Genomic DNA, 539,149 nt, shown 5'->3' with positions numbered 1-539,149 from the left:
ACAACACAAAATTGAACTGTCTGTGATCTTTGTTTCCCTAGATTTGCTCTGCAGCACTGAAAAGAACAAAGCCAGGATGGCGATTGGGAACAGAAGGTCTGTAAGGAGACACCAGGAACAGTAAGTTTGAGATCTGTGAAGCTCAGTACCAAGAATCAGTAGCCAGAATCTGGGTAAGGATAGGGCCAAAATTGCAGGGCAGAAAAAGTAATTATCCTATTTAGCATGACCCATCTGAACCAGGGCTTCTGCCTTAAGAATGCTTCTGTGAAAGTGGGAACCAGGTTGCTTGGAGTTTCACAGAATTTCTAGAATTTGAAAGCTCTATCAGAACTTTCAGATAGCAGTTTAATGGATTGCACTTTTTGATAAAAATGATGTTTTATGGTGCCTGGCACTTAACAGACAAATCTTGATTCCCAGGATCTAACAGAGTCTGAAACCAACTTCCACATACACAGAAGAAGATTTGTTCCCTTTTAAAAGGGGGTTTCAGATGCATAATGGACACTTCTTCTGTATTTCATGTTTATTCATGAATACTGATTTTAAAATACTGTGATGTGTTCTCCAGGTTGATGCTGCCATCTCTTGGAAATAATGGTGTAGCTTCACAGCTGATTTGATGACATTGAATTTTAAATATTTTTAAGATATTAAATGTGTTAATTATAAAACGAAAGTATTTTAAAAATACAAGTAGGTATTTTCAATCTTTTACCTGAGGATCACATATTTGTTAGGAAAAAGAAAAAGTACTAGGTGAATTTCTGCTACTAGTTCCTGGTTTTACAGAGCCAGGTCAAGACTGCTGCCCCATTTTTGTCTCACTTTTTAATATTGTAGGCATATTTTCTCCATGGCTGGTAAATGATACTAAAGCTCTTTCCAAGTGTGAAAATTAGGTTTTGTTTCTGAGTTTTCCAAAGATTCTTCTCTTTGCATGGTCTAGGAGGAAAGATTAATGAGACAGTTCTCCTATCTTTGATCTCCTGGCACCTGAAATTTAGCACAAAATTAGCTCTTAAGCTTTTGAAGAAATTAGATTTGTTTTGCATCATTAGAGTAATAATGAAAAGTAAAATAGTAATTTATGGTTACTTAAATTTAATTGTAACAATATAGTCATATTGATTAATTTCAAATTTCTAATTTAATTTTCAAATTTCTAAATTTGCTTTCATAAAAGAATACTGAAGTAATGTCTGGAGGAAGCACCCAAGTTTGCTCCTTGAGCATATAACCCTCCCTTGTGTCTTATTTTGTGGCTCTTAATCTGATCTAAATCTGTATTATTAATGTGTTAAAATCATCTGATTTGAGAATGAAAGGGGATCTGCAGGTGCTTTGTACTGGGGTGGGAAACCACTTTGTGCAAGCCTGGGAGTCATGGTCGAATGCTTGGCAAGTACAAAAACCACAGAAACCAGAAACTGGAGAGAGAATAAGGTGACAGATTTTATAACCTATTTTTACTTCAGAGTATTCAAGTAATCTCTTCCCATGTTGGTTTTTCACTGAACATTTGTTTTGTGAACTGGGATTCTTGGTACCTGTTTGATATCTGTTGAGATTTAAGATGCACAGTGTGGTGCAGTGATCTGGAATTGTTGGAGCATTTCTCAATTAATACCTAGTAATTTTTGTGATGATCTCTCCCAGACTTAGGTTAATTGATACATAAAAATAATCCTGTACAACTGCAAAGATGTATCTTGTTAAAGCAAGTGATAAATGAAGAAAACTTTGTGTGTTGCTTGGTAAATAAGCAGGACTTCAGACTTTGTTTGGTCCAAACACCAATCGACTGAACTTGTTGTGTACTGAAGACATCCACAGCCTGAAATCATCCACAGCTGATTTTAACAGCTCTGCAAATTCAAAACTGATAAAGCAGTTTGACATGTTTGGAGATGTATAATGGATCAACACAGCCTTAAGTAGGACCAGATTGTTGGTATTTCCATTTTTTTCTTGTATATGGAAATTCTATTTAAACAAGGTAAAGCACAACAAAATTATTTCAATAATATATCAACATATCTGTAAATACTCTCTTTACCAGCACTGAATCCTCACTAATGGCAGGACATCACATTCTCAGGAGATAGGGTTAATTTATCCATAGGATGAACACTGCATTCGTGGGGTTTATTACCTCTATATAATAGAACACCACGTTTCTGCAGTTAGATAAATATTGGGTGTTATGTTTTTGTAATTTATGTAAATTATAGTTACAGATACTAATTGAGGGAAAGAAATTCAGCCAAATTAAATTTAATAAAGTAATAGATTTTATTCTGCGGCCGAAAGATCGGTCACACAGAAAGCCACGATCGGAAAAAGGTCAGCCCCGAGCCCGGGATCGGAGCTGGGTGAACACTGACCTGACCTCTGTCGCGTCAGATCCCCAAGTTCCCGAATGTTGCTTCGGCTGGTTCCTTCTTATACAGTTCTTGGGCAGAGTCCGAATTAATTATATTCTTCTCGCAGTTTAGCACATTCACGATGTTTTCTTGTCCCAAAGTTGGACTGCACAAAGCATTTTCTGGGTCTGATGAATTGTCTATCTTGGATGATGAATGGTCCATCTCTGATTCCTGGAACAGTTATTCTTAATTCCAGGAATGGGATACTCCTTTAACGTCTCCGAGATGTCAATCAGTTTCATCATTGTCCAGATCATCACCCAGGTGTGGTGTTAATAGCTCCAGATAAGGTCTACCTCCACCCGGAGACAGACTTTTTCTATCTGATTAGTTCCTGGCCGTATTGTCTTCTCTGCTGCTGCCAAGGCTTGTGAAATTTTCTCTGTCCCCAGCCTGGGGTTTGCGCTTAGGCGTTTTTATTTGTACAGTTAATATATACATTTATGTGCACAAGCACGAATTACCAATTTCATTTATAACACTAATTACCCTGTTTAAACTTGCTGGGCCCCCAAACACTCCTAAGAACTAGTAATAATTATTAGCTTATCTTTTAGCACCCTGGAGACTACCACTAGCACCAGGCCATTTGTGGGTTATTTGTATTTTCTGATTTACAGCTAATCTAAAAAGAGATTAATAAAATAAAAGGGCCAAATTAAAATATCTGTTCCTTGCACACAGTGCAAGCAAGAAAACTTCCTATTTTTAAGGTCAGTGACTGCTTCCGAGGTGACATATAATAGCTAGTTACGGGGATTGAAGTTAATTGGTGTAAATAGCTAATGAATATATGCATTTGTTCAACAACTACAGCACTAGGATACTTTTAACAAAGAAAACAAATGATGGGCTTTTAATGTTTTGCTAGTTACTTGTAAAACTAAAATCTGGTATTTGCATTTCCTAGGCGCTGCAAGAATGGTTATTTTCAGCAGCCACTGTTCACTCCAGTGCATTCCTGGGAGCTGCCAATGACAGGTGTTTGCTTTGGCTTTCACATTTTCACATCCCTCTTGCACCAGAAGTTGTGAGCCTTACAGGGACAATAAATATTAACCTTCTGGCCTCCCATACAGGTTATTTAGTGCTGTTCTAACTCATTATGAGGCCATGAAAGAATCCTGCTGAAGTAAATACACGGTTGGGTTTGGGGTTTTTTTTTTTTTTTTTTGGCTGCCCTTCATAACCATGATAATGTATTTTTATTCTTCAAAGATGAAGTGTTGTCATTTTGTCCAAAGTCTTAGAAAAAACCCTTGAATCTGAGAGTAGGAAGTGCGCGCTGGCACTCGGTGCAGTGAACTTGTACTTTGCGTTGGGAGTCCGCGCAGACGGCTGTGCCAGCCCCGGAGCCGGAGCGTTCCTGGGCCCGAAATGCCAGGGCAGGTTCCAGCCGAAGGCAGGGTTCTTTGCGGGTGGAGCCCGTTCCCCGTGCGTCGTGCCTCAGCTGCGGGGCAGGCGCCTTGTGCCGGCTGCGGCCTTCCTGGGAGCGCGGCGTCCCCTCAGGACAGCGCCCCGGCCCCGCTGCCCCCGCGCTACCCTCGCTCCCGCCCCGAAGGAGGCGCCGCCGCTTGGCGGGAGGGCGGCGGGTCCCGAGCGGTGCCGGTTGGTGGAAGCGGGACGTTCCGAGCAGGTCCCGAGCGGTCCGGTGGTGGAGCGGGACGTTCGAGCAGGTCCGAGCGGGTCGCGGGCGGGCAGCGGTCCCGAGCGGTGCCCGTAGGCGGGAGCAGGGCGTCCCGAACGGGTCCGAGGGTGCCCGTGGGCAGAGCAGCGGGTCCCGAGCGGTGTCTGTGGGCGGGGGCAGCGGATGCGGAGCGACCCCCCCCGCCCCATCGCGTGGGCACTGCCCGCGCCCCGGCCGCGCCCCTATTTATAACGTGTTCCGCGAGCGGATTGGCTGGGCCGGGCTGGCCGCCAGTCCCGCCCCCCGTGCCGCCGCCATGTTGTGTGGTGGGCGGGGGCGGCCCGGGGGCTGCCGTGAGGCGGGCGGAAGGGGGGGGCCGGGGCGGCCGCGGGGCGCTGCTGGCGCTGGGCAGGGGCGCTGTGCTGGGAGAAGAGAAGGCGCGGGCTGCCGGGCTCGCTGGCTCGCTTCTCCGGAGGGAATGGCGAATGCCGTGATCCGCAGTGGCGGCGAGATGGAGCTGGAGCAGCATCAGCGGACGGAGAAGACCAGCGCGGGCGTCCTCGGAGTGGAGAGTAACAGAGCAGGAGCCGCTGAGGACACCACACAAAATGGCGGACGCTCTGAGAGCGGTAGCGCTGGGGAGGCGTGCTGGTGGCTGCTGCTGCTGCAGAGGACAAGGTCCCCACAAACCTCAGCATCAGCAGCAGCCAGCGCAGGAGGCAGCATCTCGACGGCAAATGAACAGCAGCAGCCGCCCAGCGGTATGCTCGGGGGGCCGCCCCCTCTGCCTAAGCCCCCAGAAGACCAGCAGCCTGTTAGGAGGAACTTTCAGATCCCCAGGAAGAGCAGAGAAAAGAAAGGTTGTTCCTTCCCTTCCCCTCCCTTTTCTCCCTCGCTCCCCTCTCCATCCGATTCATCAGGCAGCTCTCAGACACCTCACACGGCTGCATGCAAACCCTGCGGTGTGGAGGAGGCTCTGCTGGCTCGCACTCGCGAGGCTGCTGGGGAGCTGATTTTAGTGTCAGGCTTTTACATTCTTTTCCTACCCCTCCTCTTTTCTTTCTCACTTTTATTTTATCACAAGGATGAAAAAAACAAAGCAAAAACTCGGCTTGAATTTCAGACTTTTGCTTTAAAAGGAGGAGAAGCTGGATGCGATCAGGGTGGGCTTGAGTTGATCTCGGCTCTGCTTCTGGAGGTGCGTTCGCATGTGGAGAAGATGGTTCTTTGGGACACCGACATCAGAGAAGATGGTTCGCTTTTCTCTTCTCCCTGACCTCCTCCCTGCAGGAGAGGGGTGTAATCCTGGTTAGGACAGACTAAACAAACACTGAGCAGAGTTGTCCTTCATTGATGATACGCAGAAGACTGTTCTTATCTTGTGAAAGTTCTTTGCAGGGAGGAAGGGAGCATCCCACGTTTTTGTGCCTCACCTTGGAAGCGTTCTGCTTCCAAGTGTCCAGGGTTTGGGTTTTTTTTGTTTCTGAGTAACTCTTCCTCTAAAAGCCTGTGGTATTTCTTGCTTTTCACAAGACTCCACTGGTTTCTGCTTAACTTTATTTTTGTTAAGTGGAGTTGAAGACATGTCTGATTTCCTTCCTGAAACTTATTTCAGTTCTTGCCCTTTTGCAATATGGAGTCAGTAATTTAGTCCATATCATAGAAATACTTGTTTGAATAGGCTTCTTGTTCTTCAGAGAAGAGTGTAACATCTTAACTTCTTGAAATACTTTCTTCTGTAAGGAAGAGATGAAGGTAGGTTTATTTCATTATCCAGTCTTTTCTCTCCAGTAATGGAATAATTCCTTTTGGCAGTAATGACTCCTTTTTCTTCCCTTCTTTCCCATTGCCACCCCACCGTGGGGTGATAGAAGTCTGGCAGAGATTCATTGTAGAAAGAACTGGGTTGATTTGGAGGAAAAAAAGCCTTTTATAATTCATCTGACTGAAAAATACCTGGATATAACGTGGTGCCTCATGAACAACTGAAGTGTCTTGTATGACACACCCAAGTGTGATTACATGTGAATACCTTTAAATGTATTTCAGAAATATTTAGTACTTAACCAACGATATTTGAAGTTCCTCTTTAGCGTTTGGTTCCAATGTGAATGAAAACCTGCAGAATACCTTTTCAGGTCATTTTGATTCATCATTTGCCTATGCAGAGCCATCTGCAGTGTGCAAAAAGTTTTAGGTTGTGTAGTTCACACCTCAGGTTTCTGTGCCCTCTAGGGTAGAAGAGGAAGCCATTCTTCAAAAGCTGACTTACTCATATCAAGGTCATTTGACCCATTCTCACCTTTTTTCCCTTTCTCAGCGTGCAGAAAAGTTCTGAGGCATTTTAATCATTCTGATGACTTAGAGCTTCCGAAGCTCTCAAAGTGGACCCTGCTCCATTCAGCTCATGGTGCTTGTGGGCTTATAGGTGCTGAGCATTGGTTTCGTATCATGGACTGCCAAACGTGCTGTTTGAGGACAACCAAATTGCTATTGGGATTTGTATTGTCATTTGAAAAATGATGCCATTCAGTCAGTTCTGGAACTGACCTGGAAGATCAGCGCTGCATGGATCATCTGATGCTGTAGTGGCACATGCTTATGGCATCCTTATTGCCAGTGCATAAGTACATCTTAAATTGCAAAATAATCTGAATGTCACAAGTCCCTCTCAAAAGAGCTCTGTTGGCTTGATTCTAAAGCCCAGCACAAAGCAATACACATGGAAGCTTCCTTCATCATTCCTTGCCTTGGAATTGTCCTTGTTTTGCTTTTTAAACCACCATTTCTTTCCTGGACGTACCATCCTGAGAGATAACTGCTGCCTTGATTGTGAAGGCTTAGCTGCTATGCACAAAGTACGTACAGGATTTGTCAGAAGTGTGTGGGTCTCTTTGGAGGGTTTTTTTTGGTAGGTTTTTGATTTTTTTAAACATGGAAATGTGTTTCAGGAACAGTTTTTGGTAGTGAAGCGATTAAAAATTGAATCTGGAAAGCAGAAGTGTAAGAGAAAATTTAGGCTTTAGCTGTTTATTTATCTTCTTTGGAGTTTATCTGCCCTCCTGGAGACTTAAGTAGGGACTGAAAGTCAACAGAAATCCTTATTAATCTGGAGAAATGCATCCAGAGGAAAGATATCTCTTAAAGACAGCTGTGATCATTTGGCACAGAGAATACTTCTGATTTCCTCATTCTTTTTCCTAGCATAGGAATTCAGGAAGCAAGTGAAAGAAAGGTTGGCTGCAACATTATTTTTTTAAGGTGTGCCTGCATTTGTCTTTCTCCTTAGAAGCCTTGGAAGGTTTGTTTTCTTGGTACATAGAGTTTAGCAATGGTGTTATGCTCTCTTGAGCAGCTTATCTATCATTTATCTTCAGGCTTGTCCTGGCCTCTTCTAATTCAGTTCTCAGATCTTCAGGGGTTTCCAAGTTTGCTTGAAACTTGAGAGATCCTTGATATGATTAGAAAAGCAAATTTTAAGGCTAAAGCACTGTAAGGGCACTTTTAACTTGCTGAGCTATATGAGTGATCCCCTTACCAAAAGATAATTCCACAAATGATGCTGACATCGCAGTCAGTGCCTTTAAGGGATTGCTTGTTGATTAAAGCTGGATGTTTGTTTCTGGAGTCTTATCAAAGTAGCAAATGACTGCTGTTTCTCAGGCTGAGTGGGGGAAAAAGGTCTTGCTTTTACCCATGAAACTCTCAGTAATATGTGCACAAAGGTCCAGGTTGTCCATTTTCTGCTTCACCTTTTTGCCTTGTCTTTTGTCTTCTGATTTTCCTTTTCTTTGGTAGAGGTGTGCATCTTCTGTTTGCTACACGATATTTCTAAGTGGGGAACTCTCTCAGTCCTTGAACTTTGTAACTGTTTAGGCCTTTTGAGAGCAAAAGACGTTCAGGCTGAAAAAATCATAAAAGTAAAAATGTTACGGTTCATTAATACCACAGATTTTTGGTCTTAATCTTAAAAAATGAGGACTGAAAAAAATGAAGACTTAAAAGGGTGCTTCTCAATGGAGCTTTTGTAGCAGGAGCACTTCTGAGTGAAGAGTGCTAGCATTCTGCCAAGTTAGCTGATAAGAAAATCAGTCCTGTCCTTATCTTCACTTAAAAGTTTGTTCAGGATTTCTCAAGCAGGATAGCTCTGTCTTCACATTCTGACTTAAAGCAACCAAACCCACTAACTCCAGTCTCACTTTTCTGAAGTTGAAACATCAGACAGCTGTGAAAGAAAAGTAGAATCTCTCAGGCATGACATACATCCAAATGTCCAGTCCCTTGAGTAGTACTTACTAGCTAAATTCAATTTCCACCTAAAAATAATTACATATGTTCCAATGCCCTGGCTAGAAGCTGAACAAACCCAGTATTTATTTACGTTTTTTTACCTATGCAGAACAAGCCAGCAAACCTTACAATGATTGATTTATGTTATAAGGATGCTGCAGGTTAGTCCTTACTTTAATTACTGCTTAATTAACACAGGTCAGTAAAGGTGCAGCATACCCCCATCAGCTTTGTACAGCAAGCCTGGAAGATATGAATGTGCACACTCCTGGTCTTTGAAGTGATGTAGGACTGGAGATGAGCTCAGTAATTTCGTGGTTTGCCTGGGAGCACACTTTGGTGACTGCTGTGCAAGGTCTAGTTTAGTACTTCTCAGTTTTATCTTAGTTTTCTCTTGTTTCTGATTGCCTTCCTTGAAGTGAGGTACAGGCCCTGCTATGGTAACATGAATGTTTTAGACCATCGCTCTCCTTGAACACCACAGCTGAAGTAACAAACTGAAAAGTATTGCCTGGCTACTCACCTCACTGGGGTAGTGTTTCATGTTTTGGTTTAGAACATGGAAGTCTGCAGTACCTCATGTTCTGGAAGAAAAAACTGTAACAACCTTTAAAAAAATTTCTTTAATTTCTGTATTCCATAGTTAAAGGACTAGGTAGGGCTTTTCCATGAGTGTGTTGAGAACTAAGTGTGTAGTAGTTTATGCAGGTTCTCCCTAGCAGGAGGATAGGGGGACTTGCTGGTTTTGGGCAAGTCGGTCTCTGCTCACTCCTCAGAGCTTTCCACAAAGCTGGAGATGTTTAAACACAAATAGGAACATGGATGACAATATTTGCACGTGTGACAGGATCTTAATTCGTGTAATAATGTGCCTCTTCCTAGATCTGCATCTGGGAAAGTAGGTGAGACATTGTGTATGGTTTGTCGTGGCTCTTTCTAGCTCACCCTGCAGTGGTTTCCCCCTTGTTTAGGCTCCAGGTGGAAGTGAGAGGCTGATTTTTACTGAGCATATGTCCTGGGGGAAGGAGGGAGAAGGGATAAGGGTACAGTAAAAACTGGTAAAAAACCAGGAAATTCGGTCAAGCAGCTGGCACAGATAACCCTCTGCCTTAACTGGTCCTTTTTGAGGAGCTGGCAGCATATGAACCCCACATCTTTCTGACAGTGAGTTATTAAACCTTGGTGTTGTAGTGCCCAAGAGGTGTTTGGGGCTGGGGTGGAACAGGGCGTGCTTTCCCAGGGCATGTCCGCCTGCAGCAGGCTTGTTTTCTGTTCTCTTAATAAGTGTTTCTCTCTTCAGTACAAGAGCATTCAATCCCAGTAATACTAAGTTGAGAATTCCATTCACTCTCAGTTCTGTCTCCTCCCATGTTGCTGTCAGCTTTTCAAGAATGTAGGCATAGTTACTAAAAAGGATGTTACATAAGTATGGTTTCTAAATCACTTTCATAACTTCTGCTCTTAAAAAATCACTTGCTCATTGTTGCTGGTGTTGGAATCACTGCTTGAGTTTGCAGATGTGGTGTTGCATTCTAAAGTGTGCAGCTCTTACTAAATGACACAGAACAGTTCAGTTTTCTTTAGGAACATTTGTTTTATATTGAGGCTTATGCAGTAAATCTTTTCTGCAGATGAGGGAAAGATTGCTGTCTAAGTCTACTAACATATTATTTAATGAAATTGGAGAATATACTCCGAAGATGTAATTAAATTTAATTTGTTGTTAGAATAATGGTAGATTTGGGTTTTTTGGTGAGACTAGTACTATTGTTGTTCTTCCTAACTGTTGTAACTACAGTAAAAATCCTGCACTTTTGGTTTGTGTTTTGGAAGTTATTCTGAGGAGAAAAACCACTTACTGTGTTGTGCTAGTTCAGTCCCCCCAGAGATGTTATTTTCCTAACCACTACTCTCAAAATCTGCACTGCCATTCTCTGACACTCCCTCTGGGGTTGCTCCTCTGATCTGTTTGTCACCTTGGCACCCAAACACAGATAAGAAGCTGGGGTGGGAACTCAGGCGAAAGTTTGCCCAGGAGGGAACTTGTACAACAGCATGTAAAAGGCTTTCCTTTTAAAGCACTTGTAGTAGGGGATAACATCATCAAACATGAACACAGGCAGTGGGGTTTTTTAATAATAGGAGCCTATTTGTCTTCTTCAAACAGTGTTGAATTTCTTCATATTTAGTTTAATTGCCATTAGCAATCAAACACAAAAACCCCTGTAATAGTTCTGAAGCGAGGCCAAGCTATGAAACTCTTGTTGAGGTTTTTATTAGAACAATTTGTTCCTGCTTCTTAATTTAAAAGAGTTAATTAGTTAATTACAGTTCTGGAAGTTTAATTACAATGTTTTGCAGTACATATTAGATGTTTTTCAAGGGGTAAATTCGGACTTGATGTGCTTGCCTTACAAACTTTTGAGAACTAGTAGCTGCTCAAGAGTAATATTAAAAAAACATAAATGTGATTTTTTTGTAAGGTGCTATCATTCTAGGAAATTTTAAGATAAACTTTCTAAAGTTCATATTTTTGAAGAATTTTAGGTGTTTAGTATTTGAAATTGAATCACAAACCATTTGTCTTCATGCATAAACTCAGTGAACTAGAAAATTTTGGATGTTTTCACGTGTATATTGGTGCTAATTATTTTATTTTTTTCTCTTTTATAGCGCTCTTTCAGCCAGTACCTCTAAGTTCTCGAGAATTTGAGGATATTTTGAAGATCCTGCATTCTTCCTACTTGGATCAAAGTTCAGTGTCCAATTTTACATACGAGAGAGCCAGCTTAGTTCATAGTGAACTGTTGGAAAAGGAAGTGAGTATATTTGTGGCTTCTGCTTCTCAGTAAGGTGTCAATCAAATGACAGTGCTTCTTCTCAGTCTAGAGGCAGAGACCTGGGGATTATTTTCAGTTATGTGATTGGTACTTAATTGCAAACTCACATCCCCAGAAATGTAAACAGCTATTTTTCAGGCAGGTTTATTACTGCATAGTTGTAAACTCTTGCCTGCCAGGTACTCCAAAGAGACTAAAAGAAAAATTGTATTTGGCACCACTTAATTCTATGTATTTTTAGCTTTCAAAAAGTTTCTCAATTTTTATGTATTTGAATAAGCTGGAAAGATGGTTTAATGTCTTCTTTGCAAGGCTGATGTTTCCCGTGAAAATTAAGATTAAAATACATGTCTGATATAAGTTTCCATAGTCTCTGTAGTTTTTTTGTTTTCCAAGAAGTACTTTAACTGAAGTTGATTACTGAACTAGTAAGTGGAGCACCTTGGTTGAAGTCCTTCTGTTGTGCCTTATGTGGTGTCTCTTAAATCCAGCCTTGGCTTGCTCTCATCACTCTGAAATGAAGTTTTCATTCCCAGTGCCAAAAAGCTTCATATATGAAGTAATTGAATATATAATTTGTTCCCTGTGATTATCATCTTGAATTTATAAAGTAAACTGTAGCATTTTCTGCTACTGTTACATTAACTATTCGTGGTCACAGCTGAGAAATATTCGTAAAAACCACCTCAGCAGCAGCGAGGTGCATGTGCAAAAGTACAGAGAGTAGGTAAGTACAGTGTAAGAGATCTGTCTCCTAAAAAGAGAAAAAGCCTTATTTCTGGAGTTAAAAGATGATATGGAAGGCATTGGGCTGGATGGTTCTATCCAGTTCTGCTACAAAGATCAAACTAAAATGTTACTGCACAGGTTTGTTTGAAGAGTGTCTTTTTCTTAAAAAAACAAATACTTGGGCAGATTAAGCTGATTAGATTTCCCACAGGTATAATGTTTTTGAAATTTAATTGTAGCATACAGTAATTTCATTTGGATTATCTTTTGGTTATTTTTGTACACTTGGACCTGCTTACATAGAATTGACTCTTGACTGTGCCAGCAGTAATGTGTCTGCCTGTGTTAAGAACTTTCTGTGTGAACAGTTCACAGAAAAACGCAGAGAGCTGAAATTCGATGGGCGCATGGAGAAGGAGCTCTCGGAAAGCTACGCATTCCTCATGGTGGATCGGGGCCAGGTGAGGAACAAAACACTGCAGGGGAAATGCTTTCTTTAGCAATTAAGAGGTTTTGGGACTTTGGTTTTTTTCAGTGTTTTTATTGACACTGTCTTTTTTGCAAACTTTTTGCAAAAGTTACTTTTGCAAAATTCAGCACTGGAAGGTATAGAAGGATGGGAAAGGGATCTAATATGTCACCATTTAAATCCTCTGTTCCCTGATATTTAAGGTACTCCCTTTACATGTATCTTGTCTGGTTTAGGTTCTGTTTTATAAATAAAAGGATAGATTTTCTGGATGGCATGTGAGTTTTTATTGGGTTTGTGTTTGGGTTTTTTTTTTTTAATTGAGGAGCAGTATTTTGTGTTTTCATTGCATTTAGGCTTTGGTGTTTATTCTGTTTTTTTGCATAAATAAGGTAACCTGTAATATTAGAAAGTGGACATTGTCCTCTCTGTCTCTGATCATATACTTCTAATCAGAGTGATGGAAAGGGAATTTCTGTGCTTTGTCTGCTATTTTAAGCCAGGATTTCTTAAGCATGCAATCATTTGGCAGGAATACTTCTGTTTTAAATAATAAAATTTTCTGCATTAAAAGCAAGTAATGTTCATAAACAGTGTTTAAGTTATAGGGAGGCTGTTGTTTTTTAAGATACAGGTTGAGTCTGTGTAGCTGCTCCATATCAGAGTTTGACTTCCACAGTTTAACAGTTTTATAGAGAATTCAGTCTACTGTTGCCTCTGTTTGTAAGGGTTGGGGTTTTGTTTTAAATCTCAATTTAAATTTTGTGATTCTCATTTCTCACTGTTTGTTCTGTTCGTATCCTGGCTTTCCTAATAGACTTGTTTGAAAAAACTGTCTGTTCTCTTTAGATCCAGAGTATATGTGAAAAGGGGCTGCAGGTTGGCCACTCCAAAATCACGATTCTCGGCAGCCCTTCCATGGGTAACTATCTTCATTATAAGTGCTGGTGTTATTCAGTAGCAGTTGGCAAATAATGTGATGCAGTTGTGTGAACTTTCAGTCCTTTTCCTATCACTGGCTGCAGCAATATCGCAGCAAGATGTTTTTTGCAAAGGGAATAGACATCAGAACATTATTTCATAGCTCTGTTTTTCAGTAGTAGGAAGACCTAATTCTCATTTTGGCTTTAGTCAAACCCATGTACCATGTCTTTCCAGTAAACCTGGGGGGCCAAAGAGCTCATGCAGTGTGTGGCTGGCTGCCTCTGTTTTTTTGTAGGTGTGTATTCAGAAATACCTCATGGACACAGTAGCTCAGCTCAGTTTTGATGTAGATAGAACTAGAATTCTTGAATCCACAAATCCAAGAAGAGCGTAGATAGATTGGAGACTTACAAGAGTCACAAGGTGTTAAAGAGTTTTGAGAGTGAAAGACAGTAAGTTCCTTTTGCAAAACTTTTCAAATAGAAAATAAGGAACTAATTTTGTCATCCTGTGTAAGAGGAACATGATACAGAGGTGATGTAAATATTGAAAGCAGAACAGGTTCGAGGTGGAGAAGAAAAAAGCTTTATGAGCATTTGATTTTTTACTGGTTTAGCTGGTAGAGGGTCTGGAGCAATTTGCTAGAGCAGTTAAATACAGACTGGGAATGAGAGGAACCTGAGCAAAATTGATGTTTTTCAGAGTATCTGAATTCAGTTATAGTTCTTTGATGTGAGGTAGTCAGCCAGACCAACAAATGACAGTGTGTGTTTGAGGCCTTTAAGTCTGTGAAATAATTAAGTACTGAAAAGCACAAAATTATTTTACCTTTGCACTTGAGTGTCAATTGTATCTTTATTCTTTTGTGTATATTGAGCTTTAATCCCATATAATGCTTTTTAAACTTCTAATAATATTTTAACATTCAGCATAATGTATTTGGTTTGTTTTTATACTCTTTTCAGGCGTATATATCTCCAAGTATGCTGATTTATTGCAGCCTAATCCTCTAGAATCTGGAGCAACTGGAGATGTGATTGTTTTTAAAATAATAAAGGTAATTTTTTCTTGCAATTCTTGAAAGATTACATTGTTTACTGATAACACACGGGTGGTTTTAACCTAACTTACTTTTAATTTGCACAATCATTTGCTTATAGAGAAACTAGAACTCTACTAGATTTAAAATCCAGTGTTGATATTAAGCTTAAAACATAATAAATTGTTCTAAAAAGTGAAAACATATTGTTTTCTTTGAAAGTATGAAAATAATATGCTTCTACAAGTGGCTTTCTTAATGGCCTGTTTTATTTTCTCTGCTCTTACTTTCTTTGATACTTGAAGCAATTTGCCATTGTCCAGAAAAAAGCTCATGCTTACAATTTTGCTGCTTTATTACAGGGGAAAATGAAAAGCATATATGACCACATTGGTATGAAAGCAATGGAATCAACTGTCAAGAGTGTGTTGGATCCCACCCCAAAGCACGAGTGTCATGTTTCAAAGAATGCAAATAAAGTCACCTCCTTGCTGGCTTACCGAGCCTATGAACTGACTCAGGTAAAGCTGAGACTGTTACCTCCTTACATAAAAACTTCATAAATGATGGAGAGAAAAATCACTGAACTACAAGAAACCCTGGGCTTCCCTGTAAAGCTGCAGCTGGGTGTGTGAACAGCCCACTGGTGCCTGCATTAGAAATCACAGAACAGCATGTCAGCCTCTCCTGTTCCCATTGTGTGTTCCTGAGCCTCAGGCAAAGATCTCCTTCAGATTAGGGTGGAGGTGGAATAGGAAATAACTGGGGAATGTACATGGGACTGGAATGGAGGCTGGAAGAGAGGACATAATGTGGGGAGTTTGAAGTGTAAAAGTATTAACTGGTTTGTGGTTGTTAAGTGAGACTCCTGAAAGGGAAAATGTTGGCTGGGAAAGAATAGCATTTTTCTTTCTCTCCTTTTTTTTTTTTCCTTATTCCCCTTTCCAGATTCTCAGGTTTGGAGATGATGAGGGAGGAGAGAATGAAATCAATTCCAAGCATTTATGTTCCTCCAGGTGTTCTATCTCTTACTGCAGTAATCTGTTGCAGTCAGATAATTCCACCAAGTCTGTAGATTTCTTATTTAGATCCTTATTTGAAAGCATTCTCTTCAGTATTAGCAACTTCTTTGGTCTTCTGTAAATCACTGGGCCGGACACTGAATCAGATGGCTAAAAAATGAATGTATTTTTTCATTCCTCATTACAAACTTGCCTTAATTAACATTTTACATTAGAATTTTGTGACTGAATTAAGGATAGACCCCAAAACTCATTGCAATATTTACTTTCATCTGAAGTTTTTGTTGTTTTTATTAGTTGTCCCTTCTCTCACCAAGAATATACTTTCAAGTAAATGTAGCAAAATTATTTTCTCATTCTTGATTTGCTCCTGAAGTAGTGTCTGCATCTAAGTCATTGATAAAGGAGGGAGAAGGTAAAAAAACTAATTAATTGTATTCTATTGTACATACGAGAGGAGCATTTAAAAGCTTCCTTGTTTTAAATACCAGCTTTTAAAGAAACTGACTGTTGCTCCAGGCTTCTGATTTAACATGGTGTCACTTCTTTTTCCCAGTACTACTTTTATGAATACGGCTTTGATGAGATCAGGCGAAGACCAAGACATGTTTGTCCTTATGCTGTTGTTTCATTTACTTATAAAGATGACATGGTACAAGGACCAAAATTTGTGCCCCGATCAAGGTAAGCTAGGAAATGAGTTTTGGAAAGGCTGCATATAGCATGAAGAATTCATAGCTCTTGGCAGTAGCTTAGAACTGATTTAAATGAACAGTGCTGAAATGAATGGATGTGTCACAGGGACTTAGCCTAATAAATACTTCTAATGCAAAGCAAGAGGTGGCAAGATTGGTTTTAGGCAGCAGGGTGGCCCCTGTGGGAAGCAGTTCTGCTGCTCTTCCCACCTGCTTGCCTTCTGCCCAGGTAGAATCCACAAATAGTGGGGGGTTTTACCTAACTGAGGGAATTAGTGGATGTAAAAAACGTTTGTGGCATTATCTTGCTTGGTACTCTACAATAATATTCTGTATATTGTGTCTCTGAACCCTTCACTGGTGCCTTACTGCTTGTGGAGAGAATATGTAGATGGCCAGTTGATCACAGATGCAGTGGGATACCTGTGCTGATGGGAAGGTGTCCAGGTGTGGGGACTGTACTGTGAAGTGCTAAAAGCAGTTACCAAGGTATCTAAAATAGTGTAAGATGCTGCAGCAACATAGCTTGAGGTTAGAGAGGGAATTACCAGTCTTGCTGTTTTGTTAGACTGATGAAGTGTCCTTAATGTAAAATTCAGTGGCCAGAATTGTCTGTTCCAACCTAGTCATTCTGTCTGTCTTCTTTTGTTTAGACCAAACACCTTCCACACAGATAGAAGTACAGGTAAGAATGAATTCCATTATTTTGGTTTTATGATACAGACACGGAAGGTTTTGATGTCTTTCCCCTGTAGTTTTATGTTTGACCAGTTTAGTTATGCTGTGTGTATACCTGAATTCTGTCCTGAACCATGCTGGTTCCTGATACTGCATGATGAAACAGACCACCTTCATGTGTATCTTCTGTTATCAGAATGAACCACAAGTGAACAAAATCAAAAGCCTTTTCCCCCTCCTTTCCTACTTAGAGTGTAGTAAGAACTGATCTTCAGTTCCTGAATTTCCTGTTCAATAGCACTTCAAGTAATATTTTCCTCTGTCATGCTTTGTTTTGAATCTAATTCAAGCAAAATTAAATGTATGAAAGTGGTTGACAGTTAAGGTAAGGACAGAGGATATCATTCCTCTGATATTGGCATCTAGGGTGTGCTTATACATACAGGTGTAGGTAACACACCAAGCTCCCTTACTCTGCTCAGAGCAGGTCAAAACATAACAGGGTTGATAACATCCTTTCTGTTACCTTTTAACGTTGTTGTCTGGTCTGGTATTAGTATGAAATTTTTGCTAAACTGGTTTTGGAGATTCAGCAGCCTCTTCTTTCAGTCCCAGCTGGCAAGTGGTTTAATTTAGTCTTCCTTTCTCCATCTTAATTTAGAGAAATCTAACATTACATTGTGGAGGGGACAACTTTGGAATAAAGGCAAACTTGTGTGCCACGTTTCCCTAAAATCAGCAGCACTACCTTTCCTTCCATGCAAGCTGTGAGTATTACCATTTAGACCATTTAAAATATTGCTCTATTAAAACTCTTTTGAGTAGAGACTGCTGAGTCTTGGATATATTCAGATGAAAACCTAAAATACTGACTAAGTGCCTTAAATATGTCAAACAAGACTTGAGTCATGCGTGTCCAGAACTTTCTTGAATTCGGGCACACAACTGTCAACATCTCTTTGCTGTTTGGTGTTTTGTTGCTTGTGGGTTTGTTGATTTTTTTTTTCCATTGAAGTGACACACACTCCTGTGCAGGAATAAACACCACTGGCTCATGAGATAGTCCAAAGAAATTATTCTTAAGAGTATGTATTTACTAGTTCTTATTTTGTCAACGAGGGTAGGAATATAAAAGGTAAAAAAAGAGGTCTTTATTTTTTTATCTCCCCCCAACCTTCTTCTCCAGTCCTGAGAAGCTTGAGGTTGAAAAAGTTGTCAGCATTGATCAGTTGAAGAAAAAATTTTCACCAGCATTGTTCTTTAAAGAAACTTACCAAGGAGGAAAAGAAGGTAAATAGTTCTTGCTTAATTTCTTTAAATTTAGAATTTTCAAGTTTTCTGAATTACAATTTTGTTTCTTTTTTTCTTACTTTCTCTTTCTCCCCTTGTATCGTGTCAGTGTTGAAGAATGGCATGTACTGTCGCCTGTATGAAGTTGTGGAGAAGTCCCGTTCTGGGAGTCACTTAGAGGGTTTACTTCAAAAACTAGAGAAAGAGAAACTTGTGAGTGCAACAGATTTGACTATTCCTGTTTTTAAAAATAATTTTACTAGTTAGTAATTTGAGGCATACTACAAGATCCACAATCTCACTGGAATTCTTTAGCTGGCATATTTTTAAGTATCAGGGCACTTCTCTGCCCAAGACAGAATTATCTGACAGTCAGGAAGAGTATTCCTAGTGAGCAAATGTCTTTGAAGCAGTTTGCTCTTTTTGCTTGAAAACAGGTCCTTGTAAAACCACTTGTGGACAGAGGATTTCTCTTTCTTCTTTCTCCTTGGCAAATGATGTCCCCTTATGGTAAGCATACTCTGGGTTTTTTGGGTTTGAGCTGGGTTTGTTGTTTTGGTTTTTTTAGGGGAGTCGGTTTTTGAGTACTGGATTGTCTTTTGGAGTGTAGTGGTCCTCTCCTTTTACCTGTTTTTATTTTTTTGTGTTCTAGACCACCAAACTGGATGGTCCCGTGTGCTTCATGCATTGTTTCTGTTTCCAGAGTCTAGAGATGTAATTAACTCAGGTAGGTTTGTTCAGTGTTGTGTACAGGTTTATTTAAACAGAGATGAAATTCTGTTGAAGACTTTGTACTGCTCACAGTCAGTATGGACTTAGAGTAACAGTTTGCATTGGTTATGGCCATGGTGTTGGTCTTTTAAAATATTTGTTTCTTCACAAAAGAAAATATCACACATTGTAGGTTCCTTTGTTCATGTTTGAGAAACAAAAACTTTGTTGAAATTTCTTGATATGGCTTCCCTGGCTTCTGAATTATTTCTTCACAGTCATTCCAAACTGTGTTTCACCCAATATGTATTAACACAGAATATTGCTAACTAGTCATCATTTGTTTATAGCTTCATGGTTTGATTTTAATTGTGGGTTCCCTTTCCTCCTATGGCAGCACAAAAAAGTGTTCCATATGGAACACAGAAAAATTCAACTACCATGGTTTTGGATGAAAGAAAGGAAAGCATTCCAGAACTCAAAAAGCTGATTCAGTCTCTACATTTTGCTTTTATTCAGTCCCGTAAAGACAGTAGTGCAGATTTCAATGCTGTTGTGGAAAAGTACATAAATGAATATTTTAAAAAACTCTACAGTGGCACTGGTAGAGAATTTATATTACATGAGTACTCATCACAGCTGGATGACAAAACATTTCTGTATCCTGCCCCGAGATACAAATCTCACATTGACAGCTGCTTACAGAACTATATTTTTGGTTGTGAGGCCTATCAGCTCCTCGTTTCCAGAGCTACGGAACTGCTGGACAGAAATCGGAAGCCTCAGCGCTTCAGTCCCATCTCAGATTACGAAGCTACAGAAGACTACTCTGACTTTGCCAAGGCAAAATGTGGGAAAAGAATCCGTTCCAAATATGAAGCCCCTGCTGCCAAACAAAAACTGCCTCCTCCTGGAGATGATGATACTGAAAGACTCCAAGAACTTATTAATTTGATCCAGTGTAGGAAGAAAAATGTAGGTGGAGATTCTGATTCTGAAGACCCCAGAATTAGAAGTGGTGTGAAAAGAAAGCTGGAAAACCAACCTGAAAATTTACAGAAATATCTAAAAATGAGTGACTCTTCAGAGAATATTTGTCAGTATGAAGGTAAGAAAGTATTTGTTTAGAGTTCTTCTTTAAACATTGTTATTCAAAGCATATTTGTAATTTAATCATTATAGATTAAGTATTTTTTGCATGCTGTGGATGTTTAATGCATGGTGGTTCATTTAAACATTGGCCTGAGATCTATCCATAGAGATAGTTTATTTTTTGCAGGTTTCTTCTTTCTAGGAGACAAGTTAATTGGAATTGTCCTGCAGGTTGTGTTTGTTCTGCCTCTTTGGAAAGAAGGCAGACTTTCAAAGAGTTTACTTGCCTTGGAGCTATCCAAAGACTTTCAAATAGAGAACACTCAGCAGACTTGATATTGTAATGTCTTCTGCAGAGTTTGACTTTGCTGTAATTCTTTATGGCTCCAAAACCTTCTATAATACCTAAGAAGTTTAGATTGAAGGGAAAAAGCATAGTTAAGTTTGGAAATAGCCAGTAATGTGTGTAGTGGGACAAAGGAAACAACCTAATAGCAATAAGATTAAATTATTCTACACATGAAATTATCTAGAGAATAATGGCAGATACCTTCTGATTTAAGATCTGCCAGAAGAAACCCCTTTGATTTCTGTTTCCCTGACCCTTTCCTCAAGGCAATGATAGAGGCCTCCTGCAGAAGGGGGAAACTGGGGAGCAGGGTGACACAAAGAAGAGGGGATTTCCATCAAGCACCAGTCACTCTTGTGTGTGTGAATCACTGGAAGGAAGTGACTGATCTTAGTTGTCCTCTTGAGAGGGTCAAAAGCTACTGAGTGGCATGTTGGGGTGAAGGAGGCAAAGGGTGGGCTTTATGGTTGGGATTTCTGCTTGGAATTCTGTGAACCTTCAAAGGTCTTTTAATAGTGATTATTAATGTAGAATATGTGATGAATGCATGTCTACATTTTTGTTAAAATAAGTGTATGTATACATATGAACCAATGCTAAAGAGTGAGACTGTGGGTACGTGGCACATGTTTGCAGGGGGATCTGGTTTTGTTTTTATTTTAAGACTTAGTAATGGATTCCCTTTCCCCTCCTTGCCCTGTTCTAAGGGGGCAGAACCTTGGATTCACCACACTCTGTGTTCTCAATGAATTCTGAGCATGGTGGCCACGAGAGTGACTTCAGGCAGGTGGATGTGTCTGACCCTGCTGCCAACACACATGGGTTCCTCAAAGTGCTGCTGGAGAGGCTGGCCACTGCTGACCGCTGCGACCCGGCCCTGGCACAGTTTGTCAGTCAAGCCTCAGCAATAGGCACGGAGGAAATTGAAGAGGATATGAGACAAAAATATGAATATGAATCCATTCCAGCTCAGGACAGAGATGATCACGAGCTTCCTAACATTGCTCAGGCTGACAGTGTTACCTTCACGGACCCGCAGAGCCCGGCCATGCTGGAAGCTGGCGTGCTGTGCTTGCCCTACCCTGTCGATGTCAGTCTGCAGCTCCCACCTAATGAAGCAGGCCTTGAGCACACACTACATTTGCAAGTAAGTGAAACTGCTAAGATGCTGACAGTGAAAGTACTATTTTCATAAATATTGTGAGACAGTATGAAAAAAAATCCTACTTTTTTACAGAGGTAAACACAGATAAGTACTAACTTTTCTGTGAAGCTTTTCTGTTTGGTAGGAGCATACATGGAAATTCTCTTCACTCTTAAGCGTGTGCTCCTGGTTCTTTATATCTGTTCTTTCTGTAATAAAAAAGGAGCAGAGTTGAAGAATTCTGAGCACTTCACTGCATGCCCAGCTCTCTGTGTGGAGTTCTGTCAGCTCACAACTAGCAGATCACCCTTGTGCTTGGGGATCACAGTGCCCCAGCTGCTTGCTCCAGCTTATTACCCTACAAGAGTGATTGTTCCATGATCTCTGTTACTGGTACTGACACACAAAGCCCAGTTTCTAAGTCACAGAGCAGGAATGAGTTTGTCCTACCTGTAATATCCACACCGTGCTGCTTCTACGGAATGTGAGATGAAATTGGCTTAAGGCCAATACTAGTTGCAGGCAGTGCCTCAGCAAAGCCAACATCTCATGGCTTTAGTCGGGTATCAATATAACAGCCTGCAAAGAGCAAGGGAGCAGCCAGTTCTCCTCTCCTTTCCTCTCCCTCCCCGCCCAGCTTCCATACTGTAAGGCCAGTGCTCAGGAAATAACTGCCTCAGTTATTTCATGACAGACCAGGGAAATACCTCATGGAAACGTTTCCAAGTTTGACTGGACTTGATTGATGGCAGAATTGCCAGTGTGCTGGTGAACTCAGATGTGTTCTTTCTGTCAACTGCTCAGAATGTAAAGGCTTAATAGTAGCAAGGTATTGTTTTGAGATGGGCATTTTGTTTGTTTTTTAGGAAGCAAGCACTGGGAATACCTTTGAAGACTATGGTGCCTGTCCCAGTGCACCTATAGAACACGGCTATCACACGCAACATCCCATCTCAAATAATGTAGGGGAAGTTGGAATGCACTGGAAACTTATTCCAATTACAGGTAACATGGGTTTTCACTCCTCTATTCCTACAAATAGTGAATGAAAACATATTCTAAAGGTGTGTAGCTTTCATAGATTTGTTCTTGGATCACATGTTGGTACACAAGCTCATCTGTAGCCTATGCAGTTGTTTCTTGTATTTGATTAATACAGAAATCTGCTGGATGAAAACAGATATTGGTGGAGAATGTTGGTTTGGCTTCATATTGACACAAATTAGAAATGTGAACACTTTAAAAACAAACAAAACTATAGTTTTGAATATGGATGGTGAAGAAACTGAGTTGGGGTTATGAGGGGCTTTCAGCAGTCCTTGCAGCACCACTGAAGCTGTGCCAGTAATCAATCAGACTGATATCCTCCCCTTTTAAGCAAAAAAACTTGTGTTCACAGATGCAAGATCAGATGCAGCTTGCAGTCCAACTCCACCAAGTCATTTGTGTCCAAAATAAGCTTTTTCAAAGTGAGGATTTTAACCTAGTAGCAAATGAAAATACTTGAATAATATGTTGCCCTGCTTGATTTCTAATTTAATTTTTAATTTGTAATGGAGGCATATCATGTTGTGCTTACCCTGTGTTATCTCTGGGAAAATGACTTGTATTCTGCTTTTTCAGTAGGCTTGGACTGTGTTGTTTTACTGTTTCAGGAGCTGTTAAATGTACTGTGCTTCTGTACCTCAGCAGACTGTAACACTTGAGTCTTTGGATTTAAGTTGGTTGGTGGAAGAGACATAACAGTAATGCTGGTTTTGGGCTGTGATTTGGAGGTTTTAGTGTATCAGTTGTGTGTGACTTTTGAGATGATGATGATGATGATGAACTCTTCCTCTGCAGGTCTGAAATCACCAGAAGAGCCACTGGAGTACTTGCCACCAACAGATGCACTTCCCAATGACCCCCGGGTAGTAAATCGACAGAGGAATTCTGATTATCAGTTTCCATGCTCTCCATTTTCAGACACACAGAAGGGGACAGCAGAAGATGGACATTACACAGGACAAGTGGAGAAACCTGAAGATCAGTATGAGCTGACAGATCACCCTTTTACAGCTAAGCATTCCATTAGTGCAGTAATAGAGACAACACTGTTAGAAGAATATAAGCTCTTTGCAAGAAAGATTCAAGAAATTTTGGAGCAAAAGAACATTGCTTATGTCAGTGGCATGTCCACACCAGTCCTGTCTGCCCAAGAGAGGATAATGAGACTTTCTGAACACATCAGTTTGCAGGCATCAGAGGTTTCTGTCCAAGAATATATAGAGACCCTGAGTGAAAAGTTGAGTAGTGTCATTTTGGCTTCTTCATGCATGAAGCAGACTCCCCCAGTCTATTCTAGTCCTGAGGCACTGGAGGTGGTGAGCAGCACTGCTCCCAGGCCTGTGCCCGACACGGTGGCCGTGTGCAGGGACAGCGACACGGCGCCGCTCCCAGAGCCACTGTGCAATAACCTGGGGGAAGAGCTGCACTCTCATGAGCAGCCTTCAGCAAGCCTCCCCCTAGGAAAGGAGAAAACGGATCATGGGAATGCTAAACCAGAGGATCAGACTTCTTCTGCTGGTGATCTCGTGGAACCACCAGAAAAGACTCAGAAATCCCCAGAGAACTTAAATGTTTCAACTCAACCAGCTTTTTCTGATTTTATAAGTCAGTTAAAACCTGAAGACTTTAACAGTTTGGTCAAAATTATGAAACATGTACAGAAAAACATTGTCCAATTTTATGTTCATGAAGAGGAAGAAAGTGTTCTCTGCAGAGAAATCAAGGTAAGTCTGTTTGAGTTCAACCTCTCTCTCGTGTCAGAACAGTGTGTCTTTCAAATCCACTTGTATGAAACTGGACTCACTTTCACTGTGAAAGTGAATTGTAAAAGTAGGCTGTCCTGTCCTATTTCTTCCTTGAGCTTTTGAGGTAGTCTTGCTTATATTTAGCTTTTACGTAAGTCTTTTTCTTAGAGCTGGAAAACAGAACAGGCTGGAGGTTGGTTCTTTCTGAAGATCCTGCCAGGGGGTGGCCTTACAGAAAAACGATAATAAGGGAAGAAATGTGATAGCTTACCATTTTAGAAAGAATGTATGAAAAGTCACTCTATGTGCCTTTGGGTTTTTTTCCCTTCCCCTGTAATTAATAGTAGAGAGAACTTAGAGAAATCACTGTTCTTCTGTAGTTAAATGTGTAAGATGAAAGTTGAAAACTTCTGGCTTTTCTTGAAAACTCAGGCAGTTTGATACTGTCAGTTGGCCATGGGTATGTGATTTGATAGGAATGACTGACTTGCTGAAACAGCTGCTCTGTGTTGCTGCGTCCTTCTGATGAATGTATGGGAGAGATAAAGAAGCCCAGTCCCTCTGGGATTCACTGATGTGGAAAACCTTCCTGTTGTGGGTGTCATCTGGGCACTGTTTTTACCAAACTACTTACTAACTTTTTCCTTGTCTCCTCTTTCTGTGGTGGCAGGAGTATCTTAGAAAGTTAGGGAATATAGAGTGCCATCCAGAGCAGTTCCTTAAAAGAAGAGCTGATTCAGATAAACTGTTGATCATTATCCAAAATGAAGACATTGCCAACCTCATCCATAAGGTATGTCCCACGTAAGTAACTGTGTGCTACAGAGAGCTGTTGCCAATAGTGAGATGAGCTCATTTGGAGCAGTTCTGCTTCCTTCCCAGCACAGCATTGAACAGTGCCCTGTGTTCAGCTGCTGTTTGAAGAAACAAAAGGGTTGTGGTAAAAATGGTCTTGTCCCACCATTCACCCGTAACTTCTTCCACCTCCATGCATGTGCTAGTGCGTATTTATTGTTAGTAGCTGCAGAGCTGTAGAGGCCTAAGTAGTTCTGCTTCTGGGATGCTCTAACAGCAGGTGAAGGCAGCTCTCAGATGACCTGAGCTATTCCTGATAGCTGGGGCTTAAGACCCTGTGCTGGACAGAGAGTAAAACTACTCCAAGTACTCAGTGTGCCTTTACCTTATTCCTGTAATGCTCCAGAGAGCACCTGCCAGGCAAGACAAGAAACTAATTTTTTGAAAATGTGTTTTGAAGTTTGGTGCCTGGCATTGGTAGGTAGGAGAGTTCTGTAGTTCCTTTTTCTGTGTGACCTCTGGTTACATCTCTGATTTCAAATGTTTTTAAACAGATCCCTGGCCTGGTGACTCTGAAGAGGCTCTCCTGTGTCAGCTTTGCAGGGGTTGATAGTTTGGATGATGTGAAAAATCGCACTTACAATGAACTGTTTGTTTCTGGGGGTTTTCTTGTGTCAGATGAATCTGTCCTTAACCCAGAGTCCATCACTACAGGTAGGTGTGATGCTTCTGGGAGCTTTAGAACTCAAATCCTGATATTTCAGTACCTGGGGAGGTCCCAAACTCACCACAGTAAAGGATCAGGTCTTCCAATTTTTGTGATGTTCTTTGAGAACTTCAGCTAATTCAGTCTCTGTCTCAGCTCATTGACTTTCTTGAACAATATATGAACAGGGAAATTTTGTCTTCAGTTTGTATCACATTGTGTAGTTACGTCTCTGGAACCTTTTATTCCTTACTACTCCATCCACAAATATGCTATTTTCTTTATTTGAAATTGAATAGTTGATGAAGTTACAATTTAAAAAAATATTTTAGCAAGGCAGAGCATGTATGACTGGGGTCAGCTTTTAAATACCATTGCTGGGCACCTGAGGTACAGAACAGCAGCTCAGTTTTATGATACTGTTGTTGGCCAGTCTGCTTGGAAGAAAACTTGAAGTGAGTGGCTGCTGTTTGTAATTGTGTGACTGTACTGTGATGGAAAAAGAAAACAGCTTTTTGTATATACTGAAGCAGTATTTTCAGTCTGCATACCACAAAATTTAACTTCTATTCAATATCTCTATAACAGATAAACTAAAACAGTTCCTGAAGTTTCTGGAGGATCTCAATACGCCAGATGGGAAATGGCAGTGGAAAGTCCACTGCAAAATACAAAAAAAACTTAAGGAACTGGGGAGGTAAGTAGGGTTCTACAATACCAGCTGCTAAAACGCTTCAGCATTCATTATGCCCTCCAAAATACACTTAAATAGAAGTTACTCTTATGTTTGTCTTTTGATATTTGGACTGACCTTAAATAGTTTCTAATGGTGACCTTTCCCCCCCTGCAGGATGAATGCCAATGCCCTGAACCTGCTCACCCTTCTGAACACCTATCAAAAGAAGCACTTGGTTGAGATTCTGTCTTACCATAACTGTGATTCTCAAACTCGAAATGCTCCAGAACTGGACTGTCTCATCAGGCTTCAGGCTCAAAACATACAACAGAGACATGTTGTCTTCCTAACAGGTAAACACCACATTTGGGAACACCTCTCCCCCTTTGTTGATAATGGGTGCTAAATATTAATACAAACCCTTCTTTTATGTACTTAGAAAAGAATCTCAACTCGAGAGCGTTTTATGTTGATAATGGCATAGTGGTTGCTGCTGTTGATGACTTCATGTGTAACTTCAGAAGTCTCGTTGGGTATCACAACTCTGTTACTGAGCAGAACCACCTTCCTCCCTGCAGTGCTGGCCAAAGACAATCAGGTAATGTCAAACACACTTAAGCTTTCCTTTCCAAACTGCATGTGTGGGGGGAGGTCCTGGGACAGTGTGCCTTGACTCTGGTCAGTGAACACACAGCTGGCAACGAAAACCCAACTCTCAAGCTACTCTTTGTCTATTTGAAGTGATGGGGGAAAGGCAACTGGGGTGGAGCACCAGAGACCTTAAATACAGAAGTACAGGCTGAGATGGTATTTGAGGCACTAGACAGGGCATGTTTTCAGGAAAAGGATAAACTTATCTCTATCTACTTAGAGTAGATAAACTGTACTGAGATGTCAGTAATTGTACTCCTTTAATTGTCTGATCAAATACTCACCTGCTGTGTAACTTTAGATGCTGTTTTGACATTGCCCCCTTTGGAGCTGGGAGTTGGGATTTCCCAGCACTAAATATGAACATGGTGTGCAGAAGCTTTTAGCACCGAGTAACTGGACACTCCCACAGAGGGTTAAGTGTGTGTGTTGAGTAAGTGAACACGAGTGGCAGAAGACCAAGACTTAAATGCTGTTGGACTGGCAGACCTGAAGTGTAACACTGTGAGTAGTGTATGGCCTTTTTAACCAAAGTTTGTATTTCAATAGAATAGGTCTTTCTCTCTCTTTTAATGTAGTTCTTGTAGAAAAGGATGAAAAGGATGAGGAGGACATGTCTCTGGATTCAGGGGATGAGTTGTCAAAAATAGAAATCTGCACTGATGCCTCTAAGTTTGATACTCATGTGGAAGCTTTGCAGACAGAGGCCAAGGGCCCACATGGAGTAGATGCTAAAGAAAGCTGCTTATCAGTTACAGAGTTATCTCCTGAAGCACAAACTGGCCTTGTGGAAAAGACTTACAAAACTGACTTGGAAGAGAAGCAGCCAATTACTCCAGTTTCTACAACATGCTCTGCTGAAGGAGAAAAACACAATGCAGTTGAACAAACTCCTTTCAGTAACTTCCAGGTTTATAGCAGACAATTAAACATGTCCCATCAATTCAGCCACTTTAATGTACTCACTCATCAGACTTTTCTGGGGACAACATACCCAATTTCTCCTGCAAATCAAAACCAAGAAGGGAGCAATTATTTTCTATCTGCCTACACTCAGAGCATGGATACAGAAAAGTCATTATCACCTGGTGGCTGGGATAGCTGCTGTGATTCTTCCAGGCCATATTCAGAAAAGAAATGAACTCTTAAGTCTCTTTTTCTAAGTTGCTGTGGACTTTCCTGTTTCTAAAATGTTGGATTAATGATTTCTATTTTATTCTGGAACAAAATGTTTCTTGTTATCTCAGATGTTTTCATGTTCTATTTAAATTCCTGATGGCCTGTCCCTGTTGGAACCATCTGAAAATTTAAATAAATGCATATATTTTTTAACGTTTACTGTACTTGAATTATCTTGTTCGTTGGCACTTTTAAGTTTCTACATTTGTATCTGACCTGTTACCTAGGCTTCAGTTTGAGGTCTGTTTAATGTAAAGCTGAATGTTTGCCTAAAATATGTGAAAGAGCCAGTTGTTTTCTTTTTTTAACTGTAAGAGTATCCAAGTCACGTTTCTTTACATAAATATTAAAATTAATGTATTTATTTGACATTGACACAAATTTTGTACAATGTTTTTACATAGCTCTAAGGCAGTGTACTTATTTTCACGACTCTATACTGGATTTTTGGCTAAATACCTCAATTAGAGTAACCAATGGTGCAGTTCCGTTACAAAAAATCAAATAAACTCTTAATGCACAAGGGACTTGCTAACACCTTGCTTTGTCTGTGGTTTTTATAGTTTGCAAAGTACTTGGGGAACACCCAGGCTTGGTTTCATGCACAGCAGTTATTTGTTCATCTCACTTGCTGCTCTGTGCTACTGCAGCACCATCAGTGTCCTCCTAGCTTTTATCTGGCCACTGTAATTACTGTAATGAGAGGACAAACGTGGGTTTAATGACTGTGGGAGTTCAATTTGCATCAGAAAAACCTCAATCCTCTCCCACTTCAGCTTAATGATTCCTGGGCTTTCAGGCTTTTTTTTGGTTTGGTTTTGTTTGTTTTGTGAACTAGCACTGGGGTAAGTACAGTTTTACCTGTTTCTTAATCCTGTCTTTTTAATTTCACATCTGCTGAGTTACCAACTTTTTCCCCCTCAGCGATTCTCTCTTACTTGGCTCGTTTTGCTCATCGTCCTCGGCCTTGGGCTTCCGGCAGGCAGCAGCCACAGTGAGCAGCTGTGGAGTCTCCACACAACCCTTGCTGCTGCAGTGCTGGTTTTGCTGAGACTCTTAACTTTTGCTGCTTGTCTTCGGGTTGTCCAAGTCCTGAGCTTGGGGGTCTTCCTGTTTGTAATTTGATTTTACTGCTCTTCTCTGGGATGTGTTGTTTGGTACCAGGTGAGTGTTTGAAACTATGTAACTAAACTCACAAAATTAGTAGGGACAAAATTACTGGTTAAAAAGGGCAGCTTTAAAAAACCCCCAAACCCATGGACTTTTGCCTAAAGTTGATTCTTTCCCTCTATAAACAGTGGATTGATCCATTTGTTCAAGTTAAGAACCAGTACCAGACTAGTGTAGCACTTACTACCCTCCCCCAAACATGGCAAATAATCTTTTCTGAAAAAAAGAACTCCCTTGTATCAATGAATTGTTCCACATTGTGATGAACTGTGGTCTTAAAATCTGGGAGTACTGAATAGTCACTGTATAAGCCTAAAAGGTGGCTAAATACTGAAATACAAGCAGTTTTGTATAGTTAAAAACAAGCCATTCAGAATACATCTTAATCTTTTTATTTATCAAAATTCACACACTGAGTTCTACAAAAACCTAGGTAACAGGTTTCTTCCATGTTTTTGGTGGTTTATATTAAATTGACACATCTTTATTCTAAACAGACAAACCATCATTAGTTTAATGTATCTTCAATATAAAAGGTAACATGACCCTGTAGTCTATCAAAATTCTCATAATTTAATTTTCATAAAAAAAACTAGAGGTGGTTCATAATTAATTACAGTAGCAAAGTGCTGTGCATTTCCATTTTAAGAATTCAGAACATTGATAGTACCTCTCAAAACGGTGGCATGAAGTTCTCTTGAGCTACAATGGGAATCAGAGTGTTCTCCAACTCCTTCTGCTTCTGCAGGAGGCCCTGAAATAAATAGAAATGTGAATGTTCTGTCTTCCTCATGCAGCCTGAACTAACGAAGTGTCATTGTTTCATAGTTAAAAACAATTTCCTTGTTAAGGCCCAATGGTTTTGAAATACACAACTTCAGAAAAAACAGTAGAACCTCACACACTCAAGGGAGAGGGAACTTCTACAGAAGCCTTCGTGACTGGCATAGAAGCCAGGCCAGTTTGCAGGGATGACCATGCAGAGGGAAAACAGACTTTTCCACTGTATGAAATTGAACTTTCTCATTCCTCTGTGCACTGTCTCTGCCTTTGCAGTGTTGTAGTGAATTCTTGTAGGACGCTGAACCCCAAACTTTGATGGGCATTGGCTTTTAGCCTTAACACAAACAGTACTCTAAGAGCAGCATTGCCATTGGAACCAGAGCAGTGTCAGACACTTTAAGATACGGATTTGCTGTCAAAAGGTTCAAGGTTCCTGCTTTGTTAATGGTTCTTGTAAGTACTGATGATAGAGAAAACCTGTCACAAAAAACCCTGAGGAAATGTATCCTTGTCTATCAAGTAATACATGATGTTAAGGATACAGGATGTTTTGTTCACTAAATATCAAGTAGCAGGAAACCAGCTGCCTAGATCTAGATAGGAGCCAGAGACAAATATGTGCTTGCCTAATCCCTATCTGTACTTGCTTAGCCAGCTTTTAGTTCCAGGACCTTGAGCATAATGACCATATAAGGAGGGGTCAACCAAAAGACACCGGAGGATGACTACTAACCTTCATTCTGCGACCACCAAGAGGAAAAAAGACCCCCTAGCAACAAGTCACACATGCGCAGAATACCATGAAAAAGACACGTTAACCGGAAAAGAGACTGTATAAGAAGGAACTGGAACTGGCGGAAGGTGCGGCAGTTGGTGGAGCGGAGACTCTCCTGCCGCCCAGCGCTGTATTTGCCTTTGCCTTGCTTGCTTATTAATTAATAAAATTTTGTGATTGGCAAAATGGAGTTCCTGGATTTGTCACATATTTATCACACATGATAGAACTATGCCAAGTATGTGCATAAATTAAAAATAAGTCTTTTTACTGTAATTAATAGGATCATATATAGTGATACAATTGGCCCCTTGCTTTCCATCTATTTTAGACTTGTCAAAAATAATTTGGTACCATGGAGGTTTTCTAAAAAGCAAAGAAAAGTAAATTATTTTTCTCAGAGTTCCAAGGCCTTTCTCAAAGGTAAGAGTTACAAGGCTGCTGGCACAGCTCAGTACAGACCTAATGCATGACAGCAGCTCCTACAGCAATTTAGACACACATTCCTGGTGGCACCAAAGGAAAGTCAGCACAGCAGCCTGTAAGCCTCCACTCTGGCTCCTTCAAAGACAGCAGCTGCCTACTTTCAATCACTTGATGAATTGCTTTCTAATAATCAACAGGATCTGCTTATTTCTATTAATGGCTCAGTGTTTTCAGTCTCTGTGTCAATAATTACTATTTTTACAGAGCATTTCTTGTGTTTAGGAGCACATCACAAAAACAAGTTATAAAATAAACTGCCCTAAATAGACCAAGAGCTGAGGAACAAGTAACCCTGCAAGCTGGGAGTTCAGTGTTTATCCCATGGGTTGCACAGCTACTACGAAGGTGCACAGCAATGGCAAATAGCTCCCCAGGGAGCCATGGGGGTGTGTCCCCACCCAGCCATTGTCACCTGCAGCCCTTGGGCTGCTGCCTCAGGAACAATGGGATGCCTTGGCAGTACTGACCTGGGGTGAGGAGGGTGTGCTCCTCTTTCTTAAACTTTGGCCCTTCTCTGTCACAAATAGTTCACTTTGCTGGGCTTATCCACTGACTTTTGATTTCATTGAGGAAAGTGAGTCTGTTGCTAGTTCTTATTCCTGCTGTGACCTGAGACACAGGAAGAGACTTGCTGTCCTGTAGCAAAGGCAGTGACAGACTGACCCTCCCTTTGCCCTCTCTTTTCCCTGGTGTTTTCCCTGGGCTCTTCCTGCACCAGCCTAGCTGTATTCAGTTCAGCTGTATTGGAGTTCAAAGACTAAAGAATGTTCAAAATTATGTGAATATTATGTGAATTTCCCCGGACAAAACAATGGCTAAATATGTTGTAAATATAGATATGTATGTATGTAGTCTGAAACTACCAGTCCACTCTATATCTGTATATATCAATGTAAAAAAGCAAGACTAGATTATCTTCTGAAACAGAAAACTTGGCTTTTTGTCTGTATTTCAGACAAAATTCTGCACTATTCGTACTTTCTCAATGAAGTAACTGATGCAAAACAAGTGTAACCTGTACATCAGGAGGAGTACACAATACTAGGTATAGGTATACAAGATATACTGAAGTTGAACAGTTCATGTCCTAAATGCCTTCTGCAGCTGGCAGGGTATTTAAAAAGGAACTCCACATGGTTTAAGTTAACTCTCTTGCAGAACCAAGATCCACTGAAAGACTAACCTTACTGTTACTTTTTAGCCACTGCAAAAATGACTTTAGGTTCCTGTCTTTTCTAGGCGTGCCAGCTTTAACCTTTTTAAGTATCCATGGCTTTTGTATCTGCAGCAAGCACAAAGATCAAATTGTACCTTGAATCTGGCTTCCATCTTAAGCAAAATGCCACTGGCAAGTGAAGTGAAATACAGAACATGGACTTGTATAAAACATGGACTTGCCCAAAGAAGGTGAATCATTGGAGGCTGTGAACAGTACAAGGACCCAGCTTCTACTGCAAACTGTAACTGTTCCACAAGGTCCCCAAGCAGGGACCTAGCCCTAGGCTAGGAGTGATAACTGTAACTGCTTCCCAAGCAGAGACCTAGCCCCGGCCAGCTGAAAGTGATAACGAGTGGGAAACTCCCAAAGTACCAGCAGGAAAGAGTGAAGATGCAAAGTCACAGGTTCTGCTAGAACAGATAGGGAACTAGAATGTAATCAGTGAAATAGATGTAGGTGGCCCATAACTGTAATGTGAACATCTCTGTGTCATAAAGGAAGATGTAGTTATTTGTGTTAGCTAGATTGGAATGGTGTGTTGTGTTTGTAAGCTGGAGATAAGAAAACCACAGGTTATGTAAAACCCCAACCCCCAGATGTGGGACTCCAAGATAAGTAACTGGCAGGGGTGGGGGGCAGATTTGTAAAAGTATAAAATGAACAACAGTGGGATGTGCAGATGGGGGTGCTGACCCCTGCGTGCTCCTGGCACCAGTAAAGGTGCTGTGGAGTAGATTCCTTTGGATCAGAAGCCTGAATACAAAATACTTAACAGCTGCAGATATTTAACAAAAATGTTAACAAGCAGGGAGGAGGACCAGATCTGATGAAACCAATCTGGAAGCTGTTAGAAACTGGCAGCCTTTCAGTGTTCCTGGGTCAGAGCTTTTCTTACTGACCTGGGGAGAGTTACAAGCCTTTGTTTGCACAAGGAATTTAGCTACTGCTGAAGCACTGTGTGTACGTGGCAGTGATGCTCTTTCTAAAGCACAAGTAATCAATAGCATTAACTGCTGTTAATTTTGCTGTGCTTCATTCTGTCAGGTTTTCTTCCCTTTATATTGATTATTTATGAAATTTTCCTCTTTCAAGGCAGATAAAAATCCTGCTGCTAGCACTAAGGCACTTTTAGATTGGACTCATTCAAAAGCAAGGGAAGATACTGGTACATGTTTATTTTCAGTGTTCTTCACAAAGAAAAGGCAAGCCTGAAGTAAATATTTTTTTGTCTTGCAGCCCTGTCAGGCAATTTAGAAGCACAAAAGAGAAGTGCTCATGTGCATGTCCAGACCTGTGGCTTCAGTGGCTGTGGCCCACACCTTATTGCCAACAGGTGGAGTATCAAATTCACTCAGGCTTTAATAAGTAGATGCCATTACAGTAACTGACTACAAATAGAACAATGTACACAAACACACACAGGCTTTTATCTCAGGAGCTCATGTGTCTGTGGCATTAAACTCATTTTCATTTTCTTTACAGAAAACCTGGCTGATTGACAAATCCTGAGTTTTCTTTTTAAATGCTAATAAGTAGCAGCTGTCTTGGAAGGATTTTTTAAGTGTTCACACTTCCAGTTTGCAAATTACAGTATTTTTCCAGGCCTGACAGGAGACTACCCCACCAACCTTTCTGCACCAACCCCACTGCTCTGTCCTGACCTGGGAACTGCAGAGGGGAAATCTCATTAGCAAGGTTCTAGTGTTGTGTTAAAATTCTATTCTTTTGGAACTGATCCATTCCCTACAAACAACCCTAACTATGGAAACCTGGATGCCAAACAAAGCCATTTCTCTTCGTTTCAGGTTTGCTCAGGCACTCCACTGTTTCATAGCTGATTTAAGGACTAATATTCTCTCTCTAAGTCCTGTCCAAAGGTGGAAGCAACACGTGAAAAGCAAAATTAGTGAAATGGAATAAAAGTGGAGGCCAGGGCTCAAAACATAAATAATATGATGGAAATTGAATTAAGATTATGATGTGATAATTTTTACTTCAGTATATATATACACATGCACATTCATCCAATATATTTTTGCTTACCTGTCGTAATTTTGACAATCCTTTGAGAATTGCTTGTTGTCTCTCTCTGATTGTAACTACATCAGGATTGAGAAGAGGATCTCTAATGTGATCTGAGCTAAAAATCTGTCGTGGCATTTGGTAAGAATCTAAAAGTAAACATATATCAAATCAGTTAATAATATTCTTTGTTAATTTTCTTTTAATTTTAAAGCAGTAGATTTTGAAAGTTTGTGAAAATCAGGGGTTGGTTGCTATCAAGATTATAATCTCTACTTTTAAATGAAAACAACACTGAGATTCCTAAACCCCAATCTCTATACAGTTATGCAAGAAGTGCAATCATACTTCATGAAAGGTAAACAGACAAAAAACGGATAAAAGAATTTTTTTGTTGCTTTTCTGATTTTTTGAAACTTATCTCATGGTTTGTTATTTTTTGTTAATACAGAGTATAATTTGTCTGCACAGCCTTTTTTTTTGCACAGCACTGCTGCGACACAGAGAGATCACTGCAAAATTCAGTAAAAAGCAAATACGGAATTGGCTGAAGCTGTAAATCACTGTAACATCTGTTCTCCTCTCCATGAATCCTTTCAGTACCGTGCAGGTGTCGATGCTGGGGGTCCTGTGTTGAGGGCTGGCTCAGCGGTGCCTCAGGGTCGAGGTAATAAACCTCCCGCGTGCGCACGTAGGGCACGAACTGTGCCGAGGGAGGTCTCGCGGCCTCGGGGACGGCAGCGGGGGAGCTCCTCTGCTGGGCGTCTGCCCTGCTGCTCCTCTCTCTCCTACCATGGTGGTTCTGCACCAGGAAATGAGAAGCCTGGCTCTGTCTTTGTTGTACTTGGAGTAATCTGTTCCTAACTGCTGGAACAGGTGGGGATTCAGACCTGTACGGAACAATCGCGGTTATAAAAAAGCTCAGACAATACTTCAGTAATGTGATTCATTTTCTCAAATAGCAGACACAAAGAAACCTTGGAGGACAGGATTTTTGTTCATTTACTCTGCTTTTATACCTGAAATCTGTCTGGTCTTGTGTGTTTTTAGTACTAAATTAGATGCATCTAAATTCTTTTTAAAAATCAGGAAAGAAAAGCATGTATATTTCAGTAATAATGTGCTTCTACATTTCATTAATGCAGAGTATTGACGTACCTTTCTTCATTCAAGTGATTCTTATGAAATTGTTCTTCCTAGGAGAAAATCAAAAAAGTCAAAAGTAAAACCAAAAATCTCCATTTTTTTTATATTAAAAGCTTTCATTTTTCAGAGCAAGTTTGTTCTGAAATTCCAAAAGGACTGTTTAACCTGGGTTCAGGAGAAAGGTATTTATCAAAGATTTGCATTTAAGAGACTTGTAGTGCCTATGAAATAAATGAACAAATTACAAGAGGATTTGCCCCAATTTTCTGTCTTTGGCAGCTCTAAGCACTATCAAAAATATTATGTATATTTTCTTATGTTCTTGGCATATAAAAATTTATAAACCTGAAAGGTTCAATCCAAGATATTAAAGGAAAGGTCCAGAGTTTTGCTATTTGAAGGTGTGAGAAAGTGAGGTGTTTGTGCATACAGAGTGAGTAGAGGGAGAGAGGAAAGCCAAGAATACATTCAGTAGTATTTTCTTTAAAAGACTTTTTTCCAGCCACAAGCTCTATTGGTATAATGCTTACTGCAAATGGACAATGACTCCACCAAGGAGGATGCGTTTCTGTGGCAATGGAGTACACATTCTCAATAATCCAGTCTCTTTGCAAAAATAAACATTGTTTTCTTGAGCAGGTACTGCTGTACCTCACCTGTCAGCACAACACAATGACTGGGCAAAAAAAAGCAAGTCAGTGATGTCACTGTGTCCTGCACACTGCTTGCAATCAAGCTCCCTGTTTACATAATGAATCAGTGTTAGTCTAGAAATGAAAAGGAATCAACACTTTGGAAGACTGAAATAACAGTAAAAACTCAGTCACAAAATCTGAAAATGTTCTGCTGCTCCTGATGAACAACAGAGTGCTGACACAAGGCTGAGCAACAGGAGAGCTTCAATGCTTTGGTTACATAACTGAATTCCCACCCAGGTAAAACTGAGGAACAAGAATCTTAAAAACACATCACTGTTCTCAGAGAGCAGAGGGTGACCCACCTTCCTGCCTCTGTGGCCCTTGTTCTTCCCAGTTGTTTCTTCCCGAGGTGAGAGAGACCTGGCTGAGTGCCCCCCTCTTCTTGTACTGAGCTGCCCAGGGCTGTTCCTTTCTACCAACTGCAGCAGCTCCATTTGGCGGCGCACTTTGTTCTCTTCCCTTTGTTTCTGCAGTGGTTTAGGGTACCTTTCTGAGGCTGGAATGTATCTTTTCCCAGGCTTGTTTATGTTCCAGTCAGGTCTTTTGCTGTATTTTTCTGAAGACTTAATTTGTCTTTCTCTTCTTGCATATTGCTCGTATAGATCACTGTAAATGCCACCAGTCTCTTTTCCTGAAAGTTTATTTTTATCCGTATACTGCATTTCCTTCTGGTATTTTTTACTGTTAGAGGTTTCTTTATATTCTATGGAAATATCAGGTGATTCACAACATGCAGTTCTTTCCTCAGCTGACTCAGTGTATGCTGAAGTATTATAGCAATCTAAAAAAAATTATTATATTTTAACTCCAAGTCTGAGCTATTCAAATTACTTGGTTGACTTTTGTATGTGTATCAATCTACCATTACTGATTTTATTTAAAAAATGGCTGCTACAGTTTTATAATGCTTTTCTATTCTTTTTTTCTGTGGAACAGAGGACCAGTAGAAGCAAACTCAGTAAGGAAGAGATAAAACACAGAAGACTGGAGAACCAAATCAAGTTACTTAATAAATTTGGACCTATGTGGCTTGTGACCCTAAGTCAACACTATATTCCAGACTGTGGGATTTGTAACTGGTAAGTAACAACTATACAGAAATACAATTTATTTAGAAGAATAAAGAGTGATAAATAGAGGAACAAAGTGATACACCAGCATGTCTGTGTCCGTGCAAGTATTTCTTTCTAGCTTTATTCATTGCGAGTAACAGTGATTTGGCTCAGTTGCACAAATGGGGTCCCCCTGCCTGTCTGGAGTGACTCAGGTGCGGGATCTGTACCTGTCTGCACCGCGGTGTCCCTCCGAGGAGAAGCCTGCTGCTCAGGGGGACTACTCTTCACACCATCAGGGAAATCAGTACTTTGTGCTGAAATGCCAGAATTACAATTTTCAAACTGTGTATCACCTGAAAAGTGGCAAAATTATTCCATTTAGTAACCCCAGTTCAATTTAAACCATGCTACAGAGTTATCAGGCTGTTGTGGTTTAGAGCTCAAAGCACTACTGAGAACTCTGGTCCAGATCCCAATACTCGCCCTTTTCCACTGGAAATCTGACAGCACATAGAATATTCCTGTGCATTCCTGCTACTATCTTTATACATTTCTTCCTTTATGTAACACACTATTTGAAACTTACTAAAACACAATATTCTCCGTAGTTGTTAACGTTTCTATTTTTTTGAAAGGTAAATAAATTGTAATGAAATTTGGTTTGTGAAGCAAAGGAGCTGTTTCTAACTCAAATGCAGACAGGAAAACAAAACCAAAAAACTCCAACCCCAGAAACAACTTGCTTTCTAACACCAAAGGAGCAGGCAAACTGAGTATGAGAAGACTTGTACTTGCCACTACCAAGATTGTTCTGAAGTTTTGAAATGTCATGTGCCTTCTGAGCCAAGTCTGGAATGTGCTGTTGTTGTTTTGATCCATGGGCTAATTCCTGAGCTTTTTCCATTGTCTGATAAAGCTCTTTGGCTTTAAGAGTTGCAAGTTCCTTAAAAAAAAAAAAAGAAAAAGTTAAATATGTGATCATTTATTTTCATTTATTTTGAGAATAAAATCTATTGGATTATTTAATCACCATATAATCCTCAAGGTTTACATATATTCTTATTTAGAGAAAATATTTTTTTTCAAAACTAAAACTAGTTGAGTAAGTGCAGTACGTAACCTATAATTTCTATGATCATAAATTCAGAACCTCTGGTGTACTAATGAAAGATCTTCAATCCTAGCACTAAAAAGTGAGCATTTATATCCTCCAAGTTATCTGGATATTTATTTCCTTTCTAAAAAATTCCTCTTTTTCTAGATGCCATCTGATGTCAGCCATCTGTGACTTCCTGTAACACGTGGTTTAATGAAATGAAAGGTGCCTAAACAAAACTAATAAACCCCATTTTCCTCCTACTTTCACAGGAAGGAGTCAGTAAAAGCTCCCCAGCAAATGTCAGGGGGTTACTGTTCCCTGACTCAGTGGGTTCAAGATGCAGGAGACCAGGAAAAGGAAAATCTCATTTCCAAACTGTTATGAGCAGCTGATCCCACTTCCCCCTGCATTTGCAGTTGGAAAGAACAACTGGTGCTGTAACATGTAGCTGAGCAATTACAGAGAAGGATGACTTTCCCCATGTTGTACCAGTCTGTTCAAGAATCTACAGGCAGATGCTACACATTTCCATCCAGGAAATGCAGAGAAATCAGGAATCCACATTTCTGCAGGCTTTGAAGAAGACTGTTTTTGGAATCACCTTGTCTTATGACACCATGGAATCTGCTACTGTTCCAAAGAGGAAGCAAACAATAATAGCTGCTACTGTGCCAAAAGGAAGAATGAAACGTCAGACCAAGTGTTTAACCTTCCACAGAGGTAAGAACAGATAGAAATGCAAAATCTGTACCAACCAAAGGTCAAAATGTACTTTTGGTTTACCTTTTATATGAAAGCACTGTGTAAAGCTTAGCAACAGCTACACAGGGGAAACCTGTAGAACTTGAATGACTTTTAAATTTACTTCTCCACACTATATCCTAAGAAGTCTTTAATTCAGACTGAAAGCACATTCACTCAGATGAACTTATGGTACTGAAGCACCTTAAAAGCATCAAGTTACCAATTACAATAATTGGATCACATACTTTGAGGTATTTTTAAATTTTACATTTCCATTTTAAAATGGGTGTTTCTGCACTATTTAAAACTACATTTCTATTTTTGCCAGTTCTTTAATTTCTCTTCTTGAAAAGGCCATTGTTAAAAAAAACAATCTGGCCTTACTCTTGTATGGTGTGGTAAGTTTATTAATTAAAAAAGCAGATTTTGGTTTCAAATGTCGACATTTTGGATAGTTTTCATTTTCAAAATGATGTGGTGACACAATTTTGCAGGTGAGGAACACGAAACATTTTCCTCAAAATTCAGTATTATCACTGACTATCTACACTAAAGATAATGCAAACCCCACCTCCTTTTGTTTTTGTTTCAGCATTTCTTCTTCAAACTGTTTCTGCAGTTGTGCTTTTTCTCGTGCCAGGCGCAGTTCTTCCTGTTGTTCTTCCCATTTTCTCTGCTCTTCCTCCAGTTGTTTCTTCTTCCGTTTTTCTTCCACCTGAGCCATTATTGCTTTCTGGCAGGATCAGAAAAAAAAGGCAAAGTAAAAGATACAACATTAAAGTAATGTAAGGTATTTATTTGTGTATTTTTGTATATGTGTAGAATTGGATTTGAACAAGTGAAAAAAAAAATTCAAGACAATTTATTTCAAGCATTCCTGGTTCTGTTTCTGGAAAACCACCAGCCCAATTGAGCACTCTGAAATACTCAGAAAAAAGAGCTTTTTATGTTTTAGAAAATGCTTTTTGTTTTTCTTGTAAAGAGATGAAGGTCTGATTTTCACCTTATGCACATACGGTAATCTGTAGGAGCCCAGAGTGCCGAGAATATTTCTCTGCCTGTTTTTAAGGGTTCTTACCCCCCTGAACAAGACTGTTTTAGCTTCAAACCTTGGAAAAAATTACCAACAGTCAGACAAGAACTAGAAAATACAGTGGTGTGAATTAGGTGATAGACTACTATGTAAGATTGTCACAGGGTGAAAAATTTTGAGGTTTTGGGCTTCTCTTTGTAGTAAATAGGTAAGAGTAAAAATATCAAAATGGAGGATTGTTGTTGTTCTCTAAACCTTCTTCTTCTACTACTCCATGTTCTGCAGTAAAAGTAGTCTGGGATGATTGGATAGAGAATTCTGCAGTTCCTGCCCGTGTTACTGAATAATTGGTAGGAAAGTGAAAATAATGTATGTTTTTAGTAACTATTGGTTAAAATGTCTTTGAAAGGCTGTAACACCTTAATAATCTTGATAGAGAGGCCTCACTCCTGCTTTTCTGTGCTCTATGCTGTACCTGGGTCACGCTAGTGCCTCTGTTCCTCTGATAAGACTTAATAAACAACTATCTGGAAGCATTGAAACTCAAGGAAAAGTCTCGGTTAATCTTTGAAACTCCTTGCAAGGATTTTTAGCAAATTCTCTCCCATCCAGAGGGACTTGATTTACGGCACGGTAAAGTGTCAGTAATCCAAGAGTTTGATCCAGCAGAGCAACAGTATGACCAGAACAGTCTTTTTACATTTATCCTGAGACTTCTTCACACCATGCTAGAGACACCAGCATGCAGATACACATTGTCAGAGTGCCACAGAGGTTATGTAAATGTCAGTAAAGCAGATGAAAGACTAAAGATTAATGGAGTGGCAATCTGTAAATATCAGTCCTCCGTAACAGTGGAGACTGAAGGAAAATGCACACAAACCTGTTAGAGCTCTAAAGACTCAACTGTACATTTTTTGAGGCAGGAATTCAGTTACAGAAATGCAATAATCTTCTGCAAATATTGAAAGAGAACTGTAGAGTCTGACTGAAGGAAATACTGCCAAGCAATGTACATGTCATCTAAAGCATAAAAGTCAAGTGCCTCCCTGAATTCTGGTATTAAATCTCATGCTTTACTCATGAGACAATACCTTCCATCCTTTCTTCTTATTAAAAAAGTGTGAAAAAAAGTGTAAAACCAAAGTCTACCTGATGTTCCAACTGCTTCTGCCGTCTCCTGTCCCTCTCCTCAATCTGTGCAGGGTCCAGCAGAGCTGTCATGGAACGGAGAAAACTGTGAAAAAAGGGACATGTAAATGTTTTTAATCATTAGAAAATAATCCTAAAGCCTTTCTTAATTGGAATCAGTTAGATTTCATTTTCATATTGAGGTTCTCTCATTATATTAATTATAAATCCACACATAATTCAAAAATTATGAAATTCCTTTTATTAAGGAGAAAAGTAAGGTTATTTGCAGTAAATTTTATTAATGAACAATATAACCACTTGCGCCTTTCAACAGTGAAACAACAGGTACTTAAAAAAAAGCAAAAGCCAAATCAATAAGATCCAAAGATCAGATTAAAAGAATCTTATTTAATTTCTTTTTTTTTTTAATTTCTGAGGAGGTACCAGAAATGTACTGGTTGGGAAAATAATTACCCTTACAAAGCTTACTCACCTGACTCTCTGACTTTGTTCCAAAGCACCACTTTTAGCAGCTTTTTCTGCAGTTCCCACCTGTAAAGGCATGAGGTTGCCTAAAGCTGCAGGTGACAAAGGGTGAATGAAAGCAGTCGGGTCCTTGTGGTCAGGTGACAGGCAAAGACTTTCAGGCTTTCTGTACATTCCATGTTGTGCATTAGCATTAAGGTGGTTCTTAAAAGAATCAAAATGCATTGCCCATCTGTCATGCTCTTCTGCCTAAGTATCAAGCAACAAAAAAAAAGTATTCAATTACACTGTTTCTGTAAGGTGTGGTTAACAAAACAGAAAATACACGTTTTGTATAACAGGAACGTTTGAAAAGCTACAATGCAGACAGCAGTTAATTCCTTAAGTGAGAAAACAAGTGTCTCAGTTGCTTAAAATGCAAGTCAGATCACAAATTATAATGCTGATCCATACCTGGTCAGCACAAACATACTGCCACTACATTTTCATGGAAAAAAAGAAAAAGGTCACTCCTGGGTTCCTGCAGCCCTCCTCCCACACCTAAAAAACCCAATTTACAAAGGAAGCCTGATCCCTTCAACAACTTGGGAAAAGACACGACTTGTGTTGTGTGTAGGTCTGTAACTACTCCTGGCAGCAAGGCTGTCTTTGGGGGATGAAAAAAGGTAAGGCTATTTTCTTCAATACTTTCTGGAGAAGTGCTTGCTTTTAAACTTTTTTAAACTTTCAGGAGTGTGCATGTGTATTAAAATAATATTTCTAGAAACAGGATTTAAGCATCTCTGTGACACACTTTACTTGTCTTTTCTCATCTCCTGTAGTCTACACAAAATTTCTTTTTCCTAAGTGTCTAGCCGTGGTCTCTACACCACCTTGCAAACCCAAGTGCTTTTACAAATGGTGGAACAGAGAAAGAAAGTGTAGCACTACTACTGCCTCCATGCCTGCAGCAAGCTCTCTTACCAGACACTGAAATACTGAACAGCCACTGGCTCAATGTCCAGTAAGTCCATCCTTATGGTGAAAACCTGGACATGCTGCAGGAAATCCCATCTTTGTTGCCACTTCACTAATTACATCTTTTATTTCTTAGAACAAAACTGTAGAGAAAGACTTCTCTTATTTCAAAAAGTCCCTCTAAACCACAGATACCTTTGATAAATTAAGTTTTTCTTCTATTTTTCGTAATTTAGCTTCTTCCTTCTGCTTGTCCAACTCTTCAAGCCACTTCTTCTGTTGCTCATGTTTCAAAGCACTAAAAGGTCGTTCCTGTGGCACAGCTTCCTGAAATAAGGTAACAGCTAGTTCTTGTACAAAAAAATTAAGTATCTTGTCTACCACATAATAAAGACTTGGCAGAAAGCTCGGCCTTCAGTTGGTGAGCAAAACTGGGCCCTTCTCTTGCACAAACAAAGGATGTACATTTGTAACTGCAGCAAGTGTCTGACTGCTGACAGAAAGATGAATTCTTTGAATATTACTTTAACTTGAACCATCAGCCTCTCACTCCAGAAAACCTTAGTTATTTGTATCATGAACAGAAATCCCTTTTTCTTCCTGTGGTTCACTGTTCAGTCTGTGTTCCAGGTAGATTCAGCACCACAATCAAATTAGCAGTACTCTGTCTCAAATTAAGGAGCTACCATCTTCATTCTTCTGTTTCTGCTTCTTAATGGATGTCTATATTATTTAATAAACTCCAGCAGCACTGAGAACTTTCAGTGCCACCTGACCAAAAACTCCCTTCAGTCACTGCCTACCAGCCTAACTCAAAACCTACTTCTTGAACCTTCTGCCATCAGTATCTTTTATTTGATATAGGTTCCCACTTCTCTATTTCTTCAACACGTATTTAAAAACTAATTAATACTGCTTGGCACACCTCTAGTACTGTTCTTCACATCAGCCTGGGAAGTGCTGTCTTCAAAGCATTGATATTTTGGTAAACATTCATTCAGACACAATTATTTAGATACAGCAAAAAGGTCTGAGGAATTCTTCTAATTTAAAATAACTATTGGAGACAAACATTTGTTGTTAATAAATAAGTAAAAAAACCCTGCATGCAATTTAAGATCTCACCCTGAAAGCCAATGCTGTGCAACTGCCAGCTGGAAAGTCAGAAGAACTGAAATCAGAAGACTGCCCAGCTGGAGCTCCTGGAACATTCAGTGCAACTCCATCAGGCTCTGTGGCTAAAGCAGCTATACAGGCAGAGTTTTCCTCAGTGCCATGAACTGAATAAGCTGGAAACATTGTCTGCAAATAAAGGGACCATTTTAAGACTTATTTAGTTCACCTGTTTTGTTTGTTAACAAAATTATACTTCTAGAAGCTGCTGTTCATTAAAACTTCTGCCCAAACTTGTAACTAAGCGTCTTTTATCCACTATTTATCAATTTTGTGGATTGAAACAAATTCTTATGGGGCAGTCAAAACTTTGCTAGGAATGCTGAATATGCCACCAAAAAAGGTGCAATTTGCTTTTGCTGGAAGAACTGATAGCAGATACAACTCTAACTTCTGTTTAACAGCAATAAATTTCACTGGAGAAGTCTCTTGTGAATATAATATATTTATCTAACACAGTGTTTTCAGAATGACAGCTGACTTTTTAAAAGTCATACTGCTATGCTCATTATGTAAGCAATCAAATACGTGTGAGAGCTCATGAACAATGTATATAATTATATAGCCAGGAATTACATTTGAGACTACTCCTCAAACAGAACAAGAAAAGATTTATACTTTTTAGTCAGGAATCCAAATGAAAGGACAGGAATGGGTTGTTCAGGTTACAAAGATCTTAAGCTGAGAGGTTACAAACTGGAGCAACAAGTGTGGACCAGGGAGATGCAGCAATTCATGCCCTGAGAGGGCTTAAACCACCAGCGGTATTGGATTCTACAGATCTGTACAGATTTGTACAGATTTGTACAGAAAATAAAATCTTCTATTAATTAGAAGTTAAACTGTTCTGCAGCAGTACTGGGGAAACTGTGTGCTCTTGTATTTCTTGACAGCCTTACCTGGTCTGGGTCAGGTGTTTCCACTTTATGGGTTTTATTATTGCCAGGTTTTGCCCAGAAATCGCCCACGTTTCCCTCCAAAGTTTCTTTCAGTTTCTTCTTCAGTGCTACTTGTTCATCTTAAAAAAACAAAACCAAACTCTAGCAATTACTAGAGTTCCTATTACAAACAGTATTTAGCAGTTTAAAAAACTGAAAAAGACAACAATACATGTCTCCCCTGTCATTTGGACTGTAAAATGGACTCAAACAAGAGTTGTCACCATTGTCTGACCTCTCAGTCATGACCTTGCTCTTAAGAGCAAAGTGAGTGTCTGCACAGGTAACTGGGGAGTCTCTCTGAGAAGACTAAAAAGCACCAAAGGCTTAATTTCTCAGGGAAAGAGGGAAAACTAACAAATAACCAAGTATATAAACTCTCTCCATTTTGTTATACCAGTCTTGAACAACTGTAACATTATTAAAACCAACAGAGCAATACTGGAAGCTAGTGACAATGCAGAATTAAACACGAAACCAAATGGTCTAAATCCAAGTTCAGAACAAAACACAGCACTCCTCCATGTGAATCACAAAAAGCTTAATTTGTCAGGGAGAATTTATTCCTTTCTTAAACATTTTTACTTTTCTCCAGAGATTCCCTTTGGTTGGTGATGGGGCTGGACTGCAAACTCTCTCAAGTTCAAACTGCAATTTCATGCAGTCACGCTTGTAGATTGGGGTGATGCTGTTCCCATTAAAGACCAAATGCATTTGTTAGTGATAATGGCTGCCAACTACTGTCAGAATGTGACAAAACTGCTGGCAAGTAGCACCTAAAATACAAAGCATAACAATACATCTATTTGAAATAATATTTAATTGGCAAAGAAGTGTTTCTTGCAAGAATTTATAATCTTTGCATAAACTTTTGAAATTCAAGAATCTTAATCTGTCTTGGAGGCTTATTATTTACTTTTCAATTTGTAGCAACTGTACTGATATAAGTAAATTTAAACGGGCATAAGGAATATCAAGTTTCTTGGCATTTTGAGTGAAATGAAAATTGATCAAAAATCAACTTTATACATCATAAATACCTAATTCCTTCTTCCATTGGGCCTTTTTAAATTCCAATAAGGCTTTCTCCCCTTCTCTTTCACCCAAGGTACTAAACATGTCAGCAGGTTTCCATGAATCCTTTCTAGAGAAAAGGAATGAGGGGGAAGATTTTTATCTAGAAAGCTGATCCATTAAATTTTAAAGGTAACTTTGAAATTAGCATCTATAAACAATATTAATGTTATTAAGAACATATGATATGAACCTTTATTGGAGACACAATTTTTGTAGACAATAACTCAAATGTACGTACGTAACTTTTTGTCCTGGCTGTGGATGTGCTTCTTGTTTCCTGCTTGAATCAGAGTTTGCTTCATCTGGAACCAGGGACACTTCACAATCTTTCTGGAGTGATGGTGTAACATTCTCCTCTGATGCCTCATAAGAAGCTGTGGTAGAACATAAATACATAAATGTAAATAACCACTAAACTTCCTTCAGCTTTGAGTAAATATTTTGAGAGCAGATGAAACTTGCAGATTCCCCACAATTTAACAGAAGTGTTTTCAGCCCTACTTATATAGTTAAGGCACATAAGTTAGACCTTCACAGGGTATTCTTAAAATGCTAGACTTAGCAATCACTTATTCTTGGCTAAGGGCTCAGAATTTGGGACTCTTATTAATTGCAGGATGTCTTATTCTTGGTGCAAAGAGCTGACCCCTCCACAGATCCACCAACAGGAGGAAGGATGCAATGAAGGAAGACAAGCAACAACTCTTACACTTCTGAATAGAAGAACTGGGGAGGGGAAAAGAAAAATACTATTCAGCAGTAATAGTCCAGTTAGGCAAAAAGACACATGTCCATCTCTGGGCCATAGGAAAATGGCAGAACTGCTCTTGAGACACACAGGAAGGCCTGAACTCTTCACAAACCAGAAGGGCCCCTGCTCCTTGGGGCAGTTCTGTGTTTTCCCTGCCAGTGTAAAATGGTTCTTATTTTGCGTGAAGCATTTCTTGCTGGTTTGCTCTTTGAAATACTGGAAATCGATCAAACAGTCCTTTTTACTGTTACAGTTATAAAATGTTTGGTTCTTCACAGTAACAATTTCACATCCATAATGGCAAATGGTACTTTGTCTGAGACCATCCAACATAAAAGAGTAACATCTCTCCAACATGCAAAAGAGTTCAGCTTTCACATTTTGCTCTGTTTCCACAAAACAAATGTATGCTATGGTTTGTATCTTACCCATTTCCTCTTGCTTTTCATTATGAGTCTCAGAGATGCTTCTCCCTTCTTTAACAATCATCAGTATCTGTTGAAGCTGTTCTTGTGTTAAACACACCAAACTTTTAAAGTCTTCAGCTGATACACATGGGGTTTGAGGTTTCTGTTTAGTTTCTTTCACAATATTAGGATCCTCTGAATCAGGGTATCTGTTCGTCTTATCTCTTTGGAAAATCAAAGAGTGATCTTTAGTTGTGGCTTCATGTGAGGAGCGTTTATTAACTTGCAGCTTTTCACCTTTTGTCATTGATAAGCTTGATTCACTCCTTGGTTTTGTTAAATTTTCCTGCTTGATACAAGCATTTTGTGTTGGCCTCAAGACGAGCCCAGTGTGCTTTATTCTCAAGGTCTGTTTAGGTGCTCTGGCTTTATTACCCATCTGTTAAAGCAAAAAGATTTCACCATCTATTAAGAAAGGAAATAAAACTATATTCATAACAAATGAAAACAAGATTGAAGCAACAAGTAAAACAGGTGTCATTTTTCTTTTCTGTTCCATCAGTAGAAACTCTGTATAAGCTAATGAAATATCTTCATGAGTACCAGGAATACTTTGGAGGAGAACACAGCACTTGAATTTGAGCATTTCAAAGTGACAATATGAACAATAACTTTATGTAGCATGACATTTAAAAGAATTTAATAAACATTAATTCTGCTTTACTTTGGTGTTTCTGAAGCCTGGCTCCAAACAGGTACATGTTTTCACCCAGCAGCCAGCAGTATTTCAATCTTGATTTTCCATTCTGTACTAAAGATTTATCCTTTCCAAGGTCCTTTGCGTACACTTGTAATTATTTCCTATGTATTGGGACCTTTTTCTGCTTTTTCTCCTTCCCAAGCCCACTGCATTCCAGTTTACTCAGAGACAACCTGTATGACCAAACTTGAAATTAAACACAGTTCTGATCTCTATTTTACCAGAATTCCTTTAAGGTCTCTGAACGTTCTGATCTAGATGATTTTCTCTGCTGCTCTAACTTCTTGGCCAAGGAAACTAAAGCATTTTGAAAAGGTAAAAATAGTCACAGAACTTTGAGTTCATCATTTTGAACAGCTACTATAAACCTGAGAAATAACAGAATATCTCAAGTTAGAAGGAACCCATAAGCACATATTTCTCTCTCATAAATATAATTGATTACAAGTATTTAAACAGTTCAGTTAGTTCTCAAATTTTCTGTTAATAAATAGTAAACTTGCGTGTTCTAAAAACTTTTCCACTTACCTTCATGGCAGGCTTTGATTTATCTTTTGGGAAACAAACACAAACATATGAAAGAAGTATTTAATAACAACTTGCTCCTGAAAAACAATCTCGAGAAATTAGTAAAATGTTATATTCATCTGATTTTTGTAAGTCGGGGGGAAGTACTTCCCCCGTACCATCAGCCCTGATTATTTTACTTTTTTTACTTATTTCAGTATACACACTTCAAAAGCATGTTGGAAAAAAATTTAGATATATTTCAGAAACTATTTCCAGTTTTATACACATCTAATCAAATTATTGTGCCAGTCTGACCTTCCCCTGCTATTCATTGTTTCTCAGAAAGCCCTGTGGCGATGCCTTCTTTGGTTCCATGATGGTTTTTTGTCTCCATCACTGAGATGCCACAGTGCATTGCTCCCCACACCTGTCTCCTCTTCAGTCTCTTAACCCACATCCTAGAGGATGCATAGAGGTGTGGTAGTCTCAAAAATACTAAGTACCATGTTCCATATAATACTTATGAATAAAGAATGTTCTAATATTAATAGAGGGAAGATGGTACTCAAGAAATCCTGTACACAGAGCTATTTTTTTGGAATTTTTTTCTGTGTAATAGAGAGACAGTAATCCTACTTTAGCTCCTAAGAATGTGAGCAGTGGTTTTCAGCACAGAAACCAAAATTCAGAACAAATACAATTTGATGCAATTTTTGACACCATTCAATTCAAGGAAGTGCTGTTCATATCAGTGTATAAACAAATCAATTCTGGAAAAGACAGCTTATTCAAGGCTAGTTCACAGTCCAAGGCAAGGCTTTATCTTGGAGCTCTCTGGAACACAGACTGCCCCTCCCCAGCCAAAGATGCTAAGGATGATTGCAAAGAGCACTGGAATTCCTTGTGGCTCAAAACACCACATAATGTCTCATTAGGCAGCTGTCTGGTAAATGCAGAAAATCAATTATAATTTAAAGGGCATTTAATGGAGAATTTCTGTATCCTGACTATGTAGAACAGTTAGGAAAAGTCGGCTTGTACAGAAATGTATGTCTGATAAATCACAAAAATGGAATTTATTATAGAGATATATGCTGACAAATCACAGAAACAGAATTTATTAACACTTAATTACCAATATAGATTTTTCCAGTATATATTTCAGATGGCAGTAGTGAGATTCGGCCTAAATAAACAGCTTATTGAAAATTAAAAATGTTAATTGCAAATACTGAAGCTACTTGAAAAATGTGACTGCAATGCTGTGTAAATTAAGCAGTTTTTAGGCCTCTTTTATCCTGGCAAGTAATGTGCTATAAAGTTACAGAAATTATCAAGTTATGCCAGTTGATACACAATAGCACTTAACCTTTTTTTTTTTTTTATGACAACCTAAGGAGCGGAGACTATTTGCCACCTGTTCCCTGCTGGGCAGACTATTCAGAGCTTCATTATCAACCCAGTGTTCAGAATCGAGCTGGTGAGAGAGAGGACTTGTAAATAACAATGCACAAACATTCTTCCTACTCTGAAAAATATTTCAGGAAAGCTGGGCTTCATGTCGCTTGGATATTAGGTTTAACTTCAAGAAGCTTTAAAGATTACTTGAGATAAATGATTAAAAAAATACCAGAAGAAGCTAAAATTAGCCTAGGCTTTCCATCCAGCACTTCAGTTTCGAGCTTCAGTCCATCGCTGCAAAATGAGAGAGAGAGAGTGGAATCTGAAATATTAAGTAATCTGATAATGGTAAGATTCTTACATTAATAACAAGAACAATAGTATTTAATTACAACACAGTATTTACTGTTGTTCCAGATAGTCTTTTACATCCCAAGCTATGTTTTGAGAAGTTACTTAAAGAAATCAACACGTCTTGAAGAGGGCATAGTTTTATTATTGATACTGAAAAAACTGGATTTGCATGTTGCAAAGTAGATCTTTGACACTAAAGGTGCCACTCAATATTGTTATACAGAGCAATGTGCCTCAAGAATTTATTAATCCAACAATATCAACTGTGAGCTGCAAAAATCGCTAACCAAGTCTCCCGGAATGCCAGCGCTGATCACAAAGAGGGGCTGTACTTTGGAAACAGCCTTCGGTTGTGCTTCCATGCACAACAATCCACCTTTGCAAGTGGAACAAGCGCTATTATAAGCGTTTACGAGAAGAGAAAAACGTGGCAAAGTACCCAACTGCCTTTCTTTCTTCCGTGCGCTCGGACAATCCAATATGACGATAAGTCCTCAAAATAACACTTCATCTTCAAATTTCATTTAAAAAAAAAGTTCAGAGTTAAAAAATCCAGCGCAGCTCGAGCTCGCACGCAACTTTCTCCGGGGCACCCCAGTAAGCGGCACCCCCGTACCCCAGCCCCGGCCGCTCTGTGCCGCAGCCGCGGGCACCGCGGGACGCGGAGGGTGCGCGCTGCCCCCGCTCCGCCGGAACGCGCTGTCCCGGGCATCCCCCTCCCTCCACCGCTTCCCAGGCACTCCCACCGAAGAAGGGTCGCTAGCCCCCGGCTCTGTCCCGTAGATCGCTCCTGGTGCCTCGGCCGCGCGGCACTGCGCGCCCTGGCGCGGGACTGCCGCGTTCCGCGGGGCCGGGGCCGTCCCTCCCCGAACAGCCTCACCCCGTGGAGACCCGCGTCTCGCTGCCCGCCCGGCCCCGCTCGCTCCTTACCCCAGGTTCATGGCGCTGCCCGGCGGCCGCGGAGCCGCGCGGAGCCCCGCGCATCGCCCGCCCTCAGCTCCGCTCCCCGCTGAAGGAGCCGCACGCCGATTGGCTGCCCGCGGGGGGCCTCCGCCAATGGGCGCCCGCAGCACTGCGGGGCGGTGTGGCCGGGAGCGCCGGGGAATGGAGTCCTACACATCCCGCTGGGCCGGGAGCGCTGGGCACGGGGTCCCGATGGAGACCCGCACATCCCCCTGGGCCGGGAGCGCTGGCACGGGGTCCCGATGGAGACCCGCACATCCCCCTGGGCCGGGAGCGCTGGGCACGGGGTCCCGGTGGAGACCCGCACATCCCCCTGGGCCGGGAGCGCTGGGCATGGGGGGTCCCGCTGCCCCTCGTCCCGGGGCATGGGGTCTTGGCAGGCCCACCGAGGGTGCGAAGCAATTGCCGGGCGATTATCCCCAGCCTCAAGCGGCTGGGAAGGACGGAGGAAAACGAGGGGCGGGCGTGGGGGAAGAGAGAAGATGGGTGTGGGGAGGGTCTGAGCCGGCCGCTGCCTTCGGCGCGGGAGGGCGGCGGCTGCTCGGTCGCTTGCTTGTTTTATTTATTTATTTATTTATTTTCTGGTGTGGGCAAAGCGGACAAGGTAGGAGGCGAGAGGCTGGAGGTGGGGGACTGACCGGCGGTCTCGGGTGTCCCGGCACTGCGGGAAGAACCGAGCCACTGCCCGGGGCCGGGGCTGGCCGGGGGCGGAGGGCGGGGAGGTCCCAGCGGGAGCCGTGCCCCGGGAGGACTCGTCCCGTCCCTCCTGGCTGCCGTGTCCCGGCCGGGGCTCTGCGGGCCCCGCCGTGCTGCGCTGCCGGAGTGGTTTCTGCAGCACGCTGCTGCTGAATTGGGCGATCTGGCCCTTGGCCATCGCCCCTGGCTTGGTTTGCCAGACCGCGCTCCAGGTGCTGGTGCGTGTTCCTGGGCTGCTTGTGATGCTCCAGAAGCGTTTTAGGAGCTGTAGATTGAGCACTGCTGTTGTGTGGGTACAGCTTCTGGAATAATGGGACCCGTAAACCTGCAAGTTAAATGAATCTACGTTTTGCAAAGGAGGATTTGGTTGTGTTAAGGAATACAGTCAGATTCAATAAAATGCTTCAGAGCCTGTTATTTTACTGTTCAGGATGGCATTTAGGCGTATGTTTAAGACCAAATGGCTACTGAATTGCATTATTTCAAAGGAGGTTAAGACCTCAAGATCTGTCTGGAATAGTGTTGCTTCTGGATGTGGTTAATTTTGTCTGGCCAAAGGTACCGTAGATGAAGGGGCAGATCCTCTGGTGTGTTCTCCAGCTGACAGCAAGAGAAGTGTTGCCCTTGTGAGTTTGCACAGGAAACTGAGCAATAATAGAGAAATAGACGGTGAGGTGGAGATTATAGTGTGCACAAAAATCTCTAAACTGCTTTGCTTGTATTTTTGTGAAATTATCACTCATCAGACAAAATTATGACTTTTTTTCCCGAAATACTGCTTTGCAGCTTATTGTTTGGTACTTATCTATACAACAGCTAAAAAGTCTTTGAAACTTTCATTTAGGGACTAGAACAAGGGAGGAAAATAGGAGAAAGCCTGGAGTTTTTCTCAGTAGTGCACTGTATATGAAGTCCAGTGAAGCACAGAACATACAAGATGGGTGATAAGAGCAGTGAGATTCCAATCCCCTGCTTCACAAAGCATTACTTAAATGAATGGATTTCCATTATACTTGCAGAATTTTAAGTAATATAGCCAACCAGACCTGGCTCCTGCTTTTTGTTAGAAACAGCAGGTGGCAATATAATTTCAAGCATCTTTTCAAAACTTTGTCATAGAGAAAATCATAACAACTATAAAACACGTTTCATAGTCAATTTAGATTTCTTTTTATTTTAATATTTTGTAAGTTATCAGTGCTTTGCTAGGCAAGTGATATGTTCTTTCAAAAAGCTGATAGGAATTGATTGGTGGTCTCAGAACTTGGGGAAAAATCAGTATTGTTGTGTTCTTTGTGGACAAAGAACTATCAAGACTATCTACAAAACTTGTCCTACATATATGGAACTGGATCTTTCAAAACTGGCAAGTCTTTCAAGCATTTGATAAAATACTACACAAAGTAGAATTATTTGGCCAAATAAGCAGATTGTAACTTGTGTAAAAGGACTTCCTACATGGTAAAAAAATTATTGATTCCGTTAATCTACACTTGGCTTTATATTATCATGAAGGACAGATAGCTTCTTTTTTGCTTTCAAACTGCCTTGGAAATGTCATTCCTGTGTTAAGAGGCAGAATTCTAAAAATATCCAAAGTCTCTTAACAGAGCTGCAGTTTCACAAGGAGTCCCTATGGAATGTTTACATATTGGAGCAGGACTGTATCAAAATATTTATTTATCAAAGATGGAAAGGAGAATTACTCTGTCCCTCAGCAGGTCAGTTACCTGTCTGGCACTGGGGGGACATTGTGCACTAATGCAGATAGTACAAATTTTAAGGCAGCCAACTGACACATTTGCTTAAATGGGCATGGAAATCTTACCTACATGCTGTAATTTAAAATGTTTTTTTGAAAACCAACAAAGGAGTCCTTGAAGATAAATCCTGTTCTGATACACATTTAAAAAAATACTTCATTTTTTTCACCCTTCAGTATTTGTTACTATTTTAAATCACTGGAACCTTTCAGCTTTAAGACAACTATTTTATTTAAAGGCTTTTATCATAGGTTGCATCAGGTAGTAAAACTCCAGCCTTAAGCTGTGGTTTTTATCTTGCCTGTATCTTTTCGCAAGACATGAAATTAATTGCCTCCAACTGACATATATTTTTGTAGTATGTGGCTGCAGAATCTACATATTATCATTAGGCATTTTGTTATTTTGGACTGGATGCTTTAGTTACACATTCCAAACTGTGGATAATGTATCTATTCATAACAGTAAGTCTGATTGCATGGACTATATTCTAACTTGTCATGCTTCCATATTATAATTACCTTTAATAGTTTCATTTACTGATTCTTTGCAGAATTTCATGTGGATATATCAGAACCCAACATAATGGACAGCATAGGAGTTGAAATGAAATATCTAAAGAAATGTAAAGATTGTTTCCTTTACTGCTTGTCCAAAAATGTTATTTACAGTGCTTATGCCTTTAGAAAGGAGAATAGAGGAGGTAATACTTGTTTCTAAAATGCAAGGACTGTTGCAGTGCTTGCAGGAAAAGCATTACCAGGCTCTATTTCATTTCCTGATAATCATCAGCATTCCTAAGTCCTTGATTTATCATTCTAGAGGACTAAATAAAAATGCTTTCAGGCTACATGCATCTCTCCTAAGGATCATGAAACACTATACAAGCACTTCAATCACTCATTCATTAAACTTTTTAATAGCCCATATAAGCAAGGTAAGAGGATGAGATTTCAGTGGGAGGTAGGTGTTATGAAAGCCCCATCAGGTGTCTGCCTTGATCTCAGACACATAAATACCATTAATATCTGGTCTTAATTGACTTACAAGAACAAGTCACATTGATTTTTCAATCACACACTCATGAGAACTCCACTCAGAATGGTTGTGTTTGTTTTCTAGGTGAATAAATGGATTGGCACAATGATTAAATTCACCACTCTTAGTGATGCCTTGTGGAAGCTGGAACAATGGGGGTCTGGCCTGGAATTCAGTTTGCAAATGTATTTACAATACAAATGGAGCTGAGAGGGTCCCACAAGAATACATTTCTTTGGGGCTTGTATATGGAATGTAGCCAGATTTGTATTTGGCATTGTTGCTGCATGGGCAAGTGTTTTTTAAATAGTTGAATATACTGCTAGTGTGGTTTGAGTCCATTAATTTCTGTTTTTTAACTTTTGGAGGAAGGGATTCCCAAACCTTTTCAGAATAATGTGACTTGCATAGAAAGTGTATCCTTATACCCTACAGTGATGGGCAGAAATCATTATTCTTCCTCTTAATACAAGCGTGTAGTTTCTCTGGCACACCCAGGCATTGCAGTAAAGTAAATCAGGAATGTCCTTAAGGTTTCAAATTCTTGGGTAGCTTTCAGGGCTTCTGGAGTTAAATGGGAAGCCTAAACAGTTTTGGCCTTGCTTCCAATACATTTTAGGTAATGCAAATGGAAGTCTTTAGACTTGTTTCTGTGATTGCTTCCTGCAAAAGCAACAAAATGAAGAGTAACTATCAACTGAATGCAATCAAATGCCAGCATGAGATGGTGTTAATCTTTAGCCAGCACACACTTGATGATTAATGGAATGAACGTGTGATCTGTGTGCCAAATAAACTGAGTGTTAAAATAAAATAAAAATCTTTCTTTAAAGAAAATAATTTGCTATTTGATACTCCAGTTGATGCAGGACTGCATGTTCTGATTCTAAACTATAATTCCAAACGGGGGCTTACGTGATGTCCATAAATTAGACTTTATATCTGATATCATAGATTACTACAAACTGAGAAGTTTTTAAACACTGGAATATTTCTAAGATATATTCCTCTGTAACAGAGGAATTCAGTTTCTGAAACCCGCCTTTGTGGCCAAGAAATGTGCAGGCCATCTATACCATACTTTTGTTCTCAGTGTGGGGTTTTGCACATTTCCTCCCTTCATAGAGATGGATTTAAATGATAGTTATTCTTGAGATTATGAACAGGGGCATTGTGTTTGCATAACCTGTTCTGTGGAGGATTAATACTTTTATATTCTGAAATATGCACAGTTTAGACCACCAAGAAGCACATAAAGAATTTAAAGAAAATATATTCTTGCTACATATGTGTTACTGAACAACATTAAACTAGGAAGAGAAACTCAGGAGTACACAACCCAAATTTATGTAAACTGAAACTTGCAGCAGTCTTCTCCTTTCATAACCTTCAAGTCCATGGATTTGATTGGGCTGCAGTCAGATCAAAATGTGGCAAAAATAGCTGTTGCTCCAGTGGAGCTGCACTGCATCAGAACAATAAATCTTAATTTCCTCTTGAGATAAACCCTTCAATTGGCTGCTTGGGCTTCATAGCATTTGCCATAAGTATTTGTGAAGTATTTTGTGTATTTGGGTATCTCATGCACACCTACGAATGGTAACCTTTGCACTCACCATCGTTTGTAGGAATTATTCTGAGATTACATAACGGGATCCTTTCCAAAAAAGGCTACCCACGTTTTAAATTGAGCCTGCTTCAGAAGGACAGGTGTAGTTACTGTGTATCTGTTTGTGCACAGCACTTTCAAATTGCACATAGCCATAGTTCTCCTCACAGTTAATTCCTGTCCTGTTTCTTCACATGAAAATCTTAACAAAAAAAAACCCAACTCAAATCCGTCACAAAAATTATTTCAACATTTATGTGACTAAAAAGGATTTCTATGTAGAGTTACAATAGAAGTGGTACAAAGTGTAGAACTTACTGCATGGTAAGGCAAAAGGTAATCAAGAAAAGAATGGATTGTGGTCTAAGTTAAGAACCTGAGGGGCTGCAGATTTTTACCAAGTTTTCTTTCTACATTCTTACCAGCAAAGAAACAAAACCTTATGGTCCTTTACTGTAATACAGAGTGACTGTCAAAACATGAAGTTGTCATATGCCTCACAAATACATTTCTCAACAAATGTTGGGAAAGAATAAATTTTGCATCAAAATAGCAGTATTTTCTGGTAATGAGATCAGAATGCTATTTATGTAATGCTAATATGTAGTGTCAACTTTGGATTTTTAAAAAAAATTAAATTACAAATGATCAGCTTATTAAGTGGGGATGTATCAGTGTTCTTTTGGAACGATGGTAAATCTCTTTTTTTCCCGAAAAATATATTTTGATATAGTTTATAATTAAACACTATAAAAGCAAGGATTACCACTTTACATTTCATTTTTGTCAGGAAAGCATCTGCAAAATACTTACAAATGAGTCTCTTCTGCAGCCTTGACTGAAATGCATTATGCAGAAATCTGACAACTGCTCAGTACAATTTGCAAGCTGCAGAGAATTCAAAATAGTCTTTGATGTCTAGGCAGAAATTCACTGTACAGGAGGGAGTTTAGGTCGGTTCTCTGCATTTTATCAGCCCACGTTGTGTTTAATTAAGACATGGCAAGCATCTCAGGATTAGCCTTTGACAGCTCAGAGTTTTTGCTCCAGGTTAATAAGCCTGATTTTTTTTTGGTCTCCCATTTTTCCCCTTCATAAAATTCCAATAGGCTGTCAAATTTTCTACTACTTTTCTTGAAGGAGACTTCTTCTGGATAGAGACATCAAATTGGCACTGGTGAGTTCTTCAGCTTCCTGCATAGTAACTGGCCCGTGTGAACTGACGAGATTTTACTGCATAGCAGAAGCATTTAATTTTATAAAATTAATATCTCACAGCAGGTATAACATAAATGTCCAGTATGAAGACTGAAGAAACTGTCCTCACAAGAATTCAATCAGTATGGATTGGAACACACCGCAATGAAAACTAAGTGAAAAACAACAAAAACCTTAGCAAGAACAGCAGAAAATAACCAAATAATTAAACTAGTAATGATTGTTTGTAATTATTATCAAATACTAATGAGTTTCATAAAACCTGGAAAAACTGTAGTAAATCAAAAACTAATGAAGTAAAACTATATTATAGTTTAAAAATTTAAAATGTTATCTTAAAGAGACCAAAGGAGTGGAGAAGAGAGGGAGAAAGTTATGTCCTCTGCATACAAAAAATGGGTCAAGCCATTGAATTTTTCTGAGCAAGCACTTGATTATGCAGATATCTTCCTTCTTTATTCTGCTTCTGTATACATACACTTTAAAAGTGCAACTTACCTTAAGAAGAAAATGGCCGTAAATTAAAAACTCATAAGATAAAAACAACTATATCCATTAAATAAGAAATGTTCATCAGAGCTTGGACAAATCATTATGCAGAGGATATCCTTGGAGAAAGCACTGAAACAATCAAAGTTAAACCAGCTGCAGAAATAAAAAAGAAAATGATAGCTTTGGCAAATGAATGCTAGTAATTATATTTCCATTACTTTCTGTTATATTGTTTGTCTTGGGATAAGATTTAACTTATTCAGTCTGAACCATTCTGATTGCTAGAACTTGGGCAAAGGGACTGTTCAGAGGAACTCCTGAGGGAAAGTAAAACCATGTGTTCTCATAATGGATCCTATCTGAAAAGTAAAAGGTATGTTCTGAGCTCCTGGAGCTTCTTGGTTCAATTTTTAAGGCCAGATTTTTCAGGAATTTTAGAGTGGACTCAGCACTGAGTTGCACAGCTCCCTCAACTTGGGAAGTGAGGGCAGGTATGAAGGGGTTTATTTTCGTGCAGAAAACAAATGGAACCCTGACAGCATGTACAAAAATTATTTTTTCTTCAAAACTGAATGTTTTGCATACTTTTTCAAATTATTTCTGATTGGGGGCAACTATACAAGTGCTGCACATGTTAAAATAGTCAGTACAAATGTTACACTTTAGTGTAACATGGACTTAGGAAAAAAATAATATACTATTGTGATGTTTAGGGAATATGGGATTATTTTATGTATTTAGAAGTTTTGTTGAGATGACCAATCTACATCAAAGCATATTTATCTGATAAGGGTAGGGAAGCACATCTGTGGGCCACAGGCAAAAATGAGCAAGCAGACATCTCTAGAGCCATTTTCAGATGCTTTTGTATTTTTGCTACTCTGATTAGCAAAAATCTTGAGTTTCAGCAGACTGAATATGAAGGTATTTATGCTGAAGGATAAATAGTAGGATTTTCTACCAAATTTCCTCATCTCTCCTTTTCTTTTTACATTGTAAACTGTCATTTTCATAGGCATTTCCATATTTCTAGTCTTTCCTTTTATGAGTATTGGTTTCTTCCCAAAATTTCAGCACATTCCCTTCATGTTTGAACTGTATATTTAATTGGATTCATACTTATGTTTGGAGGAAGGAGGGATAAATTGTTGCAAACATCGCCTTCTGCATTATCTGGAGTAAGAAGAATATGAAGGAAAAAGTTACATTTATAGTTAGCACAATTTTCTGTTTGGTTCCATGGGGTATTTTTGTTTGGTCGATCATTTATTTCTTTATGGTTGTTCTAGAGTACTTTACCTAAATGTAAAAATAATAATAAAAAATAAATTTCCCTTTTCCTTGCCATTTTGGTAGTCCCAGTAACTGTATGACAAATTCTTGCTGGGAAAGCAGAATTTTATATGCATTTTCCAAAGATACTGTTAACAATTACAGGTTATAGGTGATGGTGAACTCAATTAGTACAGTATCATAAGTGATCCCAAATGGAAAGTTTTATTATAGTTTTGCCCTCTCTCCTTCAGAATTTGACAGTTGTAGTTACAGTTGGCAATAGGTGAAACTTCATTGATTTCTGTGGGTTTATAAACTGTGTCCTAACAGTTCCATTTCCAGAAATTCCTTGGATTTCTTTCATATTTTGTGCAGTACTTTGTAGATCTTTGACTGGCTAAATCATGCATAAAAAAGATAACCAAAGCAGTAATTGCAGATTCAGCTCTGAGTAGAAGAAGTAATTGCAGAAATTGATTTGGTTAAAAAACATCAACTACACAGAATTGTCCCCTGTTAAATTTAACAATAAAAAAGACTTTTAGAATTGGAAATATTTTGCTTTTATGCTTATGCCTTATTTTTAACGTGTCCAAACCTTGGGTATAACTGAAACAGAAAATGCAGCATAATGGAGATTTAACAAAAAAGAAAACAATGACCTATGCTAATGTGATGCTTTCCATCATCTTTTGTATGAGTGTCCCATTTTGTCAGGTTTTCTAAGCAAAACTCTTTAACTGTAACTTGCTTCTTAAACCAAGTTGGGCTTGAACTTGGATATATTTCAAAATAATTTTAATGAATCTCAACAAATGCTACTTGCTGAGTATTATCATTTTCATTAGTGCTTTAGAATTTCTGAGCATGTAAATTAATTTAGTTGTAGTCCTTATCATCTTTGAAGAGAATGTTAATTATATCTGGCAATAATTGTTTTGCAGAAAATTGGGAAATCAGCCTGGATCTCTTGAACGGTTTATGATTCAGTCCCACTTCATGAGTAAGCTTTGCCAACTGTTTTGTTTTTACAATGAATGCTTTATATATGTGGGGGTGTGTGTATACACACATACATATATTAAATATATATATATATATATATATGGAGTTCTTATAAGCATACTTACCCAAAAATATAAGTATTTACTGTATTTCTTTTCTGTTTGTTCTGAAAGCTTCACACTGTTGATTTAGATAAGCTTGAATAGAAACAGATTGGGACACCAGTAATCCAGGATATTATTTTTGATTGGGCAAAGTAGATTTATTAAGAAAAGGAGATAAAACTGTTGTGCCATGGCTTTCAAAAATGTTCTGTGCTTCAAAGAAAAAAACACTTATCTGACTAGTGCAGGATGGGCCTGAACGTGGTGATGACAAGCATGACATGGAACGTTGCTCACTGGAGCTCAGGTCAGGCTGGAGTTCCTTCTGCAGGGGCTTTTCTGTCCTGCTGTAATGCAAGTGCACATCTGATAGTGCTGCTGTATTATATTCTGGAGCAAATGAAATCTGCCAGCCATTATTTCAGTATCTACAAGTAATTGCTTCATACTTGCACAAATCTTCACATGTTATAAAAAGTTACCAGTTTCTCAAAGGGAGTTCTGTAGTGTTGTGTCATACTTAGGTTTTTTAATTGAGTATGCTTTCACAACATGGGTGATTCAGAAGTGTACATTATTGGATCATAATCATAAGAATGAGCTGAATTCTGTCACTTTTATGTACACTAAGTTGAAAATAACTGGGGTTTAAAAGGATTATTGCCAGGCCAATGAACGTTTCAGAAAAGGAAGCTTTATCTGGAAAGCTGCAAGTATAGAGGCTGCACACTGACACAGTAATGACCATTTATGTTTCTAATAGTGATTACAAATATTTTCCCTGAAATTTTGGATGATTATTCTTATCCAATTGTATGTTTGTGAGTGCTTTTTGACTTATATTTTGGGAGTTAAATTACAGAGCTAGATAGACTGTGTGCTACTACTATTCTGCCAGAAATGCCCAAATGGAATTTCCAAAGATAGCCTGTGAAATTGCCCTATGGCCAGGAGCTCAAACACATTGATTGCTATTCCTGGATAATTAGGGTGTAACCTCTTTCCTCCCTGCTTCACTTTTCCATTTGCAAAAAGACCAGTATTAATAAACACTTTGATAAGGTTTTTCTTCAAATATGTTAGATTAAGCTCTAAGTGGCATCTTCCTTTCATAGCATGTACACTGCTCTTGTTTCCAGTAACACAGAAAAATGCAGTTTCATCTCATCTCTATGGCTACGTGGTGTTATGCAATGCGACTTTTGAAAAATTGTAGTTTAAGTTTTTTCAAGGTAAATTAATCCTTTTCTTCAGTCTCTGGGAGAAGCAAAATACTGAAAATAATAGTATTAGAAAGGCTACATGGTTCTTCATGTGTATGATATATAATACTTCATAAGTGATTTAAATAATTGGCAAATTGAAGGACTGAAGCTTTGCATAAAAGCTTCTCTGAAAGGGATTCCTTACCCAGGCCTTGCTGTATACACTTCACCCCTGATAGCTGCAGTATAGAAGGTGTGGTTGTCTGAATGATCTCTCCCTTTCTATATACATATCTAGAGAGAGAGATAATAGATAGAAGGGACCTTCTGCCTGTGTGTCTTTTTTTACTTCCACCTCGTCCCTATGAAAAAGGAATGACTGTGTTTTCTTCTCTCGTGCTAAGGAAATCAACAACATAGAACACTTGAGAACTTTCTGAATGACCTTTGTATACCTGTGAAGTTTGAATAAGCCAAATAACACCACCATGGGATTAAACTAAATTTTAAGGCCACTTGAAGTGTCATGGAGATCATAAAATGCTTACACATTTAACTCTTGGTTTGGTGAATGAAAAGATGATGTCTGTGACAATTAGAACTTTTTGTCATGGGTGCTAAATTAAAAAAAAAGGGAGAAAAATAGGGGCAGTGTGAGTGCTGACTGCCTAAAGGACTGAAGCTGCTGAGCAATTTATGAGGAACTGATTTATGAGAGTTCCAAGCTCAAAATACATTCTATAGGTGCTTCAGAAACACAGCTATTTTTGTCTTCCTAATAAGTATGATATGGCAATGAAGACTTTCTATTCCCTCCTTCCATCTGTGTTCTACACCCATCTGTCATACTTTATCCCTGTTTAGATTGAAAATGTTCCTGATTTATGCAGTGTTTGTATTTACCAACTAAACAACCAATAGGCTGCATGTGACAGAAGCTGCGGACCCATGGATGTCGTCCCTTGGCAGGAGGGCCCCTGTTGCAAGAGGCCATTTTAATTCTTGGAGTTGCTAAATTCTAATGCTTATCACGAAATAACTAAGAAGAAGCACAGTTGCACTCTACTGTCCTTAGGACACACCACTTCTGAATAACAACAGATCGTCCAAAGGATGTCTGGAATCAACTGAGTGACCAGAATGGTAATACTTCCTAAAATATAACTTAGGCTTATCAATAGATTTTTTTTTCTTCCGATGACAAAGGCAAATGTCTGTTATTGTATCTAACATATAGATGCTCTGTAGTCTTTGATGAGTCTTTAATTTGACACAAACTGACTTTTTAACTAAAATTATACAAGCATTTATTTTAGATTTAAAAATGCTATTTTATCTACTGTAAATTTATCCAGTTAACTGTATGTCAGCACTTTAAAAATAAGAATTGTTCCCTTTTTTCCTAGAGAGATATGTGCTTAATATAAACAATAATTTAGATATATGCTTACTCAAATTATGGCTAACAAACAAGTTCAAACTGCAAATAAATAACCTGGGAAATATAAAAATAGCTCCGAAGTATTCTTACTGTGTTCCTATAAAATATGATTGTATCAGGAGAGCAGCAGAGGGAGCAGCATATAAAAATGAATATAATGTTTCAGACAATTTACGTTTTTTTGGAAAGCTTCCCTTCAAAATCAGACCATGAAAAGACCATGTCTTATGAAAAGGGGGGATAAAATGTATAGAGATTCAGTATTTCAAATGAATGAAACTTCAGTTTATGTTTCTGCAACAAAAAATAGCACTGATAGTGCTAGAATAGTCCTAGAATAGTTCTACTATAAGAAGAAAACAGCAGTCTCAGGGGTAATGCTGTATCCTAAATTCCATCAAAACCTGACTACCAGAGGTGATTGGTATAGGCATCATCATCACTCTACTTGAAGTGCTGACCATTGCTGGACCTGGGCTAATAAAAAGTACTTCACCAGTAACTGGGCAGCTTTCACTTGTTCTTCTAGTACCATGTCCATAACCACAGTCCATAACCACTCCATTGCAACATGGAGATTTTTTTCTTCTACAAATAAAAGTTCTAATGATTGCAGTACTTTCTTCTGATCTTTCCCCCACCTCTCTTATTCATGTCTTCCTAAGTTTATTTTCCTCTACTTAGATGTGTCTTAGTCATTTCTACACTTCTGAAAACGTTCTACATTCCAAGCTGATCTGCCAAAAGCATCTCTAAGATCCACACTGATTATATGGGTAGGTTTGGTGACCAATTTCAAATGGCAATATGCAGATCTTGAATATTTTCTGTTCTATATCAGAACTGCATGATTTTGGAACACCTCAGTTTCAGCTTCAGTAGCATACAGAATTTGTCTTTTAATAACTTAGTGTAGGAGAACTGCAGTACCCCAACCGTCTGCTTTATGCTGAACTCTCTGAGGCAGCCAATTTTGTCTTCCAGAACGTGGCTGCAGCACATGCTGGGTGCTGATTGCAAGTATTATCTTAACAGAATCACGTCTCAATATTTAAGAATGTGACTCTTCTTTCAAAGGCGTGCTTTTGGCCTTTTATACCCCTGCTGGCTGCATCTCACCAGGAGCTACCTGTCAAATACCATCCTTCAGTTCCACAGCTGCCTTTGCTGCTGTATTGTGTTTATCAAACAAATTGGGAGGAAGAAGAGGACTATAAAAAATCAACAACCTGCAGCTTCTTAAGAAGCAAAGAAAGTAGTCTGGCAAGAAAAAGAAAACCTGTGTTACAGTGCAGTCAGTGTCTGAGAAGGGCCTGAAACCAAGATTCAGAGCCTTTGGGCACCCTAGTCTGCTTTCCTGAGAGCTCATGAAAACTGAATGCAGGTAGGAGCCCTGCAAGAAACAGTGTAACCAGAATATTTCTGCCAGGCATTTTTCCTTGCTTACCAACCTTTGTGTTAGCAGGTATGACAGGAAAGTTCAGTAATGGGTGTGCTCGACAGGCAGTATTAGAGGTCTTGGAGATCCGGGGGCTTTATGCGCTCACAACCTGAACTCACCTTAGGCTCCTGAGAACCTGCTGCTATACCAAACTAAATCCTTCGTAAGCCTGATCTTCTTTCTTCACTTGTGTTCCTTATAATACATTGTGAATCACCATAATCTCTGCTCTGTAACGATACCACAGAAGTAACAGTGCTATTAATAATTAATATAATTGTAAACTATTATAAATTAAATAACTGTCAACTTCCAAAATATTTTGTTTTCTCTAGTTTTTCTCCTATGTTGCAATCTTTTCTTCTCATTAAAAACCACAAAGTAGTTTTGCTTAGATTACCTTTTATTTCTAAGTTAACCCTTCTGTCTGTCAAGCACAGGCCATGGAAACATTTAGGATCCTAAAATTGCAACTGAACCTTAACACCAAAACCATGAATTCAATTAGCTGCATGAAAGAAGCAGACAAGATATTTCCAGTGAGATAAGGTTTGTGCAGAGAGGTAATATGTTTTCTTAGACCAATTGCTGTAGCTGCAAAGTATTTCTACTAATTTTCAAATGTACTCCTCTTCATGGCTGCCTGGTCAAGCTATTAAAAAAAATTAATGCAGGAAATAAAAATATATACTTGAAAATTGAAAGTACATTTAAATTACGAGCAGAGAAATTTAAGTAAGTGTAAATAAGAGGCAGAAAAATGTTATTTAAAATACTGCTGCTGTTACTTCTGCCTCCTGTTTTATCCCAAGGTCTCTCTGGTTCTTAATTCATATTAAAGATGGTCGGTCACATACAGCTCTCATACAGCAGTAGCAGCACAGGCTGCTCAGGGATCAAGAAAACGTGCTCTGTATTGTAGTTTGATCTTTCATGGTTTATAAAAATCTTTTAAACTGAGCTGTACTCAAGTGATTAATGCATTTATCCTTCCCTTCACAGTGGCTGCTGCTGTAACATATGGTTTGCCTGTCTCTCTTGTGCTATACATATTTGCTTTCTGATTGCCCTGAAGATTTCAGAATAAATTCAGTACTGCATGGCAAAATACTGCTTTATCCAACATGAGAAATCTTTTTGTTTAGAGTCAATAGTTCACTTGTATATCGGTGTCTGACATCCTGAAAGAGCGAAAAATGGAAATAAGCTGTATTTGTGAGGTTTTCCATTGCTTTTCTCTTACCTTGCCTGTGGTTGGTAAATGTAGGGAAAATTTGCATTGCTATTTCTTCATCTAGATTATAATTTAACAAAAGAATTTTACCAACACTTCTATTTTTTTCTATTGCCTGGCTTTTTCTGGGAGTTCTAAATCTGCTTCTCATCATTTCTGTATTGCTTCAGCATAGATGATGGTTTTCTTCTGCTTTTTTTTTTTCACATCTGCCAAAAGAATACTTGATACCAGTGCACTGACAGGAGCATACATGTTTCTTCACCCTTAAAGGTGAGTGAAGGATAGAGTAACAATTATTTATAGGCTTTATTTTCCTTCCTGTGTTTTCAGGTGTGTAATTTTTCAGCTAATTAAAATTTTTTCTTCCCAAGATTATGTCTAAATGGGCAGAAAAATTATGGGGAAATTAAAGTTGCTATGGTATATTTAATCCATAACCAGAACTGGTGGGAAAGAACCCCCCCCAAATTATTATTTATTTCTACCAAGCTTAAAGTTTGACACTTTCCTGTTGTGTTTTTGTTTGTTTGTCATTTTTTAATTTGACTCTCCCAATAAAGTCAATTAAACAGTGAGAAAGTTCACAAAAATGGACAAAGGAAATTAGTAATAATCACACGTGGATTTTTTTTTCCTATAAGTAATACTTTATCAAGTGATAACAGAAAAAAACCCCCTTGAATTTGCAAGAACTTTATTACGAGAGCCACCTTCTCCCTCATGGCACAGTCACACCTCAGGCACAGTCATGCTCACGAATTGCACACGCTGAATCTTGCAGACCACTAGAAATAGAAGTGCCAGACTGGCAGGGAGGAATTCCTGTACTTTAGCAGCCATTTTGTACCCAGTTGTAGGGAAATGTTATATAATGTCAAGCTAACAATTAAAAGTATTTCTCCCTTTCTATTTTAACTTGTGAGCCTTCTTTCTCTTTTTTTTTTTTTATTTTCTATATAGCCTGTTAAAGAAATTAAAAGTCATCAGTTGAATTTAATGTCGACCTCCGTTAGTGGTATATATGTAAGTTCTTTAGTTACAATGTGTGGTTGTGTTTCGATCACTGAAGTCACAGATTGCTTTAGTGAGAAAGATAAGCAAACTTTATGAGTGGAATAGGATGTAAAAGTGGGATTGGAGCAATGAAGAAAGCAGAAACTCTCAAGGGAGGAATGCAAAAAAGGCACTACCAAGTTGATTCCTGAATCTAAATGCCCCTAAGGAAAGCACTTCATCTGCAATCATCAATACTGAAGTAGGCTTTCTTTAAAGGCACATTTCAGGTTCTGAGGGGAACTTATTCATTAGATGCTTTTGTAGTCAGACAATCAACCAGAGAGAAGGAGTTTCACCTAGAGTTACATTTCTGCTAGTAAATTAAACAGGTTCAGGAAACACTTCTTGGCACGGAAACTGAACTGCTGAATTGTTAGAACAATCATGTTTTGGACTGGACAAACTCCCTCTATCCCAGTTCTCAAGCATGTTTTGGAAGCTGGCATAAGTTTGTGCATATTCCCAACAGGAATTCTACATGGGAATATGCTATTTTTGGAGCTGAGAGAATCCAGAGGCACAAATCAAGATAATGCTAAGCCATTTCTTCTTTATACCAGAGAGTTGTATAAAAATTTAATTACATGTGCTAACATTCATACAGTTTACAGAGGTGGTTCTAAGTGATAAAAATAAATGAGAAAAAGACCATGATCTCTTTTTAGTTCTAGAATTGGTAAGATAAGGGGACATAACCTCTTGAAGTCAGATCCTCAAGTAGTGGCCAAGTTTTGCTCAAATGTGGGAGAAGTCCTGATATTTCACAAAGTCAGGGTAGTAGATGATTGTCACAGAAACACTGATAAAAGGATACTTTAAAGCCTATATTTAACCTTTCTTCAATTTTAAAGACTGGAACTTTGAAGTATTCAGAATTACTTGTGCTCTTTATTCTTCTGTGTCACAGCACTGACAATCTTGATGACAAAATGGAAATCCAAGGGTTATGAGATCCTGTTGTGAGTAAAATGGGACAACAAAGTTAAGATTACTTCAGTGAAGATTATGGAGTATGTGACAACTGTCTAGTTACTGAAATGTGGGATGCCTTATCTAACCTTAGGTTGTACACGAAGCAAAAACTACATTAGTAAGGATAGAAAGCTAACATTCCTGTGTTCTCTGGACTGGTTTTTCTGCATAGTACCACAAACGTTTTGGATAAATCACAAAAGCAGGAAAAAGGGTTTTTTTCTTAAGGACTCTGGGACTTTGTAGTGAAGAAGATTTCAAGATTGAGACAATGTGAACCTTTGTATCACAGATTTTTTACTGGGGAACTTGTGGAGGTTTTTGCATGTTTTCATGCAGAGGAGTACTAATATATGTGTAAAAGCACCTATAAAACCACATTGTAAATTGTTTAAATTAATATATAAAATAAATCCAACTTAATTCCCCATAAATGTGTAGTTTGTCTAATCCTGTGAAGTATTATGAAGTGGATATAATGTGTTACCCTCTCAAAACAGTCTAGAAATTGTCTTCAGTGTGTCTATATAGAATAACAGATGAAAGACTCTCAAGTCACCTTATTATAAACACAACAGTAGTGTGACACACCTGCTATGGAATGTCAGTTATTAGCTAATAACTAACATTTGTGGGAGCTGGAGTTGCCATCCAAGGTCAGGTGTTTTGTATTTCTTGTTATTCTGTTGGATAGCAGCTCCTCAATAGAATCCACAATGAGCACAAAAACAGGGACTCAGCTGCAGGTTCGTTGTCAGTTTTGAAGTAGCCATACAAGGCTACTGTTTTTAATTATTTTCACACTGTTCCTTAATTTGGTTTATCTTATAGGGCCCTACTCACTGCAGAAATTTGGTTCCATTTGGGGACTGCTCTGGTGGATGGAGTTTAGCTCCCCCAGCTCAGGTGGTTTGGTTCCTGCCCAAGTCCTCCCACCATGTAAATGTGATTAAGGCAATACCTCAGGCTTCAGTACTCAGCTGTTTAAAATTGGAGGAAATTGGGCTACCAATAAAAGGTTCCCTCACTGACTAACTGCTCTGTAGCTCTGCTGGAAAAAGGTGACGTGCTGGGGGTAAGTAGTCCTGTAATCCTAATGTTTGTACCTGCCAACTTTGCTGTAGAGGCTGAGATTGTAAGTAGGGAAGGAGATTTCTGTTTTCTGTAACTGGAGAATTAAGAAGAGAACCCTGGCTGCCTTTAGATCAAGTGCCTCATGTTGACACTTGTAAGTAAAATTTTAGTATCTAGGTTTACTTTTCAGGAGTGAGGTTGGTGTTTGGAAGCTTAATCCTTACTGAAAAGTCAGTTGGACTTTAGTGTTGATGTGTCTAAACTGATTTTAAAAAACCCAAACCAGCATCCAAGAGTTTATTAGCCAGTGCTTATTTAGCAGCATTTCTTTTTAACAGTCACTGTGTACATTCATATGTACAATGGCAGTAGCAGTAATGCTGTGTTTCCAACCAGGAAAATAAAGGACCATTGATAAAATTGGAAATGTTAAACCTAATCAAGATGTTTAAGCTACATTTACTAATGTTAGAAGTCCCTGGAGTTTGAATTTTCCTAAGAAATATTTTTAACTCTCTGAAATACATTGTAGAGTTGATGTAAAAGCCTATTAATAGCCCTATTCAGAGAAGTAGAAGCTGGAGAACTTCTGTGAGATGGGTATTTTTACTATTAAATTATTTTAGTATTTTTACTCTGTTTGAAACTATGATATTAACAGCATGTGCTATGCTTTATTTCTACCCTGAATAGATTGGCTGTGTAGCACAAAATGAACTGCTAAGCTATGCAATTACAAAAGAGTATATTTTCCTTGTTTGTTTTTTTGCATTATAATACATTATAATGAATTCCTTAATGGCCTCTTGTGTGTTCAGGTATATCCAAGTAACACTTTTCCATCCTGTGTAAAGCATGTGATCATGTAAATTAAAAGCAAATAAATTATACTGATGATTTTTTAAAACCAAGACTTGGGTGATCTGTTATGAGGAGAGTAAAAACAGAAGCTTAACATGTAGTGGAAACTATTTTGTAACTCAATTTGATAGGTATTTGTAGGTGAATATATAAACTGATAAAGGAAGAGCAGTCTATAATTTAATGGCTGTTAAGTGCACAACCTCTGTGGACTAGACTGGTAGGACCTCATTCTGAAATCAACAGAAAATTGAAGTTTATTTCAATTATTTTGTTTGTTTGGAGCTTTTTGTTTCTTTTGTGTCAAGTGCTTACCCACAATCTGATCACCATGTCATGGTAAATGCAATATTTTTTGGTTTTCTTAGTTCTGCAACCTTCAGTGTAAATCGGAAAGCACAGAGGAAATAGAGCAGGGCCAGGTTCAATGACTAAAGCTGAAATGCATTTTCCTGGGTTTTTAAAGCACATACCTGCAGTTGCTTGCTAGGAATTAATGCAGCAGGGACTAAGATTAATTTGTATTTCTGTTTAAAAAAAAAAAAAAATTAAGCCCTTAATAACATCCATCTTCACCAAAATATGAAAGGGAGCTGGCTGCTGCTAAAGTCTTAGTACCACAGGTGAGAAGAAGAAAGAATTGGGAAGGATGAAGGGATGCACAGGAATTGAAGACAATAAGTAACATTATACATGATTTTGAATTATTTATACTAAGAATAAGTAAACAGAATGTTTGTAATAAGTGTGTTTTATACCCTTTTGTCCAAAATCAGTATAGCATAGACTGAAGAAAACAAGAGACTTGAAAAATCTGTATTTCATATGTACTTTACTTTGTTAGGGCCTAATGTGTGGGCTCATTAAAATAAGAAAGAATTTTGCCATTAATTTCAGTGGGGTTTCCACAGCTCCTGATGTGAAAGCAGAAAGAACTGTGAAAATACTGCATTTTTAAGGTAGCAAACAAATAAACTGAAGTGTGCTAGCCAAAAATCTATTTGATGACAGAAACTATTGACAAGTGCAAACATTAGGCATAGCATCACATGGCACCTTATAATATAAATTGTGGTTTAAGTTTTACAACGGACTGCTTTCCTCTAACAGTTGGCTGAAAGATGTCTAGTAGTTAATGGGAACCTCTTACAATTAAAAAAGTGGTAGTTTACTCATATGATCTGACTCTTCTAGTGCTTAATGGCACCCACCTGCATCATGGCACCAAGGACAACACAGATGGTCCTGTGATTAGACTGAAATGAGAACTTTCATCAGCTGCAAACAAGTCAGCCTTAAGTAAACACTATTGTTATTATGCTCCCCTTTGCATCTGGATTCCAGCCTTGTCTAGAATGTAAGGAATGAATATTATTGAAGGGTTTGGATTATGTGACCCTGAGGGTCTTTGCATGGATGTTGTTTCTACTAATACAATAAGTAGATTAGCTGTAAAATTCTGATTACTTTCCCCCCCTTCTCTTGAACTGCACGTTTCTCTAACAAGTCTCTTTGAGTACAATTTGGCAAAATGTTTTTTCCCACAAAGCTCTACAATGGTTTTATCCATAGTGGGTATATTCTGTTCTTTGACACTGGTAACACTGACAGTCCCCTGCAGAGGGTCTGCTGCTCTGAGATGGGCTGTGATGAATTCTCTGCTACAAAGTTTATTGAATGATAGCAAGCTTAATTCATTGCAGTATTGTTGTAGCCTTATGGCAGCTCTCTGTCTTCCTGCAGTGATTATTCCTTGGAAAGAAGATTCTTAGGCTACTGGTCTTCTGTCAGAATGCTTCTGGCTTTTGCTGGCTATCACAAGGCCCTCAGTCTTTGCCAGTGAATGAGTCACAAAAAAGATAAGGCAGAACCTGATGTTCTTTGTCTTTTCATATAGACAGGAATGGTGTGACATGTTTAAAAAACCATCAGCAGCTGACACCACTTAGAACAAAAGTCCTGTCATCATTAACAGTACTGAGACAGAACTGGATTTAGCAATATTGAGACAGGTCTGGAAGAGATTCTTATTTCACACTGAATCCAAATGAAGGGCTAAGCTGAAAATGGACACTTCTTGTGCTTTTAAGCATTCAGTGTAGTGACCCACATTTTGTAGTGCTTATCTGTTTTCTTACAGATGCAGATTTGTTAACTCTTGAGGAATACTTTGTTTGCTTTTCAGATCAAGTGAAATTGTTTGTATACAAAACCATGTCCCTTCTTGTTAATTTCTCCAGGAACAGATTTTCTCTGTCCACATTTTTCATGGTTTTGTAACTATTTTAACAGAAATGTATTCAAATAAGTAATAAGGTTTAAAAGCAATTGAAGTTTGCATTTTAATCATGGTTATTCCATTACTTTGAACTCAGAAAAAAATATTTGCCCTCTATTGCAGTTATAGCTAAGGTAGGTGGGTACAGAGAGTGTGTCCCTATACTCCTGCTGGGAATGGCATTCTAGCATCTCCAAATAAATGTTTGTGACAACCAATTATTTCAACTGGCTGCAGATAATTCAGATACAGCAATGAAGGGATTATGCTAATTTTAAGCCTGATTGGTTGAAATCAATTTGATTTGACATAGTTTTTAACAGTAATTTCATAAAAGTTGTTCTTCTCAATAATGTTTAACAGTGGCATTTATAGGTGTATATGTGGGCAAGAGAGAAATAAAATAGAGATTATAATAAAGCAACTACAGATCTGAAGTGGTTCTTAAAATCATTGTTACTGCAATGAGATCAAGAGGAGGCAGATAAAATAAGTTTGTGAAATTTTGTCTAGGGTAAGGTATGAAGGTGCATTGAAGCTAAAGACCAAGGGTGATCACTTATAATTGTATACTGAGCAATTAAACTAAAAAAAGTTGAGAAGAGGGAAGAATAGAAGAGGAACAAAATCTCCTTTCTTAGGATGAGAAGCCAGTGATGTTTATAGAAGTTTCTCTCACTCCCCTTAATATCAAACAATAAAATCTCTGAAATAATTTTTAATGTAGTTTGCAGTTTTCTTATGAAAAAAGCTTTCAGGCTTTGCACAGCAGCTAATCTGTGGGTTTTTTTCCTGCATACTGCTTTTGAAAAAAATACAGATACATATGGATGTCATCTTAATTTCTTTTACACTTAAACCGAACACGGATTCAGATTTCTGTTTTTTTTCCGTTTATGTAAATGTACCCATATACTAAAGGTTTTTTAGACATCATATTCTGAAGCACCTGCCTTTTGAACATTTCTGGCCTTCGGTGAACAGGGGCGAGAAAGCAATTTAGCTTCTGCAGTTTTACGCAGACATAGGTGTATTTTTAGGCTGTTTCACAATGAGTAACACACTGGGGCTCGCTGGGTGGGGACTGGAAGCCGCGGGCTGGCGATGAATGGACGGAGCCGAACGCTCGCAGGAATCACGGGCTGCGGTGCGTGTGCTGCTGCTGCTGCTGCTGCCGCCCCCGGCGGCTCCGAGCCGCGCCGCTGGAGCCCCGGCTCCTCGGGAATGCTGGGAATGTTGAGTCAGGGACTGGCAACCCAGACAGCCGGGCTCGCAGCTGACTGAGGGAGACTCGCTGAGGGACAGAAAGACGAGGGACAGGGGCACACGAGCCTCCCCCGACTGCAGCAGGTTCCTTCTCGTCACCCCCTCGCAGGTATTCCGCGGCTCCGGCTCTCCCTGCTGCCGCCTTCCTCCGCGCAAATGGGATGTCAGCTAAACGTGATGTTGTAAAATCCATGTGAGGACGAAAGGCAGATGCAATGATTTGAAAGGTGAGAAGCTTAAGCAAGAATATGGCTGGGATACGTGACTGTAAATTTACTGTGATTAAGGAAATCGCTGTATATTGCTTTTTACAACTATCTGGTAGCTGAATCTGGAGATGAATTTGCAGAATAGGCTTTTTATATTGCCTTGGAAATACGTTGTAATAAATGGGACCAAGTGCACATCTTATTCTGGTAACAGAGTGCCTCTCCCTACAGCATCGTCAACCAGAAACCTCTCTTGCAATTTCTATTAAAAGCAGCCATAAGACTCTTTTTTTTTTTTTTTTTTTTTTTTCTCCTTGTGCCTAGTGTTTAAAAATATTGTTGTTGTTAAAGTTTTCTAGAATAGAATTGATGAGCTTTGGAAATTCCTGGATTTATACCTAAATAATGGATAATGTTTGGTGTTTTAAAAACCATGTCAGGAAAAAGGTGAGAGATTTGTTCCTTTCTAGTGGCTGGCAAATGGAAACAGAAGCTAACAGGATATTATTTTTCAGTTATATAATTACTGAATACTTACTGGGGTCCCTCATTTATGATGCTATGGTTTATTTTTTTTTTTAAGATAATTACATTTTAGGCTGGACAAATGATGGATGTGATGCATGTGATAAAATCCACGCCTGTGTTCACCAAGGATACATACTTATTTTTCTGGGAGTACTATACTAGTAATTTGATGGAGAAGGATTTTTTTTTTTATTAGTGTATGATTGATTTCTAGGCGGCTACCTGCTAAGCCTTGTGATGGATGGAAGGGAATCTACTCCCTTAGCGGCGAATTGCTCTTTCCCCGGTGATGGACACGCCGGCCGACCACTGGCATTGGCAGATAGAAGCTCGTTGCACACGAGCGCGGCCAATAAGTGCAGCCAAGGGGAGGGCAAATCCTACTTGTCAGGGTTAGTTTTCTGGTCGGCTTTCTAAATCAGAGGTTTTCACTTAGCTGTTTGTCCGTTCGGGGTTTGTTTTCATTTCCATTCCGTGTCCCCAGCCCCACGTGCGTGTCCAGGGCGGCCGCCGCGAACGCGGCCCCTTCCCGGCGGCCGCGCCGGGCGCAGGCCCCGCTCCGGCTCCCCCTCCTCGGGGGGTGGGGAAGGGAGGGAGGTTCCCCTCCATCAAGTCGGTTCTCCCTTGGAACTTGGTTTCCCCGTGGCCAAGCCGAGGATGGAGCAGATCCCCTGTGTCTGCCCCGCCGCCCTGCCCTGAGGAGAGATGCTGGAGATGCGCTGCCGCCCTCCTCGCTCCCTTCCTTCCCTGGGAATCGCAGAGCTCCACATCCTGGATCGGGGGCGCAGGGGGAGCCGTCCTGCGGCCCTTTCCCAGCCCCGGGGGCACTGGGGACTGTCCTCCCAGCCTCCCTGCTCGGCAGCGAGGGCTCAGCAAGCCCGGCCGCCTTCTCGGCCCGGCTCCCGCAGGCGGCTGTGTCAGCGCTGCATGTCCCTCCGGGGACCCCAAAGCAGTCCCTCTGTCGGGAGGATTTCCTTGGACTCTCCCCATGGAAGGGCGGGGGATGGCGAGCGCTCCCACAGCGCAGGTGAAGGAAAACACCAGCCATAAACCCCCACCCGCAGCAAAGCAAGCGAAGCTCCCTCAGCCGCAATCCCCGCAGGTCGCGTCTGCTGGAGCAGTGCATTCCCCGGTTGTTCCTTTCCCCAAATACGAGGAGGAAAAAGGCCCTTTGCACGTGCAGAAACAGACCCTAAAAGAAGAGCGTGTAGTGGTAAATCCAGTTCCCTTAAGGAATATGTTTCCGTGGGAAAAGCTTTGTTAGTTTCTTGATGGAAGAAACTTACAGTCCAAGCCTTGGCTTCGTGGGTGACAGTGTTAAGGGCTGTGTGTGAAAGTAACTCCACATCTCCTCAGTGCCTTGAAAGAAGCCTTTTCACTACTGTTATTTTTGTTTGAAAGCTCCGTGTAAAATGGCTTTCAAAGGCATCAAGGTGAGTTAGCATTTTCACTTTTCCTAGAGCAATCTGGGAGGAAGGAGAGGCTTTCAGTCCAGTGACTGAGGGGAATGTAATTTCTTCTTCCACAGGCTTATTGAGCTAAGGGCAGTCCCTGGGGATTGATTGTCCAGCTCAGGTTGAAACTACATGTTTGAACTTATTATACTCATTATCCTCTTTCTTGTGGTTTGGCAGCATTTGGAGGAGACCCATCTTGCCACCTCTTATCCTGTGGGTGGTTCTTCAACTCCTCTAATCTACTGGTAGTCAAATTCTGGTGATGGTAGTGTGAGATCCATTGTCCATGCTGGTCCCTCCTGCTGTTCCTTGCCTGATCTGAAGGCTGTAGAAAGGTGCGGGCCATATTCTTAGCAGCCAAATACCAAAAGAACGCATTCAACCATTTTAGAATGTCAAATATATGTGATACTTAGAGAATTATCTATTTAGCATGTGTGTTTTTGTATAAGCATGCTCAAGGTGATATTTTTCTTTTGCTTTAGAAAGATGATTCTTACTGACCTTTGAAGGATGACTAAGAAAAAAGAGTGGGTTGTTCACCCCTCAAAGAGGGTGAGGCAACCAGCCTGTGTATCACTTCCAAAGACAACGTATGTTCTCCCACCTGTATCTCTTAGACTGTTTTTATGCACTATGATATACTTGTTATCATCTGTTTAATTTAGTTTTTAATGCCTGGGATATATATATATATAGATGGAGAATCTTAGTAGATGCACCTAGGAAATATTACTGTGATACTGATTTTTTTAATAAAATTTTTTATAATGTGACCCCTCTTATCTGTGATATTATATTTGTTTGGTTTGGGATTGTGTTAAAATATTTTTCTGATTTAAGTCTTAGGTTTTTGAATGATCTCATGTACTTAGCAATGATGAGCTTGCCTCAATTTATTTATACTTTGCAACACTAACACTAGATTATATTTTCTACTAAGTCCTGGCAAAAGGATAAAAGCTATTTGAAAGTAAAATGACTTTATGATTTCTTTGAGGGTCGTAGTTGGTCAAAGGAGAACTCAGAAACTAAATTCTGAAAATTAACTGTGTAGTGCTGCTTCTTCTGATTGATACTTTCACATTAAGAAAATACAAAGGCATATCAGTAGAAACATCAGTTAAATCTTTTTCTGGAGCATTTTGTTCTTAATTAGTCACTTATTAAAGATGTAAAGTATTTTATAAAAAGAAACAGTCTTTTACAATCTTTTTGAAATTGAGTGAGATGGATTTATGTTGGTTTGTTATTGCTTGTATGCAAGATTTAAAAAAAAAAGCCAACCTGTTTCCTTGGAAAACAGCAGTTGATTATTTGTGGAGGTCCAAGGAAACTTATAAGTGTGGATATCCAATGTTTGTATAAGAAAACATAGATGTCTGATGAATTAGCATTGTGGAATTTAAATTTTGTTGTTGCTTTCTTGGCTGTTGCTCTCAGGGTGTTTTATGATTTATTTAGTGATACTGGCTTTTGGACTGCCAGCTTTGGAATATCTTAAGTAGCCAGGTTTTGTTTTGGAATGATGGCAACAATTAGGAACAGCAGCCACATCTCCTTTCAGAGACAGTCTGTCAGGTGCTGAGCTCTGCCAAAGGAGAGAGGAGGAGCAAAGATGTTTTAGCACTTCTCTGGATAAGGCTCTGTTACTGTTACCCCATTTCTGTTCACAGAAACCTGCAATTCCTTCATGGTATTAGAAAAGTGCAGTTTGCAATGAACAGGTTACATGTTGGCAGAGTTGTATGTCACTATAATCCCTTTACTTTAAAATGAGAATAATGAGGGAGATGTGTAGAATTGAATTTCTGTGCTTTTAAGAAAGCAGAAGGAATGTGTCTAAGAATTTGGGGTGTATGTCAGAGTTTGAAGTTGTGATTGGATGTGTGGGAGTCTTTGACATTTTGGATGCTTAGCAAAGCTGGAGCTTCTTTGTGAAGCTTTATGATCAGGTTTTTGAAAGGTGATACTTGCTTTCTAGATTATTTTATTCTAAGACAGTCTTGCAGACTGGCATTCACTGGAAATGTTTTAGACTGGTTACCATGTGGCTTCCTTAATAACCAATGTACTTTTTATTTAATTTAACTACCCCCCTTTCAGCAAATACTGTTTGTTTTTTTTTTTAATGTTTCCCACTGTTTGTCCTGCTTGTTGTCCTATTCCTCTAACTGAAGTCACAGTGCAGATGTAGAATCTAGCAGCTAAATTCTTCAAAATTTGAGAATTGAGAGATTTTTCAAAGTGGTTTAACTCTAAAATCTATCTCATTGTGTGAGAAATGTCATGGGATATTGAATGGAGTAAAAGGATTGATGAAAATCATATATATAAATTTTTATTGTGTAGGTATGTGTGAAAATGATGTGCTGTAGTTTCTGGGAGTATGGTGGAGTTGGGGTGGGAAGTCACTGGAGAAAAAGCACTGTCTGTAATGATTGCTCAATTGGATATAATGTGCAATTTATTTTGAAGGAAGTGAAAGAAATGTAACAAAAGTCTCTGCCATTTCTGAATTTAGTCCAAAAGTGCATTTTGCACAGAGCAGTGGTAATGTGTGGAGCAGTTTCCCACTAAGTGAATAGTTCAGATCACTTAGAATGCTGACTAATGGGACATAATCTTCTCCATACTCTGAGAGGTTTACAGAACGCATCTTGGTCATTTCATTCCAATTCCTTTTGGAGGTTTAATATATCTGTACTTGTGGTTACACCATTTGGTATGTGTTTGGATTCTTTCATTGCAAGACTTGGAGGCCATAGTACCTGAATTCTCAGGAACTCATTTTTCTTTGTCAAATATGAGTTGTCTCCTGTTGGAAATTTTGTTGATGCTCCTTCAGTTTTCAATGTTATCGAAACACTTTTCATGGTCAGTAAAACTAATTTACTGGTAATCTGCTAAGGTATATATTATCTCTTGGCACATGCAGTGTCTGAATTATTTAATTGCTTTATAAAACAGCTCAGGCCTGTGATTTCTGTGATGGTGAGGATTTTGACTTAAACAGTTTTCTGTAGTGCATTCTTTTCCTTAAAATATATTGCTGAAATATAGTTTTTACCACTTATGTTCTTTCAACACTTCAGATAAGTGGACAAATATGACCTGGTAAATAAAGCACAGTTCTTTTTTTTTGACCTATGTCCAATAATAGTGGTAGAAATGGGTACTCTCAGGGGCTTCTCTGGAAGACAGTTTGCTGTGTAAAGCAAGTTTATTTTTGATGGCAGAGTATTGGCAGTCATGATGTACCTCGGCTTTCATTTATAGAGCTCATTTGAAATCTGCTCAAAACATTTGTTTTTCCTTAAGGAAGCAGTTACAATAACATCTGTCATCAACATCAAATGTTAAGTCAGATGCCTGTGAGGACTTAGAAATTGCACTTGTGAACTGGTGTGGTTGTGCTTAGCTGAGTGTGAGCCCAAAGGGGGCAGATTGGGCTCTGCTGTGAAATTAAGAGCCGGCCACCAAGTGCTTGGGGGAACTCTTCAACTCTTTTGGTGAATAAATAAATAAAAAGGCAATTCCTGAAGTGCAATGTCTTCTAATGGTTCCAGGATGCTGATTCTATGATGAAACTAATCTGCTAAATTACTTACAGAGCCTGTAAGTTCCTTGGACAACTTTGATCTGAAGTGGCTGAAGCACAGCCAGTTTTTCTTTGGCATGGTACTGAAACATGTGCATGCTCTTGTATCTGAGCAAAGAGAACAGGAGAGATATTCTACAGGTTTTTGGATTGTGATGGCTTCAAAGCGTGCTGAATGCACAAATATGCTCCTTGTTTTGCAGTTTGAGTAGGCATATTACTATTGTTGAATCAAATAAGTGTAAGACGCAGAGTGGATATTTAGGCTTGCTAAATATCCCAATATTTAAGTATTCTAAGAAACTGCTGGAGGCTACACAGGTAGTCTTAAAAGCTGATCCTATGATTGTTTTGTTGCTTTTTTTAATGAGAATGGAAGCTTTGTAGCGAAAAAGAAAAATAATAACTATATTGCAACTATATAAGCCTGTGTTTAATAACATTAATGAGAGTAGCCTTAGTGAATTCAATTGAAAATACTCTAGTATGTGGGAGTATCTCTGTTGGTTTCTCAAACATTGAGTTATAAATGCATCTTAAAATTGAAAGGATGAGATTAATGTAAATGACAGAATATTCTTAAGCATACTTAATGTGAAAATAGACAAATTTACAGGTCAAACTACAGACTCAGTCAATTTCCTTTTACAGTATTTTCAGTTCTTAGGTTATCCTACTAAAATGAATGTGGTCTTTAATATGCATTTATATATATTACCACCTGAACTGCCTTACGTTTCAAAAAATTGGTATGAATGCTGACAATGTAGATGAATGATAGAAGAAGTCTGGTCTTCCAGTTTTTTCCTGGAAAACCTTCAGATTTTCTTAACTTGTGCTTATTTTTAAGATCTACCTTCTCCAAGGTTATTCAGTCTATAACTGTGTTTCTGTAAACTACATTTAGTCATTCAAGTTAGGTAAATGTTGACAAAAGCAAAGTATAACTGTGCTAATAATTAGGCATAACTTTCAAGTAATCCTGAAGAATGTTATATTCTTTTACATTTTAATGTTTTTCCCCAAAGGAGACTATTTTAGTAAAAATTCAAGACATATGAGTGGTGTTGTTCTTTAACAGCTATTAAATGAAAAGTACTGTTTGCCTGGTTTACCATGTGCCTTAGAATAATCCTCCACAAAATACTGGAGTTTGTAAATGCAGGCTTGCATTGATAAATGAGAATTGTTATTGAGAAGGAAATAAAAGACATGATTAACAATGGCAGGATGGAAGGCATGATGAATACAGACTAGGATGCAGAAATTTAGCACATGAGATACCTGCAAAGACTGAAATAGGAAGTATTTCTCCAGAAGACCAAAAGCTTGCCAGGTCTTTAGAAGTATCTGTGTATCCTGAGAAGGTCATTATGGTGCAGGGAAGTTGACAGCTAAAAAGCCTGAAGAGGTACAAGCAGTGTTTTGGAATTTGTGTTTCTATCCCTTGTTGCTTGTGATTCACACCATCCATCCTCCCACCCACCAATAAAAAATAGGATCCCAGTGTTAAGAGTTGCAGAGAGCAGATGGGCAGCAAAACAATGACACAGTGAGCGTGGGACTGGGAACTTCAGGCAGTTACAGCTGAGGTGTTGTTTTACCCTGCACCTCTGAAACCCTTTGCACCACTGTTGGTGCTTGTGCTTTATACTTTAACCAAAGGGTAACACTAAACATCCCTGCTTCTGTGGAGTGGCTGTCCAATCAGAAGGGACTGGAGAGTGAGAAATGCTCAGCACTGGAAGGTAACTTGTACAGACTGTATGTGGTTGTGTCGCCCAGATTTGGCAGATAGGCTGCCCTATGGCTTTTTATAAAGATACAGTGTGTTCTCTGGCATAACAATTAAAATTAGATGTGATGATTCTGCCTTTGCTTGGCTATAGAAGTCTTTTTTTTTTTTTTTTTTTAGTGTTCCATTTTCAGGTCTTTAATATTTTACGCAACATCAGAAAAATAAAATGAAACAAATTTGGAATTTCTCGCCTCCCTTAAGCATCTTAGAAACCCCAGGAAGACTTGTCACATTCAGGACTGCAGGAAAGAATTATTTTAATGGAAGTGTTAGAGATAAAGCATTAAGAATTGGAGTTTGAGCAACAAAGAGACCTAACTTAAAAGTTAGAAAATAATGGAGGTGTCAGTTGGTGGAGTTTAAATATTATTTACATTATTTAAAGCCTATTTCTAACTATTATGTTTTAAAACAGTTATGTCTTGAACATTGTAATAAACAGTAAAATGCTTTGAAAGAAATGTACCTCTCTTGAACACTAGCCTTGTTTTAAACCCATGAAACCTGGATGAAAGAGTTAGAAAGGTGTTGTTGACTCTTCACTTAAGTACATTTGAGAGTAATATAATTGACTCTCCTGGTAATGGTGTCAGAACTGCTTGCTTTTCAAGATTTTTTAATACGGCATTTTGAGCAAATATTTCAATTGGTGGAGTATTCTGATTGCATGACAAGTATTAATTGCTGTCACTGCACCTGACAGCATTAGAATGCCTGACAACTTTATTTTCCATTTATGTCATTAGATGCATATTGAGCAGCCACTTCTACTTTTGCCTTCGTATTTTCTTCTGTGTGAAAGAGAAATGAAAGGCAGGCAGGCCTGGTGAACTGTTGAACTATGAAGTGATAAATGCCAGTTCTTCCATTTAGCATTGATGGGAGTTCAGGGACATGACCAGCTTGCAAGATTAAAGGAGACTTTGGAACTAACTTTATTTACAACTACATATGCGCAAATTTTATGCCAAGCTACAAGAGAGGGGATAAACTAATGTCTGTTAACTAGTAAAAATAAATGTATTGTGCAGACTGTAGTAAAACTTAAATTTACATAAGAAACGCAGTTTCAGGACGCTGTAAGGAACTTAAATGAAAATGTTGCTTCTGTAGTCATATGCTCTTTTTTTTCAAACTTTTGTAAGGAATAGTGGAGTAGCAGGAAGAAATGGATTCTTTTCTTTTTAGGATTAAAAAAAGGTGGGGGAGAAATAATTTGGTCAGCCTGGTAAATAGGAAAAGGGAGTACTTTGTCCTTTTAATAAAAACAATGCTGGCCTTGTACTAATCCCATATGAAGAGCATTGTGTTTGTTATTTTATTTTACTTTATGAAAAGAAGACATGGCTAGGCTGCTCAGATTAATGAAGAAAGGAAGGATACTCTACAACAGATTTGGGTTCTCTGTATCTATTTTGTATCAGCTTGCTGCCTTTTTTTTTCTTTTACATCAGCATAGATAATAAAAAACGTGAAGAAAAGAATATTGTCTGCTGTGAGGCTGTATTGTGCCACTATGAAAGCAGTAGAAAACCTAGGTAATCCAAAAGAAAGGGCTAGAAATATTTCTGGCTCTTGGTCACTACTTTTAATATGCATATACTCCTGCTCTTCTGTGTACAGAGATGTTTTTGTTGTAAGAGTATTTAAAAGATGTTATCAAAATAAAGAAATCATTATTGTTTACCAGGACGTGTTTGTCTTATTTCTGTGAATCTCCTGCCTTTTGTGGTGTCTCAAAATGCAGTCCTGGTGAAGAAAATAGGAGCATTGTGTTCTACATCACCTCTTTTTTTCTATTTTGCTTCTTTTGGTTTATATGTGGGGAGCTGTATAGTACTAGACAGTTTTAGGCAGTTTGGATTTAGTTTGATCATTTCTGCCACTTACTTGTCACCATATATTGTTTGGGGAGGTGAACTCTAAGGAAGGGGTTTCCTTAAAGCCTTTGGTACTTTTACAAATGTTTGAGCTCTTGGCTCAATGTTAATATTGGCAAGTAGTTGTGCAAAGCTATTAAGTATCTGGCTAATACCCAAACTTCCTGCTGACTAGGTGATTCAGGCCACAGGAGGGGACACTAAAAGCCTAAATCATCCCTCAGCATGTAAGAGTGTGTAACGAGTGAAAATCAGAACTTACAGGGTGTTGTGTACACAGTATTTCAAGGAAACTCTAATTATGTAAAATGTAGAAGTAAGGATTTGGAAACTAAATTGAGTGAGAGCTTCTATTAGCATCATATTAGAATCCTATGCTCCCAAGTTTCTATAAAAATAGAAAGCTAAAACACAAATAAAATGCATTGTCAGACTTCAGTGATGGTGGGTAATGCAAACCCATGATGTTGCTGTCTGCAGAGTGCAGGTGATCAGATGGGGCAGGAATGTGGAAAATAAGGCAAGCTGAAAGTTGGAACAGGCATGAGGAGGGACTTTGGCATGAAATGGACTGTATCAGGTTTGCTGGGGTTTTTAAGGCTGATGAGAGCATGAGGGAAAGTGTCCAGTGCTTGCCCTCCTGCCTCCAGCTGAGAATGCTTGCTTAATTTTCTGGATCCTAAAAGGATCTGTATAAAATACAGCTTTGTTTGCAATACAGGATATTAAACTCATGATTATAGTGGTTAATTTTACATTATGTGCATTAAACGGTATTTCTTTAAAATAAGAAAATACTGAGCCAAGCAGGTGATCATCTGGGTTTTTTTTCCTAGTACTAAGCTGAATTGGGTTTTAAAACTCAGCTCTTGTAGGAAAATGTGTGGCTCTGCAGTCTGTCCCTACCAGAGTGAAGGAATCTGGGTGACTTTTTTTCTCAGAGAAGGTTTTAGGGGGATACGACCTTTGTGAGCTCCGTTGTGGCCATTGCAACACTTACAGCTTGGGTTAAAAAGTTATTACTTGAGAGTATTAATATTCATTCCCTCCTGTCCAATTAAAATAATAATATAAAACAAATTTATCTTTCAAAATAGTCGTTTATATCTCACCTGTCCACTCTAAGTTCAACTAGAATGGCTCTGTCAGCTGGTTCTGTGGGAAGATGGGATTTCTCCTTTCTTTTTCTCCAGGCAGTAGATGATGATCTGTGTGGCAGTTGTTGAGGTCCTGAGGCTGATATTGCTTCTTCATGTCTCCAATTCCTGATTTGTGGAGACACACAGTAAGTCTTCCTGAAGCTAGGAAGGCTCCATGTATAAGCAATAAAGAGCAGAAAATGATGTAGGTGCTTTTCTCCCCTCCTTCATAGAGCAATGGTGTCTGGCTTCTACTGTGTCTGAGACATTTCACAGCCATAAAGGAAGACTCCAGTTTTATCCTTAAGAAGTACATGCATTGAGAAAGCATATTTTCATGTGCTTGCCTTTTTCTGGGGTGTTTGCAGGAAAGCCAGCCTGTATAATTCAGGCTGTAGAAGGAAACAAACTGCAAATGAAGATGGAGAAACCCTACGAATTTTTTAAGTCAGGGTTTTCAGCTTTTGGTCTGTAAGCTGTCCTTAATAGCCCACTAAAGTAAGAAAAATTGAGCATATCATCAGTGTATTTGCATTTGCTACATAGAGGTCTCTGTTTTGCTTAGAATATTTCTAGGGGGAAAGTAAAAGAAAAAAATTGAAAATGCTGTGGAGGTAATAACGCTTCTTTGGTTGGTGGTGTTTTGCTTCTCTTTTCCTGTTGGTTTCAGAATTTTTACAAGCTTATGGAAGTTAAAATGTTAAATCAGTGTTTGAACATTAGTAAAGAAGTTTAGTGAGAAGTTAGCCTGCCTTTGGATAAGGAATGAGGATCCCTTTTTCAGTAGAGCTCAATGGTGAGGACTGGAGTGCTAAGCAAGATGAAAGCGTTCTCTGATTTGAGATAAGAACTTCCAAAACTTCACACAAGTTGAGAAAAGAAAGACCACAATGAATAAGCTCTAAAAGGCAAAACAAGTACCTAAAAATACATAGCAGAGACATAAGCAGAAGACTAAGTAGGTTATTAAGTAACTCTAAGCAAGAAACATAAATTACGTATTTATCAGACTGTGGCAATGAGAAGGAACAACAGGATGGATGTGATATAAGATACAATATTCTGTACCTCTAGTTCTGAGGATCAACAAATTTATACCAAACTCCACCACCTGTGTATCATATCTGCTGTATCTAAAAATATTTTATTGTGTGCAGTTTAAATTGATACTGGCAGTTTCTGCTAGCAGTATTGTTTTTTCACTAGGCCAGAGTGTTGTGTTTTTTGTGAAGCTTTGGTTTGTTTTGTGTGTTTTTGAGTGAGTGGGAGGGTGGGGGTGAATTCTGTCAATTTAAAAGATGAGTTGTTGCTTTTGTTCAGGGTCTGCCAGGAGCCAGTGGAAGGAAAATGATCTTCAGCTCTGGTCTCATGGGAGATTTGTCTTTGAAGGGAGCTATGGAACTATTTCAGGCAACTGGAAAGATGCAAGGATGGATTTTTCAGAGGGCTTGATGAGTTATTTGGCCAGAGGATGGCTGGTGCTTGAGATTTAGGATAAGAAGTCACATTGTCCCAGTTACCATGATGAGAAATTTTTTGTTTAGTTGGTCAATGTGTTGAAGTTGAGATGCCAGAAAAGCTGCACAAGTTCTTGGTGGAGCAAGCTGTGGGTCATCTCTTGAATGCTGCATGACAGCTGAAACGAGGGGCAGATTTGGACAGAGATGTCAAAATGCCAAAACTTGAAAATGTACATCAACAAGATCTGGTTCCTTTATATCTGCGTGCCTTGGGGATGAATTCTGGAGGCTTATTTAAGAGGGTAGTTCTTAAAGTCAATAATAAATATTTTTCTTTATATAAATTTCATGTTGTCAGTCATTTAAGTCCATTAATATACCAGCTAAGGTATGTTTTTGGGCCTCTGTTGTTCACTGCAACTTAGTTTAGCAAGATTTAACTCCAAGTCTTTTAGCAAGGAAGAAATTAGAAGTTTTATTTTGATTGAAATTAGTTTGAAAATGCATTTTTAACTCATCTTCCTAAATATAAAATGTGTAGTAGATTTTATTTTTGAAGTTATTGCTCTGGGAAGTTGTTTTTTTTCTGATATATGGTGATTACTTGTAAGTTTATTTTCCAAGATGAAAATTTAATTTTATAATATATTTTTTTTTCCCTCAGGTCTGTCTTTGGAGGAATACCAGATTTTGCCTACTGGAAGAATGCAGTGAAACTGCCAATATTTCTAGCCGGAATTATAAATTTAATATTCAACTTTAGTGTTACTAGTTTCTTACTAAATAGTACCTCAAAGTAGAAGAAAAATGTATGGAAGTGCAAGAACAATCAGCAACTTGGAAGGAAGTCCCTCCAGGTCTCCCCGCCTGCCGAGGTCCCCTCGCCTGGGCCACAGGCGAACCAGCAGCGGGGGAGGAGGGACGGGGAAGACGTTATCCATGGAGAACATCCAGTCCCTTAACGCAGCCTATGCAACATCTGGACCAATGTACCTGAGTGACCATGAGGGTGTAGCTTCTACTACTTTCCCAAAGGGCACAATGACTCTTGGAAGGGCTACAAATCGAGCTGTGTATGGTGGCCGAGTCACAGCCATGGGGAGCAGCCCCAATATTGCTTCTGCTGGACTGTCACACACTGATGTCCTTTCTTACACCGACCAGCATGGAGGGCTGACCACATCCTCACACCACCACCACCACCAGGTTCCTTCCATGCTGAGACAGGTTAGAGATAGCACCATGTTAGACCTGCAGGCTCAGCTTAAGGATCTACAGAGGGAGAATGACCTTCTCAGAAAAGAACTAGACATTAAGGACAGCAAGCTGGGGTCCTCTATGAACAGCATCAAAACTTTCTGGAGTCCTGAGCTAAAGAAAGAGAGAGTATTGAGGAAAGAAGAAGCAGCCAGAATGTCAGTTCTTAAAGAACAAATGAGAGTTTCCCATGAAGAAAATCAGGTAAGTAATTATGAGAGTTTCTTCGTGTTGTTTTACAAACAAGCATGTGATGTTTTGCTTTTAATACTGTATCCAATACTGGCACAAGTTTGACATTTGCCACAAGAATTGTCTGTCTTGACATATCTGCTTCTGGCTGCTAAACTGTAGGAAAACACACTAATAAGCATCCAAATGCAGGTTATAATTTCCTTTGTGCAGCATCCCTTCACATTTTAGATGGGGAAAATAATTGTTGTTACCCTTTCTCTTATTTTTGAAACTTTCTCTGGGGCTTTTTTTGCAAAAGCTGTCTAAATATATGTGGCCACATTTTCTGAGGAGGTAAAGGAGCCGCCTTTGAAAAAGTATAAATAAACACCCAGAGGCATATTTTATTTAAGCTGTACAGGGATTTAACAGTTTTAAAGATAAAAGAAGATAAATTCTCATATTTAATTTTCTGTACTTCTCCATTACAGAACAGAGTGAAAGTTTTCAATAACATTTCATAGACTTGTGTTGTAGAAAACGAGTATCTTGTAAATATGTATTTCAAATACTTCTATTCAAGATGTAACATTATTTTTCTGAAGTTTTAAAAAGATTCAAATATTTTAATCTGTAAAGTCAAACTTTGAGACTTTGCTATATAAAATATATACAGCTATATATAAAAAGCTACATGAAACAGCAGCACAGAGTAGATAAAAAAAATTCTCCTTCCTTTTTCCACACACTTTTTGGCTTCTCATCTTATTTTAAAGCTGCTCCTTTTTAGACCATCTGTTAACTTTCCCCAGACAAAAACACAGTCCTGTGTTTCTCTCACTTCCAGATTCCAAATCTAAACTTCTTTGCTGGCAGGCAGCAACAACCGAGATTTTTAATTTACTTCCAAGTTTGTGATCAATTAGTGCTCCTCAGCAAACTTTCCACCTTTTAGGCATGTCATGAACCTAAATATCTACAGAGCTAGCAAGTCTGTTACCAGCTACTTCAGTGGAAAACTGACAGGGTTGTCATCAAAAATTCAGTACAATTAATTAATAAATTACTTCCTTTTATGACTTTTGTATCCAGACTGACAGTAGTAGTTACTGATTATCTACTTATAGCAGGGGCACTAGGATGCTGCTAGAACCAATATTATCAGAAAGATGCATGGTGGAGGTTCTGTTTTTCAAAAGCTTTGTTGGTTAGATATTTTAATGGTGTATTTAGTGTCACCTTAGTAGGAGGAATATTCTAATGTACTCATGTATTTATTATGGAAGTGTCACATTAATATCTTACACTGACATTTGGAATCTGAATCTGGTATTTAGAGACTTTGTCACATACCAATGAGGTTATGTTTTGGTTTTTTTTCCCCTAAAAGCTAGTTTTCCTTATCTTGAGGGGAAAGTAAACTAGTAACTCAGTTTTGAGTCAGTTTTTTTGACAAATGGTCTTATTTTCTTATAACAGCAAACCTGATAACAAGAATATATTTTGCCTTATGTGTATATTTAACATGAATCCTGACTCTAGAATACAATAACACAAAGATTGAGTAGCTCAGTATTCCATTGCTAACAGTGTCCAAACATTCACAGAATAGGCCAAGTATACAGTGATACCTCCACAGAGTATTCCTTATGATCCAGCTGCTGTTTTTGTGCTTAATAACTCAGTGGACCTCAAATTCAGCCAGTTACTTTTGGACCTATTTAAAATGCCAGGGTCCACAGGCTCTTACAGCCTGACACCTGCAAAGAACCACTGCTTTTCATTTGGTTTTGCACTGGACTTTGGCTGCTTTTGCCAGGATTTCCTGTTTCTTGTACTGAAAGAAGCAATAAGTAATTGATATCTGGTGCCAGTTTCAGTGCCACTTAGAACTTTACAGTGCCATCATCACATCCCTTCCTCAGCTCTTTTCCAGTTAGAAGAATCTTACCATGTGTGATAATTCCTTGTGAAAGAGTGACATGATGCTTTTCAGACCTATTACATGTTTGGGGTTGTTTTTTCTTTGAGGTGAGGAGACCAAAACAGCTTATGTTTTTGAAAAGATGTAAAATGAGTTGTGTTGGTGTTGTAGTGTTTGCCCTTTAATTCTGTCTCTCTCACAGGAATTCCCAACAATTAGTTTGTTCTTTCCAGTGTTGGATGCCTTTATTTTTGCTGCTACTGAGTGCTAAGTTAATATCTTAATGGAAATATTTATTATAGCTGAAAATCTCACTCCTGATTCTAACCAGTTTCGATCCCAGCTTGCTATGCTTAAAGTTGGGATTGTTTTCACTTGCATTCCACTCTTATCTCACTGAATTTCATCTGCCAGCCTTTGATAATTGGCTTAGTCTTATAAAGTTCTTCTTTGCATTTGTTTTTTGTCTTTACTGCTCTGAATAACCAAATATCATGAGGAAAATTAGTCATCTTACTGATCACCCTGTTCTCTGGGTTACTCAGGAAGTGTCAGTCAGCACAAAGCTCAGCCACAGGTTCCAGCAAAACTCCACAGGGACTTTATAGTTGGTTTTAGGAGTCAACCATGTGTTTCTGCTATTTTCTCTCTTGTAATCAAATATTTGTGTATAAAAGTACCCATCCTCTTATCTAATTGCTGCTTACTTTTCTTGTAAGCATTTGGAGAGGAGCCTTTCGGAAGGAATGGCTTTGGAAGCCCAAGCTGGCTGTGTCAGCTTGTCTGTCACTCTTACTTATCCAGAGGGCTATTGATTTTTTCAAACAACTAATTTAAATTGGAATTATCAAAAAGCTGAAATTTTAAGAACAAAAAAAGTGATGTGCTCTATCACATCTATGCTAAGACTGGTCAATCTATCATTGTGTGTCTGAGGTTTACTGGCATGTAAAAGTTTTTTGAAAACAGAGTTGTTTCATACTGAAACATTAAAAAGTGTTTTCACATTGGCTGTCCATGATGAAAGTGATCCTGACTGGATTCCTGAGTCTCCTAGCAAACTCCAGGAGGCTGGAAAAGGGCAAATCTATGTGCCTACCAGGGGAAAAAAGTGACATGAGAGAAGGAGTGAAATATGTTTGATATTTTTGTTGTGGTTTCTGAAAAAATATTGCAGGAACCAAAGAAAGTTATTTGTAAATGGTGTTTTTTTCAGTCGTTAGCTATTTCTAAATATAGGGGGAAAAACAAAAAATACACTAGCACCCAATATAGATTTGTCAAAAATAATATCAAAGAAGTCTGATTTTCTTGGATGACAGGAAAACCCACCTTATGCATAAAGGAAAAGCAGCAACATATCGATGTTGGGAAAATGGTTGTCTCAAAAGATTTCTCTCAGATCTCAAAAGGAAGCATGTGAGAGGAAATTGTTTATATGGAGAACTATCTGATTGGAAGCCTGTGTCAAAATGTAATTATCCATGATTCATGGTGAAATTGGAAAGATTTCCAGTAGGATCTGGTAGGGATCTTTCATGTGCTTGAGGCTTTCATCAGTGTCCTGAAGGATGGATATGTGTTATGCATCCTGATAATGTCAAGCTTGGGAAGGCTTAAAAACATCTGGGAAAATAGGATAATGAAAATAAATATGCCAAATAGGTGAAATAGTAGGATCTGTTTCGACAGGAAAATTCATAAAATTAAAACTTTTGGAAGTGCAAGAAACCCATGAGGATGTTTATGGACAGTAACTTGGACATTCCCGGTTTTCTTTTGAAAGTTATTTTATTTCTGAAAGTGTATGCTTTCAGCACCTGTTCTTTGATATCACAGCCCACATTTAGTTGTCTTGTCTTTCTGTTCTTCATAGTCTTTGTGATATTTTCTCACAGCATAACTGGAATTTTTATATATATGGGTTTATATATATATATATAGGGGCAGGAAGTACTCTACATGTTTTTAACTATTTAAAGTGGTTCTTCATCTTGGAATAATCCATTGGCAGTGTCTCAGAGTTTCTGCCTTTTCCCCACTTAGGTAGGTATTTATTCCCTCTAATGTGTCTTGAATAGAAGATTCTAATAATGTGTAATGTACAGAAGAGTTAGTGTAGAAGGTTCTGGTGGAGAGCAGAAGGCCATGAGGTGGGAAGTGCTGGGAAGACACAAGACATTATTCAGCAATATTCATTTCCAGGATTGTTGCCTGTCTGTCAGAAGAAGAGGGAGAAATAATTTATTGGTTTAGATCAGCTGCTTCTAATACAATTTAACGTTTATCAGTTGATATGCTGCTTTTATGACATTGCAAAAACTGAATCACTGACTTTTAAAAAATGCATACTAAGCACTGTTGCACAAAATAAAGCCCCTTTTAAAACCTACTTAAAAATGTTGTCATTTAATGCTACGTAATTAATACAAAATGGACACTGTGTGCAATGAACAGTGGCTCTTTTTCAGATGACGTGGTTTTATGTTGTTGGAAATAAATGGGTGAGCCATGATCCCTTTTTTTCCCCTTACAGAAAACCAGGTGATTTTAATTGACTTAATGTGTTCTTTGAAAACATGTTACAAATTTCGATCTTTTGAAGTTTAGTTCCTGTCCTGATACTGCAGGAATTTGCTTCTGATTAATGAGTTGAAGAGAGGATAAAAAGGATAGTGAGCAGTTCCTCTGAGGCCTATAGTTTTGAATACAAAATTTTCTTGAAATAGTTTCCCAGAATAACTTTCGTCTATCTGTAGCAATATGATTAACTCAGATGCTGCAATTACAGAATAGAGCTGATAAAATAATCAGTAGAGAAGGGAATGTGTATTCATGAATTCAGAACCGAGAGTAGCTACTTGGTGTTATTTCACGTGCTCTTAATTTTCACTTTGATTCATGACAAGTATCTAAATAGAACCATAAAAGAAAATATACTAACAAATATTCTGAAATGGTGTTTCCCTTCTTGTTACTAATTAAACTATATTCCTAATAAAACTTTGATTAGGCTAAGGTATACATTATTAGTATGTATTTAGTGTGAGTTCATAGATTGGTATTGTCTTCTTTAATGTGTCAAAGTATGCACTTGATTACTGGTTGGAAAGGAGACCTCCCATTGTTCCTAAATACCAGATGGGGTCAGAGGAGGATTCTTTTTGGGGTATAAATACTTTTCAGCCCATTTTATTGTGTAAATGTGTGAAACAGGGATTTTGAAGTTTATTGTGAATATTAATGAAGTGCACGGTAGCACGAATGAAAGCTAGGAAGCTGAGGAATGGCAAAGTTCTGCTTGTGGTTTACTATTCTACCTGAGGTATGTTTTCACATGAATAATCTTAAAAAAAAAAAAAATTAAAATTGGATGTATTTTTACTTAATGAGTCTCTTCAAGAAAAAACTACTTTTAACGTCAAATTTTAATATAGTATTTACAACAAGTGCAAGTTTCTTAAGGTATTTTAGAATGATTCTGTAAAGCCTGTGGGTTCATCACATTCACCTTATTTTCTGTTTTTCACTGTACCATTGTTTCCTGCTTTCTTCAGCTTTTTTCAGCTGCATGCATACATGTTGATTTTAACTTTATTTTGCATGTTTCCACTGTTTTCTTCATTTAAACTCATGTACATTGATGGCAATTTAGGTAAGTGCAAAATATTTCTTCTTTGCTTTGTTTATTAAATGCGACAAAGTGCTTAAGCTTTTAACCACACAGAACAGATCAAACATTCATTATCTGAATAGGAAAGTAGAATGAAGTCAGTGGATTTTTTAGAATTATATTGATAGTAATAATGTCTGTGAAATGGGAAGAGGCCGAAACAGCAGGACTGTCCTGCTGAGGAGGGGTGGTGTGTAGTTGGTGAGAAACAGTGAATAAACTGTGGCAGAAGGGTGTGTGTTGCCTTTGGTTGTTGTTACTGATGAGGAGGAAAGGCTCCTGGCTCTGGTACGGAGTAGAATTTGGTAAGGAAGGGGGGTCATGATACTACAGATAACCAAGGAAATTTTGAGGGAGTAATAACCCAAAAGTGCTCGAGGGTGAATGAGGGAATGTAGTTGCTTTTAACCTTTATTTTTCCTCTGTCTCAAAAAGCTTGGTAAGTACTGAGCTAGAAAAAGGAATAATAGGAATATGACCCTGTAAGTGTGCAAGTACTTGTTTTGTCTTGGCTGAAGCTTTTTGGTGGTGCTCTGGTTCAGACAGCAGTATTCATATATACATTAAGCAGTAGAAACTAATAGTTTAAGCTGTATGAAAACTGTATCACATGTTAGTGGTAAAGTGGAAAGGATAGTAATAAGTTATACCCTTTTGCACGTTTTTGAGGTATGAGAGATCTGAGGAAAGTAAAATTTGATTTTATGTTCTGTTGCCCCCAGTATTTAAAAAAGATAAGGACCATGAATTGTAGTCTTTAGGATGGACTGTGTGTAATAGATGAAAGAGTACTATTTTTATATTTAGAACAAAAAGTACTTTATTCATCATGTTGGAAACAAAGTTATTGAACATTGCAAAATACCCACTTTATTTTAAATGCAGGATATAAGTCATTATCAGTTATCCAGTGCCGAAGTGCTAGCATGAAATTTAATTTGCATCTTGAAGTCTTAGAATGAGTGTCAGTGAGTGTTCTTCATGAAGAAGAATAAACAAGACCAGTAATATTTTGAGAAGGTGGATTGACTCTCTAGCAGAAACAGCATTGCAATGAAAGGTGTTTGGAGCTGTGTGAGGCTCTATGACTTGAAACTGAACTCATCAGCTTTGAACATAGTCACATCCTTAGCTGATGTTTGATGGTTCATCCCAAAATACTACAAAAGCTGCTGCTGTTCCTGTTGTGCATTTTTTTTGTCCTGTAATGGTGGTGATCATCTTAAAATAGAAGTATCACATGAGGAGATTTCTGAAAGGCTGTAGGTTTATTATTTATTTTTTGAGCTGATATTTCAGCTGAATTTAGTAATTTCATCCTGTTTGTTAAACTTCCCGTGCAACTTCAGATGGATACTGCATTCTCTGATCCCCAATCTGATGGACTTTGTTCTGTTGTTCAGCAGTGATTGTTGTGTTGCTGGGTGGGTAAAACCCTTTAACAGAAGCCAGGATTCTGACAGGGTCTCAGAGAAGACCACTTCAAAAAAACGTAGATCTAGCAGGGTATTAGTTGGGATAGAACTACCTTTAAGTTCCCCTTGCGTTATGCTTGTAGCCCTGCTTGAAGGTGTTCCTTCAGTACCTACTGCTAAGCCACACCTGCTGCTTTTTGCCCCTTCCTGGCTTAAATTAGGGAAGTCCAGATTCAGTTCTATCCTAGTAGGTACTTTATGCTGTCAGAATGACTTAAGGAAATTAGGAGAGAGATAATTGTATATAAACAATTTGGAATTTTGTTAGGATTGGGTGGTATAGGATACATCACATTAATAGTAGACTGTTTCATAATACAGGAGTTTGTTTTGAAATCAAGTTTTACAGAACATAAATGAAGTCTCCTGGAGATGTTAATTAAACCTTTAATCTCATCAATGATACAGTTTCTCACAGGTATCATAGATGATATATTGAATGTTATCCTCAGTGAATTTCTTTGCACTGATTGTGATGGAGCCAGTAGTTTACAGAGTGGTTTTTTAAAGTATATTTTTATTTCTCTGTTAGGTTCTCTGAAGGTTTCCTTCCTTGAGGTCTTAGACTTAATCTGAAAAAAATGCTGGAAATGACTTTCCAGAATTTTCCATCATCCAAAGTGGAAGAGAGAAAAGGAAGGAAGTACTGAAGAAAAATGAGTCATTTCTTTCTCATTTTACGTTTTTAGTCCTTATTAGTAAGATTTCAGACGTTTTCCGTTCTTTTGGTCCTTTCATCTTGTATTTTCTGACAGTTGTCCCCAATCATGTAACAGGCAGTTGATAATGCCATATTCTATTAGCCTGCAGTACAGAACTCCATCCTCTGGGCTGTTTCTGAGAAACACAACCCTTTTGGCTGTGCTGCAAAGCATTATATTTATTTATTTTATATATGTATATAATTTAAAGATAGGTTAGGAAGTGCCATGCAAGTTTTTCTCTTTTCTGTTATGCGGCTGAATTCATAAGATGCATTTCAGATTGTTGTCAGGGTAAGGGCAATGTTGTGATGGTGACTTAACCTGTTGGTCATTGATTGAATTTTCTTCTGAGTTTTTGCATGTCTGGGGGTTATGCTTGGTTGATGTCATGCAGGGTCATATTTGGACTGCTTGTCATTTGCTCTGTTGAAGGTGTCTGGCATTCCTGACTGTGGAACTGTGTATTCCCTGGTGCCAGTGTGTCACTTGTTAAAGCTGTCAGCTGCAAGACAGTACTTGTTGCTTGAATTTATTGCTGGAATATCTGTCATCTGAGTTGATAAAGAAACTAGGATTCAGGAGCCTTTGGTGTTCTTTATAAAGGGTAACTTTGGTTCAAGTTGGATTGCTTGTGACAGGAGCAAATAAGTCTTTTGAATCTAGTAATTTTAGACTATTTGGCCTCTGGGATGGGGAAAATCATATTTACTTTTTGAATTTCCTTAAGCTTCTGCTACAGTATAGTTATTGCTCTTACTCTTGGTGTTGGAAGATGATATAAAAAGCTAAAAAAGCACATGTTAAAAGAAGGCAGTAGATTTCAGGTGAAGTACTCTTTGTACCCTGAAGGAAAAGGAATAAATGATGGTTCTGCCAAAAGGAAAATCCTGAGGCAAATCCATGTAAATATTTCAGTGCTAGAGACTCAGAGAATGCTAAGGTCTTGTAAGGTCTGTATTCCAGTCTTATCTATAATTGAGTGAGAAGGTGGGGTCTCATCACATGACATTTCTGTAACAGAAAAGCAAAGGTCAACAGAACCTAGAGGAAAAGCATAACATGTTGGGATGCAGCTTCAGAAGAGCAGCAAACCCTAAAACAAGGCCTGCTTTTTGAACTCACTCAAGTTTTAGTTGACTTACATTAATTGTATGCAGTACAAGTCTCACTGCAAAGCCTGCATTTGAATTGAAAGAATCACAGAGGCAGGGAGTTGTGCTTTGAAAATTAGATCTTTCCTACGTATTTTGATTTGAACTGTGTAAACTGACATATAGCTTTTGCAATTTGTAGGTAGAAAGCCTAAAAGAAGAGTCCTGTTAGTGTGAACTTTGTCTTGTATGGACATTACCCTTAACTATGTACCTGGAGTTAGTGTTGTGGTCTTAACTAATTCAGTGAAGAAATGCCTGAACATTGTGGTATAATATTCCTTCTGGATACTCTAGAAGGTGGAGGTGAACTAGTGGGTTATATTTAGATCTTGATATACTAAAGCATTAAAAAACGTTTCACTCCAAACTTGGAATACCGCTGTTTGCAATCAACATATCTGTAATGAAAGCCAGCTGTTCTATTGATGTGTACGTGTAATTATGCACATGTGTACATTGAAAAATTATACATAGGTTGGGATATTCAGAATTTTTTGCATTCATTGATCACCAGGTTTCTTATCTGAGTGACAGAAACCAAGCTGTATCTTGAGGGGAAATAAAAATTCCCAGTTACCCTTTATTTGGAAGCCAAAAGTCTTTCCACATCATTCTGAAAATATACCTACTTGTCAGCCCAGCTCTCTGGGCTATGGAGTATGTATTACCTGTGGAAAAACTATTAAGGTTTATACCGAGTTTGATGTTAACATGAATACATTTAGGTACACATTATATTGTCTTTTTTATAGCTATTGTAAAAAATCCAAAATGAACCCGTAATCCTTTAGTATTTCTAATAATTAATACTGTAATAAAATTACAACATATCACTGGAACAATACTACAATATTCTGGAAACCTGAAGTTCTTCCTAAAAAATTGTGCTCAGACATTGGGTTGTATGGTAGTGTAAGTTTTGCTAGCAAGAGAGATTTGACATGATTTTTCTTCATTGGTTAACAATCACTGCTTACTACATCACCCTCTGGCGGATAAAATTTATTTTACTTTTACATTATTGTTATTTTAGTGTATTTATTTTTCTATTTATAACATATAACTTGTATATTCTTAGTTTTTTGAAATATGGGAATGAATGAGCTGCATAATTGTGTATGAATGATCTGGTACTTTCCATACACTTGAGAGATATTTTTGTCTTCAGATTCCCTAGTGCAGTAAAAGAAGGGAGGAGAGAACTAAAGAGTAGAAAACACAGAAGTTGCTTAAGAAAGCAAAACCAGGCATTCTTCATCCTGTCAGGCAGCTCGTCCCCTGAAGAGGGAGAACTGTCAGGCTGAGAATTGGAGCAATTAGACAAGAACACTCGTGATAGGCTTTTCCACCTGAATACACTGTGCTGTCCTGGCTTCCCGACTGCAGAATTAACAAGCACTGCCAGTCAGGCAAAGTCCAAGAAAAAAATATTTGTATGTAATGTTTTAGAGAAGAGATTTTTATCTTAAAGAAGTATACAGGTGTAACAATAAAACATGAATTGAAGGTACCTGTAATTCTATGTTAAATAGGTAGGGCGATGTCCTTTTCAGGTCTTGCATTGCCTCACTGTGTAGAGAAGTGGTGCCTTGATGGCTAAACAGAATCAAATATTGGAGGAAAGATTATGTGAATTTACAAGAAAACAAAATTATCTTTAGGAGTATATTTTTCATACTTTTTTCACCTAAGAGTTCTCCTGTTTTTCATGTCACAGTGGTGTCATAAGAAAGTGGTAACTTGATACAGTTGGAAACTGTATTTGAAAACCAAATTTTGTTCCAAAATTTTTCTAGGTGTTCATTTCCCAGCTGTGTCCAGTTAGGTTGTTTCCAAATATGTGAGGCAGAATCTATGCTTTATTTGATATTCCAAAATCTTGATTCAATGATAACTTGGGGATATATATATTAAAAAAATTAATGCCATATTTATTAGCTTTAATATTTATGGCAAATTGTTACACAGTGTTGTATTAATATTTCAGATATTTTAACACATCTTAATTAAAACTCACTCCAAAAAGTAGAGAAGTAGTTTGGATAGAGGAAGACACCTTTGCTTCACACCAAATTGGTCCCAGCCTCTATTAATATTTTCTACAGGTGCCTTTCCCCTCACCTTTCTCCCCACCAGTCTTCTTTCTCTGCATTTGCTGTACATATCTGCCAGTTCTGGAGACTGGCATTCTTGTCCAGCTGGCTGGATTATTCCGGGGTTCCTTTTTCAGTCCTCTTGTAGGTGTTAGATAAGTGAAAATTTTTGAAACTGGGAATTGTATTACATGTGTTTTTAAAACAAGTCCCATTGTGTGTGAAATTTCTATCTTTATATTCTGATGAAGGCTTACCCTTAATAGGTCTCAGGGCATTCTTTCACCATTTGAACATCCATTAGGAATGGGTTATTCAGCTTGTGGAATTCTGTTTAAGAGAGTATTTCAATTATATTTCATTTGTCTCAAGTTCTACTCCTTGTGAGCTGTGACTGTGTTTTAAAATCCCAACCTGAAAGTTTGTGCTTTGACAAGTGTGTGTGGTTTAATGCCTTCTGACCCTTGCCAGCTCATTCTTTTTCTGCAGGACTTTGGATTTTAGCAGGAAGGGGCACTGAACACTTGCAAAATCACTTTATTTCTGTGCCAACCAGCAATTCCTCCTGTTCTTCTGCTGTTTTTTCCCAAGTTGTCAGTGTCGTGTTTGGGGTACTTTAGGTGTTTCACACTTGCATAGCTGCTTCTTGAGAATGTTAGGTACTGATGACATTGTGACTGCAGTGAACAACACAATTTGCCATTGAATTACATGCTCTTTGGCAGGTCAGTAGTGCATTTTAGCTCTAATATAGTCTTTGGTGCCCTGGACACTTTATTTTCCAATGTCCATAAATATATATTTTTAACTCTATATAATCTGAAGAGTTGGGGGTTTTTTTGTGTCTTAATTAAGATCAGTCTTTCCCTACTACTGTGGGAATATGTGGTGGTATGTTTTTTTTTCTAATCCTGGCTTAATAGTGTCTACAACAAATTTAATTTTCAGCCTTTAAGACTTATTTTCCTCATACATTTTTTTTCTAGAACTAAGTAATCATCCATTTTTAATAATAATCTTAACAGATGAAGAATTCCAAAATGTGCAGAAAAAACCCAGTTTTTCCTGCAAAAACTATAGTAACTCTATTTTGCTATGAATTTCCTTTCATTTTATTGATTAACTCATTTTTACCAGATGGTAGAAAATTCAGGAAAACACATGATGAGGCTTGCTGCTGTTTTTGTTTTTAATTCAGCTTGCAAAAGGCTACTGGCAGGATTACGTGTGATTAAGAAGAGTGAGTCAATTTGTATAAACTCCTTATTTATACCATTTACACATCTTACACATTCAGTATTATCCCCCTCTCCCCTGTTGTGCTGTTCAGCTTTGACTATTCATTTTCTTTGACTCCTAAGTTCAAAGTCTGCTGTGTCTTGAGGTAGTAATTCTGTACGACACTATGGCTACTCACCTCCTTTTCCCAAATTCAAGATTAACTTTTTCTTCTTCGTTAGCGCTTTGAATAGCGTGGTCATTAAAAGCAGTGCTCCCTTCTGTTTCGCTGTGCAGGGCAAGAACTGTATCAGGCATCACCCACATCTGAGAGGATAAAAAGCTTATGTGTGAGGAGGCAGGAAAAAAGGCAATGTTTCCTCTTCCACAGGGGTTTGTCCTTCCCTTTTCCCATATTACTGTGCCCGTGAGTAAGGACATGGAGTGAAGGGCTGTGCTGCAGGGCCATCAGTGTAACTGAAACAAGCTGTCATTTGGGAACATGGAGGTAGACACAATGGAAGGATTTAGAGATATTTCTAAACCATTATAATGACCGTTATAAAATGGGCTTGTCCTGCTTTCTTTACAGTTCAGGGAAGAGGAACATCCTGATAGTCTGCAACAAGTTCATCTGAGTCAGAGTGAATTTACTTTCTCTAATAAAAGATTAAGATAAAGTAGAGTCAGTTCACGTTGTTGAACTTGCTGCTTATAACGTGAATTTCCAGATGTACACAGATGATTAAATAATCAGGCATCACTTTTTTGGATGGAAAAACTTAAAATTTGCAGTTTATAAGCTATAGATGGAGGGAGAGATTTTGCTGCAAATTCTGGAAAGAATAAGTTGCTCTTAAAACCAATAAAAAGCAAGACCCCACTGACAGTCAAAAAGAGAAGACCTGTTACATAAAATAACCATGGCTTGAAATGTTCCTTTCTTTGCTTTAAGCACTAAGAAGTGCAGTTGTTAAAGACCCCAAACAGTATGATCAAATGAACTTTTCTAGTATAAAATTATTCTGATACTGTGAAGCCTAATGCTGTAGCTGTGGAGCAAGAAAACCAAACAAAACTGTGAAGAAGCAGTTTCCATTTCAGATAAAGAAATTTCTGTCTGAGCATGAATCTTGCATTTCCTACAGCTATTATAGGAGAATAGGGAAGGTGAATATTCTCATGTCACCTGCAGAGGCAAGCAATGAACTTCAGATTAATACCTTTCCAACTATTAGATACCTAAAACCAGTGCAGACCATACAATTAAAGAGAACTTTGTAATTTAGAATGATTAACCTAACTAAGAGGTTGTTTGATTCAGTCACTTTCTTTTGCTTTTCTGTTAAATGGTAGCCAGAAGTTAATTGGTTTTGGACCAGTATGTGTCACCACTCCTGCTACTCTGTAGGTAAAACACTGTAGGTAATTACAACTTCAGGTTGTTTCAGGGAACAGATTTCCTGTAATATCAAATACAGATGAAGCTTTATTTCAAACAATATATTAATATTTTTTGCTTTTCAAGAAATTATATTGAAATGTTTACTTATCTTCCACGAACACGTGTAAAATAGCTGAAGGAAGAAAGGTTGGAATTCAGGAGAACCCAGCAGTAGCTTTGACAGTTTGCATAGTAATGCTCCACACTTTTCATAGTGTGCCAAGGTAGAGAACTGTATACCCTTCTGCAGTTCACAATTCCATTTACCAAGCTGCTAGATAAGAATCTGAAGGAAAACAGAGCAGATTGTGATAAATGTTAGAAAGAATAAATATACATGTGCACATTTGCTGTACTGGTATTTTAAAAAAATCTGCCTGTGCAGAGCTACACTGTTAAACTTTACATTTTAAATTGATAATTCTTGTATATGAAGTAACTCTCCTGATCTGTCTCTGTTGAGATGATACAGCTTTTTCTTTTCGTGCCTTTCCATTTTCTGATGTTTTTCTTGAGGTTTCTTTTGCTTCTGCAGTTTACTCTTTTTATCTAACTATCTAGTACGTAAGTAGTGAAATAAGAGTCTGAATATGGTCTCACAGTTTTGGTAGTGCTAATCTGTTTTAGTTTACATTTTCCTGTAAGCTGGGCAAAACCTGAATGACACAGCAAACCAAGAGGCCTTAGCAATATTTCCTGTTAAGAGTGGAGTGTTCAGTTCTTTGTACAGAATGTTTAAAATAATTTAGCTGTGCTGTACTAAGTATTTAAGAAACAAATGCTTTAGAAGTGTCAGTATTTGAGAAGTAAATTGTGGAGGTTTAATTTCAGAAAAAAACCCCAACCCTGTACAGTAGCTAAAGAAGATAATTGTGCTCTGTCATGTCTGGGCATCTGGAAATATTCACTGGATAAATATGTTCTTTTTTTGATTTAGCTTCTGGGATCTAGTGTAAAACTTGACTTTCATAAACCCTATTGGCAAAGGTTTCACAGCATCTAAGTGTATGAGTTTCATTCCTGCATTGCTTTTGAATATGGATCTCTGCCATCAAATAACTTAATTTGCCTTCATCAATCACGAAAAAGTATTTTTATACTTCGGTGACTGAGGCTTTGATTTTTCTGGTGTGAAATACCACATCAGCTTTCCATCAGCTCAGACTGGCTCTCGCTATTTTAGTTGCACAGTTTCTTGCTGTGCTGTAAGGGATTTCATGATTACATCATACCAAAACTGAACCCAAATCTGACCTTTAAGATCACTATAAATTTTAGTAAATAAATATTCTCATTAATCTTTTGCTAATATTATCCTGTATTGAAATTTATCTCTTTATAGTCATTGATTACTGAAATATAAACTAGGAGGTTTCATATCAGTAGGACACCAGAACAATGATTATCCCTGAAGGGATACAGGAAATGCTTTCTTTTTGGTGTGTTTGATTCCTTTACTGTGAATTTAATTTGCCTTTTTTTCCACTTGTAACTTATGATGTGGAATCTGCAGGGTAATAGTCTAGATTGAGACTAAATCTATTTTCTGTACTGTTGGAATACCTTGGCTAACTTTTCAGGTAGGCCTGAGTGTATGTAGCTTTCCCCTTGATAATAGAATTATTAATAATAAATAAATGTACAAATGTCTGGAATAGGTGCTGGTTTAGCATGTTGGATGCCTTTTCACAGCCCTTGCAGCATCTCTGTTACTTTTCATGGTGAGCCTCTGTTTCATAAGCTGAAACATGAACATGTTAAAGATGGAGTGACATTATTTGCAATGAAATGGACCAAAGTAACAAGGTATTTCTTCTGACACTTCTCAGAATACCATAGAAGTATGGAAGCATTTTTCAGAAGTCTGTTTATTGAATTCCAGTTTTACATTGACTATTCTGACTCTTAGATATCTGTAGTGTTCTTTGCTTCCATTAGACGGTTGGGAGCCTTTGGCAATTCCAGCATCCTTCTTTGTGAGACTAAAAGTATCTTGACACACAAAAGTACTCTCAAGACTCACTACTGCTCCTGTACTGGGAAACCAGCAATCCCAGTTTTTTTGGGTCTGTTTGGCCCCCCCCACCTTGTGTGGCATATCTCTTTTATTCCATAAACTGTTACGGGATGTAAGAACTTGTTTTGAAACTTCCAAGACTTTCAAAATGCTTAGTAGTATTTTAAAAATTTTCATATTTTTGCTGAGAACTTTGAATTAATGAACTTAAGCAAAATCTATAGACTTAAAAATTATAACACTTCAGTATTTTCTGGCTGTTAACAGAAAAGGGTTAAAAACTTTCTTGGTTAGTACACCTTCCTACCTGTGCATACAAGAATAGAGCTTTATACACAATAAGAATAAACTGACACAGCAAATTTAAAACATGAGAAACAGAAATTGTCTATATTTACCTACAGTATATCCATCAATTGCACAACTGGAAAACATAAAATGCTTTTTGAAGCACAAGTGAAATGTTTTCTATAAAAAAACCACAAAACAAAACCATTAAACACTTGTGGGGAGAGGAAAATAGAGGAATTTCTTGGCCTGCTTCATGGCAGAGGCTGAAATAGGAAAATATTCAAACAAGGTGGTGTGTTGTTCTTTGTGTGGTGGGGTTGTTTGGTTTTTTTTTTGTGTGTGTGTGTTAATGTTTTGTCAGTGGACCAATGAGATAATAAGGTATTAGAAGGGAGGAAAAATTTAGCTGGCACACAGAAACAGCGAGAACTGCTCTTTCAGGGTTTTGTACGAGCTCAGAAAGGTTTTCCTTAGGTCTTAGGTGTTGTCTTCAGTGTCACATGTACAGGCTGTTTTTTTCCTGTGTTATCAGACCAAATCAATAGTAATTTCCTGAACAGGTCAACTGAAACTGCTAAAATCATGTTGTGTTTACTCCTTAATGTGGATTAGGTGGGAAGCACTGCAGTTTGGGTGAAATTCTGGTTACAAGTGAAGGGAGCACCATGTAGGATAGGGCAGGGAGAGCCCGTGGAGGGCACGATAGAAAGAAACTTGATCCTAAGTGCCCAGTTTGTTCTGTCAAAGAAATGCCAAGAAAGAATTGCTATCTTGATTAATGCCAACCTCAGGTGTACTTGGAGACACAGGCAAACTCTAGGCTCACCTCAGGGGAATATTAATTAGCACCAGCACACCTACTGTTCTGTCTTGAGAACTTAATTGCTTTAGCCCAGATGAGAACAGTGATTCATAAAACAGAATTTAATGACTGTATTAGAAAAATGGTTGCGAATAAGAACATAAATTAATCTCTAGAGTAAGTCCTTCTATAACATGAAATAGGGAATGTTTCTGCAAATTTAGCTTTATATTTTGCATACTAATTTAAATTTCTTTTTACAAAATATTAATTCCGTTTGATTTATTTTTTAACTTGTACAAAACGGACTTCTTCCAACATATTAGAGTAATACTAGAATGTTCATTTGAACATTTCATTAGGTGGAGAAAGGTGTGTATTTGATGGGTCAAATCCCTTGGTCTCAACTAGTTTCTGTTGGGTGAGGTCATGTCTGCCACTAAGAAATTTTATCACCTGAACATTTGTCACCTCCCAGCTGCCAGCTCTGCTTTGCTGTGAAGCACGGGGGTGCTTGGCTGCTGTGGCTGGTGCCTCTCGAGCTGAGACACCACGGTGGCCAGGGCTCTGGTCGTGGTGGGGGCCCAGAGCTGGCAGCTGCTGCCATCCCTGAACCCCTGGAGCATGTCCAGGCTGGCGCTGTACCAGCAGCTGAGTGTCAGCTTAGGGCTGGTGTCACTGGAAGGGACTGGGTTTTGCCTGCTTCATTTTGAGATATTCTGGGTATTGTGGAGGCATGGCAAAAAAAAGGCAGTAGCTTACCACAAAAATTGGCAGGATATGACCCATCTAAAATAAAAAAAAAAATTAAGTGATCATTTTGAGGTTGCCTTACTTCAAAAATGTTCATAACAGGATTGCAGAAACATTAACTTAAAAAATTTTAATTGGGAAATGGAAAGTTTCATTAGGTATGCTGTTCTATACTTTAGCTGCATGCCTATAATTGAATTTGCTCTGCCCTGAGACTGTTTATAACATTCTTACTGTGCACTGAAGCTGGTGGCATAAATACATATGTGGTTAAGGAATAACGTGTTTGTCAGCACTGAATGAATGTATGGTGAGAGATGAGGGCTATGGAATAAAAATAATAATGGAACTATAAATATATGGTAATAAAAATGGGAGTGAATTGAAAAATTGTGAACATGATTTTTGGTAATTTCTGTATCTCTTTGGTAACTGCTGCTGCTTGTACTTTAATAAAGGAAAAAACCCAAATCTAGTAGCAGATAGGAGGGGTAACTTCTGAGTACATCTGGAACAGGAACATTGTCTTGATCCATGAAGGAAGCAGGGGTCTATGAAGGCCCTGTTTTTTCCTTCCTTGGAGTGAATGCTACCCAAACAATGCCACTTTTGAGATAAGCAGTGTATTTTCATATATCTTTTCTTGAGATAGGGAAGAATGTTCTTTTTAAAATTAGTTTGTGCAAGCTTGTACTTAGTGCTTTGAAGGAAGGTTGTGAAAAATGCCTGGGGAAATTGGGAGCAGATCTCACTAAATTTAGCTATTGAATTCGTGCTGTGAAATTCTTTTAAGGTCTTGCAAAATCCCATTCTAAAGTAAAACATAAGTTTTGAAAAAGTGATGCAATACACACTCTATAGCCTTACACTGCTACATTTTCATGACTGTAAAGTAACCAGGAGGAAGAAAGTTGGTAATTCACTGTATGTTGTATATTAGTAAAGTGCTGTTTACTTGCTATTAAAATACTGAGAAAGTATGACCTAGCTCTCCTTTTACGAGTGAAAAATAAAACTTTCTGAAACAATATCTGCAAAAATTCAAATTTTTTTTGAGTTTTTGTTTCTAGAGCTTTCTTCAGAAGTTCTGCTGTACACCCTTTCTATTGGTATCCTGAGTCATCCTATAGAAACAATTTCATAGGACTTTATATTTTCTGATTAGATATCTATAAACACATATTGTTTATTTGTGTAAAGGACTTTCCATACAGCTAAGAAGCATATTGATATTGTTATGTTGGTATGTGGGAATATAATAATATTTCAGTTTAGTGTAGTGCCAATGGCAGATCTGGAAAGCTTGTTTTTGTCAACAGTCCAATTCATAAAAGAATCTACTGAAAGCCATATGTTTTAGTTCTACTGAAATATGAAATATGATAGATGATCTCATGTCAGTGTTACATCAGTTGGATCAATGAATGTCTAGAAACTCTTTCCCTCCTGTAAATAATACTGTATTTGCTCAATGTGTGCCTAAAACACCTTTCTTGATGAGAATAATTTACTCTTTTTCTTTTTGAAATATACACATGCCAACTTTTTATTAAAGTGCAGTTATTTTGGTGGTTATGCACAAAGAACAGGGAAGAAACAGTAAGAGGCCCTCAAGTTAGAGCTGGAATCGTTTATTAATTTATGGTATTTACAGCACGCTGTAAAATGTGTAATAAGAGGAAACTATTCAGACTCTTTAATGGTGAAGTGGCTGGAGAGTTAAAAGCTCCTTTAGCTTCTACTTCACTATTTATGACCTAATTCATAGATTCATCTTTCCCTGTGACAAAATTGAAATGGAACGTTTTCAACTTCTGGTGCCAATTTTCAGTGTGCCAAATCTAACTACCTCCAGTCCTTCGCTTTCCAGCAAAACTACCATCTGCTTCCCAAAGAAATGGGAAGGCTTGAAGTCCTGCAATTAAAATTGGCATTTCAGCAACAGTAGTGTATTATTTTTATTGAATGTTTATTTATTTAACAAAGTGGCATTCAGGTTTGCCAATCAGTGTCCCATTGTGAAATGTGACATAAAGCCCATAGGAAAAGACAGCTGCTAAGAAGTATTTAGATTTTCTTGGACAGACTGGGGGCAAATTTTTGACAAATTAAGATTTTTTGGTTATATTTATTGCTGCGTTTTCGATGCACTGCCAGCACCATCAGCTTCCAGTGTCAGATTCACAAAAGATTGTTACCTTTTGGTTTCTCTGTATTTTCCCCATATCTTCTCTTTTGAGAGACTTACAGGCTGTTCTGTATGTATGCAGGTGTAAAAAATTATATCCATTATGTTTATGCTCAAACTTATCTTGACTCTTTGCATATTCACTGCTCCCATCTTGCTTCCCCTGTTGTGCTTTGATTGCCCCTTTCTGGGTCCAGTTTTTCTACATATTATTCTTTGCTGCCAGGTTTATTATTTCTCAGAGAGCTTCTATGTGTAGGTTCACCCACCAGGTAATACCTCTTTTCATCATCTATTTTCCCCCTTGTACCTTTTTGCTGGCTAATGCTATGTTCCTGGTTTCAGTTCCTCACCATTCTTTTCTCAGTGCTGTCTCCCAGCTCTTGTCCTGCTTTTTGCCTCACAGATGTTTCCACATGGCTGTTGTGACTGAGGTTGCCTATTCAGTTGGAGATTATGCCTTTGTACAGATTTGAGCAAGTATTGGGGTTTGCTTAAATGAATTTTAACTATTGTTTCTGCTGGTACCATCTCCTTTATATTTCTATCACTTCCTCTGTGAATTACAGGGTAGGAGTGTTTGCAAAACCAAACTTCTGGAAGTGAAGGAATGTAAAGTGTTTGATAACGACTCCTGGTTATTAACTAGTAAATTCTCTTGTCTTAATTTTGGTTTTGCTATCTTTGTATTCCACTATACATTTGTATGAGGAGGGAAGGAGGGAGGAATATCATGTCCCTGGAGTGACAGTAGAGGTAGGCTGTGTTTCATTTGCAGCTTAAAAATAATTATGAGCCAACAGAAGTGTGTTACTGAATGTTGAGAGAAATAGCACGACAGCAGAAAGACAAAATATGAAACAGATGTACCATATGTTACTGTGCACTTGTTTTCTATAATAAAACCATGAGGCATGCAAGAATAAGAGTATTATAAAAAAAAGTAAATTTGATTTCTTTTTGCAAGGGTTGGGGAAAGCCCCAAATTTATACTTGATTCATTCAGAGGATCTACCTTTAGGTTTGAGCATAGCATTTACTGTACTGTAATCCCTGATGATGGGATTTTTTAAAACTTTTTTCTGTGTGCCTTTTGGCTGTTGGGAAGGCCAAAAAATGGGCCTCAAATGCCCTGAAAAGCTGGTATAAATATTATTTTTGCAAGATGGAACAGACTTCTAGGTGCAGAATTTATCACATGTACATGTGTCCCCTGCCAATACCTTTCCTAGGTGTTCTTGGGGAAATAATGGAATTTAGAAGGCCTATATGGCTGTTAGACACAGGAGAGTGGATAGATTTGCTCAGATTTCCAAGCTGTTTCTGGCAGCCTCCAATTATTTTACCATAGCAAAGGGTAGAAAATGGGTATGAATGTTACCCTTCAGGTTTGTATGTGGGAATTACCCAAATTACAAAGTATATTCATTGGTAAAATATTTTGTCACCTCCTACCTGAAATTAAAAAAAATAGTGGTTTAGTACTCAATGCAGACTGATCCACTAGTGAGACATGAGGGCACTATGGATTTCTGTAGAAATTTCTGAGGTCCGAGTGTGTCTGAAAAGAAGAATCTTCTGTCAAGTCCTCAGGACACTTTCTGCCTGTAAAAGAAAGGAAAGGTCCACAGTTTTCTCTCTACAGCCCCACAGATCCTGGAAAGCTCCACAGAAAAGATATTTTAGTATTGAATTATTCTACAGAGTTTAGCCCTTTGTGTTTTAGAAATGGCAAATGTATTGAAATAGCAGATTAGAAGTGTGTTAAATAATGTCGTCAGCATAATAATATAATTTTCTTGTTCTGTCTTAATTTTATGTTCTGTGTCATAGTAATTTGTGAAACACCCACATTACTTTTATGCATGAGTAAAATAACTTGTTCAATATGTGCCTCCCAGTCTCATATATGGACTTCTGTAATTTTTACTGAAATAATATTAAAAGAGCTTCACTTAATGTTCATGTTGTAGCTGCACATGAATATCTCAATGTGCAAAGTGATCTTGAACTTCCTTCAGTTGTTACCTTGAAGAGACCTTCACTATGAAATGAAATAGAAATAATCTTTGAAACATGTGCAGAGTACCTGTTAATAAGGGGTAGTAGGATTGGTACCACTATAACTCTAGGAATTTTCTATATAATTAAGTTAAATTCAGGAAATCTTATGTTTGAAGAAGGGCACAAAACCTTATTCAGATGGGCAAAACTTCATACCCATCAATGATCTGTTGTTCTTTGTGCTGTTTTCAATACAATTTTTCTGTATAACTTGATTCTGTGCTAAAAGCAACAATTCAACTTTAGATTTTGAACATATGAAGTTTGTGTTATAGTATTTTTGTAGGTGTTCTGTAGTACCTCTAGGTCAGAGATAATTTTTATAGAAAGAAAGTAAAAGTGGAGCTCATCTCTTTTGTTATGAGCATTTACCAAAACGTGGAGTTAATGGTTCTGTATTGAAATGCCTTTTTTTGATATGTATGTTTTACTGGGTAAAAATGAGGCCATTATAGAAACCCCCTTAGGAGTTACAAGAAGTCCTTCATTTGTTATCTAAGGAGGTCTGAATTTTGATGTGCTTAAAAGGTTTTCATTATATGTGCTTTTTTATACCTGCACATATTCCACTGTGTAGCTGCTGTGCTGATTGACACAATAAAATAGAAAATAAAAACCCCCTAGCTTTATAATAATGATTTAATTTCTTATATTGTATCTGGACCAATTTTTGAGAACAGCTGGGACTTCTGCTTTGATCCTTGCTTTATTTTTTGGGCTCTTGTGCTTTTTGATCTGTATTGGGAGACTTAATACTTGTGTAGCCAGGGATAAAACTTGTGATGGCTTCTCTTGCCTGCTAGTTCGTATTATCACTCACTAACAATGAGTTGGGTCTATACTTTTCCAGTTCATCAAAGGTTACTGGTATTTCAATTGTTCCAGTTATTTAAACTGCTGCTTGCTAGGTAAGCAACTGAGACCCATCATCTGGGAAGGTTTTGGGTTTTTTTCTTTTTTTTGGTCTTGATTTGTAAGACATTCAGTAAGTCACACAATTACAATCTTTCCTATGAAAGTACAGCACGCAGCTTGTGTTTGAACTGTATTTAAACTCCTCCTCTCCCTGTAAGTTTAAAAGTTGAATTACCTGTGTGGACTGTGTTCCAAGCCCCTCCCTTAATAAGAGCAGAGTGATCATAGTCTTAAGTAACATGACATCATCAATGAACAGTGACATCATCGAGGCAAATACATCAGTCTGTGCTCCAGACGTTCTTTCATCCTGGTTCTCTCAACCATGGAATCTGTCTCCAAAGTCTGCCAGAAGGACACCTCTATCTGGAACCATTCCCACAGTGAACCCAAATTGTTGGCAAACCTAGAGCAGATACTCTTGTTCACAGGCAGGTTGTGGTAACTCACTTCACAAAAGCTGATCAAACACTGAAAAATTTTGATTTCTCAACAAGAGCTGCTGCTATCAAATACAGGCACCATATCAAAACTGCCACATAGATTCATTACAGGATATTTTAGGAGACAGTACATTTGTGTTTAGTAAAGGCAACATTTTACTAGGGAAAACAAAACAGTTGAGGTGTATCATCTGATCAGGACTATTCTGACCTTCATAGACAAAGTTTCCTTTAAGTGGGTGCCATTTACTTTGGAAAGCACTCAAAATCCAAGGCACCAGATGTAAAATACTAGAAATGGTTCCATTTTACTGTGTAAGTTTGAATTAAGAAAATAAAATCCAGTTCAGAGGGATGAAGACTGTCAAGAGGGTTGTAAAGTTTAAAATCAAAAGTGCTTCCTTTTCCTGCCACTTTTAAATAAGAATATTTTGATATTTCTTTTGTATGTAATGTAAATTTTGATTTTACTGCTTCTCAGAGTGAGAATCAGGAGAACCATCAATGTGCTGAAATGTCTAATTAGCTGAAGCTGTTGCAAATATTTGCATTATTTCTGCTGAAATGAAATTTGAGTTCTGGCTGGTGAAAGTATGCTCCATTTGGGTATTACTTGTAACTGTCTGCAGTGCATTGATTTATTTATTGAATGGTTTTATCAGATGCTTGCATTGAATCAGGCTTCAGGACAGAAAAATGTATCTGTGCATCAGTGATAACAGCCTTCTGGTATTTTGTCTCATACAATTGAATTTGATACAATAAAAACTGTGAGTATACTTTCTTTTGTAGGCAGGTACGTAGTTATCAGTCTTTTGCCATTGGGATAACTTCCAGCACAGTTTCATCTTGAACAAACTTTGAGAAGACGATTTAGTATAGAAGAATATACAAATGAAGTTGCACAATAAGTCTGAGTAGAGATGCTTGATTATCAGGATTTATTCTGAAATTCTTGGTTAGACTTAGCAAATTTAGCTCAAGAGAGGTCTTACACCAGGTCCCTGGTGTCTTGTCAGGCTACCCAAGTAAGAAATTATTAAGCTTTTTGCCCTGAACTTACAAAGACTCTATCATTTCCATTCTAGGTATTATTAGGGAAAAAGGTGATAAAAGATTCTACAGAACAAAATAACAATGTAAAGTCTATTTCATTACAAAGGCAATTAAATGTTTAATTTCCTTTGTTTTCTGAAGTGCTTGGAGCCATTTTCTCTTCTATTTAGTGATAGTTAAAAATAAATGATCCAGCTGGCTGAAAGCTTTTCACTTGGCAGGTAAACAGTATTACTCTCCAAGGAGGTCAGGATATTTTGCATTTCATCATTCCTGGAACTTGTTTTCTGTGGTCCAGCTTGATTAAACCTCCTGTGGCACTGGAAGGAAAGGAAGCAAACTTCTTAAAGCAAGAAAATAGCTATTGACTATTTGGAGTTTAGGACAATAGAAATTTAATTTCTTTTTGCCCCCTTTCTAATACTACTTTTACTAAACACAATACAGAGTGATCGCAGAACAGTTGCCTAGAAATATACATTGAATATTTAATTATTTAATTGGCAATTATCTTGCTTGTTGTGGTTTAAGCCCAGCTGGACCTGAGCCCCACACACCCACTCCCCTGGGAGAGCATTGGAAGGGTGAAAATGAGATACAAATAAAGAAGAAATAAAAATAAAGAGGAGAAATATTTAAAGCTTTAAAGAGGTTTAAACTCATCGACAACAAAGCATTGTGAGCTTGATCTGCCCCTCCCAAACACTTTTCCTTGGGGGTTATTTTTCCTTCTCTTTGAAACTGAAGAGAACCAGCAGAGCACTACAGTGAATATAGCATCTCCTGTTACCCTTTCCAGAGGAATTTTTTGACCAGTGGAATTATGCAGATATCCCCCTCCATTTTTGTCTGAGAAATACCTGAGGAACAGAACATTCTCCTCCTGCAAGTGCAAGTAATTAGCACAGATTACACTGTAACATGTTGGCAGCTTCTGTGATTTGCGTGAACTGAGAGGTGAAAAGGAATAGGGCTAATCCCAGTACATGTTTACGTTTTACTGCAACTATCAAGCTTTTTCTATATAAAATGCATACAAGGAAAATGTGTGGGGTTTGGAATGGACAGCCCTCATCTTTTAACATAATCAATAATAAAAAAAGTGCTTGAGATTTTTTAGATTTTGGTTTGTCGATAAATATTTGTTATGATGAATGGAGGAAAATGGATTGGTTTTTCACATCAGCATATCCAGATACTTGATTCTTATTGAATATGGATAACACTCAGGATTTCTACAGGCTCTGTTTATCAAAGGAAAAAAAAAATCCTCTAATCCTCTCTAAAAAGTATAACATGTTTTATTAAGGTTTTTGGCAGTAGAAATGGCAGAGTGCTATTTTAAGATACACTTTTCTATGAATGCTTTTTTGCTCCAAGTTTCAGAGTACAAGTGGCCTAGAGTTCTTTCTCTTAATAGATAAAATTCAATATCTAGGACTGAACTTGTGTTCAACAGAGTATTAAAGAGAGGGTCAAAGTAACAGATGAATCATGGAGCTGATCAAGGTTATTTCAGTAACAGTCAGTTGGGAGAGGTAAAAAAACCCCAGCAAGTACCTTTGACATGGCTTGAATAGACTGAATGTGCTGAGTTTTTTGTTAAAAGTGAGAGCAAGAGGTTCATTATTCAACTGAATTTTGAATTAGGAGTAAAGTTATACTAAATAAAAAGTATGAAATAGGCCTTTGAGCTAAGGCTCTCTGGTTCACTGCTGCAAACATCAATGAGGTCAGTATGTCGTGTTTGTGAGTACAATTGCAGTTTTAAAGCTATAGTCTCTCTTTCTTTCTTTTTTTTTTTGTAAAGGTTTTTGTAAAGGTAAATGATAATACAGAGGAATCGAAGCAGGAAGAGAAGGGAAAAAGTTGTAGAATTTATATCCTGTGTTGTCTGAGATAATGGTTTAAGACTTGACAAAAGGAGAGTGCTCCATTAACCACCTGTTTGCTTCTCTCATCATTTACCATCTCTGTATGAGATATAAAAAATGGTCATAGGAACAAAATAAAGCCTGTAATGCAGTTTTTACTGCCACCATTCTGGTGAGTGTTCCTATTAGGGATAAATCGTAGTGTAATGCCTTTGAAGTTCCATTTTATTCTCATTTCTAGGATTTCTAATCTCTTTCCCGAACTCCATGATCACACTTTTTGATGCCTAGTCCTCTTCTTCTCTGTGTCTTTGAACACAGTCTGGCTGTTAGGTTTTTTGTACCTCTACCTCATTGGTGACAGTTCCATACCACTGAGTGTGGCATCATTCCTTGGAGAAAAGGAATTTTTTATTATTTTTTTTATAATTATTTTTTTCTTGTGTAGAAATAACTTCTAATAAATGTGCCTTGGATGGCTTCCTGTTGTTGTTAGCAACTTTATCTTCCCCCTGCAGAGTAAATTTGAAATAAGTAAATTATCCTGTGATCATCAGTCCACTTGCCTATTTCACCAGCAAGTTGATTTACAGGCTGCACATAAGAGTGGCTGCTCTGGAGCACTAAAGAAGAGTGTTGTGTTTGATGCTGGTTTGTCTCTCTAATAAAATGTCTCTTGATTGGAACAATGCTAATGTTTAATTAACGGACTCTTCTGTTTCACATATTTCAAATGTAGGGTTATGCACAAGCTTGGCTGCTTGGGCTAATAGATTTCTGACTGTTAAGATGTTAGACAATACTTACAGAATAAAACGGGCTTTTCCCCCTATTTTTCAGCTGAAAAAACAAATGCAGTTTTCTTCATAAGTATGGTATTACATTTAATGGCTTAAGATGCAGGCTTCTAAATTAATTTATAATAGCAGATATAAATTCTCATTTATGGTAGGTTGTGTTCTCTGTAAGAGCTTCCTTTGCATGAGGCTCTCTGGTCTGCTGAGTAGCATAAAGGTTTGACCCAGAGAATTCTGGGGCAGATTTTACACCTCAAGGAACATCTGCATTACTGTTTACCTCAGAGGTGATGTAAGTGCATTTGCTTCTTTATAGATTGAGTGGGAAGGCAAACTGGAAATTATGGGAGCTGTAGCATGTGAAATAGTAGAGAGTAATTCCCCTGCGATTAATCCCTTGCTGCTACAAATGATCTCATCTGTACAGCATTAGAGTGTTTCAGAGCAGGATCTCTTCCAATTCTTAGTGTGTTTAGATGGCCCTGAATTAGAGAACAATAATTCAATATTTTATTGCCTCTGGAAGCAGTGCAGTTGTTTGAAAGATCAATATTAATTTTCACAGTGCAATTAGTGCATATAAAACTGCTCAAAAAAGTGGAATATGCTATTTCTGTCACTAGGAATATGGTGCAAAAATACCACCTTGTAGAGTGATGATTCTCTTGTTTGTTAGAGAAAAAATCTCAGAGGGGTTGGAATAAGATCTTCTGGATTTGATGCAAGAATAGTAAGGACTGAGGACAGCAGTAGCTGGGCTGAGAGAAAGCTTTACAAAGAGTAGTTTGGATTATGGGAAAACAAAGCAACAATTATAAAGATCATTTTGCTTGTCACACTCATCTTTCAGTGGTGGTGCTCTCTTACTGCCATACAGGCCCAGGGGTTTGGAGGGGGAGGAGCACTTGTGTTTTCCAACAGCTTTGCTCTTAAGGATCAACAGATAGTGACCTGAGCAAGAATGCAATGAAGCTTTATTTCCTTTAGCTCTTATATACAAATGTTTATCCCATAGCCTTTACATTGAAATCCATTTACTTTTGATTATCTAAATTTTTAATACTGTCTTCAGTTTACCAGATTATTATTTAAGTAATTTGTGCTGTAAAAAGTGTGCTTTTTGCTAGAACTCTCCTAAAATTCTAGGATGGCATCTGAATGGTGTCCACTGATAGAATCATTTCTCTTACAATAATTAATGTAAGAACATGAAAAAAATGCAGCATACTGAACCTAGGTAGTCTGGCTTCTGACGGATTAACTGCAGCAATATGTGAGTTATGAGCTTGCTAGTTAATTTTCAGTCTTTTATGAAAGTCAGGATACAAATTAATCAGTGTTGTGAAACAGAACTCAGAAAACACTGAAATTTTTCCTTGAGAAACACCTTCTGTGGGAACTGCTGTCTCGCTAAATAATGATTGTCAGTGCAGTCTTTGAGCACCTGTATAGCAGAAACAGCAAAACTTGTGAATCTTTGCACCACCATGAAGTAAACATAATAAGGGATCATGGCGTTTTCTGTCTAAGTCAAATAAAAGATGCACCTGAGCATGAATTGAAATGTAGAAAGAGATAACATTATATAATTTTTTACAGAAAAAAGAGCCCAAATGTTTTATTCAATTATTGACAGAAACTGACATTAGCTGAGCAGGATGCATGGAGCGTTTTGGATGCCAGCAGGAGTATTGACTCTATACTCACTTCCTTTTATACAGAAGAGAACAAATCCTCTCTGGTCATACAGTGCAAAAACTGGGGATTAAGGGAGGATATGTTGAAGGGGATATTCATTCTGATCACAAATCTGTACTTAAACTGCAGTGAGTTTACATTATATAGCCAACAGATGTGTAAGCATGTGATGTGGGGTAAAAAAAAAACCCCTGGCAGTTACAATTAAATAAGCATTTTGTACTTCAAGGTGGCTCTAAAATCCCTTACCCACCCCCAGATCTTGTGGTGTCTTATCCTGAATGTGGGGTGATTGAGAGAAAATCAATAGTAGTGGTGTGCTTGTGGAACTTAGGATTGTTTTTTGTGTGAATGTAATGCCTGGAGCACAAAGCAGATCCTCAAATTGCTTTATTTGTTCTTACCTTAATAACTGTTTTGCATTTGGTTGAAAAGTAGTTGCAGGAGATTTAATAACTCCTTTCTTTCTTAATACCTGTAAAAATTGAATATTTTTACAGCAGGCTTACTTAAAGCAGTGTGAAAAATAAGGAAAAAACCAATAGACTGTTGGAGGAAAAGTAGACAGTGCTAACAATTTAAAATTCAGCCCTGTGGAATGCATTTGGCCTGAAATGACCCCAGTATCTGTTTTTTTACTTGAAGTTGGCAACAAAGGGCCCCGTGAAGGCTTCTGGACACTTCAGGAGTCTGAACACCACTAAACGTTATCCCAGCATATGGGTACATTACTATTTCAGTAATTAAGATTATGCAATGCACTTAGGGGGAAAAGAATCAACCAACATACAAGGGAAGGGTGAGGGATAAAAAAATCAAGGAGTTTAAAATGGAATATTTACTGCATATGGTTGCTCCCCGAAGTGGTTTAATTGTGGATTTGTATCCTTAGCTGAGAAATTTCTCACTGTTTGTGGATTAGTTTCAAAATTATGCTATGACTTTGATATATGTTTCTCTACAGAAATATACAACAGGCTTTATAATCATGTTTAAAGCACGTTAGCTAGTCATACTTAAAACTTGAAATCTGAAATACTTAACTACTTAATTGGAAGTAAAGTATTTAAGTTTTTTGTGCAGTATCAATTGTAGAATTAAGTTTAGGAAGATAATCAGGTTTTTAACTCTGATGTTTGTAGCTGGGCTAGATCTGTAGGGGCTTGTTAGACATGCAGGCTGTCCCATATTGAAAGATGCAGGTGCACAACAGTTGTTTCCAGTGTTGGTGTTTGCAGTGCACAGAGGGCTTGGATTCAGCACTGCGTGACCTGTGGGGGTGTCACCAGGGCAGGGAAATAATTTCTAGATCAGAAATATTTGGTTCTGTATCAGACCTTGGAACAAAGAGCCTAGGTTAACTTGATTTCTTGTTAAGTGCTAACTCTAAGTCACTGTGAACGTGTGTGGGTATATACACGTGTGGTGTAGTCTGTGTGTCCCCCCACTACAGCTGTTGAATTATGAGTGGGAAACTACTAACTCTTCCAAGATAATACCTGGCTTAGGCATTTAATTTTATTTTTCAACCTGCCATTTACAATTCTTAAATAGTCTATTTGTGTTATGTATGTGACCCTAGTCTATTTATTTATTTTGTATATGTGACCGTAGTTTTTCCTTTTGCGTTTTTGTGCTCCCTAAGAATTTTCTGGCGGCTGTGGATTTAGTGCCACCTTGTGGGAACACTCCATAAATACAGATTTTTTTTTTTTTTTTTTTTTTTATGGCGGTGTCCTGTGTTCATTAAGGCCATGAAGAGCTCCTACACAATCTGACAAGAATAAATCCAGATTTAACAAAGTTCGCTGGGAAACCAAAGTTCTCCCAACTTGTGAAAGCATGTATTTGCGAAATGCAGGGATCTTTTTGAGCCCTTAATGATTTCTTTTTCCTGCACTTCTTCAATAAACCAGAATGAAATGTCGTTCCAGGTGGTCATCTTGCTTTGTGATGCATCATTTGTCTCTGTTGGATCTGACTGAACATTGTTTTGCATGGAGCCACTGAAATCTCTATATTGATTTTTTTTTTTTTCATTTCCCTTTAGCTGTATCAGAACACAGAGTTCTAAAGCTCCTTTTCAAATTGTTTCAATGGGAAATGATTATGTATTATGATTAATCAACTCACAGTACTATTCCTAGTAGTGAAAAAGAATTGAAAGCTGAAGAGTGCTCTTTTATGTATTTTGCTGATTAAAATAGACCAGGGAGAGCTTGAATTTGTCATGTGAATAACTTATGTTCATATGATTTTTCTAGTGGCTGCATTTGAAAAAGTATAGCTATAAAGTTACAAAATGAAAAGGTGGAAAGGATAAGAAGGTCAGCCCAAATGTTAAGATGCCCCATTCCCACAGCTTTCAGCGATGCTCTGCATTGTCTCTTCTGTCAATGGAGATTTCCTCTATAGAAACTTCAAGCAGCCAGTTCACACGTGAATTAAACATCAGTGTATGCAATACAGTGCTGAGGTTTTGTCTGGTCTTCTAACTTTCCTCTTTTGTGGCTTTCAATATAATGTAAAATAATGACCAAAATCTCCAGTAGAGAGACTGGCAGGCTCTCTCAGGCTGTTGGAGTTCCCTGTATTGCTTCTTAGATATAAAAAATGTTAACTTTTACAGTGTGTCAAGTATTAAGGTCCTCTGAGAAACAAGTACATACTGCATATTATGGGAATAATTGTTTTCATATTTTCAACACAGTTCACATCATTCAGTGTTTTGTGGTTTGCTGTTTACTGACAGTGGCAACCATTTCTGTTCTGGTCTGTTATGACCTTATTATTGGAAACACTATTTGGACACCTCTGTAGTTTTCCTTTATCTGCATTTCTCTTTGGTAGCTTCAGTAGAACCTGTGCTTTGTCCACAGAAATCCCCTTCCTCAGATTTTGTTTTATTTCTTTAATGAAAGAAGTGGGATGTTTCATCAGAGGCAGACTACAAAATTGGAGAACAGAGCCCAGTTCACATGAGGGTTTTTTTATCGGGGAAAAGGATTCTTTTTATTTTCATTTTATTTTTCCAAGGTAATAGTGAGTTCTCTGCCAGGAGCAGAAACTCTATAGCAAAAGTTCAAGCAGATAAAGGGAGGGTCTGAAGATCAAATACCACAAGTTTTTCCATGTTTGAAATGTGACCTTGTTTGCTCTCAATGCTCTCCTTTTGTAATTTCTTGACTTGCTGCCTGCAAAAAATTCCTTTAATGTACCCCGACCTCAGTTTTTGAGAAATAAGAAAGTAATAGGCCTGTTTAGCGTCCAAGATTTTTGCTATGCTATTATTTTGACTGAATCAGCAGGCTGGACAATAAATCCTACTGTCCAAAAAGAAAGAGGAAAGTACTTGCCAAATATTTTTTTGCTTATCAGGTTTTGTTTAAAGCTGGCAATCAGAAACAACAAACTCTTAACTTTCTGTTCTTCATTAACTGCAGTTCACACAATGGTTCACACTTAACTGGTGTTACAGAACATAATCCCATGGATATAAAAGCAAGAAGACAAATATTCACAGGTTTTTGAACAGGTGCATTTCGGTCGTACATGACCATGGAAGCAGGAACAGAGCTCAGTTCCCTATCTTATCTGCAGATCTTAAATCACATACAATCCTCCTTCTAAATTAAATACTGCCATTTTATACATTTTGTTTTAATTTCTTGGCCCACTGGGATCATCACTAAACCTAATTTCTCCTCAGGCCCCAAACCAGCAGTGAGGAATGATGATCCTATGGCATTCTGCTACTGTTTATAGAAAACCCAAATCATTATGTAGTCCCTAAAGTTTTCTGAGAAAGAAAACTGCACTCCAATACATTGGTAATCTATTCTGGAATCTGACAGGGCAGTGCTCAGTCTGTTGCTTGTCCACTTAGGACACAATATGTAATTTTACTTTGAGGGGACCTTGGCATTTTTTTCTTCAAAAATCCCTAAAACATCCCCACAAAACAAAAACATGCTCTTACCTTCTCCCAACATTTAAGTAATCAATTTCCATGTTGATAACAAATACATAAGCAATTTTATGGAATGAAAACAAATTAAAAACCTGTAGTTTGGCGAGGGTGAGGCAAATAATATTTTAATCATTTTTCAGTCACTTTAGTTACATGTTTGTGACTTGCTGATTTATTCCTGGATATGGTTGTTTCTGTACAGGGCATTGAATACTTAATACTCCATTAATTATAAGGAAAGAGTAATATAATGCTATTTGATAAAAAGCTTGATATTGGGCATCTCTATGCTGGGAAAAAAAATCTGCTTTGTGTGTGGACACTTGAACTTAGAGATCAGGGAGAAATTTTTTTTTCCTATTTCCTCCAATTTTTTTTTTTTTTTTTAAGTAAAGCAGAAACAAAATTTCAGTCTGTTCTAAATACACAGTGCAATGTTTTGTTAGTGAACAACACTTACACAGTTTTAAGAATTTTTTCCAAAATGTTTGGAGAGCTTTGGGTATGTCTGCAAATATCTTGTCTAAATAGAATGTAGTGAAAACCTTTTATAATGTACCATTACCTTCAGAAAGCTTGGGATTATTACTTTAGGGGTATATTTATTGTGTTAAAACTTTTGACAGCAAGGAAGGCAATCTCAAAAACAAAGCCTTCCAGAAGGTACCAGATAGTGCATCAGCAGAATTGAAAACTTACTGTCCCTTCTAGGTAAAAGGCCGAGGAGATAACAGGAAGTGTGGTTCACGAGGAAAAGAGAGCTAGGAATGATGTGCTTTTTGTTTTTCTTTTCATCTTGTATCTATTTATTAACAGTGGGGCTTGTGGGTGGGATCGATGGGGGAGTGGAATTGTCTTTGTTGTTTGGACCAGGCCTTGAGTGTTTTCTTGCTTTCCTAGACTTGTGCTGTGATGATGTGAAACTCAGATGATGTTTCTGTTCTGTGATTGCAGTTACTCTGGGATTAGCTGTAGGACAGGGAGTCTGCTCATTTTTGGTAAACAATGGACAGTTGAAATACAAATCACAAGAACTGATTATTGATTAAGGCCATGTAGGAAATTTTGTGTGGGGAAGGTAAAGGTTTATCATCCCAAATGATTTAAAAGCTTTCTTGGGGAACCTAACTGCTTCAATTCTGAAAAAAGGAGAAACTTTTTATGCAGGCAGTAAAAGAGTATCAGAGGAGCTGGAGTTCATGAGGGGATGGAGGATTTCTCACAGTATATAGTTCCTTTTTCTGTTGAGAATAGTTTTTAAATATGAATGCCAAAGATTTACCTTTGAGTATCCAGGACTTCTAAACCATGCATTGTTCTTAGCTGGTAGCTAATGTTGCAGACAGAATTACTGGGAAACAAGTAATAATCTGCTTTTCTTAAACTGATGTTGATTTCTAGGCCTTGTTGAAATGCATTGTGTGTTTTTCTCCTGTTAAGCTGTAAGAAGTAATCTGGAAACAGATTCTTCCACGTGTTCATATTGGTCAAAATATTTGTTACTGATGATTTTTCAGTCAACTAAAGTACTGTTTAGTGATTCTGGCACTACTAGCAGTATTTAGTGATTCTGGCACTCCTAGCAGTATTTTTCCAAAGGGAAGAGGTGAAAAAAAGGAGGCCAGTCTAGTAATAGCAGCATAATTGGACTGCTTAAAAATTGTCATGGTGTAAGGATCACCTAAATACAAACCCCTGCATTTTGCTATGATACTGATGACAAAGATTTTAATAAAGCTCCTTTTTTTTAATAACTAAAGAACTCGTTTATTTTTTTTCCCCAACATGTATCTTTGCAGATTATTCTTCTCAAGTCTTTGACTTCTTACATTTCTAGAAGTCTCTTACTTTTGACCTTCTGGTTTTTATGATTACAGGCTACAAGATTTGGCTCATCAACATCTCTTCAGCCCACAGCAAATAAGGGAATTGGGAAATAAATATATTTACAGATTGTTCTTTAAGAAATAGGTGCAAAACTACTCTGGAATTTGAAGTACTAAAAGTTTTCAGCCTGTAAGGGGATTCATTTTTGTTCAATGACCTCAAGTCTTTAGGCAATACTTGTTTTTTCACCAAAATATTTGTGTAAGATGACCCAGAGAAGCTGACTGAATAGTAATGAAGTCTGGTACTTCAGATTAAATCTAATGTCTGTAATAAGAAATGGAGATTTAAATGTATATGACAAGATTCCTCATTTAACTTGCAAGGCCCAGGATGAGAGGCAAGCTTAGGGGAGTGATAGAGCAGCTTGGTGGGCACATGATTAATAACAGAGGAAGAAGAGGAGGAAAGATTCGATCAAGAAGCTGAAGGAGGGGGAGTTCCTTATTATGTTTGTCTTCTGGAGCAACTGTTCTGAAACCCTGCTGGCCAGGAAATGGCTGGGTATGGCCCACTCGTGGGACATAGAGAGTAAATCTTGTGTTTTCCTTTGCTTCTGTGCATGGCCTTTGCTTTTGTTTTATTAAACTGCCTTTACCTTGACCCACAAGGTTTATTTCATCTTGCTCTCCTCCCGCCCCCAGTCCTACTGAGGAGGGAGTGATATGGTGGCTTGGTGGAGTCCTGGCCTCCAGCCAAGGTCAGCCCACCACATCTGTTTTAAGAAATGCAGATTTAAGTGTATGTGATGAGATTCCTTATTTAACTTGCAAAGCGTGGTAGTAAGGACAAGCACTACAGAATTTGACAAGACACAAAATTTAAAGGCATAAAGAAAGAAAAAGTAGGAAAGTCAGACAAGAATTCCCCCTTTTCAAATACGTGGTTATATCAGCAAACAGCGTTATGCAAAAGCTCTCTCATCTCATGCTCGGAATTTTTAATGCTGAAGATTCATCAAGTGTGGTCAGAATCTCTTGCGATTCTTCACAAATTACATCTGTCTTCTCCTTCCAACTCTTTCTGTCAGTCCTGTCTTACTCAAGCAAAATTCTAGTCAGCTGACTTTCAGTAGTGTTTTTAGAATGCCAGATTTATGAATTATTATAGGCAGATGAGGAAATGCATGAGAGAATCCATTTCTTAATTTATGGTAATGAAGAAAATATCTCCAATTTCCATTCTTTTTTCCTTTACAGAGGAAAATTAGGATTTGCATGTTTTTCTTTAACAATACTTAGTTATAAATATTTGCAAGTCTAATGCTCATACTTATTTTAGCAGCACAACTAAAGTTAACATACAAATGGCTTTAGATGCAGTTCATAAGAAAGCTTTAACTAGTCTGTTTCCTTTCAATGATAGAGCCTCATACTGTGAAGAATTAAAATGGACCAGTGATAGATTATGGAATAAATAATTGATTTTAGAAAATGAGAGTATGGTTGACAGGATAATTTGCTGTTATCTGTGTGCAGGTGTATTGTTCAGGTATAGCTGTAGCTTTCTATAGCGTACAATTACACAGGAGGATTCTTTTGCACAGACTTCTGTATCATTAGATATTTGCCACTGCCAAGAGAGTAGACTGTGTCAACTGATTCAGCCCTGTCAATTCTATTCACTGGGGTGGGAAAGAAACAGGAGAATCAGGAGCTAAAATCCAGTGGCCTGGGTTCTTGAACATGTTCTTGGCTTTTGGTGGCAGTGTGATGGTGCAAAGCGTGAGAGGCTGTGTGCTTCTGTAGGTAGACCAACAATTTTAGATCAGTGAGTCTCCGTGTGAATTTGTTCCCCTCCACTGTTCACCACGTCTGAGGCTTTGGGATGCTCTGAAAGTGCTTATATGGCCAAAGCACACCATGGCAGGATAGTTCTCAGCGAGCAATTCTTTTGGGTGTAGTTAGTTGGCATAGACTAGAGGAACTTTCTTGTGTAGAACATGAATTGAAATCTGGGAAGAGCCATTAGTTAATTTTCCTTTTATAGTTTTTTTCAATTTATGGGGAAATTCACAGTTCCATGGACTGCTTCTTGCAGCTGGACTGCAGAGAAGGATTGAAAAAGTTCTGAAAGAACTAATATATTGTAGAGAAATTGGCATGGAGATATTTCTGGTCAAATGGTCCATTTTTAATAGAAGTTATAAAAAATGTGATAGATCTTGCATTTTTTTTTTTAAATCCTGTAAAGTTCTGTGTCTGTAACGACAGCAGTGTGACAGATATTCACAGTACTCCTACATTCCTTCCCCTGCAGTTAATTATACAATTTCTTTCCACCCTCACAACATTTGTTCTTTCCTTTCCTTAGCTAGCTGCAGATACAAAAATCTGTGCCAGCATGAGTCTAAATCTGGTCCACCATGTTCTAAGTTTTGAAGGTGTACAAAAATGGATTCTTTTATGTCAAAGTAGCAGTAGTCTGCCACAGTTGAGGCTGTTAGTTTTAACATAATTACGGAGAAGCAGCCAGAACTACTGTCATGCTTTGTGCCAAACGTGGGTCATGGCAGAGCCTAAGGACAGCATGCACAGGCTGCTGGGGGCAGAAAAGGAACTTGTCTCACTTATCTTAACCAGAATTGCTGTTTGAGTTCTGTTTTCTAATTGGTTTTGTGTTGATCCAACGATTTTGATTTTTAAAGCTTGCATTCAGAAGGTTTGTGTGTTAGCAATGTGTGTGTCAAGTTTGCTTTTATTTGTGGGTTAAAACATTATAATATTTTTAGAATTAGTTTTCTTTTGCTCAGCTAGATTTTTATAGACATATTGACATTTGATATACAGAGACGACTTTACTTTGGAAAACTATTTATTTGTAAATAGGTTTTAGCATGAAGTAATAAATATTGTCTGATTTAACATTAGGAGAATGTATCTTGAATCATTATTCAGATCAGGGAGAAAATTTTGACTATTTCTGCAGTACTGGTAGTTGCTGAATATTGCTGTTGCTTAGTTGTAGTATAGCAGCAGAGAGAAAGTTCTTGGTCAGGTGTGAGAAATAGGACAGTGATTATGTGGGTGATTATGATTAGTTTTATTATTAATACACTGCCTAAATAGTACCAGTGCAGTATCCAAATAACAACTCTATTATCTGTTACAATGGATTATAGTATAATCAGGACGTGGTGCTTCCTGTTAAGTTACAAGCTTCATTAAGACCCCCTTGCTGCCTAAAATTTTCAGAGAAGTCTTGGTGCAGCTTGGTCCACTTAGCCTCAGATTTTGGTCAACAGTCTCAGTGTAAAAAGATGTAATTTAAACAGGTTCAGGTAGAAACATTCAGGGTAACAGTTTGGCCTTGCAGCATTCACAATGACAAAGCAACGAAGCACCTATGTAGGTACTTTAGGATTTGATTTCTGTATTTGACCAGATCTTAGCCCTTTTGCTCACCCATCCAAGAGTGAGCGGTCCCCTTCTGTGACCTGGCTGTACTCTATAGGTGTCCATGCCAGGGACAGGATCCACCTGGAAGCTGCCTGTGACTCCAGGAGACAGTTGGTGCAGCTGGCCCAGTCCTCAGCAGCGTTTTATACTGCGCTGCAGGCTGATGTGCGCCAAAGTCAGTTGCAAACAGCTCAGCTCCCCTGTCTTTGGACTGTATTAATTACGTGTGCATCCTGACAGTTCCACCTGCAATGTTCACCTGGTGTGTTTTATCTTAGGACAAAGCATTCTGCTCTTCAGAGATGGTGGAAAGGGGACAGCGTGTGTAGGATATGTGCAAAGACCTATCTTCTGTCCCTGTCACAGTTGTGAAATAATTTTGGAATCCAGAAGGTGTAGTCTGTCTTGGCGTCACAAATACTTGGCACAGTAGTAGATTCAAAGTGGGGAAGTTGCTGCATCTAGAGGAGTTTTAAGTTTATTGGAGTTTTTAAGCTTACACAGCTAATTAAAAAGATAATGAGGTTAAGAAAAGATAAGAATTGCCATTAAGTAAAAGTGGGACTCTAAATCAGCCTGTATTTGTAAGCTCTCAGCTGAGTGTGTGCCTAATAAGATGCAAATACTAAGAGAATTAAGATCTGGACATATATTAAAATAGTGCTTATTTAATGATAGAACAGATTCAAAGTCTCTAACTGAATTCTACCACTGGCAATACTTTTCTTCTGTTTGAAGTAACTGATAAAAGACATGATTTCAAAAGGTTGGTTTCTTAAGGTTTTGAATTTTTCATGATTGCTAAAAACTGACAGATTTGCATGTATTTGTGTAAAACATGAAGGTAGTATCAAATGAAATGAAATTTTGTTGTTTGTTTGGTGTCTGTGTTGTTGTTTTGGGGTTTTTTTGGTATAGTTTTGTTGTTGTTACTCTTGTTTTTAGAACATGAAGTTGCAAAACATCAATTAAACCAAAATGATCTGATGACATGCATTTAAGCCCACTAATTCTTGCAATTAAACGTCTTCTGGTACAGACTGTGTGCCTATTCAGGAATCTGTATTTCTAAAAGCTCAGTATGCTGTGTAGGCAATGAATAGAGGGGAAAAATAAGAAGAAAAACAAATTGTCAGATAAAGATATAATCTGAAATGGACATCATAAACCACAGTAATTTGGGTTAATTGTCTCTATTCCAACCTTGACATGGGCAAAATATATTTTGATCTGTGTTGAGTAAGGAATGCAAGACATAAGTCTGGAACAGAGACAGACCCCTGTACTCAGATGTAGTATAAATATTTTAGGACAAGTTAGTGTTCTGAAAAACCTAAAAGCGTAAAAGAACAGTAATGTCCAATAGCAATGTTGTAATTTACCATGGGACTGATTATTTCTAATATATTTTTCTTTGTCACATCTGTTGAGTAAAGTCTGTCTATAGGTTTATATGTTTGAGTACTGTGAATTTGTTGTTGGCTTTCTGTATAACTCAATAAAATTATTTTTTTCTGTTGAAGATCCTTTTTGTTGAATTCAGTTCTTTCTGTTGAATATCCTTTGCTTGCATCTGACCTTTATTTATGTTGATTTTGCTTCATTTTTTCATTTACCATGCTGTTCAGTTTTTGGATGCCAGAAGAACAAAGGTTTGTCCACTGTTTGCAGTAAATGTATTTTTTCAAAATTCAGTATTGCATATTGTGGTTTTTTTTTGTTTGCTTTTTAGAGATACAGTAATCCTGTTTACTAAACTCGTTCATAGCTTTAGCTGCCAAAATGAAAAATTGAAACCAACCAGTCCCAACTCAGCCCCTCCCCAAAGTCCTGTTAATTATAGTGAGGGCTTTGATTAACTTTATAAACAGCAGTACTGTTGAGCATCATGAAGAGCAGATTTATCTTTAGTCTATGAAGTAATTTAGAAAACATGGAATACTGAGTCTTTGAGCTTTGTAGGTACACATTGATTGTTCTAATGGATGTGTCACTGCCTAGTGTTTGCATTTGTTGCTGTTAATTTTATCTGTAGCTGACATTGTTTTGTGTGTTGTCTTCTTTTTTTTTTTCGAGAAGCACTTGAAAGATTTCATTACAGATATTGTCACCTGCATTTGATATTTTATAAGGTCATTTGATATGCTTTCATTACTAATTCTAATGACTTCTTGTAACAGCGTACAACAAAAGTTTAATCAAATACTAATTCTACATTCAGATCCTAAAGTATTTTTTTCTTTTTCTTTATTGCAGCATCTGCAATTGACAATCCAGGCACTTCAAGATGAGCTTAGAACCCAGAGAGACCTTAACCATCTTCTCCAGCAAGAAAGTGGGAACCGAGGGGCTGAGCATTTTACCATTGAGCTCACAGAGGAGAATTTTCGAAGACTTCAGGCAGAACATGATAGACAAGCTAAAGAGCTCTTCCTGTTGAGAAAAACTCTAGAAGAAATGGAGCTTAGGATTGAAACACAAAAGCAAACACTAAATGCCAGAGACGAATCAATAAAAAAGCTTCTAGAGATGTTGCAAAGTAAAGGTTTGCCTTCTAAAGGAATGGAAGATGACAATGAGAGAACTCGAAGGATGGCAGAGGCTGAATCTCAGGTTAATCATTTAGAAGTGATTTTAGATCAGAAGGAGAAGGAAAACATGCATCTTAGAGAGGTAATGAAAAACTCATTTATTTGTTTAAAATATATATTTTTGTTAAAAATAGTCATGGTACTTGTTGCAGTTTTAGAAATATAGTTTAGAGTATTGAAGTGTTTTCTTTTTGTGCTCTAATTCTTTCATGAAAAGGATAGCATGCATTTGTTTTACATCTGTAATAAGTACACAGCAGGACTTTATGACATTTGAAAACAAGTATAAGAAAATATGGAAGAGAAGTAAGTATATTTGGGCTTATCTCTGAAATGTTGCTTTGCAAAGTTTCTTTATCCTTTTGACAAAGTGATATCTGGCAAATGAAGACCTACTGAAGAGGGAAATGACACCTGCTGCTGCTCTAACTAAAGAGTCATGAGTGCATGCTACCTTTGTGTTGGATTTGTATGCCTCTGGTGTCTGAAAAAGAGTGCTTTAAAATCATTTGCCTTCCATATAAACAAAGGCTTCTGCCTTGTGTGTATTTCTAATGTATTTTCATATGGGGATACTCCCAACTTTTTACATAAATATACCATAATGTCACTTCGAAATACTGTACTGGTGGCTGTGCTCTGCTTTGAGAGACCTTAAATTTGATCCCAAGCCCACCTGCATCAGCTGCCCACATCACTTGTAAATGCATTTTCGGGACTGGATTTGGGATGATTGGATTAGTACAATCGAAACAAAATCTGGCCTAGTGTCAAGCCCATCTGCCCCTTTAGATCCCAGCAGTGTTCTCATGTGACTGTCAGGCAAACAACGCAGGGTGAGTCTTCCTCACAAAGACCCTGCTAAGGAGGGTGAAAATTGCAGAGAGGTTGTGTACAAGCTTCACACAGCAAGGGAAGTCAGGAGAAACAGGTCTGTTTGCTTAGAAACTCAGCAGCAGCATGGTCACTAAAAACACCAATTTGCCTGACAGATCAAAGTGCAAATGAAATTAGTGCAAGAGCTTAAGAATTAGTGCTCGAGATTAAGAACAGCTATTTACATCTAGAGATTGTTGTCAAAATATTTTCTTTGCTATGAACAAATTATTTTATATTTATCTTATGGTCTTCTCTAACCTAGAATATGTATTGAGGACTCAGTACTGTTTCTGCTGCCCATTTGAAGCTTAGAAAGTGGAGAATTTCATGATACCTTTCAGTAAAGTTTTCTTGTCAAGGTGTGGATCCTGAATCTCTTCACAGGCAGAATTTTAATTAAAACTGATGCAACACATAATGGGTTCTGAAAGGAGTTGCATAAGGAGCTAGTGATACTGAATTTGTGATGAGGGAGGGCTGTGGAATAAGTTCTGTAAACTAGCAGACAAGTTTCTGGATTTAGGTCTGCATACACTCTGTTTTCAAGGGTGGATGATTATGTGGTTGTATTTCATCTGTTGTATCAGTATCACTTAAGTTTGTGAACCCTAATTTGGCTGTATATTGGACATGAGGAAATTCAAAGAAAGTTTCTGATGAGAATGGTAATCAAGGACAGTGAGAAATAGAACTAAATTGAGCTTGAAAAGTAGATAAAATGAAAGGTTCTAAGTAAAGTCCTTTGGCATCCAGTTTATTGATTAGTCCAAGGAATGCTGAAAGGAGTTATTATTGCTACCTATAGACTGTGCATGTTTCTCCTGTATTTATACTGAATTAATTTGATGTTCCCCCCAGGTTATTCTCGGGGGCAGGGAAAAAAGTTGTTTCTCCCTCAGTTGATATGAGAATATAGAGGTTGTCTTTTGTCTGGAGTGCTGCAAGAATAGAATGCAAATAAAATGGGATTTACTGTTTATGACATACTGATATACCTTGGTGAGTGGTCAAGGTTTAAAATTTTACTAGATTTGTTGCCTGGAATCTGTCCCAGCCAGATTGGCAGGACCATCTAATGTTTTGGAGATTTTGGCTCACAAGTTCCTTGTTTTTCTAAGAATTCAAGGCTTTGGGTGAACTCTGTCTCTTCAGCTCTCTTTCTGTTGCATGGTATTTATAGTTTGTTTTTTTAATTTATTTTTTTAAATTTCTGCATATTTGAAGTTTGTTGTAGGGAGCTTGGAAGTATGATGTGTAGGCTGTAGGAACTCTTCAGAAACAAAATGTTTTAGTAGGTCCCTGTTTGTTTATCCAGGATTCTGGATTTTATTTCTCTGGTGGGCTCTTGGAAAATGTTCTGAGGTTCAAAGTTTTTCTTTTGCTTTCTTGTTATGGAAAGTTGTCTGCATGCTTTGAAGTAACATCTGACATTATGTACAGTTAAAAGTATTACGTATTTGTTAAAAGTCCAAATAGATCAACCTTTGATCTTTGCGTGTAGCTTGGTTAAGTCCTTGTTCTGCAGTGCTCATTTGAATTTGTCTCTGCTTTTACTCTTCATCCTGCACAATACAGGTTCTCAATATGATAAACCAGAGGTTACTGTGTTGAATCTTCTGCAACAGCCTCCCCAGTGGATTGATATTTTTATTTTCTTAACTAGTGTTTGTAGGTTTTCATCCTAACTGTGTAAATCACCTGGCAGAGTTGCTGATCATTTTCTTCCTCCTGAGAATGCTGTAAAAGTAGGCTAGGACTTGGATATATTTTTAATGAATTTCATTCATGAGTTATTTAGTATTCACTCCAATTGTGTTAATCTTTCTATACCTTTAACAAAATATTTGTCATTTTAGAACATTGTCTAAAATACTCTGCTTTCTTTATTTTTACAGGTTGGAGTATAGCTCAAGTGTTGAGTGTATTTCTGAGAAGCTAGCATTGGGTCATGTGTAATGTTCTGTTTGATCAAATCCTGGATGGCTGTTTCTTCTTTTTAAGTAGTTTTACTATTTTATTTCTGCTGCTGCACTTGAAACTGCGCCAGGGGAGGTTCAGGAGGATTTTCTTCATGGAAGGGGTTGTTAAATGGTGGAAGGGACAACTCAGGGAGGTGGTGGTGTCACCATCCCTGGAGGTGTTCAAGAAATGACTGGATGTGGCACTCATCTAATTGTCTAATTGTTACCACCATGGTCTAATTGATAAGATGGAGATGGTCAAAGATTTTGGACTTGATGATCTTGGAGGTCTTTTCCAACTTTAATGATTTGGTGATTCTGTGAAACAAGTTAAGGATGATAAAGTTCTGTGTAACATCATCTGAAATTATTTGACAAATAGTTTGTGTGTCAGTTTACCTTTACAATGATAGATTTTGCTCTAGTTTCCAGCAGAAAGAGTGCTGTCTATGGAAAAAAGTTAATGTGGTGCAAACGAGGTTGAATGTGGAAAAAAATAGCTGAAGACTTCTGATTTTATTCCGTCTCAACACTACATTAAATTGTCTAGCTGGTAACTTTTTCAAAGTTCACTTAACTAGGTAGAGAGAAATAACTTCTTGTTGTCTTTAAGACTTTACCTTGTCAATCACTAATTTTCTGCCAATTTCACACAAAAATGCACATTACCAGAAATAAATATCCTACTGTTGATTGGCTGAATATCCAAGAATCATGCAAAAATTCTCTTTTTTAAGCCATTGATTTCTTCTTCCCCCTGCCCCCCCCCATGACTAGCCTTAGCAGAATTTCATAATTATAGCTGCATTCAAAGACCTGGAATTTCTCCAGGCTTTAGATGGTATTTCTTAGAGGAAGTACAGGAGAGAGTAATGGAAATGGCTAGTGTACTAGAGGCAGAGAAGTAACTCCAGAAAATAAAACAATAGGGTTTTTTTCTTCCTTTGTTTTCATATTCTTAGTAGATACAGACTAACCGTGGTGTGTTGACTTTGTGGCCCTCAAAGATTGTACCTTTCTGCGGTGTGCAGTCCACTGCATCTTTAAACTTCGTTTCACAGAAGCAAACTTGTGATGGCAGTTTTGCTCAAGCTGTGTGTTTGAAGGTCTTAGAAATGGCAAATGTGAGGCCCATTGTAGAGCAGGAGGAGGAGAATAAAGCTGAAGTTGGAATCCTGCTCTTTTACAGGAATAGCAAAGAATGTCAGTGTCGGCAAGGTTCACTAAAATGTTGGGAAATCAGCTATGCAAAAAATGGCGTTAGATTTCTTTCCAGTGTCAAGGAATTTAAAATCTAGGCAACAAGCTTTCACAGGGATAGCCGAATTCCCAGCTTAGAGATAGTTACAGCAAAGGTTTCCTTAGTTCCTGATTGACAAAGTAAGAGAGAACAAATAACAGCTCTGAGTAACAAACAGTGTGAACATGTGTTTCTGCTTCAGTTTTGGAGATGCAGCCTCTTAAGGGAATGTTGAGCTCTTTTTCATGCCTTCTGAGGATTTCTGCCCAGATTGCACTTGGTTTTTCATCACTGAATTAGACTGAATCCTATGCTTTTAACTAACGAAACTCACTTGATTATTTTTGTTAGTGTTTTTCAAAGGTAGCTGAAATTTATTGTTATTTTCTGAAAAAAAAAAATTAATAGCTTTTGCTTTGATAAGGAAGTTAATATATCCTGTAGGGAACAAAGTGGTCTTTGCAAGCAGACTTAAGAAAAGGGCCATTCTTGGTCTGTTAGTGGTTGAAAAATCTGTCTTGGAGCCATAATGTCATACTATGGCATTCTTCATGTTCAGAATTAAGTATCATGAAGATCACTTAAATATACATTCCTGTCAGAAAACACAAGATGCCTGACTTAAAGTTCTTAAATTGGTTATCACATGTCTCTTTTAGAATTTTAAATAAACATTTGTTTCTCTATAACTTTGGGAGAACTGTGGGTAATATGGGGATTTTATCATGTGGAAATCTAGCACAGATGTTTGGTATTACTTTTTTTTAAACATAGTGACCACACATTATTTACCCTAAGTACCATTAAGTATTTTTTTATTATTGCTATTAAAAACTTGCCTAAGGCAAAGTCCCACTAAGTCTCTAGTGAAGTCAAATGTTAAAATTCCAGCAAGTATTTTATTATATATACATACACGTATATTACACATGCCCTCTCTGTACAACATGCAATTTCACTAAAACAAATTCTGAGATCATATAGGATTTTATATACACATTTTAACTCTTATCTTGCATGTATTCTTAAAATAATTTTGTTGCTCATGGTTTAAAGTTACAGCTTTTTTATATTTAGTAGAAAGAAGAACAACACATCTTTATTATAATTTAAAGTGTACTTCTAAACTTTCAAGTTTTTTTTAAAAACTTTGCTCTATCTTTGAACTCAGCTTGGTCAAATAATGAAGGCTGCTGATAGGATTTGAACTGCCATCATGAATTAGTTATTGCATGTTTTTAAAGTTATTAATGGAGCAAAGTTCCTTCTTCCACTGTGAATAGAACAGATGCCTTGCAGACTTTTGGTGTTTACTGTAAATGTCTTACACTGGAGCCAGTAGTAATTTACTAAGGAAATGCTTTATCGACACCAAACGTTTCTTCCCTGAAGTTGGTTACACAGATTAACAGCCATTCTAGACTGAGCTTTTTAATTAGGTTCATTAGTGCCTCTTTCTTTTTATTTCTTCTGGCTCCACTCAAAATATTCATCTTATCATTTTCTATAAAGACAATATCAAAATATCAATAATAATACGTGTTTTTAAGGTGACCACTTAAGTATAAAGGAGGACTCTGCAGTGCTGGCAGTCACTGGAGACATGAGAAAATAGACAGAACCTGACTATGCTCTAGGGAACAGTTGTTACCTCTAACATAGCCCATTCAGATTTTGCTATGTCCTGTGATATACTTGCCAGGGTGCTTGGTTGCAATAGTTTTTATAAGTTCATGAAGGATTAGAAAGCTTTGTTCATTTAGAAATCAGGTTCCTTAAAAACAGGATTGATCTCCATGACACCACCACCAGTAGCTTGGAATCTCATGTATGAGAAAGCTGTCAGTTCGAAACTGCCATGTCTCATAGTAGCAAATAAAGAAATTATTTTTGGAAGAGAGAAAAATCAGATTCATAAATAAGCTGGATTTCTGTACCTTTCCATGTGTGGATGTGGTAAGTATTGATCCTGCCAGCATTCCTGGGAAGTGCATCCTTTAGAAGGCAATCTGGGGACTGGCTTGAATTGCTGTAACTCAAGTATTGTCCCCAGATGTAAAATACTGTCTTTGCAAGGCTCTTTGCTCAGTTCACACATTTACCACTTTCTGGTTGCATGTCAAGATTTTAGAGACAAGCCACAATGAAATAGAGAAAAAGGATGAATTTTGGTTTCTTTCATATTCCCTGTTCTGTAAACCTGCTGCTACTCATTTCTGTGCCAATAACTTCATTATTCTATAATGTAATTAACTTTCTCTAGCTCCATCCTTCCTGTCCTTTTTCATATGAATGACTATAGCTTATGTAGGTGACTCATAGCTCTGACATGCTGATGTATTTTCGCAGAATCAGAACTGAATTTCCAGGGAAGGGGAGAGCTGGTTACCCTCGAATTCCAGTGTACACTTCTCTATTTAGTCTCTCTGTGTTAGCTAAGTTGAGACTCCTTTTTCTTAGGAAACATTCAGCCTTTTAGCTGGACTGGAAATCTGTGTATTGTCACACAAACTGGAATTCCAGAAAACTGCAACAGGCCAATCTCCTGCCAGAGTCTATATCTGTGTGTGTGTATATATATATGTATTGAATACACTTTTTCCTTTGCAAAGATGCAAAGCCTCAAAAGAAGAAAATGTGTTTTTTCATCTTAAAAAAACCCTCCTCCACCCCCCAGTCTGCTGAAATAGAACAGTTTTTCATTTGCTAAATTTTTTCCTTGTACAAGTCTTAAACTCTGTGTAAGAAAATGAGTTTTGCCTTGGTATGTGCTGGCTTATTTTAGTAATAAAAGTGGAAGTTTTATTGTAGGTAGTAGAACACAGCTAATAATGTAAACCCTTTCTAAAGTTTCACCTAAAACTCATCTTGATGAAGGAAAAGTGTAATGTTAGATTAAACTATTTAACAAAACGATATTTCTGATTTAGTGAATAGATGATCATATCCTAATTTTATAGATATAGTAATTGGCGTGTGAGGAAATCCTCATAATAGGAAAAGTTTTGGTTGTTGACAGTTTGAGGCTGGTATTCCAACATGATTAAAAGGCTCTTAATATATTTATGCACAAACACAAAATTTGATAATGGCTATAAATACATCTCACTATAAAGATTTGGCTAAAATATTGGTGAATAACCCCAATGTGCTCTGAAAGACATATCCTCTGAAAATGTGGATTTGTTTGAAAGCACTGAGGACAAAATTCTGTTTATGTTTGTAATTTTTTTTTTTTTTTTTTGGGAGTCAAATGAGGTCAGTGGGATTGACTGATTTAAGGGGAATAGGATTACATTTGAGAGAATAAATGAATCCAGACTTGGTTACTGCTTGGCCACACTATGGGAAGGAAATAGTTTGCTGTAGCTTTTCTGTAGGTAGAGCCAATGTCTTCACCTGCTTGGCTTATCTCCATTTATCAGCACATCATCTCCTCCCTGAAACAAAACCCTTTAGAAAACAAACAAAACAACCCAAATGTTTAGAGCCAATTATGTCTAATGAGTGTATTTAGCATAGTTACTGCTCTGTGTGTTCTTTATTGCCCTGCTTCTTACACAATTTACTTGCATATATTCTTTCTAAATACATACTTTGTGTTCTCTCCTAGCCACCTGTGACAATGGAAGATTTTGTACATAGTCCAAGTTCCACTGATGTTACTAAAAAAGAGAAAAATGATGTAATAATTGACAGAGCAATACTTAGTCAGCTGATGGCTGTACTTGGTAATTGCAAGCAGGTTCTTAGTGGTGTTTCACTGACTTGTGGGTACTGTATCCTCCATTAACAAAGCTCTTATGCTGCCATTGCTCTGTGGTGTTGTCTCATTCCTAATTCACTTCAAACCAGTATTTCTTGGGAAAGACTTCCAAATGGGGCTAGTAAACAACCATTTATTCAAGGGAATGAGCTTCGCACACCTTTCTTGTTAAAACCTGCATGTGGAGAATACATTATTTTCATTTGCTAATAGATAACTAACATCTAGTTAGATTTTTTTTTGTAGTCACACTGCTTTAATTGGCTTTGGCTCGTTCACAATCCGTTTCCCTGAATATAAATTTATTTATAAAAACGTAGATCTTAGGTTTTAGATTTATAACAGTGAATATAAGCTAAAACATGTGGGTTTATTTTCTTTAGCTCATTATTTGACTCAAAACTAAACATTGGAAAAAAATATTTCTCTAATACATGATCTTTAGAAGGAGAACTTTAGGAATTTCTCAGTTCATGAGCTCCTTTCAGCAAGTTCCTGCAAATACAGAGTTAATTTTCTACTTTTTCATTTTCAGCTGAATTTTTTCAAGGTTATTAACTAAATCAGTGGTCTTCAGATGCTGAGCAAGAACTAGTGCATTGATTACTAGGTATTTGAAAGTATGGGGGAAAAGATGGGGCCCTAAATAATTCCTAAAAATCAGCCAATAGCTAACTTGAAGATTTGCATCCTTCATGTAGAGCATGAAGGCACTAGGTGGCTCTCTTGAACGAAGATTGTGTTTCAGTCTTGTTTTCACAGATGATCTCACCGTATTTGTTATTTTTCATTGCTCTTTTTACAATGGTAGAGCTTGAAGTCAATGCAAAGACAATTCCACACAGATTTTATTTTAGTCTGTGATCTGCATGCAGTTTAGAACAGCTATGTCTAAGAACCAAAGCAAGGAGACTGAAAAGGATAGTGCAGCTCTCTACAGAAAATGAGGAATGCAGTCTGAAGGGATTAGTGGAATTTGGTCCCAATGTGTTAGTCAAGGTTTGTAATTTAATTTACAAAAGTGAAAGAGCAAAGTGAGGGGTCATTTTCCTCTTTGAATGGGTTGGAGTTTGACCATATCTGCTCTAAAACTGCAACTGCCAAAACACATCTGAAAGCACATTGGGGGACCAGCAGCACTAATTTCAGATGTTAGCAAGTTTTTAGCAGTGCTGAGTTAAAACCACAGCCTCTCTCAGCTTGAGGTACCTGTGAGACACTGGGCACTCCCATGGCTCCAGCGTTCCTTGTTTCAATATCTGGGGGAAGAAGCTGCCATTCCAAAGAACAGTGTTTTCATGGAGAAAGCACATTTTTCTTTTATATCTTAAGAATCATAGGCAATGTCATTGCTGATGAATTTTTCTGTCCCCAAATATGAGTAATTAAGCTTTTTGCTATATGCTATTTCTTAAGTGATTGTGCAGGTGTCAGATAGATGAGAACACCCAATATACTATCTGCTCAATTGTTGTCTTTGGTGTCATCTATTAAACATCTCTTTTGATGAAGAGTTACAGTATCCTTGGGGAATTACCATGCTGATAATTCCCTAAGATGTACCATTCATTCTCCTTTTTTTTTTTTTTTTTTAAATTTTTAATTATTTTTTTATTTTTTTTTTTTTTTACCCCAAATGGAAGGTGCCTGTGCAGGTTTCCATAGCTTGAACAATGCAGTGATGAACAAACTTGTGGTGGAGAATTTTTCTGATTTTGTAGTGCAGTTAACACATACATGCCACAAACAACTTTTTCCTCTTGTAGAGCTTTCTCACAAAGGAAGTAGAATCTATATTCTATTTAAAAATGTACCATTGTAGCATAGGAGGAAGGATTTTTATTGCAGATGCATTGTTATCCCAACAAAAATGTTGGTCTGTTTCAGAGCCTTGGTGGACTGAACACCTGCATGTTTCAGAGTCAGAACAATCAGTTTGTTCTCACTTGTTCCTGATCTGCCTGTAGAGAGTAATTTTCATCTCTCAACTTGCAAATGGCATACTTTCACATAGGAGGACATGTGGCAGAGAAAAGATTTTCTTCTGATAACAAGTTTCAGAAACCATTATCAAAATAATGTTACCTTTCAGCCTCTCAACAGCATTGTGAGTGTTTACAGAGGTCTTGGCAGTGCTTACTCCCCATCTGCATCATTAAGGCACATCATGATTGGCCAGAAAAAGGAATTCTTACCAAGAGATTGGGAACAGACAAGCATAGGCCCCCAGCAAAAAAAAGTTCATTTTAACACCAACTCAGATAATAGAATTTATCGAAACAATAGCAGGCTTCAGGATGGTAAGATAGAGCTTCTGGAGGGATTCCAAATCAGGGCTACTTTCGATCATTTGTTTCCTCAGTGTCCTTCAGCAGGAGGGCTTTCTTGTTTCTGTTGCATGTATCTGAAAGCCCAGTGCCACATGCAAAATTCTTCTTTAATTTATTAACCATTTTCTTCTGAATGGCTTGCTTTCCAGCAAAGTCTTAAAAAATACTGGTTTAAACATCCAGAAAACCTGCGTGGTTTTTGTGTCTGATAGAAAAAATGGAGTTAGAAAGTTTCATAAAGACTTCCCTTTTATTTCTTTGGAAACGAATTATGAATACATTATTAGCAGGTTGAGTATTCCTAGTATATGAATTTGTGGTGGTTGAACTTCACAAGAATCTTTCAGTCAATTTTGTGGCACTTTAGCTCTAATGTCAAAGGTATTTGAATATTTCCTATGATCCCTTCCTGCTAGAATCAAAGGCCGTATAACAGTGATGAACTCCATAAACAGGGAAAGGTGTAGGCTGTGCAATTAAAATGCTGCCAAGTAGGGCTTGGATCTGGTATGTGCATTATGATGTGATACTTGTGAAATGCTTACCAGTTATTTACAAAATGCTGACAGTTTCAGCAGAAGCTCTCCTGGGAAGAGGAGCAAAAGAGCTGGCTTAACATATTTAGTTTGCCAGCTGTAGGGGTTATGCACTTTTTTTGGGATAGATATTTACTACAGGAAAGTAAAATCTAGGCAATTTGGAGCATGAAGGAATTTACGAAGAAAGCTCTTTTTTGTCAGATTAAAAAAGGCTTTATACATGATCTGAATAATTGCATTCGCCATTATGACAGCTACATTTATTTGACTGTGTTCCCTCCAGGTCAAAGTTATGTATCATAAACTTGGCAGTCATTAGTGTTTCTGGTCTTTCACTGGACTGTTGCAACTTGAGGTTGCAGTGGCTCACACATTTATGAAAGACCTGCAAGAATTCTGTTTCCACACGAACGCCCTCCCCTTCTTTTTCAGAGCAGAGTTAAATATTCCAGATTTAATGTATTGAAGTTCTTTGTCTATCACCCCTTTTCCATTTCACTTTGAAGGAGGTATTCAATGAAAGCAGTATCAGCCAGTATCAGGGTGAAACAATTGAGACTTCTCTGTGGGACTTTTGGCCCACTTTGGTATTTAGTGTGTGTCAACATCAGGTGATTGTGATGAAGCCGTACTCAAAATTTCTGCCCAAGACAAGTTTCAGAATTGCGCATTTAATCAGGTTATATGCTAGCCTCTATTCCTTTTGAGACACACTGAAATAATGAAAAAACTGTTTGGCACTTTTAGATATCAGAAACGCCTTTTTATTTGAAGGTTTGGAGCCCTTCTTCCCCAAACTGTTAGTCCTGAGGACAGCTTAAAAATGTTACTGTCTCTGAATACTCCCTGAATTACTGTTAAGTATCTGTCTCTGAATATATTCAGAACTTTTCTTTCCTGAAGTGTTACATAGTGCTTGGGGTTCACTGAGAAAGAAACACAAGGACAAACAACTTGGAAAAAGTAAAGCTTACCAGCTTGTCTGTCCTCTGGATTTCTTTGAGATGTTTTGACCTTTTTTATTCAACTTCACACCCCCCTCCACTCTCATCTGCACTTGGGGCACAAAGATAAGCAGCAGTCATGCCTTGTTCTTCATCTCTCATCCTGGGAGTGCAGCCCTGATGCAGGTGCAGAATAAGTGGCAGCTGTTTCAACTCTGTTCCAGGTGTGTGAAGCACAGGAGTAATTTTGTGTGGCTGCCTGGCTCTCACACCTGCCTGGATGCACAGTTTGGACTTCAGTTATTCCCAACCTCCTCAAAAAGCCATTACTTGGGAATGAGAGCTGCATGTAGATAAATACAAACAGTGTACACAAAATCCATGTGAATGTGCAGACTATGAATCTCTCTTTTCCAAGTGAATTTCCTGGCTACAGGAATATGGTATTCTATGTAAGTAATATGCCATATATAGCATCTTTATAGAAAGTGATATTTGTGGTATTAATGGCTTTGTAAAAATGTTTTGGGAGATGATTTGTATTAGTTCTTTTGGAATAGCAGTACTATGTGAAATGTCTCATAAAAGAGATGGATTCTGAAGACAGCAAAATGCTCTTTTAAAGATATTTTAGACAAGTATTTTTTTTTTCTCCAATGTAAATTCAAACTTGGGTTCACTGGAATCCGTAAGTGTTCTCTAATAACTCTGAGAAAGTGATAATACCAATGCTTCTGCCACGAACGTTTCCAAATGCAAAAGTAACTTTTCTTTAGTGACACAGTAAAATTTATATAAATGTCAGGAAGAAGAAAATAGTGGGGTTTTGAGTGTAGGAATGTAATTCTCTGTAGGACACCTAGTTTGTTTTCAGAAATAAAATGGAACTGTCTGTATTTTGCACTAATTCTGTCTTTTGCATGCCTTCAGAGCTCTTAATGTCCAAACTGTACCTTCCAGCAGATTTGAAGCACTACACATCCTGATTCTTGGCGTACAAATAAATTAAAAAATTGACACTCCCTGTGAGGGAGAGGCAATACATACACAGAGCATGTTGAAACTGTGGAGCCTCTAACAGAATGCTTGGCAGTTGTGGAGAGATACACTTCAGAAAATAGTTTTTGCCGTGCTTTCTTGAGTGAATAGCCCATCAAAAGCTTGCTGGGAAAAGGAAATATCTTTAAAAGTTTTCATTGTATTCTTAGCTGTGTTAAACCAGTTTATTAAGAGTGGATTTATGCACTCTGGTACCTGAACAAAGTAATTTGTATTGGGATTGTTCAATGTGATGACAGAACTGGAAGTCATTATTACATTGTTATTACACTTGTATTTCTCTTTGCTGGCAAGTTCCTGAAGGACGTGAGATTTTAGATGTTGTCACACTCAGAGACAGAGTCTTAGCTAACCTGGAAACCAGCAAGATAAAAAAGCAGGAAATGACCTGTAAAGAACAAAGTTCTTTGGGATTTTCAGGGACTGGTTGGGGATTTCTTGAAAAGCAACTGAGTTAATGATTGATTGTGGAGGAAGGAGTGAAAATAATGAGGTGTCATTAATTTTTCATAATTGTCAGCACTACAGGTGATAACTGGAAGCAATATATTGCTTTGTCTTGAAAGCACATGTCAAAAGCTGTTTTAGATGTCATTGCACCATAACAGCTGAGCAAAAATATACTATGCTTCTATAAGAATCTGTTAATCTTGTGTAATTTAATGCACTGAGAAATCAAATCTAACTTCTTTTTTTTTTTTTTTTCTCGGTTGGGGTTAAATGAGCAATTCTTTAGTGAAAGAAAGTCTGTCTTGCTTTTAAGTGTTAAGATAAAATAGCACTGAATTAAAAGATGGTTTTAAACTTTATTTTTTTTTCCAGTAGCACGTGGACTGTTACAGTATGGGCTATGATTTATTTATTTATTTTTTTTATTGGGCCATCTGTTCATGAACTATTGCTTAATAGAAAGAAAACAGGAAAGGCAAAAATATCAGAAAGTAACTGAGAAAAGTCTTACACTGCAGCTTGCTGGGTGGTATGTGAAAAATACAAGTTTTTCACTGCCTTTTAGACTATGTGTTCATTATCATAGCAGAACAGCAGCTTTGGAGCTAAGGAGTTAGTACTGAGGATATTTTGGGGGGTTATATTGTGTGGTGTTTTTTTCATCTCTGCTCTTTCTTTTTGATATAAACATACTACAGACTTTCATAGTTTTGATCTTTAAGACATATTGTGTTAGAGATAAACGATGGTTTTGCAGAGCTATTTCTATGGTCCATTAGGCTGTAGTATTACTCTTTCGTAAGTCCTGTTACTACAATGCATTGTTTAGTTCATGCACACCATGTTTAGTCAATAAACAAGCATCCAGAGCATGTGGAAAGTTCATTTTCTAGAGGTTTTGGAAAAATCTAATTATGTGAGATAATGTGTTACGGTAATGCAGAAGCTAAAGTATAAAATACATTCACTTGTAACCTGAGCAGTGCCCAGACTGCTTTCTGTTAAATGTTTTCTGTTGGAAATTACTGGCATTAAAATCTCAGCAGGTTTTTTTTCTGATGAAGGAAAACCCTTTGAATGGTGCTGGTATTATGATTTTGCTTAAAGTCTTGACAAAATCTAATTTCATAACTTAGAATATTCAGGATGCTTTGTTTCCATGTAATATTACCAGAGAAATGGTCTGAGAAGTAAAGTGAGATGTACCTGTTCCACATTTTGCTTGGCTTCTTTGAATAGGCTCTGCTGGTATTTTAGGGTATTTGGAACTTAATAGGATATGATCTTAATTTCTTTATGGTTGAAGGACACTGAGCAAAATTTGAGAAATAATATTAGAAATTAAAGGCTGTGTAATATGTGTTCAGGGCATGAACCTTTGAAGCCCTGTGAGCTTTATATGTATTCATGTGAAAATAACAGCATTTGTGCTTAGATAATGTGCAAAACTCCTACCATCTGCAAAAACTGAGGGGACAGCTCTCTTTGTGATGCCTCAATATACCATGAGATTTTTGGTCCTCAAACTACTAGAATGGTAAATACTTTTTCTGTAGCAGCTTGGGATTTTTCAGAATTAGTGGAAAGAAAACTCAGTAGCTTTCCAACAGTTTGGCAGAAGCTCTGCATTCATGGCAATGTTGTGTTTCCCAGGTGGATATTTGAGGATGTCCAGCCCTAGTGAAGGTAGTAAAAGTGTGCTGAGCTGAGCTGCTCAAGGATGGAAGGGCAGAACACAGAACACTCTGTACATCCCCATTAAACTGAGTTCCAAGAGCAAGGCAAAGAATGTTCTGTAATTCAGGTATATTTCAATTTTGAGCAAACACTTTGTGTCTTAGTGCTGGCAGTATTAGAGGCACTTCTGAACACGTGCAGAAAATATAAAAGGGACACCTGCAGTTCCTTCCACTGTTGCAAGGAAGTTTTTGTGTAAATGTTTTATTCTGAGTATCCGTACTTAAAAATTACAATTAAATCTCTGAGAGACTTACTTTTTAGATATCCCACGTTCCAGCCAGGAGAATATTCAGATCTTTTGGTTTAGATTTGAGTTTCTCAGATTCTGAAGTCACACAGTGAGAGAACCCCAAGAGGTTATTTGTATAAGTTGTGTTACCTGGAAAATAATTTTCCTGCTCTCTCCAACTATTGCTGCTGTGTCTGAGTAGTTCTTGCTCTGTTCTTTAGGCCTCACCCTGAGGAGGGTCTCTTCTCACTCAAGCTTGAAAGTTCTGGTCTACTGTCAACTAAATCCGTATTTAATGACCTTATAGAGCTAATCTAATAATAGAAGTACAGAGTCTGCTTTTTCTTCATCTGGTATCTGCAGATAAAGTAAACTTTTACAGTTCAGATGGGTATGGATAAATAATGATTAACAGCCAAATATGGATATAAACATCTGTATTTAGATGTTGGTAATTGAGCATAACCACGTTTAAACACTATGCCTGGAATATTTGGTGTGCAACTATTGGAGACCCATATGACTATCAGAAAAATCCTACCTCATGAGTAAGGCTGGAGAGTGTTGAGTATTTTAAAGTAAAAATAATTTATATGAATTTTAATTATTGAAAGAAACCCCACCCCAAAAACAGTCAAACCCCTGAGAAATGCATAAGCAAAACAGCAATGTGTCGAACCTTATCTTTAATTCTAACTTCTAAAATATTGTTTATTGTGAATAAATAATTGCAAACTAATTGTTTACAACCAGATAAGCTGTGATAATTGAGTTGAATTTCCAGGAATTATTTTTGAAAGCTATTCTAACAGAAAATTTGTAGAATTAATATTGCTTAAGAAGAGAGATAAAGATACTGAGATTCAGTTCCTCTTCCTAGAGGTAGGAAAGAGAATCAACAAGTTAAGTGAAATTTTGAACCATATTCAGGTCTGTTTCCTGAACAAGAAAACCCTCATTAACTTGACCATTTCTCATTTTGTGAATCAGTCATTGATTAATTCAGAAGAACCCCATAAAATGGTACTTATTCTGTATATAGGGATTGTTCTGTATGCATACATCTGCAGATGGGGAGAACATCAGGGTGTAGCAGAAGAACTAAAGGGGGGCCCTCAGGGTGACCCATTCCTCCCGGTGAACCACAGAAGTCCTACCAGCCTTTCTGTGGTAAGTTTGCTCCAGTGAACAAATTATTTGTCAGTCACACTCGTATTTATGTTTGTGATCACAGAGCTAACAATTTGTGCATGTATCTGGGAATATTTTTGTTTCCTAATTTTTCAATTAAATTTACTTTATCATTATATTTTAATTTCTTGGTTTACCTTTTGTTTTAAGGGGTTGGATAATGATATGAGTTACAAATCAATTTAGGGTTCTTTTTCCCTTTTCCTGTCTTGCAGGTTCTTAACATCTGGTAGGAAATGCATTGCATAGGAGGAAGGTCAGAAAAAGAAATTGATGATCCCAACTAAATGGAGGCAGGTAATGATGCAGTTCCTTGCCTTGTAGTTCTGCCCATTTGATATGAGGCCTATAGAGTAGCTGATTCTTAGAATGCTACATGATAGATAGTAATGAAGTACAGAATCACAGTCATTTTACCTAATTGGTCTGTAAAATAAAGTAAATTAAACCATCATTGTACCATTCTTTCCCTTAGATCACCCCTGTGATGAGATCACCCTGTGTACCACCGTTCTCCTCACAGAAAACATGAACAATAAGAGGATCAGAAGAAGCCTGTGAAGAGAAGGACTACATTGCACTCATTTTTTTCTATAAAAATATGTCCTTATGTTGTAAACTGTTCCAAAGAAAACACTGTCATCCAAATGCAATAAGACAAAGAGCTTACAATAAAAGTATATAAAACGTAGTTATTTTAAGTATGTTTTTCTTACAAGTGCAAAGAAACATTGGCATTAGGTTTTTCATAGAATAATACGCTTCCAAAACTGTGTCTGCAGAGATGTGGGGTGTGGAGGACTTGAGCAGTGAAAGAGAAGTGTAAATAAGAGATCTAACTTAGAATGATGCTTCATTGTTGGCATGTTTGCTACTAAATGAAAATGTTACATCCATTTCCTTTTTATTGCCTCTAAATACAGTAAGATCCTCAGAGTATCTTTATTCATTGTTATACTTAACAGACTTGCACATTATTAAATCTGCAGTGACTTTGCTGCAGTGATGTCCCTGACTAGAGTCATGCTTACGCTGATGTAAGGAGAGTCGAACCATCGGTTCAAAGAGACCTGCTGAGAGCCAAAGTTCAGCCTTGAAATCCAGCCTTCTGAGAAAAGGCACAGAGCAATATCCAAATAGAAAATGAATAATGCATGTAAAGGGAGCCTTTAGCAGGCTGAGGTACTGACTATGGACCTGTTCCTGAAGATATTGCTGTTAGGTTGGAGTTGATGCCAAGAATTTTTGACGTTTGTGGGATAAGTCCATCAATTGGCAGGGTATGTGAAGAAGTGATTTTGAAAATGGAGGCTGTGTGGTAAGACACAGGGGCCTAGAAAATCTGCCTGACTATTGTGAGAGTCCATAGAGAGCTGTAAATAACCAGATAGTATTTAACCAAGAAGTAGTGCAGTAAGTAAACTATGAAATAAATTGTTTCTGTAATATGTCAACAGAGATATGTAGCTGGCAATTTTCCACCAGCTAACTTTTTATACTCTCTAGATTTCAGTTCTAACTTCACGCAGTTTCTCTCTTCTCTGTACAGTTAACCTACATCTTATAGTTTTTAACCTTAAAACTATTTAGAACTCTTTGTTTTGAATTATCTTGTGCCAAAATGTCTGTGTTTATAAGCTTTGTTATCTGATGTCAGTAGAGCTTGGGTAATGCTTATTATCAGCCTACTGCTATATTTAAATTTAGGAAAATCTGCCAATTCATAGACTTGCTGGGTAACTTAGCAGATTTTTTTTTTCTTTTAGTGACAATATGGTGCATTCTGTACTTGTTGAGAGCTTCTAAATGTAGCTTAACCAGCTAATTAAAACTATGGAACGTGTATGAATGGCATTTATACCTTGTGTGAAGATTTGGTGTGTTCAGTGAGTCCTATATGGTTAAACAGATTCAAGCTCCCTAGTGCTTTACAGAAGGCCTAGATCAAATTCCTCACAGGGATGTTTGGGAAGGCATAGAAAATAACCTGCCACATTTGAAAGAATTGTTAGGACTGACCTTTTCTAAGTCTATAAAAACTTAAGAAAGAAAGATGAAATAAATGTGAAATCAAACATTTCAGGTGGTATTGAGGTGAAGAGTTGTTGCTCTGTAGTGTGAAGGGAGAGTGGAAAGAATAGTCAGTATGAGTTACAGAATCCCTAAAGAGAAGTGTCAGCATTAACAGATGCCTAACTCCTAACAGAAGTATCAGGAGAAAAGCGTAAGAATTGACGGATGGATAAAATACAAATATATTTAAGCAAGGGGTGATAGCTCATTGCTGCCTCAGTGCATAGAAAGTTTCTGTTAACTTGAGAAGCAGCGAGTTAACAGCATTATTATTTATCTTCTAATAACTGGGCTTAAGACTAAATGATGAAATAAAATTATTTCATCTCCTAAAATACAGTGGTCTTTAAAGTGGAGACTTGGCAAAGAACTACTGCGTGAAATTTTGTAGTTTCCACTTATTTACCACTTTTCGCTCAGCTATTTCAGAGCTATATTATTAATGTCTGTGAGACGTTTCTTGAAACCTATTTGTAATTAAAAGTCAGGAAAAGGTTGGTTCTCCTTTGTTATGCATATCATAATCCATGTGTCAGCACACAGACTGAAGTTTTCTCTGTTTTCTATTCTTTTAGGTCATAAAATATTCTGAAAAGAATTCATTTGGTACACACTTACCTACAAATTTTCATTGTGCTAATTTTGTCAGTAGTATATAGACTGTGAGGTATTAATGCATTTATTAAGTGCTAAATAGCGATCAAGAATTTTTCAGATTTGCTTTTCTTTTTATGGCTAAGGATTCTTTAGCAACATACTGTGTTTTCCAAAGATAATTGCTCTTTTGAAGTGAAACTCTACAAATCAAATCTCCATAGTAACTCCGGATCTTCTGCCAACCTGTGCTGTTGCACATTTCCTTGTCAAACTGAACGTAGTTTGACAGTTGTATAAAAATCATCTTTTTCATGTAGTTAGAATGGAGAAGACCAACACTTATATTGGTCATTTTGCTTATAGTATTGTATATCCTTTCTCATTTGCATTGCTGATATTTTAGGTTTTTGGCATTTGTGGGGGGCAAAAAGTGTTCTGAAGTGGAATTTTAGCTAGTAGTTGTACTACAGAACATGTTTAGTGTAAGACAAACGTTGAAGAAACAGCTTACTGACTGAAATGACTTTAACAGCAATCTTTTAGCATGTTGAGAATTCTGTTTGTATTTTACATATCTCTGTTCAGTAATGAGAACTGATATTTGCCTGTCATGGGGATCACAAGCTAATTGAATAAAAATGGCAAAAAAATAATTTCTCTAGCTTAGAAATATTTTCATAAATAATGAGTTAGAATTGTTCATCCAATTCGTGTGAATAAGAAGCCTGAATCAGCTGTCATGTAAAGGAATCCATTGCTATTAATACTCCCCAGGGGAGCAGTGCAGTGTATCCCCTGTGCTGCTCAGAGGCTGTTCAGCTGAAGGGGAGCACTGTGTGTGCTTTCCTGATCCTGGAAGGAGGCACCACTGTGGGTTCCTAAAAGTGTGGGTCCTGATTACTGCTGGCACATAAGGTGTCCCATGAGTTGTCTTTCACTGTCCCAATGAAGAAACAGTTCTTGAGTGGCACTGCCAGGGTTGTGCAATCGTCAGACTGGGTGGATGAGGTAGCTCTGTATGAACACTGAATGTGTGTTCTGACCTGCTTTCCCACCTTAAAATGAGAAGTAGATTTAATGGATTATCAAAATGCTGTTGGAATGACTTAGTGACAGGATGTGTCTGCTTACAGAGGGGAAGTGTCTGTATTTTTACACATAGAGGGGGTGTGCACATGGTCTTTTTGATTAGTGATGACTTACAAGTTTTTAATGAAAATGGTAGCGGTGTGCAGCCTGGCATAACTGTCCAGTGAGCAGAAAGGAAGAGGCTGTGGGCTGAAGAAATTGTTCTGGTTTCTTACATACAGTGGGAAGTTTGCCACTTTGATGATTAAAAACGCTCATTTTGTGGAATAGCAATTGTTGTGGTACCTATACTTAACATTGTATGAAATGTATACGGGCATGTAAAGGTCTGTGTTGATGTCTATTTAAGAATACTGCTGATCAGTATGTGCAAATCCTGCAAGGGGGAGGAATTCATTATTTATGTATAGACTTTTTTATTCTGGAAGTTCAAAAATATTTGAGACTTTTGGCTGCTATAACCCCTCTGCCTTTTACATATTCTTCAGTGTCTGAACCAGAACTTGAAAGGTTTGATGGCATCTTGTCTGTGCATACCGTTCTTGCCTTAGACTGAGTAAGTTAAGCTCTAATTTCAATATACAAGAGAAAGGAGAGATGGTAAAGAAGAGAAAGCTCCTTCTAGGGTATGAATTGAGGTCCCTGCAGTAACTCTGGCCTGGTCATGAGCATTACATTGTCCTGTGCTCCACATAAAAAAAGAATGTGTTCTTCTGAAAAAGGACAGTCTGGCTGAGAGCAGGAGAGAACATTAAACCACCTTCTTCATAAAATTCTCCTGAAACAAAGTGTTACTCTGAAAAGCCTTGAGCTGACTCTGCCTCTCTTTTGAAACAAATATGACAAAAGATGTTTATAATAGCAGTAATTCCAAGATTTTGAGTTTGAAAAGATAGAGAAATCAGATAATACATAGCATGTAATTTTTTTCTCAGCATATTAAGGCACTTTTATTTGTTGAAACTGTACCTGCTGTATTCAGGCCTTCTGCAATAGGGGCTCCAAAAGTTATCGAAACAAACCAAACCCCCTACCTATACTGACGTTTAGTGCCTAAAAAATGTAAAACATGGAAGGTGTAGATAACTGTGGTTTTGTTATTGCTGCCATTGCTGCCACTTTGTAACCTGGTAGATTTTTTAAAAATACATGTGATCGTGTTTTCTGTACAGAATTTAGTATCCTACATCAACATGCAGGTTTTTCCGTTTTCCTGTTTTCCAGTCTTATCCTATGCAAAGATCATCCCATGGTTTTGAAAATTCTCCTTTAAGGTCTGTTTTTAATTCACAACAGATAACAGCAGTAATTTCAGTGGAGATTCTTTTGATTTCCATCTCTAGAAAAAAATAAGCATTTGGATATTTGTGGTATCTATGCATTCAGCATTTATTTTGAGTACTGCTGCACGGGGAAGTAGTTTTTAAACTGTTCCTCAGCCCCTGGTCTATAGGTATTCATGTCAGCATTTAAACACAGGAAAGATGAAGTCTCTGAACTGTGTGAGGAGGTGGTGTCTTGCTGCTTGTATTGCCCTGAGGTAAGGGTAAGGAATAAAATAAAGAATTTCTCAGTCTTCAAAAAAAATTATCTTTGATGTGTTGTTGTTTCTAAGAGACAGTATCAGATACTTTTCACTCTGCCATAATTTCAAAACAGATAAGGATCTGTTGTATCTTTTATGCAGTGATAAAATATGTTGGTGGATTTTTTTTTTTTCTGATCATATTTTCAGTTAAGGGCTGTTTTTTTCTGTTCTGATGAAAAGGGAAGACTGAAAGAGGAAATTTGAACAGATGGATTTGAGTTACCAAGCAACACTTAGTTTCCCAGGCAATGGAAAAAGAATTGGAGCAGGTGCTAAGTGGATTTTATTCCTTTCTTTTTTTTTTTTTTTTTTTTTCTTTCTTTTTTTTTCTTTTTTTTTAAATTATGGTGCACTGATGTGTGAGCTTCAGTTCAGCAGACTCTTGAAAAACTTCATAGAATGATAAATATTCAAGTAGGTGATGATAACTACCTGTGCAGGTTGTTTCCTGTGTGATTTGAACAGTTCTTTTCTGTAGTTGTGGTAGCACACAGTCTGTGCAGCAAGGCTGTTGTCGAGGACACTGGTGTTGTTTGCTTCACTCCAATATTCTCATATACAATCAGCTTTATTTTTCTGATTTTAATATGTTCCTGTAATACTGGGTTCAGACTCTTCTGCAGAATGCTAGTTTCAGAGTGAAATAAGTGTTCTACATTCTGAAATGTTTAGACATTACCCACTACTTCTTCCCTCTCGAGAAAGACTGACTTGGTTGGCAAATCTCAACTGATAGGCAGAGCTGCAGTGAATTGGTGGGTGCCTTGAATTCAGTTTCTGGGAGATCCAAAAATAGGATTTTTTTTTTTTTAAAGTCAATGCAAATTAATTTCTTCCTTTCTTTTTTTAGTAAGGTTGTGGTGCAGTGAGTTCTTTTGGCAAGCATAACATTTTAGCTTTAGGTTAAAAAGCATGCTGTTTACAAGTTTATTTTTAAAAAAAAAAACCAAAATTTCCACCTGCTAAAGCACCCCCAACACCCAAATTGTGTGAAAAATTGTCTGTCTTATCTCTTTAGGTTAATGCTCTCATGTCCTTCTCTGCCATACATTTGCATAACCTAAAAGCTATATAGAACACTTGGGTATGTAGGGATGACATTTCTCTGAATATCTAGGGGAGATAATTTTGTTAACTGAGAGCTTTGACGTTCTGTTACATGATGATATGTTAACTGTCATCTTTGTCAGAAAATAATATCTAATTTTTCATCTACCAGTATCTCCAACTCCTTTTCTGCAGGGCTGTTCTCAATGCACTCGTTCATCACCCAGCCTGCTCTGATACTGGGCATTGCCCCTACCCAGGTGCAGGACCTTGCCCTTGGAGGTTCCCAGGAGCACATTCCTCCAGCCTGTCACTGTCCCTCTGAACCATCCCTTCCCTCAGTGATACCAACAGCACTGCTCAGCATGGTGTTACCTGCAAGCTTGCTGAGGGTGTGCTCAGTCCCATTGATTGAGGTATTGAATAGTATTGGTCCCAATATGGGCCCCTGACACACACCACAAATATCGTCATGAAATTTTATTTGCATTTTAAAAAAACCTTGCTGTACCACAGAGCCAATGAACTTACACATTTGAAGTCTTATTAACTCTGATGCTTGCTGGCACTGCTGATTAAATACTAAATAGCCTAAGCCAGCAGTAATTTTAAATGCATGTGAGTAAAACCCACCCATATTTAGAAAAGCACTTCCTGGAGAATTACAGAACTGTAAATCAAACCTGTAAGTTATTTTAGCTAGTGATTTCACCAAGTCCACATGAAGGCACATGAGACATGAAAGGGTAGGCTAGAAAAGGTAATAAAAAACCAGTATATCCATTAATAAGTATGGACATTAGTAGATAACACTATGCTTTTCAAAATTGGAAAGTCCCATGCTAATCAATTTGAAGTATTACTGCAACATGGGGATGGACATCACACAGGGAATGCCAGCACTCGCCTGGGCTGGCTCAGGCTGTTTAGTGATTGATGTTTTATCAATGCTAAGTTTATAAAAGGATTTCTACCAGAAAAGTGAACAGCATGTTTGAAGTTCTGTTAATGCATGTTAACACCAGCTAACACATTCTTCAGTAACCTTATGAGATCTGTGCAGCAAGTGTGTGAAATATGTAGTACTTCTGGCTTCGAGTTGTTGAGTGTGACTCTGGTTTTGGCAGGGCTGTTTTGCTGCCATTTGAGAAGTTCTTAATTTAATAATTTAAATTGTTTTTGCATCTGCAGTCAGGCTGAAGAGGAGCACTGGTTCAGAGTTGAAATTAAACAAGTATTGCTGGGTGTGTCTGTAGGTTGGAAGGTGAGGAAAGCACTAAACAGGGTATCACCCTTTGTCTTTTTATTTTTCTAGGACAGAACTCTTAGGTTTCAGCTTGTTTAAGGAAACTGTTGGGAGGTTAGCTGTATGAATATGGGAAGAGCTATTGGAAAACTTTTTTCCTCTACTTAGATGAACTGGCCTATAGGAATACCACAAGCACTGTGTGTTGGCACTGCTGGCAACATCCCATCTCACAGTACCGTCCGCATTTAAATGGTTTTGTTATTTTATTATTTATGAGGAGTGCAGCTGGCACACAGCAGCATCTCTGCTGTGTGTTCTGGATCTTGGGATTGTATTTGGTAATCTTTGCTGTGGCTTTACCCTTTTAAGCTTTGCCTGTATGCTTTTGATGGCAGGAGCAAGGGAAGTCTATTCTTAGTTACACCCTAAGGTGGAATTCCATTATTACTCCATGGTTAGTGTTACACTTATTGTAAAACTGATGGGATATTGCTTTCTTTTTCAACCTTATTAAAAAGTTCTTTGTGTGCTCAGGCTTCTAAATGGGAGGGAAGTAGTGGAAGTAAGTCTTTAAAATCATGGATTTGTTGGATAAGGATTTTTTAAATACTATGGATTACATAAAGGATTTGTTACAATAAGGATTTTACATTTTAAGAATTTGAAGATGTGATAAAAGATAGTCTTCTAAAAAAAGATCCCCAAAACCAAATACCTAAAATCCCCTGGTTTATAACTCACAACAATATTTCATTGATGTGTCCTACTGCAAAGTAAGTGATTCTCTTTAGTGCACTTGGGTTATAAATAAATGCCTATTTAAAAATTTAGCTTTAAAAAACAAAAGGCATATTTTTCCATGCAGTTTTAAAGCTTTATGTGTAGTGCAAAGAGTAAGTTTTTTAGCCAAGATGTTTCCAGAGTATATTTGCTTTGCAGAAGTGTAAGCAGCAGTTGGAACTTCTGTTTTCTGATTCTAATTGACTGCCCCTGAAAACAAATATATGGGCTTCCTTTACTGCAGGCACTCAGGGGTTTTGGTATGGGTTCTTAAAGAAAATGGTGAAAAAGTGAGAAAACTGTTTATCATCAAAGTTTCTTTTTCTGAAGATACGTGTGAAGCAATAACTCTTCCCTTTTCCTAAATTTGGGGAAGTAATTTTGGAAAGAGGAAAAGAGATTAATGATAATGTGCAAAACAGAAACGATCCCCTTGAAGGTTTATTCCTTCTACAGAGAAAAGAAATTTTCAAGAATTCCGGTAAAAGCGGAGTTTCAGTAGCTCCTTTCAGGAAACATTCTGTGTGCTTTCAGTTACAAATTAAATTGTCCCACATACATTTCAAGCTCCATATCCAAATCGTGTTTTCACTTGAAACCTTTTGTATGTGGTCTCTTGCCAGAGGACACTCTTCCAGTATGACAACGCACGTGGTTGCTTAAGGTGTTTTTGACATACAAGTCAAAGAAAAGCCGAGTTTCTTAATGCTCAGATTATTTTTCCTCATAGTCTGTCTTTAGGCATTTTAGTAAAACTTTATAAGCCCTTCTTATATGCACGAATTCAGGAATAAATGGAAGTCTGATCATTGCAAAGACATACTTTGGCTCGTGATTCAATATGATGGTTTTCAACTGGTGTAAAAACTCCTCCTTTCTCCCTCCTACTCTTTACATCTCTGAGTTTTTTAATGTAGGCCAGGGGCGGTGTTAGACTCACTGTTCAAGAGTAATACTGAGGCCATTGAGATTATTATTGGACTTGTCCATGGTGATGGACCATTGACCTTTGTCTTATGGCTTGCTGGTGGTGCCTGATTAATGCAGTTTCTTTCATATTCATCAAAAGTCATATCTGTTTATTTAAAATGATAAATGGCGAGAGAATTGGGCATGCATCCGAGTATTTTGCTTAACTGTGAGAACTTAAGAGATTTAAATACACCTAATTTACAAATAAACTCTCTCCAGAACTTTTGTAGCTATCAGCTCTTCATATTTCCTCTAATTTTTTGTTTCATGTCCTTATATACACATTTTCATTTCTTCAAGCTATAAAACTTGTTGGGATTTGACAAAATTTCTTCAACAGGTTTTCCCAGAGCTCCAATACCTATAATGGTGAATTTTAAAAAGACAGTCCATGGTAACATGATTTTTAAAAACCTTTCCAATAACCAGGCTCGTTACTCCTGCACACTGGAGACAGACATGGGAATTTTGTGTTGTCAGTTTATGGTTTCCAGAAAGATAAAGTGTTTGATCAGGATTTTAAAAATCTACTTTCATTTAAATTACTATGAGACTCTTTTGGCTGGGGATAGATGTGAAGAGTTAGAAAAGAGCAGATGTATGTTAAGAATGAATTCATTCCTGTATGTTACATTTTTCTAGTATTCTGGTTAAATTGAATTTGATCAGTGTTTCTAATGGTATTTTTGGCTGAAGAAACACTGCTATTTAGACACTTTAGGTAAGTGCTGTGCTTTTACTTAAATGATTGATCATAATATTAAAATACTGATGGTCTAAATTTTAAAGTTCAGACAAGCTGATCCTGTAGAAGAACTATCAAGGCTTTCTTTTCCAGGAGAATGGAACCAGTGTGCTTTGAGGTGTTTGAGAGAACTAGCAGCTCCCGCACCATTGCCTGCTGTGATTTACAGATTTGTACATTTTGTCTATGAAGGCAAAAAGCTGCATTTACTGACAGTGGTTTCTCATGCCAGTTTTAATGCTGCCTTCTTTAATAATTTCTTTCTTCTTCCAGTGGTTATTTGATTCTGATGGTTTTATTGATTTTATGTCTTTATTTTTCAGAAGTCTTGAATTTTTTGTTAATTTTTAAACATCTTATTGTTTTTGGTTCCATTTTCCTTCTATTCTTTAATCAGTAGAAGCATACCAGTTGAAATGCAAACACACTGACAGTTTCACACCATCTCTAAATTGCTTATTTTCCTCATCTTTTCCTTTCTAGCACTTTGTGTCATTATTTTAGGCAGTTCTGTGTAAATAAAGGTAAAACCTTGAACTACATTTACAGGGTTGGTATCATTGAATGAAAACAACACAGTCGTGATGTCTTGGGAACATTAATAAAATACTTCAGAAACAGAGTAAAGAAGGATCCGTTTTCAGCACCCTGACTTTCCTGCAGCCAAGAGATGAAGCATGTTTTAATAAAGCTGGGATAAAACCACACTTTTATTTGGGTAATTAGCATTAGATTCAGATTATACTATGTAGTGGGGATTTTCAGCACCAGTGAATAATGACAAAATCTTGCAATATCTTCATATCAATTTCTGAACAAAAGGGTAGAATTCATTTTCCCACCAGTATTTTAGGATTATAAATATAACCTACCTCCTCTTTGGAGTTTTTTTTTTGGTGTTTGAATTATTGTTAAAATTGTGTGCTAAATTTACTTCTGAGGCCAATACAAGATGTTAACCTAATACTGCGGAAGGAGAAAGCCAGGTTTGGGTTGAAACTTATTTTAGTCTAAAACCAAAGACTATTAAAGTAAACTGAATGTGAAGAAGATCTGATTACCTGTCAATTTTGTGTGGGTGCATTAATCGCCTTGACAGCTAAGCATCATCAGGAAAGACAAGGCGTGGGCATTTGGTTACACAGAATTAGAATTAATTTGCCTGTGCAAAGTGGTTGCTCAGAATTACTACGAATTGCAGATGTCATATAGAGGGATATAAAGAAAATCTAATTTTATAAATGATTGCAACTCTGAGAGATTTTTAGTATAGGCTTTGATCATTGCAGAGATGATGAAACAAGTACTTTTAAGTATCAAGAGTCCATTCAATAAAGTTTACGTTAAAAGAAACTATCCCTGATAAGATTTTGATTTTTTTCCCCCCCACATGTTCTTCTTTGTCTTTCTGGACTTTTTATTAAAAGAAATTGAAAACAAGAAAACCACATCATTCCAGAAATGATGTAATGGATAAAAATCTGGTTTCCTTAGGCTATGAGGACTTTCTGAAATCTCCAGAATATCTCTTGCTTAGCTGTTCAGGCAAATTTTAAAGCCTTCAGATGACCTCAGAGTAAGAAAATCAGTGTATCATGTACATAAACTGTATCCTTAAATTAGTACCCCCAAAGTATATCCCTGAATCAAGTACCCCAAATGAAAAAGCACATACCTAGAACAACATAAATTCAAGAACTGAGCCTTGTGGGAGTCTCCAAACATTTGAATCTGATTGGAAGAAAACCCACACAAAATAATAAAGTGGGAGTCATTTTCTGATCTTCTCCAGAATCCTAAAGTCTGCTTCGTTTTACCATCAGGGATAGGGAAGAAAAGCTTTTAAGTCAGCCAGCATCAGATTGATTCATAAAGCAAACAGGAAAAGCATTATGAGGCAAAGGCTTCATGCTATGATAGACATCTCGGAATATGCATCTTTGGCAGTCTATTCATCTTTGGCTAAGGGGGTGGAAACTCTGGTTTGTCTCCCTGGGCAATGTGTGGAATCCTGTTTATATTCCAGCTCAGTTTATATGGCCTTGGGGAGCAAAGTCTGGTCTTAGAATTAGCTGTAATTTTTGCTGATCTGATAGTGGTATGGCTGGCCAACTATTCTTTTGTATAACTATATGACAAATTCATTACATACTCCTATTTTTTAAAAACAGTTGTGCAGTGAAGGTACTTGTTTGATCTAAGACAAACAGCTGCTGGTGGTGGAGAGATTCCTTGCATAGGTGATTTGCAAAGATTTCTTTCTCTTTATAATATGGAGAGTTGCATTTAAATTAAAAGAAAAAAACCAATGAAAAAGGACTACTCAGAGATACTATTTCATAAATGCAGAAAGAATTCCGTAAATGCCAAAGCGTTTGAAAAAATCATAAAAGCAAAATTATAAGTTCACTGTTATCTGTTAGGTGCAGTTTAAATATGTGTATATGTACCTGCAATATGTTTAACCTAATAAAAAACCATTCAGACTTACTTAGCGTTAGGTATACCAACTTGTCTCTTTCAGTTACTTTAATATATTAGGTCACACATTTTTTAAATCTATTTTATAAAGATGTTTATTAGCAGTAGACTTTAGTTTAATAACATACATTAAATCACTCCTACTACTTGGTCTTTGAGAACAGTTGTTTCTCACAGTTGTGGATCAGCAATATGTTTGTTGCTACACAGAAGAAGAAACTGATTGATAGTTTGTGATACAAAAAATTATGGCTTTTAAACTTGTGGGCTATAAAGTAGGCAAGACCTAGGTGAATGACCTTGGCTCCTTGGCCTCAAGCATAAATGTCTTTTTCATGGCTACAAGGTTAGTTCAGGAGTGTATGTGGAGCACTGCAGTAGAAAAAACTGAGACATAAAGACAATCAAGGATGACACTCCTGTCCTTTAGAGCAGAAGGACTCCAAAGGAGTAGAAATGGGACTATATCTGTCCTGGTTCAGGTTTTTTTAATAATAAATCTCAGATGGTTTATGGGAAGGGAATAAGCATCACCAAATTCTCAAATGAAAATGTTTTGTCACACCTTTACTCCACTTTTTTCCAGGTAGTTATGTGAGTTTTTTATTGGGATGTATCATACCAAGATACAGCTCTGGTTTTATGAGACTGAGTGATGCTGTCTTCATATTCTTGTAGGGGTTTTTAATTATTATTTTTATGAAGACCAGTATGTATTGGTTCTGTTAACTTTGTCTTAACTAATGCAATCCATTTTTCTTTTGCCTGTGGATTAAGATGCATAAAAAACAGTATGAAAATGTGAAAACTGAAATGTAATTGCTACTGTAGCGTGTGCTGCATCAGCCCACTACATAATTATTATCCTTAAAATGTCAAATTTGAATATAATGTCTTTAAATTGCTTATTTCAGACATTAGAGGAAAAATTAAGAAGACACGACTGTAAAAGATTTAACACTTAGCAGTGTTTGAATTAGTAACACAATTGAATTAAGTTTGGGTGTTTAAGCAGCAATAGCAGCATTGTATTTGGACTAAGAGAGTCTTTGCTGGGTTGTCACGCTTGACATGAATTATTGATAAGGGGTTTCAGAAATAGCACATGTGCTGGCAGAGTTGACTGTAACATGAGATCGGGACTGCAGCGATGGCAGGGGGGTTACAGCCAGGGAAGCACCTGTAGCACTTGGAGTTACATGCTTCTCATCATCCCACTTTTGTTGCAATGAGTTCATATGAGCAATTAAAATAATGGGAAGATGAGTCGTCAGGCTTATTTCTATCGTGTTCCTCCACAGGAATTGCATAGAAGAACCCAACTTCAGCCTGAGCCAGCAAAGACGAAGGCTCTGCAAACAGTTATTGAAATGAAGGTATGGTCTCTGCATGTTTCCCTGTGTGGTGTTTTTTCAGCATGATGTTGTGTACTGGGTATGGCTGGGATGGAGTCAATTTTCCCTGGAGCAGCATGTCTGGTGCTGTGTTTTGAATTTCAGACTGAAACAGTGTTGATAACATGCTGAAGTTTTAGCTGCTGTCCAAAAGGGCTTACACAGAGTCAAAGCTTTCCTAGTTTCTCCCTCTGCTCCCACCCTGTAAGTAGGGTGGGGATGGACAAGAGGCTGGGAGGGAGCACAGCAAGGACAGCTGACCCAAATTCACCAAAGGGATATTCCATCCCATCACGTCATGCTCAGCAAACTGAAGGGAGGACATTCAGAGTCACGGCATTTGTCTTCTCAAATAACTCTTGTGCCCGATGCAGCCCTCCTCTCCTGAAAACAGCCAGGCATCTGCCTGCCCATGGGAAGCAGTGCATGAATTCCATATTTTGGTTTGCTTGCATGCACAGCTTTGCTTTACATATTACACTGGCTTTACCTCAAACAATGGGTTTTCCCACTTTTGCCCTCTGGTTGTCTTGCCCGTCCCACTGAGGGGGCGTGAACGAGCAGCCGTGACACTCAACTGCCTACCAGGGTTGATTTATGACTGTTTAGTCATTAAATGCTTCCTTTACCATGTCAATTTTGTTATGTAGCTAGGAATAATTAGTATTTATTTCGCCTGGTGTGCTTACTAAATAAAATTGATTTAAAAAAATCAAGTGTAGCGTTGCTGAATAACGATAACTGAATATTGCTTTTTAAAAAGACTAGGGTGTGTGTGTATGTGTGTTTTAGGAGAGCCAAAGTACATGGACTAAACTGACAAACAGAAGTCCGAGGCAAACTGTCCAAGGCTAATGTAAAATGTTTTCCTTCTCTAAGTTTAAAACTAATTCTTCTGTTGGTTGTTATTAGGCCATAATTTTACAGCCAACCTAAAGAAAATACTGGTTGCATCAGCAGATATGAAAAAATACGATGAAACAGCTCTCTTAGTCCTGACCATAGTTCACCTTTTTTGATACATAATATTACTAAAGTGTTGTGACTTTTCCCTCCACAATAACAAAGAATAAAAATAGTAATTTAAAAAGTGAAAATGGATATTTTTGCATAATTCTATGAGTCTGGAATGTTCATCTTTAAGAAAAATACCATGAGACCTGAGATAATTTGTGAGTTGGCAATGCTGCCTGAAATTCATTAACGATGGTCTTTCAGTCTTAAAAGGAAGTGCAAATTAAAGGCCTCATTTTGCCAGTGACTTCTGTTCTGAGCAAATGAGTTTAGCATGTCTGAACATTGTGGTAAATACACAGTTAAAACAACAGCAGGACTTTATAAATACAGTCTCTGTCTTTTAATAGATAATAATTAGTTTGGATTATATGAGTAACAAATAAGGTACATTGATTACAGAATTCCATTTCTGGATGTATATTTGCTTTGGACATTAGTTCAGAAGTCTTTGTATGAAATCTAAAATATGTCTTTGCAGTAACTCATTGCCCTATGTGAATGGAAAAGTAAGGGAGTGGCTGAGAAACTTGGTTTTTCTCTTAATATTCAGAGCTATGAAAGTTTAGGGATACAAAAACAATGTGATAGAATAATTTATAATCTTTCATGTAGGTTATTAACAATGTAAAGGACATGTTGAAATTGATTTTCAATTCCTCTTCCTGTACCAAAACTCTGAAAGGAACAGGGATAGGGGGTACATGACACATGAATGACACGTGTGATGACTGTAGTTGCTCCTGTCTGTCTCTGTCTGTTGCTGAAGACAGTGAAGTGTTTTCTGTTTGACTCCCAGGAGAGGTGGGCATGGTGCAATGTTCCACTGTTTAAAACTTGAATCTTCATAGTGAGGGCTTTCATTTGTCATGAGTGAGCTGAAATCATGTTGCTGGAGTACTGATGCCAGGCTGCTTTTTGGCTCTGAGTCATCCAGTTCTTTCTGTCCCTGTGAACACACGCCCTGTTGGGGTTGCCCCTGTCTAAAATAGGCCTAATATTGAAAAGAAAAAGGGGCAAGATGTTGAAATCCCCATGATTAAACAGTTTTCACTACAAGTTCCAGATTTGGACTGTTTTCAAGTAAATTTAAATTGTCTTAATCCAGACAGCATTTGTTTTGAAAAAAATGTGGAACATTTGTTTTGAATGATCAAGCATTGAAGGAATTGTTTCCCTACAGTGTTGAGGGTAGAAGGAGGGAGAGGATTAGCTGTAATATGGCAATCTCAGGCCATCCACTCCCCCACGCAGAGGCTCGGAGCAGTTTCCATTTCTCTTCACCACGCCCAGCCCCTTCCAGCCCTTCACCACTTTGGCTTTTGTCTGAGTCCTTTCCATGGCTCCCCCAGGCTCTGCCAGGATGCAACTTTCCCTCCTTCATAAATCCTATTCTCTCTGTGGTTTTCTTCTGTCCCTTGCCACTTCTGAATTCTTTCTGTCCCTTTTCCTGGTCTCTATTCCCTTTCATCCAATCAAGTATACCCACTTATCCTACCTATCTCTCCTGCTTATTTGTCCTAGACATCTTCTGAACTACCTTTTCTGTCCTGTCATCATCTTCATTTCCCTCTGAAACTTTGCAAATAGTTGCTTTTTCTTAAACCGGTTGCCTTTTCTGCATAACTGTCTTGTTGAGCAGTGTCCATATCCTGTATGTTCATGCAAAATAAAAAAGGGCAAACAAAAAAGATGGAAAATTCACATCCTATGCCTTGACTCCTGTTTTTCTTGCTTTATTTATTCCTTTCCAGGTATCTATTGTCTTTTCAGATGCACTGCACAGGCTGTTCTTTCCTAACTTTCTGGTTTTGCTTCATGGACACATTTGCTTCCCGATGTCATGTCTTTTGCTCTGTTGTTTCTCACTACATTCTTTACTCAGCTCTCTTTTCTGCAACTGACCTTATTCTCCAGAAGCCCTCTTTTCTTCTGGAAAGCAGAGTCACAAAACTAAGGGAGAGCAGGATGCTTCCCTCTCACACATGCTCCTGTTATTCCCTCAAACTAGTCTAGTTTTGATGCAGGGGTTGCTTTTGACTTTGTGACTGTGGATATATGTAATTAAACTGCATTTTTTTCCCTCAAGTCTAAATCTTAGTCTGTTAAAGTATAAAATAAAACTGATACATGGAAATCCTTCTCTTTAATTGCTATTGCACCCATGCATGCTTCCTTGCATATTGTGTGCTGGCAATGCCAGGTGACTGATACCTTTGAATGTATTTTGAATATCAGCGATATTCAAAGTTGATGAACTCCTATTAATATAATACAAAGATTAAAAGGAAACATACTTTTCACTTCATTTTATGGTAAGTGCTCCTGGGCCATGTGAATGGGGTCAAAACTTGCTCATCTCTCGTGAAGCCCCACCTGGAGTGCTGCCTCCTGTTCTGGGCTCCATAGGACAAAAAAGACATGGACCTGTTGGAGCAAGTCCAGAGGAGAGCCACAAAAATGATCAGAGGGCTGGAGCAGCTCCTTTACAGATGGGCTGGGAGAGTTGGGGCTGTTCAGCCTGGAGAAGAGAAGGCTCCTCAGTGACCTTATAGCCTTTCAGTACTGAAAGGGGGCATATAAGAAAGATGGGGACAGAGCTTTCAGTAGGGCCTGTTGTGATAGGACACAGAACAACAGTTTTAAACTAAAGTAGGATTAATTTAGATTGGACATATGGGAAAAAAACTAATTTTATGATGAAGGTGGTGAGGCCCTGGCACAGGTTGCCCAGAGAAGCTGTGAATGCCCCATCCCTGAAAATGTTCCAGGCCAGGTTGGATGGGGCTTGGAGCAACCTGGGATAGTGGAAGGTGTCCCTGCTCATGGCAGGGGATTGGATTAGATGACCTTTAAATGCTGCTTCCAACCCAACCATTCCATGTTGCTATGGTCTAATTCTATCATCACTAAACAGTGATATTACTTGAGAGAGAAAATCAGAAACTGCCAACAGATATGGCCTAGAACTCATCTTAAGGATAGGATTTTGAAAAATATGTGGAGTCTAGCATCTATAAAGTCTTTATAAATGTAAGCTGTAAAGTAAATAAAAATATTTGTGGTTTACCTTACTTGCAGAAAGAGCCATCTTTATGTATTGATCCAGCTGTGATATTTCAGGTATGGGTTTGGCTCTAGAGAAGTGTGTATGTGTGTTTGCAGTGCAACATACTCTATTGTTAAGATTGCATGAACTTTCACTTCCCTTATCTTCAAAGATAAACCTGAATATTTTCATTAAATTAAATTGACAAGGTAAAAATTCATATAGTAAGAGTAGTTGTGTATGGTCTGTTGACAGCCTATGCACATAAGTGTGTTTAAATTCAAGCTTTATTAAATGTGAAGTTTCAAATATTACCTTCTGATTGCTTGTTGAATGCCCTACAAGCAAAATTTTTCACAGACATAATTTAAATTTATCAGGTATCTCACATGATGAGCAGTAGCATTTTCTTACTTCTCCTTTCAGAGTAAGACAGCCTGGAATGCTGTATTATACAGAGTTGAACTTGGTGATCTGTGTGGGTCTCTTCCAGCTCAGAATATTCTGTGATTATTTACAAATGTTTTGCCCTTTTCCTGCCCCTCAGTTTTCAGCAAATGTACTGTAGGATTCTTGTAAGGACTGATATGATTTATGAAACATCATTGTGGAAACTCATTTGTAGAGTTAGTCTTTTTCTATTGTGAAGCACTGTTGTTTTCAGCATCAGGACGCATACTAATTTCTTTCACATTGCAAAAGAGGTGGGTTTCTGCTAGGTCCAGCCAGCAGAAACCTAAATAGCCCTAACCTCTCCTAGAATATCTGCAACACTGTTCTAATAAAGGAGATAAGGAAGAAGTATTGGTTACTGCTGGAAGGAGGGGTTAGATTAGGGTGGGTGCCCTGATCTCTATCACAAATCCTGCTATGTAATCTTATGTCTTTTAACAGATTTAGAGGGCCTGACTGAAAAATCTGAACAAATGCTGCATTGTTGTAGAACTCAGAAGATGTTTATTAGTACCATTTAATACTAATCTGCTTCCTTAATATTATTGCAAAGGAATCTTCATTGTGATTCAACACAGACCCATGTAGTTTTTTAGAATGTTGCTAATGGTGATAAATCTTAGAGGTTAGAAGGAAATATTGCATCTGTTCCCATTTCAGTTTCTGAAAGCTTGCCAGACCCTGTGCCCCAACAAGACTGGTTGAAAGTTTTCCAATTGAAATTTTCTTTGGGAAAACGCTGATTCAGCTGAATCAGAAGATTTTACGGGAATGTGCCTATTCTGTCAAAACTTCTGGCAAATGCAAAGCTACCAAACTTTCTCTCCATCCTGTAAGTCAGCCCAGCTCCCTTGTGGCAGTACCCGCTGGGAGCTCTGGGCTCTCTGATTATCTCTGACCTACAAGGTTCCTCACTTTCTAGCAGTTGTCCAGGCAGGAAACCTGTGAGGTTTCCTGGGCAAGCCAGCGTGCAACAGGGAACAGTACCTTTGAATTTCACAAAATTTGTGAAATTGCTGGCTTCTGTTGCAATAAAAAGTTAATATAAAACTTAGTGACAATTTTTCAAGACATAGGAAAATAGCTTTCACACATTTCTAATCACAGCATGCAGAGATTGATTAAAAATAAACTTTTCCTAAGATTTCAATCTTGTGATGAAGTAGAAGTACAGAAAGTGCTTCCACAAGTTATGTTAGATACTTCTCATAAAGCTTAAATGTTGTTCTGTGATGTATAAACCCTCTAAAGAGTGTAGCAGGCTGTGCTATAAATTGTTTCTGCCATATTATATTTGCAAACACATAAAATACGAAGGCAGTACAAAAAGGCAGACTCTTACAGACTTAGCTGGGGAGATTTGATGAAGACTATTCCCAGATGTCATGTCATAACAGGTCATGTAAGTATTAATATATTTCATTGCAAAATCATTCCAAAGTGTAGTGAAGCTTAGGTTTTGCTTTTATCTTCAAAAATAGGAGAAAAATATTTCTGAAATGAAGTCTAACGGAGCAAGCTGGATTGATTGTATCTGTGAGAGCTACAATTATTTTTGTGTTGTGTTTGTTTTCAGAGCTTTTAAATACTTTTGTATCTTGCAGTATTTTTCCTTTTGTGCAGCTTCTCCAAATGTGAGAAGATTTAATGAGAATTCTTCCCTTTTTTCATTCCATCTCAATATTTTACTTCTGTGTTTTAGAATTAAAATTAATTGTAAAGTTAATTTTTGATGGAATAAGAAAATAATAAAAGAAAACTTCTCTGTTTGAGACTTATTGTTGACTATAAAGATAAAAGCAAAAATGTTAGAGGAATGACAGTGGGCCATCTAAGTAGCATTGCTTAGTCCTTAGCTTTCATTCTATATGGATTTATAACAGTGGTCCTCAAAAATAATCTGAGATTCTTTTTCCCTTCAGTACCAAAAATTCAGATGCTTTTTGGAACTTCATCCAGACTCTTCTGTGTCTTAAATTGCTAAATTTGCCTAGCTTTGTTATGAAAGGAGTTATTACAGGAATTGGGGTTTTTGCTTGTTTTTAGGCAGCCTAAAGAAAGCAACAAAGTTGCAGTGATTCAACCTTACCTTGTCCTGGTTAAAGGATCAATTTCATTTGTATGTTTTTCCCAAATTAGCTTTCTAACTTAACCTGGTCTTAGTGAATCAGGTTGGTTTGTTTTGCGTAGTGTGTTTTGTTTTTAAATTTTTATTTCATATTGATCTCAATGGAACAAGAACTTCACCCAGTCTCTAATATTTTATGGGTGGTTGATCCCTCTGTGTTGTTGACTAGATTTCCTAATGAGTAATTTTGCAATGTTCTTTCACACAGAAAATTGTGACAAGTTTGTGTAATCGATTTTCTAATCTTTCTGACTCTCACAGAAGGGACTTAGCCAATTTCCAGATGACTGGAAACAGCAAAAAACTTCCAGTGTGGCGCTGGCACACGTGGCAGCCATTGGCTGGGATGTAGAAATTTTTAGTGGTTGTGGTTTTGTTTATCTTGGGACTCACAATAAAAAGTGCTAAATCCACTCTTAGTGATGTGGCTAGATTAGTCAAGGAAAAATACATGAGGACACAGCCTTTCTCCCTCTTGAGAGCAGGCAGAACTCCAGAGAAAGAGGGACCCCGAGGTCACAATGAAGTGGCCTCTTGTCCTGCAGAGACATGGACTGGCCTCTCTAGGCTAAACTTTGTGTCTAAGAGCTTGGAAGAATAGCCAGGCCTAGATGGTTGCTAATGATAACATGGTTTGTTACCATACATATGTGGAAAAATAGGGCATCTGTCATTCTCCCTTCATCCCTGTGTCGGAATTAAATGGAATTTTGTATTCTCTACAGACTGTGCAACTATGGTGAAAGAGGTCTGGTCTGAATTCTGCATTTCTTTAACCCAAACCAAATAGAATTATTCCTGGTTTATGTGCATTCTCTATTTGTACCATCTATTTTTGCTGTCTCATTATTTGATACTCACTCAAGTACAGATATGCTTCTGTTGCTCTTTAATATATGTCTCATGTAATTTTCAATACTCTCTTTTTTGTAACTTAGGATACAAAAATAGCTTCACTTGAGCGCAATATAAGAGATCTTGAAGATGAAATACAGATGTTAAAGACAAATGGAGTTCTGAATACAGAGGACCGAGAAGAAGAAATCAAACAAATAGAAGTTTACAAGAGTCACTCAAAGTTCATGAAAAATAAGGTAAGATCTATTTATAAAAGAGATTAAGACTGTTTAAATAATGGAAAGAAAAGTTTTAACTTGACTGTTTCCAATGCAAGCAGCTGCATGTCTCCTTTTGGTAAATCTCTACTGTATAATAATCAGTAGACATGAAGGAGTGGAGCATTTTGGATAAATGAAAATTATTTTGATTTTAGCTTTTGGTGTTGTTTTGTAGTAAAGACTTTTGTTTCATAGAGGCTACTAAATTGTACTTTTCTCATCTTTTCAAGACTAGCAATTTAATGATTTTGTTCTTGCAGAGTTCCTTTAATTTCGTATTACTTTACATAGACTACCAGCAGTTGACCACAGGTAGGGAGTAAACATGTAGTGATGTGACATATTTCCTTGTATCAAACTCAAAAAACATTTTTGCTTGTTCATTGTTTGGGGGTTTTTGCTACAGAAGAAGTTAAAGTGTTTGTGCCCACGTGGAATTAATCCAGATCTATAAAGAAAAAAATAATAATCAAAGAACATATTTATTCTGTTGGAAAAAAGCTTTTAAGCTACTAAAAAAAAAAATAAAGCTCCTAAGTAGCATTTTATATCAGGAAAATTATTTTGCCTACTTAAACATCATTAATTTCAAAGCAATTCAGTTTTAGTGATTTACAGCAAAACTCCCAATACATGTGAGCAAACCTGTTGATATAAAAATAAAGTACAAAGCCTAGAACTTTAACAATCTCCTGATTTTTTGAGAGGAAAAGCTTCAGTATATTTCTGTAGCATGGAAAGCTGATGAATGAGAAGAGTATTAAATATGCCTTGTTTTGTCACAACCTTCTGATCTTTGATAAATGCCACATTCTGATGAAGCTTTGTCTGTTTTCTTTCACTAGTCCTTTTCCTCCACTTAAAATTAAGATTTGCAGCAGAAGATATTATTTTTATCACTCATCTGAGAACCTTTCAAGGTGGAAAAGTATTTATGGAGCTGTCAGCAAACAGATCATGCTATATGTGATCTGTTGAACCTGGGATTGTTGATAAATTCTGATAAACAGGGTTGATGGCAAAGAACAGTACAAAACTCTTCTGAGGTGCTTGAAGCTCTTAATACTTCTCATTTATTCTTGAAGTATAACTTGTTTTCAATCTGCTCTTGTTGTAAATAAATGGGAAGGTGTTAAATGAAGGCAAATACTGAACATCATTTATTGTACATGAGTGGCAGACAATGTCTTTTCTTAACTACTTCTTAGTAATATTCACTCCTTCCAAATATTTAGGCTTTAATTGTGACTTGCAGTTAAATAAAAGTTGTAAAAATGAGAAAGAGAACTTGCTCAGATTTCATTGTCTTGCCCACTTGATAAGGTCTCTCCTTGCTCAGGTTTTGAAGGGAGAAAACATGTCATCACTAACATAATACAGAAATTGTCAAAACAGGTCTTAAAGTTTATATGACTAAGAGCTCTGCACCTTCAAATATCATAATTGAGACTATGAAGAAAACATATAGGATGATACGTACTCTGTTAATAAAAATTTCTGCTTTGGAAGACTTCCTTCCCTTATTAGGGTTCATCCTTTGGCTATCAGCCACATATTTAAATGCACACTGGTATATTTTTTTCAGGTGCGAGTTTGCACTCTGAATTTAAGTAGTTCTTTGAATATTAGAACTCTCTATTAGAACTCTCTCTACCCACTGAAATGGGTATGACAATCCAGTGGCAGGTTAGTACAATTTCAGCAAATTACCAGTAAGATGAGTTTCAAGAATTGATAAAGCAGTAACAAGGTGCTCTGTAATTAATGTCTGCCTGTAAGAACTTTCCATACTGAATGAAGGAAGCATGGAAGTTCTAGGAGATACTGTAGGGAAAAAAAAACCCAAACAAACCACAACAGGAAAAGAGCTACAGCATCTTCTTTTGGTGTGGATAGGCCTGTAAATTTGATAAGCAGTTTAAAACCAGACCTTAACCAACATAACCTGTGAATCTGCTGAGAGACTTGTAGGGTCTACTGTATGCAGGCATCATTTGCACTGCTACTCCTTTTCCTTTGCTGAAATCCTTCACTTTAAAAAGCAGTTGTCATTTGTTCATCAGACCAAATCCTATGATGAGTAAATCAGCATAGTTTCATTTAATGGAATTATTTACTTAAAGATTTAGCCCATTAATTTTAATATGCAATATTCAGAGGGAAAGCTCTGATTTTTTTTTTTCTGCTTTGTTTTCTGGTTACTCTGTGTAATGTCACATAAGCGTTTGGTGTGTAAAAATCACAACAGAATGCCAGTAATGTTTTTCTGGAAATGGAAAATTAATGGGTTCTAAGGAACTGAAATTATGGGAGGTGACAGAATCGTAAATTGAGAAGGAAGAAAAAGGAATTAGGGTTTCAGGAAACGAGGTGAAGCAAGATCATATTGGGCAATGTTGAAAAAGCGGTGACAGACAAATTGCACATACGAAATATATGAGATAGTGGGAAGGTCAGGCTCAGAGGACAAACTTGGAGTTTTTTGATGCTACAGCACTTCTACCCAGACTTGTAGGTTATCCTCATTGTAGTCTTTATAAAGTACAAAAATGTTTTTGTTGTATTATATAAGATCATGAGGTTTCATTGAAGCATGACAGTTGGTCTTCCAACAAAGCAAAAATCTTTGCATATCTGCTAGAGACAGCAATCTATTTCATGTCCTGTTTAATTATTTTTTTTACATGCTGAGATACTGCAGAACTTCAAAAAAGTGAATATACCCATGTCTAAAATGTCTTAATATAAGTTTTATAGCTTCTTGTTATATCTTTTTATTTTTGTGACAATTTTTTTAAAATTGAAATTTTAGTACTTTTTCACCATAATACTTTATTTTAAAAAGACATCAGCATATTTATTCAACAATCTTTGTGTTGTGTGTGTTTGGTTTGTGTTTTAACTCTTAATTTTTTTTTTATTGGAGAGCTGTAACACATTTTTAAACTCCTGACAATTTGTAGATCTTGTAGCCAGAACTTTACACGAAACAGATTCTGTTTCTAAACCACACCTGCAATGAAAACAAAGCCTTTTAAATTTTTTTTTGTTATTTCTCAGGGTGTGGGTTGTGTCATGGAGAGAAGGGGGAAGAGTTTCTAGAAGAGATTAAGCATCTGTGATGTTCACATGCGTCTCATATAAAGTCTGTGATGTAATTCAGATTGGCTGCAGATCTACGCTTTGTCTTGTATCTCATGGATTTTCCCATTGTTCATTTTCTATCCATCTTCTCTTGCTTGCCATGCTTACTTACATGTTCTGGCAAGGGATGGAAGAAGGTGGTTTACTTTCCAGAGAGAGCTTTCTCTAGCTGCTTTTAATTGCATTCTTTCTTCATGTCTGGTTTTTGTATGCTTCTTTTCTTATTTTGTTATTTTCAGATTTTAAAGGTGATTTCTTTTAGTGCCAGGGTAGATTCTTGATTTTATACAGTAGCTCACGGGTGACTCTCCAAGCACCTTAACCAGCTAGACAAACATACTGGGATTTATAAAAAGAAATAAGGAATAGATATATTAAGACATGCATACAGACTGTAGTTGGAAGAAACATTGTTTTTAAATTTAATTTTTAAATATGCACTTGCAATGTAAAACAAAATAGAAGCATTTTGACCAGCAATAAATATTCCCAGTACCATACAATATTGAATTTGTGAAGTGTTTTAGTGTGTGGATAGTTCTGAAACGTGGTTGAGTGGAATCAGCCTGTGGATATTCTTTTTTTCCTGGGGATTTTTGAATCATCTTCCATCTACCATCTCTAGATTTCTTGCATCCCAAATGTCTGTTGGAACATGGGAAAGAGCTCTTCATATAAAGGAAGTGATTTCTCTGAGTTATGCAGATGCAGTGAGGCATTTTATTTCACAAAATCCTCATGAGGTGATGTATCTGGATTCATCTAGTGACCAGTGTTATATCACAAGAATTTAAGAGTAGTTATATGCCACCTAATCCACCATCCTTTCACCTACAGACATTGTTCTGTATATAGTCCAGTGCTTTGCTCTGATTCGTATATTCTAAATCCATCACAATTTTGTCTTCTGTGGCTATTCTTCCCATTTATCATTGTGGAAAGAGGAGAATAATCCCAATATCATGACATTTACTGATGAAACTTAAATTCATTTAAATTCAGAAGCTCTGTCTTAGTATTGTGTTTCTGCTGTTTCCTCTGGGATAAGCTTTTATTATCTCTCAGCCCTTTCATTGTGTGGAATTTTTTATGTTTTCCCCAGACTTCTCTTAAATTAGTCTGCTTGGCTTGGCTTTTCTACTACCTGAGAATTCCATGTGAACTGCCAGGGAGAAAAATAAGAGGTGGGGATGGTGGGTAGCAACAAATTTGCAAGAAGAGTAAGGTTAAAATCCCACTTTTCTGTTTTCCTCTCCTTTCTAAGATGTCTGTTTTTTCTTTATCAGACTGTTAAAAAATTCCTGATTCACTCTGGCCAATGATAAGTCATGGGAATCATGCTGTTGGAAGGATTGAATTTATACTTTTGTGAACGGTTTTTTTTTTTCCTGTGCATTTTTGCTGTCCTGCCAGACTTGCCTCACATGGGATACATGCCTTTGAACTTAAGTGAGGTCTGTGGTGAATTTATAGGCCAAATCATCACGTATAATCTTTAGGAGTTTCCTTTTAACTTCTGCAACAACAGGGCAATTGTTCTTAAGACAGGGTACATTAAATTGCAAGAAACACCATTGAAGATATGAGTGTAAAAAGTCTGAATCTTAATTCTCTTCCAGAATTCACAGGTATCTGCTTTGTCATATCATGGTCATTCACACCTTTCAGATTTCCAGTGGAGCTATGAATTGGAGACAAAATGAATGGCCTAACTTTTTTTCCCCCCCACTGCAGATTGATCAACTGAAACAAGAACTTTCAAAGAAAGAATCAGAACTTCTTGCCTTACAAACTAAGCTTGAAACCCTTAGCAATCAGAATTCAGATTGCAAGCAACACATTGAAGTGCTTAAAGAGTCCCTTACTGCCAAAGAACAGAGAGCTGCCATACTTCAGACAGAGGTATTGTATCTCCTGATCATGAAATGCAATAGAAATACTGACTTCATAGCCAGTATCAAGGTGGTGATGTGTTTGATTCAAGTCTGTGTAGCAGGAAAGTTGTTAAAGAATAATGAATAATTTTAAACACTCTAAATGCCAGTGTATTTGGTGTATGTATAATTTTGGTAGTACACCAGCTGTCATTCTAGAATTTTTTTAGAAGCACTTATGATTGCCTTTTAAGAAAATGTTTGTGTCTAATTCTCATTGGCTTCAATGGGGGGAGGTGGACCTTAATGACTTGATTGTTGTGATATCATGACCTGTTCCTCATCTGTTAGCTGACTGAGTTTTCCTTTCGGTTGCTCTGGTTGATCCTTCTTTTCTTCTGTGTATTTCTGTTCTGAAGGGTGAAGCTACTGAGGTATTTTGAAGGGATCTGTTGAAAGGTGCATGTTATTAATCACTGGTTATTTTTTCAAGTGCAATCAACATTTATTTAAAAATATGAATAATTTCAGTCTTTAAAACAGACCTGTGTATTAATTATGTATGTACCTACAAAATCAGACCATAAAAATATGAGTAATGGAATACCCAGTTGTGATGGTTGCCATATTTAAGAGAATTTGTAAATCCAGTGTTTAAGGTGTTGTCCATTAACTATTGTCCTGGTGTTTTAAAAACTTCGTCGGTTTGGAGCACACAATACTGATTACATTGATTGCTATTAGAAATTTTTGATTTTATTTCTAATGTGTGTGCCTCTTTCAGGAAACAAATACCTGTGGAATTTAGTTATATAGTGCAAATCGTTTCTATTCAGAGAAGAATATTCATTAAGGTATACAGGAATCTTATAGAATGTTTCAGATTATCTGGGTAGCAAAGCTCTAGGAAAAAAATGTCTTAAACTCATAATTCTTGTGGAAGCAGGAAGTAAATATTTCTAAGATTCTGATTATCCCTTTTTGCTCTATGTCTTGTGCTCTGCATGTGAAGAAGACAGAGATGAAATTTGGCATTTCCAGCTTGTGTTTAATGGGCCAATACGTGAATAATACAAAATAATCATAACAGAACCAAGGATAGAAACTCCAGCAATTTCGGTGATCTCAATTTAGCATTTGAGCAGGAAAGATTGCTTATTTTAAATCCTGGGCTGTGCAAATCTGTTTTGCAAGGCTTGTGTGACCTGTCATGCTGCTGAGGATGGTGATGAATTCCATTTGCTCTCCACTGATTTGACTTCCTACTTCGTTATCAGACTGGTTTGTACTCAGCGCGTTGCAATCTTATGGCTGGCAGATGGGCAGTGGTACAAAGAACTGAATTACAGTGCTCTTGATGAAGGGCTGCTGGGGTTCTGCAGTCCTGGTGGAGAACCAGTTGGCTTCTGACAGGCATTTAATTCCTCTTCTTCCCAGTTTCTGCACAAGCGCATTGAGCTTGAACCTTTTATGTGATCAGGCTTAGACTGTGCTGTGGTAGCAATCCAGCAGTGCTTCTAGACACAGCAGGTCTGGTTCTCTGAGAATTGGGAAAAGATTTTGTTTGCTTAGAGCAACTGAATCATCTATCTCTAGGCCTCAGGTCTTATCCAAAGGGAGGGCAATGGCTTCCAGCAGCAGATGGGAAAGCAGCTGCAGGGAGATGCAGGGCGAATGGCAGCCCTCCAGCAGGTGGAAGTCATTATAGAAGGAATTTTGTGCTGTACAAGCTATTGTTGTTGGTCATTCCCAGATGAGGAAAGCTAATAACATTTTGGCCTGCATTGAGCCACACTCCTTTCTTTCCTGCCTATCCACATTGTCTATTTGTAGAATAGTTTTTGTAGAATTTTGTACTTTCCTAAAACATGTTCATAACTTGCCTTGAAGTGCTTCTTTCTGGAGGTGAAAGTAACCATAAAAGGGCAGTTCTAATCCTGTGCTGAGTAAGGTATTCATAGTTGCAGTGTCAACTTCCTGCCTAAATAGGATTACTTTGTAATCACCTTGTTGTAATTAAATTAGCATAGTAAATCCTGTAATAAAAGAAATCCTCCATGGGCTCTCAGTTATTTCATAAGAAGCCTTTTATTATTATTTAACTTAATGGTACTCTGCAGGTTATCTTCAGGTTTTTCTGAACCAGCTGCATATGATGCAACGGGATGTGATTCATGGAACCATGTAATGATTGAGGTTGGAAGCGAGCTCTGGAGCTCATCTGGTCCAACCCCCTGCTCCAGCAGGGCCACCTAGAGCTGGCTGTCTAGGACCATATTCAGATGTCTTTTGAATATCTCAAGGCATGAGACTCTACAACCTCTTCGGGCCACACAGGCCAGTGTGAGTCTTTCCAATGTTCAGAGGGAACCTCCCATGTTTCAGTTTGTTCCCATTGCATCTCGTCCTGTCACTGGGCATCATTGAAAAGTCTGGCTCCATCTTTAAAGCCTTCCTTCAGATGTTTATACACAGTGATAAGATGCCCCATTCACTTTTTCTAGGCTGAGCACTTCAGCTCTGTCAGGCTTTAGTCATATGAGAGATGCTCCAATGCTTTAATGAAGCCCTTAATTAATCCTTTAGTTTCCTTATGGCCTTTCGCTGGGCTGTCTCCAGTATGCCCAGAACTGGACATTATATCCCAGGTATGACCTCTGAGCAGTGATGGATAGAGGATCACCTCCCTAAACCTTCTGGCAGAGCCCTAAACCTTCTGGCAGAGCCCAGGATGCTGTTAGTGTCTCCCTGCAGGGGCACATTGCTGGTGTTCACCATTGTGACCACCAGGACCACGAGGTCCTTTCTGCAGAGCTGCTTTCCAGCTGGGTGAACTGCAGCACGTGCAGGTGCTTGGCATTGTTTCCCTCCTGGTTCAGGACTTTGCATTTCCTTTCCCTGAACTCTATGAGGCTCCTGTCAGCACAGTTCTTCAGCTTGTCAAAATCCCTGTGAACAGCAGCATCACTCTCCAGTGTATCAGCTGCTCTTTCCATGTTTTTTCCACCAGCACACTTGCTCAGGCTGCACACTACCCCATCATCCAGATCATTAATGAAGATGTTGAACAGGACTGGATGCAGTATTAACCCCTGGGTACAATACTGGTTCTGCTGGAGTGTCCTGATTCCACTTGATAGCCAGCCTTCCACCTACCTACATAGATCTCACAAGCCAGGTCTCATAGGTCATGAGGCTTAGAAGTATTTTGTTGGTATTAATGACGGTTCTTTTGTAGTTCATGTATCCCTGGAAGTTCATTGGTTTCACTCTTATTTGTTGGCAAATTCTACCAGTGTTTCTTATTTGGTAGAATGGATTTTTTTGGGTGTAATTTCATGTTCGGAATTTTCATGATGTCTTAGCAAAATTAGCTCAGAAAATATTATTGCTTTAGAAGTATAGTTTAAGTTTGAGCTCTATCTTCCACAGTTGGTTTCAACAGTAAGAAATGAAGTGTAAGCAGAGTTATAATGATCTTCATCCTGAAGAATACTGGCTACTATTGAAGCATGATGAGCAGATAGATTTACTTGGTTTACATGTGTTACACCAGATCATCAAATATAAGAGGGCACTTGAATTTTTTTGATGAGCTTTTGATCAGGTTTCAGGTGCAGTGGCACTTTGTGATATAATGTGAGAAAAGTTAAAACCATTGGTAAACAAGCCTAGAATCTAAACACTATGTTCTTTTGCACGGTGTTTCTGTTGTCCCAGTGATGTCAGTGTTTTGTTTTGATCTAAATATGTTTAGTTGACTTAAAAAGGTATCACTTGAAGTTTCATTGACAGCTGAAACAAAAAGAAATAAATCCTGTACGGCAGTAACTATCATGGTGGCCAGAGTTGGGAGGTCTGAAAATGGTCTACTGCCAGTAGGGAAAATGTTTGGAAGCAGTCCTTAGAAGGTTCACCACCTCTGCTACGTGCATTTCATTTTGTTCCATTTTTAAGGTTATATATAATAGTGCCAAACTATGCAAACTTTTCCTACCCTAATGTATATACCCTTTGTTTTGATTATCTCTTTATTAATGATGTGAAAACCCTGAGGTCAGGCAAAAATGTGCCAATGTAAGGCTAGTCCAGCTACAGAAAACTGAAAATGTCACTGTGCTCCATAGAGAATTGTTAAAAGGGAGAATATGACACTTGATGAGGTTTTCCTTGCTGTGTGAAAAAGCTGTTAAAAGATGTTAATTTTTAAATTAAGCCTTGTATTGTTACTGCAGAGGGAAAGAAGTTAGAGTGAATGATCCTTTTCAGTGATTTAAAAAGATTAAACACTGCCATTTGTATACTTTAAAAACTGGTAGGCAGTACAGTTTGATTCTTTTTTGTGCATGTTTGCAGTGACTGGTGCTTACTACTGGACTTGCCATCAGGAAAAAAACTTACATAAAATTGATGAAAATAAATTCAATTTGGCTGGGTAGCTCAGTGGAGAAAAACATTCATTTCATAAGCATTTCTGACACAAACATACTTTAGCACTTTATTAGTTAGTGTGTCATTGCTTTAGATAACACACCTGCAAACTGGCAGGTGTGCTGTTTGAAGGTTAATGAACTGTGAAATAAGTAAATGTCTACAAAGAAGTTTTGTAAATTGTGAGCATAGTCCTGTCAATGGAGAAAATGGATTAGAAAAATAGGTAAAATCTGTACTGTAGCTGAATGCTGATGTGTTCAGCATACACATATTAATATAGAAAACCTAATAGAAATGAAGAGGAAGGGTGATTATAGTAGTTCTTTATTGCAATCTGCTTTTTTGTTTAAACAAATCTGTTTATAGAGAAGGGTTGTGAAATGATTGACTTCTTGGCAGTTCTTAGTTTGCATAAAGAGCAAATAAAAGCAGACAGCAGAAAATACTTGGAACAAGACTAAAAAAGCTTTATTTTTCTTTCTGTTACAATGTTGATATTTGATATTTCTTGAAATGTAAATCTGCTTTTAATTTTACAACAATAATGGTATAACTATGGTTATTTCACTCTCACATTTTTATTTTTCTGAGTTTTACTTTGAAATTGTGTTTTTCTATTGTTTTGTGATTTTTCTTGCTTCGAATGGGGCTGGGCCAGATCTTTCAGTGTGGTCTCTTTGCTGTGCTGCCAGTGCATTGTTCTGGTCGATGTGCTGTGCGTGCGAAGGGAAGATCACCCACGGCACAAAGCGCTCTTCTGGACACCAGGCCACCATTTGCTCTCTGTCACTCTGCAGCTGTCCACTGCTTTCTTGACAAAGGGTTCCACATTTCAAGTGCAGCTTTGTTGCAGGTGGGATGTGCCAGACATTTCAGTTTCTGTGCAACGTTCACATTTTGGGCCCTGTGACTGTTCAGAACAGGAGAGAGGAGCGTAGAGGCAAAGCAGTAAATTCAGAGAGTTAAACTGAAAGAACACTTGGGTTAGCAAAATGCTGTATGTAAACAGAAGTAAACTGTGAAGCAAAGGTGTGAGGGTTTTCATTTGTTGTTTTTTTTCTTTTGGTGTCTATCTGTCCATTGGAAGATTTCAAGACTCTTCAGAGGCACATCAAGTGGCCTGGTCTGATTTCAGGGATCTCTGTGCTTTGAGCAGGAGGGTGCAGTTGTGACCTCCTGAGACCCATTCCAGGGACTTTATGGTATTACAAATGAAGCTCTCTCAAATACCTGATAGGTATTACACACACAACCCCATCCCCCTCAACTGCATTCTTATTTAGTGCTTTGAATATTCTGTCTTTCATTTGGGGACACCATTATTTTCGTTTCAAAAAAATTGAAACACAATTTCTGGTGAGCAAGGTGACTGAAGGAGGAGAGAGTTCCATTTGCAGGGCCAGTAGATAGCAGTGCTCAGAGGCAGGAAAACAAGGATAAAAAGAAAATGGGAAAGTAGAAAAAATGGGCTGTATATTCAGTGTATAAAGACTTCATGCAAGTTTTTTGGGACAAATCGTTTGATGAATGTTGAATTTATCTTGCTATCAAAACACTTCTCATTTTCATCTATTTTATTGAATTAAAGTGAAAATGGAAGTGTAGTCCCCACCACCCTAGTTCTTAAGTTTATAGAAAATTACATTGTTGCCATTGAAAACAATATTCAGTTAGACAGCTTTAATGGGCTTTTATAACCGAGCAAAATTTACTGTGATAAGGTAAGTCACTGGTGGATGGAAATGATTAGAACAATATTAGCTACTAATTTAAATGCTTTGCTCTAAATGGAGATGTTTGAAGAGGAACTTGGATAGGATTGCTTCAGAAATGGTTGTTTGTATACCGTAACTACTGCTTATATTATGATTGATCTGAAGGGGCCTATGTATGATCCTGGTGTACTGGCACTATACACAGAGAAAAGCAGAGAAAAATACACTTCAAAACAGCACTGAAATTTCACCAGGTAGATGCAAACCCAAGGGGAACACAAAAATGTTGTAATTAGCACAATAAGCAGTAGATGTGGCGCCCCAGTCTGAAGCAGTTAATGATGTTTTGCACATACTGCTATAGTGATGAAGTGTGAGGAGAAGTTATTGAAGTAGTTTTGTATTTTTTTTTGGGTTTTCTGCTCAAGAGACAACTGGGGAGAAAGGGCTAGAACCACTTGGACTTTTTAAATTCGTGATTTCCTTTTTAAAGTGATGTCCTTTTCCTAATACAGGTAATGGAGTCCTTAACTCACAATTGCTCTTAACCTGAACCGTCAGCCTGTAGGATGTGCAAAGATACATTCTCAGCCTTCCTCTGTCTCTGCTGAGGAAAAGAAAACATGCTTACAAGCGAAGCAGGGTTTAAAATAGGAGTGTGGTCTGTTTGGAATGAAGTAGCTTCTGCAGCTGTGGTCATCCAGAAATCTTTAGAGATGCTTATACTGACAGTAGACCTCATATGGTTTTTTGATTATTTTCTTGGTAGGATTCTGAATAATATTTTCCTTTATATCTATGTGATGTGGGTCGTTTGTTTTCTTCCTTTTCCCCTTGTTTCACTTTTAAAAGGAAAGAATTTTCTTGTTCTTGGTATCACATTGGACAATGAAAGTATAAGGATCTGAGCTTCTGAAAGATTAGTGGTTTCAGAGGTAACCTGCTAATATTTAAAGAAGTGTTTAAATAAGATCAGCTTGGGCAAACAGCATTTATACACTTCATGTCCTAAGTGATAACATGATATAATTACATGAAATTTTACATTTCTCTAGTTCTTTCCACATTTAAAATCAAGTAATGCAGTCTGTGAAAATTTTTGAAAGCTTTATCATTTTTATAGGTAAAAAGTATTTACAAATCATCTCCTGCAAAAGAAACGGCAGCTGCATTTTCTCCTGATTAGTTTAATTCTTTCATTATTTGGTACATTTTCAACTAGCTGACATGATAAACTTAGTGGAATTCCAGTTTTGTGGTTTCCATTTTTGTTTTCTGTTAAAGTCAAAGCTGCTTTTTCATTTCACCAATTGGATGAAACAGAAACCCAGACACAAATGCACTGCTTCATTTAGGCAAGCAAAGGATAATACAAGTGTGGCAAAAGCAGTCTTTCTGAAGTAGATTTGGTACTTGTCAACTCTGCCATGGGAAGTCATGGCAGTTAAGCTCTGTAGCCTTAAGGCTTGAGTAAATAAAAGTCCTTGAGGACTGTTGGCTGGCAGAGACATGTGGGAACAATCATCTTGGTTTCAAGTTGTTAGAGGGAGGAATTGCAGTTGTGCACAGAGAGCCATGAAAACAGTGGCCTGATGCTTAAAAAGGAGCTGGGTTAAACAACTACTGTGCATGATAGCACCTAGTTATAAAGGATATTAATGTCCTTGGAGCGAAAAAATTTTTAAAGATATGTAGTTAATGAGATGGCTCTGAATTGAATTCAATTTAAACACAAAATGCTCTCAAATGCAGAATGCTAATTAACATTGGCTGGACTTGACTAAGTAAAAAGTGCTCGTAACAAAGATATGAAATAATCTGTCTCCTTTGAAAAGTGTTCTTTTTAGATCTCAAATCATGGAAGTGGTTAATGGTGTTAGTAAACCTTTCAGTTAGATGACTGTGCCACAGTTCTCCATTTGTTTGATTCTTTGATTTTTGCCTGTGATTTTTTAAAATATGGCATTATAACTTAAATCTTAGCTCTCCAAACAAATCCTTCAGTTTTGTCTTTCCTGTGGGAACACATACTCTCTCCCTGCTATCATTAAATTATTTCTATGCAATAAAATTTGTAATGGACTAATATTTTTAAAAGAAATAGTAGAATTAAGTGACATTAAGTAACTTTAATCTGTATAATTGCCTTTAGTATTATTGAGCTGCTTCCTCTGTACTTCTCCCTTGAATGTGCTCTCTTTCTCACACAGAAGATTAATTTGCTCATGTGATTTTCAATATTAATTTCCGTATTTTTGAGAAGGAATTGTGTGATGTAAAAAGTGGTGACAATACCAAAGTTTTCTGATGTCATTACAGACACCATATATGGGGGTTTTCTCGCTCTTTTATGATCATACTTTTCCTACCTGTGCTCATTCTACCAGCTGTAGTTGGTTAAAGGCTGCATATGCATCCTGATGAATTTCCCCTGTAAACTCTTTGCCACAGATCTGTCTGTTTTTGAAGTTCATGTTCCCAATAACTGGGAATGTTTGTAGTTTTACAAAAGAAACTGTGTAAGCAGTACCATGCTAGACAAATGAAAGTTTACAAAAGTAGAAAAAATTTCAGTTTAAAAATGCAAACAAATATTTCTGATACATTTGAAGAAATAAGTTACAAAAGAAGGAAGCAGGAGGACTTTTTTTTGTCCAGCATTAAGAATAATCTAAATCTAGAGACGAAAATGAGGCATTCTACAAAATCAGTAGGAAATAAGTGAAAAAGGAGTGTGAAATTGTGGAGGGGGGGTTGTAGAAGATGCTGTTATGTAAGAGCACTGGGACAGGAACATCTGTACTCATGTATAGAGCTCCTTAAATATTGTGTGGTGGAGCGCTGCTACAATTTGTGTTAGAAATGTGTCTAAGTATTGTAAAACTAAGACCTAACAAGATAAAATGTGAGTTAAGAGTCAAGTATTTAGAGTTTTGATAATGTTGGTACTCGTGTCAAATTGGATAAAGAAGTAGATCAGAAGATGGAATAAAATGGATAAGGATGATTTGGTTTCTGTTTCTGTAGTGATCATTTGTCTGCCTATTTTAACATAAGAGGTCAGACTGGATTTGTAGAGGCAAGTCTTAATTCTGACATTTTGTAATGTGTAGTGTTGGCTCCCCTTCCCCCCCATTCAGTAATAATTTTCCTTTAAAAAAGGTTGATTTTGTAGATATCCATAAAGGGCTCGTGAACCACTATTGTGTTTGCTCGATACCCTTTTTTTTTCTTCTTTCAGTGGAAATACATTTGATACAAGCAAGGTGCACGTCAGATACTGCTGCCAGGGCTGGCTGGAAGGAAATAGGCTGGAAAAATTCTGCAAGTGCTGCTTTTATGAGGACTCTTCTTTCTCGTGTCCTTTTGCTTTTGTTTTTCAAATTCTTCCTCAGGTCAAACAAGCACAACAGCTGTTTCTTATCTATAAAGACTGCTTTCTTCCAGCTGCCCTGTGCTGTCAGATCAGGCACAAGATCAGTACAGGGTGGGAAAGACTGAGGAGTGTGTAAATAAAACCAGTTTGGGTTCACATTCACTGCATGCTTATTTTCCCCTTTATACTGTTTAAACTGTTAAAGTTCCAAGAAAATACTTAAAATACTTTCCATTAGTTAATTACTTTTATACTGTATCACTTACTCGTTGTTCTGAATGTTGTTGGAGCAACACTAAATTGGATTCTGGAATAGATTATAGTATTCATAAATACTGTAGAGTCTTCCTATAATCCCTAATAGAAATTAAAATCATTATCTATTATATCTGCCTACTAATGTATATTCCTTATCTTTTGCATAAATAATATTTTCCTGTTTTCTGAATATAGGTACTGTTTGTGGTTGAATTTAAAACATTTTTGTAGCAAGATCAGAGAAAGTGACTTTCTATTCCAAAATATTTAGTGTTTTTCAGTAGTAAATTTGGAGGAACGTTGTCATTGCATGGAGAACACTAATGTTACCTTAAAACTTAGGAGAAAAAATAAAATAAGAAAATTGTCAGTAGCAATTAATACTAATAGCAATAGGAACTGCTGAGATTCTTTTTTCTTTGCTTTCTACAAGAAGTGTTCATGATGCCTCTGTGCCATATCCAGTGTAAGAGAAGTGATTCTTTGGTGGCTTGCACGGAAGATAGGTTACTGCTGGAAAAACTTGTACTGGAGGCTCATCTTTCACCTTTAAATTTAGATAAATTGCAAAATCATGTAAAAATAAGCAGAATCCTTACTGGGCAAGGCAGGAATCTGTAGAGGAAAGTGTGCTCAGTTATATTGGAGCTCCAGATTGCACTTTTCTGATCTTTTACATGTTTTGGAACCCTAAAACATAACATAATGCACAGTTGTTAATGGACTCTCTGCTACATTGAATTTCAAACAGAACATGTATTTTTGTGTCATGTTTCCACATGCTTTTCTATCTTTGACTATTTATAGCTATATTTCTCTGCTTTATGTCAGGACCAATAAGATTCCTGAGATGAGAAAGTATGGGAATAAAAGATGGAAATCTTAATTCTTTTCAATACCTCGTGAGTTCCACATTATTTGAGTTACAATAAAGTAATTTTTTATTATTAATTTAATTTTTTAGTCAAGTATAAATTTCATTTCACTCTTTCAGCCAAAAAAATTCAATTTTCTTCATTAATAGGCACAGGTAATTACTAAGATATTTCACTGTGGAGCTGTTTAATCTTCCTGCATATCTAAGAGAAAATTGGTTTTCCCTTACTAAACAATATATTTATTTTTTATTTTAGGCCACTTTTCTCTTTCCTGTGACTCAGGTGCTGGTTGACCTTTCAACAGAAGCATTGGTTTGGTTCCTTGTTTTTGAAATATTGCCAGAAGTTGGGGGAAGGAGAAGAGGGGAAGAGAAGTTGCCTTTATTTTTTCCCATTTTAGGATTTTATGCATGATTTCATAACGTTGTGGTAAATACAATAGTACATATTTAATACAGCTTGTAGGTTTATGCTTGCAACAGACTGGAAGCAATTGACAGTACTTTTCTTAAGCATAACCAAAAACATAATGAAGTTTATCCTGCCAAGTGTCAGGCCACAAATAAAGACAGGCACATGTGTGGTCAGCCTGCCCTCCATTTCTAGGAAAAGTGCCATTGGACCAAATAAACTCATTTTAAATCAGGCAGGAAATCTTTGCCAGACTTGACCTAGATTGGTGACTCATGGCTCTGCCCAGCCCTGCAGCTGAGTTGGCTTCTGAGCCTCTCTGCACTGAGGTGCCAGTGGCCTCTGTTATCTTGTTCTCTTCAGGGTGTTTCTGTGTTCCAGCTGTCTGGCAGCAGGCTCCACTCTACTTTGTGTCATTTTCTGTCATAAATTTTGAAGCAGTCTGTGACATGAGTGACAGATAGCGAGAGGATAAGCTTAAATGATGTGTGTTCTTCCAGGACAAAGAATGCTTTCAGGAATTGTTCAAATAGGTTTTGCTATCATGCATTTTTATAAATGATCAATTTTGTGTCACTGAAACCAGCTTTTGTACTTCTCTAATTATGAAGCTAAATAAACAGGAATGACATGGTGGTGTAGGAGCAGGCAAAAGTGTCCTGGAGTAATAGGGAGACCCTCTCTGAGCATCACGTTTAGGGTTAAGAAAGACAAAGGGTTAAGAAAGATATCTGGGCTTGAATATAACTAGAGATGAGAAGGGCAACAAGAAAGGTTTCTACAGGCACAGCAGTAGCAGAAGACTAAAGAAAATACGGGGTCACTGATGAATGGGAGTGGAGATCTGACCCTAGAGGAGACGGAGACAGTCAAAATACTGAAAGCCTGCTTCACCTGGAACATTACTGGAAGGAACAACCTTCAGCAATCCCAGGTCTCTGAAACCACTACAGAAGTCCAGCACCACATGAACTTGTCCTTGATGGAGGAGGATCAGCCCAGGGGATATTTAAATAAACCAGACACATACAAGTCCCTTGGCCTTGCTGGAATGCACCTGCAAGCGCTGATGGCATTACCTTTGGAAAGTGTTGGGAATTGAGAGGAGTTTCTGAGACCTGGGAGAAAACCAATGTCTTAGAAAAGGCAAGAAGGAGGATCCAGGGAATTGCATCAATCACATTGATCCCTGGAAAGGTCATAACAAAAAAGGAATAATCCTGGAAGCCATTTCCAGATGTATGACCAACAAGAAGGTGATTTGTAGTAACTAGCATGGATTTATGAATTTCTGGGTAAATTCTTCCCAAGAAAAGCTGTATTTTTGATGGGTTTCTGATAATTTGATTTGAAATCTGATATTTTCCCTTGTTTATGTTGTGTTGGATAATTCTTCAGCATTTTTTGTTACAGTATTTCTCTTTTGCAGTTACTGGCAAACTCTCTTTTTAAATCATTTCTGCAGTGGTTCTAATGGTTTTTAGGCAAGTAGAAACCTTGAAAGATCATCTTTGTTCAACTTCATTGTGTAAGGGATGGTTAAAGCACAGGTACATAATAAATTCTCACCACTTGCCTCATGAACAAAGTTACAGGATAGCTGGAATTTTGGGACCTTCTAACTCTCTTTGAGGTGTGCATTTCATACTCAATCCCCCCAGCTGCTGTGCACCCATCTCTGTGCCCATGGGGAAATCCTCAGGGAGGGTTGGGCTGCAGGTACTTCCCAGGGTGGTGTCAGGCTTGGTGCCACCGTGCCTGGGTGTAGTGCAGGAGGAATAGGAGAGTGATGCAGATGAATCCTGTCTCTTGGGAGGGGCTGTAGAGGTTATCTGGCCCAAGCTTCTGATCTAAGCAGGTTTTAGTTACTGCAGGTTGCTCAGGACAGCATGTTTTGGATACCTCAGGGGTGGATTTTCCATAACCTATTTAGACACTTGTTTCAGTATTTGACCAATCTTGAGGTAAAAAAACCCAACCAAACAAGTGTTTTCCCTATGTCAGGGTGTAATTTCCATGTTCTACTTGTCTCATTCCTGCCCAGTGCTCCTTTGAGAAGAGTCTGGCCCTGTCTTCTCATGCCCTTCCACTCAGTAATGATTGAAGACAGCACTGAATGTTCTTGTGGCTTTTTTGTCAGGGTGCACAGACGTGGTGCTCAGCATCTGCAGGTACATTCTGTGTCAGTTCCCTGCCATCCAGGTGGGGCCTTCAGCTGGACTCATACCAAGTCTAAGCTCAGCTCTGAGTGTGTTCCAGAGACTGGCTCCACATCCCCAAGGCATGTGCTGCCTGTTCCAGTTAGCTGGCTTTGTTTCCTGCTGGCTTAGCTATTGTTGTGAAGAATTTTGTGTTCTGATTCAAAAGAAGCATTTTTAGAACATGAGTTTGGAGTGGCAACATGTTTTTATTTCCAATAGTTATTATTAGCCATACATAAGTCCGAGAGCTATTATCCACTTACTGTTTGAAGAGAAACAGTTTGATGAAAAGCTTATCTTAATATTTGATGTGGTATATAGCAGTGTAAATTCAGTGTGTTTTAAAAAACCCCCAACATAATAGTCAATAAAAATAGAACCTTTCCTATCCAACAAAAATCTGTGTGTCAACTGGAGAACAAATATCATTGGGGAAATTATCTTATTTTTCTCCAAAAAGATAGATGTAGTTTTTATGATTTGAAGATGAGGGTATGTTTTTCAAGCCCTTTCTTGGTAAGTTGCAGGATTACTGGTAGATGGATTTTTTTGATGCTTTTGTATTTTCCTTGTTTGCTTCTGTTGGAACAGTGAGCAAATGGTTTTGTTGAGCAGTCGGTCAAAGAGAACATGCAAAGAAGTTGTGGCAACAGTTTAAGTCAATCTGATAGCACCTGCTCTCACCTGGTTTCACCTCTTCATGGAGGAGAAGGAGATCCAGGGTAGGGTGATGGTGATGTGATTCTCTGCTTCCATCTCCAGTTACTGCAGTGGACCCCATAACCATCTCAAAGGGAACAGGTGTAAAGACACAGCATACTTTGAAGTTCAGGGCCTCTATTTATTTATTTCATTGTTTTTGAGAAAATATTATTGCTGAAAAGTGTGTGCAGTCCACATGCATGTGGGGGTTGGCCAAATGGGTAAGAATCAAACACAGATTTCAGATCTGTAACGTTGGATTTTGCCCATGGAGGAAAGAGTTCTTGCATGGTTGTTATAGTTTCATAGGTTTAAAATGTAGTGGCAATAGTTAGTGCAAAATTTAAAAATATAAACAATGATCATTTAAAATGTCAAATGCAGCAGCTGAGAGAGAGCTCAGGATGGCAGCTGTGGTGTGCCATATTGATAAATCAAAATAATAAATTCAAAACGTATGATCTCAGTAATGTAATCCAGATTATGTATCAGAGGGTAACAGTTGTGCATTTTCAGTGCTAGAAGTTTACTTTGCCTTTGACTCTGTGCCTTGATGTGCACTAAAGGTACAGTGTTGCTGTATTGGGATGAGTCATATTTGTGCTCAAGTGGTATTAAGAACCTAAGTTTCTATTCAAATGAAACACAGAAGTTTGATTTCTAGTGTAAAACTATAAATATGCTTATTCTGTAATAATTATATTTTCTTTTCTTTGTTACATAAGATGCAGAGGGGACTTTAAGGTATTGAAATTTGAGCATGGGGGAGGTACTTGCTGTGGTAAAGTCTTAAAGTGAGTGTGAGAGCATTTTTACACAAGTGATGAGAACCTCCTGGACATGATTGACTTAAATTAGCTTGATTGGTTTTTATCAATTGCAGCTGCACTATTTAGCATAAAAATGCAAAACATCTAAAAATCATTTGCCTTGCAGTGTAGTAGAAAGATGGTTTTAGTTAGTCTTTAAGATGTTTCAAATGTTTATTCTACACAGATTCTCTGAGAATGGATCCAGAACATATCTAGTTACAGCGAATTAGTACAGATATTGTAAAAGTTGAGAAAATTAATTAAGGAAAATATGTGCTTTATGAATTGCGTATTTGGGATTTTGGTTTTTTTCTTTTGCTTTAACTCTGTTAGTAAGTTAAACAGTTCAAAGATATTTGTTGTAGTGTCATGATAAGGCACCTGCCAATAAAAGCTACAAGAGAAAGACTGGAACTTTGTGTGATGTACAACTGTCTGACTTGCTCTCTCAACCAATGTCACGCTTGAGAGAAATCCTAATAAATTTCTTTCTAAAGAGGACAAGAAAGTTTTAGACCAGTGCTGAGGATTGCAACCCTGTGCTGAAAACCTGACCAGGGAAAGGCTGCCACTGTTACTTAAAGGCTGTGTTCTGCACACTGAGCTTTGATATGTGATGTACATTTTCCTTTTTGTAGAACTGTACTTGCAAACTCATGATCCTGTCTTTGTTTCAAAGTTTTCTCTTTTTAAGTGGCTTAATGATTTTTATAGCATGTTACCTTAAGGTTAATTAAGTGCATCTTTGTATTTCTTGGATGCTTAATGTTGTCTAATTCACAGGAAAAATATGAATATAGAAAACTTGCATAATTTACTATTATTAATTGTAACCAGCAGTTGTGCTGAAGAAGAGCCCTTATTCATACATGAAATAATAGATGATGTTAAAGAGTGAGATTACAGGAAGTCAATCTTTTGGACACTTTTAAATGGTTTTGGTACAGGATGCCTGTGTTAAGGTCAAATCCTTTCCTTATTTCTTAGATTCATTTAGTCTTACATATTCCTAGGACAATGATGCCAATTTAGATCTTTAGACAGATACTTGGAATTAAGATGTAACCATCCAGTTAAGAGCATACTTAATGATATAATTTCAATGGCAGAAAAAATTAAATGTTTATACATATGTGAATATAAAATTTATAAATTTGTACATATATGTAAAGAAATTAAAAGAAAGTGTGGAGACTGTTTTATTTTATCCCTGTGCTATCAGTTTCATACTTGGCTGACATTCAAAATCACATCTATATACATAATTCAGTAAATAATTTTTTTACTCCTCTATTGGGTCTTACAATCCAGTACGGAGATGAATGAGGGTAGAAGGTTATATTTCTTCTTGCATAAATAATACAAGAGTTTAGAAAGTTTCAGTTACAGAGGCACTTGAACTCCCCTGTTTTTTGTAAAGTGAGATGGAAATCAAAGAGCTAATACATCTATGTATTCAAAGATATGCTTTTGTACTGCACCGTTAAGGTAGATGTGAATTTAATAAATTCATTAAATTGTACATAGTTGCTGTTGTTTGCCAGCTACCTGCTCTTCACTTCTTAGAAAACATCCTTACTAAAGGGATACTTGGAAACTAAATTCTTTAAGACAGCTTGGCAGCTGCAGAAAGAAATATTAGCACTTCTTTCACATGTCTTTTATAATACTGGTTTGAAAGGTGAGGGTTTTCTGGGGGCTTGTTTTTGATTTTGTTCTCTTGCTTTGCTTCCACTTGAGAGATGGTACTGTGATACTCTTATATGTTGATAAATACAATTAACTTTGCATAGTGTAGGATCCTATGTAGTTAATCTATGCTAAACTTTACATTAATATTCCTTTTGTGTGCTGGCATTGTCCTGTTTCTTGAAATGTATCTTTATTTTCTCAATCTTTTGAGGAGATTGAAAAAAAAGGAGCAGAATTTCACCCATGTGCAGAATTATCTATGTCTGGGAAAAAGATTACTTTCAGAATGCTTTCCAGGAAAAGAAAAACAGATGAGGAATAGTACTTGCTTTATTTATTTATTTACTCTTAGAATTTTCTTAAAGGGCAGATTTATAAGGCTCCTTGTTAATGTCAGCTGTCAGAGATTGGGGAATGAATTTTCATACTCAGGTTTCATTTCAATGACTAGTAAATCTGATTTCATGTAGCCTCTCCTTCTGTGTTAAATTATTTATACCCTGATTTTTTTTAGCAATAATATTTGTTTATACATGAATATGCATATACATCTCTATATATGCACTAAATGTTTCTATGTAGACTCAAAAGAATATACTCTATATATATACTATATACACAAAAAAGAATGTTAAGAATGATTAAATAGTAAATTTTTTAAACAAATGAATGTTTCTTCCATGTTTTCTAGAGCATGTTAGCCAAATCATTTCCGCCATTGTTTGTATCTTTATATTTAAGGATAACCTTTGTTGAAGGGGTTGAAATCCTAGAAGATTCAATCCTAGAAGTATTTCAAAGGCATACTTTCAAGTCCAGAAACTTTCAACAGAAGTCTTTTGAACATAATCAATTGAAAAAGCAGGAATTCTGGTGATACTTTTGGAACAAAATCCAAAGTTTGCAACTTCATTGGTAACACAGGATTTAAAGTTGAATTTTACCACTCCCATTCCCAGACAGGATAGCAAGCTTGAAACAAATAGTAAAAATCCATTTATGTCTAAAGTAAAAACATATCTCATTCTGAGTATCCCCCTTTGGATTTGCTACAAAAGATTATTTCTCTGGTGTAGAAAAAAACCTTTTCATTTTACAGAGACACTGTGCATCCCTTTTGGTTATGAATTTGGCTAAATTAGGCTAAAGCAGTATCTTTATTTTGATAAGGCTGCAAATCTTGAAACAAAAAATGTAATGTCTAATTTAGCTGAATCTTAGGAGGGCTTTCCATGCTGTACCGTATCCAGGTGTGTAAAGTGGGACATGCTCCAGTCCAAGAATGGTAAAAGTGGTAGAATATTGGCTAATAGAGGAGCAGTGCAGCAGGAAGAGGAAGGACCAGATTGGGGAAAAATACTGGTGAAACATCTCAAGACCTGATATTTAATGAGGCTTATTTCATATTTTCATTGTTCAGCTTGCCAGAATTTGGATGCACACACCTGGAGACACAGAGATTGGGGTCAGTGGTGATAATCTGAAATTCTGAAGTGAGAAAAATGGATGAGATATGGTAGTACAAAATGCAGGCATATTCCCCTGAGGACACAAAACTAGAATTTTGTAGTGTAAAGGTTTAAGTAAAGGTAGTAATAGTGTGTGAGGGGGTTGCTGTTAGTCACCAATAAAATGTGGCTGTGGAAAATCTGATACTAGAATGTATCAGGAGAGAGATTTCTGTTACAGAAATTGGGGAATATTTTTATGTACTCTGTGAGATCTCATCTGAAGTGTAGTCATCCCGGTTCAAGAAAGATGAATTCCAGATAGCAGAGAGGAAGGTTAGAGGGATGATCAGGAAAATAAAACAACTTTCTTATGATGCGAAAAAGGCTCAAATCTATCATTGCTTTGTGGTTTCATTTGCAGGAATGATTGCAGCCAATTCATTTTGCTTATCATTGTTGTGAACTGATGACATTCTTCTTTCTTTCAGCTATGATATATTGGCTAAGGAATAGTAATTTCCAGCTCAAGGGTGAACAAGTTTTTAAACCACTTTGATTGTTTACATGAGGTAATCTGACTGGACTCTAAAATACTTTTTAAAAAAAATCTGGTTTTCACAAAGGTAGACTTTTCAATCTGTGCTCAGATGGACAAGTTTAAATGTTATTTGATAACTTACTGTTATTTACATGTCATATTCTGATGTTTAAACATTTTGAGTTTGTTTTGTGCACAAAAATATGTAGAAGGTTTCTTTCTCCTTCCCCCTTAATAAATGGGATCTATTTCCCTTTACATGAGAATTTTGTTCATACTTTTCTCACATTCACTTTTTAGAGGAAACCAAATGAAGAAAAGGTTTCATTCTGAAAGAATTTTTTTGAAATGTCCATTTTTAAATTTTTTTTTTTTTGGCTCAGCTGAACTTTTACTTCAAGCTTTCAAATACGGGAAACATTTCACAGGCTAAGCAAATAGGAGTACATTGCACTTGCTAGGGGCAGTGATGAGATTATGCAAAAATCTTTATAGTAATACTAAAAGAAATTGGTCTGGAGGGTGTCTGCTCTGTAGATGTTCCAGATCATATTGCAGGTTTCCTTCCAACCTACTATTGTAAAGTATAATCACATTTCTTTATTGTCTATCAGAAATCTTAAAAATACTTCAAAAGTTTCAGTGGGAGAACTGTCATTATGGGACTATGGATCTGTCCTTGGGAATTTTTGGAAGAGATCTTGCTGCTAAAGTTTTTTCTGGAAATTGCTCAAGTTTCCTGCTGTCCTGGTTCTGCACTTTATTAGAGGATCTGTTTTTTTCGGGCCTTTGTGGCATGGTGCTCCTCTGGCTTTTTGTGTAAAAACTCTTTTCAAATGTTTTAACAAAGTGTTGTTTTCTTGTGGTTAAATAGTTCCCTCACTTCCCCACTGATTGTTTCTGTTTCTTTATTATGATATATAATAATATATTTCTCCAGCATATTTTTCCTTTTAGCAGATAGTACATTGATCAAGTATATATAAAAAAAAAGCCTCTGCAGGATTTAGAGGGTCTTGGAAATTAGTTAAGAGATCTGTGGGTTCAAGAGTTTCCTGTGAAGAGCCAGAGTTGGCCCGTGTTCAGCTCAGTTGAGGACACACTATTAATTTAGTCCCCCTGTCTTAGCTGCCACTGTTGGTTCTTGGAGGTTGCATGGCTCATTCTCTGAAAGTAGTTTTTGGAAGTTATTTCACTGCTGATTCTTTTCCTGAAAGCATCCCTTACATATTTGACAGTGTAAGACCATTTCTGTGATAGGGTTTGTTTTTGTAGCTGACTTTACATGGCTTGTTTAGTGTCAAGACTGTGAGGAAAGCAGCACTTATCAGCTTTGCTTTATCTTGCTCATGCAGATGCTAGTCTGTCTTGAGAAACTGAGTATGTCCCAGATGGAATATAATTGTGGTAAACTAGTAAGCCTATAGCTTCCAGATGAATAGTAAATAAATGTAAGATCAGATCTTGACATGTCTCTGACTTGCTGCTAGATGATCTGGCAGACTGGATTCAGTAAAAATATTTGGCAAGTAATCTCTGTTAGAAAGTTAGGCAACTGAAACTTGTCTGATTTCATTCCTGCATAACTTTTTATTTTTAATTTACCATTTAGCTTCCATTGTAATCACTGTATTTATAAAAAGAGTGAAATTGTTGTTTTTATTTCCTTCGTTCCCATCTCATGCATTGTTTTGCAGTATTGTTTGGGTCTTATTACTCACCTTAAACTTTTCAAACGCTTAAAATATGAGGTGAAGGTCTATAATTCCTGTGTTTATTGAAGTTCTTCAGAGTAAAATGCCTTTTCCAGTTCTACCTAAAATACCTAAAAAATGTTACTGCAAAGGTGACATAAGTAAGGAGTTATCGGTTTGGAATCTGAAACAGTCCTTTTAGTCTTTTGACACACTTCATCTTTAGGAGCCTGTCATGATCTAAGTAGCCTTTCCTTGTCTAGAATTCTTATCACAAGCCAGCACAATCTCTGGAAACTGGTTTGGAAATCTGTTTCCAGCATAAAGAAGGAAATATATTTGCAGTGTCTAAGATAGCCCGAACAGTTGCACTTTTGTTTCAGTAGGAGCACAGTGTGCTTTTTGGTTAAGGTACCTTGTAGTAAAAACATCTCAAGCCTTGCCATTTTCAGCTGATGGGCCATCTACTACCTGTAAGATATCTGTGAATAATGACTTAGAGAAATAAATTAGTATATGTGATACAGCATTGTATGTGATACAGAGCAATTTCTTAAAGGGCTCAGAATATCCCTGAACATCATCTTGCTCACATAGGCAGGGGGAATAAGCAAGAGGGTTGCCTTGCCTTGCATGGCTCAAAAGCCAGAGCCAATGGGAAAGTTCTGAGTTCTAGAAGGGCCCAGAGGACTGAAGGTTTTGCTTGAGGACATGTCATGGAGTGAAGCAGACCTGTAACTCCTCCTGGTACTCAAGGATGTTTTTAAACCAGCTGATGTTTCCTGTTGTCTAGGAGATGATGGAGCCTGGCTTCTTGAGAGAGAGAGGACTTCACTCTCAGCTTTTATATTTGGAAAGTTATAGAGGTGAATTTTTAATTGGGGTGATTACAAGTAGTTTGAAGCTTATTCACTCTTGTGAAAAATGCAGCAGTTTTCAGAGAAGAGGCTGTAACCTGGTTTCTGGAAGAATGTGGGCAGGAGAGAATACTGTTTTGTGTTTCAAATAAGCAATATATGTTTAGAATGTTGTTTTAACCTTCTCTGTTTGCTGTGTTCTTATGAATAAATGACAAATGCCCAAGCTGTTTAATGTCACTCTGTTTGTGAGCTGGCTGTGGATTCATAGTCAAGCTGATGGCAGTTGAACCTGCTGCTGTAGGAATGTCTGATAATCACTCAAAAGATGTGAAATTGAGAGGTCAAGGATACAGCTCATCCCTACAAGCATAACACAGCCTCTCTAGCTCAGCTGGAGAGAGATTTTTACCTATAGGCACCTCCTTTATTCTGAGTAGGTTACGAACATAAATGTGCTTTTTGAAAATCACACATTCACTGCTGTATCAACTATTTGTAATTACTGAATCCTACTAGTAAAAAAAATTAAACTGAGAAACACAGTTTGTGTAAAAATGCTATTTTTACCATATATAATGCTAATGGGTATTTACTGATGATTCTTTCATGGAATTATACACATTTTTTTCATGAAGCAGTTAAACACATTGGCTTGACTTTAAGAAAGAACACTATGGCCTTCTAATTAACTTTCTATTAATCTGTTACAGTACAATAAAATGTGAATGTTATTGAAGACAGAAATTTCAAAAGTTAAAAGCTTCTAAGATTGATAGTTTTGTAAATTGGTTTTAAGTATTTTGAATTTATAACTATCATTATGTTGCTAAATAACATTGACTCGAATGACTGACTTCCTTTTGCAGTAACTCAAAAGTATTATGATAGCTATAGTTTTATAGTGAGCATAAAAATCAGTGAGTTCAGTGAGGTAAGGTTAGTGTTGGAAGTTTTATTAACAAAAACTGTAAGTATTGGCACATGAGTTACAGTTCCCATGTGTTTTCCAAAATTTGCTGGAACTAAAGTGAATATTAAATTCTGAAATTTTGGACTAGTTGCTTTAAACCACTTAATTTTAGTGGTAAGAATAGGCAAAGATACAAATTAGAATAAAACAGCTGGTAGGGAGTTGGCTGCATTCATAAACTACACTGATCAGAATTCTTTGTGGCATATGATGTTCCACAAGGACAACCTTTGTATTGCCTGAGGGAACCATTAATATCTTATTTACAATTTCTGGTTCAGCTGAAACCTTTTCTGGTGTAGTTTGACCAGTCAGTTTACCAATTTTCTCTTTTAAAGAGCAGCATAATCTGGACTGGTGGATAAAAAGAGTGTAAGAAAAATCAAGATAGATTAGTAGAGCTGGTGGCTGCCAAAGCTGTTAGGGTGGAGGCTGGGAAGTTTATGAAAATTGTAGGTGTCATCTTCAAGGATTAAGTAGAGTAAGAGATTTTGAGGTGTTACAGCACTGGGTGCTTCTCCTGCCCTGGTATAGAAGGACTGAAAGAGCTCGTGACAGGGATTCTGTTAGGGAAATGGCAGGAGTTTGTTTTCCTGATGTGAACAGCCAACACTGGCCTGTGTTTGCAAAACATGTCCTGTTGCTCACTGTCTGTTTCCCTGGACTACAAAGTACTCACCTGCTTTAAATACCTCTCCTTGTGTCAGTTCTTAAATACTGAAGTCGTGGAAATGAAACAGTAAACTCGATAATGCTTTAAAGAATATAAAGCCTATAAACTATCAGCTGAATTAAAATGTGAACTAGAGCAACCATAATACTCAGAGTAATAGAGGGGTGAGAATGTTGTCTGAAATAATGCTTGAAAGTGGAATTTTCCTCTGTGAAGTGAAAAAGCTAGCTAAGTCACTAGAGTTTCAATTTGGAACAGAGTGCTAAGGATATTAATTGTACAAAATTGAGGTGTCTGCAGCTTCAAAATGTTCTGCCTTTTCTGCCTTGAATTTTACGTGCATCAGATGTTTTTGATAGAAATGAATGTATGGCTTGCCAGGTACAGCTATTGCTTTGAAAAAGATTGTTTATCACATCAGGCTAAAAAATGAGGGAAAAATATGATGAGGGGATAGTTTTCATTATATTCTCTTATTTTAGAATAGGGGTCTTTTTTTGGCTTTTGTTTTGTTTTTTTTTTTAAGTGGCTCTGAAGTGGAGAGTACAGTTGGGACACATGATATCCTTTCTATGCTTGTAGTTCAGTTCTCATATTTGCAAAAGGGCCATGTGAGAATATGCTCTCTGTACTAATAATTCAGTACTTCTGTATGGAAAATTGGAGTGACAGTTCTTTTATTCTTGATTTAAATTGGTTTTCATAGTAACAGCTTAGAATTTCCCCAGATATATGTGGATGCATAAATAGAGGCACTATGATCTTTAATAGAAATTTGGGCTTTTTTTATTAACTGAAGTTTTTCCTCAAAAGATGGCTGCATAATACACACTAAGGGAGCAAATAATAGCCCAGAAAATGTCAACAGGCCTGTGGAGCCTGTAGTGGTCATGAGGAAGGGAGAGAATGGTGGTACAGAAGGGGAAGAGCCGGACTCTTGGGCACAGTGGCAAATACTGGCTGCAGTGTGTGCTGAAGCAGAGGTGCCTCAGGAAGGGCATTAACAGTGGGTTACAGTTTTTTTGTCATTACCCCAGCTGTGGTACTACAGCACACTTAGGACTTGAGTAGGACCTTCAGGTTTAGTTTAAAAAAAATACAGTCAAACATTTACTTTAAATGTATCTATATATGATGGTAAAGTAAATAATTCTTAACAGTGAAACACAGTAGTGCTGCTCCATGTTTTACTTCCCTGTGGAGCTCCATAGCACTAAGCTACTTTCATAAATGATATATGTAATATGGCATCTAAGTTAAACAGTTAACAGTAAGGAACTTCAAGGAGTAGACGTCACTACTGAAGCTGGTCATGAGTGGCGGGTGATGACATGAAGATTAATAAAGTTCAGCTTTGAATTTGGCAATTTTTGCCACTTACATGAACTCTTTTTTTCCAAAAGTATAACCTAATTCTAAAGTTTTTACAGTATGTTGTATATATCCAGAGCAAGTGACAGAGTTTATTGTATTAAATAGTTGAAATAAGTAGCTGCTGAGGAAAAAGAAGTTAGACAAAATTAAAAAGCAATTTACTTGGAGAGAGGTCTTTGAAATACTTCGTGTTAGCTATCAGATCTGTTTTTGCTTTATTTTTTGGAAAATTATGGTGTTCTTCAGACTGCCAAATTTTACTTGTAAATATACTGCCAGAGCTTGGGAAAAATAAGTGAAGGACTCTTAAAATTAGGTAGTGTTGAGTGAAAAGCCAAAGAGAGGGGTTTTGTGTACCAGAAATCCTTATCCTTTCAAATATAAAAATGTATATATCTGTTGCTATAAAATGACTCGCATTTAATTTCCTTTCAACTCATATTTAAAATGCCTTAGATGTAAAAGTAGTAGTAACAAAATGGCAGACATTCCTCACAGTGTACTGGCATGCTCCATCTAGAATACTTCATCGTTGTGTTATTTTTGGGAGATGTGATTTCACAGTACCATTTTCAGGGAAGAGACGATTTCTTATATTAGCAAATTCACCCTGGCCAAAAATGAAATAGTGTATTTTGCTTCCGGTCATCCACAAGATGAGGAACTGATTTAACAGCATTTTGGTTTTCTACCATCTGGAGGTTCTTATTTGACTTATGAAATGATGTCATACACGCTTAGTGCTGAACAGATAGTGAAAGGTTGCCTGCAGTTCAGGCTGAGGTAGTTTTATTTCCTGTTAAGAGGAATGTAAAAGTCTTTGTTCATGATTACTAGAGGCAGAAAGAGGACTTTAGGGAAGGAGAAAATGGCTGACATAACTGATGTTCTCCTAAACCTCCACATTGCATTGCTGTGAATAGAAAATCAATGTGCACACCCAAGACCACACACAGTATGAGTTGTCTTTTTCCCTCTCCTAGGCTGGCACTGGCTCAAAGTTCTGCCTCTGCTTTCAGAATGGCTCCTTGCTGTGAATGATAGTTTGGGGATGATATACTTATTCCATGGAAATACTTCATTGTGTAGGTGGATTTTTGGATTAAAGTGCTCTGCTGTATCAGTCTCAAGATGAGGAGACGTAAGAGAATATCTATATATTTGGCAGATGTTTTCTGCTGTGGTGGACATGCTGTGCTCTTTCCTTCACAACTCTTGCACTGTCCATGTATGAATTTGGGTTGATGGGATTGAGATTCTTTGGCTGTTTCTCAGTGCAATTGAAGCTGCACCTTGGTTATGCTTTAAAGACTTTATTTGAAGCTAAAGCAGGATTTGGGTCTGAGAAGCTGGAGTGGACATGGCTCTGCTCCCATTTCCCATACACGTTGTCACTCTGGGCATTCAGAGCTATTTGCTCATCCTCTCCACCCTCCTTGTTCTCCCAAGTTTTATTGCCTAAACCCACCCCACCAATTCTAAATTGAATCTAGAGAGCCCTGCTGACAGGGTGTGTGGGAAGAAATTTGTGAAAAAGGCTGAGAATTGTCTGCTCAGCCCTTGGGGTAGAGACTGCATGGGCATAGAAGAAAAGATTATTTACTCAGATGCTGCCTGGTTCAGCCAAGCAGGACAGAACATCAGCCAGCCAAGCATCAGACATGTGGAAGCTGCTGTGTTATCCCAGCCACGGGGGAACGGTGTCAGTGCTTTGTTTGTCTGGGCATCTAATCACCTCCAACTCCCTTGACCTGAAGCTTTAGGCTTCTGCCTCGTGGCAGCTGGAAAAGGAGCCTGGCCGTGCCTGACCAGGGAGAGCTGCTTGTGGAGCTCCAAGGTCCTGACAAGCTCCTCAGCTGCAGCTGAAAGGCCCAACAGAGATTCCTGTGATTTGACTTCAAGGATTGCTTTCAGACCTGAAGCAAATTAGTGATTAAGAATAAAGAAGATGTGGTAATGAGATTCAGATGAGGTATTTTATGTTTATTAAGAGAGGTCTGAAAGCCTGCTGCTACTGCTACTATTATTTCTTGTTTTCTAATTTAAAAAAGTCACTTTTCACCCTTACTGCACACTGCTTACAAACTGAGAGATCCTATTACTGTCATATTGTAAAAAAGTCTTAAAAATAAAATAAATCCAGTGGAATATAAATCTTTTTTTCCAGTGTATAGAAAGGCAATGAGCCATTTTAAAAGCAGGAAGAACATGCATTTTGAGATCCAATAGATCATCTAAATTGGTCCCAAAGCAAGTTTTAAAGTGGCACTGAAAATACTTTTGCTTTGAGCAAATTTAGCATTACTAAACTTAGAATATAAATAAATATAGATTTGCTGATTATTTTGTACTTTGATAGTATTCTGATTAAGAAGGGAGAAAATAGCTTATTAGAGAAGACCCTTTCTGACTATCCCATCTGCAGGACTTTAAAAATGCTAAGCCTCTGTTTATGCTCTTTCAGTTTCTTCCATCTAGCTTTTTGTTACGAATTAACCTTATGCATGTCTAGGTAATATAAAGTTTAAACTCTTGTTCTTTATTTTCTAAAATTTGTATGTTTGAAATTTGGATTAGTGAATCTAAAATTTCTCACTTGCCTGACTGCCTGCAGCTCTCTTGTAGACGAAGCATTATTCTAAATTGTGACATCAAACATTTTCAATCCAAACCTTGTCTTCTCAATGGTTAACCTTGCAGTCAGAACAAGCCTGTGAGTCCACTTAATGTGAAACCTCGTGGTTCAGAGCTGCAGAAAAAGCCTCTGTTCAAGTAAACTTGTCTCTGTAAAAATAAATGATTGCTCTGCCTTTATCTTGGTTGTCTGCTTTCCATGATGTTTATTCACACTGACTGAATTTTGTGGGTATACATTTTCTTGTACTATTTTATTTACAAATAAGCTTTCAATAATATAAAGGTCACATTGAAAAAAAAAAGTCTCTCTTGGTTTTCAAAAACTTCATATATGATGAAATCTGTTCTTTACTCCCAAATATTCCCCACGCCCCCAGTATTATATACTGAGAATTGCTCAGCAATTCATTTGTAGCTGCTTCTCTGAACCAGAATATGTGAACAGTGGATGTGCTCCTGAAGGCACCAATACACATCAGGTGTGATTCTTGTAGTAATGATGGTTAAACCCAAACATATTTTGTTTCTTTAATGAATTGAGATCTCTGCTATTTTATTACTGTTAGAATTACATTAAGAGAATAACAAATTTGCATGCTTGAATATTTACACATCAAAAAATGAGAAAGTCAAGGGATGCTTACATATTCTGGGCTGTTGGAATTCTTTTGGGTTTTGTTTTTTGTTTTTTCTAAAGAAGAAAAACCCACCAGTTATGTATGCAGAGCATTTTGCTTAGGAAAATCCTTGAATATCCCTTATTTTATTTGTTGGGGATTTGTGCTTACTACAGAGAAATAGTCAGACCCATTTGGTAAGAGACTTGTGAAATAAACACTGGAGAAAAGTGTAACAAGTAAAACAATGTCTTCAAGTTCAGTTTGGAAAATTACATAGAAGAGAAATGAAACATCTCTTAGGTGTGAATAAAAGAGCATTAAAAAAAATACCCTAATGATCTATACTGAACCCTAAAGATGTTTGATTTACTTGCTGTAGGTTGATGCCTTGCGGTTACGATTGGAAGAGAAAGAAACCTTTCTGAATAAAAAAACAAAACAACTTCAAGACCTCACAGAAGAGAAAGGAACCCTTGCTGGAGAAATTCGAGATATGAAAGACATGTTGGAAGTAAAAGAAAGAAAAATTAATGTCCTTCAGAAAAAGGTAAGATCACTGAAACGATGTGTTGTATAACTTTTGAGGCACAATTAAAGGAAATACTTCTGTTTCTTAAAGTGTATTACTTTTAATATATTAAAAAGATGCAGCAAGTCTGAAATAGTAAAATTCTCTAAAATAAAATGTGCTACATTATCCGTGGGTACATTTTTTATAACATTCTATCTTATATATATTTTATCAGAAAAATATTAGATGCTGCAGTAGTTACAAAATTATTGGAGTTAAATGGAAGTACTAAAAATCCTGATAAAACTTCTTATCCCTCAACATGAGGGATTCCAGTATCCTTATGAACACTGCTACTCTTTCCAAATAATGTAAATAAAATGTGTGGGCCTGCTAAAGGATCAGGATATTGCATTTTTAGCCTGAAGGGCTTTCTTTTCTGAGGGGAGTGGAGAGGGAGTGGAGAAGGAACCTAAATTAAGTCAGTTATCTGTTTTCCCTGTGGTCTAAAGACATTAAGAAGGGAGGCTCCCTTCAAACAGCCAAATAGTCTTCTCATTTTCCACAAATTCAACTAACTGCATTTGCTCTCTTTGGGAAGTTGGATTCAATCATTACAGTTTCCACCTGGGGGAGTGGGGAGGGAATTTCCTGTAGAGGCAGCTCTGCAAGGGTTCTGCATACAGTAGTAGAGTGTTCATTTCCCTATCCTTTTTCTCATGCTCACAAAAAGTATTTATGCTACCAGGTGTGTACTGTTTGTGTCCTGTGTGTCACTGTTTACCACATTGAGATGCACTTGTGAGCATACCGAGAAATGGGGGAGAAGTTCCTGGCATCACCTATATTTTACTGTTCTTCCCTCCTTTCACAGCCACTCAAAGAATGTCTATTCCTCCTTACTCTGTTACTATGTAGATAGTTCATGTTACTGTGGTTTTCCTCCAGGATTCATACAGGGTTCACATGGTCTAGTTGTGCTTCTGTCTGCAATTGCTTAAGCGCTGAATTTAAAAAGCCAAGTCCTTATTTTCCAGAAACTGAGAAGGCTGCTTTTCCAGGCCTGGCAAATAAGGCCTATCGAAACTGGAATATAAGTACACATCCACTTTAATCCTATTTCTGAATATTTCCCTTGTTAGCAATGCTGATGAACTAAAAGAAAGCAAACTTCAAGGCTTTTATCCTGTGCTGAATGCTAACTAGTTTTGGACATTTCTTGAGCATTCTGAAGAACAGAATGCATCTTTTCTTATAGTTCGCATTCTAAAAAAACCCCCAAACCCCTGAACAAACCAGCAGTTTACAATTTCTCTTGTACTTAGACCTTGAGGAAATGGGTCAGTAAGAGGAATATGTCTTCAGTGGTGAAAGCTCTGTGATGAGTAACTATCACAGAGATGCCAGCACTGTCATGGCTTTGTCCTCAGAAATATACAGCTTAACGCTTTTCCTGTTTTTAATAAATCATGGCCATTTTATTAGGGTGTGCAGGTGGTCTTGCCTCTTTTGCACCTACTTCTTAGTGGACATAATCATTCTCAAACTGCACTCTCTTCACTAGATCATAGAGTAAAATATGTCATAGCCTCATGAGCTCTAGCATACAAAGAGATAAATCCTGCTAACAGCTGGCTGGAAAATCAGAGTTAGTATTGAACTGGTTTTTTTTAGAACTGGAAATAGCACTTCCAGTAGCATTTTCTTTTTTGGAGGTTATTTCCCTTCACTGGGGGACTTGTGAAGTTCAGTTTTTCTGCTATGGGCTAAATACTGGGTTTACTTAGGGAAGAATGAATTTTGATGCATACTTAGAAAAAAAGCAAAAATATATTATGTTTGCAGCACATAAGTTATGTGTAGATTTGCTTCTCTGAAGCATTTTTAATAACCACATTCTTTTAATGTGTAGATATTAGCATGCCCAAAATTACTAATGCCAGATTGTCATTATACCATTATTTTGCTTCTAGGAGAAGAATGTTGGATTTGGAAAATACATTTTTAAAGTTACCCTTAGGTCACATTTTCAGATTTGGATCTTTATTTTACTTATGTTCTCTTCCAATATTCAGTCACAGATCATTTGACTAAAGAGAAATTTGATTGAAATATTTTCCTGCTCTGCTCACCCCTTATTTAAGTAAATCTGGAGTCTGATGCTATAAATGATGCTTTCAGTGTTTACTTTTCATGTGCCTGGTATAAATTCTGAAGTTGAAAATCCTGTATGTCACCAATGCAAACCCAGGCTTTTACATTCATCTGGAAAAAAAATAACTATCTCCTTGTCTGGTTATCCCAAGTGTTCACCTTCATTTTGGCACTATTAGATCATGACTTCTTACTAGATCATGACTTCTCATGTTTAGTGTCCTTGAGCATTCCAGTGTCCTTGGCAGCAGATGAAATCTCATCTCTGGGTCACAATACTCGCATGCAGAAAGGAAGATGTTCTTTTTTTTTTCCAAGAAGCTTTCCTGGCATTGGTGCCTTTCACTTCTAGGTAACTTTACCCTCACCAGATGAAGCAGTGTCCCAGGGCATTCATACCTTGTACAGTCCATGTGTTCTGCCAAGGGCAAAGGGAGCACAGCTTCTTTTGGAGCAAACACAGATTGTTCACTTGGCTGTGTGTTATTGCAGAGGTATGGTGGACTATGTGTAGTACTAATTCCTAGTGCTGTAGTATTGTTATAGCAGTATTTTTGAACAGTCCTTTTTCAGTGGTTTTCAGAGAATGTAGTAGTGGATGCTGTGCTTTGAGAAAAGGATTGTCCAATGTACCTGTTTTCTTTCCAGTTTGGCAACATGCCTGTCCAATTGCAAGCATAGCTAAGAATATATTCTGATAGAAAAGTATTTAATCTATCCTAATTACAGTAATTCAATCCTTCATTTTAATCTAATTATCATTTTATCTTTTACTTTCTGGATTGCACATGACTTTTGCTTTCCTCCAGTTTTTGCTCATCATCTGACCTTTTGGCCACTTCTTCCAGTATTGGTTTCACTTTGGGATGGCAGCCAGACATGTCTGTGTTGAGGATTTAGAAACTTGTTCTCATTGTGCACATAGATGTGGAGAATTTAGGGAGTGGAAAGCAGGATGGACCATTTCTTGTGACACTCAGGAGGTGGAACAATGACTGGGCCTCACAGTGGATTGTCCCGTGTTTACATACCCTCCCTAGTCCAGGACTGCTCTGGTTCTGGCTTACTCTCCTGAACACCCTTCTGAAAATGAAGGAAGTGCTTCTAGTTCTTCTTTGCAAGTTCTATCTGGACATCAGATTCTTCTGAGTGTAATATTATAATGCTTGCCTCCATTTTCTTCATTCTATTCAGGACCAAATTTTATACCCTTGTATTTTTGTTTACTTTTGATATGAGACTTGTGAATAACCAGTTGTATTACTGACTTCAGTTGTTGATGCAAGATAGATGGCTACATCTCTCTCCACTCAGCCTGAAGTACTTCACTCAGCCTAAAATAATATTTGTTTTAATGGTTGTATTCAAGTAACTGAAGAAGGAAGAATTTGTGTATAGTGCCTAAAATTATTTCTGTCAGTAATAACCTGAAAGTGAGTAGGAAGGAATATGTATTTTGGAAATATGCAATTTCTAATCTGTATTCCTTCTCTTATATACATTATCTGCTATGTGGGGAAAAAAAAAATAAAAAGGAGACAAAACCAAACCCTGCAAAACTCCCTTTGGAAACCGTAGCAGTTCCTTCTCTTTTCTGGATAGCTGTCACACTGGGGAGGGCAGGAGAGGTTCTGTTGAGGGCTCCCTACCAAAGGTGTGGAAGAAAAACCCAAAACAGCTGTGGTGAGGCCCATGGGATGCCACAGGAACAAACACAGGGTAAGCAGTCACAGAAAAATTTATGGGCTAGATAAGGATCTGATGGTGCATTGTCCTTCCATGCAGAGATTTGGGTGTAATTTTTGACCAAATTGAAAAACTGCTGCACTATTCAGTATAATTTGCAGGCTTAAGGGAGGCCCAGCACTGGAGCAGCATGTGTTTAGAGGATTTGGATCAAGGTAGATTGGCATGGAGTAATAATAAACTTATGTCAATGTCAGAGGTGCAATATTACTTAATATTTCTTTCTTTTAGAACCTTTGGCACCACTGTTCCATTTTAGTGCCAGTAAAGTTGGGTATGCTGTTTTAATAGCCTTGTTTAACCTGGCAAAGCTAGTCTTACACCTCATATCTGTCAGTTTAGCATGCAGAGGGGCAGACCTCAGAAATCTTTATGTATTTCTTACCAGAATGTCCCAGTTCTATGCATATGGCCGAGTTGTAGGCTGGAGGGCAAAAGTGTTGAACTGGATGATGTCCCTTTTTGCTCCCAAATTTCGCCTTTTGTACAGTAGGTAGAAGTGGAGTCTTTTGTCCTCTAGAAATCTACAGATACTTAAAAATTCCAGTTATATACTCTGAAGTAGGAGTTTCAGTGTTGAAAACAGTAGCTGTTGAGACAAGAACAGTGTACAGGATGTAGACCTGGATCATATTAGGACAAGAACTTGTGGAAATTCTTTTGTGAGGACTATAATAAAAGAACACCAGCTAAAGGGGGCTAATATAATATTCTACCTTGACTTGCTACATAACTATTCATGTAAAATGTTACAGTTTCCATCTTTAATAGTTTAAGCTTTGTGATTGATGAAGTGCTACATGACTAAGGGCCTTAACCTACCAGCTAATTAGCATTTGTAGGAAATGTCATAAAGCCTTAGTTCTCATGTAATAATTGGAATCTGTACTTGGAGTGGCTGGACTATGCACTTTTGGTGATATTGTCCAGTTTGTGTTAAATTGTGTTGCACAGTTAATTGGAGGCATTGCTGTTGGCTGTCTTCTAAAAAAGAGGAAATGTACATGTGGTTAGGTTAGGAGTGATTGGTGTAAACAAAGGAGTCTACTCTTGAGCTGAGAAATTTGCATCAGTATTACTGCTTGATGCAGGCAATGAGTGGAATGTGCAAGCACATTGATAGAAGATGCCTTTGGGTTCTTTTTTTTCATGGTTTAATCAGCTGGGAGCACGTTTTCATATACCTGGAAAGGGGTCAGGGCATGACAAAGGACATTTTTTATTACCTTCATCAAATTCTATCAGAACACTGTAAATAGGCTGTTATGTGAGCTGGGGTTTTGCAATCACAAATCAGAGATCTGTTGTATTTCTGGCATCAGATGAAAAATTCTGAACCAGCTGTTCTGCAAAACAGGTCAATGTTCTGACTGTAGATTTCAGGTGTTAAAAAAAAAAAAAAATTAGGGAGTCTTCCTGGCATAGCATGAATGTTTTGATCTTACAAAGCTGCTATGGTAACTATAAACTCTTGTATTATTTAAGAATTGAATCTTGTAATAGTATATGTCCAATTTAAGAGTACAGTGTTCAGTGTACTGAGTACTAGAAAACTGTACTTTGTTGGCTACTTAGGCTTGTAGCTTTGCCAAATCATGGTATGCTTTTCAGAGCAGTCTGAAAGTGAAATGGAAATAAATACAGTCAATTGTTCATCCAGGGTGGTGGTTTTACTGATCCCAATACATTATCAGAAAAATGTGTCCTCAAGGATTCTGCACAATCAAATGCAACTTTGGGACTGAACACAAATCCCCTTTAAGCCTAACCAGAACAGCTGTTGGGATGCTCTCAACCTGTACACAGAGACACAGAGAACAGCCTCTTCAGATCAGAGCCAGGGATCATTTTCACTTTTCTTTAGCTTAATTTCCCATTCTTTCTAACACATTACACTACTAAGTTTTTACAGTTTATAAAAATCACTAGAAATATGTGACCTAATACACATTCACTTAGTGATGCCAACCTGAATGTTCATCCAGCCTGAGGCCATAGTTATGAGTCTAGGTAAATCCTTGCACATTGAAATTCAGGATTTTTATAAACTTTTCCAGCCTGTGCTTGAATCAATTGTCCTTTCCAATGAATTTTGTACCCACTGAGGCTAGAAGTCCAGATTTTGTTGTTCTCCCCTCCTCTGTTCTTGATGACCTGCTTGCTACTGCTGTTCTTTTTCAAGCCTACCCTTCAAAAGGAAAACAGTTGGATTACACACTTCTGCTTACTGGCCTATTTGAAAATAAGCACTTATCTTTGTAGGAGAAAACCACCAAATTCTTCAAATACATTTTCATGAGATTAAAAAATTTAAAAACTTTTATCAGATGCCAGTTCTGTAGACATGGTAATTTTTGAATATCAGGTGTATTGTAAATCATGGACTCTCAAGTAAGAAGAACTATTGACTGCAATTGTCTACACTACAATAGTAAGTTGTTGTAGATCAAGTTATGCTAGCTGGTTTTGAGAGGGTTCCTCACACGATGAAGAGAATGGGGTCGTTGAACACTCAGGTTGTTCACAGCATACTCAAGTGCTCCTGGACACAGCATGTCACCTGCAAAGTGGGACTGAGCTTAATGAGGCACTTACATAAGGGTTTCACACTGCTGGTGTGACACCAGTGCTGCTGGGGAGGAAGGAAGCTGCCCTTCAGCTCTGAAATGTCAATACTAATTAACAAAGTTATCTTTAAATAAGATAGTAAGTTTTATTCATGCTGAGGAAACAGCCAACTCACATGCTGGGAATTTTAAGCTGTGTGAAGAGTAGTATTTTCTTTTTAATAGAGCTGGGCGAAGTTTCTTTTGAAGTGTGAAAGAACTCAGTTATGTGTAGTGTGACTGGGCAAAAATAAAGCAGAAGTTGTCATATTTTGGAGGAGCAGTAGACCATGCAGGAATTATTTAAGGAGATTAAAGGCTACCTATGTCTCTGAAAAAGAATCAGGGAAAATCAGAATTGTTTAGGAGAAATACATATTTTTTGGAAGAAATGAAATTTCTTTCCAAAAAATGTAACTGACATCTGCTGATTGGAATTGAAAATAAGGGAGAGTTTTGTAAGTGTAATTGAGAATAATTTTACATAGAGAGGTATCCTGCTGTCATGACTCACTTAGAATTTTTAGCTGCTGTCTGAGGGTGTATTCATGTGATTCCCTGCTCTTGGAACTGCATCTTTGAGTGGCAGCCTGGCTATTTCCCCACTGTCTCAACATGACAGATTCAGCTGGTTTTGTACGTGCCACCATTTTAGCACTGAATCCTTGACAGCTCATTGAAATAATGTGAAATCAGATCCCCCAAGAAGCAGTGCATGGAGTGAAGTATTGCTCAAGCCCAAAAGGCTTGTAGGTCTTATTACATGATCATCTTTTCCTTGGAAGCTCTTTCAAGGTCCATGCTCCAGGTGACTGATTTGTGGCAGGGAGGAAGGAGGTTGGGTGGCTTCTCACCTTCAGTGACTGACCCAGACACTGATGAGGGGGATTCACAGGGATAGGCAGATCTCAAATCATAATTTTTTGAAATGTTCCTTAGGAAAATAAGTGAATCAGCTTGTTAATTGTATGCAGTAAATCCCATGAGAAGACAATTTTAAGTCGTAAATGATTCAGAAATGATACATTTTATGTATGATTTCATCTGAGAGATTACTTTTTTTATAGTCTGATGTGTGAAATATTCAACAATATAGCGACTGAATGACTTATTAATCTGATAAACCATCCTTGCCTAATCCTGAAATAAAGAGATCCCACTGCCCTTGTTCATCTGCTTGTTAGGATAGGCAGTTACACTTGATCTTCAGCTTTACCTAATGTATATCCAAATTTGTTATAGTGGAAATAAAAAAGAAACAGTTCCTACTAAATATAAAAAGTAGGTTTATGCATTAGGTTTTAGCATTATTTTAGTATATTAAAACTCTACCCCTCTGTTGGCATAGAATCAGCCACCTTAATTTATACATTGCTAGAGCTCCTCGATGTTGGCAGTTGTGCTTTCCTGGTGGTATTCCACTGCTGTCCTCTGATTGAGCACTCTGTGACTAGAGACTCTAATACCTTAATAAATTGGATATTTAATCACATTTGGAAAAGCATCACCCTTCACCTTTGAGTGGAGCTCTTATTGGCTTTATGAAATCATGAAGTTCAAAGACTCAGGAGTATGCATGCAGATAAGTTTAATGGTAACAATAAATGAGAATTGTTATCTTCATACTTCTCCCTTCATATTATTGTTACCAGATGTGGCCAGAACTAGTGGTGCCAATTTGGTCAGATTGATTTGATAATTTTCATGTTGCCAAGTAGTGTGTATTTCTTGGTGGGAGAATCAGCAGTGGTATGTTTGAATATGAGTAGAATAGGTCCAACTTTAGAATGGAATCTGAATCTAATTCACTTCCTTCTAACACACCTGACTTTAATTTTTAACGCCCAGCCAGGCACAGTGCTAAGATCAAAGTGAAACAAAGAGAAGGGAGTAAAGCAATTCTTGGAAAGTAAAAAGAAAAATGGCATTACACTGTGTAATCTTTTTATATGAAGGAAATATTGGGCTTATTTACCATTCACTTAAGAATAAATCTGCAGTAAATTTGCTAAAGGTAATTATGCCAGCAAACCCCCTTACTTATCAGGGAGAAAAATCAGGCCCACTATATTTATTGTCTAAGAGATGCCTTAATTTGGCAGAAGAAATATACATTAATGTCCCCAGAAGGGCACAGAGTCCTTTATTGTTCTGTGCTTAACCCCATGCCAAAGTGACTGTACACCATGGGAGCCTCTGCACGCTGCTCTCTGTGGAGCCTTCTGCTGATCTTGAGGGAGAAGCTGCTAAATGTCCACAGGAATCTATCAAGTCTTCATCTTAAAGCTTGTTGACAGACAGGACTGGGAGGGTGTTAAAGCATAACTTAAATTTGAGTGAAATATCTGCTGTGTCCTATACTAAAATCTTTATTCAGGGTTTAGTCTGAGATTTTGTCGTGGCTGTCATAGGAACCATAAATAGTTTGATTTGAATGTTTATTTAATAAAAATCCATGACTTTTGAGATTCTTTGAATCTTGGGAGGTGGATGTGATAGCAAACAGCTGAACAAATGGGAAGAACTTCAAAGTATAGAAATAGAATATAGTAATAGAAAACAGGAGTTTGCTAATTTAGTTGCAGAAGAGGTCACCCCTGTAAACTGTCCATGGGAGCTTGTCTCGGTGTGTTAGATTTATAATAATTAGAATTACAAAAACTTCTTTCATGGCATTTTGTATTCATCAGTTCTCACTGTTTCCACGTGTTAACTGTTGTTGGTTTCTGTGTACTGTCAATTTATGAAATATAATTCATCCTCTGTCTTGAAATTTTTGGATTGCAACACCTTCTATGAGTCCTTATAAATTATTCCAGCTTTGTGCAGGAGGAAGAAGATACACCCATGGACATGTAGCTCTGTCTCTGACAGTTCTGTAGCATTGGACTTGCCATCATTCAATCATTGAAAACCTCCAAACTGTCTATCATCTGAATGGCAGACACTGAAAATGGAGGTGTTGTCAGACCACTGTAGCTTTATTGTTATGTGATGCTCAAGTGTCTTAGGAGAATTTTACAGTTAAAATTAGGTGCAGGTTCTTGAGGAGAAAGCCTGATAAAAATTAATTTGTAATAATTCTAATGCTTGCAGAAGTAGAGAGATAAAGTAGTCAATCTGTGTAATACATTGATATAGCCATCAGCTCTAAAGGACTTCCAAGTGTTCTTAACTTCAGGCTCCTAAGTCACCACTCTTGTGAGGATTTTATCCAGTGTCTGTCAAACCCCACCATGCAGAGAGGCATGTGGTTCAGGGAGTGAACATGAAGCTCAGTGGGAGAGAACTGCATCTGACAGTTGCTGAAACTTCTCATTGTCCAGCAAAGAAACATAAATCAGAGAAAATATATGACATTTTGGTATAGTATGAGTATGTCGGTGTCACTGACATTGTAGCAGCAGGTTACCTCCAAATGCATCTTCATCTTCAGGATTTTCCTGTAATTGCCAAAGGGACGGTGAGTGTTCTTGATAGATCCTTTCATCAAAGCCTTTATAATAAATAAAAAAAACTGAAGGAAGAGAAATGGATAAGGATGGCTAAATTGATTAATAAATTCTAGGTATCAATGACCTAATGAAAAACTGATTCGGGGAGAAAAGTATTTCTGTGTCGTAGATGTACTTCATAAAAATTTTCCTTTATTTTTGTGTAGTTGATGTTATTAGAGTGAGGCTGAATTTCATGTAAAAACCTGCTGGTTTTGAGGAGATACGAGATAAAGAAAATTAATTGATTTTTTTTTTTTTAGAGGAGGACATTTTTCATACCAAAAGCAAACTATCTTAAACACAAAACCATATCAGATTACAGATTACTTCCTATTCAGACATTTCCATAAAAGCATTGCTGTCCTACCTTTGCTGCTATAGAGAAACTAAACTGTTCAGCAGATGTTGATTAAAGACATCCAAGTTGCTGCGTTTAACATTTCAGTTTAAGTTTAGTGGTGCTTTGATAGTTTATATGTAGAAAGACTGTGTCTGGCCTGCAGTAACTAATGGTGAAACTCAATATGTGCATTGTCTTTGGTGCAGCCATAGTGAAAATATTAAATTACATCTCACAGTAACAAGAATCTCAGTTCTCTGATGAACATTTTGAACACTTCAACTCTTAATGGGTCTAAACCTACATACATTTACCATATGTTAATTTAGAATGATTTAGAAAAAACATCTCTCAAGAAAGGGGGCAGGGATCTGTTATCCTGCAAAGCTTTTCTTTCATGTAAATGTATTCCACTGTCCCTTATATATGAATATAGATGGTTTCTGTAACCAGGGAGCTAAAAGGAAACTTTCCAATAGAAAGAATATTATTATTTCTGATTAATTACTGCCTAACCATTTCAGCTTTGCTGCTATGGGGTTTTTTTCCTACTTTTTACCACTGGTACTTCAGGAAACTCATATAAAATAATACCATATGAAACTGGATTCTCCATTACAAACTTTTTAATGTGCTTTCTAAGGCCAGGGTGCTCTCATAGTAGAAATCGACCTAGCTGTATTGAATTCCTATATCCATTATTTCTAGTACTGAGGGGACAGCGCTGTTATTTTTACTTTCAATGTAAATTTTTTTTGCTAGTACAGATTTAAAAAATTTTTTTTCGTTTAAAACAAATTTCAATTTTTAGGGCATTACTCCTCCCTTTTCAACCTTTCTGCCCCTTTATGCCTTAATTTGAGAGTAAAGTAATGCAAAGTTTAATATTTTTCCTCTGTTGATTTTGATGAAGTATTATATTATTAAGTAGAATATTTTACAAGAAAACTGGGAAATAATAGAATACTGGAAATCTCAAAAAAATTTGTAAGACTGTGGAAAGAGACATGTAATTAAGGACTAAATATGATTGAGCAGTTTTAAAGCATTGTACTTGCAATTTTTTTTCCCTTCAGGTGTGAAATGTCTGTGATTAACAAGTTCTATGTAATTAATTTATCATTTTGAAGTAGGAGCAGCACATTTATCTGAAAGTTTCTCAATTAATGAAAGTATACTGGGATTTCTCTGTGTTCTGAAACAATCAAATAAAACTAACATTATCTTTCAAGTCATTTATCTGTCCTTTTGAAACCTTTATACAAAATATTTAATATTGTCACACAATTCTGTGTTAAAGTGATGTTGTGAAACTGTTCATATAAGGAGATCTAAAATTACGGATATAATGTAATTTATGGCCAGGTCTTCTGACAAAATTAGTTGTATGCTGTAATTAGGCATTTGCTATCTTCTGAATTGTGTATGGTCTGAGTTACACTGTCCTGTGGAACGGTGTGATGATGTTTAAATGTGCATTTATTTTGCTTTTGTCTAGACTCTTGTGTCTTTTATAGCTTTGCATTGGAATCAAAACTACAGGAGTTGTTTAAATGGGAAATGTATTGGGTTTCAAATTTAAACCTTACAAAGCATGTTAAATGTCTCTTTAAACTTTCCAGGAAAGGAAATAAAGGTATTCTTTTCTTTCACTCAAGGTGGTGATTTAAAGAGTAACCTTAAGCCATCAATAGAATTATACAGTGGTGTTAGTAAAAATAAACCAGGTATTTTGAAAGTATTACAGTGCACATGTACATAAACTAAAGTATGAAAAATAGGCAAGAAAAACTGGGATACTACAAATTATGATGGAGTTTAAATTTGGTGTCAATTCCTTAACTGGATTGCTTACATGAAGTATATGGTATTTCAGTGGAGCCGTGACTTTCTAGATTTGAAGTACTTTATTATAAATCATAATTCTGAATTGAATATGAAAAAACATTAATCCAAGAGAGCAAGAATAAAAGTGAAAAAAATACTTCAGGTAATAAAAAAAGTTATTTAAGTTGATTGAAGAGCTATCAAAAAGAATAAAAGCAACTGCAGTTAAGATGAGAGGGACTTATTTGGAGTCAGAAGGCAGACTTTTATCTTATATATATATTTATATAACTTTCTTCAGCATTTTCATTTTGAAAATATTCTTCAGTGTTTCAATTAGGGAAAAAATAAACAAGCCACCTTTGAATGCAGATGGGGAAAAGGAGATGATGACCAGCCCAAAACGAAATTTGCAGTGTTAATGCCAGGAGGCTGAAGGTAGTGATTAATACAGTTCAGAAAAGTATTTCAAACGGGATGTGGTAACGAAAATTGCCAATATTCTGTCACCAGAAATAATGGGTAGTGGAGCAAAAGATAACTGTTCTCTAAATGACTTTTGTGTCATCCCACCTGAAAAACCATGTGTGATTTCAGACAGCTTGTGGTCAGAAGAGTGATGGAAATGTGAAAGTGTCAGACAAAAGAAGAATGGTTAGAAACCTGTTGGGTTTGGGTATCTGTCTAAAGTCAATAGAGCTTAGTTTTTTATTTTAACATTCTGAAGGTATAAATATCACAAATGAGGATAGATTATTTTGGACAGTGTAAATCTTAGAAAATGAGTAGCATGAAATCAGATTGACAAGGTCATCTATTAAGTGATTGGATAGCCTTCAAATGGGAAAGGAAATTCAATTACCATAGGTTTTTCATTGCTGGGTAACATAGGCAGTCCTGGAAAGGATCTTAGAGTATTACAGTATGTTCCACTGCCCACAAGCAGGATTTGAAGGAGATTCTTACAGTGAATGAAAACATTGCTTTTTCTCTAAGGATTAAGTCAGGCTTCCAGCCTCTCCACATCACAACCTGCTCGACCTTTTCACTTTGAAATGAAGCAGTTTGTAAGGTTTCTGCCTGTTTTTCAGAACTTGACTTCATGGCTCTCTTCTGTTAGCGAAATCTTTTTTTCTGGACCTATCTCTGTTTTCCTATCTTAATAATTTTCCTGGGGATGTAAAATGACTATATTGCTCTTTAATAACTACATTGATTTTAATAACACATTATGAAGTGAAATAATTTTAATTAAAAGTAAGGTAATATGCTTTTTAGTGTTTTTCTTGTAATGCTTTGGATATCCAAACTAAATCAGAACAAGACTGGTCATCTATTTTACATCTTATGTTGTTTTTCCTTTTCTATACATATATTTCCCTTTAAATATTTCTGTATTTTAAAGCACTGCAGACAACATACACCTCTTGTTACTCCCTGTCCTTGTCCAGCCTTTTGATATCTCTGTGTTCATTGCTCTGGAAAACTTCCCAAGCTACTGTCTAACTGGCTCCTACTCTCTTTCTGTAGCCTCTGGAGGTGCCTGTTCTTACTCTATTTCTTTTGTAGCTTCCCTTTTCAGTGTTCTCTGTTGCCCAACACTTGTCTGTACAGCTTGTCAGCTGCCTCTCTCTTCTCACCATCTGTTAACTTTTTTATGAGATGTACTGTAACTTTTCAGTCTGGGCAGAGGCCCCCAAGTCTTCCCAATTGATACAGACATAGTAGGAATGACAAGATACACACTAAAAATCACATTCAACTTCAGTGATCTGTATTAAAAGTGTAAGAATGCCAAAGCAGCTTTTTTTTTTCCTCCATGTGAATTTACATTACAGTATATTAAAGTATATGTACTTCTCTCACTGGCATATGACACAATGTAACATATTTTCATGCAAAGTCTTCTTTAAAAGTTCTTGTGTAAGCCAACATAGGCTATTTTATAGGCATATACACCAAATGGTACAAAACTGGCCAGGAGTAAAATATCACCATATGTTTTCAAGCACCAGAAATGTGGGATTGAGCAGAAAGGTATGATTTTTCATGGTTAACTTTGACAAGTAGTTCAGGTGCTCTCAATGAGCAAATTGGGCTAGACTTCAGAAACAGTTCGGCAATCAGCCTGTAACTCGTAAAATATTGTGAGATGTAGGTACCCAACCAACCCAGCTTGAAAATCTGACCCTCATATATACAGACAGACATTATAAGAAGCATTAGCTTGTTAAGAATGAATGTCTGCCTCCTCTTGTCATAAATGGAATTATGTGTTAGTCTATTTTGTATTTCTGTATTTACTATCCGGAAAATACCTATTGCATTCTGAATTACATCACAGTAAATACATATAATGAGAGCAAAAGCTTTTCAATGGATGTCTCACAAGATTGTGAGTCTGCTTAGAAGAGTCCAAGAGTCAAGCTGTTTTGTTCAGTGAATTTATTGGCCCCTCAGGAGAAGGAGACAGAGACTGAGTATTTCCAGATACACAAGTGGATATTATCAGCCCAGGCTTCTTTTGGCTAGCTTCCTGGTGAAGGTTAATTTTAGCATTAAGTTCCAGCTCTTTCTCAGCTGGAGTCTGGCAACAGAAGCCAAGCTTTCAGTCCAGGAGCTCCTTTCTGTGTGACAGCCTTCTCCTCTCTTGGCTCGTTTGCCCACTGACCTGCTTTTATAGCCCTGTAAAAGTATCAGCTGACTTGAGGGCAGAGCTCTTCCCTAAGCAGCCCTGGGGGAGTTCTCTTCTACTCTCTGTATGAAAGCTCAGTGCACACCTCTTCTTTCTTAATGCTTGTTGAGTCCTCTGAATCCTTCCTGTACCTGTACCTTTGAATCCCGTATTATGGAAGGATCTAGAATCTCACAGTAAGTAAAAAATGGATGAACTATTTCCTTCAGTGACTGCACAATAAAACATACACGCTTGTTTTGGAAGAAGAAGAAGAAGAAAAAATACTTAACACTATTGATCTCCAATTTTACTTGCATTTGTTTCTATTTATTGATGCAATAGGATGCTCTCAGTTTCTATGTGTATGAGACAGTATGTTGATGTTTCTGAACTTGGAATAAAGACAATTTTTGCCAAGTCACATATAACAGGTGCTGTCCAGAGAATATTACTGCATGTCCCAGTAAATGACATACTTTTTACCCTGGTGATCAACAGTTCATAGGTTCTTTTCCTTCTTTATATATATATTTTTCCTCTCTCCAAAATTATAGGGTATATGTATTTTCTATTTAGGTAAACTTCAAATCCAACTGGATTTTTTAACCTACTGTAATAATACTTTATGCTTCTGTATTGTGCTGTTTTCCCTGAGATTTCTCTAATCCTCAGCTGATGCATTTAACAAACTGAATCATACGGAACAAATAATGACGTGGAAAATACTTGCACGTTATGTGAGTAGATCTTTGGATTCTACCACAGACTTAATTGCTTTCCTTAGCCTACTCTAGGAAAGTTTAATTACTGTGGAACATCTGTTCAGAAGCTTGATATCAATGTAAATTTCATGTCTTCATTAATACCATTTTTTTGTGTTTGCAGCTTTATGGCTATACTGTGGTGGATGTGTTGAGTAGACTATCAAATGGATGGATAGTCAGAGTGAACATATGGGACTAAACTGTTTATAGCAAGAATGTCTTCTAGATCTTAAAATATTCCTGTATTCCTAAATTACTTACTTCTTAGGACAGAGATTTGTTGTAAGAGAATGTGACATTTTTAGTAAGATACAATATAAAGGCAACTCTTAGTGCTGTGCAGGTGGCAGAACCCCACAGCTGTGATTCTGCTGTCAGTGCTAATTACTTCATCATAGGTTTTATACCTTTCCCTTCTTTTTGCCTATTCTATTTTCTTCATTCTGTGAAAATTCCCATCTCTAGATATCAGCATCTCTGTAAACTTGCTTTTGTTTGTCTCATATTTTCTTTATAATTGGTTGCTACTACAGCTTTTGTGTTCAATTAGACACCAATTAGAATTTGAAGCCTTATTTTGCTTAAACACTGTGTAAACTAACATCCTCCTGGCCCAAAGCACTTGCTGCTACTTTAGTCAATTTGCATGTAAAAATCAGCAACTTCAAACAAAGGAAAAAGGAAGATGATGCTTCTGCATTGGATAAAATGGACACCGCCATGTGGATAATAATTTAAATAAATGTATAGAATATAATAATTTATGCATATAGAATATAGATATAAAAATAATGATCAGCCATAAAATTAAGTTTTCAAACCCAAGTATTAATCTGATCAGCTATGTGATCCTAAGGGCAAAAATAAGAGTTTAAAGAAGTGGAAAAAGCGTTGTTTTGAATTGCTGTAACTTTGGTGGGAAACAGTGTAAGTGTACATCAGGAAAAACGCTCTGGTTACCTTTTTTTTGTTCTGATTTCCTATTCTGGTCTTATGTATATTTCTATTTTTTAAGCTTGTCAAGTAGAGCAGGCTTCAGAAGGATTATTTTCTTCCTGCTTGGATTAGGCTGGGAAGGTGGCAGTGGGGTGACTACCAGCTCATGCCACTGCTCTAGTCTCTTGTCATCGGGCTGATGTGAGGGCTGATGTCTGAAGCAGCACTTGCTCCATTAGCTCCTTTGTGACAATCACTTTGCAGCTGCACTGTGGCACTTTGAACTGTCCTCCTGAAGGCAGTTGGAGGTAAAATGTCTCCAGACAGATCAATCTTTTTTTTTGTAGAAACCTTGCAGACCTATTGAACTGGAGATTGCTTTCTCCTTGGGCACACACCATATCCATCGTTGAAAATGTTCTTTTACATAACTCAAAGGGCTATGTAATATTTATGGACAGCTTTAAAAATACCTTTACTGTCTCTGATTTAATAATCCAGTAGGATTGACCTGGCCATATGCTTTGGGCCATCTAAAACCTCTGGTGTTTAAGAAAGCCTTGTGGGGCAAAAAAAATCTAAGAATATAGAGCTAAAAAGTACTGTTGAACCTTGAGGTATGTTGTAATCTGAAGTAAGTAAAATGCTGCTGTATTACTTCAATTTGGAAAATACAAATTTGCAAGGTGGTAACGGGAAGGCACTTTGGAAATATTTTAAATTGAGAACATACTGTGTAATAGGCAGCTATCAGGAAGAAGCTTTATTCTTTTGAGACATAATCAAGCACTTTAGTGGATATCAGATCTGCTTATGGAATCCAAGAGTATTTTATCACGTCATTATAAGATTAACAAGCTTTTTTCCAGTTACGTTAGTAAAGCAGAAGATTAGTACAAATCTTGCACTTCAATGAACATATTCAGCTGCAAGCAGCAACCCCCTATTTTAGAATATTTTAAAGAGTTTTATATTATAGGATAATTTTTCAACATAACATTTATTTTAATTTTTGGAATCTAAAAGTATGTGATTTTTTACTTTCAAAAAATATTCCTAATTAATGCTTGTCTGTCTGCCTACTTAAAAAGAAGAAAAACAAAGTGAAAGTTACTGGCACTGGATGAGGAAGCACTTTTGGGGCAGTCTCTTTCAAGACAAAAGGCATTCTGCGATGTCAAACTGTTGAAGCAGAAATTGTCCTTCAATGGGCTCATTTTGTTACTGGAAATTCTGCTTAAACTAAGAACTGCATTTAGGTCATATCATGACTCAAAGGAAAATTTCCCCTCTCACTCCATAGACTGAAACCTCAAATAGCTGCTGTAAAGCCTGTTAATTTTAAAATATTTTATCTGATCTGATGTTTATTAACTGTACACCATTTGGTAAAAAAATTCTTGCTAAAAATCTATAGTGCTTTCCAAAAACTGCACCTCTGTATAAAGTCTACTGTTACTATTCAGGTAGTAATATTTTTACAGTCATGGTAGGATAAAGTGATTTCATTTTTTTCTGGGTGTTTCATTGCAAATTAAGCATTCACACATCCACACATACCAAAAGGAGATGTTGGGATGTCTGTGGACATCTATTTTACTGAGTCACTACCAAAGCTGGTTTCATGTTTTGGGACATCCTGAGACGTTTCTGAAAAGGACCATATGAGCCAGAACATTTACCATGAGTCTTACTAATAAAAATAACTTATGTGTAAGTAGACATTTAGAGTTTTTATGTTTGAACTACGCCTGGTTTGTTCTGTTTTGATAATAGTTACATTACTTTTGTCTTTTGGTATCTGTCTATAAGGCAGAAGCTAAAGTCTGAAAACAAATACTAAGTTTTAAAGTAGTCATAGATAATGCTCATGTTGGATGAATGCTGTTGATTAAATCTCTTTTTTTTTTTGTAATGCCATTACTCGTTTGAAGTAGACTGTAACAGTACTTGGGAAATTGTTTAGTAGGATTTGTTTTCTTAAAATACAAAGTGTTTTTTTTTTTTTTTGGGAAGTAATGCAAATGATACATGCAAAAGTTCTGTTTTCTCCCCTGGGTTTCAATTTAAAATTTAAGTCAAACTAATATTATATTGTTGATCTACTTCACTGGAATTGACATGGTCTGTGCTTCATTATGAAAAAAATCTCAAAGACTTCTGCTTATAGAAATTTTGAATAGAGCAAAATCAACTTTAGGGGTAAAATACCCCATTGTTTCAAAATACTTATTGTCTGAGTTATTTAAAACTCAAATACAGAACAGAGAGGGAAATACTTGCAGCTAAGTTGAAATATATGGCTTTATGGTTTCATTAGCTAGGCCCAAGAGGTCTTAGGTAATTTCTCTCCTACAGGTTCTTAAACGCTTATACTTTAATGTATATCTCTGAAGGCAAATTGTTACAGCATGGAACATTTTCTTTGATTATATAATTTTCTTGCAAGTGCCATAGTACAGTACCTTAATTTTGATAATGAAAGGAATTTTCTTTTGAGAACTTGTGTTACTGGAGAATTTGAAAGCCTGTCTGCAGGTGAGATTTAATTTAATCCCTTGAGTGTTTAATAAGCATTCCTGAGACCGTCGCCAAAAGGTGACAAGATTAGCACTTGAGGTTTATTGACAGGATGCCTCATAGGAAAGACATTTATCTGTAAGGGTATTGTTTTAAAAGAAGGAATAAAGTCTGGCTTAAGCCCTGGGAATAGCCACACCTTCTGAAATACAGAAAGAATAGAGAAGTTTCTTTTCATCCTGGCACAGGGACATAGCAGTTCACAGAGGTAAGAAATAGATGTTGACAAAACTTAACAGTAACTAACTTCCTATCAGAAAAAAATATATAAGTGCTTGAGGATTGAGAATGTCTTAACAGTCCCTGCCATAAACTGAATTCAGGCATGCTCAAAAGTCATTATTCAATAATACAATTGTATCCTTACATATATGCTTCTACCCAAATATATGTGTGTGTTGGAGAATGACAGAGGTTACCAGGGGGTTTGTTGTTCTTTCTGGGTTTAAAAAACTCAGGAAGAGCTAAATCATATCTTGTGTTCCAAGATTTTAGCACTTGAGACCGCTCAATCTCTTTGTCTCCTGTAATCTTTTTGAGAGAACTCTGTGATTAACTGGTCGTAAAGTCTTCTCTGTGTCAGAAGGTCTTTGCTGATCCTGTGCCCATCCCAACAAACAAATACTCTGTGGTACTGATTCTGCTTTCACATACCCCAGTGTGGTCCTGTTCCCATCAAAGTATTTCCTTCAGATTTATATAGCACAAATAGAAGAATAATTAGGTCCTTTCCTCTTATTTTATCTATGGAGTGTGTATTGAGTGACTTATTTTAAAGCAGTTGTGATTCAATGGGGATGTTTTTAATTTGCTGCCTGTTCTCTTTTACCTCTGAGGAAAGAATTTTGTAAATGCTGAATAATTTTAGAACATGTTTTCTTGGTTAAGGGTTGGCTCATATTTTCAATTAGTTTTAAGAGGAAGGAAATAGTGTAAATGCTGTGGAATTCAGATAAGCACTGGGCATAGGAAATAAGTACTTTAATTTAGGGTGCCTAGAATTGGTAGGTCAAGCTGATGATAATAAAGGACCAGATCTTAACTTTGTTTCAAAGAACATGTAATCAATATTCACTCTCCTGTTTTATTTCCCTTTTACTTGAGAATTTGTTTTGGTGAAGCTGAAACGTGCAATTGCTTAAGTATTCCACAGGGTGTCATGAGGTAGTTGTTGGAATCATTAATACTTGGATGAAGTAAAGAAAGAAACATAGTGTGCAGTCCTCTGAATGCCAGTTAATGTAATTTTAGATGTGACTAATACACATGCCATAAAATAAAAAGTTCTTAACTCATTAACACATGTATCATGTTTCTGTATCTGTATAAAATATACACACGAAGAAAAATATTGCAAGAGGTCATTCACAAGAGTAAGCTATTCTGTGTCAGGTCTTCCCAAAAAGACCTTTCTATATATTCCTTAGTATTTTATAGTTTACACAGCAAGTGGAATCTTTGGCTCATAGCAGTAATCTGATATACCAAACTATGTATATAAAAAAAAAAAAAAAAAGAAGGAAAAAGAAAAAAGGTACAAGACTTGTATTTGCCATACTATAAAGAATTTCTAATTGAATTGTGCTCCTCCAAATTTACTTTCAAATTCTATTTTAATTTTTATTTAAGTTCTTTTAAAATTTAATTCTTTAAAAGCACACTTCATACAGTGCACACAGCTGTACTGTAGATTTTATGACTTGTTAATTATAGATATATATGATGTCAAAACTTCAGGATTTTTTCTCCTGCACTTTTATAATGTAGTAGGAGGAGAACTTTTACCAAGGTGTGCCCCAAATTAAAGTGTATTTGATGATGATGGTGCATTCTTGCATACGGAGATCAAATTTTTATTGACACAGTTGTTGACTTCTGCAGAACTGCACATGCATTGAATTCAACTTCAGGTTTGTAAAGAAATCTTTAAATACAGTTTAACAGTAACTGTAAAGGCTCCTGCTTCTGTTAAAATCTGAGTTGCTTTAAATGGAAAGATATTGGCTATGTGAAAAAAAACCCAAAAAACATTACATTATAAAATGAACAGGAAAACTGAATTCATTTCAGTAGCAAGAGAACGTGATCCAAAGTGAAAAATCACTGATGAAAGTAAGCATTTGAATATCTGTTGACAGTAATAATTTGTATAACATTGACAACGTATTTAAAACCAGTTTTGAACAAATGATGCTTTATGGATTTTGGCATATTTTCTCATATTATATAAAGTGGCATACTAAAATAACAGACCAGTTAATTTTCTTGTTACTATTTATTTGTGCAAAGTCTTAAGTAACAAACCTTGGGTTTGTGCCAGTTTGTGCATAATAGTGAGTGGCACTGAGAGTGCAGGATGGAGGGAGGTGGATGCTTCTGACAGGCAATTAATGACATTTTGCACATATGACATAATACATATCCCCCCTGCATTCTGCCCAGAGGTCCAAGTGCCTTACAGCTGCAGAAGGGGATTGCCATGACAATCAGAAGCTGAGTGCTTTTATTCACGTTTGCTTCCAAAGTCCACATCGCTCTGTGGACAACTTTTTGTGCAAAACTTTTGTGATTTAGCTCTTCCTGATTTAACCACTATGAATCATGACGTGTTTAACAAACAAGTGTGCTTATTGGTACTTCAGCAATGTGTTCAAATACTTTCTAGATGAAGAACCAGATCTAATTAAAGCAGTTAAAATATCCAAAATAGAGTGACATACTTTTAATCTTCATGGAGATGAAGAAAGTGAATGGAAATGGTGGCCTTTGCTTTTTTTTTTTGCTTGTTTTTTTGTGGGTTTGGCCTTTTTAAGTATAAACATCCTGATCTCTGCCCAGGTGAGTTTTCTTTACAGCAGGGCATCATGGAAGAAGAGATTTTTAGATAGGCAGGTTAGCATCTTTCTTCTTCCTCATTTTGAGGCTCACTCAACTTGCTTTGCCTTGCCCTTTCTTTGTCCTTCTTATTGAGCTAGAATAATCTAAAGGGGTAATTCCAGGCATACTTTGAATTACTGAGATAATGCAGTACCTTAAACTAGAGTGATTAATATCAGAAAATACTTAAATAATAAAATGCCTGACTGCATTGAGATTTTTTTCTTTATTTTATTAGAAAATTATACTTCTTCAGCAAAAGAAAGCAAAATAGAAAGGACTGAAGTTTCAAACTGGTGATGATATAGCAGGTACAAACCTGGCAGTATACTGGGGCCCGTGTTTCATATGTGTGATATGTATGCATTCAGCATCCAAGTCCCTCTTGGAACATTATGACAAGGTTGATGATCATTATAATGTTTTTATTTTCAGATTGAAAATCTACAGGAGCAACTTAGGGACAAAGACAAACAACTAACTAATCTAAAAGACAGAGTGAAGTCGCTGCAGACAGATTCCAGTAACACAGACACAGCACTAGCAACCTTAGAGGAAGCTCTATCAGAAAAGGTAATGTCTTCTCATGAAAAGCTTTTTGTGGTGCTCTTGTGGGTGAAGCCTGTGCAGAAAATGTTCTTCTAAGTTGGCCTGACAGCTGTCCCAAAGCCTGTGGGCCTTGTCACGGAAGCAGGTGGCCCTGTTCTGGTAGGATGAGCAGGGAGTGGCTGCCAGGGGATGAACTGACACAGGACTTGGAGGGGCAGGAGTGATGTCCTTGGAATGCTCTTGGAGAAAATGGCCCAGGGCATGGGGAGATTTTCCCTTAGTCAATGAGATGAGTGGTTGTTCCCTGAAAGAACTGAAAGGCATTGGACACCTGACATAAAGAAGGTAGAGTTTTTGCATTTTTCTGTCTTTGTGATCTTGTTTATCCTGTTCTTTTGTCCATTAAGCAGGGCCTAACTGAAGGGCCAAGAGCAAGTGGCAGTATCAACAGTTACCTTGGCTTGCTGTGAGCACTATTGCTTTCCTACACTTCGTTTTTAAGGGAAACTGTGTCTCATTAAAAAAATAGTTGAGAATTCACTTTTTTTCCCTTTATAAACTCTATGCCTAGGAGAAGGGATAAATCTGGACTGTTTAAATTAGTGGCAACATTCCTACCAGTTTAAGTGAGGTCAGGTTTTTTCTTTCAGTTAACTTTGAATACGAGGTAATGCAAGTGAATTTATATGCCCAAAAAATTTGTACAAGTATCCACATTTTGCAGCTCACAGATCTTTATATATACCATTTAAATCTGAACAGGTGAGTGTGACTAATTAAAGTAATATGTGCCATTCTGCAGTCTGTAATCCTATGAAGGTATTTATGACTGTATTTCACTTGAAAATGCCGCTGTGCTGTTGGCACTGACACTTACAATGTTAATGCCAGTTTTTTTATTTCTTGTGTTTAATTGCCTTCCTAGCATTTGCTTGGTCAACAACAGTGAAAAAACTTGTCATTAGTATTGATTCATGTGGATAAGTATCCAGCACTTACACAGTAAAATGACACATTTCTGTAATCTTTCACTGCTAATCTGGACAAAGTGTTCATCAATTTCACAGCATATAAATAAAAAATGACAGAAAGTACTTTTTAACCTGTTTTTTCTCCTTGTAAACTATCTTTTCTGCATTAGTCACTTTCCCAAAATGCCCATAGAGGCAGCTGAGGGGTTTTTAAAGCAGTCCTTTGGGAAGCAGAGTGACTGTCACAATGCAGGCTTGCATAGGAGTAGGAGGCAAACAACTGCAGAGTTAGGATTCAGATAGCTTTTGAAAAACAGGGTGCTTGGTCTGAGAGCATGAGACACAATGAGGAGAAAGTTTCCAAGGTAAAAGCATCTCTCTGTATGATTTTGATTGTTTTATTTTACAGAGATAATCACCCTCAATTTCTTTTCCATTGTAAGTCCATTGAAGGCCACATTTGGAAGGGCAGATTTTACAATGTTAAGTGTGATTTCTGAGATGTACTTACACATTGAAAGAAGGCAGTAGCCATCTTCTAAAAATTCCAAATGGACAATTATGCCTGGCTTTCTTCTGTTCTCTGGCAGCTAAATACTTTGACAGTGTATGTTTACAGACATGCCTCATTCCTTTCTGTGTCCAGCTTCCCAATTCATCCTAACTGCTCTCAGTAACTTTCTTATCCTATTCCTCTCTGCAGTAGCATTCTTAAGACCTACAAACTTTATCAGTAGTTATTAAATATTTCCACTGGAAATACTGGTAGAAATATGGAGTAGGGGTTTGTCCAAATGGAACAAAACAAGAACCCTTGTGATTTTTTTTCTTAGCAAGTGCATCAATAGAAATACTTTTATCAGTTCAGTATGTAGTGCTGTCAAGAAAGGATGATGCTTTCATTAAAGAATACCTGATTTCCATTTCCATGGCAAAGCATTGCTTGTGTACTTTGTTTGTTTTCTTTCTAGAAATTGTATCAGGCCTACTTTACAACTATGTAATTTTGGTTTATACTTTGAGATTAGGCTGTTTGTTGCTTTTTATTAATTCTTTGTCCATTCAATAGTTCTTAGAATTTTAATTTGAAAATAATGAATAAAATTCTTCAAGAGCATCATGGGAACCTCTTTTAAAAATAAAAGTAGAAATAAAATTTATTCATACCAGTTTAGCTGACCACAATTTACTGGAATCTAATTTTCTTAGCTTCTATAGGAAGAAAAACAAACTAAAACACGATCATATGATATGAATGACTTATAAAGCTATTTTTAAAGTCCAAAACTCAAATGTTTTCCTGCATTTTTCTTGAAAATACACAGATTGAGATTTTGGCTCTGAATTAGAAAACATATCTCCTTATTCTTTATGAAAATAGATTTTTCCAAGTATCTGTCTCTTGATTTTCTTTCTTATTTAGTGATTAGGTATCTTGGGAACACTAAATGAGAAATTAATGTAGACATCATAAAACAACATCAAATTTTCCTGAAATGGACTTCTTTTAATCTTAGTGTTTTTCCGATGACATTGCTGGTATGATTTGTCCTCACGTCAGGAATCAGAAACAAATCAACTTCATTCTCATTTGAGTTAATTTTGGAACTAAGCAGCAAAATATATTCATTCAGCTATTTTTCCCTAATTTCAGAGCCTTTTGTAAGCACTGGGCATTCTCAACAACAACAATAAGGATTACATTGCAATTAAAAAAAAAGAAAAAGAAGCTTGAAAATCAGACTATGCAAAAGTGCTATCAGCTTCCTTGATGTTATAACAAGAAACTTTTCAAAGAATATCTCAGCTCTTGGACTGGCCCAAAGCAGCTCAAGAGGTTGCTTTCATGAAGCTGATATTTATAAAGTTGGTCCTACTGTAGCAGCATACAGCAGATAAGCAATGGAGTATGTCTGATAGTGGAGCTATATGCTGGTGCAATTCAGTTCCTGCTTCTGTGATAAAGTGCAAATAGATTAGACCTGTGAGGTCCCAGATTAGTGCATAAGGAAAGCTGGCCAATGCAAATAAGACTGAAACAGGAACACATTGTTGGGATTTCTGCAAGTTAGCTGTTAATCAAGTAAAACATGGTATATTAGGGCCTTTTAACACATTTTTGACATTTAGCCTTATGCAGCTGACAGATAAATTAGTCTTCTTTTGTGATTGACTGAGAAAAAAATATACTGTTCATTAAAAAGATGAAATAGTGTTATGTTTAATTTGTTATAGATGAAAAAATCATTTGGGTAAATAAATCTTCAAGAAAGAGTAGGTATAAAACTAATCCTGAATATAACCAGGTGGAATCTGAATGTTTATGATGATTAAACTATTCCACTTTATGGAGGCTGGCATTTTAATATTAATATTCAAGGAATTAAGAATTTATATTCTTCATTATTAGGAGTAACCTTGAAGTTATTTAGTATCATAGGTTTAGATTGGAAGGACCTTAAAGATCATCATCTAGTTCCAACCCCCTTGCTGTGGGCAGGGACGCCTTCCATTAGAGCAGCCTCAGGACTCTCTCCAACACATCTGTGTCCTTATGTTGGGCCCCAGGGCTGGATGCAGTTCTTCTCCAGGTGGGTGTCAGCAGATGGAGGTGCAGAGTCACCCCCTGTGACATTCTGGCCCCGCTGCTTTGGATGCAGCCCAGGAACACAGTTGGTTTTCTGGGCTGTGAGTGCTCATGGCTGAGTCATGTTGAGCTTTTTGTCACTGTATGCATCCAAGTCGTCCTCCTCAGGGCTGCTCTGTCTGTTCTCTGCCCAGCCTGTGTTTATGCCTGGGATTGCCCTGACCCAGGTGCAGGACCTAAATTACGTTGCTTCTACTGCCCCCCTGACTGCCACTGCCCAAATGGTACCAGTAGTTCTCCTGATACTCTGCTTAAAGACCTGCTCCCAGCTGAAGTGCAATTCTAGTGGCTATTTCACTGTACCCTAACTATTTCTCTCTGATTAGTATTTGCGTCCTTCAAGTATTGATAGGATGTGATTTTGTAGAACTTAATCAGAGCTTAACAAAACCATACTACTGCATCTGCTTTTTTACATTTCACCCTTTGAATTAATCACCCAGTCAATGACTGGTGATTTTCAGCAAGCCTTGTGATAGCAATTGGAAATCAGCAAAATATGCAAAAACATGGATGAGTTAAAATGTCTGTAGGGTTACTGTTAATTAGACAGAGAAAACCTTCCTTTGGATTTCTTAATTTGTATCAGGATACTTTTTCTGTGTCTTGGACATCTGTTTTTTTGACGTCTCAACATATAATACAAGTGAGCTGTAAGTTACTTATAGTTAGCAAGTGATTGATTTCCAATTAGATTTGAAACCTTGACAACTTATTGCAAGCACTGTAGAGTAATAACAAAATTTAAGCCGAGTAAAAGAGTCATGGCCTCTGAGGAAACTAGTCATGGCCTGTTTTGGACTTTTATTCAATACTTCAATCACTTATGAATACAGGAAACACATTATTGAAGTGAATATCTTTCCACATCTATCACAAAACTAAACATGTTCATATCAGTATAGCTCTTTAATGAAGTTCCTGGACTGTGTTACTGTTATCAAGTATTTAAAACCTTGATCTTATGATTTTGAAATCTAGATAAATCTTGCATTGACTTTGATACCATTAACCATTCTCTGCTTCTGAAGATTTTTTTTTAAAAAGTGCTATGTAATGCAAACAAATTTAATTCTGTCTTTTCTCAAAATGATTCCCAACTTTTCCATTTTGCAATTCTTTCCCGTGCTAGGAAAGAATAATAGAGCGTCTGAAGGAGCAAAGGGATCGAGACGACAGAGAAAGACTTGAAGAAATTGAATCTTATAAAAAAGAAAACAAGGACCTGAAGGAGAAAGTTAATGCTTTACAAGCTGAATTGACAGAAAAAGAGGTCAGTCTTTTCTTAAAAACTCTGCTCTTCTATCTGTGTCATTATGATGAAAGAAAGTGCATTAGGATTACTCTTGAATCATGTCAAGTACTGAAATTCTGCCACTTCAGTGGTCAGTTTCAGAACTGCTGTTTTTTTAAGCATTCTTCACAGTCCTCATTTGTACATAAAATATTGCTTCAGTTTTTACACAGTTGTGTCTTGTAATCTCTACTTGGTCCTTTACCTAAGCTTCCACTAGGCTCAGATATTCCATTGCTGCTCCTGTTTCTGTTTGTCAGTTAGAGAAATAGTTTTCAGTGTGTTTGTACCTCCAGAGTATGACACGAGCTCATCTGTATTATGAATGTTTCCATGTTTCACTGCATGCCAGCTCCTGTGGTTCCAGCTGTACCCACAAAACGGTGTCTTTTGCTATCAATGATTATCTTTGAGTCAACTCTTCTTGGGGGAGGGGGAACAGGATCCAAGTGATTGCTAAGTTGGCAATGAGTTAGGGTCCTGGTGACTAGGAATTAACTTTTTACTCTTGGTCGTTTTCCAGTCTAGTTTAATCGATCTCAAAGAACATGCATCTTCATTGGCTTCAGCAGGGCTGAAAAGAGACTCCAAACTTAAGTCTTTAGAAATAGCCATAGAACAAAAGAAAGAAGAGTGTAGTAAGTTGGAAGCGCAGTTGAAAAAGGTAAGTTCCATCTTCAAACAAACAATCAGCAAAACAAAAATCAGCATCCCATACTCTCATTTTGAAATGATGAGCTTATTTACTCTTCTGGAGTAAATCTAGAATCTACCCATCTTATGCTGTTTGCAGATGCTTGCATCAAATACTGCTTTTTCTCAAGAGGTTTGTACCAAAGTGACTAGTGAGCCTCAGAAATTGTCCTGAGTACCTCTGTGAGGGAATTCTGAGAAGCAGCAACAAACAGATGAACTGAGAGCAGGACATTGGAGGGTAAAGGGCAGAAAGAAATTATCAAACCAGCAATTTATATGTATGTGAATTAACACCACTTTTAGAAGTAAACTGAAATGTTTGCAGTATGAGAAAAAAAGTAAAGGCTTGTCCAAGAAATGCTGGAATTCCCAATCAAAAAAATCAGCTTCCACACTGAAAACTCTAGCTAGGTTTTATTTTGATGTATTTTTGGCTTTGTTGGTGAACACATGTTTGTGATAATTAAGCAAAATAATCAAAAGTTTATCTCAGCTGGCAATTCAGTATTTCTATTCGGCAAGTAGTGGAAGCAGGCACTTGAAGGAAAACATACAGACCCTGTATTTTATAACATGGTTTTACTTAAACTGCTGCAATAAACTAGATTTTGCTTAAATGATTTGCAAGTGTTTTGATACCATTGTTTCTTTGACCTTTCTCTGTGTTATTTGGTAATGTCTGCTCTCATTGTTCTCATTACGTATTTGATGGGGTCAGGCATTACGTTTGCCTTCTGCAATTCATGACTAAGTGTATGTCAATTTTTTTTTGTTTGTTTTAAATATTGATATAATTTTTCATTTTCTGGTAAATAATATCTGTTTTGTGAATGTTATCACTGTTAGCATAATATTGTGACGCTCTTTTTACCCAGGTTGAGTAGTATCCTGCTCAGGGATTAAGCATTGTTTCAATAGCCTGACCTGTGAAGAAGGTATTGCAAAGTATAAAGGATACCAGCTTGTAAACCTTATATTTGTATTCTTTTTTAATTCAGAACGAATATGTGCAATTAGGTGCCTGAGTTAGAGCTTTAGCTGAGAGGAAGGGAAGCTTTTTCAATAAACAGACACAAATGGAAACACAAATAATTTAAATGTCTGGTAGCTTAAAAATGCTATTGATGGCAGAATTAAAATACCCAAAGAAAAGGTTTCCCTGGAAGCCTTTTAGTTTGTTAGAAAATATGTTTGTTTACTTTACACTCCTCCACAACATATACTTAATTACAATCTGAAATATATTTTTTTCTTCATTTAAAAAATATAGTTAAAAGAACCCTGGAAGCACAGATCACTTAAAAAAACCTCGTCAAAATCCTCTTGAAGGTCTTGAAATCCTAAGTCAATTGTTTATGACTGCACATATAAACACATCATACAGTCATGGAAAAACAAGCACTTATAAAAGTCAGAGAGTGTCTGGGATGTCTTTTGTATAAAAAGGGAGCATGTTTCTTGTGTATAAATACAAACAATTATTGAATGAAAGTTGAAAACATAATAGTTTTATTATATCATAAATACAGCATAAGCCCCAATGGAAATTCACCCACCATTTGTAGGAGACCAGGTATTTCCACAATAAAATGTAGTTACAACCTTCTTTCTGGGCATGCTTAATTGAACAGAAACAGTGACTGTTAATGACAGTAGACTCCAAACAGTCATTTTCAATTCACATTTTCTTTAATGAAATACTTTATGTTCAAACCTGTAAATGCCCTGTGTTAAAAGTAATTGGTCCCCAGAAAAATACCTGCACCGTGTTCTCACTCCTCAGGAAACTGAGTGAAACAGAAACCTGGGTTGCTCTTGCACATGTCTGGGTCAGGGGAGGAGGGGACAGGGACAGACACGGGTCATAAATGAGCTCAGGAGTCCCGTGAGTGTGCTCACGTGGGCGCATCAACCACTGCAGGAGCCAGAGGGACCTGGCATATTTACATCTCTCTTTCAAAACCCACTCCAAGGGGCTGTCTCCTTGAAAAAATTCCATGTAGCTTACACAGTACTCCTCTCTAAAAATATCATAGAGAAGGTACTTTGTTACGGTGCTGTAAAATAATTATAGTTCAGTGTTGGTTTAGAAGCTTTAAAAAATTAAACTGGGAAATATGAAGATAATATTCTGTGCACACTTGCTTGGAGTTAGTTTTGCATGAGCACTAATGGTAGTGAGTGCTATGTCTGCAGGAAAATGTGCACAAGGGGCAAGTCCTTCTCTGTAAATAAAAACCGCCAAAACAACTTTTAGTTTCTCCTCCCCAGCTTTCCCTGCTTTCTGTTTTTTGGAGACAATAAGATTAATTTATTGTTAATACATTTTTTATTGGACCTGATTAGATCCAAATATTTTTCACTGCTGCAGAACTGGATTTTTTTGCATTGTGGCAAGAAAAAAAAAATGCTGATTCTAAACCCATGATTTTCTGCATTAGGCACATTTAAAAAATAATAAAGTGGATATTTGTGCAAAGTAATTATTCATGTGACTGTGCTATATTTTGGGATACAAAATAATGTTTTAAATTATAGACATGCTTATTGAACATTTTGTGACAAATACTATAGATTAAAATTTGTAAAAAAATTTAAAAGAAAAAATTCTGAATACCAGAGAATGGTCAATGCTTTTTTCCCCAAATTCTACAGATTTTTATTGAGTTACTTGGTATTACTACTAGTGAAAGAACAGCAGGAATTACCTAATAGGTAGCAAAGTGTTTTATATATGTGTGTGTATATATAATCTTTATTATCCACTCTAGAATTTCCTTCTTTTGTTGTTTTTCATTATCTTAAATTTACTTGCTTACTGACATATTTGCAGTTGCTAAAGTACTATTTGCCAAGCTGTACTGTTCAAAAGTCATTCTGCATAGAAAATTCAGTCTTGTATTAAACAAAAGGAAAGTAATAAATTTAATGATACTATTTAATTAATCTTTTATTATTACTGTCTTTGAAGCTTTGGTGATAAATTGCAGCCTCAGCCAAAAGCACTTCTCGTGATTCATTGCTTGAGACCAGCGCTTAATGTATCATCAAAAGTGGACACCTTTCTTTATTTCATGGGTTATTTAACTTGAGAAAGGGAAAGTAACACAAACCTTAAATTTCTTACTCCAGCTATTCTTTTTTAGGAGCCAAAGTCAACATTTAAGTTTTCCCAGTGCCTCTCACTTTCACCAAGGAATGTTTAGAATCTTAAATTTCTACTTTTTTTTTTTTTTTTTTTTATGACAACTTCTTCTGTGCAAATGCACTGATTTTGTTGAGCTAATGCTGTTTTCCTGGATCTTTCCTTCTTTTCCTGTCTGTGCTTCACTCCCTACCAACTTTGCAATGTAGCAAGCTGAGCAGTTGTTCAATCAGATGTACAATCCAGTAAGTCCATTTTTAAAATGCCCGCTGTAACATATGGAAGCATGAGGATCCATTCTCTTACTGTGTTGTGCTCTTCCTCTGTGGAGCTTTGCAGAACACTCCTGATGCTCACTATGCTGTATCCATTATATCCAAATAGATGAACTTTGTGGACTTGAAGGCCATTTTAAGAATCTGAAATGTATTAAATAGGTACATACTGTGTTTCTGAGGAAACAAACGTCCTAGCCTTTAGGTCCTCAACTTCTCCATTAGAAAATGCATGCAGAGTTTTTTTTTCCTTTTGCTTTGCTTTTTAATTCCTCCTCGTGCAGTACTTTATTTGATCCTTCAAACTTATATAACTCCTGATTTATTCAGTTTATCTTCAGTGACTCAGTTAATTAGGTGAATAATATCTAGGAAATGACTGGTAGTATTGTCAAAAGTCCATATGACTGAAATAGATCAGTTCTACTCTTGAAAGAGTGTATACATTTAGCACATTAGGAACGTGGAAATTTTTTACTTAAGTGAAGAAGATAACTGAAATATAAAATGATGAATGCAAAAGGCAGTTTTTGCAAAAGCACAGCATTGCTTTGGCTTGTTTAGCATTAATATTCTTGCCAATGCCTACTTTAGTTGCACAATATCTCCTCCTTTGACTTGACTCCATTTTCAATTTGAGGAAGAGCAGCAGCGAACATTTTCCCTGCAGAGAAGAGTTTCCATCTTTTTGGCTGAGACTGTTACCTTTAACGTGCTGTGAGCATCACAGGACAGAAAAATGATGTCACTGTAAGAGCAATTTAAAAGCTATGGCTTACATAGTAATCCTAGTCAGAATCACTATGTAATTGGGGTAGTGTATATATAGAAGAGCTGGGTTTGTAGCTTAAGTAATGTGATACTGCACATTAGAGGAGGTATTGCCATCACTGAAGTCAATGGCAGCTTTGCCATTAGTGTCAATGGACCAGGATTCCAGCTTTGGAATCCATTATGGTTGGGTTTTGTAGCTTCTAACCATGTAATGGATATGTCATGACTTCTGTATGGGAAAAGAGTCCTACAGAACGTGCTGTATTTACTTTTAAAGTTACTGGTTACCTGTGTTTAGAATTTAGTCATAAATTGTAGCGCAACAGCACAGTGCTGTAGAGAGAGCTTGTCCCTTTCAATGACAAACCCCTTCTGTATCATCTTGGGTCACCTTCGTGGTAGTTATGTTTCTATTCATATCATTTGCACTGCTCCTGTGCGTGTCTTTTCAGACTGGAGTGTTTTTACTGTTAGTTTTTAGCTTGGTTTTCATAAATGCTGGCCACATAATGCAGTCATTAGCTCAATATTAGTGATTCTGCTGTATAGCATTCATTTGTTACTTCCTAATCTGTTTGTGTGCAGTATTCTAAAGTCAGTCCTTTTCTTAATTGTTTTTTCTGCCTTTATGTGCTTAATTTTCAAAAGGGCAGCCTGTTGGAAGTTTTAAAACAATGGATGCAAGATCCTTTTCCTTTGGCACCAGGCAGCAATCATACTATACACACAAGATGATTTTTAAAAATAAACTTTTCTTGCTCACCTTCTTTCTTCTCCTACATATATGAGAATAAGCTGTGAATAGAATTGGACACACATTTCTTCATGTTTTGAAAGGTGAATTTTTTGAAATATCCAATGAGATTTTGTGCTGTAATGAAAATATAATGGTGTACTGAGTCTGGAGTTCAGGTGACCCTTTGTCTGAATATTATGGACTGAAGTTTCCAAAGTCTTTATCAGACAAATGTCAGATTAAAATTTAAGCTACTTGCAGAATCCACTTCAAGTTACTTATAGCAGTCCCTACAGTTAAATAAAAACCCCATGAGTTTTAAGGAGACAAGAAAATTCAGGTGACAGCAAGGGTGTTTTTTTTTTTTTCATTTATTATTGAAAGTAATAAAATTTGAAGGATCTTACAAAGTAATTTCTTGCATGTAAATTCTGCTGTTCCTTTTTTTTATTTTAAGTACCCACTTGATTTCTGTGTATGTTGGTGTCTAAAGCTTTAAAAATGAAATACTTACCTATCCATCCGTTTTTGTTATGCAGAATAAGACATGCATGACTGTACCATAAGATTTTAATAGCCTAAATAATTCATGTTGCATGTCTGTGCCTCACTCGCGTGGTGTTTCTGTAGGAAATTTGTGGTTTACATAAGGAAATACTTTTCTTCTAAAGCATTTGCAATGCTTATGAAGCAAAGATCAGAACAGATACATAATTAATGTAAAAATCTGTGAAATTCTAATAGTAGAGTGATATGCTATTTTTATTGAATTGTAAAAATAACATACAACAACATAGTCATAATATTGAGAGGAAAAAGTGAGTGGGTTAGTTTGAAATTAACCTAATCTGCAAACACAAGAGTTATCATTTGCAGACACAGATTTAAGAAAGCTGAAAAACACACATGTACTGGTTCCTCTTACCCATAAAAGCGCCATAGAAACAGAAAATGTGTTTTCCCAGGTAGCAGAGAACTTAGAGAGTAAAAGGGGGGGCAGAAATTAAACCAAAAAAAGGAGAGGATAGCAGAAACAGGCAGAGACTTTCTGATTCATGTGATAACCATGCAGCTTCTGTCTAGAACTGATCCAACAGTTCAGCCTACAGAAAAGCCAAAGAAATCTGCACTGTCCTGGCAGGAGCAGGGTCAGTATCAGCTGAGCTGCCTTTTTACTCCTTTCTGCCTACTGTTTGACCTCAAAAGTCAAGTTCCATCTGTCAACAAATCACCCCTGATCTGTACACAACAAATTCAAAAAGGTGCCTAGTTCAGATCCAAACATATCTTTCAAAGCCATAAAATAAAATGGGGCCTTATAAGTAATTCTATGCCTTTGTCCTGGGAATGTCAGATGGATTGTGTATTGCTCTTTTCTAGTATCAGCAGCTTTGTTTACAATGTGAGGATTCCCTTAAAGGGAATTGCAGGTTAAAGTACCACCTGCAGAAAGCTCTTTGTAAAAAAATTTTTTTTGTTCTTTCTTTTCCTTTTTAACTAAATTTCCTTTATTTCTTCATTCTTTCATAGCCTCGTAGAAATCTGGTTCCTGCCAATAGTCCAAAAAAGATTCTATAAGTGCTTTGAAAAGTAGAGGCAATCAGCTAAATTGGTGGTTTGCAATACTGGTATATATATATTTTTTTAATAAGGATAACCTTGTAGTAACTGAATGCTTACATTGATTTATATGTGACATTATGGATAACTGTGTTGCACCTCAAAACCCTGCACAGGTTGGATGCTTAATCACACTGGATTTAATCATACCTTAGAGGTTCCACTTTGTGTTGGGGAAATGCAATGACCCAGTTTGTGATGCAGAAGGTTCCAAAAACACATCCTACAAATATGGAATAGCATGAGTAAAACACAAGAACTGAAAATACTTTTGCAACTTAATGTTGCTTTCCTTAGCCTGCTGTTGAGCAAAGATTTAAAAGGGCTAAACTGAGGAATATATCTATTATTTCAGGTGATGATTCACTTATCAGCTGTGCAGTAGATAATTCATTCAGTACTTTTCTGAGCTGATGTGTGAATACTCCATGGTAGTAGAACATTTGGCACCTCTGTATTGGTGATGCTATCACGTTCTTGCCCAGTTCCGCATTTTCCTTGTAGAAAGTCTAATGTGGCAATAAAACATAAAAAAAGAAGACAGGCTTCTCTCTCTCGTCTGCATTGCTTCTTGTCCTGGATCAAGACAAGGATAGAGGTGCATGGGGAAAAAAAGTTTGGGCTGAAGCTGAGAGTTCCTTTTTGCTAAAGTGAAGACTGGTTAGAGAAAGGAAGGTGGGTATTTTTCCTCTCTATGAAATGATGGCAGCAAGGCTGGTAAATAAATTAATTGTGTACTAAAGTAAAGGGAAAAGACTGAAAGGTGACAGGGAGCAATATGAAAGAGCAATAGCCTTTAGAGGCGAACTGCGAAATTCTGGATTTACCCTTGGGAGAGGAGGAGAAATTTGAAGAACAGTAGTGAACAACATGCCTTTTGCATAAGTTTCTTTATGTCTTGAAGGTGGGAGTTGGGTTATATTTTATTTTTTCTAGAGTGAATTTGCCTTTTCCAACCTATGGAATTATTTTTATTCCTTGCAAAATTATACAATAATAAAAAAGTGTGTAATGTCATAATAGCACTGATGGACAATCAGAGTGTTTTCTCAGATAATTGGCCTTGAGTCTGAGTATTACATTGGCTTCAAAAATTACAAAGCTAGTTGAAAATTAATTTTTTGATGTAATTAACAACTGGTATAAAATAAATCCAAGTTTATTATTGAGAAAGATTATAAGGCTGAAAAGGAATCTCTTTCTGGCATCTCACCCAAAGAGTAAAATCAAGGTACTCCTTGAATGTTACCTTGAAGCAAGTTCTGTGTTCAAAAAGTTCTGCATCTGCATGGAATTCAGGACTGGAGCATGTATTATTATCAAAACAGAGATTTTGAAGAGCAAGCTGGTCAGTAGGTTCCTCATGTCATTCCCTTGGCTTCTTTTGGTAATGAAGTCTTTCTTCTGTATAAAAATCTCAGAGTAGAATAAGTAACACTTCAAATCTACTATCTTTTTCTTATTATCCTCATGCTTAAATGATATGTTACATGCAAACCCCCTAAGTTTCTTCCCTGGTAATTTCAATTTTTTGTTTTTTTTATAGTAAACTCAGACTTGTTATTTATTTATACAGAAAATTTTAACCATTGCAAAGAATATGGACCTCCTAGTATCTGTAGTATATATTAATTCTTTCCCAAACGTGCATGCTTCATTTTGATCTGCATTTCTTTCATTGCTTGCTTGCATTGTCCATTCCCTGAAATTAAGAAGGATAAGTAAGTCCACATCTTCTTTGTGTACTAAGATAGTTGGAGGACCTTCAGTTCTAAATATCATGAATTTCTGTAAAAATCCTGTATGTTACCTGAATTTTCTATGTTTAATGTGCACTGCCTTAAACTACTTGTTTTTTCCTTGCCTGCTCTTTGAAGATGCCAATTAGGAATAATGGGAAGCAAGGGGTAGGCTAAGCATTGCAGTGCATTGTTGTTTCCATCTGTCTGTGATTATTCCAGCCAACAGTTTAAAGCACTTGGTGCCAGATCATGCTCCCATTGAAGTTAATTGGGTTTTTGCCATTAGGTTTGATGGGAGTTGGACTGGGCTCTGCACTGTTGTTGTTTTCATTGCGTTCTCTCTTGTCTGTGAAACTGCCACCCATCCATGCATGTGTTTGCCAGGTTTGTGCTGTTTCCACCAATGGGCTTGTTCCTCTGATGTTTCAGGTTAAGTATAAATGATAAGATAAAAAGGATTATTGGGTAAGATGTCTGCTGAAGGCAGCTTCTTAGTTTACTGGTTTATCTTTTAAAACAATTTCTTTATTTTAAAATCTTTGTATCAAACTGCATTTGAGGCATCTGGTGATACAGATATATACAATATGTATATATGTATCCGTGTTTGTATTTGTATACATGGACAAAGTGTGTGTTTATGTATAGGGAAAGAGGACATGAGTTGTTAAGAAATTGCCTATATATTCAAAACACACTGAGCCTAATGTGAATTGAATGAATTACAAGATGATTTTTTTTTTTAAATTTGAAAAAACACCTTTAAAATGGGGTTACTTGAGTATGTAAAATCCCCTTAATAAATCCCCTTCCCCTTCAGGATGATAGAATTTGACTATATAGATATTTTCATTTCTTTTTATAATGCATCTGTAGAAAAGTGTCATCAGACAGAAATACCCATAATCCTTTTTAATGAAAACTTGAACTCCGAGACTGAAGAGGTAAAGCTCTTAAAGCTATTTAAGTCATTGTCATCCTTATCTTTTTTGAAATATTGATTCTGAAGGCTCATGAAGCTGAAGAGGAGGCACGGATGAATCCAGAATTTGCAGACAGAATGAAACAGCTTGACAAAGAGGCATCGTACTATAGAGAAGAATGTGGCAAAGCTCAGGCTGAGGTTGACAGACTTCTAGAAATACTCAAGGAAGTAGAGAATGAGAAGAATGACAAAGATAAGAAAATTGCTGAGTTAGAAAGGTAATTTTTGTATTATTTGTCTTACATTGAGTAGCATTTTTGCTTACTTGATTTTCATTTCAAAGCAGAGAAGTTAAGAGCAGAGTACGTTTTTTAACAGAATATTTGTTATGCCTTGTAAAGAACAAAAAAGGGCTATTTGAGAACTGCATCTCCTGTCTGCTGGCTTTGGAAATATTTAAGGCTTCCATTTTTTAATACTCTTTATAAAACAAGCACATACAGGAAAAGTCATGTACAATTTACAGGGACATCAAACCTCACAGCAAACCGTGTTGCGGAACAAGCCTGTCTTTCTAGTAACTGGTGAATCAGACCTGTTCCCACACGTTTCTTCAAGTGTGAACATCATCACTTGTTCTCAGAGGTTCTGAAAAGTATTGGTAAGTATTTCTAACCTGTCTCATGGATATTTAATAATAGTTGTAACTATTTCCCAGTGCTCCTGTAGTCTTTGCTTCAAAAGAATATTTTCTGATGTTGACCAGGCAGTGATTGTCTTGTTCTGGGAAGTTTGTAGAGGCTTTCCATAATGGAGAGAGGAGGGTTTTGGGATTTGTTTCATGCCCTTTATAATTAAATAGATCGTGGAACCTTCTCCCATATGGTACACTGATACTTATTTGATTGATCTGTTTTCTTTGTTCCCTTCTTTTACTTAGACACTCTTGCTTGAATGAAAGAAGGAATTCTATATTTTCAAATAATTTATATAATTACTTTATTGTGATCAAGTCAGAAGAAAACTGTTTCATGGCTCCAAAAAAGAACTTTTAAGTGTTCTCATTGTTGTGATCATTGCTATAGTTCCAGTCAAGACGAAGCATGCATTAGGGAGCGTTACCATGAGAGAGAGGAACGTCTGTCAGAAGTGTTGGTTACCTTGGTGAGCAGAAAACAACCAGCATGGAAGGAATGATGTGTAGAGCACTTTTTACTGATGGTAGCTTATCAACCTTCACAGCTACCTGCTGCCAAAATTGCTATTTTTTGCAGATGTTTGATGAAGTTTAGTTATGGTTAAGTGTCATGAGAATGGAGACCTCAAAATCAAAGTGAGAAAAGGTTTTTATTTAAGACAGAACTGATTATTTACATAAGGACAAATTCAATTGGCAGTTGCCTCTCTCACCACATCAGAGTTTAGAATACTCAAGTGTTTGCACCTATTCTAATGTGTAACGGAGGTCTCAGAGGAAGTGAGTAACCAAGAGTGGTCACTCTGTGCACCATGCCTGTGAGTTCTGCCTACACTCTCCAAAATCCCAAAGCAGCATATTGGAAAAGATACCACAGTTGGAGGTTTTGTGGGGTTGAGAAACTGCTGCCTTTTCCATGCAGGTGATGTAGGGGCAGTTACAGACCCAGGCTTGTAATGCAGCAACTCCAGGTGTGACCACCAGGTGTAAACAGCAACTGATCCTTGCACTGTAAAACCTGAATTATTGTGTGACACCAGACTCAGTAGTAGGCACAGTAATGTTTTGTTCAAGAGCATAATCTTAAGGCCTTTATTAGGTAGCAATCACGAACGTGTTGAATGTTTGAATGTTAAAATGACAAAATTAAAAGACGATCGTGATGAAGTGATCTCAAATTTCTGGAAATGTTAATTTGATTTAAATAGTTTCTGTAAAAGGACATAAAGAATTGATAGAGACCAGTAAATTTATTTGAATTAAATTGAAAATTATTGATTGCAAAACAATAATTACAAAGACAAGGAACTAAGGGATCCAGAGATATTGGTACAGCACTGTCAGCATATAATCTGTTCTTATAGTCTGAGAACCCTGTAATGGTGATGCAATGGAGAGAATTTTCTGGTTTTGTATTAATTTTCTTTTCAAATTTGTTATACTATTAGCAGTGAAGTTTTGGAACACCAATTTCTAGTCTGTTATTGTTGATGAGGATGTTGACCCTGAAATAACTTTTCAGAAAATAATGTGGTGCTGCTGAGTGAACGCAGACTTTTGAAGATGATGTACTGTACTTAGAATGTGATGGAGTAATTAAACTTTGCTATGGACCTTTAGCATATATTTGACATCTCCTCAAACTTCAGATGCAAGGGCATCTCCGGGGTCTTGTAGGAAAATGAATGTGATGTTAAAATGCATTTATTATTCATAGCTTGTTGGAATCCGTGTTTACTGCTATGCCAATGTCTTTGCATTGCAAGATAATTGCAACAACATAAATTTTCAAAATATATAAGCATAAATTCCTGAGGAAGTGATAATCTGGACTATTGCAAGCTGTGGTATTGTCACAGTATTTATTATATTTGCATATAAATTCATCAACATAATGAGGTGTACTTGTATAAATAAGCTTGAAAAGTAATGTAAATGTAATAAAGTTATCATTTACAAGTTCAAACAAGTTAAAACAAGATGAGGAATACTAATGTTCTACTAGTCAGAAAGTAGACACAGAAAGTATCAAATACTCAGGGGCAGAAGTATCTGCTTTGAGATATGGGCAGTTAAATCTATAAGTGTGTGCTACTTGGCAGATGAACATTATTAATAATTATGAAGAAGTCTTCATATGAATGGTGATTCTTTTTTTGTTCTAATGTGATTTTCTTGGCTCAGAAACTTCTGAGCATCATCACTTCAGATTAATATTATTAATATTAATAATAATTAATATTATTGCTCATATATAAAACCACATTGTTCTGTTTCTTAAATTATTCTCTCTATATTAATTTTGTATTTTGCAGTTTCTTATTACTACACAGGAGAACCTACTCCTTCTTCTATACTAAAGCTATTTGATAACTTTTATTACAATTTATCTGTTTATAATTAAAAAAGTTTAAAATTAAATGCAAGATATTATATTTAATGTATAATGTGCTTTTGTTAAACTTAGTTTGCTGTTTTTCTTTGGTTTTCTTGATGAAGGAAATGTGGTTCAGGGTTTTTTGGTTTTTACTTTTGTGGGTGTTTTTTTTTTTATAATGTAAAGGAAACTGAGTAAGACAGTGATCAGCTCCAGTTTTAATGCAAAGGGCCTCACCAAGGAGAGGGAGCTGCATCCAAAACAGAACTGTTGGGATTAAAGGAGTATATTGTTTAAAGCTTTTATTAATGGGGTTAGAATGAAAAGTATATTTATGAAATGTGATAGAGAGTTTGAATCACAAAATGCAGTGAAATACAATAACATAAAATGCATGTTTGTGAAGTTTGGACCAGTAAGCCTGCCTGATATAAACTAATGATAATCCTTGATACAGTTTAGGAAAAGAAAGATTGGGTGAATATGCTTATGGCTGTGCCATTATGAGCCATCTAAATAAGGAAGCAGAGATCTAAGTAATGAGGAGTGAATCCTGATATGTCAGAACAAATATCTGCAGTGAGGATAGGAAGGTATTAATGTCATCAGGTGCTGGCAAGGCTCTGTGTGGAGCACTGCTGTGTACTTCTTGTCAGTCATATTCCAGGAAGTTGAATTAAAACTGGAAGCAGGTGCAGAGAGAGCTGGTACAAAGGAATGAAGTGCTCATGACACAGGAGGGGTCTAAGCAACCGTGTCTCTGGCAAAACACCACCTCTGTAGGGATGCTTGTTCTGTGTCAATACTGGAAGGGGTAAGCACTGCAGGGGAAGAAGAGTGATTTCAGTAAAAGGGTACTGGCACATAATGCAAGATAAGCTATCCACTGGTAGATTTAGACTGAAAAGAGAAAGAAACTGATGACAACATGGTGAAGATTGAAAAATCTTGGATCCACTTTTCCCCAGTGGTATGTGAGATACTTGATCATTTGCTTGGCTAAGTGTAGCTTCTCAGCAAAGATTGCAGCAATATGAAAGTCCATTTAAAAATATTATACTAGCTATGAGACAAACCCGACTGTTCTTAAACAAGAAGGGTTTTTTTTGGTTATCTACTTCTCATATGCAGTAGGTATATAACACTACAGATGTGTATTCAGACTACAATTAATTCATTCTGAGTTTATTTGGATTTGAATTCTCATGAAGGTAAGTCCACACAGCACTGACAAGTCAATGCACAAGAGACAAATCATCAGCATATGGAATAATTGCATTTTAAAAAAAGTACTTTTATGGCTGTTAAAGATGCTCTTTTCCTAAGTGCACAAAAGGCTGTGTGTCAGGGACAGATTTAAGGATTAGTCTAGCTGAATGGGGATTGTTTTGGCCTTACTTATTTGAAAAGGACATGTTAGGTATTTTTTTAACAAATTAAATTACCAAAATCAGGGTATTTTCAGTGCTGAAGTATTGATGCTCTTCTTCATACTGAATTAAAAATTTGCTGTCAGCATTGGAAGGGGCTGCATTTCTGGGGTAGGGAGTCAAATCTTTGTCTTTGATTGTTGGGTACAGTGCTTTGTGAACTTTTAAATATCTTTGAACAAGTTGCCAAATTGTTTAGCTTCTTTGACTTCCACTGCAAGACTTGATGAATGAGGGTCACCAAACCTATGGTAGTTCAAATGAAAGACTTTGTGGCATATGATGAGATTTTTGTGTGGCAGCAAATGCTACCAATATTCATCCAATGTATTTGTTCTATTTGGTGTGTATATGAATTTGGATGGTTATAAATATGGATGTCTTTCTGCTACCCACCAGTGACAAGATGCCCTTTTACTTTAAAGTTTGTTTTCTTTAGTGCACAGCAAGGATATATCTCTGCATAAATTTTATTTTAGTTGTTGCTTTCCCTTCCCTTTCCTTCCTTGTTTTCTTTTATTTTCTTTTTTTTTTTTTTTTGATAATCTGTTAATATAACATCTGCTTGTTATATTTTTAAAGAACTAATGTGTTCCTCCCTTTATTCTCTTTTGCTGTCTTCCTCCCTATCTGTTTTTCTCCAAATTGCTGCTTTCATCCCTACTCCAACCAGCTTGACTTCCAGGTCAGTATTTTCTGCTCTCCTACTTAATGCTCCTTCCACAATGAAGGTTTTCATTGATGCTTCATTTATTTGGCTATTTTGATTCCACATTATTAAATTCTGTTTGTATTTTGTTGTTTTTATTCTGCTTGTCCCTGTCGTGAAGTTTTTGGTCATTTCATTTCTAGACCAGAAACTTTACAGAAAATTAATCATTTTCTTGAAAGCCTGTAAGAAAAAAATGTTTATTAACAACATATTCAATTCATATGTTGTTTTGTGTGAAGATTTTTTTCTTCTTTGGGTTTTGCTTATGTTACCTTTGTTTAGAGAGTTCAACATTGGGAATAATTTTTCAGTAGATAACCCAACCCAGCAGGTAATGAAGAGTGACCATTATATACAGAGAGATTTATACCTAAGATCAGGGACTTACTCTTAATACTTTGCCATTGTCCCTTTTACTGTTTACAAACAGAATACGAGGAGTTGCAGTGGTTCTGAAACCTTTAGCTGTTTTTGCTGGCCAGATTCTGGACCAGCACATAACTGTAAAGGAGTTGTCTGTGTGTGTTTTTTATGCTGTGTTTGTATATAACCTCGTCTAGTTAGGTTCGTGTTTTAAATTCTTCCAGGTTGTAGATTAGTTCAGCTGGCATTTGTCTTTGCACACTGTTTCTGAGTAAACTTTTCAAGTATTACATGTCTTGTGGTGCTTGTTGGAAGTAAAAATTTATCTAGTTGACATTTTTTTTCTTTTAGTAGGCCTTGATGTTAATTTTCTTTCTCATGCTTATGGGTGGCTGTAAACTGTAAGTTAGCAAAGTCTTAAAACATCTTCTTGGTGTTTTAGAAACTAGTTACTGCATATGGTTTGGATGACAGATTCACCAATATCAATGCAAAAGTGTTTTGTCATAGATCAGTGGGACTGGAGTTAAAGGAGGGTGTACACTGCAAAGACTTTGCAGGTAGATTTCAGCTCCCAAGTGTTACATTTGCAGATATGGTTCCAGGTTGCCATGCAGCACATTTGACTAGAATCATGATGAAAGTTCAATCTGCCTTTATAATATGTTCAGTTCTGAAGTGTTAATAATTTTTCCGTCCAAGTGTACTTTTTGCACAGCATTGTTCTCTATTCATAAAGAAGCAGAGCTTGGGAGAACTTTGGAAAGTTTTGGTCAGCCTCAAAACCAAGCACAATTCACATTTCACAGGTCAGACATGTCAGAGAAGTTTCTGACAGGGATGTCTTGGAACTGCACAGCTGAAGTTGGCTCATTGCAAAAAGATTGACAGGACTTTCCCCCCTGATGTGCTTTAGTGCACTTCACAATCACAAGTTACTTTCCAGCTGAAAAATTTTGTTTCTGAAATTTTAGGCTTATTGATTGTAGTAAAGAATTGGATGAACTCTAAATTTACTGTCCATCTACTTCAAGCACATTTGTGCTTGAAGGGATAGTTACTACACCTAGATTATGAAAATACTTCAACAATTTATTTTCAGAACCTTTTTTTTTTTCAGAAGTTAATTAAATGAATTTATTCTGGAGTTGGCTATGATGAAATTATTGTCTGAATGTGACCACTTTGCTTTTCTATCAGAGCATACTCAACACTGATTGAAAATCTCTCTAGCCCGAGAGAGCCTAAAGAAAGGTATTATGCTATGTGGTTGTCATTATGGTTGATTTCACTGCAATTTGGTGATTGGTATGCAGAAACATTTGTTCAGCAGTTGGAGGTGCAATTTCTGTTATGTTTTATTGACCTAAAAAACCAACTGACCTTGTTGAAGGAAACTGTCCTCGTAACAGTGCCAACTTCCATTCCTAGAATCCCAGTTTAAGTTGTAGAGTATGATTAGGATTTATTGTGGGAATTCAGTGAAGTGTTTTGTTAGCTTGACTATTCATTAAGGTCAAAGTTAATTTAAGAAACAAATCTATTAATTTCTGTAATTTCTGCTAATCAGTATGTTCTTAGCTGTCATTTTAGTCATCCATACTTCTGTGAGGTTACTATGGTTAGAAAAATGCTGCATCTGTTTTATGACATGGTGGGCTGTCGATTCTGATGACAAACAAGAAAATCAAATACATTGGATAATCCCCCTGTGTGCACCTGCCTGTACAAGATAAAAATACTCTGAGCACAACCATCAGTACAGTGACATCCCCCCACCTTTAGGTTACAGCAGGTTGTGTACTCCCCAGACTTTTCTACCTGCACATAAGGAGGAGATGGAATATTTTTTCCATGTGTATTGTACTGACCAGTGCTAGAAAGTTTCCCACCAGCACTGATGTTTCCTAATTGTTTCCGTGGGAGGCCAGAGCTCAGTGAGATGTGCAAGGGAAGGTTCAACAGAGTTTTAAATTTAACCTGCAGCCATCCACAGTTTTGTCAAACGTCAGTTTGATGGTTCCAAGGGCAGAGTGATATGTTGTTCAAAGATAATTTCCCCGGAGAAATTGAGATAGTGTACTACTGAAAACTGAGAGAATCTGTGATATACATTACTCTTCTGAGAGACTGGTTATTCTGAGTGAGAAACATAGTTGTCACGTTGGATAACAGGCAGATTGCTGACATGTCTTCCTCTTTTAGTCTGTTTGCTACATATGCAGAACCAATATTTTAGCATTTAAACATTTTGAAAGACATTTTGAGAACAGATTATTTAGATTTATCTGATTACATGTGTGGTTTTAAACTTTTGTAAATTTCATTTTTTTAAAAGAAATAGTAGAAAGTTTATTTATTTGGAATTCTACTTTCTTAAGACAAAAAAGTAAAATAATATGTTTAAAAATAAGCAGAAATCATAGTGATGGACAATAAAAAGATACAAACAGGGACCTGGGACAAGAGGATTCGCTGTTCTTCAATTTCATCCCACTCACTACTGAACCTGTCTGCTTAGTTCTGTACTTTCAGTTTGCTGAAAGCCACGCAAAGGTTAAAGTAGAATGGGATTATTTAAATAAGGGAAGGGTAATTTTCATTTCACAGTGATTTGTTTTTTTTGAGATTTGATTTGGAGGGTAAATACTCCATAAAGTAAATGGATATGCAGTATAAAGTGGATATGAGGACGAAAGAGCTCTACCTTGCTGAAGGAAAAATATCAACTTTGGATTGGGTTGGATGTGATACCACAACTTTGTGTTGGGGAAGAGAGCACATAAGGAGCTGTTACTCTTCCCTTTCACGGTTACTGGTTCAAGACATCAATATTTCTTATGCTTCTCCAGACCTGCTGCCTCCACTAGTATTCCTCAGGGGCAAGATCCAAAGGGCAGATTCCTTTACCTCTTGAACCTGTGAATAAAGTAGCCCCAGAGCACTCCCTGGGGAGCTTGGTGACTGCCTGGGCTCAAAGCTGTCAGGATTCCCTGTGCTTGGTGGAGGGGTGTGTGAGTGAAGAATCATTGTGAGATAGCACAGCTTACCCTCAAAAAGCTGTGACTGAAAAGAGACAGGGGCACTAAATTTAGGAATTGGGCTGTTGGTGGAACTGCTCCTTCCACTCGTATTGTTTGCTTTCACAATGCAGGAGCAGCATACCTGGGCAACGTGATTGTGCTCTGCTCTGGATTTATAATAAGGGGAAGTTGGTATGTCTAAACAAGAGGCATACAAAGTGTACCTGATTTATTTGAACATCTGAAGAAGTTACTGCAAAAGTATGGAAAGCTTGATTTATGTATTGAATGGTAATGGCTGGATTGATCCTGAGAACTTCTAGGGTGAGCCAGGAGTTGCAGTCAGAAGCCTTGATCCAGAAGGAAATTGCAATGAAACATGGAGTGCTGCAGAGGAGGTGTGATCCTGATTGCTGTCAGGCTGGGCTGGACATGCTGTGGAGCAGTAGGATGCAGAGAAAAACTGTAAAGAGTCAGGAGGTGGTGGAGCTTTTTTTTCCTGTTTGTTTGTGTGGACATGCTTTGTTTGTTTGGTATTTTAAAGAAAAAAGCTTTTCTGGACTACAGCTGGGAAGGAGCTGATGGAGCAGTAGCAGGGCTGCAACTCCTTGGTTGCAAATTTCAGGCAACAAATGATTTCCAGTAACTGCTTACAGTTATTGCTAATGGTCTCAATTAATAAAATAGCTGAGCAAGCAATTGCTGTATTAAATCAGATCAAATATCCCTCTCATCTAGTGTGCTGTCATCAGCAGCGCTTTCTTTTTTTCTTTTAAAGAAGGAGATCAGAAGAAAAAGCACGACAATCCTGGGTGTACGAGAGAGATGTGTGACAGATGAGTCTTCTGGTACAAATTTCACACATGTTCATGTAGAGTGTCATCCAGCAGGAATGTGCTGAGGAAGACAGCAGTGCAATGCACGGGGTCGGAGTTTCAGTGGTTTCAGTGCAGATCTGCGTTGAAACAAAGTGACATGAACCATAGTTTGGAACAGGATTTTCGTACGTCTCTTTCATTCATGCATTATCCTCATGTGGATATTTCTACCGTCTCTCCAGGGCTTATGAGGGAACTGTGTCAGACTAAACACTTCTTAAATAAAGATTTTGGAAAACTTCCCAGATTTTGTGTTAGGTAAACCCTTCTTCCCACGTTTCTGTCTTTGAGGTGAGAAATGTTTCAGTGACTTCTGTGACACTTGCTTTATTTCTACCAGGCAGAGTTCTTGGCTGTCCCAGGACAATAATAGTGTTTTGTGGTGCATTTGGAGGCAAAGTAATTGTCTCGCTGAAAAATTGTCATAATGTGAGTATTAAAAAACCTGAAGCCAGCCTTCAAGCAATTGAAATAATGATATTTGAAGGGGGGAGTGTAAGGGGATGGGAAGAAGGGTTTCATTGAGACCTACAGATCTCTGTGGGCAGGCCTGCTCCTTTGGGTGAAACTGAAGCAGCTATGTAAGCCATCAGTAATAGGAGCTGGAAGTGTAATGAAAACATTGACTATACTAAAATTCATTTATCTTAGCTGCTAATTCTGATGGAATTATGGAATTTTTGCATTCAACTAGAGAATAAGTGATATAGGAATTAATATTTTTTTTTAGATATTTTAAAAATATTATTTGGTTTGGATGACTTTTTTTTTGTCCCATGTTTGTGCTGGTCGTTTGGTTTCCAGTTCTTTCTATCAAAGAGAGCACAGAGGGGTACCTCCCAGCTCTGGTGTGTAGATGAACTGTGACATGGAGTTTGCCATAGTCTCAGCACCAGGTGAATGGCAGAAGGAAGAGCAAGCATTCTTCTTCAGTGAGAGATTATATTAATTTCTTGTGATAATGTTTTCTCAGGCATGTGGAAAATAGTGGCCTTTATTTTATAAGATAAAGTCAGTTTAGCCAAGGTTAACCGGGGAGAATTACCTGCCTCCAAAGTCTCTTCCCCAAAAGGCAACAAAATTTTACTCATTTTTCATAAGTTTCTTTCCTGTGGGAAGGTCTTAATGTCCTGTTAGCCATCCTGGCAACAGGGGGGATCCAGCAATGGGCTGGTAACATTTTCCTGTCTCTCCAGGAGGCATCCACTCAAGTTTTCTTTCTCATCCCAGATGATAATAGACATGCTAAGGAAGCCGAGCTACTTCCCTTTATGTCACTGTAGAATACATTTTTTTTTTTAGTTACAAGATCAAATAGCACAACTGTAAAAATGAAATTTTGTCACAGGGTCAGCTGTGGGGTCACAGGTTATGTTGTCACACAGGTTAGGAGTTTAAGCAATTGTAAAGGGAGTTGAAGTCTTGCTCCTGCTCCTTTTCAGTGGGAAATAGAGAGGGGAAGATATAGTTCTTTCATAGAGAAAAGGAAAAGAGAGGGAATAAGGTCTGCTGGATTTTCTGCTTTGGAATAATGAAGGCAAGGAGGGCAATCCTGTGACAGGATATGCAGGATTGTTTCTTTATAGGTTGGCAATAGGTTAGTCAGATAGGCAAAGAAAGAAATTCATTGAGATCTGGGAATGAAGTATTCCTCCAAAGTGATGTGGCCTTTATGAAAATAGACATGTAAACATTTCTTGGTTTTGTTTGTTTTCTTTTGAGTATGTGTAACAAAACCAAGGAATACTTGTTTATTTATTATTTCTCCTTTAAGAAGTTTGCATTCAAAACACTTTACTCCCCCGTGCATATGTAGTGGTCTGTATTAATCTGTGAGCTTTTTAAAGGGTCTTTGGCTGTAGGAGTATTTCTGCTTTTAATGTTAAAATTTGATAGACCAATTAATTTCTTAATGGTTGGGATAGCTGCTTTTGTTTATTCATTTAAGGTATTTAATTTGGTATCAGTGTGATAATTGTATTAGTTAACAAAAGGAAAATAAGAAAAGCTAAGAATAAGGAGATACTAGATTTTAGAAGATATTTTGGACACTAATAATTCTTTAGGTTATAGGATCTTGATTGAAAAAAAAAACCAACATGAAAGTTTTAAATGCAAATGACAGCACAGAAAGTCACTGATTAGTTTTTTTATTACCATATTATAAAACTTACAGTGACTATAGTCTAAGTTATTAATTCAGCAGTCAAGCATGAGGGCTTTGTTTTAGAAAAAATTGCCTTTGTTCAAGATATGTTTTCTTTGTTATATTAAAATTTTTTCTTTGTTATATTAAAAATTCAGCATATCACAAGTAGAGGTTTTCTTACCATGGTAATATCTATTTTCTACAGAAAAATCAGTCTCTGGGCTCTAAGTGAATAAACAGTGTCTTTGTTTGTGTCAGGAATGTGTCTGTCAATACCCCTCTTAACATCTCTTGTGGTGTTTGTAGTCTATTAGCGCCAGCCCATCTTTGTTTTTCGGGTTTAGAGATAGTTAGTAGCAAGTGCATTTTAATTCCATGAAAGTGCCAGAAACAGTACTTAACTTTGCTTACATCTTAACACAATTCTAGCTTTTGGATTTCAATGAAGTTAGACCTACATTTTGAAGCATTACCCTTATGCTGGTTTAGTCATGATTCAGTGAAGCACCTGCAGAGACTCTCATTCTTAAGACAGTGAGAACTGAACTGCTAGGAATATTTCTACTGAGTCCTACTAAAGTAATGTAATTTGGAATGGATGTTCACGTGGTTGGGATTTACAGGATCAGGTCTTCTGCATGACTAGCTGTGGAGACCCAGAGTGCCTAGTAAAATGATAAGATTTGTTTCACTGCTCACATACATGAATTCTTTGTAAAGGTGTGGGCTATTTATAAAGGAGAAAGAGATGATCTGTTAAAAACAAAAATACTTTTTTTCAAGTAATGATGATGGTAATATTCTACCCAGTGCCTTCCTAGAACAATGGGTGAAGGTGTTTGTTTATTTAAAATAAGTGTACTATATTGAATTTTAAAACACATTTTTGAGAATTTCTTATTTTACATAGCTTACTTGTTTTGACTAAATTGTATTTCATAAAATAGATATAGTTGGCTTGGTTTGGGGTTGGTTTTTTTTCTATTCTTGCTTGTTTCCCTGAAAACATTCTTTGCGCTCTGATTTTGTTATCTTTTGTCTGCTGAGGAGCACAGCTTCCTTGCACACTGGAGAATTCTTTGATTGACTTGCAGACAGCTGGTCCCATTGAAATGCTATTTAAAGTGATTAAAATTATTGCAGAGACATATTCCTTTAGAAAATGTTACAGATTTTTCTCTTGGGAGTATTTTGCATGTCTGCATTTTTTGGATGCTTTGAGGGGGAAAAAAAACCTTTATGAAATAGAGTAAAGGCTATACTAACATGTAACACTTATTTTTGGCTGACATTACCAGCTTTGTGGCCAAGGTACCCAGGTGGCTAATTAAAGCAGGGAATTTAATGAAATAGTGTGATTTTCTGTAGCTATCAGAGATGAAAGCATTGGAGGTTAGACAACACACACTACTGTAAAATAAAATCTGAATGCGACTCACATATATGCAGAAACTTAGTGTTTAATATTTGCCTTAAAAAGTTGAACTGAAGGAATTAAATGTCCTATAGTTAGACCTACGAGATCAATTTGTGTGCTACTCCAGAACAAGAAAAAGCCCCAAACATGGTTAAAGTGTAGTCATCACAGTTATATTCGTACCAGCAGGAACTACGTGCTGCTACTGTTTTGCTGTTTATCTTTCTGCTGATCAAGGGTCTGGGTCTCTGTGGCACTGATGTCTGTTTGCTACAAAGACATTTCAGTTAAAAGATGAAATAGAATGAACAGTGCATTTGAGGTAAGGGCATCTTGCTGTTTGCCCAGGAAGATTGATGGACTCTTAAGTTCTTTGGGCTGGACTTCATAAGAGATAAAGCTAAAGGGCTGTTTGAGAATTTTTTGTCTTTTCCTTTTTTCTGTCTTGCTTGGATCTATGATATTCTGAGTGTATCTAAATATTTAGCAGATGATAGTTCTTGAGCAGTATGAGAAGTCAGAGCTGCTGCAGTCTGTTGACTCCAGTGCTGGCATTCTGAGGCCACTTTTCTCAAAAAATTGTTGGATGCTGAGGAAAACAGAGGTGTGGCAATCCTGTCATTTAGATACCTGATTTTATGTCTAGTGCCCAGTCGAGGTGCACATTAATGACTGTAGAGCATTGTCCACAGTATGTGTTGAGAAAGATGATAAAAAATTATCCCAGGTCAGAAACATGCAGGAAGAGGAATGGGGCTGATTTTTATGGAGTAGCATATCTAAGGTGAATGAATGTTAGTTAAGAGCAATGTCTTGATCTAGGCATAAGAAATTAATAAACTTAATGAGTAGTAAGGTAGCTTCTAGAGAGGTATGTTACTTTATACAATCTTTTTCTCTTCTTTAGGAGCGAGAGAATGTCTAATCTACTAAAATACTAAGGTTTTATTTAGAATTTTTTCTTTTACCTGGTGTTCATCTCTTCTTTATTAACTTCCAATATTATTGGCATCTAGTATTTATGTGGCATGGGTGTTTGTTGAATACTGCTTCTCTGATATTGAATTACCAAATGAGCTAGGAGATGCCTATAACATCCTTCAATTTATAATGCTGGAACAGAACAGAACCTATTTACTTTTTAAATTTTTTTAAAATTTATTTTTATTATAAACCATTCAAGATGTGTTTATATTCTAGATCTGTTTTCAAGACAGTTTAGTTTCACTCTGAATTCTTTTTTGTTCCTAAGCTGCTAGATATTTTATAGCAGTTGCTGACTGGCTTTAGCCCTCACAACACAAACGCATGTAAATTTGTTATCTGAAAAACTGTCATTAATCCTACTTTTTAATGTTTGGCCAAGATAAAGCTCTGTGCAAAGAGTTAGTCATCTACGCTGCTTTTCAGTCTGCTTTGTTTCTTAAATGTTTACGAGCTCAGAACATCATTTCTTTAATCCAGATATAGTGCTGGCACCACTTCAGTGTACTGTGGACTTGGGTGCTTTAGAGTTCGTTTGTAGCCTGGTTTTCCAGTTCTCTGAAGTTTGTAAAATCACAAATGCAGCTGAGTGTTGGTTAATAACTAGCTTGAGATGACTGTAATGTCTGGCTCAGAGATTAAAGAATTAACCTAAAAGAGAGTAGATAAATAATAATAATAATAATAAAATTAACCCTAAAAGATAATAGGTGACTGACTTCAAAATGAACTATAACAATGTGGAAAATCAGAGAGCTGTGGATTTCATCTTCCTGCTCAGGGGCAATAACACTATCAGAAAATGCTGTGCTAGCAGAAAGTTATTAACTTGTGATGGTAAGAGGAATTCTACTGACCAGACCCCTACAACACACACTTCAGATTTTAAAGACACATGTCTTAAGCAGTAGTCCTTTATTCATTTTATTCTGTCTTAAGCAGTAGTCCTTTATTCATTTTATTCTGTCTAATGAATTTTGTGGTCTTAGAGCATTAAATTCAAGCAGTGTAGCAGAACACATGAAATGAATTCCACATGATAAAGAGTAATGTAGAGTCAACTATTCATATCAGCATAGCTACTGGTAAGCTATGTGGATTTTTTTTCATATATCCTCTATGGTCATGGCATATGATATTTTATGCTGATTGGGTACTATTCCCAAATATTTTTCTATTTCTCATGCATATTGTTTACTTATCCTAATCTTCTATTTTATTCAAAAGCATTTTAGAAACAGAAGAGTCACATGAAAACATTCCAGAGCAAGCAACTCAAAAATTCTACTTGGCCAAGGATTATATTTAATATTTAAAAAAAGAAAGCTGGTGGGGAATATGTTTTTGTACTTATTTGCTGCAATGAACTCCCCCAGTACATGTAATGCAGGCCTAAAAGAAAATTCCTCAGCTAGGCTTTTTAACTGTAGCCTTTTCATTTCCATAGGTATGTAGCCAGTTGTAGAATAAAGAGAGTCCATGACAGAGCTTTCTTTTATTTCCTTCTCTTCAAGATTTTGCATATCACAGGCACCAGATGTTTTCCTCTGCAGCTTTACCATGTTCTGCTTTTCAGTGTGGCATTAGACAAAAGCTGAAATGGGAAGTTGTGTGAGGGAGGGGTGATGAAAGAAGCGGCTAGCATTGGCATAAAATTGAACTTCTTTCAGAGTTTAAACTTACATGAATTTATCATTTACTCCACATGAGATTGGAAACCAATTTATGTTTTAACAGCACAAAGCCATATTGCACCACCAAAATTCCTGCCAAATATGTTTATATATGAAGTTGTGGAAGTAGTTTTTTTCCAATATTCATTTTGGTTTTATGCTGAGTAAGTCTGTGCTTACAATTACGGGACAGACTCATGACAGGGAACTGATTTTCACTTGGAGTTGCAAGCAAATAACCTATATTTGAGCCAGTTGTATATGTTTTTTTTTTCTGGGCAAGTTGCACTTAGTTTTTCTTTAGTTATAATTGACTAATTCTCTTATGTGCCATATTTACTTTTAGATGAAGTGTCTTTTAGGAATTTTTAATACCATGGCACATTTATTGATTGCATATTAATTCTTAATTTTTCAGTATAAATAAATAGTGAAAAAAACACTGGTAGGACAAAGATTCCAATGATAGAAGTAAATATCAAATGACCCAGTTTCTTTAGTATAATAAAATCTGTGCAAGAAATGTATTCTATAACTTTTTTCCACTGCTTCTGATGTGAAAGCAAAGGAGGGATTTTCAGTAGTCCTTTTGGACATTGAATAATATTCTCTTCATTTGCCACAATAGGATTAGTGAGTAGATCTCATTAGGAATTTGCACGTGACTTTTATTTTTTATAGATAAAAGGGAACAAATTCCTTCAAGTCAAAGAAAGTCTAGAAAATAATATCTAAGAATTCAAGCAGGTAGGAATTATTACTGCAAGGAGATGTTTTCATTACCTACTAGGCAAAATTAGTTTGCCTTCTTTCTTAAAAAGGTGTATGCTAAGTCTCAGAAATGCTTCTGGTAACTTAATTAATAACATCCACAATAAAAGATAATTAAATATTGAAACAATTTGAGTTTTTTTTATTAATACAATCTTAACAAAAGAAAACATGTAATGGTGGCAAAGATTGTTTCATTTTCTTAGGAATGGCTCATAAATCTGTTTGTTGCTTATCTTTTGTAGAAAGTAGTCCCATTATTAAAAATGATAGAAATGTTTTTGTCACATATAAAGCTATTTGTAAAGGCATCCCTTATTCGTCATGTCGTATTTATGACCTGACCTTCTAGCCCATTACAGTTTAATCCTCCTAAACACTGTATTTGTAGTCCAGGTTTTAAATAAAATAGAATAAAAATAGAATTTTGCAACATACATTAGTCATCACCTTCAACTTCTGCTTCCTTTGAAATTAATACTATTTGAAGCCCTTATTAAAATTGTTCCTGAGATTGTTGAATAATCTCCCTCTGTCAACAATTTTTCTGTATAGAGCTCAGAATATGTATGAGTTTTTGTGAGCAAATCATAAAAAGAGAAAAATCTTGTAAACCCAAATAATTGCTTTACCACTGTATAATCTGAAAGCTGGTTTGGAATGCCATCTTGAAAACAAGATGAAGTTTTATTGCTACAACTGATACTTGGAGTACTTGTGTCTGTTAGAGAGATCATGTCCTGTGTTGTAGTCACAAAATTAATCTCTACTGTGAGAGAAGTGATTGCAGTCGTTAATACTAATGGGTGTGTGTGTGCAATTCTTAGACATATGAAGGACCAAAGCAAGAAGGTTGCCAATCTGAAGCACAATCAGCAATTGGAGAAAAAGAAGAATGCACAGCTGTTGGAAGAAGTTCGTAGGCGAGAGGACAACATGACGGACAACTCCCAACATTTACAAGTGAGTTTATTTTTCAGTTGTTTTTTAAAGCTGTCAAAGAAAATACACTTCTGTTCCACTGTGTGTCTTCCAGAATGTGTAATGAATCTCTTCCCACAAAGAGCTGATGGCTCCTTCCTCTTCTACCAGAGGGTGCACTGCTCACCTCAGTTGTATCCATGAAATATTTACTATTTAGGGTGAGGAAAAAACCAATAGAATTTGAAGACCTCTGCATAGTTACTACACCAGCAACTGTTTTTTCTTACAGTTGGAAAGAAAAGGTATTTGTATATCTCTTCTGTATTTCAGAGAGACTTTGAGACTTACTCCAGGAGAATTTCTACAGTTTGTGAGTTACTGAGTTCAGTGGTTGAGAAATTATTGTTCTTAAGCTGATCTGTTTAAGTGATACATTACATACCAGGGAACTTGTGTTCAAGGCCACAAATTTGATGCTTGACTTAAAAAGTACTCTCTGAGATCTGACTGTGAAAAACCACGAAAAGAAGTGCTGATTTCTGTTGACAACATCAATGTCTCAATGCCCAGTGTTTATAGGCAATTTACAGTGCAAAATATCAATTTTGCCTTGATCTGGTTAATATAATTTGTTTCTGGAAAATTTCCAGTGGATGGAATTTGACCTTCTCATGCTTCATATGGTTGTATTTCTCATGTGTTCCTATATGCAAAACGGAAAAATTAACACCACATCTCTCTTTAGGCTTGTGTTGGTGAAGCTTTATGTCAGAACCAAGTTCAGGAAATGATACATTATTTATGCATCTGTGCAGTGTTACGTTTACTTTACAGCCTTGGTCATTACATACTGATTGCATCACCATGCATTCCACTGCACGTGGTATAGCAATAAAAGCTTGTGAAGGATTTGGTCTGACAATATGATAGATCAAAATTAAATTTCGGTGTTGAACAGCTACTTGTAATTACAGTGGTTCAGTAAAGAGAATAAATTAAGCTTATTTTTTCAGTATTATTTTGGAAATCTATTACAGTGGGGTGGTAACTAGAGAATAGAAGCCATTCTCAGGATCTTTGATGTAACTGCTATACCTGGAGGTTTCTAGTCATGAGATGAGAATCGGTATACCAAATGGAGGTGGTGAGGCTGAATGGCTTGAATTTAGAAAGAAAGTACCCCATCTGGTGTATAGCTCTTCTGTGTCGTTCACTTCCTGTAAAGCATCTGTACACTGAGAACCATTTATGAAAACCAGTTAACCAAGAACTGGTATTTCTTGTTACTATGCCTTAAAATGTCAGTATTTTTATATGATGTACTTCAACATTTTACTTTCAGTAAAATATATATATATGTGTGTATATATATATATATATATATCTGGTGTGTGTTGTGGCCCATCCTTCACTTGCTGGGCTGCTGGGAAAGTGAAAAGGAGAGAATCCCAGCTGCCTCTGCCTATCAGTAGGTGCTCTACATTCCCAGTAGCTGCAAGAACAGCAGGAGAAAGGGAGTCTTGGTTGTCTGTGCTGCTGGATAGCTGGTAGGGATAATCCTGCCTTCTCTGCCATACTGGCAATCAGCTACCATAACTGGTTGTTGTACTTCCTGTGTCAAAGATTTCCACATTTCCTTGGCTTATTTCTTCTCAAGCATTTCTTAATGCTGAAAAATGCATGTTAGCTTGAGGTTTCCCTGGGATTGCATGATTTTGGGAGGTTTTATTGCTCTACAAAATCACTGTAGTGAATCTTGCAAATAAAGTAAATACTCTGACATTGAATAGTCATGTCACAGTGCAGGTGACATGACTCTGATGTACATTTATTCTGCTGATAGGGAAGTATTTTGGTTTAAAGTTTTTCACTGGTAGTTTATTTGTTTTATATGTGTAAGGTAATTACAAATTCTAGGTGAGAGCATCGAGTCTTGTTATATGAATCTGATAAGTAGGTGATTGACTGGTTGAAAAGCCAAACAAATTCTAAAGCTCCAGTCGATTAGCCTTCGTATAGAAAGGAAATTTTTTTCATAATTTTTCTAAGACAGCCTTTCCTCCTTCATGGAGTTGTGTAAAAAGTAACAGCAGTGATCTAAGGATTTAAATGAGGCAGCATTTTTGGGGAGACAAATGATGTGAGATACATGGTATACTTTGAAAAAAATTCTTGTAGTACTATGCATCTGCTAATTAAAAACAATATTAGTTGGTATTTCAATAAATGTTTAATTAACATCTTAGTAAACCATAGGGATCTGACCACCTTTTCTTACTGTTCATAATAACTTCTACTGCTTTTAGTGGAAACACCCTGCATTTATAAGACACAGTGCTTGTGTCTACAGTGTACTTGTTACATTTGTGAATGATGTATTGAGCTGTTAGGGGAAAAGTGTATCCTAAAATTCTCTGGCCTGATGTAATGACTGTATTTGTTGGCTAGCTGTGATAAGCTGGCTGTTGCCTGGCTGTGATAAGCTCAGCTGAGAATTGAAGAGCAGTCACACTGGTCAAATTACATTTACTCCAGCCAAGTCTCAGTCCCTTTGCAGAAGTAGTGGAAAAGATGAAATAAGAGAGTGAGAACGATTGTCCATGGACCATTCAGGAGCTGCTCAGGGCAAACTGAAGCTGTCAAGTGCCACCCATTCTGTACAGCTCATGTAGGGGCTGAAGCTGTACCCATTTAGCTGTTCACCTGCTCTCTGATGGCTGTGAAGAGGTTCAGAAGTCTGTAGTTTCTTGGAAGCTTCAACAGTATGTGATAGTTCCTGAGGCTTGTAGCACCATGTGTATTGGTGACACTTTCCACAATCTTTTCAGGTAAAAGCATCTCAAAGCTGGTTCATGTCCCAGTGTCATGCTTGCAGGGCAAGTTTGAGTCTCTGGTGGCCCCATCTCACAGCACTCCGGGGCCACTGCTGTGATGGAGAGTGCTCTGGGGTGCCTGGGGAGGGAATTCACTTTGGTCTCCCTCAGCTATCCTCTAATTGTGAGTGATGCTTCAGGTGTGGTTTTGGGGGGCTCTTTGGATCACTGTAAAATTGGAAACATCAGGAAGCCAGATTAATTCTTGGGAATGGAGAATAGTTGTGAGGTTTTCTGTTTTTTCCTAACACAAATCAAGGGCAGACCTGTGCGAATCTTGCCAGACATGATGGTCATATATTACATAAAGCATCACAGCAGGAGAGCTGGACCTTGAACACTTTATCATGAATTTTTTTGAGAATGGTGTCTTCATTTTTCATGCCTTCATTTTTCTCTCTTTTTTTTGTCAGTCTTAAAAATGATAAGCCTTTTTGAGAAACACTGACCTAAAAACTATACAGATATCATGTCATAGATTTGTGAGTAATTCTTCAAGTCTCTTTGCAGGATCTTGAAACGTTAGAGATGTGAGACTTGTTTATTCCCTGAGATTAATTTTTCTTGATTCTGCGTGGAATATATTTCTTCCAGTAACACTGGTACCTCAGTAGAATTGGGAAAGGAAACATTTGCATAACACTGAGAACTTGAGTGCATTTGGCTTTGATTCTGATTTTCAAATCTGCTGTAATAACAACAACAAAGTCTTTTTGTTTCTCTAGAGTAAGCAATGAGAGGGTGCACTAATAATATTCCTATGTGTCTCATGACATAGCCTCAAAGGGAATTGAATGTACACTTTTGTCTGATTATGCTTTTCATAGATGTAATATATCAATTCAATAAGTGATCTAAGCCTAGAAACACTTCTTTGTGGAAATTTTGTGCAAACTGTCCAATGCATACGTGTCACAAAAAAAGTGCAGGGATGAACCTGAATAAAAGTTAGTGAGTTTAATACCCTATTGTGCCCTGATCTGCACAGCTTCTGGGTGTTTTCCCCCTTTCTTCCAGTTCATCTCTCTGGCAAAGTTTTTGACTCTCCTTATGTTTTAAATGTTTGGGTAATTTGTCACAATTCTCTTTGAGGTAGCTTGGGTTTTCTTTGGCTGGAAATCCACATGCGGAAAAGAGATATTTCAGTAACAATATTGTTTTTGAGTGAGACAATGTGTAGTTCTCATTGATTTCAAATGTCATATAGATGCAGCTTGATCAATGGTTTATGCCTGCAGTACTGTGGAACAGATTGTGTACACATATACGTTTCCCAGGTGTAAATAGCTCACTTTTTAAAGAGAGTTCAGCTTGTCAGTCATGCTTTTTCATGGGATGTAGTGAGGCAAGGCAAGCGTTCCAGTTTTCCAATAACTCTATACTGGCTGGAAGTTTGGTCTTAAGTAATGAATAAAACATGATCAGGAGGAAGTCCTGTCAAAAGAGTTGAAAAAACTGGCTAGTTAATATTACTGCTTTCTGATTCTTGCCATGTGAATATCTGTGATGTCTTAATCACTGAAAATAGCTCCCAAGAGATTTCACAGCTAGTCAGCATGAATCCTTAACCTTGGATTTGTTTCTTTATTTGTCACTGTGTGCTTCACCATATAATTTTCAACTCCATGATAACTCTAAAAATACAAAATAGACCCAACACGTTGCACATTGCTGTACATTATTTTTGTGTCTTATAAAATAGCATGGCCTAAACAAGGGGTATACCTGCCATTACTATGAATTTACTATGACTTCTCTTAATGCAGTGTATTTCCTACTGCATTGTCTCGAAAGTTTTGATAGTATAATATTAATAAAAAGAGGAAGTTAGGCTGTGAGATGAAGTCTTGCAAACAAAAATGAACAGAGCAGTGTAATCAGTGCAGAGACAGAGGAAGCAGTCCTGCCTGCTATGCAGACAGGCATTAGTGTATGGAGCTGACACAAGGCAGGGGAGAATTCATTGCATAAACACACAGCTTTGTATTAGTAGTGCTGAAATTCATATGCAGTGACAAAGCACAACCTTTTAAGAGGTCAAAATCGTGAGCTATTGTATTAAAAGTAAATTCTAATTTTAGCATCCATCCTAAGGTAGACCTATATCTTTCTGGACAGCTTTAATAATTCTCAGTGTTTAGGGGTTCTGTGTGTTTCTGTCTATAGAAAGCTGGTAATTTTTGCAGGGCAGAAGATAGAGGTAAGATGGGGATTTTCCCTATTTGCACCACTCCTGTGATTTCCACAATGTGTGTGTGTGAATTGTAAGGTGTGGTCTAGCTCTGATGTGTGGATTTGCAGAATTGCTCGCTGCCTCTCATTTGGTTGTGGGCAGAGGTTGAGGGGAACGAGGTGACCACTCTTGATTTTCCTTTCTTAATAATGTGAGCAATCAGAACACGCAGATGAGATATATTTTAGATAGATTTTTGAAATATGTTCAGAGACAAGAGGAAGGATAAGATATGGCCTGCAATGCCTGTGAAGATCTTCCTTCTCCCTAAGATTTCTGCTATCAGATAGGAATATTTTGAAACAAAACCTAGCTTTTTTATTAGTCTGCATAAGAGTCAGCTACACCAAGCCCTTCAATCCTTGTCTAAGCTGTTTATTGGAGCCAGTTCAGTGACAAATTCAGAAGATGGGGTAAGCGACAGAGAATTAAGTTCTCCTGTAAAAGTACCCATGGCCTTGTTTGGGGAAAATGCAGAATATAAATTAATTTCTATTATAGTTGTAGTGAGTTAAAATCTTATTTTACCAAAACTTTTCTACAATTAAAACAGAAGTGTAATGATGCATCTGATGTTTAAGATTCAAGACTGTGATCATCTCATGTTGTAGATGTTCTCTTTACTATTGTAGCCCATACAGAAATAATTTCAGTGACAATTTTATTTCCAAAGTTTTGCACTAAATTGTTTGGTTTCTTTTTGGGACTGGATATATTTGTTCAAGCTGTTGCAAATACTTTTTAATAAGTGAGTTGATTTCAAGTGCAAGTGAGCAATTTTTGAAATTTTTTTGGCTAAGTTCTCTCTGTATAGTCTATGAAGTTAATGAATGAACATATGAAGAAATGTGAAAGTCAATATTTTATGCCAGTTTTCTCTAACATATCAACATAATTCTCTTCATTTTAATGCCTGAAAACTAGCATATGGTATTGTATGTTTCAAACTATAGTTTCTTTGGGGACTGTAAAATTTTGTATTTGAGTGGTTAAGATGAAGTTCAGTCAATTTGAAAGAAAATGAGTGTTCATGTACATATCAGATAGTTTCACCCTTATAAAGCAAGAGTTATGTACTAGAAAATGGAGAGAATTTAGGAGATTGCACAACTGTGAGCAGCAGAGATGTGTTCATGGGTACTTCTTTGGTATTTCTCTGCTTCTCTAATTGTGGGTGGATTTTGCCAAGATAGTGTGTAGTAGAAACTACAAGCTCAAAAATGTCCAGCCTTCAGCAAAATGTGTAGCATATTATAAGCTTCACCCAATTCAGGGAACTTTTTTTTTCTCTTGTAAATATCTAGGAAAAAGGCAGGAATTGCATCTTCTTGAAGTGGTTATTTTCGTGGAGCTGAACATAAATTTTTAATAGACATTTAACAAAAGTCTGTTCTGTACTCATTGATAATGACTCTATAGAAACCCCACAACTCAGAGTGAAGACAAGGAAATAGAAAAAAATGAGTAAATCTGTGATGCTGTAGTACAATATATTAAAAAATTATTACCAGATTAGATATGCATACTTACAAATGTCACGATAATCCACTCAAACACATGTAAGACTGTGGAAGACACAGCTAGTGTACTTACCTTCAGATTTCCAACATAATATAAATATAAATTCAGATTGTAAACAGGGATGGACAGTTAGGAATTTTCCTTCCTTGGCCTGTGGCAGTTCCGTATAGATAAATTCCATATGTGTTGCTGAAGCGTGTGTTGAACTTCAGCCAGTAGTTTAAGATTACGTTGAAGTAAATATTTCTAAAAGGTTTCAGATGAAGAAAGGTATTTGAGAATCTACAGAGGGCAGGAAGGTTGATTGGTAGGTCTGAGGATCAATACCAGAAGTGGGTTTTTTGGGGGATTTACTTTGACATTTGTTTTCGTTGTGCAGTGTAATCCCCAGAAGCCAAAACCACTCCTGTTATAAAATGTCCCTATAGACAACATGTGAAAATCTCACTTGCAGATCAGTTTCTACTAGAATCACAGCCTCTTAAGTTTTTTTCCTTTGTCATAATTGGTGGGTTGACAGAAGTCATGCAGTGTTCTGTGCTGTGTTGGTCTAACCAGATATAATATGGAAAAAAAAATGTACTGGGCAAAGCATTATCAGCAAAACTGTTCTATGTAGTTGTCATATCCTTTCTTTTGACTAGTGTATTCCATTATACAAGTAAGTATAAAATAACATAGTTTTTATTCTTAGAAATATCACAATCTATTAATTTTGGGGTTTTATGCAAGTACACAGTATAATAGAATATTATGTATAATTTTTAATGCACTTTTTGCACTATTACAAAGACTTGTAGAGTATCCCGTATCAGAAAGTCTGAATACCGACTTTCTCATCTTTCTCAGTTTCTACAGTTAAGTCAGAAACGTAATGTTTTTCAGTATTGTCTGTGTAATGTTAATTCACTAGCTTAAGTTACCCAAGAATGAAATGTGGACTTCTAGATTTGTAGTTATTCAGAAATCTGTGAAGTGCAACTATTGACAAGTACTTTGATGTTTAAATAAAATCAGTTATTTCTACTATGTGCTTTGTTAGTTGAAAAGAGCATATATGGCAAGGCACTGCAAGGAAAAGCTGTTGTTGGAAAAAACAAAACTGCAACAATAGGAAACAGAAAAAATTTAATGTGATACAACTTCTTTTTCTCCCCCTCAATATGTAATAACTCACACATGCAGGACCCCTGTAGTCTCCAGGGGGCAATTCCATTCACATGCATCAAAAGAAATAGTTCAGTTAAACCAACTCTCCCTACCCAGCAATAATTACCACAGGTTTACACTGAGATATAGTTGCAAAAGGTTAGTCAGTAGGGCATCTGCAAATCGAGTTATATGTCAACTCTACATCAATAACCTCATTATATTAGATGTTAGTATTTCAGCACATGACTGTCCAATATAGCATTCCACATATAGCTCATTTTTAACTTTTACATTGAGTTATAGCTCATCTAATATTTTACTAAATTATGTATTTAAACACTCTATAGTACATAAATTACAGTCAATGACAAAAGCAATGATTTAGATTGAAATTCTACAAAGTGAAATTGCAATAAAATTCCTGACCCTACTTGTGCAGCTTCCTTCAATATATGATGTTTAACCCCATAATATAAAAGAAGTGTAATGGAAATTAGTATTAGCATAGATTTTCCAATTTGAGCATTGCTTAAAAACGTCACCTATAGATTTTTCACTTTCAATTACTGCAAGTGAAAGCTGTTTTCCTATAATAAAGAAGCAAAAAAGTAAATACGTTCTAAGAATACAACCAATTACCTAAATTCTGTGCAAACTCCCTCCATATACTTTCTTACATTTGTAGCTTATACACAAGCTATAACATTTTTGCTGAAAGCTTGATAGGCTGGATGAAAACATAAAAAGGTTTTCAAAAACCTTCCTGTGGTTTGCATCAAGCTCAGATTTCTACCTGGTTCCATAATTTGGTCTCGTGTTTACCTGGTTAGTAACTAGTAAGAGCTGCTGCTGCTGTTTGTCACTCTCCATAGATCATTTGGAAGTCTGTTACTAATACATCTGGTCAGCAAGAAAAGTTCTGCTTGAGTAAGTCCAAGTAGAACTATTTTGGTTGGTTGTTAAGAAGCCAGATTTATACTTACCTCTCATTATGAGTGTTCTGGAATGGCCTTATACAGTATTACTTACAGGCTCCCTTGTGTACAGACTGGAAGGAGAAGGGAGGCGAAGAACCTTCATATCTAATCTTGTCTAGAACACTCCTACCTTGGAAATTATTTATTGTAACCCCATCTTTGCTCTGAGAAGCTTTCATGTGAGACACTTCAGTAGAAAATTCCAGGGCCAAATTTCATTGTAAGGTAAAAAAAAGGAAAAAAAAAAAAATCAGTGTTAAATTAAGAACTCCCAAATTTGAAAAAACAGGCTTTATTAATAGATTTCAGAGTGTCTAAAGAATAGATGTGTAAGTCATATATTGAATGAAATTGAGGCATAAGAAATAAAGGTTTTGTGCAAGGTTCCCAGATGGTTGATGGCACCAGTAAGGAGCACAGACTTTGTCTATCCAATATTCCCTTTACTTGCCTGAACTGCTGACTCAGAATGTTCTACTCATGATACTAAAATTTTTGCTAATGAATTGTTAGTGATTGAGGTACTTAGTGCAGGTGAAGTTGATTTAGTTTTTTGTCCAGTGAGTGATCAAAAGTTTGTGTTTAGCACATGAAAGACAAGGGAAATGAGGATGGTGAATAATAGCTGCACATGAAGAGAAGAGTACTGATATTTGCAGTTTGGAGGCAGCTCTTTTTAAGCAGAATTGTCAAGATAATCAGATAATTCAACAACAAACACTGGAGTGCAGTACATTAAATTTTACAGAAGGCTCTTCTTTCAAGTTACAGCAAGGGTCCTTAACAAGCATTTCTTTGATCCATTACTTCTGTTTATATTTTTCCATTTCTTCTTTTCCTTGGGAAAGTCTGTTTAGCTTTCTGCATCTGACAGACTGCTCTACAAACACCTTGGAGAAAGCTTGACAGATTAGGAATATTGTTGCATCCCAATGTTTTCACTAAATAAATGTATTAATACAATTGGGTTTTTTTTCTATGGCACCTTTAATAATTGCAAATAGGGAAAAAAATGAACTTATTTTAAAATATCAGTCTAATGTAGATGAACTAGAAAATGTTAACTTTGAATCTGAGGAACCACAACTATGCACAGAATACAGAATTTTTTCATATATTTTTAAATATATATTCATATATTTAAATATTTATTCATATTTAAAAAATGCATTGCAAGTTATTCTTTGTATTTCTATGATATTTTAGTGACAGGAATTAGAAATCCTTTTTCAAATGCATTTCTTTAGTGGCATAAAGTCTTATTGAGCAATATTATTTGGCATAGGTAGTCATGTTTCTCTTCACAGTTGTATATTGGCATAATGAAAGAAGCATTTTACACCTCCTCTTTAGCTGTCACATACCTTTGTCATATTGAGAACTACCATAATTTAGCCATCTAGAAGTTATGACAGAGATAAAAGCCAGGTGTTTGTGATCCCCTCCTCCTCTTTGTTTTTTTAAACTTCAAAGGAACATTATAACAATGTGAACTGTGTGTCACATGAGTGCTATAGTCTCTTCATTTTGAAGAGAGAATTTTGTTTTTTCCTGCATATGGGGTGAATTCCTGGCTGTAGTAAAGTTAATTTGATTTTTGCCACTGCCTCGTCAGACAAAGGTTTCTCACGTGAAGACAAAATAATTAAAAAAACCCTGTACAGACAAAAAATAAACTTAAAAGGTCATTGAGAAAGCAGATCTCAAGTACAAATGGAAACACTCCATTGTCATTCATCATTTACATCTGATCTGTTGATGGGAATTGTAATTTGTGAGAAAGTCCTTCTACAGTCAGCTGTAAGGCTTGTCAAAATTGGCTTTTCTGTCTGGGTGTTCTTTTGTAAGAACATTTGGCTGCCAAGTCCTAGCAAATATAATTATTTCTCTTAATACAGACATTAGAAAAGATTGCCCAGAGGCTGTTGTCTGGCTCTTGTTCTTTCAACATAGGCTTTGATCCTTTATCCATGATGGCTTTGTTAACCTTTTTCTTATGAAACTGATAAACACTAAAATAATTAGTGTTATAAGCAGGATAACCAGTAACTTGAGCTCCTCTTTTGTCTCGTTTTTCTCAATCTGAAGTAAGTGTATCACAAGAACACTAGAAAGCTATCATATAAAACATCACCTAATAGCTTCCTGCATAGAAACCTTAGCTGTGTCTTCCAGCAAGGTTCTGAAGATCCTGGTGTCTCTGATAGGGTCTGTGTTTTGTTTTGTCATCTGTTTTCTTAATTATTTTTTGCCCCTCAAATTTATTGTTCCCAAAACTAGTTCTTGAATATAAAACAGGTGGCCAGATGTTTCAAATAGTGACTGAAAGTCAGTAAATTGGGCAGAATGTAACCATAGCATTTGTGCTTTAAAGGAAAGTGTAATCAGTAATAAACTCAGTGAGCTAGTAAATGTTTTTCAGAATGTTGGGATGCTGAAAAATAGCTCAGTGTTTGCATGAAAATTTGAGATATTTAGCACTGAATATGTATTCTCAAGGGAAAAAAAGAACTTTTCCACTACCTTTTTTAATGTAATTGAACAAAATCTAGTCTGTAATATGAATATGTCAGCTATAGTATGAATCCAGAATAAATTTAAGAAATTATGTAGACTACTTCTGTTAGTGTAGAAATGCATGTGTGTTTCTGGAAAGTATCTCTACTTCATAGAATTAATCTTTGAAATATGAACCAATGGAAGTCTGCTTAAGAGGACATGCATTTTCTGAGGCATTCAGTCTTAGTCACATTCAGCATCCATATTGCTGTTACACGTCAAAAAGTGTTTAAAAAAGACAGTCAAAGGAATAAAATCTTTACAGGCATCATGAAGGCTATTTAAAGAAAATTATATTGGCTCAGAGGAATGGATACCACCTATCATAAACTGCTTTAATAAGACCAAACGGAAACCAGCACAGTTAAACAGCAGGATAAAGGAAGCTATCAAAAAAAAAAAAAAAAAAAAAAAAAAAAAAAAAAAAAAAAGTCTTTCCCCAAACTGAAATTTGTCTGGTTGAAAAAAACAGAATCATAAAACCTGGCAAGGAAAAAAAGCACAAATAGGTGGACCATGAAATACATGAAGCACAATAAAGAATAAGTAGTGAAATTCACTCAAACTGGTAATTTTCAAATGTGTCAGAAGGAGGAAGCCTGCCAGAGAATCTATAGAGCCAAAGATAATCAAGGCATATAAAGAGTGCTTTCAGAAAATGGGGTCATGAGGTCAAAAAAATGAAAGATATTTCTTTTTCCAGTGTTCACAGAGGAGGAACTTGGGTGGGTTCTGCTTCTAGAACTCCTTTTTACAGGCAAGTATTGGAAGATGTATCTCAGAGTGAGGTGACAGCAGAAGACATTGCACAACAGTCTCTAAAATTAACAATGCCATCATCATATGATCAGGGGATAATTCAGGTTGAAAGGTACCACCAAGTTCAAACTCCTGTTAAATGTAGGGCGGGCTTGTAGTCAGGCCAAGTTCCTCTCAGTAGCAAGCAGTTTACTTGCTAACCTTCTTGAAAATTAAAGGTGAAAAACATGTGAATTTCTAACTTTTGTAGGAACTGGAGGGTGACTAACGTGACATCTGTTTCTAAAAAGAGTTCCATGTAAATTTGGAAAACTATCTCCACGTATGATATTTGTATTGGACAAATCAAGAGAAATTGTTTTTTAAAAAGTAGAGTTAGTGGGCAGTTGGCCAACTAATTTACCAACATAGTATGTTGGTAAAGAAGCAAAGTGCTTTTCTGAAAAATTAAATAATTCTTCATAAATTTACAAGTCGTCAAATTTTTCAGAAGTCTCATAGGAATCTGTGTTGAGACTGTTTGTCATGTTTTTAAAATGCCTGGAAAAGAGTGAATAGTTTAAAGAAATTCAGCATCATCCACTCGAAGACCAAGGATTTTTTCTTTGGTTGTGCTTCTCTGCAAACTCAGGACACTGGGTAGTATTTAAAAACAAACCCCATAAGAGAAAGTTAAAAATGACAACTGTCATAGAGTAAGAAAGCCATTATGTTATGAAGCTATATAATCATGTTACTAAATGCAGTACTGATGGCTAAAATCTTAATGTTACTGGGAAAAGTTTAGTGAAAAAAGTTATGCAGAACACAAAAGAACATTTTGGGAAACTCAGGTTGATTTATGATGGTAGGAGGAACTCCGTGGGTTTGCATGGTTTTGACCTTAGACCTGCAAAAATATGTTGGATTTGGCAATGTTTCACTTTGAGTTTTGGCTTTCTTCAAGCCCAGAAGTCAGAGAAACATTTGGGATGGGAACCAAAGCCAAAGAAAAGGATTGGATGAACCATACACACCATAACAGCCAAGTTCCGCACAACTCCGATTTTCTTTTCCCCCCTTTCTTTGTTTCTTTATGCTTTTTTCCAGAGCTGCTTTTCTATTTGAGTCTTAATGGATAGCAATCTCTATACCCAGTAAAAGAGTTTTTACTGTCCATGCCTAAGGAGATGAGAAGGGAGAACTCAAAGGTTTTGTTTCTCATTTTTGTGTTACAGCAGAATTTGAACAAAAATGTTGCACCTGAAACGATAAGGTGTCTTCATGTCCATTTTGGGAATATTTTTTTAGTGGAAGCGATAATGTTCGATACTTAGCCTTCCTTGTGTGTGTTTCAGATTACAAAATGACATAATTAAGACATCCAAAACACTGAACGGTTTAAGAAAAGGATATAGTTTTGTTTCTTTGTATCACTTATTAACAAGTATCTCTTAAATCTGGTCGTGTAAATACCACTTTCCATGACAACAGACACGCCTGTACAGTAAATGGGGCATGTTCTGCATCTCATTTGGACCTCGTTAAGCTGTGGGATACGATATATTCAAGCTGCTGATCTGAGAAAGTGTCTCAAATCCATAGTCTTTATATGCGCATCAGACACAATACATATGGTAAATGATAAACATACCATATGGGATTTGGGAAGTTAAGACTATCAAATTCCTATCCCATTATTTTTTCTTACATTGTACGGTCAAATCAAAAACATATTATTCTTCACATTATTAAGGAGTTATGTTTGTGGCCCCGTTTATAAGGTTACAGAACTGATCACTCTTTAAGCTTTCCTTTGGCCTAGAAATTTTCCTGGTTACACTCAGGTTGTCATTTAAAAAAAAAAAAAAAAAAAAAAAAAAGAAAGGGCGTGGGTAGTGTTTGTGAAGTTTGCAGAGTTCGGCCAATTTTTGAATTACAGTTTTGAAAACTTCACATGTAAACTTAGCCAAATATTACAGCTCAAACCCGCTGAGCTTAAGGTTAATTTTGAAAACTTAGTTTTCCAGAATTTTATTGTGTGTATTGTGAAGGTGTTACCTGGAAAAAATAGTTTCAGACCTGACAGTATGGTGACTATACGTGCACTTTCACGATAGTTTTATTTTTTGTGTTGGCTTTGTGGACTGGAACAACTTAGTGTCCTCAGCTGAACTGTCAAGTGTTTATCTAAAAATTATAAATTTTGTATGTCCTTCTTCACTTACTTTCAGATGGAAAGATTCTTTTCATCTTCAGAGAAGTTTGAAATTAATTACTCTGTTGAAGAGTTTCCCAAAATTGAACTTACTGTGTTGTAGAAATGTGAATTTGCATTAGGTTTGTAATTCATCTTGGAACTCTACTATTTCTTGAGCAACACTTTACCTTCAGTTCATTCAACAGAAATTAGAAAAGCAGCTTTACTGCAGTGAACTATGGCAATAGGAGCCTGTGGGAAATAGGGGAGGAACTAGAAAACAAAGCTCCTTCAAAAGTGTCAGGAATTGCAAGGAGGGAGATTTTGTTCCTCTGAATTCTGTGTAACCAGCCTTGTGCTACTCGGAAAGCAAGGACTGTGTCCTGAGTGCATCAGAATGCAGCTATTTTTGTGTTCCCTTCCCGTGGTAAGTCAACGCAGTTTAGGGGAAGAGACTCTTTCATGCTGCACAGGCCTGTGGTTGAAAACTCTGTAGCTTCGTGTAGACTTTCCCCCCCACCTCTTTTGTTGTTTGTTTTTTTTTTTTTTTTTTTTTTTATTTTGAAGCTGTGTGCAGAATGTCTCAGTAGGTTTCTGCTATAACTAAGAATAAAAAAAGCTGGAATTATGTTCCCTTTGATGTCTGTCTCTTTTATTTCCTAGATTAGTTTTTCACCAAGGGATATGTGCAATTTGTAAGCAGCAGGAATATGGCTGGGTAAAGCTTGTTACTTCTGTAATGTATAGTTATTTCTTTCCATGAAGATGTTACAGGTTTTTCTTCTAGAGATGTCGTGTTGATGCTGAAGAATGTGTGGAAAAAAATTATATTCCACCCTTATTTTATGTTCTTCACAGCATCCTTTTCTCCAGGGACAGGCAGCAGAGAGAAGGTTCTGTCTGCATGTGGTCTTTATGTAGATTCATAAACATGTGAAAGGCCTCTGCACTCTTGTACTGACACTTTGGATGTTTGGACAGTTTGGTCCTGTTAATAGACATTTCATCAGTGAGAGGATTCCCTGAAAACTGCACAGGAAAGAAGAGTCAGACATGTAATGCTGTAGTCTTGGGTTAAGTGGAATAAAAGTTTCTGAAAAGAGATGGAAACAGATACATGGGAGTTATATGAAATATCAGGCTACCAATATAGAAAATTCTAAAATTATTTATTTTTTAACTTACAGAAATAATTACTGTAAACAATGAAAATGTCTGTTTCTTTGGAAAGCACTAGTTAGGGCACCAATGCAAACCTGCAGCTTTTGATAGAGGGCTGAATTCTGTGCAGTGTACTTAGCTAAGAAAGTCAGCAGCTGAATAGAAGAAACAGAAATGACATTATGAATTCCCACTTCATATATCATGACCTGATCTCGTCGGTTGAGCTGGGGTTGAAGAACACTGTGTGTAAGGTGTACTTTTTCCCACTGTACTTATTAGTAAAAGCTACAATAGTATGTTAGAAAGGAGATAGAGATTTGTCTGTAGGGTGGGTGAGGCTGTGTATACCAGACCTGACTGGATTCCTTAATCTGAAAACCTTTGGACCAAAAAATTATATGGATGACAGCCACAAGACTTACACTGTGGAATATCAAAAGCAGGGAGGTAGAAGATGAGCTCTTGGTTTTGTTTACCGAATAGGAAATGACTCTATCTCTAGGGGTTCTCTAAGTGAATCTGCTTTATCCATGGAGCTGGCATATAAATCAATCTCATCATTTTAACTGGTTCTTTTCCTTGCCAGCCAGGGATTCAGATTACCCAGCTGTATCCCTACTGCAAAGCACTGTTATCAGTTGTGTAATGAAACCCTAGCAAGAGAACTTTATTTGACCTATCCACTATACATGTGGCTCAAGAGTCACAGTCAGGAGACCCATTTCACATACAGCCAAAATGTGCCTTAGGATAAAAAAAGATAAGCATGTATAAATCTTTTAAAGACAGTTAACTCCAACAAGGAAGCTCTTATAACTAAAGAGCTAAGCATCTCATGCTCTTAGTAAGCATACCTTTGGACCTGAAGTTTAACTGAGCTGAGTTTGAATCCACTGAAATGATACCATTAAAATGAAAGAACAACACGCTGATTTCATTGGTCCTTTAATTATGCAAAAGGGATGCATCTAGGAAATATGTTTACATGAAAAATTATCTGGTGACAACAGAAGCAGCAGTAAAACTGATCTAGAAGGAATGGTACTTTTATACAGGATTCTGGGCAATCTGCACCAAGAGAATTTTTTTGTAGCCTGTAAGAAAGTTAAAATTAATGTTTTAATGAAATTCAGGAAAACTGTGGTTCCCAGAATGACACCAAGACTGAAAAGATGATCCATTTGTTTCTGCAGGACCCTAAAATTGATACTGGTTGAAGGCAGTGAAATTATTAGGCTAAAGCTGAAAATGTGAAATGGAACTGGAATCTGTAGGATAGGTTTTCTTAGGCTGCAAAAGTGAAACGGAGGCACACGGTACTGCCCTGTCTGAGAACTTCTAGAGCTGTTCAGTGCCCAGGTAATGCCTAAGTAAGGAGGATGTGCTTTAACTGCTGCGTGGGTACATAGAATCTGTTGCTCAGTTACCTCAGACTTAGGTAGTAGAAGATTAATATAATAAATTTAAGACCTCTGTTTTATAACCTTGAGCATACTACCAGTTAGCTCTGTACTTTCTAAAACGCTATGGAAATGTGTATGAAAATGTTGTAGACTATCTGGGACTGCAGGAAAAATCTAAAAATATTATGCTTGGATGTTTTTAAGAGTCTGTGAAGTGAATTTAGTTTTTATAGAGCTTTTAAATTTTTTTTTAAACTTTTAAATCTGAACAAAAGCCCTAAACTTTGTACCTGGAGAAGAATTGGTATAATTTTCTCTGTCCTTCTCCCCCACGCCCTGAACCATATCCTGAACATGAAAAAATCTTTATGATGTAAGGCACCAATTGCTTGTAAAATCCCAGAATAAACTCTAGACATCAAGGCCCATAATCAATCCAGCTGGTGTCTTACTTTCCAAGGAAAGAATCCAAAATGGCAGCTCAAATGACTGTGTTTCCTGAGTCATCTGAACTGTGGTACGGAGTTTTTTGGAGAAAAATGGTTTCCTGAGATTTTCATATGATCATTACACTTCAGTAAGTAATAATGTATGTAATGATATGGTATATATACATTTTAAATTCCAGTGTTGTCAAGCAAAAATGTGCATTGCATTAGTGTAATATATTGTGATTTACAGTAGGGCACTTCTGTCTGCATTACTGAATACCAGAAGACCAAGAGTATCTGCTGGGTCTTATCTATCGACTCACAGCTGTATTTAAGCAACTAATACACATTTCTATAAACAACTTGATTTATAGACAAAGCTGGCCACTGAGAAGTAAAGTTTTCCTGAAGGGTAGGAGACATGTCATTCTTCTTTGGGTTAGTTGGGATATCACGAATGTCCAGCCCCTGTTGTGACTTTTGGTGTTCAGCACTAATCACTTTACTCTCCATACTTGTGAGTCCTTTTAAATGTATAATATATTCTGTCCTTTCCCAAATATTTATTTTATTTTCATGAAACTAAAATGCTTTTTCTACTTTTATTCTAGTTACTGTTATTAACTCTTGTTAGACTTTCTTGATTTTAAGTAGAAACATAAAGGGATTTGACTTCTGTTTTTCTATTTTGGAACCTTAGTTGATTGAGATCTGGAACGGTCTCACCAAAAGTGTTTTCTTCACTCCATGCAAAAATTGACTGAAAATTTTCTTCAAGATATGAATCTTTTTGCATTTCTCTAAGCACTTTTTACTCAGGGCAGTTTTGGGTTTGTTTGTGGGTTTTTTTTTATTAATATATTTTTAAAACCTGATTCCATAATAGGTCATACATTGTATTACTAAGGCTCCAAGGCTGAATTAGTGTAACCCGTGTCACAAACCTGAGTGGTTTTGAGATATTTCTCCAGGATGACTCTTTGACTCCAAGCCATGCAGAGCAGTAACTTTAATTAACATCTGCAGTTTTTGTGATCGGTTCCCACAGCTCGGAAACTCGTTCTGTAATTTTGCATCACAGCTACCCTCTGTGGCTATTAGTTTAATAAATATGCCTTCCTGATGAATTGAGAAAAAGTTGGTTGCAGCAGTGTTTTCAAAGAAGGAATCATCAGCATAAGAACTGGATAAGATAAGAGATACATCTACTTAATTTTTTTTGGTCCTGGTCAGCAGAAAAAAAATAAAGTAAAATAATACAAGAATTTGTGCATGAAAAAAAATAAGATAAGGCAGAGTGATTTTCCTTGGTATACTGTCTCAGGTTTACCAGTGGGTGGCTTTAGGGACCTTTCGAGCTGGAAATAGCACATATACGACCACGTTTAGAAGCCAAAGGACTTACAATCAATAAAGAATTTAAAACTTTTGGGCACTAATTTTGGAGCTGAGAATCACCCCAGATCCTTGAGCTGTACAACATAAAATGTCATATTAAGAGATTTTCCTTTTATGTGGTTTTCAAGCCTGTTGCCTCGTAATGTCCTTAGGTGCCCATAATTCTTCAGCTGTGAGAAATAGTGCACAATAGTTCCCAGTTCACCTTTTCCATAGCATTTATAGTCTCTTGCTTCTTTTTCAGTAGTGCATTTTCCAAGGTGAAAACTCCTGCTTGAAAGTCTGCCTTTCCTTGTTGCAGATGGCTTTGTTTGTCTTTCTTAACTGGAAGAGTAGATTCTTTTAGAATTATTTTTGGCAGGTCTGGAATGTTTTGTCTAGTGATTCTTTTGTGCATTTTGTACCAGAAAATAAGATAAACAGGTTTTATATACATTTTGAAATTTCATAGAAAACAGATCCAGAAGGGATGAGACAGTATCATTTAGTGCATCTGTAGTACTGAGTGTCAATCATACCACTGTTGTTTCTAAGATAAGTTTCTCTTGTTTTTAGTGACATATATAATAACTTTGTTTATTATTCATAGTCTACAGGTATGAGAAAAAATCCTCTATTATCTTACCTTAGTCTCTTTTTCTGTAATTCCAGGCAGTTATTTCTTGTATTATCCACACTGGACATAGTAAATTGACTTCCCTCATCCTTTGTGATGGCTTCTAAGTGCAAATGCATATTGTGTTCCTTAGTTTTCTCTTCTTGAAGTCAATAGACCCTAATTCTTTCAGTCTTACCACAGAGGTTGTTTTCTAGATTTTTATTATCCTTGTTGCTTTTCTGTGTAGTCTTTCCGGTTTGTTCACATCTTTGAGTGGGTAAAATTTGATCCAGTTCTCCTGCTGAGATCTTGCCAGTGCCAAAGAAAACAGAAAGATTACTACTAAATATTCATCTCTCCATAGTGTGTTTTTTGCAACAACATGACACTGTTGATGTATCACCTTAGTGTCTCTTGATCCTTTTCTTTAATAGAAAAAGACAACTTCTTAATCAGTTATTCCTCTTCCTGGATTTGTGGAATTGATGACTTCTGTTGAAGTGAATGACCTTGCTTTTCTCCCTATTAAATAACGTAATTTTTTTTCCCTGTTTAGTTCTCAGGTTTGGCAAGATATCTTTAAGGTGGTGGGTTTTTTTTGGTTTTTTTTTTTTTTTTTTTTTTTACTGATTCCTTCTTCAAATTTGTAGTCTTAGTATTTGGGATTATTGAGGAACTGAATATCCTATGGTCCTGCAAAATTCCATTTTTTTAAACATCCTTCTATTTTAACAGTGAGCTGTTGGTGACTCACCACAGCTTCCAAACTAGTTTGGCATCCAGGTTAGGTGACTTTCATTTGGCTTATCTTTTTTCTTTAGTTTGGTTATGTGAATATCCTGAAATTTGTTAGCAGATACGACTGCTACTTCTGTTCTTCAATAAAGCCAATTTCTCTGTCATATGAAAAAGTTAATTTGATATGGCTGCTTGGGAATTCCATATTCATTCTCCTAGGTGTCTGAAAACAGTCTGAAGCAGATTACTTGTTCCAGTAAGTGTCAGAATCAAAACTGACTTATCCGTAATTCTCCAGTCTTACTTTTTTTTTTTTTTAAGATCAAAATTATATTTTTCATTTCCTGCTGTTTTGGTATCACAATTGTTCTCCAAGGTTCTCAAAAGCACTTCTGTTTTCAACAGCTCTGAGGTTTTAGCAGTCATTTCAACTGCTAGGGCAAAATTGCCTATATCTAGCTAGTATGAAAACATCCCAGTGTTAGTTGTACTATTGGATCAGTACTACCCTTGGCTAAAGAGTGATGTAAAAGAGCCTTTTGGTGGTCTTGGCATAATCATGTAATAACTTTACAGATGTGCCAAAGAGAGTAAGCTTAGTAGAGGCAAGCCTCACTCTTTCAGTAGAGCTTTAGTCATTTCGTTCGTGAGTTTATTTGTGACATTCTTCTAAAAGTTTGCAAAGAAAAGGGATAATGCTGTCTCACCTAATAAAAAATACCTGGACATGAAGAGGCAATAGGATAGTGGAGAATCCATTTAATAATTATGATAGTTAACGATCCTAGTGGCGTTTGATATCTACCAGCATCCAGTAACTTTAGCACAGACAGGTGGTAAAAGATGGGGGAAATATAGTTGTAGCCTCAGGCAGATACTCAGCTCATGCAGCTGTTTCATGCATTCTGGCAATATGACTCAGTTAAAATCAAATAACATTCCTTACGCCAATACTTCTTACCTGCATATGAAACCAGTTGTCTTTCATTTTGCAAAAACATGATAATTCAAAGAGCATTAAAAAATGTACTGTTTCTCACACAGAATTTATATCTTGCAGCTGCACACTAATCCAAGTGAAATGGAGTAGAGTTTCACTTTATCAGCCAATCATAACTTTAAACTATTTTTACAATTCATCGTACAGTTTTTAAAGCCAGATTTAAGTCTGTATATGAAAAATAGTCTACTTGATGTATGAAACCATAGATTAGTCAATATGTATTTAAAGAAGGACTTCAGTAATAGCAGAAGAATGACTTCAGAGAATTTACAGACAAAACTCTGAATTATACATGTGGAATGTAAGTGTTATGCCATCAGTACATTTAGGACTATGTGTGAAAGGAGTAGCTGAAAAATATAGTTAATTAGCTAAAATAATATCTGATCCTGGTATTCTTTTAAAGCTGTCATATCAAGAGTATTAGTCTATCCCATATCAGAGAATCATAGTATCATTTAGGTTGGAAAAGACCTAAGATCACTGTTTACCCAGCACTGCCAAAGCCTTCACTAACCCATGTCCCTCAGTGCCACATCTACATATTTTTTAAATGCCTTCAGGGAGGGTGACTCCATCACTGCACTGGGCAGTGTGTTCCAGTGCTTGACAGTGCTTTTGGTGAAGAAATATTTCCTAATATCCAACCTAAATCTCTCCTGGTTTCCTCTTGTCCTGTCACTTGTTAACTGGATGGAGAGCCTGAGCCCTGCCTGGCTACAATCTCCTTTCAGGTGTTGTAGAGCCATAAGGTCCCCCCTGAGCCTCTTTTTCTCCAGGCTAAACACCCCCAGCTACTCCCAAGGAGACTTGTGCTCCAGCCCCTTCCCCAGCTCTGTTGCCCTTCTCTGGACACACTCCAGCACCTCAGTGTCTTTTGTGTAGTGAGGGGCCCAAAACTGAACCCAGATTTGAGCTGTGGCATCATCAGTGCCCAGTACAGGAGGACATCCACTGCCCTGGTCCTGCTGGCCGCACTATTGCTGATACAGCCAGGATGCCACTGGGCTTCTTGGCCACCTCAGCACTCCTGGGCTCAGCTGCTGTTGACCAACACCCCCAGGTCCTTTTCCACTGAGCAGCTTTCCAGCCACTCTGTCCCCAAGCCTGGAACGCTGTGTGGGGCTGTTGTGACCCAAGTGTAGGACCTTTAAAGTGCATCACTTTACCTTGTTGAACACTTTCTCTTTTTGTTCTATACAGGCTCAGATAAACTTGTTTGAATATGTGAAAAGGGTTTTTCGTGTTCTTAGAGGTTTATGGTGCTTAGTCACGTGGTTGTACGATGAAAATTACAGCAGTGACTGCATGTGTGACTGTAATGATCTCCATTTACACTGCACATTTAAATATACTCAAATTTTGGTACATCCTCATGTACCATTTTGTTAACAAACTCTAAGTATGACTTAGAAAAGACAGCTTCCAGGAATAAAAAAAACCTATTCAAGTTTCACGCCTATTCCATCTTTTAAAATTCTGTTTACTGTGTCTGATACATTTTCTAATTGATGCTAGTTAACGTATTTGTCTATTGTTGCTGTTATCAAGCTGTTAAACATATTACTATTCAGCCTTTTTTTTGGTATGAGAAACGTCTTTGCTATTTCAACTTTGTTTTTCAGAAGTAACTTCCTGCTACAATAATATTTTCTGGAAAAAAGTCAAGAATACCTAAATACCTTAAACAGGTTTTGCAAGTTAACAATTCTGCTGTAATTAGTCTTCAGGCTACCTCTGGCTCCATGGATTTAAAGCTATCAGAGTTTACTGTTTTGTGAAAAATATGTTTTACTTTGTTTGGACATGCTTGTCATAAGTTTCTCAGTATATCATTATGCTTTAAAACCTCCCACTGGCAGCGTCTGGAAGGAAAAAATATAGTGTAAACTATAGAAGACCTAGTGGCAGCTTCCTGCCAAGCTTCATTCTTGAGTCAACAACGCTCGTTTTTGTTTTTGCTTTTGTGAAAATGTCACAATCTAGTCTTTCATAGAAGTTTGCTATTTTTTTAGCAGCCTAGTCGAGCATATATCCGTGTCTTCTACTTTCCCCTGGTTTTTCTCCTTTTCATTCTGTGATATCTGTGTTTCTGGTCATGCCACCAGTGAGTGCACACATAAATTATACACCTAAAAACACTCATCACTAGAAAATTTATTGCTTCTAATATCTTTCTCATGAACAGTTGTGTTTATTTCTGAGTTGACTTCTCTGGTAAAGACAGCAATGTGCTTAGCTTTGGTTCAGTTCTTTGTTTTTTCAAGACTTTCATTTTAGATATTACAGTGTATATGGGACCATGTGGGCTTTTAACCATAAGCCTGTGCTGGGAGTATGAAAATGGTTTTAGTTTATAATTACAACTCTGAGTAAAAATAATAGTGGATTGCTATCCCTAGTAACTCTTACTACTTCTATCCTGCTGAAGCAATGGGCAGTACATGGGAGCAGAATATATCCTCCTGACAGAGCATATAATTGGAGTTTTTTTCTTTTTCCCATTGAAACAGCATTTGGAGAAGGCAGGGAGTGGGGAGGAAGGTTGCTGTCCTGTAAGATAAGGAACTTGAATCTTCTTTCCTATGTACAGGAAACTTGTGTTATTTGGTTTGGGAAATCTTTTATCTTCTGGGCCTCCCTTTGGCAGCTTAATTACTAACTCTGCTTAATTAAAGTGAAGGAGACACATACAAAAAATACTGTCTTGGAAAAGTAGATGCTCTTCTTTTCTCTTTTTTCAAAAAAAACAAACCAAGCAAACTTCTTTAAACATTCTTTGCCAGTATTTTGGCTATTTGAATATGAAATACTAGCATTGGTAGTATTAGAATAACATAGTAAGTTAATAGTAGCTATTATTTTTATTATCTCATGTTAGTGCGCATTTATAGCAGTGAGGGTTACTCTCTTGTAATGGCTAATTGTCCCTGCTCTTGAGTTGGAATGTTGTATAACATTACATCAAGTACCATGGCAGATTAAACTATATTCATAATGCAATACAGTAGGATAGCACTTATTCAAACAACTTGTATCACACCACATTTGTCTGGGTGACTCACGGGTTTGTATTATGAGGAGTCACTGTTGGACAGGAAGACATGTACAGCAGGGAAGTTTGGATAACCAGGATCACACTGTGATTATTTAGGTTTTTTGTTGACCAAATCCATTATACGTAGAAAGGCTATATATCTTTTTTGTTCATTTATAGAAACCCTCTGAAAGATTATGCTATGAATTTAAAGAACAGATGTTGTATTATAAACCATTACTTTTGATCTTGTCATGAATAGTAGATTTTAGATAAGTGGCACCAGCACAAAAGAGACCCTAGACTGAAAAAGCCAACTTAGAACAAGAGAATTGTTGATCTTTACTTTTGAAAAATAATTTTATTTACTCATTGTAAACAGTGTTTCTTAAAAGGAAAAAGAAGTAAACTCTGAAGTTTTAAATGCCAGGCTCTCTTCCTAGATAAAAAAAAATATTCGAAGCCCATCTTATATGCATGCAACATTATTTTTCTCAGTATCCCTTGTACCAATCAAGATCAAGAAAAATCCAAATTCTTTGACTAAAAACCTCCTGGAGTTGTCTGAACTGTGTTGCCTAAATGAGTGAGAATTATTGAAAGCTCCTGTAGCTCTCTCTCTGTGGAGATTTTGCTTTGTAGGTGTTTCCTGCGGAATTCGTCTTAGAGAGGGGAGGAATTTAGATGTCTTTATGTGCATATGTGTGTGCTCACTGAAGTGATTTTGAAGCTCTTATGTATGCACCAAGAAACTGGAGAAATTAGATATTTGGAAATGGAAATTGGTGGTCTTCCAGGCAATATTGGATCTAAAAGTGCTAAATCCTTTAATAAATAAACCTTGATTCAGACTGGAATGTCTTGGCTTGATCTTAAAGGTGATATTATGAAGGCCTTCTAGCTGTTGACTAGCCTCAAAGATAATTATCTGCACATTCCAATCTTGTTCTGGCATCAGCACTGTCTAAGGCCTAAATGGAGCAAATGTTATTTCCACTAGAAATATATTATATTTAGACTGTCCTCATTCCCAAAAATTTAAAAAATATTTGTAACTGAAATACAGAGAATAAAAGAAATAGCTATATGACTTTCTTCTAACAGTCCTGTGTGCCTAATTTCAGCCATTGGGGCAGTTTTCTAACTGAAACTGTATGTTGTGAGCACACAGTTGTATTATTGGGGTTACTACTTTTGTTGGACTGTAGATAAAAGAATTACCTTTTCTTTGGTGAACATTTTGGAAGCAGTATTTCCGAAGCACACCAATACAATGTAGATTTCATTTACTGTAGCAGGTACTGGAGCTAATTTGAGGGACTGAATAGCCCATCTGAAACAGAATATATGCAGTATAAGGCATTTTGAAATGGGTGGAAATGCTTTTCTGCCTTAAAAACCTGACACCTTAGTTCATACTGCATAGCTGCTTATTTACATGATAAATCTAAGAATTTTTTGGGTTTGTATTCTAAGTTCTGCTTGCACAAGTGAAATAGCAATTCGATTCCTTTAAGGACTGCTGGGTATAGCAGGGACTTCTGTAATAAAGTTTTTCTGTGGGACAAAAGCCTGTGCAAAGTTGAAAAAGAAAGCAAGCATTATTTATAAATACTGTTTAAATATGTATGTTTTCAAATGCACTCTAATACAGCTTTAATGTATCCTCACCTTTGGGATTGTGTGTTCCATGGATACGGACTCTAGATCTTAAAAAATCCCTCAAATGCACAACTTGATGTGTATGGATTCATCTCTGTTCTCCAAAACCAAGCCTGCCTTTGGAAGAGAGGGATTTAAAAATAATAAAATATATGTCCCCATGAGAGTTATTATACAGAATATGAGCAGTGACAAGTGAGTTAGTTTACATGAAGGGTTAAGCAGATCCAAAATAAAGTTCTCATCAAGGCCAGTTTAATCCTCCCATCTGTAAGTTTTGTAAGTCCTGCCACTTAGCTCGTGGTCTTAATGCCCATATATTTTGCTTCAAACAGGGTGAATAAAATCAACTTGCAGATCTGCATGTTTTCTGTTTATACACTCTTGAATGTTGCCTCATGTGGGAAGAGACTTGAGAGACTTAGAAGGAAAATGAAACTTTTAGATGAGGAACAAAATGCAGTTTATATTAGTTAAAGATTCTGTGACTACTTTCCCCTTTTTCATCTGGTGAGAAATACTATTATTCTCATCAAAATTTGTCTAATATATGTTGCCTACAGAAATACACAGCTGTATAAAACTTGTGCTTTTATTTAGGCTTTTATGAAGTCCATTACTCTGGTATCTTAATAATGCCCATACAAGAACAATTAAAATAATAAAATATTTTGTAAATTCCATAAAGGAATTATTATGGTTCAGGCCAAGGCTTAGTAGTATAATTTCTCTGGATTTTCTTATTATTAACTGATTATTAATTTATCTATACAGAAAATTTCTTCATACTACCTGTAAACAGAATTCCTGCATCTTATGAGTCTGCCTTTCATAGGGCTGCCCTTTGTAATGGAATGTAAAGTGCAACTGAGAAAGTGAGTGCAAATGCTCAACCTAAATACTGATAGCTGCTTTTCTTCAGTATTGATTCTAGCACATGGCAAAAAATGCTTGTAATCACTGAGTGAGGAAAGCTGCTTTACCCAAGGTTTTGAGCATATAACAGGCTGAGCAGTAAATGCTTCATAAGATGTGGGAAATCAATGAACTTCCATAGGGAAGATCTGTTAGAATCTTTGAACTTTCAGAGAATGAAGTACCATTTTCTGCTGCCTCCTTCTTTTGTTTTCTTGTACCTGGTAGATACTATGGAAGAACCCAGTAACAAGGTGAGAAGTTGTATGAATGTTACAATCTTCTGCTCCCCTTTTTCAGTCTAGCAAAACAAAATCCATCACTCTGTGAAAATGCATTAATATATCATTAGCTAGGAGACAAACAAAAAGCTTAGGTTTTGGAACACTGAGTAACAGTATTTGCGTTTTTATATTTGTTCCAAATTCTCACAGACTGATGTGACAGAATTAAAATATTTGTCTTCTTTGTAGATGAGGCAAAGGTTTAAGTGACAGGTTTTTTTTTCTTCACCGGAATATACTCACTGAACTTGGTTTTGATTTAGTAATAGCCAGACAGTGTGGCTTTGTTGCTTGGAAAAGTGCAAGTTCTGTAATTCAGCATCTTTGTTCTTCCCAAAAATCTTAACTACTTGTCATAGGTTAGCAGACCAAACCACTACACTACTGCTCAATTCCCCAAAGAGATGGAGATGAACTTTTCAGGAGCTAACCTGGTGTAAAACCATTGAAGTCTTTTACTTCCTTTTCCTTCAAACAGTTATTGAGAAAAAATGTTCAGTTTCAGAAGGATGGTGTTTCTTGGGCTATCTTCCTACCCTTGTCAGTGTTCTCTCCCCCACCTGATTTTCTTCTCCCACCTATGTAATCACATCAAACTATTACAGAGTTTCTTTTCTGCATGATGTGTGTGTGCAGAGTTCTGTACGTTCTGTCTCTGTCCCTCTGAAGCACTCCTGTGGCTGTGCAGTTGTGTAAGGACCTGTTCAGTTGCTGCACAGTTTCCTCCTGAGCTCGTGTGGCTGCAGCTCCGTGGAGGCATCGAAGGGCTCCCTTCCTGCCCTTGGCTTTTGCCAAGTGCTGGCAGTGCTGCCACCACCTCCCATCTGGCTCCCTTTTCATACAAAGTTCTCTTTCCTGAGGCTGTTGAATTCAGCTCAGCATCCTGCCCCTCCAGCCCTGCTTCTTCCACCCACAGGGAATTTCTGTCTCACGTTGGCTGAGGGAGGCACTGTGATCTGGGACTGATGTACCCAGCGAGATTATTCCTGTAGGTGTGGGGATAGTTTCATGAACGGGGAGCTATGGTTTGAGCAAGATTTCTCTTTAGTGCTCTGAAAAATTGACATGCTGATTGCGAACTGCTTTCATGGAGGAATTCAGGCTGACAAATTCTGGGTTGATATTTTTGCTCCATCATGTGATCATGCCTAGCTTATCATGTGTTAATAATGGAGTCCAGTTGTCAGACATTTTGTTGTCCCCCTCAGGCCTCCCTGACTGTCCCATGGGCTGCCCTACCCTGGACAGCCTCATAAGCACTTCAGTTCTGTTCCTATTGACTGGTATCTTCCTGAAATGACTCTCCAAAGCCATCTTTAGTTGCTTTATATATTTAATTATTATGTTTATTATTGTCCTATTAGTACACTTGTGTTGCTTGTGTTCTTTCTGTATCTGAAACAATTAAATTAACCAACTGTTTATAGTTCTGCTCCATGTGTTCTCCAGTACTTCCCCCATGGCTCTGAATAAATTTGAGTCAGGTTGTAACTGTCAGTTACTATACCAAGTATTAACATTTTTCTTATTAAGAGTGATCTGTAACTGGGTGCTAAAACTTAGCTCTTTCATGACAGACACACTTAACTTTTCTTAAAGTTATTGATATAGTTGATATTGCACTATATACAATAGGAGATAATTTTAGTTTTTAAGGACATGTCCATGCCACTGTGACTTCTTTATGTGTGCCAAGCCAATAAAATAAATAATTTTGTAGCAAAAATGCCATAGAATTAAGTAAACAGGGAAATACTATCTGTGTTAAGAGAAGAGCACAGATGTGTCTTCCTTGGGCGTTCAGTACTCACATGAACTTTTAAAGTCACAGAACTTTTAAAGATGGCATGAAATTTTTTTTGATGCAGAATCTGTGTCTTCCAATCAGTTACATGAATCTTTATATTGCTGCCTATTAATATTATTTGTGAATTGTCATTGTGTCAAACCTTGTTAGGAGATTGTTTTTTTCTGGGCTTTCTCACATAAAATTATCCAAGTATTTTCATACAATAACATTTTCACTTTAATGAGTCTTGTGATTTCACAGTATGTAAGCACAATTCAGAGTGTGGAAAACCTCTTATGTACATAAATTACCCGTTTGCAGTACGACTTTACACATACCATGTGAATCCCTGCTGTGTTTGGATACGTTCTAAGGCAGCATTTCTAATTTTAATAATATATTGGGATTATGGATTAAAAGCAGTGGGGAAGTAGCTTTGTGCTGTGTAACCTAACAAGCGTGCTAAGAATCAACTTTTGGCAAGAAAACTCCCAATTTGCCCTCTCTCCCAGAAGTTGACCTGGTGGATGAAATAGTAGATGTGTGCATGATTCTAGGCATGCCTTCTCCAAAGATCAACATTTGTACACACTTTAGTCACCTTTTATACGCAGTGCTATTGACATTAACCAGGGAGGCCGCTCTGACAGCGCTGGGCTTTAACACCAGCTAAAGAGTTGCTCTGCTCTGCTTGCATGGTTTATCTGAAAGGACTCAACACCGAAATCACACAGCCTAATTGTTTTCAGCCCATAAGGGTTTTCTTCCAGATACAATATCCTGTAGGACAGTTGAGTGTCCTACTGAAATTGGCATCTGTTGAATAGTCGCTTTACTTTACTTTAATGCTTCAGAAAGCATTAGGTCGAGCTCTGTAATTTATCCATACATTATATCAAATTTGCTTTCGCTTGCACAACTATAAAACACTTTTCATGCTACCTTTGTAATTAGATTTGGACAGTATCAAACAAATGGAAGAGCAGAGCTAAGGCTACCAGCTGCTTAAAAAGATCACGGACTTGCTCAGATGAAACTCAGTGGAAAAGGAGATAAAATTAACAAGATATTTCAATGAAATAACTAATTTTCAAATGAAATGCAAAAATAAAAGGAAGGTGCCTTTTTTTTTTTTTTTTTTTTTTTTTTAATTGATAAAAAGTGGACTTGCACAGTTGCTCAGGTGCTTGGTCTCGTTTCCATCACAGTGCATGTCTGGGTGACTGAGTTGATTGGGGGCCAAGTGTGAATCAGGCCTTGTCAGCATGAAGTTTGCCTTGGAAAGAGAACATTTGTTGACTGATTCTTGCAGCACTTTAAATACTGTATCTTTATTGACATGGTCTGAGGACTGCTTTTTATTTTTAAATGTGTTTACCCTTGAAATATCAGAATGTGATGTTATTTACTTTATCATATATGTAACAGTGTTTTGCTATTAATGAAAGAGCTTCTATTTGGGACAAAACCTTTCAGCTGCATCTGTGAGGAGTAGTCTGTTCTCTTGCCCATCCTCTTCAGTTTTCCTGAAGGTCACATTCACATTTTGTCAGTGGGTTGTCATACAGTGTATTTTAGCTGAAGCTAATTGAGAATTCTGCAACTGGGGGCCAGTTGTGTTTCACAAGATGAACTGTTTAAATAGATGACAGTATTCCTAGGACTGCAGGGGGAGCATAATTTTTGTTTGTACTTCAGAATAGCTTTTGTTTTCACCTGTCTAGGAACATGACCCTAGAGCACAGAGATTACCACTATTATATCATAATTTTGTTTGATTTATTTAAAAAAAACAAAAAAATTTTGGTATTGCTTTTAGTTGTTGGTTTGGTTTGGCTTTTCAAACTGATAGTTATTCTATTTAAGTGATTATGACCAGTATTTTCCAAAATTACTTAATTATATTTTTCTGTTGTAGGTGAAATCACTATATTAATTGGAAAACTAAATCACAGATAATGAATCCAAGAACTATATTGTTTTGGTCTTATATTTTATTGAATTACTGAGGCTTAGAATAAGATGATCAATGTTCTAACTGCCAGTACCAGAAAAGCTGAATACAGTTCCCAGAAATGTCTTTCAAAATCTTAAATTAACTTAATAAAGACCACATCATTAGTAATCCTTTCAGTTAGGATATCTATTTCTTTTAAGCTATGGGAATCCAGTAAATTCCAGAATAATTCTATGTAGAGATGGGCATATGTCTCTGTTATAACACTGTGCTTGTATAAATTAACTAGTAACCACCATGTGACAGCCAGCAAGGAAATACTGAGGAAACTAAAGAACCTTTTCTCCCTGACTGTGGTCCCTGCAGGTCTGGGTGGGGAAATACGTGCTCTATATATGCTGTGTCTCTTCTTTATCTGAATAAAACCAAGCCTCGTGTATTCTTAACGTAGCTCTTAGCAGGAGGATTAAAATACTTTAAATCCTACTTTTGGTAATGAAGCAATCTCAGTGAGGTTTTCTATTTCAAATTCTGCAGCATGGCATCCTGTTTGATAACTGTGCTGTTGTGTTCCTGTGGACATGGCCCTTCCCTGGGGACTGCTGCTTCAGTGCTTCTGGTGCTTTGTGTTGAACTGCCACTGCATTGCTGGCTGATGGCACTGGGCCTTATGTGTCTAGTCTTTTATGAGTTTTGAAAAACCAACCTGGAATTTATAAATTCTGCTTAATATTCTGTCAAATCCTTCACCTATGGTGTTTATTTTAAAGCTTTTATGCATTCTAGAGTATGGTTACTGTTCTCTGACAATTTCCAAAGTTGTGAGATACAACATGTGTCTAATTTCTTTGTTTGGAAAGGTTCAGGAGCATCAGCCTCCATAACTAAACTGGTTTCGTTAGACCTGTTTCCTGGGTTTAAGAACTGTGATGGAAGTCAGAGGTGAGGAATTTGTCTATGGATGACAAATGGGATGGGAAGAGAGTAGAGGGGAGGGTGACAAAGAGTTTATTTCCATGTCTTGCAAAGCTCAGTATGACACTTTGCTACGTCTGTTTGCTTTTGTGAAAAACACCTTTGTAATGAAACTGTTGAGGCAGTTGCACACTGGAGAAATTCGCATTAGAAACAGGAGGAAGCAAGGTATTTACAAACCATGTTGCAGGACAGCACTGGCAATTTTAAAAGCAGTCGGTCCACATGGCTGGTGCTGGCCCTCCTGTAGGTGTGTAATTGAATTAGCCATGAGATAAATTGGGTCCCTGCATGGCCAGCAGCTGCTGGCACAGGATCCTGGCATACTTGGCACTCACCTTCACTGTGTGAGGCACAGGCAATGTGTTAATGTCAAAGGCTGAGGTCTCCAGCTTGAGAGGCGAAATAGCTGGTAGGTGGATATTTGGTGTGTACAAATTCAGGCTTTTATCTGTTTTCCCTCATCTCTGTGAATGTGTTTTCTATGCCCTCTTAGTCCAGTGATGGAATAAATTTGTAGGAAAGCCACAAAGTTTGAGGATTATAGTCTTTCCTTTTTTACAATCTCATGCTTAATCTTGGGGGGGAAACCCCCAAATATTATTTTTATTAAATTAATCTTCACAGAGCTGGAGATAACTGAAATTTATATAGTGTGTAACTTGCAGTGGAGAAAAAAAGGCATTTCCTTAGGAAATGGAAAAAAACCAACCGCTTTCAAAACAACTGGATGGATTCTTACACTGAATGACTTATTATCAAAGTGCATCCAGCTTTACTGAACAAATGTAATTGTTTGTTAAACTTTAAAAAAATTTTAATGGTTAATATTTTAATATTAAAGTAGAAGAATCTCTAAGTGAATAGATGGATTTCTTTATTTCCTTTTAGTATGTAAAATTCATGAATTATCTGTGTGCTAACACAAGATTAGGTTTTAAAATAAAATAGGTATGAAATTTTTGTATAGCTACTGATACTTGAAAAAGTCACTTAGGGAAATCCAAAACTCTTGTATTTATCACCAAGATGGTTGCCAAAATGAAGTGCCAACCCTTTAAAGGTAGTAGCACTAACCATACTAACCTTGACTGCTGGAATGTTGCCAGCTCTTCATCATCCTGCAGAAATAAATTATATTTGAGCTGAGAAAACATGCAATTGTCCCTCCCCCTCTTCATTCCCACAAACTGGAACAGTATTATGTTAGCCTGAGTTGTACTGAGCCGAATCCAATCTGGAATTAAGAATGCTCCAGGGCATTTTTAATAAACTGTCATTCATTTGAACTCTAACCTCCTTTAATTTGCAGAATCTGGTAACGCAGATGTATACTTCAGCCACATTCATTTCTTTTTCTTTTCTTATCTTGGTGTGAAACACTGCTGATAGCACTTGGAAATGTGAAGCTGCAGAACGAGTACAAAGTGTTCATTTAAAATAGACTCAAAACTAAGAAACAATTACAATAGTTTGCTGGGTTTCTGCCATTCTGAAATACAAACTTAATTCTAGTGCAGATTTTAATAAAATCCTCAAAGTGCTGAGGTCAGTTAAGCTTACTGAAAGTATGAAAAAAAATAAAAAGGCTTTTATTGCAAAATGCAAAGGATAAAATGAGGCCTTTGTCTTACAAAAGGGAAGAAAACCCAGCTTAAAACACATTCAGGGCATAGAATACTCCCAAGCTAAGGGCTGTGCAATCACTGAGGTTCTCATCGTAAACTCTTTCAAAACGTGTATTCCTGTGAATTCAAAACGTTTGGGGTTTGTGATTAGGAGCATTTATACTGAGGGATAGGGTTGGGAAAAGGGAGCAGCTTCCAGGTGGGAACTGCCCCTGATGCCTCTACCCCTGCCAGGCAGCGCTGCTGGGCTGGGCTGGGGATTGCCCAAAACCAGAATTTTCACCTGTAATACTGGCGGCAGTGGTTGATTTCCCATTGTGACACATCTGCTGCAGCTATGTAGTTAGCATGGTAAGATGATTGTGTGTGCAACTTCACCATTCAAAAGTTTACATTTGATAGAAGTTGATTAAAAGAAAAAAAATCAGTTTCTTGTGCGCATGCCTGCCAGTTGAATTTGGCTGTAGGTGTTGGTGGGACAGTTAACTAGGAAAACGTCCAACTATGAACTTGGGTCATATTCAAAAAATGCAGGAAGAGCTAGCTGGCAAATACTGTGTTGAAAGTGTAAATTAAAATAAAACTTTCAAGTCGACACGTGTTAATGATTTGTGGTTTGAAAAAGTTTTCATATTTAAGTTTTTGGAGTTTTTTTCCCTTCCCTTTTAAACTTTGATCTCTTTTGTCTGGTAATGTAAGAGTATGTTAGTAACAGACATTAACAAATCCACAGCTTTGTTTTCCACAAGTCTTTAATTCTCTTAAATGTTTTGAAATGTAAATTATGTGGTATATGTGATATGAACTTGGGTGAGGATTCAGTCAATCATCAGGCTGGGTACCAAATTCAGCTGAACATGGAAAGGGAGCACAATGATACTAAAAATACAGAAGTGCAGGAATTCTGCCTTTTTACATTCTCATCTGCCCAATAAATCTGCAGGTGTGGAGTGTCTTGGTGTTTAAAGATACTGTCTCAAAGCTGGAGTCTGTATGAATTAATGACTTTTCAGTTTTGATCCTTAGTACAGTTTCCATTAATAGATGTTGTCTGGAATTAAGTGATAGAGTGGAGGCTCAGCAGAAAGTAGATGCAGTTTGTAAAAGGTGCAAGGAAAATCCTGAGAAATAGCCCCTGAAAACAGGTAGAAGTATCATATGTTTTAGTAGTTAAGTCCTGTCCTTCTTGGAGACAGCATTGGTTTATGTTCTTGCACTAAAGCAGAAGATGAAGTACCTGGTGTTATATTAGAAATTGAATCTGTTTTTAAAGAAATATGATCTGACTCTTTCCTTCTGGCTTGTTAATTCTTTTTTTCATGGGATTTAAGTGCAAATCCAGCTTTTTTTTTATTTCTTTATTTCCCTCAAGTACATGTTCTCTTTGCTACTTCTACTATGAACGTTCACTAGACAGTCATTTTACAAAGATATCTGAAGTCATCATCTTTCTTCATGGTTTCCTCAGTGGAATCTTGGCATCTGCAGAGACCTACAATTTGCACTCCTTGTTATTTCATTGATATCACTATTACACTGCTTTTACTTTCTGAGTGGAAGGTTGAACATCAATAATTTAAATACTATTGGTAATTCTGCATTCATGAAATACAGCTTATGCACTGCAGGGTATCAGACACGTTCTAGTATTTCATTGTTCTTATTAGAGTGTGTGTACAGATGGTGTAGAAGGAGTAACTAATCAGTGTATCATTGGCAATCAGGCTGTGAGTCCTCATTATAATTTCTGACAACTCTATTATTTATTTATATTATTTATTGAACCTTTTGTATAGAAGCCAGTGCATGTTCAAATGAAGCAGAAGTGTGGCTTATAAGCACTGATTGGTTGCTAGGAGGCTTTAGAGAACAAGAGTTAAGCATGAGCTTGGGAGAAGTAGCCACACTGATGATATGAACATGGTGGAATTTTGTCAGAATTTTCAATTCACAGCAAAATTGAACTCCTTTCAGTCCTTTGTGTAACATGGATGAATGGAATGTATCCTCTTTCCCATTTTATTTTGTTTCATTTAGAAGTTCTTCCTGAAGTGTTTTCTAGTTTATAAAATAATAAAATTTGGACAAAGGAGATGAAAAAGAACATAGAGGAAATAGGACATTTGTTATTCAAATCATTATATCTCACTAAAAAAACCAAACTATTGTTCACTTTATGTAAACTGTATCATTTGAAGAGGGGAAAATCCCACTGGCATCCTGGTTACTGGAGGCCATTCACATAAATATGATATATAAATATATGTATATTTATATATCATATTTACATATATATATATGATATATAAATATGAATATAAATATTCACATAAAATGATTCACCCCACAAGTAAAGCTTCTGCTGCCAGACAGGTGTCATTGTCCACTCTCCATTCTTTAGTGTGTTCTTTAAATTTCTCCATGACATTTCTCCATGCTAAGGGAAGAGTGGGATCACCACAACTTTCCTACGCTTCGAGCTTCTCGCTGTTATGATGAGGAAAATAACTTGATCATTGTTAGAGCAGTTACAGACCTTTAAAGTTCGGGATGATAGAATAATTTGGTTAGAAGGGACCACTAGAGGCAATGCAGTATAAACCCCTACTCAAAGCAGGAATAACTTCAAAGTTGGATCAGATTGTCCAGGCTTCATTCAATCAAAATCTAAAAATACTCAAGGACTGGAGAGTTTATAGTTTCCCTGGGCAACCTGTTTTGCAAAGGTGTGCAATTTTTATGAAAAATAGTTGGGTTTTCATGAGCACTTTTATATTAAAACATGCATCTATAGCTGCATCTGAAATTTCTGAAATTACTGCTATGATGAGCTACCACCCTCCCGGAATTTAAATAATCCAGATGGTGCAGGAAATATTTATAAATTGTATATGTATGTGGCAGTGGCCCAGGTTAAATAGGTTCTTGGTGATCTGTGTTGGTTCTACTTTGTATAAATATTGTTTATTACTAATGGATTAATGGAAACTTTGAGGTGTTTTTTTGGTTTTGAAACACCACTGTTACTTTTTAATACTTGTTATGGTACAAGGAGATTTGAACAGCCATTTACAGAAAATCATTCCTTTAGTGGTTCTTTCCCCCCCTGTATTTATATGGATTTCATATTTTCTTGTTGTAAAGAATATGGAGTTTAAAATGTCCTCTCTCTTAGGTGGAAGAGCTGATGAATGCACTGGAAAAGACTAGACAAGAATTAGATTCCACCAAAGCCCGTCTTGCCTCGACACAGCAGTCTTTGGCTGAAAAAGAAGCACATCTGGCTAACCTGAGAATAGAGCGAAGGAAACAGCTTGAAGAAATTCTAGAAATGAAGTAAGTGCCTTGATTTCTCTAATTTCTAGGAAAAAAAAAATTAACCAAAAAGAAAAGAACTACTTTTGCCATAGGAGAAAGTTTTGGTGGGTTTTTTTCTGTGTTATTTTTTTATTTTTCTCTGCATATATTTAAGTCTGAATTTAAGGACTTCTAATAGTTTTCTGATACTTAAATTCCTTTAAAAGCATGGAAGTGCAAAATTCTTCATTTTAGATGTACTCAACGTTTTTTGAAAGTTCTTTTGTTGCATGCAAATAAAAATATCAGCACTAACTTCTATGAGAAACTGAGAATCTAAAGCCCCATCTCTCAATGGGAATGCAATGCTGGAATCTCTGCTAGCATCACATTCAAGGGAAGGGAACTTTCTATTGATGGTGCAAAGTTTATTGCTTTGAATTGGTTAAAAACACCCCCAAACTAACAAAAACCTATTTGCATACACTTTATCACTGTGTATATGTGTTCAGAATGAAAAAGGAAGGGAGAGATATAATTTAAATCTAGCTTCCTCCACACAAAGAAAAGCAAATATCTGTAATTATGGGGCATTAAAACTCTTGATATGATCTCTAAAATTGGCAAAAAGAGTGAACCTACTATGACTTGGCTAGGCTGGTAAAAGTGTAGTTAACATTTAACAAAGAAAATTCACAGTTGTAATTTTGAAACAGTTTTTTTGAGGGAGGAAGCCATGTATAACTTCAGATCAATTGTTACAGTTATCCTTGCATTGTAAAGGAATGGAAATAATCAGAAAAAATGGTTTTTGTAATGTTATTGTTAATAAGACAAAGTGGAAATGGAGTAATATACTTAGCATGCTTTTATAAAGGTTGTTTTGAAGAATGGCTGCCATGTAATGCAGGTGCAAAAATACTGTAATGGAAGCACAAATGTTTCTGGTGATATCTAAAGAATTTCTGGTTTTGACTTTAATGAGGTCTATTTACATACAGAAAAATGGAATCAGATACGAATTAGAATACTGTGTGACATTATATTCTATAATAGATACATTTAAAAAGTTTTTTTAAATTTTCTCTTATATGTACATATTAAATGTCCTATCATAACTCAGAAGCTCAGTGCCAGTCATCTATTTTCTGTGTAGTGCTTTGGTTTGTTTCCCCAAGTGCCTTTTTTTTGTCCTAATCATAAGATTTTTTTTTTTTTTTATCATAATTAACAATTGCTGAGCAACATAGTGGAAAAATCTTTAATTCTGTTAGTGTGACTTTTTAAATTAGGTACACAAAACCCTACAGAAAAATCTGGAAAGTGAGTTTGGCAAAAACTGGTGAAGTAGAACTTGTTTTGATAAAAGCTGATCTATTTTATGAATGAAGGGCTGGGTGGGTGGTATTAGTGATGAAAGACCCAGTAGCAAAGATCCTAGTTAGGAACAGTGTGGAATTTAAAATGAGATATAAACATTTAGAGTGTTTTTCAGTATAAATTTTAAAACTAAAATAATAAAATTAGCAACCTGGTCTAATGGAAGGTGTTCCTCCCGTGGCAGGGGTATGGGAAATAGCTGATCTTCAGGGTCCCTTCAAACCCAAGTCATTCTATGATTCTGTTAATAAACATATTTCAGAAATAATTCAGATATTTTGTTACAGTTGTGTAACTTTTGAAATTGCTCACTGAAATAAGCGAAGGACAAGCAAACTTTATAAAACTGCTGCATTATGACAAAATATACTCGATGTTGGGTTTTTTAAAATGAACAAGATATTCTCAAATCCAGGTTTTAGATGCTAGCTAGGAGCCAGACATCTGAAGACAGAATAATGATAATTCTGTGTTGTAGTAATATAATAAAAGACTGTCTTATCTCTGGCATTTTAAGATAGCTTATGAATTGGAAGCATTGACCATAATTTCTAGTTATCATTTTAAAAATTCGATATTGAGTGATTACAGTTTTTGGCTGCTAATTTCCAGCTAAATAGGCATGAAGTGTGTGTTTAAGAACCTTCATGATGATTTCCTATGCTTATATTATGTTCACGTTCCTACCATAACTCTGCATTCTGGGCCCATCTGGCTGTCATTGTCAAGATCCATCTTAATTTACTGGCCACAGTCAGTTATCAGTTTTAGATAACTTCTTCAATTGTCATTTCTTGTTCCCATATACATTCGGTAATTTATGGAGGTTTAGAGTAAAAATGGGTAACAGCTTAATCTTGTTCATATCTGGTTGGTCTTTTTCAACTGGAAACAAGATAAGTACCCATTAAATGAAAGGTAGTTTGATAAAATCAACTTATTCTTAACTTGATGCCAAAAAAATAAGGTTTATTTTAAAGAGTTTGAAAGTATAAGTTTGAAGAAGGAGTTGCATTTACATGTTACTTTCTGAATATGTGATTTTTTTTTTTTTTTTCAAAATGTCTATTAAAAATATTACTATATTAGTTCTGGAGGAAATATTTTTGTTATGGTCATATTATTTTAGCAGTGCACACATAACTCATACTGACATGAATGGAAGTTATGCATACATGTTAACAGTAAAATGCAGCATGTGTTCAAATCCATCATTTTGCCTAATTGTCTTGTTGCTTTGTGCTCTCTGAGCATAAAAAAAAAAATCATCAATGCACTTTTTATTTTTTAGTAAGTGATACTTTAAAAAAAATGTGTATTGCATAGTGTGACAAAAGCCATGTTAATGTTTTTTAAAAATGTATTTATCATCCACAGAAATATTTCAGTTGGCCTGAACTTCAAATTTGGTAGTTGGAAATATATCCTAAGACTACTTTTTCCAGACATTGTTTTCATTTTCTGAGAGTCCGCAAGTAGGAGCACAACCTCCTGAGAGCTTCACAAGGCTTGCCTAGAAAAGCTTATTCATTTTGTAACATGAAGAGCTTGAGGGTAGGAGAAGTTTCAGTGCTGTGATGTGGTGGAGGTTTGTCAGATGTTTCAGAAATGCCATATTTGTGGAGCATACTTCCATGACCACAATGCTTTCATACAGATCTCCTTTCCTATGTGGTGGTTCCTTCCAAAACTCATAAACCTGCTTGTAACAAAATTAGGTAGCTGTATGGATAGATAAATGAGTATTTATATAATACTAAAATTGCCTTATATATATATGGATGTGAAATAAATGCCTGCCCTCATAGAAAGTGGGTTTTACTCTATGGGACAGATCATCTTTTTAGAAATGGTCAAAATTATTTTCCCTTTGGAAGATATAAAGTTTGACCTGGAGAGCCAAAAGTCATAAAAGAGAGTCTAATGGCATGTGGGGGAAAAGATATAAAAATGATTGTCACTCTTTTTTTAAGTTCAAGTTTTAAATTGTATGTGTTTTATCTTCAACTGCAACCTCTAGAGTTAAAAAGAAAACACAAAACTCCGACACCCAAGCCGTCCCCATCCCCTCCACCCCACTTTGTTATCAAAATTTGGTGTTTTCTTGGTTGAAAATATTGAAGTTAACTTTCTGTGATATTTATTCCATTTATTGTTTAAATACAAGGTTAAAAAATATTTCATTGTGGTTTTGCATTAATTTGATGATCTTTCAGTGAGTTAGTTACATGTGACAAACACTGCACTTAGTGAGTGACCATGTGATTAATCCCCCCAAAGACTGTACTTCATATTTTGACCTGAAGATCTGACAAGTCTTAATTTTTGAGATTCATTTGTTAATTACTGAGTGTTTCCTCTGTTAACTCAGCACGCTCAGTGCTCTGAAGCTTTCAGAGTATCCTGAATGATATTCTTGCCAAGTTTGAAAGGCAGTTTCCTTGCCTTTAATAGAGTTCATGGCATCACCTGTGGGTATTGCTAAATCAGTTTTGTTGGAAGTGAGTTTGCCCTGAAATTCACTACAAATTTCCAGAAGAAAATATATTTTCCCTTATGTGGAATAAATCAGATGATTAGTAATGAAGCATTAAAGATCTCCTAATAAAAACCCAGCTACTAGTCATTTTATTCAGTAACAAAAATAGAACACTGCTGTGCTGTCCAAAAAATATATTTTAAATTAGATTTTGCAGTAAATTTTCTTACAGTGACAGGATAAAATTAAACATCCCTTCCTTTGTTTAAGTATGGTTGCAATTTTTTCAGTGAAAATAATAAATTGAATATTGCTTATCTCTGTTTTTCAGTAGGTTTATTCATTTAACAGCACCTGTGTATAGTCAGGGATGAAATATTTGTGGGAAGAAGGGGATGAAACGTTTTTCCCACCAAGAATTCAATCCCAGCAGCTACCACTCTGTGCAGAAGTGCTGAACACACAGTGCCCTTTGCCTGCTGGGGCAGTGGTTCAGCTGCTGCACCCGACAAGGAGAGGGCGTTTGGATTTGCCACTAGATGCCAGCCGTGGGTGCAAGACCATGGTCTGGAGCTGCTTGGTTCAACAAACTGAGTATGAGCAGCTCCACGGGGTGAGGAGGAAGCTTGTCCTGTAGGGAGGAGAATGTGCCTTGTCCTCTTACCTGTCGCCTGGTCTGGCTGGTGCCCTCCTGCCTTGTAGAGCAAGAGCTTCAGGCATGGAAAAGCATACAGATAGCTTCAAGTGGACTTTTCAGGATATTGCAGGGATGAAGAGGGTCTTTGAATGGATTCTGGAAGTCAGGGGTCACAGCCTAAGGGGCAGACTGTGTAAAATGTAAATCTGAAGAGTGAGAATTTGTATGGAAGTCAAAATGCTTTATGAAGCAAGTACCAGTGGCAGAAGTATAAGAAAGTTTACCATTCATCTGCTTTTCTGCAGACATCCTCCTTTTTTCCATCTATAAATTTTACTGGAGTAGAAGTTGGGGATTTCACATCTTTGTAGCAGCTCAGCAGGAGTTGCAGTTCTGACAAGGGCTGTTGGATGTCCAGCGAATCCATCTAGACTTTTTTGTCCAGCACCTGGACAAATCAGCTCATGTCTCTGCCTTACATTCTCCTATTACTATTTCCATCCATCACCATCTGAAACTGACACCTGGGGAGGGAACTCAACATGTTTGCCTTTATTTATGTCCCAATTGCTCCACCCTAAGAAGTTCTGACACCCACAGGATAGTGGTTTCTTCCTCGTTGCTGTGGGTACAGCAGTGGTGAAAAGTGCTTCTGAAATCTCTGTGAGTAGTAAATCCAGTGCATCTGGAATGTTTCAGGGTAATTATGTATGCAATTCACCTGCTCAGGGCAAGCACAGGCTAGAGGCATGGCACTCATTGACAGGAGAATCCCCGATGAAATTGCAGGGACCTACTTGCATGTAGTCACGAAGTTAATTTCCTTTTGTTGGGCTCTTCTATACAGCACGAAGGATGAGGAAAGCAATATAGCAAGGTAGGAGAAACTGGCAAGGTGATTTAAGGTTAGAACTACTCTTTGAAATGCATGGAACTCGCTCCTTAAAAGCACTTAAAAGGATGGTTTCCCTGCAGACCTGCCTGCTTTCTGTGGTACAGCCAGACAGAGCTTTCTCCTGCACCCATCATTTCCAAAGGAAAGCAGGAAGGGAGATAATCAGCTCTCTTGCCTATGCTGGAACCTGAAGTGTTTCACTAAAAGGTGTGGGCAAAGCTGCTTGGTTTATGCTCCTTTTTAATGTTAGTATATTCTAAAACCAGCCAGCCCCTACCTTGGGAATAGTTCTAGCCTAAATGAGCAGTAGTGGACCCGTGACACTAAAGGAGTCTCTTTGTAGTTTAAGCAAACACGCCAGAGTCAGATTTCTTATATTATTAATAAAGTATTATTTTGAAAGAAGGATAATTTAATTTTTTTTTCTACTTTTCCAGCTGTAGTACAGCCTATATTTGGAGAAAGATATCTATGATAATTTCTCTGACATGAATTCTTTAACATGTCTTTACTCAATGGGTTAGATAACAGAGCAGCGTATAAAGCTGTGAAGAGAAAAATAATTTTCAGAAAGTAGTTTACTATTTTTTTATAATTTTATCAGAAAGATTATTTTGACTTGTTTCAGCTGTGGTAACTATAAACATGTTCAGATAGCAAGTTGCTTGTCTCAAAAATTGTACCAATTCAAATACAGAACACTAGACTGTTTTTGAGTAACCTGTGGATTGCTTCAATTTAATTGTAGGATTCATGCTGAGAGTGTAGAGAGTCATATCCCAAGTTAAATACAAACAAAACAGCAGGATGTTGATACAACTGTGACTTCCATAGGAAGTAGTTAGAATGGTAATGTGGTCTCCTAACTTGGGTGAAAAGTCTCTTGTGACTGTTTTTGCCCCACAGACCTGTAACACAGCATGCCTTGACTAACATTTTTGACACCAACTTGCAAACACCATAAAGATTAGAGAAGGCCAAATGAAGGCTTTGTTCTCTGGAACAGAAGCTTTCTTGACTAAAATGAAAAGATGTTTTTCTTTTGTAAACAACGAAGGGGCACTAAGCAATAAAATGTTTCTCTCTGTGAGAATAGAATGAGTGAGCTGTTTACTTGTTGAAGTGCTTCTCTTAAAGACACATGAGTGTCACCAAGTTCTTACTTGCGAGTACTTCCTCCTATGTTCAGACTAAAGGATAGTATACTTCGATTTTATTCTATAAGATTCATAATTAAAGTTCCATCAGCATGGGAAGCAAATTTCTTCATTTTGTTCTTGTTAAGTCATAATTTACTTTCAAAATAGGTCACCTGCTATTGAAGGTTAGTAAGATCAGTTTAGGATTTCTCCAGACTGTGATATGAGAGGCTGTCTTTTGCTTACTTGTACATTAATATCCAAGTAAAGGAAGTTGGATCCTCTCTCATTGTTTCTTGTCCCCTTTAGACAGCGGGAGAGGGCAGTAGCAACCTTTTCAAAGTGTTTCCCTCCCAGGGAGACAATGTCTTCCTCTCTGGTATGGAAAGGTAGCAGTGCTTGTGTCACAGAGGCAAAACAGAAGGAGTTCAAACATATTCCACACAATGCATACTATAGTTATAATAATTAGGCGTACTTTTCTGAGCTAGAAAATGAGTCTGGCTTGTTTTCTTCATTTCATAAGGATTTTGCATCTAGTTGTACAAGTGATGTTTCAGGTTCCTTTGATCCACGTGATTTGAGGCACCTGCCAGGCAGAAGGAGAATTTGGTGGTCATTCCCACTCTGCATTCTAGGAGCGCACTTTGCTTTCCAGTTTTGTTGCCACTGTTCTTTACCCATTCTGGTACCATGCCTCAATAGAAAAATAACATTCAGTGCTCCAGCAAACATTTTATGTTGGAAATTCTACAATACTTTTCAGGGGTTTAGTGCTTTCCCCAGGACCTGAATGGTAGAGAGATCAAGGGGATCCTGCAGCTGCTTTATGAGGGAGAGACTTAAAAGACTTCTGGCTCTGGGGAGGGTAAGGCAGGGGGAGGATATGTTTGAAGTTCGAAGAATCAGAAAGGAAGGCATAAACTCAGTGTAGAGCTGTTGTTTGCCAGATCTCCCAGCATGAGGAGTATCAGACACTTGCTGAAGTTAATCAGTGATCGATTAGAAGGGGAGAAGTGCTGCTTTGTGGAGTGGTTGGTTGGTGGCCTTCAGGAACTTGCTTCCACAGAGACATCAGCTGATTCAAGGAGGGGTTAGACAAATTCATAGACAGGAGCTGGCTCTTTATGGACTTTTTATACTCCTTGGCTGTTGTTCTTGACCTGTGCTCCTAAAATTTATTTTCTCTCTGCAATATCAGCCCTTTCCTCCCACATTGCTCAATTTCACTGAAACACATAGTGATGATTTCTAATCCCTTTTTATTTTTTTTAAAGAACCAGTTATATTAAGTCTACTAATACAATATAGAAAAACCAGTGGCTGCACTTTGAATGGCTTTTTGTGTCTTCTGTTGCTCTATAGTGTATAAGTGGATTTACAAGATGATGTAAGTGACAAAATGATTGGTTTAAAGTGCAGGTTATAAGTGAGATATGACAGTTACATGACATTCTCTAGTGATTGAACCACTTAGAAGCCAGGCAGGATTAAGTGTTTCAGGTTTACAGGTGTTTCAAACTGCTTGAAGGATGTGGAGATGCAGAGTATTCTAGTCTTTTGTAATGTGAATGAAAATTTGAAGAAACAACTGCAGTTGAAAATCATTACTTTTGCTTCTCCCGTTATTTCCTTTTTCTGTTTAAATCAATCTCTTTAAATTAAAACGCTTTTCTGTTTTTTAAGTTTATAAGTATGTTAGGGGTTAGAATTTTCTAAGGAAGCTTGTTATTTTTATCTGACCTTAGATTACTGAGCAGTTTAGCAATCTTAACTTCTAGATAAAGAAGCAAAAGTGAATATGCTATCTACTAAGTGAATATGCTATCTATTAAGCACTTTTTGTCTGGTTTCTATTGCACAACTTCTTTATTTGCAATGTTAGAAAATATAGGGAATAAAAGCATTTTATGGACAGAACAATACTATAGGAAAAGATTGTACTCTGCAATTAGTGATCTTGACAAAGCTATATATATACTTTGTTTTAAACCTACCTTAAAAATGCTTTTCTTACGTAAAAAATTAATGATGGTAAAAATTATTAAATAGGATGGCATTTATTTTGAAGTTCAGCCAGCATGGGAATGTAGAGGCCTCCACCTCTGATAATACACTCAAAAGAGGGAATGGCTCAAAAGCCAGAAAGGAAGGAGTAGGAGGCTGAAAGTAAGAAAAAAGAAAGAAAAAGTTAGCCTTCTGTTTCATGGATTTTTTTTAAAGCTGACTGAATTACACCCTTGTCTGCTGAAACCCTCTTAGTGTAATTCCCATTGGCCTCCGTGACACCTAGGGCAGCACTGATCAACTGCAGGCTCCCATATTCCTAACCTCGGCCAACTCAATATGATTCTAGCAGATGTTTCTGCATATTAAACCTCAAAACATGATGGGTCAGGGTTTTGGGGTTTTTTTTACATACTTGAGACCCAGGCCATGCAATTCAATGATAGGAATTATGAGCTGAAGGTCTCCCCAGTGGGATAATGCTAAACTTAATGTAAATTCAGACCTTTGAAGATGGAAAACCAAAGAGATTTTAAAGGTTTGGATAATTTACACTAAACTGGTGGATTGTTCTTTAATATTGCATAAAGATACGAAATATAAAATGTGCTTAGAAATGCATGTTTTCTGTTAGAAGGAAAAGGTCTTATAAAGTCAGGAGAGAACAGAGTCAGAAGCAATCAAACAGAAACAGTTTTCTTAGCAGCAGAAGGAAAAGGTTTGATTAGGTTTGAAGGCTTTCTCTGCCTTCCCATTACTCCTTAGGTGATGTGAAGTAAATCCACTGCTACCTTCTTCCTTCTTCCTTCCCATGCCCCCAGCAAAGCAAGTACTTCTCTCTGTGCTGTGGAAAAACACATCTAAATTCCTATTCTTTAGTTCCCTCCAGTTGTGTTCTCTCAGGTGATAAGGTGCAAGGTGTGCTTGAAGTTTTGCGCTCTGTTGTCCAAGAGATGATTCTCTAATGTGCCTTCTCTTGTGCTTTGTAAGGTGTGAGCTCGCAGGGCCATAAGTACCATTTACTCTTTTATTTAACTTACATAGTGACACCTGTAAAAATTTATCCTCCTAGAGGGCTGTACCTTTATCTTGAAAGGAGTCAAAAAGTTTGTCTTTTGGAGAAGGAGACGCACTTGTGGTTGGTGGTGTTTGTGCCCTCCCACTGAACTGTGGGTAGATTACTGATTGCGACCGTGACAAGGCTGATCCATCCCCTTTATTAATACAGTGCCAGCTATAATGGGCTCCCATCCATTAATAATAAACAAGATAACAATAAAAACATGCATGATGTAATCACTGTCAGAGCTAGCTAAACTGTGCGAATGTGGAAACATTTCAGCAAAAGCAGAATTCTTCAAATACAGTTGGCAAAATACGGCATAGCACACAAAAATGTGCTAAAGCACTACCTTCTTAAGGAACAACACCTCTCCTTTCAATGCCCTGTTGGTGTTTAGGAGAGACTAACAGATCATGAATTATGTGATGACAGTGGAAATCAGGATGAGCTCATCTCAGTTTTCTCTGATTGTGAACAAAGCTGGCTAAATCCACACTGCTGTGCAGTATACCAGGGTATCTTAGCAAAGAAAGCCCCTATTTAAGAAGGTACATTATATAAGTCTGTGCCAAATCCTATAGTCAAGCTGATTTGTTCAGCATAAACATCACCTTAAAAGGGCGCCTTGGCTTGCTTCCGTAGGGTGAAGTGGCTTCAACTGAATAGATAAACTTTTCAAGGTGAAACAAAAGCTGGGTGACAGTACAAATTTATGCAGAATATCTGTAGTGAAAGACTTTTTAGTTGTTGGCAAATAGAAATGTTACTTTTTTAGCGGAGCTTGCATAATTTTAGTAGGAGTACTATGCTTATTGTGTTACATTTTAGTATTAAATGTTTATTGGGAGTTGCAAGTGAAAGGTTTGATATATTTTTTCTTTCATTTTTAATAATGATTTTCTCAAAACCCATCCAGTTTCAGTTTTGTAAATGTGTAGATACTAAGGGGGAAACTGTGATTTATTGGCTTAGATTAGAAATGTAAAATACTTTTTTGTGGTTAAACTCTTCCCAGTTTCTAACCACTCCTACCTCAAACATGTAGTTTATCATTGTTGCATTCAGCTCTGACCAAAATTAGGCCACACAGGACTCTGATGATCACCATATTGCTAAAATCATTCTAGTTATGATGGATTGTTCTTCTCTACTTCCCAAAAAACTTGCATAGTTTGCAAACCAGCTTCCATGATTCTCATCTTCTAGGTGGGAGGGGGAAATGTAGATTGATCTGACAGAGACTGTCATTAAATGTGCTACTTTGTTCATTTGGCTTCCAACCTCCTTGCCTTTATTATGGTTGGGGAACAGAGATAGTGAGTAGAAAATGTCAAAGAAAGGGTTTATTGTGTGAGGGGACTTTGTGGTAGTTATGTTCACCTGTCTGCATGTTATGGCAAACTGTGTCCCAGAGGCTGGTTAGGTGCAGCTGATAGGGAGAACTTTTAAAATAAAAGGAATTTTTACTCTGACTCTAAAAGCTCCAAAATACAGAATTCTCTCATCCTGTTAATTTGTGAATATTTTTTATGAGCTGGACAACTTCATCCAGCTCTTGCAGGACTGCTTTGAGAAGTTTTCTGTGTGGTCAGTAAACAAAAGTTAAACAGTTGATGTCTGTGAGGTCTAGAGCAGGAGCTGGTGTTGGGATTAGTGTGAAATTCAGTAGCAAAAAGCAGAGATTATTATGTAACACCTAAAGAGTAGAAGCCCAAGAAGCAGGGTAGATCATCATCTAACATCCAGCAACCTGATACCCTCTTGGCAGGGTGGAAAATGCTCTGACAATCATAAGCTTAAAGAAAAGACTTTTCACCTAATGAAAAATGTTTAAACTTGAAGCAGGCATGAAATGACTTGACTGCTTTCCAGTTTTGTTTTGGGTGCCCATTACCCTCTGCACCCACCTGGATTATTTTGTCAACAACTGAAAGGAAACTGCTGAAATGAAACCAGAATATTTTCTGGTTCTTGGCTATGCATCCCACCCAGGTACCCACTGCTCTCACAAAAGTACTACAAAGATCCAATCAGGAGGGAAATTTACCTACAGGATTTTCACAATTATATTGAGAGAATTTATAATTTTTTCTCTCAGAATAATTTCCCTTCAACACTTCAATACGGTGATGTTTTGTTTAGTCTAATGTAGGTTTTTTGGTAGTATCTAGTCTAAAAATGAATCTAATTAACAGATGAGTTTAGGAAATCCCTCCTGTAATTTGGCAACTAAATGAATAGGGGATATCAGTATCTGACAAGCAAGTTCCACTTAAGGCTAATGTAACTATTACCTCATTAGTACAACTTTCCATTCTTCAAATAAAACCTTTATTGAATTTAAAATATGTATTTGACGAAGGACTAGCTGAACTTATGTGAAATTGGCTTTGTGAAATTATACTGCCTTTATTGATACAGACTAGCTTTATAAATGTTTATCTTAATTATGTTTTATTGTGATTAAAAAAGATTGCAGATACTCTGCCATTTTTGTAAAGTGAGCTGTTGGAGCTTTTTTGTTCAAGATGGGGGTAGGGTATGGAGAATAGTCCAGCTCCAGAGAGGAGGCCCCTCTCAGGCCATATGAATCCACTTACATGTAAATTGCTTGTCTATATGAATTAAGGTGAAGGTTATGAAAGAACTGCATTTCTGTGTTTATTGTAGGATTTTTGACAGTCTCTTTCCTCTTTCAAGTAAATTTGGCTTAAGTCCACAGTCAGTACAGTTTTAAGTAAACTCCTCTTTTGTTACATTAACAAGGTTATAACATCACTGAGGCAGATTTCCAGCTGCATGAATTGAGGCCTGAGCATGCAGACTGAGGGGATAATTAAAACCTTAGGGTGAGTGAGTTAAACTACCAACTAAAATTGGATAAAAGGCTAATTGTCCATAGCAACACAGTGCATGTTTCTAAATATCTGTGAAATAAAGATAAATATTCGTGGTCTTTTAATTCCTTTTAAATGCTCAGATTCAGATTATATTTTAGGGCATAACAAAAATCTAGAGAAAGTAAATAGAAGGCCAAAGAATTATTTCCCAGATACTGTTTTATTTGAGTTATTAATTGAAAAACAGAATCCTTTTGAAGACTTCAGTTATTTTCTGACTTTCTTTAAAATTCAGGAAGCATTTTTGTGTAGGAAGTATGAGCTTCACTGTGTGATACAGTATATCAGAATGGACTGGTCGGTGCTTTGTCAAAATTTGTCATGTCTCTTTTTCCTTCCTCCTTTTTTTCATTATTGAGAGTGGAGTTACATACCTTTGGTGACCTTCAAGAAGATGACATAGAGTCAGGCAAGATGATACATTACCACAAAGTTAAAAAAACAAAATGGGTTGTAATGGCAGCTTGTACTGAACTAAATGAATTGTGAAGGCCCATTTGTTATTCATTAGGAGAAGCAGAGCAGATACTGTTCTGCCTTCATAGGGAGCCTTTAAACTTAAGGTCATTTTACACTAGTACCCTTGTGGCATGGACAGCATTTAATACATTTTTAACAGCTTTTACATTTCCATGGTTTGCAGCAGTGCTTGTTGAATCATTTCTCTAATGAAGGTGTTTTAAAGTAGTTTAGAGTTACTTTGGGGGAAAAAAACAGGAAAAAAAAGAAATGATTGGGTTGATGAAGTGACTTTATATACTAAAGAGCTAAGCAGGCAGAACACATTGCTGTAGAGTAATGCATGCTGATTCCCCTGCTGCAGAAGTACATCCCTGGGGAACTGTGCTTTTTTGTTGTTGTTGATTTTGTGTGGGGAGGCCTGTTTTTTAACATGTAAGTAGAATTAAAGTAGTTTTTTTTCAGAGTGGTCATTCCTTTGGGGAAGGAAGGTCTGAAGATAGAAATTTAGGCATATTTTTGAGCTGTTTCTGAGTTGCTCAGGAGTCTGATGGAGAACATTCAACATTTTAGCATTTTTTTGGGAAAGTGTGCATAATGTCTATCATAACCATTGATGTGGGCATCTGAGGAACCGATCATAAAATGAACATGGAGTGGAGGGTAGAATTTTACTGATCAAAATAAATGTTGATTATTTCATTGCCCCTCAAATGGTTCAGTGGTGCTGTGGAAAGTCAAAGCAGAAAGGTAGGTACTAATATGAAACACTCTGAGAATAATTTTTTCGAAAGTGCTGAACAATTCTAAAATTTTATTGACTTAAAGAATGATTTGTAACTCTAAAGAAAGGTTTAATAACCCCAGCTAAAGAAAGTAATCATTTCACAAGCTCATGTTTTATTTTAGGTGATAGCCTTTCATATTTACTCCTTCAAATTATGTTGTGGATTTAGCTGTCAAAAGCCAAATTACAGTGACCTTATATTTGCTCAAAATATTAGAACACAAATGATGTACTGAATTTCAAGAAATGTTTACAAATAAACTTAATTAAGACAATGCTAATTTAAATGTATGATGGTATTCCTTCCTGCAGCCAGTCCATCCTTTATTTTCTTGTTTAGCAGATTAGCAGCATTCATTCTTTGCTTCATTGCACGTGCCTTTCACTGCAGTTTTTTTATTGATTTTATTGTTTCGTGAGGCTAGATTCTGACAAAGTGCATGTGGATCCCAGTCAGCATTTGAGGAAGAAAAATTACTTATTCTTTGAAGAGCAGAACTGGTTTTTTTCTGAGATTTTGAACAATACATATTTTAACATTGAAAGGCTATCCATCTTTAGAAAATGGCAAGCTCTAAATAACACTATAAATGCAACGATGATTGCTTTTAGTTGAGGAAAGAGAGAGTAGAATGTAAGAGGCTGTGAACTCTACAAATCTTGTTGTTTGAATTATATATGTTTTCAATAAAATTAGATTCCATTAATGTAAGTTTAATGTTCAGTTGCAGCAGTATTACTGACTTTCCCTCTAAGAGAAATATTTGTCTTCTTTTACCTTTTCACTCGCTCCATGCAGTCATTGGTGGCTTGTGAATTAAAGATGTTTTAATGAAAACTGCTTTAATCTATCTAAGGTTTTAAAAGTTCATCACACATTTGAAAATACAGACTGGCAATATATGTGCATTAAACATGTCAAGAGTAGTTTTGTTTGGTCAGAAAATGAACCCCGTTACTTTTGTCATTCTAGATTTCTGAATGTGCAGTGGAGGGGCTGTTATCATCCTGTGTCCAAGTGATTACCTAAGAAAGGCACAGTGCCACTGCTTTCATTTGTAAAAGTATATAAAGAGAATAGAAAGAATTCTGTGAAGGCCAGGCATACTTACCATAGGAATTCTAAACTGGGCTATGGTATGAATTTTAATTTTTCTTTTCAAGCAAATACATGTAATTAATGGTAGTCATACTGCATTGCCTGAAACAGTTTACTTTTGATTTATTGTACCTTACAACTTTAATTTTGTGGTTTTATCTTATTTTTCAGAAATGTAAAATGAAGAACATCCATGTAAAAGGGGAGTTCCAATATTAACTACCTAAGACACTTTGATGTTGTCCCTTTAGCACAGAGCTGTCTCCCGAGTTTAGGATTGTACTCCCCCCAGTTCTGAAGCTGCTTCTGGTCCAGTCCTGACTCAACCACCTCTTGGTTGCCATTGCTTGGGCATCTCATTAACATCTTCAGATGGATTTTGTAGCAGCTGTGGTCAATAAAACACGAGGCAGCCAAAACAATTCCCATGTGCCTCCAGAATGTTCTCTGCATTGTGTGTCACTAGGATGGCCCCTGTGACAGTACTGTGCCAATTGGGGCATTCCTACAGCAATTCCAGATGTTTATTCTGCCCCTGGAAAGCAATACATTTAGTCACATGTTTTGATTCAGGCAAAAGTTCCAGAGTTTGAACAGGTTAAAAAACCACAACAAACCAAAGCAAATGAAACAAAAATAATCTCTTCAACACTGGCACACATCACACAGTTCGCAGTAATGACTTTTGAGTAGGGACACTGGGAGGAGAAAAATCTTTTCTAGAAGGGATGTTCATATTAACATCCTGTTACAATGAGTCTGTTGAGACCTCCAAAATTAAATTAATATTCACTAAAATAAGACATTAAATTTGTGTCAGCTGATCTGCAGTTATCTTTGAGTTTGCCTTCTATAAGCACTGTAAGGAGAGTTTGCTTGTAGAAGTCTTCACAAACCCACTAAATCTTTAGCTTGTTTTAAATAATGGTGGCTGTGTGCATCCCTGAGTGAAATTTGATTATAAAAGTTGTCTACCCCAGTCTCTGGAAAGGCATGTAAAAACCCCAGACACAGGTGATAGGCAGGCCAACTTTTATAAGAAACAGCTTTTTTCCTACCCTGCATTTTTTAAAAGTAGCTAGGTTTTGTGATAGTAGAAGCGTACCTGTGGTGGCTTACTTTCTTTGATCCTGTGCAAGTCAGCCCTGTGAGTGATGTCATGCATCCGGGCAGACTGACAGTTTTACCTCTCGTTCAGAATAAAGTGGCTCCTTTTGCTGTGGCACAGAAGAGACGTGGTGTGGTAGGATTTGTGGGAATCTGCTAATGGTTAGAGCTTTGCAGTGTGCCTGCTTCCATCTAGGATAGCTGAATCTATGTCTGTGCAAATGATCAAGTTTGACTGAACTGTTATTAGGTATTATAAAAATAAATTGAAACACATATTGAAAGGCTAGATACATGGTAATCCACAGGCAAAGTCTAGCAGTGGTTGTGGTTTTTTCTGTGTTATTCTGTTATCATAAAGCAAGCAAGGAGTTGCTTTAAAGAGAGTGTAAGGAAAATAGCCTGACTTGGAAAACTCAGTATTGTGGTAAATCTGGCAAGACTATGAGAGGAAGAAAATCTTCTTCACTTATATTCCTTCAGGTGACTAAAACTCAGACTGATAAGAACAGTGGCAGGTTAATTGACCGCCAGGTAAAAGATTCATGTTGAGAGCTGATATCCTGCCTCATGAAGCAATGAACTGATTTCTATACCAAGTGATTCCTTGGACACTGACCACTGTGGTTGGAGCATGTTTTCTAGATGAGAAAGACCATAAATTCTTCTTTGTAGAATGTACATGAAAACAATGTAAATGCATACAGAGAATATTTGATGTGTTCTAATCCCAGTGCTGCTACACCACTTGTTTCTAAATCAGTTGAACCACAAAGCAATCAGGTGGGGATCTCCAAAAAAAAAGCAGGCATGGATAATACAGAGTGTAATATCAGTCCTGTGTTTGTATAGGTGAGTGTTTATACCAGCTCAAGGTGAAGAACAGCAAGTTCCAGGGTCCTACATGCCAAATCTGTGGAAATCCTGGAAAACTCTATAGTTGCCTAAATTAAGGAAGCAGTACTGGGACAAGAGCTGAGCTCAAATGAACTGCACAGTAATGTATATTCTTTCTGAAATATTAATGTACTACACTTCATAGGCAGGCGATTGTAACAGTCAAAAGTTAGTTGTTGAAGTCAAAGTCAAGAAAAGGAAAGTGAAGACATTAATTAAGATGTATAAGAGGGAGAAGCTTTGTCAAAACAAAAGGAAACACTCTGCAGTGAGAAAAAAAGTATTTGTCTGAAATCTGGTACAAGCTAGTTTTTCTTCCATTGGAAGGTAGGGGAATTGTCTACGGAATTTTGAGGCGGTGGAGGGTTTAAGCTGTATGACCTTCAGAGATTTCAACAGTGTGACTGGCTCCCTTGGAGTCACGACTGGGACAGTCTGGGGGTAGCAAAGCATGTTTTCTTAGGGAAAACAGTAGAGATACCAGCTGTTGTTAGGAACCATCATGTCAGTAACATGAGGTGAATAAACATGGTTGATAACTATTATCTTAAAATTCCTAGTATCAGAGATCATTTTTTTTCCGCTAGTGGAAATGAGTGATCTGATCTTCAGCTAGTTTATAACTAGAGTTTGGATCTTGTAATACAGCTGAACAAGCTAACAGATTTCAGTGGGGAAAAGCTCCTGGTTAAATGAAGTGAGCTGCGAGAAGCAGTAGTCATGACACAGTTGGGCAGAGACAGATGTGCAGATGAATAACTGAAATGAATAGCAGGCACCCTTAGAGGGCTGGTTAATCTGCCAGGAGAGAGTCTGTCTCTTTTCTACCCACTAGTACATCAGCTCATAAAAAATACAAATGAGCCCAGTAGCAGCAAGAGCCTTAAGATCTGCTTCCTCATTAGTGAAACTTCAGAGAAGCATTTCCTATAGCTCTGTATCTTTTTCTACCTTTCAAGCAAAGTTGTTAGCCAAAACTATGTAGACTGAGTTCTTGGGGTAGGGGGAGAGAGAGTAGTGGAATGAATCTATAAAAAGAAGAGTTTATGTTGAATTATTTTGGTAAACAGTATATTTAAGGGTTTTAATGATGAAAAAGATATTGTTATATTTGATAAATGGTTTTTGTAATCTGGAGATGGACTGTCCTGTGTGGTTTATATTTTTGTTCATGTCATAGCCCACTGAGAGCAGCACTGTTAGTAGATCATGTGATATTGTGATCATTCTGGGTAGCAAATTCTGTTTTACACAGTTAGGGCCAGCCAACCTAAGGAAGAGTGATCCAAGGATGTCTTTTCCTGACAGCATGGAAAAGTTCATGAACTGTAAGTTGTGTGTATAATGTTGAAAGAAAAACAAAGTTGCCAGTTGGGATGGGAGGAAATGCCCTTTCCAGAAGCTGAGAATAGAAAAACAGGGTAGAGAAGGCTAAACCAATACTCAGGTTTAGAATGATTCTTTTTCCTGTAGTTGTGGAAAAGCCAAAAAATAAGTGAGATCAACAAGTAGAAAGAAGAGGTCACTGGTCAAGAGGTACATTAGGGGTTGTTCAATTGTAGTGATAACTGGAGCTGATAAAGTTAGCTAAGGGGGTTTCTAGCACTGGAAAACCCCAGAGGATGTAAACAACTTTGTTCCCTCTGTCTTCCTTCTGAAATTGCCCAGTGAAAGCTGGAGCTTGCTTCAAGCACTCTCTCACAATTTATCTTCTCTTTGACCTTTTGTTTGCATATGCTGCCTAATATATAGCAATTACCTGAAAGCTATTTGTAGTCATCGTTTGGGATCATGTGTCTGGTTATGTGAAACTGCTTTTTTTGAAAAGTTGGAATAAAAACTGTTCCAGGCAAAACAACCAAAAAGCAGAATTGTAAAACTGGTTGCACATGTGTTTAGTGTAATGAAATTTATGCCTGACTCTCTCCCTAATGCTGCATAATAGATCATGATGATCTTATTTCTGTACAGTGTAATCTCCTGTGTGTCTGGGTTATCTGACTGCTACACTTTTGTTCAAATTGCTTTGACTGCTTCTTTCTCTCCTTTTCTCCTCTCCCTCATAAAGACTAATCATGTGCATGTTTCTGTATTTCTTTTAACGACCTAGTTTATGCTTATCAGCAGCTCTTACAAAGGTATTCATGTCCTTTCCTAAATTGACACACTCTGCCCCTTCACAAGTTCTTTGACTGTATTTATCCACACTCATGTTTAGAGGAAGGGGCCTCCAAGCATGAAAGATCCAGAAGACAATAACAGTACAGAGCAGTGATGCACGTTTGAAGTTATTGCAGTGGTGTACTGACTTGTAAACCTGTATGATTTACTTCAGAATTTTGTTCATTCAGTTTTATAAGATCTTTGTCAATTTTTATGTGCCTGTCAACATCTATAAAACACATACATGCACACACATACATTTTGTATTTGTCAGTGATGTGGAAGACCCTTTAAACCCCTTCTGCAGTCTAATAGGTTCAGGAATTACTGCTTTTAAAATCACTTACTGACCTGATGGAGTCAGGAAAATCACATACTTTTAAAATGCAAGGTTTTCTATGTCAGAAATATTATTCATTAGCAAAATTGTTCATTTATCTAAATTTATCCTTAGCCTGTGCTTAAGTACTTCCTATAGGTCTGTAATTACCAGCTGACATGCCAGTTCCACACAGAGTGTCAAGAGATTCAGAAGCTTTGCTCCCTCTAGGGAACCTCAGAGACCAAGAAACATATTAATCATTTAGAACAAAAGTAGTTGTATCATTTCACATACTTTACAACATTTGTGGAATTACTCAAACTATTCCTATTTAAGGACAAAAGTATTTGTGTTTCCTTACCTGCCTTCTCTACACAACAAATATGTTGGCTGCCAGTTTCATACAGAGTTTGTTTATGTTTGACACAGTAGGGATGGCCTGCACTTTCTCAATCATCTGCTGTATTTGCATAACCTTGCAGAGTTAATGGCTGCCATTCTGACAAATTAAGCTGGTTTCCTATGTCTTTAATGGATTAAGTCCTCTTGGACAAGTTATACTTTATTTTAATCCATGAATAGTGTTTGCTAAGTGTTGTAAATAATACATTCTTTTGTTTTATTCTATTGTCATTTGACTTGCATGCTAAAACCCATATATATGAAGCATGCTAAACAAATATGGAACAAAACAAGTTATTTATCTATATTAAGACAGAATTAATGATTATCAATGCTTAATAGAAGAAAAAAAAAGAGTTATGCTTTAATTACTGTCAAATATTTGAAAACATTTTGGCTGTGATAGTATTCTTACTTTTTAAGCTTTGATTCTGTTACAATAGAATCTTAGTTCCTGATTCCTGAAAATGATATAATTTACACTGTGTGCTCCAAGTGTAGCAGGAACATTGCAGCATGTGGTTTGTATGATAACTGAGTTCCCTGACAGCTGCAACATACATTGGAGTTGTCAATATGTGTGAACAGGTTAGAGGCAAAATATGGGAATGGAACGCATGCTAATGTTATAAATTCCTGAAAATGTCATGTTTTGCAGGTAAGATTGTGTTTAAAAATAACAGTCTGTGGGAATTGAACAGCACTGAATCTGAGGCAACATCACCTACCTATTTATAGAGCAGTATTTTGACAATTTGTAAATGATCTATAATGGACATACTCTTGAAGCATCCTGGTATGGTAGATGGGTAGTGCTTCTGCAGTTTTTACTCTACAGATAACTGGAGGTCTAAAGCTACTTCTTTTCATGTAAATGAAACTTTTTACTGGAGTTTTTTTCAGCATGAGATTTAGGCAATGCACTAATTTCAGACTACATCAGGCTGTGCATTTCCTACTTCGCTGCCTGAGCATTTCTTCAGAAATACACCTGAGTGTCGGCAATGCAAATATGCATCTCTCTTCATCATATTGGCATTCATTTAGATAAATGAGAATTTTTTAACTCCACAAAATATGTGCATATGATGCTTGGATTAGAACTGCCTTGTAGCTGAAATGTTGTATTTAGCCACATAGTAGAGCTAAGTGCAGAGGAATTGAATTGTTCCTGGCTACCAGACCTTCGTTCAATTCATTAGACCACACATACTCTGCACTGATTTTTTTTTTGGTAACATGTCATATCTCTGGCAGTGTTCCTAAATTCTCTATGTTTTGCATGCACAGGCTTATAAGCTAACTCTTCTGTGTAAGCAAATCTGAAAATTCTCTTTCTTCCTTGTAAGTCCTTTCTTCCTTGTAAGCATGAGATCTCTCCATGGACTATAGAGTAAAACAATGCTATTTGTGAGATATGACATAACAGCAAAATATTAAACAGGAGCTTAATTCTCCCCATCCTCCTCGGGACCATGATGGTGGGCCTCCTACTGGGAAATACAATGATCTATTATTAAAACGACAGCCCCACCTAGGGAGACAACAGCCCAATTCAAAGGACAGAGCCAAAAGCGCCTCCACTACCACCACCAGCAATTGGGATCAGCTGGTGCACTAACAATCCCTGGATTTAAACATCTGGTGGCAGGGCTTTCTCAGTGGAGGTCTGTTGGCTGTGGAATTCTCTTACACACACACATACATGGTTTAACAAAGCCAAAGTTTTTTTATCCTCAGGGTACAGTGTCAGGCGATTTCCTTTCCCAGGCAGAAGCATTTGCTGATGGTTCCATCCAGTGCTGCAGTACAAGAATTGTCCTGGAGGGATACAGCCAGTCTTGCCAGGGGATGAGCTGCTCTGCAGTGTCAGTTCTTCACCAGCTCTCCACAGCTAGCAGAGCCCTTGAAGGAGCACAGTGTTAGAAAATCTCTTGTTCTTCCTTGGGAATTTGTCATTTTTGCATGTTATCTCAGTTTTACAGTGGGCTGCACACAGCTAGGAATCAGTAAGTCAGGACGTGTGTGCTCTCCTGTTCTGCATCCTAGAGCTTACGTTCAACTGCCCGATTTCCCAGGGTGCTTCTTTAATTAATCTTCTCAAAATGGGAAAACTTCATTTTTGTTTTGCAGGTATGGTTCTGCAATGCTTTTTGCCATCTGTATCACATCCATAAAATATGTCTGTGTTAAGGAGAACATTTCAAATTTGAGGTTACTGTAAAAAAATAACCAAGCTCCTACAAGCAGCCAGGCTGCAGTGGCAAAGAGAAGACAGTGAATTTATCTTGCGGCTGTGGCCTGTTGTCCTATCTCATGGAGGAGGGATTGGTGTTCTCCCAGGTTATCTCTGGACACTTTCTTCCTACAAGTTGAGTGTTTCTTTTAGGATCAGGTGAAATCTGCAATTGCCATCATTTATTTGGTACTATTATACATATTTCAATTTATGAGCTCCTAAATCAAACATAACATGACTTATTTCACGTCATGGTTTATTTCAGGGTGTTAGGAAATTAGGACCACACAGAGGAAACAATACTCAACACAGAAATGAGAATGAAGAAAACTGTGAAGGAGGAATTAAAACACATCCATGGGGTTATGATGTTGCATGACAGAGGAGTGTAACACAGTACTAAGTGCTGTAATGTAGATACAAAGCAGGACAATTCTTCCTCTCTGCCCCCAAATCTTCTACTTTGCTAAGTAAACATAAGAAAGAAGTTTAGCTGAAGAAGATAAAATATGTGTACTGACTTTTGAGTGGTCTTCAACCACCTTTTAGCTGCTTATCTACATGATGAAAATTCATTGTGAAGCCTGTGATAAGGAGATGCTGCTACTCTTAAAATGTCTGTAAAACTTTAAGTGTAACTACAGTCTAGAATAGTGCATTACATTGACTTTCACTGTGAAAATGCAAAAGGAAAAGTTTAAGTGAGGGAAATTAGAAATGTCTTCTGTGCTATTTTAACCAACCTTGGTTTGAAGACTGTGGTAGTAAGTAAATGCAAGTTACTTTTCCATCTCTCTCTCAGCTGGTTATGAATGGCAATGACAGAGGCCAGGACACCAGTACATTTACATAAAGTGCCCTGGGAATGATGATTAATTGAGAGGTATTAATTTCAGCAAGTGAGTTAAAAAAAATAGCCTGATTCCTAACTAGTTATGTAGTTTTATGTTTAGTTTCTTTAATTACTTTTATGTACTTCATGTAGCTAAGTTGACACATGTTCTTCTCAGTGTAACAGATAGTTTATATAGAAATAAATAAATATGCTTTTATACGTTAGTGTAGAGGGAAATATATTCAACAATACTGCAGAATATGTGTTGTTGATGTTTGTGGAAGATAAATACTTGAAAGACACAAGTGTATAGCCTTCACTTAGGTTTTTTAAAATTTGTTTTACTTTTACACTAAGCTGGCTATTTTTGATTCTCTTTTGCCTTTTTCTTTGAAGTCACTTCTGTACTTCTGAACAAAAGAAACCAGTGCAGTGCAGGGTAAAATTCAAGACGGTTGTGTATTTATTGTATAAAAGAAGGACATTTATTTCTTTATGTGAAAAATTATGTTAATTGTTTTGGGTATTTGAGATAATACTGTGTTTATTTCTGGAATAAAAGAAGTCCAGGCTATAAAAGGGGATAGAAATTAGTTTTATGTGCTTCCACTAAAAGCTGTTATTGAATACACACAAGTAAAAAAAAATAATGCAAATAGCAGAATCCAAAATATTCTCGAAGTCATATTAGCTAACTTAACTAATACCCACTCTTATATAAAATAAACACCGAGCTTCACCACCTTCCCTCAGGCATAGTTAAGGAGTATTGGAATGTTGTTCCAAGATGGCACGTGTCTTTGCAGTTCTAATATCATCATTATCCAATAGATGCTATCCCACAAGTGGGAAAACAAAAATGTATTCCAGAGCCTTTTCTGCTGTCTACATGTGTGGTAAAAAATTTCCATGCACCACATGTCTCTTCACTGTATCTGTATGGTGTCTGCCAAAATAAATATTTGATTCCATTTATTTTCAGTTGGTATTGCATAGGTCCTTCTAAGATTAAACAGTCAAAGGTCAAATAAGTTGAGATGAACTATCGTTTTAAAATAGTTGTGCTGCTCATAATTATGTGTATAGAGGTTTTTAGATATGTACACATATACGTACATACATCTATAGATACACAGACATATTTGATTAAAAGCTGAGGATGTTTGCTCAGCAGAGAAGCAAAACCATCATTATCTGATTGTACATGGAATCCAGTGGCTGCTAATCAAACCCGGGGCTGCATCTGGTTAAACATACTTGGCATAGACTTGTTACAATTAGAGGTTTTGCCATGTCAAGGGAATCTTTCACTCAAAGCAGCGACCCATATTGTACTGAACAAACACATGAGTTTTTAATTGAGAACAATAGCTTAACAAACCACTTCCCAGGACCACTGAAAGAAAAAAATGTGCCTGTGGCAATTCTGGCACTGAATTGTGTTTATTTGAATCCATTTATTCCAAGCCAGGGTTCAATATACCAAGCAAATAAAAAAAAAATTAAAGTCAACATGGAAAACAGAGTTAAAGTGAGAAAAATATAGTATGCTGAAATGTAATGCTACTCTGTAACTGAAATACTTGTGATTTTGCAGATCTGTGTGTATATACTTGTGTTCTCTACTCTCATAACTTTTAAACTTGAAGATTTGCACTTAAATTATTTTGTTTCCTATGTGTATGAACTTCACTATGTGTATAGCTATGATGTAGTATGTATTTACATTATAAAGTGAGCATTGAATATGGCTTTTGTTATATAGAATTTATGCTACATCTGTATTTCACAAAACAACTTGGTATAAATTATTATATATTTAAAAATAGCTGGAAATGGTAACAAGAGCATAATAAACAGTGAAGAACAAAATGCTTAGTTTGGGAGGTTAGGTGTTGTGTACACTAGCCAGTGCCACAAATTTTTAACTAGTACATGTGGTATTCTAAATTCAATAATTTCTACATATGAATACATTTCTAAAGATATTAGTTAGCCCAAGGTAAATGACTGAAAAAGAATAGCAAAAACTTGACACAGTATTTATGATGCTGGAATAAAGATCAGGATATTTTAGTTCTATTCTCTGTTTTTCTACAGCTTTCTCAAGATTTTGAAGTCACAGTTTAATAATAATTTTTCAACCTGAGGTTTCCAGTAGAAAAATATTATCATCTGCTGATTACATGCAGCTGTACTTAAAGTTGGGTAGTCAAAAAAGGAGGCAACTAGATTAGTGGAGACTTTTAAAGGTCTAATCCTGATTTTTAAGGTTTGTCATCTTGACAGTTGGTCTTGTACTCAAAGCATTAATTTTTGTCTACTCTGCCATCCCATTGGTTCAGTTTCTGAGTCATGAGTGGAACGAACCAACTTCATACCAGGGACACAAAGGTAAAAGGAAAAATCAGGGAGGAGAGTGAAAGGGAAAGGTGGAAAGGTGTGTACTGTGGTCATTGTGGGCATAGTTCAGTTTACCTGTGTGATAGAGCTCGGGAAATGTTGGTGAGGGGGTCAACATGCATCATAAAAATGCTGTAGACAGTTCTACAAAAGATGGAAAAGTCTGCAAGTGTGGCCAGTAAACCTGTAATAGTAAAGGAGCAGAATCTCACAGGTGAGTAAACTGTTATAGAAATGCAATGTACAGTTTGTAAAGGAGGATGTGTGTATAGACAGCGTGGAGTACCTGTAGCTGTGTGAGCTACTCACTCAGAGAGAACATGCTTAGGAAGTTCTGCCAGTAGGGAACTGATTGTGGGGGGAATGCATAATCCCAAAACTTTTTTGTTTTGAGCAGGAATTTGAGGCCATTTTACCTGGAAGCAGTGTGGCCCAATCTTGTTGCAGTTCTTTATCAAACTTGGATTTTTCTTTCAGGAGACACTAAATGCAGTTTTAGGGGAGTTATTAACAGATCAATAATGTTAGTAAGTATGAATTCTGTAGAAACTTGCTCTTGTGGTTATTTTTTTTTTGGAAAGCATGTTGCTTCTGGTAAACCTTATTCTACATCAGATAGTGTTTGACTGCATGACTGTTGTGCCCTGGCATCCAAGAGGACAAACTGTACTCTGGGGTGCATGAAACACAGTATAAACAGGTGTTTAAAAAAGAGTATTATTCCATTGTATTCAGCATTGCTGTGACCTCACCTGGAGTACTGTGAGCAGTTCTGGGATCATCATTTAAGAAGGACATTTAAGGTGTTGGAATGCATCTAGAGGAGGGCAGCAAAGCTGATGAAAGGGCTGGAAGGTATGTCCCATGAGGACAGCCTAAGGACTTTGACTTTTCCAGTTTGGAGAAAAGGAGACTGAGGGACAAACTCTTGGCTCTCCACAGCTTCCTGAGGCAGGGAGATGAGGAGGGAGGTGCTGATCTCTTCTCTCTGGTATCCAATGATAGGACATATCATGTGGGGGACGTTTAGACTGGGCATTAGGAAGCATTTTTTTACAGACAGAGTGGTCAAACACTAGGACAGGCTTCCTAGAGAGGTGGTCAGTGCCCATCCCTGTCAGTGTTTGAGAGGCGCTTGGACTATCGTGCACTAACTTTTCATCAGGCAGTTGGACTTACATGGTCGCTGTAGGTCCATCCCAGCTGAACTGTTCCATACAAGAAGCATTTCTGTCCTCCTGCAGGTAATTTAAAATTGGAGTAAACACCCTCTTTTATGATCAGCTGGCATGATGGAAATGCAGTTATTCACACTTCAGCCTTTTTGCACCGCTGGGCTCCAACACTGCACAGATCTTTGAGCGTTTAGAGCTGTGGTGTCAGTTTTGTTAAAACAAGGCTAAAATGTTTTTCTAATCAATGAAAACTGATTTCTTGTATCATAAACAGAATGTGTTTATGATTTTGTACAGTTTCATCTCATTATTTTTAGTAGCATTGTGTAACTTCAGTGTTAGGATAGTTTTGTGGTGCTGCTGATGTTTACATTGGACTCTACTGCAAATAGTGTTGCTTAAGCCTTGTGTTGGGTGATAGGCAATGAAAGGTTCTTGAACTAGAGAGTGTGGGTTTTTTGTCTTGTGGGCACATGACACCTCAGTAACATGGAAAGAGTAACCTAAGAAGTAAATTACTTGACTGGATGTTGAAAATTCAATATTGTTTCATTCTTCTATGTAATATTGATAATAAGATAAGCCTGAAGCATGAATTCATTCAAGTAATACAAAGTTTGTGCAATCCTGCTGCTTGCATGCTGTCACACTAAGTCACTGCAGCTTAGAGTTTTCTTACTGATTTCCTGAAGACTTATTTCATCACTGGAATCTCCTCCTGGCCATAGTATAGCTTTTTTTATTACTGTTTCTTTATACATTTGTCCCAGAATAAATTCCAACTTGTTGACAGCACAGCCTTGTACTAACAGAGTAGTAGAACTGAAATATTATTATGATAAAACTGCCAAAATGGAGTAGAGGGACCCACTGTTTTTTTTCTTAGAAATGGCTTATCTTATCTGTGTTGGGGTTTTGTTTATTTTGAATGTGGCATGTTTTTAAGTTAGTCTGAAAATGCAAGAGTCAATGGATTTCATTTTTAACTTTGTACTATAATCTCAGTGGCTGGAGTAAAAATGCTGGTAAATTTTCCACGATTGATTTAAACCTCCTGTGTGTCTTAGCCTCCATTCACAGAACCTGTTCTGGCAGCCACTGAATCTGGTTATGAGATTGCCTCCTCAAGTTCAGCACTGCATGTTTATACTCTGCTAGTAGTGATGGTCCTTTGTACTTGTTAATTTGCTTCTATCCTAGCTCTGTCAAAATGATTAAAGTTACGTTAAATTCTTTAATAATCATGAATGATTTTTCTATACCAGATCATTTTGATAGAAACGGATTTACAAATACATTTGTAATTTTACTATGAAATCTGAGGGGATGGGGATGTTAGCTCATGATACTTATGGGAAGTTGTGCAGTTAAGATTTGGAAAAATGGAAGTTGGGCAGCTCCATTTTGCAGGATGTTCAGTGCTGTGGCAAGTGAGGCTACTGATGAAAGCAGGAAAGAGGGATTTGTTTGCAATATGTGGGTCTGCCTGTGCTCGTGTGAACGTTTGAAATGAAGTTTGTGGTTAGAGTTACAGAACCGTGAGCTGATAAACCCCTGTATTTGCTGACTATTTATTTATACTGACTACTCTGCCAATACAAAATGTGGGCAACCGTCAGCGGCACAGGTGGACTCATCTTTTCCTCCTACGTACAGAACAGTGTTAGAGGATGGTCAGGATTTTGGACAGCTTAGCAGGAGGAAGGCTGCACACAATATGAAGGGGAGCAATTGATAATTTTTAGATCATTATTTATTTGCAGCAATACTTTGAGCCAGAGTAGCATTCCCAGATCCACAGGATGTGACTTCCCCATTTACTGTAACCCACTGTTTTTCTTGTTTCTGTTTTCATGACAAAAGACTCACTTTTTTCAAATTGCACCTCCTTGCTCCATCCACATTCTCCTAACTCACTAACATGCAATAAATATGGAAGCACCTCCCTCTAGTTTCCTACTGGCAGCTTTGTCACTGCAAGTTAGTGCAAGCCTAAATGAGCCAAGGTGCTTTGAATTGATTCTTCATGCCTCAGTGAATATCAGTCTATGTAGCTGAGATAAAATTATGTAACTGTTATATTCGATTGCAAGGAAAATTTTCTTCTTTCAAATGGTTGTTTGTTCATAGGCCACTAGCCACTTTTGACAGCATTATCATGTGAATTGTAAGCCATTCCAATTTTAAGGAAGAGGGGTTTCAAATCATCAATAAAATAATTAGCATCCTTTCCAAAACTTCAGTTTGGAAATTACTTTTTCAGGCAGGATGGTATCTCTAGCTATCTCTAGCAAAATTACAGTGCATGTCAATTGATAATATATGGTGAAATGTGTGGAAAAATTTCATTGTAGTCTTATTACTTCAGTATGCACAGATGAGCTTTTCCCTGGGCTGTTGAGAGCAGGTCATTCATCACATCTTCTAATGGAAGTCATGTGTTGTGGAAATGTACTTTAGCTATTCCTATCTGGGAGAAATAAATATACATTGAAAGGTACAGTTATCATTTGGAGATAACACAACATAAAGGAGCTTTCAGTCATTCTGGAAAGAGTCATAGGCTTTGCTCTAGTTCGGAGAATAAATTTTGTAGAGTCCTTCCAGCTGCATTAATTAAAATTCATCAGAACTTGATAAAGGAAGAACTGAAGAAGGAAGATTCCTAGTGATATATAGGCATTAGAATCACTGATGCCTTTTTTATGTAGTCATTTAATGGTGTGTCATAAAAAGGGCAGTAGACTCCACACTAGAAAAGCAAGAATAGTTAATGTATATTCATGCATGTAATGCACAACATTCAATCACAGTGTTTTATTTTAAAAGAGATTTCAATTCTGCTATGACTGATTCCACAGTTTTCCTTGTATTAAGAAAACATTAAAAAACCCCAACCAAACAGTTTTAGTTTCTATAGATACTGTAGTGTAATCTAGAAAGTTCAACAGGACCTAAAACATAAGTGACTTTTAGTTAATGCCATGTAAAGGTAAATATTTAATCTTGGTAAAAATCTTAAATATATATTAATGAATATGTTAAAATAATTTTTAAATTTCTTGTCTTCTTGTGAACTGCATTAGTTTTAAAATGAGGGTTTTCTTTAAGCTGAGAAAATATGTACTTATACCTCAGTTAGCAGTATGGTGTACACTGTACATTTAGATGAACTAGAATGTGAGACTTAATGGAACATAGCTGGAGGTTATGGTTAAACTCACTTTTATTATAGCCATTTTATACACTGTTAGAATGATTTAATTAGCTAATAAGCAAAGGAAGTTATTTCAACCCTCATCTGTTAAGGGGTTGAAAGAATCAGATGGTCCATATGGCTGCATTTAAGCTTCCTGTTGTGTTTTTTTTTTTTCACAGTTCAGATATCTTCTTTGTATTAATCTGGGGGATCAAATAAGCCAGACATGCCTTAACTGGCACCACCAACAAAGACAAACGCCTTGTAGCTGTGAGACCTCATGAAAGCCAGACTTTGGTCTCTTTGACCTTTTTAATACCATTTACACGTCTACAGAGTCTATTAGTGACATTTTTCCTAATGTGGAATTACTCACCTTTGAGCTTAGTATAAACTGAGAACTAAAGATTAGGTATTTCATGTGACACAAAGTAGATGATGAAAATACAGGTTTTATTGAATGCATGATGCTTACATAATATTTAAGGAAATAAACTATTGTAGGATATGCATGGTTCCTGTTTCTTTTGGAACTTTATTTCACTTAAGATAATCACTAAAAATAACTTGCTATAGTGGATAAATAGCTCCATAAAGCAATCTTCCATTCAGGAAATTACTCATTACATGTAATTTTCATGTTCAAGAAGAGACTGAGGTCTATCCTATAACAATACAAACAGTGAGTCTGCCTCACAATCTGAATTCCAGCACATTTAGTAGTCTAAATAATCACTATTCAGCTAAGTAATGAGTTACTAAAAAAAGTGGAAGTGATATGCCTGTAGATTTGCTACATGAATACGAAGTTGGCTACCTTGAAATTTGTTCCCTGGAAGAACAAATAGTCTTTCAGTTACTTTATAGCTTGGCACACTACTAAAATTGAGTTGCCTAACATTTTGGATAGATATTTATGAAGGGTGCCCTGCACAGTTTCATTGTGAATTAAGAAATATTGGCAGTTGAACTGATGTAAATCTACAGAGGACCAGAGACATTTCTTTTGATCTCTATCTTACTGAGACCCTGTAAAAATGACCAGAACCTGATAGCAAAGTCTCATCTCATAGAAGCTGATCTGCTGAAGAAGTCCTGCAGGACATGGTTTTGCTGAAAGGCTGAAGTCACAGGTCCTGAGCATGTCATAGATACAGGTCTCTACTTTGCAGTTATTCCATAAAGCTTTGGAATTGCTTTGGGGGGGTATATTTCTTCTAAAAAATTAATTTATTCTCTGGAAAGTTTCAATGAACCATGAAATCTCGGCATAGTACCGCAGCCAGCAGGTTTTTTTACTGTCCCCTTATAATATTTTAAAATACTTTAGAAAAGTAAATAAAGATCTGTATTTTGCCTTTCATAGCCACGTCTCCATAAAACAGAAGCAGTAAGTTTTGCTGTAGGATGATCTACATCTGTTCTTTAAAACCTGTGTAAGCTAGTAGAGAAGTCTGTGTTTACCTGTGTTTGGTAGTTGAGAAATCAACATTTTTTTGTTCTGACATTCTCTTTCTGACTTGAGGAACTTTCGTGTTTGCAGTGTATCTTGTAGTTACTTTAGGAACACGGATGATAGGCAGAAAAAGTCAAGCTGCACAAGTCCCACTCAAGTGGGAATAAAGTAATGCCCTGAGTTCCCTGTTACAATTTTGTATGTGAAGGGCATATCCTGTTACATCTATTGAACATTGAGCAGACAAATTTTGTTATCCAATCTTTGCCCATTGTCTCATTTATTAAGTTGTACTTTTGTGAACAAAACCATGGGAATCTTTGCTTCCACTGTTGAAGTACGCTGACTGACATGTCTTAGTGATCTCAAGGGTAATCCTTAATCGTAGCATTGCAATAATACAGGATGGAGGTCAAATGGAGTGATGACCTGCAATTTTTCAGCAGCAGAAAACTAATACAACCTTTCTGTAATGGAAAATGAGTTGTAAAGTGCAAGCAAATTCAGAAACAGGCAGGAATAAAAATTATTTTGGTAAAAGTGCCAGTGTGTGACCACATTTTACTAATCAAATAAGCTTTCATATTTGTAACTAGGGAATTGTTTTGCAGTTTGTCCAGTGATGGGAGTAAGGGGTTTCTTTCTTCTCAAAACAAGCAAGATTTTTTTTGTTTCACTCATTCAGTCATTGTAGCAGAAAGGAAGGTAGTGCTTAGGTTCTCAAAGAAGAAATTTTAACTGATAGGTTGTGGCTGAATCCACATGCTTCATCTGCCTGGAAAATGCTGTAACCTGGTGACTGGCAGTCAGTCTCTCCTGATACAGCCATTGCAATAATGATCCAGAAAGAGAAATGAAATATCACTCAGTGTTTATGGGACACCTGGATTCCAGTCCTTGTACCAGTGGATTTAAAGAAAAAACCCCAACATTTAACTTTAACCCTTCAGTTACTCTAATTATTTTACTTTCACGAAAAAAATTATTTTTTTTCTTTGGATTGAATTGGAGTCAGGTTTTGTCCAAGTTTCTTTCTACTGCACTAAGATACTGGGAAAATAGGAATACTGAGGTGCTGAGTTCAGTTTCTGATATAAAGTGTTGCCTCTGGCCAGCACACAAATGGCATTTGAGTGCGTTGCTTTCATGATTTTGTGGTTTTGTCACTGAACTGCACTTTTGTATTGAGTTCTGCCTTTAACTTAAAAAGAGAATTTAGTCCTATTGCTGGAATCCTCTGTGTTTCAGGAGTCTCTATATGTGCACAAACCTGCAACCCCAAATTCATGAGGACAGACTGGCTTTCCTGGGTTCTTTTCTAAACTTTTAATTGAGGAAAAAAGCATACTGTGTTCAATAATAGTGATCTCCCTCACAGTTCAACACAAAGCTTTAGCTGCAATCTTAAGAACATCAACAGATAGTCAGGGTTGACATATGTATGGTTTGGGTCTGTGGTATGTTGTGTGTTTGTGGGGGGAAGCATGAGGTTGTAATTAAGGTTTTACATTGTACTGTGTGGAAAGATTAATGTGTTTGTCTGTAATGTGTTTCTTCATCACTGGGGGACAGGGGAAGTTCTTAATAATGATGACAAGCCCGTCACTGAAAATATGCCATTTGGGCACTGGCATGAAATTAAGTATTGTCCCATAATTTGTCATATCCTAGGTTTGCCTTGTGAGTGATGCATTTATTCATCTGGTTTTTTTTTTGCTTCTAACATGGAATTTTTATTAAGAAATTTAATACTAAAGAAAAGGAAGACTAGTACTTTTATTCTTTCAATTTCAATTCTTGTAACTGAAATTTATAATGGAATATTATTTTTAAGAGTGCATGTATAAGAGACGTCCTTTTTGAGACGTTGGATCAGAGACTGCTCCCTATATCCAAATCTCAGATTTTAAAAATGGAAAAACCCATGAAAATATGTATTTTCTTTTATAAATCCTGTAATTTCATTTATAAAAGATACTTTACTGCATGTGTTTATCATCCTAAACAACTGTGCTTGACTTGGTGCTCATGGGCAGCACTCTGAAAAGCAGGCTGGAAGAACTGAAGTAGTACTGTTACACAATAATTAATTGAGGAGGACAGAACTGTATAACAAAATTTATTTAACGAAATTTTGTAAGTTTCATGACTGAAGATATTTAAGTTTACTTAGGAAATGCAGTAAATGTTGGGAAAAAGGTAGCTAGTGGAAGGTGTCCCCACCCATGGCAGGGTTGAAGCAAGATGATCTTTAAGGTCTCTTCCGACCCAAATCATTCTATGGCTCTTTGACAATTCTGTGATTTTAGAATGGTAGAACATGAGAGAAGAAGAAAAACGTTAGAATGAGTAAATTCTTGGTGATTTGTATGGAAAATGGAAATACCAATGATGTAGCTGAACCAGGGAGGAAGTAGTCGAGAGAAAAAAAGGTTAGTACTGAGATGCTGGAAAACAGTTAGCAGAGTCAGTACTAAAGAGCAGCACTGTTTCTATACAATTGTTTATTTTAATGTAAAATGTCTTTAAACCAGTTTTTTTCACCTCAGGGATGCTTTGTAATAATCATCTTTTCCCATCAGTGTTCTGGACTGATGCAGTGGCATTTTACCCGTTAAGTATTTGTGGAAGTTGTTTCACTACAGGGTCTTGACATAGTTCTCAATTCTTGGTTACCAGTAAAGAACCATACGCGAGGTCACCATTTCTCATGTGATCCTATTGTTATGATTTAAAAATAGTGTAATTTGATTTCCTTTTAAATATGTGGAAGATTGAGACATTGTCACAACCAGTGCCAAATCCTTCATCCCACAGAGAAAGCATTTATGGTGCAAGTACCTGAAGTGAGCTGACCCCTGAATGTTGGCTGGACAACAGGAATTTGAGCTGCTCAGGAGTCGTAGGCCCTGGCTTGGAGTTGGGAGATGGGTGTAAAGTAGACATTGCAGTCTTCTATCTCCACCCCAACTGTCCTTCTCCCTCTTATTTGATTCTCATATCCTGCTGTTCCTTCATAGCCTCCTTACACTCTGTATGATGGATTTATATTGTGCCCTCTGGACATGAACATGTCTTTTTTTTTTTATAAGGATGTTTATATTTCAGTTGGCAGTGTCCAGAAGGATGGATGCCTGGGAAAGCCCATGATAAGGGGAAAAGCCTTTGCTAACAATTGTAATGGAATGACAGCGATATATGTACGAATGTGGCAGTGAGAGCGGGGTACAAATAATTTAGCAATAAATTTCTGTGTTTAATTATACACAGATTCAGACCAGATTTTTTTTTTTTTCTTCCCAGGCATGCCTATCATGGGAGAGATAGCACTGTACAGGCTTTAAAAAAAAAAAAGGAGGAAGTTTCTCATGAGTTTTGCTGAATTAGTGACTGAGCAATGCTTTAATACACCAGACCTCTCTCTGAGTAAGAAATATTGCAATAAGTTATAAACTTAGTTCAGCTCTGAATTATGCATTGTGTACTTAGGCTATGCTAGACCTATAGTATGTTTATCTGTTGACTTCCACTAAGATTTAGGGTCTATTTTGACTTAATAACTTGCTTTATTTTGTTTGACATGTATTTTATGTCTTCCATGTGCATGGATACGTAAGATACACAATCGTGGGTGAGGGTCTTGAGAGAAAGTACAGTGCTAAAAGTGCTAATAATAGTGGTTGTTGCATAAAAAAATAACACATCCCTGTTTTTTTCTGGTGTCTCGTCACCCCTTAACTGGTGTAGAAGCCTTAATAAATGGTAAGAAGCAGAAAATAAAGAAGTTATCTATAATGCTTTTTTTTATATTTTACTTGGCAAGTCCAAAACATAATAAACTAGAAAACAATAATAATAAAAAAAACCCCTAAAAGTCTGTCTTCTATCCTGCTGACACACAACTGTTGTGTTCAGTGCAAAAAATCATTCTACAATGTGTACTGATGATTTGCATCCTCTTCTACACCTCACTTTCTGTTTCTGCTGCTAAGAAAGATTAGCAAACAACTATGTGAGCGTAAGGAGTGCTCTTAATTTTTGGATCTGATTTATGATATTATGTGGATTAAATTGTATTTATTTGATATCAGAAATTGTAAGAATACATATGTTTCAGAAAGCAAAACATTTTCAGCAGTTTGATCTTTGTTGTTAAATAGAGAAAGGCTAAAGCTAAACCACTGTGTCTAGAAATTCTACATTATTTCTGTCTTTCAGCTTTTCCACATTTAGCTTCCTTTTACTTCATGGTTTATAAAGGAAGTTGAGGGCAAACTGCTGTTGTTATGGTCCCCTCCTGTTTCAGAGCAGAGCTGAAGCTAATCATTGCTTTCTTCAAGATGTATATAAGAAGATTAAATAGAAAAAATTGGGACTTTTAGTGGAGGAAGTATAATCCTCAGGGTTTATTAAAGTTTTAACTGAGGTGACAGGGCAATCCTTGCCATTTTGTCAAAGATGATAGAGGAATAAACAAAAAGAAAGAAAATTCCAGAAACAAGTCCAAAACAAGGAAGCAATCTGTCCAAAGACAACTTTCAATTCAGTGGAGTTCATAGAGGAAATTGGGAAACTTGCTTTGTCTTGCTTTGGTCCTGCTTTTCTGACACGTTGTGCCCCTCCAGAAGTGCTGGTAAAAAGCACTAGTGAGAGTCTGTGTGGGGGGAAGCTGATTTTAGGGTGTTACTGTGGGCATGCTTTGGCTGTTTGGTATATTTGAGAATTTGGCTGCTTTCATGTTCTCCCTCACAGATGAGCAGCTCTGAATGCAGAGCTGTGAGTATGGAATTGTGGGAGAGGACTGGAGCTGTGTTTGTCCACCTGGTTCCTTTTTATTAAGTCCATGGGCATGAAAAGACAGAGCCTGAAAACAGTGTAGTGACTTTTGGGACCATCTATCCAAGGCCAAATGAAGGCTGTGAAGTAAATATCATAAAATGTTTTATTCTGCAGAATAAATGGCATTCTGTACAGAACAGACCTTCTGCTATGGGGTTGAAATGTTGCTAATATGGACATGAGCAACAAAAAGAACTTATAAGTAGGTGGTTCTGTAGGGTGGGGTTTTTTAAATTGAGGTGGTTGGCATAATAATGAATAATTCAGACCCATCTTCTCCTGAGACACTTTGGTTTATGCATTCCGGTGTAGAAGACAGATGTGAGTGATTTTTACAAACGCTGACTCAATTTTAATGGAAAGCTGTTAGAAAGGTTAGCAGGAATGCAATATCAGAAACACTTATTAACTGAGGATCATCTTCCTGCTCTACAGAGCAATGAGGGTTTGGATTCTAGGAATTCTAGAAACTGCAGCAATACTTCACTATCTGAAGCAATTAACCTTGTCAGGCCTTGTTACCTGGGATGCAGCTCTGAGCCAATGGAGCTGGCCTCCTCATACTTCGGAGTTCCTTAATTTGAGCTGTGTCAGGGCTGCACACAAAGCCCTTTGGGCCAGCAAACCTCATGTGAAGCAAGATAGACCTCACTGCCATTCTTGCCTTTGCCTAATTTTTCAACTGCTTTACCTGTGGGTCTTGGTTTACAAAGCTGATTTCACCTTTATATTGCTGTGCTTATCATATTGCCTGACATTGCAGCTTTCGAAAGGCTGAGGGAAAAGCATATCTGGAGAACACACTATTAAAACACTGAACTATGTGTGGAGACTTTGCAATGGAAATATCATTTATCTTCCTATGCAGTGATTTCAAGATCAGGCTGAGGGCGATGTTCCGGGCAGTGTAATACGATTATACTTTCCTTGGGAGCTGGACAATATATCCCTTTTGAAAAATCATTATATATTGATGACTGAAAACGAAAGCTTGACAAACTGCAGTGAAAAGAGCATCCCCCTTGAGAAAGTTTGTTTGACAAAATTATGACGTCCCAGTATAAATTCACTATTGCACTTTTTCCAAATTTTTTGATCCCTGGGAAAAAAATTCTGTGATCAAAATAAAACTGAAGTCTTGCCTTCCTTACCTGATATTAAAACCATGGCTTTTATGATTTCAGGATTTTGTCCAATGTTTTGTCATGGTTTGTTTTTCATATACAAAATTAACTTTGAACTGCTGTTTTCCCACTAAAAAATATCAAGTTATAGTATATGTTTTCATGTAGAAACTGAGAAAAATTTCTGTTAATGCACTCCTGAGTAAATATCTGTTAATTTTTCTATTCTCCCATTGTGTTGCATGTGAGGGGAAAAAGTGCTTAAGAAATATTTGTAAGTAAATACCATTTGGGTTTTTTTTTAATTTTAATGGAAGCAAACTATGATCCACCCCTGCCAATGCTTAAGTATTACTTGGTTTTTAGAATGCAAATACTTCCCCTGACTTTTGTCATGTACATTTTTAACTACTGGCAGAATCAAAGCTTCTGAATGTTCCCAAATGAGAGCTGTAAACATTATTAATACAGAAAATTGTGTTTAATATGGCTCTGAGAAGAAAAATGAAGTACAGTGTAGTTTCATGGTGCTAGTAGAGGAAGCTTTGAAATCTCTGTTGAAGATAATGTTGTAAAAATTGAAACTGCTCAAACACAGACTTACCATATGTAGTTTTTAAAGAGGAAAGGCCTTTTCCTAGGTGAACAGGGACATTATTTATTGACAATATATGTCTGCACAGTAAGGGATAATAAATCTACATAGAAAAGCAGCCACAAAATAATTTTACTATTACAGTTGATGTCCTGGGCCAGGTTAATCCCTGTTTTTTTTCTGGTAGATCAGTAGAATGGCACTAGGGATTCATTTATCGCTTATGAAAACACCCATTCCTCAGCTGTAACTCCCCAAGCCATCACCTTCTCTTGTATCAGAATATGGTCAAATGTTGTGTATCTATGTATATGTATGCTGATTTTACGTGCCTTTTGGCAAAAGTCACCATAACATACCATTGCTCATTCCAGATCTTGTAAAAAATAGAACACTGAAGCTAGAATTGCAAATGGAGAAGAACTTTCACTTTGGATATTTTTTCATCCCTTGAAGTCTGAATGCCTTACATTGCAATCAGTCCTTCTGTATACGGGTTTGTGAAAGCCAGCTTTCCTAAGTTCTCCAAGTAAGATAAAGTTTTTGCAGTTGCATAATGTTTAGTGCTAAGGTCTAGTATTTTTGGTCTTGCTGTATGAGGAGCCGACACTGACTTCTAATGGGTGAAAGCTGTCTGAGTCACAGAACCACATATAAGCATGAAAATATTGCTGTCTAAATTAGTCAGTCTCCTTGTGGAAATTATTACTCAGTATATTTTGAATTTAGGAGGAGGAATAAAAGTGTGTTTCCTTAGCAAAAATAATTTACATTGTTTTAAGTGGCATAATATCTCTATTTTGTATACATAGATTTTAAAGTACCTGAGTGATATAAGTGTCATAACAACATCAGTGTAGGTAACTCGTGTGATGTTGCTAATGTGATTCTTATTTGGTAGATTAGAGTTGATGTAGAAAGAGACAAGCAGATTAGAATAATTGTGTATATATCTACACAGTTAAGAAACAGATCTTCAGTATATTCTAAAGTGACGGGGTCAGAGATTGAAATCTTTTTCATGACATGATCTAGAAGTATTAGCAGCACCAGCTTCTGTGATTCATATCTTGGGTCACCTGTCATAAGCAAATTCCTATCGATCTATGACTAGGTATGAAAGAGAGCTTCATGAATGTAGGTAGCCTTATTTTCTCTCCTCTGGAGCAGGAGTGTCTTCATTACTCAGAGCCTCAGGAATGTTTGGTAGAAAATGTGCAAACAAGGTGTATCACTGTGTTGAAAGCCCATGAGTTTCCAGCACCCCTGATGGTGAAGAGTTGAGATGTAATTAGCAACGTGTTCCTTTTGCCATGGATTGGTTACTCCATGTAAATGTATGTTTTTCAGAAATTCTGTTGAGTTTCTATCTGCATCTTTTAATGTTTAAATTCAATTTTTTTCCCTAAAAAGAAAAATTAAGTGTATTTTCCTATTTTTCCTTTAGGTAACTTTACCTAAGTGATTTGTAGAACCTAGGACAGATGCAAGAAGCACATAATTATCTCATGCCTGGTCCTCTAACTGCACTAGGCTGTTAGTACTGGGCATGTTAGTTCTGGGCTAGTCAGTACTAGACATGAAAATGTGAAGCTGTGTTCTGGAGAGGTTTTTAGGAGTGCTGTGAGCAGGTAAGGACATCAAAGGTGTATGACAATTTTCAGTCATTGTGTCCACAGGCACATAGCAGCTCTCTTTTACTTTGTGCATATTCTGTTAACAGTTCATCTTTCTCTGAAAGCCCTGCCCTGCTTGCAGTTAACAAAGATTCATTACCTCCACTCCAGCATTCCATGTCTGCACGGCAAGAGGCGCTGACTTATCTTCCTGTTTTCATCATCTACCTTCAAATGTGCCTAATGCATTGCCTGTTGACAATAATTGTTTCCTTGGTAGCCTAGATTTCTTTTGCATATGTTGGCAAGGATATAAGAACATAGAAGTATAAAACGCTATCATCTTATATAATGTAAAATTCTTCAAATACCATTCACTTAGGCAGCAGTAGTGGAGATGGGAGATGTTATGCATCCTTTTGTGGAAGTACTTTTATGATTGCAGCATGGAGAGAGAGTGTATTAATTTTTAAAATTTTCACTGGTATCAGTACAAAATTTCCTTGTGGTGTGTTAAGATATTAATAATGAAACTGCCTTAAGTTAGTTCACATGGGATCTTTTCAAGATACATATGTTAATGAGAGTAATCTGTCCCACAGACAGCTTGGAGGAGTTTATTGAAATTCAGAGTACTTACAGGCCAGTTAGTCAAATTTGTGTCCCAAAAGCTGTGAGCTGCAGCTAAATATTTGATCTTACTACTGCGCATTAAAATTATTTCTCAAATTTTATGCCAGAGTTCTTTATTTCTTAGCATAGTAGTGAGGAATTATAAATAAATAATAAGAGGACACTGAATATTTTGAAAGTAATTTTTCCTGAGAGGAAAATACAGAATGAATGGCTATCATCATTCTAGATCTTTTAAATTAAGAAACAACCATCCTCTAATATTTAATTGGGAGAAAATTAAGATAGAAAAAAAAAATTTATTAGTTCACATAATTTTTTTTTTAATTTTTTTTTTTTTCTTCCCTGTCTGTGTTTTGCAGAGTTCAGCAGTCAAGCATAACTTAAAAAAACAGTAAAGTTCCCTTAGGGACACTTTGGGGATTAGAGACATACTGTAGTAGAAAATGTAAACATGATAGAGCAAAGAGCAAGGTCATGCAGAGCACTGTCTGTTAGCAGAAGATCTTAAAATTGATTCACTGCTTCTCTATAAATTCTCTCTGCAGAGCAATACTGATCTCTGACACATAGACTGGGTGATCATTATTGCAGGAAGGTTTTGCATAAAGTACAGTTGCTGAAGAAGACTGGAAAGATGACACTTTCAAATCATCAGTTGTGTTATACCAGTCTAGAATTAATGGTTTTAGTGTAAAGCCTTGTTAGACTTAAAAACTATCAAAATAAAGTGAATTATGTAACCCAAAGAAGTTTCTAAAATTTCTAGGAGTATAGATTTATATTGTGCTTTAAAGAAGGACATAAAGTGAAGCCCAGGTGAGGACTAGTGCAGTATAACTGATTTAAGGTACCAATAAATCCCAAACTCCTTGAACTCAGCTTTTGGCCACAACATCAAAAGGTACCATTTATTTTTATTATAAAATTGGTTTTCTTTAAGTGTATTGCTCTTTAGAGCAGTCAGGCATCATCAATGTTAAGTGTGTGTGTTCATCACCTCTTGCAAATCGTTATGGCCATGATTTTAGTTTGGAACGATATTTCTCTTACTGTCTGCCCACATTTTTGAAAGTGATAGTGAGCCTATCTCCTGTGATCAGCACAGACAAGTGCTTGACTCTCGCATGGGTCTGAATTAACACCCACTATGGAAAAGGCAGGAGTGCCATGTCTGCCTGCCAATGTTGAGGGATAACGAAGGATTTTAATATTCCAAGGTAGCCTTTGCTCAACCTGCTGCATCATTCCATTTTTTGAGTACCAAGCTTTTGAAAAGGACAGGTTTGTTCTGTTTAAGAGTCTGGTCTTTTTTTTTTTTGAGATATACTTTTTCATCAGGGAACAGAATAAAGATATCAGAATGCTAAAACAACTGATAGTTGCTCTTATCTGAAGATTAAATAAGATTCTGGGGAACATGGAGAATGTTGCAGAATATTTGTGACCCTTTACCAACTTCTACAACCACAAATGGATGGGATTTAAGGGAGGATCTTACAAGTAGGAATCTTGCTGTTCCTGACCAGCAAAGCACTTAAGCACTTGCTCAGCTGAAGCATGTGGGTAGTTCCACTGAATCCACATCTGATTTGCTTGTGAGAAAGCATATGTTTAAATGCTTTAGTGAACAGGAGCAGACCACTCTGTGGCTTTCAGGACTTGACCCTAGTAGTCAAGAAAAAAAATTCTCAAAGGGATTGTGTAGACTTGGAGTATAATCCCTAATGGTTGAGTGCAGTTTCTGCCCCCATCTTTCCACACCCTTGACTCAATGAACTCTCAGAGTCACCTGTTTCTGTTAAGACTTGTATATATGTATGTATCTCTTTTACAGTGTTTCTCACTTTCCCTATAAACTGTGTCTTCAGTAATGTGAAAAATATCTTTTGCTTGTTGTAACTCAGTGGCACTGCATGGAAAATTTTGGTTGCTTCTTTAACAATGGGCACGGGGGGGACTTCCCATTTGGGGTGAAGAGAAAACCAGATTTAATCAGTGTATTTCAAATATATTATACAAATATATTGTATTGTATGAAATTAGGAAATACTCATAACCCAGAAATTCTAGAATAGCAAAGTGATGGAAATTCTGGGTAGAGGTTGAAGTTCTGGATAGGAAAATTATTTTGGCAGCTTTCATCATGGTGAAAAACCCCTGAGCAAAGATCAGTGCAAAGTCATTTTTATAATTCCCAAGTTTTAGATGGACCTCTTCATTCTGTTGCAGTTATATGATGTTTAATTTCTTTCTGTTAGAATTACTGATTTTAAAATGCTCATTTGAATTAGAACAGGTGTTAGTCTAACTTTTGTAATAAAGATTGGATTTTATCTAGTGCACTTTTGCTTTATCACAGTTGTTTTCTATTATTAAAGTAGAATATGAAAATATATACTTTGTTGCTGCATTATACATGATTAGCTCATAGCACAGAATCAATAGATTTGAATAAAAGGTACTGTATGTAAAGCAAACCTGAAGATTTAATAAGCTTTGGAGGTAACCAGCTATTTTTAGTGGATTTGGCTAAATGTAGATATTTTGCTCAATAATAGGTAAAGGTAAAGAGGGTACTGCCATCTTACATGTATGAGATCAGTAAGATGGAACTTTTATTTTGGATGATTTTGCCTTGAAGATTAATTAGCTGTACACATGCTGTGCACTTACAATTGTAATGGCATGATCAGCTTTGAAAAAAGAAAATTGGGTTCTTGATGTCATTGGAGAAAGAATCTGGAGAACAGCAGTATAAATGAGTGAAGAAAATGCCTGGTGTTCTTTTCCATTTATCCTAATCTTCCTTTTTCCCAGTTATCTAAACTCTGTTTTTCTGAGACGTACCTAGTTCCATTGGCTCTAAGCAAATTGAATTTTTTTCCTTTTCACTGCTTGCTTAAGTAACAGGACTGGGTGTCTCCTGAACTCACTTTTGCTCTGTGCTTCAGTCTCCTTCCCTTGTAAGTCATTCCATATGTTTATTGTACGTGTCAAATTGTTCAAACTGTTATTTCTAGATTGTTTTATTTAAGATTTATTTTTAAACTGGCAAATACAAATTTAGTGAGCCTGCCTCTGTGTGGACCAGTGTTGACACCCTGTGGCTAACTAGATTAAATCAGAGAGGAGTATTTAGTAGGGGTATCCTGAGGGGCATCTCCCAGGCTTTAGCCACTGCTTGAATACAGTAGTCTCATAACTGAGCTGTGTACTGACTGTGCAGCAGGTTTCTGCTCTCATTTCCTCGAGGGAATGTGTGAAAATAGTAAAATAATATATTGAATAACAACTGAACTTCATGGCTACTTTTCCTTATCCTGATCCAGTACCTTTTAACTGCTTCTATGCTAAGGGAAGAGCTGGATGCCAAGTGTGCAAATGCATTATGTGTTGTGTGTCTTTCAAACAGTCATAAAATCAGTGTTCTATTCATTGGCCATTCCAAACATTCAGTTACAAAATCTTTAAGTCTTTTTTATTGCTGTTGTGAACATGGCATTTCTCTGGAAATTGTTGCTATGTAATTTATTTTATATCTGAATGTCTGTCTTTACACTAAATGCAGTGCTTCAATCTTAAAGCAGTAAATTCAGAGCAGCACCACTGAATGCAGAGACTTTAATTGTCTGGGAGTAAGGTGCACTTTAAGTACTGATAAAAATATGGATTTTTAATAACATACATCTGACTTTTACTGTGGATTTAAGGCATCATGTGAAAATATAAAACCTGGATATTATTTTTTGTTATTTAGCTGTGTAATGATGGCTTAAAAAAGAATTATGTACCACTCAAAGTACTTTTTTATCATTCTTCAAGGAAACTCCATAAGTGAAGCCAAGGAATAAGGAGAACCTCAGAATAACTTCACCATTCATGAAGTCAGAGGCTGAATTTTTGCCAGTAGTTAGTGTGTCCACAGGAAATCATACCCTCTTCAGGCACTCGGGTGAAGGGATGGTCCTTACAGCATAACCTCATGGACTGGTTCACATCAAGATGTGCAGTTTTTTCTCTCCTTCCCTGTTCCTCTTTCTTCCCTGCTGCCTCCATACACTCACACTTCCATTGGGAATACTCTCACACCAGGTCTCTTAAGCTGCCCAGCACAAAGGAAGGGAAAGAAGGAATCTTTCAGGGGAGCAGGTGCCAAGCCAGTTCAGACTTTTTAATCAAAACTAGCACTTTCAGTTTCACCCAGCCGTTGGCAGACACCCAGTGCAGGTCACAGAGTGTTGGTGTAAAGATCTTTGTTTAAAACACACGATTTGCTAAATGGATTGCTGCCTTCTGCATTAGCTCAGATATCCCCTTGCATCAGCCCTGGAGTTGCCTCATGTTGAGCACATCACAGTCATTAGCCCAAAAGGGCACTTTAGACTAAATTCTTCCCTGACTTTACACCCTCTACAGTGCCAGCCATGCCAGGGTATGTGGTATTTAAATCAGAACAGTTGTGATATTGATTGTTGACCTGGCACCATTGTGAGCTGCCTGTTCTCTGCAACTACCAGCTAGAGGGCTTCCCCTCTTCCTTAAATAAAGTGTATGTCAGCTTTTTTGGGACATTGTACCCACTGATGCCACATGACTTATGTTATCCAGTAAGAATAATCATTAGATCTGTTAAAGCGTCTGTGATTTCAATTTTTTTTATGATTAAAGGAATGCCAAAAAAAAAAAAATCTATATTCTTGGGTTAACTGAGGAGTTCTGTGGCAGTATGTTTTTGGAAAATAGCTAGTTGAGTCTTTTTTCCTCCCTGTCTTTCCATGGGTAATTCACTGCACCAATCCTTGAGGTAAAGTTACTTTAATATGGTCTATTTGATATTTCTCCTTTCATTTTAACCCTTAAGGCTCGGCAGAAAGCTGCACCTTTGTAGTGTTCTGTGGGTCCCTGACACCCCCCAAAAGATCCTTCCACTTTAAATAACACCACAGTCCAAAAGGCTCTGTCACTTCAAATTTATGCAACCCATGCTGCTTTTGCTGTACTGAAGATTTTTCTTATGGTTTTGAGGGAGAACAGGTCTGCCTTGTGAGCTTTCCACCCTATCTCCCTTTAACCTCTCAAATCTCTTTCCCTCGTTTCAAGTTTCATTACTTATACTTTGACCAGCTTTACTTGTTGCCAGTTTTAGACTTTTGCATTCCAGTTATTACATTCACTTGGGAATAAAAGCTTGGTGTGCTATAAATTTACTTTTCTTTTACAAGAAACAGAATATAGTTCTTTGGAAGTTAATCTATTGTCCCCATTCATCTGATAACCTTTGTGCTGTTTTTTTCTTTGAGAAAGTGAGTGAAAACATATTTTAGTGTTCTTGCAACAAAGTATTTTAGTATAAGAAACCAAAGTATATGGATTTACTGTATTTTAATGTAGTCTTACATGCAAGGATCTTGAAGACATCCTTGTCTCAAAGACATTTATAAGTTTTTAGACAATGGACAACAAATTTAACCAAAAAAAATGTGGATTCTCTTTTAATTTTTTTTCCTTTTACCACGGGAAAATGTATTTCTTTTCTCTTTAAGTGTGTTACTCTTCATAATCCTCCATAAAACTTGAAAGTGTCAGTCATCTAGATAATTGAAAACATGTAGTAAATGTAAGACTTATATAGTTGTGAAATTAACTACTGAGTACATTTAAAGACAAAAGTTTATAGCAAAAATGTTTTTTTCCCAAGTATTTTTTGCTTCTAATTATGCACTAAGGAAAAAAAATAGATTTTACACTTAGTGAGGTTAAAATATTCTCTTCTGTTTAGTCTTTCATCTTGAGTTTTGAGAAGATGAACTACCATGTTTATCATACTTATTTTGACCTTAACCTTTTTTTAATGAAAGAGACTTAAAATGTCCCAGCTGGCATGTCTCCAACTGTTGTGAAAAAAAAAAAAGAAGAAAGAAAACTTTGAGTAGCTCTTCCTGTGCAGTAGTCGTAGTAGGCTGAATAAAACCATATAATGTATTAAGCAGAGAGTCAGTAATCTGTTATTTGGAGATGGAATTTGAGACATGTCTTGCCCCAGTTCGTAACGAAACCTATGAAGAAACACTGTAGAGGAAAAAAAAGTCATAAAGTATATTAATAAGTATGCAAAAGCATTTAAATATGCTTTATTTTTATAATTTTGCATCAATAAATACAATCCCAACAATCATCATAACATCTTTATGCTTTTAATGTCAGGTAGTTTGGCTCAGTGCAAGGTTTATGTACCAGCCCATTAAGTCGGAACTAGGACATTCCCTGTGTTTTTAGTGGAATTTACAAAATGTGTACCAGCTGGAGATCTGATTCAAGGAACATGATGTAAACCTCTGTACATTGCCTACAAAAGCACTCCGAAATTACAGGTGAGAATTAGCTCTGGGAATATGTTCTGCTATGTGAGGATCAAAAGGGCATCACTTCACATAAATTAGCAGATTCTGCATTGGTGCAAAAGTAATGAAATACGAAGATTATCTTTCTTTTTAAATTAATTTATGATTTTTTTCACAAGTGTGTCTTGCATCAAATTTAAAGGACATGAGGTGTAGTTATCTTGCTGTCTGTATCAGATGTCTGTTAGTGAATATTGGCTGAGAGCTCTTCTGAATGGAGAACACCTTGCTCCAGATCGCTTCCAGACACATGTGGGAACCAGTGAAAGGCTTCCCAGATAACAGCAGCATTTGGTCAGGGTCAAAGATGAGAAATAATTCAGTGCCTTGGATCTCATTCTAGTGATGAGCATTCTGTTCTGGTCCTCAGAACTTGAAATGTATGCTTGTAATTTTTGGCAGTTCTAGAAAAGTAAATAACACTTTTTCCTTTGGAACGAAGGGACAATCAAGCGGACAGACCCTGAAGCTTATGACTACTGTGTAGGAGTAAAAGTTTTAGGAACTTGTTATAGGAGTACTTCACCTAAAAGCTGTTAGTAGCTACACACTCTAGCTGTGTATAAAACCTGTGTATGTTGCTGATTATGTTATATGCAGAATTAGAATTTTATCTAGATAAAAAATTCTATTCTTGTAGAGTACTAGAGAGAGTGTTCTTCCTGACTCCATTAAAATTATCCATGCTTTATAAGTATATATATATGCTATATAAGTATATATATGCTAATTAGTGCAGTATAAAGTTATTGAGAGCCATACTTGAAAGCCACACATCAGCAAATGCATGCCCTTGTGCACTGACACAACATGTTGGTGTAACAAGGACTTGATGTGTTCAAAATCCATGGGAAGTTCCTCTGGATTATTTGCGATGTCAGTATTTCAGCTGTTTAGCTCTAATACCTCAGCTTTTCTGACTTTTCATTCAAAGCCTAAATATGGGAGAAGGTGAAAATTTTTCTTTTTACCAGGACTGAAGCCTTAAATTTATATGTCACACTTGAAGTTGGGTGCAGTTGTGGCAGTGACCTGGAAGGAGCTGTGACTTTGGTCAGTCTTGTGGCATCAGTTTTAGCCTGATACACTGTTGGATCAGAGGGACAAAGGGTTGTGAGTAGGAAAGAGATTCAAGACTTGTACCTCAGCTAGTTTATTATTCTTGGTAAAAATCATAAATGCTGATGGAGTAAGATTGGCAAATTTGTTCTTTATGAATGATCTGAAGTAATTACAGGTTAATATTCCAGAAAAGTATATTTTGTTAAAAAGCCTATCAAGTAGCAGTAATTTTTAATCCAGTGTCTTCTAAATAAGAAAGAAGTAAATGAACGAGATATAATTGTCTGAAAAGGATTTGCTTGAAGCTGTCAGTGTCCTGGTAACTTGAAAAACAGCACCGCTATTTAAGCATTAGATGTTCATTATCCTATAAGCAGAAATCCTAATTTATTTTTCTCTTTGTGCTTCTGTTGTGTGAGGGATAGGTAGCGGTAAAGCGATGTTTAAAATCTTGGTTGTGGTGGCATTATGTAACAGTCACTTTTCAACACAGTTACAGTGTTTCAATTTGCAAATTTTACATACTTAAAAAACCCCTCAGTCCAGCAAGCTGCAAACTTTTAAAGACTTTAAATCTGCCAAATTATAGCCTCTTATTTTTGCCTGACATATTTTCAGCTTAGACCCACATAGGAGCTGCCAGACTTGTTTCTTTTCATTACCTGTTCTATGTCTGGCTCGAAGTTTAGATTTTAGAAAATGGAAAAAAGCTGTTTGTGAAATCACAAGGCTCTTGAGCTCTTAGTTTCCTCTTAGTATCAACGTTTATTTATTTAGGTTTGGGCTGGGTTTCAAAAGATTGAAATTGGAAACAGAGAAGGTGACTCTGAATACCATTTATCTGTATGTAAGCGAACATTCAATGTACATTTAATTTAAAAAATTGCTGTTTCCTACAAGAGGGAGATATTTTTCACATTGTTAAAACATTTTTAGAGGTCACTAGGTGGTCATGTCACCAGCAGGGAGTTTTTGTTTGGCAGGCTGCATTAGCAGTTAGTAACAAATGCCTCCCATGATTCTGCATTCAAAAGGAGTTGCTTTGCAAGTAACAAATACTTACAACCTGAGAACTGAAGTATAAAAAGTAGTGACAAGGGAAAATGTTTGGAAATGTAAAACAGCATCTTTAGTGGCCAAATTGGAGTGTTTAGGGAGTTGAAGATTACATATCTACTTTATACTTGAGCTTGGAGTTTACAGAAGCAATAATATTTTCACTGCTGCAGTTGTGAGTCTCATCATTTCTAAAGAACTGTAAATTTGCAGCTTACAGAAGTCCTTGTTTTGGGCTGTGATTAACTCTTTGAATGTAATTGTCATCAGAGCCTTCACAGTCATTTTAAATTTTGTTTCCTTACATGGATTTGCATATTTTATGAATGCCTATAAATATTATAACTTAATTTTCCTCAGATTTGAAATGTTTTAAAAATTAAAAAGAAATAAAACTGAATAACACCAAATGTGTACAGAAGGTTTGGCCAAATCTACACTGGGAGATAATGGAAGCCATGTTTGAGAAATTCTTGGTAATCTCTTTCTTTGTTGTCTTTCTGGATTGAGATATGATGTGTAAATATTTGCTAGTGAGAGTACAATGGAAATAGTATTTGGAAAGTAAAAGTACTGAGAGTTGGACTGAAAATGTCCATTTGTTATATTTGTAATACAATTCATTTTTAAACAAATGTCATTAGTAGCTGGAAGAGCTAAGAATTTCTTCCCTTAAATATAGGGTTCACTTTTTTGTGATGAGTGTAATAGAGACATTCTGGTTATTTCAGTGTGCCATTTAGGCCCCATGCAAAAGAAATCAGAGAAGGACTCTAGAAGAAGATTAATGCCCATGGTGATGCTAATCTGAAGCAGCTGCTTGACTTAGGACTGCATTGATTCACACTTAAGCTCTGACCCTGGCACCTCTCCTGCTGTATGGCCAAAGTCTCCACAGTCCTCAGGCCTTTTGCACTCGGATGTCCTTGATAGGCTGGCTGTATTGTTCATTTAAACTGACCGTGTCCAGAGTGAGAACTTCTTGGTAGGAGAGGGTCTGTTGCGGGACGCACTGCCTTCCCCGTTTCACGTGAGGTGCACCTTCTATGGAGAGTCTGCAAGGGATGGCCAAAGCTGGAACCAGGATGAATTGGACACATGGTCTTTTCCTCTGGCCCCTCGAAATACATGTTTTCTTAAAACATGTCTCCATGGACAGTACTGTTGATGGACAGTACTGAAGGTCTGTGAATGGAGAATACCTCTGAAGGACGGCAGGATGGGATCTATGAGTAATCCCATCAACTCACCTTTACACTCAGCTTCCACAGGAAGGAAACTCTAGAATATATGAGATAGAAGAGAGTTGCTGTGTGCCCTCTGATCCTGTGACCTTGTTAAAACCAGGCCCCCAGTCTGGATGAGCTGAAGAATAATGTGTGCCAGCTGTGCAGGCTGCATGTAGTATTGGGAACCAAGAATCTTTGACAAAAAAAGGTGCTTGGAAAGGCACTTTAGGCCAATTGATACCACATGGTGACCTTATGAGGACCAGAGTCCTTGGGGTCCCTTTTCAGAATTTGACTTGGACCAAATCTAGCAGCTGGATTTTTTTTACTCTGGAGGGTTGCTGTGGTTTAGTTAGCTGTACTATCGCTTGTCTGTATTGAGTAGGAAAAGGCTGTGCCTGGAATTCTCAATATCTCTATTTTATTATACTCAGAAGACACATTCTGATAATTTTTTCTGGGGATTCCTGGCAGGAGCTATATGAAACTTAATCCTTACCTCAAGCTCTGTGGTACTAGAGCAGCTTGTGCATTACTGTGGTTAGGGCTCGTGAAAATGCAGGAGAGTATTTTCACAGGTCCATGGGCCAGTGATAGATCAAGCAAGGAGAAAAGAACTTGTTTCTTGTGTGTGAGTGTTAGCTGTTGGTCTAAACCTGCCAGCAAGCTCTCCTGTTCCCTGTTTCAGCATGGACATTCTGCTCAGGTGACCTGGTCTGGCTCCTGAGAGAGATATGTTTATCTTCATTATTGGGATATAATCACACAACACCTGGAAGCTGTGGTGGTGTGCTGGATACTGACACAGTCTATGGCTAATGAGATTTACTTAAAATATTTTCTTGATGAGGATTTCCTAAATTGTGGTCTTAGCTGATTGGAATAAACAATAAACTCAGTCCAAGAGTTTCATGACCCTTTGTAGGCTTCTCACAATTTCAGTTTCTGTGCAAAAAGGATTTGTGGGACAAATTGAATGTTTTTCAATAACTTCACTTTTCTTTAATAAATTAGGCTGAAGTTACAGATTTTTTAAAGAATATGTAGGCACATATTTTGCTGTGTACATGATGAAATTGAAATTTGGTGGGTTTGTAATTGTATATTAAAGAACAGTAGCTCACCTTGAAGGTAACAACTGAAAATTGATCTGTGAGTTGGTAAATATTGGGAAATGCTATTTGTTCTTTTGGTAGCTTCTCTCCTCTCCTGCAGCAGCTGAGGTTTTACTGCTGGAATACATTAATTTAAGGTCATTTTTATTAGATCCATCTTTAGAAAATGAATGCCACAGCTTTTTAACTAGCAAATTTTATCAACATCTTTAGCAGATCACCAGTGAGGTGCACTAGTCATTGTCAGTAATCATTTCTTTGCAGACTTGGAAATAGTTGCTGAGTCTCTATTCTGTTGAAAAACTAAGGCCTCTCCCAACAATCAAAGCATATGCTTGGGTCCTTGGAGGAATTTAAGCTGTTTCTAGACAGGAGTTGGGGGAGCAGTTGGGGTTCTGTCCATCTCTCAATTCAAGAATTGGTCGTTTTTAAATACAATGTTAAACTTTGGGTACTGTTTTCAGCAGATTTTGATTGTGCTCTGATTTATTAATTTTACTGTATTATGACTGCTGGTTTAGTTACCAGATAATGATACAAAGTTAATGATGAGGTACTACACAGAGTAAACTGCTCTGATAAGCTCTGCCAGATGGGTTTTAGGTTTATCCAGTTTGCCCATCAATTGTCTGTGTATCAGCTGGCTGGAACTGGGGATGCTGGGGTGCATGGGGCAGAGATTTCAAGCCAGCCACCTTCCTGCCTAAGGGACAATGCTGGCACAGCTGCAGGGTGCAGAAGAGCTGTTGGTACTGAGATTAAGTGGAAGTGGCAGCAGTAGCTACTTAAGACAGAGAACAGGAGGGAACAACATGGGGTAGTGAACGGGAAGGGTGTCAAGTTGGATCACTGGGTGGGACATTATCCTTAAGAGATTTTCAGATGCAAAAAAGTTGGCATCTAGTAACATTGATTACAGTCAAATGGAAAGAATTAAAAAATTACTCTCCATGTAGTGTTCCAGATCCATCAAAAATTCACTGGCTAACACCAGGATTTGGTTATAACCAGTGAGAGTTGTTCTACCTGTTGATAAAGTAGCTATTTAGAGAATACCTATTAGCAGTTCCTCCTTTAATTGTATTGTTCATGTGTCTTATTCACTGTATTGATTGCAGAGAAATAAAAATAATTTTCTTTATTATATGAGTAGCTGAGACAGTGACTTCTTAGAAAACATATTTTTTGGAGATGTTAACACATGTGAAACTGTGTTCCCATACACTTTGCTGATTTGCTTTTCACTTAGGTGTCAGCACTGATACGATGAGCTCCTTGTTCAGTTCTCTTCCTTCAAGCTACTCTGCTTCCTATAAATGTGAACTGAATATGTCAGCCTTTATAAACATCATACAGACTCTGTTCCTCCCAAACAATTGTAGCTGTTAGTAATTGTTCATTACAGAGTAAATTCCACTAATGTTCAGAAGCATGGAAGTAATTTGGGGAGAAACATACTTTGTTCTTTTGTACTTTGTATAATACCAATCTCTGCCTTAAGGATAAGCTGAAGTCAACCTTAAATGCAGAACCATAAGCAGTGTTCAAAAAGTAGCTTTAAAATGAGTAGAACAATCAAACCAATTATGTCTTTGCCAGGATTTTAATACTTGAATGTAGTTTTAAATGTTTTAAATATTTTGTTTATTAGATTTTTACATAGTGTTCCCTACTTTTGAAAATACCTCAGTTCTTTGTTAATGAAAACTTTGTTTTCTGTTATTAAATCACTGGGTTTTGTGATGAGTAAAATAATAGCCTGTACGCCTGTCTCTTTTTTTTTAAAAAAAAAAATAAGGCAGACATGGATAAAATTTCTTAGTGCCTGATCCTGACGTGACTTTTTGGTTTTTTGGTTGATCTTCTAGTCTAGAAAGGATAATGCTGCATTCTCTCTTTCAGCACCTTTTTGCTAATTTTTTGTGTTACTTTCTTGTTTGGGGAAGTGTTGTAGCCAGCTAGCATGGATCTCATATGCTTTAAATAATGTCTAGAATACTTCACATCATTTTGTATTCTGAGAGTGGGCATTTTCTTTTGTACTGGAGAGCACATTCAGCAGCAGAGGTACCTGCAGAGCTGAGTTGTAGTGACTAAGTAGGTCCCTTTAATGCACCCACTTTTGTGTCTAGACTTTGATTTGGTTACTTCTGGCTTCTTTGAGCAGCTGAGGTGCCATTATTTCCTCCCACCTGTACTGAATCTCTGCTCATTGCAGAAATTATCAGCTGCTGTTTCATTTCTCATAGCAATGGCACTTCTATTAGCATTCCTCCTTCTAGTGACAGCTCATCTGAAAATGGATCACATTATTTGTGTGAGTCACAAGGCCACCCGGAGAGCAATTTCAGCCAGCATTTTCCATAGCAACTCCTTCTTAGGCTGATTCTGCCACAATTCTTTCCAGATGTGCTGTTGATTCAGGTAATGTTCAAAATTCTGTTCTGAAATTCTTTTTTGTTGTTGTTCTTGGATTCCAGAGCTCATCCATGGTTGCAGTAAGTGTACAACTTTGTACATAGTTTAAAAAAAAAAATCAAATCAACCATGGGCATGCAGAGGCCCCAGAATGTGTCCTCTATTTGATTCTAAAGAAGATTGGCTTTTTTTTTTTTTTTTTTTTTTTGAATTGCTGAATTTGGTTATTTTTCCAAAAGCACTGTTGATTTTTGTTAGATGGACATTCCACGTCTTTAGTTTTGGAAGGAATTTATAGATTTTTCTACTATAGCCACTGTAGAAAATTAGCAATCTTTATTAATTCGACTGTTCTTGCAAACATACCTCTTGTAGGACTCTGGCTGGGGAAACCTGATTTTGCTGTCTGGCCTGTGTTTGGTAGCTGCTTCTGGAAAAGTCTCAATACCCTCTTTTCCTAAGAAGATTCACCTCAGTTATTTTAACATATTATACCCAACTAGACCAGTTACCTTCTGACATAGAGCTGGCTGATAGCTTGAGAAGGCAGTGTTCTAACTATGGAAAGAGATGAAGAGATGAGAGCTAAAATACTGACAAGAAAGAAAAACCAGTTTGATTGACCTACCCAATGAACAGTAAGAGCCATACAGTTTTTTAATTCTAGTTCACAGATTTTAGTAATTTCAAAAGTATCATCAAGTACTGATTTTCAGTAGCCAGTGTAGTCTTATGTATTAATTAATTTTATTGTCCATTTTTGTAGTAGAATTTGAACCAACTTTGCACAAAAGCAAACCTTTTTTTGCCTGGAACAAAAGTCCTTCAGTTCAAGAAGTTTTGCTAAAGACTGTCAGAAATATGTTTGAAATCAATAGGAACTTCTTGTGTTAGTTTGGTATGATCTGTAAGAAGTTAACTGATTATCAAGACTAAACATGCTACAATTGATTGTGACTGTCTTAAAATATCTCAGTACTGTTACTTCTGCTGTGGTGACTCCTTATTGCCATTCCAACGTCTGTCCTGTGGACTCTAGACCCTCTCCCTGATACAGTTCAGATGCCCTTTATGCCTCTTCAGTCTGCTTTGAGACAGTCAGCACGAAGTGTCTTCACTGTGAGCCAGTGTGGGTTATTTTAGAGCTCTAAGACTCTACATATGCGTTTTTTTAAATGTTTCTGTAGCCGGAAACAGATTTTGAAACAGTTAACCCACCAAAGGAGATCAATGAGGCAACTTCTTTGTGCAGAGTTCAATCATGTGAGGTCTTCATGCTTCTGGCAAAGCTTGTGAATAGCTCCATTAGCAGGGAAGTCATATAATTAAATAACATCATGTGGTATCCTATCTCTTTCATTCCCAATCTTTTAAGATACTAATTAGAGAAATATTTGTGTGCTGCTGTCTAATTTCCTCTCTCCTTCCATATAAAATGTATTGTTCCTACTCCAGGCTTTCATTGTCTTTAGTGCTGTGCTTTGGGTGTGCAGTATTTTATTAAAAATGAAGATTGGGGTTTTTTTCCACTGAGATAAAATGATAGTGGCAGGGTTTGAATAAATATTCTCTGATAAAATGCTCTTAGGCACTTAGGTCTTTAGACGTCCCGCACCTGAAGGAATTGTGGCCTGCTAGTTAGAGAAGAAATAACTTATCTTCTTTATTCAGGTGTTTAACTACTTCTTTTTTTTAATGTTAGCTCCAATACTTGGTGCTGTTAAGATTTGATTTTCTGTGGCTTGTTCCAGTAGTTCCAGATATAATGAAATTGTCAGAAGTGCTGTGTTAAAGTTTATTCTGTACCTAGCATTACCTTATCAACCAGGCAAATTTAACAAAAACATAGTTTTATACAATAAAAACGTTGAGTCACAATAATTGGTAGAATTTCCTGTATCAATCAAATTAAGCTGTGTAACTTTTAACACCTACTCATAGTGTAGAAATAAGTAATGAATGTCATCGTGTTAATAACGGCAATGATGTTTCTGACTTCACAGGTTTGGATTAAAATAGTTAAAATACTAAAATATCAGCCTTCTTGGGATGTGTGTGTCAGGGATGTTTGTTCAAACATCCAAGGGGTTTCTTGGTTTCAGGTTCACATACAGAGTTGTACTCTAACCTGCGTTTGTGACTGGTGGAATTTATATGGCACTGGTTTACACTGGTCTGACACTCTATCTCATAAGTGAGCATTTAAGCTGTGCCCTCAGATCAGTTCTCAAATATGAATTATGCACTGCCAAGAGAGTGCATTCTGTTAATTGTAGCTGCTCAGGCAGTTTTATTTCTCAAAATTGCCTTCTAATGTACTGTAAAGCTCAAGGCATAAATTCTAATGCATATTCATACTTATTTCTATGTTTTGTTTCAAAATGGAGCTAATTTGTGACATATTTTCAAGTTCAATGTGATCTACATTGAATTTTATGAATTTTGTGTTTGTTGTCCAAAGGGCAGCTCTTTGTAGCATTATGAAAATTAGAAGACCTTAAGTTACTTCTTTCAAAACTAGCTCAATCTTTTTCTTAAATTTCCAGTGGAAAGGAAGGAAATAGATTTTTGTATGTTTATTTGTGTGGATAATTTTGTTGATGAGCATTTATTAGAAGTTGAAAAAAGCCCCACTAATTCTTTAGCATAACCATCTACTTCGTAACAAATTGTCAACTCCAAAGGTTGGTTTTGTTTTTTTTTTTTTTTTTTAATATCATGTTTCTGCATCTCAGTTTTATATGTCTATGACTCAAATATTTTGAATTCTCTGCAAATTCATTAAAACAGTAGTAACTCTTAATAGCAACTTTTTTTCCCCCAAGCTTGAACCTTTATTTGGCAGTTCAAAAACATTACCAAGAACTATATTCTAAAGATCAAACCATTCTTCTTCCAAAGCACTTTTATCTTCATCTTCTATAAACAAAAAAAGGGGTGTTGAAGGATGAGAGAGCTGACAATGACAGATTACCTGTAGTTTTGTTTTCCTGTTTAACTTAGGTGGACCCTGTGCAGTGCCACGTTGTGCTGTAACACAACCCCATGTGCTCAGATCCCATTGTTCTTCCTCCCAGCAGTCTCCACTTCTGCACCACTTTGGGCTGTGGCATAAAGCAGGCAGAGATATTTTATCCAAGTGTTGGTGCCATTCCTGTGGAGAATCAAACAAAGCCAAATGAACAACAGGAGCCAGTTCCAGTAAAAAGCTGCAAAACTCAGGAATAATTGTCATCTAATTTCTTCTGCTGTGCTTTGCAGGACTGTGAATGTTTTTCCCCTCGGCATTTCTCACACAATCTGAAGTTTCTTCCATCTACTCCTGTGTGAGCAATGCTGCCTGTTTGAATGAAATGATAATGCAGTGGTTACTGAAGCGTGATCTATGAAACTATGATGTAATTGCTTTCACAATGTCTTTTCTGGGGGATCTTTTTTACTTATCTGTCATTTCTAAAATATAAATTATCGAGACATCAGAAGTGCAATGTTATAGGGCTTGAAAAAGTTCCAAGAATGCAAAGGGCAGTTGAGTGGCTACTTCTTACTTGAAAATTAGCCCCAAAAGATGGGCATGAAGTTCCTTCCGTGTCTTTTAAAATCTGGATTAGTTTGTTTCCTTAACAAAGAACCTATATGCACATTTCAAATTGCTGTTAAGGAGGAAAAAAGTGAATAATTTGAAATTGCCAATGTAAAGGCAGTGCAGTTAGTGGGAGATGTGTGATTATGGGAGTAATGCACTGTGGCTCTGGCAAGGTGCAAAGGAGGAAAAGGACAAATGGTTAAGGAAGGGGATTTTTCAAGGAACTCCTCTGAGATTATTCAGAATCAGGTCCTCTCTTTTGCATCTTTCCTTTTACTCTGACATGTCACTTCAGGAACAGATGAATCTTCCCTTTTCTCCTTGATTTTAGTCTAATATACATCTGATATAGGTGTAATATAGAGACTATTTGTTGTCTATCTCACTTAGTGTAAGCACTGATATTTCATCCTCACAGCTGCTTCCAGCAGAAGACTGATCAGATGGAAAATTCAAGATTTGATATTCAGATAATGTGAGGAAAAGTGCTTGGTAGGTTGGAGTGTGGAGTGGGGTCTGTAAGAGCAGGTCCCCCCCCCTCTTTCTGTACCACACTTAATGGAGCAGCCCTTTCTTCTCAGTGTGTTTGGGCTGTGGAGCATCAATAGTTGTCTGTGTTTGCTGTTAAGGGAACCAGGACAACCCAAAACGCCATTTCATGCTGTCTTTTCCTTCTGAAAGTATTTCAGAGGGGTTTGTTCTTTGAATACAGTGCAAGATAATTGGTCATTTAAAAGGAGTAATCTATAAATGTGCTTTTGTAAAGCAATCGGAGAGATAAATTTTCTGTCAGAAAAAGCTTTAAAATACCAATAATATTCTGAAGTTTATTTTCTAAGATGCATGCACATCCATAATGGATTAACAGCATGTTTTAACAAACCATTTATTTGCTTTAGGAGTGACAGAGAGAAGCTGTTTCAAACAGGATCTCTCATCACCGTCTATCTCTAGTCACCTCCTACTGAACTTAAGGTTGAATACTGGGGGTCACGAGGGAAAGAAAACAATAATTAAAGTGAAGAAGCTGATTGAACTGGGTTTTTTGTTCTTCAGTATGATTAGCATGTAAGAAGCTGGCTGAGTACTTTACTGTATATCATTAGTTCAAACATTTCTGACTTGATTTAGTTTTAATAGTGACTTTTAAAATTGCATTTCTGTATTTTGTGGAGAACAGCTTAAGTAGTAAAGGCAGTAAAAGTTCTCGTTAGAAGGTCTTGCTTCTATAAATCTTAATCTTGGAATTCTGTTAGGCTACAATTGGGCTGTTTCTAAGAACTCACCCCACCTCCCAAAAAGTTGTCATGGGTTCTTTTATTAAAGCTCAAAAAATTATTCTTAGACTAACAGAGGTGGGGAGTAAGGCAGGAGTGTTTACAGAGCTCACTTCTAAATTGACTGTGATAAGTGGCAATGCAATGTATTATGATTAGAGGTTTCTGGGAGACTCTTTAAGAAGGTTAACTGCAAGGCAGCTCTCAAAAGAAAGCATTTATCTTATTGGTCATCCTTCAGTGTTTTATACTACTGAGATTTTTTTGTGGGTGGTTAGAACCATTTTTTTGTGTTTTATTAGCTGTATCTTGAATACCTCCTACTAGCTGAATGACAGTTTAGGGTTATTAAATCTGTTCTTAGTACATTTTTTTATCCTTAGTTAATCCTGACTAAATATATGCTAGTGAGCAACCCTTTTTTCTCAGTTGTTGCCCATATTTGTTAAAGAAATTATTCCATTTGACATTTGTTTAGGCTGAAGTTTGATAAAATACTGTATACAATATACTTTTTCAGTTTGGCATTCAACAGAGACTTTCATGGATTTATTTCTTTTTGCATTATCTTATCTTACCTTCTAGTATGCTAAGACTTCCTTTTCATATTAAGTAATTTTTTTTGACTCCAAGACAGATGCTTTCACAAATGCAAACTTTGTGTGTATTGCTAGAGATCTGTAAGATTGCATTTTTCAGGTGTTAGGTAACATTTATAGTTGAGGTACTTTGCTATCATCTGCTTTCTCTAATCCTATGTCAGGTATTTTTTTTAATTCAGATTTTTCTTTGACACTATTTCCAGTGACTTTACTAAAAGATTGATATTATTTTATACTTTCTGTTTGTTTAAAAGCTATCTCTATTATCAGATTAATAATTGATCAATCCTCCAAGGAAAGGAAACTTTGTATTTGACTATCACTGAGGAATGGCTATTATCATCACATCTTGGCTAGATAGGAGGAAAAAACCTGGCTGTTTTCTTCTGCAGTTTATGGACATGACTTCTGTTTCTGTGTGCCATGAATATAGAAAAGTTCTGTTTCAATTGGACATAGCATTTTAGGTTCTCATTATCATGTTGCCACTCATAGACTATTTATTGTAGTTTTTCCCAATGTTTTCTCATAATTTCTCTGCCTTTCCCCACATTTTTTAGAGAGTGCTGGGTTCAGTATTTCAGCTAAGACCATTTGTGTAGATGTAAATACTCACTTCTGCTTGGCAATCTATTTTTGTTTTTATTTCTCAATATGATACTTGCCTTATTCACAACAGATCATCAGTATGGAGTTTCTCCTTACTTTTCTAGGCAGCATCTTTGGTTTGTAAAGACCAATTTTATTCCTGTCTTCATGCCACATGAAAATCCTCCCATTCTGAAGCTGCATTGAAATGTAATAAGTAGATTTTCTGGTCCATCATTCATTAGTTAATGAAAACATTATACAAACTGGAATTTTGGGTAGAACACAATTTGTGTAAATAAATTAATTCCTGGCCATTAGGGTGGGAGTGTTTCTTTCATCTATTCCTTTGTATTTAATATGAAGTGACATGAAGTATAGTAAGATTTTTGTGCAAATTTTCTTGGTACTTCTTAGTGGAAGCCCCAGGACTGTAAGCCCAGATCCCTCAGCTGAGTGTGCTTATTAAGACACTGTTGTATTCACTGGCTCTGTATTAAGGAGACTTGCCTGAGGTTGCTGTGGGTTGTTGCAGTCAACCTTTGCCAGGGGAGGAGAAATTTCATTTCATAAGTTTTGCTTTTCCAGGGAAAAGTTTTCCCTCTTCTCTTTGCAATGAGCAGCATATTATAGAGGAAGATAATTAAGTTGGAAATCCTAGGAATGACTTTATGCAGGTGAAAGAAAAATGTATATAATAATTGCCAATGTGGAGCATTTGCTGTTAGGTTTAATATATATTTTTTAATTTGAGGGTTTACTTACTTTAACTGTGAAAAGTTAGAGTGATTTTTTTTTTTTTTTGTTTTGGTGTTAAAAGTACTACCCTGTTATTTGTATAACAGATTAGTTTGCCAAAAAAAGAGAGGAAAAACTACTAATAACAGAAGGGATTACTCTTTATAAATATTACTGTTAAAGAATGTCATTTAATCCACTGCACTAATAAATTATTTTAAAATGTATTTTATTGCTATAATTTATTAAACAATAAGGAGACATTTTGGCTGCAAATAGTGATAACATCTCTGTAGAACTGCATTTGGAAAGTCATTTTTTTTCCTGACACAGTAGATAATTAGGAATTATAAATTATGCTTACACTCTTAGGCACGTTAGCTGAGAGCACATCAGAATGTGTGTTGTTCTTGGTGCCAGTTCAGGTCGTGATTTTCAAAACTTCTTGCACTGAAGCTCATGATGAGTTTCGTTTTCTAGCAGCAAAGTTGAAGTGTATGACTTATCTGAGAGATTTAAATAAAAACCTTACTACCAGTTTACATTTTGGAATGAAGTTTACTTCATATTTGTAGGTGAGAAGATTATTATTGACATCTACTTTGCTGGCATCTTAACCTTGTTCCTAGTGGCCAGATAATCTCAAATGTTTGCTGCAAAAACAGTGATGTTAATTTTCTAGCCAGGTCCCTGGATAGCTAAAATAAAGTGCTCCTGGCTATGAGGTTTTGTTCTTCTATAGGAAACTTGAAGTATGATGACAGGCTAGCATAACAACTTTCACAGAAGTGGGTAAACTAGTTTGCAAAATGTAATAAATAAGCTATGATAATGTAGAGATCCTGATCTATCCTGAGAGGAAGCTTCAAAAATGCTTCGATCTCTTCACTTCCAATGCCTCACAAGTGTGGGCAAGGTCTTTTTCAGCCTCTGTCTTCCTGGGATTTTTTGGGGCTGGATCCTAGGCCATGCAGGAGTAAAGGAGGACATGGCTTTAGTCAGGTGCTGTGTCACAACCTGCATCTTTGCTTTGTACTCTGAAAAGTAATAATAAAATCTGTTGGGCTTCTCAGTCTTCCCTCTGTACAGAAGGAGGTAATTAATAAGGATTTAAACAACCACCATATCATTTGGTAGAATATACAGTCCTGCTTTGCCAACCTCTTGTTAACCCCGATGCCTGGTTAAACCCCACTTACATCTGAGGTTATTGCTGTTCAGATTATCCATGATAATAAACATGGATAATATGCTGACACATCCAGGAATATGTCTGTGCAGACAGGTGCTGTGCCCACACTGGGCAGGCTGTGTGAGCCAGCTCCAGTCTGGAAGCCATCAACACATTGTGTGGTGCTATCCCTGAGCTAAAACACCTTGTCTCACAGATAAGTGAGGCTTTACAGCTTCTGAGCAGAGGCTGACTCACATTTGGGTGACTCCAAGAGTGCTGGCAGTGTGAGTTTGCGTTTGATGTGTTCATCATTCCATGTGGCTGGGGAAGGGCTTCCATAGAAATCCCCACCGTCGTATGGCACAGTCGTCTCTCCACATTCATACGTTTAAGGCCTCCCAGCTCCACTTAAATTAACTACAAAGATAAGATTAAAAAATCCATTGGCAATAATTTGGGGGGCTGATTCAAACAAATTTGTGCTGTGGGTTTGATTCAAATCTTGGAGTGTCTCAGTGGACCACTTGTGGTGTCATTTGACAGCAGCTATTTCACATGACTATGAACCATCATTTCCTGGAAGTGCTTGATATGAGTCATTATTTCCTGGAATTAAGTGTTTGGTCACATATTTTTCCAAGCATTTTCCCAAGATAGGAAAATCCCCATCAGCTGAGAAAATAAATGCTAAGGTCTGCAAAATTTTGTGGGTTTGGGGCTGCAGTATGCAGAGTGCAGATTTTTCAAAGCATGTTGACTGGCTCTCCTCTCCCATGAAAGATTTCACCTCATCTGTTTCTTTAAAGTGGAGTGGAGAATGTTGCACAGCTGAACAGTTAATATCACAAGAATGTGTGATCATTTTGGCTGGCAATGCAAAAAGTATGGATGTGACTGAATCCTATTATCAGTTGTTGAAATCTTACCAAATAATTCAGTAGTTCTGACTCTTCTTCCTCATTAGTCAGGTTTGTGCTTTTACTGCCAATTTAGAGGCAGTGACATGATTTAAACTTCAGAGAAGTAAAATTTCAGTATAGCTTCATGTTGTTTTCAAGTTAATTTAAACCTTTTATTCAATTTTTGGCTTTTTACACTGTAATGTGTGTTACTCATCATTAAATAACTATATATCATTAAAAACCTCACAGGTGACAAGTATTTACTGTGGAATTTGCTATTAGAGAGCAGACGTATTATATTGGGGCTGGCTGGCATGGAGTTAACCTACACAACTTAAGAAAGAACCTAAAGATGTTCTAAAACCTCGGAAGTTCTGAACTGTAGATTTCTTAAACACGCTCACAATGAAAATAGGTTTGTGATGGTATTGTGAATGTTTATCTTCAGATATTATAACTGGAACATTGTTACACTTCTAACTAACCTTTCTCTGTAATTTTCTGAGAGTGTGCTGTCAGAAAATTGTAGAGGAGCTAATCTTATTTAATTTAGAACAATGTATTTTATGGCTATATGCAAAATGCTGTTTCTTTTTCTTTGGCTTTAAAGTCACAGAATACCTTTATTTCTGCCAGAGAACTTGTGTTATCATTCCTGATATCTGTGAGGGTGAGGAGGCCCTGGCATAGGGTGCCCAGAGAAGCTGTGGCTGCCCCATCCCTGGAAGTGTCCAAGGCCAGGTTGGATGGGGCTTGGAGCAACCTGGGATAGTGGAAGGTGTCCCTGCCCATGGCGGGGATGGGACTGGATGGGCTTTAAGGTCCCTCCCAACCCAAAACATTCCATGATTTTGTGATAAATTACTTCCTTTCTGCAAGTTGAGAGGAGTTGAATAGTGTAGCAAATCAACTTTTATTTCACTGCATTAAAAATTTAATATTTTAATTAAAATGCTATAGAATAGATATTATATTTGAATACAACACATGAACAAACTGAGTCTTTTACAAATTACTACACAGCAATTTTTATACATTATTATGAGGTTTATAGAAAAACAATATGCCTATATTTCATTTCAAATTAGCATTATGGATATGTAACCCCTCTGCTATATATTTTTTGTTTAATGTTGGTTATTTAAAATAATTCATAGCTATGATTTAAATTAAGACTGTTGGAGTCATATGACATTCTCTTTTAAACATCATTTAACTGAGATATGAATGAAGAAGACAGAATAATAAATGAGACTATTAAAGTGTATGAATAAAATGCAACTGTTTATCTAAAATTGATCCATGTCGCATAACTTCGACTAAAATAAATGGGTTGTTTTTCTTTGACTCCATCAGAAATATTGTCCTATAAACATTTATATTAATACATTAGGAACTTTGAAATAAAAGTGGAATAACTTTCTTGACATTTTTGCTGGCAAGCAAAGGACTGTGAGAATTCCAAACTTTTAGCTCACCTTGACTGTATGAAGTTCACGAGCTGTATTCTTACATTTATTAGCAGTTGGAGCCTAAGGTTAATTTATGATTCATTTATCCATGTTTATTTTTTAATGATTGATCTTATATAGTTCTGGGAAAAGGCACAGGCCATAACATATTCTTTTCTAAAAGCTATTAGGTATTATGTGCTTTTTCTTGGCTGATAAGTCATAGTCTGTCATTGAATACATTGCAGAAGGTGAATATATTTCTTTTATTTATGAAATTAAAGGAAAGATTATGGCCTTGCCAGAGCATGAGCATTTTAGGGTATAAGATACTGCAAGATCTGTGCTTTCAACTGCATGTTGTAAAAAATTGCCTTTGTCTTATGTCCTCACAAACTATTTATGATGGCCCCTGTGAGTGTCTCTGTGATCCCATATATATCTGAGAGCTGTAAGATTCTGCTTGCTCTCTGAGATTGAGGGGTCAAGATGGCAAAAGAAGTTATTTCTCATGAACAATCAGATCAAAAAACTTGTATTTTACTTCTAGAAATATATTTTTGTGTTGGCACAGTGAATAATAATAAATCCATAGGAAAACATGTAAGTAAATATGAGGGAGATATCCAGAGATTCCTGCACTGAGGACCCTAGTGTACCAAGTTAACAGGATAATATAAAAAGTTGTTTTATCTTTATCACTTTGCTCTCTAGAATTCAATCTCTATGATCTGAATAAGTCAAAAGAGATTTGTGTAAAGTATTCTAGAATTCAGGAAAGTGAATTGCAAAAAAATATCAAAGATATTTAAAAGCAAGAAATTTCACAGAACTCTTGTTAGATATCATATTGTACTAAAATAAACAGAGATAAATGTTTTATTAAGCAAATAATGAAAAGTCTATAAAGAGAAATTTGGGGCTAATCAGTTTATTTCATGATTTGGTTAGACCTGACAGAGATTGCTATTTAAAGTCTTCAGAAGGTAGGTGATTGTTCTAGTGATTGAAAGAAATATCTCACGTAGTGTGATATAGTTGTATGTATTCTGTTTTAATGAGAATGTTACAATTTTAATTTTATTTTATTTTATCAGACAGGAAGCTTTGCTTGCTGCAATTAGTGAAAAAGATGCAAATATTGCCTTGCTTGAGCTGTCTGCTTCAAAGAAAAAGAAGACTCAAGATGAAGTAATGGCTCTTAAACGAGAGAAGGACAGATTAGTACATCAGTTAAAACAGCAGGTGGGGAGACATTAATTTTCATACTTTCATGGTAACAGACAACTGGCATCATTTTCATTTGTCCTGTTTTATTCTGTTGTCCTACTGGAAGTGTTCAAGCCAGGTCTGACACGTGACAGCAGTTGCAAAAGGTAGGATGTGTTCCATTTAAGCGTTTATTGCTTCTCTGGAGTTGTTAAGAATTAGCTGCATGTTTGGCTCATGTTATATGCAGCCAATACATTTTCTTTTCCCTCTTCATATAGTTTCCAACCTTCTTAATTCTGTGGGAGAGGAGAGCAGATGCTTTTTGCATCAAGCAGGATCTGTCCGTTCTGTTGACTCTTTTTAACCTCCTCCTGTTCCGTTATTTGCTTATCTGTTGTAAAATAATTGTGTTTTCTGAAGGCTTCAGGCTTTCTGAGAGGTTATCTAGAAATTTTGATTATCCTTAAAATAAATTCTCAAATGGGTAAAAATCTCTCTGCCTTCAACACTATAAATCATTTGAGGTTTAAATAAAAACCACATAGTTAAAAAAACCCTCTAGAAATAGATATTATCGCATATGTTCCATCCATGATGCAGTTGTGTCTCAAGTCAGTCAGCTGGCCAGGAGATATTTCACCAAAATTTATATGATAAATAGGCTGATGTGCTTCATGTTTTTTATCACTTCACCCCACTGTGCTGCACCAGAGCAGATGATGATGAATTCCAAATAATTTTAGGGATATTTGTTTTGGTTTGCTTTGGAAAAGAGAGGGTAGTTATTTTCTTTTTTATCTTCCTTTTTTACCTTCATCTTAGGTTACTGAAGATTAAATGAATGCACCACTTTGCCATGTTCCATGATACCCATCATGGATATTTTAAAAATGCTCGTCAGAGACCTGGGCAGCTGTTTTGTTGTGCTTGTTTTTTGTTGTACCTTTAAGCTGTTGCTGGAGAGTGTTCCAAACATTGATAACTTTCTTCAGACAGAGAAAAGGAACAGCAGAAGAGCATTGCTAGAGAAGCATTTTGTTGGATAACTTCAGTTACAATTGTAACCAAATACTTCAAATACCTCCATTATTTATAGTGATAAAGATCTTCAGTAAAGCTATTTAGCTAGATTAAATTGATGCCAAAATAATCTCCCTGTTATCTTAGACACCACAAAAAAAGAGTCACCAGGAACAGGAATGTGGTTTAACTAGGTCACCACTTTATTACACTTAAGAATTATCTGATAATAGAGGTTGTAGACTTCACTCATACTTCTTTAATCCTTTTGGGAAGAGCCACTGTCAACCCCCAAAGGTTTCACATGTTCATCCACCACAAAGGCTTGATCTGACGTTGCTGGGCAGGGGGGCAGTGACAGATTTCACCCCGTGTGATACATCCCCCCCAAGTTCCTCCATTTTCTTGGGAGATGCTGTCTCTTGAGCTGTTTCTGATTCACCAGGACTTCAGTGAGTGATCAGCTGCAGCACCACTTTTTTTCTTCTGGTCTTATTTGTCCCATCCTCCATTTCCACAGCTGTTGCACCGCTGAAAGAGAGAATTCAAAAAAGCCACAGTTCTCCAGCCTAATGGGATCATCAAAGGAGAAATATTTATAAATATTAAAGGATGACTCACTAGATAATGCTAAAAATTCACATAAAGCCCTAAATTCATCCCTGGTCTATTCTGTAAGAGCAATTTTTGCTTTGAGAGGCAAAATAACATGTTGGTCCATGATAAATATCTATATTCCTCTCGTATATATCCACATTTTCAGGCCTTTGGGAATGTCAAACACTTTGTAAACTACTATTAAGACGTTTATTTTAAAATAATTTGTCACAATTTTTCACACTGCAAAAGAGGCATCTTAAAGAAGTGAAATATCCTGACTTTGTTGGGAAATGAGAATATTTAGGATTTATTTTAATAAAGCTACAGATAGGCATATCGTATTTTAAAGATTAAAATGTTATTTATATGAATGAGTTGATTCATCTTTTTATGGATTGTGGCTGTGTGAGTTTAAGTAAAAGTTCTGTTATTTTTAAGCTGGAAGAAGAGAATTGTTTTTATGTCAAAACCTAGATAACCTAGAAAAATTATTTGTATCACAGTGTATTCAGCTGTAAAATTAGTAGTAATAATGCTGACCTCTGTGTTGCAAACATATTCTCACAAGAAACAAACATATCTTATTGTAATGATTTAAATACAATTTAGCAGCTGCAATCTGTCAGTTAAATATTTATTGTTTAGTACCTTAAATAAATGGAACCATAGTAATACACTCCTAGAAAAACAAAACCACTGTAATTGCTTTGATTCATACACCAAATGCTGTATTTTGAGAGCTGTAGAACTTTGCAGTAGGCTTTAAAAAAACCTTTCAGAAATACAGTATTAAACAAAATTACCATGTGGGCTTTGCTGAGTGATTACATAATGTGTATAATCACCCTGGCCAAGATTCCTTTTGAGAATTCTGGGAAGCTATTTTTAGATAAATTTGTGCAGTGATGCAATCCTTCATGAAATAATTAGCTAAAAAGTCCATTTTTAGCACATCTCAAGAGATTTTGGTAAGAGCAGAAGACACTGTGATGTTTCTGATTCATCCTGAACTTGGATACTGCGAGAGAGTTTCCCATTTGTCTCTTTTCACTTTTAGGATATAGTGCCAAAAATGTAAGTGCAGTTGGCCAAAATGCAAGGTCTTCTAACTCCTTGAGAGCATTTTATTTTTCTTCTCAAAACATGAAATTAGAAACCTTTCCAGTGCTTTCAGGAGTGCAGGTGTACAGAATACTCTGGCCAGAGGCAAAGCTGGTATTTGGCAGACTTCTCAGTCTATTAGTTCACTGCTCTATATTTCATCACATCAACATATTGCTAGTACAACAAAAAGGGTGATGAAACAGTCAAGGAATTTAAAAAATGTGTGTAATCACACTTGCTCAGCAAACTAAAAACTAACAATATTTTCTCCTGCATGCAATATACAGAATTAATTCTTACTAATTACCCTGTAAATATTTTGAAGAGCTCTTTCAGCAGCAGATGAATAAAGTGGAATTGGAGGCATCATGTTGCATTCCTGTACTATTCTAGTTAAGTACTTCAGAAACATTGCTGGTGTGATATTATGGTGGTGACATCAGGCATTCAAGAATAACAAAATACCCCAAGAAGTATTTTCCCTGATAGATTAATTTAGCTTTATTGCACTGTGTATTTTATGATATTGAAAGTGTTTATATTACTGTAGGAGAAAAAGAATATGATTAGAAGTTGTTGTGATTGTGATTATTCTGGCAGCCCAACCCTGTGAATTAATTAATTGCATTTAAGGTCTCTATATATTTAACAAGTGTGGGAACAAAAAAGTCTTGCAATGCTTTCTGACAGTGTAGACATTGTCATCTGTAGCACTTGTGAACAGGAGCAACTTCTAGTGTTGGTTCCTAATCACTGTTGCTTCATGTTTCTGATGTAATACTAAGTTAATCTTTCTGACTGCCTTGAATTTCACAGGTGTGAATATTACAGGACCACGTAATTTTATGATTATTATTGTTGTTATTATTGTTGTTGCTGCTATTTTTTTTGTTGTTGCTGCTGTTGTTTATACAGATCTGCTTCAGAAAGAGATTTATTGTGCAGTTGAATCCAAATATTACTGCACAATGAGTAGAATCCATGTTAAGAAGCCATTCACCTGGGTACTGCAGACATAATTGACTATTCTGCTGCTTTTTTACCTCTTATGTTTATGCTGTTTACTATAACTCATAATATTGGTCTTGTTCAAGCTTTAAGCACCTAATTTTGGACAAAAGAGGAGTCTGAGACTCGTAAGTTTTAGTTTTAATTTTGTTACACTTATGCTGCACAGGTTCTTTGTTTATTTTGGGCAGGTAAGAATAGATGTTCTAATAACTTCATATATTGATGTTAATCAGTCTGGTTATTTTTTCCTTAGAAGTTCTCAGAAAATGTAGTAAAATGGCTTTTACTATCTGATTTTAAATGTGGCTGTTCAGATCCCATTTATGTCAATACTAGGCATCCAATGGCCTTACAATCTTAAAAATCTTTTTGGTTTATACTTTTCTATTAATTAGAAATATCCTAAAGGAATATTTCTGCATGACTTAACATTGGGGTTTATTCTCTTAATTTTTAACCTGATTTTTGAACCTGTGTTTTTGAACGTGGGTCATTACAGTCACTACAATTGAATTGCATCTCAATTTTGCCAAGTGCAGCCTCCTGTGGGGGTGAAGGAGCAGAGTGCCACTTCTCCCTGTAGCTTAACACAGGAGGGGCACCAGATAGGAGAGGGAATGTGTGAGTGCAGCTGAAAGCCTTTGCCTGAACAACTGAGTTGATTCAAAAGACATTCTGTGTTGGAAAAATTCTGAAAATGTTGGCAGTGCTCTCATAACCCTTTTCACATATTCTCAGTAAGATTTGACAATTTATATTATAAAATTTGATGGACTCGGGTCATAGCTGGATATGGCATCACTTTTTCCTCCTTACGCGCTCAGGAATCCAAGGTCTTTTGGATGGTATTTTTACACAAACATTTTCCAATGAGAGGGGTTTTTTTTGCCTTTAGCCCCTGAAAGCACCACAGGCTTGGTATATAAGCCCTTTCCTGATTTAAAGTCTGTTTCTGTTTGTTCTCTGTTCAGAGTTTTTTGATTCTTGAAGAATCTGTGTCACAGCTTAAGCCTGGCCGTGGCTCAAGGCAGCCTCTTTTCACTGGTGATAATCTGGTTGTGAACTTATCCTAGAACTTTGTTCAGACAAATGGTTTAACTTCACTGAAAATCTTAAATGGAAAAAGTAGGTAATGCAGATATAAAATAATGTATGAATTAACACTGGAACTTTAGTAATTTTGGATCTGGCTTGCTTGGTAGGTGAAAATGGTTATTAAGTATCTCAAATAAGAATAGTGAGTGTCTCCATTACGGTGATGTGAACTCCCAAGCCAAAAGGATTTTTCTCCACGTGACATGTTTTAAACAAATCCTTATGTTCTACTACACCATACCCCATGATAGTAAGACTAAATATAGTTTAACACTTGATCTCAAATACAGTGCTAAGTAGCCAGTTATTAAAAAAAAAACCCTGTAAAAACTGGGTGTCAAATATTTCTACTGCTGTAATGGTGGATAAAACTTGTTATTCCTACAATCTAGCATCGAAAAGACTTTAGTTATATGTAAGGTGTCTCTATAAAGTGTATCAAGACAGTGGTGTGATGTTTTTTCCATTTCAGTCCATGCTTAAATTTAGCACCCATGTATTGAAATGTATGTTTTAACAATTCTTGTTGCATACAACGGAAGACATGCAGGCATTTCAACTTAAGCTATATTTTGTATGTGATACAAATGGGAGACCTGGGCTTGGTATTGAAATTGTAAAAATTGTAGCTGAAACTCACTCTTCAGACATTAAAGATGGTGAAAAATGACCAGTAGTGCTAACCAGAGATTTGCAGTTTCAAAGGTCTTACTTAGCTGCTAGAGTTTCTGATTCATGTCTGGTTTTAAATAATTATTATGGGGAAGTATCTTTTTAATGAGTTATTTCCTGTTGTAAAAAGGGAAAAAGAGAACCTTCCTTCTTCCGTTGCTTGTCTGTTTTTAGTAGGACCTGGCCTGAGATGTCCTCAGGCAGCTACTGTTTCAGAGCTTTAATTATGCTTTTTAACCCACTTCTTTGTGTCTATGTTCTTACATACTTCTATGTAATTACCAAGTTTAGTAGTAGGACTGAGACAAATACCTTTAGCATGACTTTAGCTTATAGATTACTGAGCATGCTGTATTATTACAAGATATTTCCTGCGCTTCAAGCCATGCTTTTAATTCACAGAGCTTTAAAAGACTTCAAAACCACAAACTCTAAATGCAGGAAAATGCAGCAAAAAAAGTCAGATGGGCCATGTTCAATTCAACATAGCTTTGTTTAATCACAAGTGTCAGAAAAGTTGAAGTTTGGCCTCAGTACTTTAGATAAGTGTCTGCTTGGCACTTGGAAGTGCTGCCTGTCTCCATCTGCCAAGTGTCCAATATCCCAGCTGGTGTTTGGGAGGCTGTGGTCCTTCTGCTTGTGAAGAGGGAGACTTACTCTGAGCTTTAACTTCTTTCAGGGTAAGTCAGTCACATTTTGTCATCTCGCAAAGCAGCAGGTGTAATGGCTGTTCATACCAGTTAAATACTACTCTAATTAAAAAAGAACTGAAGTGTCTGTAAAGCTTCTATGCTCATGTTCAACACTAAATTACCAGACCTGAGTCTCTGAAAAGACTTACATGGAAGCTGCTTTGCACTGCTGCAGAGGAGTATTAATTTGTCCAGCAATTGATTTTGTATTTTCCCTGGGAGGAATGTTGGATTTAATGAAAACTTGGAAAATAGTCAGTACCTTTTCTTCATCCCTATTTTCTGTCCTGTGAGGGCACACAGGGCCTGAACATAAACTGCTCTGGGTTACATATCGCAGATGATAAGAATTCTATGATTTTAATGTACAAACACCATGAGAATTAAGTCTAGTATATAACTAAATATAGATGTGAAAAATAAAAAGATGTATACTTAGCATAAAAACTTGACTGTGTTCCTTACATCATATGGAACAGTCTTATCATTAATGAGGTAAAACCTAAAAAGAGTTAAATGCAGAGTGGCCAAGCTTTTCTGCAGTAAGCTATCATGCACACTCTGAGCCTGCATGCATCCTGTCTCTCACACTTTCCAAGACAAGTCATACACTCTAACAGGAAAAGAAAAGCATGCTTATTAGCCCATTTGGAATTTTAACAGGGAAAAATTTGTGTTCTTCAATGGAGGCAGGAAACAAAGCAGCAAAACCCATGTTAAAATGTAGTTGAGAGTAAGAATATAAGAACAGACTGCATTACAGGGATGTTATAAAAAGAAAATGTATAATTAAAGCACTCAGTAAAACGTAACTCTGCCCTACAGTGATGCATTCCAACACCCATACGGTTATGATTATCATACTTATTTAGCATTTGGAGTTGCTGGTTAGTTAACATACTGCAATGTTTTTGTTATCTTTCACTTACTGATGAGTGCTTGCAAACTTGAGTCTTCATAACCTCTTTTTTTTTTTTCCATTGGAATTTTCTTGGTGTCTAAAACCTCACTGCATAAGCAACAAGCCTGAATTGAATATAATTGTATATTTCTAATCATTGAAGACAAGAGTATAATTTATTTTGGAAATAATTAGCATGATTAGTTAGTATTATGCTGTTAAAAGTGGCCTGAATAATTAGCATAAAGGAACACAATCTCTGGCAGTCTATTGAAGTCCACTTCTTCCATGCTGCTCTAATACTGGCAAAAGATCCTTCAAAGCAATAACTGATTAACAGATCCTCTGGCTTGTGGAAAAACGACACTTCTGTCAAAACCATCCTTGGTGGATATGTTTTAACAATTTGTCTCATTTAATCATGTGGATTCGAGAAGTGTGCTACCATTAAAAAGGGACCAGTCTCAAGGTTTGGCTTTCTAACAATAATAGCCTTGGAATGTTCTTTTCTGCTTCAGCTGGAAAGTTAGTGCCACAGTGCTCCAAAGTGTATCAAGAAGTTTTAACAAAAGTTTAAACTGAAACTTTGCAAAGGAGTCTCTCCTAAATATCTTTTCTAGATGGAAAATTAATCTCACTCTTTGGCTTATTTTCACTTTGCTTGTGCAGGATGCAGGTACCTCTATAAGCCTGAGATGCTGAAAGCAGGTGGAATAGAGACAGTGAAGTTGAACATGATTTTTTAGAGGCTCCACTGTTGGAACTTGAACTTGTTATTTTTGATCTCAGAAAAATATTTAATGAGGATCAGACAGCTGAAATGGAATAAAGGAAACTTGCTGAAAAATGTAATTTCTTGAACTTTAGGGTGTTTGAGGTCAAGTACAGCATTTGCTGTCCAACATCTGATGAACTGTAACTTGCCAAATAACAAATCCACTATAAATTGTATTCCATGGCAGTTAGTAACTTCTGAGTTCTGCAGCAGTAGAAATGGCAAGAAATTCTCCCCGTGTCTTCAGATGATAACAATTTTCAAAGAACGTGCAAAAATGCTGTTCTAATGTGAAAACTGATTTTATTTGGAGAGAGAGCTGGCTTAATTAGCAAACATTTTGTTAACCTGCTGTTAATGGAACTCAGGCCTGAAGCACTGGATTCATACAGGAGAACCAATTGCAGTTGCACATGCTTTCATTAAATCTAGGTTCATTCCAATAAATTCATGCAGCTTCTGGATAAACTTGGTGAACTCTGTAGCCTGAAGAATGAAATTTTTTAGATCATTGCCCTTTTCTATTTTCTAAAATATTGTCTTAGGAGAAAAAAAATGCTCAGATAAAATCACTTATTATTTAAAATCATGAAGACTGGAACTAAATGCCTGCCACATGAAGTTCTCAGAGTGTTTTGTGGAAATCTTAGAATGCTTATTTTCAAGCAGTGAGATTGCAAGAAAAAGAGTTTCTGTGTCCTTGAAGACAGCAGGAGGTCATTGCAGAATCAAACCGACAATGTGGGTCTCTAGATTTTAAATTTTGTGCTTTAAGAATTAGATCCCAGCTCCAGGACAGCTTGCAGGCCTTATATCTGCCTCCTTCTCATGTTATATAGGGAAAAATCCTACCCTATTGAAAGTGAATATTCTAGAAATATTTCAAATTCCATGAAGTGAAGAGAGATTGAGAAGAAAATCCAAAGGAAAGTAATAGCTATTGAATTGTTTTACACCTATATCCCAGAGCAACAAATCTTAGTATTTTTCCTCATTTGAACCTCATTCATGAGAGTTTCGTTGTTAACTTGATCCAGATGACAGATGAAAGCATAGTTCCCTATTGCCACCTTGCTAAAATATTTTTTAAAAGACAGTTTTAATATTATAGTTTTACAGTTACAGATTGCTTTTAAGCTATTTAGTCTGTTACCAGTCAATCAAAGACTTTCATTTCACTTTGGTATATCCTTCCTTAAACTCTACAGACTTTTAGGAGGACAAGAAATGCCTGTCAGTTTTCTTGCAGTGCTAGATCATAAATTCTTTGGTAAGTGGGTTAAAAATTCAGTTACACATACCATTCATGACCTTGACAGCTTAGCAAATAGTGACATTGAATGATCAAAGACAACTGCTTCAAGCCCTAAGGGTTAATATACCTGTGCAAGTAGATTTAAGCTGCATTTAGTTTCTCGGTCATTCCTTTATTTCAAAATGGATGCAGTATTTTTTGAATGTAGTCAATAAATTAAGAACAAAGAAAATCTGAGGACACTTTTTAGGCTAGAGCTAATAAGCCCATACATGGTCTTCTGGAGATAGAGTTAATTAATTGTTGTATTTTATAAGTTAACATGTTTTTCTTTTCTAGTAAACATCCAAATTGAAACCTTTTCCTTCTCAGGTGTGGGCCTGTTGTTCATCAGGCATTTTCAAAAAGAACTGTTGGCATGACAATTTTTTTTGTCAGAGCTGTGGATATGTAAATTTCATGAAACCCCGTTTTCAGGTTTGAGAGGAAAATGCGAATAAATAGAATTTTCACCTCTGCGATGTAACTATTTCAGATAGGGAGTGACTTGTGCAGAGTAACCTATGATGCACATTAGATGTCCATCGTTGGAATGCATGTGTGATCACCGCTCTCATTTTCATTAATTGTACGTTTCAAGATTCATGTTTCTTGATCATCCAGAAAAGTCATATTGAATAATCTGCTGTGCCTTCTAAAGAAATGTAAGGAAAGGTCTTGGACGTCCCTGAATAGGAAATTGTCAGGTATGCTGAAGATGTTGCAGGAAATGATGGCATTGCCAAGTCACTGCATGGTATTTTCCCCTCTCAGGCAGCACTGAAGCAGTCCCTGAATGTGTTGATCTGGCACCCAGACCATGAGGATTTTCTTCTGTGTGAGAAACCAGAGTCCCAACATGTACATGCCTTCCTGTGTGCCTGTATGTAGGTGTAGGGGTGTGAAGCCCTGGGGTCCTGAATGAATTCCAGTGTGGTTAATGAATTCCTTCCTTAAATAAAAATAAAGTTGGCATTTCAAAGCCTGCTAAATATTAAAAGCTAGCAAAGGGAGCAATCAGAAGGAATGTTACAGATTTTTGTTTAGAAGGATGTGAAAAGGATCGTATTGTTCCTCAGCATGGCTTTACTTTTGTTCTTCAGAAATCCTCCTGCTCATCCTCCTCAAAAGTCCTGCTTTTAAAAATTTGAAATCATAAGATGCTTTTACTTCTGAAATCAAAGCTAACCATACCTGGAAAATACCGTTCAGTGTGGAAGTTTAGCACTAGCAGTAGCTAAAGCAAAGACAAACAGAACATCAAAATTACATTTGCAGTTATTGTGAAGAGCTAACAAATAAAAACAAAAAGTTTTTAACAGTAATATTTGGCCACATATATAGCATCATTTTAAGAAATTTATGACAGTTACAAGTCATGTCAAAGTTTAGATGGTTTGATGGTTACTTGAGTGGAAAAGAAATTTCCATTTCACATTTCTAATATATTTTGCTCTCAGAACAGGCACACTAAAGGGAGGCTACTAGAGCATTAACACTTCTTTGTGCACATTTTACTGCAATCTGGCATGCAAAAGGAAGAAACATTAGAAGTAGTTTATTTATATTTCAGCACCAAATTAGAAAGATGACATCATTCATTTACAGTTCTTATCCCATGACACGCCTAATCCCCAACACCTCATTACAGAGGACACTTTTAGGATTGCATATATCATCTTGTTTAACTTTTGCATTCTTTATGGAATACAGTTGAAAGGTAGGAAATTTAAGGCTGTTCATTGATAAGAAAATAAACTAATAAAATTTTAGGAGCTTCCCCAAAGAGGCAGGGTATGACAGTGTTTATAGTAAGTGGCTTATTATTTGGCTATTAATTCTCCATCTCTTCCACTCTTTTGTTCAAAAGGCTTTTCTCTTTTGATTCTAAAGACAAACAGACCAACTATGATGATTCAGATTGAGATGATCTTTTTAGCAAAATTGGTAGAAAGTCATAGGTGAAATTCATACAGCTGTTTGCTTCCATCTTCTTATTGGGGAGGGAGAAAATGGAATATTTCCAACTGTGCAGATCCCTCTTACTCTGTAACACACTGAGAAAATGCTCTCACAGTGCTATGGAGGTGCTCAGAAAAAATCTGACAGTGTACATCTGATCTGTGACTTTTCCACTACCTTTTTGTTGTGGATGCCTTGAGGGTTTGGTTGGGTTAGTTGGTTGTTTTTACTTAAACTGAGTACAGCTCCCCTCCTGTAAAGCAGTTTTCTATGATCTTCTAATGGACATCATATGAAGTGCTTGAGAAACGTTGTGACAACTGAAAAAAAATTAATTGCTGAAAAGGCACATCAGGATTTCCTAGGATTCTGTGGCTGTTTTCCTTTCATTAGACTTGTTATACTTGAAATATTACATAATATGAATATCTCGTTTTCTTTTCTTTTTTTTTCCAAATCCCTTTTCAACTTTAGCAAAAACATTAAAGTTGGGGAATTTAATAGCAATCTCTGAGTTTTACATTTTCAATTAAAATGTACTTGCCAGTGAAATTTTCCAAACAGAGACTTTGATACAGGATTGTTGTCAAAGGAAAATCAAATTACAGCAGTCCTGGAAGTAAGTTTACCATATTTTATCAGTGGGACACGAGTTATCTCATGGGCTGCATTGGAAGGCAGTTAGACCAGTTAATATGGGAACATACTGAGCAAATGAACTGTGTTCAAATTCATCTGCTTAAGCTGGTCCTTTGGAACTGATTATTCTGGGCAAAGTCCCGGGGAATGTGTTTAGTCCCCATCCTCAGTGGGGTTACCATGAATCCTGTTGCCTTGGAGCATGACATCAGTGAGTTAAGACTGCTATATTTCCTTCATTCATCTCTGTGGTAGTAATTTTAGATGTCTCTAATTAATTATTTTAATTTTGGAAGAGGTCTTTGGTAGTCGACAGCGTTTCTTTCCTCAGTTTTGTTAGTGCGAAATTAATAAAACTTGATTGCAGTTTAACAGGTTTGCCTGAGAGAGTCTTCAGTCCTGGTACCACAAAAAGTAAGGACTGTATCCACTGGTATCAGCCTATTGGTAGTAAGATATTTTTGGTGTTATGAGCAAGGTTTGAATTATTTGAGTCTATGTATTTCATGGTATGGAATAATTGTAATAGTGATAAAGAGCAGCAATGTATCTTGTTATCCCATGGTGACATAGATTTTATTATCTCTACACAGCTGTAGCTGAAGTGTTGATCTCTTTTTCAAGATCTATATCTTAGACTTACTTCCATTCAGTAATGTGTCAAGTTCCATAATCACTTTTTTCTCTAAGTGCCTGTGTCTCTATCAGTTAGTTTTCAGATTCGTTTTACTTATTGTTTAGCAGGGTGATCCTGGTGTACAATTAAAATAAGTTACCCAAAATAGAACTTTTAGACCAACTATTCATGATTGTTGTTGACATGCCTTAGTAACTAACTTTAAATGTTTGAAGTACACTTAATATTCCTTTCAGTGAGATTTAAAAAGTTAATTGCAAAGACATAATGTTAGACTGCAAAAAATAGGAAACAGCTCTAAAATAATAAATTTAGAAAAGCTGAATGTCTCTTGGCCTTCAAACACATCATCCTTCATCATTTACTTTTCTGACTTCTTCATGTGATTCTATGGATGTAAAAGCTGGAACAGAGGATGTGTTCACATCCTTTATTTCTCTGTTTCTCTGTCCTTTCCTTTGTGAGCCAGCAGTCTGGACTTCTAGTCTTACATCCTTCAGCTCCAAAAAAAAAAAACCAACCCAAAAAACCCCAGAGCCAAGATTTCCTAAAACACTGTCAGAATAATACATTCCAACATGTAATAAAATTGTCTTGCTTTACATCTTAAACAGACACAAAACAGAATGAAGCTGATGGCAGATAACTATGATGATGACCATCACCACTACCACCACCATCACCACCACCACCACCATCGATCTCCTGGGAGGACACAACACAACCACAGACCCTCTCCAGATCAGGTTGGTCACCTCTGTCTTCACCCTCTGTTTTATAATTTTTTTTTTTTTAATTTCAAGATAAAATAAATTTTCCAAAGCACTAATAAGCAAGTGATGCATTCTTTGAACTGAAATTAATAGCCCTGGTATTTATTTCCGTCCCTGAAATAGTTTAAAATTTTGGCTTTTTGTCTGGTGCCTTATTTTTCTGGAATAGAAAAACAGTCTGTAGAAACAAGTAACTCATTTTCAGATGGAGGAGCCTGAGGAAAAATTGAACATTGCTTTTATATGAAAAATCATTTTTTGATATTAAAATAGGTTATAAGTTCATAATGTCTGGGAAGAAATAAAAAGGAAAATCAGGGATGAAAATATAATGGGGATGTGTGATAGACTACGTAATTGAGAGTAGGAAGCAAAGAGGCAAATTACACTTTTTTACAGAGTGACCAATGGAACTGTATTAGAGTCAGGAACAGGTAAGAATGAGAAAACATGATTTCTTGGATACTAACACAAAGAAAAAAACCCAAAACCACAAACCACAAACCTGAACAACATAACACAGAATCCTTTGAATTCTTGGAACATGTTAAGAACAACTTTTTCTGTCAGAAAGAGAAGAAGGGAATTAAGCACTTGATGTCTTGGTTTAGTTCTGTTTCTGATTAACAGAGATAAGTTGGCTGAGTTTATAAAAGAAGGAAAAATTGTATGGAAATATCTGTAAAATAAAAAAGTTTTGGCTTTATGCAAGGAACAGAATGAAAAAAAAATCCCCCAAAATCAAGGCAGGAGATGTGAAATAACAGGTAATAACCACCACAGTGTTACTGAAACTCAGACACTCTTTTCAACTAATTCAAGAAACCTGAACCTGTGAAAAAGATTTGAGGCACAAGACAACGTAAGAGAGCTAACATTTAGTCAAGTGCTTTTCAATGCATGGTAAGAGCTTATTCAGGCAAGAGAATGGGTAAGGAGCATAGTGAAAGTCAGTATCAAAACATCTTCAAGAACATTAAGACATTATATGAATGGTGGAAATAGATGCATGATTAAAGATAGAGCTCATAAAATAGTAGCTATTTTACTGGTATTTACTAGCACTTGTACTCTCAGCTTTTTTCCTAGGTGATAGTTTTTGGCCACTCTCTAAAAAAGAGTGCAAGCCTAGCATACCCTTCCTGAATTGAATCTGCTTGTATTTGCCAAGGAAAATTATGTCAAGCAAATATAAGTTCCTTTGATGGGGAAACTGATTTTGTGGTTAAAGCAGAAAGTGGTAGCTTTTAATTCATCAGATCTTGAACACTGTCCCACCAGATATTTGTAATGTGCAAATAAAGACATAACTTTCTAATGTAATTAATAGCTAATGCAAAATAGGTGGCAGTAATAAAAGCTTTAACTATAAATAATATTTTTTAATTTAAATAATTATGAGATTGCCATGAGATGGGTGTGCAACTGATCGACAAATTTTCCATTGATCATTTTTGGACAGGAGGGCCAGTTACAGCAGGGTTCCAAAGAGGTCTGTCCTTTATCTGATTCTGTGGAGTATTGTTTTAGAGATTATTTCAGTGGTGAAATAGAAGTGCCGTTAATATTGTTGATCATGAATCAAGCTGTAAGAAGCTCCAAGCACAGTAGGAGCAGTCAAAGTGCTCAATACGATGCTCCAGTCTTGATAAAGTGGAGAAAGTCTAGAATAAGTAATTTGGAATTCAGTAAAGACAAGTCCACTTACAGGGGAGAAGTCACATGTGCTGATGAGGTAATAGCATGGAAAAAGGAATCTAAACTGCACAGTGGAATACCATTGCAATGAAGTTGGATCTAATTCTGGGATGGATATAATACTGGAAAAGAAGCAGGAAGCAATTACTCTGTTCCTTCGAGCACTGGTGAGAGCTCATCTGAAAAGCTGTTTACAGTTTTGATCTCCATGCTTTAGGAAACATAGAGTAGAAAGGGACAGAAGGAGAGCCACAAGAATGATAGAACATGACCTGTGGGGAAGGCTTAGAGAACATGGTTTGTTTAGTCTAGAAAGTACCAAAGGGGAGACATAAGTCTTCTAGTACATAAAATGTTGTTGTAAAGAAGACGATGATCAATTGTATTCCAGTGCCCAATGGAGAAAGGGTAGGAGCAGTAAATTTAATTTTGCCAAGAATAACTAGGTTAGTTGTTAAAAAGAAAACTTTTTCACTATGAGTCGAATGAATCTGTAAGTGGAAGCAAAATGTGGACATTCTTTCATATACATGTAATGGAAGGTCCTTTCTTGGAGATTTCAAAGAACAGGTTGGATGAATACGGCTTTATTTCATGTGTTGGACTCAGAATAGGTGTTCTCCTGAAGTGCTGTCATTCCAAAATTTCCACTGACTCTGTGAACAATGGATCAGCCCAGCATATGTTTACTTGTAAAGGAAGCAAATAGGAGATTCATAGCAAATCTTGATGAAATATTCTTTGAGTTCTTGCTGAAATAATCTTTGAGAACAGCACAGTCAAGGAGAATCATGAGTAAACTCTAGGCATTGCTTTATCTTACACTTTTCAACCATGGATTTGAATTTTTTCTTTCCTTTTTGTGTTGTTATTTACTGCTCTTTACAGCATTTGTTTGTGCAGCAATTTGATTGCTGTGTGCCGTAGAAACCTGCATTTCCATTCAATATTACACACAGATTCCAGATATGTGGCTATAATCCAACATGTGTTTTTAAAGCACAGAAAATAGTAAACTTGCAAATCATCAGAGGGCATTTTTAATTTTGTAAGGAGATGAAGTTGTGCATATTGTAACATAAATACTGTTTAATTTGGTGAATGCTAGGGAGGGATTTTGAAAGTTTTCTCCCAACTTCTTGTAACATTTCTCATTTCTGTAGATAATACTGGATTTTCTAATCTACATGCTACATTTATGTGGAGAAATAATGTCTGCTATTGTATATGTCTGTAAAAGTATGTACTGGCATACATAAAGTATGGACACTGGCATACATGTTTGTAACAAAGAGTAAGACATTTCTGTGCCCTTTGTAAAAAGAAAGGTGTAGCACCAAGTTCTTGGAAGACCTTGGAAGACAGACATCCTGCTTGAAATACGCATAGTTTTTATGAGAAGCTGTCCTGTTCAGATATTGACATTTTTAATGATAATGTTTTTGTTATATTTCTTACCTGATCTCCTATCCTGCCATGGGCAACATGTGGCAGAATGGCTCTATGTGTAGTGAAGGATAGGATCTCTGCCTTCTCTTGAAGGAACTAGTTCAGCACCTTTTTTCAGACACAACGGATGTGTTTAGGTCTTCTGGCTGCTGCTAGGGAGCAAAGCCAAATTTCCAGCCACTTCTTGCCTTTATTCCTGCTTTTTTTTGCTCTTTAGGGAGAGGCTTAGATAGGTGACCTTTTTTTTGCCATGGCATATCCTTGTCTGGACGTAACTCTGGTGAAGTTGTAAGGAAACTTCACAAACAAGAGGAAGACTCTAACTCTCATCTGCCCATATATGGTCTTGTAACAGCTGGTCATGATGTGATCCCTTGTTATGTTGGTGCATCTGATTTTTATTTGATATAAATAAATTTCTAGGGATTGAGTGCTGCCATGTGAATAACATATATTAACAATTTTTACTAGTCTTTAAAAAAACATGAAAAAAAGATAATTTTTCAGCTTTGCACAAAAACTTAAATTTATTCTCTTCACTTTTGGCTTGAGAGTTGGCAATCTTTCTGAATTTCCACCTGGAAACATTTTGGCAGTCCATGTGTATCCTGAAGTGCGGGTGTAATACTCCTAGCATGAAAATGAGCTTAATAAGCATTTTGCTCTAGCTTCAGTTTCCAAGGAGTTGTAGTATGTGGCCCCTTGTAGAGTGCATTACAGTAATCTAATCTGGATTGTTGCATCCAAGAGCTATCTAGAACAAAAAAAACCCCATGGCTAAATAAATTTGAACTTCCAGATCTAGCAGCCATCCTGCCCCACAGCATAGACTTCCTTCCAAACCTACTGTCCAGCTCCCTGCCTCTCTTATTTCTCATCTCTACATCCTTACTGTTTTTCCTTAAAACTTTTTTCTCTTGGCCTCAGTTGCCCGCATCATCTTTCAGTTTTCTCCCTTTTATGGAGAATGTTTTGAAGGAAGTGCCTGCTTGTGTCACACCAGTGACTGTGTGCTCTTGAAGAAAATTGCTGATGCTGTTGCAAGTTGTTAGGAATCAGCACACTTGTATTCCCTGCCACAGCTGCCTCACTGAGCAGCCCTCCTTCTGTCAGTTCCCTCCTTTCAGTATGGGAGCAGGCCTGTGAGTTACCAGCCAACAGAGAATTCTGTCCTGCTGACCACAATTCTGGTCAATTTGTGATGTCTCATTCTCTTTGGTTTTCTAATCTCAGGATCCTCTCAGTTACTCCCTGTTTGTTTCCTATCCTGAGTTTTGGGCTCTAGTCACTCATATTCACCTACTGTTCATTTCTGTGGGCATTTTTCACTCCCTGCTGAAAGTCCTCAATTTACTGGCACAAATGACCAATCTCTAACTCCAGGTTGGTCTCCACATAATGAATAGTAGTCTTTGATTATTACCCAGGACTTCTTCAACTTCCTGAGAACATTAAGATGTGGTTGAAGGTTGTAAGTTCAAGATTCCACTTCTGGACTACTTAGTAAAAAACTGTAAATGATTATTAAAATTAAAAGCAGCATCTCTACATGAAAAAAGAAGTGTAGGTATCCGACATGCATATATCTCAGATATGCTTAAGTTAGTCTGATGGCATTCTTAATAGGGAGTTAGGTTATTTGAGAGGTCATAGGGAAGAACTTGATTCTGCATTAACACAGTGGAAGACTGGAGGTATAACATACAAAGAATTTTCTTACTTTAGATTTTATTGCCAGTCCTGATGATTATAACTATCAAATCTTCTTAATTCCCATAGTACTGGAGATCTTTAAAGAAATAAAATGTACAGTGTTCTTAATCTCCTAAAAGTTTCCTGAATACCTGAGCTGTAGTGGATTCAAAGGTGAATGCTTTACTCTATGGTCACCAGGGCTACAAATATATTTTAATTTTGTTTTATGAGAGATTATGTGCTCATAGAAAAGAATCTGATTTTTAGAAAAATGTGAGTATCATAGGGCATGCCTTAGGAGCTGGCTGCTTTCCAAAAAGTTGGCCCTATTCTTAGAACCTGTAATTTGGGATGGAACGTCACATGGTGCCTCAGCATGTAAAATGATGTCCTTTTACATCTTTTAATCCCGTCTGGCTACATAGAGATTTCTTTTCCCACTTAAAACATTTCTGATGTAGTCTTAAAACACTACAAGATTCAGTGTTTAGAAGTAATTTGTTACAAACTCACCAAAAAGTTTTCTGTTCCTCTGAGATCTCAGCAAGGAGGCCTAAAAAGTAGTTCAAGATTTCTGAACTATCCTCTTATCTAAAGGAAAAGTCCTCCTTATCAGGACAGTGATGGGGCAGGGTATATCCCTGAAGCTTCCCTTCCTGCCACTCTCCAGTCACAAAGCCAACTGTTTTGGAGCGAGCCTGTAGCTGTCTTACTGTTAAATGTGTGTCATTGTAAACAGGCTTTTTAAAAGCGTGCTGGTAAACTCCAGCATCTGAGAAAAGAAATCACATGCAGCCATGCGTGAAACTTGACAACAAACTGGCTGTTGCCAAGTAGGCTATGCCACTAAAAACTAACTTTTTGAAGAAGACCATGTGCTCTGAAAAAAAAGTGTTTATTGATTTGTAAAGTGGTGACTGGTCTTGGCAACAGGTCTTTATTCATCAGCTGGAACTGCTAAATATCCTTGGAGTTGCTGAAAGACGATATGTGAAAAACTCTGAACAGGTCAGATGGGATTTTGTTTGAGGTGGATGACTTGGAAATCAGAACCACAGGACAGTCAAACAATGATTATTATTTTAGTGTCTGCATCCTGATCTACAAATCACTGTATTGATCCATATGTAATTTCAGGGAAAGGGAGAGCATGCTGCTTTGTGTATTTTGGCAGTCCTGGCTGTTAGCATAATGCCTTCTATTCTGTGGCCACGCTGGAAAATTGCCAACCTCAAACTCCTGAACAGGCCTCAGGAATATTGAAACTGAGATTAAAAAAACCAAAAAAACAAAAAACCAAACCAACACAAAACCAAACAACACAACTTTAAAGCCATACAAACATAAACCAAACCAGATTATTTTAGCTAATGCAAATAATACCCATGGTTATTTGAAAAGCATAAGATTATTCAAATTTCTTTAGACTGTGAGTAGATAGTTCAGTCAGAGCAGAAGTTTAGTACCTGGAAAACTGAAATACCTTGTTTGGGAGTTTTCTGCATCATTGAAACTTTGTTTTTCAGTTGTTCAGGAAGGAAGAAAAAAAAAAAAACCAAGGGGAAAACCAGTGACATTGTCATATATAAAAAAGTGATATGATATAGCTGCCTAAAGCAGTAAATTGGAATTATTGCCTTCCTCCCTGACCCAGATTTTGTTTTATATTCTGCATGTTTCTTTACCCTCTATGTTTTTGGGCAGTGTTTTTGGGCAGGTGTGAGCTTGCTCTTGTCTGTTCCCCAAATGGATGTGAACTTGTTCTGCTGGTGCCTCAAGCTTCAGGGCAGCACGCAATTGCATTAGCACCGAGCTGAGCCTGCACTAAGCTCATTGGAGTCACATGGATTTATTTAATTTAGGAATTTGGGCAGGGCAAGGTTTGCCTGTCAGTACATTCAGTATAAACAATCCCAGACATATCCACTGTAAATAACTAGTATTGTGCTGAATTAGTGTTTTGGGAACTCAGAAGTGCAGTGCAAATTAGTCATATAAATGCTTTCAAATTTTTAATCTTTCCTCTAATTCTGCATCTTTGCTACACATATGATTCTTCTGGAACAAAGAACTTGTGATTCATATCACACGTTGTTCAGACTTGTTGAACTGAATGCTGTAAAATCCTATTTGGATCATGGTCACCTTTAAAATATCAGTTTTCCAATTAAATTATATGCATTTATATCACAGCTATATTGTTTAGTATAAACAGCTACTGAATGGCAAATACTTCTCTTCTAATGAGGGTGTAATTCCTGTCTTAAGCATTTCCCAAAACTCAGTGAGTGCTATCATGTGCTTATTTCAGTAGATACAGAGAATTTTGCTTGCCTCTGACATCTATCTAGGTATTCCTGTCTACTTTAACCTAAAAAGAAAACTGAAATAGTCTTCTACAGAGGCTTGCCCACATTCTGAGGTTTGGCTTCAAACCTAAGGGTCGCTGTGAGTTACATAGTACTTGTGATGGAAGAAAAGAAAGAACCTTGAAATTTGGAAGAGTCTCTCTGAATCTGAATTTATCTTTCAGGAATACTCTAGTTCTTGATTTTGGTTTGCTGCCGTTTTGCAGTTAGAAACATTTTGAGCTACTCAACATTTCTCTCTTGAAAGTAAAACCAATAGGAATTTGGAATATTTGTTAATGCTTTTGTTATTCCTGCCTCTTAATTGCAATTATATTGTAGCCAGGTTACTTTTCAAACATCTTTTAATGATATTAAATTTTTCATTTACTAAAAGGCCAGCTGAACTGAAGCTGTAATAAAAACAAGAAGTAGGAAACAGGTTTAGCATTCTTTGATACTCCAGGAGATGGATTTTGTACATTGAAAAGTTATACCTCTCCTTTGCTTACAGAAATGAATTTATTTTATATTTTGAGGTTTAATGAATGTGATATAAATGTATACACACTGAGCACTGTGTATATTTATATATATCTATATTTATATGTTAGCTTTCCAGTCTTTTCCACATATGGAAAAATTTTTTGAGATCATGTTTAGCTATAGAAATCTCTCCCCCTCACTTCCCCTGAATGTGTGTGTTATAATATACAACACTTATATAGAGGTTTACATTTATCTTGTATTTCTTAGTAGAAAAATTATCTGCCACCATCATAGTCTAAAATAGGTCTTTAGACCAACTGAGAGAGCCAAAAATGCATTTCTGGGAGACAGTAACTTGATAACAAAAGTTGCATATCTGGCACTGGTTACTTAAGTGAGATAACATGTCACAGGCTTTCACTACAAAGGGCACCATAAATTTTTGCATTGCAAATCTGATTTCACGGACCACTTCTTGTAAGAAGCATTGAGTTTCCGCTTCATCTAGTGATAAAACTTCAGAATGCATGAGTATCTGGTGAAACATCTTATTCATGTTAATGCTAGTCTGGGTGCTGTAAAGTCAGTGGTCAGAAACAACCTTTCACTTTCCCACTTGGGCAGTATTTGTGATTGATTTTAAACCAACTATACACAAATAGAACAAATGGTGAGATGGGCTTTAAGGCCATTTTCATAGTTGGGTGATGCATGGTCACTTGTGACCCCTTCTGTTATGGATAACTTTGAAAATAGACCCCTGACATAAATATATATTGCTGAAGCAATTTTTAAGATTTATTCAGCTTTTTGAATATACAAATGAAACATAAAATAAAGACCTTTTAAAGCTCTATGCACCAAACACTTAAATGGATCCACTGCTAGTCTTTCCACTTTTTAGCTACAGGCTCAGTTCTTCAAATCATTCATGCACAAAACTATTCTGTAGTCAATTGTTCTGTGCATGGAGAGGTCGTGTGATTAGTCCTCAGCTATGTTTGCTTCTAGAAACTGAGCAGCAGGTAAAAGTCTCTCTAAGCTCTGAAAGATTCTGATTTTTAGACTAAGTTCTTGATTTCAAAGAAATATAATTTCTCAGCAGGTAGATTTCGTTGTAAAAAGGGGAAATTAATACTTGTAAATGTAAGCATTTGCTGTAAGCAGGAAAGTTTCAGAGTTCAGAGCCAGCAGTTAGACATTTAATGACCCATTAGTAGCCATGGATAATAAGGAGAGCAGCATAAATCAGTCATCAGAAAGTTAGTTGCAGAGATGAGCAGGTTATCGCTAGATTTATTTAACCCAAGTTAAGACATCGTTTCTTAGCATGCAGCACATGAAGGGAAATGTGATGAGCCTTGTCAGGAAGGGTCTCCTGTTGTGGGAAGGGTACCAGAAAAGCTTAACTCATCAAGTTTTTCATGTTGCCTGTGTTGTGAAAGCTTTTGGCTAAAAGGAGATTAGGACCTTTTTTGTTTTTTAAGAGTGGGTTTTATAAAGGTACTTGCATGCCACAAAAGTGTGGGGGATTGTGCTGTAACCAGGTTTTGTACATATATTTTTATGAGGTGGCCAGAGAGTAATCCAGAGTTTTGTAGTCTTTGAGTGCACCTGCACTGGGATTTTAGTTCTGATCAAGAAGGCAGAGTTGAATCAAATCCTCCTGCTCATTCCCACTTCTTGCACTGTGGTTTATATCCAGACGTGGTGCTCTCAAAGTTCCTCTTTGATTCAACTTAAATGAAAGATGCATTCCAGGAGGTCCACCAGCACTGTAAAATTGCTAAAGGGAATTCAGTTTTGGGTGAAATTAATTCAGAATACTCCCCAAGACAGGTGTATTGTACAGAGGAGACTCTCAGAACCATTGTAATGGCTGTAGATCTGTTGCTGTTGGAACACACTGCTAAATAGGACCTCCTACAGCTACTCCATGTTCACCAGTAATCAAGAATATGCTACATGCAGAGTGGTTCTGAATAGGCTGATAATTTCTGGCATCTGATTATTAAAATTTTGTAGATAGACCTAATTGTGTAGACCCTGATTAGAGTGCTCCTTTGTTTCTAACCTGCTGTGTAAGGTAGCCCCTGTTATCTGAAGGCTGCTGCTGTCAAATTTGCTGCTGACACTGGTGAACCTTAGAGAATTGATGGCTGAGAAGTGTTCCTGCAAAGCTTGCATTGAGATACATGCCAATAACAAAATTGAAAATGTCTCTATACAAGCCTTCTATATCTGTGTGTAGTGTTTTGCAAGCACTGATCTTTAAGCTCCTCATTTTGCAGTATACTTTGAAGCTGTATTTGAGGTTTTGTGGTGATTGGATTAGAGCAGTAAATCGTATTTATTGACAGCAGATACTTCTTTTTAAGGTAGTAAGCAAATATGGTAAATAGCAGCAGTAAATAAATAGAAATAGAAAACAGAAATTAAAAAAAAAAAAAACAAAACAGAAAAACAGGAAAAAAAACCCCAGAAATAAAAAAAAAGGACTAGCAAAAGGATGAAATAAAATCAATGAATTTATAATCTATTAATAGCCTTTGTAAAAAAGGCCTTGGTAGTATTTGAGATTGTTCCACTGTACTAAAAATACAGGCCCAAATTAGATACTTGGATGTCAGTCCTAAATATTCAAGGCATTCAATGTTCTAAACACTCTGATTGATAACAATTTTATAACAAGTGTGTGTACTAATTTCTCAATTCAAATGGCACCTCTTGAATTTTGTTTTTCCTGTTTCACTTGTCAGTAACTGAGATTTTGCTTTGCGGTTTTTGTCATTGAATTGCTGTTCTTGACCCTATAAAGCAATGATAGATCCAAGTTTAAAAAGCAGTTAATGAACATAAACATTAATGAAAAATTGCTTGATTGTAGTTTATTGTTTGAAAGAGCCATAGATTAATGATTCTGTAGGATACACACTGATACGAAAAACTAAGCATACTTCTGGCATCCTCTGTTCCAATATTAATAAATGATAAGGCATAACTGGAGCTTTCATTTTGCTTCACTGTGTGTCAAGAATGCAAAAATAAGTAGTGAACATCATTTGTCTCAGAACTTCAGTGAAGAATTCTGTATTCTCTCTATTATCTGTTTGCACTGAGGCACTAAATCTTAGCTTCTTGATACAATACTTCATTCATGAAACCTATCAAAATCACAGTCCTGGTTCTTATGTGCTGTTTATCCAGTGCTTTTGGATACTTGTTGCTATCCATACAGAAAAATTTGTAACTATATTTTAGGATTTACACCAGTTGAGACTGGTTTTGAGATTGCTCTTAGTACTAACAGTTTGAAATCCAGTGATGGTATTGTTTGTTTGTTGGGCTTTTTTATTATTTTTTATTCAATTTTATGTCAAAACAGATCACTGTGCTTAATTTTATGAACATTCTAATCAAAAAAATTGGAAAATATGTAATAAATTTTTTGTGTACTGGGTAAGGTAGATCATGGCACACACATTCTCATTGAAACAGGTGTGAGGAAAAAATGATGGAAGAGGATTTTTATTAATTGCAGCTGTTGAAGGTTAAGTGGACTGTGATCACAATCTGAACCTCTGAATAATTTCTTCATCAAATCTATAATTTTTAAAAATTAGTTTGAATATAATTAACTGTATCTTTTAGAGAGTGTCTAAGACTTGATATGAAGTCTTCAAATCATCCAGAAACGATGAGTTACTGAAAAATGTGTCCTGTATTTGGAGTGTAACTACATCCTCTAAATCTCTATCTAGATTTTTCTTTGCTAGAGAAAAGAGCTGTCTCCTTTTCTCTGTGTTAGTTAATAATGATCAGAAAATCTTTTAGTGTTTTCTGAGGGATCAGTTAGGTTGAGTCTCTTGTTTCTCACTGCCAAGTTTATTTTTCAGTAATTTTCTAGCTGTTTCCTGATCTGGTTACAGTCTTTCAAATATTCACAAGAGTGTTACATGAGCACCAGATGTGTAATTCTCTTAATGGTCCAATGCTGCCATATAGAGATACAGCAAATGTTCTGAGTTTTCTTTCTCTGTCTGTATTTGTCTTGGTAAATCCAACATTGTACCACGTGTTCGTTTCCACCATGACCTGTAAAGACCTTTTTGATGTCATTGATTTCAGAAGCAGTTCCCTTTCTTCTGAGCCTGCCCTAAATGTTTTCCTATTATGAAAGTGGATTCATGATTTCAGGCATATGTGTGTGTCTGATAATATTTATTCAGATAATTCCAAATCTGTTCACTTTTCCAAGACTTTCCAGGCTTTTCTTTCAGATCATGGGAATATGGAACAAGTTTGGGATGAGAAAGAGATCTATGGATCCCCTTCCTTCTCCAGCAAACATTCATTCTGTGTAGAGATAATTTTTCTGACACTGTGTCATGTGGCACATAATCAAATGCCTTACAGAAATCTCAGCATATTATTTCAAAGCACTTACCTTATCAAAAAGAGTCTCTATGTAATTGGAAAAGATACAAAGTTATTTTGACAGGACTGATACTCAATAAAGCCATGTTGATTGACATTAACTGAGCTCCAGCTTTTAATTTTTTGCTTATTGTATATCAGGATCAGTGTCAAACTGTATAGTCTTTAATTTCCCATAAAACTTTTTACAAATATTTGACAATATTTGATTTTTCAACTCTTCTAGAATTCTGCCAAAAGGAGATTGCACAAATAATTGAAGTAAAAATGGCCATCTGCCTGTTTGAAGGATTGCAATGCTTTAAACAGCAAAGCAGCTGTGTGTAGTTAGGGGAGGAGTCACCTGGAAACCTATTGAGTTGTCCATTTTGTTGATTTCTTGCTGTTTTTAAGGATATCACCAAAGATTAACCTAATGCATTCTGTTAGTGAAATAGGATCAAACTACTCAGCGGAAAAGAAATCCTTCATCCTTTCTTCAGCCTTTACTCTGGTAAAAGTCTTGTCAACTTGAAAGTCAGTTCAATTAGGGCTAGTGGGCCTGACCAAGAGTGGCTCCTGCAGAATTCAGAGGGAATAGCTTGTGTTTTCACAGAGGGAAACCCAGCTTATTGGAAGTTTTACAGAACCTGTCCCTTTGTTTCAAAAATAAATAAGGGTATTCAGGCCTTACTGTGTCTTTGCTTTGTGGTGTATTTGTGCAGATCTTATAACTCAGATGTGTTCCAAGTCAACTTCAAAAAATCTACCCACATTTCTCCTGTGTTAAGTGATAGCTAAGTTTATAGTGGACTGTCAGATTTCTTTACTTAATTCAGCAACATGCAAGGCATCTATCTTAACATCTGGTTTTTAATAACAGTTGACATCTGGGAGCTCTTTTTTATTCCAAGAATGGGTTAGGAACAGTAGTGATACTGGCAGTGTATATTTTCAGGCTAAAATTCCTGTCCATTTCAATCATAATTAATTACCATTCATTTTATTTAGTTTTTAGATTTAATTAAGTGCCAGCAACATGTTACACCAGCTAACTTTCAAGGTTTTGAAATTATAGAATGTATTTTTTTTACGTTTCCAAAATATTAACGGGTGAATTTAAAGATATCTAAAATGATATGATTTTATTTGATTTTGAAATGCTGAGTTAAATGACAAACACTGTGCTGTGCACCTCTGTGTTCTAGAAGCTGAGTGTCACATCATTGGGCACAGTAGAACTATGTATAGAGACAGCTGTGCACGTGCACATCTCTGTGTGTATAAGATAAAGAGTCATTGTAAAATTTCAGTTTTAGTTAATGCATCTGGGGAACAACATTTCAATCTCCTGGTTTAGTTCATGTTTCTTATTTTGTTTTTATTTTACTAAAATTAAAGTTTATTTTTATTATTAACTTCAAGTTTATAACACATGTGAACGCTTTCCACTTTCAGCTTATCTGCCATAAATTAATCCCTTTTTAAAACAAATTCAAGAAATTGTTATGAATTTTTGTATTTGTCATGAATGTTATTTATCACTAAAACTCTAAATAAATTAATAAATCTAATTTCAAAACTGGAAAAAAGGGGAATAACTACTTAGTACTATTCAAAAATGTGCATTCAACATTTGTTGAAAAGATAAATTTAATTGGTAGCATGCTGGAAAAGTGTACTTTGCTAATGATAGATTTTTTGGTTATTCAGCAGTTTTGTATCTTGTAACAGAATGTAAGACAATTTGATTAATTTTTTTGCTTACTTAAAAGCTTTGATCTTTTCTTTGCTGTTAATGTTGGTATGAATTGCGTGCAATTAAAAAATAGATAATCTTTTAATATTTAATCTTTTAATCATCTTCCTACGCACTGTTTGAACTGGGAGGGAAAAACTTCTACGTCACTGTTGTTGTTTTTTTGGTTGCTATAGATGCAGATTCTTGTATATGTAACACAAGCTTGTTCAGTTGTTTTCACTGGCTTATATTAAAAAAAAAAAGTCATGTTTTTAACAGCCAAGAAAATTGTATTTTATATGCACCAATGTAACTAACCTCTCTTTCTTTCATTCCAATGCCAACACCTTCTCTGTGCATCTCCTAATGCCTGGCACCCAGGATGATGAGGAGGGTATATGGGCATAGCCGTTCCTATAAACCAAAGTTCCAGTTTTGTTTTGAGGGGTGAGAAACTCTCTTTTCTCTCTTTTTCAAGTTTCAGTCTAATTGGTGTGGTTCTTTTTATACACTGCATGGAGCTGTGTGTTTCTTGACAAGTGTGTTTGTGAATGCTGTAAGGATGTTTTCTTATATGCAGTGAAAAATGAGAAACTTTGTCTAGAGGTTTAATGGTGTAGTGCTTTAGTTTTTTCATAACTTATTGTGGCTAAAGGTGTAGGTGGGTGCAAAACTTTGAAAGACATCTATTTGTATCTGTTTAAACAATTTTCTTTTCTTCAGTAGGTAAGTTCTTTAAACTAGTATTAATTTGCTTTATCATCTCTAAAATCCCTGTATGAGCACTGTAATATCTTTGCAGAATGTGTATGAAAGTTTGATACTTAAGAAATTTTGCCACGGATTGAGCATGCAGTTTCACTCAAACAGAATTTGATATGCATGGAAATACATGAGACTACCTCTTAAGTTGAAATGTTTTAGTGAAATTTTAAAATAAGCAGCAGATGTTTAATAAGGAAAGTGTAATCTCTCTGTGCAATACATGCTCTTTGCCTGAAATGTTATGATGGAGTAACATCCATACAATAATTTCATTGTGATATTCAAGAGTACAAAGTGCAGCTTATATTGTTTGTCTCTTAAATTATGAGTAACTACTGTATTGTCATCATGTGTCAGGTACTGGTTTGTGCATATCCACTTGTTTGGGGCTGGCCTTTGAAGCTGTAGGTAATTTGTAGCTCAAGATCACCATGGTCTCAACACTGCTGAGGACACCGGGCTTTGGTGGGTTGCTGGTAGAAAATGTTGCTTGCTACTTCTTACAGGAACAATTTCATTTACCACAATGGGCCTGTTCAGAGGAGAAAAATCTACTCACATAAGTAAAGATTAATGTCTTATTAAAGCTTCCACACATTATATTGCTTTTGGCATTTTACCATTCTTCCTCTCACACTCTCTCCTATTTTCATAACAAGTAGTATGGTTGAGAGAAATCAAATCTCTCAGTCAACTGAGTGTATATTAAAACACAACATTAATGTAATTAAATTGGGTGTATATCTATCTTATTTTGAAAAGCTTCTATGTATTTGTTTTGTTACTGCACACATCTATCAAAAACTCATTGTGAACGTGAAGAAAACAAGACACCCAATGAGAATGAACATGAGGAATATATTTTATGTTGGAGAGGAAAATAGAATAGAAACAATTTAATTTTTAAAGTATTTCAACTGAAAGAATGTGGGTTTCTATTAAAAAACTTCACCTTACTGTTTTATACTTTTTATATTTGCCATAATTTGTAGTTTTACAGTTTAAATTATTTAAACTATAATGCATTTCCATTGCAACATGGAACATGTTTATGAACCAAAGCATATTTTTTCCCTTTTAGAGTCTCAAAACCACATTTGATTTGGTTTAAGAAAATTTGTGCACAAAGAGTACAATGATTTTGAAAGCTGGCTGGCAAGAGACTTAGGGAATATTTATTTAGCATTTATTAGAGCAGTGTAAAATAGATTATATGCTTTTGAATTGGAGTTGATTTTTCTTTAAGAGGATTTTTTTCCTACAAAACAGAAAGTGCCTGGTATACCAAAACATGTAGCTTCTGAATTTGCTTTGTTCCAAGACTAATTGTTATGATTGATTTATGCAATCAGAGCTTTTCCAGAGGCCATGAGGTGGGACTCTGCCTCAGTAAAGGTAGTGCAGGCTGGTCCTCTAATTATTAAGTGAACTCCCTTTAAACTTTACCACTTTGGTGCTCAGCTACTACACAGGAGTGACAGGAAATTCTGGTGGAGATGCAGAGTGGCAGGATGAGAAAGTGTTGTAAGGTTATAGAGAGCTGGTTACTCATTAAGGAACAGACAAGGTGTTCAGGGAAATCTCACTGGCCAGCCCATTTGGTAGCAAATGTAGCTGCAGTGCTCAAGTCTTGTTAGAAACAGGATCTTTTCCCCTCTCCTCACCCTTACAGAGGAAAAAAAAAAAGAAAGAAAATCATGAGGTGATGATAAGTTTTAAGAATTAAGCCTATATAGTAATCTGTCATGGGTAACTGAAGCCATGTGACCCTCAGAAAATATGTTTTGTGGCACAGCTGAGGAGTGCAGGTAGAACACAAGTGCTTGTTTTCCCTTTCCAGTTCCAACCACTGAAGTGCAGCAGACACTGGAAAAACAGTTTTGACTTTGCCACAAGCTGTCCATGTGTGTGTAAGAGAGCTCAACACAAAACCTATTTGTACAGTATTTTGTTTGTACAGTGCTGTAGACTTCATTCTGTGTCAGATGTGAAGTTTTAAATGTTTTAAAAGATGCTGAGGAGTGTTTGGACAAATTTATTGTCTGTTACATCCTCAGAACAGGGTTACCTTCACATGTGAAACAAAGAGCAACTGAAGCCTGTGCCTGGCAGCAGCTGAGGTCTAGTGCTTTTGAAAATAGGATCATAAAGCTAGTCTGCTAAATTTGGATTTAGGAGCAGCCCATAAAGTCTGTAAATTTAAAATTTGGCCTTAATAGATACTGTGTAGGCATTCTTCAGGAGGCATCAGTGCCATTCAGCAAAAAACTCCTTCAAAGCAGAAATTGTCTGCAACATGGATGAAAGAATATTGCTCAGGCAAATATTTGCTGTTCACTTCTAACTATTGGATGTGTTTCATATGCTTCAGGGAGGAGGAGGAGAAGGCTGTTACAAAACAAATGTGGTGCCTAGATTTGTCTTTGCTGAGATGTGGTGAACAGTTCTCTCTCAAGATGTTCTTGCTAACAGCAGTGCAAAGCACAACAAAATTTTGTGATGTTGCTATATAAGGGTATGTTTAAAGACATTAACTATTAGCTATTGTTCTGCTTTTTGTTTTCATTAATTCAAGTTATGACTTTTGTAAATTATTTTTCTTTTTGTTTGGATATTCTGTTTAGCCTGTTTAGGAAAAAACATGTTAACCTTGAAATGAGCATCAGTATCATGCAAGGCAAGGGAAAAATAAGGAGCATGACTGTTTGCAGTGTTCATTTTAACTTTCTCATTGAGTGTGTGAATACCAGCTCTATGCTTAATTAGAAAAATGGGTGTTGCTACATAGACTGGAGCCCAAGGGCATTTTGGATTTGTGAACTTTTAGGCATGGTTGTTGTTTTACTGTAACTTAGTTTTTACTAAACAAAAGGAGGAACCTCCCAAGCAATGTTTGTTTTGCAAATGGACAGATTTGTGACTAGTCTTTATTCTTGTTAAAATACTTTAATTCTTAATGGAAGACATGTATAGCTTTTATTTTTATTGGGACATTTTATATTAGTTAAAGAAAAGTTACCTTTCTTTTCTTCTTGAAGATTTTATTACTACTGCTAATATTTTTGGGTTTTAATTGCTCGCTGCTGAAGTCAGAGGGTTTTCATTAAAAGTAGGAATTTGTTTAGCTGTATGTATTTGGTTACATTTTATTGATTATATACTGGAAATGTGTCAATGACTTGACACGAGAGTTAAGGCTGGAAGTTGAAGCCCTGGGCCTGTTAGAGTTAATGAAAGCCCTGTTATTTATTTCAGTACTGTTCAGTTTTCACTCAGAACAGTTTCTTCCTTTTGATTGTTCTTTTCATAGTAGAAAAGCACCTGTGCATATACACAAATGTATTCTCAAATTATTTGTATGAACTAGATGTTCTTTGACAGGCATTTATCTCATCTTAAACATTGTATTTATGAGACACCAAATCATCCTCATGTCTAGCTGTAGAAACATATTATATAAATTCACTAGTTTTTTGTCTGTCACTTCTATTTCAGCTGTGTGAGTCAGGCCATTCTGCCTGAACTTTGGCCTCAGCTTTTTCATTGCAGGTGCAGAAGGTGTACAAAAAAAATAAAATGTAGCAGATGAACTGAACTTGAAAGCTTTTGATGTAGTCAGTCTGAAGACAACAATCACAGGGCCTACCATCATCATCAGTCGTGCTCTTTTATACTCTTCCATAGTAAAAATAAATAACATACCAGAGCAATTTTAAACACTGTAAAAAGTGAGAAAAGGCTGTGTGTGTTTTCACAGCTTTCATCTTTGTTTTGAAATACTATGGTTGCTGTAAACTGGAGTAGTTAATTGCTGATTTCGCAAAAGTAATCAAATAATCTCGCTGTTTAAAATCTGAAGCTAAGCTGACATCTTGAAAAGAAGTAGCAAAAATCTGCTCTAAAGATGTGAATTCAATGATGAATTGCATTGTGCTGGATTTCACTTCTACAAATTATGATGTGAATATGTGAAATTGCTATTATTTTATTTGTCTTGAAAACAGTTTCAAAGAGTTGTTGGTGAATATTAGGGTATGTGAATGTGGTACTGCCTGCAGAGCATTCTGACTGGAAGGTCCTGGTTTGTTTGGAAGCAGAATTACCTCCTGACCTAATCAAAGGTTATATGACATAAACTTTTAAATGTAAGATTTTGTAATTTAATACTAAAAGATTAAACCCCCCAGTTTTAAATAAATGAGATTTATGTAAATTGCTCTGCGAAGCTTATGGAAAAATACAAGAGAAAATGTTCATCAAAGTACCAAAAATATATACCTAATTAAAGTCTCCTAGTATCTATTTTTAGTATTCTATTAGTTACTATGCCATAATGCCACTTTGAAAGTAAGAAAAAAAAGTAAGACAACCTCCCTGTGCTGACCTATGTAACATTAATGAAATACCAGTTGTCATTGCATTTGTCTCATGGTTTCCTCAAGGAAACCTCTGATAGGTGATGACTGCTGTCAGAGATAGCCAGTCCTACCAGCCACAAGCCTGGAGCCAGTCTGGAGTCACATCCACACTGTCTCTTATGCTTTCTGCTCTTCTGGCTCTGGTTTCTGAAGCAAATTTTCAGATCATGCACCTTCAGTAATGGAAACACATCTTCAGGGAGTGGTGTCTAGAACTGAACTGAGGGAGGTGTGGTTGCAAAGAAACAAATAAACAGAACCATTTGGCTGTTCCAGCAGGTGTCCTTGCATACTCCTTTCCTTTTTCTGACAGAGTAAAGGCATTGGGAATGATGTGATTGTCTTGAGTATGAGCCTTAAATCCGTGGCTGAAACAAGATAATTTATGAATACTTCTACAACAGAGTAAAAATGCAGAAATCTAAGAAAAATATTTGTTCATGTGATTTAATTAAGTTCAGTAATCAGCATCTTAGGAACATTGTTTTGACAATATGTAGCTATTTGTATACTTGTGCTCTAATAGTAAATATTAATGTAGTGGATTAGAAATAGCTAAGATATGCCTGTTAATATTTCTGATTTCTCTATACTGTCCCACTCTAATAATCTGTTTTGGCAACAATATTCTCATTTGTTAAAAAAACTCTCGTGTGCTAATTGCTCATTTTAAATTGTGATGGAGTGTCCCTGCATATCAAAAATGGCAGAGCCTCGCTGTTTCATTTTATTTCTGTTTTGATCTTTGCTTTATAGACAGTTAACCAGTGAAAATGTGTATAGGTCTGTTTTCCAGAAGAGCCATGATGATTTTACTGGTCCCCTCCTGGAGCCTTTCAGCACATCTGGCTGGCCAGACCATGAGCTCTTCTTCAGCTTGGCTCTGAGTTCTACCAAAGTCAGCCAAGCTAGCTAAACAGTTTATGTACTAGTTTTATTTTAAACCAGATCTTTTTGACTAAAAGGAATATGCTACTCGTTTGAACAGCATTACTGGAGGATTAGAAGAGGTCATGGTCTTACAGGGGAAAGGGATGAGAAACTGAAATCCTTCCACAGCACACCTGAATGTGGGTGAGGAAATCTGTCCCCAGCCTAAGCCATGCAGCTGTGCCAGCTGAGGATGGTATTGCCACCCACCATTACCCACTTAGTGCTATTCTTCTGCTGAGATTGTAACCCCCCAGATCCATCAGCAGAAGAAATCAATCCCTTATCAACTGCACTCCAGGTTAGCATAAGCAGTGATGAATAGCCACTCATCAGGGCAGCCTGGCTGTCGTTGCCTGGTGTGGATGAGAGAGCACGTGGAGCAGTGATAAGATGGCAGGGGCAGAGCAGCCAGTGGCACTAACATCTTCAAGTGGAAAAGCTTCATCTGGAAGAGAATTATATCCATAAGTTAAAAACAAAAGGACCCTTCCTGAAATCACTTTATCTTCAAAGGCTCTAGCACCAATTTAGGTAATCAGGTTATTAAAATAATTTCAATTTATCCAGTGCTGTTTTCTTGTTGAACTAATCAGAATCAGAAACTCTTTGTTCCTTTTGCAGATAGACATATTTCTACCAGATGCAAGCATGGAGATCAGTAATAAATGATATTTTCCATGGAGCTATAATTTTGGAGAGTAAATCTGTGTTACATTTTAGGAAAACTAGTTCTTCTTGCTTCTTTTTTGGTTGGGATTTTTTGATAGATCATGCAACAAGCTTTTTCTGAGCCAGTTATAGTAATAATATGATTAATTTTCTCACACATGGTTCTGGGGCCTTGAAATTAGGTGATAAATCTCAAACAAAGCTGGAAGCTTACAAATGGCTACTGTTCCTAATGTGGCTGAGGCCAAAATCTGAGTTTGCTGGAGCCATCAAAGCAGCACAGGCACATTCTTTGTGTCGTGTTTTACATCTGCTGACCTGGCCTGCTTGTGAGCTTTTCATGAGGATTCATTTTAGCCCTAAGAATATGGAGAGGGTCGAATGTAAACACTGAGGTAAGTTTTTAATGATTTAGGAATTCTGTTATCTAACGTGATTTTGATTATGGCAGTTAGAGGCTTTAGGTCTGACTTAGGTTGGTTCTGTAGGCCTATAGGAATTTATACCTGGGTAAGTAATAACAGATTCCAACATTCTGATTGAACTGAGTTGTGTTCAAGCCTTCTGCACTGAAAGTGCTACAAGATTGCCTTTATGTTTTTTCAAAGTAATTGAGTATTATATCCTTACCTGCATTAATTGCAGGGCAAAAAACTGATAAAGGTTTCTTTTCTTCAATGCTATGCTGCTGAAAGTAGTTTTTTTTACCAAGTTTCTAAATTCTCTTGTGTGCCTTACTCTATGTTGCAGCTGTGATATAAATCTGTGATTAGATTTAATGAAAACATAACTCCTTATCCACCCTATTTAACTTACCCACACTCACACTATGTCTGGGACTGACAAAATTGTTGAGAAATTTACGTAGATCCTGCAGCACTTATTTGTAAAATAATTATGCATGGTCGGACATTTTTTAAAAAAACTTTTTAAACTGCTTGAATTTTAGGTGCTTTTCTTCACCAGATTTCTGTACCAAACCACATTCAGCTTTTAATCCATCTATTATACAGTTAATCTTCCAAGAGATCTTACTCTTCATTTGTAAATTTGCCTTATTTCCAAAGTTAGTGGCAGAAAATTTAATAAGAAACTGTTGTATTGTTGTTTTATAATTGACACGAGCTATTTCACAGTTGCAGTGTTGCAAATCTCTTTACCTTGAGGCTTATAATCTATTTCCACTGTGTAATTAATCAATGGAAGCATATTTAGAACTAGAATGACCCTTCATTTTAAGGAAAATGAATAATCCTCAAAAATATCTGCTAGTAGTAATAGTTCTTAGAACTGAACCTGTCAACCAAAAAAGCCTGCAACTGATTGCAAGTGAGAAAAGAGCCCATTCTCAGAGAGCTAATTCCTTTTTTTTCCAGTTAACTCTTTTACTTAATAAGTTTTCTAATTTTTAATTTGAAGAAGTGAATACAACTTGTTCAAAAATTGTCTTCGGATACCTTTTCTTTTGATTTTGTGGGAAAGAGAGGGCTTACTATGAAAACTACTGAAGTTGTGTGTGAATCCTCCACAGATACAGTCTTACTGCTTGAAGGAAGTTTGAAAAGTTTTATCTGGAAATGATCCTTCACTATAAAAATCAGAAGAAACTCAGAACCTTTTCTTTCCCTCTTGAAAGCATGTAGCTCCAAAAATGTACTTTAAACAAGCTGAGTGAGAAACCCCTGCCTTAGTTACAGAAAAAAGATATAGTACAGAGAAAAAAACATGAGCTCTGGCTTTATTTGACTGCTGTTAGCACCAAGACAAAATGAATACTGTCAACTGTACTTTTACGAATGTGCTCTGTTTTTCCTTGAGGATTGATAGGTTTAAATGTACTGATTCTCTCCTCGAGTCTGTCCGTCAAACTTTGATCTGATGCTGAAGTGTTCAAAAGCTTCATGCATTGCAGGGTTTCAGCAAACTTGATCTTACAGGTTTAACTTAAATATTGTTTCCATTTTGAAGTCTGTCATATGGGTGTACCACAAAGAGTGTTTGGTTTTAGCCCTGATGTCTTGAGTGGTGGTATGCAGCAAGGAACAGAATACTTGGAATAAAGGAAAATCCTGAAATGAATCCCTCCAGCTATGGGCCAGTTGAAAGTGAGAGAGACAGGATGTAAAGTAAAACCAGTATGTCTCCCTTTGATCAAAGGATAGATTCCCCACCACCACCCAGCAGGTGATTAACACATCAGTACATTCTCCCCTAAATGGGTGGAGGGACAAAGCTGAGTATCTGCTTAGCACCCATAAGGCAAACTTCAGTTAATAACTGATGTTAGAAATATTTCAAATGCTGTCTTTGTGCATTCAGATTCATGGTTTTATGTGATCTGATGCATGTAAGGGCTACTAAATTGTCTTAGAATATGAACTTCTCTAAAGGAAGAATTGCTAAGCACCTTATGAAACTGCATTTTTATTTTCAGAAAAAAAACTCTTTCCACATGTAAGTGGTTACATATTTTTCATTTGTGTATGCCTTCTATATTTTGAAAAATTCATTAATAATCAACTGCACCATGAGTTTGGAGTATGGTGCAACAGCCCTGCAGGGTGTGGTGGTACATGATTTTTTACATAAAAGCTGCTCAGAAACAGACTTGACCAGCTGGAAGGTCTGAAAGCCACAGACTGTTTTTACTTCAGAAGTAATGACAGTGGGTGTTCCAATGTTTTTTTTTTTTCTGAAACTATTATACTGGGTTTAGAAATCTTTGTTTTCTCATGGTTTCATCATATTTTATTTATTAAGTGCCAAATACATGTTTGTTGAAGAAGAAGAATGTAGCACATGAAGCTTCCACCATCCTGGAGAATTTACAACGCAGCAACACATTGATGTCAGTAAACTCTGTCATTGTCCTGCTGACTTTTTGAGGACAAGATTTCACACCAGAACTTTTGGAGAGAATGTCAGCTATGCTGTTCTCATTTTCATGATTTTGACTCTCTTTGCAGTATCAATCAGAATGCAATGACCAAAATCTAAATATCACACACATTTGCTGTATTCTACTCTGAGTATGATAGAAAAGTCTTGTCAATGTGTCTTTTTAATAAGTAGCCTCACTTGAGTTGCCTGATGGAACATAATCTGAAGAAAAAATTTATTAAACATGAATTTTAGCACAAATATTTTTATGTGAAGGATAATCAAATCATCAGTCTCACCAAACAGGATCTAGCACAGACCATCATTCAGAGACCAGTTAGCTAATTGCTAATCCCAGTTGTTTCTTTTTTTTCCTTAATTTTATTGTGTGAGATCAAATGTAGGTATACATATGACACAGATGGCTTTTACTAGGATCCTGCAAACACCAATTAAAGCATTTATCCTGTTGCCTAAGAACTCTACATTTTTTTAATATCATGATGGAATTTTTGAAACAGAGAGGGATCCATTGCCAGATTCTAAACCAACATGGAATAAATAAATCTAAAATCAAAAAGGATGCAGATATTCCAGAAATCAAGTGTGGGGGTGGTCTTCTAGAAAATAAAGCTCCCAAATCTATGAAAGCTGCACTGGTTATTGGCTTTGTTTCAAGACTACACTGTGGTTGGTCCAAATTGTGTGCCTTGACATTGGTCTTATAATGCAATTTTAGCAAGCTTCAGTATAAGAAAAATATTGTTTATCAGCCAGTCACTTTTCCTTTGATTAAAAGCAATAGTTGGAATATAAAACCTCCAAATCGGCAGGATAGGTGTTTGACAAATTAATGTAATTTAATAAGATGGACTAACACTGGTTTAAAATGTTATTTACATATTGTTTTTCTACATTCTTCCCAGAAGTGGTGGGTAGAGCATGCAGAGTTTGCAAGAACAAATTAGTTTCTTGTCAAATGTTTCCAAGACTGATGGTCAGGTAGTTCCAACAGTGTAGTTTTTAAATGATGACAGATAAAGGCTTTGTGGCAAGGTGAAAACAAGTGCTGAGAATCAGAATGATTTATTCTGTGTCTTTGGGGGCTTTTTTAATAGTAGAAAAACTGCTTTCTTCTTCAGTGCCCAGTTTTATGTTGCATTATGATTTTCGCTCGAGACTCCGTCTTTTGTGACACACTGCTCAAAGCCATGTCACGATACAGCTTTGACAAAGCATCACCAATGGTGAGTGCAGCCCTGGCTGCCAGTCACACGGGCCCTGAGCAGGTCAGCTCTGTCCTGAATATCCCGGGGCTGAATTCTTGTTTGCATTTCCTTTACAGAAAGCCTGCGGTTGTTATTACACCTGCTGGTGTTCAGTGTCACTGACCTCTCACCTAAAGCACGATCAGGTGCTCTTTTTTAACAGGCAATCTGGCATCCAGCCTACTTCAATTAGGTTCATTTGTCATGTACTCCTATCTGCCAGCAAGCAAACTGGGGAAAAAGAGGTCAAAGTAGGGATTTTTCAAATGTAAATGTTTCCTGCAAGCTGCTGTTGAAACTTAGACATGTCATTCAAAATGCGTGTTGCTGCCTGCCCGCTCGCTCAGCAGACGAATTGTCTTTTAGGAGGGCTTGCTTTTCTCAGTGTCTTTGCAAGTGTTGTCTGGGGTTGTTGCATGCATATTCCTATTGCCAAGTATTGTTGCAGGCAATAAATAAATCACTGTATTTAAAGCATATTTCACCCAGATGCTGCTTTGAAATACCGAATGAAAATTCGGGGGGTGAGGGGGAAGTTTTAAACCACTAACAGGAAGTGGGGTCATGCAAAAGTATCCCAGTGTCTTGTTACAACCAGTGCTGTTTTTATATAGGATGTGTTCAAATTTATATTACGGTATGGTATTAAATCTGCATTTTAACTTTTAAAAATTTTGTCCCCCGTTATGGTTTGGGGTTTTTTTACTTGGTTTTGGTCTTTGTCTTTTAGGTTTCTTTTGCTAATTTAGTTCCTAGGGCCACCACATGAGTAACATAGTAGGCATTTCTGGTACTAGATGATCTTTTAAAACTTAGTGATAGTTAATGTCCTGAAGAATTTTGTGGATTCTGTGAAATTACTAAATGTTTCAATGCCTGTGACAACACTACAGCTTGTATAAGGTAGTGGTCCTTGAATCAAAATTACTGCAGGAAGATGCTGCTATCCCCAGGAACTGAAGTGAAGCATGATGAGGTAGCAGAAAATATTCTTACTGCCTTAGAGAATAATAATTTCTTTTTGATTTTGCCATTCTTATACAGGAACTGCAACTTCATCAAAGAGCTATACAGTTGTGCTTGGATCAAGATTTAGCAATTTTGGCTAAATAATGTGCTGGCTTTTTTGTTCTGCTTTTTCGTTCCCACTGCTTGTAGTGGGGAGTAAGGGTTTGGCCTGGTGAGATGGGAGTGAGAAGGAAGAGATTGGTTGTGAAGTTGGGAATTGGCTTTCTGGGACTGCAGGTTGAGAATAAGAGCCTTCTCCAAACCTGTGATTTTTGTATGTGATTAAGAGACACACCTGCAGTCCTGAGTGTGTTTTCAGCAGGGGGAAGTAGGAAGGAGCTGGAGAACTGGGTTAGTTTTAGCACAAGGGCAGGGCGTAGTTTGTTTTGGCAGGATTGAAGTTCTGAGATGGAGTGAAAAGGTGAATGGCAAAACAGGTTATTTGGGTTATGTCCAATGAAAGGGGTAGGTAAACTGTGTGCTAAGAGCATTAGGGGTAGAATTAGGATACAGGGAGAACAGCAAAGGACTGAGAAATAGAAAAATAGTCATAATTTCTATCAACTCTTCAAGTTAGTCTTTGGTGGATTTCCCCCATTATTCTTTTGAATTCCTTTTGTTTCCATTTTCTCTTCTTTTCCTTTTTTCATGTTCTTTCCCCCTTATCTTTGGATCATCTCACTTGAAAATACAATTTATTTATTGTGTCTTTGCTATACTTCATAATCTGCATTCCTACCCCGTATCAAACTTATTTTCTCCCAGTTAAAAGCATGACTATTGCAACCTCAGGTATTCAGTTATTAATTTGAGGAAATATATGTAAAATAGATAATCTACCTTTTGCTTCTATTTCCTTATTTCATAATGTAACTTTTCTAATAGTTTGTTTTAATTAATTTGGTTAGATACCCCAAATAGTCAAATTACCATTATTTGTAATTTACTTTTGCAGGTCTGTAAAATGAACAACACAGAGCTGAAACCTCAAAGCAGGAAAGGATAGGGAGGTGAGGTCTAGAGCACAAAGGAGGAGGAGGTTTTCCTCCTGCCTTTGGTCTGTGTAGTGCTAAAGCAACTTTTGTTTTGATGATTACTTCAGGCTATGAATGTGAAAGCCCCTGCAGAAAACTGACTTTCAGAATAGAAAACGGTTGTTTTATTCATCACTAAAGGTAATAACTGACACATATAAACTGTCTGCTACTCTAGGTGAGTCACTATGCAAAAGTTTTAATACAAAATAAACTGCCTGGGATTTAGTATGGATGGAGACGTAGCATACACATCATCTTGCCAGCCCAAAGAAGGATCTTCTGAAAGGGTCTTCCAATAGAGTTAGACAATTTATATTGATTATGTTACTACAATAAAGCACAACAAAAACTATGTAGGCAGTAAGAAATACTCATAATTGGCACAGTGACTTAAATGATCTTCAATCACATACAGAACAGAGCATAGAGAAAAAAGTAGCTGAAGAACAGGTCAAATTTTAAGTAAAAAAACCCACAGCTAACTATTGAACCAGTAGTATTGTAACTGATATTGTTTGTTTCAGATACTTTTATTTGCTTTCGTGAGCTACCAATATCACATGGACAGTGAGAACTTTGCTTCTTTCTTTGTGGTTTTTTGTCTGTTCTCACAAAAGCTCTACTCCCTCAGAAAAGACAAAAAAATCGTTCTTTTGTTCTCCACATCTAACTGAAACTATACTGGAAAAAACATCTTATCTGATTTTTCTTCTTGTCAGATATCTAAATTCAGTGAGTTAGGCAGGCTGCATTGGGTTTTGAATTTGTTTATTTTCTTAAGAATTGTCCATTAATGGATGGAGAATTCTGACATATATAATGGATTTAGAAATACACAGTTAGATATAGAACATAAAATACAACAGATAATAAGATTAGAAATTTGCTTTTATTACTTAATGAGTTTTTGAATTGACCCCCCCCAACTTTTCAAAGTTAATAATACCCTGTCTTCTGTTTTCCACTTGGTGAGAGGTAGAATAAAGAGCTTGAAAAGTCTTCACAGAATTTAATTCTAGATAATTTTCAGGCACTAAGGAGGGATCAGGACAGGTGTAGGAAGTTGTATAGAAGATAAAGTCAATTGCTTTTTCCCTCAGTGTGGATGGAGCATCATTGACACTATGGTTTTCATTTCTAAGAGCCAGGGCCTGGTCTGCCAGCTGCCTTCTCTGCTGGTCTCTCCACTCTACAAAGACAGTCAAGGGCTGCTGCTTGGCAGACTTTCAAGTCCACTCCAAATGCAGTTTAGTCCTAGGAATCCATCCTACTGTTCTCCCTCCAAACAAGCAGATGCATCCTAATTTCTGTTTGTCTATTTTCCTGTAGAACATGAAGAAGAGATTTTAGAAAGAATCTGAAAATAGAGAGTGCACAGATTTACTCTAAAGAAATCAGGAATGACTCAAGATTTTGGGTGTGTGGTAGAGAAAGAATTTTGGATCCTTATTGCCAGTTTCCAAGGCAACTGCTGAAGTCAGTCATGAACACTTGTACTCACTTCAGCAATTTCTGGCAGAGACAGTGTTATATTGTATAGGACAGCTTGTATGATATCCAAAACAGGACAATAATTTGGAAACAATAGAAGAATTTGGCACTTATTAATCTGTAGGGTGTGCACATAGTTTAGATAACTTTACGATGTGAAATCTCTGTGCTTAGAGTCAATAATCAAAAGCTTTACAGATTTAGCAGAAAGAATTCCATTTTAAAACAAAATTAACATGTCATAAAAAAAATCTCAACATGAACCTGGAATGCAGTATGATGTAGTGCACCAAGGCTTACATGTCCAAATCCTTTTTTGTCCCCTTTTCTGAACACAAAGGCCAGTGCACACATGCAAATTGAAAAAATGAATCAAATGTAAGTTAAGCATCAGTATGTTTGGTGCAGGTGATTTCACATCTCTATTTGAAATATATTGATTTCCTTAAATTACTGTGACATGGTCATTTACATTTATTATAATGTTGTTTTTACAAACTGTCATTGACAGCAGATGAAGGGATCTCATGCTTATATAAGTACTTATATATTCTTTTGATAGCTGCTTTCTTGCCACTTGACAGCTACTAAATTTCCCTTCTGATTTTCTTAGAATTGTGCACAATTTGCATTACTGTGGTGTAAGAGCTGTATCATGGTAAAGAACATGACCAAAATGCCCATACACCATCAAAGAATTCCCAATGCTAAAAAACTGTGAGAGGGTTTGATTCACCAGATTTAAACTGTCTTTATGTCCAGGCAGAAATCAGCTCTCCTGGATTCCAGATCAGGTCTGTAGTGTTTTCCCAAGGGTTTGCCACTTAGTAAAAAGGCAGCTTGTTGTGCAGAAGTCTTAAAAGTATAAACTCAGCTATTTTGGTTTTGTGGTTAGGACAGTGCTGTTTATTGAGTTTCCAGGTAAGAATCTGGTAGGTTATCTAGCACTCAATAAATTACAATATGGCCACTGAGCTAAAAAACCCCCAAGATACCTGCAGTGTCATCATTAGGAATTAATCAACTGGTCAATCTGCTTATTTAAAACAATAATTCAAAAACTATGAGATGCCTTGTAGCACGACTTCCTGGTTCTATAAGGGCATTTTTGCATTTGCTTCCTATTTACAACAACTTCAAAGAAAACACATTAACTGGCTGCACATATATGCTATGATTTGTTGGGTTATTTTTATATTTGCAAGCACACTCTAAGTCTAAGTCGTAAATATATTGTACTAATTAGATTAGCAATTTTCTCATTATTTTGTTTTCTGAAAGCTTGAAAATTTGACATACATTGAAAAATAAATATATTAACATTTGAGGTTGAAAGAATGCATGTCATGGCTCTTTCTTTAGTGATTAAGATTTATTTTTAATGGACTATTTTATTATCCTGACATATTCAAGGAAGTCCAGATCTGAATTCCTTTGGCCGGTTGGCTTGACTCTCCTTCCACGGAGCAGTGGTGCCAACTTTTTTTATTCATTCTTATTTACACAGAGTGACTGGAAGCTTTCAGAGTCAATCATTCCAATCACTCATACCTGAGCTGAACCCACATGAATGCAAATCCATCTGGCATTTACCCATCCCGTTTAATTTGCATTTTGAGCTGTATGGGTTGCATGTTTCTTGCAGGCGTAGTCAAATAGTGTTTATTATTTTGTGAGACCAGCTTGACCAGCAGCATCCTCTGTGAGGCAGGGAAAGAAGGAAGGGCTTATAAAGGACACACTCAGCAGCAATACCCCAACTGCTGTTCCTCCAGGGGTTAGGCAGAGCATGTGTGTGCTGGAATAGGTGCTCCTGAATATCCCTTTAGCTGCCTGTGTGGTGCGAGGGCCAGGGTGATGAGGCAGAGCGTGCCAGTGTTCCCCCCAAAGGATCGAGTTGTTCGTATTGGCAGGAAGTTTTACTTACCAAAGTGGTTAGCAACTGGCAAAGTGAGCACATCCAGGTCTGAGGCGTTCCTCACACACATTTCTTCATGGGAATTTCTCGTGTTAACAAAGGTACAGTATGCAGCGTGCTTAATATTCTGTTTTATTTATCAAGGCAAAGAAACAACTGTATGAGGAAGGTCAATATACAGTAAAAGTTGTGTTAGGTTGAAGGTTGATTTGTTGGTCTTTGTGGTTTGTTGTTTAAATCTTCAGAGATTTTATGTATTAGCAGTTATTTCCTGGAAGCTGTAGGAATGATGTGAAATCCTAGAAGGATTTTCACTTTTCATTTTCCCTATCTTCCTTTGAGAGGAGAATGGTACTTGGCCTCCTAAAATTAATTCATTCCTTAGTTGTAAATTTTATATAACTTTTGAGGACTTTAATATTTTGCATGTATTAAGGAAAATGTGTGACTATGCTTTAAAGAGTACACAGATCTCATTCATATAAAAACTGAGTAAAATTAGATCAATTGAAGTGTTATGTTTACGAAACTTTCACTTTCTTCTCGTCTGCACCAAATAAAAAACTACAGATGATCCTTGTTTAAGGTAGCAAGTCCAAGAAATTCCCTCCTTTCTCTCATGGACATGACATCTCAATGCACTATCCTACCATTAAAGTGATTTGTTTTCATTAGTGCATTTGATCTAGAACATTATTTTTACTGAAACTGCTATGTTTTAAATCTTTTTCCTAAAGGGACATGTTTCTCCAAATAATTCACTGAACAATACTGAACCTATTGAAAAACCCCAAACCACACAAAACTGTTGTCAGTCAAAACAAAGAAACACCAAATAGCAGTTTAAAGGTAGGAAACAATAGTTTATTTAAAAAATATTTTTTTGTTAATATTATCGTCAATGTTAAGACACACCATGCTTTGTCTTAAAGGTTTTTGATGGGGCACTGATGGATTTAGTAGTTTGTGATCACTCTGACAGGCTGGCTGCTGACAGGCCATCCCTGTGGTTATCTGGAGATCAAGGTGCATCAGCTGGAGAACAAGGTCTTGTCTTGGCTCCCAGCCATCCTTCTGGAGAAGGGAGCACAAGGCTTTGAAAGAATGTTCCAGCTACCTCCAGCCTTTCACTTCAGTCACAAGCTTTGCTGTGTGTGAAGTTTAAGGGCAGATGAGTTATTTCCACAACAAGGCTCCTGTGTTAGCAGGTTTTAAGGCTGGCTCTGTGTTCTGCTATCACTGTTTTCTCAGGAGGATGACAGCAGCTGTTCTTTGATTGAAACATGAAGAAAGACGTGCTGAAGTCAGATAAGCATCACTGCTAAAGCAGCTTTACCTCCCAATTTGCTGGTCTTTGTAACATGGCTGCTAGTAAGGGATGCTGAAATTGAGCTTTGTACTTGATTTAAATTAAAATCTTACAAGTCATGTAAATCTAAAGAAATTTTTCTTCACGTAGCTCTGCTTCTTGAGAAAAAATACACCCATGTCATTGTAAAATAAAAGGCACAGAATAAGGGGACATCATCTGACCCTTGCTAGTAGTTAGTAGTTCTGTAGAATTTTTTCTAGTCATTCCTTATGATTATGATTTGCCTTTTTGATGTTTTGTTGTTTGTTTGGTTTTTTTGTTTTTGTTTTTTTTTTTTTTTTTTTGGGGTATTTGAAGTGATTTGTGGTTGGCCAGCAGTAGTTTCTTTTATCTTCATTTCCAAAGCTGCACTTGTAAGACCACATTCAGCAGCAGATTAATTCTCTTAACTGTGGTTCAGTTTTCAGAATTGCTGCCAAGGCAGCTTCTTTCACAGGCCATTTTGTAATTTGTGGTACTTGTAATTAACAATTACTTATAGCAAGTTTGCTTCTGTGTTCCCCACAATGGGAAGTAAGCCTTACTGATGTAAAATACTGATGAAGATAAGGAACACGAAAATTTACTGGAAACTTTCTGTCTCTTAATTTTAAATGCTTTGAAGTAGAGTGGACAGATAATCTGTAGGTGATATGATCCCAAGTGCTCTGGCAGATACTGAAGATTTTTAGGATATAAGTAGGGCTAAGGAAATGGTCAGATCTGGTTTCTTCTGATCTCATTTGATTTTTTGGTTATGCACAATGATGAATGGCATTCTTTTAAAAATGCTTCTAGTGTCTGCTTAAATCCACTGGATGTCATTTAAATTGCATTAAGAATAAATGGGTCTGGTAAGGTGTATTTCCAAACAATACATCAGGTGAGAAACTAATCTCCCAGCTTTTTAATGACTTTAAAAAATATGTATCATTGCCAAATTTTCTTGCCATGACATTGAACCAGTAAATTTTTCAGTTCATCTCTAGACCAGGTTTTGCCGCATTTGAAATTGTGTTTCAGCTTTAATTCAACACGTAAAAACATTTTCAAAATAACAAAACTTTATATTCAGTTGCAGTCAAAAAAACCAACCAAAAAAAACCCAACTTGTTTGCATTAGGGTTTTGTTTCTCTCCATGATGATCTGTTTCTAATTTTTTTATTGCAATTGAAATAAGAAATATATAAGTTTTTGGTGTTTTAAATTTGCAGTACACTCAAGAATGTGAGTAGCTGCACAGAGTGAACAACAAATCTCAAGCAAGCATCCTACTCTAGGCTCTTCCTTCTGCTCCTTTCTGGGGCTCCCAGAGCCTGTTATCTTTAAACTTTAAAAAATGAAGAGGCTTTAAGGGGAATGAAAAGAAGGAGTGAACTAGAGCCCCCATAGTGGGAAAGTCCTGAGGTGTTTGGTGAAAAACCGTGAGACAAAAAAAGGAAAGCAAAGAATTTACAATGAATTTAGAGGACATAAAGAAATTGTGCTCTATTTTAAATCCTTTAAAATTTTAATAAGACTTTAGTTCATTTTTGAGACACTCCAGTGTCACTTCCAACCAATTAGCGTCATGAGAAGCAATTAGAACATCCCTGTTTGCAAAGAGATTTTCAGACTTTTTTTCCTTCTGCATTGTTTTTAAGGAGACAGACTCTAAACTATTTAGGCATAGCTACACTCACTGTATCCATTATCACTATTTCTTTTCTCTTATGTATTAGTGAATGTAAACCAAGACATTTTTAGCCTCCCTGGTTTTCATTCAGTTTTTCAAACAAAATGGTAGTGACTAAACAGCTCTATCAGCCTCTCAAGGAGGCCAATTTAAGCATTGGCAACTTGCCATAACATAAAAATACTATTTATTTATTTACTAGGTGGGGGGCTAAGATGGAGCAAGTGCCTCTTTTTGTTTTCTTAAACAAAAATGAAATTTGAATTAGTTTGAATCTTCTTCAGTAATAAACAAATATCTTCCAAATTTGTAATTTAACTATATAATAGCAATAATTAAAGGTGTTGAAAGGAGATTGCTAGGTGGAGTACCTAAATCCATTGTATTGTGGAAAGCAGGTCTCAATTTTTTAAATTACATTATATTTCTATCCAAGTGAGTAAAAAATCCCATTATTTTGTTTGCATATTTTAGTGTAAAAAGCAATTCACACTATTATTGATAGAACTCCCACCTTGTTTTAAGAAATATCTGGGGTTTTTTTGCTATTTCCAAAGTTGAGTCAGCCTTAGAATTTAAGGTTGAAATTCCATTTTGAAATTTTGTCTATGTAACTTTGCCACCCAGTGTAGGACCATGCCCCTGCTTTGCTCCTAGGTGTGATACCAGTCTTGAAAGGCTCTGTTTTCAAGTCTTTGTTGCATATATGGCTGGGTAGCATTTTCTGGTGGGACTTCACTTCTTGGGGATAAATTAATCCATCTCAATTTCTGAAAGCAGTTTGCAAAACTTCCCACCTGATTTCTGAATCCAGCCCATCGACTGCATACTTGGATTGACACCTGGTAATCATTTTGTCATACTATGAATTAAAAAGCTGACACCTCAGTTGGTCTCTGGTTTTTATTTTCCGAGCTATAAATAATAGTGGTGCTTTAAAAAAAAAAATATTCTCAGTAGCATTGATACCACATTCATTTGCTTTCCCTCTATTTGCTTTTTCCCTGGTCGAAAATATTTGTGTCTTAAACTGTGAAAATAGAAGTCCATGGAATCAAAGTGATATTTTCATGCTAGTAGGATCATCTATGATGTTCATCTTTCAGCATAATTTTTAAGCAGTATGGTGCTTCCTTTGAAACACAAATCAGGGATTTTTGATGATTTAACAAAGAGCACAGTATGGAGGAGTGACTGAGAACAAACTTAGAAGCAGATGTGCGTCAGAATACAAGAAACCTTATGCATCATGGATAAGTTATAACAGGGATCCTTAGAGGAAAGTGATACACTGTTGATTTTAGGGTTTAGGAAAAGCATCCTGCTGGATTTTATCATTAGGAATTGATACAGCTGCACAGTCTGTGAACTCCCTATTCTGTTGGAATAAGCAAGACATCTGTAAGTATTACCTGGAGCCCACTTTCCCAGGTAGCCTCTGCCATGGGTAACTGCACTATTCCCATAGGATCAATCTTAATGAAATGGAACTGATATTTCAGTGTGTTTCTTGGAGCAAGGAAAGATGCTTAGTGTGTGCTTTTTTGTACTGCCTGAAATAAAGACCACAGAAAAATTCCCCCTAGGTGGAGTGAAGGACAACAGTTTGTTCTTCCAGCAAGTTACTAATTTCTGTCTTCTTATTGGAACAGGAATTTAGGTAATTCTCAAGGTTAATGCTCACAAACTGTGATTCCATAATGAATGCAGAATTTAATGCAGAATTTCAAGGATTTCATGCCTTATGGAGACAAAATTTTGTGACAGTAGAGAAGCGAGTTGTCCCAGGATGTACATCCCGTTGCAAAGCTGTGCTGCTTCTGGTGGTGATGGTCGAACATTCAGGTGTAGGTTAACACCTTAATAAAAGCAAGGTATTACATTATGTTACATAGGTGTGCCTTTGGCTCAGAGTGGAAGCTGGGGTTGGTATTTTGTGCTAGAAGAAGGCATAGATAGTTTTGGGGGGAAGATTGTTTCTGGGGAATTAGAGCTCCGTGCTTATAGACCTACAGCAGCATGAGCCCTGACTGGAAATCTCCAAACTGCATTCTAGGGGACACTACATCTGCTGTGCTGACTACGAGAGTCACAGATAAAGATAAAAGTTTGATGCTTCCTAGTGAGTAAAAAAATGCTGCCTATATAGTTTAAGTGATGGTAAAACAGCAGCGGGGTTATACAGTGCTGTGAAGGATGCACGGGATGAGAGAGACATCTGGTCTGACCAGGCAGAATTCAAGCCAGCTCCTTTTTATGCCAGTATATTGCTTTACTCATTGTGAAATCATGATGATAACACTGCTTCTGAAAAAAGAATATGTTAGGTTGTTTGCTGTCATAGGAGGTGTGTCACCATTTTCAGCTTATCTTCAAATTACCACATTTTTCAGGGAAGTATTGCTCTTTAGGGTCAAATCTAATTTAGGCAGTCATTTTCTTGATATTCTGCTTCACTTAAAAGTCTCCATTGTATTTTTTGCTGGAGTCAGTATGTTTTAGTTTTCTTCCTAAACTATTGAATCACATTGCTAGCTTTATTTAACTTTTGTTGATTTTACCCAAAATGAAGTGTGGCTTGAAGTGTCTTGGTTCATGTATATGTTGTTTAAAGGATGGGTGGATACCCGTCTGGATGACAGATGTTACGAAGATAAACTACTGTCATATGCCCTAATATTGTTCCTGAAGATGATTTATCAAGTGATTAGCAGAGCTGTCAGAATTAGCTTATATTTAGTTCCTCTAGAAAGCCTTTTTTTAGCCACTGACTTGTCTTTCTTTAATTCTTTCTTAATTAATTTAACCCTCTCCTCTTCTTGTGGGGAGACAACGTAGAGAGCTCTGCTTCCCAGGAGGTAGATTTTGAGGCATATTTTTTTACCTTTAAAGAACAGTAATGAGAAAAATGTCAGTGCAAAGGATTTTCTAAAGTAAAATTAGAAATAATTCATTACAGAAGACATGAAATTATATTTTTGGTTACATTGAGCTGTAGATATATTTTCTTGGAAATACTTGCTTTTTAATGATTAAAGATATGGCTGGCTATTTGGTTGGTTTGTGCTATTTCATGTGGAACTTTAACTAGCCTGAATTAAAAAAAAGCTGATAACTGGATTCCTGATTTGAAGTTTGTCTTGGAAATATCATGTTTTCTGTATTACCGTCAATAATTACTTGGACATATGATCTGTGTTAATGCAGAAAGGTGACTTATATTTTCAGATATGTATTTGTTAATTTGAACGAAAAATTGGCACAATTTAAAGAAAATTGAGCTCTTGATATATTGTTTTAATGGTTAAACCTTATATACTTGTTCTGGAGGAAGGATATGAATGGAAGTAGATTTTTAGAGACAAAACTAAACAGGAATTTGTGAACAAAATTGGATTTTTTTTTTTACTTTTTGCAATTCATTTTGTTTCTGAGTTTCTACACAGACATGCAAAAGTGATAGCTTTAACTGAGAGTCTAAGAGAAGCTTTGGAAAATGAATGAATGCCTCTTCCTTCCAATGACAGATTATAAAGGTGGTTTAATCTTACACTGTGGGTGAGTGTTCTGCTGGCAGGTTCTCATGTGGACAGATTAGACATCCATCTGAGACACTGTTATCGTATTGATTCCTTCCCTTGGAAGAATGCAGGCTTTTACATGTTTCAGAGATGATTCCAAGTGGCTTGCTGAGATTACATCTTGCATGTGAATTTTAGCTGGGATTGTGTTACATGGGAGTGACAATTTTTGACAGGCAAGGTTCAGGTGGTGCTGCAGGAAAGGAGTAGCGCAGCTTAAGGGGAAAAGCTGACATGCACACATGTAAGAAGCAGCTCCAGGGAATTCCTCAGATAAAGTTCTTGAATAGTGCACGTGTACGTAGAGAGTAATATCCAAAAAATTACTGCTGATTTATGTTCTCAGAGAACAGGCAGTTGTACATAAACCATCCTCATGTCAGGGCGCTTCACAACCAAGTGGCAGCTCAAATCACTTTTAAAGGCATGTTCATTGAAGGAAAAAGGGGAATAAATGTTTCCTGAGCCAAACTTGATTAATGCTCTGGAGTGCTGTGGCACTTGGTCCTATTCAGACAGATTTCATGGATAAATCAAAATTTTACATAAAACTTAGCAATTAATATTTTGTATAAATTTTCCACTATATGGTAGCATAAATAGATTTTTACTTAAGGTGACATTCCTGCTTGAAGCAGTGCTGACTTCAGAGTTAGATCAGGCTTGTTTGGACTGAGATATTTTACCAAGACCTCAGAGTATATGGTCAGTGAAATTTGTAGACACATACAGACAGCTAGTACAGAAATAAGAATACTTTTTGCATTTGTCTATCTGCCTTTCATGCAAGCAAAGGTGAAGCAAAGATTCAGAGATCATAATAAAGTACCAGATGTAACTGAAAAGTCTTTGCTGGCATCACAAGTTAAATTTAAATGAGCCTTCTCAGCAGGAGAACTTGGAGCTTGTATCAAAGAGACTTTAGTTCATCAGCAGTCAGTCAGGAACAGGGAATTTAAGAATCACTCTTACCTGTATATCTTGCATATCTACAGATCATTAAATACCCTTTTTCTATGTGAGATTGAGCTGCTGTGAAGGGAATTTTGCACATAACTTCCTGGTGACGCCACGTGTGCCAATACACTTTGGGATGTGAATTTATTAGAGAAGTCAGAAGAACCCTGTGAATGAACCTCTTTGCTCTCTTAGCAAACCCTGAATTTTGTCTTCTCTGCTTCGATTTGTCTCTTTAGATTTCTAATAATACTGTACTGGCCAGCTATAGAGTACTACTGAGTGTCTGTTAGGACCTCAGATCATAGATGATAGTAACTAATTCAGTGTTATCCAGCTCTTAGGCTACAGTAATTTTGCAGTTATTGTTAACTGGAATCTGTTACCTAAAGAGGAGCTTTACATTCCTTTATCAATAGCCTGCCTTGTCCATTTTCCTACCTTCATAACATAGAAATCAAAGGAACTTGAAAACTTCTTTAATATTTATAGGAGAGAAAAACATTCTAATTAATATTAATTTGGTATTTTATAGCCATGTGATATGAACAACCAAAAAATTCCTCTCAGAAGGCAGCAATTATGCATGAAAAAGGAGAGATAGAACAGTGTATATGGGAAATACAAAATGTGAAAGCTGGTCTAAGTGTACTGGTGCTTCTGTGAAGGATGCTCCTGCCCTTTCCCTGACTCTTGGGACCTTTTTGCCATTATTAGTACTCATGCTCAGCCTACAGATTTGGCTGAACACTAACACCCTTACCAAAAAAATAAAAAGATTGCTTTGTTGAATCAGGGAGTTTATCCAGCTCACCAGCTGCCAAACATATATTGAAGCCAAAAAAGGTCAATGATGGGAACTGCAGTCTGTGCCTGGGAGGCTCGGGGAGAGGGGACATAGGAAGGCAGGATGTCCACTTTTAGCAGAAGAGCCAACAAACTGAAGGCAATTATAAAATTCTGTCCACTGGCATCCAGTGAAATGTTCAGAGTTACTGCATGTTTGTGCTGGTTTAGGAAGATGCTGCTAAAACAAACAAAGAATAGTCCAAGGAGTGTGGACTACTGATGTGTTCAACCAATCAGAGGCTTTTGCTTCCTCTAAACAATTCACTAACATGAGGTCCTTGCATTTTACCTACATAACCCATCCTTTAAAGGTCAAATACAAATTCACCCTGTCATGTCTTTACTGATTCAGCATAACAAAAATGGATTTTTCCCATCATTGCCAGCTGTAAATCATTCAGACTAGTCTTTCTTTGAATAGATAGATTTCAGTTGTCATTTCTTATACATAGCATTTAAAAAGTTATTTCTAACCAGAAGTTGAACTTTAGTAACAAAGTGCCTATTCATAAGACATGATATTTCCTGGATATCAGAAGGGCATCTGCAATAGCCTTTTATCAAAGAAAAGATAAGATTCCTCCTTTCCCTGTGACTGAGCCAACCCCAGCAAGGAGCAAAAAAGGGGGTTCTGTAAGAGAGTTTTGTCTCCTGTTCCAGGTAGTTAAGTCAATTGCTTTTCAGTTGGCATTAATAAAACATTTCTTTCACTGGTAGATTAATCCCTGGCAACAGATGTCTTTACGTAGAAATGCATTAAATATTTTTAAGTTTAAATGTATTAAAGATGCTTACACTTGAACTAGGATTGGATTTAAATATCCATTATTTTAAACACAGAGAAACTTTTCAGTTTGTCACAATCATAAATACGTACAGGCTTTTCAGGGGAAAGTGAGCAACACAATGAGTGAAGTCAAAGTAGAGGGAAATAGAATTAGTTCTACATAATGGGCCATTCCAATTGTAGAAAAGAGGATTTGAAACTTAAACAAGCCAAAAAAATATAAATAAGTGACGGGCATTGATCCGCTGTAATTTACATTTCAAAAGGTGACCTATACTTTAAAGCCTTGGTCCTGCAGAACTCAATAAAAACAATAGAAGTCACAGCAAACTCCCTGGCTTGCCATGACAATCCTCTAGCATGGAAGAGAAAAAGACGTCTGAGATGATGCAAACTGAGAAGTGCCTCATTACAACACTGAATTTTGTAGGTCTTCCAAATAACAAAAAATATTTTAGGAAAAAATACAGTTTACACAGATTTCTTTATTTACTGATTCTTTTATCTTAATATGACAGAATGTGGTCTGATGTTAGAGGTTTAAAAATAGTCTTGAAAATTACAGTTAAATTGCTTTGCTTAGATGTGTGAAACCCACACTCAACTTACGGTATTTGGCAAGTCTGTAGGCATGAATTTTGCATGAGCTTATTTCATGTGTTCTTACAAGAGAATGACCAAATGGTTGTTGTGGTTTTCTTTTAAAGTGGTTTGATGTAGTCATTGTTTGCTTATTAACGAATCTTTCCCCAATGCTTATCTTAGTCATTTATGCATATTGCATGAATGAACAACTGTTTCTAACGGGGAGTGTCTGTAAGGAATGCAACAGAGACAGAATTTTTTAGGGGAAAAAAACCCCCACAATATAGAAGGTCAGCAGAATGTAGTGACCTTCATCCCCAGCACACCATTGCCAGGAGCAGGAGGAGGCAGGTTCTGTTCAGCAGGGGACAGTGGCCAGCAGGAGCAGGGGAGGATTCACGTGTAGCTCTTGTACCTGGCTGTGGATTGCAGTGTGTGCACAGCCACAGCAAATGCACTCACAGGGCACAAAGCATCTTCTGTGTCTTCAATCCCCCCACGTGTTTTCCCATTCTTTCTTTGCTATTCAAGCTGTTTAAGGATTCTGTAATAGTTTCAGGGTAAAAATCAATCTATACTTAGCTTGCAAATACCTCTTTGTGAATGGGTTGTAGTTAAGTCTGGATAGAGTCTTATCTGTGTTGACTTAAATCTCATTTTTTATCGTTAAGATGTCCCTCATGACAGTTTATATTTCTAGACACCATCTACATCCACCTCCACTCAGTGTGTAAATAACACTCTTCATTGCCTCTGAATGTAGTAACAGTGCAGAGATGTCTTAAGTAGCATAAGTGGGTTTAATCATAATATTGGGGGATAGCGGAGGAAGAACTCTCAGTGTCTTGTTTTACAGTGTGGATGTAGGGAGGGTGCTCACTTACATTTTCTTTCACGTTTCTGTTTGCAAAGTGCAGTCAGCACAAATTTGACTTCACTGTGGTTGGGCAGTGAAAAATTAAATGCTGCTTCATCTTTTCTCCCCCTTGATTTTCCACTGTGTTTTCTGAAATATTCAACCCGACTGTAATTATACCGAAGTTTATTTAGTACACTATTTCATTATTTGGATGAGAAAACCTGCAAATTTGAGTTATTCTGCCATAGGTTCTTTATCACAGAATCATAGAATGGTTTGGGTTGGAAGGGACCTTCAAAGGTCTTGTCATTGTCCCTCTGCCATGGGCAGGGATGTTGTCTCCCCTCCACCAACATCCTTCCCTTCAGTCACAAAGTGCTCATTTTCCAAGCCCCAGGATTCCCCTTGGGGCGTCATTTCAGTAAATAAATAACCTTGCACATTATTTGATAATGTTTTATTGTTGTTATTTCTCATGTATAGTTTTTTATAGTACTCCCTAGACGTTAATTCGGTTCTTTTGTTACTCATATCACTTGCCTTTCATTAATTTGATTTCATCAATGACAAGCAGGGTAGAAAAAATAAATAAATGGAAAGGAGGATCACTTCTAGGATAGGTCAAATTTTAGGCCTTGATCTTAAAAAAAAAAAACAAACCCACAACAAAACCACCACCCTGTAATTCTGTGAAGACATTACAGTCCATTAAGGTAACAGTGTAAATGTTTATTTAATGAACAGTTTTTTAAAAACTTGTCGCTGGCCTAGTGTGATAAATAACCAAGGCTGGATTAATTTAAAAACTGTATCCAGCCATAAGCCACAGGTCATAAGAAGTTTATGTGAAGAATGCAAAGCCGTAGTCTCAGGCACTTGCACTGTGGAGTTTACAAGCTGCAGGATCTTGCTCTTACAAAGTTTTGACTGGATTTTGTCATATACACAATTGGGGAGTGCTTCAGAAGCATTAACATCAGCACTTTAGTTGGGATTTTGTTGCATGTGCCAAAATGTCTTCCTGTTTCCAACATTTTTCCTCTCTTAATTTGGTTGTGGGAAGACATACAGGGCCCATGGTATAGCTGTTTCTGGCCAGAGGAGACAAAACCAGGAGAAAGAAGTGGTTGGCCTTCCACTAATGTTTGAATTACAGCTGGTATGATTAAGTTTAAAACTACTGTTCTGAACCCAGAACCTGCTCTCTAGTATAGGGTGAGTCTGGCTCTGTGTCTGCTGGGAACATCACTGGAATGTGCATGGGGGGGAATGGAATGAGATGTTCTCTGTCTCCTGGAGGGCTGCTGAAATGGGCCCTGTCTTGGAGCAGTGAGACCAGTGTCACTCCTGAGCTTTAGAAAACCTGCCTGCAGTTGTTCTTTAAAGAGAAAATGCACTGGGTTTGTGTATCTCAGTCCGAGTTTCCCAAGCACAAAATCTCTTCTGAGAAGCGCAGTATCCTGCCCTGCTGGAGGTCCCTTCTCTGGTCAGAGTCCCAGCTGTGAGGAGCTGTGCAGTTGTATTCTGTGCAGGAACAGCATGATGTGTGCTCTTCAATGCAGATACACAGTAGCATTCTAAAGGGAATACAAACTTCATTTTTTTCTGTAGTAATGTCTAGTAAGTACATATATATACTGTTTTTCTCACAGTCGCATTTGGTGGGAGATTTGGAAGACAGGGTGCTAGGAATATGAATTCTTTCAAATCCTCTCTCAAAGAGCAAATTGAAGAAGACTATCTGCCCCTTTTCTCTCCACCCTTAAAAAGCGATTTATTTATGGGAAAACAAGCACGCCAGTGTTCAACTGTGGACTGTATCACCACTTGATGTTTTATGTTCCTCAATTGTTGTGTTTTCAGATTGCAAGCCCCAAGGGGCAGGGACCATGTCTTCTTTTGTTTGCACAGCACTGAGCCTACTGTCAGCACTCCATAAATAAGAAGTAATTATAGTGTTATGCACCCATGTATTTTGAAAGCTTGGATCTGCTCCTGTTGAAATCCAAGGAAATTTTTCCCCTCTTACTTCAGGGACAAAGGATAACATACTGTATTAACTAGCTGTTTTTTTTTTTTTTTCACTGGGGGAGAGTGTTTATGTGAGGAAAATAGACTAAAAAACTATAATGCATCCTTTTGATTATGTTAAATGAATATATAGGAGGTGTTGTGAATTACAAATACTGTTTCAAAAGATGATAACCAGTTTTCCAAAGCTAACGACTGAGCTTATTAATGCGATAGTAAAATAAGAAATGGAGCTGCTCCCAACTGTGGAAAATTGTAATTAGAATGGAAAATTCCATCATTCTACTCAGTAGACACAAAGGTTTTTCTGAGTGCAAGGAGTGCAGAGAATACTAGAACAAGAATGGGAAACCTGTTTTGAGCTACCATGTAATCTGAAAGGCACACCATTTTTTTAATATATGTGAAACATACTTTAATGCTGAGACCTCGTGTGTTAAGGTTCTGCCTGAAGTGAAGTTTTACGGCCAATTTATAAGGTCTTGCAAACAGGAGTTTACAGTGGAAACAGTGACTCTTACCTTAATTGTAGCAATGTCAATAGCATTGCTGTAATGAGCATCTGGCTACATTCCATCTGTTGACCACACCAATGGGTTTTGTGCATCATAAAAGAAGTGTTTCCCCCCCATATTTGATTTTCCACATGTCAATCCCTCCTACATGCTCCAGTCCTCTCAGTTTATTGGAATCCCAACATGTGAGCTGTATGAGGGAGGGAGATGGGTATTCCTCCCATGACAGAGAGAGCCCAGCCCATGCAGGCCCCACGCTTTTTCAGCCGCGTGAACTGCTTTGGTCACTTCCCCACTGCCATCTAAGTCCTGCTGGATGAACTTGGCTGGTCATCCTGTCAGTGGTGTGCAGCATATCAGGTTATGGATTTGGGGAGAGGAAACAGCACCATGCAGTAAATGCATGAGCTCTTGCAGCAGGAGAGATGAGGCCAAAAGAATGAATTTCATGTTTAGCACATGAGACTTGGCAGATAAGGTTGCTGGGATGTGCTTGATGGCAGCTTACATTTGCATTTGTCCAAGCTGTGTATTTAAAAACGTTACCAAAATCAAACTGCGTGATTTTAAATGAATGCTTTTCAGTTCTAAGGCACCTCATTCCTTCTTTAATCAAAATAATAATTGAATACATGTCCCTACTGAACAAGGTAAATAATTTGGAATAAAATATATTTTGTATGAAATACAAATAAAATGTCTTTTTGTATGAAGCCCCAGATGTGCATGTCAGGTTTCACAGCAGTACAAACAGCTGCTTTTGTTCTTCAAAGGTATGTTCTCCTGTTACTAGAACAGTTACTGGGTGATCTCTTCCAGTATCAACGGCTCTTCCATCTCCCCCAGGGCGAGATGCTATGAATATCCAAGCTGTTTAATGCAATGACAAACTTATCTCTTTTAACTTGTTCATGTTTGGGGCCTGGTGCACTTATTCTAGGAACTGAGACAGTTTATAGTGAGCTGCCTCTGTTACAGACCTATATATCTGAATTTTAATATAAACGACTTGGCTTTCTCCTGAGCACAGAAGAAATAAAGTAGAAGTGCTGTAGCAACTTGGTGTCCTCTCCAGGTTTTGTCAGCATTCAGTCCCGATGGCTTAGCAGATCACACCATCAGTTTCTCTCATATCTCCTCAAGGTGAGGGGAAGCTCTGTACAAATCTGTAAACTCACCACCATGTCTCCCTTTAAATACCTAATAATTATCCTTAAAGGCTTTTAACTTCTGTCTGACAAAAGAGGGTCAAGTGAAGAACAAAGCTGATAAATACTCATTCAGATCAGGGCTTTATCTTCCTATTCATCTCTCCTTTATTTGTTCCTTTATAGTTTTATCTGAAGTTGTAAAAATTTGGACAAAAGGCGCTGAAGTCCTTGAATGGATTATAAGTACAACTGTAATGGAAATCACTAATTCTGAATGTTATGATCTGTGTGATTTTGAATTTTCACTTTCAGTAAGTCACAGGGCATCACAAATCAGGAGATGTGCACTCAGGGAAGTTTATTGAAAGCAATTCTATAAAATAGCTGTTCTTGGCCATTCTTGTGCAGATCCTTTTTTGGGGGAGAGAGAGAGAGAAGGCGAAGTTTTACCCCACAATTTCTTAGGATTGTGACAGCCTTTGGAGAGCTGGTAAAGCTGCATCCTCACCCTTAGAGCCATTGCATTCTCTTGCTCTGGAGCAGGTGATTTCCCACGTTTCTTATAAAGTTTCAATTATTATTACTTTTGGCTGCACGGGGCAAATAGATACTTTGAATATCTCTTCCAGAAGCTGTCATTACCCACTACACCTTTTTTTTTGGTATGCATGTGTAGAAATAGTATTATTTCTAAAAGTTTAAATTGCCAGGAGTCACTCAGTTTTGCTGTTTAGGCTTTTTGTCTCTGAGGGGTAGTTTTTTTACTTGTTCATAGTAGTCTGCAGTTTGTATGTTGTAAGCACACTAAATGTTTGCTCACAACAGAAGATAAGTCAGTCCTTATCTAATAAACCACGGAAGGACTGCTAATTTTTGCGATGTCAGAAGAATACTATAATCATAGCTGTCATTTTTACAGATGGTTGAATAATTCCTCACAGTGAAAAACGTGGACACAGGAAAGGACTATTGAAACAAGAGGCTGAGCTTGGTCAGTTGAGATTCCCAGCTTAACGAGGTCCCTTGGCTTTGTTGTGTGCACTGAAGGTATTCACTGTGCAGAGCTATTAATATGTAGTTTGGATTATTGAGCATGTTGTTTAGTCCTGGATCATTTTGTGCCTCCTCTAAGTGATGTCTCCCACAAAAAATCGATGTGGGAAAAACTTCCAGAATTTAGGAGTGGAATTAGTTCGGGGTTTTTTTCCCAATTTGTTACTGTCCCTGCCTCATAACTGCTGACAATGGTACTGAAAATGCAGGGGGCTCACCATGCTAGTACAAGGCATTGAGAAAATTAATTTTTCTAAGGTTTCCACAGATCATGGCTGATAATTTTTTTTGTAAACCAATCTGTGATTGTCGCTTTTACTTTCAACCCTATATTTAGAAAGAAAAAATAAAAGATATTCTAATGATCAAAGGCAGAATAGGAAAAAAGGACATATATCTAATGTGCATCATATTGACTTCTAAGATGCTTCATGTATTTAGAGAGAATTAACATGGTATTGTTGTGTATAGTGGCTTTCATTTCCCCTGTTCTAAGCATCTCCATGGTGTTGTATCTGTGATGTTTGGGTATTTACTGTAACATACCTCAGTCAAGTATTGTTGTTTTCTACCTAAAGGTCTCAGGCATACCAGTTCAAAGTTGGGTTATTTTTTTATTTGCTTATTTTCCTTGATGTACTCAGAGAAGATAAGTATCCAAAGAATCAAAGACTTAGATGCTTATTTTCATAGCCAAAGGTTTTGGAGTCTTTGAGGATATATCTCTTGGAACAACAATAAAGAAATTTAATTTCATTAGAGCCAAAATATTTTTCGAATGTTGGTAATTAAATTGAGTCCATAAAAAGGCTGGGGTATTAATAACAAGGGTGGATATTTCAATATTAGGGAGAGATGGCAGATTGCAAGATTCATGATTAGGAATGTGATTCAAAGCTATTGTTATACCTTTAACCTACAAACTGTCATATTTTAAATCATAAGCCCTACATAACCAGGACATGCCAGTGGCCTTTTTGTACTTCACCGTATAATAAGTATAACAGAGGAAACCGCAGGGGTAGGAGGCTTTTTCCAGTGATATTTTTCAAAGTGAGAGCAGGAACAGAGAATGTGGAAATCAGAAATACACTCTTGCAGGAAGCAGAATTTAAAGGAGTCTGATGAGTGAAGGAAGAATATAAATCAGACAAAACCATCAGTCATGTCTGTAGAAGAAAATAGGGCTGAAGTGCTCAGAAGCTGCTCAGAATTTTCAGGGACTGGAAATTGTAAATAGCCACTTAGATGGCTGGAAAACTGTGATGGAACTAATTGCAGCATGTGGTAGACACACACACACACACACACACACACACACACAAAATTAACAGGGCAGATAAGAGAGAAATTTGTAACTGGAAAGAGAACTAACATCAAAAATTTATGGTGGATTCTGTCAAACTTTCATTAAAAATACACTATTTGAGCTAAATAAAAAATTCTGTATCTGTTGAAGGAATCACTTGAAGAGATGTTATGTATGATGTCATGGAGGTTCTTTGGCTTTATCAGTTGTTTTCTCATGGCTTTAGCCATGAGGGTAATTACACAGGGCAAAGGACCTGCAGAAGTGTTAAGGATTTCATTATAAAGTACGGTCGACTGAACTTGCTCGCCACCCACACACTGCTGAACTCCAGGATCAAGACTTTTCTCTGGAAGCTCATGCACAAATACATACACAACACTTTGTTTTTACATGCCTCTTCATAGCTTTTAATACCCAGTATAAGGGAGTTGTGATCAATTCTACACTTGTAGATAGTTGTAATTTCAATTTGAATTAGCAGGTGATCTGAAAATGTTCATAACACCATTTGTAGATGAGTGGTGCAGTCCCTTTTTTGTCTTAAAAATTATAAACCTAAGAGGCAAACAGACTCTGTGTGTGTGATACAGCAGCAAGAGCAGGGGAGTGAGGAGAAAACTCCATTGCCCAGTTACAGCTTTGCAGTGGGAGGTAAACAAGGCAGTGTCTGACACAGTGTCTTTCCAAAGGAAAAGGAGCACTGATGGAAGCCAAGCAACCCCATTTTGATCTGATCTTGGATACTTGGCGTGTAGGATAAGGGACCTGCACAGGCACGACCGTGGAGAAAGTGATTGAAGTGCAGCCTTCTTTTCTCCAGGTAGACCTCTGCACAAGTTTGGGAGCATAATTTCTATCCCAGAATTAAAAAATAGTTGAATGCATTCCTAGTCAGTAGGAGATCAGTTTGTGGAATGGAAGGGCTTTCATGGTGTAATATTTCAGCTGGTCTCTACCAGTGCTAAGGAGGTAATTATCACTGTTACTGTTTTCCAGGGTGACAACAGAGGGGGTGGAAAATGCTTTTTCTGTCTGACAATGTGCTTAACTAGCTTTCAGTGAGGTTGCACATCATGGTTCACCGCCCTTGAATTTTTTTGAGGACCCAAAGTGACTGGTTTAGTGACTAGCAGTAATGTATCAGTGCAGATCAGCAGCAGATAATTTAGTCTGATCTTGTTTGATTTTATGGGTCTCCTAAAAACTTTGTTTCCACATACCAGCAGCTTAACGGACAGACATATGATTTCAAGCTGCTAAACTTCAAGGCTTGTTGTAGAAGGGGCAAGAATGCATGGTGGAGGAAAAAAGGGTGAAATTAATGCTGGGAAAGAATTTGGCTTATACTCTAGTTCCTTTCATTTTTAGACATGTCTACACTGAGTATTATACATTTCTGCATCTGTTTGTGGTACAAAAAAACCAGAAATGACATGACTAAATTTTAATAAATAAAAATGTTTTCAGATGTATATGGTCCTCTAGAGGGAAAAGGGAAAGTTCTTTACAGTTCTAAATATAACTCAATATTTACAGTGAAGGGATTCTTGAAGTTGTTATTATTTAAAAATAATCTTTGTAGAAATAAGGATGTATCTTTCAAATACTTAATAAATATGAAACATCAGTGGAATGATGGACTTAGCTGGGCTTTTAGACTGAGTTGATCTCGAGGTGTAACTGAATGGATTAAAAAGTGGTTTGGACTTCTTACCTTTGAAATGAGAAAACCCCAAGGCTTTCATGTTTTTACTTCATTCATACAGTTAAAAAAACCTCTTGTGTCTAAGCACTTTACAAAAAATGGAGCCTAAGGAAGATAAAATATATTTGTATTTTTATGAATTGTCTTTCTTCTAAAAAATAAGGTGATACACTTGTTGAGGTCAACAGACATTGTACACAACTGTTCTTTTGGTCATCAAATAAAACTGATTTTAAAATATCTTATATTTTAATCTTATATGTTGAAAAGAGACAAATATTTATATTTCAAATGTCTCTAATTCCTGTCACTTCTACTTATTCTTTCTCTCATAGTAAGAATTCATGTTCAATATAGTAAATAATAGCATTACTTTAATTTTAGGCAGGATTAATTTGAATCAAATTTAATGGTGGTGTGTGTGTGTAGAAGGAGCCAAAATACTGTAACAGAGATCTGTCTGGTATTAACCAGGGATTGCAGGGTCTCACTTTTATGTGCCTAAGAGCTTGATGTATTTATGGAGTGTAGGATAGTGGATAGTTTCCTTCTAGTTTTTTTTACAGTTTGACAAGGTATTACTGGTACGAGCAGGTATTTCCTATATGCAGAGTAGGAAATACTGCTAATACAGTTAATAACCCACCTAACAGAGGAAAAAAAATTAAAAGGAAATGCTTTAAGGGCCCTCATGGTACACTGTAGTATTAAACACATGGCAGCCCATAGCCTCCAAATAAAATCTTACCATTTGGGTTGTGATGTCACTGGTCAATTATTTGACTGTGGTAGCAGTACTGATAGTGGTATCACACCTATGAAAACTGGAATTCCTCCAGCTGGGTTTGAAGGTGTGATCTCCAATCCATCAATGTCAGCTGAGAGTCAACCATTACCTTTTACATCAAACCATAAAAGCAGGTTTTACCTTCTCTGCTGAAGCGTGAGGGTGTTGTTCCAGCAGCTCATTCTTTTTAGGTGTTATGTATGTAGTTTATGCACTATGTTCCTCTGAGAGGACTTTGATTGCACCTTCAAGCATAATCAGTGTCTGGTGTTAATTGCTGCTACTAATTTTTTCTCTTTTTAATAAATTTAAGCTTCACAAAGTAAATTGTAAGGAGGAGCAATTATATTTCCATTTTGAAGTTGAGTTATGAACACCTGTACCTAAGTTACTTGGTATTTATCTATTTGTATTGACCTGGTTTGTGACAAATTGAGTCCCTGATTTCACCATGGGCACTAATGTTATACAAAATTTTAAAAGAAAAAACATTATTATGATAGATTTAAATGTATTTAATGAGCTGGCAGTACAGTAGCTTGAAAGAGTTATATATTTGGTTTTCTTCTATTGAATATATGGATGCAATATTTTTTTATTTCTATCATTCTTAGGAAGAAGGATATCAAAATTGTATAAATACATAACAATTTAAATCAAGATGTGAAAAATATATAAATACATAAAAAACTATTTGTCAATACAATTTCTTAATAAGAAGAATTTTAATTATATTGTTGTTCTGCTGAGTTTTTAAGAGTTTTTCAGCTACTTTAACATAATTATTAAACAGGATTTTCCACATCTTTTTATTTTATAATTGCAGCACTTCAGAATTTCCTTTCTGACAGCAAAAAGAAAGACATTGAATAAGTCATTACAGTAAAGCAGTACTATGGGGTTTATTTATCTGCATTATATATTCCCAGTTTACAGTCCTGCCTAGTTATCCTTTCTTCTTTTAAAGGTTGTCTGACCTTTCCCATAAAGAAATCCTTTCTTTTAGCTGATAATTTTATAAAATTACTTGGGACACTTGCCAAGTGAGGTATCTGTCTGAAGAGTTTATACTCTGCGCAAATGGTTCCAGGTGCTTAGCTGGAAAGCCTCAGATATTTCTAACACAGAGAATAAAGGGGAAAAAAACACCCAACAGACTCGTAAATAATACTTGTTTTAAAAGATTTACTGATCCAGTTGCTTCAAGACAGTGTCCTGAGTGTTAGCAGTTTGGGTAGTATTAATTGGATGTACTTTTTTTTGTCCAAGAAAATGTTTGTTAAATTTGTTTAGTGTAGTAGAATTCTGCTTTCCATGAGATTCTTAGGGAATATATCTGCACAGGAAAGAAAGGATAAGTCAGCTATGGGGTAAGATAGAGCTGAGGTACCTGTGCAAACAGGTGGGTATGATGGTTGGGGGTTCAGGAGACAAGGAGGAAAATGGGAACCGCTAAACTCTGCAGGAGAGGGTGGGGAGATGGGGATTGGAGAAAAAAAAGGATTGAAGATGGAGGGAATATTGGAACTGGCAGAGCAAAATCCCTAATGGTAGAAACTGAAGAGAGTCTGGAGAGATGAGGGTAAGTGTGAGTGGACCAAGCTGCGGACACTGGGTCAGGTAAATGGATGTAACAATGTCACAATAAAGGATGCCCTAGCACAGCCTGACTGAATGAATGGGTTTGTTTGACATTTGGTTCTGAGCAACATTCATTTGACCAATCTGAAGATAAGATGGATTAAATATCTTGGCTAGTTGGTCATGGGCCTGATACTCCTTCTGTGTACTGATTGAGGCAGGAGTCCTGGGGAAAAAACAAAATATGCAGAATTAAGGGCTGTATCATAGCTAATACCTAATAAGGTTCAAAATTCAAGATGAAGAGATGATCTTAGTTCTGGAACTTTTTGCATTTTACTTGTTTCAACTTGTAAGTTGATAATGTTGTTATACCATAGCAGCTTTTTCTGTGTGTGGAGAATATACAAAGTTGATTATATGCAAGATAAAAAATGTGATGGGTATCTAGGCTTTAATTGTGTTATGCAGGTAACATTAAGGTAGGTGGCTGGAAGAAAGAAAGATCAATATCTTCCTCAATATCTTTTTAAGCAGTAAAATATTTACTTGTTCATCCCTGCAAGAGGTTAAGTATACAGGTAGGGATTTGCTAATTACCAAAAGCTGTAATGTGTGTGATCTTCAGTATGTACACCTGTATCAGTCAGCTTGTAATATATATAATAATTATTTTGTAATCAATTGCACTGTTCTACTAAGACACTGTTTCCTTGAGTGAGCTGCATGGCCTGACAGTTTTTACTACAGAACCTAAATGTGTCAACATTGGCAAAGAGTTCTGTCACTTTTTTTTTTTAATCTACAAGATAAAATCTTGAACTCAGAAAAGTGACTTAAATAAAAGAAATAGGCTAAAAGAGACAAGCTGTGTGCTTTTGTGAAGAGAAACAGTAACAGAGGATAAATCATAAAGCTGAGGATGACATGTTGCAAATAAACCTTAGTACCTATGACAGTTCTCTGTTTAGGATTTTCTCATAAAGGTTCAAGGTATAAAAACTTAAACATAGAATAGTGTACCGTCAGAATATCTGACTTTTCTTGTCAGCAACTTTTTGAGGCAATGGAAGTATTTAGTTTATCTAAATATGTAGAATTTATTGTCCAGGAAGACACAGTCCATGCATGGGCAGTGTTTATGAAACAATGGATGTCATACTCCACGATGAGGTTTTATTTGACAGAATCTGGTCAGTAAGGTAGTACATAGAGTAAACATGATGGAATGGAAGGGAATTCAAGAACCCTTTTTTGTGAGTCTGGTGCAGCAGTCTGAAGTAACCAGGAACCACAGCTTCTCTTCTAGAAAGTTAGAGTATCTGGTTCTTTGGAAAACTGATGCCAAGGTGCTTGCCCTTGATTTGGGACATCTGTGCATTCATTGTTTTCATGTCACCACTGCAACATTGTGCACTAAAAGAGGTATAAAAGTGTAATACACTGTGAGCTATTCCATAAGTGTGCAAGTTATGTTTGTAGGTTTGGTCTTTTTTCTGAATAAGGAGATGAGCATTTATCCTTATGTAAGGTTTATCTTAACCATCAACTGTAATTCTGGAGTAAAATCAGAAAATATGTCTCTCTGGATTTCAGCAGAGGTTGAGAAAATCTTAAGCAATGTTTTCCTCTTCACATTATTATTGTCACAGGCTCTGGAGCACCTGTTATTAAGACAAAGGCTATGTACATCTGTCTAAATCTTACATTGTTAAAGCCTGCAGTTGTTCTTGCCATATGATTCTTTTCAAAACTCTAAGCACAGATTAGATGCTGCTTAAGCACTATGTGCAGTACCACCTGGAAATACTGTTAAGTACAGTCCATGAGAGGAAAAACATCAGTGATGTTTTATGTAGAAATAATTAAGTAATAATTTTTTTAACTGGATTTTTAAAAATCTGTGTTTCTAAGGGTTTTTTTCATTACTTTTTAAAGTATTTTAAAGGATTGAAACATAAACATATTTTTAAATAAAGAAGGCTTTTAGTGCAAGAATAAAAAAATTAATCTAATACTACCTAAAAAGCTTCAAAGTCAATCTGTCAGGTTCTTTATGGCAATGAAGCTCTCACATTATCTTTTTAATGCTGAAATCAGTTCAAGCCAGTGAAATTTCTTTAATGAACTTTAGGGCACATCTTCAAAGAAACCTGCAATTGAACCTGTGGAAAGGCCAATGCCTTTGAACTGTGGAAAAGAAGTTTATCCTAGATTAGCTTGATCTTTTAGTTTACTCTGCCTTCTAATCTAGTAAGAAAGATCTAAGCTTTAAGAATACCCCTGAACTGCAGTGACAACCTAAAAGTAGTGTATTGTTAGGGAGAAGTTCATTGCTTCTCTTTGGTATTGGCATTTTAAATTTGGAAGGATAGCGAAATTGTTTATTTTGTACTGTGAGCATGACCACTCTGGGTCTCCCCGGGCACTACATTTTCTTTATTTGTTACGAGATGTTTATTTGTTTATTTCTTTCATTTGTTACTACCTTATAAATTGAAAATTTAACTTCATTCTTGTTTTCATTCTCCCTCTAACATTTTACTGTACTTCCATCCGGTTCAGTCTTTCATCACTCAAATGTGGAACAATGTACCTTCAAATGTGAAAGAAATAACAAAATCTGGAACAAATTACAAAGTGATGGAGAAGGGAAATGCAGAGCTCTATGGAAATAAGTGCATTAATGCATAGGCTCTGATGCACATGAGTCTGTTTTGAAGGACACTTCATTTTTAGTTTGAACTTCTGCTTTTAAATTTTACTGTAATATGATATAACATTTGCTTGGGTGAGTACTTGAGGAACTTGCAGTGTTAACAGTATTCTTTTCGATAGAAATTCCATTGGATTTCGGATTTTGTACTCTTTCCAGGTTACAATAAGAAAAACATGGGAGAGATTTTTAATAGAAAAAAACAACACTCCGTGGTTTGCAGCTGGCAATCACAATACCTCTACTTCTGCTTTTATTTTATTAAGTGGAACAGGTCAGTTCAGTATCAGAGCTGACTGTGTTCCTTCTCTGGTGAAAGCAAAAATACAGGTCTACCAAAAAAATTTAAATGACCACTAGTTTCTTCATTTCAATCATTCTATGAAATGTCTTTTAATAACCATCTCATTTTCTGGGGTCAAGGAGAACAAGGATGGTTATCACTCAGCTGGCAGAGGAAAATGCACCTTTTGGGTATAGTACTGACTTCCATAAGTGATGTTATTCAAAGTCTTCTCTTAAGCATGGATTAATAAGCATTTACACTATGAAGAAAGTGGAGAAAGGCAGAGTTAGGTAGAAATTCTTGTTCAGATGAAAGAAATCATGTTTATAAAACTGGATTTTTGAAAAGGAAAGTGTTGAAAGAAATAAAATGTAGTTGAAGGAATAGAGAAGAAGTGAAAATTACATGTTTATCCAGCTTATAAATTATGCTATATTTTCCTGTATTGTATTTTAATTCCTTGATCTTTTAAGGTCAATGGGAATTTCACCACTGACTTGATTGGCACTATTTCACCCTGCATCTGTGAGAAGCAGTTTCTGCTTTTTATTACTATTTCAAAATGGCATCCTTCCTTTTCTTCTCTCACTCCAGTTTCCTAAGGATTTATAATCTTTTGCATCAAAAGGAAATTTTTTCCTGGTACATACTGTATAGTTGAAATTCAAGTACCAGGCAAAAAGCTGGCTGACCTAATGGGCTGATTCCAGCAGAGCAGACGTTTTGAATCTGGACTTCTTAGTTATTGGGGGTACAGGATTTTGAATGCTTTTATCCTTTTATTGGTGAATGCACTAAAGTGCATGCAGACAGAGAATGTTAAAGTGGCAGTCAGATAAACTTGTTAAAGCAGTGGGAGTTTTTCCTTTCTTTCTACGTGACTTTATCATCACAGTGGAGTTAAAAGGCAATTAGCCCTTCAGCTCTTTTCTGGCCAGTTTATTGGCATTTTACACACAACTGTTGAATAGACAGTGCCATATTAAAAATTCCAGTGAAGCTGGCCTGGGGATAACAGACTCTAAATTTCTGGTTAATGTAGGTTTCCTTGAGAGGAGCTATTGCCAAAAAGCTCGAGTGAAATTATCTCAGAACAGTACCTATGCTGCATGTACTCATAGTTGATGGAAAATTGTAGTAGTCTTGCTGCATGCTGTGTTACATTTCCAGGGAAATATTTTTATAAAGAGTGTTTGATGAAAAAGTTTATTCCTTTAGTAATAACAGGCTACCCACTGTGTGACTTTAGGCAGTGAACATGGTGAGTGGAACAAGGCATTTTCGTCATCAGAACAACAATCGTACTTGCTTTGCATTTCTGTAATTTTCGTCCAGGGTCATTAAAACACTTTACAAATATGGATTACTTATTTCTTTCAGTACATGAGAAGATGGGGAACAGATTATTATGTCAAAGTTTTGACCAAATGTAGACCAAATTTGGTTTGGTTTGGTTTGGTTGGGTTTTTTTCTGTTTGGGATTTTTGTTGTTATTTTGGGGGGGGTGAGTTTAGAATTGTTAGGAAACCTTGTGGGTTTTTTTTCTCATTTCAGGGTCAATAGAAAATCAAACATGTCTTTTGCAATTCTTGCACCCCAAAGTACTAACAACCAAAACCTGGCTGTAATATTTTTCATGACTGAGGAGAATGAAGTACAACACAAGACATATAAGATCACTACTGGAGAGTAAATTGGATTTTTCGTAGTATTTCAGTTTTAATCTGGTCTTGCCAAAGAAAATAAAAAGTTTTTGATAGGCTTGACTGAGACTATTATTGTGTCTTAATGATGCATTCATTGCTTCTGTGAATAAATTTATTTAATTAAATTTTGTAGCTGATTTTAATTTACTGATGTTAGATCTCAAGAAATTCATTGAGGTCTGTGAGTGTGATTGAGAGCCAGAGGGTAAAAACAAAGAGCAGATCTGGTATTTTTAAGCTGACCATATGGATTGCTTACACTGCTCCAAGCTGCCCTGGGAAATCAGCAAAAAGGCTCCTTAGAAGTCCAGCTGATTTTTGGATCAGATCTCTTTCAAAGTAGGGAAGAAAAGCTGGTAGGTTTAAAGGGTCAGAAACCCTATTTTCACTATGTTTCAGTTTGCATGACAACTCCAGAGGGCACCCAGATTTTGTTCAGAGAGCAAGTGATGGATTTATGCTCCAGTGTGCATTAACAATAAACAAAGCAAATCAAAATGCCTTCATTTGCTCAGGTATGTAAGTTAACAGAATTTCAAAACACTGATTTGAAGTGATCCCTAATAGCAGGTTTATTTTAAATGGTGTGTATTTGAACTGTCCGTGTTAAAAACTCAGACTTTGCTTCTGATACTCACAAGCAATCATTAAAGTCATCTGTAACTTTTGTCTTTTAATACAGCAAATACATATTGCAAGACAACACAATGGTTTCCTTAAATGGGTATTGACATGTAAATAGAAAGTCTGGAAGTTGGAAAGTGCCAGATTTCAAGTAGCTCATAGAATTTTTTTTTTAAGGTGTCCTTTTGGGTACATGTTACAGGGCTTTTCAGTTACACACCCATTTACTGCCTTTTCTGTAGCACCTTGCTGCTGTTCCATGCTTGCTCCCTGTTGTACTGACTCCGTTCTTGAGCTGCATTTTAAATGGGACAGTAACTGTGCGAGAGACAAGCAATTATGTTATTGGGCAACTTAGCCCCATCTCTTGCTTCAGATTTATTATGTGCTAAAAAATTGTGTAGGCCAAAATACCGGTATTGCATGAACTTCTACTTAATTCAGCCAGGGCCTGTCTGAGATGCAGAGAGCACCCTCAGCAACTTAAGAGAGATAAAAACTCTGCCATGACGACAGGAAGAGTGTCTGGTCATCAGGAGCAAAACCAGTGCTGAAGCACCAGGAGTGGTTCTGAGCTTTAGGCCATCGCTGGCAGTTTTCTGGGCTGCCAGAAAACAGTAATTTTTCACATCTAAAAAGTGAGGAAAATGAAAAATAAAATTTTGTTTTATAGAGACGTGTCAAATATAACTCTATGCAACTGTTTTAAAAATGAAAAGGACTATAAAATCTGAAGAACTTTACACAAGTAAGCCTAATACATCAGAGCAAATGACTGAGACATCTGCAACAAATACTTTTGAAACTGTGCCCAGTGTCTGTGCACCATCTTTTCCCACACAGATAATAATGCTCTTCTCCTATCACAAAGAAGAAAGTGGATTGTTAGTGCTCTAGAGAGATCCAGATATAGTGGTGAGCAGCACAGGAAGCCCAGGAAGCAAACAGCACTATAGTTTCAGGGAGATGCTTAGCAATAGCAGCATTTTTAAAACTTTGGTAGTGCTGGGAGCAACTGCACTCTGTAAGGAACATTTGTGCTGTGAGCAGAGTGACACAGACCCTGGAGTGAAAAATAACGTGTGATCATTAGTTAGAAATAGCCATAATTTATAGACACCAGGGGGCAGAATTAAGGTTGCAAGGACACCTATAAACCTGGCATTCCCAAGCAGAGGGCTATTTATGTTCAAACTCAAGCACACTTTTAAATTTAAATATTTGAATGGTATAGAATTTGTTGCAAATGACATCCTGTTTATGGAAACAAAAACGTTTAAATGCAGTTGGAAGAGAAGTGTGATTGTTCATTTGTTACAAACGTGAATTTAACTAAAAGCTAATTTTTCTTAGTTTCAGCTTATGTCCAACACTTTACTGTTTGTGCATAAATTAGTGCAGCTTGCTAAAGGAAAAACATCAAACAAATCCTTTCTTGAAGGTTAGACCTCTTTTTCTTACTTTCTGAACTGCAGAAAATGCTGTGGATAACTGCAGCTTTTTATTTCCAACGTGACCTTCCACGTTCTGAAACTAATTTGCCATACTGCTTCTCAAAGTCTGCTCAAGGACTTCCTTTAGCAGAATAATGTGGTTCTTATTAAGCACATCCTATAAGACCCAGGAGTATTGCATGCAAAGAAAATAAGACGGAAACACAAATGAATTTCCATCCTCCAGTCAGATATATGATATTGATGACCAGGATGCATATGAAGGATATTGTAAAGAAGACAAAGAAAAAGAATTAAAGCAAATGTCTGACAAATTGGCTGTCTTCAGATGCAAGGATGACAAGTGGTCTGTGCAGCTCAGTAGAGGACACGGAGGCATCAAGCCAAATCGTTATGTAGTCAACAAGTCTCTTTGAATCACATGGTTATGTGTAACCTCTCTTTTAAATAAGGCCTCACTTTAAATTACATCATCACGAAAGACTTAAAAGCCATGAAGTTTTATGTGAAAACTGATAGTTTAGCTTGACTCCAAATGTTGTTCTTCACAGTTATGAATTTTATATTTTTACAGGAATAATGAGGTATTCTGTTAAAGTGGAACTTCTTTTGGGTATTATTTCCCTAATTTTTGAGTAGGTGCTCCAAATACAAATAATTGTGAAAATAACAACCTTAATTTCAAATCTGTTTCTTCCTTAATTTTTTTTCTACAAGGTGACAAAATAATTTCATACTAGCATAATTTGATGGAAAAATTCACTGAAATAGCTTCAGTGTACAATCTCTAGAAATAGTTCAGTATATAATCTCTATAACTTGTGATGTTCTTATTCCAGTGGAGCTAAATATAGATTTCAGAGTTTTTACAAGGTTAATGAGGAACCTTTACCCTCTGTACGCAAATCAGTGCAAGTGTAATTAAGTGAACAGACTCCAGAATTATCACTATTTTCGTTTCATTCTTAAACAAGATGCAGAATTTGGGTAATCAGAATTGTAATATGATTTTCCTATTAATCTGTTTTATACCATGAAATGTGATATTTTCACCATGACTAATCCATGAAATTTGTCAACTTTGTCTGTGATTTACACAAGCTCTATTTATAAAGAGAACTTGTTTGAGTCCTAAGGCATGGAATATTATTTCCCAGCATGCTTTTGGTGGCTTTTTGCTAACAAGTATAAACAAAATGTGCTCATTGACTATATTATTATTTCAAGATCAGGAGGTAAAACATGAGGAATGTTGAAGAGTATACTCCCTGTAGCAGTGTATATTAGTCTTAAGCCATTAAGAAGAAAATAGCCTATCATATCAGAGTTGGTAAGGATGGTTGTGATCATAAAGTTTACCTAAAATAATTGGATAACTTGCTTGTAGATTAAAAACATATGTGTTTCTTGTATGTCTTTATGCTGAGGCTTTAGAATTAATTGCTGTCAGCATAAACCAGACCAAACAAAAATAGATTTGCATCAATTCTTTGTAATGGGGGTAAGAGACAGGCTTGAATGACACTGAAGATAATTCTGTTTTGTATTTGGGGGGAAACGGCTACACAATGTTCACATACGGGAGTGCAATTTACTATATATGGGAAAGAACAAAGATCCTTTATGTAAATGTAATAACAGGCAAGTAATACCTTCAAAGGAAAGAAAAACAGTCTCTTGGGTACAGAAAGTTCATCTGCTCCAGCTGTCCTCTCTCACTTGTTGGGGGAAGACATTTGGGGAAAGGCCAAAACACAGATACTCACAAGGCATCCAGTTTTTCGCTCAGCACAATGTCTTAATCAGCTCTTACTGAGCTGCTCTGCTCTGTACCAAACAAGCTATAAATATGCAGCACATCCGTGCATGTAAATAAGTCCCACTGCCTGTAGTGATGAGAGCAAGATGACTCTGGGTTTTGGTAACAGCACAACACTGCAGGTAAGGGAGAAGCAGCAGGGAGGAGCAGGGGCCCAGAGCAGGAGCTGCTGAGTGCCATGGCTGTCTCTACATCATTTCAAATTCCTGATCACATGGTTTTATGAAAGTTCCCCAGAAATCATACACATTAAGATCACAGATGGCCAGCTTGTTACAAGATCCATAGACTGGAGCCAGATAGCAAAAGCTTGGTCTGCTCTGTAATCTGGTGTTTCTCCAGCAGGAGTGACCGTAGATTACCCACGTCCATCAACTTATCAAAGTGCAGACATCCTCTCTCATGGTGCCATGATGTGAAATGCCCCCTTTGTGATCAGATCATGGGATCTGATCATGGTGGAGAAAGGTCAGGGAGTACAGTGCCCTCAGGTGTCTTCTGTCAATGCCGTGGTGTCCGTATGGGGTTGCCCAAGCCATGGCGGGGGAATTCTGTGCCCTTGTGCTTCTGGTTGGCCTTCTCTCTGTCCTGCTTCCTTAATCACTGTAGCTCATGTTCTCAAAGGCCCAACTGCCTCTTAATCTGATTTCTGAATGAAAACAGTCAACTGCACCATGTAGAAGTTCTTATTTCACAATGTTCTGAGAGTCATGGTGAACTGTGGTCTCTACTCCAGGCTGGAATCTGACCTCATAATTACAATTTATTTCAGACTTGCTAAAGTATTTAGCCCAAAAGGATGTTTTGTGCAGGACAGGGAAGAATTTGGTGTAGACAGATGAATGTTTTACACATGATGTTTGGCAATTCCCTAGCTAAAAAGCAATTGAATAAAGTTTCTTTTAATTGCTCATAGCATAAAATGGAAAATAAGGGGAATCTCAGCCTTTTAAAAGATATTTTTAAAGTAGTATAAGTGAAAAATAGATGTTTAGCATTAAAGTCTGATTTACTATAACACCATAAAATTTAGAAACCAAAATGATTTGTTGATCATCTTACTTTAATATCTCAGTGTCTCCTTAAAAATGCAACTGTCCCCTTCAGAGCCTTGAAACTTGTCTAATACTACTGATATATGCAATTTATGAATAACCAGTGGGGCTGCATGGGTTCTGATATTCATTCTGGATATCCTAGTATTTGGAGCTATTTTCACGTGTATTGTTCTAATGTACATAGAATTGCTTGGGACAGAATTAAAGCTGCATCAAACTATGAAAGCTTTTTGTTTAATCCATTTACTGAATAATTCAGTAAAGACTCCTGTGTTTTCTACACTTAGGCTCTTAAAATTATTGTCTTTATGTTACAAAGAATTCTGTTCTACATGGTTAACGTGTCATGTTTGTATAAGAAAAAAATGCTCTCCTGTGTAAATGAGGTCTACAGAATTTGCTTAAATATTTGTTGCTTATGAAAGTTGTACAGCAAGGCCTTTTCCTAAGGCATACATTTATCAGCTAAAATCTTGATTGTTTTGCCTGTATTATGTCACTCACGTCTGGCAAGAACAGCATCCTGCTGTTTGTGAAGCTGACCTCCTGCTGCTACTTAGCCACTTGTAGGATTCTATCCCAATTCCTCTAATCCACTCTGTTTCAATAGCACCATATTTGGGCTCCTTCACAGATTCTTTTGCTGCCCTGTTTGGGATGCTCTATGAGCTGAATTAGAATTTTAATGTTCCGTTCAAAACAGAAGGAACCTTTTTGTTAAATGAGAATATAAGGAATAATCTCCTCCCCTCCTTGGACAGAATTTCTACACATGCACTGTATTATTTTCCTTCAAACTTTTGTCCAGAAGTTTGGGGCACTATTTCAATATATTGGTTTACTTTGTGTAAATCAGATCCAATTTGAGGTTTAATGTTGCAATAAGGCCTGCTACCATCTTAAATTGTTTCTTTCCTGTTGTAACTCCTCATTCAGAGTTCAGTGCTCCTTGTTTCCATTATGTCAAGGGTTTACTGAAATCTTTTCATGCTCCTTGTGCAAGTCAGGCCTAATTAAAGCAGAAAACTGAAAGGACTCCAAAAATGGTGTTAGCACCAAAGCACAAAATGCACTGTAGATATTTTTGCTATACTTTTAAGAAGTCAGGAAAGATTTTTGTATATGTTTTTCCAGTAGCTATTTTCTGATCCCCACATGAAACGAGGTTTAGAGAAAGCAACTTAAAGCTTGATTAGTGTATATGTATGTATGTATGCATATAAATATATATGGCATGTGTGTGTATATATATATATATATGTAGTATTTGTATATATATGTGGTCTGTCCCTTTACTTCACACCTAAGCCTGTTAACTTTGCTGGATCTATTTGTGGTCAATACAGCAATTGAAAAAAACAGGATAGCAGAACATGATCCTTTTTAATGCAGAGCTCCTGGGCTTATACTGTGTTAAGAATTGTTCTTTAGAGAATGGGATTTAGTTTACTGAAAAATAAAAATGGGGTTGAATTATGATGCTAATTTTATTCTTTGAAGAAGAAGTTGTTTGGACACAATGCAATATTGCATGAGTCTCTCTTGTACAATTTAGAAAACCTTCAGTGCAGTCTATAGAGCTTACCTAAGTGTTTAAAGAGAAAAAAGATACTATTGAGGTGAAACATATTTCAACAATTTCATAAAGTGTCTCTCACTTGTACCAAACTTCCCTCACTGGAAAATTCATTTTAGAGCATGTACCATGTTTGCTTCAGCTGTAGCTTTCTGCAGTCCCAAGTTCCCTCAGTCTTGCTGGATCATCATCATCAGGAGCCACCCGGTGCCAAGATCTGCTGAGAAACTCCGTGAATGGGGTTAGGGATGCAGCTGGAAACTGGAAAAGACAACAGCTACAGCAGTTTGATACAATGATAAATTTTACAGCTAGAAATGGAATGGAGGAGATAATGGAGAAAACAGGGGAAAGAAAAAGACTTCAGAAAGAGGAGGTGAAACAGGGATAGAGCCAGTGAAGTATGGGAGGAAGCAGAGGAAACAACCCTGAAGAAAAGAAGTGGGGCAAAGAAAATGTATTTGGCCTCCTTCCTTGCATTTAACAAGTAATGTGTATATATGATTTGTTCACAAATGTGTTAACATTCCTAATGATAGCAACATAGAAGAAGGATGTTTAACAGCTTTTATCAAGGGATTTAATCTATGGAATCCAAAATGAAGAGGTTTGTAAGTGATCCCTCTATGCAGTATCAGTGCGAAGACTTGCGGTTCTGGTGCTCCTTCTCTGTTTGTACTTTAAAATTAATTGAAAGCCTCATTGTTTTGTTTAAACTGTGAAAGCTTCCAAGGTCAATGAGTGAGGTAATTGACCTGCCTGTTGTAGGACAAAAATATGTATGTTAAATTGCATAATTAGTTTTAATTACATAATTATGGTGTTTAATGTGGGAGGGTCAAAGGTTACTATTACATTTAGAAGTCATGGCAAGAAACACCAAAATAAGCAACGTAGTTTAATTCTGTGTTTCTTTGGGTTTTAAAAAAGGGGTCCACTGTGATCTATCCTTGACCTTGGATATTTGATGATTATAGCAAAGAATATATTGCTGTTACCCTTTTTGGAATCATAGAGACACCTTTGTAAATGACTAAGTGACTTTACCAAAGACTTCATTTAGGTTTAGAGTACACAAAAGTTAATCAACAGTGGGAACTCAACTGACAGCAATTTAATCTGATTGGGTAAGGTAATTACATGATTACCAGGAGTGTTTATATGTGGACAAGGATATTTTTATTGGAAAAAATCCTAATTGCTTTCTTACTGAGAAGAGAAAAAAACAAACAAATTTGTTGTTGCAGGTTAAGAGGACATCCTTCGTTCCTTGAAATAGCTTCTTTTCATATTTTAGTGACAAAATGAACTCATAATTCTTTGCAAATTTGCTCTGGGATTATGTTAGGAGTTCCTCTGTTTCTGAACTTGAAATAATGCCATCAATATCTTGTTTCATTTAAGCAGCTCATTGCTTATACATCAATTGTGTGACAGCCTAAAGATGTCATGATTCTTGTAATTAATTATCTCTTTTACTGTGTGTAAACACTGTTGCTTAAATACAGCTTGATTTCACCAAACTTAAACCCAAAGGTTCATTATACTAATGGATATTTCTGGGAAGGAGGGCAGTATTTGTTTTTCCATGATGGTAAAAAAAAAAGGGGACTATGTAAAAGGTGGATAAAAGATGGTGTTCCTAAATGCTGGAAGAAAAGGTATCATTTAGGTTCTCTGAATGGTCCTTTAGAAAATGCTCTTTCATTCTATTGACATAGAAGGGAGTGTTGGGAGATGTATCTTCATTAACAAACATTAACCTCTGTGCTTACCTCCTGAAGAGCTCTACAGAGTAGAATCCCATTTGGCTGATAAATACTGGCTTGCTCCAAAACCTGATTAAGGAATGGGCCAGGCCTGGCCCTGGCACTTTTTAGGGTTGTGTCTAAATCTAGATGCCAAAAAAATATATTGACACTTACAAGAATAATTTTATATCACACCAGTAACTTTTGAACACATTCTGCTGGTGGAAATGGGATGCAATCCTCTCAAGGAATTGAAAAGTTAATGAACTAAACATTAAATAAGAAATAAATGAATTTTTGAAATTAAATATATAATTATGGAAAGAATTTCTGTGATATATTCCATGTTACAAAAATTATATGTTCTCCCTTTTGCTAATTTTTCCCTTACAAGTGCTTTAGAAAATATTACAATTTTGAATTGTTTTTCTAAACCAGATGATCCAGTCACTGTTGGAGGCACATAGCCACGGCAAAATCTCATGCTGTACATTGATCACCTGTCCAACCTTTGCCTAGAGTGTGATCCCCAGTTCCTTCAAGAGATCCATCTTTACCTGTCTATAAAGAAGAAGAGGAGGAGGGAGACACCTGGGATATTCAAGTATCAAAGTTTAACACCAGAGCAGGTCGAATCTTGATTTCTATTATTTTCTATATGTGTTGCTAGTTTTGACTTGGATATTTGGCTGGAGATTTTTTCATTGATTGTATAGTATGGGTGGAAGTTGTTCCAGTGTTAAAGCATTTTTTGTAGACTGCTCACTTGCTGAAACTGCACATGCATTTTTCACAGTTCCGTGGTGTGAAATCGAACCCAAAGTCACTCTGCGATTGAGGAAGTTGGCTAATACTGAGCATGCCTGGAGTCTGTACCTCTCCCTTGAACATGTGCTGACCACAGCAACTAAATGTGGCAGCTTGTTTAAAACTGTTCAATGTGCTGTAGCTGGACCCTTCTGTATCTAGCACACAACCAAATCCGGGTCCCCAGCCAGTGCGATCGTTTTCATTCACTTGTTAAACTTTCTTCTTACTCTTCCGTTTCCCTTTCCAAGAGGACTTTGATATCCCCAAAAAGCCAAGGTTTCGTGCACTGTCCTAAGGACTGCCCCTTTAGGAGTGTAGCACAGCCCACACACAAACCTGGAATATGTCCAACTTGTTCTTTGAGCAGAATGTGAACCCCTGACCTCCTGGGCCTCCGGCAAGAGTGCTGCCTACTGAGCCACCAATACCCAGGCCATCAATAAGTTTTAAATGCCAGTTGCAGACTTCACAGAGATAATGACTTCAGTGTGTAAAGGTTTTGTTGTGGAGGCTGCAGTCTCACACATGGCGTGACAGAGTAAATATGCTAAAACCATAGAGAGCCGTTGCATAACTCGCCTTGATATAACAGTTTTTGTAATATGTTTCAAGGCATGGAATATTATTTAAAGGGACCCTGTTATGTAGGCTGAGGCCCAAAATGAAGCTATTATGAAAAGAATGTTTAGCAAAACCAGAAATATGTCCATGAAATTGTTGGAGTGGGAATTTCAGGGTAACGTTGCTTGGATTTAAAGTCGCCTGCATGACATTGCACTGTTGTGCTAGTGAATGAGAACCAGCAAATGAAAATACTGTTAAGTGAGAATCAGAAACTGAGCAGAATAAAGATGTTAGACGGCTATTACTATTGTTATAACTTCTTAAAAATCTTACCTCATCCTGATAAAGATGAGATGAAAAAATAAATTCCAATTTAGTGATTCAAAGCAGCATTATTGACACAGGTAAAACCATGTATTTGCATTTTAATAGTATTTTTAACCTGATCACAAGTAAGTTCTTGTATTTTAAGTACTTATAAAGGAAAATGAGTATGAAACAAGCTTTCAGGTTTTGGCACGTTTCAGTTTTATTGATGTTTTCTATTTAAAGTTTAGCATTAACAGCATACAAGAGATATGTTGATGTTTGCAAACAAAGTGTTATTTATAGACTTGGATCAGGAAGGAAAACATTGCCAGATTCAAGCTAAGACTTAGATTGTTGAAAGGCTGTTAGATAAATTGCATGAACCTTCTATGGAGCACAGGCCAGGAGCCCAGGACTCCCTTTCCCAGCTGAGTGCCCAAATCACTAGGCTACAGACTCTTGCTCCCTCTTGTGTTCTTTCTCTGGCCCAAAGAATCTTGAATTATTTTCTGTACAATGAAAGAGCTTCAGTGGTAGAACTTTGATATCTCCCTCTCCTTGCCCCAGCAATTATTGCAGCCTGTGGCCGACTGATTGGAACGTTCTGCTAAAAGGCCTTGCTGGGTCCTAGGGTGAAGAAGGAATGGGACCAGGGGATTTGGGATGAGCAGTGCCAGGCTGGGAATGACTGTTGTTCATGTGCCATTTGAGAAGGAAATAGAACTTGAAGAATTTTGTTGGAAACCTTCCTGGTTGGTGTTTATTAGGCTGGCTTTGAGAGCACCTGGTGGGTCAAACTCCTCAGGTCAGCTGTGCAGCTCCCCACAGGATTGGGCATAAGCTGAGCCATCAGATGAAGCACCCTGCGTGAGCAGGTAAACTCTGGCCATGCACGGAGATGCAGCTTCTGGGTCTGGCCTGTGTTGCCATCAGAACCTTTATTGCCATCAGAAGCATCTCCAGGGTGGGGTAGGGGCCTTCAGGATCACCATTTTGGCTACACATGTCGAAATTCCCCTCACAACCTGTTTTGAATTCCCACTTTTTTAGGCTTTTAATAGTTTAATTTAACAGTTTGAATGTAGAACTGAGAGATTTTATGAACCTGTTTTTCAAACAAAAGTTAAGTTTTAAAGAATGTGTTATAATTAAGCAAGATGACAGGAAGAATTTGTGGTTCAAAAGTGCATCACCAATTATGAACCAGAGGTAAACATAGTGTGTTTTGAAGCTTAAAAAGTGAAATTACTTTAAACATGTTAGTGCTGTTCAGGCACTTCTGTAGAGCAGTGTGTATTAGATCTGAACTCAGGAATATCCAGCTAAATTGATTGCATCACAGTTATAAAACAAAAGTTTGTCAAAATTGCTGACATCATTCCTAGGCTCTCTTTTTTCCCCCCATATGTATGTTTTTATGAAGTCCTGCAGTGCAGGCCCTTATTCATGCAAATGCATTTATTTGCCTCAGTGGAATTATTCTGGTGAATATGTCAATGTCTAAGATCAACTAGGATGAGTCTGGTTTTCTTTTTAATAGAAATGCTAATTTTGAAAATGACATCTGTGCATTATTTTTAGTCTGAAGGGCTACAGACAGTGTAAAATTGGAATGGTAGATTTCCTTGGCAGTTTTTCTATGATTATTTCTACCTGTTTAAAACACTGGAGGAATAATGTGATTCATTACACATTACTTTTCTGGCAGTAGATGTATCACCTAGTTTGGTATCCAAATGTGAACTATTTCTGCTTTTGTAATATGTTAAATTGGGGGTGGTGGAGATGGGAATAGAAACTTATATTCATAACACGTGGTTGGTTTTAAAGACAAGACCTTTTCTGCCTTGCTGATGTCTATTTTCATTGCAAGGGAAACTTTTATGTAGTAGGAGAGGACTCTGAAGTAGGAAGGATGCAGTCTGTACCCAGTTGCTCATGGTTTAGCTGCAGTTCCTTTGGCAGCACTGATGGTTCCAGACACAGGACTTTCACTGTGCCATAATCTGGCTTTAGCAGGGCTGCCATTTGCTCTGTGTAACATTAATATCTCTCCTTTCCCAGTGAACAGAAGTTAAACTGATAAAGATTGTAATCATATTAATGATTCTGTGTGCACTGCTGTAGGGAACTGCTTAGCACGATGTTGGCTTAATTGCTTTAAAGTGGGTGTGTGTTGGTGTGTTAAAGGGGGTCTTTAGATACCAGTGTTATGAATTTGGGATAAATAGCTAAAACCCCCACTATAGTAACCCACATAATGATAGAGAAAGGTAGAGAGGTCTGAATGAAAGCCAGAATGGGAAAATTGAGTGGGAGGGGGGAGGAAAAAGCATTGCTACAGAAAGGTATGAGTTGATGGAGTGGTAAGCTTGGGAGGTGAGTAGAGGGCTTAAAAAGTGAATAAATTTTGTAAACCTATGGATAAACTATATTACATGACTTCACTTGATTTCAGTCAGTGTAATTTGGGAAGCCCTGCATAAGGCAGTTACAACAACTCAAAGTTGTGATCAATAAGCATCTTGATGGAGGCAGTAGTCAAATGTAAGATCAGCTATAGAAGAACAAGCTAAGAAAAACAGACTTGTAGTTCAAATCACATGAAAATTGCTATTTCATTTGGGAACAGCATACTTCCAAGATTATAGATTGGAAGGGTAAAAGTAAATCACTGTAAATATGACTCATATGTTAGTGAAAGCTCACATTAAAGACCTTATCCTCCCAGCTCTAAAAATAGTCAACTCCGTTGTCAGTTAGGGAAAAAATAAGTAGTGTGAATGCTGTTGTGTTTTCTCTTGCTCAATTTTACAAAAAAACCTTTTTAATTTTACTACATATTTTGTTATTTTTATTTTATAGGAGAGCTTGATTGATGTATGATTAGTAGCAATGTTTCTTCAGCCTCACATCGCTTGATATCTTCAGCAGGAAAAGATAGCATGGCATGGTCTTGCTCTTCTCATTTTAGTGTTGCCACAAAGGAAAATTATTGTTTACAAATGTTTGAAATTGTTTTGCATCTGCTGTTGGAAATACTAAAGCTAATATGGATTTTTCCAAGTTAACAGAGTTTTTGATAGAAATTGTTGCTTTATCAAACCTGAAACCTCTCTCATGTCAAGGGTAGCTTAAGGAAATTTCCTTTAGAAAGCTTTAATTTTAAATAGCAAATAAATAATTTATTGGAAATGGAACTGCTCAAAAAGAAACCTTGAGAGAAATCTGCATTACAATACCCAGAGCCTAATAGTTAGGGCATTATCCTTTAAGACATGCGACTTTGGTTCAATTTCCTTTTCTGAATCCAGCTGAATAGAGACTTAAATCCAGCTGAATATCTAATGCATCCAAGGCAACTGTCTTTACCACTGGACTATTGTCTGTAATAGGTTGGGTATCTCTGCTTTTGTGAAAATTGTGAAAGGATTTGTCCTAATACTAACAAGACCTTTCTGAAATCTTCAGAATTCTTATACGCTGGGAAAGAAACCTTTGTGCTTAGCTTTATTCATGACCCCCAGGCTCTGAAGAAATGCCTGTAATAATCATTATTTTTTATGTTCATACCAGGCAACATTTGTTAATCTGGACTCCAAACTAAATCTCAATCTCAGACTCCATATAGAACTGTCTTTCCATGCCTCTGGTTATTCCTGTCAGCTGTCTCAGGTTTTTCTGTTTTTCTTATATCCATTCTTTTAACAGTTCAACCAAATCTGCCTAAAAGTAGTACTTGGGTTATAACAATGAATTTAATGCCACTTTTCAATATAGTCTTCTGTATTCTTTGCACACTCTTCTTTATTATGATAAACTGAACTCTCTGATCACTGTTGAAGTTGCTGCTGGTTGAAATATCCACTTAATGAACAAAAAAATTCCAAAATATGTTGAAAGTAATTTGATGGGGGTTAGGATATTGTTTTGGAGTATGCAGTCATGATGGATTCCATGAAATTAGAGGAATTGGGATTGTTTGGTGGCCTGTCAGAGTGCAGGTATTCTTTTGAGATTACCCAAAGGGATCAGTTACCTCGGTAATGTGTCCACCAATATTTATTGTGTCTATTTCTTTACACAGGCTAACAAACATTCATCATGTGGGAATGTTGGTCATGATCAACTTGAGCTGAATTTAAATTGATGACCTAAAGGTTAAAGTCTCTGTATCCCATTACCTCTCCCTTGGGCTGTCCATTCTCCCTACAACTGAGTTTAACACCACTTTTAGTTTATCAGTGGCTTTGGAGGACGAGTAGTCTTTAGGAGTGCTTATCTGGCAAATACCATGGATGTCCTGTTAAAAAAAACCCAAAACAAATCAATATGACTTTTTCAGCTTGTTAATACTTGCTGAAGAAGGTTGTGAACAAGTATTCAGATGCTGGACTAATAACTTCACCAGCCTGTTAGATAGCTTTAATCCAGTCATATGGGAACATAATGCAGTGTAGCAGCCCAGTGAAACATGAAACTATGAGAACAGCTGAATAAATTTAAACACATTTTTGAACATTCTAACCTTTGTCATAAAAATCTGATAATATAGAAGAAAAAATAATAACACTTGCTTTTGGTTTTGTTATTTTGTACAGTAGTTGAGAAGACAACATTTCTTGTGGCTGCTGACTTGAAAGCAGTGACAATTTCTAGCACTCCTTTTTGCCCCATATGAAGTTTATTCTTTCTCACTCATTAAGGAATGAATCTGGTTTCTGTTTTATTCAATACTGTATATACATCTCACCCATAAATATTTAAACTGAGTAAATATAGGATCTTAAACATGGAATATGCTTTCATTCTAAACTGGTGGCTGTGGGGGAAGGTAAAAATATTTTATTCAAAGATCAGTGGTCCCTTTGGATGAAGAAAAAAAAAGTGTTTTGTGCTTGCTGTAGGGCAGCAAACTTTTTACCAGATTATACCTTTATTGTTATAAAGTTCAGACTATAAAGAATCTATAGGAAAGGGTTTGCAGATTCTCACTTCAAAAACACATGGCTAGTATTCAGCCCCTATATCTGGGGCTAATTTAATTCTTCTTCTCCATTCAAAGTGCCTCTCTCCTGTCTACAAATGCAGAACAGATTCCCGGGTGATTTTCTTTCTTGGAAGTACCGTCATTCTATTCTAACTGGGAATAGCATGAAATGGAAATACATTTAGGACTCTACTTAAAAATAAACACCAAACAAAATAAAAGCAGGGATAATATGAAAGATAGTTCCATAACAAGTTGATGCAGTAAAATGCAGAAATTTGAAGCATATTGGAAAAAAAAAAAATATTTTCACTGGGAAGACATCCTTTAGCAAACTGATTTTTGTAAATGTAATGTGGCATACCTAGAGTAGTTAATTAATTTTGGCCAAACTGGTAATGCCAATTCATGGTTTTAATTTGATCCATGCAAGCAAAGTCCAATACACATCTAGATATGCAGCAGGCTTTGATCCTATTCTTAAGATGCAATGAAGAGGGTTGCAAAATTAGTTTTATTAAACTGAATACAATGAACAGTGAATATTTGTGCTTTACAGTGTTATGGCTGTGTGACTCCTGTGTGCATTATCCACTCTTCGTTCATATATATTGTACAGTGTGAAGTGCTGAGGGATAACTGAAGGTTGCATCCTGACTCCTGCTGAGGCTTTCTTGAAAATAGTCAAGCTCTTTGTTATGTTTTGGAGTCTGAGGTTCAAGCTGTTTCTTGTGTAGGTGGCAAAGGGGTTGGACCAGCCTCTTCCATAAAGTCTGAATCCTTTTGTGGGTAATATCTTGTTGAAATGTAAAGTAAGCTTTGATTGTAAAAGGTGACAAAGAAAGCTACAAAGGTAGGACTTCGTGTTTACAAGGCAAAATCAGATCAAGCCTCAAAACAGAAATGTAAAGTATGTAGTGTTTTATTATGCATTATAGATACATAATTAGCTGATCAACATGAATCTCCTTTGGTGATTTTGATGAGGTGACAGAGTTGGTTTTAAAGGGGAGAAAAAAAATCCACCCTTTATTTTAATTTATTTTTATGTGTGGACCAAGTACCTGAACTGGACCAGCAGGAAGGACTGTTTTACTACTGCTTCTAATTTTTCTTTCTTTTTTTTTTTTCATGTGGAACAGAAACAGGGAATAGAAGAATATTTTCAACAAGATTCAGTGCCTCTTGCTGACCTTTATATGTTAAACCTATGTTTATGGAACACAAAGGCAAAAGTTTTATTGATTTCTAAAAGAAAGATTGGGATATATTAGTTTTGCCTACTGTAATTAGCATAATAAAGACTTTTTTTGATGTAGAGTTTTTTTTACACAGCTTGGTTTGGAGCTGCCCTGTCAAGGTCTGCTGGTTGAAGCGTTACAGTAATGAATCCTCAGTTCAAAGATGATTTCTTAGGCGTGTGGCTTTGTTCTCCTGTGCAGACTGACAGATACAGGGAGGACAAAACCTTTTTCTTTGGTCTTAGATCAATACTGTCATGAACATGCAAATACTTGTGTATGTTACCACAGCTCCCATAGAAGCACCATTCACATGTTGGGTTTTTTCCCTCACTTTGATTATCTGTAATGGCGCACAAATTCAGTCTGTGTTGGCACAGAGCCCTGGAAAATCCAAGCAGGCAGAAACTGTCCTGTCATGTCTCTCTGTGCTTTTATTTTCCAACTCTTCGAACTGTCCTTCTGCTGAAATTCTCCACTTCAGCTTTGTGGTTACTCTTAAGTACTTCATTTTACTGAATTTGTTAAGTGAATCTAGACCTCTGAGCTCCAAGTACCATTTTCACATGAACATAAACTTTTTTTTTCTCTTTGTGGTCATCTTAACTCTGCTGTGCAGAATGAAGTACAGTCCCTTTCTCTGTACTTGTAATATACTTCATCAGTTTCCAAAAGACAATAACTTGCTTTATTCCCATTTTATAAGGATTAATTATACACAGAAAAAGCTCTCAAATAGCAAACAGAAAAGGAAACCAGATGTTGCAGAGTTATTTAACCAGTGTTATTTGCAGACAAATATTTAAGCTATGTGATTTAATTTTTTGTGGAACCTTTAGAAGCTGGCTAGTGAGTGAATAAGACATCCACAGTGTATGTGAAAACATATTTGACCTGATAGTATCATTTTTTCACCTAACTATTACAGGTAAATACTTTTTCAGTTCTTGGCAACAAATTTGCAGAACTATTTGATTAGAACAGGAACAGTCCCCAAGGCATATTGTGTATGGAGTCATAATTTATAAATAGGCTTTTGTTGCATAAAGCACATTGTGCATTTCCAACAGTTTCAGTTTTCTGTGCACTATTGAAATAGTGTAGTGATAAAACTTTGTGCAAATTTGTTTTTCTTATAGATGCAGAATCAAATAATGAATCTTTAGAGCAAGCAAGTGAATTCATCATCTGAGCACAAATATTTATCTATGTTTCAATGAGACCAGGCTTCTGGAAACGGTGTTTTGCAAAACAGATGAGGGCAATTTCTCTTATAGCAATGGTTTGTATAGGCAGTTAAAGGCATATTTTAAAGGTAGCATATATTCCTAAAACTGATCTGTTTTAACTAATTTTCATGTCATTTAGTACCTGTAAGATTTGTAAGACATAGTTCTAAAGTATAGAAACTTCCTGTGTTAGACTTCATAGGACAAATAAGAATATCAGCTTCTGTTGTCTTTTTCATAATTTCTACACTTGATATCCAAGAAATCCTGAACTGTGCTATCTCCCTAAATTTGTCTTCCAGTTTTCTTCTTGAGTACCGCGATCTTTTCTTCTGCCAGCCACTCCTGTCAAAGACAATCTGCCTTATGTAACTAAGAGAAACTTTCTAAATGAAAAATGTTTCAATATTCCATTTACTAATATTTCAACACTTGCATGGATATGCCTCATATTCAACTTTATCTTCCTAATTCAAGGAAGCACCTTATCCTTATTTTCCCAGATTTGTTCTTTTAAAATTTTGCATTCAGGATTTCAATGTCTCCTTTCTTAGAGCCTCTAGTGACTCTTCATGCTCTTATCTCCTTTCCCTCTACAGCCTTTTCCTCCTGCAAGATTCCTTCTGGGGTTTCAGGTTCATTTGATTTATTGTCAAGCCCATCTCCAGCCTCTTTCCCCTTCTTCCCTCGTTAGTAACCTGCAGGCTCTTCAAACCCTCTTTTCCCAAACTTAAAACCTCACTTTCCCAGGTTACATAATTTCTCCTGCCTCTTCAGCCTTTTCCTACTGATTTCCAGTGGCCACAACTTCTGCCACAGTTGTGTTACAGAAATTTCCACTGTTCTCTTCTGACCTTACAATTTCCTGTTATTTGGTCTGTGCAAGTGCTCAGCTTGATGGACTTTGCACTGAACATAATCAGAAAAAAGAAAGTATGTAGTTTCTGTCATCAGAGATGATAATAATCTGTTCCTATTTTTAAAATACCATTTCCTGTTTATGGGAACCCATTATTGCTGACAGGTTATTGCAAAGAGGCATCATTCTTAAATATGCATCCATTTTTAAGAAGTTTCTGCATTTTTTTTACTCTATGCAAGATTGTTTGCTTTATGTAACTATTTCCCTCGTCTAAATGTAACTTGCAGGATGTGATGATAAATGTTAAATGGTTCTTGTAAAACTCTTACACTGTCAGCCTCAAAGTTTAGTGAAACACTATTGTTTTCATTGGATCCCAGCACTGAGGAAAGTCCAGCTTTCATCACAACAGGGTTGTTTAGTTCTGTAAAAATCTAAATACTCTCACTTGGGAGATATCTTACTGTCACCTGCTCCTAAACTGAAAATTATATGTTCAGCCAGAGGTTGGGGGAATTTTTTTTAAGAAAATAATCTTTTTTTTTTCTAACAGACATCTTTGATGTGGAACAGAATCCTTTCAATATGAAATTAATCAAAGCCTGAGAAGCTATTAAACAACCCTTTGGTTTAAATATATCCAGTTCTAGATAACCAAAAAAATGTTCCATCCTGCCCTCATTCTTTCTCTCTTCAAGATGTGTAGATTTTCAGACAAACAGTTCTATTGGCTACATCATGAGCTTCTAATCACTAGCACTTTTGTTGATGAATAAAATGTAGTGCTAGATAAGTTTATTTAGAACACATTCTCACTATAAATATTTAGAAACATTTATCTTGAACAAGAGGTATAACCATCAAAGTCAGTAAGTTAATGTCATTCAGCATAAAATATTATCAAGGAGCTGAATGTTTCTCATCTTACCTAAGCAATTAACAGAATCAATTTAACTCATAATGTCAGAAAACCCTTAAGACTGCATAGTGCAAATACAGCCTTGATTTACTTGTGCATAAATAAGAACTGTTGTCATATTCACTAAGGTGCATTTGGCTTCTGCCTAAACAAGAACTTCTTTTTTTTAATAATGCCCTGTTTATTTTTAAGAAACATAAGATGTAGGGCCAAATCAGATTTTGCTCAAAAGGAATTAAGGAATGCATAAATAAATGTATTAGTACCTAGCTGAACAATACTGTTTTGAATTCTGTAGGATTTTTTTTTAAAATAATGATTGAGAATATTAGCAGGTAAGCTCTTCCAGTAGATGTGGCTCCTTAGGATGAAAAAGGAGCATGAGGGAAATATTACAGTATTAGAAAAAAAAAATTTGCAGAGAAACAGAGACAGAAAGGAGGAAAGAAATCTGAAAGTGTTTTACATTTATTTGCCTAGTCCTTGTACAGCCAAGACACCCCAAAATGAAAACACTACAGAAAGCTCATGGGAGCCTGAGGTGTACTGTAACTCTGAAATCTTAATCTGTACATCTTAAAACAGAAAATATCTTGGAATATTCTGCCTAGGAACCTATGGAATAACAAGAGTTGGTCATCTGGGCTCCAAGTTTTCCCATAGGTACAGACCTCTTATTTTTCTGTCTTCCCAATCTGGTGGTGGTATGTCCATTTGGCTGGGGAACATTTCTGTTTTTAGGAACTACCGGTAACACTTTCTCTGCTTCTTTTCTTCCCCCAATTTTTTTCCCCTTCTGACACTATAAGTACTTCATTGCTTAGACTTTGTTTTTAAAACAAGAAGTAATTCTGTTGTCAATAGATTCTGCCCTGCTGGCACTGGGCTGTGCATTATTGGTGGCCTTTTGATGCAGCATCAGACATCTAATTCTTAGGCGTCTCTTCCTGATATTAGAAAAATGCCAATTAAAGAGGTGATGATTGAGGAAGACCTAATTAACAGAGGTCTCATCCTGGAACTAAGATACACTGTAGATTTATCTTTCTGCCTTCCCTCCCCTTCAGATTGCAGACACAGATATAAAACTTAAATTGTCACAAGGTGCAAAGTGATTTACAGAGGGAGTTGTGTGTCCAGGCTAAGAGTATCCACGGATTTGATCGACACAGCAGAACATAATACTCCATAATTCTGGGCAGAGTTGAAGGGTGTTCTTACATGCTTAGTCAACAGAGCTGTTGTGAATCCTTGTCTTCATGTCTTTGAGCATGAGGTATAAGGAAAAGATCCTGTTTAAGTCTTGATCAGTTACTTGCTACAGGGGCTCAGAAATGGGAAAGTAGCAGAAAAATATGTCTACGTTATCCCATGTTCAAAATACCGGTCAGATAATGAACAAATAGGTGTAACCTGATATTTTCTTTATATATTAGGAATTTACAAAATGGAGAGGAGTGAGGAAAATAATTAATGCTAAAATGTATATGATGTCTATTCCTGTAAGTACTGTGGACTTCACTTACAAAACTAGCAGGTCTCAGATGGTTTTGTGCTAGGCTGCTTTTCAAATGAAGCAAGTGTCTACCCAGCCCACCTATGGACCGAGAGGTCATTGCATTGTGTAGGATATGAAAAGATGTATTTATCTGTGATCCTGAGAGTGTAAAATCGTGGGTTGGAGTATGCAAACAGGGCCTGTGTGTTTGTATGTGCAGTAAGCAGGGATGGTTTGTGTGTGTGTGTGTGTGTGTGTACACAAACATGTTCATTTGTGTACACATGGCAATTAAACAAGCATAGACAACACCATGCAAAGAGATGTTGAAACTCGTTTCCAGGTTCCAACACTGTTTACAGCCTCTGGGCATTATTTTAATGTAAATAACAAATGGGGCGGGGGGGGGGGGGCAAAGATCTCCACTGTGGTTCCTTATTTAGGGCATTTTTCACACTGCTTTATAAAATGGTAAATTTATTTCCATGATGGACAGCAGTGGCCAGGACATGGCTGACGTGTCAGCTTCCAGTTTGGCAGCTGTTGTTGGGTTTAATTGGGCTTTCTAAAAGCCAAATCCAAAGCTTGCCCTATAGTGATTTTTGTCAGATATTCAGATTTCCTAGTATTTAATATCTTTCTTTCCTAGTTCATTTTGACTGTATTTATTTATAAATATATATATATATATTTTTTTTTTTTTCCCCCCCAGTTTTTTCTTTCTGTTATTTATGCAAGTCAGAACTTCAGCATCTCCCCTTATTCTCATATTGAGAGATTTACTATTCCTATAGAAAACTGAGAATCCCTTTTATACATATATACCCATACAGGAATTTCTCTGATCACTGAAGCCTTGATTCTTCCAGACAATATTATACTCCTCACGACCTGACATATAAAATCAATATGTGTAATTTTAAGCAGCATTTTCAGTAATTACTATTTATTCAGTACAGAATGTGCAGAAATGTTTTAGCAGTCAGACCTAAGCCTTTCAATTTGCATATCTTAAACAGTTAATAAAAAGTGAACCTTGATGATTCCCCAAAGAAGGTCCATTTTATATGACCTTCTCCTCCACTGTGCATAAGGTTTGATACAAACTTGTTACAAGGTTCCAGGGATTGCACATCTTCTAATAAAGAAATATGAATGGAATTTTAAAGGGCTCTCTAGAGTAACTGGTTCATCAATTAATTAGAATTTATCAGCAATGAAGAACTTGATGTGTAAGTATTACTTACTGTTTATAAATGTATTTGATACAAAATGCCTATGCATGAAATGCATTTATATGTATTTAATATTGAGTCTACATTTAGTTTACGTGTATTTTAAGATTTGGGAGTAATACACAGTATAGTAATTGTTTTTTCTTTCAACCAGAAAAAAAATATAAATTAAAGTTGGCTGAGGTTGCCAAATTCCTCAGTTACACTTATTTATTAAATCCATTCAAAACATGACTTAAGAATATAATAGTTAAAAAATAAAAAATAGTGTTTGACAGCTTTAAATTTGTATGAGACCAGGAATGATTTATGGAAGCACTGAAACAATGCCAATCACAGAGCCATCTAAATCCTTCCCTGATTTTGTGTCATTTACAAGGAGAGCACTTATTATCTGTTTTCAATTTCTAGTCTGCATTCCTGCTCTATACCCTCAGTTTGGATACAGGAGATCTGGAAATATCCGGTGGCAAATCTGAAGTTTCTTGAAGCTCACAGATTAATTTTTTAATTCCTCATAAATCAATTAGTAATTATCAATATTACAGCATGAAACTAAGCATTAAGAGAATACCTAAATTATAAAATACAGGAAATTAAGTGGTACATAAGTTGCATTCTTTCTTTCTGGGTAGAAGGGCCTAGCATAACTATCAGAGCTCAGTCATGTATGACTCCCAGTAAGCACTTTGTCAAATGCATGAGCAGCTCTGCTGTGCTGTGGGGATGGAGCTGCTGAACAGTCAGCAGTGAGCTAAAGGACATTCCTTCAAAAGCTTTTAACTTAGCACTACCACAGGATACGTAGTTAATAACAAAACCAGCTGCACAGGCATTCTTGGGGGCCATAATTAAACTGATAAATCTGCAGTGACAGATATCTGTGATCGAGGGATCTGCCATTGGTGGATTTTTTTCTTTAGTGATCTTCTGTACATCTATAGCATCTGGCTGAAGAATAAAGCTCCATGCTTAAAATCCACTTGGCATTTTTTATGAAAGTGAAAAAGAGCTATATTTTGGTTTAGTATTTTGTTAGGAAATACTTTCAAACAGCAAAATTGGTCATTTTCCCTACCTTTTTGGTAAACTGAATAGCAAAAATCATGGCCAATGTTAGTTTTGTCATCACCAATCCATGCAGCAAATGTACAAACATAGAACAAGTTTCTTTTGAAGAAAAATTACTGCTCTGTATATGACATAAATAATTGCTGGAAAAATCACTGAATTCTTAGTGTTATGGCTTGGACAGGAGTGTGAGTTCTTTTAGCTCCACAACTCAACTTTCATTTTAATGGATATAAAATTCTCTGAAGCAAGAACCACATCCATTATTATAAATTCTTTGCACTATTACCAGATAATTTTCAGATGTCAGCTATAATTCCCAGTCCCTATACAATGCAAATGTATGGATACAAACGATACCGTTCTGGGTAGAATTCTGGGGACACAGAAGGCTGTGTTCAGTGTGTGCAAGGTTCTGCTCCTACTGAACACTCCAAAAGCTCTTTCCTTGAGCAGTATTGAACTGCTGACTGCAGATCAGAGGGTCACGTTCAGATCTTGTGTCCTGGAAGTTGTCCAGCTTCCAAACAGACATTCATAAATTCAAGAAGTCTGTTCTAATCCTGAGACCAGTTGGAAACTGCAGTAGCAGATGAGAGCTTGGACTGGACCATGGGGAAATAAGATATACAGAGAACAAACACATTAATTTGAGATTACCTTAGTTAAACAAAACCCATTGGAAATGTTCCTTACTTAGTGAGGATTGACCACAGTGATGAGGAAATTTCCACAATAAGGATGACTGCTTTTGCTAATGGGTTCAACCAATGTTAATATCTGGTTTGAGTTGTTCGAGGTGTTTTTTGGTTAAGAGTTTCTTCTGTTGCAATGATAATTAGCAATTAAGTATATTGTAGTAACAACTGTAGTAAATTACTATAGAAATGTTAACAAAACTTTATTTTAGCAGGCGTTTAGATTATGGACCATACAGATTTTGGTCTTTTCCTAATTGATGTATAAAGCAGAAAGATGAATAGAGATGGGGTTTTATTTTAAAATTTCCCTCTTCTTTAATAATAAGTCAGTGCTGCTTTTGGAGAGGGTTTTTAAAGAATTTTGAGGGAGAATTGCTTTCAACCCGTGTTCGTTATTGTCATGGATTAATGTGGTCTATATTTTACAAATCTTTCTTCATTGGTGGTCATTATAAACTATTTTCACTTTCTTGTTATGATATGTAACAAATTAAGAAAATAAATGCCTTAGGCTAGATGGAAATCTGTAATAAGTCATCATACATACATCATAAATGCTATGATCGTGGTTCAGAAACCCTGCGGAAATTCTGGCCTGAAGTATTTTGGGAAATGTTTCCAAAATCTGTTGTGCTCTTTTCTTCTTCCAGATTAGTGGTTTCTCTCAGAGAGCAGGTTAACTTTCTAATTTTTTTCCCCAGTTCTGTGGTAAACTAGTGATGTACTTCCAAATTCACTGTGCATGAAAGCAAAGTTTTTATTAATTATTTGTATAAAAAGATAACCAACAACTAAGCCATGAGATTACAAATACCATAGCGTCATTCTTGTTTCCAAAAACAGTCCCCCATACAAAGGTGGTATGGTGCCAGTTTCAGAGACTCTAATGTGAGGTGCAAACTGCAGAGCCCAGGGGAGGAGGACTGCAGGGCTCCAGCTCTTCTGGCCATGGAGTCTGTGAGCCACGGAGATCCTGCTCTAGATGGTCACTCTTGGTCACTCTCTGCTGTCCCCTGAGCAGCAGGATCTGCCACTCCCTGTGCTCTGGCTCAGCTGTGCAGGTGATGGCCCCTCTCTCCATCTCTGTTTCCCCAGCATTATCAGCACTGCTGAAGTGCAGGTTTCTTTCAGGCTGCTGTGCTCAGGAAAGGCTGGACAGTTGCTAGAGCTGCCTTTTGCCCATGGAGCAGCAGCAGCAGCAGCAGGAAAAGGCAAGTTCCACTTTCCCTGCCAGGACCCCTGGGTTCGCACGCGGTTCCCATCGGGATCACAGCAGCCCTGGGTCGTGTGTCCCACGGGAATGTCAGGAGAACACCACCAGTGAAGTGATGGAAAATGAATCACCTGGTCTGCCTGTACTTCTGAGAGATTGCTTTGGAAGCAGTGTGGCATCCTGCTGTGGGTGTTGGAATACCTGTGACATTCTGTAGGTGAAGGGTTCTGTGCGGGTGACACCATGACTGAAATGTACTTCAGCACTGCCCTGACTGCCTGCACAAGTGCCTCTGTGTGTGTGTCTGTGGCTTTCAAACGCTTCCAGAAAAGTGCCTGGGCACACAGATAAGAGAGAGATCTGCTTCCTTTTCCTTGGATTCGGTATTTGTTGCTAGTTTGGGCCTCAATGTCTTCTAGTGTGTAAAAATTATCTTTATATGAGGATAATTGGGAACATTTTGTTGAAAAACTGAAATTTGTTTCCAAAAAATTGTTTTGAGGGATACAATACAGTGTGCAAATTCAGGTCAGACTTGGTGAACAGATGTGCACTTTCTTTGAAAAAGAGGGTTTTTTTGAAAGTCTTAAACATTTGTTTGTTCTATAGATGAGGCAAGTGAGGATGAATTCATAGACAGGCACAGCAGGTTTTTTACCACAGCATTGAACCTTGTGTGCACAAACCAGCATATACTTTTGCATTTTTTTTCTTTTATAGTATGTCTAACTTTGCTGCATGTTTGTATGAATTTACATACATTTCATATACATATGGTCTGTCATTTAATTCTCCTCTGCGTCATTACACAAGAATGCCAAAGCTGATTCTAATTGTTCAGCAAACTAAAGGAATTTAGGGAGGTTGCCCAGAAATTCAACGTTACTTAAATAAAATACACATGTATTTTAAACCTTTTAACAGACACGTTCTGTGCCATACCCCCTTTACTAATATTAAAATAGGACTTATCAGCACAAGCTGCATAAGGTTGTGCTGCTGGAGCCAAATCCTGGGATCAGCATCCAGGCCACGAGCCTGCAATCAGTTACACTTATGTTGAACTTCATGCACATTTGTCATTCTTTTGAAATCAGCAGGATTATTCACCTCCATAAGACAAGTATGTGTGGAACTGATTCCATGAGCAGACCCTCCATTTTTATTGGCTTTGTTATGAATCCGAGAGCAGGAACGAAAAAAAACCCCAAAAATCTGCATTAGGACCACAGAATTTAGCTCCAAGGGATCACACTGGAGACAAAACTGTGGCACTCAGGCTGCTGGTGTCAGTGAAGGAGAAAAGGATCACGCAGAGGACACGCATGGCCAGTGGTGGGAGGCGTGTTCTGGGGGATAAAAGAGATTATGGGGAACAAGAGAGTGGAAAGTTCCTCCATTGGTTCCCTGTCTGAGCTGAACCTTTTGAGCTCCTGTGAAAAATCACAAGCACATCACGAAATGGCAGGAATGGTAGGAAAACAGTAGAAGAAGTGTAGAAGGAAGGATTAGAAGGGTTTTTTTTTTGGTTTGTAAGTTCATCACATCTGAATCCAGTAAATATTTTGATCGCAGAGTTTCCCAAGCAGTTTAGTTGAACCTGCAGAAGGATGTTTTTTGGCTCATGCTAAATGGTGATGTTAATATCATGTAGGAAACATTTTATCTTCCCTAGACACTGATTTTTTACATCACTTCTGGAAGTGCTGTATGTAGTTTTCAGAGTCATGTGCAGTAGTTATAAAATCTTTTGTTATCTGTGCCAGTATTTAGCAATAAAATTTTAAATGTATGTGCAAATATGATATTAATGATCTGATTTCCTTTGATCCTTGAGGAATTTTTGTTTGCATATTTGGGATCGAGTCTTTTCATAATAACATGCATGCCCTCCCTTCACTGCCCAAACAAAAGTCCAATAGCAGTTCTGAGGAGGTTGGGCAGGCTAAATGAAACCTTGTTGCGTTGGATGAACGTAACTGCTGCAGGTAATTAACGCTTTTCATTTTGAAGAATGAGTTCAAGCACTTGAGGGAATTTGGAACAATATTTTATGTTTTAATCCAACTAGTAATGTAGAAAGGAAATGAAATAAGACTAATTTTATTTTCCATTTTTGCTGTCTCTCCTCTCTCTGTGTTCTTTCTCTTGTTGAAAAACTATTGTCATTTATGCCATTAAAACACAGAATTATTGCCCCCAGACTTTCAGTGAACCACAGCTGTTGACCTTTTTTGTCAAAAGCTTTGAATACAAAGCTACATTGGGAACATTTGTAGCCTGTGGACCATGACAGTACTGTAGACTTCTCTCCTGTCCTGACAGAGTGCCAGAGGGTGTGCTCACATAGTGACTACATTATTTTCTGGCAATTGTGGTAAAGATTTCCTTGCTTTGGGTTTTTCTGCCTCCTCTCAAGTGTACAGTCATCTTTCCAACCTATTATACCACCTTCTGAATGCTGTGCCTTTATCCCTTAGGCTACATAATCCATTGTGTAAAATGTTTACCAGTCCTGTACAGTTATTAAATTAAGCATTGCAGCTTAACATGAAGTGTGTAGATACTTGAAGCTGGATTTAAAAGACATCTTGATTTCCTTGCTGTGTAATAGTATATTACACTGAATGGGAAAGAGAGTTAAAAAATAACCTTTTCTAGTAAAAAAAGTGCTAATTTTCAGTGTAGCCTTTGAATATTAAAATAAAAAATAGTGAATACTAAGCATGTGAAAAATTCAAGATGTCTTCACTTGAAATATGCCATAAACTCCTTTATTTTTCTGGCTGAATAAAATAAGCACTTGTGAGCAGTGCACACCAGCTGCTGCATCTGTAAGGAAACCAAGTACTTTCCCACAGTACATGCTGTATATTTCATTCTTACAGCATTTTATTTTGGCAGGTAATCTTCATTCTTCTGCATATGGAGACAAAATTTAGAGGATAAGTAAAAAGTAAAAGCAATATTCGGTGTGTTTCACAGTTTCTGTGTATTTAAATAGAACCATATTTTTATTGACAAATATGAGCACATGTAAAGCTCTCTTTATAAATACATCGTCTACATGTAGCATAAAATGTCAAGTTTGGACCTAATTTCTTCCTACTCTGTGCAGCTGATATTACCTCAGTTTTTCTCTTGTGAGCGTATGAGGGAAACAGAAAGGGTGGTAGTGGAAGGGAATTCTGCTCTTTTTCTTAGGCTAATTTTCTCAGTGAAACTTGATCTGTCTTGGTAACATTTATGAGACTTTGTGAACAGAGAAGGAGCAATGTGATGTGAATGCAAAAATCATGCATTTTCAATACAATTCATTAGATTTCACTGCAACTTATATACAAAAAAACCAAAAAACAAACCCAAACCAAATCCTTTCATAACTGAGGTTTCTAAGCATTACCGTAATTGTAAGCATACACTTATTCTAAATAGTCTTCCCTTAGAGAATAAACAGGTACATTTTTTTTAATCCACAGTCAAGTCCACTTAGAGGTGCAAGGAACAGAAATTGTACTTGCAATTCAACTGGTATTTTGAAATTTTTCTGGCAGAAAAGAGGCTGCCTTTCAGAAAACTGTTTTCTATACACTTCCCCCTCCCATCCCCCCTTTTCTATAATAGGACAATACACTTCTTTCAGCTGAGCCTCGAAGTTCTTGAATATCCTGAAAATCAAAATCAGGATTAATGCTGGAAATGTATGCACATATCCCAGAAAGTTTAACCTGTGACCCACAGGCTTCTGGTCACTCCAGATCCCAGGAAACAATGTTAGGCACATCAGGCCACAGTGATTAAACAGGAATGCAGGCTCCTCTGCCTTAGGTAAAACCAAAGAGCTACAGCAACGTCCAAAAGACTTTGTAGCAAAAAGGATGAAGAGTAGCAACAGGCACTGAAGACATGTTTAAGACCATTTCATCCAATAATCTCTTCTAAATTTACAGCAGTTTTACTGGAAGACCTGAGTGTTTGAAATGTCTACAGCTATTAGAATACCTGTTGTCCAGTTATACTCTTACACAGGAGTATAGTAGTTGAGAAGGTAAATGAACATCAAATTACTCAAGGGTGTGTGATAGAATGTGGATTTCTGGCTGAGGATGCACAGGGATGAGTGAGGGTTCCTCGGTGCTAAAGACTGTGATGGGAAGAGGGAGTAGGAGCATTAGGACATTGGCTCCTGACACTGATTCTGAACAAAGCACTTATGTTGAGTCAGATTTATGGCACTATTTAAGTAGAAAAAGTACATTGTTTCCACTCAAATCCATCTTGTTTTCCTAATTTAATAGGCTGTTATACTAACAAGAGGTACAGATTTCTTCCTTTTCTTTTGGTAGCTGACACAGTATATCTATTTTATTTTCATTGCAATTGCAGGGAGATTGGCACAAACCCCACTATATGAAAGGAATGAAATGCTAGTTGTATACATGAATTTACCTGTAGATTCTTTTTAATACACTAGGGCAAAAAGGGAGGGTATATTCTGTTGTCATTAATGTGATCCTGTCATCCTGCAAAACTAAAGCTATAAACAATTATAATATATAAAAAATAACATGAGGATTTGTTGTTGGACAGCATGGCAGTGGAAATAGATATGGACTAACTAAAGAGGTTAAAGGAGTACATTAAGTAATACAAGAGCAATCACACAAAGAGCTGAGAACTGCAATTCAAAGTAACTGAGATCGGGGAAGTGAAGGTCAAATCCAGCTAGGATTTGGAGATCTGGGAGTACCATACCTTTCATATTGGTATTTTCTAATTATATTGGTTAGGTAATTAATTTTATTCTCTAGAAACCAAAAAATCTTAAATGAATAAGAAGGCCCTATCTGCTTACTAGTATGTTTTGAAAGCAGAAGTTTGAACACAAGGGTGACCTATTCTTAAGATAAATGTGTTTGGTTTTTTTTTTATTTAACCAAAAAAAACCCCTGTTCAACACACTTATTTTTGGCTGTTATTTCATTCAAAGTCTTGATAACATGAAAGGGGCAAGTGTCTTCTGAGCTAAACTGTCAGGGATCCTTCTATCAACACCTGTTGCCCGAGGCTGCTTTGTCCCAGCCCAGGCTGTCCTTTGCTTGGCATCCTTACATAAAAAATGTCTTCCTCCAACTCTTTTGATTTTTAAAAAACTACTTCAGTCTGAAAACAGAGGATGGCTAATCTTCCTCCTTTCTGAGGTTCTTTCCCATGACTCTCTCCTATGTCACAATTTTCTTCTGTTTTTTGAATAAATACCCATTATCTCCCAACTGCCACTTTTTTCTACAGATGGCTTTCTCTGGCCCAAAAGTGCTTGCAAGAGACCTTGGTAGAGTATAGCTCCACTGGGCATGGCCTTATTTTGGGGAAGAACTCAGAAGTCCAAGAATACAGGTCAGAAAAAAGGCTGAATTGCTGAGCCCTGGAAAGGTGGGGTTTCCTGTGCACAGCTGGGTATAACAAACATGGGACAACTTGAAATGATGAGAGCAGAGTAGGAAAAGCTGTGAGAGAAAGAGGAATCCAGAGTTTAAGGTTTCTATGAATGCCTGAGATGGGAGATTTCAACCCCTGCTCTTGTTACCTAAGTTCATTCATTACTTTGCTGTGCATTTCATCTCCTGAATCTTTTCAAGGTGATCTTTATCACCTTATTAAGTACATTTTTTTTCAGGGAAAAGGAGTCTCTGTATACAGAAAAAAAAAATGTCTTACTGCTATTACTGAAGTTTGTGGGAGGAAAAAAAAATTTAGAGCATTGTTTGTGAAACACAGGGTTAAATTTTTGAGGTCACATGGGAGATGTTAAACACTGACAAATATCCCAATTCAGATGTGCCTCTCCACTTTGCACTCAATGTTCTCTTTTGTGTCCCAAAATTGAGCTTTATCAGGGAATTACTGTGTGGTGTTATTTTGTTACTGTGCTAATATCAGAGGCACATCAAAGCAAAAGAATTTTTTAGAAAGAAATTAGAAGAGACTGTAAAGTTCAAGACAATGGTCAGTCTTTAAGGACAAAATTTTAATAGTAAAAATAAGAAAATAAGTCTCTCTGGAAGAAATAGGAAACAAGTAGGAATTAACTGGCATTTTTTCTCCCCATGTGATATCCTTATATTATTGGAAAACAAAAAACAATAATGAAAATGAATTAATTACTTTTCATGTTATAAACTAGATTCATAGGCTGAGATATTTTTAAATTCTTGACAAACTTGAAATCAATATATGTATGTATTGCCAAAATAAAATACAAGGATGACAGGTTCATAATATGAGCAAAGGAACATTTTTTGAGCACATTAGATGCAAAAACATTGGAAACTATTCATCTGATTTAATTGTAATCTTTTGCCAAAAACATTAATGCGTTACCTTTGAAGAGTAATTGGTATAAAGAATATCCTCAAAGAGGAGCATTTCCACATGCCTAGGTTTTATTTTGCCCTCATTAAACTCTATTCTGAGTTGAATATTTCCTGTCTATAGCATAAGGATTATTCTTGTTCTGCAAACATCTTAACCTATTAGTTTTGTCACATTATGTTCTCTGATGCCTTTTCCAGATGTAAATCAGTTAATGACAATCAAAGGGAATGTTTAAGCCCTTTAATGTTTTCAGGTTTGCCTTTCTCCTTTGTTTAACCAGACAGGTTGGAAGCTCATTTTGGTCAGGCTGTTCATCAGGTGAAATGGGCACATTTTTAAGCTTTAATTGCTTTCAGGCTGAATAGGAATATGTACAATATGTACAGTGCAACTAGAGTTCAACACAACCATGAATTAAGGATGAATGCTAAGAATGGAACAAACCTTGGGCAGTACTGTCATCTACACTGCTTTTAGTCCCAGCTTTGACTGAAGGACTCATTTAAGGAAATCCTGGTAGTTTAGCATCATATTTATGCATTTCTGTGTATAAATATGGCTTGCAGTCTTTCTCTGCAACTTTGAATCAATACTTTTTTTGAGTTACATGTTAGCTATACATCATCACAGTGAATCCCTGGTGGTGAGATGCTCTAACTGGATAAAATCAAGGCTTGTTGTTTTTATCGATTTGTATCATAGGCAGATGAACTGATGCCATTGTACATGAACTGGATTTATTTCCTCATGAGCTCAAGATCAACCAGGTCCTTAGAAGTCAAGATGATGTCACAAAATGGAAGATATATTAAAAATAAAGTCTAGACTTACTATCTCTCTCTCTTCCCACCCTCTCTCCTTCCCCTCAACATCCTCTTTTCCCCACCCACATTATCTTATGAACTTTGCTTCTCACCATAAATTTGTCTGATACTGACATTTCCAAGATAGCAAGTCTAGACTTCTGGAAACTCTGGAGACAAATGAAAAAGTCATCGAGGTGGTTCTTAAGTGTCTTGGGCATTGTTCCCAGGGCACCTTTGACAATCAGTGTTACTTTCCCATTTCCACTCCACAGTTAGAGGTCTTCTCCATTAGCTTCTGCCTGAAGCTGGTCCTATGGACTAGCCAACAGCTGTGAGAGGGATTTTGTGGGTGTGTGATCCAGTAGGACGTTTCCTTAACTTCTCATGGCCTCTATAGTCACAACAATTCTTAAGGATCTTTCCCTTTTTTTTTTTTTTAGCTGAAGGTTCCCACTCCTGGGGGATAATCCTGGCCTCACAAAGCCTGGCAAAGGACACTGGCTGGTTTTGCTTGCTATTGATTAGTCACTAGTAGCACATATTAGCTGCTCTTTGCACATGCTGTATGACCTCTGCTGTGAAAGCAACTTTACCTGTTGTTATCCAGGTGACCTGAATTTGATGTGTTTGGACACTCTTGTGCAGCTGTAGTGAATGCTTTGGCTGGTATTTAGCAGGATTTTATTTGGATTTTAGTTTACTTGTTTCATTACTCTTGTAAAGTGCTGGCAAAAGCCAAAGGAGCAGAATTGCACTGGAGATCTATTTTGGTAAGACAGAAGCCCAAGGGCCACTAGAAGGGGCCAGGCTGCCTGCAGACACACAGTGTGCAAGCTCATTAAAAATCTCTCTTGTTAATGTCTTTTATCACTTACTGCTAATGAGCCTTGGACAGACATAGCTTTGAGGGATGTCATATGGTTTTTTAAAAGAAAAGTTTTGTCTGACAGTTAGTGAGTTTGGAAGAGGATCTCAAAGCCTTGGCCAGGTTCCCCTTTTTTCATAGATATTATAATGCTTTGTGATTAAATAATGTCTCGAGATGAATATTCCAAGAGGTCAATTCTTCCAGATGTCAGGTGTTTTCTGCCAACTAAAGAATGTGATTTTTGGGATGTGAAGAAACACTGCACAGCACAGGTGTCTAAGTGTGGCAAATGTCACATTTCCTTTTGTGAACTGGAATTATTATATAAATAAGAGTTAATATAATAACTCTTTGGATGTATATCCATTCTGAAAACTGCTAATTGCCAATGACTACATGTTTAGAGGTATAAAATCGAGTAATATAATGATTTCTTCTTTTCAAAACCTACCAGCTCAAATGATTTAACAAAATTTTCAACTCTACTGTGCTTTTTTCCCTGCTGTTATGAGTGTCCACTATATATTGCCTGTATTACACGTAGTAGACTTGAGTATATTTATAAAGATGTTTCAGAGGTGTATTTGAGTGTCTGTAATGCAGTCACTGGTACACAGAGATTTGGTTTACAGAGATTTGGTTCAGAAGTGCCTGACTGCATGCAGCCTGCTGGCACTAACATCAGTAGCATCAGCAAAGTCCTGCTCACTCACATTTCCCTGACATGTTTTTACCTCTGGTCAGCACTGAGGAACCTGTGCAAAAGCTTTGATTCATCTGTCTGTGTGTCAGTTTTCAACCAGTGTCTTCGGATGCACCAGTTCCTCTTGTATCTGCTCTGCCCATGTGTTCCTTTGACCTTTCTGGGGAGGTTGATGGTTGTGTTTTTAAGTATCTGCAAGTGAATTGTAATATATGCTAAAATTATATATTTTTGCAATATTTCTGCCAAAATGAACTACAGTGGATGGCTTGTGTCCACATTACTTTGGAATGTGCATGCTCATAAAATTTTATGCCGGACATTTGACATTTTGCCAACATTCATTTGCTATCACATCACCATCATTTCCTACTTTAAACTTATTAGTACCAAGCTCATGTACAAGCAGAGCTGTCTGGTGCTTAGGACATGGTGCATTTAGAGGGGAAGGGGAGATGAAGTCACAAAGTCTGTGTGAAGGTCTATACCAGCAGCATAGTAATGTTTGAGTTTTGTCCTGCCTTAGAGAATTGCATGAGATGGGTAAAAAAAAAAAAAAAAAACCACCAAAATTCATAAGTAAACTTTCTGGTATTTCTGGTATTTGCATTCTAAGAGCTTATCTCTCATTAAGTTGAGGAAATTTTTTGCCAATAACAAGTGAGAGCTTCATTAATATGCACATCAGCTGTAGTCCAGGAAATTACAGGTCAGAGGTGCCTCTGTTGTCTGAAGAATACAATGAAAAGACCTGTTTTCATGATTCTTTTATTTAAAACAGTATTTTTTCCTCTAAATAAAATTATAACTAGAGAATGTAAAGGAATGTTGTCAAGGTAAACTATGTAGCTCCTATTTCTAACTAGTATTTCGGGATTCTGCAACAGAAAAGAGTACCAAAATCTGTATTGACTTTAACACTTAGCTCAATTGCACATTTTCAGTTCATTTTGGCAATTACCTGAGCTGGTCTTTTTGTTCATAATTCTGTTTTATTCAGGTTCACAGCACAGGCTAGGGGCCCACAATACAAAATAATTTCAATTAATATTTATGTTATTTTTAAAATTCGAAGTAATTTCTACTCTATTACTTTACAAAATGTCTTTTTCTTTTTTATTTTTTTCTAAATATATACAGTTATTACTATTGGACCTGATCTAGATATGCAGTATGGGAAATCTGCCATACACCTACACATTCATACCAGCAAAGCTCTATACATCCACAAGCCTGGCAGGAGGATCAGATGGGCTTTTCTGGAAATTTACATCCTTGTTGTCAAGATGACCTTTAAAGGAGATGAACTCATAAGTCCGTAGTAGCAAGGTATTCTCAGTTGTAGGGGGCATTTTGGAAAGAGAAAATTGGATTCTGAGAGGAAAGCATATGAAGTAACGAGGAGGGAAAAAAGTTTCTATTAGTTTGAAATAAAAGGAAAATATAGAGATAAATATAAGAGGGAATAGGAGAAATATAAGAGGGAATAAAAGAGGAATGGATGATCCCCAAAGCTTCTGATGATTCTTAAGCTGTTGAAATTTTTGTATTTTACCTGAACCATACAGATTTTTATACTGATTTTCTATATTACATCTGTATGAGCTCATGCTATAAGAAACAGAAGTACTTGAAAGAAAATGAACAAACAAGTCTGGTCTTTATTAGCAAAAGAAAACAAAGGACTAAAGCAAAATTAATCCCCTTTGTAACCATATAAAGTTAAGAGACACAGCGTTATGAGACAAACAGCAGAACAATTACATCTGAAGTCTGTAATAAGATTTACAGCATTATATTTGAAGTAGCTTAAAACCATATTTATGAATGTTTTGCATTTTATATGAATCTATGAAAAGATATAATTTTTCCAAGGTTTCTCTATTTTAGGAGTAAAACCCATAGAAAAGGACAACGTGCTGCACTGCAGACTGTTCAATATTTCCTTCTGACCCCATTGTTGCTGGGCTTTGCTAGTTAATTGCATTTATTTTGTGCCATCCAGTCACTGTCTGCTTAAAAGATAAATGTCAGATGTTGCATGAGAGAGTCCACATTTCACATACAATGTTCTGTTGCAGATCTACCTCTGAAAACAGAAATGCTTCTTGTAGTGGTCTAGGGTATTGTATTGGTCTTTGAATATTTGAGTAACAGGTATGTGAGATAGAACTGGTTAAATGCAGGAAAAAAGGGGTTGTAACAAAAGTAACTATTTTGTAGTTGTTTCTTCTGAAACTCATGATAAATTCCTTGTAGCATCTTTTTTAGGCAGAAGCTTCTCTCCCCACCTTGCTTCTGGAAGGCACAGACCTCACTCCTCTTCATTGGTTCTTCGTGTGGTAAATAGGCCGTGGACAAACTATCAAATGCCATTTATTGCCACAGAGTTTGAGGGATTCACATTTTCCTTCTAGTTTTCTTACTAAAAAAACCCAGTAGAATTCTCTCCAGGATTGAGGATAGCAGGGCTAAAATTCAGGCTTTGGTAGGATTTGGCACACTCCAACAGGGAGGCTGTGAGTCCTCTAAAGCTCATACAGCTTAAAGCCAGCCCTAGGTCTTGACCAGGAATTATGCAAGTGCAGTGGATATCTTCGTTCTTCAATGTCTTTGTAAGTAAATAAAATCCCCATGGGCTATTCTGAGAACGAGACAAATTCGAGTTAAATACCATCTGCATTATGTGTTTTAATATATGGGTGGGTAGCAGTAAATATTATGTAACTATTAAATTTTGGACAAAAAAGCAATGCCTTGCTATCCCCTTGTTAGGCCCTCATTCCCTGGGGTACTGAACACTCATTTTCTGTAGTAATAACTCAGCCCATTAATTTCATCAAGTGATTGCATCAGATAAAACATTTTAGTTTGCATAGTTTAAAACTAGTAATCCCAAGAGATTAATAAGGGTATAAAAGTAACTAGAATTAGTCAAATTTCATGAAGAGAAGGGATTATCATGGTACTATTTTCATTCGTGTTGTCAGTCTATCAAAAGCATATACAAGGCCGAACTTAACCCTGAGTGATGTAGCAACAATTCAGGATTTCAAAACTTCCCAGTTTCCAGATATTTCCAGATATATTCTGCTTTGCAATTGTGACTGTACAAAACAGAATGAAGATCTGTGTCCGGTGCATTAATTCTATTCTCTTTGCATCTTAAAATGAGGTGCAGTTAAAAATATAAAATAATTATCAGATATAATGCATGAAAAATCCAGATATGTGGCATTGGTAAATTGATTTGAACTGGTCACGTAACGTGTAGTTCATCTACAAAGAATTCGTGATGAAGGATCTCTTGGATTTCCATTTTGAAAAAAGCAATGTTGATTAGTAGAGATCCAAGACAATTTTTTCTGACTTTTCACTTTATATTGTTTTGTTTTTGTCAGAATAAATTTGCATACCTATATTTGAAGTAAAGCATTGAGTCTCTGTTTTCCAGAGATCTTTAATCTTGTTCTAAACAGAAAGTTAATTGTACTTTGCTTAATCTTACTGGGAATGCAGCTTTCAGGGTCAATTTTTGTCCACATGGAACCATGGACCATTGAAATTAAAAAATATATGTGTCTGTTCACCCGTTCCATCTTCCTACTCCCTATGCAACAACTTCTGCTGTCATGTTCCCAAAGCTTTTAATTTTGGGTAATATCTCACCTTCAGACAGATTTTCAGTGTGTGCAGGACTGGAATCAAAAACATAAAATATGGAAGTTTGTCTTCCAGTTCGGCCTGAGTTTTTAGCTGGAGTGGGCTCTGAGTGACTAATTTATGCTAATTTAAGGATCTACATTTCTTTGGGGTAGAACATCACTGCAGGGAGCAAGGCCCTATAGTCCAACAGTTGCAGCAATGAGTGGGCCATTATTCTACTGTAGGAGGTGGAACAGACTGTGTCACCTCTGATGCTGCTTTCGGGCTTTATTTGTCTTATCTGTTTAGAATGCTTTTCACTGTGCTTGTACAGCCATTCCAAAGGCTACTTATTATACAAATTTATGATAACTATGGAGTTAGTTACAGACCTATCGTCCCTTTGGAAGAAATACTTCTCTTCATCTCATATCCCACTGCAGAATGAAGATCTGGAAAGGCCCACACTGGCACTGACACATATTGTGCTTTTGACTTCAAGATAAATGAAAAGCAAACAAACATGTCTTTGTCTGATGAGTTTTGTCTTGGGCACACCCACCAATCCCTCATCAGCCAAGATAAATTGCTTCAGAGGGAGGACTTCCATGTTCACAGAAGGAATGCAGAAATTCTTTCTATTTTGTACATTCTTGGCATCTTTCCTTTGTTATCAATTTCACGTCCTCTTTGTGTTTTGAAGCTCTGCTTGGGAAAACACATTATAAATATTAAAGCTCTGCACAAATTCTTAAGAATTATTTGAAGGGGGTTTTTTTTGTTTTGTTTTGTCTTAAATATTCTTTGCTTCTGCTATTTTTAGCTCAAAGCTATCCTTCCTCATCCAAGCAATGTATTTTTAGCTTGCCCAAATAGTTGAAAATGTTGTTATTCATTAGACAGAGAGATTACTTTTGGCTTTCTTCTTTTCCAGTTCTGTTGTAGAACTGAATCAGCACTGAGAAACACACACTTAAAGCAGAGTTTGTACCTATTATATGAAGGATACAGAATTTATATTTTGGAAGTACTTTAATGAATCCCTTACCATAAACAGCAAGAATTTTTGAGTACTGGAATGTGTGTCTTAATTTGGACTTCATGAAGAAACACCCAAAGACTTTGTTCATAGTTGCATAGGATTCTGTAATTAAAACTTTTACTATGATCAGGCTGTGCTTGATACAGTTTCTATATCGCTGTAGACAATGCAAATATGTTTCTGGCATGACTTGAATTAGATGAGAATTTCCATTTTCCCCTCTCATAAACATTTGCAGCAGTTATTGGCACATACCTGAAAAGTCAGGATTTCAACATTTAACTAGGGGAAAATACATGGATTATATTGAACCTCTAGATGTGTACCCCATTTTTTAGCTCATATCCCTTTTTGCACTGTTCTAGAAAAAAGAAAAAAGTTACCTGGAACTTTTCCACATAAACTTCTCCACAATTCCTGTATTTTGTTCGCCAGGATTGTAAATAAATGGACCCTTTTCCCTCACGTGTGTGGGTAATGTACAGCTCCCTGTGTCAATTCCCACAATCACCTGAAGCTACATAGGGGAACAGTGGGAAAGGATATGGAGTAAGCAGTAAAAGGAACAGTCCAAGTGCAAAGCAAAAGAAAAAAGAGTACTTTCTATAATTGGAAGGTCCATAAATTACTGTAGCCCTGGGGTCAAATATTTGTGTGTGGAATTGCTGGACCATTTAAGCAACTATTCATTAAAACCATGTAAATGCTCCAACAATCAAGCTATCATTTTACACTGATAGTGGTACCTGCTCCCGAGGAGGGAAAGCAAATGCACATGGATAAGGATACCCTAAGGTAGATTCCCACAAACATAGCCCTTCTCCACACAAATATTTCCTTAAAGGCATCCTTTCCGGTAAACTTTGCAGATTTTCAGCCAGGCATCTGTATCCTGATATTAGGACTGCTCCAACACTAATGAAAAAAAGCCTACATGAAATACAGAAATTTTCCCTGCTGGTTGCTCCATTTGTTGATGTTTTAGCCTGTAGTGCAGCAGGAGCAGCGTGGTTTGCCCCTGTGAAGGGAGCAGCAAATATCCCAGGGGATCCTCCAGAGCCACAAAGCCCTCCTCGGGGTGATGGGTGCTCCTGCACAACCTCTGCACTTCAGTCTTCCCTCTTCCCATTTCTCAGGCCCAGGGAGGAGGGAGGGATTTGCTCAGCAATGGTAGTTTGCTCATAGTTTAATTAATCCTTAACTGCGTTCAGTTTTTGGCAGCCTTCCAGTGGAGTTCAGCAGGGATGGTGGATATCACTCGTGCCTGTACCTGCCTTCTTCCTCTTCCAGAACTGGGGAATTGCTCTGCAGGTTCAGAAGCAGCAGTGCCACCCCTCAGTCCCCTCAGTGTGCCCTGGCACAGAGGGGCCCTCAGGTGTAAGTCTGCTGCTGCCTTTGTTTAACATGCTGGGCTAACCCCTGCTTTTCTTCTAATGCAGTCTTCCATCTTTACTTGCCTGGGGTGTTTTATCTCTTCTCTCTTGGCCTCTCTCTATCTCTGTATTTAAATTCAGTTTTTCAATTTTCCCTGTGCTTTTCCCTTCCAATTTTCAGTTGTAATTGTTATGATCAGCTGCTGCTTTGTTCTTCCCTCTGATCCTTTCACCACCCTGCTGAGGTGAGGTCCCTCATTCTTCAGCCCCACGTGATGTGAGTGGGTGAGCAGGCAGCAGATGACAGAATTAATTTGAAGGTGTCTCCCTCCTTTTGCTTTTGACATCCTGTCATTTGCCATGTCCTTATGTCTAGGAGGTTATTTGTCAGTGTTGTGCAATCCTTTTCTAGGTTAGCATTGAGCAATCTTAATTATTTCACAGACAATCTTTATATAAGGAGGTATTTGTTGAGGAAGAAGACTTTCAAATGTATTTCCTTTAAAAGCAGTTGAATACAGCAAAATGGAAAAGGCAGAGAAGCAGTGGCATAATTTTATGGCTTGTCTGCAGCTCCTCTAAGCCATGAGAATGGAGTAGTTTGCAACAGAACAAAAATGTACAACTTGAAAAAGCAAAGATAATAACAGTAAGATACACTGCTGTGTGTTCCTTTTTAATCTTAGGAGATGACATATGAAAGGTTTGGTCTACTGTGCACACAGCTGCCTCCTGGTGAGGTGGGGCATGTCTGTTTGCAGAAGTGCAGGGTGGTTGACTTATAGGTGAACTTCTTCTTTGCACTCTCATTTGCTTACAAAAAATGGGAGGATTTACTACATTTATTAAGAGCACACTTAAATATAATAATATTTATTTAATTGCCGTTTAATTTCCTTTTTAAGATTCTTGTGAGCTTTTTATTATTTGTTGGGGGTTTTTTTTTAAATTCTGTTGAGTGATCCACCAAAAAATTCATTGTTCTTAATCATTGATATTCTGCCTCACTTTGGGAGAAGAATGTAAATAAAAATGTCCAAAACTGTAGGTCTTGTGAAAAGTCCTTCATCTTTGAGCACTATAGATATTATTTCCTTGGAATACTTCATTTATGCCTAGCCATGAGGGAAATCATCTTTCTCTTTAAGGAGTTTCTTTTCATTATTTTAAACATTTCTGAGAATGACAAGTGAGATTAGGTGAACACAGTACACGTTTGGATAAAGGAAGGATGAATGAGAAATTTAAATGATGTGACCACCAATATTCCTTTTTATGGGCTTCATGCTGTATGTTGTGTGATTATGAAGAGCAGGTATTGCTAACAAGTCATTCAAAGGAGACTCCATTTTCTTTAACTGTGGCCTAAAATGCATAAAGTTTTTAGTAAAATAAATGTGTGCACATCTGTGATGTAATAGCAAAAGGAAATAACAGCTGGAAACGAATTTGTAATTTTTCAGTGCTCACTCTGGATGATAGTTGATTTTTATGTTCAATATTACAGTTCATATCTGGCAGGGAAATAGGAATCCAAAGTGAATTATTAAAAAACCAGAAATATTTGTCTTGATTTTTTCTTAAGCTTTCAGGCTCTCTGCTGAAACTGTTGCTGTAAATTATGAATATAATCTAGAATTTAATATGGTTGCAGGTCATATTTCAAGACTAAATGGATTGATGATAATTTATTCTTCATAAATTACATAAACATTCAGATTCCTTTCACTGGTTGCACGTTCCCACTGACTTTAGTTGGAATTACTGGTACTATGATTCTTTGAAAACCAGGGCAAACACAATGTTGTGAAATGCCCTTTGTGGGCTGGTTTGCAGACAGATGTGCAAAATTCAGTTCTGACATAACCAGAAATCTCCAGGAAACTCCATTTTCTCCCAGCATCTTTGTGGGAAGATGGGCTCTTTTCTACAAATCTATTTCCAAGCATCCCAGATTGTTCAAATTGTATTTCACATCATGTGAGGCTTTTACAACAAAGCCGACATCCTTTCTGTGAAATTGAAAAAGTGTTAACACACTTGTGCTGGTGCATGGTTTGCTTTTTAAACTCTCTGATAAATCACCCTTTTAATATGAACCTAAGGATGGGCCAAGCGAAGCTGAACAAGCTGAGTTAGCTTTGAGAAGGGGCAGAGCATTTGACCAACTGGGGAGGGTGACAGAGTGAATGCTTAAGCCAACCTGTCTAATAAGGGTGTCTGTCACAGTTCTCCCTGTCGCAGAAGGCTCTTTTACATGCTCTATTTATAATGTCGTGTTGCCATTTTATTGTGCCTTTAACAGCTATGCAAGGGTGATTAAAAACAGCCCCCGAGTTTCCTGTGTCACTTTTCACTCATCATCACTGCTCTGAATGGTAACAGTTTAAACCTTTCCATGCCCCTTAGCTAATGCCTGTTAAGAACATAACATTGGCTTCTTTCTTTTTATTGCAAACTTCATGAATCCATATTATTAATTTTTCATTGTCAGGCTTATGGGAACGATCCAAGTCTGGAAATTTAAATAACAATTAATCTTGTTTTCTGGTCTTTGAATTCGTCTGTGCAAAACTCTACTTGACACAGCATTACTCTAGAATTAGTTTCAGTGCCTTTGCCTAGCAACACAAATACGTTTTACACTTTCCAGGTTTCTCCTGTTAACTTCTAAAGCTGATTGTTGTCCCCGGCACATCTTTGTTTGCTATTTATTTGTTACTAGGTGTCATGGCTCTGGATATGCTCCCCGGGCTGGATTCTCCCCAAGCTCTGTCTGTAGGTCCCACCACGCTAGGGCTGTGCTCTCTCAGTCTTCCTGACTGTGAGCCCTATAGGGCTGTGCTCTCTCAATCTTCCTGACTGTGAGCCCTATAGGGCTGTGCTCTCTCAATCTTCCTGACTCTGAGCAGAGCCCAGCGCTGCCTTTGGCTCGGGGCCTTCCCCAGCTCGCTCCCCTGGCTGCTCAGACCTGCTCTCCGCTGCCGGGGCCTGCGCTCGCACCACATCTCCAGGAAGAACCTCGTGCTCCCACAAAACTCAAATATTTGCACTGTTCTTCTTCAGGCTGAGATGGAAATTTTCGCTCTGAACTTTTGACATTGCACAGAATACGCTGAATCCAAAATACAGAAACATCTCCATGTCCTTGCGTCACTTTCTTCCTGCGTTAGGAACAGAGCTTTTAGAGGGGAGCATGGTCCCTCTTTGCAGTGTTTCTTGCTGCCAGCCAACTCCCCTTCACCTTTGCCATTACATACTAAGGAGGGTTTATTCTCTGGCCCAAAGCCTGTGCCTTTGTTCATCCCTCTCCTGCTTTTTGCATCATGTGTCTTCTTGACCCACCCTATCTTCATGGATTTAAAAACAGTGTTTAATACTGTGCTCCCTTCAGATTGCCCCAGGAGGGTGGTTCTGCCTTCTCAGGCAATCCTTAGCAAACTCGCTGCCCAGCTCAGCACATTCTTGGAGTGTTAGCAACATCTTTGCTTGTTCTGTAGTTTCTCTGGAACAGAGGTGTCAGAGGACAGTGTCCTCATCAGATTTACTTGGGGTGTGGAATGGAGGGGAAAGAGTGAGGACGTGAGGGCACAGCACAAGTTTGCCGCTGCCTGTCTGAGGCTCACTGGGAGCTGGTGTCGGTGTTTTTCCTGGTAGCATCTGTCCCGTGTGTTCCCGAGTCACTGGCTGCTCCCCACAGCGCTGCTGCTGGGAGGGCTGGCTTGGCAACCCAGGGACTGGGTCCTGCCCGGGCAGGGAAGCAGCATTCGAGCTGTCTGGCAGTGTAGGGCACTGGAGACCCTGGGGCTGGGCTAAACTCCAGCATCATACTGGATGTGTGGGACAGCTGCTGCTGGCAGCACACAGAGTGACTCAGAAGGGAGAAAGGTGGCAGCAGCTAAATCAGTGCTGGTTGCTCAGTAAGAGCCTTACAGCCACACCCCAGATTTGTCATTTCAGAGCTACTGCCAACACATTCTGCACCCAGCCGATGCCAGCAGTGGTGGGAGCCCTGAGCTCCAGCCTGATTTCCCTGGCTCTGTCTTCTCCTCTTGCTGCTGGCCCGGTCATAGCCCCAGAGGTGTTACCCATCCCAGCCCCTCACACACAGAGATTTTCAAACCGGGACAAGTAGGACAAAGCTGTGAGCAGAGCCTGTGCTGAGCTGTCTGTGAGGGGCTGGTGCTCATGGTGGCCCTCAGTGTTTATATTTCCTTGAGAGAGTCAATCCCTTTCAGGAACATAAATGAAATGTTACTGTGGAACGTCCTGAGTGTGTGTGTGGGTGTGTGGTTTTGGTGGTTTTGCATAATATATGTGATTCTCAGTTTTGTTGATTTTTAACATTGTGCTGTGTATATTACACATGTGAGGTTACCTATTTGTTCTTTCTGTGGATGAAAAGAAGGCATTTGACTGGGGATTGCTTTTCAGTGCACATGCCTCTGCTACACACACATTCATGAATCAGTTACAGTTTGTATTGGGAAATGTATTGTGAATATAATTGGCTTGGTGAAATGAAACATTTACAATGAATAATAGAAAGATACTAAAGAATTTATATTAAAAAAAAATATTAAAAGCAGGAAAGGACATGACCTTCTTACGTTAGTGATGGCTTTTGTTATTATAGGAATGAGAGGCTTAATTCCTGGAAGTGCTAGAGCTTTTTCGTTGGCTGAATGTGTCCTTCATAGTAGTCTGTTTGTCATCTCAACCTTTTTCTGAAAAAGGAATTCAGGTTTGTAGCCAAAAACATAATATTTTTACTTTGTATCGAGGTTATGTAACAGATGGTGAGCTAAAATGTGTTCAGTGCTTCAAAATTGTTTGATGACTCATAAAACTGAATAACACTTTTTCCCTCAGATCTTGTTTTGATTCTATCTAGGGATGAGTAAAACTGTTAAATTAGAGAAAACTCCATCTGAAATATTAAGCAAGCATTTGAATCATGAAAATCTGTTGGGATTTTTATTAATTCATTTGCCTGTGGCTTGTCTTGTAGTAAGAAGTACTTGAGGTCACCAGACAAAAATGTGCAATTTCTGAAATGTTTAAAGAATAGCTATAGTTTAGTCAACATTGAAACTGCAAACAAAACCTGCAAGTTCTCTGAGAGTTCAACTGTTCTGTTTTAACTGGAACCAACATAAAATATCTCTCTTTAAAACTGCTGTTTTCTTGTATATTTGGAATCAGTGGGAGCCAGATTCCTTTGGAAATACTTTAGAGGGTCTATTGGGAAATGGGGTGTCCAGTTCACTGAGCGTCTGTCCCTAATGCTGGTGAGATGGACGAACTTAAAAGGTGAGTGTCCAGTGTGGAAGTTTGACACCATGGACAAATCCAGTTCATGCTGGCATGATCCATCATTTTCTTGGATGTCCTAGTAGGTTCCCTTAGGTGCTTCTGCGCCTCTGTTGGATGTAGGATAATGCCACTGACATTAATTAGGTCTCAGCAATGCACATTTGGTCCAAACACTCCCTGGCCGTAGTTCAGTCTGGCCCCGTTTAAGAAGCAAGGCTAATCACGATATTCTGCTTGGAGTACATGAAATTTCCTTGGGCTAGGAGGGAAAAAGAACAGTGTTTGTGGTCTTGGCACACACTGATTTATTTGTGAGGTCTGAGCAGATGTCAGTGCCCACAGAACTGTCTGGATCAAGGGGGCAGGACAGGTCTCTGAGGGTGCTCGGAGCGTCTGACAAAGGAATTGGCCACTAGCCAGCTCTTGAGTTCAGGTTAAGGATTTTCATTCAGAACAAACTCTATTTATCCAGGCCAAAGAGAAAAACTCCATTATCATACCTTACTGTGGATATATTTTTAAGGTAACGTACACATTGCTACAGAAGAAAGCAGGAAACACAGAACACTTCTATCTCACAAGTACACAAAAGTATATTATATATACAAAGAATACACACTTTTGAAAGGGCTCTTAGGCCTGCTTGTGATGTTTACATAGAGACTTAGGATTGCCATTCTAGGTGTATTGGCAATATTTGCCTGAAAAAAAGATGCCATGCCTTGGATATTCTTCTCTATTTTTTTTCTTTTTTGAAGTTATATTTTTATCTAGTAGCTCAAAGCTTGTTTTTCTACAAGTTGCTCTGTTCTCAAAGATGATAGGTAGATGTTAGAGTTCCAGCTTTTTTTCCTGGTATTTCCATGTGTCTCTCTATTTGCATTCTCTCAGCTCATGTTTTCTCAGATGCAGAAAATAATGTAATTAGTTGTGGAGTCTCATACCATCGTTTCAGAGATGTTTCCCATTTAAATTAAAGGCCTGTTCTTCTACCCAATCAGTAATTGTGTAGATCTTTTAAGATCTCCTTCAGCTTGATTTAATTGTTAAACATTAATTTAGTGGGAAAAAGGCTTCAAAGGGGAAAAAAAGAACTGCTGGAGGGGCAAAATATTAATAGGTGCTTAAAAGCAAAACAGTAATTCTTCCCTTTCTAAGCTTGCAGCCCTTCAGGCCTAGTGGAAAAGAAACAATTGACTGTATTACAGGATTATATAGGTTTCATTGACTTAAAATGAACTGAAAGCAGCTGTAGGGAGATTTACCTCAAGTCTTTATTATTAGCCATATGAGGCAGAAAGAAAAACAATGTTTTGTTTGAGTCAGAAAATACAATTTTCAATGGTGGTTTAGAAAAGGTTAGATAAAGAGAGCACTGCTTTTCAATAGGGAAAAGGTGAATAGAAAAATTCTGTTTTGCCAGCATTATATACCATATGAAAGATTTCAGCCAGCAGAAAAAGAGCCTATCTTATACTTGTAGGGTCTTTGTTTTGTTTCATTTCTGATGGATAATCTTGGAGTTTAGTACACTTGATATCTCTTTTACTTACTAATGACTGTAATACTTCACTCCTTTGAATAGTTCTACCATGCAAATGGAGATAAAGATCAAAAAAGTGTTGCTTTTTTACAAAGAAAATCCTTCTAAAGTCTGCCTCTCATTGAAAAATACATTGGTACAGATTTCCCTCTAAGTTTTCTGCCTTTGGTTGTTAAAAATTCTAAATAAAAAAAATCTGAAGAGTTTTTAGAGAAAAAAGTTGAGAATGCAAAGTCAGAATCTATTCTAAAGATCCAGAGTATTTCCTTACTGTGAAATATTTAAAATGCTTAGGATTATTTTACCTACCATAGACTTTTTTTAAACCATACATGTCATTAAAGTGTAGTTAACAGTACTTGTTTTATAAACTGCCTATACTCAGTTACTTCTGCAATTTGGGATGTTGCTTTAACTCCAGTGATGTGCTGAGAATCTTCTCCCTCTCAGATAAAAGTGCCCTGGTGTGGTCCAGTGCTGGGGGATGAGGAATCTGTAACCACACGCAAGGTCAATAAAAACAGACACCTGATACCAGTAATGAGATATTACTATTTCAGAAAATATAGAACTTGCTGCTGTATTGGGATTTTTGATACAAGTTTCTTATTTCTTAAAACTTACCTTTGTCCAAGGTCACATGTATTTTGTTAGGTGGTGGTACTGAAGAGATTTTGAAATACTTAATAGGCTTTTTCTTCCTCTGGGTTGTTCAAGTGAAGTGCTTTTATGTAAATGTATCCACAGCAGTGTTCATTGTGGTGCAGGATGGAATTATGCAATTTTGAACTTTATGTTAGTAGGGCATAATATTATATATTGGCATTGCAGCAGCAACATTTCAGTAGAGGTGAACATGATTTAGAGATATAAAAAATAAGTACAAAAAAAATCCATGGCCATTGAAGAAAAGCTGGAATTAAATTCTAACTGATATCCAAAAATATTTTCTTAACCTATAGACCAGCCACTCTTTAGATGCTATTTTTGACTGGAGCAAAAATGAAGTGTTCTGGTGTAAGGATGAACAACTTTGTGTAGCTGTGAGTGGTTATGCACCCACTTACCCATAAAGTTCCTTCTTCAAAGGAATGTCTACAAAGAAAGCTGTGGCTGATTCTGTCTGCAGCAATGTAGCTTTGAAGTGTATATTGCTGCATCTGGTATTCTGTGCATGCAGAGATGGAGTTTTCCCATGTTTAACAGTTGTCTTACACTCTCATATTTAATTAATGTTAGTATGTCATTGTGTAATTTCTCAAACTCTTTTCAGTAGGTCAGTGTCTTTTTGAGATATTGGAAATGGGAACTTTTAGAACCTGCAGCACTGTCATCTTAAATGGCTGGTTTGATTTTGGTATATTTATGGGAGAGATGCTCTCAACTCTTAACATTCATGGAGCCAACGTGGCTCTGAACTACCAAATTTCTCTCTTCAATTCATAGAATCATAGAATGGTTTGGGTCAGAAGGGACCTAAAATTTCACCCAGTTCCACCCCCTGCCATGGGCAAGGACACCTTCCACTAGAGCAGTTGCTCAAAGCCATCCAACCTGGCCTTGGACACTTCCAAGGATGAGGTGTCTCTAATTCTTACATGAATCCTTCAGTAAAGGGTTATCTTCCTACAGCTGCATAACAGCTATTACAAAGCTGACTTCAAAGAGGTGGACTTCATTTTTGGATCTTAAGTTAGACTGAATACTTTCTGAGAGTAAAACATTTAACTTTTTTTTTTCAAATTTGCCATCGAGATCCTCTATTTATGCTTTTAAAAGGTAAGCCGTGGTTCCTAATCAGCCTGAATTCAAGCAACACTGCGTATGTTTATCAACCTAAAGAAACTGGAAATGGTGTAATAGTGCAGAAGAAAGTGTAGAATTTACATTCTGCTTTGATTCGTAGGTTGAAAGGGACTTTTCCAGGTTTAGTAGCAACTTTCTTGGTTTTTACAGTTGAGAAAATCTTGATAGAGAGAGATTAAACAACTTGCCCAAGGTCTCAAAAGGAGCCACTGACACAATCAAAGCTGAACACTGAACTCCTGTCTTGTTCACAACATTTAGATCACAGGCAGGGAAGGTACACGTGCTCTCGCCTTTGGAGGAGTTTCGTCCTGGAATCTCACCCCCTGTTTGCTTCTCCAGCAAGAAATCCCAATCTTCCTTATCTCCTATAATTTCCAGTAGGGTCCTCCTCCCTTATGCTATCAGCAGACACTCCTTATTATCAGTGTTTCTTTTAATAAGAAGTCCAAGTACCTGCCACTGTGTGTGTGTAGGAAGTTGAGGCTTTCATTCAGGCTGATGGGTTTCATGCTCAAAAGTATTCACTTCTAATTGAGACCTCCAAAAGATAAGAGTTCAACAAGAATTTGATGTATTTGCTGTAGAGGTGTTGTCAGACTGGCTAAGTCCCATCCCAAGCACTGTTGGGGCTGGAGAGTGGAGACAAGTGACCTGAAACACCCCTGAATAGTTTTCACAACTACACAGGTAATTACTGGATATGTGCATGCATTTACAGTGCTGTAATTGCGTGTCTGATGCACTTTTAGTTACCTGTTCATCTGTTAATCTGCTGAAGAGAACAGAAACATTGAACAAAATGAAACATTTCCAACGAGCTATCGTATTCCTGTGCTCACAAAAAGAAAACTAACCTGGGTGTACTGTGAATTTCAGTTTGTGTTCCTGACAAAGTAGATGCTGCTGGTAGGACAGGAGTAACTTCCCTTTGGGAAGTGACTTCCAAGTATTTGTGTATAGGAGGTACAGAATGTTCAGCTTCCTTGGGCAGTGTTCTCTGCTCAGAATTGTGTTCATTGTGTTAGTGATCAAGAGGAGTTATGAATTATTGAAAGTTAACATGCCTGCCAGGCATTTCAGGGCAGTAACCTGTAACAAGAAGAGGCACATTTCTCTAAATGAGTACATTTTCATTCAGAGGGTCATTCACTTAGCCAGCATTAAATGTAATCCTCTTTGAATCTTATGGCCACCTCTTACTCTATTCCTGTCAGTTTTCATCTCCTGCAAAATCATGAATGCAGCCTTCAAAAGAATAGTAGTTTGGTTAATTCACTGTGTAGTTTTCTGTAAGAAATACAAGAGGAATTCTATAGAATTAATGCAAAATAGGTCAAGGTCAGTGGCTTCAATATTTACATCTTAATTAAAGTATTCTCTTCTTCTTTTTCATTTTCTTTTTTTAATTTTCTTTTTCGTCTCCTCTCCTCATTTCTTTGCATTTCTTCTTTCCTTTATATTTTTCCTTCTTTTTCCTTCATTTCATCTTTTTTTTTTCTCTCTACCTTTTTTTTTTTTTTTTTAAGATGGAAAGGTGTTTGCCTCAGTAATACAGCATCATCACCTCTTTTTATGCTGATATCATTTTCAGACACGGCAGATGACACTGCTGGTCACTGTGATTTGCTGCACACCAGCTTTGCAGAACATAATGGAGTGGGACAGTATTCTTTTTGATGTGGTTAATCTCTGTTGTACTTGTGCCTCTCCTGAAAACTGCACTGTGTCAGAGACTCTTTTGTAGCCAATGGTGACAGGAAGATCAACAGAGAGAGGTTGCTCCATTAACCTCTGAAGTAATGAAGTTGCATTTCAGGCAGTCAACACTCACACTGCCAATTTATTATCATTTAAGAGGAAGTGAAACTGCTTCAAGCCACTCTAGTGTCCACATTTTGATAAATATCCAGAGTGCTAATGTTCTAATGCTAACAATCAGCCTTGAAGGGACCTCTAATGGCATAGGATGCTGTGGCTGTGTCTTCTTGCTCTTGCAGAATGACCTTCACAGAATCAGCACCAAGGGAGCAGGCCAAGCCTATTTAGTTCCGTACTGAATATGCAGGTGTAGTTTTGCTGGTAGTGCCACCTGTACCTGTCCATGTGGAAAGGCTGAAAGTAGATAAATCATTTGATAACAGATTTGTGTAAACTTTCAAGGGACCTGAATTCAGATCTCCAGATTTACTTTTATTAATTCTTGTTTCCCAGGCGATGCACATTGTTAAGGGGATTACTTTCCATCTTAGAAACGGACATAACCAAAATCTTGGGAATATGTTTAAACCTTCAATTCATTAAAATCTTGCAGGATTGTCTGACCTTATAAGATTTTCATGACCAATAGTCAAATCCTGTGAGAACAGCTTTCTGAGGAAGCAATAACACTAGTCTCCCCCACCTCAGCAGTAAAACAGGCTTGTAAAAGAAAACACTGCAAAGCTGGCATGACCATACCCCCATTCTTCCTGAGTTCTGCTCCTAGGCATGGTCTTTGGCACATATTTTTTCCTGCTAAGGGCAGTGTAATTTACATGTCTGGCTTTCCATAAGTAGTGAAAACACTTTTTATATATAAAAAATCCAGGTGGTTTCATAGCCATATCATACATTCCTTTTCTCCCAGGGTGACATAAGTAGTTATTTATCCACAGCATTTCAGAGACACAGAATCAAGGTGGTCAGCTAAGTGCAGCATGTTTCTGCTAGTTCCTTGCTGGATTTCTGATGTATTTGTGTTTGTGCTGTGGGCCCAGTTTTGGCTGCAGATAGGGCTCTGAGTGTTTGCTTCCTGGGACTACTTGACATCTCTCCACTGAAGTAATTTGGAAGACTCTGGATGGATCTGGGAAGTGTCTGGGAAGAGAAAGAACTCAGTAAAGCACAGGGAATGTTACCTGCTTTGTGTAAAAGAACACTGCTTATGAGGAGAACGCTCAGCTGTGGCCTCGTGCCCACTGTGTGCAATCACTTTCCTTGCCTCTCCTGTCAATAGCCTGAACTATCCTGCTGTTCCTCTGAACTGCAGCTCTTCCTGCTGCAAAGCCTTCCTGCTTCCTTCCTTCTGCCTCTGTGTAAGGAAGGCAGCTGCATCTCCTTGCTTGGGCTTTCCCTTCTGGAGCAATGAGTTCTTCCCTGGACTCCGTGTCCAGTGGTGCAGAGCTCTGCCAACGGCCGGAGCAGTGGCTGCAGGGTTTGGAACAGTGCCCTGTGCTCGGCTGTTTGCCAGAGCTTGGGACAGACCTGGTGCCAGGATGAGGACCACAAGCATCTCCCACATGTGCCACAAAGCTGCATCCAGCAGCGCAGCCTGCAAAGCTTCATGGGTTTTTCTCCCACTCCCTCTCTCCCCCTGCCACGACACATTTTTCTCTGTACTGAGACAACAGGTGTCTCAAAACTCTCCCTTTTGTCTTTAGGCAGATGGGTTTGGGAAGGGCCCCCTGCCAGGTTTGAGCACAAGGTCGCTTTTGAGCACCTGACTCGACACACAGTTGTTGGCTTTTTCAGCTGCTCGGGGCCGCTCGGGGTTGGGAGCTCTGCCCTGGCTGCCGTGGGGATGGACCTGGAGAGAAACTCACGCTGCTGCTGGGGCAGCACGACTGGGGAGCACAGCAAGGGTTGTGGAACTCAACAGCATTGCAGGAAAATGTTAGGAATATTGGGGGAGCAGGACATGGAACCTCTGCCACGTGCACAGCCGCTGCAGAGCACTCAGACTGCCCGTTGTCCTGGACACCGACCGCAGTTTCTCCAAGGACACGTTGCAGAGGGATGGGAAAAGCTGTCAAGAGTTCCACAGTGATGCTAAAGCCAGGGAAACAGGACAGTCCTCTGTGGGTTAGTACTGCTGCAACACCCTCTGCCCTCTCAACCCCTTCCATACTTGTCCTTACCGGCATTCAGAAAACACACGAAGGGCACGGTATTTGGGAGAGTGAAGAGAGATGGAGTCTGTGCTGTTGGGAAATGCAGAAAGATGTTCTTGGCACCATTACCAGATTTTTAGGTAGTGAAGATGTTTTCATTTAACAGAGAATTAGTTTATATGTTGTATCTGTTTTCAAAAAGGTGGAATAAGATTAGGCAATTCTGAATTATAAATTTTAAATACCATTTGTTATTAGTGTCTGAATTCTTTATGTGATTTTAATATACAGCTCACTGTTCTTAGCTTCCCTTCTATGTTTAGCCAAAGTGAACTGCTGAAGAATATGAAATATATTATTTTATTGGCACTGACTCACAACTGAGTCAGTGAACTTTTTTGCACTTACAACTAAAATTGGATTCTAACTTTCAAAAATTTATGACAATTGCTCCTTCTTGTGGCTTGAATGTTGACATATAATTAATTTAGGATTTCTTCTTGAGATTTCCTGTCTAGGTTTGTACCTGTCACAAAAATATCCTTGGAAGTTTATCTAACAGCTGGAACACCACGAGAGTCGATTGAAATTTAGCAGAGATTTACTGGGGCCAACAGGAAGTGCTCAGAGCAGGATGGCATAAATATGTAGAAAGAGCTCTTTTATTTCAGCTGTTTTAAAGGGTCCCAGTACAGGCTGATAGTGGTGTAATGCTGAAAAATGCTGACACTGTGTCAGCCAGCAGCACCAGCACAGCAAAGGATTCCACAAGCATGGATTGGCACTTTGTTGAATTATGCACAGAATGGAGCTGTGTCTGTTGCCTTCCCTCCATCCCAGCTGCCCTGCAGGTTTCAGCTCATTCTTTTGAGAAACCAGATATATTTAATTGGAATTTCCTACAAAATGGTTTTGAAATCTATTTTGTTCTTCAGCAGGACTGAAGGAGTTCTGAAAATTCAAAATCTAGGATGCAGTGACTTGAGGGACTGGGAAGATTAAATGAGTCCTCCAAAAACCTTAGCTTTATTTGCAGCAGTAAAAAAGGGGAAACAATACAATGAATACTTGCAAAAGAAAAAGTTATTTAAACACAAAGCCACTTTTAACTCTCACACCTGTTCAAGATTTGTCCACATCTTTGCTATTCTGCCTGTTTCTGATAAGCCACTGAGAAGGAACAGAGAGCACAACAAAGGCTAAAAATAAGGAGATTTTGAATTGTTTCTATGTAAAGAGAATCTATTGCAATATAAATCTTCAGTTTGGGAAAGAAATAAAAATACAATATATCTCTAAAATCATTAATAATCTGAAGGGGGTGAAGATGAATTGAGTGGGAAATTTTCCTGCAATGTGGACACTCAGTGAAATGGGCTGGGATTGGTTCTGGACAGAACACAAGCAATAGTGACTCAAATATCATGGAATATCATGTTGGCCAGGCTCTCCATGCCAACTGCAGAGACCACGAGGATAAATGAAACTGGAGCAGTGCTAAGTGGTTTGTGGATGGTATTGGCCTCATGAGCATCTTTAAATGCCATGTTCTGGATTTAGCAGGAGCCCTGAGCTCTCAGGGCCACGTGCATTGCAGGGAGCCTGGAGGGTTCATTCCCTCTTTCCTTCTACAGAGGGACAATGGAAGTTGTGAGTTGTTCCTGATCCTCACTTGGAAATTTTGAAGACAGATAAATTAGAAATGATTGTTGGAACAAGCTGCATTTTCTATGAGCCTACAAAATATTTTCTGATCAATATTGTGGTAATGCCTGATAGGGGAAGGTACATACCTTGGGGAATTAAAAATAAGGTTTTTTTTAATGAAGTGAAAGATCCCAAAAGATTTTATTGGAAAAAAATCTGCAAAGGAACAGGTGACCCTCTTCCTCCTCCTGTTCCTTTTTTACATTCCCTGTTTGTGAACTTCTGACTTGAATGAGAAAATTACTGGCTTTTGGTATTTTATGGGTTTTTTTTTGTTTTTGCATGATTAACCATTGAGCTCTGCTAAAAAGCTATTCCTGGCTTAAACAATAACTTTTGATGATAAAAGAATTGATAAATTACGGTAGGGGTATATTCTAAAAAATAAAAAAAATGGCTTGTTCAAAAGAACAAGTAGCTTAGATAAATTAATAAAAAGTTAACTTGATTTGGTCTCTGGAAATGTTTGTAAAAACAAGGTTTCTTCATAAAAAAATGCAGTGAAACTGCATTCTTTGACTTAATCCTCACATTTTCATAATACAACATGCTGCATTCAGATATGAAATAGTGATCCAGCTGTGCTTTTTTTGCTGAATTTCCCACATCTTTTTGTCCAGATCCAATGTTCTTTATACAGCACAGGCTGCTGTGTCTCATTTCCAGACTGTAAAAATATGAATATAGTGGTGTACCTAGCAGTGGTGGCCTATATATTATATCTTTAAGTTCCAATAGAAAATGAGGCAAGATGTGCAAGTGTGAGAAAAAAAATACATCCAGAAAATCAGAATTAAATGGGCTAGACACTTTTGTTTGCATTTAGAGTATTTAATGAGAAGTTAGGATGTGTTGGTTTAGCTTCTTGAATTTGAGAACTGGTAAAAACAAAGTATCTGGAAAGTAGCCCTAAAACTATCTTGTCTTTCTTGTAGTTGTTTCAGTGGGAAAGATTTTTTTACAAGTACCTGTTTAGTTGTTTCTCTCTCTAAAATTAATGGGGGAACGAACAAAGTTTGTACTGCCATCATTATTCTTATTTTCCAAGTTGTTTCCATTAATTAAGTTCCGCTCTGGGCTTTACCTTTTCCTCAGTGGGGTTGATACATTTGTGCACGCACATCAAGAGTATCTTCTGGGTTTGTTTTGCTGTTCCTAATTAGTAAATTGCTGTCCTCAAAAATGCTTTTCGTGAATTACTCTTCTCATGTTTTATCTTGTTCCACAACTGCAAGATGCAGGGAAAGTTGGTGAAAGAGGGTGATGGTTTCACACCATTTCCAGCTGTTGTCCAATGTCACCACTCAGCAGTGAGTTGGTCAGAGGTTGGCAACAGAGCCTGACAGAGTGGAAAGAGCTCTGCTGCTCACAGAGATTGGAATGAAAGAAAGTGGGGAGAAATAAAGTTTAAGCAAGTAGAAGAAGAGAGAGAAATCAAACAAGGTCTGTGCACTGCTGGAATTGAGATTGAGAGGAGAAAGAAAATGGGCATAGAGAAATAGGTGTTCTCTAGGGAAAAAAGTGCTACTCAGTGTAAATTGTAGTTAATAATGAATTGTGGTGATTATTCTTGCTCATTAATTTCCTTGTCTTGTTTTGCTAAACAGTTTAATTGCAGTGCATCAAATTTTTTATAAAAGCATCAAGTAGAAAAAGTCACCATTGTAGTTTTGTGTGATTTCATGATGAAGTTCATATTTTCATCATTCATATATGTTTACCTGACATTTGATATTTGCATGGTTGGTCTGAGTGTCTTTGGAGCTCTTGCAATCTAAGCCTGTGATCTCTCCAACTCTTGCATGCATGTTTTTGAGTGTACAGTGATTATAAAGGTGGTGTTTGAAGATTGGGAGGGAGCAAAATTTTGCTTATTGCTCTTTTATTATTTCCCTTTGTGTAATACTCATTATCATTGGAATGCTGATAACTGTAGATCTTCAGTCTGCATGGAATATTATATGCGTGCCCTTAGTTAAATGAAAGCCTCTAAGGTCCCCTTCAGGAAAGACTCTTAAGCCTTCTCTTAATATTAAGTGCATTTTTAAGTCTCAGAGTAAAAGTTAAAAAATTAAAACATATGCTTGTATGTTTAACAGAGCTGGCCCTTAAGTCTTCCCTATCATGCACTGAGAAATGCGTGGGCAGAGCCATAATTGTGGAGAAGCTCATAATATTGGGGCCTAAATTATAAAAATTATTGCATAATTAGACCACACAAGTTAGATTTCAAAATGCTGCGTGTTACTTGGATGGGTATTTAAAAAATAAGTAGCTGTCGAGCATGTATGGTCCTGTTCCCAGTGCCACACACAGTCATTGTAATGCTTTAGCAGTTTGAAGGGTTTTAAATGGATCCAGCATTGGTCTTCAAATAGGCCAAACCTATTAACACCTGCCTTAGTTGTATCCCTTTCTTCTTAACGTTAAAAGATGCAACTGTAAACATCAGACACCGTTTTTATAAGCAGTTTCATATCATGAGCCATGTAAAATTAAAAAATATCTTTAGGATCATTTGGAGGGGAAGAAGGTGAGAGTATATCTCATGTACTCTAAACCAGGCTTTTTGTGTACAATAGAACTCTGACTATATTTTGACATATTGATTTCTTTTATATTTTATTATTAATACAATAAGCATACCTCACAAGGCCTTCCACAGCACAATCAGTTTATCCTGATAGGATAACTTCAGTGAGTACTGGGTCATTAACTAGCAGAGCAAACTAATGAAATGGCATGTTAATGGTTTATCTAAATTATGAAGTACAGGTGGGAACATACAGCTGCTGGTACAAATATTCAGATGCACAGAGCAATACCCTGAAGCTCTTTAGTTTTTTTCTCAACTTTAGAAGGTGAGAAATCTGAGGTGATGGGGAAAGCAGGCACAAGCCATGAGATGCATCTTTATTAAATTTCTCATTATTGCTTGGTTAAGGTAAAAATAACCCCAGCAAACTTTCAGTAACCTACTGGAGTTATGGGCCTTGAGGACACCATGCTTGTGTCCTCCCTGGCTTGTGTCCTCCCTGGCCAAGGATCCACCCTTTTCCTAAGGGCAGAAATAGGCGCACACATAAAGCACCTCAAACCTCCACTCAACCCTCACCACCTCTCTTCTGCCCGACTCCATCCAGCCTTTGGGTACATCAAAAGAAGGAGTACAGCCCTTGTGTGCCTCCTCACTGGCTGGAATGCTTTTGGATTAAACTTCCTCTCCATAACCACCAAATTTATTAGTATTTACTCTGGTACAACATCTAGTAACCAATATGCTTCTAACAACAGTGTGGTAGCAGCCACAGTAACTAGAGTTATCCAAGCACAACAGCCAGCCAATTTTAGCTATTAAATATTGACTGACTCTGGTAGGATGCATGAGGTAAAACCCAAATCATACTCCCTACAACCAGACAAATATGTATGAGATTTTAAGAATTTCCTTCTAGTCCCAAACTATCAACAAATCTCAAAAGATGGCAGAAAAAAAAAAAAACAACAACTACAAATTCTAGAAATTTCTCTCCTCCAGAGAAAAGCCACAGCTCTGACCTTGCTTGGCTCAGGCACACTCTTAAGAACAGAAAAGAAATGCTCCTTCATTTCTGGTGGCCTAAGAAAGAATGTGCTTTGCCTCAACATCATTTTTGTCCCTCCAAAAGGAGTGGCCAGTCATTTCTGTGGGTCAGCAAGCTGGAGCTTGGGGAGCCCTCAGCTGTGCTGCCAGAGCAGGGAGCTGGGGGTACCCAAAGGGCGACCAAAAACCCCTGGAAAAAACAGGGAAGGGCACCAGGGAAATGCCTGTGCTGTGGACAGAGAGAACGCAAGATCGCCCCTCCTTCAGCTGTGACCTGTCTTTATCCCTCTCTGCACATTTCACCTCTTACATAAGCTTTGGCTCATCTTTGGGAGGAGGGCAGAGGCAGCACGTAACAGGCTCGGGGGAGAGACAAATGTTTGAGGTGCACAGGTGTTCAGCCAACTCATCCTTTGCTCTGTGTCTACAGACTGGGAGCTCTTGGCAGTGATGAATCTGCCGGGACTGATAAAACCTGGGACCACAACACAGTTTTGAAAGGCAAACAGAGCCCGAGAGGGACCACGAGCATCCTCATCAATGTGCAATATAAACCTTGCACTGTTCCCTGAAAAAGTGTGGTCCACAGGAAAATAGGAAGGTGTGTTCTTCTGCATGTTAGGGTTTAGAACTCAAATCTTCTCCTCATTATGTCTGTAATACCTCCTTTCATTAATTTAATCAATCTTTCTTGTCCATTTCACAACCCCGTTTTTAAAATCTGAATTAAATGTATATTTTATCTTAAAGAAATGTAAAAAAAAAAAAAAAAAAGTACAGTGGGGAGTGTTGATTTAAATAAGTGGATGCTCATAAGTGAAACTTTGCCAGCTGAGATTTTATTGGGTTCTGTTTTTTCTGGTTTCATTTTGCAGTGAATTTCCAGCGACAAAGATTTCTCTCTCCAGTGAAGATTTTCTCTTTTAAAAGAAAACAGCATCTTGAGGTTTCCTTTCTCTCTCCTTTTTTTTTTTTTTTTAATTAAACAAAACATGGAGCAAGTCTCAATTAAATTTCAGTTAACAAAGTGCAAAAATACACCCACCCTCCATCTGCCAAAAATAAATAGTTTGAAAAGTAATTTCACATCCCTGACAATGACGACTGTGTTTATGACATATTTCTGGTGCCATATTCCACTCTCCTATCGCTGCCAGCTTGTGTCCAGTATTTAGAAATAAAACAGAAACACATTGAACTTGCTGAACTAGATGTTGCCACACTGCAGCTCTAATGGGCTTAGTGACCACAACCTACAGGGGCCAGAATGTGTCAACAGCAAAAGGGCCAACCTCAATCACTGTCTGTGCTTTTACAAAGTTGTTACATGTTTAATTCTTTGCAGCTTAGTTCTCCTGCTGTTTTGGCTGCTCCAAACCAAGGCTCATATATTGCAGCAGCCCTCTCTACCTCGTATAATGCCACAAAGGTCCCAGCAGGAGACCTTTCAGTGGAGCAGACAAGCCACAGGCGAGGGCAAACAGGGCATCACAACTTCCTAATAAGATGACTTATTAGATTGGGGGCTTGACACAGCGTTTATTTAACCACTTCTTTTCCCAGGCACGGGCGCTGTGTGCGCGCTCGGGGCCCCGCCAGCGCTGCGCGGGTTCGCTGCCGAGTGCGCTCCGGCCGCGGCCCCGAGCAGGGCGTGGGGTCTGGGGCAGCTTCATCCCCACGCCGGTGCAATAACTTCTCGCTCGGCCGCACATTTGCAGCCGCAGGGTCGCTGCTCGGTCCGCAGGGCCGGCTCCGGGCCGGCAGGGCGCGGGTTAAGCGCGGCCGTGCCGGCGTTTCCTGCCCGCACTTGCCGAGGCCCGAGGCGGTGCCGCCGCCGGAGCCGGGCGAGCCGCGCCGGGCCAGGTGGCGGGCAGGCACACCGTGTTATTAGGCAGCACCGAGCGCCAAACCTTGATCTTCAAAAACAAAACAACAAAAAAAGAGCCCCTAATTAGTCCCGCGCATGAGAATAAATGGCATTCCACATCAGCCAGGATGGAAAAGGCACCTTCCGATTTCGTCAAGTGATCCCTGCTATCGACAGCTTTCAGGATTCACGTTGGGAGCGTCGTTGTTTGAGGCACTTAAACCCGAGAATTCTTCTTTTCTTGTCACTTCAGTTCGATTTAAATAACAACTAAAGAAAAAGGAGTAACAATGGTCTCAATGTGCTCCATCTTTAGGAAGTCATAAATGTCTTGACAAAGAGCCCCGTGCCCTGCGCTGCGGAATCACGGCCGCCTCCCTGTGCGGCTCCGGGCTCTCGTGGGGTCGATGGAAACTCTTCCATCATCTTCAGTCCACTCCAGCTCAGCCCATGGAAGAGTCCTGCTCTGAAGCCATCCTTAACGTTCTCTATAGCCCTCTTTTTAATTCAGTGTCCAAGTGACAGATTGAAGGATATGTACTGAGTTTTCTCATATTTCTGAAGGGCTTTGATTTGGACTAGACTTGTTTTATGAAAAGAAAAAGGTTCTAAGAAAAAAATAGCTGTCTTTTAACTCATATAGCACTTGTCTAATTTTGATTTATAAACATTCCCAGTAGAGAAGGCATCCTTGTCCAAATACTCTCAAGGTTCATAAACTTCATCTAATTTTATGATATAATTGTACAGTAGTTTTCAAGGACTCTTACTCTCTAGAGGGCTTGAATCCATTTGATTTTATTCATCCCAATGGTATCTGCTTTTATCCCTAACTAAGATTAACAATTCTGGCATTATAGCAATATGGAAAGTTCATCACATTCGTGCAGTGATTCTACCACCAGCTGCAGATTCTTCTGAAGTTTACTGTGTAATGAATTTAAAACATAAATAGCAACAAATGGGATAAATAATTTCTTTGCCAGAATTGGAGCAAAGTTAATTCTATCTTTATAAATAACTTTTTATGCTGGTGGTTTTTTGTGAACCTTTCAATATTTAATTAAATCACACAGTTTCTGGATCTTTCTTTTGAATATGTTTCACTCATGTATTTATCATTTTTAAACTTTTTTGTAAGTTGCTATAAATCATTGAAAAAATAAAAAGAAAAATGGTTTTAGTTTTAGAATGTTGCTAAGAAGATATTTTCTAACATCTAAGAAATAGACCTCAGAGTTGCTTATTCAAAATCAAGAGTTATCATTACCAGGGATAGTTCACATTATTATAAATGACAGATTTGTTATTGGGATATTGTAAACTAGCTCTGAGATCTTTATTTTCTGTAAGGAGTAGGGCAGGACACCTTTTGCTGAGGTGAACCTGAGTGTTGTCAGACAGCTGCAGATCTCCCAGGTAACATTTCCTTAAGTGGAATTTTTAAGAATGACTAAAATTTGTTCTCCTCCAAGCAGGGTGTTTACTTTCTGTGTCCAGTGTTCTCCAGATAATGTGCAGTGCTGCACTTACCTTTTGAATCAAGAAACTTCCTTGAGCATTACTTTAACCTGTGGGCTTTATTGACTTGAGATGTAAAAAAATTGTATGGCAAAACTTTGGTTATTCCAACTAGATCTAAACAAGAAAGACTAACATCAGTTTTGACAACAAACAAAACCAGTTTTTGTTCTATCAGTTATGTTTAAGAGATTCCAATTTCAAACCAAACACAACTTGTGGTTATTCTGTCAGATATTTATATAGCCACTGGGGCGCCATAGTTATGCACCGCATACATCATTGTATTTTTAAAATGTACTTAATGAACATTTTTTCTTTTCTGGTAACTACTTCATTGCCTTAAATGAATGCATTCCAATAGAATTTGTAACAAATGAGCACTTTGTGTTTGCATTAATGCCAAACACGTTTAACAAATTTTTAACAAGGAACACTGGCAAAAAGCCAAACTCCTAGAGGGACACTGAAGGAATGCTATAAATTTAAACTAGATTTTACCTTTTCATTCTGCTCAACAAGTGTCTTAGGTGTCTTTGGCATCTCGGCATTGAAAATTTTCTACGTAGTTTGGATATAAATTTATGCCTTAATTATTTTTCTTCTTGGCCCTCCTCACTAGAGATTTTCACATCGATATAACAAGCTTTAACAGGTTACTGTATTCTTTAGAAAGTGAGAGGTGGGTTTTCTTTCTTCCCTCAAGAGTTAGGCCAGGAGGAAGTAGCAAAACCACTATTTATTGTTGGGGCTGTAATGACAGGGAGGTTCAAACAGCACAGTATCATGCCATTGTCACATCCTGTGCTAAGGGACCTATACAGCGCTGAGCCCTCCAGCAGATCTGTGCTGTTTTGTTGCTTGTGCTGAGTTGCAAATGTCTGGGCTATGATCGTGGTTGCAACTGCACTTCAGGGGCAGGGGAAAGCAGCCCACAGTGCTCCCGCTGGCCTGAGCTCTGAGCTCACACAGAAGCCATGAACAGATTTTTGGCTGAATCAAACTTCTGGGGGGTTTTTCAGTTGTTAAGTTATGCCCACATGGTACATGTCAGTACAGACCTTGGGAATCACCTACTCTGTAATACATGCTTGTATTAAAAGTGTTACAAGTAGCTCCACAAACCACATGCTTGCTCTTTACTTGTAACTTAATATATTAATTTAATTTTTACTGTGTTATTTCAGTTTTAATCAAATGCAGGAACTGAAAAATAATAATACTTAGCACTCATCCAAGACTCTTAAGGCACATTACAAATATTAAGCCTTGCAAATTCCTGTGAGGAGCCTGATGTTATGCCTGCTGTAGCGAAGAGCATGTTAGGCACAGAAAAATTATAGACTTTTTTCTTAGTCCCACAATAAACTGGTGGCAGGGACAGAATTTAGAGTGGTCCGTGTCAGGGCTTTGTCTTAGTTAATCAAGTCATTCTTTTCATGGTTTTGCACAAAGGTAAAGATTGAGAATGCTTTTTTTTCTCCTTCCTATAATTTACATTATGTTGTTACAAGAGGCATAGGCAAATCCCACAACATCACATGAGAAAGACTTTATGAGTTACAGCCTTATTCCAGTCCAGTTACTTGTTTCCAGAAAATGAAATAATTTCCCATCATTTGTTGGTACTCTGATTGCAGTAATGATGAATGAGTCTGGAGAAGGAAACTGCAGAATTCATCCTGACAGCTTTTTAAAGGATGTCACGTTATAGTACAGAGGCCTTGTCGTAGATTAGGGAGCAGAAATAGCCCTCACAGGTTTTCATTAATGATATCCTTCTCTACTAACATTTGGTCAGATACCAATTCCCTGCAATAAAGTGTCTGTTCCCTCTCTTTCTGACTCACTAATTACCATATCAGTTGTTGGCCTTTTATGTAGGTACCATGTGTAACAGGTTAGGAGAAGGCAATTTAAGCCTATGTGAATGGGTATCTGTTTTTGTATCTGGGTGCTTGTTGCAAACATTTGGAAAGCATATGGAGCATAATGGACATTAACTCAGATGTCAAAAATAGCCTGTATTTTACTACTGTTATTAAACAGTTTCCCCTTTAACCCCTTTGTGTTTACCCACCCTCTCCAGCTTGTTTCTGCAAATCACTGCTGAGAGGAAAGGATTGGAGGTAAAAAGTACTAATCAGGCAGGTGTCTTTATCCAAAGAAAAAACAATCTGAACAAATATTTGTGGGCTACTACACTTTTATATCTTCACATCCTTCTGCTGTTTTCATTGACTGGTATCTAATGGACTGACAGAGGTGCCAAACTCGTAAGACATTACTTTCAGCTGGAGCACTGCTAAATTCAGGCCCAATGCATGTTACCAAGCTTTATTTCTGTTTTAGAGGTTCAGTGACTTGTACCAAGTACAGCATTGAAGAAACAAATATAAATTTAATTTACTCAACCTCAGTTGGTATTTGACAGCAATATCCTTTTATATATTTATTTGACTGACTTGAGAAATACTTTGCATTTCCTACCTGTGGTGAACAAGTTTTTGTTGCACTTCCAATACATATATGGTTTCCTGATGAATGGGTGGGTTGATTAAATGGGTGAGGTTTATTTGGGGGCTTTCATTCTGTAGTAAAACCCCAATGAAAATTTGAGGAGCAGGCTGGAGAGGGAGTGCATTTTGTGCTTTGCTGCTGTTCCTCAGACTGGACACTTTACTCTGGGTTCTTACTTTTTCCGAGCATAAAAGAGTGTTAATTGCAAAGGAACTTCAGCTTGTAAAATAGCAACTGCATTGAAGATTTGCTGTGATTACGTTTTAGTCCAAAAAACCCAGGCATTGTTGTGCTGCAGTTTGTGGAATGTGCTCTCCTCGTTAATTTCTAGGTGTGCTTCCTCTGCCCAAGTATCTCTTTGAATGACGATTAAGAAATTCTCGGCACACAAAAGAATGGCAGCTATGCACAGTTCACCAAACGTAATGCATGCGCTGACTTACAGATTTCATAAAAAGTTTGCAACGATTTTATGTGCCAGAACTAGTAACATGATCTACTTTAGGAACTCCCTGGCTTTCCAGCTCTGCAGAAGTCATTTTTAGACTGTTCAAGGGCCAGATCCAAAACTTGTTAAAATCGGTGGGAACCTTTCCACATTTCAGTGGGCTTTGAATTAGTCCCTAAGTGTTTTAACCAGAAGAATTGTACCAACCTCTCACTGCAAAAGTAGAACTATTCATCTAAGTTTGTATGATATAAACTGTTATGTGTGCTTTCCAGCAAGATGTGAACTTGAAAATAGGGATTTAAAATAATTTGAGAGAATATTCTGTAAACAGTGTTTCACTTTGCTCACAGAATAATTTATCTGATAAATACTAGATTCTAAAATTTTGAAAGGGGGTTTTTCATCAAGTAGTCTATTTAAAAAGCATAAGTTTTCAGCTGTATACAAAACCCTAAGCATTGTATGGCAAATTCTTTTTCATAAAATGGGATGTTTTGGAAACTTTTAAGGCTACATAAATGGAAGGGCAATAATGGAGAATCCCATCCATAATGCATTTCAAATTTTCTAGAAACAAAGTCAGTGGATAAATGAACAACTGCCCTCTAAAGGAATAATTTAATTCTTCCCACTCATCTGATACACAGATAATGTGAATAAGACCAATTCACTGCTCTCTGTTCAAGAATACTGTGCTGTTTGCTTGCAGCACAACTAAAGTAACAATAAAAGTCATTGAGGCCTCTGTAGTCACAATCAGACACAAAGTCTCACCCAAAGTCAGTGGAAGGCAGGAAGATTCTTCCCACTGGCTGAGTTGTCCTGACACTGGCTCCCTCTCGAAGTCCCCTGGGTTTCAGCAGTGCCAGCCAAGCCAGACAGAGCAACCAACCACCTGTGATTAGTGGGTGTGTGGCTGAAAACCTCCTAACACATTGCTGTGTGTTTTAACTTCTGCAAATCTGAGCTTCTCGTATCCATAAAACCTTTCTCCACTGTTCTTCAAATTAAAGTGCTTAAAATATGGCAGGGAAATGGTGCTTCAGTTTTGGAAGGCTGGTGGAGGTACTATACATTCCCACCTGCCACTGAACTTAGTAGAAATAAATTGATGATCCCCTTGGTTCCCTCTGAAAAAGTATCTAGTTTTATTAATAGCATTTCCCTTTCAAAGTTACTGTGCTCATAGACAAGATCAGAAAACTCACCGTTTACAGAATCACAAGCACAACAGAATCTGACATCTTAGGAATTTAAAATATTTCCCACTTAGGGGGAATTGTGTCATACAAATCAGCAATAAAACTAATTGCCCTCCCCCCCCCCCCCATGAAAAAAAGTGGGTTCAAATTAAATTTAAATGCCTTACTTCATCCTTAGCCCCTAGAAAAGCATTATCTCCACTTATATGTATGAGAACCTTGATTAGATGAGAGCTAAGATGTTCTGGATGCTTCAGTCATGTTGTTAATTGGAATATTTTGTTCCCTTGTTACAGTTGTCAGAGGAACTAGTGAAAAAGGAAGAAAAAACTGTAGCACTGGAAGGTAACAATGATAATCTATTGCATTGGATCTCCAAACATGACCATGATATCCTGGAGAAGATCACAGATGCAGAAAATGAATGCTAAGGTTGACATCTAAAGAAATGCTGCATTAATTGGCATTTTCTCCATTATTTCTTGTAGTCTTTTGTGAAATTAGATACTTTGGAAAATAATGAAGGAGACTCAAGCAGAAATTATAAGAGCTTCATTTCTGTCTTTAATGGGTCTTGTGAGTTATCTGTTTTTACAAAGAAACCACCTGTTCAGAATATGATTGTTCGGTGAAGTTCAGTTAAACAGGTTATTTAGCTAATTTTTGGTAAATTAATATTGATTTTAATAAGTAATTCAGATTCCCTTAGATGTGGTATCTGCATTTGCTGATTTTACCTAGTCTATTCTAAAGTATCACTTCTATTGCACTAGATTATCAAAGAGGTATTAGTAAAATGCTATATAAGGATGTTGGCATTAACTTTACCCCCAGTTAGATATGGGCTTTTCCAAAAATTAAAAACAAGCCTTTACCCTCCTCTGTTTTCTTTTATCTATTGATAAAATAATATAAATTTAAAACAAACCAAAACCAAATATTGATACTATAACCGGTATTAAGCTCTGGGCCAGGTTGGAAATGAAATCAATTTTTGGTACTAATAAATGATGACAAAGATTAGTTTTATGAAAATATGGTGTGTGTCTCTGACAATGCATAGGACATCTAATTTGAACATAAATATATGATATACAAGATGTATCTATTCCTGGATGGTAAAAGCTTGAGGTGTATATAAATACATATGTATGTATATATATGGACATGTACACAAGGATGTATCAACCTTTTACCATCCAAATGCATACATGTTTTCAACAATAAAAGCTGGGACTCTTAAGAAAACAAACAAAAATAAAGATGAGATTGCTGTGAATACAGTATATGCACTAGGTCTCCTGTAAATGTGGAACTGTTTGTTATTGTTCTCTACACTGAAAAACAGTCTCCAACATGGACCCCAATGAATCTTAGCTGTTAAAGAAAATACCAATGAACAAACAGCACTCGAAGGCTGTTTGTGTCAACAAAATGTGTCTAGTAAAATAAATTTAAAGCACATGCAAGGAAAAATAAAAATGTGAAGTCGTTACATTTGGTGAGAGACTCTTAACTGACAGTCAGATCTCTACCACTTCTCAAGGAGGGGTTCCTTCTGACTCCAAAAACATTTTCAGTCAGTCTGGCAAACATGTGCAAATGTTTGGCTGTTTTGTTGAGGCATCTTTTTGTCCATGGAAGAAATGCTTCCGTGCTGATGGCAGTGGAAATAGAATATCTGCATTTTTAAAGGACAAACAATAAATTTAAGCATGGGTGGCCTTAATCCTTAGTAGTTTTTCTTTGCTGCTGTAAAAAAAAAGAAAAAAAAAAGAAAAAAAAAAAAAAAAGAAATCTAAATGGATACTCCTAAAGTCTTGCACTGAATTTAGAAAAATTATTTTTTGAACCTGTGGTGCGATTAACCCTAAACATCCTACATGAGCCATACATAGCAATCCCCTTAAAATTATTGTCTAGAGATGATATTTTATTTATCTGTACCATAATTCTCGGTGCAATCAAAGAACAATTTATTTGAGCAGGAGTCCTGCTGGATGTTACTGTCTTCAGTAAAAAAAGTAAAATGTATAGGCTTAGCATAGCATAGATAATCCCAATTTCATTCATGTTTAAAAAGTTTGTCCTTTAACTATCAATGGCATTTTAGATCTTTGTTTTTGAAACAGCAAAGCTTTTGGGAGTATATTTAGCACATATGACAAATGTTGCACTTGGAAACTCAGACAACAAAACTGGTTTCTCACGACAAATTTGTTGTCGCAGTAGGGGACAATCGTCTGTGTCTCTTACAATCAGGTCTTTACCTTAACTCTGCAACCGAATACTTGAAGTAGGATATAAACTAGGGGGAAAATAGGGTCACAGATACAAAGCTGTATAGTTAGATATTTATATGTATGTGCCAATTTTGTCACAGGTATTATTTTAGGGGCATTTTTGCTCCACTCATGTTGGTATGAGTATTGATCTAAACTTTTATCAGGGCCTAAACGTTAGCCCCTAAAGAGGAAAATTTTGTCTAACATTGATTTTTTCTTTCTTGCTTTGGGTTTTGTTTTGGGTTGTTTTTTTGGTTTTTTTTTTTTCCCTCCTTTTCATGTCATGTGATATTCCATGATGTTTGGAGAAAATCTTTTCATATACTAAAATAGAATCTCGGGGTTTACAATAAACACTGTGATGTTGGGAAATATTTTATTTGAGCAATGTTTGGTAGATTTTCTTTCCCCCCCCCTTTAAGTGTAATGAAGTAAACCAACTTTTGCTTAACATTTAAGATAATGGTTATTATTTTAATGTGAGATCAGTCTTGTACTGCACATTCTTTCTTTCATTTAAATGTACAGTATGAATTTTGTATTTAATGAATTTTGTGTATCCAGTATGCACGTACCTGAGCATTGACTTTCATTTGAAAGTGGGTTTCAATTTACTTTTTAAACAGTGTTTATGAAAAGACCTCAGATGTGTTGACACCAACTATATCCGCAATGTTTCTTTTGTGTGTGTAGGGTGACGTTTGAATGTGATGTTCTGCAGCAATGGGTCAGTATCCCCTATTTACCTTAGATCCTCATTTGATAGTGCTTCTTGTAATAATTTTTCAAGTGAGTGGCATGTTCTGGATTGTGATATTGATATATGGTTAAGGACATTGATATGAAACTAAGGAATTCCTAGAAATTACCAGTGGGCATGTATTAGACAGTCATTGTAATTTAATGTCTTGTAGAAGTGTAAAGTACCAAGGTATTTAGAGTTCATAACATTGTTATCATGTGTATGGGAAGTATTTAGTGTTGATCAGCTTGTTTATTTTCATCAAATAAACTTTGTTTCTTTCTGAAATCAGTGTTGTGTCATTAAAAGCAGGTTTAATGACTGTAGGAAAATGTGTGAGAGATGTTTTCCACATGGTAAATCTATCACACTCCTTATTTCTCTAATTGCTACCATTCAAAGTAATTTATCTTCCTGTTGTTACTATCACATAAACTGTTTAAGAAAGCATAAAAAGGAAAATGTCTCGTAGGCCCCACTCCCAGAAAAGCTTACAAGTAGCTTTACTAAAGTGAGGAACCATTTTCTGGATTGGGCTCTTAGAGAGCAATATGCTTTTGAGTGGGTTTCTAAAACATAATATTCTTGTGTGACCCTGTGTAATTGCATAGAAAATTACATTTTGTTTATGTACTTTACTGACCAAAAGCCATAAGGTGTGAAATTCTCTGCACAGTCAGCTCCTTTTTCAGCTGCCTGGTAAGTGGTTCCCCGTTTCCATTATGTTCACTTTTTTTAGAAAAGGAACTTTTGTTGACCAGGAATTTCTTACCTCATAGAACTCCCTGGACCAGCTCAGGGCACACACAGCAGGAGAATAAAAGGCAAGTAAGTATGCATTTTACTCAGCTTATTTAAAACCACACAGTCTCTTAGTTTTAAGCTCTGTTTCTTTACCTATAAATTAGTTTTCTTCGTAAGAGAGTACTATGCACTAATATAGGATATTAAGTTTCACTTTTAACTACAGCTAAATATACATTTATTGTGTATTCTACTTATGCCTACTTAGCTTTGAGCTGCAATGGTATAAATTGAGTAGCAGTAGCTTCTACCTTCTTTCCAAACCTGCACAATTATTCGGAGCAGCTTGTTCTGTGTTCAGTTGGTGTTTGTATTAGGGGGCCGCTCATCCCACTGGAGACACATTTTTGATTCTCTTTTCAGTATTGACCACTTCCTGCTTTTAAAGCAGCTCCTGCCTCCCCACATGGTGACAGGGACAGTACGTGCCAATGTGTCTCACCAAGGGCCTAGAAGGGACCATAATGGATTTGGGGGAACTGGGAGAGGCCCTTAAGCCCCATTTTCTGTAAGATGGGTTTCAGTAATGATCTTTTCTCTGTAAAAAGCAGGTGTGGGGGCCCCAGGGGAGGGGCAGGACCTGCATGTTTGTGTCTGTGGGTGCCACAGGGGTGAGGAGCTCCCCAGAGGGCAACTCTGGGTGCAGGAACATCTCGCCTAATGTTGAAGTTTGGGTTCATACAGTCAAGGGCTCCTCCAGCTCTGAGAGGGCCTGATTAAGGATCAAGCTCTTCTGAGCTTGAGGTTTCCTCCTCAGAGAGCCTGTTTGTTCACTCCAGACTTGAGCCAGAGTAGATCAAGGTTTGAGCAAGCAGAAGTACAAGCAGTGGGGGATGCTCAGGGGATGAAGCTGTGTCAGCTTGCATTTCAAGCCAACGTGTCAGTTTAGACACATTTTGAGAGTCCCGAACAGCTTCATGCCAGCACGAGTTGGATAAAGCTGAACTCCAGCTGCATCCCAGGTTGTTCACACTGTGCTCGAGGTTCAGGATTTGGTCCTGGAAGAGCCTCACTAACCAACACACCCTGGGTCCTGCCCCGTGCAGAAACCTGTCAGAAAGTACAGAACAGAGTGGCAAAGAAGAGCGTGGGTCACCTGTTGATATTGCTTCTCCAAACCACAAAACTTTTAATAACCAAAGTATTAAATCATTCTAAATAAAGCCAAGTCAGCTCTAAATAAGTCATACATTTCCCATTATGAAGTCAGTGGGAGCTCTGCACGTCGCCAGGGCATGATTTGACCCACACATCAAAAGTATAGCTCATGGGGGCTGCTGTGCAGATTTTCCTCCAGTGAGATTACAGTGATGTTATTTCATGCTTGTAACTTTCCAAATAAGATATCTCTTTTTCAAATGCACCTTTTCAGACAAGAGGTGACCTCTGCCTTCATTGGGAATAGCCCAGGGCACATAGTTTCAGCTTTTGTATGAGGCTGGAGGCACTGGTGCAGTAGAAGCCCACGTCTGATGGATGCAGTTGCAGAATCAAGGACTAATTTTGTTTGGGTTTGCATTCCTTCCACTCCTTACTCTTGAAAATTACTCTTCCTTCAGAATGAGACTGTTCTAACCCCAAATCTCCACAGATGCAGGGGAAGAGCAGGCACAAGGCCAGTGCATCCTAAAGACAATGCACTGTATCCCTTTGAAACGTGCACTCGAATTTGTGTTACAGACAGTTGTCTATTCCCATGAAGCTGCAAGTCTCAGGACAAACAGAAGAACTTTGAACTCCTCCAGTTTCAAATGGAGGCGAGTGTCCAACTTTAAAAAGGCCGTGCTTTTGGTCCTCACCCCAGCGAGGCCAGGAGACAGCAGATGTTCTGGCAGCTGCAGCTGCCGTGCACTCGGGGAGCTGGGGCTGGAGGAGAGCAGCCAAGCTCCCTCCAGATGGAGCAGACAGGGAAGAGGCGAGTGGGAGGCTGCACAAGGAAGTGAGATAGCTCCAGATAGCAGTGGACTGATGATATGTGGCTCCAGAGCACCTAACCAGCTTCACAGAGGCTGCACAGGAGAAATCAGCACCAATCCACAGCTAACCTGGGTTCGGTGAGAAGCCTTCTTGCCGTGGGAAAAGCGATAGGGAGGAAATGTCTGTGCAGAACACATGATAATGGAGCATGGTAACTACTTTTTATTTGAATGTAATTTGGACAAATGCATTACTCATGAGTGAGTTATCCAGGGCTTGCCAAATATGTGGTTAAACAGTTATTATAGCAAATTACACCATCATCTAAACACCTCTGTTTTGGCTCTTAGTTGTCTCCTTTTGCAATGAGGTTGTTTTTTTTTCTTGATTACTGTTGTCTGATATTGCTGTCTTTACTGTTTCAGTTACCATAGAAATAAATAATGACACAAACAGCAACATGCATACAAGTGAATAAGAGCATCTTCTGAATTTCACGAGGAGAACACCCTTGTTAATGAAGACCTCTATGGTTGCATAGTTCTTAACATAGTTCTCATGTCTATCGATTTGTGTCCTCATATGCATTTTATTATGGGCTTTATATTTCATTTTAAACTTCCAAAAATAAAGAAAAACAGCTGAAGTACATTTTTTTTTTTAATGGCCAGATTTTGGTTAGAGGTTAACACAGGCCAAAAGAGAACACAGATCTGCCCCCGAGCTCTTGCAGTTTTGTTTTGTTTTAATAAAAAGATCCTTATTACAATCCACAAAGGGTCACAAAAATGCAGCCATTACAGACCAGCCGTATTCCTTGCGCAGCTCTCCTGCCCTCTGCACCTTCTCCAGGCTTAGATCAACCAAACGTGTGAAGGCAGGACTGTTGTCAGTCATGATAAGCATGTGCATTAAGGGGCTAATCCAAACTTTACTGGAGTGAAATGAAAGACCATTGATTAAAAGTAAATTTCTGATTGCAACCCACTTTCTTCTTTCTGAAGCAAATGTGTACATTTACAGGAGCACGGGGCCAAACTGTTTCCTCTATATATCAAAATTTCAGCTAAATGTAAGTCAGATGAACAGACTGCCTGAGTTTTTGAATGCTTTGTGATAAGAAAATACATCTCAGGTCTTGTTACTGAAGTTCATTTATGATGTATTTTGTCTGTAGTTGTCCTGACTGTGTATCTAGGCCAGCACTCAACTCCTACCAGCTCTTAACCAATCTTTCATTATAGTGTCTTTACATTATGATCACTTGTCTCATTGAATTTGTTACGATTTATTAAATATCATTCAGTCCATTGGTTAGTTTGCTATTGCTAAAGGTAGATTTGCTATGGCCTAGAGGAGTAAGACGCATTTTATTTAGGACTCTGTTTTCTAAAACAAATTAAATTCTGAGCAATCTTGCAGCTGGGGTTATTACAGGAGAAAGAAAAGGCAAAACCCCCCACCATAATTATTAACTCCCAGGACTGTCCATGTAGCCAGTTTCTGGAGGATTTGTTCCAATTCTGATGCCATTCACCATGTCAGAGTTGTTCTCTCTGAAGTTAAACAACCAGTCTCCGTATCTGAAAGCTGAAGGTTGTAAATCTCCCTTGTGAATGTTGCCCATGACAGGGAAGGAAAGACTTGCATAATTACCACTTGTACTTCCTCAGAGAACATGAGCTCAAGTCTAAAGCAAGGAGTTTGGTCAATAAAACATCAGAGTCTGAAAACTACAGGAAAAGACCTGTCCAGCTCATATGATAAGAATTTTTTTCTTGGTTAAAAGAAAATTAATATTTCAGAGGAAGCCTCTTCCTCAGACCTGATTATTTTACAGATATTCTTAATTTTTCTTCAAGGTTACCATCAGTTAATGCAATTCACAGCTAAATTAACTGAAATGTCTTACAATCTTCCTTCTCTGTGAAGCATAGCAGACTGGATATAGTTATTCTGCTAAAACATAGAGAACCATTTACTAATCTGTCTATAAATGTTATTATATTCAGTAGTGTCTGTGAAACAGGTTACAAGTTTAAAATCAGGAAGCAGGGGAAGGACCTTGTTCCCACGCTACTGAAATCAGAAGGAATTACTCTCAGTCCTTCTCCAGCGAGTGAGGGATATCAGTGCTTGGCATTTGGGGCTGTAATTGGCCAGATAGCTTATAGAAGAATACAGCTACTCATGTGAGCAAATTTTTACAGGACTTAGAGCCTGAAATCAATTATAAATGCATTTGGGTTAATGTGAATGCTCGTGGTCATACTGGTACCTTTTCACAGCAATCCTTGTCCACATCTGTTCTCTACATAGACCACAGGGAAAGATTGGGCTTACAATGTTTATGCATTGCTGCTGTTCTGTTTGCTCTTCTCCACTGCAGCCATAGGGGTGTACAGGACTGCTTTTCCTACTTCCTGCACTGCTTTGCACATTTTTTAGCTCTAAATTCCCTCACACAGAAGTTCCATATGCAGTCTTTGAAAACTTCTTCATGAAGGAACCCTGTGATTCTTCAGCTGCTTTGCCATCTTCTCTGGGGGTGCACAGAGAACTTGGCATGAGGTAGGAGGCACCTAAGGTAAGACTGACTGAAATTAAACATGTACTTCAGACTTGGATTACCCATGTGTCCTGTGCAGTAGGAAATGCCCTCCTTCCTTTGATTGCTGTGGGATTGGAATATAATCAGCATCTTGCACAATGGAGACTGAAATACAAAAAAACCTTATAAAACTTTCTTGATATATATTACATTGCCATCATCAGTGTCCCAAGGAATCAGGCAAACCAGGAAACATCAAAAGAGGTTGTTTAGAAATGTTTTTTCAGAATTCGCCTGCCTAGTTTGGCTCAATTGTTTTTCCCTCTCAATTCTGAAATTCCAAATACAAATTGTGATGCATGCACATTCATTAAACTCTGAGGGATTAGTGAGAAATTGCATTGGAGGGGCATTTTCTGTAACTGGTTTGTTCGACCTTGCCACCAGAGCAAGTTTGGAGAGGAATTTAGATTACCTACCAACACAGATACTGAACTGCAGTCTGAAAATAAAGTAAATGTATTTGAATTGAATAATTCGTATGAAAGGAATGGTGCCTTGATGTGTGATAGCTCAGTACTTCCAGGAAGGTCAAGCACCAGAGGAATGGGACAAATTTAAAAAATCAGATGTTTTTATTTTTCTAAATTTCTTCCTATTTGCATATTCATTTCAAAGTCGCTGCCCTAGACTATGTTATAAACAAAATGGCAGTTGAAGAGATAGTTTTGATGTGATGCACATCCTACTTGCACCACAGGAATGAAGATGAAAAGGACACTTCTTTTGAGTGCCACATCTCAGTACAGTTTTGTAATTATGCTACACAGACAATATTAACAATTCTTATTAAATACAGGATATCATCTTGAAATGAATACCAGACTTTTAGGAAGAGCTTTGTAACAAACATTTCAAAAATCTGATTTTACTTTGAGCTAGCCTTCAAAATCCAGTCCAGATATATGTAAAGAATATAGAACGTAAATATATTTTCTAAAGTACTACAGTATGTGAAATTTATAAATTGTTACATGCTTTCCTAATGCATCTGGGTGAAGCTTAGTCTCAGATCAGATAGAATCTTTTAGATAAATCATTTATGACTAGATGGCCTCTTATCCAAAAGTCAAATATGTGATCATTTACAGAGGTCACTGGCTGTATTCTGCTCTGTGTTCCATAATCAGCTGAAATAAACCCCAGAAGTCCCTCCTGAATGTATGCTCACAGGGTCACAGTATAATAAAATACTGCTCAAATTGTGTTTCAGACAAGGAGTGCTTTCCCCAAAAGTGCTCTGGTCTCAGGGACAGGACTGTCAATATGCATTGCAGTGCAAATGGCAAGTATAAAGTCCAGCATTTGGAAGGGGAGTGCCCTGCCCACTTAGTGGCAAAAAGCCCTGCTGTGACACACATTTAACTATTTCAGTGACTTTTACAATGTATATTCTATGCTCTTTTTACAGAGTCAAGCTGGGACTTACAACTAAGGCACCTTTTTGACACAGAGGAGAAGTACAAAGAAAATACTGAAAATCTAGGGAATGCAAGCTGATGTTGTGGGATAGTGAAGAAATGCTATCAGATTCTATGGAAATACCCTCAGAATATCTTACCCATGATAATGCAGCCCCCACAATAACTTCATACCATATTGTCAAAAAAGCCCCCCAAAAAAACAAACGGTTGTAGAAACACACCTAACTGATCATGAAAATGCAATAAATGATCTGTATAAAACCTTACAGAAAGGAATGAGGTTTGGCTTTCCTCTGGAGTTCACTACAATCAGGAGTGGGTCAATCAGTATATCCACCTCTGTTCTGGGTAAATTCCACTATAAGCCTCAGATAATCTGGAAGGAAGTGTTTTATGAAAATATTGACAAAACAACTGACTAAATAAGGAAAAAATGCAAAATTGGCAACCTGTAATAAAGACTGTTAGATAAACTGAAGTGCAATGACTATTATCAAGCAATTAAGTGGCTACTCCTGTAGCTGTTCCTTCGCTTGGCTGCTTTGTTGAAAGTGATATCACGGAGTCACCACTCTGCTTTGAATTATAGGTTATTACTGGCTGGGTGGAAGAAATGCTTCCACCAGGACAGGTGCCAGCAAGGCAGGGCTGGGCAATTACCATCACACTGGGCAGTAATGAGTACCTGTCACGCTCTCCCAGAAGCAAAAATACAGCTACTTGACAAAAATGCTGGCAGTGTTCTGTACCATTATAAAGGACAGAAAATCATCTTCCATCCCCGTGGGACTGTCAGCTCCAGGAGCTGCTCTGAGGGTGTTTCTCTACCTTTGGATGAAGAAACAGAACAAGAGTCACACACACACACAGACTATGGAGTTTGACACCAGGACTCAGAGAGGTTGGAGGGCAGTGAAGACCTTACTGCTGGAGCCCTCATCACTGTGTTGCCAGGTCCTGCCTGGAAGGACAATGCACTTTTCACTGCTGTGGTCCTTGTTTCTTCCAAGATGTTACTATAAACATATTTTGTCAGGTCACTCCTCAAAAAGGGACGCCCTACAGGCTCTAAAGAGCAGAAAAGAATGAGAGGTGGTTCACGATAAACTGATTTCCAAGTCTTCAAGTTAATGATTTTAGCAGGAGAACCAAGTGCCACGTGCCCTTTTCACCTATTCTGTACAGAATCTTAGTACATATTCCTCAGCCTGGTCCCATGTCTGTGCTGTCGTTGTATCTTTGTGTTCTTCACTGTGGGCAAACATTCACACTGTCAGTGCTACTTTCAGAAGTCTTCACGTTTTTAATTTAAATTGAGGAAAATAATGTAGAGCTAAAATAGTACCTTGATCATGAAAAAATAAAGACAATAATATCACTAGGGCAACAAATCACAACGTTTGCCTAATCAAGTACTTAAAATGAAGAGTTCAAAACTCATCTCAACCTTAAATATCTTTTAAAACAAGTTTTAAAATAATGCCATATTCTAAATAAACTGGAAGAATCAAGGTCAATTAACAGACTACTATGGAGCTTGAAAGATAGGGTTAAATTTATCAGATGTTTTACTCATGGTGCCTAGATTAATAGCTATCTTCAGAATGATATTGGCTTTAAACAGTCATGGACAAATATACATTGGCTTAGCTGTTATGACATATCTTTAGTCCTAAGGAAATGATGAATTAGCTAAGTAGTCTAAGATAAGTGTCATATAGGGGCTAACCAAGATCCCTTCTCTCACTCTTAAACACACTTTGCTGATGACATGTGTGTGTACATATACTAAAGAAATCCTTAGAGATATTTCAGGTGAGAGCTTCAAACAGCATCCACCCACATTCCTCCTTGAGCTGTGCGGAATCTGAGGATCTAATATTGCTACAATTATAAACTCCAGCCTAATCTTCTAATCTTCTCGGAGGTAAGGAGTGCTATTCAGGAGTGGGTGTGGCCCCAGGCAACCACACATGGTTGTGACCATGTCAGGAGTGGGTGTCAGACTGGTCCATGCTTATAGAAAGTCTGTGGAGCACTTTCCTCTCTTCTTCTTCTTCCCAGTTCATGGTCTGCTCATTTTCAGTCAGTAAAATCTCCTGAGAATCCTCGTTACCTGCAGGTCATGAGTATGGCACAGATCACACCAACACCATGAAAATATGCCAGCTGAAAATGGCATTTAGAAGCTTCCTAAGGTCCTACCTCCTAAGGTCCAGGGGGGTGTATTCAAAGAGCAGAGACCCCAGTGTGATCCCTCACCTCTACAGCTCCTGCTGGGCTGCTCCTCCCGCCCTTTGCAGCTGCACTGAACTGAACTGAAGCACAGCCCTGAGACAGAGACCTGCATGCCAGAGCAGGACTGGCTGTTCCACAGGAGGGATGCAGATGGGCTGTGGAAAAGAGCCTTGTGCTGTCCTTTCCCCACTGTCTCCCATGCTGACCCCCTCTGCAGCCATGGGCTGCCATGTGCCACCTATTCTGCAGCTCTCTGGGGAGGAGCCAGGACACTGCACTGGGCTGTAGTGAGTGTGACAAAACTCCCAGCCTGGTCATCTCTGGAAAATGAAGTCTCTGTGTGCCTTTGTGTGTGTGTATTGGGGAGAGTTATGTTCAGGGCACTCAGAAGAAACATGTAAGAGCCCTCCAGAGTTTATGGGAGGTGCCTTTGGCCTCAGTGAAAGAAGGAACTGGTAGCATTAGGAGAGGGTAAGTACTCTGTTGTTAAGGAGTGGTGGTGGGATTGTTTATTTTTCCTCCCATAAACGTTTTTTTTAAGGTCCTAATGGAAACAAAGCAAAGTATTATTCCTCTAAAAGCACTGTTCTTTAAGTAAACCAGACTCACTACTTGAAACATTCCAATGACATATGGTGGCAGCAGGGGGATGGCCGAGATGTGGATGGGTGAGGTATCACCGAGATAAAGACCCACACACAGAGACAGAGGTACAAGGTGTGAGGAGAGGGACACATGCCCCAGAGAGCAGAAGGACAGGAGACAAACCAGCACATTCTTCTAGCAGTGTAAATTTATCCCTTTGATAGTTACCTTCAACAACCTTACTATTCCAGAGATCAAACTAAAAAATGTCAGAACCCTACCACAGTCTAACTTCAGAGGTCCAGAGAGCTTTCCCATGTCCTGTTGGCTGTAGGGGAGTCATGTCCTCCTTGAACACCTTCAGACACCTTCACTGGCATCAGCACCTGCACCTTAGCTCAGTAGAGCTCAGTGTGCCAGAGCCAGGGCAGGGCACAAGCTGCTGCCCATGGCACCAGTCTCCTAGAACAGCAGTAATTGCTGTGGGGCACCAAAACACAGCCTTTCCTGCTCTTGTGAGAGGGCATTTTTTGACCATCTTCCACCTGGCTGAGCTCATGGCAGTGGAGAGTTACTCTTTTTTTTTTTTGGTAAATTATTTTTTCATCTCTTCAATTTTCCTCCATGACCCAGAACACGTGTGTTATACCTGGGCTGTGGTTTCTGCAGTGGCACTGGGGTTTATTAGACCTCAAAAGAAGGGAATGGAAAGAACCCACCTGTGTTTTGCACATGAAAAACAAAAAATGAGTCCACAGCTGTCTTTCTCCAGCTGATAATGCAGACAAATGGGGGCTATTTGATATGCAGTTCATTACTAGTAATAACAAATTGGTATACTTACAATCAATTTAAATATAAAGTGGTGTATATTTTTTCTACAGGCTTTGCAGGTTTGTAGATTGGTGTATTCACCTGAATTTGTTACACTTCATTGCCATGTAAACTTCTCCCTCTTGCCTGCTGCCTCCTATTTGCATCTCACTGCATCTAAAATATGTCTTCATCTGGTAAAGATGAATGCTAATCTAGACTCTCATTTCTTCCTCTCTAGTGGTTTATGGTTGCTCCCAAATATCCTGGCTTCTTTCAACATCATGAATTTGGGATTTGAGAGATGCGAAAGGAACAGGGTGGGGGTACATCCATACATGGACACACATCCATACTTCTTTCTTTGTCTTCTAGTCTCTTACTTGTCAAAGTCTGTTCAGAATTTAGGCAAGCTAGAAATACAAAATTATTGTCTAAAAAGAGAGTTTTCCATGCTATTTCTTGCCTCTACTGGATGAGGATTAGGAAAATAACACTTAGTGCAAGATTTGGCATAAAATTATCATCTTTGGCATTTCTTTTGTAGTTTAGCCATGTTTTGGATGACAGGGTGGTCTGCAGAAAAAAAGCAACAGCGTGTTTTGGGAAAGAAAACAGCCTTAGGAAAGTACATATGGGATTTCAAGGCAGTTACATCTAAATCCCTAGGAGCTTAAAATAAAGTCATCCCTGGCGTAGATGGTCTGGTGGGCAGAGTGTAGGTTACATGTTCAAAGTGACACAACATCTTTGTTCTGTCAAATGGGCATTGTGGTACGACCCTCACCTAAAAAAGCAGATACACTGTAATAATGCCTTCACAATGGTTCAGTGTGATATGTGTCATAATTGCTACATTCCTACTCAAATTCCATAATGGGCTAAAAAGACACGTAGGAAAACACCTCCTTTCCTTGCAAGTTCTGTTTCCCAAACAGGTTCTTCATGATGAAAACCCTGCCACTGGCCAAGGTGGAAAGATGTAAATCAGACAGCACCACACGTTCCAACGAACACAGGCGTGCAAGATTTTGATGTGACCACTCCTTTGTTAAAATGCATTACCCTGCAGAAAAACAGCAGAAATACATCGAAAAGACCAGAAGTAATTTACTTCTGTCCTACAGAGAATTGCAGAGCTGTAACAGACCTAAATCTCTAAAATCCTGCAGTGATGATTTTGGAGGTTCTGCTGTTTGGGCATTCAATGATGTTGTCGCATTTCTCATGACATTACTCTGAGAATTAATTTTTTTCTCCAGAAAACCCTTTGACATTGGCAGTAAAGCCAGACAGATCAACTGTCTGGTTACCTTTAGAGCTCCATCACTGACAAACCTGGAAAACAAAACCTTGGGCAGCACGAATGCCTGTAACATTGTCTTCTCCCTCCTGCCCCCTCTAGCTTCACCCAGCTGTTTTAAATAGTGAGGAGAAATTAAAATTCTTAAAGCCTTGCAGGATGTTTGGATTTCTGCCCTTTATTTCCACTTATATGCGCCATAGCTTGAAAATTTGCCCATGATTTATAAATTCCCTGTTCAGTTCTCTTTTTAAAAGCAGCGACTAAGAATCCCGGCAAAGAAAATGATCTGGTGTTGGCTTCGCCCCTTGCCAAACTGCCGCTCACAGCCCTGCCCGTGTGGATCGTCCCGGGTTTGGTGTTTTCTTGTGCCCGATGACATTATGCAATTACACGATGCTAAACATCATTCGGGAATACAAATGCGAGAGGTAAAGAGCTCGGGGCTCTTTATTAGTTTATTCCAGGCGATCTTTCTTGTTTTACTGCGCGGCTCCTCCCCCTTTTACAGTTTTCTGCTATTCTTTACTAATTCTAGTGATTTGAGAAATGACCTTTAACCTACGCAGTTTGCAGACTCCTAAAGGGGATAATTGAAATGCCACAGTAAACCAAAGGCAATAAAATATTATTTACTAGGCATAAAACTAAGGTTGGTCTTCTTAAAGGAACGAACAGCCCCCTTATTCCTTCCCCCTCCCCGGACCTGGTGCTACACCTAATTTATAAATTCCTCACCAGGCGTCCCGAGGAATGAACAGCAGCCCGGGCAATGAGGATGCCTAATGGAAAGGCTCTTCGGATACTAGAGAGTAAAGAAACCTGCCGGCAGCGATGCTGCGGCCTCGGACCCCGCCGGGACGCTCAGGTGTCGCAGAGTCCTGGGCTGATCCCCTGCCCACCGTGGGCCGAGGGGGCTCCGCGCCGCCCCGATGCGCTCCCGTTCCGCACCGCCCCGCGCCCCGCGCTGCCGCCGCTCGGCCCCCAGCGCCGCGCCCCTCTCGGCGGCCCCTGCAGCGCGACTCCTCCCGGGCGGGCTCGGGGGGAGCCGGGCGGAGGGGGGGCCGTGGCGATCGGGGCCTGGCGGGGGCAGCCGGCCCGTTCGGCCGCCGCTGGTGCCGCCGGAGGCTGCGCTTACCTGGCGGGCAGCGCCCCGTCGGGGCGGACGAGCTCTTGGCTCGGGAGCAGGTGGGCAGCGGCAGCAGCTCGGGCCGGCCGGGATGTGCCTTTTCCCCCATCGGCCTCCTGAAGGGATTTTATTTGCACTGGAATGGCTTTGAAGGAGTGAATGCATTTATTGATAGCGGAGCTGCTCTCGCAGCCTGGTTGGATTTCCCAGGGCTGCTTTGATAATGTGCCCCCTCCCCCGCATCCCCCCGTGGACCCATAGATGCAGACGGATACAGGGGAAATACTGCGGAGTTATGGCACGGCTGGGGGAACGCTCCCATTTCCTGTGCTTGGGTGCACACGGGACGGAAGAGCGGCAATAAAAACCCGAGGGTTGCAGAGCGGGGAAAGAGCTTGGAGGCGCGAAGGGTCCGCAAAGCCCCACTCCCCCGTAGCTCTCATTGGGTCTTACTTGATTTTACCCGAACAGTTTTGTCAAAAAACTCGCCAAATTTACAGCGGCAAAAAACCGCTGCAGGAGGAGGAACACGAGCCGTCGAGCTCGCTCGGTCACCCCTTTGGCAGGCGGCACACGCGGCCGCCTCCCCGCCTCGGAGCATGCGACAAGCAGGACTTGTCACCGAGCCGCCCGGCAGGGATGCTGGGGCTGCCCCTCGGCGCGGCCATGTGCGCCGCACATTGTGTGCACATGTGTGCGAGGGGGAGCCCCGCGGCGCCGGTCCGGCAGAACCCGCGTGCGTAAATGGGTATATCTGTGTGTACATGTGTGTATATATGTGTACATGGCTGTATATGGCTGTATATGTGCGCCCCTCCCGGCCCAGGACAGGCAGCCGGCGGTGCGGGAGGGGCCATGCATCCCCGCACGCACCCCGCCGGCCGGGATGGGCGCACGGGGCACTGCTTTGCAGGAAGAGTTTGCGTTCACGGGGCCTCACGCCGAGCCTGACCAGCGAGGACGTCCCGGTGATGCGGGGCTCAGCGTGGCGGACGGGACGGGAGCGCGGATCGCACGGATCCCAGGGCTCGCCGCCCGCCCCGGGGCTGCGCGGGGTCCCGCTCGCTGCCGTACAGCTTTAAAATCCAGCCCCGTCTGCAATAGGCCGGCCCTGGGCGCATGCGCTGCCGAGAAAGTTTTCCAGCTGCCGTTGGCTCTCTAACTTTTTTTTTCTTTTCCTTTTTTTTTTCTTTCGCAGTTTTAAGCAGCGGGGTGAAGAGGAGCGAGGGAGAGACGCGGGGGGAGCGGGGCCGGCTGCAGCGGGCGGGGGCAGAGCCCCGCGTAGGAAGGGTCGGCTGCCGCGACGCCGCCTGCCCCGGCTTGCTCTCCCGGCTCTTCTCCCGCGTATCCCGCTCCCCGGCGCTGGGCGCCTCTGGCACCGATGGATTGGGGGAGCCGCAGCTCCTGAAGCCCGGACTGCTCCCCTCCCCCTGCCCCTGCTCGCCTTGCAGGATCAGTCGCCCCGTAAGACAGACACACGCGTGCACAGCCCCCCTCCCCCTTCCCGCTTGTGCAGAAACTTCTTTTTCTGTTTGGGCTTTTTCTTCTCAGTGTAAAATGGAGGGAGCCGGCCCCGGGATGGCTCTGCAGCGGCGGACCCCCGGCTCCGCACCGCCCAGCCTTTAAGCAAGTGAAGGGGGGCGGGCAGGGGGGAAGCCCTGCACCCGCTCGGCTCCATCGTCCCCCTCGCGCGGGCCGGTCCGCGCCGAGCTGCGGAGGGGGCGGTCGGCGGCCCGAGCGCCGGCGGAGCCGGGTGGGAGCGCGGGGAGCCCCGCGGCGGCACCACCTGGGCTGGTGGGACGGATCGTCGCCCGCGGCGCTTTCGCTGCCGCTTGTGAAGATTTTTATTTGCTTCCGCACAATCACGCCCACGGGCGCTGTGTGCGTGTGTTGGGTTGGCTTTTTTTTTTTTTTTTGGCTTTTTTTTTGGCTTTTTTTTTTTTTTTTTTTTTACCTCCTTCTTCTTCTGCTGGTGGAAAGCCCTAATTACTGCGATTGCTGATGGACCTTGGAAAGAAGGCTGCATTGGTGCCCCGCTCCGCAGTCGGACACGCTCGGTTTTGCGCCGGACAGGGCGGCCGCTCGCCCGCCGCCCCCCGCCAGCTCCGCGGGCCCCCGCGCTCCCCGGCCGCGGCTCGGGACGATACCGCCCGGCTCCCGCGAGCCAGGATTTTACTTTCGTCTCGCCGTTTCTCCTCCTGCTCCGCTTGGATTACTTGCCTGCTCCCGCTCGGTGATCCCGCGCGATGGAGGTGAGTCCGCGCGGGGCGCGGGGGCTCCGCGCCGCAGGGGCCGCGGGCGCGCAGAGTGGGCTGCGCTCGGCGGGGTACGGGACCCCGGCGCGGGGCGGCCTCTCCTCCCCTCCTCGGCTACCGCCGGGCGCTCCCACCTCTCTGCTCTCACCCACCGCGGAGAGCGCTGCTCCCCACTTGGGAAAAGCTCTTGTATTCTCTGGTTTTCCTTCTCCTTTTAAATTTCCCCCCGAAGAAAGGCTGCCCGCCGCAGGGACACTTGCTGGGCTCGCTCTGCCCGCCGCGTCCCGGTGCATCTTTCTGGCAGCGGCTCCTAACGCGAGTTTAAAGACATCTTTCCAAACTTCCCAAACTTTCCCGAGGAGGATCGCTATGGAGGAGCCCAACGTCGGCGCTAATGGTGGCCTGTACCTTTAAGGAGAGCTGGCTGGGGGCCAGCGGAGGACCCGGACTCAGGCCCCCCCCCCCCATTTAATTTTATTCTCAGTTTCTGGAGATTATCATTCTGCATCTGCAGCGGGTCCCGCCTGGGTCAGCGCGGAGGAGCGCGGCTCCCCGGGGTCCCCTTGGCGCTGCGAGGACTCCATGTTGGAAAGGCTGTTGGCTTTTTGTTGTTTGTTTGTTTTTAATTGTCAATTGTATGGTAAATGGGCTGCGCTCGGAGGGTCACGGGGAGTTCAGCGGGGCCGAGGAGCGAGGCTGTCCCCGGGCGCCGAGGGAAGGACACGATGTGCCTTCACCCCCGGGAAAACACCCCCTCTGCGCCTCCGGTGGGGAGAGCTGGGCCGGGACCCGAGCAGTGCCTTTCCCTGCAAACGTGAGCCGTGGTCTCGCTCCTCCAAATGGCTGTGAAGGCGCAGCGGGGAGCAGGGGGCGGCCGGGGGGCCCCGCGGAGCCGCTGCTCTTCCCGCGGTTTACAGCCCCCCGGAGCCGGGCTCTGGATGCCGCCTGCCCGCTGGTAGTGCTCCTAGAAAACCAGATGCCTTCGCAGGCTTTCCAGACACCCCGTGTAAAACAGGATCAGAGGCGATCCCGCGGTGCAGGATCTGTAAAAGCCTCTCTTTTCATCTCGGCAAGGAGCGCGGGCTCCGCATGGGGTGCGTTAAATACCAAAACCCAGTCTCCGCGGCCCTACAAAGTTGAACACGGTGCCTCACACTCCCGATCTCCAGCGCTCCATGCTGCTGGGCAGTCTGCCTTTTTTTTTTTTTTCTCCTTTTTTTTTACTGTTGGCTTTTTTTTTTTTTTTTTTGGTGTTGTTTCTGGTGGCACCTTGTCAGCTGCTGCGTGCGGAAGAGCCGGGCTGCAGGGGCCGGGCCCGTCCGCGGCCCCGGGCGCAGGTGCGTCCTCCGCCTCGCTGCTCGGCGCAGTGTTCGCAGCCGAGGAGGGCGATGGCAGCGGGGATGGGGCGCGGGAGGTGCCGTCGGAAGGGCAGAGCCGCCCGGCCCCGCCGCCTCCCGCGGCTGCGGCGAGCGCGGCTGCCCCCTGTTGGGAGCGGGCCGCCACCGCTCCCCGGGGCGCCGCGGCGGGGCTGGGGGCTCCGGCGCAGCGACGGCCAAGCTCGGGGGGGCACCGGGGCTCTTGAACGGGGCCGTGGCCTTTGGCCCCGCCGACCGGGTCTTGCAGCGGGGCAGCGCCCCACTCGCGGCGCTGTCCCGGTCACCGCCTCCCTCCGCGGTCGCCCGCCCCGCCGGACTGCTGGCCCGGGCGGCTGCACAGCTGTTGGCGTCCCGCATGGGCACCGGCGTCTCCGACCTCCTCAGGGTACGGGCAGTTTCACGGCGCTTCTTTGTTACTGTCATTATTTTAAGAAGTAACAGATGAAAAAAGCCCGGCACGTTGTGCGCTGCTGGGTGTCGCGGCTTGCCCCGCGCACACCTGGCTTCGCCTCGTCCCTCGCTTACTACGCCCTCGGTGTTCGCACCTTTGCCGGGACTGAGCCCCTCTGAGGCGGGCGGGCTCTTCCTGCTGCAGGAGACCGGCCCCCGTTTACCCACCCCCAGCAGTGGGGAGTTGGGGGGGCTCAGCTCCCCTGGGCAGGGGATGTTTAACCCGCACGGCGCGGCGAGGGTTCGCCCCCGGGCTGCGTCCCCGGCGCAGTGTCGGGGAGCGGCGCACGGGGGTCTCCACGCTGCGGCAGCTTCCCCGCGTGTGCCCGGACAGGTTCCGTGTCCGGCCCCGCTGCCAGCGCTCCGTTCCTCCCGGCCCTTCGCAAACAGAAATAAATTAGAATTAAGAACACCTTCAATTCAGCGTTAAGGGCCTTTGGAGAATGAATAGGGAATAGGGAGCCCCCAAGTGTCGAAATGTCCTTTTTTTTTTCTTCTTTTTTTTCTTTTCTTTTTTTTTTTTTTTTTTTTTCCTTCCGAGGGGAGGGGAAATAAACCCCGGGAATGGCTCTGGGGAGCGAGTGAGAGAGTCCCGTGTGAGGACCAGACGGTGATCGCGGGACCTGTCGGGGGAAGCGTTTGACTTCCAAGACGGCAGCCCGGTTGTTGCAGCGTCCGGGTCGGGACGCGGAGCCGCTCCTTGTCGCTCCTGGTACCTCCCCGGGACGGTACCGATCCTGGGGCTGCCGTCGGGGCAGTCACCGCGGTGCCAGCGCGGAGCTCGGGGCTGCCTCGGCGATCACGGAGGGCGGGAGCCCCGAGGCTGCGCCGAGATGTTTTAGGGGACGGCGGGGAAGGGCAAGGATCGGCCGCATCGTCCCCGGGCGGGAGCCCTCGGGCACCCCGCGGAACCGACCCCTCGAGGCACCGGCCCCCCTTCCCTCTCGGGCTCGCTTTGCAAACCTGAAGCCGCCTTTAGCCAGCCGTGAGCCCTTCGTGTCCCCGGCGCGGGCAGCGATGGGGTAATGCCCGGCCCGGGGCCCGCGGGTCGCTGTAGCCCCGGGGCAGCGGGGATGGGGTCCCGTGTGCGGAGCAGCTGTTCCGCCTGGTCCCGTCCCGTCCCGTGGCGGGCGGGGTGCGGGAGCGGCGGGGCCGGGGCAGAGGGACGGGCGGGCGCCCGGGAAGGCGGTGTCCGCGGGGGGGTGGGGGTGCGGGGGTGGGTTCTGCCCGGTGGAGCGGGAGCCGCGACGTGCCTGTGTCTGGCACCAGAGCCTCGGCGGGGAGAAGGGCCGGCGAGTCAGAGTCAAGTTAAAAGGGGCCCGGAGACTTCCGTTGTTTAAACTTGAATGCTCGAAAATGGTCTGAGAAGCAATAAACAATCTGATCCTTTTTCTCCCCCCTCTAGAAATCCAGTGCAGTATTAATCCACGGAGGTGCTGTGGGGACAGTTGGCAGTACAATGGCTTCTCAGTACCTCGTAGTGGCTCTGGCCGTTTTCTCCTCTTTTACCCAGGTTGTAATAGAAGCCAGCTCTTGGTGGTAAGCATCTAGTATCGGCTTGGTTTTGAAAGGGGGTGTCACGATTTGCTCGCTTCAATGTCTCTGTGCTTCTTCTGTACTTTGTTTCTGCGGGAGTGCGGCAGGAGCAAGGCAGCAGGGGAGAAGTGCGCTGGTTGGGATATGTTGTGTAGGAAAAGGAACGGGTCTGTCAAATAAGGGTAAATGTGCAACGTCTCGTCTTATCAAATACGGTTTTTAGAAATGCTGTATGATAGATTCTCTATGAATTTTATCATCTTTAAATAACTATAATTGTTTCTCCTTTAAAAGGGACATTTCAACTCCCTTAGGTTAGAAGTTTTGCATGTATAAGAGAAAATGCTGATTTGCAAGGAAAAACTTAAAGTTTCGGTTTGAAGTTTTCTGCAACTGAGCTGTTTACAAATATATTTCATTACAAAGAAGTACATTTAAATTCCTGCTTTGGCAAATTATCTGTGTATGTACCATGTTGAGAGTTCTTGAAATAGGTGTTTCTCTGCTGTTTCCAGTGATGCCTTTTGGATTAATGGCCACTTTTTAATTGAAATGTACCATGTGAAGAGCACTTTAAGGAAACAAAGTTGATTTCGTTTAGCGTGAATATACTTGCCTGTATGTTTTTGTGTTGTCATTCGGAAGAAGCTAGAAGTAGTCTGTAGCAAGTTTCTAACTTCTGGCTTGCTAAAGATTTCCCTACTTGTTTATAGATCAGATTGAAAAACCCAGACTTAAATATAAAATATGTGTTGAGACAAATTGGGCTTTGGAGAGCTTTTTTCATTTTTGCTTTATTTATTTTCCTGGCCTTGCAATTGTTTGGAGTTTCTGTTATTTGTACTATGTCAGTTTAAGCTGCTAAAAGACTGCCTAGATGCAAGTCTTCCAAGTCTGTGTAGTGCTTCAGTCAACACAATGTATGGTGATAACCACATGGATGGAAACTAATGACTTCTGTCCTGTCCTTAAAACAAAAGTTTCATATTTAAGTCTTTGGGGTTTTTCCTCACTTGTTAGCACAAGCAGGAGTTGTATACTCGTGTATGATACAGTTCTGTCTGTGATTTATAGATTTTTTTTATAAAAAATTATTTTTTTTTTATTTTGAAGTCTTCTGTTTATTAATGCAAATCTTTCTTTATGCAGGTCTTTAGGGATGAACCCCATGAACCCCATGAACCCTGTTCAGATGTCAGAGGTGTATATTATAGGAGCCCAGCCACTATGTAGCCAGCTAGCAGGGCTTTCCCAAGGACAGAAGAAACTCTGCCAATTGTATCAGGACCACATGCAGTTCATTGGAGAGGGTGCAAAGACGGGCATTAAGGAGTGCCAGTATCAATTCAGACACAGAAGATGGAATTGCAGCACTGTGGACAACAACTCTGTTTTTGGCAGAGTCATGCAGATAGGTAGGAAGCAACATCTTTATGATTAAACTCTTGTCTAAGGATATGTATGGCACACACTGTTCTGCACTTGAATCTCTTGCCAGGTTCTTACTGAGTACTGTATACAATCAAGTGTTTCTAAAAGTTGGCAAAGGAGTTGGATTATTTTTAGCCGGAGGTGATTTCCCACCACTGTCCAGCCATGTGTCTTGGAAATCAAAGTAGGAATATATATTTGCATATGGGAATAGGGGAGAAAGGAAAATGAGGCCCTGAAATCTCTTTTTAGAAAACCTGAGACAAAACGAAGGCAACCTACAAGAATTAAAACCAGCAGCGTCCTGTAAAATTAAAGATGTCCATGTCTAGTTCCAAAGTTAGCAGCTGGATAATAAATCGCTCTTGGTCCAGAGGTTAACTGAAAATTGCTGCTCTGTCGATTAGTGTTTATAGGCAATTCCTCCTTGCTTATTTCCAGATCTGGTAATTTTTTTTCCCTCTTTTTAAGGAAAACAGATTTATTTTTATAGTACTGTAGCGGGGTAGTTTTCATGAAATCAGTTCTATCATGGCAAAATGTGTGATTGTTCTTATAACTCCCATTTAATGGAATCACATTGCTGGTAAGAGACAGATTCTTGTTTAACATCTTATCACAATTTGGTGGACACCCTACCCTTTCCCTATCAGATCCTCTTTGAAATGGCCTTCTCCAGTGCTCACGTGCTGCCTGCCTTCCCTGGCATTTAGGGACCTTATAGTATTTTAAAGTCCTTGGCAAAATTTTAACCAGTGCTGTTGAACTGGGTCCTTGGTGAAACCTTCCTGTGACTTTCCCAAATCAGACTGCTGATTTTGTGTAATCAACTGAAAAACGTTTATTTTTCTGGGTGGCAGTTGTGATCTTTTAAGTAGTGAGCAGTACCCTGGCAAATGCAGCACTGCTTTTTAGTTGGAGTTGTAAAGTAAAGCTTTTATGTCAGTGTTTTTCTGTCCTGCTTTGACAAAAGAAAAAGTTTTAAAATCGGTCTCAGTCTAGGTTTGTCTGTAAATGGGCTGACTCCAGTTAAAGTTGAAGGAATACATCAATTCACATTTGGTCTCAGTTCTTGTTAAAAGAAGTTTTTATTTGGAGATTGTTAGACAAATAGAAAAAAATTCTATTGCATAAAAGTACTGAATTGGAACATTTGATTTTAGATAAACAACCTTCCCTAGGCTTTTTGAAGCACAGTATTAATCCCCCATCAAGGGGTTTTTTTAAGCTTACTCAAGCAAGAGTCTTGAAACACATGTAACATGAAAGCAAGCTTTTTCTGTACACCTCTCTGTTCTAGTAATCTAACAAATGTCAGAAAATTAATCTGTTTAAAATTTAGGCCTTCATCCTTCAGCCCTTATTTATTATCCAAGCAAGTGAAAATTAGCTCAGGGGGACTGCTGGTGTGAAGCAGTGTACAGGATGGGGCCCGTGGTTTGTGGTGTCTGTCTCTGGAATCAATGTTTCTGCCCTCCCCAAGTATGACAGATATATTTAAAGGTGGTTCCTTTCAAGTTAAATAACTTTGCCGCACCCTTTTGCTGGATATGACTGTATTAGCTGATGTCTACACAGCAATTCATCATGTAATTAAGCCACTTACTCTAATTGCAGATGGAAGCAAGGTTAATAGCCATATTCAGGAGTTAGAGCATGAAGAGTGTATTCACTGAGAGCAAGGAAGGTGGTGTAACAGTTGTAGTATTTCACGCTGAAATGCTGTTAGGACCAGTTGGTGTTCCTCTGCATGGAAGGAAAAGTGGACACTTTCAGAGCCTGATTCCATTGAGTTCAGCCTGCCATGGCCTGTGTGATGGGCTGTCAGATGCCCCTTGCTCCCTGCAGTGCAGGAGGTGCAGGCTCTGAGTGCACATTGTTTGGGAGATTTTGCCATGTGCCCTTGGTTGTGCCCCAGAGAGTTCCCGGGCACGGCACTGCCCGCCGGCACAGCCACGGCCCCGTGTGTCAATGGACAGTCTTTCTTCCAGGATTTACCCTGCAGTTAGCTAAAGCTGTACAAATAAACCTGCCGTTGGGTTTGGAAACTTGCTCTGTGGCTTATTGAACTGTAAAATTTTAGGGCCTGTGTTCTGCACTGCTCCCCTTGGGTGCTGGTTCCCAGGTCAGGCCACGGTGCTTGCTGCCTTCCCCACTTTGCCCCCTCTCCTGGCTTTGTGGCCAGCCCTGTGCAGGCTGCACATGGGCTTTGCACACACAGCTGAGTGCTAACAGGAAACAAAATCACTGGATCCTCCCCCAACAGCTCCGTGTGGTTGGGGTCCAGTTTGTTCTGCCTTCAGCTTGATGTTGAATGCTTTTAAAATGCAAGACAAAGAACATTTTGTATCTTATGTTCAGGTATAAAAAAAAAAAAAAGGTTCTGTTCTTGCAGACTTATTCAGATCAAGTGTAAAGCTCAGCGCCTTGCTCTGTGGGTGGCTTCCTACAGTGTGTGTATATTGAACAGTTCCATTTCTATGTTTTATATATATGGGAGAGAGGGGACTTGAACGTGTTTGGAATGTGTGTTTGCTTGCCATGGCTACAATAGAGAGAAATCCTGGACTGTGGGAAAAGACAGATATGTTTGACAGTGAAGGAAAGCACAGTTGTGCCTAAAGGCTGTAAAAAAAAAAGAAAAAAACCCCTAAAACTCAGAGTAACTCATCCGTGTGGAACCATCACTCTTAATGTGTTCCTGGGGTCAATGACTTGAGGCAGTGTTGGCTTGAAGTGTGCTTCAGCAGCTGATGCTATTTTATAATTTGCTTAAATGTCCAAGGAGGGAACTTGCAGGGCAACTCTCTTTCCTGTACCCAAGCCTTTCCTTCTCCTTCCCACTAAGAGTAAGGTCTTTAAAATTTATTCCAGGATAATAATGAAAACTAGTCAAAAATAGTCAGCTTTATAAGTTTAAATCCCGCAATAAGCAGCAGAGTTAACCATGTGAAAGCATGAGCTAACTAAACATGGAAAAGAACAAAAATGGAACGAAGAGGCAAGTCCTGTGGTCCAAAGCAGACCATGTTTCTTTCCTCTCAATATAGTGGAAATTTTGCTTAAGGAATTAATCCAAAAATGTGTGTTGCAGAGCAAATGGGAACATTAAAATCTGTATGAGGTTCCCCCTGCTATAGTTTGCAGTACGTGCGAGGCCTAAGTCACCACATAAGGCCAATGTTTTTTTAACTGAAAAGGCTACTCCTGTAACCCTTTATACCCACAGTTCATGTAAATACTTCCAAGAGCAGGTGTCTGTGAGTACAGACAATAGTAAGTTAGGTAGCAAAGTGCTTCTCATCTTCCTTAAGTCTCATCTTTCCTAACGTAAGATTTCTGATTTTTCCCATTTAAACCCAGCATCTATTACTAAAATTATTCCAGTGGATGACAGCTGTTATATTAACAAAGCTGCTCTGATCGTGGTGTCATCTTGATGTTAAATATGAACCAGACTTCAAATTATTTATGTTTCAGAAGTGCTTGAAAGCTCCTATTAGATTTGACCTGTCATGATACGTCTTGTACAAAGAGATTTTGCCTAAAAATGTTGCTGTCTAAATATACATGACTTGCCCAAAACATGGCCTCTGAAAGTCCTAATTTTACAAAGGCCCACGCTGTTCCCTAAGAAAAAACATGTAAAATCAAGATTAAAAGCTAGCTTAATCTATTGATTAGACTAAAGATAAGGAATAAAACTTAACTCATATAAACAGAAAAAAATATTTAGTCTATTCTTAGTCAGTCTGAGAATCTTTCTTGGAAAAGACCCATTGGGATGCTGTCTCTTAAGGGGAAAAACAAACTTCAAGTGTTGTTCCCTGGTGCAAGTTTTGTGTTTGTTTGTCTGAAAGCTTTGCTAGTTGTACTCAGAACTTGTGGCAACCTTGGAAAAGTGATTGGGGAAGTCAGAATCTAAATGAGGTGGGATCAGACACTGTCAATAGGATGGTATGTGCCCATGTCTTACATTATGGGTATTGTAAGTTTTTCTTAACGAAAGTTGGAAACTTGAGGTTTTCCATTTCCATTTAAGGGCACCAGATGCAGGAGAAAACCTTCAAGGCCACCTTGTGCCAAGGGCTTTTTCTTCCCTGTAATTTGTAAAGATGATTGTCCATGAGCTCCCTTGCCATGTTTGCAGGAGCTGGAGTGGTGGATAATAACCAGCACAGGTTGTTGTTAGTTTTAAATACTCTCCTCCAGAAGTGTCTGGCTAATGTGTAGGGTGGAAAGTTGTGTGTTATTCTGCTGCACGTTTCTTTTGATACCAGGAGACCTTTGTAAAATGCTTGAACTTTAAATAAATTGGAACAAGTGGGTGAAGTGCATCAATCATGTTTGAGAAGTAGTAATTTAAGAACCAGACTTTTAAAAGTTGTATTTAACATCTCTTTCTTCTAAAGGACAGGAAGCCTGTTGCCCTTCCCTCCCCTCACATGCAGGCATGGCTGCTTTGGCCTCTCTGGCCTCATGGTCCTGACCCACCTCCATTCTGCTCTTTCATCCAAGCATTCACCACCATGAATGAGAAGTGATTTCTGCTCGTGACAAACTCTGTGTGTGCTCACATGGCTTGGTTTTGCTCACTTCTTTCATAGTGAGGACGTTTTGGGCAGCATGGGTCAGGGTTACTCCACCTTTTAGCATGCAAGTGAACTTGGTGGCTCTGGAGAGCCTTTGTCCTCCTGGCCCCTCAGCGGGCCGGGCGTGCTGGCTGTCCCCTAACCCCGCTTGTGTCTCTGTGCAGGCAGCCGGGAGACGGCGTTCACCTACGCGGTGAGCGCGGCCGGCGTGGTCAACGCCATGAGCCGTGCCTGCCGGGAGGGCGAGCTGTCCTCCTGCGGCTGCAGCCGTGCCGCGCGGCCCAAGGACTTGCCCCGGGACTGGCTGTGGGGCGGCTGCGGGGACAACATCGAGTACGGCTATCGCTTCGCCAAGGAGTTTGTGGATGCCCGGGAGCGCGAGCGAGTTTACCAGCGAGGCTCCTACGAGAGCGCCCGCATCATGATGAACCTGCACAACAACGAGGCCGGCAGAAGAGTGAGTGTCCCTCCACGCTCCTCCTCATCCCTTCTTTTTGGGCAGAACGTGGCTCAGCGGGGCACAGAGCAGCCACCATGGCTTGTCTTTGTTTTGATGCACCAAACAAGAAAACGGCAAATACAGGGGGTGGGTGGGTGGGTGGGGATGAGTTGGTGTTGCTTCTGGTTGTCTGACAGTCCTGTTGCTTTCCTCATGGGGGAGGCTGGGACCAAAGCGTGTTGTGTTTCCCTCTGTATTGTTTCGTGAAAAGTGCCCTGCTCGCTGTGGATTTTCAGCAGAACAGAATTTTATTAGTTGGTATTTCCAACCAGGACAGTGTGTGTTGGAAGGAAGAGGGATGTGCTGGGCTTCCCAGGCTGGAATCGTGCCACAGGATTGTTCTGACTTTTTTTCTTTCCCTGGTTTAAGAGGATGTGAAAAGCTTCTCTGTGCTATTAGAAAACATGGTCTTCTGTGGTTGAACATGTCTTCATGGGTTCTTTAATCTCAAAAATGCTTTAAATGAATGGGTGTAAACTTTTATTTTTTTTAATAGTCTGAATATGAAGAGCCAAAATCATTATTTTCCTAGAGCTTGAAGTGCCAGCAATACTCAGCTGGAGACTTTACACTTGTGTTCTAAGGTGAAGAAGGATGAAAGATAATTGAAAATTAATAGTATTTAAATGTAAGAGGAGGGTGTCTGAAATCAGCAATGGACAGGCCAATTACTATTAGCAAGAAGAAAAATGACACTTTCACAGTTGCTTACAGAGACTTGGGAGTTCTTTCCCTCCTCAGCCTCATCTTTGCAGTGCCATTTGGCAGCGTTAAGACTCTGTAACTGCTGGGTGGAAGTTGTCTACAGTATCATCTAATGTGTCAGACCCCAGGATTTTTGGGGCAGTGTCAACACTGACTCTTATTTTATTTGTACAGGGCAAATGACTGAGGTTTCCCTGCCAAAGCTTTGTAAAGAGGATATTGCTATGTAGCTCTGACTCCCACCCATAGGTGTTTGGGGGTTTCTTCTTGGATGAAGTCTCTCTTCCAGAGCAGTATTTGGGATAGGAGGAGGATGCCGAGCCAAGAGTAGACAATCAGCTGCAGCTGAGCCAGGAGCAAGAGGAATCTTAACTCTTTCCCTAATTGCAGCCTCAAGCAGAGATCAATAGGGAGAGTAACTCAGATAGAAAATAAGGGGATGTTTTACATTTCTCAATGAAACAGCAAAATCCTTTGCTGGCGTGAGAGCAAATTCCTAAAATTTGAGCGCAGCCTGAGTGATGCTGCTGTCTGGGCTGTGTGTGCTGTTGTGGCTGTCCCTGTTGAGGGGAGAGGCTGGTGAGACTCTTTCCTCCTCCTCCTCCTGGCTCTTTGGGGTGCTGGGGGTGCATGTGTGTGTTGGCTGACTTGTCCTTCCCACTGTATTGGAGGAGGGGAGAGGATGCTAAGGTGAATACTGTGGAGGGGCCAGTGGGAGCATCACAGAGGGCAGGAGGTGAGGGGTATAAATGCTCTCACAGCCATGCTAGTCTTTCATCATGGTTTTTCCTTCTCTCCCCGACTCCTGCAGACAGTGTACAACCTGGCTGACGTGGCCTGCAAGTGCCACGGCGTCTCTGGCTCCTGCAGCCTGAAGACCTGCTGGCTGCAGCTCGCCGATTTCCGCAAGGTGGGCGACGCCCTGAAGGAGAAATATGACAGCGCCGCCGCCATGAAGCTCAACAGCCGGGGGAAGCTGGTGCAGGTGAACAGCCGCTTCAACGCCCCCACCATCCACGACCTGGTGTACATCGACCCCAGCCCCGACTACTGCGTGCGCAACGAGAGCACCGGCTCCCTGGGCACCCAGGGCCGCCTGTGCAATAAGACCTCAGAGGGCATGGACGGCTGTGAACTCATGTGCTGCGGCCGGGGCTACGACCAGTTCAAGACGGTGCAGCGAGAGCGCTGCCACTGCAAGTTCCACTGGTGCTGCTACGTGAAATGCAAGCTGTGCACAGAGATCGTGGACCAGTTTGTGTGCAAATAGGGCACGGATGAGGTGGGAGGAACTGCAGCCGCCTGCCAGCAAGGGGTGCAGGCCCCTCTCCCTTTCCACAGGACTATCTCCACTTTATTTATAGAGTCCAACGAGTTGTCGTCTTCTTTTAAGAAAAAAAAAAGAAAAGGAAAAAAAAAGGGCGGGGGAAGGAAAAAAAAGAAAGAAAAAAGAAAAATATAAAGGTTGCAAAGAGAAGTGCCTGGAAACCCTCTCTGCGTCCATCCCAGAACTGTGTGAGGCTTATATTTTTGGTAATAATGGGGGAGAATCTGAGAATATTTATTTTACAAAGTTGAAAAAAAAAAATTGACTTTTCTTACAAACAATAGAGTAGTTTGAGGGGAAAATTCGACATATCCTAATTTAGATCCATGGAACGTAATACATGTGCAGTAGGCAGAGCAACCATGTAATGTGCTTGGGATGTTAGAACAATCCTTATGGATGTGAGGAACACACAGACCTGTCCATGACTTTTAGGTTCAGACACTAGAAGTTCCTAGAATAGGGTGTATAAAGCTGTTCAGTGCATGTAGGGCTCTGTAAATAAGGGGTATGTTCATCACCAGGTGCGGTGTCGGTTGCCCGCCAAGTGTCACCGGAGGGCAAAGAGCAAAGGATCAGAAAGGCTTCAACTGCGCTATCCCTGAGTCACCGGGGCTGGTTCCAGAACCGAGCAAGACAGGAAAAAATCCCAGAAAAAGAATCTGCCTTGGTGAATAATAAAGATATTCTTCAAGGCAGAGTTTGGCCTCATTAGCTAATTGTGACGTTTGAGTGTCTCATCTGCCGGAGCAGCACTTCCCTGCTGCCGGGTGTGGAGCAGCCCGGGGCAGGCTGCCCGGAGCACTGGAGCTGGGCAATGCTTACAAACAGCTTTGGTTTCCCAGCCTGGAAAGCCCATGGAAAATAGAGTTCCCCAAATTTGAAAATGCCTTAAAATGGTGTAATAGCTGGCTGTCTTTCAAAACACAGCTTGACAAATAACTCCTCTAATTTTATGTGAGAAAATAAATCATTAGATACCCGCTCGTGGAATGATTGATTTTTATTTTTTTTCGCAGATTTTGGGAATGCTTTCACTCAAGGAGACAATAGTTTAATATTTTAATAACATTAACTGACTGTTATAGTTCAATGAAACGTTGCAGCAATACCAAATTTATCATCCTATGTCTTTAATACACATGCTTTAGATAATATATTGCAGATATACACTACAACTGTTCAGACTATACTCGAGCAGTTACATTTATATGGGAGAACTGTGGTCTCTGGTGTCTGATACTTCAAAGCTTTTTGTACATATATATTTTAATGATTTAGAAAATAATAAAACATCTAAATTAAAGGGGCAGTTCATCCCTTATTTTCTTTTTCAGATCTCTTCAGATGTTTAGATTGATTCTAAGCTTTTGGTGGTTTTAATTTTTTTTTAAATTATTTTTTAAAGAACTTTTAATATTCAAAAGTTTTAAGGATAATCACAAAGAAGTAAGCCTCTTCCCAATTTCAGGACTTCCTTGGGTGGTTGGTAGAGGCAGCACCCTGCACTTGAATCGATACCAGTCTGGAGATCGCTTCTATTCCACTCTCACATTAAGGGCATTATTGATTATTGCTGAAAGGAGACACCTTCCAACTCCAAAATATGCTGCATTCGGCCCTTGCTTTGCAGTTTTTGAGCAGAAAATTGTTATTTGTCAAACAACACGAGTTCCCCCCATGCTGTGTAGTTACACAGGATTTCATCTTTGGTTCAGATGCCACTTCCGAACTCAGTCCCATTCTACAAGTTAAAGAAAATGGTTTTGCAGATACCAAGTGAGGAAAACCTTTCACTTTAGCCTAGTTGTACTAAAGCCTTGACTTTTCACAAGCCTTTAAGCTGTATTATTAAATTCATCTTGATCATTTATCAGCTTCTTAATGGCGCTTTATTGCTCTTAATTTATTGTACAAGGACATATTTACCCCTCATCTTCAGATGTTTGCAAAGAATATCTTTAAAGTAAGAGAAATAAATAAAGCACTAATTCATTGAATATGTCACTTTGGTTTTTATTGTACAAAAACCATGATCTTTTTTTTTCATTTGCTGAATCACCTCATGTTCCTTTTTAGTGACTTCTGTCTGAGCAGAACTGAATCTCATGATCCTAGCTATTAAAACCCTATTTAATGTAAAATATTTTACTTGTCATTCAGATATGTAAATCTTCTATGTCCTTTCCTCTGTTCTGTACATTTAATGTACATATTTCTGTCTTGTGTGATTTGTATATTTCACTGGTTAAAAAAAAAAAAAAAAGGATTATGCCATAATTGAAGATAGACTATAAAAATAAAACTTTGGTTGTATATTGGGAAGTGGTTTTAATTATCTTTCAGAGGAGGGTTTGTTAAGACAATGAACAGAGTTGATTTTTAAATTTATTGCATGGTAAAACAGAGAAGTGTTTGTTGGCCAAACATACAAAGTACATTTTGAAGTTTTATTTCAATATTAAGAAGACTTACTGATGTAACTACTTCTTAAGCAGAAGGGGAAAAAACCCAAAACCAAAAAACACACCAAAAAATCTCTCACAAACCCCTGTGACTCTGAGCTAGGAAGCATTTTAGAGATGGGTAAGTACTAAATTGTCAGTTGACAGGGACCTCGGTCATTACTTCTGTGCTTATGGCTTTCAGGGATGCCTGCAGGGATTTTGGGGCAGCTTCCTTCAGTAATGCCAGCGGGGGCAGCAGGATCCTGGTGTCAGCAAAGGTTTCCAGCAGGAAAAGCCCTCAGCACTGGGTTTGTTTGCTCTGGGTGTGGGGGGGTGGTTCCCCCATATGGCTCTGACTGTGCTGGATGGAGCTGCAAGGTAGAAGCTCACCAGAAACTGAGCACAAATGAATGGAAGAATCCTTAAAAAAACCCAGGAAGGCAAAGTGCAATGAAGGATGAATAAAGTATTCATATTAAGGAGGTAAAGCAGGAAGCAAAAATTAATATGAACCCCAAGCTTTCTGTTTTGAGACTGGCTTGTCTTTGAACTGATTTCTTAAGTCATGATTTTTTTTTTTTGCTATAGGTAACTTGATGAATTAGTGGCCTTTCTTTACCTCTTCTCCTCCTCTTTTTTTCTTTTTTTCTTTTGCTCAAGGATAACCTTCTAACATATCGAAACTCCTTCTGGCTGCCAAGAATGTATTATCCCACAAACCAGTAGGCCAACATCGTGTGTTTAAAATAGCGATTCTGGGCAAATGCAACGTTCTGTGGTCCTATTACTGACATCTGGTTCAGTTTTCCTCCACTTGTATATTGACCAGTATTCTTTATTGCAAAAACACAGCCCCTATTTAGGAAAGTCAGCATTTTTTTGGACTGGATTGTATTCAAGCTCTTCCCAATAACAGAAAAGTTACCAAAAAACTTCTTTATTGCCAGCAGTAAATAATCTGTATTCAAAATAGTCATTATGGGCTCAGATACAAGAGAGTTGTTTTTAATTTGCACCAAAGTTTATCTGTTTAATTTTGTTAAAAATGCTGCTTCAGAATCTTGGCTTTTTAGTAATATCTCCAAATGTTTGTGTTTGGTTATGGCTTTGCCAATACTGAGAGTCACTCTGTTTTTGCAAAGTACCAAAGCCCTCAGGTGTTACCAGGAAGTGCACCAGAGATAAGAGACTTGAAGAAGAGAATGGCAGCTTCAAGTCAGGTGCTGCATGCTGGATGCAAGCTAAAATCTTTCCTTTCTGAAGGATTTCTTTGATAGGGTGATCTTAGAAAGATGATACAAAACCTGTAGAAATTGATCCTGAAGCAGACAGAAAGGCTGCTTTCCTTTGGGGAAGAGGTTTTGAGGAACAATATCTAAACCATTTAAATATTAATTGTAAAAACCTGGTATTGGTGATCAGGAAAAATGTCTAGTTTTTTCTTCTGGACTATATGCTAGAGGAAACTGAGAACAATGAGGAAAAATGAAGCTCTCGGAAAAGTATAGGTAAGTATATTAATGTAAAGCTTATGTATGTACTTGCTGACTGTGGTAGCCTTAAAACTGTTTATCTATTATTGAAGTCAGTTTAGAAGGCAGGCCAGATCTGTTCTTTTGCTTTTCAAATTGTGTTTAAAATCCTCAATGGGGGGGGGGGGGGGGAAGAAAAATCATTTTTCCCTACTCCAGACTCTGGTATGTCTGTTTATGTTGCAGTGGAATAAAGGATCCACGTAGGAGCACAGTGAGAGGTTTGTACATGAAATGTTATTTTCTTTAAAGGTGTGATTAAAAAATCCAGTCTGTCTCATGCTTTGCTCTTGTATGAGATTGCATGTGTGCATTTGTATATACTCTGCTGGTATTTTCCAATTGTGTTGGCCAAATTCTGCTTTTAGTTATGGTTAGGCATCTCTCCTGACTCTGGTGGTGTCATATGAGCCTGACATTTTTCGACCAGACGTGAAGGCCCCCCTGCTCAAAGAGAATGCATATGAAATATATCAGCCTTTCTTCTGCTGGCTGGTTGTTTAAACATGGGTAACTGAATTATTGTGAAACAAATTCTGGGACTGCAGCTGCAAAAGCAGTAATACGGTATATTCCTAGTGATGTTTCTACGCCATACCTCCTAATTTCCCAGTTGATTTCCAGTGCAGACAGAAAGTCTAGAATGCATGTGGTATGTTCCTCATCATGTATTTTATAAATGTAAAATAATGATTTGTCAATTACTGTTTCTATTATAGAGATAAAATGAGATATTTCGGGCTCTCCTGATTTGTTGAGAGCCCCTTACCTTTGGCTGTGTGGAGCACTGTTGGCTCGGAGCAGCATGAGGTGAAGCTGCTTTTGGGAACGTCTCTGAGGGCCAGGCTGTGCAGTGTGGATATTGGTGCTTTGATTGCTTTTGTAGGCAGTGTTGGTTTACCTTGTGTTGTCTTTCCCAGCAGTCCTGCTTTCTCAAATGGTAATTGAACAGCAGCAGTCAAAATACTGTGCTGACGGAGAACCTCTGGCCACTCCATGGGCAGTTATTCAAACACTTTCTGAACCGGTTTGACCCATTGCTGATTTATTCCAGATCCATTGTGAGGAATTTAAAAAATGCAAACCCTAGTGTAGAGTTCATAGCGTGGCTCACAGTTCTTTTTTGGTTTTGTTCTGTTTTCATAAAGCAGTCCATACCAACCATCCATCTTTTTTAAAATTTTTTATTTTGAAGTAGTTTGCTTGAGCACCCTGAGCAAAGGATACAGTCCCCACAATGAAAGGTGATAATTTCTGTGCCATTCCTCCAATGACTCCCAGACCTCAGTGACAGGTTCCATGGCAAGAACTACTTCCAGAAGCCACCCATCCCTCAGGCTTTCCTCCTGTTTCTCCCAGGCAGTTGTTAGCAGAGTGCAGCAGCTGCAGCTTGTCAGTCTTAAAAGCATTGGCTGCTGCTTTCTGCTGCTGCTTTCTGCCTCTTCTTTTGCCCAGGGAAGCAAGCCCATCTCCTGGAAGAATTTTCTGTTGTTTCTCATACAGAAAACTGCAACTTTACACGGCTTTTCTCAAGTATGGGCTGGGATTAACTTTCCATGACTATTGATCTCAGAAGAGCTAATGCTTAGTAGGCAAATAGAGCCAGGGCTTCTCAAGTATCTCTTTGCTTTGTAAATCAGCAGCCTTGAAGGAGTAAAGGGTAATCCCTGAGCAAACTTGAACTGGCCATTACCTGGGGCAAGGAGGCTGAGGTCATTAATGCTATAAAATACTGTTCAGATGTATTTTTGTGCTTTTCTTTGGGCAAAAGGATTCACAGCATGAAAGAAAAGTTGTTACTCAGTGAGACATGAACTAGTAATACTTGAAGAAAGCGGGGAAAAAGACCAAGTTATGCTGTGCAAATTCAATGACTTTGTTAGGAGTCTCCACTGGTGTTGATTGCCATTCATATAAAATTGAGAATATGTGTGTTTCTGCATTTATGCTTTCTGGATGAAAGTAATCCCTTGATATTTTCATCTTGCATAGTACATTTGTGGGTAAAGGGCCTGTAAGTAAATCGAATTTGAGGATTTAAAGAACTAGAAGTAAAACCATAACCTAAGAAACAGGTCCAAAAAAACACTATGGAGAAAAAGAGCAGTGCGAGATGTAGCAAATACTTTTTTTTAAGACTTAGTGTTGCTATAGCTGTCAAGCAGGCAAATGGCTGCTAGTGTCAAGGACAGGATGTCCATTTTAAGCTGCAGTGCCAGTTGATTTATGTATGTACAAGTAGGCAAAATCCAATGACAGGAGTCTGGGAACAATTCCTTGGTAGTTATATGGAATGCTTGTTCCTTGTGACCTCTGGCAATCCTCAGTAAGCATGATGACATGCTTGAACTTGCAATTAGGTGATAAGATTTTCTAAAAAGTTTGTAAAAGTATTATGATTTACACTGAATTATATCTATGTATGGACTTTTTTTTCTACAGTCTTCTATTTTATGTGGGAATCTGAATAGCTGATAAAAATAATGGGTGAGGGTGCAATGTCTTGGCATAAGCAGCAGCTGTACACAGCCTAGGGAATGGGAGGTGGAAGTTTTTTCCTCCTGATGTTGTCTCCTGTCAAGAGCCAGTTCTGATCCTGCATAGCAGATGCTTTGGAAAAGAATGACAGTAGGACTTCATTCATGAATGGGGGACATAATTCATTCATAGTAAGTACAAGGTCTGTTGTACTTGTGCTGCCTTTGCCATGTCATTTGCATGCAATATATATTTCTATATGAGCATGTCAAAGTCTAAGATCTTTGCTCAAACGTAAGGACTTTATTACAGCAGATTAAAAGCAGAATAAGCTCTAATGAAGCCAGATGTAATAGGAAGTGACTATGTCCCTTGTTCTTACATTCTAGTGGATTTTGTTGCTACCTTGTTAGGATTCAGACCTTGTCTTTGGGATTTGCCTGACTGAAATGATAGATTAGTTATTGTGGAGGATTTTATGGATAATACATCACGATCTTTTTTTTTTTCTTTCTTTCTTTTTTTTTCTTTTTTTTTTTTCTTTTTCTTTTTTTGCATAAGGGATAATAGATGCCTTTCCTGGAGGGCATTTTTGTCATAGGATCTGATTTCATTTGTAATATATTTTCTGATGCTCCCTGTGGTTATAGAATATGTGGAAACATCTATGCCTTGTGTAGACTCTGTCATCTCTCGTGTTGTCCTCCTTGGTGGTGTATATTTTGAATACTTTAAGTTACCATGGCTTTACTTGTCTAAAGTCTGACTCTTGAAAGTACAGATCTTGCCAGACCCCTGGCTTGTGGACCTTACTGTAGGAGATCTGTTGCCAAGTTTAGTGGAACCACATAGCATAAATAAGAGTGGCAAAATTTAAACATTTATGTGGGGAGCCAGCTTAACTGTACATTTTAAAATCTAGGCAAGCAAGATTAGAAAAAGGTATGTTTTCTTTGTCTTATTCTGATGAAGAACTAAGGACATCCATCCTCCATGCCCAGGTGAACTTCTGGAAGGAATAAAAGACCAGTGTCAAATGGTAGCCAACTCTTTCCCTCTACGTCATGATCCTAATGTACTTTTATTATACTTTGAGATCCTAAGGCTATGTTGATCTGCTACATGATTATATAATGCTCCAGGACACCTGTGTAAATAGCAAACAGAGAGGCTTTTTATAGATACTAGATCTTAGATAAGTGACTCTAAGAAGTAATATAGGATCCCAGCTGTAAGCCCCTGCTATACATACCATGTATTTTTGGTTGGTTGTTTATTATAAGAAGTACAGAAGCTGTTCCTTGTAACATAATTTTTGTAAGGCTTGCATGTGTAAATATTAAATTTGCAAATATTAAATGGAGAAGCATTAGAGAAACCACTAAATGAATAGCTTCACGTTCCTCATTCCTTATTCTGATGCCGATTTCCTTAAATGTTGCTCCACTAACATTCAAATCTGTGTGCTGTTTCAGCCTCAGAGAGGAACTATGCAATGCCTCAGCCCTGGCCCTCTTGGGGTGTAGATCTCAACCAGCAATCTTTAATGGTAACAGATGTTTGCTGGAATCCTCCTCAGGGCGCTGATGTTCTGGGTCAGGAGCTTGTGGTGTTAATCAAAGCACCCTGTCCATCAGTGCCAGCTCAGGACCTGGCCCTCCACCAGGACCACGTTTGCCAGGGAGGTGATTCTGCTGTAGGAGTCCCCAGGGAGAAAATCAGCAGGAGCTCTCATCTCTCAGCTCCATCCCATGGTAGGAATATCCTGGTGTAATTAACCTGGTTTGTGTAAATGAGAATAGGCTAGGATCTGAAAGGGTGAGTTTTATTAATTTTTAAAAATAAGTAAGTGATCTTGGGAGAAGCAAACTTGCTCCAGTGGTCCCTGTAGGTACACTTCTGGACTGCTGAAGGATCAGTCCTCAGATTCCTGAAAAAATTATCCCTAAATTCTACAGGAAAGTATATTGAATAGTTCTCCCTCTATAGTTCCCTGGGGTGGTAAGGAACTACAGCAGTGAGCAAACTGTTGTTTACCAGTATTTATAGAGTAAGGTTGTTTTACATTATCACTTTTTAATTAAATAATAAGGCACCTATTAGGAATGAATCATGGTTTTCCTTCTCAAAATTGGGTGAGGAAAATTGAGGCAAGAATATAAAAATGTGGATGTGGCAATACTGGCACTATCCTGTTCCTGTTTGCAGTGTTAGCAGAGGGCTCTGACCACGTAGCTGTAATTAATAGTTTGTGTGTGGCTTGCAGCCGACTGACCCAGGGCTTCCCAGGGACCCAAGAGTTCCTTTTTCAGCCATTTCTTGCAATACAGTGAAGGGAAAATTAGTCACGTGGGACATCTCAATCAACAAGAAAATGCAAGGTAAATTCAGTGGCATTGATGAAATTTCTGTTATAAATAAGCTGTGTACAAAGTCTTTTAGATTCCAGCTGCTTTGAATTTCTGTGTGCATTTCTTAAACCATCCACAAGTAAACTAGCTGTGATCTCATTCTTACCCAGGCTGACACTGGTGATGATATGCCTTTTATACTGTAGGGAAAAATAGGCAATAGTATCAAAAAGCGCTTAGTTAGGACACAAAAACACATATGAAGTGTGGCTTACAGGACTGGGAGTGCCAGAGTCATCAACATATTAGAGCAAGTAACAATATGCCACAATTAACTAATCCAAGAAGATTTTTTAGTGATAATTTTTTCCCCCAGTTCTCAGACCGATTTGTCATGTTGGTGTTTATTAATTTAACATTTGATCTGAAAAAAATTCCCCAAACTTCAAAGTTCAGCCTGTTCTTTAGGAACAATCCAAAAATATGTTTCTTCAGGCCCCAGGCATTTCTGAAGTAGCTGAAGTTAAACAAAAAACATTTCTCTCAAACTCTGCAAATGTTCTAAAAGCTTTAAAGTGGCTCCTCACAGGGAGCCGGAGCAGAGGGGGAACCCCTGGGTTATTTTTGTTGCTGTGCAGTGGCACAGGGCTTCCTGGCGGAAAGCTCCAGAATTATCACTTTGCTGTGTGTTTGTGTATGTTTTTCCTTCCTCTTTTCACCTCTGTCACTGAGCTCCTCTCTATCCTGTGCCTTGATCCCCTGTTGAGAAAGTCTGGAGAAGGTAAGGGTTAGATCATCCTTCCAGCAAGGATAAACTGAATTCATGTCTGAATGAGAAGATGACTCACATCACATGTGATATTTTTCCTAAGCAACATGTTGGAAGGGATGAAGGAGAACTTTCTTTCCTTGAGGAACTGCATCACCACGCTGGGGCCTGATGGAAGCATTTCCTTGATGTATTTCGCTTTCATAAACTCTGTTTTTGCTCTGCAGTAAAACAACCTTGGGAAACCAGTCTGCATTTTGCTGGTTCCTTTTGCTGTTCTAAAGCATCCCTGAGGTTATGAGTGCTGTTGAGAGCCCTTCACTGGAGTCATTTTGGTGTGGTCTTAATTCATTTTCCCAAGCAAAGACTGGTATTCACATAAGATGACAACATGGCTAATCTGCTTTAAGAGCAGGCTCTGAACATATAGAGGCATTTCTAAGGGAATTGCTTCATTACTCTGAGGAGGCCCAACCCAAGCTAGTAATTCTGCTTCCAGTTTGGTTAATACTGGTGTTTGCTTAAAGGTTTTCCACTCACAGTTCTCTTCTGGAAATTTCTGCCCAGTGTGTCCCACCTTGTGAGAAGCCCTTTCAGCTCAGTTTTAAGTGAACAAGAGCACTTTTCAGGACTTGGTTGTCATGAAATGTGTCTCGCAGTGGGGAGTCACATTAACTTCTCCCAGACAATTGCATTGTATGTTAAAATATGTGCTGTAGCCCTTACATCATACGATAGCTAGCTGTGCCACGTCACAGGCAGGAGTTTGACATATGTTGCAAAATAAAAGTTGCCAGTCATGGACACTATTTTGGATGTTTTCATCTCCAGCAGTGCTGACATGATCTCTACCAGCAAATTGTCTCCTGCTGAGAGCATAACACAAACAGCGCCAACACCCTGATTCCAGATGTGCTACGTGGCATGGAACCAGTGACAAATGATACTATTTCTGTCTTGTATGGTCATGGACAGCAAAGAGGGCACCTTGATATCCCAAAACATACTGTTAAACTTTTTGTCTCAGTGGCATTTGGGGTTTGTTTTCTCTCACTAGGCACCTGCTTTATGCCAGATGTGGCCTTGCTGGGACCCATGGTGTGACTCATACTCTGCCTCACACACCTCGAAAAAGCCCTACATAGCCCCTGAAACTGTGTGCATGGTGGCTTTGGTCTGTGTAAGCAGTTGTCTTGGTCATGTGGCGTGTGAAACACTATGCCTTAGCTGTAAAGCTGTCTTAAAATCAGCCATTCTGCCCAGGAAAATAATTTTGGTCCTTGGAAAGTAGTGAACAAAGTGACATATCCTGATTGCTATTTACTAGTGAACTCTTGAGCTCTGTCTTCTTTGTGTCTTTTGGAGATCACTCTTGAAATGGTGAACAAGCTGAGTTAGTGTTGCCACAGCCCTTTCCTCGAGTCAAATGAGTTGTGCTCCCACTGAAACATAAGCAAATATAATGGAGGCTGTAGTAGTGAGTGCAGGTTGGAGCATTCAGTCTCTTTGTTCATATATTGCTATAGAAGAACTCTGCTGTGCTGTTAATACCTTTGTCTTATACTCCCAAGAGAAGTAAATGAGCTTTATTTGGATTTTCTATGGGAGAAACAGCAGTGCTGTTTTACTTTGTGGCATTTGAATTGGCTTTTTAGAGCTTATTTGACTGCCTGCTGCTTTTGAGAGAGGCAGTAGAGCCAATTGGGTTTTGTATGGTGAATATTTTACAATATACACGGGTAATTAGAAGGGAAAATATTTAAAATAGCTATATGTCTTAATGTCAGTCCAGGCTGGCATTTGTGCATGCAGCCTCTCTTTTCTTTTTCTTAGTCATTAATCATTATAAGTGGATATATGTCAGAATTTATAGTTAGATTCAGCTCTTACTGTGTTTCTCATTTCTTGATAAGTTTTGTGTTCTGGAGCTCTATGAAAAAAAATCAATCTGCTTTGTGTTTTGTTTTCATGGTGTAACAAAGTGACTTGTGGCAACAGATAATTGAATTTCCAGTCTGTTTTTCTCTGGGCTGTTGGATTACTACATTAGATAAAGCATTAATAATGATGCTTTATCTGCCATGGATAGCAGTGTGAAACAATGGACAAGGGTTTCACATCTGAAAATCTTTGATAATGTGGCTGTGAACCAGCCATCCAGTTATAAATTGGATCTCCTTTGGGCTCAGCAGATGAAACTGCCAAAAGAAAAACACAGTAGAACAAAATCGATTAGAATAGACCAAGAAGGTTGCAGGTTATGAGTAGCTTAATCAGGAAGTCACACTGTGCAGGCATTTTTCCCTTTTTCCACTGTTGGTACCAAAGGAGCAGAACACCCTCTCCCAGGGAGAGAAATTTGCGTCATTGGGCAAATACTTCTGAAAAAGGCCAGGGGATGTCACCTCTCAAACTTTATTTTCTTGGTTATTTCATTTTGTAAAAACTTTAGTTGCTATAAACCTGGAGTGCAGCTGGGGAGGGTTTGAACCCTTAGGTGGGCACTCGCTCCCAGGTTGGTGTTTCCTGGGTTGCTCACTGTGTGCATCATGTCCTAAAGCCAACCCAAACCCTCATCACACATGAGCATTCTGGCACCAAGGGCACAGAGATGAGTGAATCCACAAGATTGTTAAGACATGGCTTTGTAGCTAAAGTGAAATCTTGCCAGTTGTCTGGAAAAAATGTCACAGTGGGTAGGCTGTAAATGCAACTGTATTTTTACCTACTTTTCTGATTTTTTTAGAAATGTAATTTCAGAACAAAGTACTCACTAGAACTCAAGCTGACTTCATGGCTGCGTCTTCTTTTCTTTCTTTCTGCTTGGTATTCCATCCATGGTTTACTAAGTGGTGCAATTTTGATTTTTCTCTTCATCACAAGTCTAATGGGTGAATGGTGATAAGTTTGTAGCTTTGGAGAGATTTTCTTGGCAGTTTCAGTCTATATTTCTGACAGGAAATCATTTTCTCCCTTGAGTTATGATTGCTGGGTTACATGAGTGCAGTCTAACCACTGCTCAACTGCTGTTTGTCTGCTGTCTCGCTGGTCTTAGAGAAGGCCAAACTGCCCCAATGCAAAACATAAAATTAGATGAATGCTGCAGGAAGGGAATAACAACATAATCTTCTGTGATCTTTTGCGATTTTATTTTACCACTTCTTATCTGAAAAGCATCTTCAATTCTACTTGGAGTCAAGAATTAAATTTGTTTAGAGAGAGTTCTTCCCATACATGGAAAACAAATGGAACTGGCTCCATTTGTGTGGGTTTTTTTTCTTTTTTGTGGAAGATCACTGTGTTCTGCTGCAGATGTTTGCAAATGAGCAAACTAGAGGAATATGTGGACCTCATCTTAGATCTACAGAAATCTGCCCTGTAACGTGGCCTGTGTCATTTGGCTAATCCTTGTGTAGTCCACATCAAATGAACAGTCAAGGCTATAAAACTTGTATTTGGAGGAGTTTGCAAAGTTGGGGAGAGGAACAACTGAAGAGGGACAAATGGAGGGAATCATGCACTAAAATAGTAGAAGTCTCGCCTAACCAGTGCCAGATACAAAGCAGAACTCCACTTCTATCTTTCCTCCCAATACTGTGTAATGAAAATCTTCATGGCACTTGTGTGAGTAATGGCTGAAGAATGGGAGGGAAGAGGGGCTCAGCCTGGCCCTGCTGAAGCCCAGAGAAGCTCTGTCACCGCCTTCTGCGGCTCCTCACCACACAAAGCTACGGCTGTCAACTCCGATGCTCTATTGAACTTGCTAACGTAATTGTAAAGATCATCTTGAAGTAATTTGATTTTTGTCTTCGTAAAGTCACGCAAGTGTTGCTGATTTGTGTACTTGCTGTGTTTATTTTTGTTGCAAGTTCAGTTCTAGTCCATTTAATTATGAGGCCAGAGGGTCATCTCCCCTCTGTGTGTGCCAAGCCATCAGCAGTTCCCCCCTGTGAGGTGCAGTGGGTGCAAGCTGTGCCCTTCCTGAGCGGGTGATGGGTGACAACCAGAGCCCGCAGGCACCAGTGCCAGTGTCACTGCCCAGCCCCTCTGGGCACTGCTGGCAGTGGCCAGAGCAGAGCATAAATCCCCGTTTCATGGTTCCTGCTGTCACCTGGGAGATGTAAGACCATGCTAATGCAAACAAATCTTGTTAATTCTCATGAAACACATGCAGTTATAGCCCTGTTAACAGCACAGCATTAATTAACTGAGTGGTGCTTGGATTAGGTACTTATTTAATTTCCCTAACTCGTGTTCATAACCCATAGCAACACAGAACATGTTGTGCTCCAGAAAAGCTGTAAATGAGAACTGAAGCATGTCTTGTAGGTTTTCTTTTTTTGAGGAAAGAAATTAGACACTGGTGCAGTGGCGTCTGATCCCTAATTGTTTTGAAGTCCTTCCTGGTGATGCAGCCTCCATTTTCCCTGGGAATAGAAGAGGTCAGCAGGCTGAGGGAATTTAATACATGAGATCTGGAATATACCTCTAACTCTTCCAGCTAATGTGCTTCTTAAAGGCTGCCAGTCTTGGGTTTGTGTGTGAGTAGAGAGGATGGATGGTATAAAGTGGAGCATAAGGGAAAGAAACACACAGAAGGCTGAGTCAGAGTATTAAAGGTACACATTAATAACTGTCTTATAACTAATTGTTTCTGGCTCAAATACAAGCAATACAAGCTCTAGTCATCTTTGCTGTTCTTGAGTTAGGCTTGCCTTTGCTTGGAAATATTTTACTTAACAAAGTAGGTAGGCTGATTTTTATCAAATGAAAAGTGCCACTGTAAAACACTGTTCTGACATAGAAATAATTATTGTAAATGTTTTCATGACACTGAAATTTTCTTTAATGATAAAAATGTTCATGACAATGGGATGTTAATGTGAGTTTTATAAGGATTCAGAGTTTCCAAAACTCCATAGGAGAGCATCAGGTCATGCAGATTGAGTTCCTCAGACTGTTAAGGAAAGTCCACAGCACAACCCAGGGAAAGGGCTCAGTACTCATAATAACATGATTGTAGCAGTGAGGTGCTTCACTCAGTCTGATTAGGAGAAATTGGGAAATTAAACTGCAGGTAGAGAATAGGCCCCTCCCTGTGCTGCCCTCCCCAGGGCTTTGGCAGCTGTGAGCTGCTGTGTGTGATTTGCTCAGGTGGCTCAGCTGCCAAATGCCCCAAAGTGCAGAAGGCAGCGAAGCTCCCCCAGCCCTGCTGACCAGGTCTGGGGAAAGGACTCCTGGTAGCCCAAGACATTATTATTTTTGCTGCCTCAAAACGCATCCTTGTCCTCTGTGGCTCTTGGACACTGGCTACTAAGCAGGAGAGAAGTTTTTTCAGACCTGTGTGGAAGACTGGCTAAATTCCTAAAGGCTGACATTAATCTAAGCATGGGTGTCCAGGAGTCTGGAGTCAGTGGGCACTGTCACCAATCCCATTTGTATTATGGTATGTTCTTATTAGAAGAAAAGAGAGTACATGGCAGTGGCAAAGGCATGCCAGGGCTGCAAGGGAGAGAATGTGGTGGCTGTGGAGCAAGGACAGTGCTGCACAGTGGGGCTCTACTCCAAAAGGCTCCTGAGTCTTGAAAGCAAACCTGCTGCACCACCCTGGTGTGAGGGCGCCTGGGGGAAAGTGTACATCTGTGTGTCTGCAGTTCATTTTAGACTATGTATCTGAAAGGCTGGAAAGCCTCCACTAGAAGATTACAATTTTCCATGGGTTAGTACCTAAAAGCATCAGTGAAGACACCTCTCAGCTGCTCCCTGAGTTCCCATGCCAATGAGTGAGCAACTGGTTTAGCTTGGTAAGTAAATGATGAGATCAAATATGCAGAGTCCACCACATTGTCCTAAGTGATGTCTGTGAGAAAATGCCAGAGGTTGCAGTATAAATGCATTTGAGGAGTGCTGCAGAAGTTTTTTCTTGTGGACAATGACTAACTCTGTAGAAAGCATAGTAACATATGAGCCTCTCAATTTAATCAAAATTCTTTCTTAAGCTATTGTCCACAAGAAGTCCCAGTTTCTGAGTTGAATCAATACCAGCTTATTTTGCTACAGTGCCGACACACTCTGTGTGGAAGTTTTATTTCAGTGATTATTCATTTATTGGAATTCTGAGCACATTGAATAAACTGTAAAACCAGTACCACTAGATAAGTACTATAAAATAAAAAATACTTTTTCTGAGTTGGGGTGTGTTCACCAAACACTTTGTTGGCATACTTCTGATTTCTTGCCACTGGTACACTTGCATCCTTCAATATCACTGCAATAGTTCAGAACTACCACTGCCTTTGTTTTTTTTTTTTTGTAAACAGCTGTGGATTGGGATTGGCTCTAGGACCTGGTAGGATGCTGTTGCAAACTCTGTCATTCCCTTGAGCCTGATTCTGCTGCTGGCAAATGCACTTGGGTTGGCAGTGTTTCACGGGAAGAGAGAGAAATCTGGTCTTTCTCAAAAGATAGTTACCTATGAATGATGTGGATGTTGTTAAATATTTCTGTGCTGCTACAGATCAGGTTTAAAGGAAAACCTTTACAACCCTTTTTTTTTATCACTGAATTTGATAAAGATGCAATCTATGGACCTAGCAGTGTGAATAGGACCCTGCCTACTTGTATATGCTTTTAAAGAGCACAAAGGCTCGTACCAACGCGGATAAGAATTATTTTATGCACAATGCCTTTTCAGTCTGACTTCTGTTATACAGAGGTATTTGAACTCACAGGGTACTAAGAGAAAACACATGGTCAGCTGAAACATGAGAGAGCCTTTTAAGCAGCGTGTCTTTCAAGTCTGCAGCCATTCCCTGTTGGCCTGGGAGCCGCCAGCTCCCAGGCGAGGGCGAGGCCAGGCCTCCACCGTTGGCTGGGAAGCCACCAAAGCCCCAGCCCAGTGGGCTACTTGGAGGCACAGCCCTTCTGAGTGAGGGGCAAATGAGAGCTTGAGGTGGGCTTCCAAAAGTGTCATCTTTGTGTAGGGGTTGGACTGCATCACCTCAGGTTTTGACAGCATTGTTGCAAGAGTAGTGTCCTGGCGGAATTCCAGCTTAATTAAGGTGGAACGGGATGAGCTGATGGCTCTGTGTGTCTCCCACCTGGTTTCTGCTTTCTTTGGTAGAAACAGCCAGTGAAGGGAACATATTTTCTTTCCCCATGCAGAAGCCTCAGTTTAGGGTGGAGGTGGTTTTCTTTGACTTCATGGGAGACTTTGATGGTGTGCCAAGCTTAAAAAAAAAGGAGACACTATTTTCCTACTACACTGTACGTCTTAGATGTGATGAGAAAAAATGATTTTCTTAAATTGCATGAAATGTTTGTGGGATTTGATCCCTGGGTAATAGCATGTGGTTTTAGGGCTCTGCATGTCTCATTAGTTTTACATAACCTCTTGCTCTTTCGTGATACCACATCCCCCAAATTCTTCATCCTTCTCCAACTTACGTTCCTATGCCTTGTGCTGTCACTGCCCACCCCCTCCGTTTGCGAGAACATCTTCCCATTTTTGTAGTAAACAGACCCCTACTTTTCTTTCTTCAGGAACTGTCTTTATAACAAATACTTCCTTTAAGACTTTTGTCTTGGATCTGTACAAACTTGATGCTAAGCTTTCAAGAATCTAGTGGTTATCTGTTATGTACCATGCTGTCAGCACTCTTAAAGACCTAAAAATATTTTATTAATGTAGAGTTATAACACAATTCAGTAACAGTGTCGACCCAACAAAGACCAGAGCATGTTACAAGGTTTCTGGGACACAATGTCCCAGTCACAGTACATTTCGTGGTGTGGTCAATCTATACTTTCCTTGGGGAAGAAAATAAATGTGAGTTATGTACTGTACAGAGCTGAGTATGTTGCTTGTACTGGATAAATTGCTAAACAATATAACTGCTTCTCCAGCACTAATGATCAGAGCCATCCCTAATTATGTTAGTGCCTTGGGCAAAGAATTTGGGTAGTGTTGCTACTCCAGCTCAAAAGACCACAATGTCCCCATCTGACTGCGGCCAGGACTACTGCCCAGCATGGTGATATCAGCACACCTCGTTTGAGGCTGCTGAAGGCACTGACAGGTAGAGAAGTTCCTGCTGAGGGTAGAAAGATGTATTAGCCCTAATTTTGAAGTGATTACATCTGAGCATGAGAAATCGCTTTGTTTCCACTTCACTTAGCAAAATGCAATCAATTCCATATTTTCTGTGAAACAATACTCTAGATGACATCACAAAACCAGCCTGATGCCTGCAGTCCTGGGCAGATTTGGTTGGAGACAGATTTTCCATGTAGCCATTTTGTGCAGCCTCAGGACAGAACCAAAATTCCCAGCTCTTTTGAAGGCTCAGAATAAATAAATTTCTCCCATTGAATTTCGACATGTTTCTTTTATTGCAGAACTTGGATTTTCATGCCCTTATTTGAATTGTACATTAAAATCTGTTACTTGCCAGCATCCCACCCACATGTAGTACTACGTCTCATGGAAGTCATCACTTAGTTGGAAATGTGTGCACCATATGCATACTCTCAACTCCAAAAGTAGCACCCAAGGGTTTTTTAAACTCAGCCCATAATCTACAGACACTGTAAGAAAAATATAAAAGATAAAAGAGAATATTTTAAGATGCTATAAAATCTCTTAGAAACTATTTTAAACCTCTCTCTGTTATAAGGAATCTGAGGAACATTTATTTTTCTCCTCCAACAGGAGAAAAGATAGGAGAGTGTCCAAAAACATTTGCAAGTATTTTTATTGCCTTGCAGAAATAGGAAATGGGAAGCTTGGAGGGAGCAGGGAGAATGTTGTTTGTTTTCCCAGATTGAGACATCCTTATGAATAATATATACATTGACATACTTCTGGTTGGACAATGTTAAAATACAGATAGTGTGGAAGCTCCTAGTTGCACATGGATATCGTAAGTATGCCTTTTAAAAGAATACTGCATATAATGATGATACCTCTGTAGCAGCTGCAGCTGTTCTTGCTTAGCAGAGAAGGGTTTCCTCATCACATGTAACATTTCTGCAAGTCAGTCACCTGCTTTGGGACCTGCCATAGTCTGTTGTCCTTTGACAGAGAGGAAGGGAAGCTGTCCTAGAAAAATGACTTTGCTGGTCTGACAGTGTGAGTTAGATGGGAGTCTGTTATTTTAAAATGACTTAACTATTACAAAGAAGGCTAAGGTGGAAAGGACATTTCTAAAAGGACTTCAGAAACAAGCAGAGGCAATATGGGTATCAAATGTCTGCATTGTGGACAGTTCTGGTTGGGTAACATTTTATATCCTGTTGGCTCAGTTCTGTATGACTATGCAGGGTAAAAGGCGAGGGAAAGTCGGGCAAGTAGTGTTAAACAAAGTTCACTTTATTTTGATAGCTGGGTGTGCATCTTTTGTTTGAAGCAGGAGATCAAAACTTGATGCCATCACCGTATCAACCTGTTCCAGCTCTTTGTGTTGCTACTTAAAAAAATCCCAAAACAAACCCACAATAATTTAAAAAAAAAAAAAAAAAAGGAGGAATGCACTCCAGGAGATGGAAGGAACTTGGGTCAGTGCTAAAAAAAAAGCAGCACATTTTAGTAACTAATGGCCTCAGCAGTAGCTGGTGCCAACCATACTGATGACGTGGGCTCGGCTTACTGCTCACAGCTCGTGCTCTGGAGAGGATCCTGCTCTCTACTGAAAGAGTTTTCTCTCCTCGTATTTGTTTATGTGTTTTTGCTGTTCCAGGCAATAGCTCATTATTTAATCAGGAAACCTTTTTTCATTTTGTTTTTGTTTTGTTTATTTGTTTAAGGGCACACTCACATATGTCATTCATCAGCTTGAAACTGAGGAGAGGCAGTCTCTTCTCCTTTTCTTTAAGTTTCATAAATGATGTTGGTGACTCTTTCACAACCCTGCTGGTGACATTCACCTGTGCACTCAGTAACCTGGTCAATTTTCAAGTAAGAATTTCCAGGTAGTTGTTAATTAAATCCTGCAAATAACCAGATCTTGTCTGAGACTTCTTTATACAAAAAAGCATACCTCATAGACAGCTATTACAATCAAATCATTACATATATTAAAATATAGCCAAATGTTCTTGAAAGCTCAGGACACATGCAAGAGCAGACATTCAGATCCTAGGCTAAGGGTTCAGAAGAGTTTGTTCTTACAAGAAGATTGCTCCATAGCTGCTTGCTATAGCTCCAACACATCTCCTCCTGCTGCTCTGGTACCCATTACTGGCAGACACAGTGCAGGGAAGAAACTGGCCCTGGATGGGCAGGGATTCCTGTTGTCCTGGTTTCAGCTGGGATTGAGCCCATTTTGTTCCCAGTACTACTGGTACAGTGCTGTGTTTTGGATTTAGGATAAGAATAATGCTGATGCCACAGTGATGTTTTCAGCTGTTTCTGAGGAGGGTTTGTACCAGTCAAGGACTGTTCAGTTTCTCCTGCTGTGACAACGCATAGACTGGGCGGGGAAGAGAAGTTGGGTGGGGACACAGCAGGGACAGCTGGTCCCAACTGGCCAAAGGGATATTCCAGGCCATATGGCACCATGCTCAGTGTCTCACAGAATCACTTAAGTGGGAAAAGACTTTGATATCATCAAGTGCAACCATTAACCCAGCGCTGCCCAGGCCACCACTAGACAATGTCCCTAAGTGCCACATCTACTCCTCTTTTAAATCTCTCCAGGGATGGCAACTCCACCACTGCTGATGGAGCCTGGGCAGACTGTTCCAGTGCTTGACAAGTCTTTTGGGGAAGAAATTTTCCAATTAGAAATACCAAACTTGAAGGCATTTCCTCTTGTCCTATTTCTTGTCACGGCAGGGAAGAGACTGACCCCCAGCTTGCTACAAACTCCTTTCAGGTCACTGAGCCTTAGCAGGGGAGGGAGGTGACTCCTGCTGCCTCTGCTGTGTCCCTCTGCCCATGTGCAATCAGCCCTGTCTGGGTTTGCTTAAGGGGCACTCAGGATTTCAGGGATGGGATACATCCCTTTCCCTCTGCTATTTATCCTGCTGCAAAGATCAGTGGAGCTGGAGAGATGTTTTGATGTCTCCAGAGAACCCAAGGAGCCCAAAACCCCATTGGTTAAAGCTTCTCCAATGATTGATTAAGATGCCTCCTGGATGACTTTATTCCCGAGGAACATCACAAATGCACTCCCAAGACCCCTCAGGAGCTGATAAATTACTTTAAATTTGAAAAAATCTGCAATGGATTTTTCTTATTAGATAGATGGATGCTTTGTATGAGCTCTGTGTTGAAATGATGATTTTTGAAATTCCTACTACAGAAGTTACTGGTTTATCCACTTACAGCTCTTATGTTTGGTGACAGCACGAGAGCTTTGTGTCTACTTTGTTTCTGAAATTGTAGCTGGCTTGTATCTGGAGA

The 539,149-nt window shown here is 37.8% G+C and overlaps 4 protein-coding genes across 27 annotated transcripts; 3 read left to right on the top strand and 1 right to left on the bottom strand.

Annotated features, from left to right (window-relative positions):
- The first annotated feature begins 4,442 nt into the window (after nt 1-4,442).
- TASOR (transcription activation suppressor) lies at nt 4,443-28,667 on the top strand. Its single transcript, XM_039558879.1, is given in 25 exon segments — nt 4,443-4,703; nt 4,706-4,778; nt 4,780-4,919; nt 11,023-11,168; nt 12,287-12,379; nt 13,237-13,309; nt 14,277-14,368; nt 14,713-14,871; nt 15,929-16,056; nt 16,721-16,752; nt 17,407-17,512; nt 17,932-18,035; nt 18,145-18,248; nt 18,473-18,545; nt 18,688-18,762; nt 19,144-19,854; nt 20,895-21,334; nt 22,198-22,336; nt 23,174-24,102; nt 24,794-24,916; nt 25,473-25,632; nt 26,213-26,321; nt 26,475-26,653; nt 26,740-26,898; nt 27,530-28,667. Coding segments are annotated over 25 exon segments (5,076 nt in total). The 5' UTR covers nt 4,443-4,537; the 3' UTR covers nt 28,093-28,667.
- A 1,009-nt stretch (nt 28,668-29,676) lies between these two features.
- CCDC66 (coiled-coil domain containing 66) lies at nt 29,677-51,317 on the bottom strand. Of its 9 annotated transcripts, none has more exons than XM_039558880.1 (19): nt 51,239-51,317; nt 50,184-50,248; nt 48,572-48,594; nt 47,305-47,722; nt 46,364-46,499; nt 46,089-46,192; nt 45,010-45,128; nt 44,063-44,239; nt 43,133-43,264; nt 41,988-42,229; nt 41,513-41,597; nt 39,899-40,060; nt 38,280-38,427; nt 37,712-37,837; nt 36,732-37,210; nt 35,744-35,781; nt 35,189-35,475; nt 34,607-34,734; nt 29,677-30,054 (listed from the first exon to the last, which is right to left on the bottom strand). In XM_039558880.1, the coding sequence occupies exons 1-19, from the start codon at nt 51,247-51,249 to the stop codon at nt 29,974-29,976; spliced, it is 2,961 nt and encodes a 986-aa protein (XP_039414814.1). In that variant the 5' UTR covers nt 51,250-51,317; the 3' UTR covers nt 29,677-29,973. The 9 variants fall into 9 exon arrangements, with proteins under 9 accessions (XP_039414814.1, XP_039414818.1, XP_039414816.1 ...); XM_039558884.1 differs by having other exon boundaries at nt 37,712-37,798; XM_039558882.1 differs by having other exon boundaries at nt 38,286-38,427.
- Nucleotides 51,318-60,451: 9,134 nt separating this feature from the next.
- Nucleotides 60,452-491,461, top strand: ERC2 (ELKS/RAB6-interacting/CAST family member 2). Of its 14 annotated transcripts, XM_039558887.1 has the most exons (23): nt 60,452-66,065; nt 67,759-68,898; nt 86,039-86,835; nt 126,272-126,295; nt 126,900-127,316; nt 157,485-157,559; nt 165,160-165,315; nt 170,218-170,385; nt 198,033-198,200; nt 220,604-220,741; nt 225,468-225,608; nt 226,153-226,293; nt 229,680-229,715; nt 234,753-234,782; nt 235,627-235,820; nt 240,720-240,731; nt 252,844-252,979; nt 289,351-289,511; nt 354,022-354,169; nt 367,153-367,284; nt 381,529-381,594; nt 431,743-431,933; nt 488,443-491,461. In XM_039558887.1, the coding sequence occupies exons 3-21, from the start codon at nt 86,182-86,184 to the stop codon at nt 381,553-381,555; spliced, it is 2,958 nt and encodes a 985-aa protein (XP_039414821.1). In that variant the 5' UTR covers nt 60,452-66,065; nt 67,759-68,898; nt 86,039-86,181; the 3' UTR covers nt 381,556-381,594; nt 431,743-431,933; nt 488,443-491,461. The 14 variants fall into 14 exon arrangements, with proteins under 14 accessions (XP_039414821.1, XP_039414822.1, XP_039414823.1 ...); XM_039558888.1 differs by lacking the exon at nt 67,759-68,898; XM_039558886.1 differs by lacking the exons at nt 60,452-66,065; nt 67,759-68,898 and adding an exon at nt 73,167-73,529.
- A 13,746-nt stretch (nt 491,462-505,207) lies between these two features.
- On the top strand, nt 505,208-520,484 carry WNT5A (Wnt family member 5A). Of its 3 annotated transcripts, none has more exons than XM_039559094.1 (5): nt 505,208-506,249; nt 509,484-509,617; nt 510,764-511,029; nt 515,802-516,094; nt 517,653-520,484. In XM_039559094.1, the coding sequence occupies exons 1-5, from the start codon at nt 506,244-506,246 to the stop codon at nt 518,109-518,111; spliced, it is 1,158 nt and encodes a 385-aa protein (XP_039415028.1). In that variant the 5' UTR covers nt 505,208-506,243; the 3' UTR covers nt 518,112-520,484. The 3 variants fall into 3 exon arrangements, with proteins under 3 accessions (XP_039415028.1, XP_039415027.1, XP_039415029.1); XM_039559093.1 differs by lacking the exon at nt 505,208-506,249 and adding an exon at nt 507,969-508,013; XM_039559095.1 differs by lacking the exon at nt 505,208-506,249 and adding an exon at nt 509,004-509,100 and having other exon boundaries at nt 517,653-520,434.
- Nucleotides 520,485-539,149: the final 18,665 nt, after the last annotated feature.

The sequence above is a fragment of the Corvus cornix genome, chromosome 12, assembly GCF_000738735.6.
Source record: "Corvus cornix cornix isolate S_Up_H32 chromosome 12, ASM73873v5, whole genome shotgun sequence".
In the NCBI taxonomy this organism is placed as follows: Eukaryota; Metazoa; Chordata; class Aves; order Passeriformes; family Corvidae; genus Corvus; species Corvus cornix.
The sequence above is the reverse complement of the archived record's forward strand: the minus strand, read 5'-3'. Positions and strand labels throughout refer to the sequence as shown.

Bases quoted from the DNA above. Each gene is read 5' to 3' on its own strand.
- ERC2 (XM_039558888.1), top strand. From the start codon at position 86,182: ATGTATGGAAGTGCAAGAACAATCAGCAACTTGGAAGGAAGTCCCTCC. The intron at 86,836-126,271 runs GTAAGTAATTAT...CATGCTGTTCAG, and splicing joins TTTCCCATGAAGAAAATCAG to TTTTTGGATGCCAGAAGAAC. The intron at 157,560-165,159 runs GTATGGTCTCTG...TTTGTAACTTAG, and splicing joins AAACAGTTATTGAAATGAAG to GATACAAAAATAGCTTCACT.
- WNT5A (XM_039559093.1), top strand. From the start codon at position 507,984: ATGGGCACCGGCGTCTCCGACCTCCTCAGG. The intron at 508,014-509,483 runs GTACGGGCAGTT...TCCCCCCTCTAG, and splicing joins GCGTCTCCGACCTCCTCAGG to AAATCCAGTGCAGTATTAAT. The intron at 511,030-515,801 runs GTAGGAAGCAAC...GTCTCTGTGCAG, and splicing joins TGGCAGAGTCATGCAGATAG to GCAGCCGGGAGACGGCGTTC.
- CCDC66 (XM_039558880.1), bottom strand. The intron at 46,500-47,304 runs GTAAGATACAAA...GTTCTACCACAG, and splicing joins TGAAAAGCAAGAGGAAATGG to CTTCTTATGAGGCATCAGAG. The intron at 41,598-41,987 runs GTGAGTAAGCTT...CTTTTTTCACAG, and splicing joins GAACAAAGTCAGAGAGTCAG to TTTTCTCCGTTCCATGACAG.